Source organism: Panulirus ornatus, chromosome 1 (genome assembly GCF_036320965.1).
Source record: "Panulirus ornatus isolate Po-2019 chromosome 1, ASM3632096v1, whole genome shotgun sequence".
NCBI lineage: Eukaryota > Metazoa > Arthropoda > Malacostraca > Decapoda > Palinuridae > Panulirus > Panulirus ornatus.
In genome coordinates this window covers 66392274-66968989 of record NC_092224.1, presented here as the reverse complement: position 1 = coordinate 66968989, position 576716 = coordinate 66392274, and the positions used below count along the sequence as shown (strand labels likewise).

General features: G+C 42.4%; 3 protein-coding genes across 3 annotated transcripts; 1 reads left to right on the top strand and 2 right to left on the bottom strand.

Annotated features, from left to right (window-relative positions):
• Positions 1 to 37792: 37792 nt before the first annotated feature.
• On the bottom strand, positions 37793 to 66463 carry LOC139749339 (neuroendocrine convertase 1-like). The gene is given in 16 exon segments (XM_071663062.1): positions 37793 to 38209; positions 39283 to 39444; positions 40996 to 41096; positions 42160 to 42276; positions 44147 to 44172; positions 44175 to 44279; positions 47332 to 47498; positions 47907 to 48125; positions 48874 to 48974; positions 49535 to 49747; positions 52562 to 52734; positions 54033 to 54198; positions 56707 to 56853; positions 59171 to 59398; positions 60966 to 61070; positions 65880 to 66463. Coding segments are annotated over 16 exon segments (2574 nt in total). The 5' UTR covers positions 66414 to 66463; the 3' UTR covers positions 37793 to 38199.
• Positions 66464 to 109895: 43432 nt separating this feature from the next.
• On the bottom strand, positions 109896 to 138863 carry LOC139749502 (uncharacterized). The gene is made up of 4 exons (XM_071663478.1): positions 138670 to 138863; positions 134713 to 137199; positions 115378 to 115489; positions 109896 to 110840 (listed from the first exon to the last, which is right to left on the bottom strand). The coding sequence occupies exons 2-4, from the start codon at positions 137130 to 137132 to the stop codon at positions 109896 to 109898; spliced, it is 3477 nt and encodes a 1158-aa protein (XP_071519579.1). The 5' UTR covers positions 137133 to 137199; positions 138670 to 138863.
• Positions 138864 to 147984: 9121 nt separating this feature from the next.
• LOC139749440 (uncharacterized) lies at positions 147985 to 508433 on the top strand. The gene is made up of 17 exons (XM_071663349.1): positions 147985 to 148106; positions 153142 to 153188; positions 336123 to 336188; positions 415084 to 415230; positions 418840 to 419055; positions 424155 to 424238; positions 428472 to 428555; positions 440536 to 440586; positions 447007 to 447100; positions 452471 to 452594; positions 458270 to 458405; positions 473416 to 473541; positions 479652 to 479778; positions 487458 to 487581; positions 488856 to 489043; positions 499413 to 499610; positions 504935 to 508433. The coding sequence occupies exons 2-17, from the start codon at positions 153173 to 153175 to the stop codon at positions 505035 to 505037; spliced, it is 1884 nt and encodes a 627-aa protein (XP_071519450.1). The 5' UTR covers positions 147985 to 148106; positions 153142 to 153172; the 3' UTR covers positions 505038 to 508433.
• Positions 508434 to 576716: the final 68283 nt, after the last annotated feature.

Below are 576716 nucleotides of genomic sequence, written 5' to 3'. Positions count from 1 at the left end.
CCAGTATCTTCAATGTTTTGCTGCTCACAAGTTTAACGATACTCAAATTGATAAATCATCATCAGGTATAGTTAGTACAGTACCACCACCTGAACCATTTGCAGCTCAGGGCCATTTTACGTGTAACGTCAAGGATTTTGTTAAACATCTCAGGACGTCTCGTTATTCCTACAGCCGTGCAGATATGAACCAGCAATCGTTAAAACGCATTTTTTATCATAACTTTAATTGATAAAACTTATCGGTTGTCTCACTTCCATTACAGTGGGACAGGTCATTGCAGAAAACCTTAGAATCCAGTCACACTTGTAACTTTGGAAGAATCAGACAAAACAGATAAGAGTTATCTACATCTCAAGAGCGTCCCAGATTTGCACTTGGGAGTCAACTCAGTGCAACAACGGGCATTAAGTTGAGCCAGTCAGGTCTCTGGCGGAAGGTTTCTGTGGCAACATGAGAGGAAAAGGGTGGCTTAATGCCTAACCTTCTCTTATCAACTGCAGAAACCTACCACCTGTCCGGTACTGCTTCTCCCACCCACCACCAAGGACACCATTACAACTCCTCCTAAAGTCTTTTGACCAATTTCACCCCAAGCTCAACCAGTTTTCGAACGTCGTGAAGCACTAAGCTCCTCGACGTATTTATGAACCGAAGGAGTTCAACAAGAAGCTGTTCTCGACATCAGATGTATTACAGCTGTGTGTGTGTTGCTTCTGCCCACCTAAATACCCAACAATGGCAAACTCGTGGAAAAATATCACATCGACTTTTTCTGCTAGGAGTGTAACCTAAATCTGCGCCAAGGCACACTAGGGTACGGACGGGTTCCGTGACCGGGTGCGCGACTTCCAGCGCCTCCTCCTATCCGTTCACTTCTACGAAAATCAAGCGTACAGTATATTAAGCGATCGTCCAGGCGTCTCTGACAATCTCTGGCGCGGCTTTCTAGCGTTAATCACCTACATGGCTACGTAGATGTGAACGCGCATGGTCCTACGTCTCCAACAAACCACTTTTACCCTCATCTCTACAGCGACTGGTAACTGGAGAAGGTAGACTACTGCAGACGGCGAACCAGTGCTAAGAGGCGATTCTGTTTTTAGCCAGAAGGAACGCATTCAACCATCCCTGCCGAGACCTCGGAGCCAGGATGGCTTGGATAAATTAACCAGAAAAAATGTCGAGTGATGTGAGGATCCTGGCAGGCACGCGATGGACCAAATCCATGAAATAAACACGAGATGTTGAGCAACATCTCTGCCCATAGAATAATATAACCACAGACACTGTCGCCGTCGGGAAATCCATAGTATCTTTCGCTCCTGTAAATAACTTGAGGACGATGATGGTCGAGACGTTCATGAAACAGCCTCGACCGTCGGCTGGGTCCTGCATCACGCAAGAAAACGAAGCTGATATTGTTACTATTGAGCAGTATCGAAATCATCGAATACCGGAACCTCATTATGAATAAATCTGCCATATTTTCTCAGCACTCCCAATGCTACTTTCATTATGTGCATATATATATATATATATATATATATATATATATATATATATATATATATATATATATATATATATATATATATATAATCTCTATGTGTGTGTGTGTGTGTGGAGAGAGAGAGAGAGAGAGAGCGGCCGAGAGGTGTCTTGGGGTCCTACAAGGTCGTCACTCTGTAAATACTTGGCCACTTTACCAGGCGGGAGGAGGCGACGCTCCGGGTTATCGCTCAGCCAATGGCATGGTACCACCAACTCGACCTGGAGGCCGACCCCGCCTCGCGCGCCGGACTTACGTAAACATAGATTAGCTACGTGAATAGCGGGCTCCTTCAGGAGATCGAATTAAAATTAGGAATTACTGCTCCGCTCACTGACACAACTCACCGTCTGTCCACGCAACACTTAGGTAACGCGAACCTGTCAAAGCAACGAGGCAACAAACATTACTATATAATCTATTTATATCTTGAACTCACGCTGGCAACGGCTGCCTCTCATACAATAATTCCAAATACGTTTATTGGTTTACTATCATCTATAGACGCGACAACTCTGAAGATAATTGATGAAAAAAAGAGAAGACAAAATCACGATGACATGTGGAAATGAAATCATCTGATACAGTTAATCATACGATGTAGTAAATATACCAAGACATTCATAAACATCTGGTATAATAATGCCAGCCTTGTTCTGTGCTCTTATTATAATAAGAGTGTTCGAAGTATTCAGGTCTAATTTGTAGATCCAGGGACCACTAGATTAGCAGGTTATGCCATATACTATATATATATATATATATATATATATATATATATATATATATATATATATATATATATATATATATATATATATATTATCCCTGAGGATAGGGAAGAAAGAATACTTCCCACGTATTCCCTGCGTGTCGTAGAAGGCGACTAAAAGGGGAGGGAGCGGGGGGCTGGAAATCCTCCCCTCTCGGTTTTTTTTTTCAATTTTCCAAAAGAAGGAACAGAGAATTGGGCCAGGTGAGGGTATTCCCTCAAAGGCCCAGTCCTCTGTTCTTAACGCTACCTCGCTAATGCGGGAAATGGCGAATAGTTTGAAAGAAAGAAAAGAAAATATATATATATATATATATATATATATATATATATATATATATATATATATATATATATATATATATATATATATATATATATACACATACAAAATTCCTCCCACATATCCACATATCCTTGCCAATGGGGTCCTTTCACCTAACCGAACCTAACCTCTCTGGAGTAACTCCAGGTATTAGGTGTACTTGTTGAATTTCCTGAGAGAGTGCCAGGCTCGTGTATCCTGGGGTCTTGCTTTGGCGATAGTTCCATGTTCCACTGCTCTGCGTCGGTGTTACTTTGGAGTCTCTCTCTCTTCTCTCTCTCTCTCTCTCTCTCTCTCTCTCTCTCTCTCTCTCTCTCTCTCTCTCTCTCTCTCTCTCTCTCTCTCACACACACACACACACACACACACCCCGGGGTTAGGTATGCTTGGCTTCGGGAAAAAAAAATAGCTAAACTCGTCATGCACAGGTTTAAGCTAACACAGAAGACTGACATGGACCATTGTATACCAAACTGCAGTAGGTATGGAATGCTTCCCATAGTTCAGATAGCAATAAGAATTTGTCATTATGATCGTACTGTAGTTCTTAGCAGCTCATTACCCCTCTTCTAGACACAGCTTATCATAGCTCAGCCTTCAACAGCACAAGCAGCTAAGCTCCAATGAGGCAACTAAGCACATGGTATAATTCCACACATGACTTGCCGTCTCAATCTACAGTTGTTTATAATCTGACGCATTTCTTTTACCTATAATTTCTAAGATTAGTCGGTTGTGTTTCTCATATTACTGCAGTTTACCGCCTGAATGCCTGATGCACTTGGTTCTTGAGATCTAGTGTTGCCGAGACCTTTTGGCGTAACTGCCTAATGGAAATTACTGTAATTGCTTTGGTTACTGCAGTCACATGACAACTTATAATGGGTTTCAACATCCTATATGGTAAAATGACAACTGACAATAGGCTTCATACCGTATATGATAGAACCTGTTGGTAATGAACCGAGATAATGGTCGTCGCGACTATCCTGAACTTTTGATCTGAAATAGCGCATGATCCACGAGGAACTATACGTACATAGATTTAGCAAAACAGTTACCGGTCAAGAGACGATAATGACTAGTACTGCTCACTGACTATTCAGTAAAAATACTGTTTCTTGACGCCTACAAAGCTCTTGATCAAGATCGAAATGAAGTACTGCTCAGGGAGGGATAGAGGAATAAAGTACTCCTCATGTGCAATGAATAAGCCATTGATGGCTTTAAAATCTACACTAGGCAGCTCGAGTGAAACAACGGGGACGTGTTAAGTCCAGTCGTATTTGATGCCACTCCAAAAGTCCACTCACCAAAGAATGTGACGCTGCAAGGCTGGATATCGCATGTGCAACATGTGCCAGGACGACTGGATGTGCTGTAGACGGTCCCCACCAGGAATATCATGAGGAAGAGGTTAAGTGTCCGTAATGAGAGAGTGGCTGGCGCGCGTGCCCTCCTCAGCCAGTGGACTGACCACAAGACACACCCACTAGCGAGGACCTCGGCGTCCCTGGCCTTACAGGGACGCCTTGTCGTCCCAGGCGCCAACCACGACACACACACACACACACGCAACACACTGGGCTAATCACATGCTTCACATACACTGTTTCCACATTTATCATTTACCGATATTCTCAAGTGTCGTCTATACGTTCTAATATAACGAATAAGCTAGATGGTCTTGTGGCGTAATATCTTCAGGTGTATGAGTAATGTTATTGGGTGGTTTACTACAAGGTTCCGCAGAGATCTATACCGGTGCGCTATGTAGCAATACGGTATCAAGCGCTGCCAAGCAGCAACATGTTGGTAACGTGTTACACACAGCGGGTACTGAGCAGTGGCGTCATACAGGGGTATGCTGATTAGATCCACTGTCACGAGTCAGTAAGCTATGTGCTCTTATGGTGTCATACTGCGGTAAGTTAAGTGGTCTTGTAGCGCCGTATAATGGTGCGCTCTGTGGCGTGGCCGATACGAGAGAGGCTGAGGAGCTAAGTGGCAACTGGGGGGAGGTGGGAGGGGAGTAGTAGCTGGAGTGTCGGGCGGCAGCTGGCGAGGAGACGAGGGGCGCAATGGCCTGATTGTTGAGGGGCTACCTCGGGGTCGCGCGGGGGTGATGGCTGCGGCATCGGGCAACCTCTCAGCAGGAGGGGAGGTACTGGAATGTCAGCCAGCAGATGCTCCACCTAACACACGCCCATGTGAAACGACACCCACCAGACATGTACGAGTTAGACTTTCTCAACTGCACACCATCCCTCGCTCCAGCGTTATAAAGACCCACTCAACATATCACAAGACCAGACAATAAACGCCGACCCTTCAGTCTTCTTGCACTTGCCACACACAAAAACAAAAGTATCATCACCACACTTCAGGAAACGTGGTCCCGCCTCGTGGGTGCTGCGGTCTGTGTATAAAGGAATGTAAACAACACCTGAGCAATGAGTCTTTTCGGGGCCGTTTGTGATGGCAAAGGAGAGACCAGAAACACAGAGCTGGGTGAGCACAGAATGAATATCTTGTGTTTGTATATATGTGTCTGAGTGTGTGTGTGTGTGTGTGTGTGTGTGTGTGTGTGTGTACAGTTTGGGGTTTACGTGTGTGCCTGTACGGTTTTGGACGTGCGTGTACACATTTACTTTTGTAGATGTACATGTACACATTTGTACGTGTGTACGTGTTTGGTTTGCACATGTATGGTTGTCTTTGTACGTGTGCACGTGAATGGGTTACACATGACTTTCTCCCAGACGGTGGCACTGCCCGGGGCCACGTACACATGACTGTCTCCAGGGGAGGGTGGCACTGTCCGGGGGCCACGTACACATGACTGTCTCCAGGGGAGGGTGGCACTGTCCGGGGGCCACGTACACATGACTGTCTCCAGGGGAGGGTGGCACTGCCCGGGGCCACGTACACATGACTGTCTCCAGGGGAGGGTGGCACTGCCCGGCGCCACATACACATGACTGTCTCCAGGGGAGGGTGGCACTGCCCCAGGGCCACGTACACATGACTGTCTCCAGGGGAGGGTGGCACTGCCCCAGGGCCGCGTACACATGACTGTCTCCAGGGGAGGGTGGCACTGCCCCGGAGCCACGTACACATGACTGTCTCCAGGGGAGGGTGGCACTGCCCCGGGGCCACGTACACATGACTGTCTCCAGGGGAGGGTGGCACTGCCCCGGGGCCACGTACACATGACTGTCTCCCGAGGACGGTGGCACTGCCCCGGGGCCACGTACACATGACTGTCTCCAGGGGAGGGTGGCACTGCCCGGGGCCACGTACACATGATCCTCACCAAGATAAACAAGGAGAGTGACCTTGTGTAGCCAGCCTGATCTCAGCGCCTGCCTCGCCACACGGCTCTAAATACCTGCTAACAAGATCAACCTTATCCCCGGCGTAAGCTGAGACTACTTGGTGACCCCCACTGACCCATGCTGACCCCAGAAGCCCCCCTCAGTGACCTCTCGGCTTCAAGTTCGGTCCTACGTTATCAATGGTAGTTACTGTCGTCTGACATCTTGACCATGTAGTTCAAGAGCCAGACAGGACAACTACTTTGAACATTCGAAAGGAAAATTAATTACTTTGCTGGATATTGTTGATCTCGTAGAATATGTGGCGGTATTCTTAACAATATTCCCTCTATCTATACCACGCGCTACCAAGGGATAGATATCTGGGCGTGTGGCCCGACACATTCGGCGCCCTGTGTGAGGATGGCCCTACACCCTAGGCGCCCGGTGTGAAGACGGCCCTGCACACTAGGTAACCTGTGTGAGGATGGCCCTACGCCCTAGGAGCCGTGTGAAGACGGCCCTACATACTAGGTACCCTGTATGGATGGCCCTACACACTAGCCCTGTGAGGATAGCCCTACACACTAGGTATCCTGTGTGAGGATGGACCTACGCACTAGGTACCCTGTGATAAGATGACCCTACACACTGGGTATCCTATGTGAGGATGGCCCTACGCACTACGTATCCTGTGTGAGGATGGCCCTACACACTAGGCACCCTTTGTGAGGATGGCCCTACGCACTCGGTACCCTGTGTGAAGATGACCCTACACACTAGGTACCCTGTGTGAGGATGGCCCTACACACTAGGTACCCTGTGTCAGGACCGTGACCTAGTTGACCCACTGCAGGCTGCAGGGCAACATCGTAAGAGACTTTACTCACATCTCACAGAGTGAGAGATTTATATACGAGTCATGAGAAGCAGCAATATCGGGTTGGTAAAGACGGGCGGGAGGACCCACTGGGCGGGAGACTGGGTGGCAGTGACCCCGGGAGCCACCCCTGACCTGAGCAGACTCCCCAATGCTGACACCTACACTGACGCCTTTGTCAGAGGCAGAGATAAATGACGGAGAAGGGGAGAGGCAGTGACAGAGAAGGAGAAATATAAGAAAACTGGGGGAAGGGAAAAAGCCAAATATGAAAGAATCTTTCCAAATTTTACCCAATACTAGAATGATTTCTAATCATAACATACGCTTGTACAACCTTACTTGATCTGTGTTTATTTAGGGCTGGAAGATGTTCAGATGTTTGAGGTTTTGTATATGTATTATGAAGTAGCAACAGGTATACCCTCGTGTATCACAAGTACCAACAAGGTGAGAAGTGTAGCAACAAGGTGAGAGGTGTGGCAAAAAAGTGAGAGGTGTAGCAACAAAGTGAGAGGTGTAGCAACAAGGTGAGAGGTTTAGCAACAAGGTGAGAGGTGCAGCAACAAGGTGAGAGGTGTAGTAACACTGAGAGGTGTAGCAACACAGAGAAGTGTAGCAACAAGGTGAAAGGTGTAGCAACAGTGAGAGGTGTAGCAACATCAATATTTCATCTCTATCACATCTACAGATACCTCCATTATATCTTCCCACACACTATGTTGTGGGTTTGCCCCAGAAACACAGACACACGCTCAGTACGGATATCAAAATCAATATCTCCTTTGAGTCCGGCTTTCGACAGGGTATCCCACAACAAGAGGAAAAAGTTAGAGGCGACTGGAAGGAAGCCATGATTGGTTTAAGGCATGGTTAATAAGCAGAAAGTTATCATCAATAGTGGAGAACAAAGACCATACCAAAAACATGGGAAGAAACCTGCAAAGAGAGGCTAGAACGCACTGACAGACCAAGGGCTGAGTTAAACCTACTGGCGACTCCACGAACGATAGACCGTACTGACATACCAAGGGTCGAGTTAAACCTACTGGCGACACCAAGAAATTCCAAGGGGTAATGGTAAATACAGTGGAAATTTAAATATCAAGAGAATATTAATAATCACTCAGGGGAAAATCTTTGTGGATAGTGAACCACAGAAACGCTGCGCTAATTTCGGATTTTCAGACTGTTGTAAGGTCAAGGGGTTTGACAAGAGTGCAACTCTGAAGGTAGGTAGAGGTCAGAGATATCAAGAGACAAGAAAGTTCATGAAGACCAGATGATAAGAAAGGCGACAGAGGCACATCCCCTGACAAGCCAGTGGGGGGGCCTGGCTCTCGTGGGGGCCGGGTGGGATGACAAGACCAACCCCCTTGGCCTAGTTACTTAGGTCCCTCACCACCGGCGGGCCGCCCCAGAGCATGGGGCCCGCACCTCCTGAGTTGTAGGCAGGTTTAATCTCAAACGCACAACAACACACCCTCACAAGCGCAGTTACCCCGCAACAGTCACTCTGTGTCTACAGCGACGAATTCGTGAACTGGGGATTGATCACAGGACTCCGTCTGCATGACGAAAATGACAGGAAAGACATGGCAAAGCTCGACTGTACAGCTTGAAACATGACGGAGCTGTTATACTCACTGAATAAAACAATTCCATTTGCAGTGGCGAACCACAGAGCAGGCGACAAAATGAAAGGTTTATATGGGGGAAAATATGCAGAAAGAGCGAAGTAGTGGACATGCTAACCTGTGGTGGACGGCATTTTTCATCATGGTGTAAGAGAGCTCGCTCATGTGCATGGAAGGTTTACTTCTTCAGCACGAGTTTGCACTCTTCCGAGTTTCAGAAAGAATTATCATCATTCAAGCCCGATACCCACCCAGCTCATATATATATATATATATATATATATATATATATATATATATATATATATATATATATATATATATTCTTTTTTCTTTCATAATATTCGCCATTTCCCCCGTTAGCGAGGTAGCGTTAAGAAGAGAGGACTGAGCCTTTGAGGAAATATAATCACCTGGCTCCGTTCTTTGTTCCTTCTTTTGGAAAATTAAAAAAAAACAAAAAAAAACGAGGGGAGGATTTCCAGCCCCCCGCTCCCTCCCCTTTTAGTCGCCTTCTACGACACGCAGGGAATACATGGGAAGTATTCTTCCTACCCTATCCCCAGGGATAATATCTATCTATCTGTCTATATATATATATATATATATATATATATATATATATATATATATATATATATATATATATATATATATTATCCCTGGGGATAGGGGATTAAGAATACTTCCCACGTATTCCCTGCGTGTCGTAGAAGGCGACTAAAAGGGGAGGGAGCGGGGGCTGGAAATCCTCCCCTCTCGTTTTTTTTTTTTTTAAATTTTCCAAAAGAAGGAACAGAGGGGGCCAGTTGAGGATATTCCAAAAAAGGCCCAGTCCTCTGTTCTTAGCGCTACCTCGCTAACGCGGGAAATGGCGAATAGTTTAAAAGAAAAGAAAAGATATATATATATATATATATATATATATATATATATATATATATATATATATATATATATATATATGGGAGCGGGGGGCTGGAAATCCTCCCCTCTCGTTTGTAATTTTCCAAAAGAAGGAACAGAGAAGAGGACCGAGAGAGGATATTCCCTCAAAGGCTCAGTCCTGTTCTTAACGCTGTCTCGCTAATGCGGGAAATGGCGAATAGGATGGATAAAAAAAGAATATATATATATATATATATATATATATATATATATATATATATATATATATATATATATGAAAATGTCTGTGGTTGGAGTAAAGAGCGACACAGAAAACCCAGCAGCGGGGATGGCACTGGCTATACGAGGAGAGCATGTGTAAGTCATGGAATGTGATAGACGACTCAGAAAGTGAAATGATCACAGTAATGTCCCGACCCACACTTCAACTTAATTCTCGATTTAATATCTAATTATCAATTTGGTTAAAAAATATCGAAGAAGCGTTATTCAGCATTTTCTTTAAAACTTAGAAACGATACATAAATTACTGCAAGTGACAACGGGGAATGAAGACAAAAAAAATCACGATCGGAATACTTGAAACCAAACATGAATAAACACCACCTTTCATTCAGACGAGATCACTTTCAGCGGCTCCTCTACAGTTTCGACGCTCTTTATTTAGGGCACTTGCCGCTTAGTCGGCTCCGTTTTCTTCTTGAAGCACAGCCTTCCTTTAATAGCTGGGTGAGTTGCACCACTGTGTGGCTCAATTCAAAGTCAAGAGCACAGGGGCTACTCCAGTGGTGGAGACTTACCATCTCGACACCAGCTCCACCACCAGTCAGCCACTGGCATAACATGCCGGCCTGGTGACAGCTCCCTAAAACTGTTCACTGAATATAGACTACATCACCCTAAATAATATGCATTAATCACACACGATCACATTTTAGATCCGACTTTAGCCATAAAGCCTATGTGAACAATGAAGTGACTAAAGTCTACTTAAATGTGTTATGGACACTAAAATAAAACGAGTACGTACCGAGCGAGTAGAAAATAAACAGTGCAATGGAGACAGAATTAAGAACGAAATAAGAATAAAGAATGAAATAAGAAACGGAAAGCCACGAAACTAGGGAGGGAAAGGGTAACATTGTGAAAAATTTGCAAGTGAAGGAGAGAAATATAGAGGTAAGCTATTCGCACTGGGCGAGAATGAATCCACTGACATGAGAAGAGAATAGTATATAAAAGTCAATAACATGGAAGACAAAATATAACTGATGGGTTACCGAACGCTCGAGGTGTTGGAGAATGCTTATCATCATCGCTACTGGGGTCACATCAAAGGGAGGAAATATAAGAGTGAAGCTTCCATAAGCCAGAGAACAGGTACGGCAACCTATGCTCAAGTAGAAATCAAAAATGCATCACAATACATGAAGTGTGAGGTGCTGGAGGGGGTGGGTGACGCAAGACACAAGAAATTTCGTCGAACATAATGGAGAACTTGAAGCGAGGATAGTTCACTGCCCTGTGAGAAGGGTTTCAGTATAGTTATTACTCAGTCTGACTAGATGCAATTTATTCGCGCCGTATGGGAACACTGTAGCCATAGGGTACATAGTCCTACGCAGAGAGGTAAGAAATTCACTTTTTTTGTGGGTGTGACACTGATCGGGGCGCCTCTGGTGACATCTTTATGCCGCGTTCTGACGATACGAAATAGGGAATACGCTTACATGTCAAAACATATGTAAGGGTACACAGCAGGTAGAGAGAAACCACACACCTATTTAGTCAGAAAGAGGGACGAAGGAACTTTCAGATCTACATGGAGTAAAACGTGAAATTCCAGGTTATAACATCAGACAGGTGGCTGTCATCCACAGCGATGAGGAAAACACTTTTGCACCGCAAAATCTAGGATGCCATGGAAGGCGCTACGAAGCTTCGGAGTGACCCCCTGCCACCAAGCTTTGTTACACAACCCAGCTGCACCAAGTGACGTGCCAGCAGTTCTGTGACGGGCCATTAATAATGTGTGACGGACCACTAGCAGTATGTGGCGGGCCACCAGTTCTGTATCAAGTCCTAGTAGTACTATTTGACGGCCAGCAGCACTGTGTGATAGGCCAGCAGTATTGCGTGACTGACAACAGTATTGTGTTACGGCCTGCTAGCATCACCGTGTGACGGCCAGCAGTACTGCGTAGCTGACAACAGTATTGTGTTACGGCCAAAAGCACAGTGTGACGGCCATCAGTACTGATTGGCGATTAGCAGTACTATGTGACGGTCAAAAGCACTGACGTGCCAGTGGTACTATGTGATAACTGATATTCTTTAAAGAGCATGAATAAGCAAAATGCTAAACATCTTATTTTCCAGCGACGTAGTTGTCTCGAGAGATTCAAAGAATTTGTCGCATCGACAACTTTGGAAGTGGCAACGGGAAACGCAAGGTCAGGAAAAGATTTGAGGAAAAACAGAACAAGAAGTACTGCCGTGGTTCCTGTCAGGGTAGGAAGCACACGTGATACAGTCTGCTGCACGTATATCATGGTCGAGCTATAAGAGGAAATAATATCGCAATCCAACATTACGCTGCTGAATCGGTTGTAAAAAGTTCTGCAGACGTTGGTATCATCCGTGATGAGAATTACCAGAAACCGAGGTTGTTGATAAAGATCTGACAACTTATACATGTTTTGCGTGCGTGTGTGTGTTTGTGTGTGTGTGTGTGTGTAGAATGATTCATGGAAATATGAGTGCTTGTTTCTGACGTCAATAAAACAGTTTCCTACAGAACGGCTCTGCAATAATTTATATACTGGCCTACATTGGATATAATGACCGACACTATATAAAAACAATGTTCTAAACTTCCTCGAATCAAAGTTTATCATCTATCCATCGATCGACTGGGAGAAAAACAACTTTACCATGAACGAAGAAAAAAATAATGGAAAATTATATGCTTGCGTACAACACAGAAATATATGCAAAATGCAGACCTGACCACAGTCTTACATACGCCTGCGTCAATAACTTCATAAGGTATCATAAGGAAGGGAAAGGTGAGGTAAAATCAGGGAATTTGCTTTCTAATCGCAGAATCTAAGCCTAAAGCAATAGCCAAAATCACGCTCTACCTTATTCTTTACCCCATTCCAAGAAATTACTAAATTACGTCATAAACAACTTAGATAACGTCGCCCGCGGACAGACTCTTCATAAGGGAAGGTAAAACTGAATAAATTTGCCCTCTAATCGTAGAAATAATATTCAAATCACGCTCTGCCTTTGTCGTTACCCGATCCAAATTCTAAACTTCGTCACAAACAATTTAGATCTAGAACGGTGTTAATCACTACCCAGCCGAATTACAGACAGCGTAGTATGAATGTTGGTTGTGCTGCGTCTTATCAGCGTAATTTACGAGAACATAAAGTAACGAATGACAAAAATATTCCCACCTTATGGGCCAGAAGGCCGTGTTTTCGGTTATATGAGCAATGCTGCTCATATAATCAATTAGTGGAAATAATCATCTCCAAACAGGGCTCAACATATTACTAACAAGACTAAACACAGACTAAGTAAGATGCACCAGTTGAAACGTGATCGGTCAAACAGGGTTTTGGACATAAACTACTTGACAAACACCTTTTAAGGTTCATCCTAGCCAATACATAACCAAAACATGAACGGTTAAACGAGATTCGGCATATAACCTATAACTAATGAAAATACACTTGCAAAATAAGGTTCATCATAACCACTGATTACACAAAAAATTATGGTCAAACAGGGTTCAGCATATAATCTGTAACATGTCAAAAACACTTACCTGGCAAGGTTCATCATAAACATGATTGGTCAAACAGGGTTCAACACATAACTTATATCAAAATACACTTACCTGGCAAAGTTCAACATAAACATGATTGGTCAAATAGGGTTCAACACAACTTATATCAAAATACACTGACCAAAGTTCATTATATACGTAAACTGATGATCGATCGAAACATGATCGCTAATCAACACATTTCACCCATAACAGGTGAAGCCTAGGCTTGGAGCAATTACCTGAATCAGGGTCAATTACGATTTAAATCAATGAAAAGACCAATACTAATATCAAATAATTTCAGATTACAATTACGATTACATAAAAAATGTAATTTATCGCATATTACAATGACTTCAACCTTAACCCAAGGTCGGAGATCATGGCTTCACGCTAGGCTTTATATAAGAGCTGGACCAGACAACCCAAGCGAACATGGCGACGTATTCATAACTATTTTCCTTTTTGTTATTAATCTTATCCTTAAGACTACCCGTTTCAAGATGTAAATTACTAAACACTGTAATCAATTACATTCCACTCCAATTACAATTACTCCAAGCCTAGTCCTAAGATCACATCGTCACTTACCTTCCCTCGCCCGTCAGGTGCTGGGCCGTGGAAGCCATCAAGTCTCGAGTGACGAGGCTTTGATAATTACTTTATAGATTTTCTAACGAGTCTCACTGTATGCAAGTTTTGTATTAAGTTTTGAAGGCTCTATCGTACCAAGGCCATGCAATACTGTATAACGTTTTGGAGTCTTTATTTTACCCAAGCCATGTAGTACTTAAATGTAAAGCAGTTTTCAACGTACTGATAACTAGTCAAGATTATAAAACTTACGTTCCACCATATATGTTTGCTAGGTATCGCTTGGCAATAACATCATTGAGAGGTTGTCCTATTCAAAATTAACATTTTCCAAAGTCAACAGTTCACAAACTTAAACACTTTCCGTCTCCTCCCCAAAAGTAGTACATCTTTGTATTACCGTAAGCAGATCTAGAAGTTTCTAATACGCCATACAAGTTTTTTGCCAAAGTTGCACACTAATGATCCCGTGATAATAACACAAGCTCAACGTATTAACTAACACACACAGAGAATATATCACAGATAATCGAGTCAGTAATATGGTGATAATAGTGTCAGTGTTGTCTATAATTCACCTATACCAAAATACTATTGTCACTCACAAGCCGTGCGTGTGGCCAGTATGCATCTTGCGGGGTCTCTGCAGATGTTGGAAATCTACGCAGTTGTCCGGATGGTAGGCGAGCTTAGGGAACGGAATGTCAAACGAGCAGTTGAACCATCGCTTCGGTACTTGCAGTGTGTAATGTTGGGGTGTAAAACATTGATAGAGTATTTTTTCATTACATAGCTAACTTTGTAAATAGTATCAGTATGTATAAGACTTTTGTTGATAAGATAGTAAAATTTTGATGAGTGATCTTGATTTGCATGTGTTTTGCTACTGTGGTGTGGCTGTTGAACCAGAGTAGCGTTTCACAATCATTTGTTTCGTGTGGTGTTATGACATGTCAGTCTCTGAGATGATATGACATTCCTAAGAATACGGTAGACTACAGAGGACATTTATGTATGTTGAAGCCCTTCATCATGGCATGGAGGAAAAAATGAAGCCCTCAAAACTGTGAGTTCATGACATTTTTTTGTATTTCCTTTTTCTTTCTATACTGCTCTTTTTCTCTAAAGAGCATAAGCGTCTTTCCGAACCCAAAAACAGCTAACATTACGCTAAATATTAACATATTCTTATATACCTCCCCGTGTAGCAACAAGAGTATATATAATGTCACGAGCCTCCCCTTGTAGCAAGGAGTATCCATTAAGAAATGACATTCTGCCAGACGTATGATTGCTTAAACTCCATTTACTCATGAGATGTAAATATTTCATTTGCTTTCATAATTATTTTCTTTTTCCAATTGAAAGAGCATGCTTCTCTGAACCCCATGAATATGAATAGGTATTATCGTCCTCTTTAATACTTTCGCCTTCCAGAAATTTCAGGAAGTCGGTGTTGCCGAGAGTGTCTTCAGGTATAAATGCCAGATACAAAATAGTATCTCAACTCCCTACACACACTACAGATTAATTATTTCATTCCTTGATCATTCGTTTTCTTTTCTTTCTGAACCCAGAAATCGATGTAGACTACTATTTGTTATATTTACCTCATAGCTAACTTCTGAAGGCTATATTGTCGTGAATCATTGCTGTCAGAAGTGTAGGTGCTTCAAACACGCCTATATGTCTCAAACTCGTAAAGCATCTAACCCTCGTTTTCTCTGCTCCGTTTCTTGCAAAAACTTACAGATTCGCTCTTTTACACACACATGTAATGTACATACACGTAAATAATATACATATGCTACAAATTCATTTTTGTATTACTGATTTAAAAATATTTAGCTCAACTTCGTAACATCTTCAGTTTTCATTTGCTCGTGAATCAACATCGTGGTCACTTTCGTTCCCTTCTGTGCAAGAGAGAGCTTCATCAACTTTTGTTGACTAAGTGAGATCGATTTAAAAGTCTGGGTTGGCTACTGCTATAGTAACGACTTTTTCGTGATGTCGAAAATGGAATCAGCCGATGAAAACAAACTAACGCGCGTCAATTCAAAACGTTTTGGGACGTATTTAAATTGACCCTGGATTGTTTGATGTTGTTTAACGTGTTTCCGTGCCCCTCGCTCAGCCATACCTCTCCAACAACCCAACCAGAACACCCGCTTGATCATCACTTATCATCGGTATCTTCCTCTGTCATAAAAATGCTTACAAGGGACTGTAGTGGTATTATGTCAGGATGGCAGGCAGGAGGGAATAGCGAGATTGGCAGGTCTGGCGCAGTCGGCTGGTGTGGTAGGCAGGCGTGGCGCGGTAGGTAGGTGTGGCTGGCTGGCGTGGCGAGGTAGGCAGACGTGGTGGCAGACGCGCGAGCCAGGCTTGGCAGCCCATGCCCATCTCATGGACTTAGCAACTATGATATATAAACAACATGAGCCAATAACCAGATCCGTGATTGGTGTTGTGAGTTATGATTACGTTCTGAAAGACCTGCTCTGGTTGGTGGCAGAATTGCTAGGTCAATACTGTTAACTGTTATCTGTCGTGGCTGATCTATTACCACCTCACTTTAAGCATAAGGCAGTGCAGAGTATAGCATGAGTACTACAAAACTTGCACTTGCCACACTTTGCTAACACAGACTTTCCGTGGCTTTAGTTATATGGTTTGTTATATTATTTCCGACGTTTCTCTACTGGGAGGATGGGTAGATGGGACGTGTTTGTGCAGGGGTGCATATATGTATGTATGTGTTTGTGTATGAGCGAGCATATGTGTAGAAACTACTGAGACGATGGTCATACTGCTCGTTATGACGTATTGACGCCTAGCTCTTCCACCACCATCCACAACCCACCCATTATGAACGTCCTTAGTCTTGCTCAGACCGTACCTGAGGCAAGAGTGAGACACGTCCAGTTTCTGTTTAGTATGTGAATTGCATTAGGCACTAGATGACAGATCTTACACCAACGTCACCATTGTTACTGACTCTAATTTTTGTTGAAGTGCCGGAACGTTCTCCATGATACTTGGTAACATTTAGTGTGTCGTTATTACGTGAAAATTGTGCCACTGTTGATATATGATTACCATAATAGTTGAATGAAAATACATTTAAGATGATAGTGATATTTATTGTCGAAGGGTAAGTGGTTAGTAGATGCCCGTGAACTGAACTGACTGGAGTGATATTTATTGTCGAAGGGTAAGTGGTTAGTAGATGCCCGTGAACTGAACTGACTGGAGTTGGGACTGGGTAAATATTTAAGATTGATATCCCCTAACAGTGTAGGTGAGGCCAGTGCAATACGGTATGCGCTTGGGAAATGACTGGCTTACTCTTGACTGCACCGGTCGCTCATGGCTTTACTCACGTCACACTTACCATACATAAGTAAAGACTCGAGATTCGAAGTAACTCAAAAGTTTTTGTAAAGCAGAAATGCGAACCGGAATATTTCAGTTACTTGTACGTAAAACTAGCTAACAATATTGTTGAAATAGTGACATTAGAATATAGTATAGTGGAAATGGTGTCTTTTATCGTGACGTTAACTAATTATTGGGTATAGTGCTATAGTATACTGACTATTATACTAAATATCTGAGTGAAAATACTTAAATATATAGAGCTCTTTAAAAGAAAATGTCGGAATTTATGGAATTTTTTGTTGAACAATGTGTGGAAATTTTGATATGGTGAAAATATTGTAACAGGGGTGACTGATGAACTATATGACAGACTTAGACGTGATTAGTGCATGGAAATATCATGAGATTAGTGAACAATATAGCGTACATACTGTATTGTAAATGGTGATCAATGCGTTGAATAATTAGATCATAATTACTATGGTAATTGGTGGACGATTTCATGAAAACATTATTACATATAGTAATAATAATGGCTCTATTGTAAGCAGACTCCTGAAAATTTCGCACAGAACTTGAATATAGTGTAAGTCGTCGCAACATAAGTAAAGTGATTAATTTCTGGAGAGTCTCGTCACTGGAGGCGTGGTCGTGGGCGGCGGCGTAAGGTAAGTAGCAGCTGCTTATCTAACAACTTTAGTGATGATGCTTCACTTGATTATCTTTGATTTGTCGAATGTTATTTGACGATGATGTTTCATGTGATTATATCTGATAGGTCGAGTGTTATTTTATGATGTTTTAGACTGATGTTTTAGATTTGATGTGTCGAGTGTTATTTGATGTTTCATGTGATTATTTTTGATATGTGGAGTGTCGAGTGTTATTTAATGTTTCATGTGATTATATTTGATATGTCGAGTGTTATTTGATGATATTTCATGTGATTCTATCTGTTGTGTCGAGTGTTTGAAGATGTTTTATATGATTATTTCTGATATGTCGAGTGTTGTTTGATGGTTTTATGTGATTATAACTGATATGTCGAGTGTTCTTTGATGATGACGTTTCATGTAAAATTACCCATTCGGACATCTATCTATTTGAAAGTTGTAATTACCTTTTTTTTCTTTTTTGTCTCCGATGGTTTTTGGATGTGTTTTGCACGACTCTGATCTTCATTTCCAACGCAAATCACTACCTTTTAAGATATCACCCCCCCCCCACACTTTATCTAACGATAATGGGGGTCCGAGAGTGGGAACTGGGGTTTTGGGTGGGGGGAATCACAAAAAGGTAGTGTTTTGCGATCGAGCTTCATCCGAATTCGTGGTATAACCTGAACACTGTTTGGTAGTAATTTTTTCAGCTGATTACAGATCACAGAAGAACGAAACACTTGTATTTCTTTGCCTATGTTTAGAGAATACAGTAAGAGCTATCGAATATTGTTAAGAATATTATAGCTTATTGTTCGACATGAAATATGGCAATGATGGTGTTGTGTGTGTGTGTGTGTGTGTGTGTGTGTGTGTGTGTGTGTTGTGTTCGCAAAAAAACCTTGTCTGGTTTCACATATTTTCAAAGGTGACGTCACACATTTTGATGCTGTGTCATCTCTCCTTTGGCCTTAGTTACCATCTCTAGACGTCTAGGCATAGATTTGGCAGGGTTCCTGAGGTATTCCAGGTGACCCACGGTGTTGACCTCATGAGTGAGGCGAGGAAACTGTTGTGGTGTCGCGGGAACCAAGCTCGATTTCGTCAGGTTCCAGCAGTCCTCGACTGCGTTTAAGGTGTGGGGAGTTCCCAAGCCACTCTAGGAATAGAGTATATTCCTCTGATGACTGATTCATCACCTCTCTAGGCTTATGGCAGGCGGCACTACCTGTATAATATGATCACGTCCGTGAACCTCATAATGCACTGCTCTCCATTCACTGTAATGTTTTTAGGTAAGAAATACAACGCTTCATTACCCACTGCAGCACTTAAGCAATCCGAGATCATCACATTATTTGGGTGTTTCACCCTCTCGTGCTTAGGGTGCACATCCTTGAAGGAACTTTCGTCGGGAAAAGCCATCTTACTCCACTATTGCTCAATCCAGTCCTTGTATTTCTTGGCTGACGTGAGTCGTTTGCGTTTCATTGCCTTCTTAAGAGAGGGTTTAGCAGCTGCCTTGCGGGAGGGAATGTGAAGATCCCCTTCCAGGTAATGTTGAATGTTTCTAGACGTTTTGGGTGTCTTTTCCTGAGTTCGGCGACTGAAGTGCGAGGTTACTTCAATACCTCTCGCCTCAGAGGTTATCTGTAGATCTAGAAGTCTTCCTTGGGTGACCAGGGATACGTTTTGGTGGTGGAATGACGTTGTCAGGGAAGCGGCGACTGCTGGCGAGCAGCCACCTGATATTCCGTTCTCAGCACACAATGCGCCTAAAAATCTTACGTGCATCCACGTCTTATGCTTCTAGGTGAGAATTAGGCTTTCTTCTCCTTTTAAAGAAGAACCAACCATCTTTAAGCACAAGTGGAAGAAATACAGCGCCCAGAAGTGAAATTCCCGTTGTGAGGTGGCAGGCAGAATTGAATATAAAACATCCTTTTGATTTGTGGCGATAACCCCGGCAAATCTTTTGTGTATGGGGTACACAATAAATTTGCTGGGGTTACCGGCACAAATCATATTACTCCTTCCAAAAAACAGCCTGCGGCACCCTGAGGCGGGTTGCTGGTGCTCACATTGTTAGAAACACAAGTCTCAGCGACCAGTTGTACAATAATTTCACTCTGGGAGCGTCTTAAACCTGTACCCACGATAGACCTTAGCCGCGTATTACCTGTGATAACATATAGGGACGGACAAGGTCTTTTGCGGACACTATATATATATATATATATATATATATATATATATATATATATATATATATATATATATATATATACAGTGAACGAAAAGAAGCGGTTAAAGGAAAAAAGTAAGAGAAAATGAATGCAGTAATTGATGTAAAAGTACGTGAACACTTAAAGACGTGAACGCTTGAACAAAGCAACAGACCATCTGAGAACCTTATCTAAACTCCCCAACAGTCGCGACTGGCGGCTAGCCGCTACCACCCGTCTTCCCTCTTACGATACATCTTAAATCTCGAGACATTTACAACTGAAACGAGACATCGAGGAAATCATTTATTTTGACCGCCACTCTAGTGGCATTATTCCGGACAAAATTAGATCAACACGGCACGCAGGTTGCAAATCCAGTGTATTAGTAGGTAACGACATAGCTGACGGAAGATTGTCGTAGTAGGTCTTCAGGTTGCTTCTGCGAAGACAAATATTCTGCTACTCTCATCGTCCATGTCTGTACGTGCGCGGTAGTACAAGGCTAGGTTACATTTTACATCTAAGACCAGTTCTTACCTTCAGTTTGATCTACTGTTATATAACTAAATATGCTAGTGCATACTGATGTGCGTTCCGGTAACCCACCAGATGTACGCTATCCTGACCTACATTTCACGCCTCAGAAGTGAACGAACTTCTTCATCGGTGATTGTGTACTTTTCGTAGTAAATAACCCCACGTCCGCCGCCTAGGACAGCCAATCACCAACATTATATGCAAAACAGTTTTTTGGTTGTTGTAGTACGCAGAGAAACTTGCTTTAGAAAGAGTGTGGTAAGAATAATGTAAAGGTTAAGTAACAAGTATTGATTTTGTAGTAGAGTGTTAATCATGCTAAAGAATCGATTAATTCCCCTTGCGAGGCAACATCTCAACTAGGCTTGACTAGGCTGTAGAAACCCTTCGAGTGAAGGTATTAATAAAAATTGACCTCTTGACTCTCATAGAGGCGTGAGGAAGAGGTAATTTGACAGATATGGAAGGGATAGATAAGGGGAGAAATATATAAAGCATTTAAGATTGCTATCCAAGATTCTGTAAAGAAATGCATGAATTGGTACGGGAAGAACGTGGTAGGTGAATGAAACAGTGAGCGAGTTAGTGGTACAACACCAGCACCCCTTCAGTGGGCCTCCTGTAGCTTTTGGGGATACAATCCATGCGGGTGCTAGGGAAGGTAGGGTCCTTGAGGCGAGAAGGACCTTGACGACGCTTTAATCTCTCCGTCTGCTGGAGACTCTAACATCCTCGTCGGTGTGATTTCTCACATGTGGAGTCCGGCCCGGGAACACCTGCCTAGTGAGTAATAACCACTACGTTGGATATTCTTAAACATAGTTTAGATAAACATGTGACCGATAATGGCTTGGTTTGAATAGGATCTGTCTCGTATATGCCAGTAGGCTGTTTGCAGCAGTTTCCTATCATCTAATTTCTTCGTGTTCTTATCCACTCAACGTCCTCTGCCGGCAAAATAGTCGTACGATAATCATTACGTTGGTTTTTGAGGTAGGCATTTTGAGGTTACGCATTCCGTAACAAACTAGTTATACAAAAAATTGAGAGCGCACAATGGAATTATACTATCAAAAACAATTATTTGAGCCCTCATACATGCATTCACCTCCATGAACAGACCTGTTAAACCATTTTATATTCCCACCCCTTTTCTATTTTGTCTCTCCCACTGCCCCAAAACCCATAACCAAGAAATAACAAATTAGAGTAGTTACGGAGAATCCCTTACAAGATGTCCAAACGGGCAGTTCCTCCTCCTCTCCCTCACCACACGGCTGATGACCGTGTAAGGACTAGACGAGGGAGGCGGAGATATGATAATAAACAAGCCAGAAACCTGTAATTATCCCCGTGCTCATGACTGCTAATGGGCGCCCGGGGGCTGGTGCAATACCCTGCGCCTCACCCAGACCCCGCGACATGCAACGCGGCCAACTCCGAGGCAGCAGGAAGAATGATGAGACATGCCTACCACGCCGCCTCTACCCTCTCTCTCTCTGAGTTACAAGAAATTCCTGGATGATGGTCGACAATTACTCAGCTTAGGAAAACATATTAGGGGCGAAACGTTCATCCAAGTCAGATGAGAAGACATTTTTTCTCTTTTTCCTTCAATTAACGGCCAGTTTCGTTGTAAAAACACATCGTTATGACTAGAATATGGTATTTGAGTTATCTTCACCACCTGAAGATGCCCAAAATTTTCGATTAGTGGTTATAAAGACGTTGATGGCCATAATGGCCTTGGCATACCTAAAGCCCAAATAACCAGCCAAATATTGTCTTTATTAATCAGATAACAATGACGAATATCACGCATTATAACTTTTTTGTTTATTAATTCATTTAATTACCCCTATGACTCCTTTTTGAAAAAGTCCATGCGTTACCCGTTACACCAGGGTCCCTATCACAGGGCTCCTGCGTTTCTAGAGATGCACTACACTCGGTAGCAGGGACATGATCGTCTCCTTTGAAGCAAATGCTCTTTGACGAGACTGTGCTCAGCATCAACTGACGATGGTACAATCTTGACGAAGATGACTATCTCCCCTATCCCTGGGGATAGGGAAGAAAGAATACTTCCCACGTATTCCCTGCGTGTCGCACAAGGCGACTAAAAGGGAAGGGAGCGGGGGGCTGGAAATCCTTCTCCCCTCCCATTTTTTTTTTTTTTTGATTTTCCAAAAGAAGGAACAGAGAAGGGGACCAGGTGATGATATTCCCTCAAAGGCCCAGTCCTCTGTTCTTAAAGCTACCTCGCTAAGCGGGAAATGGCGAATAGTATGAAAGAAAGATATATATATATAGTATAGTATAGGTTGACAGACTCTTCCTGCTGAAAAACAGAATGGATGATTTTTCTTGATAAACTCCCGAGATAGATCCGTGTTCTAACACCATCACGTGCATTTCAAAATAGTAACAGCAACAGCCCCAATAACAATATCGGCGAACTGTAGACGATCACCTGCTCGCTTGGCCAAGCTAAGGAACCCGCCACGTTGGACTAATCAAACCGCAGGAAATCAATTTACTGAACTGCTTGAATCGTACGTCATATGTAGCATATTTCTCCAGGATTCAGTGGCCGAATACATAATGAGAGTGTGTGTGTTGTCTTAGGATTATCCTCAACACGTAAGGAAGGTGTTAAAAATGTTTCGATGGATGGATGTAGCATACGTTAACGGCCGTATCGACCCTGGCAGTAGGTGATAAGCTAGACAACGAACCAGCCATCCAGGATTGTCATTAGTTGTTGTTTCATTCTTGTATTTGTTTTTTTTTTTCTTTTGACGTGTGTGACGGATTCTGGCTCCGTCAACGTTACCCGTTGATGGCCACTGAATTCAACACGGACCTAAGTCCCACAACAACGTAGCATCTTGGCTGAGGTTAAGGCTCCGTAACCCTCCTATTTTTTCCCACGTGTTTATAATCAGTTTTGCTGACAACGTTCCAGATAGGAACCTTACATTAAACCCTCCATGATTCTCTTCCTAAATGTAATCCTTGTTACTGACAACAAAAAAGAACTGCATGATTTTAACTTAGGTCTCCTGGATCTGGATTGTCGTATGTCTCTCACCTCACATCCTGGTCACGTAACACAGGAGCAGCACCTGAAGTGCCTTCTTATACCTTACACTCCACGCTCAGCTTGTGCCTCATATATAGTTTGTTGGCAACTTAAAAGATATAATTGGTGGCTGTTGGGGTTTCCGTATCATCTTAAACCTGGCATGAAAGAGATTTTTGGTCTTTCTCTTGCCTCCCACTGATGAATTTGACAGACAAGTGTTTGTGAGCCAGTTGGCTATCGCCGAATTTTCGGTTCCAGGTCGACATCTAGAAGGTAATAAGATCCTGGTGTATCGATAGTATCTTCGTAGTTCATTTTACCGTATATATGTCACTGTTACCAAACTCTTTATATAAGTAGCAGGCAGTGACATGTAATGCAAAGAAAATGTGAACTTGCTTATTTCGTGTTTTTCGTCTCCCACAACGTCATATATTGTGAATAGAGAAGGACATTCACGTAGGATTAACTGAAATGATATCGAATAATTATGAGCAAACTTTTCCACTATCACGCAGATGCAAGACTACAACGAAGAAAAAAATGCTGAAAATTCCGAGCAATATGACAGTAAACAGTGTCCGCGCACTCGTCAATGAATGAGTTTTTTTGTGCAATATTTTAAAAACAAACCACATTTTATTTTATCTTTCTTTAAATGCATTTGTTAGAAGAAAACGTCAGCATCTAGTTCAGAAGTCGAGTGAGTTTCGGTCCCTTCTTTTACAAATAGTTTTTGATGTCATTAAGAATCTGCTGTGCATCAACAAACGTCGAGGGTGTCTTGCACCCCCCCCCCTCGCACACACACACACACACACACACACACACACACACCTTATCCGTGGATTTAGGGACTGTGTCATGCAGATGCATGCGTGCGTATACATGCACGCACATATACATAACGTAATCATATACCACATACAATGTTTTTGGGAAAGGCCCTGTACAGTAAGTGTGTTAAAGACTTAGATGATCATGAGTGTGAGAATTCTGTTTCAGACTAAAGGATGAGCGGATTGTGTAACCCTAGACTGCGAGAGAGCGTGTGAAACATCACCACGCTAGAGGCTGGTGTTGGAACTGAATCAGCAGAGGGATAAGGGGGTCTTCCTCAGTGCTTAGAAAATGACCTTAGTGGGAGGGAAAAGAAAACGAATGTCAGAGGAGCCTTTGTGAAATGGGCGGGGGTTGCACACACACACACACACACACACACACACACACACACACACACACACACACACACACGTCAGCGTTGCTGACCATGAGTTAGCACGGGTTGGGTCCGCGTGGCTCAAAATCCTAGGAGCGACAGCCTGACCATATATACCCAGCTGTTCATCCTCCTCTCGGGCCGGTTGGTAAATGGTTGCCTGGTTCATGCTGGTGTGTGTGTGTGTGTGTGTGTGTGTGTGTGTGTGTGTGTGTGTCTGTGTGTCTGTCTGTCTGTCTGTGTGTGTGTCTGTGTGTGTGTGTGTGTGTGTGCGCGAGTGTGTGTGTGTGTGTGTGTACACATCGGACTAAATACATGATACATATGTAGCAAAGTTGAGACGTGGTATCATGAGTATAAAACTCCCCCGTAACACACAAATAGTAAACACACACACACACACACACACACACACACACACACACACACACACACACACACACACACATATACATTACATGTGGAGCACCACGAGGCACTTGAGTTGGCCCAGTTATTATCCTGGTTATAAACAACCAGCTTCCAGTGGTACATACGTACGCAGGTCTCTGGCAAATCGGTTTTTTATTTCATTCTTTTAAGGACACCAGGACTTCCCAGTTTTCACACAAGTTTGCAACAGTATCTTGAGACTGAAGTAGGAGATAGAGAGGTAAGATGATCCCAGTCTTCGGAAATAGTAGTCAGCCTACTTAGAGAACACTAGGACTTCCCTCCGCTTTAACACTGTACATTATGTGGTCTTAATCCTTGTCCTACTGTTGTCAGCGGTCGGGTATTCCAGATGTCTGCCTCCCAACACTGAGCTGGACCCAACACGATAACCAAGTTATCATTATGACTATACAGTTTTTCTTTACGAACGATGATGATGGACTTGTAGATGAGGTATCATGGCATAACTAGAATATACAGTTCCAGAAGTCATGTTAGATCAAAAGATAAAAGACGGAATACAAGACACATGTGTAGGACTATTCTGGAGAGAGATTGTGCTGGGTAACAGAATGCTCTTTTGGCCCTGAATTTCTAGACGTTCAGCCAGAGATATCCTCAAAAGATTTGTGTCCTACGGCCGGATTAAGCTGGTGGGTGACCCGGGGCCAACATTCTTATGCCTAGAATATCACTCGGAACCTCTGCAATCTTTCTGCAGTCATGAAGATTACACAATGCTTGTGTGCTGCAGGGTTTATCGCCAGTGTGGCAGCAAAGTAATTCTTAAATGACCGTGACTACTTACAAAAGTACGATCAAGTTACCGGCACATTTAGATTAGCTGTCACTCTCACAACTCTCTCTCTCACCTTACGTCACTGATCACGCTCACACCCTACACTCGTTTTCCAAAATGTGGTCGACTTTCGTGGGAGGGTCGGGCCACATGGTCCGGGCGCCCCTGCGTTAACCCGCCACCGTCGTCGGAAAGGCACTCATAGCAGAGCATGTCCAGCGCCACCTGTTGCCTCCAACCGCTCATTCCGCTTGTGACCGCGACACTGTCCAGGCAGATCAGCTGCTTCCCGGTGGATGCAGAACAGTGCTACCGCCGTCCCATGTATAACATCACCTCTTGACATCGAACTGAAAGAACCCATTTTGTCAACATTTCTTTATTTACATTCCAGCTGCTGATCCTGATTCTGATAAAGATGTTTCCTTAAAGCAATGCAAAGAGTGTGATACTTCGAAATGATAATCTAATTTTATCATTATTATAATCACTGACACACACACCCATACAAACCCGTAGACAGACTTGCGCACATAAAGGCTCATAACACTCGCACGGGCTGGAGGACGAGGCCATCTCGCACCCAGTGGAAACCGTCAGGGTGGACCAGATTTACGGCAACTGTCTTAACTTAATTACAACCCCATTACAAGGTAGTTACTGGCCAAGTGCCTCGTTCGTGACACATGCCTCGTCTTTATGGTGGGAGGGGAAGAGAAGTAACCAGACTCGGTGATAAGGATATGTTGATGGCGAGGACGTCAGGAAGAGGAGAGTCAGATGTACTGATTTGCTCAGGTTTTTATGTTGCTTCACGTATCTATCGTCTCCTGATGATACTATGGACAAAAATATGTCAGTGTGGCCTCAAAGTTTTTTAGTGCGACAGTAAGGTCCCTGAGCACGCGAGTGTGATGCTTGAACACGACGGTACGATCCTTGAGCACGGCAGTATGATCACTGAGAACGGCAGTATGATCCTTGAGCACGGCAGTACGATCCTTGAGCACGGCAGTACGATCACTGAGCACGGCAGTATGATCCTTGAGCACGGCAGTACGATCACTGAGCACGGCAGTATGATCCTTGAGCACGGCAGTACGATCACTGAGCACGGCAGTATGATCCTTGAGCACGACAGTATGATGCTTGAGCACGGCAATTCGATCACTGAGCACGGCAGTATGATCCTTGAGCACGACAGTATGATGCTTGAGCACGACAGCACGATCCTTGACCATGATAGCAGAATCCTTGAGCAAAACATGCACGATCATTGGGTATGATTGAGCATGAGTGAGTCGAAGGCCAGGCCATCGTACCAAAAGGGTCGTGCATGCTGTCTCACCGACAGGTCGTACCTTCATACTCAGGGCTTTAAACACTGGCAAGTAATCTTCGTCGTGGCCAGTTTATGCTTCCCTGATGTGAGAAAGTTACATCAGTCTTGTATGTTCCCAGCCAGAGCGCCTGGTGATGAGAGAGGGTCATCGCCTTGCAAGTCATCAGATAGCCCCATCTCCTTGTTTGATATGATAATCATCAGCCTTATGTTGACCTGTGTAGTAATCATTCATCTGTACTGTGACCTTAGTATCGACCAGAGACCTCATATTGATCACCAATGGGCATCGTGGACTCACTGTCGAACAATCGACTATATCAAGGTCTTTGTGTCGACAGTTAACCGCATCACTGACATAATGTCGACCAGTATTGACGGGTATAGTAATTAACCATACTCATCTACATCCTGGATACAATATCGACCAGTTCACCAACTCAGATTAGTATTGGCAGACTACCTCCCTCTATGTCAGCAGTATCGACCAATATACTGCATCTTACCTACTGTATCTGCTAGTTATTTGCTTTGCGGGTACATTAATTAATGTGGCCAGTATCGACTTTACTCACCCGCACTCGTCTGATATATCCTTCTCACAGATTGTCCGTCAGGGTAAAAGTTGAACTCGGAGAAAATCAGAAATATACCTACAGAGCACGACGGTAGGAACCCTGGGTATGATGGCGTGAACTTTGACCCTTTTTAAGGGTCAGGACAATGTTCAAGATACCCACGGGTCATAACGTCGTGTTCAATGGTCGCACAGTCGTACTCAAAACGTTAAGTAAATGGGAGGAGATAGAATAAGAGAAAAGAGGGATCATATTAGTGCGTGTGGTAGTTGTAGCGTGGTGGAGGAGCGAAGGTGGTGGGTATGACAGAGGGCAGGTGTGTCCCAGCCCTCTCCACCACATCTACTACCGACCTCCATAATGATCTCCGCTCCATTACCCTCAAGGACCTGCTAAACCACGCTGACGTACTGATAAGTGTCAGGTTATATATGAGGCTGACCTGCCTCTGCTGTGCTTAGTTGGTTGCTCGCCCGGTGGCCTCTGTCTCCTGCGGGAGAGTTTGGCGTTGCTGGCTGGGTGCTCAGGATCAGCCAGGTGAGTTCTTCGCCTCCTGTGGTCCAGGAAGGTGTTGCTGGCCGGGTATCATGATCAGCCTGGTGGGTTCTGTGTCTCCTGTGGTGCAGGAAGGTGTTGCTGGCCAGGTATCGTGATCAGCCAGGTGAGTTCTTCGCCTCCTGTGGTCCAGGAAGGTGTTGCTGGCTGGGTATCATGATCAGCCTGGTGGGTTCTGTGTCTCCTGTAGTCCAGGAAGGTGTTGCTGGCTGGGTATCATGATCAGCCTGGTGGGTTCTGTGTCTCCTGTGGTTCAGGGAAGTGTTGCTAGCTGGGATTCACGGATCAAAGAGGTGTACGTCTTCAGATCCTAATTGGTATTAGACACCGAGTGTGAACATATACATTCATCTTGGATAATGTTCCGGTTACGATAGCTGAAAGAAGCATTCGTCATGACACTCTAGGCTATTATTGCTCCCTGGCCCGTCTTGTATACTCCGTGACACGAGAGACTCCTGTGACCATATCCTAAGCCCTCGTAATCCTCAACCACCATATACTGCTCCCATTATCATGACACATAGTCCTTCACATCTTACTCTGGACAACATACTAAAAAAATGTGATCTTACAAGACAGATGAATTATCAAAAGGCATATTTTGCCTGAATACAACGGAATCATGCCACTTGTATTCAAATATAAAACTGCGTTAGGATTTCCTCCCCTCCAGTTTTTATTTTTCCTAAAGGGGGAACAGAGAAGGTGGCCAAGTGAGGATTTTCTCTCTAAGGCTCAGTCGTTTGTTCTTAACGCTGCCTTGCTAGCGCGGGAAATGGCGAATATGTATGATATATATATATATATATATATATATATATATATATATATATATATATATATATATATATATATATATATACATATATATGGACCTCTGGTGTAGCGGTTAAGGTTGCTGACAGTGACGCATTCTGGGCCGCCCCGTGATCAACTTGTACATAGGTATGAATCCTGGTTGCGGCAGTCGACCTACAGTCAGCCCAGCTGTTCATCCTCACCCAGGGGTTAGTCGATTAAATGGGTACCTAGCTTAGGCTAGGGTATATATATATATATATATATATATATATATATATATATATATATATATATATATATATATATATACATATATATTATCCCTGGGGATAGGGGATTAAGAATACATCCCACGTATTCCCTGCGTGTCGTAGAAGGCGACTAAAAGGGGAGGGAGCGGGGGGCTGGAAGTCCTCCCCTCTCTCTCTTTTTTTTTTTTTTTTAATTTTCCAAAAGAAGGAACAGAGGGGGCCAGGTGAGGATATTCCAAAAAAAGGCCCAGTCCTCTGTTCTTAACGCTACCTCGCTATCGCGGGAAATGGCGAATAGTATGAAAAAAAAAAAATATATATATATATATATATATACACGAATAAAGTGCATAGAAATGCGCACCTTCATAGAACATACAAACCTCCAACAGCCAGGATCGAATCCGGGACCACTGTGCGCGAGGCAGGAATTTAACCGCTAGGCTATGGGCCTGGCGGTTAGCATGCCTGCTATATATCGTTTACAAGTCATTCATTTGCCCCTGTCGTCTCAGATGACTTGTTCGTTGTTTCCAGCGTTAGTGAGGTAGCCCTAGGAATAGACGACGAAAAATACTCATTCGCTCACATCATTTCTTTAGCTGTCATGTGCAGTGCACTGATAGCACAGAACCCGGTCCACAATCAGGCCCCACAGACGGGATTTTCCAGAGAGGCAGACGCAACCTGGTTACGTCTGGTGTTTCGAAACACTTTCTCATTTCTTTTGTTGGATCTGTGATGGCACCAGTCAACACAGTATACATACCTAGTGTCACTCTAAGCCCCACATTAATGAAGAGAATGGGAGACCTGTATAGGTAGTATTCTTTCAAGTTGATACTAAAGTCAGTACGATTTTACAGAGGATTGATACGTCATTGTATGAAGCACTGTTTTTTCTCCACGTGGCGAAGTTCTAGCTGTATATGCTCACTAGAAAGAGTTGAGCTTAAAGCAATTCGACGCAACAACTCTCCCAGTCTGACTTCGCAACTTGACCCACTTGCCTCACGCCAGAGTGGTGGTTTACTTTGGCATCTGCTCCTGAAAACTGGCGTGACCCCCACCGTAAACCACACCACGTATACCTAAAAGGCTATTGCCCCATTACTGTGCTGCCATGGCAACTCAAGGGTGTGCTATTTCAATACCTTTTTCTTTTCCTGTCCCAGGCTACTTTGGAACTATTTACACCCCCTCATGTTTTTCCTTACAACTCCTGCTTACCCTCATATTCCAGAACCCTTAATATAATTTCCTTTTTCTCGTCTTATTTCTACGTCCCATTCATTTCAACCTCATTTTATTCAGTTCTAGTAATTCATACTGAAGCCTCCAGTACAACCATAGAAAAAAAACCTTTTTGTATAGAGCGATAAAGAATGCAAGAATGGACCATTTAGGTGTACAGTGTGTCACTCGGCATATCACGTAAATGCGAAAAATCGTATGATGATTCACTAATTCTAGTTTATGTTACTCCAGGTAAACTAGTTATCGAATAGAATGATCTATATTGAGTGATGTTACTGTTCAGTAGTATAACTAAGATGACTCCAGGAGTCAGTTTTAGTTAATCTCTCATATTCTAAGGACGGGAACAGCTTAGTTCCAGAGAGTGTAGGACTGCGGCTGCTGTGAGAGATTGGGATTAAAACTTTCTGCATTCTATCTATATTCTGCTTTTTAGATTTTCTGTCACTCCTTCGTTGGCCAATTCTTTCCTGTAGCTCCACCTCTGAACGAATGATGACATTGCGTTTAAATCACTCCTTTCAGCACAGTGGGACGACCCATAGGTGTGGTGACATTAAAACTCGGGTCAAAGACCAAGCCACCTATTACCCGTGGGTCATACCGTCGCGCTCAAGCGTCGTGACGTTGTGTTCAAGGGGGTGAGAGCTGTGCAGATTGATTCTCCAGCCAGAGTCGTATTATTACTAGCCTCGTCGGTCACCCAGCTCCTCCAGTCGTCAGCCTAACTCGCGGAGTGTGATCAAACCAAGTTTGGTTAAACTTACAATACCAAAAATCCTGCAATGAATAGATACGCCATGTGAAATGTTCATGCCTCGTCTCCAGCAAAGGTTCTTCTTCGTCGGCATCTGGGAAGGGTATCGTGTGTGTGTGTGTGTGTGTGTGTGTGTGTGTGTGCAAGCTGAGGCAGTTTATAGCATCAGATAAGAGGAACATGGGCCAGGCTGAGGGTCGTTGCAAGCTGGACCAGCTATATACCAGCCGCTGAAGGATCAGCATGTGAGAGGTGTGTAAGGCAGAACCACAGTTACTTTACAACGCACTGAACCAAGATGGCGGACTGCCAGCTCATACTCAATGGCGGCGTAAACAAACAGTGACGTGTTTGACTTGGTTCATTTAGAAACAAAGATAAGTATCATATGAAAAATGAAAATTTTCTTTATTTGCACTTTGGTCCCCACATGCGAACTGAATTGGTAAAACATGGCAAACAATTGGTTATCATAAGAGAAAAAACAGGAAGTATTAGCAAAAATATAATTAGAAACAAGGAAAATTACTAGTAGATAAAACTCCTTTGACTAATGCTAGGAACTTGACATCGAATAATCGCTAGCATGTTTCTTAAGCACATCCTTTGCATGGGAATGTCTTGTATACAAAGGTTAAGTTATTCCACAATTCAGCACCAGTGAAATTGAAAGTATTCTTCCTAGAGCCATCACCTCTGAGTGTATAGCTGGTATTCTGGGTGATAATGGAAACAGAGGCACATAGTGTTTGTGGGGAAGTTCCAGACGATTCTGCAGAGCGTGGCTGACTGTTCCGAGACAGAGGGTAACATGGATGGATATAATTTCACAGAGAACACTGGTCACAAGTGGTGTTACCCAGGGAATGATCTAGGATGGAAAGCTCTATCATTTATACAGGTGTCACCAGCAATATCAAAAAATCCTTTGACGATGCAAAACAGGAAGGTAAATAAATTCAAGTGAAGCTTTTTACAGCGCTACAGAGACTTTAATGAATCACAGACGTAAGCAGAAAAGTTGCAAATGAAAGTCATTACTGACTAACGTAAAGTGCTTCATATTAGGGGAGAGAACAGGGGGTTGAATGTAACACCTTAGCAACACAGACATTGGAAAATCAGTATGTGAGAAAGATTATGAAGTATTGATAAGCGCTGATGTAAATCCAAGTCATTAATAAATAAAACAAGGGAAATACTTAAAAGACCACAACTTGAATGTACTGTGCTAACTAGGCTCCATGTTATAGAATGGAGATAAATCTTTAAGAGAGTATATACAGGAGGATGACGATGATAATCACTAGCATTAGAAGTCTTTCTCTGAGGAGAGACTGAGGACATTTGATTGCGTTCTCAAGAAAGGTTTATTATAAAGGAGTGACATGATCGAAGTGTCTAGGCGGACGAGAGAGCTAAATAAAGGTAATATCAATAAAATATTCAGAATATTCAGTCAATAATGAACTCGAAACGATAGTGCTAAAATGAAATGATCTGAAATTGATGAGGATGTTGGAAAACATTAGTTTGGAAAGAGAGTTGTTGATGAGTGGATTGAGTTCCCAAAAAAGGACCGTAGCTTAAAAAAGAATTATACTAAGTTTCAAGTTCAGCTTGGATGGTTGCCTGAGTGTAAATTTCTGGGTGTGTATAGGAGTTGCCTCGCAGACCTAGTCCAGTTTTCGTTTACTTTTATGTACCCACGACTATTTTCACCTGAACGTAGCGCAAACCGCTTCATCCACTGTCTTGCTCGACGGAGGACATTATTTTCCCACTACAGTGCACCGTACCACAGAGTTGTGCTTTGTATGGTTTTTACTGATAGTTTCCAGCAACAGGAAGAAGATGGGCAGGATGTGTTTGTTATATACGAAACCCCAAATCACTCCCACGTCTTTGGAAAAAAAAAATGAGTTGGGAATTTCGGATCTCGGGAGTCTGTAATGGAGGTATATCACTGGGGTGAGGTAAGGAGTAAATCTTGTTTATCGTTCATTACGTTCGCACAGACAGACACTCGTCACTTGAAACTCTCGATGCCGACGGCCAGTGTCGAGGTTGGTGGTATATCGCCGCCCAGTGTATTTACGTTGATATAGTTACTTTCACTCAGTTCTGGTCATCGACAACCCACTTCCAACCAAAAAGACCCGCTCATCTCCATTTTCTTTTTTCTAACTAGATCTGTCTAGTTTGAAAATCATCGATTCGAATTCAGTCTACTTACACCCTAGTCATGTCCGTTTTTACGTCCTTCAAGGGAGTGTCAATTCAGTTCATGTAGTTTTTCACTGCATCAAATTTGTCATTCCATTTTGTGTAATTTTTAAAAAGTTTGTACCATTTCATTTTTGGACGATCAATCTCAACTGCATACCCCAGGGTGAGGCCTCACTTAATGCTACGTAACATACCAGTAAAACTGCAAGACATCATCCCAGCGCCTCTTGCCTGCACTTTCATGAATGAGATTAAGTATTCTGTTGGCTTTATACCGTACACTGACACGTTGTTGGCCTGAAATCTCCTCTGACCATCATTCCCGGATTCCTCTCGCATGCTGAAGTGTTTATGTCAGTGTTATCAGGATGATAGCTTTTATGTCTGTCTCGCTTCTCAAAGCTCAGTTTCTTCCATCTACCACGGTTAACTGCATCTGCCATATCTTAGTACATTCTACCAACGTACCTACATTGCTGTTGAATCTTCTTCTGGCTCTGTTATTTGCCTTATAACTTTGCTACCCAGTGAGTCTTCTGGAATATATATATATATATATATATATATATATATATATATATATATATATATATATATATATATATATTCTTTTTCTTTTAAACTATTCGCCATTTCCCGCGTTAGCGAGGTAGCGTTAAGAACAGAGGACTGGGCCTGTTTTGGAATATCCTCACCTGGCCCCCTCTGTTCCTTCTTTTGGAGAAAAAAAAAAAAAAACGAGAGGGGAGGATTTCCAGCCCCCCGCTCCCTCCCCTTTTAGTCGCCTTCTACGACACGCAGGGAATACGTCGCGGGAGACAGCGACAAAGCAAAAAAAAAAGAAAAAAAAAAATTTTATTAAAAAAGGGGGTGACTGTATTGTTGACTGGTTGGTAAGGTTATTTAATGTATGTATGACTCATGGTGAGGTGCCTGAGGATTGGCGGAATGCGTGCATAGTGCCATTGTACAAAGGCAAAGGGGATAAGAGTGAGTGCTCAAATTACAGAGGTATAAGTTTGTTGAGTATTCCTGGTAAATTATATGGGACGGTATTGATTGAGAGGGTGAAGGCATGTACAGAGCATCAGATTGGGGAAGAGCAGTGTGGTTTCAGAAGTGGTAGAGGATGTGTGGATCAGGTGTTTGCTTTGAAGAATGTATGTGAGAAATACTTAGAAAAGCAAATGGATTTGTATGTAGCATTTATGGATCTGGAGAAGGCATATGATAGAGTTGATAGAGATGCTCTGTGGAACGTATTAAGAATATATGGTGTGGGAGGAAAGTTGTTAGAAGCAGTGAAAAGTTTTTATCGAGGATGTAAGGCATGAGTACGTGTAGGAAGAGAGGAAAGTGATTGGTTCTCAGTGAATGTAGGTTTGCGGCAGGGGTGTATGATGTCTCCATGGTTGTTTAATTTGTTTATGGATGGGGTTGTTAGGGAGGTAAATGCAAGAGTTTTGGAAAGAGGGGCAAGTATGAAGTCTGTTGGGGATGAGAGAGCTTGGGAAGTGAGTCAGTTGTTGTTCGCTGATGATACAGCGCTGGTGGCTGATTCATGTGAGAAACTGCAGAAGCTGGTGACTGAGTTTGGAAAAGTGTGTGGAAGAAGAAAGTTAAGAGTAAATGTGAATATGTGAATAAGAGCAAGGTTATTAGGTACAGTAGGGTTGAGGGTCAAGTCAATTGGGAGGTGAGTTTGAATGGAGAAAAACTGGAGGAAGTGAAGTGTTTTAGATATCTGGGAGTGGATCTGGCAGCGGATGGAACCATGGAAGCGGAAGTGGATCATAGGGTGGGGGAGGGGGCGAAAATCCTGGGGGCCTTGAAGAATGTGTGGAAGTCGAGAACATTATCTCGGAAAGCAAAAATGGGTATGTTTGAAGGAATAGTGGTTCCAACAATGTTGTATGGTTGCGAGGCGTGGGCTATGGATAGAGTTGTGCGCAGGAGGATGGATGTGCTGGAAATGAGATATTTGAGGACAATGTGTGGTGTGAGGTGGTTTGATCGAGTGAGTAACGTAAGGGTAAGAGAGATGTGTGGAAATAAAAAGAGCGTGGTTGAGAGAGCAGAAGAGGGTGTTTTGAAGTGGTTTGGGCACATGGAGAGGATGAGTGAGGAAAGATTGACCAAGAGGATATATGTGTCGGAGGTGGAGGGAACAAGGAGAAGAGGGAGACCAAATTGGAGGTGGAAAGATGGAGTGAAAAAGATTTTGTGTGATCGGGGCCTGAACATGCAGGAGGGTGAAAGGAGGGCAAGGAATAGAGTGAATTGGAGCGATGTGGTATACCGGGGTTGACGTGCTGTCAGTGGATTGAAGCAAGGCATGTGAAGCGTCTGGGGTAAATCATGGAAAGCTGTGTAGGTATGTATATTTGCGTGTGTGGACGTATGTATATACATGTGTATGGGGGGGGGGGTTGGGCCATTTCTTTCGTCTGTTTCCTTGCGCTACCTCGCAAACGCGGGAGACAGCGACAAAGTATAATAAAAGAAAAAAAAAAAAAATATATATATATATATATATATATATATATATATATATATATATATATTCGCATAAATTAGTTCTGAAAATTTGTCTACCGTTGGTATACCTAAGGGAGTTACAGCGTTCTCTGTAAGCCCTCGACTCTGGCATACATTTTAGAACGCCTTCGGAAACTGGTTCATAAACACCAATTAAACCCCTCGCAAGTCCTCACTTATTTCCTGTGAGTCACATTCCAAGTAAGGCCTTCCAGCTGTTTCTAATTAGCACCAGAAATTAATTTATAATTGCTACCTGGCAAATGGCCAATTACGGTGGGACTGGTAGCTCCCCATTACAAATGATTCACCGAGCCGATCCTAGTGGGCCACGCCTCCCTCACGCTCTGTGAGAGCACCACACACTCCCGCCAACACGAACAATACCTTACCTGACAGCAACTTACCTTTATGACACGATGATCATCGACTTTCTTCTATGACATACTTTGGTTAACAACTTCCTCACCTGCGTTGATGGTAGCTTGCGCCCTTTTGCCACGGCCTGTTCTATTGACAGTTTAGACGTGTGACAACCAGCGTTTCCTAGGCTCTTTGTGCAGCGGGGAGTAATGCTCTCTCTAGTTCTGCTTATGTACTTTTGGTATTATTGTCTCATTATCTCTTTAGTGATTATTTCATCCCTCTCACTCTTAAAGTCGCGCAAATCTGTGAACATTAGTGGGAAAAGTCTAAAAACATACTGTACCACAATCACCACAGGAATTCTCAGCAAGAATGATGGAAAAGCTGTCCTTTGTTTTACCAAGTGAAGTAAGGAACTTCTCTGGCTCAAGCATCAGAACCTTTTTAAAATGAGGGGGATGTTTAAGTAAACTACTTGATCAACCAAGAACTTATGATTTCAAAAGAAGTGTAGAGGCAGATGGAAACAGCGTAATAACACAAGGACATGAGGGCTACGCTTTAGCCTTGCCTCAAGCAAAAACTTGGGCTAACGTACTCACATATTCCACCATCATAATCAAGCTAAGGTTCAATGCCACAGATTGAGAGTTCACTGAAATGATACATGTTACAAGAATATAGTTTTAATGGCCCATTATACAATGCATAAGCTGATAAATATATAGTTTACAATTTTCTTTGATATATAATGAACAGACTACGTAGATGATGGATACATTTTGTAGTTGACTAGATGCTTGGCTGTAGGACTCTCCGCTACCAGGGTCATTAACAATGCCGTCACAATCAAGCTACAGCCACCAGCCTTAAGTGGTGAGGATAATTCTAAGACCACATCACTCACATTATGTGCTTATGGCCCATCATATTGTATTTTATTTTACATTATAATTAGTATGACCTGAAAACAATCATATTCTCTTCTCATTCTAAGTACGTTGCATTGACTTTGCTGTTCTATTACTTATCAGTTATCTATATATTTCATACTGATAACTCCATCAATGATTGAAAGTTAAAACCTAGTTCAACACAGGTGTATGATTTTTTTACTACCTTACCTCACTTAAATTCATAGTTCCATGTAGTAAGTCATATTCTACATCCCTTTAGGTCCAATTCTGGTGCCATGTAGATAAGTACAAGTATAATCGATTTTATAGAGGAATTATTGAACAAGAATATACTCCCGGAAATTTGTGATTGATATGGGACGAGGCGGGTCCTCCCCTCGTACCAGTCTGCTCCTTCAGGTATTCTCGTTTGTCTCTCCTTTGTCCTCAAATGTTCCTGAAGCGAACGGGCAATAAAGTGAGCAGCAGGTTACCGGAAGCTGATGAATAACAATGATTTGGCGATAGTAAAAGTTGTTGTTCAAATCAATGATTCATTGCAGAGTTTCCTGGGATGAATTTTCTTGATAGGGAAAGAAAATACGATTGTGTTAAAAGAAAGGAAATATATGAAATAGTCGATGTATGAAATAGTCAGTGGGTATCAGATATGAATACAATGTTGAAAGTGGATCACATAGGGAAAACAAAGTATCCTAGCATATATTCCGCATATTTCTTTTTCCATTGTAGTAAGTCAGCGGAAATGATCACGATGAGTTGTACAACATAATCTGTTTATTACGTTAAAGTTAATAATACACACACACACACACACACACACACACACACACACACACACACACACACACACACAGCAACACTAGTGGATTGACAGGAGATGAGTATGCAGTTATAGAGGGAAGAGCCTGCCAAGTGTTGACCTAGTTGTGACGTTGTTGGTGCAGTGAAGTCATACGGATAACACCAGCCCAGCCCGGCTGGAGGAAGAATAAGACAGTAGAAATAAATAAATTATAAAATGCAGAAAAAATTGATAGGGACAGACGGATACATTTTTTGTTTATTCCATCGATAGATAACTCGAGGATGCTGTGTTGTGGGCGATTAGAATATGTAGTAAATCTAGTTGGTCTAGACAAGTTAATAATTATCTCTCCTGAATTATCATAGATGTTCTCGTATGTACGTATGATACCCAGTTACGTTCATTACCAGAGGCACGATTCTCGCGCCTCGCCACCACCACCACCACCATCATCATCGTTTTCCTCAACACTGTTGTTCTTCAAGACCCACGTTATTACACCTGGTGCTGGCTAGAACACCTACGTTCCTTGAGGTGTTGGCCACCGCCCACACTTCATTAGACGTCCGTCATTCACCTAAATTGATTCACATGACTTTTCCCCTTGCATTACATTTCTTTTTCTTTGTGGTTGGTTCCCGCTTTTTTCGGGTACGTATAATAGTGAGTGTGGGATCTGAACCTATGTTCTTGTCCATTACCTCCTTGCCATTATCTCGTTCAGGATACTACGCCAATTAGATTCCATAACACTCCTGGGGCCGAATGTTTCGTCTTGTGGGTGGATGTTCTGCAGTGTGGCCTCCAGCCGGTCCTCCTCCAACAGCTTCTCAACATCCGCTTTGGACATGGTTGATCTCGTGCTGAAATGTATCATAGTAAATTATGATTACGATTATGGTACCTTCTACTGCTGCTACTGTTACGACTACTGTTGATGATAATGATCTTTATGATAATGATAGCAACAGGTGTTACCGGACTTTGCCTACATGAGGTTACACAGGAACTGACAATTCACCTTTGGCGAGGGTCGTATCAGTGACACTGGATGAAAAGTGTACTATCTCGTCAGAGGATTTCTCACTCCAAGCGGCACATCATTTTCCTGCTGATGACTGTAGCGTAACGCTGGTAGTTATGTAATAAGGAAACGGATGACCATTCAAAGGTTGAGGATTATTTAGTATTCCAGATATATTTGATTTAGTTAACTAAGTAAAATTTGGGACCCATTTATCAAGAATCTTTCATCAGATTTATACCAGAAAATCTGGTAAGCATTTGCCTTCGGTTATGATGGCTCGTTAGATCACCAACTGGCCCACACCAAAATCAGCTTCGGAGCAGCTAGAGGAATTAGAGTAACATGCGTTATCTGGCTCCATAACCAGGGTATTTTGGTAGAGACCTCGCTCAGTGGTAAATCACGAAGACTGAGGTGCTGTTGTGATGGGAGATGTCGAAATACCAGCAGAAGGGCTTACATGTGAGCTACTTAATCTGCAGAAACTGTTTCCAGCAGAACAGACAGAGGTAAAGAACATTATCCTTCTTTGATCATCATTTACGACAAACTGAAAGACTGGGACCACTGAAACCACAGACTAACAGTACAGAACAAGACGTTACATGGTGATTCGTATGTCGACATGAGAGAAGTTCAAAGAAGATGGCAGATGAACGTTTGGTGTTGGATAGCAAAGCATGATGCATCATTACGGAGGAACAACAGTGATTCACTTCAGATTCCTTTGCTCCATCTCAACTATATGGTAACTTTGTTGCTACCAGTGACAGATATACTTTGAGAGATAGATGCAACCCCCCCATAACTACATCGTCCTTCTCCTACACTTTCATGAACTGACTGTCGTCTTTCGACTTGTACCATTCCTTAAGGCCAAGCATAGTATATTCTTATTCAACTTTGCTTCCTCTTGATAAGAATATGGAGACCGACAGCTAGGCTAATATACTCTTAAAGTATGTACAACATACCTTGCAGCTTCCTCCAGACTTTCTTTGAACAGCTTAAATGGCCGTAGGAAAAGACTTTCGCACATGAGGTAACAGTGCATACGAAGGGCAGATCATTTTTAAGAAATCAATAACCTTTATCACAACTCATTAACAAACCACATTACGAAGACATTTTCAGAAGACTTCTTGTGGTGTTGAGGCAATGAAATATTCAGGTTCAAATATGAATGAATCTCATTCATCCTGCGTATACTCAAGCTTTTCACAACCTATCCCATAGAACAAAATATAGGCCACAAGCTAGAGCGTCTTAAGATGACAATTTCTGAGTGAAAGTCGTCCTGAATATCTAGATTAGAAAAGTCGAAACGTCTGTTAACAATATATGATTTCTAAGAATGTAAAGATAAGTTGAGGTCCTACACACTCACCTCTTTGTTAACAAGTCAAGGATTTGCTCCCAGGAGAGGGTTCGCAGCTGCTGGGCGCTCAGATAGAGGTTGTCGTCCTCCTCCTCAGTATACGGCTCCTCCTGCGTTGGTGAACGAGAGGTGAATACCCTGTGTTCGCTTCGTGATCTGATTGTATTCTTTGCCAAGGATTATACACAGTGCTTCAGAATTCAGGAATGACAGGTATAACTCACTGTGGACCTTTAGTTCAACAAATGTTCAGTGTCGTGTTATTTGAACATTTCTCGAACTCAGTCATTTGTAAATTCATTTTCGTACGTAAATAAAAAGGAAACAGTTATTCTTCCCAGCGTCTTCATACCCTTTCAGTACACTGTCAGGGGTGGCCAACCGGCGGGTCTTCAGAGGCAATTATGTGTCTCTTGAATTCATTGCAGAATGAGAGTATGTAAACACCAAGGCTACTTTTATGTAGTAGACTGACTACAGAGAACAGATGAATATACATATTTGATCAAAGATCTGTAGGACAGTTTTATAGAAAAGTTTCAAGATTTGCGGCAGAAAAGATCACAGATCAGGTTAATAACAGACCCTCTTATCGGTGAGGCAGACTGTCTGAAGCCTCCGTTAGTCACTGATGGGGCAATATTTTTTGTGGCCCCCTAGACTGTGCAGGTTATGTTGGCCCTATGTCTTCTGAGTTGGCCATTCCTATCATAGGTTGTTATTCCTAGCTGTAGGTCAGAATATCTATCCCCATGACAAATGAGGAGGTAAGGAAAGAAGATGAACGTAAGAATTGAAAAGGTTGCAGAAGGATATATAAGTTGAGAGCAGATGGAATGTCCAACGAGCAGGGGTGATGGTCACCCGTAATAAATTATTTTTGGTCCAAGATCGAAGGCGCACATGATATGATCTTTGCATTAACACTTCCTTCAAGAACATAATATGTTTGCTCATTTACACATTGCTAATATTCCAGTAAAGAATGAGTAAGCATATTGCGTGTGATTATAGGAGTACATAGGCTATGCAATGTGAGTATTTTGCTATAAAGTTATCACAAATATATTGATAAAGAAAATGCATTATCCGCGTAAAGGAAGTGTTAATGCACAGATATCTAGGAAGATTTATCAGCTTTATCAAAGATGATAATGAAACAGAGTTTCGTACCTTTTCGTTATATGGGATCCTGTAAGTCCTGACCTGCTTCATGTGTTCAGGAATTTCTCTCGTTCCGTATAGTATTAGCTCTAATTCGCCAACAAATCCGTTTTCTTCGCAACATGTCTGGTGATTAGAGAAAATTATTTTAATAGGGGAAGCATATATAAACCATAGATTTACTTATTGTAATCCATGCACCAAAATCCTTTACTCTTTTAATCTTTCAAAACAGTAACTGGGATGATTTTACAGAGTATGTGTTCATTTTGAGGAATAGTTATTTTCCACAACATGTCTAGCTATACTTGGGAAGGAGAGTAACCTTAAGATATCTCCTTTCAAGGATTATGAGTTGGACATTAAAAGAGTAAATATATGGAGATAGATTACTGAAAGATTATTCCCTCTACGTAACGCAGTGATCTATGTTCAGGTAATTATTTGTATGAATGAAAACAAAGAAATGCGGGCGCTACAACGGACAGTCACCAATCAAGACAATAGGCGTGTGAAGAAACATAGTGTTCTGGTGATGATACATACCTTCATTTTTCCAGGATTTAGTTGCTAAGTTATATGGAAATTGTATCCGCATGTTAACTTTTACTGGAAAATCTAAGCCACATATCTCTAAAGCTAGACTTGAACTAGATCTTTGTATACTTAAAAGTATGCTATTGTCTCTACATGTAGGCCAATGCAATTACCAGTTATAGTAATCACCTTGGATTATTTTTCATTGATTCGCCTGAATTCCACAAGTAGAGTACCTTTTTTTTCTATGCAGTCCTTTTTTATTCGATTTCATTTTGAGGGAGTGATATGATAGGAGATAAAATCCAGAATGCCTGTTAGAATTCTGTTTGCCCATGAAGTGTCTCAGTAAGTCATGTGTTGTCATGAGACTTTCGTACGCAAAATTAGCTAGAAAAATGTTGTTCTTGGGTTTCAGTTACAGATAACCCGTAATTATTTGGGAACTTCGATTTTCAGTCTTCTGTAGTGTTAGAGTATTCAACAGACGAACCCATACCTTCTTTTTTTTTGATGTGAACGTTCTGCTAAACACCAGTCGTCAGCTATATTTTAGGGGTTACTTCAGCCCTTGATTAAATCTTGTCAAACTAATCAAATAGATTATCCACCCTAGCTTATAAGATTTAGGACTAATGTCATTTGCTGTATTGCTTTATTATTAGTTAGACCTCAGAAGAAACGCAACATTACTGTAAAAGCATTATAAAGAAATTTCGTGTAAAGATTTCGAATCCTGATTGTTGATCGCACTGCATCTTGAAATTCATAGATATGAAACGAAATGTCTGCCTGATCGTTTCATCAGAGATTCGAACATTAGATATCGATGTATTCTTTGTCTATGATATCAAAATTAATATCGTTTACTACGAATGTTTCAAGCATTAGAGGTATGGTTCCTGCAGCTATTAAACACATATGGGGAATCTTATAAGACAGGAATAATCGCTATCTACCTTCTCCATCCATGATTAGTATCACTCTACGTCAGGTTCACCCGATGAAAAGCAAATCTTTGATTATGCAGTGCTGAAAACACTCATTTTCTACATTCTGTAAACAGTTTTACCTCATCGTCAAATATTTGACCACTTTTGTTCGGTCATTTCGATAGAATTTATTGTGAAAATCGGTTGTGAATTATTTCCGTCAGTAGAATGTGATTCAGAACACCAGAGATTAAAATTATAATCTTTTTGAAAATTAAAGATTTTTCGAATAACATTCGACTTAGACCATAAAGAGCAGGACTTCTAGAACGTTGGTTGACAACTCTTACAAGACACGAGAGACATTGTGCATGTGACCAATACTCTACTGACAATAGTATAACTAGAAGCCAGATATCTAATTCCTCACATTTTTCTTATGTGGAGTGAAGCTTCCAATATACCAATATTTCAATGAATAGACGAGGAAATTAGGGCAGCCCAAATGGGACATAACCACCGCTTACACTGTCTGAAATGTTGAGTGTCCAGAGCCTTTAGGGTCCTCTCCCCAGGTGTGGACCGACATGAAAGGCCAGTTGGTGAAGCCCTTGGTAGATTTGTCCCCGACTCGCTCCGTCAGCAGCTCGACCCGCGTGCCTGGGGATCACAAAGGCTAGTTCATGGTTCGTACGTATGTTAATTTTCCCTCACTCACACAGAATAACTTTCCTATTAGCAGTATCAAATATAGCTTCTAGGTCAAGAAATGCTGTGTACTTACGCCGTCTGTCCCCATGAACTGTTAGGAAAGCAACAGTACAGTTGTGTACACTTTTGCCATGTGTTTAACCATTAATATTAGGTGACACATGTTCTTTGCTTCTGTGTTAGTCGTCTGTTGAGCACCATCCTCGCAAATGTTTTGCACAGGCGACTCGTCAGGGATATGGGTCGAGATTTATCAGGTTGATTGTGTTTAGGTATTGGTATAATTAGGCTGTTGGTCCATGAGGAGGGTAAATAACCACCATGTGGCCATTGGTACCTTAAGGTGAGCCTTTGAGGTATATGTCTTTTGTTTTCTCACCTACTGCTAATCTTTGGAGCCCATTACGCTGTCATTTCTCTCCATACAACTACAGTGAATTAGGTAGTCAAGTGTGAGACCTCGAACACAGGCGTCTCCAACACAAAGGATTGTATCATCCGTGTTCCAGAGAGACGACGGCGTTTGAGTTTGACAACCCAGCCTGCCTTAACCTAGGTGGTCGTCGTGACTCTGACGAGTCGTTATGATGAAGGCTCTGTCAGGTAGCTTGTGTGAGGAGGCCTCGTCCATGCTTAATCAGCCAGTAGAATACTTGGGCACCATATTATGCACACCCATTAAGCCCTCATCATTATCTCTTCTCTGCTTTCGCCAGTTACCCAACATTGTAACTCAAAGAAAGCTACTACATAGTCCTCGTCTCCCACATTATATATATATATATATATATATATATATATATATATATTATATATATATTCATATTGTACTTTGTCGCTGTCTCCCGCGTTAGCGAGGTAGCAAAAGGAAACAGACTAAAGAATGGCCAAAACCAATATTTCAACTGATGACAGAAATACACGACCAATGGGACATAACACGTTACACTGTCTGATGTGAGTGTCAAAGCCTTTAGGTCTCCCAGTGTGTCGATAATGATAAGGTCATGATGTTAGAAGCCTTGGTATATTTTCCACGACTGTCTCTGTTAGCAGCTGACCGCGTGCTAGGGGATTAATAAGCTAGTTCATGTTCGTCTATGTTAATTTCTCACTCATAATAATAATATATCTTTTCCTATGCAGTATCAGAAATGATAGTTCACGATGTGTGCACTACGCGTCTGTCCCATGAATGTTGGGAAAGCAACGGGTAAAGTTGTGACCCTTTTCCATGTGTTTTCATTAATTTAAGAGGAACAAGAATTGTCGTGGTTTCTAGGTCTAGTCGTCTGTTTTGAGCCACCTCGCAATGTGGACACATGGCGAAGTTGTCAGAAAAGAATAGTTTAGATTTATCAGGTTAAGTTTATATGGTAGTGTTAGTGTAGAAGGAATTTGGTTCATAAGTAGTTGGAGGTGTGTGTCTCAGGTTTATTGGTCTGATGGGTTAGGAGGTAATAAGAGTTAACATGTGGCCATTAGGTACTTAGGTGAGCCTTTGAGGTATAGTGTTCTTGTTTTCTTCGCTACTTTGAGCCATACGCTGTCTTTCTTATCAACAACTACAGAGAATTGGTGAGTTAAGTGTGCACCCACATACACATGTATACACATACACGTCCACATACACACATATACTTACCTATACATTTCAACATTATATATATATATATATATATATATATATATATATATATATATATATATATATATATATATATATATATATATATATATATATATTCCCTGGGGATTGGGGAGAAAGAATACTTCCCTCGTTTTCCCTGCGTGTCGTAGAAGGCGACTAAAAGGGGAGGGAGCGGGGGGCTGGAAATCCTCCCCTCTCGTTTTTTTTTAATTTTCCAAAAGAAGGAACAGAGAATTGGGCCAGGTGAGGGTATTCCCTCAAAGGCCCAGTCCTCTGTTCTTAACGCTACCTCGCTAATGCGGGAAATGGCGAATAGTTTGAAAGAAAAAGAAAAAGTATATATATATATATATATATATATATATATATATATATATATATATATATATATATATATATATATATATAGACATATACATATATACACATGTACATAATTCATACTTGCTGCCTTTATTCATTTCCGTCGCCACCCCGCCACACATGACATGACAACCCCCTCCCCCGGCATGCGCGCGAGGTAGCGCTAGGAAAAGACAACAAAGGCCACATTCGTTCACACTCATTCTCTAGCTGTCACGTATAATGCCCCGAAACCACAGCTTCCTTTCCACATCCAGGACCCACAAAACTTTCCATGGTTTACCCTAGACGCTTCATATGCCCTGGTTCAATCCATTGACAACACGTCGACCCCGGTGTACCACATCGTTCCAATTCACTATGTTCCTTGCACGCCTTTCACCCTCCTGCATGTTCAGGCCCCAATCGCTCAAAATCTTTTTCACTCCATCTTTCCACCTCCAATTTGGTCTCCCACTTCTCGTTCCCTCCACCTCTGACACATATATCCTCCTTGTTAATCTTTTCTCATTCATTCTCTCCATGTTACCAAACCATTTCAAAACACCCTCTTCTGCTCTCTCAACCACACTCTTGTTATTATCACCACAACCTAACCCCTTTGTAAGTGTCCGCTTCAGAATACAAGGACCACAGATGCGTTGCCCCACACCTGTCTCCCCTTGCGTTGTGGCAGCCCTCTTTTGGGTGTCGTCACTACGTGCTGGCTGAGGGTCGATAACTTCTATGGGACACGTCAACATTCGCCTTTGGACGTAACGATCATTATGATTAAAGTTATCTCTATCTCTCCTCCAATTCCAGGTGAACGAAGTGCGGTGGAAAAAGTATGAATACATAGTATCACAGGCAGTCTGGCCCTCGCGACACAAGTTAGAAATGACGGTCTCAGCTACACCAGAGTATAGAGCATAATCCCTTAGGAACAAGAGCCACTATCTTTAGAAGGGTAAAAGGGAGGAAGGGAGGGAGGTTGTCGGAACTCACCGCTGGGGCTGGTAAGCGTGATGGTGAGGGCGCCACGCCTGGTGTAGTTGACAGTGGAGACCACCTGCACGTGCTCCAGCGACCTCACTTCGTTCTCGGTACCAGCGCACCCGTCGCTTTCAAACTTCACCACCACCCACCCGCCGCTGGTCAAGGAATCATTCGCCCTACGGACAATCAGTGTGAGAGTAGTAACATCAAACTTACCCTCCAATTATTTAATTTATAATCGCCAAAATATCTTGCGTATTCCCATTAACAACATTTGACTGTAATTCCTTCTATTGATTGCAATGTATTCCGCTAGCATTACCTCCTGTAGAAGAGCTACTGGTTCTCCAGGAGGATTTAGAACCCAACCTGTTGACCAGTTATTATTCGGATATGAATTCCTTTCATCCTCAGTTCATACTCGGTTTACCCGTTGCCATTAGTATTTTGATTTGGCACTTTACTGTTCAAGTATTCTATTATATAGTGTGTAACTTTAATATGTTGTTCTTGATATGAAAATAAAATCCCTCTATATCCTTGTCTAACATTTTCCATTTCATTTGACAAAATAAAGTTCTTACCCACTAATTGGCGCCACTCTGCAGACCCTCTGTTGTCCCACATTTGTCCAGTTCCTGACGTTGCCAACGAGAGATTCAGCGTTCAGCAGCCCAAATCCGAAGCGCGGGTTGATCTTGAGACCGCCGGCGTTCGTGGTCCAGCCGCTGTTGTGAGCCAGCGGTACCCACTCGCTGGACCACACCACAGCGTGTTGCATGTCCCGCCACGTTAGCTCAGGACTCAAAGAGGAATCGCAAGGTTAGGGAAGCGAGTCAAATGGTAACAGCAAACAAACGGGAAGATGGAGAGGAAAAAGAAACTGAAGATCACCAAAGGAATTATATTACAATATGACATGAAAATCAGATACATTGTTCTTACTGAAACTTGAAGAGTGGGACACATGCTTTATCATTCATCTCACGTTCAGAGAAAGAGAAACGTCCATGATCATGCAGAATAAGAAATAATGTTCCTGAATACTAACTGTTAGGAGAGGAACGAACTTATGAATACTGTAACAAGCGGGACTGATGAAGGGCAGGCAAGAAACTGGTGTAAAACTTGAAATAACCAGCCTTAGGATATTAAATATTTACGACCAGTAACACCACATTTACCAAGGTAAGGGAAGGTGTACTTAAGTTCCTCAGTGCTCAGCTTGGTGGTACACTGGATAATGTGTGTCATGTGGGCGTCATCTGATGGGTTGCGACTAGCGCAGTGATGCAAAGGAGACGATCATTTTCCACAATATGGCTGGGTATGTTAGACCCTCGAGTACGACAGATGCGCCCCTTGGGTATGATGGCGTGGTGGTTGATCTGAGACTAAAGGGTCACGTTTGTGGCTAAGGTCACCATACTCAAGGGTCGCTTCGCCGTGCTTTTGAGAGCTATGCCGTCGTGTTCAAGGGCAGACCTGTTGTGTTTAAGGGGTGGAGGCCTGTGCATTGTTTGTGGTAAACCTCTGATGATATTCACTTACTTGACCTCCACGGCAAGAGCGATGATGCCAGCCGCAAGGGGCGCGGCGGCCGATGTGCCGGAGAACTTGTCCGTGCAGCTGTCGTGGAGGTCGGTCGTGGCCTGATGAAGAGGCAGACGGTGAGGCGAGAAGCTTCATCTTGGTGGCCATCTACACTCTCCTCTCCCTCAGGAGAATATAGTCACTCATTCCTTCATAATGGAACATGCATTCTCACATGCTATCACTTTCCTCTCACTTATAAATGAAGGTTATCAGATCAGGGGCTTTTATAAGTTTCCCAACTTAGAAAGACAGACCCTCGAAGATTTTATCTTTTCCAACGAATTAGATCTTCATTTAAAAGGAAAGTATGCGGCATTTCTTTGCTTTGTCTCGCACTGGTAACATCGGCTCGTTGTTAGTTCGACCCATCGTATTCATGGTCGACAGAAGTAAGAAACTTGGTTTATACACCAGATACATTAAACTTACTGTCAGGAAATTTAGATAAACTGTGAGGTTCCAACTGTCAACAATAATTGAGGATACTTCATGGAACTATAAACTACCCCAGTTGTCCCTTCTATCTTCTATAGCACTAGCTATATTTCCGCCACATTCATACTCAATCCCCCACAAGGTTCCTCCAGCACTAAGCTACACCCACATCTACACTTACGATCTTCTGGTCGGTGTACGCGCCGGACGAGTAGGCGGCAGCCAGCGTGGAGGCGCAGCGCTCGCCGTACCAAGGGAACTTTCCGGACTCTGAGGCGCTGCTGATGCTGAGGGTGTAGATAGACGACGTGTAGCCGTCACAGTTACAGTTGTCTCCCACCGACCCACCGTTCCCCGCAGCCCACACATACAACGTGCCGCGCCCTCCTCGGCCCTGCCGGAGGGCCAGAACATAGAACCTAGAAGGAAGAGAAGCTGAGCTGGTGGAGTTTTGGTTGTAAAAGCGTGTGCTATGATGGAGGGTAAAGGGAGTCTTAGCGTTGATTAAGGGACAATATGGTGGTAGGGAAAAGGGGAATTATGTTGGTAGTAAGAGAGAACAATTTTATCATGAACGATGAAATGTGGGGATGGGGAACTGAGAACTGTGGTACTGGGCACAGGAAACTGTGGTCAATTCACAAGTATAGAAAATGTCTGCTGTTGTGGGCCATTGCTTGTCTGATAGATTTACTTTTCCACTTCCCGCATCGAAGGTAACCTCATGGGGAAAAGTGTCATGCGTTTATGAACATATGTACTTATCAGTACATATATGTAGTGACGAAAAGGGGAATTGGTGATAGGCAGGGAGAACTGAAGCCATGGTGTGTATAGCTGTACTGTCGGGGAAAATGACAGTGATGAAGAGGGATGGCTGTAGCGGCGGCGGGGAACGTGTGGAGGTAGGGAGGGGAAGATGTGGTTCTGTGGAAGAGCAATCGTAATTACTGGTACCGAAATTTATGGTTGTATTACAGGAGGGCGGAGCTGTGATGGTGGGAAACTGTCGCGATAGGTAGGACACTGCAGGTGACGTGAAGCAGAGGGTCAGGTGGTGGGAGGAGGAACTATGGTGATGGGGATGCGTGGTGACGAAGAGAAGTCCTCTGTGATGTGGTGATAGAGAAGCTGTGGTGAGCTTAACATGAAGGTGGGGCTGGATACTTCTGTGCTTCGGTTAAGCACGTGAGTGAGGTACAGCTACATAATGCAGGCAGTTTTTTTAGAGCGAATTCTGATTAATACATAATGCATTTAGTAGTGATTAGTTGACAAAATAAGTGAGGAAAAGTCACACATTGGTTGAGTTGCAGTAATATTACGTTTGAAATACATTATGTATTTAATGGCGAACATTAAGTGGTGAATATTTTCACATTGGTTGCGTTATAGTGATATAGTAGTTCACACTCACATAACTAAGAGACAACCAAGCTATTTACTTGCTTAGCTGTGCCCTTGTTCACCGATCCTTAATGGCATTTACAATAGTAAGTATAGGACTCTTGTCTCTGTCAGTGCGAGCACTGGTTGGTACACGGTGATTGTGGTGACGGTAGTCGGTCAGTGGAGTCTAGGGTGGGAGGAGGTCTCTGTGACAGGGGTGATATGGTGGTGAGGATCGTGCTTGTACTGGTATCTGTAAGTGTCATTATGCTTACCCTGGGCGATGATACACTCGAGAAGATCATTACCGAGTCGCTGGTTCATTAGTTCGTCGGTCAGAGGACGGAGTATATATATATATATATATATATATATATATATATATATATATATATATATATGTATGTATGTATGTCAGTGTCATGGCGTTTGGGCGACCACAGCTGCGACGCTCATTGAGTCAGTGGTTCACTAGTTCACGATGTAAAGCTATGTAACGTGTATCTCTTTCATGGATTCATTTGAAGTAGACGTTCCTTTGTGAAGATGGTAGGTCCAGTGAGGCGTGATCCAAGTATCTAACTGGGGAGGGTTAAAGGGTGTGGGGTAATACAGGTCGACAGTTTACCTCCAACAGCTCGAGAGCGCTACAGACACGGATATGCAAGGCCAGGCTTCGTAATCAGAAATATAGATACCGTGAAGAGAAAAGTGATTCTGTCTGTGACTTTGGAAGTAGGATCTGTGGCGATGGGGAAGGAGAAGAGTGATGATGGAGAGCTGACCTATAAGGAAAGGGAATGAAGCAACGATGTTGAGGAGGAGGAGAGGCTTCGCCTAGTGTCGCAGAGGTGAGCTGTGGTGATGGGAAGGGGAACCGATGAAACAGGAAGGAGAACAACTGTGATGAAAAGGATACTTGTACTGTTAAAAGGACTCAGCTGAAGACATCGGGAGACCTGTATGTTTATATGTGTATAGATGGAAAAGGAAGATGTTTTCGCAAAGGAAATAACGAGCTTGATGGCCAGGCCGACGCTGAAAGACAAAAAAATGAGACATCGTACGGAAGTCGTCAAACCCCGGGAGGCGGGAGAGAATAACACAAGCAGACTCAGGGTATGACAAGTAGCAGGAGTAAGACACAAGTCATACAGTAGTGGTACACGAACAATGATTCCCAGAGAGTGTGTGTGTGAGAATCAGAATGCTGACACGTTACTTAACGTGGACGGAACTTTGCTAAGGTGTTATTGTGGTACGGGTGACAGGTTGCTGTGATTTGTTCCCTAACATTGGCTAATAATAGGACGCGTCATGACCGCTTGACCAAGCTTTTCCAAATCAAAGACGTACTAACGTTTATTCCTCACAAATACCTTTATTCACGTTCATCTCCCAAGCCTTAAGGATGTCACTTGAAAACGCGAAGTGGATTTGCCAGACAGAAAACATTAAGTTCCTGTTTAAGAGCGAGTGTTTTTCTGCGGGTCCAACTCACTCAGTGCCCAGCTCTCTCAGGCGTCAGTCAGCTTCACCACACTTACCTCTCGTCACACAAGATCAGAGGAGAGGATGAGGCTGGCAGTGAGCGCTCCTCGTTGTTGTCGTGTCACTGTTGTTTGAAATCCTTCGCGATGCGTAGTTTGGTTACTGTTATGAATCTCTCTCTCTCTCTCTCTCTCTCTCTCTCTCTCTCTCTCTCTCTCTCTCTCTCTCTCTCTCTCTCTCTCTCTCTCTCTCTCTCTCTCACACACACACACACACACACACACACTTATAAGGGCAGTAAATTACAGAGGAGTAAGCGGGTGCTTACCTCGGTGATGCCTTTCTTCAGCGACATCTCTGCCAGTCGTCCGGGACCCTCCACTCTCCTGCCGTCGTCATTGGGGCCCCAGGAGCAGCTTACCACGTCCACCTTGTCGAGGGCGTGACTCAAAGACAGGCCCTCCACGACGTCGTTCACTGGACCGTCCAGCATGCGTACCCCTGGCCATCAGCAGGAACACATAGAGGATTCGTGAAAGATATTATAGGTAGGGAGCAGGTGGAGGAAAATGATGGGAGAGTGTGGAGGGAGGTGATGGGGAGAGTTGGCATGTAGGGCAGTGTGAAGGAAGATATCTAATGGAAGTCTCTCGTATCCATTCTTGGTGAACCACATGCCCAGCGCTGACACACAAAAGAAGTATCTTACACTTTATTCCTTGTGTTCGAGTCACACACGGAAGGTCACCAGTGAACCTCGCACCGCGAAATCCATCTCGGTGACCAGGAAGAAAGGCGTGGGATTTCAATATTTGGGAAAGTGAAAGGCAACTACATCTAGACACGCTATAAAGTCTGTTTCCTCACAGCGCATATGTGTTTTAGAAACCCGTCATTTTATTGATAAAGAAAACTATTATTTCAGTTTCAGTGACTCGTGTGTTCACAGTGATAACATATTATCTCTTTTTATATTTATCTTTATTTCTCGAAAGTGATGAGGCATAGAGGTTTTCTGGGGCCATAAGATTAATATACTAATAGGGAGGATTTGTAAGGACATATTGTTGCAGGTTCCCTGTAGCGTTGTCATAAGGAGAGAGTCGACACTAACTTGATCCCTCAGCCGCCAGAACGCCTCTGTGGCCCCTTCTAGTCTCCTAGTGCTACGACCCATATTCCCTTTACATCTCAGATTCCTTAAATGCGTTTTCCCATTCCTTCAGTACGTTATTCAAGCACTATGTTCATTTCGTAACAAGCTTGCTTTGCCTTATCTCCTCTAGAAGCAAAAAGAATTATGTAATTAAGCATCTCGGCTCATATCATCGAAGACGAGTGAATCAGACGAGCAATTTGACTCGTATTTCCCACATGGTTCTGTACGTGAGGATTGTCCACCTCTCCGTCCTCATAATGTAACCAGCGCCGTTGTCACACTTACCGCCCACACCTGGGACCATAAGCTTCCTGAACACTGCACTCAACACCCACCGTAGCATCATAGTCCTCCACAACACCACCAGCTGTGGCACAGGTGGATGAGAGAGCTTGGGAAGTGAGTCAGTTGTTGTTCTCTGATGATACAGCGCTGGTAGCTGATTCATGTAAGAAACTGCATAAGCTACTCCCGCCACGTAGGGTAAGACACCCTGACATCACACACGCTCTGCCCATCTTCGCGTTCTGGGCCACTCCGACATTACACCTGCTGCTCTCCTTAGCAACCGAGACCACACTCAACAACCCACATTCGCCACTCATTATCCACCGTACATACACCTCAACGCTACACTCACCTCCCACTCTGGCATCGTAGGCCACCCCAACGCCACACTTTTTGTTGTTGGGAACCATGGCGATCTCGCCGGCGCAACGGGTACCGTGGGAGTTGGATAGATGGTTATCGTAGCGTGGCGTAGGGTCGTCATCGTTGTCATTATAGTCGTAACTGATCTGCTTGTCCTGCAAGGCAAGTATGGTTATCAGGAAATATGTCTGGGGATTGTTAAACAGAGAGAGAGAGAGAGAGAGAGAGAGAGAGAGAGAGAGAGAGAGAGAGAGAGAGAGAGAGAGAGAGATTGCCAAGATGGGGGAGTAGAAAGAACAATGTTACCATGGGTTGGGATGGTGAAGAACAGTGTTGATAGGTGGTAGTGATACTGCGTAGTGATAATGAAGTATAAGGTTGGAGGGGGCGATTCTATCAGGAGGTGGGAACGTGAGGTTTGAGGTTATGGGAAGTTGGAAGGCAAAGTACGCGATTACCAGTGGACTGTTTGTCATTATATGAGGTAATGATGCATTTGATTATCATCATGTGGGACGGTAGAGAGTGAGGGTATCAGGGGATGGCATAGTGGAGAGGATAGTTATGGTTTAAAAGGATTATGGGAGAGGTGTTATCACGAAGTGTGAGTTAGGGCATGGGATTTCCATTGACTAAAATGGTTGCAGTGTGTGGTTATCACGGGATGGAATGGTGGAGAGAGCGTGGTTTTCATGAGGTGGAATGGTTGACAGAACACAGGTCTCAGAATGGTGGAACGGAGGAGAGAATGTGGGTCTCAGGAGGTGGAATGGTAGAGGGAATACAAGTCTCAGGAGGTGATTGGAAGCGCGAATAATGGTCTCAGGGTATGGGATGATAGAGAGTATGACTCTTAGGGGACTATGAAAGGAGATATGGTTCTAAAGGGGAGGTAGTCGAAAGTATGGATCTCCTCAGGTAAGACAGTCGGGAGTTCTGTTCACAGATGTTGAGATGGTGCAGAACGCCGTTCTCAGGAGGTGCAGAGTGAGCCAAAAGTCACTGTGCTTCTGTACTACAGGTGATAAAACCATATCATTCTTAGTATTATTGTTACAACAAATGATCAACGTAACTTTTGACACCTGCAGTGACCTCTTCCCCCCTCCCTTGCTCCCTCCCTACCTCGCTTTCCTCTTTCCATCCCCCCCTTCCCCTTCCTTCCTCACGCAGTGTCACCAGTGTTTTTTGGATGCAAGCGTGTTCAGGTACTGACAGGTCTTAATGTGAAAATGATTTTGTTGCTTGAGACTCGAGTATTTTTGATGCAGCAAGTGTCAGTTAGTGCAGACCAATGTACTGACGAAGTGCGACAGAAGTTTGCTGCAGAGTATCCCGACACTCCCGTACCACATCGCACCGCTGGGCGGCGGGTAATTGCCAAGCTTCGTGATACCGGATAAGTTGTGGATGGGCTGAGATCCAGCAGGTCGGCAGTAGCAACAGAGGAGAACATATTGGATATTCCGGATTACATAATGCAAAGTCCGAAAAAGTCCGTTCATAGATTGGCCCAACAGACAGACGTCTCGTACAGCAGCAGCACACGCTGAATATTGGGGGAGTAGTTGCGCCTGCATCCCTACAAGATACTAGAGCATGAATTGAAGACAGGGACAACGTCAAGCGTGTTAAATATTGCCGATGGTTTAGAGACTATTACTGCCAATGGAAAGGATATTCTAGATGTCACATTCTTTACCGATGAGACGTGGTTTCACTTATCCGGTTACGTCAACGCCCAAAACAGCCACGCTTGTTCGGCCCCTAATCCGCATGACATCAAGGAGACACCATTACATGAACAGAAGGTAGTCAGCCCCATATTCTTCAGTGGCACAATCAACTGGACCATAGTGTGAACTGGACATGAAGACGAAATTGCCTGCGGCTGCCTTCAACAAGACGATGCTCCTCTGCACTCACAGCTTGTGTCTCCATGCAGTTGCCACGCGATGTGGTCGGGGACAAAATGATTTTAAAGGACATTTGGCCACCACGATCGCCAGATCTTACACCCCTGATTATCATCTGTGGAGAGCAATGAAAGGCACAGTTTACAAAGACAACCTTCACCCTCCACCTGTACTGAAGGAAGCCATCACAAATTTCATCAGGAACATCTCTCCCATTTATCTGTCTCTTGTCTCTACAAACATGACGTGTATACGTGTGTCTACAGGCACGTGGATGCCATTTCCAACATTTGCTATACCTTGAGTAAGTGTGGGAAATGTATTCATAGTAATATGCAGAGACTATCTAAATATACTCATCGTCTACGGTAGGTGCACAGTGACTTTTGGCTCATCCTGTATGGAAGAAAGAGTGATTACTAAGGGGGTGAGATGGTTGAAAATACGGACCTTAGTGGGTAACATAGTGGAAAATGTGCTTATGAGATTCCTGTTCCTTAGGGATGAGATGGTACAGAAAGGGAGGTTTTAGGTAAGAAGTTCGAAAGCTCGGTTCATTTGGGGGGTGAGACGGTGAAGTGTCCATATCTCAGCGAGATTAAGATAGTGGAAGCAATAGTTCGTAGGGTGTGGCATACTGGAGAATACCTTTATGAAAGAGGGTAGACAGTGTTATCATCATATAATTCAATTAGCATTAGACCAAGAGTTATATTCTGCAACACCAGTGTAAAGTAGATTCCTCACGTAGTTTTGAAGGAGATCTGTGTGGCGCCACTCCAGTCCGTCGTCGAGCACGAGCAGCCTCACCCCGTGACCCGTCACTCCAGACTTCCACACCTCCACAACCTGCAGATCCAGCTTGGGCAGATCGGGCTGCGTCCGAGTGTCGAACTGAGGGTGATGGTGGATAAGGGATACAGTGGAGATAGCGGGTCTCTCTCTCTCTCTCTCTCTCTCTCTCTCTCTCTCTCTCTCTCTCTCTCTCTCTCTCTCTCTCTCTCTCTCTCTCTCTAGCCATGTATCTCATTATCCTTTCCTCTGTACCAATCATACGTCTTCTCAGACTGTTGCATTGTTTTTGCAGAACACCGGTCAATGGCTCTTTACCACGGATGAATGTGTCACAATCAAAAGAAAAGGCGAGAATATAACTTATCCAGCAACCAGTCAAGCCTTGCTGCATACCTGTTGGTTTAAACACAAGAGGTTATAAGATGTTGGTTGCTTAATTAGTTGGGGTTCGGGGTCATCATCTAAGATGTTCATAAGAGCGTCACCGTCATACTACATCTACCAGCAGAAAAGTCTTTAAAACATTGTCTTCAGGTGCTGAGGATAATTCTGATATTATACACACTCTCACTATGCAGTTGTCCCTCGTTCAGTTCTTTCCTATGCGTGAGCGTCCACAGTAGGTCAAACTGCTAGTGGCGAAATTCTGTATTACAATTCTGTATTACAAGTAATATCATTTTTGTTGGAAATCATCCACGATCTGCTGTTATTCATTTCCTGAAAACATTTATTAGTCTTCATAAAATCCGACCTACTAGCGACTAGATCATTGGTTTTCGAATTAATAACAGCGACACTTGAGTCACTAAATGTAGCACATTCGAGGCGTGGCCGCTCACGGGATAGTGGTGGTCGCTTTTACCGCCAGGCCTAGTAGTGCTCCCTCCTGCTACAAGTGGCATTTCGTCGTGTGTCTGGAAGTGAAGTGAAAATATGGTGCAGTGTCTGGACGTTACTACAAATATATTGTGTTTAGATGTTAGGGTGCAAATATCGTTGGATGTCTGGTAGTTACGTCACAGTCGTACACTAACTGAAGATTGTCACAACGATGTAGAGTATCAGGAAGTTACGCTACAATACCCTAGGGGGTCTGGGAGTTGTGTTAAGATATCGAAGAGGTTTTAGATATTGTATCAAACATGACACGAATGAGGGTGATATTGAGACTCGCCATGATCAGAGCTCAAGAAGAAGGCTAAAGCTGAATAGATTTTTGGTACGTATTCATTGCGCTGATTACGTCATCTGAACTATCCCCAGCACGGGGGCAGCGTCTTAAAATCTGAGTGTGCGATTTCAGGCGTCACCAGCGTAACGCCCATCGATATGTACCATGTAACCAGTTATGTGTATTCTCATCGAACCGCCCAACTTTCTTGGTCGTGAGACAAGGTCTCTCCTGACACTCTCCTTTCACAGCACCCCAACTGTGCCTAACAACTCTCTCTTTTCATAACAGCAATTCTAAAAACTCCTAATAATATTTACCCTTTCCTGCCCCACTATGGACTTTTGTTATCGCCTTCCTGGCTTGAACTACGTCTATAGAAATCAGATATTTCAAGGCGAAAGACTGTACCAAAGTCTTTCTTCTACTATTGTCCTTGTATTACGACAGCTTTGTTTTCCTTCTCGGTCATTCAGACGATTGATAGTAGGGAAGGAAGAGTCAGCTAAGTCCTATAGTCCAGAAGATTCATACAAGAACAGTTATATAAGGAGTATTAACTGGATATGATTATTACTATCATTTCTTATCATGAAACGTCGATTCATTCTAAGGAAGAAGTGTCAGGATTCTTTAAGGGAGGACAGACAGTACTTCACGTTGGTGTTCCTCTGATAAATTATGCACATGTGTGGTCAGGTGTGTGCATTCACCTCGAAAATTTCGTGACCTCTTTCGCATCAGGGCTCTTTTTTCCTATGACTTCCACTCTTTTGCTATTCCAAGGTCAACAACATTTACGATGAATATGATTTTCTTTCTGTTTGTAGAGACGTCATAGTCTGTGAGATTTATCCTTTGAAACTTGAATTTTCTAAAACTTTGACAAATTCAGTTTCTTGCTTAGCTATTCATCTATCTACCTACCTACTCGCCTATCTATCTAACCATCATCTTGAACTACGTTTCCACTTATACGCAGTTGATCAGAATTACACAATCTCTCACTCCGCTCACACAGCCGCCGCTGCACTATGCTAAAATGAGCTGAGGCATTCACAGTAATATTGGCGCTTGTAGTATATTTTTCCCTTGTGACACTGAAGTCATCCGATATCAACAAGCAAAGCCTTCTCCCACCCATGAACAAACCATCACTCACGAATGTACCACAAATGGCGGGAACTGCAGGTCTACCACTCACCTGGTGGCAAGAGTTGCAGGCTGGCCATTGATACTTACCAGGTACCACTGTCGCTCCCACAGCTCGTCGTTGAACATCTCCTCCATTTTCTGAGCTTCGGCCGCCATGGTCCTCCGCTTCTTCTGTTGCATTTCCTCTTCCTCCTCCTCACTCGCAGTCCTCTTGACGCGAAGCAGAGGGGCAAACGGGTCGTAGTGATCGTCCAAGGACGGATGGATACTTCTCTTGGTCCTCTCTTTGATGAACTGCTGCTCCGCCCACACCACCTGAGTCACAAGATAATCATATCAGGTGCCTCTCACACTGAACCTGACGTTTGTATCACTCAAATGCACCTACATCATCACAACGGTGCCGTGGGAGGTGACCAGGCTGTACAATGAATGGTGGTTGTCACTCTGAGGGTTGTGTTTTGATATTCTGACGTGAAGGGTTTATTTGCCTGTTTAGTTTTGTAAAGAGGAGGTCGTAATACCCTATCAACTCTTGTAATGGGCATTGTTGATAATCTGGTTAACTCACCAGTACCTTGCCATCCAGTGCATGGATCCATCTGCCACGCTTTTCAATTATTAAAGCTGGAACTCACGTCATTCTTTTATCTTTACACAATCGCATCAGACAAACATGACACACTTTCACTCATTTTTCCCTCTTAGATGGTTTTAACACACCCTTGCCTTCGAACCTGCGGCTCTCCATGAATTAGAAGTGCATCTGGTGATCCACCATTTTTCTTCCTTTTGGTTCTGCAGGTAAGAAGATGGTCGATAACCCTCTTGCACCTTTCCTGTTTAGCATAGCCACCAAGAAGCTCGATGACACTCTCTCCAGAGGCTTCAACGCCCAGAACCCTGAGATGGCACATTGGCTCTTAAAGCCTTTGTGGGATAAACAACCTTTTGGGAAATTATAATCTCTAGTCTGCACACTGTCAGCAGCACTTAACTGTCCTACTCGGTGCTCAGTCCATCATCGTTGCACACATACCGTCCTCCTGAGGCTCACAGCCATTGACCTGACCCATAAGAAAAAGTACGACCTAAAACTGATGGACATGAGAATTATCATATCGACGTTCATGTCTTCCTTAACCTGCTCACCATGTGCCTTTTTATTACGTTAATCTATTTTCTTTTTGATGTTTCTCGTCCTTTTTCTGCCATATTTACAGCAATCTACCCCATGTATATCACGAGAATGCCCTGAGCCTATCAATCTACCTCTTGTATATTACGAAAATGCTCTAAAGCGGGTGCTTCCGATATCCGTACGTCCTCTTACATTGTCTTACTCTCCTTTTTGATTCTTGTCTGCCGTCTCGAGCGAAATGGAGGCAGAAATTCTCCTATACTATCCTTATACCACCGCTGGGTGGCAGGACTCCAACTGTGTTTGTAATCTCAAACCCTGGGAGGGACAATTTTGCTTCCCCCTCCAGGCGAGAAGCCAGGGAAGCCCGTATATGAGGATAGTAGTCTGGTGTTGTTAGGTTAATGACTTCTCAGCAAGAAGGGTGAGCTGACCCAAGCATGTCTTCGAAAGGTGACTTAGATAGATGTTGGTACTTTGACTTCAGATGGGAGACACTTGCCTTTTGCCAATATACTGACTTTGTCACCTGCGAGGATAGTGATCTGGGTGTGTTGTGACCTAGATATGGGTAGGAATACTATTCTGGGGATGAAAGGAGAGTGTATCTTGTGTGTAAAGGTAGTGACCTGGGTTTATGAGGATAGTGTGATTGTCCTGTATGATTATGGTGCCACGGGCATGTAAGTGTGACACCTTGCATGATTATGGACGAAGCTTTGGACATGTAAGGAGAGTAACCTGGGCGTGCGACGTGATGCGGTGGGTAAGCGTGGGCGCCTCCCTCTTGTGGGTGGGCGGGTGGTCCTTCTTCACCATGCGGTACACGTCCTGGAACTGGCCAACCTGTGCACACAGACACGAAGCTAGGTAAGATCTCTGACTTATCACTGAGTAATAGCAAAATTCATTACAACGGGCTGATGATAAATGACCTGAAAGATAGACATATGCCTTTTGTTCATACTGTGCATTAGTTTGATAATTAGTAATATCATCTGTAAGATTTGGGAACATAGAGAGATTGTGAGATGTCTAGTTTCTTTATTTATCTAAAAGCAGAAGATTATCTAACAAAAATTAGTATATGTAAGCTGTCATATATCAACGAAGAGGAGGTATCAGTAAGACAAAAACAAAAAATCTGATACAACTATATCTACAGCCTGTACAAGAAAGATGATAAACGTAAACACAACAGGAAGGGATCAGATGAGGATGATCATCAATCTAATACATTTAGTGGGATGGATATTTCATCGCGCTGTTACTGCAGGGTTGAACTTACGTGTTTTGAAATTTAGCTGCAGGAAAAGAGCAAGATTTACAAAGAGGTATAGAAAGTAATTGAAATTGAAATTGCATTTTGGCACAGTTGAATTGAATCAGCTCATTGCTTCTCCATTCTGAGATAGTGTACACGTTTAGATGATGAAATATTTTCAGTGTGCAAAAAAGAACGAATGTTGGTGTTAGGAAGGGAAAGTGATATGTAAAATGGAATCATTGACAGATGAGTGAGTACAGTTGACGAGGAGGTTTTACCTCAACCTCTGTGTTCATTTGCGGTAGGAAGAGAGAGAGAGAGAGAGAGAGAGAGAGAGAGAGAGAGAGAGAGAGAGAGAGAGAGAGAGAGAGAGCTGGCAATAGAACAGATGAGGGAAGAGTAGTGCCACCAACAACAACTGGGATGAATCGACAGAAAAGAAGGTATAGACGTTTAGAGAGCAAAGACTCATGCCACACACTGTCAAGTTCTTCGTAGAGGTCCAGGACCACATCAAAAGATTCACCAAAATCCTTGAAAGAAAAGCGTACCAGAGGTGAAGCATATAGGCGAGATCACCAATAGAAATTGCACTGCAAAATCCATAATGGTGATCTGCGAGAGAGGAATAATGTTGCTAGTGTTTCAGAAAGTTAGAATCAAGGAAAGTATCAGAAACTCCAAACGTAGCAGAAATGACAGTAATAGGACGATTGTTGGATAGGTTAGAATGGTCAACTTTCATAGGGATGGACTGCACCAGGGAATACTTTCAAGAAGTAGCGAAAGTTGGTGTGTACTGACAGAGACATAGTTGTCTAATGATGTTATCACTAGCCCCTTTCCATCTATGATCTCTGCTCACGATTGCGGTTCAGATGTGGTGTGTGTGTGTGTGTGCTTATTCCAACATCAACACACCTGTGGCACGCCTCGAGGACCTCGAGTCCCCAAACTTTAATGCTATCTGGCTCAAGGTCTGTCTCCCAGGTACCACACTTTTCCTGTATCGCCGATTGATCTCCTAATTTTACAAATTCTATGACACTTTCTTCGATTATCTAAATTCCTGCAATGAGGCCGAGATCCATTTCGTAGGGGATTTCAACGTTGCGGTTAAACTCCCATACGTCGTGTTGTTCTTCAAGTGTCACTAGAAATGTAATTCCTTTGACAATGTGTTCTCCCCATCTCCACATCTGATCGAGGATGCATATGCTCGGTTCCTGAAGGTGCAGCCGGTTCAGCAGGACTAATGGACACGGAAGATTGTAACATCACCATTCGAGATCTTTTTTTCTTTTCAGAAGCATATCTCATTCTCCACTGTTGATCCCAGTTGACTTGCTTTTTTAATTTGTTGATCTTTGTTACCGCAGCAGGAGTGAATGAGGACGTACCTCTGTGCGGAGACAGATTTGATCTCTGACGATGAAATCATATGACACAGGGATCAGGGCCAGTCCTGAAAACCCAAATACTTTTGTTGGATGTCCTCAGGCGACCGTCCAGTCTCCATCCAAACTGAGGTTGTTCCCGTGTATTTGGTCACTCAGCTGGTCGAGGTATTCCTAAGATACCTATGGGTTATGTGCTTTTTCATTTCCTGTTTATTCCCGTATATGCTGAGAAAGCTTAAGATGAATCCAGTGACGACTAAGATGTCCACTTCTTCAGCACGTAGTTCATGCCAGACCCTAAAACGTAGAACGGAATCTGCTTTTGATCTTGATGTCCCTAGAACGAAACTGCTCTGCAGGTCAGTGTAGTTACAAAGTTAATTCGCGGTTACACACAGGAGATATACCATGACCGGACAGGAGTGGAAAAAAAAAAAAACGATTAATGTTAGTTGTCGCTTAACTATCTCTCTCTCTCTCTCTCTCTCTCTCTCTCTCTCTCTCTCTCTCTCTCTCTCTCTCTCTCTCTCTCTCTCTCTCTCTCTCTCCAATGTTATCTTATCGGCTGTAGTCTGTCAGGCCAATACAGTAATCCGAGATACCGTCCATCCCTAACAAGTGTGTGTGGCAGCTGTACTTAATTAATAAGTGCTGGAGAGGTGTGCACACACCTTCCCCGCCACACTCCCTCAATGTAAGAACGAATCGTGTTATGGTTCCTCTCTACGGTGAAGGATGAGAATCGCGTCAGTCTGCTTATCGTTTGGCAAGACCTCTGCTGCACAGTAGCGTTGTACGAGCTGCTCTAATTCTTAGAAGGCTATAGACACTTCAGTTTTCTGATTAACACCTGTAGATGATTATATACACAGCTACTGTAAGGGTGGCAGGGGAGGTTAAAGAAAACGGAAAAGATGAGCAATATGACAATTTAGAGATTGATACCAAGAACGTTATCATAATTGTTCACGAGTCGATATAACAAGTGTATTCTGCGGCAGGTGACGCAGGGAGGTAACTGGACAATGTGAACGAGCCTAGGAAGACCCAGGACCTTGTGTTACCGCCTTTTACTGCGATAACATACCTTGATTGCTTGGAACTTCCGTTTTGATATGGACTACATCAAGTTCTTACATATTGCTGTCGTTATCTGAGACTGTCTGAGATCATCTACCTTTACATCTGGTGTTGTGTATCATTGCACCTGGTTACCTATACGCTAACCTATTTACACTGCCACCTACCCCATGGTCTATTGCTACCCACAGCAGAATCCCGAGTCTGACGTTGTATAGTAGTCCGTTGCAGAACGCCACTGAGTTCCTTATTAGCTATTTTTTTTTCTCTTAGATAACAGGCAATTTCTTTATTTTCGCCCTTCCACCACCTTGGCGTCGTATTGAAAATGGACCATCTACTACGCATTGGTACATATGTTCCCTATGCTACTTTGAAGTCCTTATTGAAACTTTTACAAGCTACGTTCACGTCGTTTTCATTGAACATATCATTCCAGGTTTATTTGTGAAGAGCATTGCGAAGACCTGAACAATTTGTATGTTCAAAATTAGTTATTTTTTTCCGCAACATTATATGCAGTGTTAAAAGTAAAAAGTTAAAAGTAATTTGCCAGTAATCAATTGTATCAAAACTTTTCTTTAGTTGCAACATTATTAACGAGATCCTCATACGTAGTCAAAACTAAATCTAACGTAATCTCATCGCATGTCTCTCTACCAATTAGTTTAGGGCATTGACAAGCACATTTAGGGAGAGCCGACGCCACTAGAAAGGGATCATTCCATTCAGATACTGTTACGATAAAATCTCTTTCTATAATAGAATCTTGTTCATTGCAAATTTCTGCTGAGTGATCATAAAACCCTTTTTTCTACCTCTGGTGTCTATGCTGGGAGTCTACAAACTAGTTGTAATGTTATTTACCGAAGAATTTATATTTAATTTCTACAAACCTGAAATCGGCATCCTCATCCGCGTTGCATTTTTCACTCCGGGACTTAAATGAGCTTTAGCAAAGATCAGTACACAACCTCCTACTTTATATCCATTATCCCTATTCAGCACAGTGAACAAAGGTTGACTTATCATAATAATACAGAACATCTGAATGAAGATGACGTTCCTGGTGGTGATGAACGTTTACTCAATGTTCACATGACATCCACACACGTTTGCTGGAGGATAATACCGCTTGCAAAAATTTCCGAGCTCCACTGGCGCTGAAGTTAAGTGTATTGCGATGGAAAGTAATACAGGGAGGCAGGGTTCCAGCCCCCAGCTCCCGCCCGTCTTAGTCGCCATCGACGACACACAGGGGTTACGTGGGCAGTATTCTTTCTCCCCTATCCCCAGTCATTGGTAGTAGAAGTAGCGGGCCTATGAACTACTGGTAGATGAGGCCGTCAACACCATATATCGATCTTTCTTTTCTTTTCTTTTAAACTATTCGCCATTTCACGCGCCAGCGAGGTAGCGTCAAGAACAGAGGACTGGGCCTTTTTTGGAATATCCTCACCTGGCCCCCTCTGTTCCTTCTTTTGGAAAATTAAAAAAAAACGAGAGGGGAGGATTTCCAGCCCCCCGCTCCCTCCCCTTTTAGTCGCCTTCTACGACTAAGGAGACCTCCCCCACCAGACGCCTCTCCACTACGGACCGCCGTTCGTCACCACAGTCTACTTGTTCCAGTCACAGTTCGTACAGACAGATATAAAAACAGTTCTATACGTACCGTTGTGAGCATTATAAACATCCATAAACAACTGCATAGCTATGCAAGTGAACTGCTCACTTTACTGATAGTTAAGCTATGTGGTGTCCACTATTGCATTATTGTAACTGTTCATCACTTTATGATTCTTTTCATAAAAAAAATGTGGGGTTGGATTTAGAAAGAGAGAGAGAGAGAGAGAGAGAGAGAGAGAGAGAGAGAGAGAGAGAGAGAGAGAGAGAGAGAGTCTATCTCACCTGCCCCAGGAAATGGTAACCGAGGTCCCTCGCCAGGGCTTGTGCCACCTCTCGTCCCCCGGTAAGGTGAACTACCCATTCGTTCATGTACGTCTTCGTGTGCTCGCTCCCTGAATGGCTATAGGCGTGGCGGGTGTAGGCGCGCTGGTGTGCGCCTCCATTCCACCATCGCCCCTGTTTTCTGACGCCCTCGGCATCAACACCATTACGAATGAAGACATTACGCCTTCGACTCCCAGACCTCCACACATGGTCACGGAAATCAAAATCTGGGTCGAGGTAGTCCTTGAAGTCTGCTTTCTGGCTAACATCCACACCCTGAGCGAAGATCTCTTTAAGCGTCTCCTTCACTTCCCTGTAATTCTTGATTATCTCTTCCTTAGAATTACTTTTAACCTCGTTGCCACTGTCACTTCCCCTTAGGCGATTCTCCTGTGGCTTTTTAATGTTATTGTCCGCTAGAGTGGCCGAGACAGTGACGAGAACCAGAACTAGTGAGAAACCGGAGCCGCCAAGCAGAGCGAGGCGTGTCATGGCTTCTTTTCCCGATCACTGACTAAGGCGACACTACTGCTGGCTGACCCAGGGGCGCGCCACCCTCCTCTTCCCTCACATCGCTGACACCACACACTCGCAGCTAATGCTTTTTTTATGAAATGAATGCTTGCCTTGCAGGATTATTAGAATTGCGGTTATCTTAAAAACTGAGTTTGATGTTCACTTTATACTGACAAGAGTAGTGACTGCGTAACACTGACAATATTATAGTTATCGTCAGCGTTTGGCAACTCCAGCTCTAATTGCTTCATTGGACAGGTGTGCAAGTGGTCCTTCACTTGATTTACACAGTAACGTTTCTCATTATATATATATATATATATATATATATATATATATATATATATATATATATATATATTGTGTGTGTGTGTGTCTTTGTGTGTGTGTCTGTTTGTCTGTATGTGTCTGTGAGAGAGAGAGAGAGAGAGAGAGAGAGAGAGAGAGAGAGAGAGAGAGAGAGAGAGAGAGAGAGAGAGAGAGAGAGACTTGCATATTCCCGGCAGTAACTTAGCTCTTGGTGAAGTAAGTCAGCTGCAGTACTGTACCTATCAATTCTTCTTTTAGCATTATCTCTTGATCTTTTTCTAAGGTTAGATAAGCACTTGTTTCCCCGCCGGAACTGGCGTCATCCTCAACACCTAGGCATGTGTTTGGATCCCCTTACGAACGCTTATATCGTAAACTGAAAGTATGTGGTAAATAGGTTCCGGATATCACCAGCTTTAGAACAGTAAATGGTGTTGAGGTCCTTGAAAATCCCGTACCAACTATGATGTCCTGTTCAAGGTTACCAGAATCTCACCTGGCTTTGAGACCCTTTGCCAGAAAAGCGGCCCAAAAGCTATGAAAAGGTTTAGTTGAAGGTTTTCTTAGGTGTCATACACTCTTGGTGCATGTAATGCTAAGGGAATTCCTCGAAAAGAAAAAATGAGCCGATTAGGGAACGTGTCATGTGGTATTAGTTGTGGTAAAATATAGTTCAGGTAACGGACGCTGTAATGCTAGGTAGAATTTGGTTTTCTTCACACAAAGAATAATATAGTACTTGTAAAAGACTATATTGTTATGATAACAGTAAGTGGAGCTTTGGCTGAATTCGATATTGTTCAGGAAACGAACAGTATTCAGTGTTCAGACGATAAACAAAATACCGGTTATGATTTCAGAAGTCCTGCCTGCAGAATGCCTCGCTCTACTCCAACATTACACATTTCTATCACTTAACAACTCTAAGACCCATTTCAGTGAGGATCCTGCAGCTCAGAGTGTGCACTCCATACAACAGCACCGATATGACGGGACTCCTTTTGAAGTTCCTCTAAAAGACGGAATTCTTTTTCATCTACTGACGAAATTACAGGATCGCTTGATGGCCGTTTCCCGCGTCAGCGGGGTAACGCCAGGAAACGGACGAAGAAATCCACTCATATACACGCATAAATACATGCACGCCCATACACGTATATATACATATATACACACGTATATATATATATATATATATATATATATATATATATATATATATATATATATATATATATATATATATATTATTTTTTTCATATTCATTTTTTATTATACTTTGTCGCTGTCTCCGCGTTAGCGAGGTAGCGCAAGGAAATAGACGAAAGAATGGCCCAACCCACCCGCATACAAATGTATATACATACACGTCCACACATGCACATATACATACCTATACATTTCAGCGTATACATATATATACATACACAGACATATACGTATATACACATGTACATAATTCATACTTGCTGCCTTCGTTCATTCCTATTTGTAAGAATAAGGAGTGCACTCTACACTTGTGAGGTTCCATTTCCTATACTTTGCTACCATGTAACCTTTATCATTGGTGTATACTCTCTCCAAGCTAAGCCTTATTGTGTCTCTTTCCGTCAGAGGGAGAGCATATAATTTTTGCTCGTTTTTTTCTTTCTCGTTTTTACTATCAGTCATCACTGTAACCTTTGCCGTCGATATGACCCGTAAGGGTCTAGTCATACTCAAAAGCCAGTGATACGGAGGATGCTGTGATGACGCATTTGTCAAGGATGGCGTAAGTTTAGGTTTACCGAGGGTGTAATGAAGAGGTGTTTGTTGATGATGAAGTGAAAATACAAGCAGATCTTGGCTCTCTGGTCCCCCTTCTGCTAGTTACTAAAGAAGGATATAGATTACATCATGTGTAATCCAAAGATTTAGTTAACTGTAGGCGCTTACCAGCCAACCATTGACCTCTGGACTTGCAGACACTTGCACAAAAACGTCAGAGAGCGAAGGAATAACATTGTTCCGTGGTATAACTATTCACCCCTTCTATCATATCCTTCATATCTCCCATGATGTTGGTACAACCTTCCTGTTTAACAGGGACATATTTTCCTGAAAATCTATTACCCTCTCAGTAGGCAGTTTTCATCATGCCGAGGAAATGAATATTCATTGGCTATTGTGCAAGGGGGATAGTCATCGTGCGACCGGCAACTTCCTCGGCATGATCTACAGACTCATTCCCCTACACACACACACACACACACACACACACACACGTTTTCCTCGTCATACCTCCCGACTGCCGGCACAACCGTCTCGCTCACCATCAATATGTTTTCCCGAAAATATATCGTCCCAACAGCAAGCACTTCCTATTCTGCCAAGGAAGTAGATTTCTCATAGATGGCTGTGCATGGGGATTTCTCGTTGTGTGTCTGCAAGACAGACACGAGACGCGCTTTTATTGTACAGGTTGATGGTGTGGTGAGGATGAGTCTGTCGAGTGAAATGTTGATACATTTGTTGAAGACACTGCTGCATTCGCTGGCATTTCTATGCAGTTGAATGAGTTCTCTGTCAGTCGAATGTGAAGTTACTTAATCCTGTGTACCTCTTAAAGGTCAGTCTGTGTGCAGGTGAGTGCATGCGAATGAATGTAAATGTGCGTGTGAGAGATAATCTACATAATTAAGGCGTCACACAGAAACTTGAACAATCACAGAATTCTGTGCATGATTCTCCTCTTTCAAACGGTAATGCTGTTCTGTACAAAGTGTTACTTCAACCATTAATTATCATGATAAAAGCATCTGATTCTTTTACTGCACTGTATGTGTACAGTATGTAAACATAAGAGAGAGATTTTATCAATAGGTCTATTTCCCTATTAGAATTTCTATTTCCCTGTTAGAATTTCTATTTCCCTATCAGGATGTCTATTTCCCCCGTTAGAATTTCGGTTTTATATAATACTGAAAGAGGAATCTATGAGTTCGTTGTTAGTAGTGAACAAGTGAGTAAACAAGGTTTGGAAATGAGCGAGGCTATCGTTGACTCAAGTGCTTCGTGACGCAGGTGTTTTCCCCACATGGACCAGGTGTACATAGGTAGTTCATTACAGCTTTTAGACCTGTTCCTCGTACTGTATCATTCTTTGCTACGCTGACACGTTAGCCAGCTTGGTACGTTAGACTCCAAGCTTTTCTCCTGCGCAGATAATCACCTAATGTTAAAACACCGTACGGTATTATTTATGGCATGTTATTGTTGCAGTGCACATGATGTAAGTATGGAGCAAGCTATGGTCACTTCCTTTCTTACCCAGAAAATTCTTTGTCGCCAGAATGTCAGTGTTTGCCAGTGTTATCAGGGCTGAAGTTGACCTACTGATTCACTTTTTTTTTTTAACCTCAATCTCTAGTGACATCACTGGCTCGACCTACCTTTCCGCTTACGTAAATAATTGAGCCAGTCACTCTTTCATTCACGCCTGTATCCTCACAACCAAGACTTCACCTCACACGATCAGTTACTGTTCCTTCAACACCTTCCTCTGAAATACCACCTGTGACTTTCAACGCTTCATCTACTGAGTTTATCCACCTCCTCCTACGTCCAGCTCTTCCCTTCGTACCTGAACCCACACTGCCACAGATCGGCAGCCAACCTCTCGTCTCCCTAATCCTGTATTACATGAGCGCACCATGATTTTCTCTCCATTCGCCGCTTGTTTTCTACTAACTTCTCCTCACCACATATTACTGTATCACCAAATGCAACTATATTACTGTTTCTAAATCAGCATTTAATCACTAACCATTTAATGATCAACTAATTATCAGTAAGCGAATGATACATGAACCTAAGTATTTTCTGTATAAAACTTCCTATATATCTGGCACTTTGTGTAGCTGCACCTCACTCATGTACCTGTCCATGTAAAGACCTCCAGCAGACCTTAATGGAAATACGATCAACTTGGGCAGAAATATAGTCGTCCAAAGCATTGATGGTGATGAAGTTATGGCACCAGAATTCATGAACACGTGGAGAACACTGTTCAAGATTACGCCGGAAAACAAACTATAGTCAACATCATGAAAAAGAAATAGATAACTGACTGATTCGGAACAGAGGAAGAACCATCCCACACCAAGCCACAGACCCCAGCTCAACTGTCCGCTGACAACTGCCTCTCAATGGCGATAGACTTGCCGAACACTCGTACAGTCATACAGAAAACGAAGAACTCAGCCCCAGGATATAAGTGAAATAGATAAGAGGTAAATCATCATGCTACCTCCAAAAGGACTTCACTACCTTCTCAACACTTGTAGCGCTATGCTTAGCACAGGACACTTTACCCGAAGGTTTAAAGAGGCCAGAGAAACATTTATACCAAAACCAGGAATGCCAGAAACAGAACCAGAGGATTACCGCCCCATATCCCTCGAAGAAGTCCCAGGGAGACTTTTTCAAAAGAAGTATGAACCGAAGATTGAGAGGACATGCTGATAACAATAATCTCTGTAACCCTAATCACCGCGACTTCCGGAGGGGCAAAAGCTATCAAGATGCGGCAGAGGATATGGAATTAATTGTCGTCATACAAAGCGACATAAGCAAAGCCTTTGGCAGAGTGTGGACAATTGGCTTGCAACATGAATTACTACGATTAAGTATGCCTAAGATCACAGAAAGACTGCTGAGTGACTTGAACAGACAAACGCCCAGCAGAAATCATCATTATCTCTGCAACGTTACTTAAGATTTCTTTATTAAGCAGAGTGCCCATAGCACTTACACGAGGTAGTGCTATGAGCATGGACATGACGCCACTCAAATAGTAGTCTCGAACAACACTCGTAGAGCATACTCGTCTTATACAATTTGAGACAACCAGACAAAACAAATATGAAAGTGACCGATAGATAAAAACAGACATAGATGATTGGCTATAGCAGTGGCAAGAAGGATAAAACCCAACGATATAATCACAGAAGGCATCACAGTATCACATAGGAACAGCTGCAGAATCCTAAGATACGCATAATAGATCATATCAACAAGAGATCCGCACAAGGATTAGCGCCCTTTACCAGTCTGTAGAGATTCCGGCACCTTGTAGAGAACCGAATATTACACCTAGTCAAGGCCATGATAACATCTGTCCTAACTTCAACACCTGTACCAATGTTCCACGCCTCCAAATCACGCATGCTAAGATTACAGAGGCTACAGAATGAGGCCATGCGATTCGTCATGAATGAAAAATACTCCATTGAAAGCACCGTAGAACGTTGCGAACGATTAATGATCATACCACTCGGCTCAAAGATAAAAGAAGCAGCGTTAAGAGGATGGCAGAGACTTAAGGACAACGATGATATAATCTACAGACAAATCCAAAATCTCAATGACAGTAAAAACCTTTGGTCTTATCGAAGTCTCAAAGCACTCACGAAGGTTCCAGTCATTATCGATGTATGCAAAGAAAAATGTGTAACTTAGCTTACTAAATCTCCCTTATATAACCAAAGATACATACACACCCCCCATTCTGTCATGTTGAATGATCAAAAAACTTACACCAAACACCTGTAAACACTTCAGTCTTCTCTCCCATTTCAAACTATCCCTTCCCCTGTCCCACCTCATTTTCCTCGTCTTACCATCCAAAAAATAAAGTAGAAGTATCTAGCCCCACCTTGATATTAAGGTGTTTTATGATTAATTAACTAGCGACAGAAGCATTACCCGTAAATATGTAGTAATCTTTTCAAAGATTTTATCCTCCAGGCCTTCATATTCAAATTGTTTTTGATCCTTTCTAAAGAATAAAAAGGACCCCCCCCCAAAAAAAAATCTGTTTCAGTATGCCTAACTTTTTGCTTTTCGTCCGTCTTTTGGTAAATGTTGTCCGACAGAAATCATTGAAATATATGAATACCGTCATGCTCAAGGTTCACACCGTCATGCTCAAGGTTCATACCGTCATGCTCGAGGTTCACACCGTCATGCTCAAGGTTCACACCGTCATGTTCAAGGTTCACACCGTCATGTTCAAGGTTCACACCGTCATGCTCAAGGTTCACACCGTCATGTTCAAGGTTCACACCGTCATGCTCAAGGTTCACACCGTCATGCTCAAGGTTCATACCGTCATGCTCAAGGTTCACACCGTCATGTTCAAGGTTCACACCATCATGCCCAAGGTTCACACCGTCATGTTTAAGGTTCATACCGTCATGTTCAAGGTTCACACCGTCATGTTCAAGGTTCACACCATCATGCCCAAGGTTCATACCGTCATGTTCAAGGTTCACACCGTCATGTTTAAGGTAGTAGTCCGTCATCTGTGAAGCATTCCTATCAGATTTATATGTACACTAATGCCAATCCTACAACAGCAAGACGTAAGCAGTTCATTTTGATATCAAGTTCTGCCCTTCTTGCTTGGTGGCTTTACACATAAGAGATCTATATTTGTGGGAAGATTAAAGGCAGAATTACTTGTTCTCTCGAAGACAAGACCGTTAGTCTCTTGAGTGAGTGCTGGAATACGTTACGATGACTACCACCAACCACGGATGTGTCACCACCAACACTTGAATCTATCCGCCTGTAAGGATGAGTCGTCAGCGTGGGACGTGGCTGTGTGTGTGTGTGTGTGCGCGCGCGCGCGCGCGTGCACGGTTTTTTTCAATGATTCAAGGATGTGTGGATACAAGTGTCGTTCTTTTTTCCCTTTGTCGACTTTGTGTTGGTTCATACATGTACAGTAATGCCAGGTGTATATATGCATGAGTTTCTAATTTGGTGTGTGTGTGTGTGTGTGTGTGTGTGTGTTTAATTACCTATTTGTGCTGTATGGGAGGAGAGTTTTGTAACCTCGCGGGGCACGAGTTTGGAGGTTTCATTATCGTATGCTGCCTGTATTAACCATGCCCTCAGTCATTTTGTTCCATTCATCCAACACATTTATACTATAAAAGTACTTCTTTACACCTTTTAACAAGTTTCTTGCAAACATTCATTCCCCGCATTGTTGAACTGTTCACAGTCCACGTCACTTTTCATTCTTCCGTCTTCCAAGACAGCCATTTTAAGGCCTCTAGCCTTATTTCTGGCACCATCTTTGTTGCTCTTCTCTGTACCTTGAACATTAGCACTTTATGCTTCGTTAGATGCGGTGACTAAACTTATGAAGTAAATTCTAGTTTTGGCCTTATGTAGGATATACAAAAAGCTTGTTATGTTTTCCTTATCCATATACTTGAAAGCTATTTAGTTATTTGCCTGCTGACAGTTTTGTCTCCTGGACGACAAGTTAGGGACGATGTCTACAAATCCTGAGTCTTCTTTCCAGCTACCTCGCTAACGCGGGAAATGGCGAATATGTACGAAAAAATAAGAAAAAAAAAAAAAAAAATATATATATATATATATATATATATATATATATATATATATATATATATATATATATATATATATATATATACCTCAAACATCTCATTTCCAACACATCCACCCTCCTCCGAACAACCCGATCTGTAGCCCAGCCTCGTAACCATATAACATTTTTGGAACCACTATTCCTTCAAACATACCCATTTTTGCTTTCCGAGATAATGTTCTCGCCTTCCACACATTTTTCAACGCCCCCAGAACCTTCGCCCCCTCCCCCACCTTGTGACTCACTTCCGCTTCCATGGTTCCATCTGCTGCCAAATCCACTAACAGATATCTAAAACACTTCATTTCCTCCAGTTTTTCTCCATTCAAACTTACCTTCCAGTTGACTTGTCCCTCAACCCTACTGTACCTAATATCCTTGTTCTTGTTCACATGTACTCTCAGCTTTCTTCTTTCACACACTTTACCAAACTCAGTCACCAGCTTCTACAGTTTCTCACCCGAATCGGCCACCAGCGCTGTCTCATCAGCGAACAACTGACTCACTTCCCAAGCATTCTCATCAACAACAGACTGCATACTTGCCCCTCTCTCCAAAACTCTTGCATTCACTTCCCTAACAACCCCATCCATAAACAAATTAAACAATCATGGAGACATCACGCGTCCCTGCCGCTAACCGGCATTCACTGGGAACCAATCACTTTCCTCTCTTCTTACTGGTACACATGCCTTACATCCTCGATGAAAACTTTTCACTGCTTCTAGCAACTTGCCTCCCACACCATATATTCTTAATCCCTTCCACAGACCATCTCTATCAGCTCTATCATATGCCTTTCCCAGATCCATAAATGCTACATACAAATCCATTTGTTTTTCTAAGTATTTTTCACATACATTCTTCAAAGCAAACACCTGATCCACAAATCCTCTACCACTTCTGAAACCACACTGCTCTTCCCCAATCTGATGCTCTGTACATGCCTTCACCCTCTCAATCAATACACTCCCATACAATTTCCCAGGAATACTCAACAAACTTGTCATACAGCATACTTGGGTCAATGTACTGTCAGTGAACTGAACACAAATCTTTCTACGTTTTCTTGTTTACTAATATTGTGTTATATCGTGTAGTTTGTATGTGATTTTAATGATTTAATAGTTACTGAGCATCCTCTAGCCTTTGGTTTCCAACATTATTCTTATTGAATTCATTGGGTCCATTTGACTCCTGTGTTATTTGGATATTCTTTTATCTCACTGTCAAAGTTTTTGACTTTTGTACATAGGTAAGTTCAACAATTCAGAGTAATGTGGATATTATTGGTCACTTTGTAAAAAGTTTTGACTGATTGAAATAAACTAACTAGGCTGGTCAGAATTTGTGGGATCTGAATGATTGGGTTCACAAGACTGAACTGGAAAAATAGAGGTGTTACCATCAATGGTAAGTATTCTGACTCCATAAGATTTGCCAGTTATATAATACTCATTTCATTAAATCCTGCGGCATCAGCAGTGGTAGACCCTGAGCAAGGAAAGGGGGAGGGGGGGGGGGGGTAGGGATTAACCCTTCTGCTTAAGTAAGGAGGGGTGCATGCCTCCCCCCCAAAATTTCACATCTTTTTTCAGGGATCATAGATAGTTCCAAGATCACATACACTCATAATGTATATCACTCATGAGTCAGCAGTTGGTTGATTGGTTGGTTGTTTGGGCTTTAGGCTTACCAACTGCCAGGGTCAATATGGTAGGCAAATTTAAGGGCTCTAGCCATTCTCATAACTCGGCTCTCTTAATTCTAGTACTGTACTATCTTTGTTGCCCTCCTTTGGAACCTTGTCTCTCAGTGGGATAAATTGATTTCTCAAATATTCCTGTCATAGACAGAATTCCTCAGTTGAAGTGAGGCCTTAAGTGAAATATAAGAAAGACAAAGGAAATAGAAAAAAGGAAAAAGAAAAATCTAAAGATTTTAAGGAGATGAAAGCTTGCCCTTTGAGAAATTATGCTGTTAACTTTTCTTATTTCTAGTTACTATGACCAATATTTGAATACATTAAAAAAAAGGCCCACTGCTAATTGATGTGTGACCTTTATAGAAGATTTATGACATTTGCTGGTCTAAAACATTGAGTAGTTACTCCCATGTTGGCCATAATTTCGTTATCTGTCATACAGTTACCCAAATCAGGTTGCATTATGGAACTTTTGTTACAAACTGGCTGTATACAGCTTAGAATTTATCATCAGTACTCCCTACCCATGCACAAAGTGATTTATGCTGATAAGACTTGATGACTTTATGTTTTATGTAACCTTTCCCATAAAAACATGACTGCTTACCAACACATTCATTTATGTACATAAGTAACTTCAATCGTGGGTTTTGCAAGGAAAAGGTTATGTAGTACAAAATATGTTTTATTATTCAGAGCATTCAAAATTTGCTATAATGATCCATTTTTGAATTTGTACTTATTACATGAAAGCTAATCATAAAAAATACAGCATACATAAGAGGTGGTTATCTTATGAGCCTATGACAGTTGTATGGTACAGCTATTTATATGAAATGGAACATCAAACTTTTTCCAGTAAGAATGATAAAAATAACAATATTATGTTAAAACATACATAACAAACCAACTTCAGTTCCCTACAAAAGTTAAACAGACAGGTGATTTACTTCCTTACCAAAATGCACTAAAAATGTTACATTTTTGAGTTCTTTACTTTTACTGTGATGCTTCATCAGAGGTATATTGAAGATCAGGTCTCATTGTTTACAGAAATTTCTACTCCAACTATCAAAACATATCAATTCTCTTCTTTCTTATAGAAAAACAGAATTCTATAAAAGAAGAGACAACTGTTTTGCCATATAAACTGAATACAAATTGGATATATGTAAAAAAAAAAAAAAAAAAGTTTGACTAATTTCTGTGTAGCTATTTACATTTTCCACCAGTATTTTCACCACTCAAAGGGAAAAATAAAGTGACTGTGGCTAAATCTGCTGCAAATGAAAATTACATTGTGCCTGATGCATCTTTGGCAAATGATTCTCTAAGAATTAAAAATCATAATATAGATCTGGATAGGTCATATCCTTTATACCCGACACCCAAAAAATATGGAATTATTTATTTTCATTCCTGTAATATGATGAATCCATGGTGTGATTTTACAAAATATATATCAACAAGCAAATAAATAGCCTTACACTACTGAGATGATAACCCTAGTTTATACCATACAAGGCAACAACCTTTAACAGTCTATCCCATTATGTAAAATACATACTCTCAAGTCAGAAAAAATCACTAGTTCCAGGGCCTTAATATAAAACAAGAAATTTCCCTGTGCATACTTTTGTAAATATCCCCTTCAAATTCTGTCCAATCCTGGGATAAAAATACAAGTCATAGGCTGTGATGCCCCTTTCTCGAATATGCAAACTGACAAATAATTTAATTTGAAACTAGAACACTATAACAAAGAAATACGTCTTTCCACCACCTTGCATACAACCTTACACCTGTATAACCCAGCATAATATAGATAGATAATTTGAACTTGAATATATCCTACATTTATTACTTAACAAAAGAAAAATATTTGTAAGAAAGAAATGTTTTGAAATAAAAACATTCAACTCTCTTCTGGAAGCAGAGGCCTCTGAGTACTAGAGAACACTTCTTCACTTGGGGGTTAAGATACTGTTTAACCCTGTGAATAGGATGCATCCACTCGGATATCATCCACTATAATAGGTACCAGGCTGGCTTCTGCTTGTTCACAGAGATCCAGCAACCATTCATCACTCTACCTAGGCCTATGATATCATTAATACCCAATGCAGGTGGCACATCCTGACAACCAACACTCATCACTCGTTACTCACTGAAGTCTGTGCCTGGACCTGTTATGTAAGGATTCAAGAAATCTTCTTTTAAAGGACAGAAGAGAAGAAAGGAATGGAAAAGTGAATAGTTGCTTGCAAAATTGAGCTTTGGAAAAGAAATGTTTTTTCATAATTCAAAACCTACTTTTCTCACCACCAGACAAAGACCTATGAGCACCTGAGAGCCTACCCACATCAAAGAGAATGAACATCAAGAACAACCTTAAGAAAAATTTAATGAGATCTTAACCTTACTGACAGTTTTGATCACTGATCTGGACTTTTCTCTTTTAAAGATGGCATGCTCATAGCCACAGAAGGGAGCTTAGCCATAGCTAAGCAGCAGTCTGTTTGATGTAGGTGTTTGTCTAATTCCCTTGAACTCTTTTTCTAATCTCATACAGCAAGATATTCCTCAAGAAAGTCAAGGTAGAAGCCACTTTTCTAATGTCATGGGCTTCAGCTATAAGTCTTGGTTGTGAGATGACTGTGAACTTTTCAATCCAACTTTATATGTTCCCTGCTAAGGCTTAAAAGAGCCTAGATGAATCAATATACTTTCTTAGCAATTTTCAATGTCACTAAAGAAATCCTTTAGTTTTTCTGCTTAGACACTGTTAAGAAAATAATATTCCAAATGGAAAATAGATTTAATCCTAGATAAGATTCACTTACTTTTGGTAAGGAATTTTTCACTTGGACACTGTCTAGACACAGCATGAAATTCATTCTCTTCCTCCAGATTCCAATGCTATAACAAACACAAGTTCTACAAGATGATATTAGAGAACCGTATCTGCTGTACAACCAACAGACTGTAATAGTTCAAAGATATTTGAAAGTTCCTATCCAGACTAAGATGAAGAGGCTAAAGGTTTCCTTAAATAACAAAGATCTCAACAGCCTATCTACGCTGAAATTATTAATATGACTTAGGATATTTTTCAGATAAGACCTAGATACCCCTAAAACCAAGTTCCTGTGTTGATCCCTTATGCATTCATTGAAAGAGAGGGACTTTCCTTTTGCTTTTTTCACTTCACATATGAACAAACTTCACATGATATGCCCTATCCTTCAAGCGAAAAAGTACCATTAAGAGTTGCTGCTTGAAAATCATACCTGTTGAAAAAGGGGCATCAACTAAGAGATTTTATAGAATACAAATACCATGTAAGGTACACTTATAATGAGGGTCATCAACCACAATGCTGTAGTCCATGTAAAAGCTGCCACACAAGAAGCTTTATATTAGTGAAGTGGATGCTGAACCATAAGGAGCCACAACATCCTCTGTAGGCAGAGGTCAATCTGAACTTATAGTAAGAGACAAGTGAGGACAAGCTAAATCTAAAATAAGAAACAACAAGGAGAATGCATACCTTATATAATAATGGAAGAACAACATGTAAAAAACGATGACAGCAGATGAAACAGCATGACAACCATTGCTTTTTGGTATAAAGGGCCATAAGACTATATGTATGCAATCTTAACAAGCACTACTGCACTCCCTATGGTAACATGCAGTTCTAACAAAAGAGAAACAAAAGTCATAACAGAAAACTCCATTTTCTTGAAGGTAGCATAACAGCCCTGAAGTCAAAGCTGTCATACAAAAAACTGCCTAAACCAAAAGAAAATAGCCTCTTGACCACTAACAAAATTACCCATAATGAATGATACATGTATTAACCCTAACAACAAAAACAAGGATGAAACCTCCCTATGACTAATATTGAACAACCTTAAATGTACATAAAGAACTCAATATTTCTTCATTAAAACAGACAGGAGATATTATGATGCACAGTGAAGAACAAAAGCCTGTTATCCCAGAACAGACTAGGCCATAAGAAGGATGAGCCAGGTGCATGCTGCACAAGAAGAAGACTGGGTTTGTATCAGTACCCAAGGCTCCACCTGAAAAGACTAAAAGGAAATCTTTTCTCTAGATTCCCTTTACCCTCAAATCTAGAATGGTCCTAAAGATATGTAGAAACCTATGGAACTTTAGTGATAATACAAGGATCTGAAAGAAGGTTCCAAAGCTGTTCGGCCAAAATTGCATTGCAGCTTTACCAAAGTGAAAGATATGGTTTCTGTTACATGAAAAATACAATATAAATTCAAACTATCACTGGGATTCAACAGAAACTAACTTTCTGTTGTAACTTTTTTCAGGAACTTTTGTATTTGGCAAACAATGATAGGTTAAATTCTCCACAGTATATACCACTAAAGTTCTATCAAAGTTCCCCTCTGGGAGAACCTGTCTACAGATCTATAGCATTTTGTCAGCAAGGTAGGTAAAGATTTTGCATACTGTGTACATTCTAAGCTCTTCTAAGGCTCCATAAGGAAGAGTTCCATGAGGGACTCCAAGGATCTCTACTGGTTGGATACTCTGAGACTCAGATTCCCAAATCATACTGCTGGTAGAGGCATGGGAACCTTTGGACTTGAAATCTGTCTTCACCTTCCCTTCACTGCCACAGGATTATTCGCTGATCTTGACATAACATATATTGAGCAAACACACCGGAAACTAGAACAACAAAGGTTAGTGGAAGGAGCAGACTGGTGTACTGAACCAGTAAGATCTAAGTATTTCAGTTACATGAGCTGTTGTTTAATCTCGGAATAATAAAAAACTTTGTCTCCATGTACGTACAAGATTCGAAACATGCCTTACGATACAAAAAAAAGATTAGTTAAACTTTTGTGGATTAATCTTTTAACATTCAGCTCCACCAGAAGGCAAGAGCAAGCCTTACTCTAATGAATTACAGATGATCCCTGAATTATGATAGTTCATCTTACTATTTTTCGACTTTACAATGATGTGATAGCGATATGCCTTCAGTAGAAACCATACTTCAAATTTTGAACTTTGATGTTTTCCTAGATATACGATAAGCAGTATGATACTCTCTCATGATGCTGTGCAGCGGCAGCAAGCCACAGCTTCCAGTCAGCCACACAATCATGAGTGTAAACAACCATATTATGTGTAGTAAATATATTTTCTACTTATGATATTTTCGACTTACAGTGGGTTTATCAGGATGTAACCCTATTGTAAGTTGGGGATCATCTGCACATCCATGATCAAGGTATCTCTTAACCCAGCTAAGGATGGTATACACAAACACTGGAAACAACAGAAAGGCATCCAATAACCAAAACTTTGTAGTCTGCTGTGTAAATGTGAGCTAACAATGCCTAACTACACTACAGAATAGATATAAGTAATTACAAATTATCACCAATCACACGCACACTCTCATACAAAAAAGAAAAGACATCCAACATCAATGAGAGCCAGCAGTGAAGGTTATAAAGCAAAAATACCATACACTGAGTAGGCCTAGAAGTGTGAACAAGTGAGTGATGTGGGTTGTGGCTAGGATATGCCACTTGCACTCAGTCCCAATAGCATAAGAGGGCTGGGCAGGCTGCTTTATGGTTCCTGGAAAAAACAGCACTCTATATCTATATCATTATACATTTTTAAACTTTCATTTTATAAAAATATATTTTCAATTTGAAATGATTAATTTATTCATTTTGTACAAAGAGACACAAACAAGTTTATCTTTATCACTTATCAAACTGTTATTTCACATAAATCAAAATACAGATTATCAGGCAATGCTGGTTGAAGAGTGTGGGCAATTAGTAAACTTCTGTATACAGGAATGCTAGAAGTTGCAACCGTAAATTTTTAAGTACTGGTATTGGAAACCATACACTTAAAGATCTTACATAATCCACAAGCAATCATTCTCATAGAGCAGTATATCTTATTTGTATAGTGAACCCAAAACACTCTCCCTGATAATCTTGATGGTATAAAAATTTATACCTACATAATAAAGCATTTTGCATTAACTGGTAATGTATAGAATACTGTACAAGTGCATGTTCATATCTGATTTTACTCATTATGTAATATTTGAACATGTTCACATGGTACATATATACTTATCAAAGAAAAAGCATCCCCTCTAGTGTGCATTTTCAGCAAATATAAAGTAAAAAATCAGATTTTCTTTTTTCAATTAAGTTCTTACCTTCCTTCAATACATGATCTATGTAATGACGAATATGGAACCTTAAAGAGACCTGGCCATATCTTATTCATAACTCGGTACTATGAAGGCTGTCTACAATCCAAATACCTCATGGAAGCAAGTTATCAAAATGATAGTTCAACATGATGTGCTTTAAAAATATTACATGACGTAAAAGAATTTAATTCAGTCTCTTGCCTTCTTTATGGATTCATCCAAACCTTACACATCTTTACCTTCCAAAGTATCATGCATAATTTGCAATTTACACATTCATCTTAAGACTACCAGACTTGAGTCATACATGAAACATGCCATGAGCTATGGGATTTGTTCTACAATTGATAACGAAAAAATCAGTCTGCAGCCATCTGAAAAACAAAATCTTAAACTTTTGTAAATGGAACTTGCATTTTGCATGATTAACAAAATAATTATCATCAATGTGTACTACATTTGCCCTTTGCCAGCCTATGTGGTTAAGGTAGAGGACCTTCAATTCTGCAGAAGCAAATCCCACAAAAGGTGCTAGCTTATATGCTGTAGATCCATCCAATTAATGGCTAAATCATAATACAACTGACCTTCATCTAAATCAACTTCAAAAGAAGGAAATTCATATGCATGCCTACTTATGTTTTACAACCAAATTTCATTTATACTGCACTAAAATTCGCACTTACAGATTTGCTCACATTATGTATCGTCTCTCCTGTCAGCAGTGCTATGAGAAAACATCTCACATGATGCCAGAATGTTGTCAGAACACATTAAGTTGATAGTAACCATAAGGAATTGGTGTCGGGATGTCCGTTTACAAGCTATTTACCCAGCAGTCACTAGCATAAACACATACATTATTTACATACATATACTTATATACACATTCAGCGAGATGCAAAACATTCTTGAGAACAATGACATACAAGCGAATTTAAAGATCAGTAAGACTATCAAACAACATCAAGGCTTGGAAAATTAATTATGGTACATGTGCTACTAACCCATCACTGCATTTAACATTACCTTAACCCTTAAAAGCATTTCAGTAACATTTAGTCCTCAAATTTTTGATGCAGAAAGTTTTTGATACAGCTAAACCCCCTAAGGATCCTCTGTGCATTCAAAGGTTATTTTTGAACGAAAAAGACTAAAGATCATAGATGGGTTATCTAGCGACACCATGTTCACCTAAGCCATCACTGCAGGTCCTGACAGCTCATGGACACCTCACAATATGCCATTTGCATGTACAGAAACCTATCACCATACCTCCCCTTCATAGCAAAAGCTGTATGGGATGAGTGTTCCGGAATAACATGCAAACCATACCCAGCTTGATCTGCCTCACCCAACTGGCCAAGATGTGTGCATTTGAATAAAAGTCTGTGAATGCTTCATTTTCACTGAATTATTTGAGACCCAATAAAGGGTGCCAACTAATGCCTTACCTTGACATTTCCGCAAGTTATATTTTGAATGCAACCTTTAAAAGTGAAGTCGGTCTGAAGGAGTCTTATTCCAATACTTGACCAGCATTACTGCACAGCTTACTTGTGGAATGCTGCCAGTATGAATGCTCTCTATAACAAATACTTATCAAGAAATTAAGTTAGTATTGTTTCAGGCATACAGTAAATGAGATATTTTACTGCATCTAAATTTTTAATGTATACCTTAAAGATATATCATCATTGATCCCACTTCAAAACGATGTCAAGTGCAGTCACATAAGGCTCTGGAAAAGGATACATGAGTTGACAATTTGTGATTGGCAAACTGCAAACAAATCCACCTCTATACTGATCTCAAATGACAAAATCATTCAGGACAGAGCATCTACTATGATGTTTTGGGCTCCATTTTTGTAAAATTCTTCTAGAAAGAGACTTATCTTCTGAAGTAAATGATAAAGAGTCTAGGACCACAGCAGCCAAGAGCAAGGTGTGCCCTCTTGGCACATAACGCCATTGACAATGTCCCGAAAAAAGTATTTTCTTATGCTCTACCTTTCTGAGAGTGAAGTACTCCACTACTAGTTCTTTTATATTTATTTGGCCAAGACTAGTGGTGCCATAGCTTTGGATGAAGACTAATGCATTTATCTCAGTTCTTAGTGTATGATTCACTAACCACAATTTCCTTTGCTTAAACAAAAGCTTATCCCACAAATCTCTAATTATTGTAGAGCTGAGCAGGCCTATAAATTTTTCAGCCTGTGATCCTCCAAACGAGACGAAATTCCTTTGTGCAGTCTCGAGGAAGTAGTGAGGAAGAGACAAGTAATGACTTTTCATATCCCAAACAAACATATGCTTTCACAGTCTAAGAAAGTGCCAGTGCTCAGTTGTGAAGGTTTAGCATAACAGCTAAAACTTTCAATAATCATCCTGACTCTCAAAGCCTCCTAAATTGGCCAATTGCCTAGATAAGCAAATATTCTTATCCCTCTTCTCCACAGATTCCTTTCAAGAACTACCACTTAATTCTTTAATATTCAGACCTAAAGACATGGCCTTCAACACAATAGCTAGGTAGCCAGCTCAAAAAGCCAAGAATTTCTGGAACTGGGGATTTATTGGTATGCCAGTATATGCCCTCTAAGATGGTGGAATCCATCCATGCATTTTTTCTGAATTACCTGCCTGAGTGAAACGATTGTCATTTTGAAAAACAGGTTCACAGTGTAAAGGGTGAGACAAGGATTCCTTGTTTGGATACTGGAAAAATCCTTGTTTGGATGATTTTTTCTGAGGTTAGTTCTATAAAATACTATGAAAACAAATTGTGATCATAGGCACTGATGTAATCAAAAAGTTGGTTGCTGACCTTCTGCAAAAATCTTTTATGGTCTCTTTCTTTTCCGGCACCATCTGAGACCTTTAGAAACAAAGTGAAAAGCCTAACTGAAATAGGTACCAGGCATCTTTTTAAAATGATACAGCTTCCCCTGACTCCCAAGTCACTTCCTAGAAATTCATCTGGCAGGGCATCTTCCATTTTGTTTCTACTCCTCTCAAATCCTCAGCAATTTTCTTTGCATGAAATGTTTTTACCCTGTTATTCCACCCTGGATGACACCCAACTGAAATGGAACCTTACATGCTTACCTAACATGGAGGGTTTCTGAGCTGTATAAAAAGCTGAAGAAGATATTCTAAAATGAGTGCTCCTTCCCAGAGTATCATTGTGGTTACACTTCAACAAAGGTTCTTACAAGTCCTAAATATTGGGATATGGGTCATTCCAAAGGCTTATTCTTTTCCCCTTAGCTTTGTCATTGTATCATCTAGAAAAAATCTTAGTTGGGGCAAGGCTCCCTTCATAATCAGATTTGCATATCATTGTAATATGACATCAATACTCTATCCCTTAAGGGTTACCTAACATTTTAATGATCAAATCTAACAAGTCATCAAGCATCAAATGTTTCCTTAAACTTATCAAGAATTCTTTAAGTCACTTTGTCTCTCTTCATATGTAAATCTATATTATGAACAATTTTTTCCATGGACAGGACAAAGGTCATTATATTTAACAATTAGTTGAAGTTCATCCTGGACAATGTACTACAAATTTTGTTGTTACATCTGTCATAAGACAAGGAGCTAACTAGACTTCCAGCACCCCAAAAAAAGTTGGCTCCTAGCACCAGAGTCTATTGGGGTTTATCACACTATGTCTGAATTGACTCTAATCTAGAAAAGTCTGCCATAACTTTCAGGTACTGAATTCTTTGGTTTCAGCCAAAGACTTTTCCATACATAATTTCTAAACAGTAACCCCTAGCTGTACTCAATCCATATTCTATACCTGAGAGATGAACAGTGCCTGCTTTTAACTTATCCAAGGAAAAGGTGGCCACCCACTGGAATGTCTTATGGTTTCGGAGGTAAGCTCTCTCAGCTTGAGTCATTTCAAAGTCGTTTATGTCCTCATTTTTCATTATTTCTCCTTCAAACATATATTGCAGTCCATTGGTTGGAGAGTCATAAAACTCAATAAGATTTACACCATAAAAGGAAAAAGGTACAAGACAGTGCACAAAAAATTAAAATCTCTCTCCTTATCCTTAGGATGAGTCGCTAATCTCATATTAGGTAGGATTTCCTTACATACCTCCATATTTTGTACTACTGGACTCTTAGTGAATTATCAGGCTGAAGAACAATCACCCCTCATGCCACTGGTTTGAATACTTCCAACTTCTGTGTCACTGGTCACTAAGTTTCCTTCTGTTTCAATGTCTTACTGTTCATTCTGACTGACACACGGGATTCTTTTTCCAATAATTTTTAATATATTACTTATTCTATTGTCCTCATCAGCTTTTTTTTCCATGTGCCCTCCATTCTTTTACATATCCTATAACTGATTAATAAAGTTATGAATCACGGCCTCTACTTTCATCAAACACTTATGCTTTTCAACCACCGGGTGATCTCCAAGTGCCTGTCTGGAAGTAAGGCATTCAGTTTTAAGACCTGACTCCATTCCTTCACTACAGTACTAGCAATCACAAGCTTAGCTTTCTTAGCCCTGCTGGCATCAGTGACACCCTTCTTCCAGTCAAAGACATATTAGCATGTATTGTGCTATTTGATATATTACAAAAGATATTTTTTATTTTTTTTTATTATACTTTGTCGCTGTCTCCCGCGTTTGCGAGGTAGCGCAAGGAAACAGACGAAAGAAACGGCCCAACCCCCCCCATACACATGTATATACATACGTCCACACACGCAAATATACATACCTACACAGCTTTCCATGGTTTACCCCAGACACTTCACATGCCTTGATTCAATCCACTGACAGCACGTCAACCCCGGTATACCACATCGCTCCAATTCACTCCATTCCTTGCCCTCCTTTCACCCTCCTGCATGTTCAGGCCCCGATCACACAAAATCTTTAAATGATGTATTGCTTGACGCATCTTATGATGACACTGTGCAGTCAAAGACAAATCAACTCATGCTGTACCAACTTTTTAAGTCATAGGAGAAGACTCTGTATAGGCAAAGACATGTTAGTATATATGAGCTGTGCTGTTTGATATGTCATATGTTTCTCTATACTTTTATCACTTCTTGCTGGGTAGGCATATGCTTCATTAATTTTCTTAAATGCCTACAATATATCACTGAAATCAGTGACTGATAAATCAGGTTCCTTATGTGCCGCATTCTGGCATCAGAAATGTTTTAAATACTGAGCTTGTACATGAAAACATATGAAAAATTATCAACAAAGAATTTTTCCTTATAGGCAATTGCCTTTTCATAGTAAAGAATAAAAAGAATTTTCTCTGAAAACTAACATGGCAGATTTAATTGCTGACATTAGCCCCACCAGCAAGAGAAGCATCACAGGATTACCCAAAAAAATAAGCAGTATAAACAATGACAGAGCCTCAGTATTTAACAAAAATAAGATTCTCAAGAAGAACGTAAACTCTGAAACACATTCAGGCTTGACCAGTGAGTAGCCTAACCCCTCTGAAATGGTGACTCGGAAAGACTCAAAGACAGAATTGTTTTATGGTGGAGCTATAATGGCATGATGTCATAAGTTGGAAGTTGGGGTAATTGCTTAGCAGATGGTTTAAGCATTATTTTTGAGCAGAATTTTCTCTGCTGTCCAGGAAACATAGTAGTTACATTTTTCTATTGTTAGGAGAATAGCATGAAGGGCAGGCAAAGGAGCTGGCACTGTCTACAAGGATATAAGAAAGGGAAAGAGTTCAAGATTTAGTTGGTAAAAAGAAAGGATGCAAGAAAGAAAATAGAAAGGATACAGAAAAAGCTTGAAATTAATGATTTGGTAAAAGAGCAATGACAACCACTGACTGAATGCTGTTTCTTAGATATTCAATGAGAACTGTATGAGGATATTCTAAGGATACAAAAAAAAGCTCAATGGTTAAGGAACAATTTCTAAGATTGCCAGTGAATGCAAAAGTAAGGAAAGAGAGAAACATCACAGAAAGTATGTAGATGAATCTAAAATTCCAAGAGCACGGGGGGTGGTTGTACAAAGAAATGCCAGGTCACTGACGTGATGTGCCACTAAATGATTATGGTTATTTAGAGAACATCTAAACTTAACATCTAACTTAAGTGTACCAAGGCAAAAGTAGTATGAAGGTCAAGAATAAACTGGAATTGGATTTGTAAGTTTACAAGCATAGAAAAATAAGTTACAGGGTATTAAGGATTTGATATTCTATAATTATAAATCACCATGAAACTTGGAAATATTGACATTTGAAGGAAACATAGGGAGTTGAAAGATAACTGAGTTATATGAAGTGATATACTGGAATTACCAAGACAATGATTCATATCAAGGGAGAACAGAGCTACAATCATAGGAGAACTTACTTTGGTAGTTCTGCTAATCTTCCATTTACTGTTAAACAAGGAAGGTAAACACTGCTGAGGGTGTAGAATTTGGTAATGTATGCAACTCTGAACAAAGGCATAGTGCACATAACAATTTAGGAAAGATGGTGACAAGGTTCACTGATGAGAAAAAATCAAATGTGATTTAGAGGGATAGTGCAGAAATGCTCAGTAACAGGAAAATGATAGTCATACAGGACATGAATAATGAAGGTTCATTAACGAGAGATATAGTGAATATAAATAAAAAGCTGGAGCAGGGATACAGGTTGAGAAGATAAATGAGCTTAAGTTTGCAAGAGCTGATGTATTATGTGGACAGGAAAATAGATGATCTCAAAAGCAAATGAAATGAGGTATCAAAGATCCTAAAAAGCATACAGGATGAAGTAAAGGATGAAACAAAAAATGAATATATGTGGGATATGGGATAACACTACCACAGAGGGACATAGGCCATGTGAATCAGACTGGGATGAGAGGAAGAAAATGAGCATAAATACTGGAGAAGAGAAGTGCAACATGGGTGAAGTTTTGGAGGCATAGGCACAAAAAGAAAACAGAGCAAAATCAAAGGGAAGATTATCATTAATCTCAAGGAAGAGGTTATTTGGAAGATGGGTTGAGAATTTGAGGGCAGAGTAAGTTTCAGACATTAGAAAAAATGCAGGAGAGCGAATTAAATCCCCTGGTAATGAACAGTGATATGGTCAACAATGAATCTGAACTAAGGGAAAGATATTACACATGGATTTCCATTTACAGAAGCAGTCAAATGGGAGTGATGATAGTTGGACTGAATGAGGAATACATCCAGGCAAAGAAGAAATGACAAACGAAAAGCAATGTATAAGAGGCAACAGATATAGGTAATGTAGTAAGTTACAAATAAAATGAGTAGGAAAATCCAGTTAGGACAGAAAAGGAAGATTTATTTGAGTTATATCCAGAATGAAGTGCAACAGCCAGTGGTATTAAAGCAAATCAAGAAACTTGCCTACAAAGAAGAACCAAATGAAGGAATTATTAGAAATGACAGACCAAAGGTAGAGCAAGCATATGAAAGCACTTAAGGGAAAAACAGGAAATATTTGGAGACACGAAAAAGAGTGGCATTCATACAAAGCATGCAAATGTAGCAGAAACGTTAAATATGGGAAGGGTACAAATAAGAGTTGTACATGGAAATGAGGTTGGACTGGCGGTCTATGATAAAGACCTCGAGTTTGGAGAATGCACAAAGAATTTGAATCAAAGATTGCGGAGGGGTAATCAAACTTGATATCAGTCCGATTACAGAGATGAAATTAACCTGCCTAGAAGATGGATTCAGACAAAGTCTAACCTGAAGGTTATAAATGAGCAAGGAAGGGAAGAAACAACACAGGAGGAGGTGCTTAACTTTACTAATCAAAAACAACATGAAATTTTAGTAAATACTTCTGAAAATAGTCCCAGAAGAGAATTCATTATGGAAAAGTTAGTAGTAGAAAGATGTACAATTATTTCTCTAACAGGGCACAGCCCTCCAAAGACATCAAGTGAACGAGATAAACAAGATAAAATTTTTAGTGAAAATAGTGATGGTAAAATTAACGCCATGCAGAAAGCAGCAAAGCAAGCCCTTCTTAATTGCAGAAGGATGTTGATGATATGGGATTTATATGGGGATAAAATACCGGTGAAGCTCAAATTCCTCAAGGGTATGCTGGAAAGGTTCCTCCACCATCAAGTCTTGGAGCACAAATATAGACAAAGGAGCATTAAAGAGGTCACTGCTTGATCTCTTTTGTTTTCATTGACAACAACCTGGAAAAAGACAGCCCAAGGTATGATGCTCCACTTAAATGAAAATAATCAGGCTTTGCCTAAAATCTGATCAAGTGGTTAGCAAAGAAATCAGTGATATTTGAGAACAAATCTAACCCTAAGATACTGTTAACTAAACTGAGCTAAACAATTTGTTCAGATATGGGGTTATAGACTGGGAAGGGAAGTTCATAGGAGTATGGAACAATATTACAAGAGATTCTGCTAAGTCTATGAAATAAGTGAATGGATACAAAGTGAAGGAAGGTGACAGGAGAGCGTCAAGGAGGAATGAGACGTGGTTCAACAAATGAGAGAAAACCAAAGATATCTCAACAAGAATACACACATGGCACAACAGCCTGGCAGCTTTCTTGTGGTATAAGGATGTGTGTGTAGTGCACTATGGTTGGAGGAGCAAAAAACGTATGAAACAAACATTGTGGATAAGGTAAGAGAAAATTCAAAACTGTTTCATATATTCATTTCTTTTTGCAGTACTGCCATGATAAAGAGACAAAAACATGCCTTATCATGGCCATCTTGAATGAAAGAAAAATAAAATATGAGAAGAATGAAGAAATTAATGAAAGCTACTTAGGTGTTTGTAAACCAGGCTCTTAAACAAGGGAAGGTTATAGGAACAGGAAAAATAGAAGGTAGGGCAGATTTTCCATTTAGGACCAAATAACCAAACTAAAGGAATTACAAGAAGGGAGTGGAAACGGAGAAGGAATTACGAAGGGAGGTAAATGCAAGGTTCCAAAGTGTCTTCACAGTGGAGGATACAATACTCCTAATGCTAGAGCAATGGGATGGGGCAGTGACTATAGATAAAGTTAGGGATGTCAGGCAAGGCAGTAGTAGTATACAAAAGAACCTTGATCCATATAAGGGACATGTACCTGATCAAATGTCACTTCATGCTCTATATTCCATTAATATTATTGTTATAAAAGAGGGAATATCTCCAAAGGAATAGAAGAATAAAGATCACACATATCTTTAAGAAAGGCAACAAAAAAAATGGCATTACACTACTAGCTCTGAGATATAATTTCCAAGATAAAAGGAAAGCTTATGGATGAATACTTATGGTTCAGAGTTCAGAAGCAAAAGGTCATGCATAACAACACAATTAAACTTCTATGACCAAGTGGACTGTGTGCTTTGGGATAGTTGGAAACTTTAACCGACGTCTGATATCCCATATACAGAATAATCTGATGCCAAGCTTTGACTATAAGAATCCCATATGTGGGATCTCAAGTCTTATTTAAGTCCACACATTGTCATAGGGGTCTTAATTACTCAGAATTCAATTACCGTTATCTCTGAGGATATTTCCATATATCAGTCCATATTTTTTTCACCTGAATGGACAGTAACCATCATAATGCCAAAGCATATGGTATAGCAACTTCACCTCACAGGAATCACATAACACAACCAAAATTATTACTTAAATTGGCCATGGACATGTGTTGTCAACTTCATTCCAACACAAGTTGTTTTTGATATAAGTAATTTAGGTGTAACAGGTGCTTTTTCGTCAATGAGAATTCTGAGAAGCTATACTATTTCTTAGAGTATTCAACAGTGATATGACGTACATGACAGAGATATAAACAAATCAGTAGTATGGTTTTGTAAAGGAAACTCAGCCAAAATCTCCAAGCAACAGACTAAGCAAGTTCAATGACACCACATGAGATGAAATGCATATTTTTTGTGTATGGTGGTGATGGTGACCCAAAATAAGAAACAGGAAATAGATGAATATTGGACCATTGATGAGATGTTTGAGCTGAAGTTATCAGGAACGTTTTGCCCCCAAGATCACTTTTTGCAATTCCTTAGGCTCCTTCATTTTACAAAATAGTTTACAGGTAATGACAAATGCTGAAAATTAGACCTGTCCTTGATGATCTTAAAGAAGAATTCAAAGAAATATTTAAGCCATTTTAAGATTTGTAAGTTGATGAGTCTCATATTGTAGAAAGGGAAACTGGGATTCAAACATTACATTCCTTCAAAATGCTATAGATTGGAAGAGAAAATTTCAGTGTTCTCTAATGTAGAAAGTGACTAATACTTGATTTTATAATATATACTGGAAAAGAGAATGAAACTGATAGTGATGAGGATTTAGGTGTCTTAGGATCCATGTTTTGAGGTGTAAAACATGAAAAGCAACTACTGAAAATAGAAGAGTATAGTCTGTTACTATGTAAATGTATACATGAACAATAAATACCAAAACATCAATCATTTGCAATTGAAGAAATAGCATAATAGTGTATGGAAAGTACATATGCATAAGTGTAAGGACAAAATAACACTATTGTAGTAAAGTGTGTACGAATATCAACACATGGTTCAGGATGCATTGTATGAATGATAGAATTGGCTTTGGCAACAGCCTTCACTTACCTGTAAAGATATTCATCTGCGAGCCTCATCACACATGAGTACAGATCTACCATACTGTCTTATGTATTATTTGCTTTAGAAAAAATATCTCTTTCATATGGCACAGAAAAAACAAAACAAAGATACTTCAGTTTTTTGAAAAGTTCCACAATAGGGGGAATATGTAACACATGGGGCTGCTGCAGTCAATGTGTTAATAATGTGCCCTACAAGGTGATCATGATACTGGAAGTATAGGCAGGAATACAAGGGAAATCCCTCACAGATATGAAAATATCTTAAGTGGGGGAGATCAAAGGACTTTTATCAAAATTGCTTACTTAAACTAAGTTAGAGCAATCGGTTGGATTCCATAGGGTTTGGTCCTTGCATCAATGCTATTCCCAATTTTCTAAATTGCTTCTCAACAAGACTGGTATCATACTTGAATATGTTTGTGGATGATGCTGAAATTACAAGAGATTTTAGAGGTCTCTGGATGGTGAGAATCTTCAAAAGGACTTCAACAGTCTTCAGGAGCTGTCAGATTCTATGCAGATGAAATTCAGCTAAACTATATATGTTTGACAACATGGATGAGACAAAGCAAGAGGAAACCCTTCTATTACTATCATCTTGTATGGAACAAGTCACAGGAATCAATATGTCATAGAGGTTTGAAGATGATACAGACTATCCACAGAACATCACATCAGGAGGTTTATTAAAGAGGCATATTCCTTACTCATCAAAAACTGATTTTGAACATATAGAAAAGATGCTCTATAATTACAGTAACTGTATGCATTGCCAGTTTATTTAGCCACCTGACTTAATGAGACTCACTGATGTGCAGGGGGAGGTCCAAAGGTAGGCAACTTAGTGGGCGTAGAATTACCCACACTGGAAGAAAGGTGGAAAAGGGGGAGACAAGGTAAAAGTTTCTGAAGAGATATGATGAGGTAAGTATAAACAAATCCTTTAAAATGCAAATGCCAAGTTGATGAGAAAGCATTACAGGAAACTAACTGAAATGTTACAAAACACATATATGAATTAATATTTCTACTGTATAGAGTTGTGGAAGCATGGAATGAGCCAAGAAAGAAAAGTTAATACAGAAAGTAAAAGTTCAAAAAACTGGATTATATAAAAATGTATTCAAGAGATGGGACTATGAGTGTACAACTCTCTCCCACTGTTTTCGATCCAGGTACTCACCTGCATAAACACACACAGAAATAGAAAGAGTAAGATATGGTTTGGAAGAATACTAGGTTCTAGGAGAAGAATTCTGAAACAGGATGTAAAGAAAACAAAACTAACAAGATGAGCTCTTTAGAGGCCATTGTGTAAATTCTTGAAGTGTTAAAAAACTTTCCAGTACCAACATGTTACTGAACACACTAAAGTCAATACAAAATCTCATTTCAATATGCAACACAGGGAGAGAAATTATCAGGTATATCTCCTCAGAGAAAAAATAGAGTTCTTGAATTATGTGATTAGCAAAACAATAAGATATAAGAGGATATCAAACTCTTGAGAGCAGATACAAGTGTGGTAACTATGTAGAATGAAAAATCTTTAGAGGAATGTACACTTAAAACTGAAATTCCACAGTCCTCCCCTTATTCTAGATTTCACAGAAGGTTCTTATGTAATCTAAAAAAGGAGACATAATATGTGGGCACCTCTGGCAAGAAGTAAGGAGTTGGGTTAGAAAAGGGAGAGACTTGGATTAACCTTTAAACTACTAACATCAAATGCCAGTGCATTTTTCACTGGTAATGTCATCAAATGATGATCTACTGGTTCCCTCCCTCATCTGCATTTCCAGTTCAAGTTTGATTCCACCACTTATCCACAGATGCCACCAGCAATCTCCTGCCATATCTGGGAAAAATATCAAATGCTTTACTCAACCTTATAAATCATCATAAAAAGTGTATATTACATAAGTTCTCATTTTCTTTCCGTAAGTAAAACATCATCTACAGAAACTCAAGTTAGTTTTAGAATAAAGGAAAAATGTTGTAGATTATTGTTTATATTTTCATGGCAAAACAAATATCAATAAGATAATTACTTGTTCATTTATCAGGTTAAAGCAAGTTCTGAGCAGATAAAAATTGGGAAAAATTACATAGAAAATATGTTACATGTATGACATGTTTAATAAACATGTTATACATTAAACAATGTTTAGTGTATACAAGATAACTTGATACCTTTAAAGTGTGCACTGTGCTTACATTTGTGTGTGTGTCATTGCCTACATATACAGTATGGGGAGGAAGTTTTATACTCAAAGGGTCCCACCTCCTGAACATCTACTATCATATAACTTCTTAACCTTATGTATGCTGTTTGCATTAATGACATCTCCAGTCACTTCCATACATCCACCCCTCTTCTACCACAAAAGTACATCTTTACATTCTTTTTTTAATATGTTTCTTGCGTATCATCATGTTATGCTTTCTTGTTGCTCTATCCCAACATCTCTCAAAGAACTGTTCACCATCTACATCATTGTTTTAAAACTTAAGGTTTTTGAGCAGATCATCCCTTCCAATTTTTCTCTTCTAAGGTGAATAAATCTAACACCTTTAGCCTTTTCCTGTAATTCTCTTCTCTTGAATATTGTACTATAATATATTCATTGGCCTCCTTGGGACCTTCTCTCGTAGTTCTTTGAGCTTCTTTAGGTGAGATGTCCAAACTTGAGAGGCAGATTCTAATTTGGTCTTGCGTAGGTTATGAACAGCTTCCTAGATATTTTTTTACTCATGTCCTTGAAAGCTAATCTAAAATTTGCTAGCAGAAAGTTTGTCTGATTAAATATTCACCTAATGTGGCACTGTGGCAACAAATTATGGATGACATTGACTAGCATGTCCTTCACACAGAAGAAATCCTGAAGCTTTTATTCCCAACTAGATCATAATCATATTGAAGCCTACTGTCACTTTGCCTCATCCTCATTGCTTTATATTTTCTCAAGTTGATTTTCATCACCCATGCATCATACCTCCTACTTTAGAAACTGTTCATATCAATTGTTAAGTTGACACAATCCACCTCACCTTACACTACCCTCATGAACATTGCATCATTTGCAAACATACTGAGTTAAAAGTCCGTACTTTCAGGCAAGTAATTTACATATATCAAAATTGAGAGAGAGAATAAGAAAATTGTTTTAAATGGCAATCAATAGTGTGTGAAAAACAAGAGAGCTAATGGGAACATTAGTGAAAAGGGCAAATGGTGAAGTGTAATGTGGAGAGATTAGGTGAATACCTTGAAGGACTGTTAATGTTTGATGACATGGTGGCAGATGCAAATTGTTTGGGTCAGGAAGGTATGGAAAGTGAGAGAAGCATGGCAAGAGGTGTGGTGAAAAGAGAAGAGGTGAAAACCTTGCTTCAAATGAAATATGGTAAGGTGGCTGGAGTGTATGGTACTGCTGTTGAATTTCTCAGGAAAGATGACTATGTTGTTGGCTGGTTAGTTAAGATTTTCACTGTGTATGGAACATAGTGACATGCCTGCATAGTTCACCTGTATAAAGGCAAGGGGGAACTAAGGTGAGTTTTTGAATTACAGATATAGAAGTTTGTTAAGTACCTGGTAAGCTATTTGGAAGTGTTGGATTGACAAGGCAGTGGCATGTAGAGAGCATCAGATTGGGAAAGAACAATGTGGGTTAAGGAGTGGTAGAGGATATGTGGATCATATGTTTGCTTTGAAGAATGTGAGAACTATGTAAAGGAACTAAAGGATCTCTACGACATTTATGGATCTGGAGAAAATATATGATAGTGGAAGGAAAGCCATGAGAAGCAATGAGGAGTTTTTATCAAGAGTAAGGCATGTGTGGGAGCAGGAAGAGGGGAGGGTGAGTAGTTCAGGTGAAGGTGGGTCTGTGGCAGGGGGTTCTTGGGTTATGTTGGTATAAAGCTTACATCAGATTTCATTTCTGCATTACTTAGCTGAGATACATTTACATTACCCTGGTGCCTCAGGAGTCAATTAAAAAGCCTTCTTTTCTAGTCCAGAGTGAAAGTAGTGGTATTTACACCTTGTAAAGGATGCATGATGCATCAGCAAGATCTATGAATTAACGAGTGGTTACACAGGCTTCCTGGCTGCCACACAGATGGTCTGGAATTCAATTCTTAGGGTATAGTGCTACATAGTTTTCATCAGATATCACGTGTACATGACATGGTAGAGATACATGGACACTATCATGGTGCATTGGAAGTTGATCAAAAAGCCTTCCTTCCTTGTTCAGTGCATGAGTGGCAGTATTTCCAACTCATACAGTATGCATGACACATTTGTGAAATCTGTGAATCAGCAAATGGTTACATGGGAGATGCTGTTTTAAGCTCATTGCCTGGAGGTTAGGCTATCTGGTTGCCACACAGATGATCCACACTTCGATTCTTGGGATATAATGGTAAAGAGTTTATATCAGATATTATGTGTACATTACATGGCTAAGGTACATACACATTACCATGGTGCCTTCGGAGTCAATCAAAAAGTCTTCCTTCTATGCCCAGAGCATGAGTGGCAGTATTTCCACATCATAAAGAATTTTGTGATGCATCAGTGAGATCCATGAATCAGGGAAAGGTTATGGAGTAGATAATGGCCAGGAGATAATGTTGCCTGTCTGCCACATAGATGGTTCGATTCTCAGGGTATAGTGATAACTAGTTTACACACACACACACACACACACACACACACACACACACACATACATATACACATACATACATACATACACACATATGTATACAAATATTTCATAATCGATCATTTCTTGCATTAGCAAGATAGCTCAAGGAAACAGACGAAAGACTGGCCCATCCCACCCACATACACATGCATATACATAAATACCCACACAGCACATATACATACTTATACATTTCAATGTATACATACATATACATACTCAGACATATACATATATACACTTATACATACACAGACATATACATATATACACATATACATATTCATACTTGCTGCCTTCATCCATTCACATCGCCACCCCGCCACACAAGAAACAGCACCCCCCTCCCCCTGTGCGTGCATGAGGTAGCGCTACGAAAAGACAACAAAGGCCACATTTGTTCACACTCAGTCTCCAGCTGTCATGTGTAATGCACTGAAACCACTGTTCCCTTTCCACATCCAGGACCCAAAAAACTTTCCATGGTTTACCCCAGATGTTTCACATGCCCTGGTTCAATCCATTGACAGCACATTGACCCCAGTATCCCACATCGTTCCAATTCACTCTATTCCTTGCAAACCTTTCATCCTCCTGTATGTTCAGGCCCCAATTGCTCAAAATCTTTTTCACTCCATCCTTCCGCTTTTGTCTCATACTTCTTGTTCCCTCCACCTCTGACACATATATCCTCTTTGTTAATTTTTCCTCTCTCTCTCAATGTGACCAAACCATTTCAATACACCCTCTTCTGCTCTCTCAACCACACTCTTTTTATTACCATACATCTCTCTAACACTTTCATTACTTACTCTATCAAACCACCTCACACCACATATATTAAACCACCTCACCCCACATATTGTCCTCAAACATTTAATTTGCAACACATCCACCCTTCTCTACATAAAGGATTATACAGGAATATCTTTACGCAAAGTCCTAAAGTGCACTCACTGCTAAGGATATTATAACACCAACACTAATGAGAAGATATAGGGAAGATGTCATGCAAGGCACAGAATTGTTGACTAACTAACAAGTAGGTTATTGTAGGATGCTGACCATATAAACAAATGGACCAGATGAAGTCTTTACATGAACTATAGCAATGTAAAGAAACACAAGAAAAACCACCTATAATGTAGTTAAAAAGATAATTTCAAAGGGACTGGAAGAGACCAAATATCATGTTTATTTCTATGAAGTGAAATTGGAATTGGAAAATGCACTAAACTACAAACAAAAGTCTGAAAAGTGTGGTCTTTAAAACTTTATAAAAGATAACATGTATAGCTTAAGATGAAATATATTATGTATGGCAAATCTTAGAGTTCTAAGACAGAGTGAAGACTGGTAGATATAAGAGATGGATAGGTGAACTGTGCTCTTGGACTTCCAGAATGGTTCCGACAATATTCATTTCAAGAGATGAGTAAGAAAACTGATTTTCAGGCTGGCATAAGTGGGGGACTCCCTTGGAAATCTGAGCTAAAGGGAACAGAACATATTATGTTAGAAGTACCTTTTCAAACTGGGTTGCATTGATCAGTGATATATTACAGTACCCAGTCTTAGGACACCATTATATGGCATGAATGCTTTATATATATATATATATATATATATATACATGAAAAGGAAAAACTGAAAAAGAAATAAAAATGAAATGAAAACGAAAAAGTGAAAAAAAAAAAAAGTATGGTGCACTGCACCCTTACTCTTTACAGCCAATGTCTCATAAATCAGATGACAAGGTCACTGATGAATTGTAAATTTTGAATAATTTAATGGAAAAGAACTGGGATCCCCAGGAATAAGCACTACAGATGGCCTATAATAGCAAAGATCATGTAAATTCCAATACCTCCTAATTAGCATCACCCAATTCGTGCTCAGTTTTCTAACATAAAAGCTGCATACTGAAAAATCCTTACATATCCTGGAAAGGCTTATTTTTTGGCTCTCTGTAGCCTGAATAACTACCAGGTTTTTAAGCCCTGGTGCAAAATCTTATATAGCGTAAATCAAATAAAATAAGTTATTAAAAATTCCAGGCTCCAGAGAGCCAAGATTTGGTAAAAATGACTGTACTTCTACATTAACAGGGGATAACTAAAGTAAACTTGGTAATGAGAGCTCATGAAGACTAAAAATTTAAAAAGTTGTATGATAGTACAAAATGCTTAATTGAGGGATGGAGCACCAAGAGTGCACATGTCCCTCCCAGTACTGTACAAATAGATGAAAATAAAAGGATACACACACACACACACACACACACACACACACACACACACACATCATGAACATAAACATAAACATATACATAAACGTCCACACACAGCACATATACATACCTATACATCTCAACATATACATATATATACACACACAGACATATACATATATACACATGTGCATAATTCACACTGTCTGCCCTTATTCATTCCCGTCACCACCCTGCCACACATGAAATGACAACCCCCTCCCCCCGCATGTGCACGAGGTAGTGCTAGGAAAAGACAACACTGGCCACATTCGTTCACACTCAGTCTCTAGCTGTCATGTATAATGCACCGAAACCACAGCTCCCTTTCCACATCCAGGCCCCACAAAACTTTCAAAGGTTTACCCCAGACGCTTCACATGCCCTGGTTCAATCCACTGACAGCATGTCGACCCCGGTATACCACATCGCTCCAATTCACTCTATTCCTTGCACACCTTTCACCCTCCTGCACGTTCAGGCCCCGATCACTCAAAATCTTTTTCACTCCATCTTTCCAACTCCAATTTGGTCTCTCACTTCTCCTCGTTCCCTCCACCTCTGACACATATATCCTCTTTGTCAATCTTTTCTCACTCATTCTCTCCATGTGACCAAACCATTTCAAAACACCCTCTTCTGCTCTCTCAACCACACTATTTTTTTCACCACACATCTCTCTTACCCTTTCATTATTTACTCGATCAAACCACCTCACACCACATATTGTCCTCAAACATCTCATTTCCAGCACATCCACCCTCCTCCGCACAACTCTATAGCCCATGCCTCGCAACCATATAACATTGTTGGAGCCACTATTCCTTCAAACATACCCATTTTTGCTTTCCTAGATAAAGAGAACTGTAAAGGATGGAAATCAGCTGCTGAGTAACAATGAGACTATATTTCAAGTTAACAGAAATGGAAATGTTCATTAAAGATTTCATTACTACATCTACATTTAGAGTATCCATCATTAGTCTCATCACCACCTTTGTAGAAATATATAAGTATGACAGAGCAAGAGATGGTACCTAACATAAGGAAGCTGAGTCACAGGAACAGGTTAATGGCTATGAATGGGCTTGCATAGGAAGAGGGGAGACTTGATTACAGCTTTAACATCCTACAACACAATCATTAATCATGAGGATAAACATTTCCTTTAAAATTGCACAAAAAGATCAATGAGAGGTCACAGCATGAGAAAAGATAAAAATTAAAGGAAATTGCTATGAAGTGCTTTTTTTTTGCAATACAGTAGAGGATAAATGGATTAAGCTATCACAAGAGTGTGAGTGTTCATAGTATGCAGAAAAATAAAACTGTATAATATCAAAGAAAGCTCATGAGAATGAGCCCCATAAGTGTAGAACTCCCATACAATATGGTACAAATAGCCAGTCATAAATATGTAATTAAAGACTTAATAACACATCCAAGTAAAAAAAAAATCTCTACAGTGAATGCTATGCAGAAGCCCCATCTTCTGGAAAGTCTTGTTTTAGGTACTTGTAGATAGGCTCTCTCTCTCTCTCTCTCTCTCTCTCTCTCTCTCTCTCTCTCTCTCTCTCTCTCTCTCTCTCTCTCTCCTCTCTCTCTCTCTCTCTCTCTTGCCATTTCCCCTCTCTCTCAATGACATAACTTTATATGTACAGCTGAGAAAAGTTATTCAAGGATATATAGTTATCTTTTTGATACAATAAAATCATAATGTACCTTAAAACTATCGATGAGCCATGTATAGTATTATGAAAGCTACTTCATTAGCATAAATATTTTAGCATATTAGATGAGGTATATAATGTAACAAGTAAAAAGTTGAGACAAAAGCATATGTAAAATTCATGCTTTTAATCTCTTATTTACTTAAAGGTCATCAAAAGTCTGGCTGTCACTTTCCTTTCACATGTTCACTGAACAAAGTCCTCCTTGTAATTTCTGATCATCAAAATCTAATGTCAAGCTCATAAGTGTACCAGGCAATAAATATTTTTCAATGTATAACTCAAAACCTAAATATTTAAAGAGAATGTAACAAATATTTATAAGTGATTTGGTGCAATTAATTATAGCTATGTTTATTGTCAAAATAATCTACGTACAAATTCTCATGACTTATTAGTTTTTGATAAACAAAGGCAGGGTTTAATGAATAATTAGATATAACTATTGTCTAGATCAACTTTCCTTTTCACATGAAATGCTGTGGAATGCAGCTGGCACATCAGGTGCAAATGAGATAACAGTTTTCGAACTGCAGTCACAAATTGCAAACAGATGTTTCTTCCTTCACGTCTCCCTTACCACTGATCTGCAACACAGAGGAAATGAAAATAGTTTAAATTTAAAAAAAAAAGTAACCGCACTTAGGAAGTATGTTATAACACTAAGAGAAACTGGGAAAGCTTAGTTTTCTCTTTTTTTCTTTACCCTGGCTGGCTGATGCATTTGCTAATGCTATTTTCACACTCTGCACATCATTATTTCTACTACTAACAGAAATTGGCTCTTCATTTTCTTTCATTTTCTTCAACTGCCACATTACTCAACTATGTAACTTATACTATTTCTTATTCATCATACTTACTCGCTATTTCCCGCATCAGCAAGGTAATGCCAGGAAATAGGTGAAGAATGGCCCATTCTCACATATATTTTTATTATTATTATCATTATTTTGCTTAGTCACTGTCTCCCACATCAGCAAGGTAGCGCAAGGAAACAGATGAAAGAATGGCTCAACCCACCCACATACACATGTATATACATACACGTCCACACACGCAAATATACATACCTATACATCTCAACGTATACATATATATAAACACAGACATATACATATATACACATCTACATAATTCATACTGTCTGCCTTTATTCATTCCCATCACCACCTCGCCACACATGAAATAACAACCCCCTCCCCCCTCATGTGTGCGAGGTAGCGCTAGGAAAAGACAACAAAGGCCACATTCGTTCACACTCAGGCTCTAGCTGTCATGTAATAATGCACTGAAACCACAGCTCCCTTTCCACATCCAGGCCCCACAGAACTTTCCATGGTTTACCCCAGACGCTTCACGTCCTGGTTCAATCCACTGACAGCACGTCGACCCCGGTATACCACATCGTTCCAATTTACTCTATTCCTTGCACGCCTTTCACCCTCGTGCATGTTTAGGCCCTGATCACTCAAAATCTTTTTCACTCCATCTTTCCACCTCCAATTTGGTCTCCCACTTCTCCTCGTTCCCTCCACCTCTGACACATATATCCTCTTGGTCAATCTTTCTTCACTCATTCTCTCCATGTGACTAAACCATTTCAAAACACCCTCTTCTGCTCTCTTAACCACACTCTTTTTATTACCACACATCTCTCTTCCCTATTATTACTTACTAGATCAGACCACCTCACACCACATATTGTCCTAAAACATCTCAATTCCAGTACATCCACCCTACTCCGCACAACTCTATCTATAGCCCATGCCTCGCAACCATATAACATTGTTGGAACCACTATTCCTTCAAACATACCCATTTTTGCTTTCCGAGATAATGTTCTCGACTTCCACACATTCTTCAACGCTCCCAGAACTTTCGCCCCCTTCCCCACCCTATGATTCTCTTCCGCTTCCATGGTTCCATCTGCTGCCAAATCCACTCCCAGATATCTAAAACACTTCACTTCCTCCAGTTTTTCCCCATTCAAACTTACCTCCCAATTGACTTGTCCCTCAAGCCTACAGTACCTAATATCCTTGTTCTTCTTCACATGTACTATCAGCTTTCCTCTTTCATACACTTTACCGAACTCAGTCACCAGCTTCTGCAGTTTCTCACCCGAATCAGCCACCAGCGCTGTATCATCAGCAAAACAACTGGCTCACTTCCCAAGCTATCTCATCCACAGCAGACTGCGTACTTTCCCCTCTTTTCAAAACTCTTGCATTCACCTCCCTAACAACCCTATCCATAAACAAATTAAACAACCATGGAGACATCACACATCCCTGCCACAAACCTACATTCACTGAGAACCAGTCACTTTCCTCTCTTCCTACACGTACACATGCCTTACATCCTCGATAAAAACTTTTCACTGTTTCTAACAACTTGCCTCCCACACCATATATTCTTAATACCTTCCACAGAGCATCTCTATCAACTCTATCATATGCCTTCTCCAGATCTATAAATGCTACATACAAATCCATTTACTTTTCTAAGTATTTCTCACATACATTCTTCAAAGCAAACACCTGATCCACACATCCTCTACCACTTCTGAAACCACACTGCTCTTCCCCAATCTGATGCTCTGTACATGCCTTCACCCTCTCAATCAATACCCTCCCATATAATTTACCAGGAATACTCAACAAACTTATACCTCTGTAATTTGAGCACTCCCTTTTATCCGCTTTGCCTTTGTACAATGGCACTATGCAAGCATTCCTCCAATCCTCAGGCACCTCACCATGAGTCATACATACATTAAATAACCTTACCAACCAGTCAACAATACAGTCACCCCTTTTTTTAATGAATTCCACTGCAATACCATCCAAACCTGCTGCATTGCCGGCTTTCATCTTTCGTAAAGCTTTTACTACCTCTTCTCTGTTTACCAAATCATTCTCCCTGACCCTCTCACTTTGCACACCACCTCGACCAAAACACCCTATATCTGCCACTCTTTCATCAAACACATTCAACAAACCTTCAAAATACTCACTCCATCTCCTTCTCACATCACTACTACTTGTTATCCCCTCCCCATTAGCCCCTTCAATGAAGTTCCCATTTGTTCCTGTGTCTTATGCACTTTACTTACCTCCTTCCAAAACATCTTTTTATTCTCCCTAAAATTTAATGCTAATATCTCACACCAACTCTCAATTGCCCTCTTTTTCACCTCTTGCACCTTTCTCTTGACCTCCTGCCTCTTTATTTTGTACATCTCCCAGTCATTTGCACAATTTCCTTGCAAAAATCATCCAAATGCCTCTCTCTTCTCTTTCACTAATAATCTTATATATATTATTTATTTATATTTATTTTGCTTTGGCGCTGTCTCCCGCATTTGCGAGGTAGCGCAAGGAAACAGACGAAAGAAATGGCCCAACCCACCCCCATACACATGTATATACATACACGTCCACACACGCAAATATACATACCTATACATCTCAATGTACACATATATATACACACACAGACACATACATATATACCCATGCACACAATTCACACTGTCTGCCTTTATTCATTCCCATTGCCACCTCGCCACACATGGAATACCATCCCCCTCCCCCCTCATGTGTGCGAGGTAGCGCTAGGAAAAGACAACAAAGGCCCCATTCGTTCACACTCAGTCTCTAGCTGTCATGCAATAATGCCCGAAACCACAGCTCCCTTTCCACATCCAGGCCCCACACAACTTTCCATGATTTACCCCAGACGCTTCACATGCCCTGGTTCAATCCACTGACAGCACGTCAACCCCGGTATACCACATCGATCCAATTCACTCTATTCCTTGCCCGCCTTTCACCCTCCTGCATGTTCAGGCCCCGATCACTCTAAATCTTTTTCACTCCATCTTTCCACCTCCAATTTGGTCTCCCACTTCTCGTTCCCTCCACCTCCGACACATATATCCTCTTGGTCAATCTTTCCTCACTCATTCTCTCCATGTGCCCAAACCATTTCAAAACACCCTCTTCTGCTCTCTCAACCACGCTCTTTTATTTTCCCCACATCTCTCTTACCCTTACATTACTTACTCGATCAAACCACCTCACACCACACATTGTCCTCAAACATCTCATTTCCAGCACATCCACCCTCCTGCGCACAACTCTATCCATAGCCCACGCCTCGCAACCATACAACATTGTTGGAACCACTATTCCTTCAAACATACCCATTTTTGCTTTCCGAGATAATGTTCTCGATTTCCACACATTCTTCATGGCTCCCAGGATTTTCGCCCCCTCCCCCACCCCATGATTCACTTCTGCTTCCATGGTTCCATCCACTGCCAGATCCACTCCCAGATATCTAAAACACTTTACTTCCTACAGTTTTTCTCCATTCAAACTTACCTCCCAAGTGACTTGACCCTCAACCCTACTTTACCTAATAACCTTGCTCTTATTCACATTTACTCTTAACTTTCTTCTTTCACACACTTTACCAAACTCAGCCACCAGCTTCTGCAGTTTCTCACATGAATCAGCCACCAGCACTGTATCATCAGTGAAGAACAACTGACTCACTTCCCAAGCTCTCTCATCCACAACAGACTTCATACTTGCCCCTCTTTCCAAAACTCTTGCATTCACCTCCCTAACAACCCCATCCATAAACAAATTAAACAACCATGAAGACATCACACACCCCTGCCGCAAACCTACATTCACTGAGAACCAATCACTTTCCTCTCTTCCTACACGTACACATGCCTTACATCCTCGATAAAAACTTTTCACTGCTTCTAACAACTTGCCTCCCACACCATATATTCTTAATACCTTCCACAGAGCATCTCTATCAACTCTATCATATGCCTTCTCCAGATCCATAAATGCTACATAAAAATCCATTTGCTTTTCTAAGTATTTCTCACATACATTCTTCAAAGCAAACACCTGATCCACACATCCTCTACCATATATATATATATATCTTTCTTTCTTTCTTTCATACTATTCGCCATTTCCTGCATTGGCGAGGTAGCGTTAAGGACAGAGGACTGGGCCTTAGAGGGAATATCCTCACCTGGCCCCATTCTCTGTTCCTTCTCTTGGAAAATTAAAAAAAAAAAAAAAAAAAAAACGAGAGGGGAGGATTTCCAGCCACCCGCTCCCTCCCCCTTTAGTCGCCTTCTACAACACGCAGGGAATACTATCTTCACTTCCCCTGCTCTCTGTTTCATGCAAACACACACAGACTCTCTCTCTCTCTCTCTCTCTCTCTCTCTCTCTCTCTCTCTTATACACACAAACACATATGAATACATAAAATTACTTATAGGGAATGTAAAATTCATGCTGCAATTTTATTTTTGCAGTTCTACTTTGAATATCTGCTTGGCTTAGCATCATTTCTGCTTTGTTAATCTTCCTTTGTTTCTACTGTTCTGCAGCAACGTCATAGTCACTGTCACTCTACCCTATGTAGGAGGAAACTTTATCAACTTCTGTTCACTTAATAAAATCAACATAGAAGTTAGGGCATTTCTTTCTATTATCTACTGGTCAAAAAGCAGTTGTCGAACATCATCCTTCCCCTTCACCATTGCAATAGTAAGCAAACTTTTTTAGGGTAAAGAATATGGACTCAGTTGATGAAAACAATACATAGATTGCCATACATGGATTACCTTCAAACCAACATGAGCAAATTAAAAATGCTTTGGGACATATCCACCCACACCAGAGTCTGCTACTGTTAGCATTTAAGGACAAATATGTCCCATCTGTAATGAAAGGGTTCAGTACAGAAAAATCATCCTTACTCCTTACAGTTTACTGGCAGGTTCCCATCTTTAATAACTGTGTTCAGTTTTAGTAATATCAAAACAAGACAAACAGCAAGAACATACATCATACAAAAATACAGCAAGATGAGAGATAGAATAATTTTACGAGAACGATCTGATGAAGTGGTCTGTGGACTGAATATAAAAAAAAAAGCATCTGAGTGAGGTGAGCAAAAGTACATGGTGAAAAATACTAAAAGTAAGGTGTAAGATGGTATAAGATGGTAGGGCAGGACAAGAGGCTTAGGTCCTGGGAGAACTAAGAAGTGCATGGAAAGGGCAAAAATGGGTATAAATGAAGTTACAGCAGTCTTAACGGTGTCATGAATATGAATTTTGCATCACATAAGCATAATACTAAAGGATGGTTGATGTTGTTGAAATTGAATGCCTGAGCACAATACATGCTGTATAGTGGGTTTATCAGTAAGAATAATATTGTAGGAAAGAGGTGAGGTAGTAAGTGCAGTATGACTGAATGAGATGACAAGGATGTGCTAAAATAGTCTGAATGTAGGTTTGCGGCAGGGGTGTGTGATGTCTCCATGGTTGTTTAATTTGTTTATGGATGGGGTTGTTAGGGAGGTGAACGCAAGAGTTTTGGAAAGAGGGGCAAGTATGAAGTCTGTTGGGGATGAGAGAGCTTGGGAAGTGAGTCAGTTGCTGTTCGCTGATGATACAGCGCTGGTGGCTGATTCATGTGAGAAACTGCAGAAGCTGGTGACTGAGTTTGGTAAAGTGTGTGAAAGAAGAAAGTTAAGAGTAAATGTGAATAAGAGCAAGGTTATTAGGTACAGTGGGGTTGAGGGTCAAGTCAATTGGGAGGTGAGTTTGAATGGAGAAAAACTGGAGGAAGTGAAGTGTTTTAGATATCTGGGAGTGGATCTGGCAGCAGATGGAACCATGGAAGCGGAAGTGGATCATAGGGTGGGGGAGGGGGTGAAAATTCTGGGAGCCTTGAAGAATGTGTGGAAGTCGAGAACATTATCTCGGAAAGCAAAGATGGGTATGTTTGAAGGAATAGTGGTTCCAACAATGTTGTATGGTTGCGAGGCGTGGGCTATGGATAGAGTTGTGCACAGGAGGATGGATGTGCTGGAAATGAGATGTTTGAGGACAATGAGTGGTGTGAGGTGGTTTGATCGAGTAAGTAACGTAAGGGTAAGAGAGATGTGTGGAAATAAAAAGAGCGTGGTTGAGAGAGCAGAAGAGGGTGTTTTGAAATGGTTTGGGCACATGGAGAGAATGAGTGAGGAAAGATTGACCAAGAGGATATATGTGTCGGAGGTGGAGGGAACGAGGAGAAGAGGGAGACCAAATTGGAGGTGGAAAGATGGAGTGAAAAAGATTTTGTGTGATCGGGGCCTGAACATGCAGGAGGGTGAAAGGAGGGCAAGGAATAGAGTGAATTGGAGCGATGTGGTATAACGGGGTTGACGTGCTGTCAGTGGATTGAATCAAGGCATGTGAAGCGTCTGGGGTAAACCATGGAAAGCTGTGTAGGTATGTATATTTGCGTGTGGTGACGTATGTATATACATGTGTATGGGGGTGGGTTGGGCCATTTCTTTCGTCTGTTTCCTTGCGCTACCTCGCAAACGCGGGAGACAGCGACGAGGTATAAAAAAAAAAAAAAAAATATATATATATATATTTATTTATTTATTTATTATACTTTGTCGCTGTCTCCCGCGTTTGCGAGGTAGCGCAAGGAAACAGACGAAAGAAATGGCCCAACCCCCCCCATACACATGTATATACATACGTCCACACACGCAAATATACATACCTACACAGCTTTCCATGGTTTACCCCAGATGCTTCACATGCCTTGATTCAATCCACTGACAGCACATCAACCCCGGTATACCACATCGCTCCAATTCACTCTATTCCTTGCCCTCCTTTCAACCTCCTGCATGTTCAGGCCCCGATCACACAAAATCTTTTTCACTCCATCTTTCCACCTCCAATTTGGTCTCCCTCTTCTCCTCGTTCCCTCCACCTCCGACACATATATCCTCTTGGTCAATATATATATATATGGAAAGGGTTAAGGAAATGAGACTGGCTAAGGAGACTGACAGGGCAAAAGTGAAAAGAGGTAGGGGAGGGGGAGACCAAGAAGGGAGATTGAAGAATTAAGTGAAAGAGGCATACGATATCGAGGATACAACATTAAGGAGGGAGAGACTGATGTGGAATACTGAGCACAACATGACAACTAGCTGAATCAGCATGCAAAGTGATGGTGCAAAACCATGGAACAGTCTGTGGAGCTTGGTTGTGGATTAAGGGATCTAGTTTCAGAGCTTTATACATAACAGATAGAGAAAATGTGTGTAAATGGGGCCCTTGTTTGTCTATTTCTTGATGCTATCTCAACATGGTAGGAGAAGCAACTGTGAAAAGTGGTGTAAGACAAGATTCTATGACAGGTAGTTCAGCACTGAGGAGCATGCACAATTTACACTAATCACAGTATTTGGAACAGAAGATGGAGTACGAGATTCAAAAGTGCTTACAAACTGAAGACACTAACCTATAACTGATTGTAACTCTGTGTTCTGTGGATGTATTAACTGTTGCTGGGGAGAAGGCTCAGGATGAGCTGTCTGTGGTTCTGACTGTCCTTGTTGATGAATTATATCTGTTGACTGTGAGCCTTGTTGTTGGTGCACTACAGACAGTTGCGCCTGAGATGATGGTTGTTGTTGTACCACAGATATCTGTTGCTGAGACTGCTGAACTGCTTGTGGATGATTTGACTGTTGTGTAATAAGATTAAGCTGTGGTGTTGTTTGTTGTTGTGGAGATGGTCGTTGAATCCTCTGTTGATGCACTACAGATGTAGGTTGCTGCCCTGACTGGTGATGAACAACAGACACCTGCTGATGGGGTGTTCCTGGTTGAACTGGATGCTGATGGACCACAGATATTTGCTGATGCTGTTGAGATGTTTCTTGCTGAACCGATTGTTGATGGACTACCGACAGCTGTTGAGGTTGCTGGGATACTGCTTGTTGTGCAGGTTGGTGATGAATGAGAGATAACTGCTGAGGATGATGCTGAGATGCTCCTTGCTGAGGCTGTACCACTGTGTATGTCCACACATATACAGGGGTAGATGTTCCCTGTGAGATCTGTGCATGGGACCGCTGTGCTACTGACTGATACTCAGAGCTGGAAGATGTAACAGGAGAAGGTATCAACACCTGGGAACTTTGAGGTGCATGTGTTCCTATGTGTGAAGGAGTGGTCCCTAAGGTAGGACATGTCCAGAGAATTTGGTCATCACCACGAATGACTGCTGCATTCTGGTCGATGCTGGTTGTTCCGGAAGCAAGGTGAGTAAGGGTGTCCTGTGGCTCCTGCTGTTGTTGATGTGGATGTTGATGATGGTGGTGATGCTGGAGATGATGTGGATGCTGCTGTTGCTGCTGAGAGCCTAAATCAAGGATTTTTGAATCTTTTGTAAAGATCTGAAACAGTTGAAATAAAATGTTATACTAAAGACTCTCTACCGAGTATCATATTACAGAGAAAGGAATATGGTATATCAACAGCAAACACAGTATACATTGACAAATAATACACAAAGGCAAACTTGTAGGTTTCACATCCAATTAGAAAAGATCTGGCAGAAGAAACAGCTGAGAACTTAATGATAAAGAAGTTCCTGGTAATAATAGTGAAACACTGATAAGCTACTGGAAAAGCTGAATATGGATGAAGAATATAGAAAACAAAGAACATGAGTAACAGGGCATTTCATGGAACACTTGAGTCATTGGTGGAGCAGCAGAGACATTATTACTCTTATCATTTTCATTATTACCATTATTATTATTATTTTTTTTTTTTTTTTTTGCTTTGTCGCTGTCTTTGTCAAGTGGGGGGTGTTCAACTTCCTCAAAGGCTTAGACTGGGGTGTCTGAATGTGTGTGGATGTAACCAAGATGAGAAGAAAGTAAAGATGCTTCACATGCCTTGATTCAGTCCACTGACAGCATGTTGATCCCTGTACAGCACATCACCCCAATTCACACTATCTCATGCATGCCTTTCATCTACGTGCATGTTCAGGCCGACTGCTCAAAATCCTTTTTACACTATCCTTCCATCTCCAATTTGGTCTTCCTATCTCCTTGTTCCCATCATTTCAACATATATATCCTATTTGTCAACCTTTCCTCACCCATTCTCTCTATATGTCCAAACCACATCAGCATATCTCTTCAGTCCTCTCAACCACACTCTTTTCACAACTACACATCTCTCTCACGTTTTCATTACTTACTCGATCAAACCACCTCACACCATATACTGTTCTCAAACATAACACTTCCTTCGCATCCACCCTCCTCCACACAGCCTTAACTACAGCCTATGCCTTGCATCCATTTAATATTGCTGGGACTACTATACCTTAAAATATATCCATTTTTGCATTCCCAGATAACATTTTCTCTTTCTACACATTCTTCAGTACTCCCAGAACCAGCCTCCTCACCAACCCTATGACTCATCTCCACTACCATGGTTCTGTTTGCTTCCAAGTCCAATTACAGATATCCAAAACACTTCACTTCCTCCAATTTTTCTCCATTCAAACTTACATCCCAACTAACTTGTCCCTCAACCCTGATGAACCTAATAACCTTGCTTTTATTCAACATCTACTCTCAACTTTCTCTTTTCATGCACTCTTCCAAACTGTCACCAAATTCTGCATTTTCTCACGTGAATCAGCCACCAGTGCTGTATCATTGGTGAACATTGACTGACTCACTTTCCAGGCCCTCTCAACCCCAACAGACTGCATACTTGCCCCACTTTCCAAAACTCTTACATTTACCTCCCTCATCACCCCATCCATAAACAAATTAAACAACCATGGAGACATCACACACCCTTGCCACAAACCAATCTTCACTGGGAACCAATCACTTGTTTTTAGTAGCTTGCCTCCCACACCATATATTCTTAAGATCTGCAAAGCATCTCTATTAACCCTATCATATGCCTTCTCCAGATCCATAAAAGCCACATACAAATCCATCTGTTTTTCTAAGTATTTCTCTCAAACATTCTTCAAAGCAAGCACCTGATCCACATATCCTCTACCACTTCTGAAATCACACTACTCCTCCCCAGTCTGAAGCTCTGTACATGCTTTCACCCTCTCAATCAATACCCTCTCACATAATTTTTCCAAGTATACTCAACAAAATTATGCCTCTGTAGTTTGAACACTCACCTTTATCCCCTTTGCCTTTATACAATGGCACTATACGTGTATTCCTCCAATCCTCAGTTACGTCACCATGATCCATAAATACACTGAATATCCTTACCAACCAATTAACTGCAATACCATCCAATCCCACTGCCTTGCTGGATTTATCTTCCATAAGGCTTTCACCTACTCTTCTCTTTCAACGAAACCACTCCTGACTCTCTCTCTTCACATGCCAACCTTACCTAAACACCCTACATCGACCACTCTATCATCAAACACACTTCACAATTCTTCATAATACTCACTATGTCTCATCACTCCATCGCTACCTGTTATCACTTCACCTTTAGCTACCTTCACCGATGTCCCCATTTGTTCTCTTGTCTTTTGCACATTATTTACCTCCTTCCAAAACATCCTTTTAATCTCCCTACAGTTTAATGATACTCTCTAACCCCAACTCTCATTTACCCTCTTTTTCAACCCCTACACCTTCCTCTTGACCTCCTGCTGCTTTCTCTTATACCACTCCCAATCATTTGCACTCCTTCCTTGTGAGTACCGCCCAAATGCCTCTCTTTTCTCTTTCACTAATAACTTTACTTCTTCATCCCACCACTCGCTACACTTTCTAATCTGCCCACCTTTCACATACCAAATGCATTTCTAGCACATGCCATCACTACTTCCCTAAATACATTATATTCCTCACCCACTCCCCCACTTCATTTGCTTTCACCTTTTGCCATTCTACACTAAATCTCTCTTGCCTGGTATTTTTTCACAAAAGTCTCCCGTCCAAGCTCACTTACTCTCACCACTCTCTTTATTTTGTGGAAACCTCTACATATCTTCACTTTCACTTCCATGAGATAGTGATCAGACATCCCTCGAGCTGCCCCTCTAAGCACATTTACATCCAAAAGTCTCTCATTTACATACCTATTAATCAATATGTAATATAATAATCCCACTGACCATCTCTCCTACTCACATATGTATACTTGTGTATATCTCTCTTTTTAAACCAGGTACTGTCAATCAGCAGTCTTTTTCAGCACATAAATCCACAAGCTCTTCATCATTTCCATTTATACCTGAATACCCCATGCACCCCAATTATACCCTCAACTCCCACATTACTTACCGTTGTATTAAAATCACCCATCACTAATAATCAGTCACTAATACTGCCAATGGAAGTATTATTCCCAAAGCAAGTAATATGCATTTAAATCTAATGGTTTAGGAGTGAAGCAAAAACAGTAAAGCAGAGAAAATCAAATCAAAACTAATAGGTGTAGGATGCCAACATGTGCTAAGCAACCAAAGCTGCCAATAGATGGCACAGCAGCTGTGCCCAAATACCATGGCTCCTTAAAAGAAAAGTCATAAAACTTTACAAAAGAAACAATTTTTCACCCTTAAATGACACACAGAGTGAGAATGTACTTTCACAATTAAAAATGTATTGGGATGCACAGAAGAAAACATGAAGGAATATGAGGGTCATTGCTTACAAATATAACTTGATCATGTAAGCCCTACTTGTGTTAAAAGGTACAAACTAGCAAATGTTCCTCCTCTACAAAAAGAAAGAAAATAACTAATAAAAGGTTAGTCAGGCTAATGAAGAGAAGCTTTGAAGAAAGCCATAAATAGAAAAAATCAAATTAAGTGAACCAAAAAATTGCCAAAGGTATTGGTGGGCTCAATGCTGAGTACGATATGAGCTGGCTGTGCATGTTTCAATACATTAAGCCTTTGGACTCAACTGAAGCACCTGTCTATGGTGAAGATGGTGGGATAGCAAATAGTTCATGCAAAATGATCCTATCAACATGAGCAAGTTATTAAAAGGATGTTACTATATCATTCTCCTCCCTAAAAGAGAGTCTCTCAATCCCTTTGCTCAATGGCCAAATTCTGTCAGACTGAGGTAATAAGATAATAATAAACACAAAATATATCTAAAATCATATTTTGAATTAACCCATTACAGTTTCATAAAAATAATCATCAAATTTTGAGTTAGTTTTAAGTAACAAAAGCATTCATACTGTCTAGTACTCTAATTAGGGGTACAATTTCTCTCTTCCTTCCCTCCAGATGCTGTTCATCACATTTCTACATTCACACTATGGTAGTAATAAACATGAAATCATTTGAAGTTATTTTCATTTCCTGTACAATGTTCCATCCCTGTACAATGTTCCATCAACTTGAAAATTCCATACATTCAGGAAAAGGGTTTCTAATTAACCCTTTCACTAAACAATTATTCATGGTCCTGTGTGTAAGTTTCCTAATGCTATGGGAAAAACATCATAAACAGCATGGAGCAGTAAGAGCCATTTTCCATGCATATGATGTGTGGAGCAGTGAAGGGGACAATCTCAATTACTATAATTCCCGAAGCACATCCATAAATACAGAAAGGGCCTAAAATTATTAGGGAACATGATTAGCACAACATGCATTCTTATAAAAGATATGTTCAACTTACATTTTTCAATGAAGTCTTTTTAAGGATCTATTTTTCAAATCCCTGATATTATCTCAGGTAAAGTATCAGACCAATGAGTTATTTTTCAATTTCTTACATGAGCTCCTGTAATAAGAGTATTAAACAAATGTGCTGGTTTGTAATCAGATTCACATAACAGTGAAATCAACAATTTCAAAATATTAAGCTAAGAAGCATAAACATACCGAACAAACCTCTTTTTCATGTAATCAAAACTGCCAGATTTTAGCAGCAATTCATGTAGCCTCACCTGAGAAGACTGGGCAACTTGAGCAGTGTATGAAGGTGAAGGAATAGTACGCTGTTTCTTACGCTTTTTGCTTTGAATACCTGCAGTTGTATTATCTGATGGCAAAGAACATCTGAAACCCAAGTGTGCTTATTACAATCTAGACATACATTGCACCATAAATATAACATTATCTGATCAATGGACTTTTGAATTGGTTGACATAAATTACACTGTCATATGTTATCCAAAAAAATGTTCTCATCAAAGAATTACAAAGTACAGTAAACCATCGATTTAACAGACTGGGCAAATAATAACACATTATTAACAATGATTTAGAAAATAAGAAAATAAAAAAAAATCTCAAATGCCACACCATGTGCATTTCATATCACACTTGCTCTTGGTAGCATGGGGTAGCCTTGCTTTCTTTTGGTCCCAGTCTGCCTCAGGCTACTGTGCGGTCAGGTTGTATACAGAGAACTGTGACTTAATTCATTAAATAATTTTGCAATCCTTACAACTTTCAGCAATTACAGACACCCCTTCCCCCTTATCAGTCCATCAAATTGAGGGTTTACTGTACATCATTTCTCTTTCTTATACATATCTTGCAGTTCTCTGTCAGATTGTTAAGAAATCTACTGGATATATCAGATATAGAAATCTACTGTATATATGATAAAACAAAATTCTCAAGTAAAAAAAGCTAAGAATAGATCAGTGATTTCTTTTTGTATATTACTTTTTTGTTCATTCCTGTAGTAAAGTTGTATGAAACAACCACTGGTTGGAACACAAGGAACACCTGAACTTGTGCCAGACATATTAATTATGCTTAGGCTATAACTATCCTTCAAAAAGTAACTGATACAGCAGGATACACATGTTAGTTTAGATCCTTATAAACAAGATGAGGACCCTTACAGACAAAGCAGATCATACGCTACTGAGCTTTCAGTTCTAAATTCTTTCTCAACCCATGACTAGAGATAATGATTAGATAAGCCCCAAACCACCAATCATCTTGTTTCTACAAGATACCTTGAATCTAAGGACAAATGTCAGCCTCTTTCTAAGCCATTTTTGCCCCTCACCTTAGCTAGTTTGTCTGTAACTGATAAAATGGTGAAGGATAAAGATGTTTAAAGCTAGTATCAATGCAGAGGTATTTGGAGATTCATGAATGCATCAGAAGCAGTCCTCCTAGCTGAAAAGTGCTTCATGGAGAGCACCATAAATTTCTAAAGTAGCCACAGCCAATGGGTTGATAATATTTTTATATTCAGCAAAAATATAAACACAAACGTGCCATATGTTCTTCCTTTTACTTCAGAAATTATTAAAATTGTGGATATATAAATCTGGCAACATGCCACGATGACATATGTGCATTCTATGTAGATTTCTAGGCAAATGAGATGTCTATTTTTTGACTTGTAACCTGCAATGTCACCTGAATAATCTATATATATATATATATATCTTTTCTTTCTTTTCTTTCAAACTATTCGCCATTTCCCGCATTAGCGAGGTAGCGTTAAGAACAGAGGACTGGGCCTTTGAGGGAATACCCTCACCTGGCCCAATTCTCTGTTCCTTCTTTTGGAAAATTAAAAAAAAACCGAGAGGGGAGGATTTCCAGCCCCCCGCTCCCTCCCCTTTTAGTCGCCTTCTACGACACGCAGGGAATACGTGGGAAGTACTCTTAATCCCCTATCCCCAGGGATCATATATATATATATATATATATATATTAACATGCATCTGCAGTCCAACTAAGCTCACATCCATTGATATGCACCTAATTTTAAGGGTTAAGCATGACTGTGGCATAATTACTTATGTGTATTTATCGATGGATCATAAGAAAAGTATGTTAAAAGTGAAGGCAGGTGAGGTGTTCATTTTTAGTATTATAATGTCCCCAAAAAATTCTGAATCCATCACATCCATCATGGCAAAAAGGTAAACAAGATGTGAGTAAAGACATAAACAGTATCAAAATTTTCATGGTACCATAAAGTTACACATTCTTGAAAGAGAAAGAACGAAACTATTTTCAACCCTTCCACTAAATCTTTAGATTTCTAAGACATTTCCCATTTGCTGTCATTTCTCCATGAAAAAATGAAAGCTGAATTTGATCTTTATCAATTCTCCCACTTGAAATGACCATAAAGTTTAAATAACTGCTATCAAAATTGTCTTGACAACAATATCAAGCAAAGGAAATTTAGATGTCTAACAAGAAAATGTGTATAATTTGTCAAAATGCATTCTTTAATAAATGACAGTTAATTTGAGGTAAATGACTGAATATGGTGCGAAAAATATTCTAAAATGATTTAGTTCTTTCATGCTAAGCTCTCATTTCATAAACAGACAAGTCTTTGATGGTGAACAACATAATTACATTCAGATAAAATACTCTTCACACTATAACACACATAAGTCTCAGAACAGTGAGTGGTTTGCACATGTAGGAAGGACATTGGAGGTGTTTTTTTCCTTGAAAATATTATGATTCTTTATATGCCATCTGCTACCACTTTGGAAATATTCTAGATCTTTATCTATTATCTGTTACCAAAGCCTTCCTCTACCCTTGAGTACAAAGACAAAATTAGATATACATCATTATATATATTTTGCTTTGTCGCTGTCTCCCGCATTAGCGAGGGAGCGCAAGGAAACAGACGAAAGAATGGCCCAACCCACCCGCATGCACATGTATATACATACACGTCCACACACACAAATATACATACCTATACATCTCACCGTATACATATATATACACACACAGACATATACATATATACGCATGTACATAATTCATACTATCTGCCTTTATTCATTCCCATCACCACCCCGCCACACGTGAAATAACAACCCCCTCCCCCCTCATGTGAGTGAGGTAGCGCTAGGAAAAGACAACAAAGGCCACATTTGCTCACACTCAGTCTCTAGCTGTCATGTAATAATGCACTGAAACCACAGCTCCCTTTCCACATCCGGGCCCCACAAAACTTTCCATGGTTTACCCCAGACGCTTCACATGCCCTGGTTCAATTCAGTGACAGCATGTCGACCCCAGTATACCACATCGTTCCAATTCACTCTATTCCTTGCACGCCTTTCACCCTCCTGCATGTTCAGGCCCCGATCACTCAAAATCTTTTTCACTCCATCTTTCCACCTCCAATTTGGTCTCCCACTTCTCCTCGTTCCCTCCACCTCTGACACATATATCCTCTTGGTCAATCTTTCCTCACTCATTCTCTCCATGTGACCGAACCATTTCAAAACACCCTCTTCTGCTCTCTCAACCACACTCTTCTTATTACAACACATCTCTCTTACCCTTACATTACTTACTCGATCAAACCACCTCACACCACATATTGTCCTCAAACATCTCATTTCCAGCATATCCACCCTCCTGCGCACAACTCTATCAATAGCCCACGCCTTGCAACCATATAACATTGTTGGAGCCACTATTCCTTCAAACATACCCATTTTTGCTTTCCGAGATAATGCTTTCGACTTCCACACATTCTTCAAGGCTCCCAGAATTTTCGCCGCCTCCCCACCCAATGATTCACTTTCACTTCCATGGTTCCATCTGCTGTCAAATCCACTCCCAGATATCTAAAACACTTCACTTCCTCCAGTTTTTCTCCATTCAAACTTACCTCCCAATTGACTTGACCCTCAACCCTACTGTACCTAATAACCTTGCTCTTATTCACATTTACTCTCAACTTTCTTCTTCACACACTTTACCAAACTCAGTCACCAGCTTCTGCAGTTTCTCACATGAATCAGCCACCAGCGCTGTATCATCAGCGAACAACAACTGACTCGCTTCCCAAGCTCTCTCATCCACAACAGATTGCATACTTGCCCCTCTTTCCAAAACTCTTGCATTCACCTCCCTAACAACCCCATCCATAAACAAATTAAACAACCATGGAGACATCACACACCCCTGCCACAAACCTACATTCACTGAGAGCCAATCACTTTCCTCTCTTCCTACACGTACACATGCCTTACATCCTTGATAAAAACTTTTCACTGCTTCTAACAACTTGCCTCCCACACCATATATTCTTAATACCATCCACAGAGCATCTCTATCAACTCTATCATATGCCTTATCCAGATCCATAAATGCTACATACAAATCCATTTGCTTTTCTAAGTATTTCTCACATACATTCTTCAAAGCAAACACCCGATCCACACATCCTCTACCACTTCTGAAACCACACTGCTCTTCCCCAATCTGATGCTCTGTACATGCCTTCACCCTCTTAATCAGTACCCTCCCATATAATTTCCCAGGAATACTCAACAAACTTATACCTCTGCAATTTGAGCACTCACCTTTGTCCCCTTTGCCTTTGTACAATGGCACTATGCAAGCATTCCGGCAATCTTCAGGCACCTCACCATGAATCATACATACATTAAATAACCTTACCAACCAGTCAACAATACAGTCACCCCCTTTTTTAATAAATTCCACTGCAATACCATCCAAACCTGCTGCCTTGCCAGTTTTCATCTTTCGCAAAGCTTTTCCTACCTCTTCTCTGTTTACCAAATCATCCTCCCTAACCCTCTCACTTTGCACACCACCTCGACCAAAACACCCTATATCTGCCACTTTATTATCAAACACATTCAACAAACCTTCAAAATACTCACTCCATCTCCTCACATCACCACTACTTGTTATCACCTTCCCATTAGCCCCCTTCACTGAAGTTCCCATTTCTTCCCTTGTCTTACGCACTTTATTTACCTCCTTCCAAAACATCTTTTTATTCTCCCTAAAATTTAATGATACTCTCTCACCCCAACTCTCATTTGCCCTCTTTTTCACCTCTTGCACCTTTCTCTTGACCTCCTGCCTCTTTCTTTTATACGTCTCCCACTCATTTGCATTATTTCCCTGCAAAAATCGTCCAAATGCCTCTCTCTTCTCTTTCTCTAATAATCTTACCTCTTCGTCCCACCACTCACTACTCTTTCTAATCAGCCCACCTCCCATGCTTTTCATGATAAATTTATGATATTCTTTGACATGCATAAATTCAAAGGGGACACCTCTAATATAGATGTCCATCCTTTTTATGTAGTCCTGCTAAAATCATTCCCTAAGTCACCTATTTCTTCACATTTCTCTTGTTATTCTCCTTAATATTCTTTACAAAATGAAAAATATCATACATATTTTCTGTAAAGTCATCATGTACACATGGTAAAGATGTATTATCCCAGATGGATCCAGATAATTTTGAAATGATCAGTATGACTTGTGTTGTTTCTGGTGGGTTGGTAAGCATGGATGTCACAGAAATTTCCTAACAATCATGGTATTCCCACTTTATGATTATTTCCATTGAAATATGAATTCACCATAACATATATAATGGCAAATGACAGAAAGTATTGCCTGTGATCAATATGTTACAATATTGCAAAAGCAAGGCTACCAGCGTGAAGGCAGACTAATGGGCATTTCTCAAAATCCTTCATCTGTGGTGTCATATTGATTCACATACAAAGAGGTAAGATCCTTTTCTTTCAATGTATTCATATAACCTGTAGGTTCCTGGCATTGCATTTATAATGGTGATTGTAGGGTCACTGTATCTTCCTAGCAAGAGAGGAGATCCCTATATGTACAATAAAACAACTGGACATTCATACAAAGGTAGAAAATGTTAGAGCATCAATTATTTTTAGCTACTATGTAAGTGTTAACTCTTTCATGTTCTGACATGTTTGGCAAATCTCACTTCTACAATGGCTCATGGCACACATTGCATCATGTAAAATTTCACCCACTTGCTAGCTAATCCCACAGGTGTGTCAAAAAAGAATCAGGTTCTCTATTTCCCAGTTAACAAAACTTTTGTGATGCTAACTCTGCTGCAGATGGAAAGCTTGTTAGAGAGAAAAGCAAACAGCTTGTCAGTGAGCCAAGTATGTGGAGCCCAAGTCACGCTCTATGTACCCCAGTCTCTGTTTGGACAGCATCTCCTAGCCTTAGTTTGATCAGGCAGTTTACTTGTTCAGACAGCATTCCATGCCTCAGTTTCATATGAGGAAAGAAAATACTTTCTCTTCTTTTTTCTACTAAATGAATTGCTCTGCATACAGAAATAAAATAATTCCACAATATGCTGGAAACACACACTACACAAATTGTGACATAAATGTACCTTCCATTTTCAATTACTGGTAGAGATACACACAATTTTGTGAGCTCATTCATTCACAGAAGTAGATAAACTATTTACAACACATACTAATTTTTTTTAGCATTAAGACCAGAACACCTCGATTGAAGCTTGAGTCTGTGTGGTCTGTGTGTCTATGTAAAAACACATATAAATGTTGTGGAAAAGGTAACGAGTACTGACAACATTTCTGGCTATGCATTGCTTTGTATAGTAGCAGTATCATAACCAATTAGGTTAGGAGGTGCTGCTACTGCAGCAAAGAGCTCAACAATTAGGAAAAGTTAGAATTTAGTGCCTCAAAGAGAACTCCTTTTCTAGAGTATCCTAGTATCACTCCACCCTCTCATGGTAGCCTTGTTAGTACACTCTTGAGGTAGGAACTGAAGAGGGAAGCACTGCCCAATTTCATCAGGGTTATAGTTTTTGAAGCAAACAAACAGTTAAGGTGTACCGAAATTTTACTTTGACAACTGGAGAGTCCTACTATCTTTGGGACATACCGTAATGGAGTTGCCCTCCATCAGTGGCCTGTCAAGGGTGAGGCATTAAAACCTAAGAAGTGGCACTGGAGTCCACCAGTTATGCTGGGGAGTAAAACGAAAAATTGAAGGTGATGGCTACAAATGTTCATAGGATGATGGTAAGAGTAAAAAAGAAGGGAGCTTGTGGAGAAATTCAAAAGTTATTGTTCAGATGTACTGGAGACTGGGGAAGCCCATATCTTGGGCACGGTGTATGGGGTGAAAAGGTAAATGATGAATGCAAGTTGTGGGAGGGCATGGAAAGAGGAATGGTATGGATGAAAATGAATGAAAAATTATTGGGGAAGAAGGAAGAAAAGATGTGCGACTGTGCTATCACTTAGAGTATGGGAGGGTGTTACAGAGTATGGATGGAATGGATCAAGAAAGGTGTGGGTGACAGTAAAGACTGGAATTGTGAAGTATCCATGGGTATGTGCACATGTACCTATGAATATGAAAACTGTGCAAGGTAAAGATGAAATGAAGCATTTCTGGAGAAATTTGAACGGCTGTATAAATGAGTCTGAGAAAGAGAGAATGGTGTTTAAATTGGCATCATGAATGTGAAGGTGGTATGTGATGATATTGGCAAGATAGTAGGTTAATGGGTGAGATATGAGGAAGAGAAAAACAAAAAGGTCTGAGTGACTATGTGGAAGTGGATGAAAGGCTGAGAAAGGTTGTGCTGAATGCTATAGTTGAGACGATTCTTTGGAGATTCTGAACATTTTGCAGTTCTTGTGGAAGTGAGAATCAGAGAAAAGTGGAGGTATGGTGTAAAGGAAAATGGAAAAGTTAAGTGATGGCAAATAAGAGTATGAATCAGAAAGAATGCAACAGAGACTATGAAAAAAGGGTGACAGAAAGTTTAGATGAAAGTGCAGTAAATGTACGGATGCAGTCATGTGCGATTGAAGTGTTTAAAATGTTTAGAGAAAAACTGTTAAAGGTTATAAAATTAGTAGATTGATACAAGGTTGTTAGATATGAGTTAAACATGAAATGCATGGTGGACAGATGAGATTAGAAAAGCTGTGGAAGGGAAGAAAAAGGTATATGGTGAATTTCTCGAAAGGACTGTACCAAAGTTCATTAAATAAAGGAAAGAAGAATTTAAGATGTGTGAGCAGAAAGTTAAGAAGTTGACAGAGGAAAGCAAACAAAGAATAGATGAAGATTTTGGAAGAAAGTTGACTGAAAAGTAGGGAAAATAAGATACTGTTGTAGAAGGAGCTGAAAAAGGAAGAAAAGGATGCGAGGCTTGAAGTGTAAATGTGAAAAGTAAGGAAGGGGAGTTGCTGAATCAAAAGGAGGAAGTGAAAAGATGGAAAGAGTGTTTTGAAGAACTGATGAATAGGGGATAAGATGATGCATCAGTTGTTATATGCATGGTTATGGAGGATGGAAAGAAAAAGATACAAGCAGATGACCCTATAATAAGAAGAGAAGTAAAGGTTGAAGGTAAGAAAGGCATCTGGACTGGATGGGATTAAAGCTGAAATGCTGAAGTATGGAGGAAAAAGAGTGATAAAGTAGATGCATTTGATATGTAATTTAGCACCGGGGCAGAAGGTTGTGCCTGAGGATTAGGAGAAAGCTATTATTGTTTTTCTGTTCAAAGGAAAAGGTGCTCAGGATATATGTAATAATTATAGGGGAAAAAGTCTGTTAAGTTTATCAGGAAAAGTGCTGCAAGAGGTGTTGATTGTTAGAGTGATGAAAGTGACCAACTGTAGAATATGTAAGAGGTAAGTGGATTTTTGTAAAGGTAGGGGATGTGTGGATCAGATTTTTGTGATGAGAATGATTATAGATATAAGTATCCAGCAAAAGTTAAGAGGCTGTATGTAGCATTTATGGATATGGAGAAAGTGTATGACAGAGTTAAGTGGAATGCTATACGGGATGTGTTAAGGATATATGGGGTAGGGGGAAAACTGTTGGCTGGCATGAAAGCCTTCTAAAGAGGAGCAGATGTGTGAGCATGGTTGGATGGAGAACTGAGCAAAAATTTCAGTATTTATGCTGGTGTGATGCAGGGCTGTGTGATGTCATCTTGGCTTTTCAAAATATATATAAAAAGTGATTATAAAGGTGGAAGCAAAACTTGGGAAAGAGGGTGCAAGGGTTGAGTGTGGTGGTGAGTTATGATGGCAAGTGACAAGCCTATTTGTGGATGATACTATGTTGTTTACTGAGAGTGGAAAAAAAGTCAGGGCTCTAAGTGTTTTAAGATGTGTGTAAGCATATGCAACTGAAGGTAAAAAGGAGCAAAAGTAAAGTAAGGGTGTTTGAGAGAGAAGAAAATGAGGCAGAGGTTTTGCAAAGCCCTACAGAGTAAAAGAAGAAAGTGTACTAAATTAAGTTATAGATATGGGAAGAAAGACTGGAAGAAGTGGCATAATATAAGTATTTGGGAGCTAACCTCGGTAAGTCTGGTAGTATGGAAGAGGAGATAAGGGAGAGAGCAGCATAGGGTAGAGAAATCATTGGGTCCTTCAACAAAATAATGAAGGGTAGATGTGTATGTATGGAAGTGAAGTAAGGATTAAGAACAACACAGTCCTCCTGATCCTGATTTATGCAGCTCAAACATGGACATGGAATGACTCACGGAGGTGAGTCATTCCAGGCTGTGGAAATTATCTATTTGAGAGGAGCATGCCATGTGGTATGACTAGATGGAATGAAGAAAGAAATGATGGGGTGTATCAGAGATTTGGTAAGGCAGGAAATGCAAAGGGAATGAATTGTGGAGTGGTAGAATAGGTGAAACCTACTACTCTGAGGTGGTTTAGGCATGTGGAAAGAATGTCATATGGTAAGCTTACAAGAAGAGTCTTCCATAGTTTGATTAAAGAGTTTGGAGTGAGAGGAAATAGAGTGGAGGAATACTGGAGGGGAAGAACTGGTGGAAGAATGTGTGGAATGGTGTATGCATGGAAGGCATGTACGGAAATGTACAAGTGGAGACTCTTGCCATGACCACCTCCTTAATGGGAGTTCCCAGAGGGAAAGGGCATCAGAGGTATAGAGCAATCTATCTTCAGGCAGACAGACAGACAGATAGAAAGCATTGCCTAATAAAACCTGGTTTTATGGCTGAGGTATCATTATGAGGTAGTCTGGGAAATGAGGGTCATTAAGACTCGGCAGCCAGCATAAGAGTTAAAGCAACACCAAACAGTAGCACCTTTCAGAAAATCAGTGCTATGAGGATAAGATGATCTTAAGGCTGCTGATGTAGTTAGACTCTCCCTGACAGTTTTACACACTTTAAGCAAGGCTTTCTATAAAGCTAGGCCTTATCATGCTGTCAACAAGATTATTTACTTTCAGACGAGAATGTTACATTACATGCAAATGAGACATCTGACCATTTCTAATGAAATGATTAAACTAAATTGTCAATCACTTCTGACTTTAATATGTGACAGGAGGACCCTAATGAGCTCAAAAATGCAATAACAGACTGGCACATAATAAAGAATTCTAAGTGGTATATCCCCGAAAGTGTAAACCCACCTCCCAAGTTACACAAATGAGTAATGAAAATGTATTCAAAAGTTTTCAATAGAATTGCTGGGGTAGGGTATTAGGTACATGGTAAAGTGAGGGAAAAGTGCCAGCATGTCCAAGGATGAAATGAATTTGCTGAAATTCACATGACAGCATGTAATTTTGTAACTGCACTGGAGCTCCTGTATAAGGCTATCAGTTGATCACATGCACAAAACAAAAATCATGCTTAACCTATGTCTTTTGTGTACAAACTCTATGAATAGCTGCTAAAGACATGTGTTGATATCCGAGTTAGAAATCAGTGATACATCTTAGATATGGATGGAAATGCGCGAGTGGATCAAATTCACATATCAGACCAAAATTGGAATATGCTTTTCAAGTGTGATCATGGCACTTCAAGAATCACAATAATTTAGTGGAGGTCAAGTGAAAGAAAAGACTAATGGTACGAGAACTAAAATAGAAGAGTTACAATGACAGGTTAGAGGTCATAAATTTGCCCAGCATGGAAGACAGAAAAGTGAGGAGTAACAAAAAATTCCTTCAAGTTTCTAACTAAGTTTGATGATGTTGAGAGTGAACAGTTCTTTGAAAGATGAAGTGGCAGAGAAACCAGAGGTCATAATGATAAACCATGCAAGAAACTTATTAGAATAGATAAAAGTGTACCTCCATAGTACAGAGGATGAAATGAATAAGCTATGTGATAAAACTGTAAATGCTTACAGTATTATACAGAATAAGAAGTTGTATAAAAGCAAAGTTCAACAGATGGGGCCTCAGGAGCATAGAACTCCCTCCCCATAATGTAAAAATAGTTATATCATCCACAGCATTTCATTCAATGATGTGTCAAATAGCACGGCATGTGTTGACATATCTTTCTCAGTGCAGTGTCTCATCCCATGACACATCAAGTCATACAGGCATATTGATGTGTCTTTGACTGAATAAGGTTCCCCCAACTGATGCATCAAGCAGAACAGCACATTCTACAAGTTTTTGAACATGCAGTGTAGCCTACTATAATGTATCAAGCAAAAGAACACAAGCTTACATGTCTCTGACTGCACAGTATCACCAACTATGATACATCAAGTAGCACAGCCCATGCTTATATGTCTCTATCCAGTGTAACCTACTATGAAGTGTCAAGAGGCACAACACATGCTTACCTGTTTTTGACAGCACAGTATCACACAACATGATGTGTCAAGCAGCACAGTGCATGTTTACATGTTTCTGACTATACCATGTCACCTACTATGATGTGTCAAGCAGCACAACACTTGCTTGCATTCTTTGACTGTGCAGTCACCTACTCACCTACTGTGATGTGTCAATCAGCACAACACATGCTAATATATCTAACTGTGCAAAGTCACTTCCTATGATGCAACATACAGCACAAAACATGCTGGCCTCAGTGACAATACAAGGATTCCACCAATGATGTATCAAGTAACATGCTGCATGTAGATAGGTCAGTGACTATGATGCATCAAGCAGAACAGCACATTCTACAAGTTTTTTGAACATGCAGTGTAGCCTACTATAATGTATCAAGCAAAGAACACAAGCTTACATGTCTCTGACTGCACAGTATCACCAACTATGATACATCAAGTAGCACAGCCCATGCTTATATGTCTCTATCCAGTGTAACCTACTATGAAGTGTCAAGAGGCACAACACATGCTTACCTGTTTTTGACAGCACAGTATCACATAACATGATGTGTCAAGCAGCACAACACTTGCTTGCATTCTTTGACTGTACAGTCACCTACTCACCTACTGTGATGTGTCAATCAGCACAACACATGCTAATATATCTAACTGTGCAAAGTCACTTCCTATGATGCAACATACAGCACAAAACATGCTGGCCTCAGTGACAATACAGGATTCCACCAATGATGTATCAAGTAACATGCTGCACGTAGATAGGTCAGTGACTATGATGCATCAAGCAGAACAGCACATTCTACAAGTTTTTTGAACATGCAGTGTAGCCTACTATAATGTATCAAGCAAAGAACACAAGCTTACATGTCTCTGACTGCACAGTATCACCAACTATGATACATCAAGTAGCACAGCCCATGCTTATATGTCTCTATCCAGTGTAACCTACTATGAAGTGTCAAGAGGCACAACACATGCTTACTGTTTTTGACAGCACAGTATCACACAACATGATGTGTCAAGCAGCACAACACTTGCTTGCATTCTTTGACTGTACAGTCACCTACTCACCTACTGTGATGTGTCAATCAGCACAACACATGCTAATATATCTAACTGTGCAAAGTCACTTCCTATGATGCAACATACAGCACAAAACATGCTGGCCTCAGTGACAATACAGGATTCCACCAATGATGTATCAAGTAACATGCTGCATGTAGATAGGTCAGTGACTATGATGCATCAAGCAGAACAGCACATTCTACAAGTTTTTTGAACATGCAGTGTAGCCTACTATAATGTATCAAGCAAAGAACACAAGCTTACATGTCTCTGACTGCACAGTATCACCAACTATGATACATCAAGTAGCACAGCCCATGCTTATATGTCTCTATCCAGTGTAACCTACTATGAAGTGTCAAGAGGCACAACACATGCTTACTGTTTTTGACAGCACAGTATCACATAACATGATGTGTCAAGCAGCACAACACTTGCTTGCATTCTTTGACTGTACAGTCACCTACTCACCTACTGTGATGTGTCAATCAGCACAACACATGCTAATATATCTAACTGTGCAAAGTCACTTCCTATGATGCAACATACAGCACAAAACATGCTGGCCTCAGTGACAATACAGGATTCCACCAATGATGTATCAAGTAACATGCTGCACGTAGATAGGTCAGTGACTATGATGCATCAAGCAGAACAGCACATTCTACAAGTTTTTTGAACATGCAGTGTAGCCTACTATAATGTATCAAGCAAAGAACACAAGCTTACATGTCTCTGACTGCACAGTATCACCAACTATGATACATCAAGTAGCACAGCCCATGCTTATATGTCTCTATCCAGTGTAACCTACTATGAAGTGTCAAGAGGCACAACACATGCTTACTGTTTTTGACAGCACAGTATCACATAACATGATGTGTCAAGCAGCACAACACTTGCTTGCATTCTTTGACTGTACAGTCACCTACTCACCTACTGTGATGTGTCAATCAGCACAACACATGCTAATATATCTAACTGTGCAAAGTCACTTCCTATGATGCAACATACAGCACAAAACATGCTGGCCTCAGTGACAATACAGGATTCCACCAATGATGTATCAAGTAACATGCTGCACGTAGATAGGTCAGTGACTATGATGCATCAAGCAGAACAGCACATTCTACAAGTTTTTTGAACATGCAGTGTAGCCTACTATAATGTATCAAGCAAAGAACACAAGCTTACATGTCTCTGACTGCACAGTATCACCAACTATGATACATCAAGTAGCACAGCCCATGCTTATATGTCTCTATCCAGTGTAACCTACTATGAAGTGTCAAGAGGCACAACACATGCTTACTGTTTTTGACAGCACAGTATCACACAACATGATGTGTCAAGCAGCACAACACTTGCTTGCATTCTTTGACTGTACAGTCACCTACTCACCTACTGTGATGTGTCAATCAGCACAACACATGCTAATATATCTAACTGTGCAAAGTCACTTCCTATGATGCAACATACAGCACAAAACATGCTGGCCTCAGTGACAATACAGGATTCCACCAATGATGTATCAAGTAACATGCTGCACGTAGATAGGTCAGTGACTATGATGCATCAAGCAGAACAGCACATTCTACAAGTTTTTTGAACATGCAGTGTAGCCTACTATAATGTATCAAGCAAAGAACACAAGCTTACATGTCTCTGACTGCACAGTATCACCAACTATGATACATCAAGTAGCACAGCCCATGCTTATATGTCTCTATCCAGTGTAACCTACTATGAAGTGTCAAGAGGCACAACACATGCTTACCTGTTTTTGACAGCACAGTATCACATAACATGATGTGTCAAGCAGCACAACACTTGCTTGCATTCTTTGACTGTACAGTCACCTACTCACCTACTGTGATGTGTCAATCAGCACAACACATGCTAATATATCTAACTGTGCAAAGTCACTTCCTATGATGCAACATACAGCACAAAACATGCTGGCCTCAGTGACAATACAGGATTCCACCAATGATGTATCAAGTAACATGCTGCACGTAGATAGGTCAGTGACTATGATGCATCAAGCAGAACAGCACATTCTACAAGTTTTTTGAACATGCAGTGTAGCCTACTATAATGTATCAAGCAAAGAACACAAGCTTACATGTCTCTGACTGCACAGTATCACCAACTATGATACATCAAGTAGCACAGCCCATGCTTATATGTCTCTATCCAGTGTAACCTACTATGAAGTGTCAAGAGGCACAACACATGCTTACTGTTTTTGACAGCACAGTATCACATAACATGATGTGTCAAGCAGCACAACACTTGCTTGCATTCTTTGACTGTACAGTCACCTACTCACCTACTGTGATGTGTCAATCAGCACAACACATGCTAATATATCTAACTGTGCAAAGTCACTTCCTATGATGCAACATACAGCACAAAACATGCTGGCCTCAGTGACAATACAGGATTCCACCAATGATGTATCAAGTAACATGCTGCACGTAGATAGGTCAGTGACTATGATGCATCAAGCAGAACAGCACATTCTACAAGTTTTTTGAACATGCAGTGTAGCCTACTATAATGTATCAAGCAAAGAACACAAGCTTACATGTCTCTGACTGCACAGTATCACCAACTATGATACATCAAGTAGCACAGCCCATGCTTATATGTCTCTATCCAGTGTAACCTACTATGAAGTGTCAAGAGGCACAACACATGCTTACTGTTTTTGACAGCACAGTATCACATAACATGATGTGTCAAGCAGCACAACACTTGCTTGCATTCTTTGACTGTACAGTCACCTACTCACCTACTGTGATGTGTCAATCAGCACAACACATGCTAATATATCTAACTGTGCAAAGTCACTTCCTATGATGCAACATACAGCACAAAACATGCTGGCCTCAGTGACAATACAGGATTCCACCAATGATGTATCAAGTAACATGCTGCACGTAGATAGGTCAGTGACTATGATGCATCAAGCAGAACAGCACATTCTACAAGTTTTTTGAACATGCAGTGTAGCCTACTATAATGTATCAAGCAAAGAACACAAGCTTACATGTCTCTGACTGCACAGTATCACCAACTATGATACATCAAGTAGCACAGCCCATGCTTATATGTCTCTATCCAGTGTAACCTACTATGAAGTGTCAAGAGGCACAACACATGCTTACTGTTTTTGACAGCACAGTATCACATAACATGATGTGTCAAGCAGCACAACACTTGCTTGCATTCTTTGACTGTACAGTCACCTACTCACCTACTGTGATGTGTCAATCAGCACAACACATGCTAATATATCTAACTGTGCAAAGTCACTTCCTATGATGCAACATACAGCACAAAACATGCTGGCCTCAGTGACAATACAGGATTCCACCAATGATGTATCAAGTAACATGCTGCACGTAGATAGGTCAGTGACTATGATGCATCAAGCAGAACAGCACATTCTACAAGTTTTTTGAACATGCAGTGTAGCCTACTATAATGTATCAAGCAAAGAACACAAGCTTACATGTCTCTGACTGCACAGTATCACCAACTATGATACATCAAGTAGCACAGCCCATGCTTATATGTCTCTATCCAGTGTAACCTACTATGAAGTGTCAAGAGGCACAACACATGCTTACTGTTTTTGACAGCACAGTATCACATAACATGATGTGTCAAGCAGCACAACACTTGCTTGCATTCTTTGACTGTACAGTCACCTACTCACCTACTGTGATGTGTCAATCAGCACAACACATGCTAATATATCTAACTGTGCAAAGTCACTTCCTATGATGCAACATACAGCACAAAACATGCTGGCCTCAGTGACAATACAGGATTCCACCAATGATGTATCAAGTAACATGCTGCATGTAGATAGGTCAGTGACTATGATGCATCAAGCAGAACAGCACATTCTACAAGTTTTTTGAACATGCAGTGTAGCCTACTATAATGTATCAAGCAAAGAACACAAGCTTACATGTCTCTGACTGCACAGTATCACCAACTATGATACATCAAGTAGCACAGCCCATGCTTATATGTCTCTATCCAGTGTAACCTACTATGAAGTGTCAAGAGGCACAACACATGCTTACTGTTTTTGACAGCACAGTATCACACAACATGATGTGTCAAGCAGCACAACACTTGCTTGCATTCTTTGACTGTACAGTCACCTACTCACCTACTGTGATGTGTCAATCAGCACAACACATGCTAATATATCTAACTGTGCAAAGTCACTTCCTATGATGCAACATACAGCACAAAACATGCTGGCCTCAGTGACAATACAGGATTCCACCAATGATGTATCAAGTAACATGCTGCACGTAGATAGGTCAGTGACTATGATGCATCAAGCAGAACAGCACATTCTACAAGTTTTTTGAACATGCAGTGTAGCCTACTATAATGTATCAAGCAAAGAACACAAGCTTACATGTCTCTGACTGCACAGTATCACCAACTATGATACATCAAGTAGCACAGCCCATGCTTATATGTCTCTATCCAGTGTAACCTATCACATCACATGGTTTGTGTATAGCTGTTGCTAACACAAGATGGGTCACTGGATGTCTGTTTCTTTCTCTACATCACTAAGCCCTAGGAACTCTTTGTCTTTATTTCTTTCAGAACAGATACAGCATATCTGCCCCCTTTTAACCTTTAACTACTCCAACCATATATTCATATCTCTCTGGAAAACCACTCCATCTAAATATACATGAACTGAAATTTCCCACCACAGTTTAAAAGCAAAGTTTTGGGAATGGGTGGGAATGTATGGCTGCCAAATTCTTTTGCAGGATACATGAGTTCAATTACCTTCCAGACATGAGAGAGGGAGGTACTATGCAGTTTCTGTAGATATTGCTACTAATGCCCCTAAATTCTTATTTTCTACTAATACACATAAAATATCTTTATACATATTACGGATACAATATGTGTAGAGATTATGTCAATTATACACGTTGAGCACTCCTACTCCAAAAATCCAAAATGCTCCAATATCCGAAACTTTTTGAGTGGCAACATGACGTTACAAGTGGAAATTTACAAACCTGACCTCACTTGCCCATGCTGGGCTCTGACGCTGTGTTGGTGCCAGTGTTTTTTTTTTACAAACCATCATCACTGCCGCACCTACATGCATTACTCACTGTATTTTTTGCTTATTCTCTGTTCTATGTAAATAAGTGTAAGAAAATGACTGCTTATCAGGAGCATATAAATTCAGAGTCAGGAATGAAGTTGATGTCAAACAACCAAAGATTGTCCACATGGGTGGCTGACTTTGTGACACCTTAGCTTTCTGATGCTTCAGTGTTATACAAACTTTGTTTCATGTGCAAAACTATCAAAAATATTATATAAATTACCTTCAGGATGTGTGTATAAGTTGTATATGAAACATACCTCAACATTTCAACCGTTCAATGGTCTTCCTCAGGAGATACTGATTCCAGCATTTGGAAGGACTGTGTTCCCCAGCAAGCGATGGTCATCCGGTTGGATGCCTTGGTGTGTCACTCTCTGATTGGATTGCTTGTCCTGCTGCCTCCACCCATTTATAATAATCTCTGCTGCCTCACATGACCAGCAGATGAACCCAGACCTTTTGTTAACATTGTTCTTAATCCAGTCCCCTAGGTAAGCTCTCACACTATCACTAAACAGTGGACACCAAGGCAACTACAGGCAAGTGAAAATCCATTTAGTAATGGTGTGAGAGCTTACCTAGAGGAAGGGATTAAGAACAACATTAACGCATCTGCTGGTCATGTCAGTCAGTGGAGATTGATGTGAACAGGTGGAGGCAGCATGAAAAATGATTCCAATCAGACAGCAACATGCCAAGGCATCCAACTGGGTGACCATCACTTGCTGGGAACACAGTTCTGCCGAATGCGGGAATCAGTATCTCCTGAGAAAGACTGCTGAACGGTTGAAACGTTGAGCTATGTCTTAGCTTTAACTCATTTGTTTCCATACCATCCTGTTTTCCAAATATCTCATTATGTATATGCAAATATTCCAAGACCCAAAAAAATCCAAAGCACTTCTAGTCCCATGCATTTTGGATAAGGGATACTCTACCTGTATAATAAAATCATATCAATTCTATCAGTATATCAGGGACAAAAAGTTTTAGAACACATGGTGAAAACCCTGTCCAATTCTTATGACTGGTGGCACAGTCAGTTGCACATGGATCTAACAGAACTAAATTTACATCTACAATTTTTAGCCACAGTTCTGTAAGATTAAAAACTTTTTCATGCAAACAGACTAATTTGTTACAGAGGCAAAGAAGATGAACTTAACTATCAAGTTCATGGGCTAAAATGCAGCCTTCTGTCTCCTGAAAAACTCATGAATGATTTCTACTCTTCTACCTTACTCATCTCTTTATCCTTTTCATATTTCAATTATGTTCTCGCCTTAATAAGGACTTTTATCTTTGAATGGAGCATTTGGCATGAAAAAAATGAAGCAAAATGGAAGTACCATAACTGTTGTATGCAGATGATACTGTTCTGTTAGATGAATCGGAAGGGAAGATGGGTAGAATGGTGGGTTGATTTGACATGTGAGCACAAGAATGATGCTGAGAGTAAAGGCATGTATAAGTCCAATCTTAGTGTACTAAGAGATAAAATTCTACTGTGTAATACAAGTGTCTGTCACAATATTTCATTAATCTATGATCACTATTCATATTTCCTTAAGTTATAAATGAATAGTTTATGCATCAAACATCTGACCTACCTGTAATCTTTCCGTACTTCAAGTGAAGCATTAGTAAAGAATATGAAGAAGTTAAGGGGTGTGCCATTTGGCAGTGTTATATGGAAGACCTTATCAGTCATTGCTGACCTTTCCTCATCAACTGCCATGATAGTGGGATGCAGTGCATTTCCTTCTGCTACAAGTGCTTTCATAAGAGGTCTGAACTGAATTGTATTTGCATTTGATTTATATATTGAAGTAATTTTGTTTTCCCGAACAGCTTGCATAGATTGTACACCAAAGAAATAGGTCAACATCTTGCTCTGGACTTTACGGCCATTTCCTGAGGAGTCATTTTTATCACTAATATTTGTCAAGTCTCTCTTTTCTTCACAATAATCATACATATCAACATGTATGCAAGTATCTTCATCTAGTTCTTGGATTTCATTTTCTAAAGAATGTGTCAACTCTTCTAAAGTCTTTGCAACAGCATCAAAGTATCGCCACCGAGCACCCACAACACCAGTACGTACACCATCTGCTTTATTTGCACCATCCTGAGAGTCTGTAATGGTAAAGTATGAAGGATATGTACTTTTTTCATGCTGATAAATCACAGGTCCTGATTCCCCATCAGTTACAAAATACTCAAGGTGCTCTGGAAAGTAAGTTTTTTCTAATCTATCAATAATGAATGGAGGTTTTAACACAGATTTTTCCAGCTTTTCTTTATAATAGCTATATTCCTTTCTGTACTGATCTTTTGTCTGTTTCAGTAAGATTCGCTTGGCAAGACACTCCTCTTCTGATAGCGACATTCCAATATTGTTCTTCTTACACCATATGTTCAGTACAAGGTTCTCACGTGTTCGGTCACCAGCATCTCTTAGTGTCTGCATCAATAAAAAAAACATTGCATCAATCTTATCTTCCTTGTGCAACTGACAAAATTTGTCAATATGAGCAATCAGAGGCTTAAGACGATCCTGTCTAATATATTTAGCATTAACAGAACTAAGTGACTGTTTTTGATATGGTGTTCTTCCACCTAATTTTTTGGGTAAAACATGAAACTGACTCAATGCTTCATCCTGGGTATAATCATGTTCTTCTAAGCCAGTCATATTCTCTAATCCAAAATCCATTTCTGTTTGACACCCTACAGTTCTTAGAGACACTCCTTGTCCTTCCCAGCTTCTTTTTCGTGTTGAATTTCTACGCAAGTCTAGCAACATCTGGTATCTGGTGTTACCTTTCATCTCACTAACACCTCTCTGACTTTTATCATCTTTCACTGTATCAGTTTCTGCATGGGGTAATTGACAAGAAGGCACCTGAGGAGATGGTGATGGAGATTCTTCTTTCAGTACACAGACAGCACATTCATTATCACTATGTTCAACAAATTCAGCTATTTTTTTTCTAAATAATTCACATTTCTTCCTTTTAGAAATTTTTGAATACAATCGTTTTATTTTTCTTTCACAACTAAGACATACATTTACAGGATAAATATCAGAATTTTCATCTGATATATCAACATTCCAGACTTTTTTGACATGTTTAACGATCTCATGTTTTGGGACACCTTTTTTAGGTCCATCATATTTGACTGTCATTTCACCACATATTCGACAAATTTTTCCTAATTTAGTGGTATGTAAGTCTTCACTTGGCTCATCAGATTCCTCATCATTTACAATGCTTTCCATTGAATCAATCATGCTTTGGTCTGTTTCTGTTTGGTTTTCCAGGTGAATGTGATCATTTACGATACTGTCTTGTTTGTTCTCCACCTCCTCAGTTGTCATGATTTTTCTATCTTCTGTAATTTCTGTCTCACCAAGGCATGTGAAACTTTTACTTGCTACACTTTCTGACACTTTAATATGTGCAATCCTGCCAACTGCTGCACTTTCTGATCCAACATGATGTGTAATACTTCTGTTCCCCACATTTCCTGACACTTCAAGATCAGTGGTGTTTCTGTCATCCGCACATCCTACATCATGTACCAGGTTAATGCTCATATTATTTGCCCTCTCCAACTTAACAGGATAACTAATGTTATCTTCTCTGATATCTAAGACTTCAGTAGTCTCAGTACCAATACCTGTTGTATCTTTCAATTTAACAGGCTTCATGTTAAGATCCTTTGTACCTTCAAGCTTATAATCACAGGCTATCTGATTGTGCTTTGTACTTTCTGAATTACCGAGAGCAGCATCCATGAACGCTTCATGAGTTTTTGTGCCATTTTCTGTTGCGCTTTCACTTACATGTTCTTCAAAAGAGTAATCACTGCTACTGTTATTGACACTTTGAGCCCCATCATTAGTACTTGTGGTATCTTCTCTTGTAACATTTTCTAACTCCCCATGAGATGAGATTATACTAATTTGTGGCTGACATCCATGTATAACATGATCTTTACTAATCTGTGATTCTCTCTCCATTACTCCAACTTTGACATTCTGATAATGTATTGTGATATTTTTGCCTTGATTGCTCCCTGCAATTTACCTGAAACAAAAAAAAGAAACATCACATAAACCTACATTTTGCACAAAAGTACATAAACAGCAATAAGCGAACAACTACAAAATAACTTATCTTTTATGAAGCATTGGTCCCAAGTGCATTCATGATAAAACTAGTTATAAGAGGTATTACAATTGGGGTATGTGTATAAGTGTGTCTGCACATGTACACAGTAGTAAGAAATGGGGCAACAAGAATGTAATACACTCTACCCATAATATAAAAAAGTAATCACTGGTTACAGAGAAAAACTATATATTTTCCAGGCTGTAATACCTTAAAGATGTTAAGAAAAAAATTTCATGAGAGCAAGTCAGTCAATTAATCATGATTTGCTATCACGAAGGACAAAAACACATTGATGTGTATGGTGCATTCCAACTATGAAACTGCAAATTAAATCTATCTCAAATGCTAAGGGAAGTTATGTAAGGTTTTCATTTGTTATGGTGCTTTCTAAATGGTTTGTCCTAATTTTTTTTACCCTACATTTTCTCTGATCTTCTTTGGTCTCCACACTAACACTCATTTATCATCACAGAATGAAAAAGTTTCAAATCATGTAGTGGGTCTAAATGATTTCTACTGAATGTATTATGTTGATACCAATTTCATCTAATCCCAAAGAGATCTGGGGTGGTAGAACCTGACAAAGGTCAGCCCATAATGTCTTCCACCCAGGAAACTGCAAATAAAATTAATCTCAGATGCTGAGGGAAGTCAGGTGAGGTTTTCATTTGTTCTGGCACTTTCTAAAAGGGTTTGCACTAAGTTTTTGACCCTACGTTTTTCCTGATCTTACCTCTCCACACTAACACTCATCTATCACAATAGAATGAAAAATATGTTTCAAATCATCCAAATCTAAATAGTTCTGGGGTGGTGGAGCTTTACTGAGTGAGGTTAGGCCATTATGTGCTCCATGAAATTGTACCATGGAAGGCATGTCATCAAAGAAAGGGTAAGATTTCCTTTTAGACACATGATTTTTCAGCTATAGTTTTTACTTACAAATAGTACCTTTGACCATAATCTATTGACATGAAATAAAATGTTGTTTACTAACACTTAGATAATAATTTTAGGTGATCATATACATGAAACTTAAACAACCATGGACTGGAATTGCCACTACATTCATTATGATTTTGACCTCTTATCGTCTATCATTTCATATAATCTAAACAGTGTCAGTCCTTTATAATCCGCACAATACCTTGGTTAAGGATTTCATTCATAACAATATGGAAAATTACAGACCTTACTTCTTTAGAAGCCTACTATAACCCACTCTATATGCTTCTTTAACATCAGCACTAATGAAAACTATTTCGTACAATACTGAAAAGCTCACGTTTGAAAATCAAAGTTATTCCTTTCATTCTTGAGTTAACTTTGATTAAACTCAAAGGTAAACACCTGTAGTTTTGACCTCAAACACATGAGCCCTACCTGAGCAACCTACAGTCCAAGATTTAAATGAGATGTTAACATGACGGTGTACTTTGGCAAGTAATAGAATGAATACAGTAGTATTGGCTTTTATAAGAAGAACTCTAACGATCAACTACCACGATAAGATTGAATCAATTAACAGCAATACTTCTAGCAAAATTATTCCACAAAACACTACCCAACACATCACGTTTGTTTATAGTTTGTATTTGATACGTAAGTACTCTCGTACTCTTACCGAGAGCAAGCCAATCAGAAAATGTCTTATTCAAAAATGCTACTTTTCATTGGATAAAACTCTCTCGCTGAATTAATTACAAAAATAAACATGAAAATGTACAAATAATAAGTCATCAATATTTCCTTAATATTTCTGAATATTTAGACTAATAGATATCACATTTCCTTATAGAGTTCTAGTTCTAGAGACCACAAAGCAATTGTAAACTTCCATATACATATCTGTAAATATTCTGTCACATGATTCCTTGAAAAGATATTTTACAAAAGGACTTCCTTATCCCTACAGTGGTTAACGCAAATCCAGAGGCCAGTGTCAGTGTCAGACAAGGGATGACCACAATACTACACCACTAACAAACTGGCATAAAACGGGCCTTATTACCTCAACGTGAAGAGTAACTAACTAATGAACAGACTGAGAACGGCGCATCCTCACATATGCTCATATATATATATATATATATATATATATATATATATATATATATATTATATATATATATATATATATATATTATATATATATACCTGGGGTTAGGGGATTAAGAATACTTCCCACGTATTCCCTGCGTGTCGTAGAAGGCGACTAAAAGGGGAGGGAGCGGGGGGCTGGAAATCCTCCCCTCTCGTTTTTTTTTTTTTTTTTTTTTTTTTTTTAATTTTCCAAAAGAAGGAACAGAGGGGGCCAGGTGAGGATATTCCAAAAAAGGCCCAGTCCTCTGTTCTTAACGCTACCTCGCCAACGCGGGAAATGGCAAATAGTTTAAAAGAAAAGATATATATATATATATATATATATATATATATATATATATATATATATATATATATATTCTTTTTCTTTCAAACTATTCGCCATTTCCCGCATTAGCGAGGTAGCGTTTAGAACAGAGGACTGGGCCTCTGAGGGAATATCCTCACTTGGCCCCCTTCTCTGTTCCTTATTTTGGAAAATTAAAAAAAAAACGAGAGGGGAGGATTTCCAGCCCCCCGCTCCCTATATATATATATATATATATATTTATCATACTTTGTCGCTGTCTCCCGCGTTAGCGAGGTAGCGCAAGGAAACAGACGAAAGAATGGCCCAACCCACCCACATACATATGTATTTACATACACGTCCACACACGCACATATACATACCTATACATCTGAAGGTATACATATATATACACGCACAGACATATACATATATCCACATGTACATAATTCATACTGTCTGTCCTTATTCATTTCCGTCGCCGCCCCGCCACACATAAATGACAACCCCCTCCACCCGCATGTGCGCGAGGCAGCGCTAGGAAAAAGACAACAAAGGCCACATTCGTTCACACTCAGTCTCTAACTATCATGTATAATGTACCGTAACCACAGCTCCCATTTCACGTCCAGGCCCCTCAAAACTTTCCATGGCTTACCCCAGACGCTTTACATGCCCTGGTTCAATCCATTGACAGCACGTCGACCCCGGTATACCACATCGTTTCAATTCACTCTATTTCTTGCACGCCTTTCATCCTCCTGCATATTCAGGCCCCGATCACACAAAATCTTTTTCACTCCATCTTTCCACCTCCAGTTTGATCTCCCACTTCTCCTCGTTCCCTCCACCTCTGACACATATATCCTCTTGGTCAATCTTTCCTCAATCATTCTCTCCATGTGACCAAACTATTTCAAAACGCCCTTTTCTGCTCTCTCAACCACACTCTTTTTATTACCACACATCTCTCTTACCCCTTTCATTACTTACTCGATCAAACCACTTCACACCACATATTGTCCTCAAACATATCTTTTCCAGCACATCCACCCTCCTCCGCACAACTCTATAGCCCACGCCTCGCAACCATATAACATTGTTGGAACCACTATTCCTTCAAACATACCCAGTTTTGCTTTCCAAGATAACGTTCTCGACTTCCACACATTTTTCAACGCTCTCAAAACTTTCGCCCCCTCCCCCACCCTATGATTCACTTCCGCTTCCATGGTTCCATCCGCTGCCAAATTCACTCTCAGATATCTAAAACACTTTACTTCCTCCAATTTGTCTCCATTCAAACTTACCTCCCTATTGACTTGTCCCTCAACCCTACTGTACCTAATAACCTTGCTCTTATTCACATTTACTCTCAGCTTTCTTCTTTCATACACTTTACCAAACTCAGTCACTAGCTTCTGCAGTTTCTCACCCGAATCAGCCACCAGCGCTGTATCATCAGCGAACAATAACTCACTTCCCAAGCTCTCTGATCCACAACAGACTGCATACTTGCCCCTCTTTCCAAAACTCTTGCACTCACCTCCCTAACAACCCCATCCATATATATATATATATATATATATATATATATATATATATATATATATATATATATTCTTTTTGCTTTGTCGCTGTCTCCCGCGTTTGCGAGGTAGCGCAAGGAAACAGACGAAAGAAATGGCCCAACCCACCCCCATACACATGTATACACATACGTCCACACACGCAAATATACATACCTACACAGCTTTCCATGGTTCACCCCAGACGCTTCACATGCCCTGATTCAATCCACTGACAGCACGTCAACCCCGGTATACCACCTCGATCCAATTCACTCTATTCCTTGCCCTCCTTTCACCCTCCTGCATGTTCAGGCCCCGATCACACAAAATCTTTTTCACTCCATCTTTCCACCTCCAATTTGGTCTCCCACTTCTCCTCGTTCCCCTCCACCTCCGACACATATATCCTCCAAGCGTACAACAACCCTCGTTGTATGTTTTGGACAATCTCATGTTTACCAAATGGCGTCCTAGCTTCGTCTCTTCGATGTATATCAACTGTCTGTTACATTTCTCTCTTGTGTCTCCCCTGATGATGTGATTATTACACGAAAGTGCACATGGGAACTTTTCTTGTTTCATTTTCCCCGTGGACTCAGGAATATCTTGATCACGCGCAAAATTGTGAGCCTTTCCAATATATATATATATATATATATATATATATATATATATATATATATATATATATATATATATATATAGGTGCAAGAGGTGAAAAAGAGGGCAAATGAGGGTTGGGGTGGAAGAGTATCATTAAATTTTAGGGAGAATAAAAAGATGTTTTGGAAGGAGGTAAATAAAGTGCGTAAGACAGGGGAGCAAATGGGAACTTCGGTGAAGGGGCTAATGGGGAGGTGATAACAAGTAGTGGTGATGTGAGAGGGAGGTGGAGTGAGTATTTTGAAGGTTTGTTGAATGTGTTTGATGATAGAGTGGCAGATATAGGGTGTTTTGGTCGAGGTGGTGTGCAAAGTGAGAGGGTTAGGGAAAATGATTTGGTAAACAGAGAAGAGGTTGTAAAAGCTTTGCGGAAGATGAAAGCCGGCAAGGCAGCAGGTTTGGATGGTATTGCAGTGGAATTTATTAAAAAAGGGGGTGACTGTACTGTTGACTGGTTGGTAAGGTTATTTAATGTATGTATGATTCATGGTGAGGTGCCTGAGGATTGGCGGAATGCTTGCATAGTGCCATTGCGCAAAGGCAAAGGGGATAAGAGTGAGTGCTCAAATTACAGAGGTATAAGTTTGTTGAGTATTCCTGGTAAATTATATGGGAGGGTATTGATTGAGAGGGTGAAGGCATGTACAGAGCATCAGATTGGGGAAGAGCAGTGTGGTTTCAGAAGTGATAGAGGATGTGTGGATCAGGTGTTGGCTTTGAAGAATGTATGTGAGAAATACCTAGTAAAGCAAATGGATTTGTATGTAGCATTTATGGATCTGGAGAAGGCATATGTTAGAGTTGATAGAGATGCTCTGTGGAAGGTATTAAGAATATATGGTGTGGGAGGCAAGTTGTTTGAAGCAGTGAAAAGTTTTTATCAAGGATGTAAGGCATGTGTACGTGTAGGAAGAGAGGAAAGTGATTGGTTCTCAGTGAATGTAGGTTTGCGGCAGGGGTGTGTGATGTCTCCATGGTTGTTTAATTTGTTTATGGATGGGGTTGTTAAGGAGGTGAATGCAAGAGTTTTGGAAAGAGGGGCAAGTATGCAGTCTGTTGTGGATGAGAGAGCTTGGGAAGTGAGTCAGTTGTTGTTCGCTGATGATACAGCGCTGGTGGCTAATTCATGTGAGAAACTGCAGAAGCTGGTAACTGAGTTTGGTAAAGTGTGTGAAAGAAGAAAATTGAGAGTAAATTTGAATAAGAGCAGGGTTGAGGGTCAAGTCAATTGGGAGGTAAGTTTGAATGGAGAAAAACTGGAGGATGTAAAGTGTTTTAGATATCTGGGAGTGGATCTAGCAGCGGATGGAACCATGGAAGCGGAAGTGAATCATAGGGTGGGGGAGGGGGCAAAAATTCTGGGAGCCTTGAAGAATGTTTGGAAGTCGAGACATTATCTCGGAAAGCAAAAATGGGTATGTTTGGAGGAATAGTGGTTCCAACAATGTTGTATGGTTGCGAGGCGTGGGCTATGGATAGAGTTGTGCGCAGGAGGATGGATGTGCTGGAAATGAGATGTTTTAGGACAATGTGTGGTGTGAGGTGGTTTGATCGAGTAAGTAACGTAAGGGTAAGAGAGATGTGTGGAAATAAAAAGAGCGTGGTTGAGAGAGCAGAAGAGGGTGTTTTGAAATGGTTTGGGCACATGGAGAGAATGAGTGAGGAAAGATTGACCAAGAGGATATATGTGTCGGAGGTGGAGGGAACGAGGAGAAGAGGGAGACCAAATTGGAGGTGGAAAGATGGAGTGAAAAAGATTTTGTGTGATCGGGGCCTGAACATGCAGGAGGGTGAAAGGAGGGCAAGGAATAGAGTGAATTGGAGCGATGTGGTATACCGGGGTTGACGTGCTGTCAGTGGATTGAATCAGGGCATGTGAAGCGTCTGGGGTAAACCATGGAAAGCTGTGTAGGTATGTATAGTTGCGTGTGTGGATGTATGTATATACATGTGTATGGGGGTGGGTTGGGCCATTTCTTTCGTCTGTTTCCTTGCGCTACCTCGCAAACGCGGGAGACAGCGACAAAGCAAAAAAAAAAAAAAAAAAATATATATATATATATATATATATATATATATATATATATATATATATATATATATGTGTGTGTGTGTGTGTGTGTGTAAGAAAATTAAAAAAGAATTAAACGACGTTACCAGATAGTTGGTGATGATCAAATAAGATTACCAAGGGGCCCATAAATCATGGTTTAAGTGAAACCTCTTAACACGAACATCAATGACCCAACTAGGCCCAGGGACTGCCAAGCATACTGTGACCGCTCACTATCCTGTAGGTTAAGGGAAGAGCGCAAATATACTAACCTTTGATATCTAATTCTAATAACAGTTGCATAAATAGTATGGCAGGCATCCCAACACGCTGGTAATAACTAGAACAATCTAATTCAAAAGTGTAAGGTTAATTTAGTTAATGAATCTAAACACTTCAAAACAAGCAATACACTGTAATTTCTGCCGCATAGCATAATACCGATTAGCAGCTTTGCTTAGTCTCCGGTGGTAAAAGTTCACTCAACGGAGCATCAACTGGTTACACATGTTCTTCTGGTCAATTAGGTCTGTACGTGCGCGTTGATCCGGGAGTGCGGCGGTCTTTGCTAAGCGACGGCCACGTTCTCCAGGTCAAGTCGGCCTGTACGTGCACTGTTCACATGCAGAGCGGTGCACCTAGCGTACGTCAGTGGCACAGCTCACTGTTTCCGTACACACACTGATAAGATTTTCTTTAGGCCCCTTTCTGTTGACACTTCGGTCACTACTGTTGCCCTGTTGGAATCGAAGTTATGTCTCTTGTATACATATTATTGGTTCGTTACCCTTACTAGAATTGTGAGAAGAAATACCAGGAGAGATGAGTGTAGAACAGCAAAAGTATGAGTAAATGAAGCAAAGGGTGTAGATGAGGAACGGTAGGTATTTAGGGAAGAAGTGCTGGCATGTTCAAGAGATGCATGTGCATGCGGAAGGTGAGAGGTGAGCTGATTAAAAAGGGTAGTGAGTGGTGGGATGAAAAAGTAGAGATGCTAGTGAAAGGAGTGCAAATTATTGAGGGATGTACAAGAAAAAGCGGCTGGAGGTCTATAGGAAGGTGAAGGGGTTGAAAAGTGGGCAATTGAGGGTTGGGGTGAGCTAGTAACAGTGAACTTTAGGGAGAATAAGATGTTTTGGAAGGAGGTTGATAAAGTTCAAAATACAAGAGAATGAATCGGAGCATCGATGAAGAGGGCAAAGGGAAGTGATAACAGATGATAGCAGATGGAATATTTTGAAGGACTATTGAATGGGTTTGACGATAGGATGGCAGATGTAGGATGTTTGGGTTGGGATGTATGCCAAGTGAGAGTGTCATGGAGAGAGGCTTGGTGAATTAGAAGAGGTGGTGAAAGCTTTGCGAAGGATGAAATATGGCAAGGTGGCTGGAGTAGATGTTATAACTGTTGAATTTATTAAGAAAGTGGGTAACTGTGTATTTCATTGGTTAGTCAGGATTTTCTGTGTATATATGCATCACGGTGAGGTGCCTAAGGATTGAGTGAATACATGTTTAGTGCCAATGAATAAAGATGAGGAAGACAAAGGTGAGTGTTCAAACTACAAAGGTATAAGTTTGTCAGTGAACGTGTTAAGTTGTATGGGAAGGTAGTAACTGAGCGAGTGAAGGCATGTACAGAGCGTTAGAGGATCAGTGTGGTTTCAGAGGTGGTTAAGAATGTGTGGATCAGTTGTTTGCATCGAAGAATGTTTGAGAAATACTTAGAGAAACTGATGGACTTGTATGTGGCAATTATAGGTCTGGAAAAAGCATGTTATCAAGTTGATAGAGATGCATTGAGGGTTTTCAAAAAAATACACGGCGTAGGAGGAAAGCTGCTAGAAGCAGCGAAAAGTTTTTTCTTTTTTTTATCAAGGGTGTATGGTGTGAACACGAGAGAGGAGAGTGAGTGGTTCCAAGTGGGGGTTGGTCTGCGGCAGGGGTGTGTGATGTCTACATGATTGTTTGATTTATTTGTGGATGGGGTAGGAAGGGAGGTAAATTCAAGGGTACTGGAAAGAGGGGCGAATATGCTGTCTGTAATGGATGAGACTGCCTGAAAAGTGAGTTAGTTGATGAGACAACACTGGTGGCAAAGTCGAGTGTGAAACTGCATAAGGTTATGACAGTTTGGAAGAGTGTTTGAAAAGAGGAAGTGGAGAATAAATGTGAATAAGAGCAAGGTGATTAAATTAGTTCAGGGATAGGTTAGCTGAAGTGTGAGTGTCTGTGGAAAAAAGATGGAGGAAGTGAAATGTTTTTTAGATACCTTGGAGTGGACATGGCAGCGAATGGAAGCGTGGAAGCGGAAGTGAGTCATAGGGTGGGTGAGGTAACGAAGGCTCTGAAAGCACCGAAGAATATGCGGAAAGAGAGGTCGTTATCTGGGAGGGCAGAACTGGGTAAGTTTGGAAGTATGATAGTCGTAACATTATCATATGGATGCGAGGCATGGGATATAAATATGACTGTGCGGAAGAGGATGGGTGTGTTGGAAATGAAATGTTTGAAGACAATATGTGGTGTGAGGTTGTTTGATCGAGTAAGTAATGAAAAGGTAAGGAGATGTGTGGTAATAAAAAGAGTTTGGCTGAGGGAGCAGAAGAGGGTGTGTTGCAGTGGCTTGAACTTTGGACATATGGAGAGAATGAATGAGGAAAGGTTGATAAAGAGGACATATGTGTGAGAAGTGGAGGGAACAAGGAGAAGCGGAGGACAAAACTGAAGATGGAAGGATGAAGTGAAAAAGATTTTGAGCGATTTGGGCCTGAACTTGCCAAAGGGTGAGGCGTGCATGGAATAGAGTGAATTAGAACGAAGTAGTATACTGGAGTCGACGTGCTAGCAATGGACTGAACCAGGGCATGTGAAACGTCTCGGGTAAACCATGGAAAGGTGTGTGTGGCCTGGATGTGGATATGGAGCTGTGATTTCGGTGCATTACACATGGCAGCTAGAGACTGAGTATGAGCTGTTGTGGCCTTTCTTCGTCAATTTCCTGGCCCTACCTCATTGACGCAGGTGGGGGGGGGGGGGGCGGCGATCGGGTGAGGTGAATAAATGTGTCTTTTTTCTTTTCCTTCATGCATTTGTGCTGTTCTCCGTGGGGCGGGGTGACATTGAGAATGGATGAAGGCGAGCAAGAGTATATATATATATATATATATATATATATATATATATATATATATATATATATATATATATATATGTGTGTGTGTGTGTGTGTGTGTGTGTGTTTCATCAGTTTATACACGTCATTCCCTGCAAGGTTCATGTCATAAATCCTTGAGATCATTAGATTATCTCGTGAATAGCTTCATATTCCATTAACTTTAGATTTCTTTAGTTGACTGCTCACAGTCTTGTAAATTCTTTCAATAAAATCTTTGATGAATTATTAAGTGAATATGATAACAGAATGGATGACTAGCGAAATGGGGCTTCCTTAGGAGCAATATCTTCATGTCAAAAGAGCACATGTTTGTTAGCGAGATGAATGTTACAATATTTCCATCCCCCATCATTTGCCTTACCCTTTAACTGAAGTCCATGTGGGTATAATCATTAGTTAGAAAACGTAAGGTGACCTTGCCTGATAAATAGCAAACGTTTCCTAATCACAACTGGTGTCAGGGAACTTGAGATGGCGGGAAGTTTCAAACTCTCTCAAGGTCACACACCTGGAGCCGCTGTAGACACGATGTATTTCTTAGGATATTAAACGCTTACACTGAGCCAACTCTTGCTGTGTCATATATTTGATTCCCTTGTATCATTTTTCGGTATTTTACTTGAAAGAGATAAAAGTTGAATGCATAATATGTGAAGATTGAAATACTTAAGGACAGAATCTTATAGCTAGCAACCGCTAGCGAAAAGATCAGCTGTTGAGGGATGAAAACATCCGTTAAGGGGGACTCGCCCATCCTGCTACCTGGTGCTGGCGGCCAGTGTGCTAGTGAGGTGCTAACCGTGTGTACTCAGTGAACGTTCTTTGCCATGAACAACAGTGGAATTACGGCATTAAGGGACTGACGTAAATGGTCTGTGTGACACGATGGAAAGGTCGTTTTCATATTGATATGACACGGAAATATCACTCGACATTTCATATGTATGTTTTATAATCTTTCAGGTATGTTGCCATTATTACTGTACAGTAATACTTTTATGAATGGTAAAGTTTCATTTGCTCATCGTCTGAAGAGTAATAACTAACCAAGAGTCATTATTTGATAAAGGGCGGTTCAGTTATGTTTCACCTGGGGGTTGGGTGTGTCATGGAACGCGTTAAGCTTTATCAAGTGGAAAGGGGTGTACTTGAGGCCGTTCTGTCACATGATTAGGAGGCGAGGTGTAAGAGAAACTGATCGGTAACATAATCAGTGGGGAAGAGATTTAGTTGAAACTTATGTAGCATAATCAGGGGGAAGAGGTTTAGCCGAGACTTCTGTAACATAATCAGGGAGAAAGGGGTGTTTCTGAAACTGTTCTGTAGCATAATCAGGGAGAAGAGGTGTAGCTGAGACTGTTCAGTAACATAATCAGGGGAAGGGGTGTAGCTGCCATTGTTCTGTAACATAATCAGAGAGAAAGAGGTGTAGCTGAAACTGTTCTTCTGTAGTATAAGCAGGGAGGAAGGGGTGTAGCTGAGACTGTTCTCTGAAAAGATGTCCGACTGTTTTGAAACTTAGGGAATAGCAGTTCCATTCACGAACTACGTAAAAAATAAATGCACATACGTATATACAAAAGCGTACACGTTCGCACAAACCCTCATACGGAATTATAAAATTCACGAACTTGAACCAATACAGGGAACAGTGACTGCAGGTCGAGCTGGAAAAGATTGTTGGTTAGAAGGGAAAGGTTAAAGGACGGGGCCCCGCGGGTAACTGGTTCCCGTATGTTGGAACAGGTAGTTAGTAATAAGAGATGTTTAGGAAAAACATAGAGCAAACAGAAAAATCTGTTTGCCAAAAAAAGTTGCCCAGTTCTTAATCTTAAGAATTACTCGTTCTCGTGCTCTGAAAATAAGTGATAGAAGAAAAATGACACACCGTAACTGCATCCAGTGGATAAACAGATTAAAAGGGCCTACATAAAAACTAGGGCTACAAAAATAGGGAGAAAAATGACACACCGTAACTGCATAGAGTGGATAAAGATAAACAGATTAAGATGGCCTACATAAAAACTAGGGCTACAAAAAAATAGGGAGGTGGGGGGGGGGGGGGGGGCTGCTGTTAGCACAGTTGTTGACAGCTAGAGAATGGATGAGCGAATGTGGCCATTCTTCTTCTGCTCCTGTCTCTTCTTGCCACCTCAGCTAGAGTCTGAGTGTGGACGAATGTGGCCTTTGTTGTCCTTTCCTAGCGCTACCTCGCGCGCACAAGGGGGGAGGGGGTGTCATTTCATGTGTGGCGGGGGGAATGGATGAAGGCAGCTAGTATGAATATGTGCATGTGTATATATGTATATGTCTGTGTATGTATATGTACGTATACGTTGAAATTTATAGGTATGCATATGTGGACTCTTAAGAATATACTTGATCACGCGCAAAATTGTGATCCTTTCCAATATACATGTGTATGTTGGTGGGTTGGGCCATTCTTTCGTCTGTTTCCTTGCGCTACCTCGCTAACGCGGGAGACAACGACAAAGTGTGTGTGTGTGTGTGTGTGTGTGTGTGTGTGTGTGTGTGTATATATATATATATATATATATATATATATATATATATATATATATATATATATAGTGGGAGACCAAATTGGAGGTGGAAAGATGGGGTGAAAAAGATTTTGTGTGATCTTGGCCTGAACATGCAGGAGGGTGAAAGGCGGGCAAGGAATAGAATGAATTGGATCGATGTGGTATACCGGGGTTGACGTGCTGTCAGTGGATTGAATCAGGGCATGTGAAGCGTCTGGGGTAAACCATGGGAAGTTGTGTGGGGCCTGGATGTGGAAAGGGAGCTGTGGTTTCGGGCATTATTGCATGACAGCTAGAGACTGAGTGTGAACGAATGGGGCCTTTGTTGTCTCTTCCTAGTGCTACCTCGCACACATGAGGGGGGAGGGGGATGGTATTCCATGTGTGGCGAGGTGGCGATGGGAATGAATAAAGGCAGTGTGAATTGTGTGCATGGGTATATATGTATGTGTCTGTGTATGTATATATATGTGTACATTGAGATGTATTGCGTGTGTGGACGTGTATGTATACACATTGTGTATGGGGGTGGGTTGGACCATTTCTTTCGTCTGTTTCCTTGCGCTACCTCGCAAACGCGGGAGACAGCGACAAAGCAAAATAAAAAAAAAATGTATATATATATATATATATATATATATATATATATATATATATATATATATATATATATATATATATATTATCCCTGGGGATAGGGGAGAAAGAATACTTCCCACGTATTCCCTGCGTGTCGTAGAAGGCGACTAAAAGGGGAGGGAGCGGGGGGGCTGGAAATCCTCCCCTCTTTTTTTTTTTTCTTTGATTTTCCATATATATATATATATATATATATATATATATATATATATATATATATATATATATATATATATATTATCCCTAAGGTAGGGGAGAAACACTTCCCCCTTCGTATTACCTGCATGTCGTAGAAGGGGACTAAAGGGGGCGGGATCGTGTGGCTAGAAACCCTCCCCTTCTATCATTTGTTTCGAAAAGAGGGAAAAGAGGAGCCAGGCGGACAGTGCTTATCTTCCTCGAAGGCTCAGGCTCGGGTGTTTAAATGTGTGTAGATGTAACCAAGATGAGAAGAGAGGAGAGATAGGTAGTATGTTTGAATAAAGAAACTTTGGTGTTCTGGTTGAGTGAGACAATGACCAAGGGTAGAGAGGAAGAATAGTTTGTAATGTCACAGAAGTACACTCAGGGGTTGGTGAGAGGACAGGAGCTAAGGAAGGAGTGGCATTACTCCCGAAACATGAGTTTTGCTGTTTGATTGAGTGTGAGGAAGTGAATTCTAGATTGATGCGGGTAAAACTGAAACTGGACGGCGAGAGATGGGTGGTTGTTGGTACTTATGCACCTGGCTATGAGAAGAAAGATCATGAGAGGCAAGTGTTTTGGGAGCAGTTGAGTGAGTATGTCAGCAGTTTTGATGCACGAGACCGGGTATTAGTGATGAGTGATTTAAATGCTAAGTGATGTGGCAGCTGAGGGTATAATTAGGGCGCATGGGGTGTTCAGTGCTTTGTGTTTTGTGGACCTGTGTGCTGAAAAAGACTGGTAATTGGGATGACCTGTTTTAAAAACAAAGATATACAATGAATTTGTTTAAGCGCAGGAGAGATGGTCAGTGGGCATTATTGGATTACATATTGGTTGATAAGCGTGAGAGACTTTTGGATGTAAGTGTGCTGAGAGGGGCAGCTGGTGGGATGTCTGATCACCATCTTGTGGAGGCTAGGGTAAAGGATTGTGGAGGCTTTCGAAAAAGAGGGAACAAAGTTAGGGAGGAGAGAATGGTGAGCAGGTGAGCTTAGAAAAAAGTCTTGTGAAGAATTACCAGGAGAGATTGAGCGTAGGATGAAAAATGAAAGTAAATGAAGCGAAAGGAGTGGGTAAAGAATAGGAAGTATTTAGGGAAGCAGTGCTGGCATTTGCAAGAGATGCGTGTGTGATGCGAAAGATAGGTGGGCAGATTAGGAAGGGTAGTGAGTGGTGGGTTGAAGGAGTAAAGTTGCTAGTGAAAGAGAAAAGAGAGGCGTTTGGACGATACTTACAAGGAAGGAGTACAAATGATTGGGAAACGTATAAGATAAAGGAGCAGGAGTGTAAGGGTTGAAACAGGGCAAATGAGTGTTGAGGATAACGAGTATCAGTAAACTTTAAGGAGAATTATATGTTTGGAAGGAGGGAAATGATGTGCTAAAGACAAGAGAATAGATGGGAACATCGGTAAAGGGGGCAGAAGGGAAATTGATAATAGGTAGTAATGAAGTAATGAGGAGATGGAGTGAATATCTTGAAGGACTGCTAAATGTGTTTGATGATAGAGTGGCAGATGTGAGGTGTTTTGTTCGGGGTGGTAAGCGAGGTTAGTGAGTCAGGGAGTGTGGTATGAAGAGAGAAGAGGTGGTGATAGCCCTGCGTAAAATGAAAAATGGCAGGCAGTTGGAATGGATGGTATTGCAGTTGAAGTTAGTAAGAAAGTTGGCGACTGTGTTGTTGAATGGTTGGCAAGGATTTTCAGTGTATGTATGGATCATGGTGAGGTGCCTGAGGAATGGCGAAATGCATGTGTAGTGCAATTGTATAAAGGCAAAGGGGATAAAGGTGAATGTTCAGACTACATAGGCATAAGTTTGTTGAGTATACCTGGTAAGAAGTATGGGATAGTTATGATTGAGAGGTAGATGGCATGTTTGTACAGAGCATCAGACTGGGTAGGAACAATGTGGTTTCAGAAGTGGTAGAGGATGTGTGGATCAGGTGTTTGTTTTAAAGATTTTGTGTGAGAAATACTTAGAAAAACAGATTGATTTGTATGTGGCATTTATGGATCCGGGAAGGCTTATGATAGGGTTGATAGAGATGCTCTGTCGAAGGTCTTAAGAATATATTGTGTGGAAGCAGTGAAAAGCTTTTATCAAAGGAGTTAGGTGTGCTTACCTCGAAGCTTTGAAACTCTCTACCTTCTCCTGTCTTTCACAGTAAATATGATATGGACCATTTTGAAACACGGGTTCTCACTCCACAATTCATAAATATACTTTCGCTTGTCTCTTTTGTTTCCCTTTAATAATCCTCTCTATATTTCAATAAAGGCCCGGCCTTGATACGGAATTTTGTCCGTGACGAGCCCTCTACATTAACAAGAATTATATATATATATATATATATATATATATATATATATATATATATATATATATATATATATATATATATATTACGTGTAGAGATGTATGTAATCTAGTGATCGTCGATGACGTTCACAACAGTCGTTATGAACTGTTACTGACCCGGTCTGTGCCAGCTCATATAGGCTCAGTGTGGTTGTGGCAGGTGCTGCAACTCGGGGCCGCCAGATTTTTTAGTTATTAGGTGACGGTGGCGAGCATGAATCTAGAATTGAACTGATTGTAAAGTAAAAATGTCTTTCTATGTTTCAGATCAACGTCACATCTGTGCAGCCTAGTCAAGATGGCTTATTCTCTAGGTAGGTGACTGTATATTTTGTAGTTTCATGTCTTCATGAGAGAGTTTGTGCTGTGGTAGTATTTTTAAGTGTAAAGAGTTTCGAAATTGCTACTTGCGTTTTGTACGTGATCATTCAGTTATTGCATGTATGTATTGAGAATCCAAGACGACTAGAATTTAGATTTTGCCAGTCTGTGTCGATGTAAGTGATATTCCCCATCTTTACCATCTTTTAGAAATGAATTTTTACAGCTTGATGTGACTTCTTAATTGCTCTTTACTGTCATCCTTTTATGCTTCTGGTTATGATGTTTTTTAATTTTCATTTTTGAGGATAATAGATTATCAACACCTCTATGCAAATCTTTTCCACCGTTACTCTCCCACTGAGTAATGTTGGAACGAACAGTCCTTCCAGAATTTCTTGAAATTTAAGGCTTTCCTTCATCAAGAACAGCAAACCTCTCCTCCCCTGGCTTCTCTTTCCCTCACTACTGTCATGTGTCCCTCCGACACAGATTGGGTAAGGTAACTCGTTTAACTATAAGTCTTGTCTCTGCTCATCCAACTGTAGCAGCTACGTTTTCTCTAATTCGCTTGACATCAATGGGTAACTTCGTTAAGTATCCATGGAGATTGCAGGCTCCGATTCTTTATAGCACTGTATGGATATAGTCTTAAATAATAGTGAAAGTAAAACGTCTTTAGTATCATGATATATATATATATATATATATATATATATATATATATATATATATATATATATATATATATATATATATATATAGAGAGAGAGAGAGAGAGAGAGAGAGAGAGAGAGAGAGAGAGAGAGAGAGAGCTCCTTACAGAAGATGGGCTGGTCTACACTCACCGCTAATCAGTAGCCAGGGGGAGAGAGAGAGAGAGAGAGAGAGAGAGAGAGAGAGAGAGAGAGAGAGAGAGAGAGAGAGAGAGAGAGAGAGACCCTTTGAAGCCTCCCGGCGACTCATCTTTCATAAGGAGCTCTATACTGCTATATCTGCCTTCCTCACTCCCTCGCTGGCCCTGGGTTTGTTGGCCAATTAGTCTGCGGCCTCACTCGGTCTCTGTCCCCTCTGTACGGCATCAAGATCCTGCTGGATCTCACAGTATCGCTCCCTTCCCTCGCTGGCCCTGGGTTTGTTGGCCAATTAGTCTGCGGCCTCACTCGGTCTCTGTCCCCTCTGTACGGCATCAAGATCCTGCTGGATCTCACAGTATCGCTCCCTTGAACACGACGGTGCGACCCTTGAACACGACGGTGCGACCCTTGAACACGACGGTGCGATCCTTGAACACGACGGTGCGACCCTTGAACACGACGGTGCGATCCTTGAACACGACGGTGCGACCCTTGAACACGACGGTGCGACCCTTGAACACGACGGTGCGACCCTGAACACGACGGTGCGATCCTTGAACACGACGGTGCGACCCTTGAACACGACGGTGCGATCTTGAACACGACGGTGCGATCCTTGAACACGACGGTGCGACCCTTGAACACGACGGTGCGATCCTTGAACACGACGGTGCGACCCTTGAACACGACGGTGCGATCTTTGAACACGACGGTGCGATCCTTGAACACGACGGTGCGACCCTTGAACACGACGGTGCGATCCTTGAACACGACGGTGCGATCCTTGAACACGACGGTGCGATCCTTGAGCACGACGGTGCGATCCTTGAACACGACGGTGCGATCCTTGAGCACGACGGTGCGATCCTTGAACACGACGGTGCGATCCTTGAACACGACGATGCGACCCTTGAACTGGACGACTCGCCCGGTGGTCATGATGGCGTGGCCCTTTGACTTGCCTTTTCAAACTCAGGTCGAAGGTCATAACCAAGAACTGTGCCGTCTTAGGCAAGTGGTTAATAATGAACATTAGATCATCTGTATCCTGTAATGAACATTAGATCATCTGTATCCTGTAATGAACATTAGATCATCTGTATCCTGTAATGAACATTAGATCATCTGTATCCTGTAATGAACATTAGATCATCTGTATCCTGTAATGAACATTAGATCGTCTGTATCCTGTAATGAACATTAGATCGTCTGTATCCTGTAATGAACATTAGATCGTCTGTATCCTGTAATGAACATTAGATCGTCTGTATCCTGTAATGAATATTAGATCGTCTGTATTATGTATACCGTTTCTCGTGTTCAACATTTCCACACTCCCCTCACACAGTCTAAAGGATCAGAACATCTGTATAACGTGTGAGGCAAATATAAAAAAATGAACGATGTACACATACGGTCAGAATCCATGAGAGATGAGTGGATGGAATGCAAGAGGACGTCTGAGACAACTAGAACACTTTAATCCTACGTTTTAGCCAGGTGGAAGATGGTTCACTGAACCAATACGTAGGAATAAAGTGCTCTAGTTATCTGACTTGTCTTTTTCCAGCCTTATCCACACGCACATATGTAATGGGGAGATAATTACGTTGGAATACTACCCGTAATATTCAGTCATATGTCTTTGTCTTAGAAAATTGTGCGGTTTAACCCCGCGACCTATGCTCAGAGAGTAAAGAAAGAAGAGAGAGAGAGAGAGAGAGAGAGAGAGAGAGAGAGAGAGAGAGAGAGAGAGAGAGAGAGAGAGAGAGACTAACACCACTATTGTGATGTTTCACTGACAAATGCATCAATTATCATTATCAGATTTTATATGAAATATGATGCCCTCATTGGGAAGAACACAGGTGACTGGTATCATTTGTACAGATGGAAACTGTGTCCAGACACGTACACATAAATGCACGGAACTGCAGGGTAAAGACACGGTCCAGCGGAACGCACTGAGGATGGTGACAGAATTGAGTGTAATGAGTGATGAAGAGAGGAGGGAAGCCCTCGATCTGCCGACATTAGAGGAATAATAGACTAAGGGAACCACGATGATGGTCACAAAGACTAGTTCTTTGATATCGGTGAGGACCTTTAGAACAGGAGAACACACTGGAGAAAGTGTACGGAAGGACGTAAGGGAGCAAGGCAGTGGGCACGTCGAACTTGCTAAGCGACTGGAAAAGGACTACAGACGGCACAAGAAAGATTAGAAGTCTTTGTTATGGAAATGTGAGGTTGGGTCATGAGAGCACTGAAGCACAAAGGCCCCTCCCTCCATGCGTAAGTCATTACTAACACACACACACACACACACACACACACACACACAGGTCATGAATACTTGTTTAAGAGCTGGAGTTTAAGGATGAATTGAGAGAAAACCGCACCTGATGTTGTCGATGTTGATTAAAGCTTATTAAAGAGATGATCGTATCTTTCCTCTCCAGAAGGGTAGATGATAGTAAGGAGGAAAGGCGAAGGGAGAGGAGGATGAGGGGACTGGCTCTCCTGATAAGGAGTAACTTCATGTTTCAGGAAAGAGAAGTAAATGTCCCGTCCAGACAACACAGACTGGGAGGGATACCTGTAGGAGAGATGTGCATAGTGGAGTGAGAGAGACTTGAGAGGTGGCATCGTACCTAACCTATTGTCTCCAGAGTGCCACATTAGGAACATAGTAGATGAGACAAATTGTTTGCTGGCAGATACCATAGCAGGTTTCAGGTGTACATGGATAGGGATATATTCATAAGCTGTTCATATCCTACATAAGACCAAAGCTAGAATATGTTTCTTAAGTTTAGTCGTCGCACTTAAAGATGCACAAAGAGACAGTAAAGAAGGTCCAGAGATGAGCAACAAAGATGATATACCAGAATAAAGAGAGATGAGTAACAGGGAAACGCTAGAAACCATTGATTTGCTCACCGTGGAAGAGAGAGGAGTGAGAGGTAACCTGATCACATCCGTTAAGTTTTCAAACCAGAATGACGACGTAGACAGTGAAGAGTTCTTCAAAAAATTACAACATGAAATTAAGCAAGAAACTTGTTTAAAAAAATGTAAAGAAGCGACTGAGGAAATGTGGTAAATGTTAGAGAGGTGGGGCCCCATGAGCGTAAAACTCTCTTCGTGTACCGTACAAACGATCGTAAAACATTTCAATTTTAAGGTAACACAGATGAGGATATTTACGTTGAAAAATTGTGTGAGAGAATGTATTCAGCAGAAGGTGATCAACGCGCTCTGTGTAGCCAGTGTTCACTGGGGCGCCAGGACACGTTATGGCCGAGCAGGTTAAGCTCATCGCGTTACTGCAGTACTTCCCCTGGCGCTGGGTTGGGACGCCTGCCTTACCCCCGGCCACACCCGCTTTCTCACAGTGTGTCGGGATATAGTGGACACTGCCAACCCACCAGCCAAGGTCTAGTCTTGGGGACTGTAAGACGGGCTCACAGCTCACCCATCTACTCACACTTCCTCTGTTACGGTAAGTTCCGCCGATGCGACGGACGGGATCAGCCAACAGACAGCTTGTAACTCGTCTCCAATATCCTCAGAGGTGTTGAGTTCCTGGGATATGACTCCCTCTCTGGCAGGCTTAATATGCCTACCAGAAAGTGGGATATGATTTTTCTCTTCTGCAGCAGAACGACAAATACTCGCAGAAGTATTCTGCTGGGGAGCTCCTCAGCGTGTACACTGGTATGTGATTTCTACTGAAGGAAACAAGAAAAAGTAAATATCTCGCTCGGTCCACCGATGTCCCAGACTTGCCGACCAAATCACATTATTTCCAAGACGTCATTTAAAGGGACGCTGACTTGATGGCTCCATTACGGGGACTGACCAGGTGTCCAGTACACACACACACACACACACACACACACACATACACACACAGAGCATGAAATTTAGCAAGACATTTGTCAAATAAGATGTCAAGAAATACTTTTATGGTGAGAGAGTAGTGGAAAAGAATGACTGAGGACATGGGTAATGCAAACAGCATACTTAGAATTAAGGGGTTTCTGTGATCGCACAGAATGTTCAAGAAATGGGGCCCTACGAGTGTAAGACTCTCCCATTAGAGTATAAATAGGTGATTACATATATCCGCGAGACTGAACTTAAGTCAAAGTTTAGTCTACCTTTTTAGATGCCGGATCTCATGAGGGAAATACATCAGTGTAATAGACCAGGTACCTTATAACTTCAGCAAGATCCTGCAGCATTGAATAGCCTGGTAGGAATCTCGGTCACAGATGTACGGGTGGAGCTAGCCTCCGACACCAACGTGAAGTGTACGTGAGGGAACGTATGAAGATAAGGTGAGAGGCAAGATATGAGAAGATAACTTCATGAATGGTCGAGAAATCCTCATGGATTTGGGGACGAAACAGAGGATAGTTTCGTCACAGAACTTCTCACCGTGATATGATCCACTCTGTCACCTCTAGTGAGAGTAGCACAGCTTTGGGCTGCAGGATCCCCTGGAAAAGGGAGTGCAGGATCCCCTGGAAAAGGGGTCCTGGGTAACACCAGGACCCTTCCAGACAGGCGCCCTGGGTTAATGAGGAATGAATGAGCTTGATATTTAGCATATTGAGGAGTTTAATGGCATCTTTTCTTTATGAAGCCATTCCCTGAGTCAACTAGGGCGCAAATGCAGTGATGACTCTGGAGGCGTATACCTCAGGCTCTTCTGGCAGAATTCTTGAAATGATAGGCCAAAGCGTTGGTTGAGACGTGTATGCGTGGCCCCAGACCAACTGTTTCGTCACGCATCCATGGATGATTGGTGACGTCACAAAGGTGCTTTACAGATATCTCATGGAGGAAATTAGGTTCCTTTCCTCCTGGGTATTTATCCGTGGCAAAAGTTCTCCTGATTACGTCAGTGACTTGACTGTTTGTGTAGCGAGTCACCCACCAGAACCACTGCAGCTTCAGGTCCGTGCTGGTAAGCCATCTCGCTGCCGCAGATACTCTCTTAAGCTCTGTGGACAGGTGCAGCCAGGCGAGGAGTTATATCAGTAAGGCTCACCTGTGGGTTAAGCCGGAGGCTGAGGAAAGTTTGGAACTGTCGGCAGGATATCCCCGGGGTGAGAGGTGCCAGCTGCAACGAGACAGACACGTTCTAAGAGGGATGAGGTTCGTCTGAGCACAGCAGAGACGACCTTTCTACAACTGGTCTAACCCAGTAAGTTTTCTTGAGGTTCGGAAGAGGGAGCTGCGCGAGTGTCCCAACAGGTAAACACGGTAAATAACATCAGGGATTCTGTCTCCCAGCAATGACGTAATGACGATCTGAGCGCAGTGCCGCCATGAGCTCGATGGATGAAGCAAAGGTGAAGTCAGTAGGGCGACGAGGAGGCAGTGTGGGTACCAGCGGCCCTCAGCTTGACTGGGAGTGTTGCTTCTCCCACCGGAGCTGCCTGGAGAGAGATTTAGGACCTCTTAAAACTTCGTAAATGCTTTGCGTAGTCATTTTCGATTGGTGCTGGTAAAGGAAGGAGAGCATATCACCAAAAGGTTTGATGAAAGGAGAGGTGAGGTTTGCTGAGGAGGCAACGGAAGTCCTGTTCATCGATTTCTTGTCTATAGTTTCCGAGAAGGCTTTAGCCATATTAGTTCAACCTGTCTAATCGGATCTCACAGGATTTACTTCTCGGTCTGGAATAATCTTGGTAACTTGCCGCTAGTACCTTTCCAAATATCTTACTTCTCTTTGAGACTCAGTTGGCTAATGATGTTCTTCCAGGCCCCTTTCTCATATACAAGTATAATCTACACTCACGAGTCCGGGTCAGGAGTGGTGTCTGTGCTTATTCCAACATCATCACACTTGTGGTACGCCTCAAGGACCTTGACTTCCCAAACTTTGTTGTTATCTGGCTCGCAGTCTGTCTCGCAACGTCCACTGTTTTCGTTTGGTTCACATACTGCTCTCCTAATTCTACAAATTTTATATCTTTCTTCGGCTATCTAATCTCCTTCCATGAAGCCGTGACATCCTCTCACTCGAAAACAGAGATCCTCTACCTCGGGGATATCATCGCTCACCATAGGGAATGGTTGACTTCCTCCCATACGGATGGTGGATCTAGAGCAAACTATCACCCACCCCATCTATATTCCTGACCTTAGTGACCACTCTTCTAATATTATGGATCTGTTTTTCACCTCTAGTCCTTTGCTCTGCATCTACACAATCTCGACCCCAGATAGATACGCAGTAGAGGTATTACAAATATCACAGACCTGGGAGGCCATGATAGTAACTAGTTAACTAATCATACAAGAGCTTAAGATCAAGGTGGGCTGGAGATTTCCATGCTCTGGATAAGCACATGAGTGAGGCACATCTCCATGGTCAGGGTGGCAGGTAGATGGGAATGTTTACAAATTAAAACTACGGTTTATACATCACACACGTAGTTGAATATTTGGTGGTAGCTGATGTACCACATAACCTATCCAAGGAATTTAAGCTTTTGACCTGCATAGCTATGCACTTGCTCATGATGTTCACAATGGTAGGTATGGGATTGTTCTTATATCTGTCTGTACGAACTCCGATTGGTACAAGTAGATTGTGGTGACGAACGCCGGTCCGTTAGGGTGGGGCTTGGAGAGGGGAAGTCTCGTTGACGGGGATGTGTCAACAGTTTATTACCAAACAGCCGTGTGAGCTGCCGGTCTTGGTTAGAGAAAACAGAAGGGTTCAGCAAGGTGGTGAGGGCCTCTTGGTAGGTGGATAATTCTGCATGCTTTCATCGCTGTTAGTTAGGAGGGCCAGGCTGTGTGTGTGTGTGTGTGTGTGTATTCACGAAAAAGTGATGACAGACAAAAGATCTAACACACCAAATCAAATGTCGAACCGCACCTGTACACATCACTTAGAACCGCATTGAACAAGCACACTCGACATACTGCTCTAAGTACCTACTGAAGACAAGTGCACATATTAGCAAATGATATCAGAGAGAAACAAAGCACAAGTCTTGGTACTGCAGCCATACAGCAGGTCAAGTCTTGGTGTTGCATCCGCACAGCACGTCAAGTCTTGGTGTTGCAGCCGCACAGCACGTCAAGTCTTGGTACTGCAGCCGCACAGCACGTCAAGCATTGGTGTTGCAGCCGTACAGCACGTCAAGTCTTGGGGCTGTTGTCGCACAGCACGTCAAGTCTTGGTGTTGCAGCCGTACAGCACGTCAAGTCTTGGTACTGCAGCCGCACAGCACGTCAAGTCTTGGTACTGCAGCCGCACAGCACGTCAAGTCTTGGTGTTGCAGCCGTACAGCACGTCAAGTCTTGGTACTGCAGCCGCACAGCACGTCAAGTCTTGGTACTGCAGCCGCACAGCACGTCAAGTCTTGGTGTTACAGCCGTACAGCACGTCAAGTCTTGGTATACTGCAGCCGCACAGCACGTCAAGTCTTGGTGTTGCAGCGGCATGCTACCAGCCTGGCGGCGGTACCATATGGTTCTCCTCTCTGACACCCGGGATAAAGATGTGAAATATTACCACGTTGCTCACCCTGCCTCCTCCTCCTGCTGCACCATCCTCCCTGCGTTGTTTTATTTATATTATTCTTACCACAAAAGCTGTGAACAGACTGTGCAGCCCAGCCCATCCTGTGACCAGTGGCGCTGATGAGGACACAGTCAGGAACTGGGTCATTATGACTGAATTATGTATCAAGTTACGTTATGAGGGAACTCTGTGCAGCTGACAAAGTTGGGGAACTTCTCAAGTATCTGGGGTAAAACCATCATTATGGATGACATGTTAACACCTTGGAATGTATGGCACCAGTTGTCTCTGACGTCAGAGAGTTTACAATGATCCAGAGGTGCAGGTGTGACTGACGTCAGAGAGTTTACAATGATCCAGAGGTGCAGGTGTGAGGGTTATTGTGATGGCTTAGTTTACGAGGGAGGACACAGCTCCCCAGGGTATCCACAGTCGTCTACTGATCCTGTCTGAGGAGACACATATATTGTGGCCTCTGTGGATGTGTGTCTGAGTGTATGTGTGCTTGTGTATCTGAGGGTGTATGTGCTTGTGTGTCGGTGTCTGTGTCTGCTTGTGTACGTGCGCGCGTGTACACCTGCTTGTGATATATACAGGGAAAGCCACGAGCGTGTTAACAGTGGAAGGTGTTGTCTGGAGCGTCATAAGTGCCACTTTCTTTTGGCCAGTCACGTCCTCTGGTGAGGCGGTACAAGCAGCAGCAGCGGCGGAGGACTTGGTCAGGATAAACACCTCTCCTGCCACATCCTCACACCGACCTCTACTATGTTACGTAACACCAACTGTGAACCACAATATGACATGATCAGACAGCACTACAATATCACAAGATCATACAGCACTACAATATCACAAGATCATACAGTACTACAATATCACAAGATCATACAGCACTACAATATCACAAGATCATACAGTACTACAATATCACAAGATCATACAGCACTACAATATCACAAGATCATACAGTACTACAATATCACAAGATCATACAGCACTACAATATCACACGATCATACAGCACTACAATATCGCAAGATCATACAGTACTACAATATCACAAGATCATACAGCACTACAATATCACAAGATCATACAGCTCTTAACTAAACCAAATCATGAACTGGACTGAAAATCAGAATACTTTTTGAACTACGATTCAAAAGAGCATCTAAGACGACGACTCAAACTGTTAATGGTATAAAGATGAACACATCTCTGAGGTACAGACTCAGTTATGAATGAGTCTACCTCAGGAGGCGCGGCAACACGTCTGACCAACATACCACTCCTCCCAAGTCTCATATTAAGCTCTCACTCCCGCCTGAGGCTCTTCCTCTACTTAATACACAGTCGTTCTAAAACCATATCATATTACACAAACCTACCGAAGTACAGACAACACACCAGCGGGAAGGATGAGGAAGTACTGGAACGTGGAGAAATGATAAAGAAAATGAAGAAATATGAAAACTAACATCACCACTATCAGACATACACAACATCGAAACCTTCAACACATTACGTAGCTCATCTTCCGTGACCATTACAACGGGTGATATACGACGCTGCTGCTGAACTACATTATAGGAATATCGTACTTACTAGTTAATGTCATTCCTTCATGTTGTACGAGATTATACTTGTCTTCCCTTAAATAGAACACACGTGCACACAGTCACATGTTACATATATCTTTATATTATTATGTAACAGTAGTGACACGATCATGCAAACAACAGGAGGATCAACAGGAGGTATTGGCCGTGACTTTGTGAAGGTCAACAGTGCCCAAGGTACCGTTAGTCGTTCACGTCTGCTGCACAATCTGGTCTTTACACAGTAATGGTCGCGGGTTACGCCACTCTTACACAAACTTTTGCAGTTGACCCGGAAAATATGGATCCATGACGTCAGCAGTTATGGCCATGGTAGAACCTGTAGATGTAAACACAGGAGGAAAATGGACGAAAGAAAAAGGAAAATGGGAAGAGAAGGAAAAGAGACAAGCATTTCCGTTAGATTCTGGGAACAAAGGAACGAGACATGATAAGAACAGTATTATAACGGTCATGATGATAGTAAAAACGGGATTCATAGTAAACAGGAAACATAAAAAACAGGAAACATCATCGTATAAAGCTCAGAAACAGAAGCAGAGAGAGGTGAGGCAGGCAATACAGAGGAGCCTGAAGTAATAGTTTAATGGAACATAACAAAACAAGACAAATGTAAGACACATTGTCCTACTGGGAGAGACCAGCTGTCCCCAGCAACGTGAGGATCTCGTTGTGGTCCTGACCATCGGGGGGCGCGGCCCTCCAGCCGGCGGGGTCACCAGCCTGCTGGGGGCGGCTGCAGGAGGGACCCATAAGGGCTGGGCAGGAGGAGTCAAGCTGGTGGAGGAGAGCGAGGGAGTAATGGTTGCCGAGGGAGAGTAACGTGTGGGGAAATGTAAGTGGAAGAGGAGAAAACATAGAACACTTGGAGTGAGAGATGGGAGAGAGAGGGAGTTTGGGAGAGGCAGTGAGAGGGAAGGGTAATGTAACTGGGTCATAGAGCAAGGGGAAGCACCTGACCTGGGAGGAGGACAGGCACCAAACATACAGAGGTCAGTAAAGGTCAAGTGTGCCACAGTTGAAACATGAACACTAGTAGTAAAGGTCATCTGTTGTCCACCGCTGACACAGCTGATGCAGCGGCACAGCAGGAGGTCCACCGCTGACACAGCTGATGCAGCGGTACATCAGGAGGTCCAATACTGACACAGCTGATGCAGCGGTACAGCAGGAGGTCCACCGCTGACACAGCTGATGCAGCGGTACAGAAGGAGGTCCACCACTGACAGCTGATGCAGCGGTACAGCAGGAGGTCCACCGCTGACACAGCTGATGCAGCGGTACAGCAGGAGGTCCACCACTGACACAGCTGATGCAGCGGTACAGCAGGAAGTCCACCACTGACACAGCTGATGCAGCGGTACAGCAGGAGGTCCACCGCTGACACAGCTGATGCAGCGGTACAGCATGAGGTCCACCACTGATACAGCTGATGCAGCGGTACAGCAGGAGGTCCACCGCTGACACAGCTGATGCAGCGGTACAGCAGGAGGTCCAATACTGACACAGCTGATGCAGCGGTACAGCAGGAGGTCCAATACTGACACAGCTGATGCAGCGGTACAGCAGGAGTTCCACCGCTGACACAGCTGATGCAGCGGTACAGAAGGAGGTCCACCACTGATACAGCTGATGCAGCGGTACAGCAGGAGGTCCACCGCTGACACAGCTGATGCAGCGGTACAGCAGGAGGTCCACCACTGACACAGCTGATGCAGCGGTACAGCAGGAGGTCCAGTACTGACACAGCTGATGCAGCGGTACAGCAGGAGGTCCACCACTGACACAGCTGATGCAGCAGTACAGAAGGAGGTCCACCACTGATACAGCTGATGCAGCGGTACAGCAGGAGGTCCACCACTGATACAGCTGATGCAGCGGTACAGCAGGAGGTCCACCACTGATACAGCTGATGCAGCGGTACAGCAGGAGGTCCACCACTGATACAGCTGATGCAGCGGTACAGCAGGAGGTCCACTAATAACAAAGTAGGTGCTTCGGTACAGCTCTCCATTACCACTCTGTCCCTTTAATTACAGCTCATAACAGAGCCTTAATTACCGTAATTTACCTTCATTATGAGACAGGAAAGTCATTATGTACTATCAAGACCCCACGTAATAATTACATCGAGTGACAATTAAAGGAAAGTTACTTGACAAAGAAAGATTTCTTCTCAGTGGAGTGTAATACTCCAGTGTTGTTGTCTGGTGGCGGCGCTCTCGTTCACCACACCAACCTGACACCTACGTCGCCCTCCCTCCCTCCGTCACGTCCCTCGTACCACATGATCCCAGGCTGGGTCGCCACCGATCACATGCATCATCAGTCTGGCTCCACATCACAAACATTGTCCACAGTTATTATTTATTCATAAGAGGAACTGTTTTCCACCGACCCTCTGTCCCGAGGAGCTTGTGGGGCACCTGTCGCAGCCCTGGGGCGTCGCCAGCCCACCTGGTAAACAGCCCCTCCGTTGTCTACCTGCCCCAAGCAGCTGTACCGTTCCTCACGCTGGGTCAACACCTGGTGCCAGTCTGCAGCTCCGGGAGTCACTCACCACCACGCTTTATCATCAGCCCAACTGCACGTCACCCACCCGAGTACAGAGAACGACCCAGCCCACGACCCGGTACCAAGAGACTCACGACCCCGTACCAAGCTCTTCACGACCACATACCAAGCAGATCTAACAGGTCAATTTTCGACAGCCTCTCTCAGTATTAAGAGAAAACCTGTTTCAGAAATCATATGTTGGTATCTCATTACGTGTATTATACAGTTACTGACGGAGAACAAGAGGGAAGTGCTCAGCAGATCATGAAGAGACAAGAGCAATATTAGGTACAGTTACACCATAAGAAACTCCACCAAGTTAATGTGCAAGAGTTCCTTCCTGTCTCCTGACACGTTCCACATCAGCTAAGCTGTGGTGGCTACGTGGGACCTGCGAGCTGTGGCTACCAACAGCTTGGTCGACCAGCTAAGCTGTGGTGGCTACGTGGGCCTGCGAGCTGTGGCTACCAACAGCTTGGTCGACCAGCTAAGCTGTGGTGGCTACGTGGGCCTGCGAGCTGTGGCTACCAACAGCTTGGTCGACCAGCTAAGCTGTGGTGGCTACGTGGGCCTGCGAGCTGTGGCTACCAACAGCTTGGTCGACCAGCTAAGCTGTGGTGGCTACGTGGGCCTGCGGGCTGTGGCTACCAACAGCTTGGTCGACTAACGACACCAACCCAGCAGCCTGGACCCAGCCCAGGCTGTAGTGGGTAGCAGGCCCCCGAAGACCACACCAAGATCATCTGGAGGTAAAGAGCTGTATATCACATGGTAACTGCACCGTCATCATACGTCTTGATTCCTGATAAAAGCAACTTTCATTTTCCTGAATGGTTACAGTTCCCCAGAGCGGTAAGAATGTAACTGGCTGGACAACATAAAACCTCTTGCTTGACCAGGGGAGGAGCCAGTTCTTCCTGCGGTACATGGGGGGACGGGGTGGGGAGGGGGGAGTCATGGGCGGCAGTAGGTCATGTGTGAGCGGCGCCCCTGCCTTGCCCCGCACCAGGCCACCCCAGCCCTCACCACCCCGTCCTGACCCAGCTCGCCCTAAGCTGGTCATTTCATATCATCACAGCTAGCATTGTAGATATTACCTTAGAACCCACCCGCCACCCACCCACCCCAAGTGCATATTTCCCATTCCTGCCCACAATGACACCCATCTTGGTCAGCCAGCCACACATACCTGAGGCCACACTCCAACACTCTGAGCCACATCCCCACACCCCAGACACAGGTGTGTGGGAGGGCACGATGTCCAGCTGGGTAAGGGAGGGGCCTCCTGCAGGACCCATAGCTGATGGCCTCCTCATCTGTCTGCTCCTTTCTCCTGTCTCTCATCCTTCTGTATCTGTCACCCGTCTCTCATCTGTCTGTACCTTTCCCCCGTCTCTTATCTGTCTGTTCCTTTCTCCTGTCTCTCATCCTTCTGTATCTCTCACCCGTCTTTCATCTGTCTGTACCTTTCCCCCGTCTCTCATCTGTCTGTTCCCGTCTGAAACCTTAGTAGCCTCAATTAAACCTCGGTTCTGAAGCCTCGTTTAGTGTTACGGGGAGAGAATTAACACTCATATTGCCTCGTCTCCTAGCATTACCGGCATATTGCCTCGTCTCCTAGGATTACTGGCATATTGCCTCGTCTCCTAGCATTACTGGCATATTACCTCGTCTCCTAGCACTACTAGCATATTGCCTCGTCTCCTAGCATTACCGGCATATTGCCTCGTCTCCTAGCATTACTGACATATTACCTCGTCTCCTAGCATTACTGACATATTACCTCGTCTCCTAGCATTACTGACATATTACCTCGTCTCCTAGCATTACTGGGGTAGAGGAATACCCCTTCTCTTCACGCCAGGCACCGTCATCGGCTGTCTTTACCCACTACTGCCCCTCCAGGTCTGTTCTGCTGTCCTTCCTCATGGTCGTGTTCATGTTTATCATATCATGATCTGCTTCACTGAGCACATCCATCAGTCTGATATTTTTTCCTACACCCCAAAGTTATCATCTACTTGTTATCGTGTGTAATGCTTTGCCAGAATCAATGACGGCTATACAGCTGGGTCAGCCAGGCAGCCAGTAAGTCATTTCTCTCAAGGCAGGTCTGCGGGACCTTCTGAGTCGTGGGTTCTCCTCATACATTTTACACATGAGCCTCTCACAGAGCGACTGCTCGGATGCTTCGGATCAGAGATTTTGAGCTTGACTCACTCGGATGCTTCGGATCAGTGATTTCAAGCACGCCTCACTCGGGTGTATCGGTTCAGTGATTTCGAACACAACTCACTCGGGTGCTTCGGAGCAGTGGTTTCGAACACGATTCACTCGCGTTTGATCATAATCTTGAACCTGAATTCACCGATACATTCAGTTGTATCAGCTCATATTACCAGAGGATAACGATCGAATTACGAAGAATGTGTTAGATGGGTAGTAGGTATGCAAATAAGTATATAGATGAGTAGATGGGTGTATATGTGGCACAGTGGGCGAGGAAATGGGCTGGAACGTAGGAAATGGAGTATAGGGAAGGGAAAGGGGTAAGCAGATGGGAAAGGGAGTATAGGGATGGGAAAGAGGGTAAGCAGTTGGGAAAAAGATTAATGTGCAAGTGGTAAGTGGGTGTGTCAGCGGAAAGGTGAGTGGTCGTTGGTGTGGGTAGATAAGTGGGTAATGTACGGGGAGTGAAGAGCTTAAAGGTTAGGTGGGGAGGTGAGTGTGATTCTGACACGTAGACGTGTAGGTGGGTGTCCGCGTCAGACGGGAGGGTGGGATGTCCGAGCTAGACGGGTGGGTGGCTGTCCGGATCATACGGATGGATGTCGTTCTAGTTCAGACGGATGGTATGGGTATCCAGAGGAGAGAGAGAGAGAGAGAGAGAGAGAGAGAGAGAGAGAGAGAGAGAGAGAGAGAGAGAGAGAGAGAGAGAGAGAGAGGAGGTGTCTGCCAAGATGGCTTATCCGGAAAATGATCATTAGCGAGATACACCGGTGGGAAGGAGGGAGGGAGGGGACTGACGGCTTGTTAGGTGAGGACATGGAGGAAGAGTGTGAGGAGGTGCAGGGGTGTGTTATGAGTGTGTAGAGGTGCAGGGGAGTGCTGTGAGTGTGTGGAGGTGCTGGGAAGTGGTGTGAGTCTGTGGAGATGCTACGGAGTATGTGGTGGTGTTTGGGAGTGTTGTGAGTGTGTTTTGGTGCTGGGAGGATTGTAGAGTGTGGAGGTGCTGGGTAGTATTGTGAGTGTGTGGAGATGCATGGGAGTACTGTAAGTGTTCGGAGACGTTGGGTAGTGTGTGAAGGTGTTGGGAGGGTTTTGAATGTGTGGAGGGGTTGGGGAGTGTTGTGTGTGGAGCTGTTGTGAGTGTGTGGAGGTGCTAGGAAGTATTGTGAGTGTGTGGAGGTGCTGGGGAGTGTTGTGAGTGTGTGAAGGTGCTGGGGAGTGTTGTGAGTGCATGGAAGTGCTAGGAAGTATAGTGAGTGTGTGAAGGTGCTGGGGAGCGTTGTGAGTGTGTGAAGGTGCTAGGGAGTGTTGTGAGTGTGTGGAGGTGCTAGGGAGTACCGTGTGTGAAGGTGCTGGGAAGTGTTGTGAGTGTGTAGAGGTGCAGGGGAGTTTTGTGGGTGGGTGGAGACGGTGGGGAGGATAAGTGCATGAATTGTTTTTAGTGTGTTGGGAGAGACTTTGCTTAATCAAGTGAGTTATTTGCGCTGGTGATAGTGTTCTATTCGTAGGTCTGCTGCGGTAACCACAGTCTGCTGTGGCAGCCATAGCCTTCTGTTGTAGCCACGGTCCACTGCAGCACGCACAGCTTCCTGTGGCAGCAGTTACAGTCTGCTTCAGCAGCCACAGTCTACTGCAGCGGCATGGTCTGCTTTGGCGGCAGTTACAGTCTGCTTCAGCGGCCACAGTCTGCCGCGGTAGTCACACAGTCACCAGACGGTGGAGTGGAGCGAACAAAACCTTCCACAGTGAGCGCGGGTGGTGTGTGACGGGTCACGGAAGACACTGATCACATCTTCAACAAAGACATCCGACATCACCTCCTGTGCAGATATTGCCTTCCTTCCCTCTGTAAGGTTCATCCAGCGCCAGCAGTTGCACTCCAGCATTCCCTCGCCACTCTCCCTCTGCAGGTTCCCAACACCAACGATTTGGTGGTTCAGTTAGACGAGCCCACAATGTGCTTATGTGCCGGTCACTGTTCTCTGAATCCACTTCCGAATCTTCGACTCCAAGCAACGTTTACTGATATTAGCCGACGCGTCATTATCATGACCTTCAAAAATGTGTTTATACCAATCACCTGCAGCCTTTTTATGTTTCCTTACACAGAAAACACAAATAGTGTTTCATGTTTCTTTTTTATCTTTTCTTTTTTCTTTTCTACACTCAACACTCTCACCCTTAATGTTGATCTGGCTCGTAACTGTCAGGTAAAAGGGCAGTAATGTCGAGGGTAAAATAAAGATACGTTGTCGAGAGTGTAGGTACGTTTGTCAAGGGTGTAGTGAAGTTCCCTTTGTACCAAGGGTGAGTGAATTAACGTTTATCGAGCGTGTAGTGAAGATGTGTCTGTCGAGGGGGAAAAAATACATATACCTTCATCAAGTGTGTTGTGAAGATGCATTTAACAAGACAGAAATGAAGATAAGTTTATCGAGGGCAAAGTTAAGGTGAGTTTGTAGTAGCGGATTCAGGTTCATCAAGCGTGTAGTGAAGAGGCGTCTGTCCAGGGGGAAGTGAATGTAATTTATCGATCAAATAGTCAAGTTGTGCTTGATTATAATGTGTCCTTCCAACGTGAACATGATGGAGAGTAACAATACGGAGGGAGACATAATATTTCACATGTAAATGTGGCATTTCTAGTTTTTCCGTCTAGTCTTTCACATCAGAAATTCAACGATAATGTTACGAAATTTGATTAACCCTAAACCAGCGAGGATGAACATAAAAAGGAAACACACATTAGACAGTCAAAACATTAACAAAAGACCCTTCCCGACACTCCCAGCGCGTCCCCCATCCGTGGATGAGGTATGACCAGGGTTTTATTTTCATTCCCGTATTTCATGAGTGGCCTTAATTTCAAGAACGAATCTTTCCACGAAAGCTTTTTCCCGTTTTCTAGAGTTATCACGTGTAACGTTCACCCAAGATGAATATAAGGACAAAAATCTAAATTGAACCTCCTGGAATTGGGGTCCTGGGGTAACACCAGTACCCTTTCTATAAATAGATATCTAGGACTGAACTTGGCAGCGAATGGAACCATGGAAGCGGAAATGAGCCATAGGGTGGGGGAGGGGGAGAAGGTTCTGGGAGCGATGAAGAATGAGGAAATTGTGTCAGTGCTTTGATGCAAGAGATTAGGTATTAGTGATGGATGATATAAATGAGAGATGAGTAATATGGCAGCTGAAGGTATACCTGGAGGCATGTGAATGTAATATGGATGGAATTAGTGAACAGCTTGTGGAGTTGAGTGCTGAACAAGGGTTGGTGACTGGGAATTCTTGGATTAAAAAGAGGAATACACAAGTATACATATGTGAGTAGGGATGATGGTCAGAGGGCATTATTGGATTACATACTAATTGATATCCATGCAAAAGAGAGACTTCTGGAAGTGAATCTGCGGAGAGGGGCAGCTGGTGGGATGTCCGGTCATTACCATGTTGAGGAGAAGATTTGTATAGGTTTTCGGTAAAGAGGAAATGCTATGGATGAGAAGAGAACGGTGAGAGTAAGTGAGAATGGGAAAGAGACTTGTGTGAAGAAATACGTGTAGTAGGTTGAATGTAGATGGCAAAAGGTGAGAGTAAACTAAGCTAGGGGAGTAGGTGAGGAATGGGAGGTATTTACGCAAGCAGCGCTGGCATGTGCGGGAAATGCGTATGGTATGCGTAAGGTGGGAGGTGGGCAGATTAGAATGGACAGTATTATGGAATGACGAAGTAGATTTGCTAGTGAAGGAGAAAAGAGAGGTATACGGGCGGTACTCACAGAGAAGGAGTGCAAAGGGTTGGGAAATATATGAAAATATGAGGCGATAGGTGACGAGGAAAATCCAAAATTTGTGTACGAGGAATTTAGCAATATTGATACCATCGGTAAGAAACATTGCTGTCCTTCCCATGTACTGGTCAGATATAAGACCAAGGATAGGAAGACTTGTTATGATAATGTGACACATGATAGAAGGTCTTCCAGTAATAGTCTGTGTTTACCCTATCACAAAACGTTTTGAATCTATCATTCCACTGCTGAGGCTATTTGATATAGAATTAGTTTTCTCTTATAAGAGAACTGTAAAGAAAATGTTGATTAGGAATAGCCCAAGTAATGATAATAGTAAAGTTTACAGAAGTCCTCGTAAAACATGTAGTTCGTTTTACCTGGAATGGATAAGTAAGCCAACATACTGAATACCCTACATACACTAGTCAACCATCTAGTGCTGTGTTCGCTCACATGGATGAAAACTCACATCTTATTGACTGGTCCAGAGCTGCTTCAGTCATAAAGTGTAAAAGTTTTATAGAATAGAAATGTATTTGAATCTGCTCATATACAGTTGACTGATGGTGATAATATGAATGCTAGTAGAGGACCATTTAGCTCAGACGACGTCATCTTACATTTATCGTACAGTGGCTTGTGCAGGAAGGTTGATGACCTGACACACCCGTAGTGACCTGAGTAGTAGGGTCGGGTTTTGTGACCTGAGTGTCCTCAGACTCCACGTGGGTCACGCAGATATTCCAGCTTGGATTATCCCCCGTGGTCTACAGGTTCATCTGTGATCGTCACGTGTATGCTTGTTTTATTTTTTTTTAGTCTTTTTAGGTTTGGCGGGGTGGCGACGAGAATGAATGAAGGCAGCAAGTATGAATATGTACAACATGTGGGTATATGTATATGTCTGTGTATGTATACGTTGAAATGTATAGATATGTGCGTGTGTAATCGTTTATGTATATACATGCGTATGTGGGTGGGTTGGGCCATTTTTTCGTCTGTTTCCTTGCGCTACCTCGCTAACGCGGGAGAGGGCGATTAAGTACGATAATACATATCTATATCTGTCTTTCTATCTATCTATCTATCTATCTATCTATCTATCTATATATATATATATATATATATATATACATATATATATATATATATATATATATATATATATATATATATATATAATCAATGAAATTATCAGACAAAGCTATGGTGGATATGAGCTCTCTTAAGAGTCACTCTAAGAATTTTATGAACACCGCACAGGTTATAAGCCACAGAAGATATGCCACATACCATCATCCTGTTTGAGTCAGCAGTAGGTGCCAGTCATGTCAGTGCGTTGGACCCCCTGAGCATAAGGGTACGATATTTGGGTACGACGGTACCACCTATGAAGATCTAGTCTTTGACCTAACCTTTATTGACCTAACCTTTAAGGGTCATACCGTCCCGCTCAAGAGGTGCAAGACTAGATGTATTTAATTATGGGGTTAGGGGTGAAAGAATACTTCCCACGTATTCCCTGCGTGTCGTAGAAGGCGACTAAAAGGGGAGGGAGCGAGGGGCTGGAAATCCTCTCCTTTCGTTTTTTTTTTTTTTTTTTATTTTCCAAAAGAAGGAACAGAGAAGGGGGCCACGTGAGGATATTCCCTCAAAGGCCCGGTCCTCTGTTCTTAACGCTACCTCGCTAACGCGGGAAATGGCGAATAGTTTGAAAGAAGAAGAAAGAAAATTAAAAGCAAGCAATAAGATCTTTTCTGATCATCAGTGCTATACGTGGATTTTACTTCTGTACTTCCAAGTTTTAGAAGTCATTATGCTTCACGCTGAAGTAGGAAACACCTGTCTGAGAGGCTCAGCTCGCGGCATTGTATATATTACATCACCGACAACCTCGTCCATATGGTCACCACTTTCCCTTTACCGAACCTCTGCCGAAAAGAGTCACCCAGGCTGAAAATAAGGACGGGCCAAGTTCATATCCGTAACGAGTTGTTGACTCTGATATCCCAAGTTCCTATCCTACATAGAATTTCGGCTTACGAGACTTGTGTCCGGATTTGTTTGAAGTGGCGGTTTAGTTATTATGCTACTTGAACGCGTGTGTCCTGTTAAAATGTATTGAACGCAAGGTTTAGTGTGATATACATACACTAACATTGATATGAGGCATTGAACTGTTCGTGGCAAATCTATTGCCCATTGCAAGAACATGTCGGGAAATTAAACTGTGGTTTAAAGTGACTTCACTTGCAGGATAACCCACTGGAAGTGTACGTTCCGGTCTCTGACGTCAGAATGACGTAAAGGAGTAGCCAGTATAGATATTTCTTTTAGAATTAGATTCCTGGCAAAGCCCATCAGAGTAAAACAATCAGTAAACTCTGTGGTCTTATGCCGATATACAGATATTATAATGGGTAATGTGCATGGTATATTAACTACATACGAAGTAAAATATATAATCTTCTATTGGCAACGTTCACACACGAAGAACCATATATGGAGATAGGGGCGGAGCATGATGCAGACACTGGGATTAATTTGCGCTGAGATCTAAAACAAGGTTGATTTGTTTTGTTATAGTTTATTAAATTATGTATATTTATTTTGTTGTAAATAAAACAAAAATAATATATATTTAAATTAAAGTAAGAAATATATTTCGGAACTATGAGTTTGTGATCGGAAAGTCCTATACTTTTAGTATTGATTTGCTTGTGGGTGACAGCTCCTCACATGCGCAGTCTCGCTCGTCCCACCAGGTCTTTCAGTATCAATGAGTCAGTGTACGAGGCTGGGTATAAAGATTTGGTCTTCATTTGCTCCTGTGGATATATTCAGTTGAACAGACGATTTTTCTTATTGTCAGAAGAGACATTTGATAAGACTGAATTATTTTTAAGGTAAGTGTCGATCTGCAACTATATTAAACTTTTATGTCACATTTATAAGATAATTCATGATTTTGAAATATGGTAAGGAAACTATATGGAGGTCAAAGGTGAAGATAAGTTTACCTGTGCGATTGCGTTTAGGTAGGAAGTGAAAGTAATAACAGTACGATGTCATATCTTTATAAAACTGTATAGAGTTTAAATGGAAAAGATTGGTACAGATTTCATGTAATTGTGATTTACAGAGCACCAAAAGATGTAACACGTCTGCTATTTTTCGACATACACGCTAGAATAATTAGAGAGTGACCTTGTTATGGCAATGTGTTCTGTGTGGTTGTAAATAGTCGTCTCCAGAACTCGCGGGAATTGAATTTGACTCCTCGGAGTACAGGCGCGACCAGACCTCGCAACCCCTGGTCGACTTGCATTACCTTGCGCCGCTCAGCACAGCTGGTAGTGCTGCCAAACGTTGCATCACACCATATGACCACGTCCCATACGTATATGTCTGGGGTTACCAGGTATTGTAAGAAGTAATCGTGACGTTACCTTGTCTAACATGATCTTGGGTCCCAAGTTGAATCGGGCGCTTGAAGTTGCAGGTTTGATATTGGTAGAATTTAGTCTTGTATATGGTATAATGTGCATGACTTTTTTCTCCTAATGTATGCTGAATTTGAGTAGAGAAAGCACAGTAAGGCTTATTAGAGTAGGCCTTCGCTAGATTTCGTATGAACTGCAAACATCTAGCATAGTTTTCCTTGTACAGTCAGAAGTATTATGGTTTCATGTATTGTATTTCCTAAGATTTTGTCAGATTTGCATAAATTGACTTGGTAGAGGAAGCTATAGTTGTGACGATCTTCTTCAGTTTCATTTGTCGTCGTAACATTTGTCAAGAACTACAGAATTTGATTGGACACTCTGACAGTAGTTATCAGCAGCGAGCCTTATCATCGCCTGAGTGATGCTGGTCCAGAACATTTGAATCCTGTAAACCCATCCATGTCTTGCTCCATGACTCTCTCTCTCTCTCTCTCTCTCTCTCTCTCTCTCTCTCTCTCTCTCTCTCTCTCTCTCTCGGCACCAGGGCTGAGGGCTTAACCGCCTCTCGTGCACACGTCCTGCTGCGTTACCAAGCATGGCTGGCTATAAATAGCTTCGAATTCTTCCTCGGTAACGGAGTGGTATCGGTGTGTTCACTCTGCATACAGCTGGACACGAGTGCCACTGAAAATATTGCTCTGGTGTTGACGTAACCTGATTTTGGGCTGGTTCATAGTTTATGAGACCCGACCCCAGCGAGGGAAACCCTCTCTTCACACCAGACGCCACAGTTTAGCCTCGCCAACATGCTTAGTGTGTAAACATGGCCAGCTGTCCCTAATACCCCGTCTCACACCATCCTCCCTCCACCACTGACACTACCCCCCTCTCTCTCTTCCACAAAACCCAGCACGACCACCAGCTTCGCGAAGCCGAACCATGTGCTCCAGTGTTGTGTATCCCACCACTGTAATGGAGACACGTCCATTATAACCTACACATGTTTGTTGTTACTTGCCGCTGTGATTTACCAGGCAACAGTCACGGTTCATTCTGTGTATACGTTCCTCGTAGAGGAATAGCCCATCCCTGATCATGACCGTGACTTTTTGCTTGGTATTTTATGAGAGAAATGATCGTTTTCCTTTTATTTTTCAAATAAATCCCGGGTCATTTTTGCTTGGTATATTTGAATAGCTTGTTTTTAGGGCTGAGCATGACACCTCAGACAAGGATCATGGCTGAGTTATTCAAGCTGTTTATCTTATCTTCGTGTATACGTTAGATTAGGGAGATAAAGCAGGAAAAGGGGTCCTCGTTTACTCTCAGTGACGTAGTGTTCACAGTATGGTAGATATAGCCAACCGGCTGGCGACGACCAGAGAGCTTGATGGTGTCAGGGTAAATGGCGTGGAAGAGTGAGGATAGGATACACCGACCTACGGTGTGCACGTTCCACTGTCACGACCCAAAATAATTTCACTCGTCAGTCACGAAAGTTTGTCTCCAGTAGCTTCTTGTTGGTAAGTGGTTGCATAACACCTCAACTGAGGATTGCTTCGATAATATTAGTTATGCCCAATGGGTGACAGCCTTCACAAGCTCTCAAAAAAACCTCAAGGGTAACAAGGTTGTTTTATTCAGTTCCGTAACAATACCCAGTGACATTTTTGTTTTGTACTCGAGTGCAACAATGTCGCTTCTGCTGATAACGCGTTTCGCTTTGTCATTAACATTCTGATAAAATGTAATGGCCTGATGAGAATGAAAATGTTTCTGAGGGGCGGTAATATCTGGTGCTGACTGAGGCTTGGCTAGAAAATGTTATTTTTAACGTTCTACAGCTTCTAACCCCACCTGTATGACGAAACGATCCTTGAACAGACGCTTTGGTCACTGGGGTACTATGAACTGGCTTTTGAATCTTGGTCATTAACATTCAAGTCTAAACTCGCTCTATCATACCCAAGGATAGTTTAAGAAACCACGTATTATAAGTTCCTTGTCCCTAATGTAGATTAAAAAAGTAACTGAAAAAAATGAAAAATGAACCGAGACAAACTTTTGTATTGAATCTTTTTCGTTGATTTCGTGTTGCTTGATGGACAGAAGATGACGAGGTGTGCTTCGGGAAGGGTAGGCTACGTCCCATCCAGTCCTTGCGCACAGCACGGGCACACAGCGACACAACAGGCGCCCCCTATGCTGCCTCACAGCGGAGGGTAAGGCTTGGATTACGTTTAGGATATTAGGTGAATGTGATTCATGTGAACCGCGTTCGGGGCCGTGTGTGTGTGTGTGTGTGTGTGTGTAGGGAAGGAGGGAGGGTGCGAAACATTTCCTGTATGACTCACTACACCTGCTGCACATGTCATCGCCACTTGGGGTGTGGCTCAACCAACACTTGTACTGTATGCCAGCCACTTGTGCTGCACATACGCTGTTACTAGTAATGTACTTACTCAGCTTTTTGCCCTGTAAGTACGCCTGCGTTAGTGATGAACCTTACTTTTCCATTAATAACGTACTTACATTGCTACTTCTATATATAAATTAGTACGTAACCACTAGTAATGTGCGTGCGCTACCAATAGTGATGACTTTACGCTACCACTTTTATACATAACGCCATTATGAATGCACGTATGCTACCACTACGAATATACACACGTCTCCATAAAAATTCTACATACCTCACCTCTAGTAATGTACGCGCGTCAACCCTATGAAAGTACATACGACCACCAGTAGTAACATATATATTACCACCATCAGTAATGTACATATTACCACCATCAGTAATGTTCATGTGACCACTACGAGTAAATTACATACCCCATCACTGGCAATGTACGTCACCGTAGGTTTAACAGGTGTTCTTAAGCGTCTAACTTCTGTAAAGACGCGGACTGAATGAGAGGTCAGGAGACACGGGTAACAACACAGTGCTATATTAGGTAAGCACCGCGGTGATGCAGGCCCGGGTGAGCTGGTGTTGCAAGACTCGGTAAGATGGTGAGGTGAATGTAGTAAGTTTAGGTATCGGTGAGAAGAAGGCGTCGTGTGTCCTGTAGTGTAGCACAGGTGATGAAAGGCAGGTGTTCCCATGGGATTGATGCTGGAGGCTAGTCGTTGTCTGGCCTGTGAAACTGAAGGAGGTGGCTCAACCTAGGTTCCGAGGTTGTGTACAGCAGGAGTGAGGAGGTATTGTCGAGGTTCCGAAGCTGTGTTGCCCGTGGAGCAAGATGGAGGAGGCGTTACCGAGGTTCGGTAATCCAGGAGATAGGCAGTTTGCCGTGAGTGAATTGTGGTGCATGAGGGAGATTGCATGGCCAGATTACTGTACTTCCTGCTATGTATAGCAAGGTTCCCTCAAGGCTGTTGTCAGCAGGGGAAGGAGGAGTTACAGTCGCTGCTGACGATGGAGAAGCCTCACGGGCTCCTGCTGGGGAAGATGAGCTTATGGTCGCATGGCCAAGATGCGTTGCAGGCGCCGGGGCGGCGCTCTTGTGGTTTGAGGAAAATTTAATGTTTGACTGACACAGGCAGCTGATGCAAGTCTGCTTACGAGCCAGTCAGGTATGCCAGTGGGACATTGATGGTGAAGGCGTAGCAGACCTGGAGGATTACTGAGGATCGTTGACTGGCGGGAGTCTAGTTGCGCTTAGTCCGTCCGTTATAGAAGGCAGGGTCCAAAAATCTAGCTCGTGACGTTTGTGGCTAGTAAAGGTCACATAAGTTAACAAGGTCAGTGTCAGGTGCTTGTTGAGGTGATGATAGTGGGCCTAGAGGGTAATGCTGGCCGTGAGAGTCATTTCACTCTAAGATCATGTCACTGTCAGAGGCAGTGATGGTGTTTGTAGTGGCATTGGGTACAGTTGCTGTACTGATGAACGAACAATCAGTGCTAGTAATTTCCAGTATGTTAACCACGAGTGATGAAAATACTATATCACTAATAATATGTGTCATATGTCACCACTAGTAGTATGCACATGTCACTATTGTACATCCACCAGCACTAGCAATGTCCATACACCGCCACTAGTGATGTACACATGCCCACCTCTAGTAATGTATACATACCACCAATAGCGATGTATATCCGCCAACATTATACGATCTACCACTTATATTGTACGTACGACATACCTACCGAGCCACTACCAATGTAAATACCCCACCGCTGGTACCGCACGCCACCTGCACGTCATTTGTCAGCTCAGGAAACAGGTACCGCACCATTCGCGCCACCGACACCTCCTGCCACTAGAGATCCCGCGTCGCCTTGAGCCTGTCCGAACTTGTATAGACCGAGCTACAAGAGCAGTTCACTCTCATGCGAACATTTTGTATACCCTTTGATACTTGTGTGAATACCTATTCGAACACCTTGTCCTTTCTTTCCTGATGTCTTCGTTATTTTATGTAGTTTCTTCGGGTAATTCCTGCTTTTAGGTGTTCGTTGTTTAGTAAACTGTCATTATTATTATTATTATATTATTATTATTATTATTATTATTATTATTATTATTATTATTATTATTGCTACATATCCCCATAAGTTACAATGTACTAAGGCCATCACTTGCACGTGTGCGTTCGGTAGCGCTCGTACGTACACCATTACTTGTACAGCAGGTTCACCACCACTTGCACTGTACAGTTTTTGCCTTGGCCATGCTTGGACTGTCGCCACCCTGGGAAAGACCATTAATTCCGTCTTATGCTTCGTCTGTTTCGACTTGTCATGTTCACATGGAGCGCAGACTGGTTATCTAGCGCCAGCTGATGACCGAGAACAGTTATCCACGTGAATTAACATCTTAGAATTACGTTTTTCTTCATAAACTCTTGATTTGATAGTAACTGGTTTGTAATGCCAGGAGACATGGTTATATTGAGGTTTACGTAAACTGGTTCTATTCTTCCAGGGCGAACTGGATGGAGACCAGTCATAATGATGACGTAGGAGTTTACGTGGATTTGTACGGCATCGCTGGAATTAATGATGATGATGATGATGATGGTGAAGTCAGGTGATAGCTGGCTGGCCGCAAGGTGTGTGTGTGTGTGTGTGAAGCCGGTGCTTCCGTCAACCGTTATGACAATTACCAGGACTGGTGACTGTGCATGACGTCACCCTGGATTTTCTGTTATCATGATCAGTGCTAATTATCCCCCGTCAATTCACCGCTTCTCCCTCCTGGATGGAGATAAGAGATATAACGTTGGCGGTTATCAGACGAGCGGTTGCCAAAACACACAAACTCGCGGAACTTCCGCCTGGCGTCCTGAGCCTGGGACCTCCCACACTACATCTAGGGTGTGAAAGCTGTACTGAAACCAGTCTGCTTATTGCCATATCTCATCGTCCAAATGGCTACAAAACTCGCCGAATGTAAATGCAAAGATGTGGAAACAATGTATCAATGTACTTAAAGATGTTGTAACCAGGATTCGAACTTTTGAGTTTCATTAGTTTACGCCTCTAACTTAGCACATTTAGGCAGACCTGTGGATGAAATAAAGACGGTGTTCGTCATGTTGCATCAGGTGAACGGTCTTGCTTGTGTGGTTATGGAGGGGTGAGGGGCGCCCCTACACCTGACCTAACCTAGCCGACTGAGGCTGCAACAGCAACGCTTTGGATCTGAACACCAAACGTCCGGACGCAGTCTCAGGTCGCGCCAGGGGTAGACATAGCTGTGGTTAGCTATATAAGTCGATTTCTTTTTACAAGAGGACCGGTCTGTTGATGATGCTTTAGCCAGACGTTGTCTTGCAGGTGTAGGCAAGGTGTTGCGAGTGGAGTGTGGACGGGTCTTCGAGCCCAGAGATTTCTTACTGATGAAAAGCGATTTTACCTCAAGGCAGTAGGTGTGCTATTGTGCACAGTGTGTACAATAGTAGATGTAGTGGGAGGTGAAAGTTAGAGGCTTATACTGTCCAGCGGTGGGTAAAGTTAGAGGGTGCACCATGCAGTGGTTGGTAAAGTTGGAAGGTGCACTATTCAGTGGAAGGTAAAGTAAGAGGCATACGCTATCCGGTGGTAGGTCAAGTTAGAGGCATACGCTATCCAATGGTAGGTAAAGGTAAAGGCTTATGCTACCCATTGTAAGGTAAACTTAGAGGTATACATTATCCACTGGTGGGTAAACTTAAAGACACATTATCCAGTGGTAGGTAAACTTAGAGATATACACTATCCAGTGGTAGGCAAAGGTACAGGCATACACTATCCAGTGGTAGGTAAAGTTAGAGAGAGAGCCTATGCCCAGCTGTATGGTTGTGTGTGAGGGTGTCGGGGTCTGGTAGCTGGCAAGGTAGGTAGCCGTGGCTGCCCGTCCGTACATACCTACTTCATCTATGTTTAGCGACATGCGCCACAGTCTCCACCAACACTTTCTCTCGCTACACCATACTCCAGGTGTGTGTGTCTACAGGTCTGGTCTCTTCCGTGTTACCTCTCTGTCCCACACTCATTCGGTTGTGGTACACCCCGCGACACGTACCGTTGAAGTAAACTTCACAGCTTGTACACTTGAGTAAACCCCATGGTCCGTACTGTTGAAGTGTACTACACTGGCCCCTACAGATGAAGTAAAACCCTACAGACCGTACTGTTCAAGTATATCACACTGCTCGTACAGATGAAGTAAACCCCATGGTCCGTGCTGTTGAGGTATACCACACAGCTCGTGCTGCTGACGTAAACCTCAGTAGTGTGAGGTAGACTTGTGCGGTTATCAATGTGGTGCTACATTATCAGCAGTTCTCCACAAACGCCAGTTGCCTCGGTAATCCAAGCTGGGGGAGAGCCTTGATGTATGTGTTCTCAGCCCTTTGAGCATGACTGTGAGACCCTTGAGGGTGACTGTACGACCCTTGAGGGTGACTGTACGACCCTTGAGGGTGACTGTACGACCCTTGAGGGTGACTGTACGACCCTTGAACATGACTGTACTACCCTTGAGGGTGACGGTACGACACTTGAGCATGACGGTGCGACCCTTGAGCATGACGTTACAACCCTTGATAATGACGGTACGACCTTTGAACATGACGGTACGACCCTTGAGCATGACTGTACAGCCTTTCTGTGTGTCAGGGCTTGGCCTTTTGACCTGACCCTTAAAGTATAGATCGAAGGTCTGGCCGCCATACCCAAGAACCATAGAGTGAGTGGTGCTCTTAGAGTTTCTGACATGGTTGAGTGTAAGTGGAGGGATGTGGTGGCGTCTGGGTTCACGTTGTAGGTATGGTGGTGGGTGGTTCGCCGCGTGACGTTATCACAAAGTGATGTCACCGTCGCTGTAAATGTAAACAGCCACTTGTTTTTACATCATTACTGCTATTTATGAAGGTATTATCTCTTTTTTTTACGTCGTGTGTTTACTTTGTAAAGCCACGACTAGCCATCTTAGTTTCAGAGCTCAGTGTGATATTTAATCGTCTTTGTTAGAGTCATCTGCTTTGCCGCTTGTCTGTTGCTGCGGCGGATCGTGATCAAGATGTCTGGCGAAGGATTAACAGTAAGCTCATTACATTCCTGCCGCACGTGCATCATCCCGTGTGTGGGTGAGGGAACCCAGTTAAAGGTGACGACCTAGCGTGGTGGAGAGGGCCGAGTTGACTCCTCGCATTCTACCTCCCCCACGTCTGTAGTTTTGTCTACCTCCGTCGACCAGGAGATGCTTCACCTCCTCCTCCTCCTCCTCTTCCTCCACCCCTCGATGAGTGCCTGGGGTCTGTATGCCAGGGAGCGTCAACCTGGCCCTCACCCTCAACAATTATGGTGTCGCTCGGGGGATTCCTGGCGCGTTAGTGATGCGTTGGTGTCTTCCAGATGGTACCAGAGAAGACGTAGATGATGACATTAAGACTCCGTAGGTCGTGGGCTAAAGTCTACGAAGGTTTACGGCGTCCTTGATTCTTTCCTTCCTCGCTGGGGTGTTCGCTTGTGAACCAGAAATCCTTTCCAAGATGCAGGTTATATTATTCACTAGAAAATACAGGTTGAATATGGAAATTTCCGTAAACGGCCGTGAAATATGAATACAAAAAATGATTATTCCCATTAATGTTTGTGACAGTGAATGAGAAACTTTTACATTTACCCAAGAGTTATGAAGATAGATTTTGTGTAGTGGTGTGTAAATGATCGGGAATCTATCCATAAATTAGAGCACTGGGTTTCTAGTAGCGAGTTACGAGTAAATGTAGAGTTTAAGTGGATTAGAACAGAACGTGCGAAGTGGTAGAGATATTGATCGCCCTCTCAAACGATAGTGTCTCGTTCTTATATATTGACCTCCTCCTCCTCTCTAGCAAAGCTAGCGAAGAGGTCTAACGATATACTGCTTTCGGTAAATACCGTCTAGGCAAGGGAGATAGAGGTGTAACACTCTGTGTAAAAGAAATGCTAAACTTGGAGAGAATACGGAAAATTTGTAGCAAAATATATTTGGATTGGTGTTGAAGAAGATAATGCTGTATATGAAGAAATAAAATCTTTACCTGATAACAAACAAGCAATGATTGGGTACTTAGCTCCAGCATTTGTTAACTGCGATCCTTTATCTGCCGGTGACGACAAGGAAGGAACTAATCGAGTTGATTATAGACGACTTTTTTAGATTGAATGATTCGAGATCCAGCGAGAGGTTGTAGCGTCTATGATTTAGAGATGTCCACAAACAGAGATTGCAAATAACGCAAATAACTTTTGTGATGTAAGGGAAAAGATAGATAATCAGTGATCCCAATATTAGCCGATCCCCTGTAAACTTCCATTAGGGTTTCAAAGATGATAACATGAAGATGTCATATCTTAGATAGAGCACACTCAGGTGAAGTGTGCCTTGATATGAGCAATGCAAACTGGATTAAACTCTTGGATGTGGACACATTTGACAAGATGTGTGTGTGTGTGTGTGTGTGTGTGTGTGTGTGTGTGTGTGTGTGTGTGTGTGTGTGTGTGTGGGACGTTTACACTTTCCTATAAAATGTCCATGGCAGTAGACTTTCTCCATACTGTTTTTTTGTTTGTTTGTTCTTGTTGGTGCTGGTTTGTTGTGTCAGAGGGAGCGTTAGGTAAGGAGAAGGTGCCTCCTGCTTTACTATCCCGTCTCTACCCGACAAATGAGATTATGTATTGAGGGCATTAAAGCTGTCCGCCAGCAGATCCTGGACTATAAGGTCTCTTGTTATCTGTCCCTCCAGTGTATCTCTCTCTCTCTCTCTCTCTCTCTCTCTCTCTCTCTCTCTCTCTCTCTCTCTCTCTCTCTCTCTCTCTCTCTCTCCACGTTCGAGAGTCACCGTTTCTACTGACTGGTGGGAATGTGACTGTTATCTCTTCATGAGACATAGACTGGTAATATCTTCACGTGAAGAGGAGTTAACTTTGCACTCCAGAGCTCGCTGGAAAGATGGAGAGTTTCCACGAACGTAATCGGAATGAAAATGAGATGATCAACCCTTTTCTGTGCGCTCGATGGAGGCGTGGATTAGCGTTGCTCTGGTGACGTCAAATTCCCGTGGGATTTTCACGGTGAGAGAGAGAGAGACAGAGAGAGAGAGAGAGAGAGAGAGAGAGAGAGAGAGAGAGAGAGAGAGAGAGAGAGAGAGAGAGAGAGGTCAATAGAGGGAACTCGTACTTCAGATTTTGTTTTGATAATGGTAATATTTTCTTGGGATTCTTGAGAAAACTGGGTGACTAGCCTCTCTCTCTCTCTCTCTCTCTCTCTCTCTCTCTCTCTCTCTCTCTCTCTCTCTCTCTCTCTCTCTCTCTCTCTCTCTCTCTCTCTCTCTCTCTCTCTCTCTCTCTCTCTCTCTCTCTCTATAGCTAACGTATCTAACTTCAGGTGTCGAAGTTGCATCGTCGGAAGTAGAGGAGAAGTGTCTTCATGACGCCCTGGAAGATAGATTATCACGAGCGAACTTTCAATACAGTGTAAACAAAGGAGTTTGTGTTCGATGACCGTGCGCGGTCATTTCTGAGGTCTCCAGAGAAACCTGTTAACAGGAAAGACGCCAGATATTGGGGCTATTTTCTGTGTAGATCCCTTATTTACCGACGGTCTCCTTCTCCATGTAGCTCACTTAGTCTTGGAGAATTATTTATCGATGAGTCCTCAGTGAGTGTCAAGTGGCTGATCTTATGGGTTAGTAGTATAAGCGTTGACTTGAGAACACAATAGGGAGTCACGGACGTGCTCTGTTGAAGAACCTAACTGACGAGTTTCACGTCTCTCGGCCCAGGAATAAAGTAATGGTTCGAAAGATGGTATAGAGGGAGTGATGACGGAAGAATGACCAAGGGTCAACTGCTGGTCTTCTTCCTGACCAGAGTCACTAGCTGACCAGTACGTGTGTTAGGACACGTCAGATCTCGTGATATACTGGCGCTTCGACACACACACACACACACACACACACACACACACACACACACACGTTTCCCGCCGTTAGCGAGGTAGTGCCAGAAATAGGTGAAGACGTGGCTTACATTCACTCTCGAGCTGTCACGTGTAATATGTACTCATCATTTATTCATCCCGAGACTTCTCTCTAAGAATGAGTCCTTGGTGTTATCCAGTACCTTCGTTCCAAGTGCTCCTGCGGCTGTAAGCCTGCGCCTCCTCCAGCAGCAGGGAATGATGGCCTCCTTTGCAATGAGAAGTTATTTGGTGAGAGTTTACTCCCAACGATACAAACTTACAAAATGTATTTTTTTATTCTCGGTTTAACCATAGGCAGGCGGAGTCCGGAAACGCCTATGTAATATATATATATATATATATATATATATATATATATATATATATATATATATATATATATATATATATATATATATATTCCAATAGTTCACAGTGATGCTTGTGATCTAGTGTTTGCTAAAAACCACGAGGAAAAATTTAAACACGATAAGTCTTAAGTGTAATTACATCGTCACGTGTAATTACACAAAAGTGCACTTGGGTAATTAGCATATATATATATATATATAATATATATATATATATATATATATATATATATATATATATATATATATATATATATATATATATATATATATATATGTATTTAATGCTCATATAGATATTGTTCATAATACACATCGATGGCAATATGCATGTTTGATACTGTAACTTGCCAGTGCATGTATTATATAGGCAAATTGAATTTTTTTTTTTCTAGGGAGTGACTGGAGATCGTCCCCTCCTGTTTATAATTTTCCAAAAGAAGGAACGGAGAGGTGGGCACACTCCTCTGTTCTTAACGCTACCTTGCTAATGCGTTATAAGGCGAATATGTGTAAAAAATGACTATATATATATATATATATATATATATATATATATATATATATATATATATATATATATAAAGCCTCGAACACGACTCTACGACCCTGGATTATGATGACCAGGTCTTTGACCTTGTTGCTTAAAGGGTCAGACGAGCTGTACAGGCCACGTCTTCATACGTAAAGGTCACACCATCGTACTCCGGGGTTGTCCTCACGGGTCATACCCTCGTACTCCAGGGTTGTCCTCACGGGTCATACCGTCCTACTCAGCAGATGATAGAGATAACTTGTTATTTCTTTTTCCATGAATTTTCATACACGCTGGAACAGTAGCCTGAGGACTGTACAGGTGCCGTCAGTTCACTCATGTAACGTCTTCCAGTTGGCTCTGGTCTGGTATATCCGATATAGCTTCCTTTAAGCGACTGGCGTCATGGAATCAGTCCCACAACAGTGATGATGAAGATTAAAGATCCTCTTGAGTTTGAGGAAGTGGGAGTTATAGATTTAACTTCCAGATGTCTCTCTCTTTTTTCTTCCTGGAGGATGAGATACGCGAGCTAGACCGGTAAACCTGGAGACTGAGGTTTCCTGTCGGGGTGGTTTGGGCTCGTCTGGTGCCGGAAGATGGTGTACCGCAGGGCCAGGCAAGACGTAACCACTCTCGTTACCTTCTCCTCCTGAAGGAGGAAGTCTCGCTGTTCTTCATCCGGTCGTTGACGGATTTTTGTGGTCTCGTGAGCAGGAAATGAAATTATGGTCTGATATCGAGAAGCTTGTGGCGGAAGAGAGCCAGAATGTCGCTGACGGAGAAAGCTGACGGAAAGATCCTGTGCTGATGTGGACGGTACTAGGGCCGGAGATGGTCTCTCTTGTGGAGCTGCTTATATTGGTCTTCTATTAGAAGAGGAACCATTACTTATCACTAAATCGTCTTAGGCTTCCATTATAGCTTACATGTAATTTTTTTTTTGTCTGTGATAGAATGCTGAAAAATACTGGACCTCTTAGGCCTCCATTACAGTTTGAATGTAATTTTTTTTTTCGTCTGTGTTAGAATGCTGGACCTAGTGTGACTTCCATCATCATATACAATGTCTCTAGACATGGTAGACACCATGATCGTCTCGCATCTTGGTCTGTTACCTTCACTGCTTGCCCCTGTTGGACACTGTTCCAGCTGGATACAGCTGATCCCTCATGTACACTTTCCATGTAAACACAGCTGGTTCTCTGATGGACACTTCCAGCTGGACACAGCTGGTCCTTAATGGACACTGTTTCAGTTTGATATCCCTGTTGCTTGTTGTACATTCTTTTAGAGTGACATTAGTTGCTCTCTGGTGGACACTACCGGTCTCTGCCCTACTTCTTGGTGGCCACTGTTTATATCCAGTGGACAGTGGTCGTCACTGGTGAACTCTAGTAGACACCCCAACTCCTTTATTATCACAGCCTCGAGTGGATAATGATTTTTTTTTATCCTCTTTTATATTTAGATGTGTTTGTTCGTTACTCTTTCGCGACCGGTTCGTTATCACCCACAAGCTTCCACATTCTGGGAGCAGGCACTGCAGAATCTAGGCAAAGTTTTGCCCTGAGGCCACCAAATGCCACTTGTCAAACACCTTTATGTACTTTAGGTGAAACACTGGGTGGTAATACCGTAGACTTTCTTCAGAACCGAAAGTAGCGTTTATAACGTGGCCGGTGAAGATCTCGGGAGGATGTAGGGATGACTTAGAACAGACCTGGGGTAGAGCCTGGTAAGGACCCGAAGAAGACCTGGGAAAGACCGGAGGACGTACTGAGAAAGATGTAGGAAGGACCTGGGAAAGGCCTGGGGAGGATCTAGGAAAGACGTTGGGATGACCTTAACTGTTTAGCTCCAAATTTTCGGTATATATATATATATATATATATATATATATATCCCTTGGGATAGGGGATTAAGAATACTTCCCACGTATTCCCTGCGTGTCGTAGAAGGCGACTAAAAGGGGAGGGAGCGGGGGGCTGGAAATCCTCCCCTCTCGTTTTTTTTTTTAAATTTTCCAAAAGAAGGAACAGAGGGGGCCAGGTGAGGATATTCAAAAAAAAGGCCCAGTCCTCTGTTCTTAGCGCTACCTCGCTAACGCGGGAAATGGCGAATAGTTAAAAAAAAAAGATATATATATATATATATATATATATATATATATATATATATATATATATATATATATATATATATATATATATATAAGTGTAAACTGGGAGCACGGTTTTCTCATGCATAGAGAATTGAATACGACAGCATATTTAAGAGTTTTTAATGTTCTTAGTTGTCCAAGATTATCCATTTTGTGTCAATCTAGCTTTCGCCATCACAGAGGCATCATCAGGAATCTACAAAAATAGAGAAAAAACTGCGTCACAGACTTGGATATGTAGAACGCAAAACAAAATATATATCATGAAGGATAGTATTGAGTTACAATCTAAATACAAAATATGAATACAGAATTATAGAAAACCTAAGTGAAGAAAACACAAGAACAACATTATTAAAAGAGGTAGAACTATAGAATTTAGAGATTTACGTAACACTTGTCTCTAAGGAAAGGTTCCGGTTTGAGAAGCAGGAGGAATGAACCGGTGTACTGGCTCATTCCTCACTAGATGAACAGGAGGTCCCGGTGTCAAATGATCCCCAGCGCACCGGAGTAATTTGCCTCCTAGAACTATTTCATTGACCTGAAAGTCAATACCCCACGGGGAAATTTTTGCTCCTCGTGTCCCCTGGAAATTATGAGACTCATTCCGGGTGAAACCTTTTTTTCACCTGAAACCGAGTCAGAATCGATCGTCATTGTGTTGGTGGGATGCGACATCGTGGGTTTCACTGAACTGCTTCATTGGAAACAGAGGCGAAACGTGTGTTGATATTACCATTTTTCTTTGAGGATTTTTTGTCAGTAGCGTACTTGTGTTTTCGAAATTTTCTTTATATATATATATATATATATATATATATATATATATATATATACACACTAACCTAAGCCAGGTACCCATTTTATCGACCAATCACTAGTGAGGATGAACAGCTGGGTTGGCGATGGACCAACTGCTTCGTACAGGATTCGAATCAGTGTCCTCGACCCCGGGTGGCACCTTCAGCCCACGGCTGCGCTACTTCCAGTAGCCGAAAAATGTGGACCTTTGGAGAGAATTTTTTAACGACACTAAACTCAGCTTCGCCAAAAGTAACTTTTCACTTTCGGTGTAACCTCGAGCAGATGGAGTCCGGTAACACCTATATATATATATATATATATATATATATATATATATATATATATATATATATATATATATATATAAACTTGATCGCCGTTTCCCGAGTTATTTGGAATTCGTGTGGTCCTTCTGCTTCATGTTTTTAATTCCAGGAGAGATCATCATTGTCATGGGTAAAAACTTTCAATTTTAGATGAAGTAATTTGGCGGGCGTGTTTGAAAGGTGTCGTGCATATGGGATGAGGGCCGAGCCTTTGATCGTCATTGTGGGTAATTTAAATTCATAGGAAACTCTCGTTCTTTATTCCGTGCCATGAGTGAGGCTTAGTGAGAGGAAGGGGACAGGGCGCAAGTGAGGGGAGTTGAAGGCCTATCTGGGAGAGAGGTATGTGAGAGGTGGAGGTTGATGGAATTGAATCGCGTTTCCTCCAGCCAGTGAAGTTTCTCCCACCGTGTGGTGGCCGCCGACTTTGCCTCCACCGCCGCGTCTCTTGAGTCTGCTACCAACACAGCAGTGGCGAGGCTTTGATTAAGCTTTAGCTGGACTTTCTCTTGTGAACTTTATTGTATACAGGCGCCTCGTAACTACTCAAGCTTCTAAGTGTAAGTTTCAGTACGAGGAACTTAGTCACCGAGATTGGAATCAGCAGTGTATTGATACATTCCCCGAGGTTGATGATTTCCCACTGTGGAGACGGGGAGTAGTTAGACTGCAAGATGAGTGTGAATATGACAGACGGGGATGTTGTGTGTGTGTGTGTGTGTGTGTGTATGTGTGACTCAGAGAGACCGCCATGGACAGTCATCTGAGCAAGGGGGTGTCACTCCCTCAAACACGAAAATACGTATGACCCTTAAGGACGAAGTGGGAGTCTGATCACCTCATTATACCCAAAGGTTGTACATTCGAGCTTAAGTGTCGTATCTACGTGATCAAAGGTCGTACCGTCAGTTGTGTTCAAGGATCGGACCGTCTTTCTCAAGGGTCGTGTCGTCGTGTTCAAAGGTCGTACCGTCAGTCGTGTTCAAGGATGGGACCGTCTTTCTCAAGGGTCGTATCGTCGTGTTCAAAGGACCTCAACGATCGTTCGTGAACAATCTCACACTTTATGCCGACCTCACTTGTCCTTATATGTTGCTTTTTCTTCGCTGTTCCTCATTTTTTCCTCTTGTTTTTCTCTCTTTCAATAGCAAGGTGCGACAGACGTGCTCAGCGTCAGCAGCACACACTGACGCTGTTGAATTCGCGTCATGTCTACAGGTGGAGCTTGTGGAGGTGGAGGTAAGACCAGTGGTGTCTTAAGAGACATGACTTGTGTATGTTTGACGTCAGAGGTGCTGCTGGGTATAGGTACATGAACTTCCTATGGAGTTCCTCTTTACGATAAGTAGTACAAGGACTAAAACATGAAGGGGAGAAAGAGAATCATACAGATGGTTTTCAATCGTTTATAAATGACTAGCACTGGAGCAGCAAAGATATCCTAGAGTTAAGATTGGGTTCGAGTGTGGTTTGATGGTCTGAATTTCGAGTGATTATTTTTTCCCAGTGAAAGTAGCAATGTTACGAGGACAGACTGGAGCGGATCGGTCGATAGGAGGGGAGATTTAAAGTGAGGGGAAACTGATTAGATTTCCTCATTCGCGTGGTTGTCAGACCCTCGAGGAAATTAAGAAACATAAAGGAGGCGCGCTCCAAATTGTTCGAACAATATCCCGTGTGAGCACGGCCGTAGGATTATAGAAAGAGTAAACGTTTAGGATGAGGTTAACGAGTAAACGTTTAGTATGAGGTTAACGCGTAAACGTTTAGGATGAGGTTAAAGATCATGCACCTGGAATGAGGGTAAAATGAGAGGATTACGCCAAGAACACAACGAAGTTGTATAATGAGTTTCAGGAAGATGAAAAGTGTAGAGAAAACGTTTCTGGTCATTTAATGATTCTTGTCGTAATTATTTGCTTCATGTTTAATGGGTCTCTGTTTAACTGGGGAGGCATTAGGATTTATTTTTCAAATTTATTTCATGTATTGAAGCGTTTCATTATATTTTGATTCTAAATCAAAATATGTTTTTTGGGCTAATAGTAATCTTAACTATCATTACCTGCAAATTGTGGTAATTTTCGAAGGGAAATTGATATGATTGATAACCCCGGTATTAGGACTAATTTTCAAGCTGATTACGACTCTGGAGTTGAAATGGTGTTTAGGGGGTCATTAAGGGCTGTAATGAAGTATTTAATGAATCTTGTGCTTTTTTTTCTTCGTTTTGAATGGGTGGGTATTTGTTTGTTTAGGGAAGCATTATGAGATTTTTTTTATCCATGATCATTTCAAGTACAGAAGCATTCCAGTATGTTTGTATTTCAGTTTTAAAACAAAAAGTTTTTTGTCTGAAAATATGAAATGCTGAAGATATGAAATGTACCCTGAACTCAGTCTAATACTTGCAGTTTTCGTTTTTTTTTTCTTTTTGAAAGGTAATGTATGTGTGTCTGATAACCTCAGTGTCAGGACTTTTTTATGCTGAATATTCTCTCTCTCTCTCTCTCTCTCTCTCTCTCTCTCTCTCTCTCTCTCTCTCTCTCTCTCTCTATCTCTATCTATCTATCTATCTATCTATCTATCTATCTCTATCTATCTATCTTTCAGTTTATGCACCAACAAGATATGTCAATTGCCGTGCACGATACAATTAAACCAGCAGCCTGCCTGAATGGTTCTCCCCAGATGGTACAAGAGCTACACGACGCAGGGATAAACTCTCCAAGCTTAGGAAATCAGGCAGTAACCCCAGTGTTGCAACACAGTATAACACAGTTAGGAACCTCATGCAAAACCCTATCAAAAGAGCCAAAAGAGAATATATAAAATGAGTATTGCAAGAGATGGTAATAGAGATTTTAAAAGATTTTATAGATGTATCAATGATATGAACCATATAAGGAATGGGATAGGATCTTAGTGAACGAGGATGGGGAACCTATTGTTGACGATAAGAGCATAGCAAGAAGTTTTTAGTTCCGCTTTTGCGCTTGAAAGCAACGACACGAATTTTGAATTCACCGTCACAGTTTGAGAAGTACCAACACAGATAGAGAAGTTGAAGACTGATAAAAGTCCAGGTCCTGATCATTTCTTTCCACGAGTGATTGATAACGTCGAACACGAGATTGCGGGATCGTTAATCAATATTTTCCATATATCTCTCCAGGACGGAATAGTCCCAAAGGACTGGAGGCTGGCAGACGTCACTCCTATATAGAAAAAGAGAAGCAGCGAATTGCCTGGTAATTACCGTCTTATTAGCTTCACGTCCATTATATGTAAACTTTTGGAGTCGGTTATTAGAGATAGAATCGTAGCCTATTTGGAACAGCACAGTCAGATCAATGATACACTACTTGGTTTTAGAACCTCCTTGAACTTTATCATGAATTATTCAATGCTCACGACATGACAAAGACAGTAGATATTATAGTTCTAGACTTCCAGAAAGCATTCAACAAAGTCCCCCGTGTTAAATTGATGCATAAAGTCCAGGTCTTTGGGATTACTGGTTGCATAGGAAATTGGTTACGTGATAGGAAGCAGGTGTTTATGAATGGGGAATCATCACCGTGGTCACCCGCGACTGGTGGGGTCCCACAAGGATCCGTACTTGGACCCATACTTTTCACTATTCCTATTAAGGATAGTGACGTAGATCTAAATAACCTAGTGTCCAAAGTTGCAGATGACACAAAGACCGGCATTATCATGCTTACTGAAGAAAATAGACTGAGATTACGAAAGGATTTGGATAAAATCGAAGAATGGTTTTAGAAAATGTCAAAGGCCATTCAACGTCAGTCAGATATCAACTGTTGCCAGTAGGAAACCTCAACAAAATATTCGGTTATGAACAGATGGGCCACAAGACAAAGGACTCCTCTTGTGTGAGAGATCTAAGGGTCCCTGTCACCAACAGCTTTAGATTCTCCCAGCATTGTAATGAAGCTGCCAAAAAGGCAAATCAGGATGTTAGTATTTATTAACAGAAATTTGCTTGCAAGAGCAAGGATGTGATATTACCGATATACTCATGTTTAGTTAGACCACAGTTCAGATATGCAGTGCAGTTTTAGGCCCTCCACTTAAGCATGGATGCTCTTTGATTGGAGCAGTGCAGCGAAGAGTGACTAAGTTGATACCTTCCATGCGTAACATGAGGAGATATTACGAGAAATATCTTATTCCCCGTAAGCAGGAGGCACCTCCGAGGCAAAAATCAATAGAATGTTTTAAAATATCTAAAAGATACAACAACGTCAGTATTGACTATTTCTTTACAGTAGCGCCAACACTACCAGCGAGGGGGAAATGGACCAAAACTTAGAGGTCACCGAGTTAATCTGGACTGTACGAGATATATCTTCACCGACGACATTACTGATGCGTGGAATAAGCTGCCAGGAGATGTTGTTCAGCGCAACACCCTTAATGTCTTCAAACATTAGGCTTGATCATCACTTGTCACTCATCATAAGGCATTGGTATATCACACTGCCTTCTCAACCACTGGTCTCTCCCAGACCGTGTTGCGGCAACATACCAACATAGATCAACTCATGTCACCTGCTTTGAAAGAGTACGAATTACTGTATCATTCTTCAACATCAGGAATATGATATAGACATGAAACGTCGAGAGACTGGTGCTCATGTTTATCCTTAGTACTATCTTTATAACAAAAAGTGAAGGGATACATGTCGTTGTTGATGGGATGTATAACTTGTTCATGTTCACTCTGTCTTATGATTTTCCTAAAGAAATTTCCCTCAGGCATGTTAATCGTGCAAGGTAGTTTTTGTACCTGTTTCCTGTCCGGCATGTTGCCTGGAGGATGTGGAGGGTGGGGAGAGAGAGCCTCTGCTCTGCTATCCTTTTCTTCTACTGCCTTTAAGGGGACTCTATTTTTTTTTTCTAAGTCGTGGACCTCGGGTCTGTGATGTCTGTGTATTTATGTAACTCTTTATAACTCATGAAATTTTCAAGAATGTAAATGACAAATGACGGTGCTTAGGTATATTCTTACGTAAGGAAAAGAGGGTTAGATAAAAACATTTCTGTTGTAAACACAGTTTAAGCTTTCTCGACGTTAAGAGGAACAGTGGATGATGGTAGTACCTCGGGGGCAACAGGCATGTAGGCCGGCCACCACAGGGAAGTAGGTTAAGGCCTGAGGAGCAAGCGAGTGGAGAGGTTTTCATGTACTGTGGTGTCATATATACAGAACTGTGTAGGGCTTGTGTTTACTGGGACGTTTCTGATACTTCAATAAAGAAAACAGGGACAAGACTTCCTCTGGGGTCGTTTTACGTTTAGGCTACAGGGAAGTTAGTGTGTGTGTGTGTGTGTGATCTTCATCAACGCCTTTATACAAAGTGTGTTGAGGAAACAAGATTAAGAGGTCATAGGAGGAGCAAAACCTGAGAAGTTTGGCGAGGAGTCCCAGATGCTGTATCTATCAAAAGTGTTACAATATATAGAGAAGTAGGAGAGATAGAGAAGTTTGGCGAAGAGAGACTGATGGTGTATCTACAGACAATCCTAAAATACATAGAAAAGACTAACCAAAATCATTAGAAGATAAGGTTAGTTTGTGATACAAAGATCTACATGGATGAAACACTCCTGTAATGAAGTACACAATATCTGAGGAGTACAGTGTGTGCTTCAGGACGATCGACATTTTTTTTTTATTCCTGATTGAAGCAAATGATTAAGAATTATGAAGAAGGTGTGCGACGGGATTGGTAGCGAGGGAGAAGATAATGATGAACATTTACAGAGGAATGGGGCTAATTAAGGGAACAGGAATTCCGTATGGGTCAAGTTTCCTAAAGTAGGCAATTCATTACAGAAAGAACTTAATGAGTCTCATATGTTTATTAGAAACAGTTTCTTGTGTAAGTAGCAGTAAATTAGACTAAACGACCAACAAGGTAGGTTATTAGAATGGAAAAGAATATAATTACATGAGGACCTGAATGCTAAGTTTCTGAAGTGTATCAGCTGTTGAAGACGCGCCACCCCACTGCACCATATTAACATAAGCAGCCAGACCCTGGAATGCACTGAAGTCATTAGACAAGACACAAGTAAGGTTTGTGGCGGAACCTGATCCATGTAAAGCACATGGATGTGACGGTAACCCATCCTGCATACTTAAGGAGTGTGTAAAAATCTTTGACCGACTAATTGAGATATAAAGAGATTGACTAAAGGAGGGAGCGGTATTACAGGAGTAGAACAGGTCAAACTTGGTGCCCATCTTTAAGAAAGATGATCTAGATGTTGTTCTACATATATACTCCGGTATCACTAACAAGTGTAGTGTGATAGAAAAAAGATTAGTAGGCAAAAATGAATGATTTTTGCTTGAGATTAAAGATCTCAGATGGAGAAATATTATGCGCTATAAATACTTGTATGATAGTGAGCAACAACATAGAGAATTGTATTTACTTGTGAATACCTACGATGAGACTTTGCCAGAAGGCAGGGCTGTGGCGGGAAGATCTCATGCTATGCAGAACGAGTCGTGTAAGTTACATGTGGTCAAGTGTTCTGAGTGAGATGGAGACACAACATAAGTGTGAAGTGAGTGCCAGCAGCCCCAGCCAGTGTGGGTGGGGCAAAAAGATAAGACTTTGGGGAACAAAGGGAGTGAAACTTGATAGCCACTGGAGAGAGAGAGAGAGAGAGAGAGAGAGAGAGAGAGAGAGAGAGAGAGAGAGAGAGAGAGAGAGAGAGAGAGACTCATGAGTATTTATGACACGAGGTTTTGCCATCAGGCGGGGACAGCGCGTACCCCTCACCGCATAAGCCAGCAACATCTTGTATTCCTGGGCGAGTAACCATTCAAGCACTTACCAGACCCAGTTGTGCTTAACATCTCTGATCCTCCTGGGGTAAAGACAGCGATGGGTGAGTGTGTTGGGTGTTGAAGGACTGCCAGAAAGCATCCTTTTGTGGAAATCTGTAAATGAACAAGAATTCCAGGATGATGTAAGAGACTCACGCGATGGATTGAAGGTTACAACATTAGGAAGTAACAGGTTGTCGGAGGTGTGGTACAAATGGATTCTTGAAGGGCCCGGTTCTCTGGGCTGCTGTTACTCCTGATTCTTATAAATAATTCACAGAAGGACTTGAATCATATCTGAATATTTTTACGGCTGACACCAACTTGATTTATAGAGGCATTGTGATGGATTTGTTATTGTGACAACTTTGATATGGACAGGCTTCGACGCTGGTTATATACGTAGCTTTTGAAATTCCACTCGATAAAATGTAGGTTTATGAAGATGTAGAATAACGAAATGAAAAGCAGACAGTTGGTGTCGTCTTGAACTTAGTAAATTAGAGGATGTTCTTTAGAAAGAACATTTGGGAACACACATTATATACCCAACTTGTTGTTGGAAAGCCATATTAGATGTGCTTTTAAGCCATGGAGGCAAAGCATATCTTCATCGATAGAATCTCACTTCAGGTAAGGAGAGAAGGATGCATTCGAGATGTTCACAATATCTGTTAGACTCAGAGTTGCTTCGAGTCAGCTGTGGTCCGCTGTGGTCCTCCGCCGGGGAGCGACGAACGTTGGTTCTGAACTAACCGTGGGGAGAGGAGAACATCCCTTGGTGCACCCACACTGACAGACGGAGGTTCGGTGATGGTGATGCGGAACGAATACGACGGGGATAAGGAGCCTCTTATCTACACGACGCTGTAGGGATGAGGAGCTTCTCATCTATAGGGCACTGGAGGGAAGAGGAGCTTCACATCTTGTGGACACTGCAAGAAACGGGAGCCTATCCTTTACAGGACTCTGCACGGATAAGAAGCATGTCATCTACAGGACTCTGCAGGGAAGGGGAGCCTCTCATCTAGAGGACGCTGTAGGGAACCGAGTAAGGTAAGTGTTAGACGTGAGAGAAAACACCTGTAGGGCAACAGAGAGGTGGGCGATTGGAACAAAAAGAGGTTACTAAACACTGCGTCCACTGGGAAATTTAAAAAACTCTCCGATGGAAATTAGGGGATTAGAGTAAGGCTCCACCAGGCTCCCGACCTGTATAGGCAAACAGTTAGTTACACTTCCGTGCACATGGGTGCACACACGCACATTCTTGTGAAGGTTGCGGCTGCTCAAGTACGAAACGTAATGAGCCTCAGTACCTTTGCTGCGGCGGAAGCAATCTTCTACTCTGTCACTTTAGATCGTTTTTATGTCGCTTGGTAAACGTGCGCTCTGAACTCCTTTAAGTATCCTCTGGAGTCTCTTATCCAGGTCAGAGAAGGTTGCGAGAACATTTCAGAAAGGATCATGATTAGTAATGTGGCGTAGTGGGGTTCGAATCACTTAGAAAACACTGGGAGACCGAATATATCAGAGTCAGATCCTGACTCTCTGGATCTGTCCCATCCTTCACAGGTCTCCGAAGGTACCTGGGCTTCGAATCTCACCAGTAAGTAAGAACTGGGCGATGGTACTTAGGGAGTATTTCTAATTATACAAAGTTCAGTGATTACGTAGATTAAGCGTATGAATTACCTTAGTCTTCTCGTGGAATTTCCTTCATGGCGAGCTGTGGGGAGGGGAAGCGGGTGTAATTACCCAATTACTTTAGAGTAATCTTGTGGATGTGGAGGGGATGAGGAGAGAGGCACAACAGCTTTTACATTAACCCTTTGAGCTCTGCCATCATGCCTAAAGGTCGTAACGTTGTGCTTGACGGGTCGTACCGCCGTGCTCCTGGGGTCGTGCTGTCGTGCTGCACGATTTGGTACGGTCGTGCTTCAAGGGGTCGTACCGTCGTGCTGTAGTGGTCGTATCGACGTGTTTTAGGGGTCGTACTGTCGTGCTTCAAGGGTCGTATCGCAGTGCTCCTGGGGTCGTGCTGTCGTATTCCACGGTCTGGTACCGTCATGCTTCAAGGGGTGGTACCGTCGTGCTTCAAGGGGTCGTACCGTCGTGCTTCAAGGGGTCGTACCGTCGTGCTTCAAGGGGTCGTACCGTCGTGCTTTAGGGGTCGTACCATCGTCCTTAAGCGATTAGTGGGACGGTGAGGGCTGTACAAATGCGTTGAACCAGAGGACATTTTGACCGCTGACCCCCTCCCACCAAGACACTAACCTACTGGAGAGGTTGGCGAGGATTACATGAGTCACCACAGACCAGCTCGGGGTCCAGCCCGCATGGGTTTGAGTTCTGGGTAATGGCAGTCGGCCAACACCCATCCCAGGTGTTCATCCCCCCATCCCCTCTCCTCTAGGCTTAATAAATAGTTACCTAGCCTAGTCTTGTGTGTGTGTGTGTGTTTCTGTGTGTGTGTGTGCATCGGAGTAAAGTACATATACACAAAGTCATGAAACGGGGGCAAGAAGGACCATGTCAGAGAATATGTAGAAAAAGAAAAAAAAATACTTTTCTAGTATAAGAATGGTGGATAAATGAATGTAACTGGGAGAGGAAATTGGGAATATTGAGACGGTAATGAAGATTTATAAAGCTGTGTGATGGTGGAGAATGTTCAAGAGATGGGCCTCCGTGGTGTAGTGGTCAGCGTGCACGGGCCGCCCAGGGTCAGTTAGGTGAATCAGACAGGGACTGGCAGTGTGGTACAGTTACTGGTTAACTGCTTCACTGACTGGTAGTATAAAGTGATCAGGGAAGCTGTACAGGGACTGGTAGTGTGACAGTTACTACAGGAACTGTAGCGTCATTGTTTCGTTACACAGTGACTAGTAGAATGACACTGACTGGAGGTACATACTGGTAGAGTGATACAGTCACTGGTAGAATGACACTGACTGGAGTTACAGATGGAGTGACTCAGTGACTGGTAGAATGACTGACTCAGTCACCTACCTAAAGTTGATTTTAGGGTTCGTCTCTATACCTTAAATCACAATACTGCTCACGTGAGCTGATGATCATCAAAGCTGTTTGTATTCATAGTTCAGAGGTCAGACCATCCACTCCAGCTGGTAGGATACAGGGTGATGCGCAGCACATGTAACCCCTTCAGCCTTAGGAGACGAGTAAGAGAGGCGGGAGTTTGGGTGCTGGGAATACCTCCCCTCCTGTATTGCTTTCCAGGAGAAGGAACAGAACAAGGAGCAATCGAAGATTTTTTCCCCTCTAAGGCTCAGTCATCTGTTCTGGACGATGCCTCGCTGAAGTGGGAAATGGCGAACATGTATGTATGTATATATAACTGCACGAGATTGAGCAATAACAGGTGTGTGATGCCATTAGAAGTTCTGGGTCGCACGAACGGTCCACTGAAGGGATCAGTGTGTTACCTAGTTGATTCTGCCAGTATATATATATATATATATATATATATATATATATATATATATATATATATATATATATATATATATGTATATATGAATGAAGTGCATATGAAAGCGCACCTTCATAGAACATACAAACCTTTAACAGCCAGTCTCGAACCCGTGGACCCCAGCGTGGTAGGCGGGTGTGCTACAGCTAAGCTATGATCGCCCGTAATAGGGAAATGACCATTCGTATACTACATGATACTATGGCAAGACGATGAACATTCGTGGATGTTATGTATTGTTATTATCGTCTGTTACTTGTCAACAGGTTGGGTTACAGAGGAGCTGCACTGGTGGCAAGTGAGGATGACACTGTGACGAGTGGCAGTGACCCACAGTGACATCATGACTGGTAAATGAACAGTGATTTGTCCACGGGTACAAAAACAGCATGACTGGCTGAGGAGCACTGAGGTGGACTGTCATGCAGTGACTGGTGCCGTGGCTGTATGGACCTCCCTGGTGTGTACCGGTTGGCGTTGCTGACCGTAACGCATGCACGGACCGCCAGGGGTCCAGTTCCACATAGGTTTAAATCTGTTGATAAGTTTTAGTAACTGTTGGTAACAAGGACCAGTGATATGACGGTAGTTGGAATGGTGTTACAGTAACTGGTAGAGTGTTACAGTCATCGAGTGAATGTAACGGGAACTGTAGAATGACGTGATGATTGGTACTGTGTTACAGTGTTACGGGGAACGTTATGACCTGAAGAAAGCGACCAGAAAAGTGACATTAACTCCCGATGTGACACAGGGAGTTAGTAACACAGTGACTGGTAGTAACGTAATGACTGTTTGATTGACACGGTGACTGATATATTTACACTGACTGGTACAGTGACACTGACCACGATAACTTACAGTGACACTAACTGGTCAGGTACGACCGTAACTGATACAACTGTATACCAGTTTTAAGTGTGACACATTGACTGGTAGAACGAAGCATGAACTGGTATGTGGTACTGACTGGTCAGGATGTTGTCTAGAGTAATATGACCACAGGAAACATGACACTGAGTGGCCGTGACACAGTTAATGGTGGGTGGGAAAAGTAACGGGTTTCAGAGTGTGGTTAGCGACAGTCACAGCGGAGACTGGCCCAGTCATACACAGTCATGGGAGAAAAAAAGTCTTTACATGTTGGTGGTGATAAGAGTTGCCTGTCTGCCCTCCTAGCTATCTATAGCTCGGGTCACCATGCTCACGTCTGTCAGCCGTGAACGTAGTTATTTACCTGTCTAGTCTGTCTGGGTGTTGGCTGGCTCTCCCCGTCGGACTGGCTCTCCTCTCAGACAGTGGAGTGGGAGGCTGGCCGGTTGCTGATGTGCTAACTGCCATATAATGTTGTCAAGTCTTGGAGACCGGGACACCAACATTGCACCACCAACATTGTAGCACCAGAACATTGCCTTTAACAGTATAACACCGGCACTGTATCACCATCATTGTCTCTCCAACACTGTACCTCCAGCTCTTTAACACCAACATTGTACCGGTGACATTGTACCTCTGACTTGACACTTCGTAAGTTATATTTTAAGATAAGCACTGTACCTCAACCACTGCACCATCAGCACTGTACCGTCAGCAGTGTACCACAAGTAATGTACCAGCATCACTGTATCACCAGCAATGATACAGAAATACAGTGATATAGTGATACAGTAATGTGCCACTTAACATTTCACAGCTTTACTTTGCAGAGAAGAAATAAACTGTATTTAGTAATGATTAAGGGTACAGAGCGCGTTAATATGTCAAAGGTCAAGGAGTGATTAAGAATAATCATCTTAATTCCATCGAGCACAAAGATGATAGACTGGATTTTGCGGTCTTGAAAACTATTTACAGTGATCGTAGGCGCTGGCTATCTTCAAAGCGATCTTCAAATATGGTAGGCCAGATTTTGCGAATCTTCAAAACGAGAGAAGCAGTATAAAGGCAAGATTACTGTTATGTGCAAACATCTCTTAAGAAGGGCAAATTGCTGAGACAGAAATTGTGCAAAGAGCCCTCACGTCTCACGTTATCTTTGTAAGAAAAGATGATTACTGGGAATTACTTTAATAGCTGACTATTTTTTTGAAGCGTTTGTCTTTTTTCCACGTTGAGAGCTGCAGGCACAGAAGAAGGTCCACAGTGAGGCCTGGTCATAAGAGGAAAGGATGAAAGTACCGGAGTAATCTCAAGAGTTTTTGAAATGAAAGAAAAAAAATCCTTTTGAAATGAGGCGGATTGTAAGAGTTGAAAAAAAAATTATCCTTAATGATCAAAAGGATGGTGTAATTGGTGAAGATCCTGGGGCACACACACACACACACACACACACACACACACACACACACACACACACACACACACACCCAGGTTGCTGGGTTGGGTCGTTGGTCGATCAAGCTGTTGGAAGCCGCATCCCTAATGCCCACAAAGCCTCAGCAGCTTAGTGGGTTTGGTACACTTTGTAGGTACTCGTCCAAGGCACACTTAAACTTCTTACTCTGCATTCAGTGGTGTCTCTGATGATAGCAGACAAGGTGTTGAAGAATTTTGGGTCCCGAATGTTTAAGATACTCTCTCTTTTAGTGCGTATTGCACCTTTGAAATTCAGATGTAGTATTTCACAGCCTTTCATGCCTGTCATGCCAGTAGGATGTTGTGGGAACCATACCTTCTGGGATTTTCCAGCTGTAGATGATGATGATACGCCTGTGATCCAGGAGGTATTTCAGTTGTTCCCAGTAATTTATTTCCTTTACCACATTAATATGAATCGTAAGGCATCCCAGAACACTAATTCTGCAGTTTCGCCTGCGCTATAGAGTGGTACGAAAAAGAGTGTGAAAACATGAGCAACAATGAGGAGGAACTGTGCATGGTACCTGTTAGTTGAAGAGGAAGACAAACCCAATAGCTCAGATTTCATGAGATAGAAAGACCAACATTCCAGACACGGAGGATGTAAGATGGTTCCGGCCTTCACTTCAACACTCCTAAGTCAGGACGGGAGTACTCCCCTCGGGCGGCTGCTGTAAGATGGTTCCAGGCGTCAATTCAACGCCCCACAGTCGAGACGGTATTGCCTCGCTGGGCAGCTGCTGTTTAGATAGTAGCATAACGTAGATTAGAGAGCGATAGTACGAAGATGGAAAACGCTTAGTGACTTGGTTCCAAGTTTCACACGACACACGAAGAGTAGTTCCTGTTGCAACGGTAGACTTGGATGACGGAAGAGTGATGCTAGCAGACTGGAAAGTACCATAAGTACAATAAATGAGATAACGTATAAACACTTAGGGACTGGTATTGTGTGACACACTGTCTGCAAATTTTTGACACGTGATGGACGAGCCAGTGGAAGAAATTTGATGCATTCATTGGATTTATGTTCATAAAGTGTACGTGGTCAACACAGCTGCAGTGGGTATGTGGACCTGCGGAACCCGACCTCTCTCAGATAGCATGGTTGATCGAACCAGTAGAAGTACAGCTTCGTGCCAGACCGGGCTATAGGGTTTGAGACAAGACGGTACAGTAAACGCCAGCACTCGCGCTATGCCCGCAACACTTCACATTCATTACTGTATCTCCAACACTGTATCACTGAAGTTGTATCATTACTTCTGTACCACGGACACTGTGTCTCCATGCTCAAGCCCAGACATAGTTTCTCCAGCTTTACCTCCAGGGTTTTCAGTGTAATATATCCTCTCCATAGTGATATACTCCACCACAACACCACAGATTTTGCTTCCACCACTTCACTCATAGCATTTTCTCCCCAACAGTACTTAAAATACTTTACCCATTAATACTGTCCCTCAGACAGAAGCATTACTATTAGCATAATAGTATTCGAGGGACAAAGTAATTGAATAGAGTAAATATTCAGAAAGATAATGAATTTGATTACAAGGAACTTGATTTTACACGATAAAAGCCTCTCCATTGGCATCAGAAGGTCTTAAAATGTCTTGCTTACTGAAGCCTTAAAGAAGGTTTAGGTGTTCATTATCGATGAGACCCACTTATGTACGTGGCAGAGGGAGTTCAAGTGCTCGTCTGGTGTAGCTGCTGAGGAGGTGAGCGGCCGAGGGTAGCCGGGTCTTCGGGCCATACGTACATAGCAACAGATCAGCTTGTGGCTTGATTTTGATTTTTGCCACAAGAGCGGCTGATTTATCATGCACTCCTTCCCATCCTGTGGTGGGCGGTGGCGCAAAAAAGAGCGTACAGAGTGTAAGAGAGGTACAGGGACTGAGCCTCAATGATTGAAATACATTATAGGTTACATTGTGAGAAAAGTTTTTACATGGCTGGGGCAACACAATGAATTATCAACAGCAGGAGCAAATTACCATTTTATATATATATATATATATATATATATATATATATATATATATATATTTTGTATGATGTTATGGTGGTAGATGGACCGGCATGTGTTAATTTCACTTTTCCCTTCAAGTCTAAAAGATTTCGTTCGTGCTTTTCCGGTTTGAAAGTGTTCAGGCTACTCGCCTGCAGACCCAGGGAGTAGCGGTACTGGCAGGTAGACCCAGGAGGTAATCAACCTCAACCTTCAAGGCAGAAGTTTGGGCTGGTTCATCAGCTTCACCAGTCATTCTGAGCCCAGCGTGGGATGGAACCCTGAGAGTGAGAGTGGATTATAAACCCAGCATGAGTAATTTGGTTACACCTGTGTCATGCTTCAGACACAAGTATATTTCTATCACAGCGAAGCGAATTTAATGCTGTTGATAATGAGAATCACTTACATGAGACCTGTACACTTAGAGTTTTCAACATATATTTCCCATAAGAACAGCAAATAGTTCCGTTTGGAGTGAGGATGACCAGTTATTGACCCTGAGTCCCAGATTATAGTGTAAACCACGCGGACGTGTTTCCACAATAAAGCAACCAGCTACACCAGTGGTTTGTTCTAGGGGACCATTTGTATGTAGAGTTAGTGGGAGATTATGTTCAGTGGTGGTAGTTTCAGTGTGGTAATGAGCGTCATTATTTACTCATAATGTTAACGTGAGCAGAGGTTCTGGGAGAAAGGTGGGAATAAACATATCATGGAGGTTAATTTCCCGAGGGGCAGGATAGTGCGATTGTTGTCCCTTATGGTACAAATCATGAATACCACACATGCTAAGACCATCCATGTGGACGACGGATGTCTGCCACTGGAGAAGGTCTGGAAGGCTTCTTTACATGGACTGGGAAGACCAACCTCTTTCCATATATTTTGTAATTCTTGTTGTTGTAGGGCCGCTGTGGACGATTCCTCGCAGCTTCATTTCATATTTTTTCTCAAGCTTAGATGTGAAATTTGTGGCTGCAGCCTTGTCTTCCTGACCAGGAGTAGGTGAACTTCAGACCCCCAATGAAAGCTGAGCTCATGGTCTGTATTCCCTCTGGCCTGCTGATCCACCAGGCTGATGATAATGTGTGTGGCGCCGAGGCTTACGTGTCTTCGAGTATAGCCTCATGTAGATCCATGAAGGCGTCCACGTGCGGGTATTCAACAGGTGTAAGAAAATGTAGAATGTTCACTGATGTAACTTGTGAGGATCTGGACACCATGGCGTTCTCTTGTGCATTTTGTTTTTCCCCATTACCTCTAACGTTCCTATCATTAAGCCTTAGGCTTGTATACACCTGAGGAGCTAAGACTGATTCCTTCATTCATCTTCATATGGAAAGTATGAAGTATACATAATACGGCTATAATTACGTATGGCGTAACCATAACATTGCTATGAATGTGATTTACATTTAATACAGTGATACAGATCTGAATTTGTATAATTTATACGTAATAAAGATTTAAATAAGTATTTGAGGTATTATTTAATGGATTATTCTTATTTATTATACATGAATGTTTATTGGTTCATTATGAGATTGACCAGCGTCCCTTCGCTTGGAGAGAAAGAGAAAGCCATGAACCATATCTTTACGTCGGTCAAGGCTTATCTGCCCGTCAAGGCCCTGTAGGAGCTGTGGTCTCGGGGTCATCGTCTTACCCTCCTCAGAGTGCGTATGTTCGGGGTGGGTGTTGTTAGACTCTCCAGGTCTCAGTAGTCTACCACGAGACACTGGCTAAGCGAGTATGTTGATGGTAGAACTAGAAATGACACCAACGTTAAACGTCGCTAGCAAAAGGGTAATTGATTACCCTCACACGGCCCGTGGGTAGGATGACCCGGCCTTTGTCACCAGACCCGTGCAGAAACCATCATCCCTAAAGGTCGCACTGCTGTTGTGCGCTCAAGAGTCGTGCCGTTGTGGTCAAGGGAGTCGTGCACTACGATGCCTGCTCAGCTCACACTCGTCACGTGGGGGTTATGGTGGCCTTGACACAATGTGTGGGGAGGGAGGGCAGGAACTTTCACTATGTTGTTGGGATGACCATTACTGACATACAGGTGTGTGGGTCCCTCTGGTTATATATTGGTTCCTCAGTGTATCTTTCTCTTTGCTTGTCTGTCTGTTTAGCCGACTGTCTATCTCTTCACCTGTCTTTGATATTGTCCATCTCTGTCTCTGTATAACTCTCTGGGAGGGCAAAAATGGGTATGTTTGAAAGAATAGTAGTCTCACCAATGTTATATGTATACGAGATATGGGCTGTAGATAAGACTGTGTGGAGAGGAGGGTGGATGTGTTGGTAATGAAATGTTTGAGGACAATATGTGGTATGAGGTGGTTTGATCGCTTAAGTAATAAAAGGGTAAGAGAGATGAGTGGTAATAAAAATAGTGTGGTCGAGAGAGCTGAAGAGGGGGTACTGAAATGGTTTGGACATATGGAGAGAATGAGTGAGGAAAGGTTGACAAAGAGGGTATATGTGTCAGAATTAGACGGAACAAGGAGAATGGGTAGACGATATTGGGGATGGCAGGATGGAGAGTAGAGGATTTTGAGCGATCGGGGCCTGAACATGCAGGAGAGTGAAAGGCGTGCTCGTGACAGAGTGAACTGGAGCGATGCGGTACACAGGGGTCGACGTGCCGTCGGACTGAACCAGGGTATGTAAAACGTCAGGTGTAGACAGTGGAAAGGACTGTGCGACCTGGATGTGGTAGCAACCTGTGGTGTGGGTGCATTACAGGTAGAGAATGGATGAGTGGATGCGGCCTTTATTCGTCAGTTCCTAGCACTACCTCGCTAACATAGGAAACGACAATCAAGTATGGTAAAAAAAAGAATATGTATATATATATATATATATATATATACTATTCGCCATTTCCCGCGTTAGCGAAGTAGCGTTAAGAACTTAAGAACAGAGGATTGAGCCTTTGAGGGAATATCCTCCCTTGGCCCCCTTTTCTGTTCCTTCTTTTTGAAAATAAAAACGATAGGGGAGGGTTTCCAGCTCTCCGCCCCCTCCCCTTTTAGTTGCATTCTACGACACGCAGGGAATACGTGGGAAATATTCTTTCTCCCCTATATATATATATATATATATATATATATATATATATATATATATATATATATATATATATATGGATTTGTATGTAGCATTTATGGATCTGGAGAAGGCATATGATAGAGTTGATAGAGATGCTCTGTGGAAGGTATTAAGAATATATGGTGTGGGAGGAAAGTTGTTAGAAGCAGTGAAAAGTTTTTATCGAGGATGTAAGGCATGTGTACGTGTAGGAAGAGAGGAAAGTGATTGGTTCTCAGTGAATGTAGGTTTGCGGCAGGGGTGTGTGATGTCTCCATGGTTGTTTAATTTGTTTATGGATGGGGTTGTTAGGGAGGTAAATGCAAGAGTTTTGGAAAGAGGGGCAAGTATGAAGTCTGTTGGGGATGAGAGAGCTTGGGAAGTGAGTCAGTTGTTGTTCGCTGATGATACAGCGCTGGTGGCTGATTCATGTGAGAAACTGCAGAAGCTGGTGACTGAGTTTGGAAAAGTGTGTGGAAGAAGAAAGTTAAGAGTAAATGTGAATAAGAGCAAGGTTATTAGGTACAGTAGGGTTAAGGGTCAAGTCAATTGGGAGGTGAGTTTGAATGGAGAAAAACTGGAGGAAGTGAAGTGTTTTAGATATCTGGGAGTGGATCTGTCAGCGGATGGAACCATGGAAGCGGAAGTGGATCATAGGGTGGGGGAGGGGGCGAAAATCCTGGGGACCTTGAAGAATGTGTGGAAGTCGAGAACATTATCTCGGAAAGCAAAAATGGGTATGTTTGAAGGAATAGTGGTTCCAACAATGTTGTATGGTTGCGAGGCGTGGGCTATGGATAGAGTTGTGCGCAGGAGGATGGATGTGCTGGAAATGAGATGTTTGAGGACAATGTGTGGTGTGAGGTGGTTTGATCGAGTGAGTAACGTAAGGGTAAGAGAGATGTGTGGAAATAAAAAGAGCGTGGTTGAGAGAGCAGAAGAGGGTGTTTTGAAATGGTTTGGGCACATGGAGAGGATGAGTGAGGAAAGATTGACCAAGAGGATATATGTGTCGGAGGTGGAGGGAACAAGGAGAAGAGGGAGACCAAATTGGAGGTTGAAAGATGGAGTGAAAAAGATTTTGTGTGATCGGGGCCTGAACATGCAGGAGGGTGAAAGGAGGGCAAGGAATAGAGTGAATTGGAGCGATGTGGTATACCGGGGTTGACGTGCTGTCAGTGGATTGAAGCAGGGCATGTGAAGCGTCTGGGGTAAACCATGGAAAGCTGTGTAGGTATGTATATTCGCGTGTGTGGACGTATGTATATACATGTGTATGGGGGGGGGCCATTTCTTTCGTCTGTTTCCTTGCGCTACCTCGCGAACGCGGGAGACAGCGACAAAGTATAATAAAAAATATATATATATATATATATATATATATATATATATATATATATATATATATATATATATATATATATGTATGTGTGTGTGTGTGTATTATATTATTTTGCATCCTTTGGAGCCTTTTAATGGGGCTTATGCAGCTTCGAGGCTACTCTCCGCCCAGCAGCACGGTAAAGTGGGCTTCTTTAAGACGAGGAGGTCCTCTCCCGTCAGCAGAAGGGTAATGTAGCCGCAGTCGTAAGTGACTTCTCGCTCGCTCGCGGTGTTCCCACTTACTGGCGGGGCCCAGCAACACCCAGCTGTAGCCCTGGCCTGGACTCTGGCAACGCTGCAAGGCAAAAACCAGTAAACACGATCATCAGATGTTGGTAATGAAATGTTTGAGACGTAGGAAAGAATAACCAAATTGATAGACAAGTTCAAAGTAGTAGATCAAGACACGAAGTTCATGTGACGGCGAGGCGGGACAGTAGACCAGAATAGGAAGGGCGGCAGGGGGTAGAGCCAGCTGATGTGACCGATTGTGAGGAGAACAGACAGATGAGGAGGACATCAGCCATGCAGGAGGTCCCTCCCTGTCCCAGCTGGACATCCTGCCCTCCCACACACCTGTGGCTGGGGTGTGGCCCAGGAATGTGTGGGTGGTTGATTGTGATGATGAGTCGTTCTGGATGTCAGGGTGGGCAGGAGTGATGGATGGGTGTGTGTGTGTGTGTGTGTGTGTGTGTGTGTGTGTGTGTGTGTGTGTGTGTGTCAATACCTGTGTCGGCGGCAGTGAGGATATGTTGTGGGTGTGGGCTAGACACTGGTACTGTTGTGGGCGTGGGCTTGACACTGGTACTGTTGTGGGCGTGGGCTAGACCCTGGGAGTGTGTCATGGGGAACTGTCTGTGAGGTACGGCCTGAGATGAGAGGAAGTGAGGGTAGCATAAGGTAGTGGGTGGAGGCGTGTGGGTGGTAGTGGCCGTGTGCTACTGAGAAACTGTGGAGGAGGGGAGACACGCGGCGCTGTTGGGGTGGGGAGGCACGAGCTGTAGGGGAGGGGAGGCACGAGCTGTGGGGGTGGAGAGGCACGACCGATAAGGGCCGGGAATGGGGGGGAGGGGGTATAAGCAGTGGAGGGGGAGAGGCACTAGCTGTTATGCTGTGAGTGACACACACACACACACACACACACACACACACACACACACACACACCAGACAAGGACGGTGTACCTCTACCCAGGTTATAAGCTACAGGGGAGGAACAGTATGTGAAGGAGGTAGTGCAGGTCGGGGGTGAGAGGAAAGGATGGGTAAGTACAGAAGGAAGGAAGAAGAATGAAACAAGAATGAAGTTTCGGGTTAGTAGACGAGGATGGGAAGAAAGAACTGGGAGAAAAACGCTAGAGCAAAGAAATATGAGATGGGGAAACAAATAAAGAAATATGAACGAGTGCAGTGGAAATGATTGAGGTGGAGAGGATAACACAGGGAAAGATAAAATGCAGCCTTCAACCCCTTGAACACGACGGTGTGGTCTTTAACCCGACATTTAAGGGCAAGGTCAAAGGTCAAGCCGTCATAACCAAGGGTCGTACTGTCGTGGTGACGGGGTTAAGGTGTTGACGGCTCGTCCAGTTATACCTGGTGATGGATGGGTGGTGGGAGGCGGGAGCGGTGGAGAGAGGAGCAGGTTAGGTGATGAAGGACGCTGCAGAGCGGGGCGGGGCGGCTGGGTCAGGACGGGGTGGTGAGGGCTGGAGCGGGGCAAGGCAGGGGCGCCGCTCACACATGACCTACTGCCGCCCATGACTCCCCCCTCCCCTCCTCTTCCCCCCATGTACCGCAGGAAGAACTGGCTCCTCCCCCTGGTCAAGCAAGAGGTTTTATGTTGTCCAGCCAGTTACATTCTTACCGCTCTGGGGAACTGTAACCATTCAGGAAAATGAAAGTTGCTTTTATCAGGAATCAAGACGTATGATGACGGTGCAGTTACCATGTGATATACATCTCTTTACCTCCAGATGATCTTGGTGTGGTCTTCGGGGGCCTGCTACCCACTACAGCCTGGGCTGGGTCCAGGCTGCTGGGTTGGTGTCGTTAGTCGACCAAGCTGTTGGTAGCCACAGCTCGCAGGCCCACGTAGCCACCAGAGCTTAGCTGGTCGACCAAGCTGTTGGTAGCCACAGCTCGCAGGCCCACGTAGCCACCACAGCTTAGCTGGTCGACCAAGCTGTTGGTAGCCACAGCTCGCAGGTCCACGTAGCCACCACAGCTTAGCTGATGTGGAACGTGTCAGGAGACAGGAAGGAATTCTTGCACATTAACTTGGTGGAGTTTCTTATGGTGTAACTGTACCTAATATTGCTTTTGTCTCTTCATGATCTGCTGAGCATTTCCCTCTTGTTCTCCGTCAGTAACTGTATAATACACGTAATGAGATACCACATATGATTTCTGAAACAGGTTTTCTCTTAATACTGAGAGAGGCTGTCGAAAATTGACCTGTTAGATCTGCTTGATATGTGGTCGTGAAGAGCTTGGTACGGGGTCGTGAGTCTCTTGGTACGGGGTCGTGAGCCACTTGGTACGGGGTCGTGGGCTGGGTCGTCCCCTGTACTCGGGTGGGTGACGTGCAGTTGGGCTGATGATAAAGCGTGGTGATGAGTGACTCCCGGAGCTGCAGACTGGCACCAGGTGTTGACCCAGCGTGAGGAACGGTACAGCTGCCTGGGTCAGGTAGACAACGGAGGGGCTGTTTACCAGGTGGGCTGGCGACGCCCCAGGGCTGCGACAGGCGCCCCACAAGCTCCTCGGGACAGAGGGTCGGTGGATAACAGTTCCCCTTATGAATAAATAATAACTTTGGACAATGTTTGTGATGTGGAGCCAGAGTGATGATGCATGTGATCGGTGGCGACCCAGCCTGGGATCATGTGGTACGAGGGACGTGACGGAGGGAGGGAGGGCGACGTAGGTGTCAGGTTGGTGTGGTGAACGAGAGCGCCGCCACCAGACAACAACACTGGTGTATTACACTCCACTGAGAAGAATTCTTTGTCTCCCAGCTTTTCGGTAATTGTTACTCGATTTATGACGTGAGGTCTTGATAATACATAATGACTCGCTGGTCTCATAATGAAGGTAAATGATTGTGGTTATGACTTTTATGAGATGTAATTATGGGGACAGAGTGGTAATGGAGAGCTGTACCGGAGAGTCAGCTGTGCTGTTGTTGGACCTCCTGCTGTACCGCTGCATCAGCCGTGTCAGTATTGGATCTCCTGCTGTACCGGAACACCTACTTTGTTATTAGTGGACCTCCTGCTGTACCGGTGCATCATCTGAGTCAGTGGTGGACCTCCTGCTGTACCGGTGCATCATCTGAGTCAGTGGTGGACCTCCTGCTGTACCACTGCATCAGCTGTGTCAGTAGTGGACCTCCTTCTGTACCGCTGCATCAGCTGTGTCAGTGGTGGACCTCCTTCTGTACCGCTGCATCAGCTGTGTCAGTGGTGGACCTCCTGCTGTACCGCTGCATCAGCCGTGTCAGTAGTGGAGCTCCTGCTGTACCGCTGCATCAGCTGTGTCAGTGGTGGACCTCCTGCTGTACCGCTGCATCAGCCGTGTCAGTATTGGACCTCCTGCTGTACCGCTGCATCAGCCGTGTCAGTGGTGGACCTCCTGCTGTACCGCTGCATCAGCCGTGTCAGTGGTGGACCTCCTGCTGTACCGCTGCATCAGCTGTGTTAGTATTGGACCTCCTGCTGTACCACTGCATCAGCTGTGTCAGTGGTGGACCTCCTGCTGTACCGCTGCATCAGTTGTGTCAGCGGTGGACCTCCTGCTGTACCGCTGCATCAGCTGTGTCAGTATTGGACCTCCTGCTGTATCGCTGCATCAGCTGTGTCAGCGGTGGACCTCCTGCTGTACCGCTGCATCAGCTGTGTCAGTATTGGACCTCCTGATGTACCGCTGCATCAGCTGTGTCAGCGGTGGACCTCCTGCTGTACCGCTGCATCAGCTGTGTTAGTATTGGACCTCCTGCTGTACCGCTGCATCAGCTGTGTCAGCGGTGGACCTCCTGCTGTACCGCTGCATCAGTTGTGTCAGTGGTGGACCTCCTGCTGTACCGCTGCATCAGCTGTGTCAGCGGTGGACCTCCTGCTGTACCGCTGCATCAGCTGTGTCAGCGGTGGACCTCCTGCTGTACCGCTGCATCAGCCGTGTCAGTATTGGACCTCCTGCTGTACCGCTGCATCAGCTGTGTTAGTATTGGACCTCCTGATGTACCGCTGCATCAGCTGTGTCAGCGGTGGACCTCCTGCTGTACCGCTGCATCAGCTGTGTTAGTATTGGACCTCCTGCTGTACCGCTGCATCAGCTGTGTCAGCGGTGGACCTCCTGCTGTACCGCTGCATCAGTTGTGTCAGCGGTGGACAACAGATGACCTTTACTACTAGTGTTCATGTTTCTCCTGTGGCACACTTGACCTTTGCTGACCTCTATATGTTTGGTGCCTGTCCTCCTCCCAGGTCAGGTGCTTCCCCATGCTCTATGACCCAGTTACATTACCCTTCCCTCTCACTGCCTCTCCCAAACTCCCTCTCTCTCCCATCTCTCACTCCAAGTGTTCTATGTTTTTTCCTCTTCCACTTACATTTCCTCACACGTTACTCTCCCTCGGCAACCATTACTCCCTCGCTCTCCTCCACCAGCTTGACTCCTCCTGCCCAGCCCTTATGGGTCCCTCCTGCAGCCGCCCCCAGCAGGCTGGTGACCCCGCCGGCTGGAGGGCCGCGCCCCCCGATGGTCAGGACCACAACGAGATCCTGACGTTGCTGGGGACAGCTGGTCTCTCCCAGTAGGACAATGTGTCTTACATTTGTCTTGTTTTGTTATGTTCCACTAAACTATTACTTCATGCTCCTCTGTATTGCCTGCCTCACCTCTCTCTGCTTCTGTTTCTGAGCTTGATACGATGATGTTTCCTGTTTTTTATGTTTCCTGTTTACTATGAATCCCGTTTTTACTATCATCATGACCGTTATGATACTGTTCTTATCATCTGTCTCGTTCCTTTGTTCCCAGAATCTAACGGAAATGCTCGTCTCTTTTCCTTCTCTTCCCATTTTCCTTTTTCTTTCGTCCATTTTCCTCCTGTGTTTACATCTACAGGTTCTACCATGGCCATAACTGCTGACGTCATGGATCCATATTTTCCGGGTCAACTGCAAAAGTTTGTGTAAGAGTGGCGTAACCCGCGACCATTACTGTGTAAAGACCAGATTGTGCAGCAGACGTGAACGACTAACGGTACCTTGGGCACTGTTGACCTTCACAAAGTCACGGCCAATACCTCCTGTTGATCCTCCTGTTGTTTGCATGATCGTGTCACTACTGTTACATAATAAGATAAAGATATATGTAACGTGTGACTGTGTGCACGTGTGTTGTATTTAAGGGAAGACAAGTATAATCTCGTACAACAAGAAGGAATGACATTAACTAGTAAGTACGATATTCCTATAATGTAGTTCAGCAGCAGCGTCGTATATCACCCGTTGTAATGGTCACGCAAGATGAGCTACGTAATGTGTTGAAGGTTTCGATGTTGTGTATGTCTGATCGTGGTGATGTTAGTTTTCATATTTCTTCATTTTATTTATCATTTCTCCACGTTCCAGTACTTCCTCATCCTTCCCGCTGATGTGTTGTCTGTACTTCGGTAGGTTTGTGTAATATGATATGGTTTTAGAACGACTGTGTATTAAGTAGAGGAAGAGCCTCAGGCGGGAGTGAGAGCTTAATATGAGACTTGGGAGGAGTGGTATGTTGGTCAGACGTGTTACCGCGCCTCCTGAGCTAGACTCATTCATAACTGAGTCTGTACCTCAGAGATGTGTTCATCTTTATACCATTAACAGTTTGAGTCGTCGTCTTAGATGCTCTTTTGAATCATAGTTCAAACAGTATTCTGATTTTCAGTCCAGTTAATGATTTGGTTTAGTTAAGAGCTGTATGATCTTGTGATATTGTAGTGCTGTATGATCTTGTGATATTGTAGTACTGTATGATCGTGTGATATTGTAGTGCTGTATGATCGTGTGATATTGTAGTGCTGTATGATCTTGTGATATTGTAGTACTGTATGATCTTGTGATATTGTAGTGCTGTATGATCTTGTGATATTGTAGTGCTGTATGATCATGTGATATTGTGGTTCACAGTTGTTGTTACGTAACATAGTAGAGGTCGATGTGAGGATGTGGCAGGAGAGGTGTTTATCCTGACCAAGTCCTCCTCCGCTGCTGCTGCTTGTACCGCCTCACCAGAGGACGTGACTGGTCAAAAGAAAGTGGCACTTATGACGCTCCAGACAACACCTTCCACTGTTAACACGCTCGTGGCTTTCCCTGTATATATCACAAGCAGGTGTACACGCGCGCACGTACACAAGCAGACACAGACACCGACACACAAGCACACATACCCTCAGATACACAAGCACACATACACTCAGACACACATCCACAGAGGCCACAATATATGTGTCTCCTCAGACAGGATCAGTAGACGACTGTGGATACCCTGGGGAGCTGTGTCCTCCCTCGTAAACTAAGCCATCACAATAACCCTCACACCTGCACCTCTGGATCATTGTAAACTCTCTGACGTCAGAGACAACTGGTGCCATACATTCCAAGGTGTTAACATGTCATCCATAATGATGGTTTTACCCCAGATACTTGAGAAGTTCCCCAACTTTGTCAGCTGCACATAGTTCCCTCATCACGTAACTTGATACATAATTCAGTCATAATGACCCAGTTCCTCACTGTGTCCTCATCAGCGCCACTGGCCACAGGATGGGCTGGGCTGCACAGTCTGTTCACAGCTATTGTGGTAAGAATAATATAAATAAAACGACGCAGGGAGGATGGTGCACCAGGAGGAGGAGGCAGGGTGAGCAAGGTGGTAATATTTCACATCTTTATCCCGGGTGTCAGAGAGGAGAACCATATGGTACCGCCGCCAGGCTGGTAGGATGCTGCTGCAACACCAAGACTTGACGTGCTGTGCGACAACAGCCCCACGACTTGACGTGCTGTGCAGCTGCAACACCAAGACTTGACGTGCTGTACGGCTGCAGCACCAAGACTTGACGTGCTGTACAGCTGCAGCACCAAGACTTGACGTGCTGTACGGCTGCAGCACCAAGACTTGACGTGCCGTGCTGCAGCAGCATGGCTTGATATTCTGTGCTACACCACACAGTCTTGATGTGCTGTGCTGCAGTACCAAGTTTGATTGCTGTGCTGCAGCACTAAGGCTTTACGTATTGTGGTTCTTTCTTATGTTATCTTCCAATGTGTACACTTCCTTTCACTAGGTACGGAACTTAGGGCAGTGTGTTGAGCGTACCTGGTCAGTGTGGCTGCAACTGGTGTGTGGAGGTTTGGTTCGCACTCTGATGTGGTGTGTCAGATCTTTTGTCTGTCGTTACGTTTTTGTGGACACACACACACACACACACAGCTTTTTGTGTTTAATCAACTAATGACTATTGTGATCCCACAGTTATGTAATATATCAACTGTTTATTTTCGGCCGAAGGGCTGCCTAAATTCAATTAACTATTCTTTATTTATTTATTCATTTATTTATTGACACACACACACACACACACACACACACACACACACACAGTTCCGCACAAAGTACGAGACTACTTTGATGAAAAGACAATTATTTTAGTGGGAGGGGACATAGGACAAGCTCTCGAAATGGGTTGAGGTCAACATTGACGTGTGGTAGGGAGGTGTGCTGGGACTTGTGTTCTTCTTGGTCTAGGTAGATGACTTGCCAGAGGGAGACCTCAGTACCTGAATATGTTTGCTGATGATGTCAAAGTCACGAGGGAAATGAAAAGCGAAAAGCGAGGAGGACTGCATCAGCCTAGAAGGGGACATAAACAAACCTCAAAATGGATATGATTCATAGATTATGAAAATGAACCCTAATAAATGAGGATGGGACACATCAGAAGACCTAGCTATTAATATCATCCAGCAGCTTAATGATATCTCTAATAACGTAGCTGAGGTAGAGAGTGCAGCAGCCAGGAAACAGGGCATTTTGGTGAAAGGATGTGTGGAATTTACAAAGGAGGAGTAGGAACATGGGTACCTTTAACCTCAAATGTAGAGCGAAGGGGAAAAAAAAGGGGGGGTGGCTCAAAAATAGATGCCAGAAATCGAAGGAGCTTAGCGATAAGCTGTGACGAAGATGCTGGCGGAATCCCAACCAGCCAACATTTAAAAGATAAAAGAGAGCAAGAGACGACCACAGCAGGGTAAGGAAAGAGGGACAAAGAAACCGAAGCAAAATGTTGTGGACAAGGCAGGAGGCAGTCCAAAACTCTTTTACAAATATATTACAAGTAGATTTCCAGTTAAGGGATTCAAAGGGAAGTTTTAGAGGATGATACGAGGGTATGTGACGGAATAAATGACAAATTCAAAAGTGTCTTCACAGTGGAAGGCACTGTAGCCCCAACACCTGTGAGACAGAATGAGGAGGAGCTCAGGGCACTGATGAACTCTCTCCCATTGTGGTGAGTATGTGTGAACATACACTTGACACACCACTTGAGATGATGTTTAAGATGTCGTTAGCGAAAGGTAAAATCCCAAGGGAGAAGGAGAGGGCAAGCGTTAGACCTGTCCATAATGAAACTGGGAGGATGTGTTGACCTCCAGACTAGCGTAGTCTCTTACGTCTGTAAAGTATTGGACAAGAGTATCAGAGAGTAAATAGACGTCATTATTTACTATCTAAGCAAGAGACGAGCGTGTTGTCAGGTAATAGAGATGATATGTAACGAACCTCTAAGATCTCTGTGAGGGAGTGTGTTCTGTTTTAAACAGACGAGAAGACCCGCTTAATCGTCCATAATCTGGACTGTTAGAAAGAATCTGACACTGCCATATAGAAGTCTGGTAAACAAGCCAGATTACCAACTAGGAATAAGGGGAAGACTCCTTCGACGGATTGAGGATTATCTCTGGAAGGGAACAAAGGACGCTTGCCAGGGAAGCATTTTCAGTGGGTTGAGGTCACCAGTGGCGTGCCACATCACTGTCTCTTAAAACCACTGCTTTTCCTGATGTATGTGAATGACCTCCTTGAAAGAGTGGACTCGTACCTGAACGTGTTTGCGGATGATGCCAAAGTCATGAGGGAAGTTGAGTCCCTGGAGGATTGTATCAACATATAAGAGGAAAGAGGCAAAATCCGAAGGTGGTTTGATACTTGGTTGGTGAAATTTAGCCCAAGTTAATAAAGATGTGATACGGTGAGAGAAGACCTCAACATCAATTCATCTGGTATGAAATGAGTTGCAGGAGTCTGCATTTAAGAGGGACCTGGGAGTCGACATCGTCTCTAACCTGTGCCAATCTCACAATCGGACATTAGTAAAGATGACCTGTCTGCTGGCAAATATTAGAATAGCATTCAGGTAGATGGATATGGAAACTAGAGTGTGCTTCCCAGGTTTAGTCAGCACATTTTAAGGAGCACAAAGACGAATGGAGAAGATCTGGAGAAGGTCAACAAAGATGGTATCTGAATTAAGACAGCTAAGTCACAGGGAAAGGCTAGTAACCATAAAGTTCCTTACCATAGAAGAGAGAAGAGTGACGGGTGACCTGATCACAACCTTCAGGTTTTTAAACCAGTTTGATGAAGTAGACAGTCAGTAGTTTTTCGAAGGATGGAGAGATTAGACATCCAGAGGAGACAGGAAAATGAGCAAGCATCTTGTTAGAGAAGATGTAAAGAAGTATTTTTACAGTGTAAAAGCGGTGGATAGATGGGATATACTGAATTATGAGTGCGTAAATGTGGATAGCATAGTAGAGCAAATTCAAGAGATGGGTCCCCCACGAGAGTAGACCTCCCTCCCCGTACAGTACAGTGAAGTGATTACTCACAAGTCTTTCCCATCTGCGTCTGCTGAAGGCTTCGTAGGTGAACGGCTTCAACACATGAAGGAATAGGTCGTCCCGTCCTTGGCCTTGCCCGTCGCGACTTTCCCGAACAAGATAACGAAATGTCTCACCAGTTGTTATGCAGGCCAGATCCTGGAACCAGACTGGTGGCTCTTCTCTGCCACTTGACTTTGCATACTGGGGACAGAACGCAGAGGTTTCGGACTGTTGGTGTCGAGCAAGATTCGCGGTTAGAAAAATCAGTCAAGATTGTGGCCAAGCTTCTAAGGCCAAATCAGAATTTCCATTTCCACTTTTACTTTTGTATTTCTCCCGAGATCGCCTGGACTGGAGCATGTTTTGCATGTGCCGTGTCGGTCATTATGTAGAAAAAAAGATATGGCATCCTTCTCTTTAGTGATGCAGCAACCCAGGTAGTGTAGATTTTTATTCATATTCTTGAAGACAGACCTCTGGTAAAACTGGATTTCCAAAGTACCTTTATTCTCATTACAAGGATGATTATAATCAGAACTAACCTTCCCTCCTCCTCATTCATCAAGTGTGGCTATAGCGGGGGTTCATCATTGCTCTGTGAAAGGCATGAACTCATTTCGGCTGAAGGGGTTCAACAAGGTGACTCTCTAGCATCTCTCCTTTTATGCTCGGTCATGAAGAGGATGGTAGACAACATGTCAAGTGAGGTCAGTGTGTGGTGATGATCGTACCTTGGCTGGTGCTGAGGACGTCAGTGGTCAGTAAATTAGAAAGGAATCTTGGTCTATCTCTCACTCCAGCCTAATATGAATGTGCCACTTCCATCCCACGACGAACTACTGCCAACTGTATAATTGTCTTGCCAGAAACCTAGCACCTCAGGCCTGTCAGGTGCTCTTCACGTACCCAGGAACACTGACACCATCTGCAGAAAGTGAGGACGCAAAATGGGTGGAAGACAGAATCGACGAACATGACTCTCTTTGCCTCTTCATCAAACATCACTTTTCCTTGGTTAAGCTGTTGCCTGATATGCCTTCTCTATTTTATCAGGACAGTAAAGTAAACTGTTAAAAAAGTTCTCCCAGCCACATTTAGTGACCTAACCTTCTCTTCAGCCAACTCCCAGTGGGATAAGCAGCACCTCCACTCAAGGGCCACTGCCTCCCACACTGCTCTACTTGCTCACCTCTCTCTTTTTGCTTCATCCATCGAGCTGATAACCGGAATTAGTTTAGATCGTCATCACGTCTCTGCTGGTAGGCAAAATCCTGACGTTATTCACCGCATTACTTCTTGGGGTACTCGTGCAGCCCCGTCTTCCAGATCTCAAGAAAACAAACTGGATTAGAACAATTGCAAGAAAGACCGTGTCTGCTGCGTCCACACGAGCCTCATCCCTCCCAGAGCGAGTCTGTCTCATTGCAGGTGGCATCCATCACGCTGGGGATATCCAGCTGACAGTTCCAAACTTTCCGCTTGACCCGCAGGTGCGCCTAACTGCTTCAACTCCTCGCCTCGCTGCCTCAATCCACGGAGCTTATCAAGGTATCTGCGACAGTGAGATGGCTCACCTATAAGGACTTCATGCCCTGACTTACAGTGGTTCTGGTGGGGAACTCGCTAGACACAGGAAAGTTACTGACGCAATTTAAAGAACCTTTGCTTCCAGAGCAGCAGGAGAAGAACCTAATTTCCATCGTGAGGGATCCGCAAAGCATCCTGGTGACGTTGCCAATCATCCATGAGAGTGTGACAGACAGTTGGTGTGGGATTATATATACGTCACAGCCCTCGCTCCGACGTATCATTTCAGGTTCGGTGAGTACTGGAGATGATGCCAGTGAGAGGATGAGCTGGGCGTTGAAGAGCCCTCAAGACTACGTAACCTCAGGCCATCACTCCCATTTTGTCCCAGTTGGCTCAGAAACTTAGCATAAGGCGACTAAGGGGGCGGGAGCGAGGGGCTGGAAATCCTCCCTTCCTGTATTAATTTTTCCTAAAGGAAGAACAGAGGAAGGAGCCAAGCGACGATATTTTTCTTCGGAGGCTCATTCTTCTGTTCGCAGCGCTACCACAGACCTTTCCGTTGTTTCTCCTGACCGCTTCATATGCCTTAGTTAAGTCCATTGACGGCAAGTTGGTCCCTGTGTACCACACCGGTCCACTGCAATCTATATCCTGTTCACGTCTCACGCCCTCTTGCACGTCCAGACCACGACAACTTGAAAGCGTCTTTGACTCTATCCCTCCATCTCTTCCTATGTTTCCCTCTCCTCCTTGTTCCTTTCCACTTCTGACGCATATATCCTTTTAGTCAGTCTCTCCTCACTCATCTCCATTTGTTCCAGCCATTTCCTTATTGTCCCTTCAGCCATCACAAACATACTCCGCGTTTTACCACACTTCCCTCTCATAATGTCATGCCTTACTCATCCAATCCTCCTCACACCGCATATTGCCCTCAGGAGGATCATTTCCACCACACCCAACGTCTCCCGCACTTTTGAATTTCGAGGCCATTACTCGCATCCATACAGCACCGTCGGGACTGCTATACCATCTTTGCTGTCTCTTTTCACACACTCCTCAGTGTACCCAGGACCTTATGACCCCCCCTCAACCACTCTGCAATTCACTTCACCTTCCATAATTCCATCAGCTGTCATGTCCGCTTCCAGGTATTTGAAACACCCCCATTTCCTCCACGTCTTCTCCATTCAGATTAGGACCAAAACGTCTCAAGTTCTTTCACATACTCTCCTAGTCTCAGACACCAGCTTCTGCAGTTTCTCATTAGTCGTTTAAGTCTGCCACCAGAGCTGGGTTATCTGCGAGGAGCAACTGCCTCACCTCCCTACCCCTCAACCCCAACTCCAACAGACAACAGACTTCCCCCTCTCTCCAAGACCCTCATACTCATTCATAGACAGATTAAACAACCATGGTGACATCACACACCCTTGACACAAACCCACATTCACCTGAGCAACTCATTCTTCTCTTGCCCGCACACACGTCTTACTTTATTTATAAAAACACTTCAGAGCTTCTAATAGTTATTCCAAATCGCATTTTTTTTCATCCTTATGGTACTATGGTACCTTATGGCAACAAGATAATCTTATCTCTGAATATTTTTCATATATTTCTTCAAAGTAAACACCTGGTCCACATAACCTCTCCCTCTCCTGAAGCCACGTTGTTCCTTCCTCGTCTGATGCTTGTGTGGCCACAACCCACTCATTCATCACTGCAAATTACCACGTGTAGTGAACACAGTTATACTCCAGTTATCTGAACATTTACTCTTGTTTCTCCTTGCCTTTATACAGCGGCGCTTATACACGCATTGCCCCAGGCTTTAGGCGTCCCTCCTTGAGCTATAAACACCCTGAAAGTTCAGACCAACGCATCAACAACACTGTCACGTATTACCATATAGCGCCAGGGCCCCTTTTTATGGGGCTCGTGCAGCCTCAAGGGTGCCCTCCAATCAGAAGCAGGGAAGTGATGGATTCCTTTGGTGGCGAGAAGTTCCTCAGAAGATTTACTTCATTTCGTCCATTTCGCTGAAGATGGATTTTCATTCGCGGTGTACCCACAGGCAATATATATATATATATATATATATATATATATATATATATATATATATATATATATATATATATATATATATATATATATATATATATATATATTTTTTTTTTTTTTTTTAATTTTCCAAAAGAAGGAACAGAGAAGGGGGCCAGGTGAGGATATTCCCTCAAAGGCCCAGTCCTCTGTTCTTAACGCTACCTCGCTATCGCGGGAAATGGCGAATAGTATGAAAAAAAAAAAAAAAAAATATATATATATATATATATATATATATATATGTGTGTGTGTGTGTGTGTGTGTGTGTGTGTGTGTGTGTGTGTGTGTGTGTGTGTTGCCGGAGTACGCTGTTTGAAGTTACATCGTGAGTTGGAGAGCCACATTGGCTAGGCTGGATCATCGTCAGCTGACGAACCAAAGTCTTTCGAGGGCTTCTTGCTTCAAAGGAGTCCATCCTGTCCCTGTTAGTGAGTAGTGCAGCTTTAGCAGTGCATGAGTCCCTCGATTTCTGAAAGACGGCTTTATGTAATGATGATGATGATGGTAATAGAAATATATGTGATGAATTTTTGGGGGGGTCTTTGGGATTCGAACCCCAGTGCTAGGATACCAGCCTGCCAAACGGTAGAACCGGAATTCATATACTTTGCGCCCATATCTGTGTCTGTCTATCTATATCTATCGGTCTATCCGTCTCTCTCTCTCTCTCTCTCTCTCTCTCTCTCTCTCTCTCTCTCTCTCTACATATATATATATATATATATATATATATATATATATATATATATATATATATATATATATATATGTATATATATATATATATATGTGTGTGTGTGTGTGTGTGTGTGTGTGTGTGTGTGTGTGTGTGTGTGTGTGTGTGGAGAGATAGAGAGAGAGAGAGAGAGAGAGAGAGAGAGAGAGAGTCATAGGTAAGTGTACTATTAATCTTCCGTTGTGCTTCCTATGAATGCAAGTGCGTCAGCTTTACGTAGCTTCACCATCGTGACAAACCTGCACTCACAACCCTGCATTAGAAACCGGGTTGGACTCAGGTTCCAGGCTACGTGTGGGGAGGAGGGTCGAGCCTCCGACATCGACGCAAACTGTGAGTGTTCGTGTGACTCTCGTCCCTGAAGGGTCGTCGTCGATGGAAGCTGCGCCCTTGTGTGGGCACGGACTTGGAGAGGAGAATTGTAGAGGGAGACCCAGGATGGTGCTACAGACTGCATGGAACAGCAGGAGGAGGTGGAACATAGAGACCTGGGGACATACTGTCTTCCTGTAGTGGTTGGTGCGATGATTGTGGCAGTTCGTAGTGATAAGATGTCTCGCTTGGTGATCCACGAGTTAATGTGGGAAGTCCTACAACTTCACGGGATTGGCTTGATTTCCGTCGCACACACACACACACACACACACACACACACACACACACACACACACACACACAGAGTGAAAGTGCAAGTATAAACTGAAAAATAAGGAAGGTTTATATAACTAAAACTCCCTATAGCACTTCACACTGGCCACAGGCTGAGGCGTATATGATGGATGAATTCAGATGGTGCATATACTTGAACCACCTGACAAAAAGTGAGAATAGAGTTAGCGATAGATAGACAGACGTTATCAAGAGTAAATGAATACTCAAAAATCCTACGTACATGTAAGCGATAGATAGACAGACGTTATCAAGAGTAAATGAATACTCAAAAATCCTACGTACATGTAGACAGACGCTTTCTAAAATGGTAAGGAAAAATAAGAATCTAAGGTAAATATGTACCGTTCACTATAAGAGAGAAAAGACAGAGTAAAGAGAAAGGTATTAGAGAAATAATGTAGCCTGTGTTTACCTCTGAAATTGGGTTCTGTGAAAACCTTGATGTTGCTCCAACGTACAAAGTTGTTTGTCCTTAACATTAGCTGGGTCGAGCAGCCCATAATGTTCATAAATGGAGCATCTATTTTCACCCCTGTAGTTTTTAGGTATAATATAGGTTAGGTTACGTGAGCGATTTAAAGGTCGTACGTGCCTTGGCGAGTAGATGGGGGTATTGTGTAGACCGTAAGAAAAGGCTAAAATGGAATATCACACGTGCGGGAGTATGTGGAAATATAGGTGCTTATGGTTTTTTTTTTTACGATGGAAACCATCTTTATCAGGATCATCATAATGCTGTAACGCTGTTGCAAGCATCTCTACACGCAGCATTATCAGTAGACATCATTACCACCACACTGCTACCATCTCTGTCTCCAGTACCATCACCATCACTACACTGCTATTACTGCTATCTCAAGTACCATCACTACACTGATATTACTGCTATCTCCAGTACCATCACCACACTGCTACTACCGTTGTATATAGTACCATCATCACAATGTTACCATCACTACCTCCTTCACATCACTACCACCACACCACTGCTACCATCACTCTTTCTAATACCACCATCGCACTGCTACCATCACCATCTCCAGTACTGCAACCATACAACGACCTTCCTTACCACCACCACCACCTATCGATGTATATACATCGGTATGTTTTAGCCGATACCATACTCCGTAAAGGATCCATATCATATAAGGGATTGTCATAAAATCCTCCACCTTTTTTTTCCCCGAATGATTTCCCGTACTGCAGGGACGGCTTTCTGTCCTCACGAAATAACAGTAAAAATGTCATAACTGTCATACCTTCATGCCTTGAATAGCGACGTATTAGAAGACTGGGGTGATTGCCACGGAACTACGTCTTAACTGTTGATGAATGATTAAGAAAGTATATTACCAGTCACCTGTATACTGACCCGGTCGGCTGTGATGATATTAAAACATCACGTGAGGAAAGCCAGTAAGTCGGGTTTTGGCTCTAGTTCATCGCTAGACGAACAGGACAGCGACACTCGTGAACGAAGCTGTTATAATACCGGGTCTCGACATTAAGGCAGAGACGGCTGCCGCACCAGGTCCCAACACTAGGGCAGAGACAGCTGTTATACGGGATCCTTGGTGTCGACACTAGGGCAGAGGGAGAAACAGTGCCGACCCCTTTGTTTCGAAACCAGAAGGTTCAGTACAGCTTCGAGCATGTGAGTATCGGGACTTCGGGGGGACTTTAGGCTTCTTGCGGTGTTTTCCTCTGCATCTTGTACATTGTTAATGGTTCACCAGTATACCGAGGCTACCCCATCACTACAACCATCACTACTTTCCTACATCTACTGTCCCCACTGCACTCACCACTACCATACCACTCCCACCATCAGCACACACACATACTGCCATTACCTCCACCATTGCCACCACACTGCTGTCAACATCGACTGTTTACTACCAACATGACCACCATACTATTATAGTTTCGTGTATCATCACTCTCTGTGCTCTCATATCATCACTATCTCCAACACGTCCGCATTCCTACTGCCATCACTACGACAGTCCGCTGGAGAAAACCCGGCGGAACTTGCGTGTTTTCCTCCGTGGAGGCCATGTGAAAACGAGCCATCCCGCTCCACTCCATAAAGAGGAAACCAACGTCGTCCCGAAATCCCAGAGACCAGTTGCAGGAGCCCCATATATAAAGACGAGGTGGCGGAAGCATCACGCAGTAGTGCAAGAATATACGGTAATAATACCCAGTACAGTTCTAGGATAACACAGCCTCAGAGGTGGAGCTCGACCTTCCCTGCCCCGATGCCTGGCCGCTAGGAACGAGAGTCACTATCGGCCGGGGGAAAACTGTGACGAAATCTTTAACTTTACAAAGGGATTCGATAATTGTTATCCTGGTCAGTCAGCGAACGGAAGATAAGAATGACAACGAACGGTAAACAAGAATGATTTTGGTGTCCTATTGTACATTAGATGTGACTGAATACTTGTATTTTGAATATATCTACGCTACATTAAGTATTATGGCCACTTTAATCATTATCATCATCACACCACCACACCACCACCAGCACCGCCACTGGCGTGCATGGCGGGTGCCTGAGTACAGGCCACAGGCACCGGTATTGATCAGCCCAGGTGACTGTTGGAGGAGACTTATGAGACCCGCTGCTCTGACGAGTTGCTTCATTGCTGACGCTGATTAATGCCCTCAAGATGGCCAGCTTCCTCACACACTACCGACCATCACAGGTGTGGCCAGCCCCTTTCACACTACCGACCAACACAGGTGTGGCCAGCCTCCTCTCACACCACCGACCATCACAGGTGTGGCCTGCCCCTTTCACTCTACCGACCAACACAGGTGTGGCCAGCCCCTTTCACACCACCGACCATCACAGGTGTGGCCTGCCCCTTTCACTCTACCGACCAACACAGGTGTGGCCAGCCCCTTTCACACTACCGACCAGCACAGGTGTGGCCAGCCCCCTCTCACACTACCGACCAACACAGGTGTGGCCAGCCCCCCTCTCACAGTACCGACTAATACTGCTTACCACTTTTCAGTCAGTTCTTTCACTCAGAATATACACTGCGGTATGTATTCTTATCTTCACACTAATCATAAAGCAGTTCTGTGATCATGAATTCGCCACATGTGAAATTATATCGGATATAGAATGCGTATATTCCATCTGATGCGTAGAGAGCTGTCCTTTGAAATTTCTAAACGCTTAAGAATCAACGGTTGTACATATTGTGGCCCATTCGTACACGTATGTAGACCCCTTCAGAACCCCTTCAGCGCTTTCGGGGTATAAAACCGAAGCTTACACGAGGTGAACACCGGACCTGTTATGTCGTTACTAACTTCTAACGACTCATTATTATAGTGATTCCATGCCCTTGGCCGCAATTAACGAATCAGATTTGTGTGTAAAGTGTTTGAAAGTAAGAAGCGCCTTTTTTGTGAGTGTGGAAGTTCACTTTGAACGCAGTGGGTACAGAGGAGGCGGCTGGTGAACCCGCAGAACTGGGAATGGAGAGAAGCCCATGATGAATATGTCCAGTTACGTGCATGTCTGCCTCCCTCCGCTCGTCTGCATTCCTTGATTACCTTAACTCCAGCTCGTACCCTAAATTTTTCCATTTCCGCATTTCCATCTCGTTTTATTTTCGTCCTTTTTACATTTATTTTTTTTTTTACGCGGGTTTGCTTTTTCGGGAGGACGTCTGTGTTTTCATTTTGGTTTCTTCATTTTTTTATCTTTTTACGTTTGTGTCGTCGTGATCACTTACAAGAAAGGGGAGACACCACCACGAGTGTGAACACTGTCGAGTCCGAGTAGATGGAGCGTGGTTGTGGCGCGGGGAGGTGCCTGGCACGGATGGGGGGGTTGAGGCGGGGTGAGGGCTGGGACGTGGGTTTGACTGAGGGGTGGGGGCGTAAGGTTGGGCTGGTACGTAGCGGCTAGGACGTGGGGGTAGGGCGTGGGGCTGGACACTGTGGACGAACAGCCCCGCAGGACAGGAATGTAAGATGTCTGTTGTATTGCGTCCCCGAGAATACCTGGCGGTTTCTCCCGTCTCCAGCGTGATGCGGGAGACGGGGGGATGTGGTCCCCCGTCTCCGGCGTGACGTAGGTGGGGTGCTTCCCCCCGTCTCCTGCTTCTTGAGGAGGGGGAGGTGGCGGGGAGAAGGGAAGAGTAGGAGGGACGAGGGACGGAAATGGTTCCTGGTGTTCCCAAACATTCCGTGAAGGCTCGCGCGCATTTCTTGGGAGTTTATGATTCTTTCCCAGTGCGGCAGGGGGGCGCGTCCCCTGACGTTTATAGTTACATTTTTGCGGGCTGGATACATTTTCTCAGGTCGCGGCACATAACCCAGCGGAGCAGCCACAGCAGCTTTTCTAGGACTTGTGTGTTTGTGCATAGCAATTTTCTGCGCATTTAATTTATATTTTCTTATTTTTCCCGTTCTTGTTTACGTAACTCGTATGTTTCCCTGGAATTTTTCCTGTTTTTCTTTTTTCATCGCATTTCATCTTTCTTATATATATATATATATATATATATATATATATATATATATATATATATATATATATATATATATATATATACATATATATAAACCTTCTCCAGCAGCTCCTACAGCTCCAAGGCTGAGCTACATCTTGGATCAGGGATATGATGGGCTTATTTTCAGTGAGAATTTCTTTGACGAAATTATGCTTCTAAATGATACACCAGCGCCAGAGGTGACTATTCCTATGCGGTGTAATCTTGTGCAGATGGCTTCTGGTAACACCCGTATATATGTCTTATGTTTGCTTGAGTGAGTAATGAAGGGTAAGAGAGAGGTGTGGTAATAGGGTGTGACTGAGAGAGCTAAAGAGGGGATGCTGAAATGGTTTTGACATATGGTGAGAATAAGCAAGGAAAGGTTGACGAAGAGGATATATGCGTCAGAGTTGAAAGGAATAAGGAGAACTGGGAGACCAAATTGGAAATGGAAGGATGGAGTGAAAAAGGTTTTAAGCGATTGGGGCTGAACATGCAGGAGGGTGAAAGGTGTGCAAGGGATAGAGTGAATTGGGACAATATGGTATACTAGGGTCGACATGCTGTCACTGGACTAAACCAGCGCATGTGGAGTGTGGGGGTAAACCGTGGAAAGGTCTGTGGGGCCTGGTTGTAGATAAGGAGCTGTGGTTTCGGTGCGTTACACATACCTAAAGAATGAGTGTGAGCGGAATTGGCCTTTCTTCGTCTGTTCCTAGCGCTACCTCGCTAACGCAGGAAATGACGATCAAGTATTGGAAATATATGTCAACACCTCTCCATAAGAAAGATTCTTGATGCTATCCAGGATCTCTTTCCAGAGGCGCTGCTTACAGTAACAGGGAACTTTCAAAATTTTTTTGAGTGAGAATTTCTTTTGAAAAGACTGACCTTCCAGTGATGCAGTCTTGCCAAAGGTAACTTCTCACCTTTCACAATGTTTATCATCAATTTTGTCTCGTTATTTGAAGGACAAACGTGTGATGGTCCATCGACAGCCAACTTAAGTTATACCATAAACGAGAGAGCCCAGCTACCAGGAGAGGACAACAGCCCAGGGGCTATCCAGGGCAGAGGCGGGGAGAGGACAGTAGCCCTTTTGACTGTGCAAGGTAAAAGACGAGAAGAGGACGACGGCCCTTGACTTACCCATGATAGAAGACAAGGAGAGGACAATAGCCCTAGTTCCATATACAGTAGAAGACAAGGAGAGGACAATAGCCCTAGTTCCATATACAGCAGAAGACAAGGAGAGGACAATAGTCCTAGTTCCATATACAGCAGAAGACAAGGAGAGGACAATAGCCCTAGCTCCATATACAGTAGAAGACCAGGAGAGCACCACAGCTCTAGACCTGCCCACAATAGAAGACAGTAAGAGGACAACAACCCTAGACCTACCCTTGATAGACGACAAAAAGACAGCAGGCTGCCCATATTGGAAGAAAAGGAGAGGACAGCAGCCCCGAGCTACCCCAACGAAGACAAAGAGAGGATAGCACCCCTAGACCAACTTACAGCAGAAGACAAGGAGAAGCCAACGTCCGTAGACCTATACACAGCACAAGACGGCAGACGACGGTGGAATATGATTACAGCCTCCAAGTTCCTCTGAGTTGTTGGCACGAGACGGTGTTCCAGAATGGGGAAGATCATCTTGGCGAAGCGGATAGTCATTGTACATTTTTGTTTCCCCTGTATTCTGTTCCCCCTTGCCTTGCAAAATGTGTCCAGTGGGACAGATTCTGTTACCTGTGGCTAACGTGGTTTCAGCTGGATTGGAGGGCAAGTTCGGCCATGCGACACAACAGAAGCAGAAGAATTACAGTGAAAGATGCGAGAAAATGTTTAATGATGATGGAATGGGTCGAAATTACTGTTGGTAATGCAAAGAAAATGTATTTGATAATTATGATAATGAGAAGGTAAGAGAGGGAACCTCGCGAGTGGAGTTAATTACCTCTTAATTACAGTTGATTGTACACACACACACACACACACACACACACACACACACACACACACAAACAATGGTGCAATGGTTAGCTGACCATGATTCGCGAACGGGCCCACCCGTGTTCGAACCATGTGCGCGGGAGTTCACCCGTAGCCAAATCCCAGATGTTCAACCTCCCATCGGAGACTGATTAGTGAATGGATACCTGGCTAATGTGAGGATATGTAAGGGTAAAGAAATTGTAAATACGCAAAAGGTTAAGACGCAGGGCAACACCAGTGTAAATCTCCCTCGACCGTACCACGCAACTAGTTCTCATATTCAGTACGGAAATTATAATCCCAATCTAATGAGGTTAAAGTTAATAAACGTATATGATAATCAGGTTTAAAATGCGTCGTAAAATAACATCTTACCCAGATCCACAATTCGTCTTGAAATACTGTATAAAACAAGTGAAGATGATATTTGTACATTTAGATTGTAAGGATATAATATTACTGTAGCAGTATGGGCATGAAATTTGTGATATTGTACTGAAATGAACCAAAATTATTACACAGAAAAGTGTGTCAGAAATGTAACAGAATGACTGTGACGAAGTTGCGTGTGGCACAGACAGGAGGAGGTGTTAACCTGTAAGTGATGTGTGTCACAGATCGAAGTGATAAAGGAGAAGATGTGTGATTGAAGCGATAAAGATGTGTGATTGAGACGCTTAAGAACAGAGTATGTAAATCACTGGAAGTCTAGTGGAATGTGAAATTCTGTTCCAAAGAACGAGGTTGTCTGTTCATCATGCCTGTTATGACCTGTTCACTGTTGTGGCTTCTTGATTGTCACACACTTCTGCATTGTTGCGGCCTCTCAGGACTGTGATATTCTTCGTCACTGTTGCAACTGCTTCACTGACGTGTCCTGTTGCGATTTCTTCACTGTTGTTGTGACGTCTGATACTGTTGTAGCCCCTTCACTGCTGCGACCCTTGACTGTTGTGACCGCAGTGTGACCTCTCATGTTGTGACCCTTTCACTGCTTTGACTTTCACTCGTGTGACCTCTACACTGCTTTGACTTTCGCTTCTGTGACCTCTTCTGTTGTGATTTTCATAATTCCAAGCTGTGATTCTGGAGATAATAGATTACATTTCCGTAGTTATATGAAATCAGCAAATAGATATGATTATAGAGAACACTTGTGTAGGTTTTCCCGTCTTGTTACGTTACTTAGCTGTGTTGCTTAGCTAACAGGGTTTGGAGTTATAACCAGCCATCTGCGGTATAACGAAGTTTGGAGTCATACCCAGCCATCTACCGTATAACGAAGTTTTGGGTCATACCCAGCCAGCGATCTACGGTATAACGAAGTTTGGAGTCATACCCAACGATCTACGGTATAACAAAGTTTGGAGTCATACCCAGCCAGCGATCTACAGTATAAAGAAGTTTGGAGTCATACCCAGCGATCAACGGTACGTAACGAAGTTCCCTGGAGTCTTAGGCCGCTTTCAGACGCATCGACCTTCCGGTGGGCGCCGTGTGCCTGTAGACAACCATTGGTAGTTATGTACGCCCTGACGAGGGTTGGAGATGCTACGTTAGTTATCATAAGAAATTATCTGTTCATTTGCATTATGGCTTTGCGAACCTTTGTGAATCCTCCTCCAAGATTTCGTTTGACTGTTTTGGAGGCTGGTGGAACCTGGGTCCTCCTGCTGCCCTACAGTGATGGGTGACAAGGATAGAGGGATGGGTAGGTGGGTCTGTTGGACGAGCCAAATTGTCCTGAACAGAAAAACGAACCCAGAGTTTCACTGTTGGGGATTTTGTCAACCCGGATTATCCCGTACGTCGGGATTTGCATGGCTGAGAGAGAGAGAGAGAGAGAGAGAGAGAGAGAGAGAGAGAGAGAGAGAGAGAGAGAGAGAGAGAGAGCATTATTGGACGCGTCCAACCAGCCTTTTGTTCACTTAACTCTTAAAATATCTCACAGACGAAGATAGATTTTCATCCTTTTCATCCCACATCTGCATCAATACCAGAGATCATATATGCTACCATGGATCATACATGGAACCAGAGATCATACATGCTACCAGGGATCATACATGGAACCTGAGATCATATATGACACCAGGGATCATACATACTACCAGGGATCATACATACTACCAGGGATCATACATGATACCAGAGATCATACATGGTGCCGAAGATCATACATGCTACCAGGGATCATACATATGCATATTACACTGAGTGTGGGGAAAAACAAAGACAAATCGATTTGCAAATACAAATGTACATAAACCTTTTAGAAGTGTATAGACTTACGGTTTCGTCGAGTGTAAATGAAATAGATATGATCTATTCCTGATAGGATATGCAGTGTAGAATAGATAGTGCAGTGACTGAGGATGACGGTGATATTTTCTTTTGGATTGCTTATTGATGCTGATTCAGTGTGTGCGATAGTTAAATAACGCATTGGTCATGAAAAGAGCAGTGATGGAAATAGATAGCAGTGAAAGATAAGTTTACTGTGAAAGATAAGAGGCAGCGATGAAGGATAGGGGCACCAGTGAAGGCTAGAGGCATCAGTGAAGGACAGAGGCAACATTGAAGGTTAGACGTAGAAGTGATGGGGAGAGGCAACGCTGATCGTGAGAAGAGGCAGTGAAGAGCAGAGGGAACAGTGATGGATGGTTGCGATAGTGAAGGAAAGAGAGAGCACTGATGAATATAAAGCAATGACAGCAGTGAGGAGTAGACAGCAGTGATGAACAGAGGCTGGAAAGGCATGCGGTGATATGGATAGACAACAGTGATGGATGAAGATGAAGAAAAGTGGTAACAGTGAAGAAATTTAGCCGGAATGGACGTAGGACGCAGCAGTGACGAACAGAGATAGGCAGAAATGACCGTGATGATCAGAGGCACCAGTAAAGAATAGAGGGAACAGTGAAGAACAGAGGGAACAGTGAAGAACAGAGACAGAACCGATGAATATTGACAAAAGTAATGGACAGAGGGAACAGTGATGGGTTAGATTTAGTATCTTTTCCTTTACAACAGTGACTGATTTAGACGGCACTGCAAGGTAGAAAGCACTGCTGGTGAAGAGGCCTTAGTCAAATGAAGCAGCACCAGTGAGAAACAAAAGCAACAGTGATGATTAGAGACAACGGTGATGGATCGAGTCAGCAGTGATAGAAGCACAGCAGTTGGGACCTAGAGCGTCAGTGACAGGATGATCTACACATTTAGAGCGACAGAGAAAGATCAAGGCCGAGATGCAGCGGTGAAAGATATACAAGGAGAGCAGTTAGGTATAGAGATAACAGAGATAGCTGGGGTAAGCGGCGATGCATAGACACGCCAGAGAAATATAAAGAAATAGATTTTGGGTAGAGACAGTATGGGTAGCAAAACGGTGCAGTGATAGGGATATTTAGAACAGGCAATGATCAATCACCAGTGATAAAGAGAAAGAGAGCAGCAATGAGTACAGACAGCAGTGATGGAAAGGGGCAGCAGTGACAGCCGCGGGCAGCGGTGACGGAGCCAGCTGGGACAACAGTGATGGACAGATTAAAATACCTGAGCGACCTTATCGTTGTTTACTGGGAGTCCCTAATGGTCCTCCATGAGAGAGGTGAACATTATATATATATATATATATATATATATATATATATATATATATATATATATATATATTTTCCTATGAGTCCACGGGGAAAATGAAACACGATAAGTTCCCAAGTGCACTTTCGTGTAATAATCACATCATTAGGGGAGACACAAAAGAGAAATATGTCTCCCCTGATGATGTGATTATTACACGAAAGTGCACTTGGGAACTCATCGTGTTTCATTTTCCCCGTGGACTCATAGGAATATCTTGATCACACGCAAAATTTTGATCCTTTCCAATATATATATATATATATATATATATATATATATATATATATATATATATATATATATATATATATATATATATATGAAATGTTATGGCTGTATCCTGGTCCCTCCTTGCATGCACTCCCCTAACCTCTGGTGTGGGAGAGGTGTGGAAGCAGTGCCTCCCCCAACCTGGTCTTCCTCCCTATTTACCACACAATAAGATCTATTAGATGAGATCTGCAGGGGAGGACATCCAAGATCATCCTCGGTCCCTCTTACACCAGCCACCGAGCGTTCATCCATTCTCCCGGCTCTCTCCACTCATCACCTGGACTTCACATATACATTTCAGGAAGTACCACCATTCTCGCCTAAGCCACCTTCCACCACCAGAGCTGCTGCAGTTCAGCGCTACAACCGCACTGAGACTACCTGACCTGGTACAAGCCATGACAAGAGCTGCCAAGATCCAACCATTGTGAACATAGTGATATAACCCATCATGTTTGTGTAAGGATCTACTGTTGCCTACTCTTAGCCCCAATGTCTTTTATTGTATGTACTCTCTCTCTCTCTCTCTCTCTCTCTCTCTCTCTCTCTCTCTCTCTCTCTCTCTCTCTGTATGACACAGTAACTGGAATAAGCAAGGAATTGTCTCAAAGGCTCGCACTGGGCGCTTTTGAAATTTAGAGATACAGTACAGAATTCACTGGGCGTAACATGAATATGTGCCACGAAATCTGGAAGGGTTAGACAGTTCGATTTAGGGACGACAGACAGATTCAGTCCTTCTAAAACGAAGCAGCTCACTAGATGAAGGTCAGGCTGTGTTCGAAGCTAATGGTGTCATTATATTTTCAGGGAAAGAATAACCGTAATCTTTTATTCAAAAATGTAATCTGTCGATATAATTTGTTTGTAGAATGATATTATATCCGAATAGCTCAGGTTGGTGAAGCCGAAGCCTCTCTTCTGTTCATACAGTGAATGATTGTGAGTGAAGCATCTGGGTTGAATCGTATGAAATATGACTCTCCTTCGTTCCTCAACTTTCTCCTCCTGACCGAACGCTCTCAAAGAACCTTTCAAGAAACTCCTCTTAAAGTCTCCAGCTCCCACGATCCGCCCCTTGCAGTCAAAAGACATAAAAAGATATTCATAGCTTTTACCTTAACCACAAGGGTGTGTATGGAGCTGGATCTGCTGCTCTCGGAGGGAGGTTGCAGGTTTCCACAGATAGACGGACACTATTTCTGTTATTCAGGTGTTTAATGTTATAATAAGGCTCAGAGGAGGATCTCAGAGGCACCCATTAACTCATGTGATATTAAACCCCGTATTATAAAGTGTTAGTCTCTATGGAGGATTCTGAATCATCAACATTTATCAAGTCAGGAGGCTTATGAAGTTTTTGTCCTTGTTGCTGTTAGCTCCGCCATGTCCCTGCCTGGTCTCAGGGCCCTTGTCATTGGGACAGAAATGGTGGTGTATGAATATAGTGCCGACACTTAACACACGTAGAGGTTCGGATAAGTTAGCGTCCATGAACATGATACGACCCTCGAGCACAATGATGTGACCCGTGGGGAGGATGACTTTGCCTTTGATCGGGTCATCATACCCAATGGTCGCACCATCGGGCCTAAGGTTCGAACCTTCGTCCCCAAGGTTCGAATCGTCGTGCTCAAGGTTCAAACCGTCGTGCTCAAGGTTCGAACTGTCGTCCTCAAGGTTCGAATCGTCGTGCTTAAGGTTCAAAACGTCGTGCTCAAGGTTCAAACCGTTGTCCTCAAGGTTCGAACCGTCGTACTCAAGGTTCAAACCGTCGTGCTCAAGGTTCAAACCGTCGTGCGCAAGGTTCAACCCGTCGTGCTTAAGGTTCAAACCGTTGTCCTCAAGGTTCGCATCGTTCGAACTGTCGTGTTCAAAAGGATAATATGCAGTAGAATTTCTCAGCAATGGAGGGAATGGGAAGATTACATGGGAGTATGTACATAATGGGGTGAGGAAGTGTTGGGAATGTAAGCCACTTTTGTAGGGAGAAGTGTGATGAAGAGATAAGGTGGCAATGGACAAAAAATACTGAGGAATTATCAGGAAGAGGGAAGAGTAGGGAGGTAATCCGTAATGAAGATATATGGAGGTAGGAAGGAGTGAGAGGAGGAGGGATGTAGCCAGGGATGGTGAGAGCGAGGGAAGTTGAAGGCTGGGGGAGTGGGATTGAGGGAAGATGTGGGCTTCAGTGGTGAGAGTTAAGGAAAGTGAAGGCTGGGGTAGCGAGAGGGTGGGAAGATGTAGCATAGGTGGTGAGAGGGAGGCAAGATGTAGTCTGGGAGTAACAAGAAAGAGGGAAGTTTAAGGTTGGGGAAATGAGAGAGAAGGAAAGTGTAGGCTTAGCCAGTGAGAGGGAGGGGAGGTGAAGGCTGGAGTAGTGGGGGGGGGGGGGGGGAAGGGCGTGAGTGTGGAAACTTATCCAATTAGGGAAAAGAGAGGACAAAGTGCTGGAGGGAGGGGAAATTCCCGCGATAATGTCTCGTGTGTGTGTGTGTGTGTGTGTGTGTGTGTGGGTGCACGCGATACCCAGCTACATTTTTGTCCATCTAACCATTAAGACTACACACAGCTGAGCTCCGCTGGTCTGGGCGACCATCACTATACGGCTGGTCGAGGTGACTGTAGGGAATCACTTTGCCAGAGTGTTGGACAATCACGGCTCCTGCTGAGCGACACGTTCGTGTGGTGGTACTCACGGCCGCATTACTATCCACAGGTTTTAATTTGCAGATCCCTCTCTCGTCTATCACTCCAGTGGGAGATGATCTGTAAGCATATGGGCGCCAGGCCACCACAGTGGTTTCCAAGTGTGTATTACTACGTATATCGTGTTTTACGTACTTATCGGCAGCCTTTAAGATTCACCAATGTTCTAACTCGGCGCTTTCGTACCGCCATAAAAAAAATGTTACAAGACTTTCCAGTCTGGGGAAGCATAAGTGGTTGGAGGAGTGTCATAACAGTTTTTAACGAGCTCGTTTTGAAGGTTTACAGGATCCATCTTACCACCTTTGTAGACGGTTGCTATGTTATGCACGACAAAGCTATGAGCATTTGAGGTCCTGAAGATTATATCATTCGACGTCCTGCGATCCTCTGCAGTTTGTTTGTTTACGTCTTGTATTTTGTACGAGTTACAGTATATATTTTGTTTCCACTTTCCTGTATGGAACCACTTGAAACTTTTCTCCATTGATTACAGTAATGATATAGTTATTGACCCTGTGGAAAGTTGTGGTTGAAAAATACTGGTAGCTTCTTAGTTGTCTTCAGTTGTTGAGAATGCTATGATTGCTCTGGTGATGCCTGTAAGGTGATTTGTTAGTGGATGTGTCTAAGGTATGAGAATAAGAAACGTGCAAGTAGGGTTCCATAGGGGTAAAGAACTCCCATACTTTAGGGGCTTTAGGAATTGCCGTAAATATGCTGTCCGAAATTAATTCCAGTTATTTCTGTTTCACGTATTTTATACGCTATAACACCTTGCTCATATTTGTCACAGGCTTTTGCAGAGTCGGTGTTGATCAAGTCAGGATTCCATCTGTTCTCCAGCGGCTCTGCAATCATCATGTGATCAAGCGACTGATGTTCCCGTCCCTAAAACTATGTTTGTCCTGGGTTACAAATATTGTTTGATTCCATGAAGTGTTTGTCCTGGGTTACAAATATTGTTTGATTCCATGAAGTGTTTGTCCTGGGTTACAAATATTGTTTGATTCCATGAAGTAAGTCCAGCTTACATGGAAAGACTCTCACAATAATTTTGATAACGTATGACGCCAGTGGTAACGTGATGGTTTCACCTTTATGGAGTGTGGCTATTTCAGAATGCTTTAAACTGACACTATGCTGGAGTCCAGGCTCTCTTTCCAGAGGATGATTGATATCCGTGTTAACGCTGTTTTGTGTTTCTTTGAGGAATGTTTTAAGAGGCTGGTCCTCTGTAGAAAGCATGGACGTGCTGTCAGAGGCTCTCTCGAAGCCCCATGACATGGTGACGAAATCAGTTGTGTGCAATACGTAGTGGGAGAAGTGGCTTGGGTCGTTTATCTTTAAGATAGCTTTTAGTTCATACAACACTGATACATCTCCTTTACTATCTCATTCATCACTTTTACTATCTCATTCATCCTGTACATGTCTCCCTCTGTTCACAGAGGGCCAGTGGTACTTGAGGGCTTTCATTGTTCAGAATGGATCTTTTGGTCTTCTTTATCCCGAGTTTCGTATGATATTTTGGGTGTGTGGTATAACCCTCATCCGACGGTAAATGTTTACACAGAAGCAACATCATCATCAGGTGGCCGGCTCTCGCCCATTATATTATTAATAGCTACACTTGCAGCCTGGGAAATACGGGGGTTGTGGAGGATGCAGGTCTGTATTATACCTCCCTTCCTCCGTGATCCATTATTTTCCATATAGCCGAGAATAATGGAAGGAGTGAGGGGGCAGAACTGGCAGGCATAAGTGAGAGGTAGGATAACCCCCTTGTACAGGCTGGTACATCCCTTGAGCCTTGGGTATGACGACCTGGCCTTTGATCTTGTCCTTAAGGGTCGCTTCCAAGGCCTGGCCATCTGACCCAAAGGTCGTAGTCATGCTTAATGGTCTAAACACTGTGCTCAAGAATCAAATCTTCGCACTCAAGAGATTGAGCACAACAAGGAAAGACGACGAAGGAGAAATCCATATTGGATCTGGAGATTACAGCGGAGCATGGAAACTGACAGCAGAGAAAGAAGTGATGAGAACTGGAGCGTTTGGTGAGAGGGGAGGGCGGCGCACGGCGAGGGAAAACCCCGAGGAAAACACTCTAGTGACGGGGGTCGCAGAGAACGGTGACTCCCATCTTCCGTGATCCAGACTTCGAAGTCTTGCATCACTGGTTCTTGTGCACCAACATCCAAGGTATAGTGGCCTGGAGTGTAGTGGGAAAAGATGTAAGAGTGTGGTGTGAGTGTATGTGTTTCCTGTAATAAAACCAATATTTCCGTCGCCAAAATGATATAAAAGGGTGTGTCACTGGCTCCTGGATAGTTGAATAGTAAGCAGGTTTTACGAGGCGTGTAGCCAAAGAGTTGCCAGAAAGTTCCGACGCTGCTGCATTTGAGTTTCACGTACCCTAAGACACTTTGGTGATCTCTTGTGTGGATGTTTTCTTGCTATTAATCACATCATTGTTGTCATTGTGAAGGTATTTGTCTGTCTCTTACCTTTAAGTCCGTTTCCAGTCGCAAGAACTCGATGCAACACATGCATATTACGAACATATTAGCATAACGTACTAATAAAGAAAATGAAGCTAATATTGATGAAGTCAATATAGCTTAAGCTAATATTAATGAAGTCAACATAGGTGAAGCTAATGTAGTAATGGAATGAATTAAAGGTATGTAACACGGTCTTCAGGTAGAGGATGAGTTACATGATATTAGTCTGGATGACCCCTGAGATCAGGGTGAATGGAGCGCTATTCCCCACAGTGTCGTCGCTGGAGCGATGGACTCGGTATGGAGGTCGTGTTCGGGATGTTTGGTAAAGGAATTCCCGTTTCTCACCCTTAATGATGAGGGTTGGTGATGAGTGCGTGGATGTGTGCTTGTTGTAGCTATAAGAACATGGCGATTTGCTTGTATATGTTTCTGTGTATGCTTGATATATGTAGAATCGTGTGATGTTTTTGTGTGTGTGTGAGTGCTTGTATGTCTGTACCTGTCTTAGGCTGGGGGTGTGTATGCATACGTATAAAGGAGTAAAGACATATTACATATATACAAAGTTGAGAGACGGGACAAAATGAGTGTAAAACTTTCTATCTGTAATACGCAAATAGTAATCACACACACACACACAAATTCAAGCAGGTTGCTGTTACGTGAATGTTACTCTGCTTGATACATGTGAGTGACCTTCCTTGAGGGTATGGACTCCTACCTGAATATGTTTGCAGATGATGCAAAAAGTCTTCAGGGAAGTGAAAAGTGAGAAGGATTACAGCATTTTACGAGCGGATCTAAACAGACTCCGAAGTTAGTCTGATACATGACTCATGGAATTCAACACAGGCAAATGTAAAAGTAATGAGGATGAAACAGCTTGAAAGGCCTCAGTATGTTTTTTATCTGGCAGGAAGGAAGCTTCAGAATTGTGTGAGGAAAACTTATGTCAGCTCCAAACATCTCTCTCTCTCTGCGCAAGGAAACAGACGAAAGAAATGGCTCAACCCACGCCCATACACATGTATATACATACGTCCACACACATACCTACACAGCTTTCCATGGTATACCCCAGACGCTTCACATGCCCTGATTCAATCCACTGACAGCACGTCAACCCCGGTATACCACATCGCTCCAATTCACTCTATTCCTTGCCCTCCTTTCACCCTCCTGCATGTTCAGGCCCCGATCACACAAAATCTTTTTCACTCCATCTTTCCACCTCCAATTTGGTCTCCCACTTCTCCTCGTTCCCTCCACCTCCGACACATATATCCTCTTGGTCAATCTTTCCTCACTCATTCTCTCCATGTGCCCAAACCACTTCAAAACACCCTCTTCTGCTCTCTCAACCACGCTCTTTTTATTTCCACACATCTCTCTTACCCTTACGTTACTTACTCGATCAAACCACCTCACACCACACATTGTCCTCAAACATCTCATTTCCAGCACATCCATCCTCCTGCGCACAACTCTATCCATAGCTCACGCCTCGCAACCGTACAACATTGCTGGAACCACTATTCCTTCAAACATACCCATTTTTGCTTTCCGAGATAATGTTCTCAACTTCCACACATTCTTCAAGGCTCCCAGGATTTTCGCCCCCTCCCCCACCCTATGATCCACTTCCGCTTCCATGTTTCCATCCGCTGCCAGATCCACTCCCAGATATCTAAAACACTTTACTTCCTCCAGTTTTTCTCCATTCAAACTTTCCTCCCAACTGACTTGACCCTCAATATATATATATATATATATATATATATATATATATATATATATATATATATATATATATATATATATATATATATATATATTCATTTGTTTATTTTACTTGATTGCTGTTTCCCGCGTCAGCGAGGCAGTGCCGGGAAAGACGAAGAATGGCCCATACACGCACATTTACATACATATACATATAAATATCAACATATACACGTATACATGCATATACATAGACATACACAGACATATACATATATACACATGTACATATTCATACTTGCTTGCCTTCATCCATTCCTGACGCTACCTCGTCACAGAGGAAACGGCTTCGCTATCTCCTGCTTCAGCGAGGTAACGCCAGGAAAACAGACAGAATAGACCACATTCGTTCACACAGTCTCCAGCTGTCATGTGTAATGCACCAAAACCACAGCTCTCTACCCACACCCAGGCCCCACAGACCTTCCCATGCCCTGGTTCATGTATCATTTGTCCTTATTCAATTGGTCGTCGACTTGACGTAAGTCCGAAGAGGAAAAAAGGCAGCGCGAAAAGGATGGAATTCTTCTGAACTTTGCAAGAGCCACCTTGTGCGAGTGTGGCTGTGTGTGTCTGACCAAGAGAGAAAATTGAGGATGGATGATGTTTTCCTGGTGGAAGAGCAGCTTCCCTAGTGGCTCGCGCCCGCTGGCAGGCCAGTGTGTTCGACCAGGTATATTGGAGAACTTCTTTACTTCTTGTCTTCTGAGGAAGATATCGCAGAAACTTATTCTTTCCAGGTAAAGATTTAGGCGGTTCTCTGTCCAGGTAGAAATCGGAGAGTTTTTGTTTCTTTTTTGATGAAGAAAAGATATTTGCATCTGGTTCCCGTGAAGACGAGACTTCTTCCATTCTCTTGATTTGAAAATTTAGACAATTTTAGACCGTCAGAGTCGCCGCAGATAATGAGATGCCGTCCTCCCACTTCTGTCCACCTGGGTCTGGGTTTTAGGAAAAGATTGGAAGGGTTCCTCGCTAAACAGTCTTTCATTTGACTCCCGCTACATTCCGATTCGTGCGTATCTTTTATGTTTTGTTCGACCTCAGGTGTTCGGAAAGATTAAGGTGACTATGAATACAGCAGTTTTCTTTCTGTTTAATGTCTTTTTTTTCCTCTTGTCAGTCCTGATTTAATGATTCCAAACTTTCGCTTTTTTTTTGTTTAAGGATTGCGAGAGATGGGTGATTATGAGGAGGACGATGAGAAGCAAGCGTTTTGGGAGCAGTTTTGATGCAAGAGACCGGGTAGTAGTGATGGATGAATAGAATGTGTGTGAGTAATACGACAATTGAGGTTATAATTTAGGGGACATAGGGCATTTAGTGAGGTGAATAGGAATGATGAACATCGTGTGGAGTTATCAACTGAAAAAGGTCTGGTGATTGGGAATACATGGTTTAAAAAGAGGGGCTTACATTAGTATACGTGGGCGAATAGAGATGGTTAGAAGGCATTATTGGGTTATGTACTAATTGATAGCCATGTAAAAAGAGAGACTGTTGGATGTGAATGTATCAAGAGAGACTGCTGGTTCGTTGTCTGACCATCGTGGTGGACGCAAATGTGAAGATTTATAGTGGTTTTCGAATAAGAGGGAACGATATGAATGAGAAGAGAGTGATGAAAGTAAGTGAGCTTGGAAAATAGACGTGTATGAAGAAATACCGAGAGAGATTGGGTGTAGAATGGCAAAAGGTGAGAGTAAACGCAACAAGGGGAGTGGGGGAAGAATGGGAGGCATTTAAGGAGGCAGTGATGACATGCGAGAGAAGTGTGTGGTGTGCGAAAGGAAGGATGTGAGAAGGCGAAAAAGGGTTGCGAATGGTAGTATGACGAAGTAAGTTGCTAGTGAAAGAGAAAAGAGAGTCGTATAGGCGATACTTAAAGGGAAGGAGTGCGTGTGATTTGGAAATGTACAAAAGAAAGCGGCAGGAGGTCAAGAGGAAGGTGAAGGGGTTGAAAAAGAGGGCAAGTGAGAGCTAGGGAGAACGATTGTCCTTAAAATCTACAGGGAGAATAAAATGTTTTTGAAGGAGATTAATTGTGTGATAAAAACAAGATAACAAAAGCTTGGCGATGTATGGATGAGATTTATGGACTATAGATAAGAATGTGCGGAGAGTGGATGTATTGGAAATGAAATATTTGAGGTCAATTTGTGGTGCGAGTTTTGATCGAGTAAGCAATAAAAGAGTAAAACGGAGATGTGGTAATAATAAAAGCCTGGTTAAGAAAGCTGAAGAGAATATGTTGAAATGGTTTGGACATATGCAGATAATGAGCGAGGAGAGGTTGACAAAGAGGATATGTGTACCAGAAGTGGAGGGAACAAGGAAAACTGGAGGACCATACCGGAGTTGGAAGGACGGAGCGAAAAAGGTTTTGAGCAATCGGGGTCTGAGAATACAAGCCTGGAATCGAGTGACTTGTAACGATGCAGTATACAGGGGTCGACGTGCTATCAATGGACTGAACCAGGGCATGTGAAGCGGCCAGGGTAAATCATGGAAAGTTCTGTGGGGCCTGGTTTTGGATAAAGAGCTGTGGTGTTGGTGCATTACACGTGACAGCTAGAGAATGGTTGTGAGGGAATGTGGCGTCTTTTTCTTCGTCTGTTCCTGGCGCTGACGTGGGAAACAGCGGACAAGTATAAAAGGAAAAGAAAGAAAGAAAGAAAGAAAGAAAGAAAGAAAGATAAATGTATATGATTCAGCCTAAGCCAGGTACCCATTTTATCGACCAGCCCCTGGGGGAGGATGAAGAGCTGGGTTAACAGTGGACCGGCTGCAACCACTAGGATTCGAACCTATTAATCATTATTATCATTCTAACTATTATTGTTAGTACTACAGATCTAAAGTGATAGTGTGCGTTTTTTCGTGTCTGCAAAATCTGTTCTTAGAATTTCAAACGTTGAAAACAGCGTTTGTACGGAATCACTGAAGTATAGTCCCTCTACCACTGTATTGCAGTGACGTGACATTACTAAAACTATTTTCACTGCAGTGCCATGGAGTAAGATGTCACTGTAGTATCATGACTGTATTGTAGAGTCGAGGTGGTCGGCCTGATGCTGAGGGTGAATGGTGAGTCAGCCCGCCGCTGACAACCTCACTGCTGACGGTCATGCTGATGACAGTTCCACTGAGCTCCTCCACTCGAGCCAGACCTGACGTCTTGTGTTCTTGAGCGAACATAATCTTCCAGTGTGATAACCAAGGCGCTTTCTAATTGCTCACTTTACATTCAAGAGTCGAATTGCTGGTTGAAGCTGACTGTCCTCCCAGCTCAGCGGCGTGAGGAAGAAGGTTTCAGTCACACAAGACTCGAGAGTATATATATATATATATATATATATATATATATAAGTATCCATGTGTATGTGGGTGAGTTGGCCATTCTTTCGTCTGTTTCCTTGTGCTACTTCGCTAACGCAGGAGACAGCGACAAAGCAAAATAAGTAAATAAATAATATATATATATATATATATATATATATATATATATATATATATATATATATATATATATATATATATATATATATATATATATATATATATTATCCCTGGGGATAGGGGATTAAGCATACTTCCCACGTATTCCCTGCGTGTCGTAGAAGGCGACTAAAAGGGGAGGGAGCGGGGGGCTGGAAATCCTCCCCTCTCGTTTTTTTTTTTTAATTTTCCAAAAGAAGGAACAGAGGGGACCAGGTAAGGATATTCCAAAAAAGGCCCAGTCCTCTGTTCTTAACGCTACCTTGCTAACGCGGGAAATGGCGAATAGTTTAAAAGAAAGAAAGAAAAAAAAAAAAAAAAAAATATATATATATATATATATATATATATATATATATATATATATATATATATATATATATATATATATATATATATAGACATATGGGTGAACGTTAGGAAATACATTACACAGTACATTGCTTCCTATTTATCTTCTTCAGCTTGCCCTCTGCCATAAACTCTGTACAAAAAGGGTTCAAACCCAGAGCTATTTTGACGTCTCGTGTGAATCTCTCCCACACAACAACAGCATTACTCTCACTCACACTTACGTTTATATCCTCAGGTTACACAGTTCATCATCAAAGCCACCCACCATAGCCTGTGTAATGCAGTCAACAAAACCGCTACCATCCTCCACACACACACACACACACACACACACACCAAGTGTGGTGGCTTCTAATCTCAGGCACCTGATTCAGCAGAGTGTCACGGTCACCACAATCATCACTTCGCTGCCCCACACGCCTGGTGGGAATGTATGTGGTCTTGCAATCATTCGTAACACATGAGAAAGATGTTTTACGGATGCTTCGGTTGGTTGATGTGACTCGACGTGACGGCCTTAATGACCCCTGGCAACCAACCAATTAATCAACCACCCAACCAACCCAACCAACCAACCAACCAAAGCACCTCATAGAAAATCAGCTTGACGTCTTTCTCTCTCAGCTTCTTAACTTCACTCCTGCTTGCCTCTCTCTTCCATAGTCGTCGTCCTTAACCAACTACAAGAAAAGGTTGGCAAATCATTATCATACCTGATAAGCTGTTGACTAATTTCCTCAAAGACGCTTGCATTACACGTACAGACACTCGCCGCAAGTCTTCTCAGTTATAATCTTTTTCCTACACTATCACCACACGCGTAGTGATGGTCATGCTGTCAGGGGCCGCGTTAAAGTCCATGTTACCCCAGCTGAGGTTGTCACACGGGGAAACTGTTGCCTCTCTTTTTATCTCCGTGTGGCCGAGGTAGCAAAACGCCCTTCTCAAGTTGCGAATACTACCAACAGTGTGTGTAGACGAGTTGCCTTGTCACACGTCATTCCTAGGATTTTTCTAGGTCAAGTAGGTTTAGTGTTGATCTGTGGTCAGAAGGTCAAAGTTGAAAAAAGAAATTACGTTTAACCGAATACAGAAATAACTTGCCGTGCATGATCACTGGATATTTATGACCTAGATCAGCACTCACAACTCACATAATGTTTTCCTGTGACACTAGAAAGAACTTTGATGATTTTTGAGGTTTTCAGGTCAAAGATGAAGGGTATAGCGCTTGTGAAAATAGAAAATGGTGTCATTGTGGTAAATGGATGTACATGATTCATATACCTTGACCACATGTGATCTTTAGCTTCGCTCTGAGACGCGAACGCCATCCTTTGACATGGAGGTGAACATTTAACTTTTAGGTCAAATATGACTTCGATAAATACCCTCATTTCGAGCAGTAACTTTAGCACTTCATGATCGATTTTGACCATACGCTGTCATGAATTTCCCTCAGACCAAGATGGGTTTACTGATCCTGAGGTTTTTAATGTCATAAAGATTATATTCCTTGATGTAGGTTCCGAGTGGACGAACCTCGAGTTCGATGCCACTCCAGACAGGAAGAGTGGCTTGCGTGTTGTGATGTGATGGTAAGATTTTAGAGGACCAGTTGGGCATTAGACATGATATATATAGCTCTCCCGTCCTGGATGAGGGAAGGAGGAAAGTGAACCCCGTCGTTTTAGAGGTTAGATAGTCAACTTGGGCTTTCTCTATCACTACAAGCCTAGTTCCCTGGAGGAAGAGGTACTTGTATTGAGGTCAGAAGGTCAAAGTCACCGTGACCCAGAAGATAGAAAAATAGTCTTGCTTTTCGTCTGAATTTCGAGTGTATCTCTCTCGCGGGAGAGGAAATATTGACCATTGGTTATAAGGTCAATAACTAAGGTGGGGAGAGAGCCTTTTTATAGGTCAGGGGGTCGGCCAATCATCTGAGGGCTTTGGTTACCTATTTTTCGAGTCCCTGAATTATATATTCAGATTGGATATGTCAGTTCCCGCAATAACAGAAAATTAAAAGAAGACATTTTCAAGCGGTTTTAAAAAGAAAAAAAAAACATCCATGCATACAGAAATGAGAAAGTTGGGGGTACAACAACATATATTTAATAAGAAAATGCCAAGAAAAAAGGAATTCCGAGCGAGGTTTATTTTTCTTTCATTTGGTAAGGAAATTATTCTCTCAACCTTATTGCCTCAGTAATGACATCAGGCAGCCCTGGTGTGTGTCGGCCGACCGCGGGTTGGCCAGAGTGCTTCCTTAACGACCCCACCACCACACTCATGGAGGCTGCAACTCCACTTGATACAACTTAAAAGGGCCTGTCTCCCTTATAAACCCAGCTGCCGGTCGAGATGATTGTTTTGTGTGTGTGTGTATATATATATATATATATATATATATATATATATATATATATATATATATATATAGAGAGAGAGAGAGAGAGAGAGAGAGAGAGAGAGAGAGAGAGATAAACTCTTATGGGTATGTATCTATGCTCAGAAAGATTTCAAAATGCACGATGTTGCTTTTATAATCAACACATTTGCCGTTAGTTGTGCACTTTCGCGTCTTCGGTGCTAACATATGCCTCTTTTCAGTCCTGCCTCTTTTGTCAACACAGCAGACGCCCACCTGACACCTCAGAGATAAACACAGGAGAGGCCTGTGTTCTCTCTCACAGAAGGCAACAGGTGCCCCTTATTACATCCATGACGGTAAGAGGCGCCCCCCCATAATACCCCCCCACTTACAGCAACAATTGCCTCTTTAAAACCCTACAGGAGCCACGTAATACCTTACCAGGCGACTCCTAATATTCTTCTAAGATATGAGGCGACCCTGATACCTCACTGATATTTATAGACGACTGATACCGTCCATCTTTATGGACGACAGTTAATCCTTACACTGTCAAAGCGACAGCCTCACTCCTAATACGTCTCAGGAACAACAGGAGACTCTAATATCTCTCTAAGGAAAACAGCTGATCCTCATACCGTTGTGACAACAGCAGGCTGCCCCCCAGCCCCTGATGATCAACGGCAGGCGACCCCTCTTCCCTTGCCAGCAACCACGGCAGAGACCCTGATGCTTCACTAACGAACGTCAACGAACCTATTTGCCTTACCCCCCACCGGACCAGGACAGAGATGGTCCTCGAGTCTTATTAACAAATGCGGGTCGTCCTGACGACCGACATCCAGCCATGATGTGTCAGCAACGACCACAATACTCTAGGTGGCCACCTAGGACCATCCCAGAGGAACGGTTGGCGTCGAACTTAGCTGTGAGGGTAGCGAGAACCCGACGAAATCTCGACCCTCAGGTATACCCTAAGATATACCCCAAGTATACTCCAGGTATACTGGTTCTCCTCAACGACTCCAGACGACCTTTTGTGTCTCGCTGATGACTCAGGCCTCACTAACGACCTCACGTGCTGCTGGTTATTCTGGAATAGTCTTGCAACTACATCTGCGCCATGTTAATGCTTCAAGGGCGACGCCTTAGCGTCTCGCTGGCCATCACCACCACCAGAGCCTGTGATCTTTCATCACAGATAAGGACCGACCCTTCCGCTTCATTAACAACTTCATTACAGCACCAACGACCGGTAACGAGCAACAGGCAGTGAAAACTCTTTACTTAAACGCAAAGTAAAGGTTGTACTACCTCCGTGGAGGCCATTATAGACGACAGACCTTCCCCCATCATTAACCCCCCTTTATTGACCCTTAAGGGGCTAACGACTGTCAACGAGCCTCTTGCAACACTAACGACCAAGCGACACGTTTATACAGCCTCTAGACGAGCCTTTCCCTTCTCGCTGACAAGGGTGACACTCTGTCCCACACCACTAGTGTCTCAGTAATGACCACTGAGGAACCTAGTGTCTCAGTAATGACCACTGAGGAACCTAGTGTCTCAGTAATGACCACTGAGGAACCTAGTGTCTCAGTAATGACCACTGAGGAACCTAGTGTCTCAGTAATGACCACTGAGGAACCTAGTGTCTCAGTAATGACCACTGAGGAACCTAGTGTCTCAGTAATGACCACTGAGGAACCTAGTGTCTCAGTAATGACCACTGAGGAACCTAGTGTCTCAGTAATGACCACTGAGGAACCTAGTGTCTCAGTAATGACCACTGAGGAACCTAGTGTCTCGGTAATGACCACTGAGGAACCTAGTGTCTCGGTAATGACCACTGAGGAACCTAGTGTCTCAGTAATGACCACTGAGGAACCTAGTGTCTCAGTAATGACCACTGAGGAACCTAGTGTCTCAGTAATGACCACTGAGGAACCTAGTGTCTCAGTAATGACCACTGAGGAACCTAGTGTCTCAGTAATGACCACTGAGGAACCTAATGTCTCAGGAATGACCACTGAGGAACCTAGTGTCTCGGTAATGACCACTGAGGAACCTAGTGTCTCAGTAATGACCACTGAGGAACCTAGTGTCTCAGTAATGACCACTGAGGAACCTAGTGTCTCAGTAATGACCACTGAGGAACCTAGTGTCTCAGTAATGACCACTGAGGAACCTAGTGTCTCAGTAATGACCACTGAGGAACCTAGTGTCTCAGTAATGACCACTGAGGAACCTAGTGTCTCAGTAATGACCACTGAGGAACCTAGTGTCTCAGTAATGACCATCATCATCCCCGTATTATACAGACGATCACAATCTCATTTTCTCGAAATCAATCACTGAATACGTCACTCCCTCCATGACGACCGCAGACGACCTTCCTTTCACTTTGACGACCCTAGAGCCTCATTGTATATCGCTGGCGATCTTGTGCCTGGTTGATAACGACCCTAGAGCCTCATTATCTATCGCTGGCGATCTTGTTCCTGCTTGATGACGACCCTAGAGCCTCATTATCTATCGCTAACGATCTTGTGCCTGGTTGATGACGACCCTAGAGCCTCATTGTCTATCGCTGATGATCTTGTGCCTGGTTGATGACGACCCTAGAGCCTCATTATCTATCGCTGGCGATCTTGTTCCTGGTTGATGACGACCCTAGAGCCTCATTATCTATCGCTGTCGATCTTGTTCCTGGTTGATGACGACCCTAGAGCCTCATTATCTATCGCTGGTGATCTTGTGCCTGGTTGATGACGACCCTAGAGCCTCATTATCTATCGCTGATGATCTTGTGCCTGGTTGATGACGACCCTAGAGCCTCATTATCTATCGCTGGCGATCTTGTACCTGGTTGATGACGACCCTAGAGCCTCATTATCTATCGCTGATGATCTTGTGCCTGGTTGATGACGACCCTAGAGCCTCATTATCTATCGCTGATGATCTTGTGCCTGGTTGATGACGACCCTAGAGCCTCATTATCTATCGCTGGCGATCTTGTACCTGGTTGATGACGACCCTAGAGCCTCATTATCTATCGCTGATGATCTTGTGCCTGGTTGATGACGACCCTAGAGCCTCATTATCTATCGCTGATGATCTTGTGCCTGGTTGATGACGACCCTAGAGCCTCATTATCTATCGCTGATGATCTTGTGCCTGGTTGATGACGACCCTAGAGCCTCATTATCTATCGCTGATGATCTTGTGCCTGGTTGATGACGACCCTAGAGCCTCATTATCTATCGCTGGCGATCTTGTTCCTGGTTGATGACGACCCTAGAGCCTCATTATCTATCGCTGGCGATCTTGTACCTGGTTGATGACGACCCTAGAGCCTCATTATCTATCGCTGATGATCTTGTGCCTGGTTGATGACGACCCTAGAGCCTCATTATCTATCGCTGATGATCTTGTGCCTGGTTGATGACGACCCTAGAGCCTCATTGTCTATCGCTGATGATCTTGTGCCTGGTTGATGACGACCCTAGAGCCTCATTATCTATCGCTGATGATCTTGTGCCTGGTTGATGACGACCCTAGAGCCTCATTATCTATCGCTGGCGATCTTGTTCCTGGTTGATGACGACCCTAGAGCCTCATTATCTATCGCTGGCGATCTTGTACCTGGTTGATGACGACCCTAGAGCCTCATTATCTATCGCTGTCGATCTTGTTCCTGCTTGATGACGACCCTAGAGCCTCATTATCTGCCACTGATGACTCCAGTGGTTTCCTCTTGACTATGGACTGCTCAGGCTCCCAGTGCCTCCCTGACGACTAAATACGACTCCAGATCCTCCTTCAGCACCACTAGCGACCCTGTTGCCTCCTTAACTATCGCTGACGACCCTAGTGCCTCTCCCTTAACTACCGTTGACGACCCTAGTGCCTCCTTAGTGGTCGCTAATCATCCCAGTGCCTCCTTGAACAATCTACTCGTGACGTCACTGCCTCTTTAACGACCTCTAAGCATCCCAGTGCCTCCTCAACCACCACTGACGACCCTATTGCTTCCTTAACTACCGTTGACGACCCCATTACGTAACTACCATTGACGACCCCATTACTTCCTTAACTACCGTTGACGACCCCAGTATTTCTTTGGCGACCACTCACGACCTCGCTGCGTCCTTGAGGGCCATCCACGATTCCATTGCGTCTTGCTGACGACTAGTAGTGCCTCATTAACGACCCTTTATTACGCCCGTGCCTCTTTAACCACCCTCTGACGGCTCCAGTGCCTACTTAACCACTGTTGACGACGCTGCTGCCTCTCTAACGACCATGGCGATCAGAGTGCCTCATTAACCCCACAACAAATGACTCCCTCATGCTAAAATCGTCGCCCATGATTTTTTCTCTCTCGGCTCTGGGACTCATGATTCCACTCACTTAGTGAGCTGCATAGAAAATAGGTGCTACTTCTCCACAGACTTCACTTGATTTTTGAACTTCATAGAAAATAGGGTGGAAAGGTTGACAAAAGGGATGTATTTGTTGGAAATGGAGGGAACAAGAACGGGGAGACCAAATTAGAGGTGGAAGGATGGAGGGAGGAAAAAGATTTTGAGCGCCCGGTGCCTCAACATGCAGGAGAGTGAAAGGCGTGCACGGGATAGAGTGAATTGGAATGATGTGGTTATACTTGGGTCGACGGCTATCAATTGACTGAACCAGGACGTGGAGCGTCCAGGGTAAATCATGGAAAGGTCTGTATGGCCTGGATGTGGATAGGGAGCTGTGGTTTCGTTGCATTACACATGACAGCGAGAGAATGTATGTGAGCAGTTGTGGCCTTCATTTGTTTCTGGCACTACCTTTCAGATGCGGGAAACGGCGATGCTGTTTCCTGTGGGGTTGGGTGACGCCGTGAACGGATAAAGGCGAGCAAGTATGAATATGAACATTTGTATATATGTATGTGTCTGTGTATGTATTTGTATGTATATTTACATGTATGTGCGTATATGTGTATGCTTATGTGTGTATGTGAGCGGATGGATCTTTCCTCGTTTGTTCCTTGGCGCTACCTCGCTAACGCAGGAATGGGCGATTAAGTATAATGAATTGTTAAAATGAATTATATATATATATATATATATATATATATATATATATATATATATATATATATATATATATAGTGAAGTTGGAGAAAAATGTAGCTTAGACATTGAAGCTTATTGATTCAGTGGTGAAATTGATGAGAACTGCTATTGACGTTTGTGTGAATAAATTGTACATTTCCTTTTCCATAGCCAGAGGTTGAACCATTATGTGACGTTCATTTTTTCATTCATTTCAAGCTAAAAGTTTGTTTTCTAAATTGTTTCTTACATTTTTCATATGTATATATATGTATGTGAGTGTGTGTGTGTGTGTGTGTGTGTGTGTGTATATATATATGTATATTATCCCTGGGGATAGGGGTGAAAGAATACTTCCCACGTATTCCTCGCGTGTCGTAGAAAGCGACTAGAGGGGACGGGAGCGGGGGGCCGGAAATCCTCCCCTCCTTGTATTAACTTTCTAAAATGGGAAACAGAAGAAGGAGTCACGCGGGGAGTGCTCATCCTCCTCGAAGGCTCAGAGTGGGGTGCCTAAATGTGTGTGGATGTAACCAAGATGTGAAAAAAGGAGAGATAGGTAGTATGTTTGAGGAAAGGAACCTGGATGTTTTGGCTCTGAGTGAAACGAAGCTCAAGGGTAAAGGGGAAGAGTGGTTTGGAAATGTCTGGGGAGTGAAGTCAGGGGTTAGTGAGAGGACAAGAGCAAGGGAAGGAGTAGCAATACTCATGAAACAGGAGTTGTGGGAGTATGTGATAGAATGTAAGAAAGTAAATTCTCGATTAATATGGGTAAAATTGAAAGTTGATGGAGAGAGGTGGGTGATTATTGGTGCATATGCACCTGGGCATGAGAAGAAAGATCATGAGAGGCAAGTGTTTTGGGAGCAGCTAAATGAGTGTGTTAGCGGTTTTGATGCACGAGACCGGGTTATAGTGATGGGTGATTTGAATGCAAAGGTGAGTAGTGTGGCAGTTGAGGGAATAATTGGTATGCATGGGGTGTTCAGTGTTGTAAATGGAAATGGTGAAGAGCTTGTAGATTTATGTGCTGAAAAAGGACTGATGATTGGGAATACCTGGTTTAAAAAGCGAGATATACATAAGTATACTTATGTAAGTAGGAGAGATGGCCAGAGAGCGTTATTGGATTACGTGTTAATTGACAGGCGTGCGAAAGAGAGACTTTTGGATGTCAATGTGCTGAGAGGTGCAACTGGAGGGATGTCTGATCATTATCTTGTGGAGGCTAAGGTGAAGATTAGTATGGATTTTCAGAAAAGAAGAGTGAATGTTGGGGTGAAGAAGGTGGTGAGAGTAAGTGAGCTTGGGAAGGAGACCTGTGTGAAGAAGTATCAGGAGAGACTGTGTACAGAATGGAAAAAGGTGAGAACAATGGAAGTAAGGGGAGTGGGGGAGGAATGGGATGTATTTAGGGAATCAGTGATGGATTGCGCAAAAGATGCTTGTGGCATGAGAAGAGTGGGAGGTGGGCTGTTTAGAAAGGGTAGTGAGTGGTGGGATGAAGAAGTAAGAGTATTAGTGAAAGAGAAGAGAGAGGCATTTGGACGATTTTTGCAGGGAAAAAATGCAATTGAGTGGGAGAAGTATAAAAGAAAGAGACAGGAGGTCAAGAGAAAGGTGCAAGAGGTGAAAAAAAGGGCAAATGAGAGTTGGGGTGAGAGACTATCAGTAAATTTTAGGGAGAATAAAAAGATGTTCTGGAAGGAGGTAAATAGGGTGCGTAAGACAAGGGAGCAAATGGGAACTTCAGTGAAGGGCGTAAATGGGGAGGTGATAACAAGTAGTGGTGATGTGAGAAGGAGATGGAATGAGTATTTTGAAGGTTTGTTGAATGTGTCTGATGACAGAGTAGCAGATATAGGGTGTTTGGGTCGAGGTGGTGTGCAAAGTGAGAGGGTTAGGGAAAATGATTTGGTAAACAGAGAAGAGGTAGTAAAAGCTTTGCGGAAGATGAAAGCCGGCAAGGCAGCAGGTTTGGATGGTATTGCAGTGGAATTTATTAAAAAAGGGGGTGACTGTATTGTTGACTGGTTGGTAAGGTTATTTAATGTATGTATGACTCATGGTGAGGTGCCTGAGGATTGGCGGAATGCGTGCATAGTGCCATTGTACAAAGGCAAAGGGGATAAGAGTGAGTGCTCAAATTACTGAGGTATAAGTTTGTTGAGTATTCCTGGTAAATTATATGGGAGGGTATTGATTGAAAGGGTGAAGGCATGTACAGAGCATCAGATTGGGGAAGAGCAGTGTGGTTTCAGAAGTGGTAGAGGATGTGTGGATCAGGTGTTTGCTTTGAAGAATGTATGTGAGAAATACTTAGAAAAGCAAATGGATTTGTATGTAGCATTTATGGATCTGGAGAAGGCATATGATAGAGTTGATAGAGATGCTCTGTGGAAGGTATTAAGAATATATGGTGTGGGAGGCAAGTTGTTAGAAGCAGTGAAAAGTTTTTATCGAGGATGTAAGGCATGTGTACGTGTAGGAAGAGAGGAAAGTGATTGGTTCTCAGTGAATGTAGGTTTGCGGCAGGGGTGTGTGATGTCTCCATGGTTGTTTAATTTGTTTATGGATGGGGTTGTTAGGGAGGTAAATGCAAGAGTCTTGGAAAGAGGGGCAAGTATGAAGTCTGTTGGGGATGAGAGAGCTTGGGAAGTGAGTCAGTTGTTGTTCGCTGATGATACAGCGCTGGTGGCGGATTCATGTGAGAAACTGCAGAAGCTGGTGACGGAGTTTGGTAAAGTGTGTGGAAGAAGAAAGTTAAGAGTAAATGTGAATAAGAGCAAGGTTATTAGGTACAGTAGGGTTGAGGGTCAAGTCAATTGGGAGGTGAGTTTGAATGGTGAAAAACTGGAGGAAGTGAAGTGTTTTAGATATCTGGGAGTGGATCTGTCAGCGGATGGAACCATGGAAGCGGAAGTGGATCATAGGGTGGGGGAGGGGGCGAAAATTTTGGGAGCCTTGAAAAATGTGTGGAAGTCGAGAACATTATCCCGGAAAGCAAAAATGGGTATGTTTGAAGGAATAGTAGTTCCAACAATGTTGTATGGTTGCGAGGCGTGGGCTATGGATAGAGTTGTGCGCAGGAGGATGGATGTGCTGGAAATGAGATGTTTGAGGACAATGTGTGGTGTGAGGTGGTTTGATCGAGTAAGTAACGTAAGGGTAAGAGAGATGTGTGGAAATAAAAAGAGCGTGGTTGAGAGAGCAGAAGAGGGTGTTTTAAAATGGTTTGGGCACATGGAGAGAATGAGTGAGGAAAGATTGACCAAGAGGATATATGTGTCGGAGGTGGAGGGAACGAGGAGAAGAGGGAGACCAAATTGGAGGTGGAAAGATGGAGTGAAAAAGATTTTGTGTGATCGGGGCCTGAACATGCAGGAGGGTGAAAGGAGGGCAAGGAGTAGAGTGAATTGGAGCGATGTGGTATACAGGGGTTGACGTGCTGTCAGTGGATTGAATCAAGGCATGTGAAGCGTCCGGGGTTAACCATGGAAAGCTGTGTAGGTATGTATATTTGTGTGTGTGGACGTGTGTATGTACATGTGTATGGGGGGGGTTGGGCCATTTCTTTCGTCTGTTTCCTTGCGCTACCTCGCAAACGCGGGAGACAGCGACAAAGTATAAAAAAAAAAAAAAAAAAAAAAATATATATATATATATATATATATATATATATATATATATATATATATATATATATATATATATATATATATATAGTTCGACTGAATAGCTACAAAGCGCTTAAAGCCACTTTAATTCAAAATCTGTATCGTACGTCACTACACACAAAATACATTTTTTCCCCAGTCTATTGCAGTATGTGCCTCGTATTATACAAGCTCATTATTTCCAGCAATTTCTGATGATGGTCAGCAAAGCTGGACCTAATTGTAGCTCTTTGTTTCCCCCCATCAAAAAATGGACCTTTAATTACTGTCTTAATTCGCTGTATTGGTAGTCAATATACGCATGTCGGTGATTCCAGATATAAATGACGCTCATCATTTCAACTTATACTTATTTCAGTCATTCCAGGATAAAGTAAGTTGTTTGCTTATTTATTATCACTTTGGATACTCTTCTGACTTGTATCCAATAATTGTCTCTAAGATATTAGTTTTAGCCTCCAAGATATCAGTGACAGTCTGCAAGATATTAGTAATAGCCTCCAAGTTATTAGAAATAGCCTCCAAGATATTACAAATAGCCTCTAAGATAATAGTCATAGCCTCCAAGATAATAGTTATAGCCCCTAAAATATCATTTATAGCCACGAAGATATCAGTTGTAGCCTTCAAAACATATTTCATAGCCCCTAATGTATCAGTTATAGGCTTCAGAATATTAGTTATACCCTCCAAGATAAACGTTAAAACCTACAAGATAATAGTAATAGCCTACAAGATATCATGTATAGCCTCCAAGATATTCATTTTCAGTTGTAGGTTTACTCATTGTTTATATTCTTCATATGTACATCAAGGAAGGTCCACGTCGCTCCTTTAGCACAACGGAACAATCCTTTGGGTATGATTGCGTGTGATCTTTGACCTGATCCTTCAAGGTCAGGTCAGAAGGTCAAGCCATATCACACACACGGATCGTATCTTCGAGTCAGGGGTTGGGATTGGAGGAGAGGGTAGTTATTTGCTCAAGGGATTAACGAGTGTTGAATGGGTCAGACTGTTGGATTACTGCAAAATATTCATTACAACACATTGATGATGAGGAAAGTCACCAGATAACCCCTTACATAACCCATAGAATAAGTTCTATATCCTTATCATAGAAATCTATATTCGGGAGAAATACTTCACTGTATGTATCTTTCTAGATTACCTAGGTCGTATGTGTTGTCCCTGGACACTTGGCGGTGGTCTGATGACGGTATAGTATATCATGTTGATGTCTCTTGTCTGTGGATAAAGCACTTTGTGTATCATACATACTTCCCTACTCCCAAGAGACCCTTCTATCTTTTATGAGGTTCCTGCAGCACTCAAGAAGCTGGCCACGAACCCTAGCTGCGCATATATATATATATATATATATATATATATATATATATATATATATATATATATATATATATATATGTATACTGACATCGCAATGTCTTTCTACAACACTGAACTGCAGGACACGTATCAGTTGCACTCCTACAAGCAGCCTGGTAAGGAACCAGTGTGCTGTTGGCTGTTTAGATTCGTCTGTGTTTACGGCTGATGGGTAATGTGTGTGACGACAGGATGTATGTGGAGCATCGCAAGCCAACACTAAGCACATTCCTGGAGAAAGAGTCATTTTTTTAAATGTTTTATTGGATCAACATTTTTTTGCCTTTCCTTGATTTCCACTTTCTTAAAAAATCATAGTCGTCTTCTTCTTATTCTTCTTTTTTTATTCTTCCTTTTATCACTCTATCTTTTTAACCTTTGTTTTGGTTCGTTGAAGGCCCCGTAAAACAAAGAAAAGATCGTACCTTTTCTTAGAAGAAAATATATAATTTCCTCCCATCCTGACTTGGAGATTATAAGTCATCACGGTAGGTAACATGTGAGAAAGTGCGCCACATGCCTGGCGAATGATGTTGAAACTAAGATAGCTGACTCATAGGAGACGAGATAGTTCATGGCTTAGTCGACACACGTTCGAAGACGGTCTGCTTCGAATCGTGCATGAACTCCAAAGAACCAAGAGATGTTCCGTGACATATGGGGTCACACGCAGGCTTACCTAGCATCTTAAGACTCTCTTTTTTTAATACATGGCGATCCAATGCTTCAAAAGGCTTCCCTGAAGATCTTTGATTCCTTCTTGTCGATGAGCTGAGGAGGCGGTACGTTGGTCACGCCGTCTGCGGTGACGTGGCGCTTGTGAGTCCTCCCGACGTAGCGGAGGTCAGCAGACCCATAACTCAGCTAGCGTTAAATGCGAGTCAGCCGAGAGCGTGTGCGCACGCGCGCCTGTGTGTGTGTGTGTGTGTGTGTGTGTGTGTGTGTGTGGGGCTGGGATGATGTCAGACGGGAGCTTCCGGCTGACACACGAAAATTTGGGGCAATTTGTCTGTGGCCAGAGACTGTTGGGAATAAGTGTGGTCAGAGATACTGCCTGACAACCTTATTGTCTCCACGACGACTTTGCTGTCTCGCTGACGACTTTCTCATCTCTGCCATGACTGTATTGTCTCGATGACGACTTTATTGTCTCACTGACGACTTTATTGTCTCGCTGACGACTTTGTCTCATAAACGACTTTATTATCTCATAAACGACATTATCGTCTCACTGACGACTTAACTGTCTTAATGACTACTTTGCTGTCTCACTGACGACCTTATTGTCTAACTGATGACCTCGTTGGCTCACTAACAACTGTGCTGTCTCACAACTTTACTGTCTCAGTGTTGAATCTCTTGTTTCACTGACAACTTTACTGTCTCGCTGACGACTTTACAGACTCCAGGACGACTTCATGGTTTCAAAACCTTATTGTCTCCCTGACGACTTTACTGTCTCATTCACGACTTTATTCTCTCAATCACAACTTTGTCGTACGAACGACTTTACTGTTTCAGTGACGACTTTACTGTCTCATTGACAACTCTGTTGTCTCTGATGAATATCACTGTCTCAATGACGACTTTACTGTGTCCATTATGACTTTATTATCTCAACGACGACTTTATTGTTTATCTGACAACTTCACTGTCTCACTTACGACTTTATCACTGACTTTTCTCTTTCACTGACGACTTTTTTTTAGTCTCGCTAACGACCATACTGCCTCGTTGACGACTATACGGCATTAAGAACGACCAGTAACGACCATATTGTCACGCTAACAACAACGGTCTCGACCCTTAGAGGCTCAGTAACGACTCCTAACGAACCATCCTGCCTTCCTAAGCGATCGATGGTGACCTGTGATGATCCCATTAACGCCCCAGCAGCAGCAACAGCAGCAGGCACCTAGCACCAGCAGCGGCAACACGAGGAGCAGCAGCAGCGGCAGCCACTCAGCCACAGCTGTAGCAGCAGCAGCAGCAGCAGCAGCGGCAGCCACTCAGCCACAGCTGTAGCAGCAGCAGCAGCAGCAGCATTAGCAACAACAGCTGCAGCAGCGACCCATCACCAGCAGAACCAACACCAACAAAAGCAGCATTGGCAACAGCAGCAGTAACAGCAGCAACCCAGCAGCAGCAGCAGTGGGAGGCCAGCTGCTGTGGGCAGCGGGCCTGGTAGGAGGAAGTTGGGTCAACAAAAGAATAGTAAACAGGAAGGGTTATCGCCGTGGCTGCCGTCCTCTCTCTCTCTCTCTCTCTCTCTCTCTCTCTCTCTCTCTCTCTCTCTCTCTCTCTCTCTCTCTCTCTCTCACACACACACACATACACACACACACACACACACACACACACACACACAGTAGGCACTCATGACCCGCCCGGCCAGCCACAAGGAAGGGGGACGGTCGGTGCAGCGGGCTGGCTGGACAGCCATGTGTTCATCCCCCCCCGCGGCTCAGATGAGACTCGGCAGTATTCCCCCCCTGGGGTTCCCCTGGGACATCTGCTGGTGGTGTCCTGATAAGTTCTGAGGAGGTACGACAGGATTACTGATGGGGTCCTATCAAGTCCTGCGGGAGGTAGGTGCGTGCATGGGGTCCTGCCATCATCCTGTCTCATGTTATCATGCCGGTGTTCTCTGCTCTGTGCTCCCGTTTTTATACGGTTATCAGAGAGAGAGAGAGAGAGAGAGAGAGAGAGAGAGAGAGAGAGAGAGAGAGAGAGAGAGAGAGAGATTTCGGGGCATTTATGTGTTTCTAAGTGAAATACACGTACACAAGTGTGATATTTTCTGTTATAAGTTTTCAAAAGCATTTTTCATTTCGGAAAGACTTGTTGCCGCTTCGGTTAGACTCGTGTCTGGCTCACCTGGTCATGCGTAGACTAGACTGACTCATGTTTGACTCCCCTGGTCGTATGTGGACAAGACTGACTCATGTCTGACTCCCTTTGTCGTATATGGAGTAGACTCAGCTCTCCCCTGGTCATAAGTAAGCTAGATGACTCATGTTTGACTGCCCTGGTCATCTGACTAGAGCCAGGTCTCTGTTGGTCATATGTAAACCTGACTCAGGTCTCTAGTGCTCATATGTAGACCTGACCTGAGTCTCTAGTGCTCATATGTAGACCTGACCCGGGTCTCTAGTGCTCATATGTAGACCTGACCCGGGTCTCTAGTGCTCTTATGTAGACCTGACCCGGGTCTCTGTTGGTCATATGTGAACTAGACCCGTCTCCCTTGGTCATGTGTGGACTAGACCCACGTCGTCTCTGGTCACATGTGGACTAGACTCGGGTCACCTCTGATCATGTGTGGTGTAGAGGCGAGGGTGACTGGCGTCTGACTCATGGGGTTATTTATGATCGCTATACAGTACTCTCCCCCCCCCCCCTCGCCCCACCACGCTATAATTAATCTCTTAATGATGCAGTTGAGCACGGAAGGTTCTCGTAGCGACGACTGTATGCTGCCTACATCTTGAGCACAAGGGCACGACCACTGAGAACGAGGGTACGACCCTTGAGCATCATGGTACGACCCTTGGGTATGGTGGCACGAGCTGTAACCTAACCTTGGAGGGCCAGGTTCAAGGACACGCCATCACACCCAAGGATCATAGTCGTGATAAAGGGTCGTACCATCGTGCTCAAGAGTCGCACCGTCGTACTCAAGAGTCGTACCATCGTACTCAAGGGTCGTACCGTCGTGCTCAAGGGGTGAGCGTGAGACTGTCTGGTTATTTCCCCGTGGAGTGGACGACCCTTTCATCCTTCCCCCCAGGTGTGGCTCCCAATCATTCTTGAAAGCCTTTCTCTCTTTGTCCTCTTTCCTCTTACGTACCTCTTCATACTTTCTTCCCCTTTCTCTCTCTCTTTTTCGACTCAACCTGGCTGGCTGGCTGCTGCTTTACTCAAGACGGGTAACATGGTGGGAAAATGTGTATGTGTGTGTGTGTGTGTGTGTGTGTGTGTGTGTGTGTGTGTGTGTGTGTGTAGGGAGGATATGGGACCAGACTATGTACTAAACACATTGTAGTGCCCTGAGCATCCGGGTTCTAGTGATATGTGTGATGTAGGTCCATCATTTGATGTAGTTAACCCAGCCTAGCCTAACCTAACCTCGTCTAGCCTAGCCTAGCCTAGCAGGTGGCTACTAACAAGAATATGGTCATAATTCTTTAATGTGAGGGAGGAAGGCACGTCTCTCACACTGGATGTGTACAGATGGTGGTCACCGTATGTTGGGGTCAGCCCAGGGGCTGGATGTGGCAGGACAGACTTGACCATATATTGTCCCAGTACGAGCAGAACCTTTCCTGATCCATACAGTCTTGACTCAGGGAAAGAAAGTATATATAAACTAAAGTTCGTCTTACGAAATATGAATTGACGTCATCTAAAACTAGCCTAAAGGAACGTGACTTAGTGAACTAAGACTAGCTTAGGGGAACGTGACTTAGCCTAACCCAATTTTAGGTAAGTCGTACATCAATTTGGCTTATGGAGGCTAACATGTCTTAACCGTCCTGGGGAAATTAATTGTCGTCGGCAGGGGTGTCAAGTTTACATTCTCTCCGCTCGATGTAGGTGGGGAAGGGGGGTGAGGATGTCTGCCCTCCTGGGGTAATGTACACGCTAGTGGAGGGTATATGTGGATGCTTGTAGGTGGGGATATATATGTGTATTCTTGTACGGGGGAAATGTATTATGCTTGTAGGGATAATGTGTACTGCCTGAGGAGTAATATGTACGCTTTTAGGGAGATTTTTATGTACTTTGAGGATGATTTATGTTTGGAGATGTATGGGGGTGATCTGTGATTTGTGTCTGTGTGGTGATAGGATAATGGGTATGTATGGGGATGTTGTGGGATTAGCTGAGGGTGAGAGTGATGTTGTGTATGTACGTGGGTGATGTTTATTTATGGGGGAATAAGGGGATGACCCTAACTCACCGGGAGTTGGGGGGAAGTTGCCGTCCCACGGGTGGTGTCCGTGTGTCATACCCAAAAGGGGAGGGGGTTCTGTACGCTAGCAGTAAGGTCCTGTGTAAGCTGGGGAGACGTGCATGCTCTTGGGGGCCATGTGTGTGGCTAGGGATGGTCATGTGGACGCTTGCAACACGCATGCTCTGCTCTGCATATTGTATCGAGTTAAAATACATATGTTTTGCGTTGCTTAAGGCATCAAGTTGCAACGCATTTTAGGGTGTTGAATTAAGTGTCTGAATTATTTCATAATGAAGGCTGACATTAGAGTCCTTAAATGCAATTAACATCTCAGTGTATCATAGGTCAAGTAGAGAGATAGTGAGCCGATCGAAGGGAGAGGTCAAGTGAGGTATGGGGTATGGTTGGGGCATGCTAAGCAAGAGTCCGGCTGTGCTTGTCAAAATACATAAGTTATAGGTGGTGAGACAGGTATCCTTGAGAGACATACGTGGCTACCGCGTCTCGTAGAGTTTCTGTAGGAGGGAAAGACGCGCTAAGGTCTCGGGTTAGTGGGCGGTTGCCGTTCGTGCTTTGTTCTGGGAAGAGAGTAGCCGTGGGTCCCTGTAGGCGATATCGCATGTGAGTCCTGCCGAAGGGAAGAGTAGAGATCAGACACAATGGAGTCCTGCCAGAGAGGTGAAACATCAGGAGTCACTTACTCCTCTACTCCTGACGTTAGAGAAGCCGTAAGGGCCTCTGGAGCTTGGATCCTCATAGCCCCAGACGTATGCAAGGCACTAGCGATGCACTTGTTGTCTTAGGCGAGTCGTGTACTTGACTGGCTGCCCTCTGTAATGGCCGAGTATTTATGAGCCGGTCGCGTAAGCCACAGCATGAGCGTGTCGGACTCCGCGTACATCAGGTTATGCCTCAGGTGGAAAGTCAGTGGTCGAAAAGGAGTATAACGTCATCGAAGAGCTTCTCACTCTAGAGGAGTCCAACCTTTCCCAGCTACTGATTGTAACGCACCCTTAAACCCACAGGGGCCTCGGAGAAGAGGTCCTAGCGCCATATAATCAAAATAAATCAATGTACCAAGTTGGAGGACACATGGTGTACATTGTTTAGTGTATCAAGTTGGAACACATGTTGTATGTTGCCTGGAAAACGTATGTAGTGTGTTGCTTCAAGTCTCGCTTGGGAACACAGATCTCTTGGTTGAGAATTCGTTTCCTTGATCCCATCCCCAGAGGCAGGAAAAAAGAAACCCGGAAGTAATTTCCTCCGGCAATATCTACGCCTCTCTGTCGTGGTGGTGGTGTGGAAATGACTTTAGAAAAGAATTTTTTGGATGTTGAGGAAATGTCTTTACCTGGGGGAATCCTGAGGAAATATTTGGCGGTTCTTGAGGAAATGGGAAGGACGTTAATTTATATCATCTTCATCGTCAATATCTCTGGACTTTAGGATGATTGCAGTTACTATGAGTATACATAACAATAGGCTGTAGAGAGAGAGAGAGAGAGAGAGAGAGAGAGAGAGAGAGAGAGAGAGAGAGAGAGAGAGAGAGAGCCATAATTTCGTAACGGTGAAAAAAAAAGTGAAATAGTGTGAAGTACCATCGCTCCTAAGATGTGTGAGTTGTGGTAGCTCGCCATCTTGAGGAAGACGGTGCGATTCCACACCACGACAGCACGACCCTTGAAGTTACGACAGCCGGGCCTTTGACCCCGTTCTTGAAGGGTCAGGTCAAAGGTCAAAGCCCTCATTCTTCCACTCTCTCGGCCCTCACTCTCCCACTCTTCTACCCTCACTCTCCCACTCTTCTACCCCTCACTCTACCACCCTCCCAACTATCACTCTGCCTCCCTCCCGGCCCTTACCTTGCCACTCTCTCAGCCCTAACTCTTCTGCTCTTCCAGCCTTCACTCTGCCGGCCCTCACTCTTCCACTCTCCCGGACCTCACTCTCCCACTGTCCCAGCCCTCACTCTGCAACTCCACCACCCCGCCACTCTCTCGGCCCTCACTTTATAACTCTCCATAGCCTCACTCTCCCATTCTCCCAGCTCTTACTCTACCTCTGTCCCAGCTCTCACTCTTCCACTCTCTCTGCCTACACTTTGCCATCCTCCCAGCTCTCACTCTGTCAATCTCCCGGCCTTCACTCTCCCGCTCTTCCAGCCCGCACTCTCCCACTCTCTCAGCCTTGACTCTGCCACTCTCCCAACCCTCACTCCTGACTGAAGCTCAGCCTCAGAGGTGCATTAGCCCGGGAAAAAGGGATCGGGTTATCATAGCCAAGGGTCGTGCAGTCGTGCTCGTATATCCATGTTCCAAGGGTCGTACACATTGGTGCTCAGTAATCGTTTCCGTCGTGCTCATGGGTCGTTACCGTCGTGCTCATGGGTCGTTTTCGTCGTGCTCATGGGTCGTTACCGTCGTGCTCATGGGTCGTTACCGTCGTGCTCATGGGTCGTTTTCGTCGTGCTCATGGGTCGTTACCGTCGTGCTCATGGGTCGTTACCGTCGTGCTCATGGGTCGTTATCGTCGTGCTCATGGGTCGTTACCGTCGTGCTCATGGGTCGTTACCGTCGTGCTCATGGGTCGTTACCGTCGTGCTCATGGGTCGTTTTCGTCGTGCTCATGAGTCGTTACCGTCGTGCTCATGGGTCGTTACCGTCGTGCTCATGGGTCGTTATCGTCGTGCTCATGGGTCGTTACCGTCGTGCTCATGGGTCGTTACCGTCGTGCTCATGGGTCGTTACCGTCGTGCTCATGGGTCGTTTTCGTCGTGCTCATGGGTCGTTACCGTCGTGCTCATGGGTCGTTACCGTCGTGCTCATGGGTCGTTATCGTCGTGCTCATGGGTCGTTACCGTCGTGCTCATGGGTCGTTACCGTCGTGCTCATGGGTCGTTACCGTCGTGCTCATGGGTCGTTACCGTCGTGCTCATTGGTCGTTACCGTCGTGCTCATGGGTCGTTTTCGTCGTGCTCATGGGTCGTTTCCGTCGTGCTCATGGGTCGTTTCCGTCGTGCTCATGGGTCGTTATCGTCGTGCTCATGGGTCGTTATCGTCGTGCTCATGGGTCATTACCGTCGTGCTCATGGGTCGTTTCCGTCGTGCTCATGGGTCGTTTTCGTCGTGCTCATGGGTCGTTTCCGTCGTGCTCATGGGTCGTTATCGTCGTGCTCATGGGTCATTACCGTCGTGCTCATGGGTCGTTTCCGTCGTGCTCATGGGTCGTTACCGTCGTGCTCATGGGTCGTTTCCGTCGTGCTCATGGGTCGTTATCGTCGTGCTCATGGGTCGTTTTCGTCGTGCTCATGGGTCGTTACCGTCGTGCTCATGGGTCGTTATCGTCGTGCTCATGGGTCGTTTTCCGTCGTGCTCATGGGTCGTTACCGTCGTGCTCATGGGTCGTTACCGTCGTGCTCAGGGCTCACCTTCATGCTCAAGGGTCGCATCATCGTTCTCATTCGTCGCACCGTCGTGTTCGCGGAGGTCGGAGGTCGTACTGTATGCCGTCCTGTCCGGCTCCCGAAGTGGACTGCGTCATTACTTAGGGAGGGAAGCATTGTGGGGGGGGGGGGGGGCTTCCTGCACCCTGTCCAGCCCTCCTGACTTTTGGTCCTTTGAAATGATAATTACTGCTTCCGGCATTCCTGTGTGTGGATGGACTGTGGTATGTGGGAGCTGGGGGTTGGGAGGGGGGCATTAGGATGGCCAGGTGGGGTTAGGGGGATGGCAGGAGCCAGGAGGAGTTGCTGGGGTGGGAGTAGGAAGAGATTCGAGCAAGGGTTCTGGGGGCTTACTTTACGATCCTGGGGTGGAAGATGAGGATGACATTTTCTTTTAGCTCCCCAGGTCTGGGTCCCCAGCTGCTGCCCTCACCCACCTAGGTTCCTGACCCCAGCTGCTGGCCTTACTCCCCAGGTCCCAGACCCCATGTGCTACCCTTCCCCCCCAGATTCCAGACTCCAGCAGCTGGCCTTCTCCCCAGGTACCAGTCGCCAGCTGCTGTCTCGTTAGGTGTGCGTCACACGAGCCTGGCAAATAAATATGATGAATTGAAAATACGCACGTAACGAATCAAGGAAAAAATGTACCTCTGGTATGGTAATGACGGTAATGGGATGTAGTACGTAGTGTAATGAGCCGTAGTGTGTAATGACATGCCACTATGCACCAGGAGACAAGCCCGTGTGTGCGGCAGTGTGATTGGCATTGTCTCGCCACAACCAGAGAATCTTTCCATTCTCCCTGGAATGTGTAGTGCAATAGATGCCATTGTCGTCTCCAATTGTTGTTGTAATTGTCGTGCATACACACACACACACACACACACACACACACACACACACACACACACACACACACACACACTGAGAGAGAGAGAGAGAGAGAGAGAGAGAGAGAGAGAGAGAGAGAGAGAGAGAGAGGGAGAGAGAGAGAGAGAGATTGTGTTTCTGGCACTGAACCTTGTCAAGGACGACTAGGCAATATGACCAGGCAGTGTCGACTGACCTGTATGTGTGAGTCACCGTGGAGAGTGGGGGCCCACTCTGTGTTGCAGGGGTTGCTGGGTATAGGGACTCACCATATGTTGCAGGGGTTGCTGGGTATAGGGACCCACCATGTGTTGCAGGGGTTGCTGGGTATAGGGACTCACCATGTGTTGCAGGGGTTGCTGGGTATAGGGACCCACCATGTTTGGCTGGGGCTGTGTCTGTGTGGGGACCCACCACGTGTGTATTAGGTCTCATGGGAGTTGGGGACCTACCAGGTTTGGTGGGGCTGTGGAGGGTGGAGATGCACCCTGTGTGGTGGGGTTGTAGTGGTGGAGATCTAAACTGTGTGGTGGGGCTGTGGAGGGTGCGAACCTACACTGTGTGGTGGGGCTGTGGAGGGTGGGAATCCTACTCTGTGTGGCGGGGCTGTAGAGAAGGGGAACCTAGCCTGTGTGGTGGAGCTGGGAGAGAAGCGACTCTTTCATTCGCCATACAACTATGTAAGCATGACCTTACGACGCTGAACAACCCTTGATCGAGACGGCATTACCCTGAGCACGACGATACGACCTTTGATCACAACGATGTAACCCTTGGCTATGATGGCCTGTGCAGGACGCATCAAAAGCAGCAAGTTCACCAGTCTCAGTGGGGCGTCCCGTCTTGTTAAGACTCGTGGCGTCGTGTCAAGAGGGTTAATAGAGCAGCGTCCTCTGACCAGCCAACCAGAGAAGGATCAAAGGCTCAGGTAGGGATAAACATACCTCAAGTGTATTCCAGTATTGTGTAGCCTGACGTTTGTCAAAGGTATACCTGGATACTCAACATTCATGTCACCTGACACTCGTAGGTGTACCATAACTGTGTTTCAGAGGTTTACCTAAACAACTTTGCGATCTTGTAACTTGGCTTCTGTCAGTGTACCTGAGGCGTGTTCCCGGTGCGTCATGTCGTCAAGGTGGTATTGCACAGTCCTGTAACCTTGTAAGTGTTCAAGATGTGTATCAGGGCGGTGTGTGTTCTCGGGTTCTTGGGTATAATGTAGCTCTTGCAGCCACCCCAGAGCTGTGTGCAAGGGTCCTGGTGTTTGGCTCTTGTTGTTGATGGTGCACTATAGACTCCCTTAGTCTGATTTTCGGTCTTCAAGCCTGTCATTTGTAAGTATGGACTGAGTTCTGTGTTCTTGTATCTAGACGTTCCAGACTGCACTGATATTGTTCAATGTTTCGTCTGCTTTTGTTTTATGTTGTGAGTGTTGAGACTCGTGGTTGCTGGGGGAGTTCTCAGCCACCCAACCTTACGGTGTTCAGTGTCCTCTTGTTGTTGCTGGAGGAGACGGACGCCTCTCATATCAGCACCCATACATTTTCAGACATGCTGCATGAATAGTGACTATAGATTAGAAGCCCATGCCATGGCTCTCCAGCTTGCCCACCTGAGTCGCAAGAGCTCTTGAAGAGCCATTGAGATCCTACGAGGATGGTCGTTGAAAGGATCAGGACCCCTGTCTCCATAACAAGGCCTCTTCCTTTCAAATGGCTTTTGCAAGTATCGCCTTACCTCTCTGCTTCTGCTGGAGTGGTTTTGTTGGTGACTGGAGAGGAGGAGCGACATCCCTCTCTCCTCCCCACTCACTCTTGCCTCTGTGGACGAAGTTATTGGATGCCGTGTTGCGTGCGCACTCGTGACCATCTGGCATCCACTTGGGAAAGGGAGGGTATCTGTTCCACATGGGATTTTTACACCTGTCTGTGCTGTAGGACTGGTGGATCTGCTCGGTCGTCTGGGTTGTGGTCATGGTCATGATTAAACGTATTGTGATTTTAACTTCCTAGAGAATGATGGCACGGCGCTTGAGCACGACACTTCGGCACGACGGCACGACCCTCATGTATGGTGGTTTGGCTGTCAAACGGTGTCATACATTCTCTGCCCTTTCCCTAGATGACGGAGTCTTACATCCTTCCTCCCCCAGACGTCGGAGTCTTTTATCCCCCTCCCCCAGATGCTGGACTTTCTTCCCCCCTCCCCCAGATGAGTGAATCATACGTCCCCCTTCCCCACATAACGGAGTCATAAAAGCGCTCTCCCTTCCCCCTGATGATTGGGTCATACAACAAAGGAAGATATTAATGAAATATGTGATCAGGAAGTTAGAGGTTATTGCCTTGGCTTCCTTTTGTACCCGTTCTACCGTCCTGACTTGGGGGTGTTGAGCTGTTGCCTGCAACCATCTTACACCGTCCGTGCAAGTAGATTGTAGACAGCAGCCGCCCAGGGAAATACTACCCTCCTGACGTAGGAGTGTTGAAGCGATGGCCGGAACCATAAGTTCTATTCACTTATTAAGAACGGACGATAATTTCAGATGAGTGAGACATAGAAACTCCAGTATGAATCAGTGTTCGATGAGGCAAATCCCACCTTTAAGATTAACGACCTGTACGACTTCCTCCCACACAGCGGTCCCTCTGTTGTTGCACACAACAGATCTTGTCCCCAAGCGGCTGGGCTTCGAGAGGGCTTTTGTGACCATACCCATGCATTCTGCTCCAGCACAGCTCTCCTGGAACTCTATCTTCTCAAAGAAATGCAGAGCGCCACGAGCACAAGCACGACTCTCTCTCGCTAGAAAAATAAGAGCCTGGAGTCTGGCATATATCCAGTATGCATGAAACTGACTCGACATCACCACTTCAACGAAAGAGTGAAGCAGAGCAGTTTCAGAAAACACTACTGACCAGATGCACTGAAATCGCACGTTTTTAAAATCTTCGAGAGTGTCCTGAGATGTACGCAAGGACATCTTGAAGTTAAATTATCTATATGACTCAGGAAAACATTGTCTCATTGAAGACGTCATGCCTCTCTCTGTTGCTTTATCTCGACGATTGTAAAGGCACTGGAAAAATATTGAAACATCCATTAATTAATGTGACCACGATCTCCAAGCTCAAAAAATCTATGATAAGAATGATCAGAAAAAATGTAAAATGGATATACAACTTGTTTCAATCAATTACAAAACTTAATAAATCAGACTATTTCTAATGAATCTAAAGTGAATCGTTCTATTACCCCCACGGAACTCTACATACTCCCCGACTGTGTATCATTCTCGTATCGGAAACTGATGCAAATACGAACCACAATTTCACTTCATCTTTTGCATGTGATCCTGGAATGGAGATTTCTCGATTAGAAGACGCACAGATACTACCAGCGGACGCTCGCCAAGTTCTCCCGGTGGGTCAGTGAAGATAGCCTGCATATTCGTGGGGAAAAGCCCCAACCATCCCGTTATGGGAGAAGTAAAGAAATAAAAAGTAGTGCAGATTACAGGAAAGAGACGGACACGATCGTGCTTAAGGAAGAACAAGATGAAACACTGGAAAATGATACCGACCGATAATCGTACCTTCAGCAGGTGAAGGAAACAACAGTTGCCACTTGCACAATGGTAACGGAATGGATTATTTCCTGATCAGAGTCCTCCTGTGTGCTTGTCACCTTGCAGGGTGGGCGAAGGCGCAGAGTTAGAAAGATTCTTCACGTCCCGCAGTGAGGAGGTATATATACCAGTTGAACGACTAATGTTGTTGAAGTTGTACTCTCTTGAGCGCAGACATGAAAATAGTAAGATTCACACGTAAAAGAAATGTCCTGGAAGGCATTACTTCTCAGTTTACACTCAAGGTAAGTTCCCCATTGGCAGGACAGGCATGGAAGAGTGTGCGAGATGTTACCACTGATATTAAAAGGTGTAATAAATCAAGTACGTAAGAACGCTGTAGACGCCTCTCGATCCAGCGCCCTGCAATGTTGAGCCACATTGCCTGCAACGAGAGAAGACTTAAGAAGGCTGTCGATAATCATATGCAAAGTGTACCAAGCCAGCCTTCAGGAGGTGGGTACGTAAGCCTGCAGGCCGGCCCTGAGTTGCGACAGCTTGACCGGCCAGTGGAACAACACAGCAGCTTATCCCTCAGGTCAAGCTGTGCGATTGGAAGACCTTCGAAATCGACTCACGTACATATAAGGCACAGTGAGTAGGTTGTGAACATCAGCCGCCCAGGGGAAGCGCTGCTTGCTACCCGTCTTGATTAGAAGAATGTTGAAGTGAGTGACGCACGGGAACCATCATACACCCGATGCACGGAAACCATCATGCATCCGATGCACGGGAACCATCGTACACCCGATGCACGGAAACCATCGTACACCCGATGCACGGGAACCATCATACACCCGATGCACGGAAACCATCGTACACCCGATGCACGGAAACCATCGTACACCCGATGCACGGGAACCATCATACACCCGATGCACGAGAAACCATCGTACACCCGATGCACGAGAAACCATCGTACACCCGATGCACGGGAACCATCATACACCCGATGCACGGGAACCATCATACACCCGATGCACGAGAACCATCATACAACCGATGCACGAGAACCATCATACACCCGATGCACGAGAAACCATCATACAACCGATGCACGGGAACCATCATACAACCGATGCACGGGAACCATCGTACGTACACCCACCGTGTTAGGATTGACAGCTTTACTCTCTGTTTTGTTAATACGTTGTTAACGAAGTAGACGTCATAACTTGCCCTTACATGCACACTGTAATTATCTTCGTTTATACCACGTCTCTGCACAATTACGGGCTTTTTCATATTTTATTGTTCTTTATTGGCCTTGATGAGAACTTCCATCCGTGACCAGAGGCTGCCACAGTAATTGCAGATAACATGTTCACTTGGTATTAGTGGTTGACGCTTCAATCAGTGTTGTGTTGGTAGTGCTCGCTGAAAACTTCACACTTTTCAGCCTCATAGATTTAGAATTGGATACTTCCAAAACAGAATTATTTGCATTGAACCCAAATATGAAATAATGTGCACGTTTCCAATACTTTGTATTTAATCTTAGTAAAAGTATTTCAGGAGTCTGTTCCATAAGGGTAAACTCTTTCAATATATACGTCCACAAACTCTGGTGGTTTAAGAATTTCTTAAACGGAATGTGATATGCTTGTGTGTTTATATACGCGTACTACTTGTCAGGAGAATAGCTCCCATATAGTCTTCATGTATAATAGAGCGAGACCATGTCACTGTATCTCTATATTCTTAAAGTAATATGTGCTTTAAGATGATCAGTAAAGGTTGATTATAAAGAAATGTCATATAGTAGAATACAATAGATGATAATGTATTAAACTGTATCACGTACATGGAATGTCTATAAATGCATTTTGTTGTTTCTCATCTCATCTCTCATGTTTTCCTTTTATTCACTTGCAGGTGAGTGTGTGGTGCTGTGAGGCGGGGTGTGGTGTCGGGAGCCAGGTTAATGTCGCTCTTACGAGCTCAGGTGGGCAACATGCGGTTTGAGTGCCGAACAGCAGCAAGGAGACGAGAGATCTCAGATGCCAGAGGTGACGGTGGCGAGGATGCTGAAGTAACCTCATCTCCATGTGTCAGATGAGGTCCAGGTGATGGTTAGAAAGAATTGAGAGGACGTGCACGTTGAGTGGCTGCTTATTGATTCTTATTGATTATATAGGAGGGACCGAGGGTGATCTGTTTCCTTATCTGTAGGACCTTTTGAAGTAGTCCCTGTTATGTAGTGGGTGAGGTGGAGGACCAGGCGAGGGGAAGAATCTTGCGTAATTACCTTTTGGTACAGTACGAAAAGGGAGTTATTCAATCATGGGCCCCATTTTGAAGATTTTCTGCTCTAGTAAAACTCTTCTAAATTTCTGTATGCTACTCTTACTCATATATTCATCACGAATATTATTCCGTTCATGGACTATTCTTATACTATGAAAGTACTTCTTTAATTCTTATCTAACAAGTTTCCTGGTTAATTTCATGTTGTAGTCTCTTTGGCTCTCTCAGGGAACTGTTCACAAATGACGTTATCAGACTGTTTTTAAAGTTTGCGCGTTCTGATCAAGTCACCCCTTACTCTTCTCATTTCCAATGTAGACAAATATTTGGCCTCTAACGTCTCATTGTATTTCACCTTTCTCATTTCTCCTACCGTCGTTGCTATCCTCTGAACCTTCTCTATTAGTTCTTTGTGCTTTTTCTTTAACTGCAGTGATCAAACTTGAAAAGCATTTTCAAGTTTTGGCCTGATCTGGGATGCGAACAGTTTCCTAAATTTTTTTTTATCCATTTACTTGAATGGTATTCTGATATCTACCATCAGTCAGTTATTCTCTTATTATTCTTCTAAGGTGGATATCTTGCGACAGGTTTGGTACATTGTTGACTTTCAGTTCCCTCTCACACACAGATTCCTTAAACTTATTTCCTGTTCGATTATATTTTTATCCAGTCTTTCTCTGACTGTCTCCCACCCTCATTATTTTTTCTCAACTTGGGTTAAATTTTATAAACTGTATATCAGACCAACTTTGGTGTTTGTCACGGTCCCCTTGTAAGTTGATGCAATCCTTGTCACTGTTTACTTCCCTTCATGATCTTGGCATCATCAGCAAACATGTTCAGGTTTGAGTCCAATCCTTCTGGCAAATTATTTACAAAGATCAAGAAGCGCAATGGTCTCAGGTCTGAATCCTGCAGCACACCACTGGTGACCCCAACCCCAGTTTGAGAAGACTCCCTTGACTTGTTTCTTTTGATCCCCTCCTCTGAAATACTTATCTTTCTGTCATAGGAATCTTCCTATTATTCCTGCATGTAGATTCAGCTTTTTGGCCCACTTTCTTTGTGGCACAGCTTCAGATGCGCTCTCAGTCCAGTCCCTTTTTTTTTGTCTCAAAAAATCTAAGAGGTTCTTTACACATGACCTCTCTCCGAATTCGTGTTGTCTCTCGTTTTAGTACTTTCTTCTTGGCAATTAGTTATGCATTTGCTCTCCGAGTATCTTTTCCAGCGTTGTACAAACGACGCTTTTTAGAGAGACTGAGAGACTGGTGTGTAGTTCATCGCAGCTTCTTAGTCTAACGTTTCCAAAGATAGCTGTGACATTTACCCTTTTCTTCTCCACTAAAATTTCACCGTCCTCCAGCGTAATCTGGTTTATGACGCGTATCTGCACACTTCCTCAGCACACATCGAGAAATGCCATCAAGGGCAAGAGATTTTCATACGTGTCAAGGACCTTTAGTAACTCTGATCTTGTCTTCTCGAGGTATTTCCATTTTCTCTAAGACCTCCTTCTCATTCCTCACTGGTGCTGGTGGTGTGTTGTCCTCTACCGTGAAAACACTCTTGGACTTGTCATTCACTTCTAGGCTTGTCCTTAACATCATCCTCTACAACACTTCCCTCTGAATATCTTAACCTTGCCAGGATGCTTTTAAACTGACACTTTATTTCTGATGAATTGATGAATAGGTTTGGATCATCTTTCGACGTCTTTACAATATTCGTCTGATTATTCTCCGTTTCTCCCGTCATATCCTGCTGTGTTCATTTCCCGCTTTCTCATACATTTCAAACGCTGGGTGGCCGTCGTGCAGCCTCTATCCTCTCCACAATACATCCATAAGCCCCCTTTAGTTTTATTGATATATTGAACCCATTGTCTCTTGTGTTCCTACTCCATCATCGTAAGATTCACAGACCCCTCCTCCCTTCACCCACCCCGGCAACAAAGACCTATATCATTTCAGCTGAACTTTATATATTCCCAATATATGATTCCATAGAAATGATTTTCTTCTGTGTAGTTACCATGATTAGATCTTTTCTCTGAGTCTGGTTTCGTCTCTGTTCGTTATAGATCATTTCTATGTTATGTGTGAAGATATGGGTCCCGTAATGATATTGCATCAGTCCTTCTGATCCCAGTATGCTCGGAGACAAGCTGGTGCAGACATTTTTCTCCGTGTACACCTAAGAAATTGTGTCTCCACATGATTTTCTTTTCCCATGAGAGTCTAAGTTCTCCCAATTTAAGAACTTTGCCATCTCTGAGGAGTGCGTATTTCTCCGCCTTGTACAGGTGTATCATCCTGATTGCGCACGTGCTTTTGTGTGTGTGTGTGTGTGTGTGTGTGTGTGTGTGTGTGTGTGTGTGTGTGTGTACTTTGTTTCATCCCTACCGCCTCTTCCATATTGTTATATTTATCCGATCGTTCATCATTCAAGATAATTACTACTTCATTGTCGTTAGTGTTATATGTAATTAGTCTTACATTCTCACGTTTTCTGGAAGATCTACTTGTTGATAAGGTCTGGAGGAAAAGTTGTGGTGGAGAGACAGAAGAGCAAATCATGCTAAGAAACTTTTACCAACGCTAATAACTAACTATCATATAAGGCTTATATGAACAACATTATCCTGAATATGTAGGTTTCTGTTCTCTCACCCAGTCTGGTCATATGATCACACACACACACACACACACACACACACATACACACACACACAACGGTAAGCGACCATTGTACTCATTTTGTTTTAGGTGTTTTATGACATGTATATGTGTCTCACACATAACCTTCATGTGTCTCACCCATAACTTTAATGTGTGTCGTGCCTGACGTGAATGTGTCTTATATACATGACGTCTATGTGTCTCAGGCTTGAAGAACATGTGTCTCATGCTTCAGCACCCTGTGAGAAACAACACAACATAAGGCGATCGATGGCATCCGAGAACTGGGCGAATTTGATATGTTTTTTGACTAGCAAATTATCAACCTTGATACGGACAATAACCGACCACATGATTATTTGATAATCACCCCTCATTATCCACTAAAGGTGGGTCATTATCTCCCGCCATGTGATGCGGGTGGATAGCTTTTTAGACGGCACACACACACACACACACACACACACACACACACACACACACACACACACACACACACCATGCTCAAGGAGGGACTGGTTACCAGTGGATCAGATGACCGCTCTAGTTTTACCGTCGACAGGGAGACGAAGGGGATGTGTTCACTGACGAAGAGGGTGTGGTCATTATCACTCCTCCACACCCAGGGGGAGGAGGATTATTCCCCAAGGGGGTCGGAGCGGGGGGAAGTCAGCGGCTGGGGAGGACGCCCTGGTCACTCCCTCGTCACTGTTTACTGATAGGGAGGGACGTCAACGTGGTTGCTAAAAATATACGCAGGATACAGTGGCAATAGGCGTATGAACAGAGCGTATGGACGTGTGCTTGAGGGCTCGGTGTCCTTGGTATGACGATGGAGGGAGGAAGAGGAGGAGTCGCAGGGTGAGGTGAGTATAGAGCAGTAGTGACTGTGAGGCCTTGGTGGGACTGGCGGCTGACACGGGTCATGGTGGATGGTAGGGATGCACGAGCCTGCTCCCCTCACACGCCTGGCTGGGGCATCGCCCACACTGGCACGAGTGCTCAAAGTTGTGGCAGTTTGAAAGGAGAGAAATTGCTGTTCATGACGCGAGCTTAGTTACAGAGATGGAGTTCCCATCGTATGACTCCTCTCTCTCTCTCTCTCTCTCTCTCTCTCTCTCTCTCTCTCTCTCTCTCTCTCTCTCTCTCTCTCTCTCTCTCTCTCTCTCTCTCGTTGATGTGCTGCCTCTGTACGTATATCCAGATTGCTTCGACTAGAATATCCCACATTCTCAGAAAATGTCACAAAATATGTTCCCGTTATTTTACGGCTATGATGTTATCCAAATTGGCACGACGTCCACTCGCGGTGATAGATGTATGCTGGTGGGTGTGTGTGTGGAGCCAAGGGGTCAGCACACTGCCTGAAATTCCCTCTGTGCGTTGCTGACCATGATGCATTTTGTTTTGTTTTAGCAATAGTTTGTTCAGAAGACATTCTTGGTCTCATCAGAAGATGCGGATGACTCCAGATTGACCAGATTATGTCATGATTGTTACGAGAGACCTAATTTGTCTCTGAGGAGGTGGTCGGCTGGTGCTGGAATGTAAACATATTAGTGGGAGTTCGAAGATATTCGACATGGTAACTCAGGGTGAGGTACTGCAGGTGGTGCTGGAGTAGATGAGAAGGTAAGCTGAGGTGTAGAAGGCAGGGTTCCTATAGTTCTGGCGGAAGATGCATGATGAGATAGGTGCCGTGTCGCAGGAGACGTGGTGAGACAAGTGTCCAGTGTGGCGTGAGTAGGAAATGAGGCAGGGGTTCAGAGGTTCTGGCTCAGGAGAGTTGTGTGAGAGATGTTTCATGGCGCAGATGCGCGAGATATGGAGTGTGGTATGGCAGGATTCCCTTGCGAGAGTTGCATGGACGCTTGGTCGCCTGGAATATCAGAAGACGGGTGGTGGTGTAGCGCAGGTCCCGGAGTTATGTAGGAGTGAGTGAGTATTGCCAGTGTGCCGTAGCTCTACCACCGGTGCACCGAAAATGAGTAGGCGTTGTCGAGGTTATGTAGTCCTGAAGGAGGTAGGCTGTTTCATTGTGCCGCAGGAGGGAGATTTAGCCGATTCTGCCACATTTATGGCTGCTGCTGGAGATGGGTGTTGATTATGTGTGATGGGGGTCCTGCCAGGGTGGAGTGGCAGAGTAAATGGAAGTTGGTGCCGGAGAAAGATGTGGAAAATGAGGCACCACAGAGCTCCTGCCGGATACTGGTGAGCTGGGAATCGCTTGGGCAGAACGTATACACATGTTCATCTGCCTCCTGGGCCTCGCCACACTGCGTGTGATTATGACGAAGCGAAGGCATCCCAGGTCAGTGACGATAACCTCTTGGGGATGAAGGAAGGACGTTGATTGATGGGGGTCTACTAGATGGTTGAGGACCTCAAGTTCTGAAGGTCTGGGAGTCAGCTTTCCCCTATCAAACTAGATCACGCGAGGTTAATGGAAAGACACCTCAGGTACCTGCCTGGGTCAAGTTGGGTCACTGGCTTAAAGGGAGGTCGCTGTCAGAGAGATTATGTCGGACATGTATTTAGCATCTGGATGACGCTGTAGCGTTTTCTGTGGTCGGAGGAAGAACTACATTAATGATGATCGTTCGCACCGTTCCCATAACTAGACAGCTAGGAAAGCAGTGCAGAGAAAGGGGGAAAAAGTCTGGGAAATGGGTTTTCCTCCCATGAGAGATATATAAAGAAGAAACTAGGAAATCCATGGAAGAGAAAATATTTTTCAGTGAAGAGCCTGCGATATGTTCTGATACTTTACAGTCTAAGCGGAGGCTGGATGGGGTAGGAGAATAGTCCAGTGCGATGATAGAATTTTGAAAACTGAAGAGAAACGAGACAGAACGGGAGGAGGAGAGATGAAGCCATAAATAACTCAGCCAGACGGAGTTTGCTGGGCGTAACGGACGGGGAGGTATTAGTTGCCGACTCCTGCAGAAAAAGAATTAGCTGCTTAGAGTACGAACTGCCCAAGTCTGGGACGGTGGAGGTGGTGGTGGCCAGCAGGCTGGGACGGTGGAGGTGGCGGTGGCCAGCAGGCTGGGACGGTGGAGGTGGTGGTGGCAGCCACCAGGCTCATTTTGGTTTACGGCTTCCTGCACGTGGCTGGTTTATTTGGCAGTAAAAGTAAAGATCGCTTCCCAAGTAACTTGATTTCTGTACAGATTAACGTCCCTCACACCCTCTGGTCTTATGAGGTAAGTGAGGGCGGTAAAGGCTGATCATCAGGCTGATGGGGTGCTAATTTCATCCCATGGAAGATGTATTAGGCCTGGCTTATGTCGGGGTATCCTTATCCCTTGGATAGGATAGGATGAACTTTGACCTAACCCTTATGGGTCTGTTTGGAGATACGCTAACGTACCCATGGGTCGTATCGTCGTGCTCTGGAGGATAACTGGAAAATAAGTTTTGTGTGTACAGTGATCGTGGTTGTTCTCGTGTTTGCTATAGGGTCTACGTTTATGTTGAGTAATTGTAGTTGAAAGAGGTAGGCTGACATTACACAGCTCCAGATTACTCTCTTCCATATATATATAAAATCATCAGTTGTTGTTTGCTGATGATACAACACTTGTGGGAAATTAGAGTGACAAACAGCAGATGATGACTGAGTTTAGATGAATGTGTGAAAGGAGAAAGTTTAGAGTAAATGTGAATAAAAGCAATGTTATTAGCAGTGTTGAAGGACAAGTTATTTGGGAGGTGAGTTTGAAGAAAATTTGGAGGAATTGAAGTGATTGAGATGTTATGACATGGCAGCGAATGGAACCGTGGAAGTGAGATATAGGGTGGGTGACGGGGCGAAGGTTCTGGGAGTGCTGAATAATGTGTGGAAAGAGAAAACAGCTGTGAGTAGTTATGTTTGAAGGTATAGTAATCCAACTGTATTATATGGTTACGAGGCAAGGGGTATAGATAAGACTGTGCGGAGGAGGGTGGATGTGTTGGAAATTAAATGTTTAAGGGTAATATGTGGTGTGAGGTGGTTTGATCGAATAAGTAATGAAAGGGTAAGAGAGATGTGTGTGGTGATAAAAAGAGTGTGGTTGAGAGAGCTGAGGAGGGTGTGCTGAAATGGTTGGACATATGGAGAGAATGGGTGACGACTTTTGACGAAGAGGATATATATGTCGGAAGTGGAGGGAACAAGGAGAAGTGGGAGACCAGGTTAGAGATGGAAAGATGGGGTGAAAAAGATTTTGAGCGAATGGGACCTGAACACTCAGGAAAGTGAAAGGCGTGCACGGGATGAAGTAAATTGGAACGATGTGGTGTACAGTGGTCGACGTGTTGTCGCTGAACTCAACCAGGGCATGTGAAGCGTCCTGGGTAAGCCATGGTCTGTGGGGCCTGGTTGTGGATAGGGAGTAGTGGTTTCGGTGCATTATACATGACCGCTGGAAAATGGATGTGAGTGGATCCAAAGCCTTTCTTCGTCTGTTCCTAACGCTACCACTAACGTGGGAAATGGCGCTCAAGTATGAAAAAAGAAAGATATTTATAACCTTAGGAACCATTTTATGAGATTCTTGCAGCTTCGCTTCATATACAAAAGCCTCGTCGAGGAATACCACTACCCGTGATTGTGTCCATTGTTGTGAGGAAAGTATGGAATGCAGAATTGTTAGCCAATTCTGACTCAGTTCCGCAAGATGACTCCTCGTGTAATTACTAGTTGTGATTACAATTTGTGTGTTGTGGACAGAGAGAGAGAGAGAGAGAGAGAGAGAGAGAGAGAGAGAGAGAGAGAGAGAGAGAGAGAGAGTCTGACACTTGTGTTGTCCCGTCTCTCAACCTTGTGTACATGTACTTTGTCCTCTCAACCTTGTGTACATGTACCTTGTCTTTACTCCTGCACACACACACACACACACACACACACACACACACACACACTAGACTTAGCCAGGTACTCGTTCGTGCAACGTGACTTCCCCTGTAGTCATCATGCCCCAAGTGTATGTATATTACCCCCCCCTCCCCAAAGTCTGGCGGTAAGTGGAGTCGTTTCCTCGACAAGTTGTTATTAATGCCGTTCCTCGCTGCAATATAATGCTTCTCTGGTTTTCATGAATGTCGCATTTGTCCTACTGTTAGCCTAGTGACTATCACCTTTATTTGCGCTCTTGGTCGAGGTTATAGCTTTATATTCCCGATGAGTTGCCGAGGAGTAATGTCTTCGTCAGTTTGATCCACTGAGCACGACTGTACGAGCCTAAGCACGGCGGTACGAGCCTGAGCACGGCAGTACGAGCTTGAGCACGGCGGTACGAGCCTGAGCACGACTGTACGAGCCTAAGCACGGCGGTACGAGCCTAAGCACGGCGGTACGAGCTTGAGCACGGCAGTACGAGCCTTGGGTATACATGGCCTGGCCTTTGAGCTAACCCCTAAGGGATCATATCAAAGGCAAGCCCTTCATATTCAAGGTTCGGACTGTCGTTCTCAAGGGTCGTACTGCCGTAGTCATGCGTCGACCCGTCGTGCTTCAAGGGTAGTATCGTGCTTTTCTCATGCATTCACCAGGTTTACAATGGATTCTGCTGTCCCCCTAGTTATGTTATCGATGTTGTAACCTGATAGTTCGTCAGCACCGCTCGTGTGACGGGTCATTATAGAATTTTCGGGTGGTCAGCCTTGAACCACGGGTCGCGAAAGGTCATCCTTGGTGCACGGGGTCACGGGAAGGTCAGCCTTGAAGTGAGAGGTCACGGGGTGGTCATCCTTGAAGCGAGAGGTCACGGGACGGTCAGCCTTGAAGCGCGAGGTCACATGATGGTTAGTGGCGCACCCAGAGACTGAATCCCCACGTCACTTGATGTAGGAGAGGCCAGGCCAGGGGTGAGGGAAATGGGGGGGAAGGGGGAGGTTGACTGGGGTGGTGGTGGGTAGACGATCCAGGTGCAATGGTTCACAACTGGAGGAGGAACTGGGCAATAGAATGGTGGTAATTGAGGGCGAGTGGTGGTAGTGATGTCGTGGGGAGGGATATGCAGCTGAAGACTTGGGTCATGGCAACAGTTGATTGGTCACGTTCATGTTGGGGGTCGCCGAGGAGTGTGGGGGTAGGGCCATGACTGGGGAGCCTGCGGTGGTGGGGAGCCCTCGTTTGGGGAGCCTGGGAATGGTCGGTTACACCCTGATGGGAGCCTTTGGGGCTATGGGGAGCCCTGGTGAGGGGACCCTCAGGTGGTGGGGTGAGTCTAGGGTTGCGGGTGGAGCCCTAACGGAGAAGCCTAGGCGGTGGAGGACCCTGACGGAGGAGCCTGGAAGTGGTGGGGGACTCTGACGGAGGAGGCTGGGGGACCCTGACGGAGAAGGCTGAGGGATCCTGACGGAGGAGGCTGAGGGATCCTGACGGAGGAGCCTGGGAGTGGTGGGGGACCCTGACGGAGGAGCCTGGGGATGATGTGGGAATCCCAGATGGGAACACGTGGGAAGGACTGATAACAGGAGCCCTGATGGCCAGTAATAAGCTTATCTGTTAGAAATCATCGAAATGAAATGGTGGAAACAGGATAGTAAAGCAGAGGACACATTTCCACCCACCTCTCCCTCGGGCTCAACTGCCAACGAGAAAAAGATGAGAAAATAATGTCATACGACACTGGAGTAACATACTGCCATGGGAATCTTTGGAAACTGTGGACGGGATTAAATTCCCTATCAGCTTGACGACATCTGCTCTGCGGCTGGATTCTGAAAAGAAGACAATAGTAACGTGGAATTTATACTGATGGGAGATATCTGTGAAGTATTTGTCTTGCCTCGATTTGAAAGCATCTGTAGTCTTTATATTTTTTCCAGTACCCCTCGCCACTCTGGATGTGGAGAAAAAAGAATTTCCACATCATTATTACGTCTCCTTCCTTTTCATGTTTTCATACCTTTATATCTGATCACTGAATCTGTCTAAAGTGACGAAATTTTGATAGGGTATGTTATCGCAATTATAGATCATTTTGAACGCTTCTGTCAGGTCTTCTCGGAGTCTCCGCCTTTTTAGAGAGAATAGTTTTAAGTCTTTAATTCTTTCCTCATAAGTCTTATTTCTGAGCGAAGAGATTGGTCTGATGGCTCTTCTTTGAATTCGTTTTAGTTTCTTTGCTCAGGTCTGATGACCAGAAGTGAACAGCTTACTTCAAATAAGGTCTCACCAGGGCATGGTTTTACCAAGCACACTTCACTCATGAATCATATTTTGGGCCCTAAAAGTGCATATCTTGGCATACGTCAGAGTTGAAATCCATCGGCCATGTCTCTCTCCACTCAAACAGTTTATCTAAATTTCCCGAATCTTCAGGTGGTCTCCCTCTGTGTTATCTATGTTTCCCAGATTTGGACATTCTGTTGGAGAGTCCCGTCTCTAGGTTATTCACGTAGATGATGAACAGTATGGGTCCTAGGAAAGAGCCTGGTAGAACTCCGCTAGACACGTAAAGCCAGTTAGTTGCTTCCTTATTTAATGCCGCCCGCTGCTTCCACTGGGAGAGCCAGTCCGCTAGCCACGAGCAAATTTGATCTTTGTCGTGAGCTTTAATCTTACGTTGCAACCATTTATGGGTGGTGGAGGAGCCCTGGTGAGGACGGTGGAGGAGTTCTGCTGTGGGTGGTGGAGTATCCTTGGTGAGGAAGGTGGAGGAGACCCACTGGTGGAGGGACGACAGACCGACCAGTGTCTCAGGTGATGAGGGATGTAGGGAGCATTTTGATGGAGGGAGTGTTGGAGAATATCGACCAGCTGTTGATCTACCTGACGGTGAAGATGTGTTGTTGATGATAAAAGCTGAAAAGACGAGTAGGTTGACTGGGTAATGAAGGACGTGTTGTAGTATAACACGAGGGAAGATGATGGGAGTTAACAGAGGAGATGGAGAAGTTGGTTAAGTTGTTGGGGAGTGGGTAAGTAAGGTGATGGGAAAGTTAGAGAAGTTAGATACGTCCTTAGCAATAATGCTGGAGAACATAAGTAATTATGTAAGGTAATCGTAAGTGATGGAGGACACTGGATCTCCATCTGACGTGATGAAAATTCCGTACGTTGCACGAGCGAAATAATTAGGTCCCTCGGAAACTTCTAGCGCTTAATTAGCGACAGGGAGGACTGCTCCAGCTACGCATGGCTACGTATTGACGGACAGTGAGGATAGTTGTAGCCACACATGGGTACGTAATGAGGGACAGATGGGTTAGGTACAGCCAAGCATGGGTACGGAATGAGGGACAGAAAGGACACGTACATCCACACCTTAGTACGTGATGATGAACAGAAAGGACAGGTACAAGTTGGGATATATGCCATAAGGTTCTTATAAAGACCTTGATATTAAAATGCGTTGCTGAGGTGCCCACCCGCGCCCGTTATCAAATAATTGACTACGTAACCTTGAATGATTTTTGTACCTGGACATGACGACATAGGCTGGACGGGGAAGTCAATACAGTGACGATACTGACGGACAGTAGAGCGACACCTAACGTCATGCCGGCGTCTTGAGGCGGGTAATGTGTTGTAACCCAGGTCACCAGGGCGAACCTGGAACCAAATTTCACCTATTGTATATATATATATATAAAGAACATCTGGGACAAGACGTAGGACTCCCTTTGATTGTCACTGTGCATGAGGTGGGTAGGGGAGGGAAAGGATTCTCCACCTCGGGGATAGGATGGCGCTAGGTGTGTGTGTGTGTGTGTGTGTGTGTATGTGTGTGTGTGTGTGTGTGTGTGTGTGTGTGTGTGTGTGTGTATGTGTGTGTGTGTGTTTGTGTGAGGTGGGGAGGTGGGGGAGGTGCCGATTGCATCACTCGCGAGGTGGGAAGAAACCAGAGCGGCCTCAGCCAGGCCTTTGTATCGTGATAAAGAGGGGGGGCGCTCCATTATGCAATGTTGTGGCGTGCGCTTGTATACTACATCACCTAACTTACGCTGAGTTATGCATACTTTAGGATCCCGTTCTGCCCGCCACATATCTAGACCCTCATCCCGAGCCTGGCGCGTGTGATACCACCGTCTAGTCTCGGTCTTGTGGTTAGCATACGAACGGTCATGGGTGGAACGGTCTATCGGCATCTACCAGTAAAGTCTTGGAGCAGATTACGAATTAGTACCGATTGAACAGCATAAACTGTTATGATTATGTTGTAGCTTCCATCTAGCGTATTGATAAGTCGGTTTGGCCATCTTAGCAACATGAATCCTCGTCAGTTGACATACGGGAGTACAACAGTCCCGCCAAGAAACATCTCCAGTGAATCTGAATGAATGCCAACAGTAAGGGATCATTGGGTCGTTAACGAGGCTGTTAGTAATAGTGGAATAGATCAGAAACTCGTGGATTAGTGTGGCAGGAGTAGAAACACATAGAGTTTCTTCAAAGCAGAAGAAAATTTATACATTTTTTCTGTAGCTAAGGAGTCCATACTTTTCCTGACTGTGATTGTAGCGCAGCCTCATAGCTGCAGGAGCCTCGTGAAAGGGATCCTGGGATTATAGATATACACCTTACCCCAGGTTCCTGCTCAGGGAACCCCTACAGTAACTTACCACAGCGCAGTGGGCGGTGTGCATGTCTGTGTGAGGAGTGTGCAGAACTAATTTAGGAGTAAGTGTTTGATATCTTTTGTATAATTGGTGCATCTTGTACGCGAGGGATCGTTGTGATGTGTTGAATCGCTGTTTGTATTGTTTCAGGGATGGATGATGTTCAGAGCTCAGACTAGAAAGTGTAACTTACGTATGTCTGGGGAGCGTAGTTTCAGATGGGTGTATGTCTGGTGGGGTGGTGTTTGAGACTGGGTTGAGAGGGCGGATGAATGGTGTTTGTTGGGTCATTTTGGAGTGGACTGTGTATTTTTAATGTTGCATTTCTTGAGAGTGGGTGGGATCTGAAAGTAGAGGTCGCTGAAGTGTGAAGCAGGTGTGATTTTTTTTTCTTGATATCTACCTGGTGTTTAGTGGTTGGTGATGGCGTGGTTTAGATAAGAAAGGTCAAGTGCTGTCACACTGAAATGAGTCCAGAGCATTTTGAGGTGAGATTGTACCGGGAGAGAAACCCTTTCTTTGTGTAGGTGTCGAGTGCTCTTAATTACGAGGTAGCCAGTGATTGTTCTGTGTGCTCTGTTATACGTAGTTTGCAGCCTTTTTTTACTTGCTTTTGACAAAGTGGACGACCAGGGCGGATGAGGCTTAGTTTAGGGTGGAGCGCTTAACTGGTTGTTGAGATTATCGAGTATTTCTTTATCTTGTCCATATCTGATAACAGTATGTGTTTTGAGGGCGTTTAGTTTGTTGTTGGGAATGACTTCTGTGTGCGCCGCATGTGATGCCGCTCATGTGTACATATTCATACTTGATAGCCTTCATCCATTCTTGGCGCTACCTCGCCCCACAGGAAACAGCATCACTACCCCGTGAGATCCTCTCCCCTCCCCATCCCAGGTGTCCTTCAAATCACCCGTCTCCTGAAGCCGGGGTGTAGGAAGTGGTCGGGAGTAACCATGGAATAGTCTGTGGAGCTTCGTTCTGGTTGGGAGGCTATGGTTTCGGTGCATAATACCTGGCAGCCAGAGACTATACAGTGTGTGTGTGTGTGTGTGTGTGTGTGTGTGTGTGTGTGTGTGTGTGTTTGCAAATGAGGCTGTTGTTTGTCTCTTCCTGACGATGCCTCACTCGCTAATGCGAGACACGGTAGAATATCGTTCTAAATATCTTTTTCATGTTGCCATCACTCATTTTTTTTTATGCTAATGCCCATTACTGAGATTCAGATATTCATGCCATGTAAGACGTTGTCTTTGCTTGGTATGAATGCTTTTTTTGTGTTGGTTCTGGCCAGTTGATCTGTCGCTTTAGCAGCGCCAAAGCCCAAAATAGACGGAATTAATAAGTAGATGATTCGTGCTGTAACTGACCTTCGTACATCCTCAGTATGTTTTCCTTTTTTATGAGGTCAAATAATATTTTGAACTTGGCAGAGTCTCAGAAGATGCTGGGTTGTTCATCATCCCCTGGTGGAGTACGCTGGGACATTCCCTGGTGGAGTATGCTGGGACATCCCCTGGTGGTGTACGATGGGACATTTCCTGGTGGAGTACGATGGGACATTCCCTGGTGGAGTATGCTGGGACATCCCCTGGTGGTGTACGATGGGACATTTCCTGGTGGAGTACGATGGGACATTCCCTGGTGGAGTATGCTGGGACATCCCCTGGTGGAGTATGCTGGGACATTCCCTGGTGGTGTACGATGGGACATTTCCTGGTGGAGTACGCTGGGACATTCCCTGGTGGAGTATGCTGGGACATTCCCTGGTGGTGTACGATGGGACATTTCCTGGTGGAGTACGATGGGACATTCCCTGGTGGAGTATGCTGGGACATCCCCTGGTGGAGTATGCTGGGACATTCCCTGGTGGTGTACGATGGGACATTTCCTGGTGGAGTACGCTGGGACATTCCCTGGTGGAGTATGCTGGGACATTCCCTGGTTCATTATGCTGGGGTTTACTGTTTTCTGTTTGATTTATTTCATACTTATTGATCCGTGTTTTGAAAGCCGCATCATGTATGTGGGAGACCCTCGCTATATTCTTGGTAGGTTGTGTGCGACCTGGCCTGGTTGACTGGGCGGCTTGCGTCACTATCAGGTTTGCGACCAGACACCAGCCTAAGTGGGAAGGCTGCATCAGACTGGCAGGTTCACGATCAGACCCCAGCCTGATCTGCTTCTTCACTCCACCGGGTGCACGATCAGAACCCCAACCTGGCTGGGAAGTCTGTTGCTTCACCCAGCAGGTTCACAGCCAGACCCCAGCCTGGCTAAGAGGTCTGCTGCTTCACCCAGCAGATTCACGTCCAGACCCGAGCCTGACTGAGCGAGCTGTCTCACACTGGCTCCCAGATCATCAGGCTATGACCCTCCTATGGAGTGTTCTGCTGCTCGCGTGCAGCAGACCAACATGACCATGGCTAGCCCCGTGCTAGCCTTGCCATCCGAGATTCTCACCAGGTATGATATTATAATTTCCGTAATTCAGGAACAAAAGAACAAAAGAGCTGGTGGGATTTATGCATCCTTATAATCCTCCTTGTTTCTTTTCTCCAGCGGAAACTGTAAAGTCTCGTAAGATTATATTTTTTTGCCGCAAAACCGGCGAGTTTATTGTGTATTCGTGTTCATGGTGTGGGCGGGCGCGCTACAGAGGATTCAGAATGTACAAGTGGAAGATTACCTTCTGTGGATGATATTCATTATTTCTCGGAGTTGGACTTTTCAGGAATCACCCAGTGCCGTACGTAGTGAATGGAGTGTGGTCAGGACCATCTTAATTACTGAACGATCTGTCTGGTTTGTTAGTCCGGTGTGAGGATTGATCTGACGTGGCAGACGGTTATTATCAAGTTAGAACCAAGGGAGGAGCGCTGACTTGTGACGCACTGCACGGAGAGGTGATGTGCGGTGTTAGGCGGGTGCAGCAGACGGAAGCACCTCACTGAGTACAGAACTGGTGAGTGGTACACAAGGGTAACGAGGACGAGAAGCCTGATAACCTCTCCCTCGGGGAGCGAAGTGCACCAACAGAATCTTGTCGTCGAGCTGCTTGATCTCAGCCTGGTGGATCACTGGGACTCCCGTCATGTACCCCTCATCCTTCCTACCTCTGACAGCCTTAAAACATTCTACCCAACGACCTTAAGACTGCCAGGTCGATAATCTCAGATTTGCCTGTAAGAAATACGTCCTTCACCCCAACCCGACTTGTTCATCATTGTCTTGTATCACTGTGTATGTCACTGTGATAACACGTGCTTATGTACGCATGGATTGGTGTAAATACAAAGGGTAAGAGGAGTATACTTAGGTATTGTGCGAGGTGAAGGATGAGAGAGAGAGAGAGAGAGAGAGAGAGAGAGAGAGAGAGAGAGAGAGAGAGAGAGAGAGAGGTAGTACACCGAACCAAGGTCCAAGCGAGGTGATCTGGCCTTAACACAGCTGGAAAGAAGCAGTGCCTCAAAAAACTGTACAAAGAAAGGATAGCAAAGCATCGGCTTTTCCCCCACCTTCCACTCCGTCAAGACGCCTGACGGGAAACAGGTCGGAAAAAGTACTTTGTAGGATTAATATACCTGAAGAAAATGGTTAAACGAAAGTCAGATGGCAGAATGAACGTGAGCATATCATGCAATCTCTTACCAAAAATAAACATCACTTCACCTTTTGTTATAAAGGCAGTAGTAAGGATAAACTTTGAGCTCCAGCCTGTCGACTTACTATCCATATTACTCCTGATGTGGAAGGATGATACAATGACTACATTTTACTTCCATAAAGCAGACGACATTGGTTTATCATGGATGGTAAGTTACTGCATTATGGCCAAGGAGAGATTGGTTTTTGAGATGGTTGCGTAATATACCACTACCTTACTACCGGAGAGTGACAGGTGATGATCAAACCAAATTTTAAACATAGTTACATTGTTGCTCTGAATGTGTTTTGTTAGCTTATTCTACGTTGCAGTAATGTTATGGTTGATGAAGTATTTCTTGCAGTCCATATTGACTCCTTGACCTCTAAGTTTTAGCCCATTTTCTCTCGTTGGTAGCACTGGCGCATCCGTTAAAGACTTTCAATATTGACGTTGTTGAAGCTTTTAAGTATTTTAAAACTTTCTCTTAACTTGTCTTGGAGCTGCCTTTTACTTAGAGAGGACAAATTCAGTCCTAGTAGTCTGTCCTCATGTGGTTCATTACGTAAGGAAGGAATCAATGTAGTTGCTCTTTGCTGCACTGCTTCCACTTTAAGAATACCCTTACTTAGGTGAGAGAGAGAGAGAGAGAGAGAGAGAGAGAGAGAGAGAGAGAGAGAGAGAGAGAGAGAGAGAGAGAGAGATGTTTACGGGGGAAATACGGCTGACAGGGCAAACTCGGGAAGCAAGATAGGGGAGATAACAGAGACGGGAGGAGTGAAGGGTGTGTTTAAGGGAAAGGGAAAGGGAGACGAGGCGTGTGAGTGACGGTTGGGGTAGGGTTGGAGTCGGGAAGAGGGGGAGGGCAAACGGCACCAAACGTCTTGACTCTGATGTAGGGGCGGCCTGGGGGCTAGCGAGACTGCCAGGGCTAGACCCGGGGACGGCTGGGTGGGTAGACCACCAGGGCTAGACCCGAGATGGAGTGAGGGGAGGGCAACTAGGAGTTGAGACCAGGGAGGAGTGAGTGAGGGAAGACGGAGTACAGGTGGGAGGAAGAGGGAGTCTCGAAGTTGTGCAGGGAGAGGACGAAAGTGGTAGGGGAGGTAAGGAATCGGGAGATGTAGGAGATCAGAGAAATGGTTGGAGGGGGAGAAATATACATTTCTTGACTGCACAACCCTTGTCCTACCGCTTCCTTTTCCCCCCTTAACCACTGCCACAAAAAAGGGGTGAGGACTCGGGTGGTACTCGGGGAGGAGAGGATGGGTGGGTGGTACTTTGGGACGGGAGAAGATACCAGGGGACTGGGGGAGCTAAGGGCGGGTGTGTGGTGCTGGGGGAAGTGAGGATGGCTGGGTTGGCACTGAGGGATGGGAGAAAACGTCTGGGGAGCTAAGGGTGGGGGAGCTAAGGGTGGGTGTGTAGTCCTGGGAAACAGACCGGGGGGGGTGCTGTGGGAGTTGAGGGATGGGGGCGAGTGGGTAATGTAGGGGTAACGAGTGCTAGGACACCGGGCGTGGAGCCCGAGGGAAGTGATGATAATTGATAAGTTGGTCTCCTGTATGAAATGGATGGAAATATATACATATCAGTAAGAGAAAGTGGCTTAGAAAATGAGACGACAAGGGTGTGGTCACATATCAGGAACAAGGGCGGAAACTGCAGTAGACTGTACGTGGGGGGAAACAAACAGTTAAGGAAATGAAGACGAGAAGGATGGTGATGAATGAACACCTAATTAAAGATACTGTGGTCGGGAGGAGAGGAGAGGCAGCGGGTGATAACTGGGTGAATCATCCAGTACGGAGGAAATAGCAGAAGACGGTATCGTGATGCGTCAGGAAGGAGGGGCTCAGGGCAGAGGCATGGTGGAGTTGTAAGTCTTACAGTGAGTCCCAGTTAGGCCGTTAGCCTGTCAGTAGGGGCCAGCTTCCTCCTCCTCCTGCACTCCAGCGGCCCTACCTACCGCCCAACACATAAGGCAGTCAGCCACCGTCAGTTCTTGTGTACGCTTGACACCTGAAGGTTTCCTCCACTCCACCCGTCCAGCTCCTCCTTCGTCTGCCTTTAGAGGGAAGTTGGGTCTTAAACCACCAGGTCACTGAGCACACCTTCTCTTGGCAACCCTTCCTCCCTCTTTCTTTGTTGAATGTTCAAGTTATCGAAATCACTGCCCAGATCTCTGCTTCACATGTTGATAATGGTGTAAGTAAGTATACCGTTAAAAAAGGATCGTTGATTAACTTTTATGGTATGAATCGATAGCTTAAGATAGTATATCAGACCTAAGTATGGTATTTCACATTCCTTTCTGTTAATACTCTATCATTTCCTTCTAAGGAACAAATACTCTTTAGATAACAGAATTTCTATACGTTTCACTGACTTGCTTATTATAATAACACACACATCTTTCCTTCCACTCCGCATTCGGTCACTATTTCCATTTTGTCCACATTCAATTTTGTTCCCTCTTGACTAAGTGTGTGTACATTCACATGAGTAACCTGTATAATCTACGCAGACCATAACATCTGGGCCTTGTCTCAATCACTCTCTCTGAATTTCAGTATAGCAGTGTCCACGGGTAATACCGCACACAACCATGTTTAAAGACAATAGCGGTAACAAAATACCATTTCTTTATCGTGTTCTTACGTTTTCCATTTACCTCGGGATTACAATTTACCTCATCGCACATCCATGACTTAGACCCTGGTGTTTAGGCGAGACCTTCTCTTGGAACTATAAAGTGCAGTATAGACACTTCGTTTTTACCCAAGTCCCATGGCTCTCCCTACTGCTGTCCGTGAAGCGTATAAATAGATTTATGGTGAGTCTCTTATGCTCCTCTTCCGTAGCTGTGCCTCTGTTTGCCTGTCTTGCTCTCGTCTCCAAAACTCTTTTATTACTTATTTGTTTGACTGATGAGGGAGAGTCCTCTGTGTGACTGATGAGGGAGATTCCACAGTGATCATTGGCGAAGAGAAATTGTCAGCAGCCTCGAGCAGAGGGTGGCGGTAGGTTGGTAGATATGGAATAGTGAATGACAAGGCACACAGGAAACGGGGTATGCAGCTGTGGGTATAACTGTGAGGGGATGTACTTGTGTGGGGATGTGGCTGTGTTGACTTGTAGAAGTGTTGGGGATGTACGTAGCTGTGTTGGGATGTAGCAGTGTTGGGGGATACATCTGTGGTGGGTTGTAGCTATGTTCTGGATATAGATATGATGGGAGGTACTAGTGTTAGGGATATAGCTGTGTTAGGATGTAACTGCGTTGGGGATGTAGAAGTGTTGGGGATATAGCTTTGTTAGGATGTAGCAGTGTTGGGAATAGGCTCTGTGGGATGGAGCAGTGTTGGGGATATAGCTGTGTTAGGATGCAGCAGTGTTGGAGATATAGCTGTTTTAGGATGTAGTGGTAGTAGGGGATATGTAGTCGTGTTAAGTGAGAATTAAGGACTTACGCCTACTTAGATTTATGTCGCAAGTGTTCAAGTGTTGGTGAAGTTGAGTAATGATGAAAACAGGTGAACTGGTTATGTCAAGTCATGAGAAGCCAGTATTATAACAGCCTGTGTTGTATACTAGCGTCACTGGGGTCCTGACTAAGACCCTTTGTGACCCGTGTAATCCTTTTGCGCTACCGCTTACAGGAGGAGCATGGGGGTGCACGGTAAACTTGTCGGGGCACAAGTCAGTCACGGAAGAAACGAAACGACGTCAGTAAGCCTAAGCCACGATCACGTTCGAGGAATTAAGGGCAGTTATTTATGACAGCAATGTCAGTAAATTTGCATCATCTCTCCCATCAACTCCTCCAGTCTCTTTGACCTCATTAGCTGCCTCTCTCTCTCTCTCTCTCTCTCTCTCTCTCTCTCTCTCTCTCTCTCTCTCTCTCTCTCTCTCTCTCTCTCTCTCTCTCTCTCTCTCTCTCTCTCTCGTGCGGCTGCTGGTAACTTGAAGGCTCTGGTCCGTTGCCATGTTTGATTTTCTAGTCCCCGACATCACTAAACTGTTTTGCACCCTCACAGTTTTTTTTTTTTCCAAACATCTGTACATCCAACTCAAAATGTATTAGAACATTCGTCTTTTCTTCTGGTCCCCATATGATTTTTGGAGGTGTTTATGACGTTCCAATTATGGCTTGCATTGGACGACGAGTTTTGTGTTCGTGAATGGAGCCCCCAACACCAGAGAGAGAGAGAGAGAGAGAGAGAGAGAGAGAGAGAGAGAGAGAGTACACTTGTTTACGCACGTACGAGTACATACATACATGCATACATAAGACGGCATTTTCCCAAATGGCAGGTTTGTCCCGTAGCGCTCACCGCAGGGAAATACAGAGTTACGAAGAACAAGTCGTGTTATGTGTTGTTAAGTGCGAGCCAGAGATACTGTATGTTTGTGGACTGATTGTCTGCAGTCCAGGTGAAGCAGGACAAAAAAATAAAAGACTACCACTTAGTTCAGAGGAGAGGATGGTAACAGCCACTACCTAGGGCAGAGGAGAGAAACTTAACAGTCACTGAAGTGCTAGCTCACTACCCAGCCGTCCTGATCCCCATTCGGGTAGTACCGGTAATTATACGTCCGTGGGAAGCACGAGCCACAATATGGTGGCAAATTACTGACTCTGTTTTACGCTCTATGAATTATGGAAATTAGCTTTGGTGTCTTAACTTGTTTTAAAGTATAAGGTTACCAAGACTTGTTATATATATATATATATATATATATATATATATATATATATATATATATATATATATATATATATATATATATATATTTTTTTTTTTTTTTTTTTTTTTTTTTCGCTGTCTCCCGCGCTTGCGAGGTAGCGCAAGGAAACAGACGAAAGAAATGGCCCAACCCACCCCCATACACATGTATATACATACGTCCACACACGCAAATATACATACCTACACAGCTTTTCATGGTTTACCCCTGAGTGGCGGAGTGGCGACGGGAATGGATGAAGGCAGCAAGTATGAATATGTGCATGTGTATATATGTATATGTTTGTATGTATATGTATGTATACGTTGAAATGTGTATTTATGTATATATGCGTGTATGAGCATTTATGTATATACCTGTGTATGTGGGTGGGTTGGGCCATTCTTCGTCTGTTTCCTTGCGCTACCTCGCTGACGCGGGAAACCCCAGGACCTGTTTAAAAGTTCCTTCAACTCAAGACTGCGCTACTTACAGTCGCAGGGAAATGTAGGCTCCTATGGAGTGGGAGGTTCTCAGACGAGACCATACTCCCGATGATGCAACCTCGCCAAAGGTGACTTCGCCAGCGGTGTTACTCGAGCAGGCAGAGTCCAGTTGCCACTTGCGAGCGTACACACTACGAGCGAACACCTGCCTAACACGAACTTGTGTGATCGTCAGGAAACTGAAAGGAGTACATTCTCTTCGAGGCACTTCTTGCTTCAAATGAGTCCATCATTTCCCTGCTACATCGTGAAGTGTAGCCCCAAAGCAACACAAGCTCAAAAAAAAGAAAAAAGAAAAGCTCTTGGGTCTGCTTGAGACCTTGGGTAGGGGTTACCAATAGTAATGGTAATGATGATGATGATAATGATGATAATAATAATGATAATAATAATAATAATAATAATAATAATAATAATAATAATAGGAATTATAATCCTTCTGTTAGAATCTGAAACACTAGGAGGGGTTGGGAGCTCCAGTCTTCCTCTCCCGCCCCCTTTAGTCGCCTTGTACGACGCGCGGGGAATACGGAGGAAAACTTCTTGCTCCCCCTACCTCAAGGGGGTCTCGGTGCATTACACATGACAGCTAGGGAAGCTGGGGAATGGATATCACTGAAAAAGGCCATTTTTTTTTCGTCTGTTCCTAGCGCTACCTCGCTAACGCGGAAAACGGCGAACAACTGAAAGTCTCTCTCTCTCTCTCGCTCTCTCTCTCTCGCTCTCTCTCTCTCTCTCTCTCTCTCTCTCTCTCTCTCTCTCTCTCTCTCTCTCTCTCTCTCTCTCTCTCTCTCACACACACACACACACACACACACACACACAGAGTAGGTCACAGGGATGCGAGTGATTTAGCATTTGCTGACAACCGTGAGGATTGTGAAATGCCATAAGTTATAATCATCACACAAAAGTCCACTTGGGAACTTATCGTGTTTCACTTTCCTCGTGGTTATCAGAATATATATATATATATATATATATATATATATATATATATATATGGACCTCCACAGTGTAGCGGTCAGCGTTACTCGCCGGGACGCATATTTGGGCCTCCCGGGGTCGAGCGCATAGGTTTGAATGTGGCTGTCGGTCCACAGATTAACCCAGCAGTTCATCATTATTAGAGGCTGGTCGATCAACTGGATGTCTAGCTTAGCCTAGGGCATATATATATATATATATATATATATATATATATATATATATATATATATATTTATATATATATATATATATATATATATATATATATTTTTTTTTTTTTTTTTATACTTTGTCGCTGTCTCCCGCGTTTGCGAGGTAGCGCAAGGAAACAGACGAAAGAAATGGCCCAAACCCCCCCCCCCCCCATACACATGTACATACACACGTCCACACACGCAAATATACATACCTACACAGCTTTCCATGGTTTACCCCAGACGCTTCACATGCCTTGATTCAGTCCACTGACAGCACGTCAACCCCTGTATACCACATCGCTCCAATTCACTCTATTCCTTGCCCTCCTTTCACCCTCCTGCATGTTCAGGCCCCGATCACACAAAATCTTTTTCACTCCATCTTTCCACCTCCAATTTGGTCTCCCTCTTCTCCTCGTTCCCTCCACCTCCGACACATATATCCTCTTGGTCAATCTTTCCTCACTCATTCTCTCCATGTGCCCAAACCATTTCAAAACACCCTCTTCTGCTCTCTCAACCACGCTCTTTTTATTTCCACACATCTCTCTTACCCTTACGTTACTTACTCGATCAAACCACCTCACACCACACATTGTCCTCAAACATCTCATTTCCAGCACATCCATCCTCCTGCGCACAACTCTATCCATAGCCCACGCCTCGCAACCATACAACATTGTTGGAACCACTATTCCTTCAAACATACCCATTTTTGCTTTCCGAGATAATGTTCTCGACTTCCACACATTTTTCAAGGCTCCCAAAATTTTCGCCCCCTCCCCCACCCTATGATCCACTTCCGCTTCCATGGTTCCATCCGCTGACAGATCCACTCCCAGATATCTAAAACACTTCACTTCCTCCAGTTTTTCTCCATTCAAACTCACCTCCCAATTGACTTGACCCTCAACCCTACTGTACCTAATAACCTTGCTCTTATTCACATTTACTCTTAACTTTCTTCTTCCACACACTTTACCAAACTCAGTCACCAGCTTCTGCAGTTTCTCACATGAATCAGCCACCAGCTCTGTATCATCAGCGAACAACAACTGACTCACTTCCCAAGCTCTCTCATCCCCAACAGACTTCATACTTGCCCCTCTTTCCAGGACTCTTGCATTTACCTCCCTAACAACCCCATCCATAAACAAATTAAACAACCATGGAGACATCACACACCCCTGCCGCAAACCTACATTCACTGAGAACCAATCACTTTCCTCTCTTCCTACACGTACACATGCCTTACATCCTCGATAAAAACTTTTCACTGCTTCTAACAACTTGCCTCCCACACCATATATTCTTAATACCTTCCACAGAGCATCTCTATCAACTCTATCATATGCCTTCTCCAGATCCATAAATGCTACATACAAATCCATTTGCTTTTCTAAGTATTTCTCACATACATTCTTCTAAGCAAACACCTGATCCACACATCCTCTACCACTTCTGAAACCGCACTGCTCTTCCCCAATCTGATGCTCTGTACATGCCTTCACCCTCTCAATCAATACCCTCCCATATAATTTACCAGGAATACTCAACAAACTTATATATATCGTAAATGGGATGGCCTTGATTAGAGCAATCAGTTGCCCGTGCCGTCTCAGCTACCATGAAATATATATATATAAGCGTGGGAGTCAGTCATAATGATGTGTTGTTATTTCTGACCGGATGCAGTAATTCAAATTAATGTTCCCGGTGTGGTATCTGATTTATTTGCGGTATTATATATAGATATCAGGATGTAGGACGGTTGTATAACGTAATGCTCCCAGCCTACAACGCCTTTATGTCGGTGTATAAAGTGTGGGTTCGTAAACGAGTGGAATGTGAGTATCGGCCAGTTAGCACCGTGGAAATTGTAGGTTGGAGTACGATAGATACAACCAACACCTGTGTGTTGTTGTACGATGCTTAGTACGTATGTCACTTGTGAGATCATGATTCATTCTCTTTCCCTTATTGTAGTACGAATTGGTTTCTTTTGAGTTTCATTCTCTTTCCCGTATTGTTGGCCGAGTTCTTTCTCTTTGAGTTTCATTCTCTTTCCTTTATTGTTGGTTGGATTGTTTCCTCGCAAGTTTCCACCTCGTTAACGGCGGTGGCCTGTTCAACGGGTGGCGTGGCGCCGCAAAAGGGTCGGCGAGGGAGGGATGTGTGTGGTGTAGGCTGGTGGAGGGAGGGGAAAAGGGTAGGTCTGGCCTGGACATGGTGAACGCCTCCCCCACGTGACTTGCGCGCGCGCACACACACACACACACACACACACACACACGGTACTACCCACTGTTATAAATAAATACGTTTGTTCTCACGCATTGTGGGAGTTTGGCAGAGTGGGTCATTCATTACTATTTTTTTCTATACTGATGAAAGCGAGAGTGGTATTGTCATAGTTAATATTAGTTTTTTCATTTTATCCCATTGTCTGTTCCGCAAATAGATATCCCGGTCTTTATTTTGAAGGTTATGGACTATTGTTGCCTCGCGTATCGTGTAATGGTGTTTGCTGGTGTGCCTCGTCGACTAATGTATCCTGAAGTGAGTCTGTGGTTCTGCGGGAGGATACGATCGAACATGTTGCGCCTCTCCCTCTGGCGGCCGGCCCCACAGGGCTCGAGGGAAAGTCATGACCGAGTTACTGTGAGCCTCGTGCCAGGCCGCTGCCTACCATCAGGTCATGTGTATCGCTCCACCAACACGTTCAGTACACACACACACACACACACACACACACACACACACACAAACACAGCCTAAGCCAGGCTCTTCCTGTGCACTCCTCATCATGTGGGCAGTGAGGCAAGAGAGAGGATACAGGGTGAACAATAGGCCCAAAGACTGGGCTACAATGACTGAACTACATAACAAGTTACACAGGGAGTAAACTTTGTAATAAGTATCTTGGGTAAACATCATTATGCAACCACGTATACTTAATAAGTGTATGGCAGGAGTTGTACTTGACTACTGACTTTACGACAGTCCAGTGTAGTGTTGTGGGATGTGAGAGTAATTTCAGCAGGCAAACATCACATATTGTGTGTTCAGCGTCACATACTGTGTGCTCTGCGTCACATACTATGTGTTCAGCATCACATACTGTGTGTTCAGCATCACATACTGTGTTCAGCGTCACATACAGTGTGTTCTGCGTCACATACTGTGTGTTCAGCGTCACATACTGCGTGTTCAGCGTCACATACTGCGTGTTCAGCGTCACATATTGTGTGTTCAGCGTCACATACTGCGTGTTCAGCGTCACATACTGCGTGTTCAGCGTCACATATTGTGTGTTCAGCGTCACATACTGCGTGTTCAGCGTCACATATTGTGTGTTCAGCGTCACATACTGCGTGTTCAGCGTCACATACTGCGTGTTCAGCGTCACATATTGTGTGTTCAGCGTCACATACTGCGTGTTCAGCGTCACATATTGTGTGTTCAGCGTCACATATTGTGTTCAGTATCAACAGGAAGGGTCAACTCCCACGAGTACCTACATCCCAGCCCGCGTCGGCCAAATAGCAACATCAAAGTGTGTGTGTGTGTGTGTGTGTGTGTGTGTGTGTGTGTGTGTGTGTGTGTGTGTTCACTCATAGAAGTAAAGACATTGTACATACATACAAGGTTAAGAGGTGAAGACAACATAAATATTAAAGTCTCTTCCCGTAACACACAGATGATAAATTACAGATAGTAATTACACAAACACACACACACACACACACACACACACACACACACACACACACACACACACTTCATGAAGGTAATACCAATATGCTTTTGCACAAATGCATCCGAATGTAAATGGGTTCGTAGTGTATGATAAAGGGCTGGGATTCGTGGATCGTATTTGGCAGTTGTGGAGACAAAACTTACTAGAGAGAGATGAAGTCTCACCTGTTCTGTCCAGAGGGGAGATGGTAGTGTGGAGAAGAGACAAAGGAAGAGGAAGAGGAAGAGGATTTCCCCCTGAGAGACAGCCTCAAGTTTAAGGTGATGCTGGATGATAGCTCATTCAAGGTCAGGCCACCCCGCTAGGACCTCGGGTCTGTGTGGTCTGTGTAACTCAATGTAACTCAAACGATACATGATGGGGAAGGTAACTGTAGCATAGAAGTGTATAGTAGTGTTGATGATATATTCATAATCCTCCAAACAATTTGGACGAACCAGAGCGGCTATGCGGTGATAGCAACGAATGAACAATCAGGAAATGGTGAAGTGCTGATAATGGGCGACTTAAGATGTAAAGAAATAGACTGAAGGAACATGGACTCTCATGGATAAGGTAGGTCATGGAGACACAGTATCTCAGAGGGTATATAATTTCCCTCGCCAGCACTGGACTGTACACACACAAGGGACTGATATACCATCATTATTAGATCATATCTTCACACAAAGCAGCAGGGGAATGTAGGCCGACCCCTGCCTGCGATGGATTTAAAATTGAACTCTACCGTTCCCGTCGTCTCGGTAGGTTTGGTTGGCATGATTACGACGTCATTGCATCATGGCAAGTGCCAGGAATATTGTCACTGTTGCCTCTACACATTCCCATATATGGAAGGCAGGGCTCCCTATGTGATGCCAGATGCGAGGACTTATTTCTTTCAAAGATTTTCGTCGGTGTGTCGTATTGTTCGGCACTTATGTACTTCATGAACTGACTGTACACGACACCAGTGATCGTGCAGTACTTCGGTTTAGTTATGTGGTAAATGGATATTAGAAGAGCAGATATGAACCCAGACTCAAAGGGGAGATATGATTGTGGAAACCATTGAGAAATCGACCAGCTTTATAGTAATGTAAGCTAGGAAATGGAGTTCAGTCGCCAGGAACCAGAGCTTTGTGGTAAAAGGTTTCGCGAAATTTACGGTGAAGTAAGAACATGGGGTACCTCTAGCCCTACTCCCACACACACAGAGGGTAGGTTGAGCAAGGCGAAGGAGTGGTTAGCTCAAAAGATGCCGCAAAGCGAAGGAACTTCACGATGCACTGTAACCGAGATATGACCGGCATTCCAGCCTGCCTGTATTTATAGGAAGGTGTGAGGAAGGAAGAGATGAGTATGGCTGGATAGGACACAGGGACGGGAAAACTTTGAGAAGTAGTGTGGACAAGCCAAGGGATAATACAAAACCTTTTTATATTTTCTTTCTAAGTTGAAGGCTACAGTCACGGACAAAAGTCCATATCAAGGCCGGGCCTGAAATGGAAAATAGAGATAATTATAGAACGGAAAGAGAAAAGAAAAAGGAGAGCGTTTACAAATTTTGGAGGAAGTGAAAAGCCTGTCTTTTAAAATGTGTCAAGTCATAGTTATTAGGAAAGACATGAGAAGGTAGAGTTCCAAAGCTGCGAAGTGTAGGGAAAGAAACAGTTATAAAAACGACCCACCCTTGAATTGCAGATGGCCGCACAATAAGCATGTAACGCAGCTTGCCTAGCACTGCGTGGATTCACGAGGAGCATATGGTCGGTTAGAGAATAGCTAAACAGACTGAGGAATTCAGAGCAAATACATCATACAGAATGATGTAATATGAGGAACTAGATGACAAATTCAAACGTGTTTTCTCATTGGAAGACACTACAGCCTCAGCCTCAGCGAGACGGAATGGTCATTAGGTGTGAGAGAGCAGTGTAACAACTTAAGGCAAAAACACAGAATACTAAGGGGTCGTAACTCTGCTAAGGCTTATGGTTCTGATGAAATTTCTCCATATGTGCTGATGCTGTGCGCAGTTCCACTTGACAAACCGTTTGACATGTTGTCGATCAAGATGTCCCTGGAAAAAGATAAAGTGCTAAAGGAGTGGAAGAGGGCTAACGTCATACCTATTTATAAGAAAGGAGACAGAGAGAATGTGTTGGACCACAGTACAATGTCCTTGATGAGCGCTGTCCTTAAAGCATTGGAAAAGATGATCGGAAAGCAAATGGATAACATCCTGCTGAGGAGAAACTACATGAGACAGTATGGTTCCAGGGAAAAGAGGTCAGGTGTAACGAATCTCAGATTTCCACGAGGAAGAGAGCTCTGATGCAGACGTGAGAGAAGGCTGTGTGGATTGTCTGTATTTGCACTTCTAGAAAACATTTGACCGTGCCAAATAGGAGGCTAGTAAAGAAGCTAGCTTTTCAGAGAAAAATAATGGAGAGACTCCTTCGAACGATGAAAGATTTACTTTGTGGACGAATATATATATGATCGAGATGAAGACGGTGTGCTGGAACGGCCTGGAGAGGATGACTGAGAGGGTAAACTTGTCGGAAGTGGAGGGAACCAGGAAAATTGGGAACCGAAGATGAGGTGGAAGAATGGAGTGAGAAATGATTTTCGTAGATCTGGGCTTGAGTCTGGAGGAGGATGTGAAGTGTAGGGGGTAGTTATGCTTGAAAACATTCTTTCACACATTCTTTTCGTTAATTTTTCCCAGTCACTCGTATTTTCCTGCAGGATAATAATGACTTAAAATGCACAAATTGGCTATTAAAGGAATTATATATATATATATATATATATATATATATATATATATATATATATATATATATATATATATATATATATATATATATATATATATATATCCCATTTGCTCCCTTGTCTTACGCACCCTATTTACCTCCTTCCAGAACATCTTTTTATTCTCCCTAAAATTTACTGATAGTCTCTCACCCCAACTCTCATTTGCCCTTTTTTTCACCTCTTGCACCTTTCTCTTGACCTCCTGTCTCTTTCTTTTATACTTCTCCCACTCAATTGCATTTTTTCCCTGCAAAAATCGTCCAAATGCCTCTCTCTTCTCTTTCACTAATACTCTTACTTCTTCATCCCACCACTCACTACCCTTTCTAAACAGCCCACCTCCCACTCTTCTCATGCCACAAGCATCTTTTGCGCAATCCATCACTGATTCCCTAAATACATCCCATTCCTCCCCCACTCCCCTTACTTCCACTGTTCTCACCTTTTTCCATTCTGTACACAGTCTCTCCTGGTACTTCCCCACACAGGTCTCCTTCCCAAGCTCACTTACTCTCACCACCTTCTTCACCCCAACATTCACTCCTCTTTTCTGAAAACCCTTACTAATCTTCACCTTAGCCTCCACAAGATAATGATCAGACATCCCTCCAGTTGCACCTCTCAGCACATTAACATCCAAAAGTCTCTCTTTCGCACGCCTGTCAATTAACACGTAATCCAATAACGCTCTCTGGCCATCTCTCCTGCTTACATAAGTATACTTATGTATATCTCGCTTTTTAAACCAGGTATTCCCAGTGAAGGGCGTAAATGGGGAGGTGATAACAAGTAGTGGTGATGTGAGAAGGAGATGGAATGAGTATTTTGAAGGTTTGTTGAATGTGTCTGATGACAGAGTGGCAGATATAGGGTGTTTTGGTCGTGGTGGTGTGCAAAGTGAGAGGGTTAGGGAAAATGATTTGGTAAACAGAGAAGAGGTAGTAAAAGCTTTGCGGAAGATGAAAGCCGGCAAGGCAGCAGGTTTGGATGGTATTGCAGTGGAATTTATTAAAAAAGGGGGTGACTGTATTGTTGACTGGTTGGTAAGGTTATTTAATGTATGTATGACTCATGGTGAGGTGCCTGAGGATTGGCGGAATGCGTGCATAGTGCCATTGTACAAAGGCAAAGGGGATAAGAGTGAGTGCTCAAATTACAGAGGTATAAGTTTGTTGAGTATTCCTGGTAAACTATATGGGAGGGTATTGATTGAGAGGGTGAAGGCATGTACAGAGCATCAGATTGGGGAAGAGCAGTGCGGTTTCAGAAGTGGTAGAGGATGTGTGGATCAGGTGTTTGCTTTGAAGAATGTATGTGAGAAATACTTAGAAAAGCAAATGGATTTGTATGTAGCATTTATGGATCTGGAGAAGGCATATGATAGAGTTGATAGAGATGCTCTGTGGAAGGTATTAAGAATATATGGTGTGGGAGGCAAGTTGTTAGAAGCAGTGAAAAGTTTTTATCGAGGATGTAAGGCATGTGTACGTGTAGGAAGAGAGGAAAGTGATTGGTTCTCAGTGAATGTAGGTTTGCGGCAGGGGTGTGTGATGTCTCCATGGTTGTTTAATTTGTTTATGGATGGGGTTGTTAGGGAGGTAAATGCAAGAGTCCTGGAAAGAGGGGCAAGTATGAAGTCTGTTGGGGATGAGAGAGCTTGGGAAGTGAGTCAGTTGTTGTTCGCTGATGATACAGCGCTGGTGGCTGATTCATGTGAGAAACTGCAGAAGCTGGTGACTGAGTTTGGTAAAGTGTGTGGAAGAAGAAAGTTAAGAGTAAATGTGAATAAGAGCAAGGTTATTAGGTACAGTAGGGTTGAGGGTCAAGTCAATTGGGAGGTGAGTTTGAATGGAGAAAAACTGGAGGAAGTGAAGTGTTTTAGATATCTGGGAGTGGATCTGTCAGCGGATGGAACCATGGAAGCGGAAGTGGATCATAGGGTGGGGGAGGGGGCGAAAATTTTGGGAGCCTTGAAAAATGTGTGGAAGTCGAGAACATTATCTCGGAAAGCAAAAATGGGTATGTTTGAAGGAATAGTGGTTCCAACAATGTTGTATGGTTGCGAGGCGTGGGCTATGGATAGAGTTGTGCGCAGGAGGATGGATGTGCTGGAAATGAGATGTTTGAGGACAATGTGTGGTGTGAGGTGGTTTGATCGAGTAAGTAACGTAAGGGTAAGAGAGATGTGTGGAAATAAAAAGAGCGTGGTTGAGAGAGCAGAAGAGGGTGTTTTGAAATGGTTTGGGCACATGGAGAGAATGAGTGAGGAAAGATTGACCAAGAGGATATATGTGTCGGAGGTGGAGGGAACGAGGAGAAGAGGGAGACCAAATTGGAGGTGGAAAGATGGAGTGAAAAAGATTTTGTGTGATCGGGGCCTGAACATGCAGGAGGGTGAAAGGAGGGCAAGGAATAGAGTGAATTGGAGCGATGTGGTATACAGGGGTTGACGTGCTGTCAGTGGATTGAATCAAGGCATGTGAAGCGTCTGGGGTAAACCATGGAAAGCTGTGTAGGTATGTATATTTGCGTGTGTGGACGTGTGTATGTACGTGTGTATGGGGGTTGGGCCATTTCTTTCGTCTGTTTCCTCGCGCTACCTCGCAAACGCGGGAGACAGCGACAAAGTATAAAAAAAAAAAAAAAAAAAAAAAAAAAAAAAAAAAAAAAATATATATATATATATATCTTTCCCATTTTCCTCAGTAGAGTTCCCACACAGCTGGGCCATCGTGAGAATGCTACAGTTGCCAGTTCCCCATATAATTCCGTCTTTATGACTGCTACTTTTTTTCCCCCCTCAGCAGGAGTTGCCATCAGCCGTATTTTTCATCTTTTGACGATGGAGCTCTGAAGAAAGACCTTATTAGATAGGCTTCGTTGAATCTTATTATTGGGAAGATATCTTTGAAGTTTTAGAAACCCTGAGGTCTTTGGCGGTGATAAGATACGTTGGTTATAGAAAAGGTAAGAAGATATGTGGCTGGAGTGGACGAGAGGAATAATGTCAGACTTCAACCAAAAGGTTTTTATCGGCATCCTGCGGTAGGCCTCCTCAGATGTCAAATTTTATCGGCTTATTGGGTTTTTATTTTTCGAGCTGAGAGTTGTGCTCAATATGGTGACATGTCTCCTTCATCACCTGGAAGTTATGGTTGGATGTTTGAAGTGAAGTATTGCAGCCTGATGAGCTAGTGTGTGTGTGTGTGTGTGTGTGTGTGTGTGTTGGGAGGGAAATATATCATTTGGCATTGGACGGTGGGTCATGGATGAGACACTACCGTCCATCGCTAGGGTCCACCACTCTGGCACCCTCGACGGTGATGTTGCCTGACGAACACCCAAGTTACCCCGGTGAGGGCGGCGGTTGGCAGCCTCGCTCCGTCCAGCCGGTGGCAAGTCACAGCCTCCCCGACCCTGCCTAGCCCAACCATGCTCCCCCTCACGTCGCCACGACCCCTCGTCTTCTTTATCAACCTTACACACATCTCCCTGCTCACGTCCTCACACCCTTCACCCTACACTCCTTTGCTATCCTATCCTTTTGCTGTCTTTTCCATCCACCCTCATCCCGTTCTCTGGCCCTCAACCCACTGTCCCTTGTCCGTCACTTCTCTGTCCTTCACTATCCTTGCTCCTTGCCTTTGACTTCCTGCCTCTCCTGTTTATCCCATCCTTGTCCATCATCCCCAACCCTAACCTCCCCTCTCCTCCCGTCCCTCTGCCCTTCGCCCTTCTTTATCATCGTCCATCACCTACCCATCACTTTATGCCCATCCCCTTTCAATTCTCCCTCTAGCTTACTTTCATAGTTCTCATGTTATACTTTTTTTATTTCCTATCTCCCTGCCTGTCACTCTTTGCCTTTCACTCTCTCAGCTCTCACCTCCCTGCCTCTCACTCTCAGCTCTCACCTCCCTGCCTCTCACTCTCAGCTCTCACCTCCCTGCCTCTCACCCTTTACCTTCCATACTCTCAGCTCTCGCCTCCCTGTCTCTCAGACATGACCTCCCGCTGCCTCAGTTCTCACTTCCCTCCCTCTCACCCTGTACCTCCCACTCTCTCAGCTCTCACATCCCTACCTCTCTCCCAGTACCTCTCACTCGCTCACCTCTCGCCCCTATCCCTCTCACCTTGTACCTCCCACTCCCCCATCACTTCTCACCTCCCACCTTACCTACCTCTCAGCGCTCCACCTTTAGAGATCTAAAATTATGTTCTCTTAAAAATGACGCAAGACTCCGAGATGTGAAAAAAAAAAAGTTTTCAATTTGTGAGCATAACTCTCGACGATTTCCTCACGCTGGAAAAAGATACAATGGCGTTCAAATATCAGTATGAAATTAAAAGGGAAATGTGATACAGACGTTGACAACAACAACAACAAAAATTCCCGCTTTCTTTGATGCAAAGTTGTAGAACAAGAACACTGGAATAACCCGCCACCAGGTGTTTCTAGGGAGAGAATGAACACAAATACGTTAATGGTATCAATTGCATGTAAATGAACCTGATCAGGTAAGAAACGGTAATATGCACGAATTTCGTCATGTTTTCCCACTCAAACTTTCCTATAGAATTTCCATGTCAGTATACTCTCTCCGGAGCGTCGTCATAGCAGCTCTCCTACTGGATGAGGTGCCTGAGGGAGAGGTGGGTAAGGTGAAGCCTTCTGCCTTACCGTCCTGACTCTACGTGTGTAGATTAAAGAACCCAGGGATGTGTTCACTGTCCTCCAGCAGGTAACCTCGTCGTAGACCATCTGGTCTTCTATATTTCTGTCTCCTACGTGATCTCCCACCTCTCACCTACCTACCTCTCACTTTCCTCTCATCCTGCGCCTCCCGCACTCTCACCTCATTACCTCTCACCCAGCACCTCTAATCCTCCCAAGTTCCGCCTTTCTACCTCTCACCCAGCACCTCCCACTCTCCTACTCTCTCATCTTTCTTCCTCTCACCTGTCACCAATGCACTTCTCATTTTCCCGGCTCTCACACCTTTCTACCTTTCACTCAGCATCTCTCTCTCTCTCTCTCTCTCTCTCTCTCTCTCTCTCTCTCTCTCTCTCTCTCTCTCTCTCTCTCTCTCTCTCTCCCCTAGTTCTCTTTTCCTTACCTCTCAGTCAGGGTCTTCCACTCCATGCTCTCACCCCCCTGCCTCTCACCCAGCATCTCCCACTCGTCTAGCTCTCACCACACTACCCCTCACACTGCACCACCTACTCTCCCAGTTCTTGCTACTCTCCCTCTCACCCAGGACTACCCACTCTCCCAGCTTTCACAACTCTCCCTATCACCCTGCACCTCCCACTCTCCCTGCTCTCACCACCCTACCTCTCACCCATCACCTCGCACTCCCGCTCTTCCAGCTCTCACCTCCGTGCATTCCTCGTGCTATACACTCCTCGAGCACAGCCCCCGGGGGCCCCCACCACCCCTTGTTCCCCCAGCCCTTTAACACGGTTCATCCGCCCCCTCTCACTCCGGCCCTCCCTCTTGGTCTGGGGACCACTGTTGACAATTATTGTGGTGGCAATACTCCAGGCATCGTACACACACACACACACACACACACACACACACACACACACACACACACACACACACACACACACATACATACATAACATACATACATACATACATACATACATACATACATACACACTGACACACACACACACACACACATACATACATACATAACATACATACATACATACATACATACATACATACATACATACATACACACTGACACACACACACACACACACACACACCACAGAGAGAGAGAGAGAGAGAGAGAGAGAGAGAGAGAGAGAGAGAGAGAGAGAGAGAGAGAGAGAGAGAGAGACAGACAGACAGAGACTAAAGGAAAGCAAGCAAGGGCGTAATGCGGGGGTGAAGGCCAGACGACTGTTTTTGTGTGTGTGCAAGTGTGTGTGTCTGATGTGGGGTGGGGCAGGTGGTGTGTTGCTTTATGATCGCATTTCCCTTTATATACCGGAGTGGGCCTCATACCACCCACCTCCCCTTTCTCTTACCACTCCAGCCACCACCCACCTCCCCCATCAACACCAACACCAACCATCCTCTCCACCACCACCAACTGTCATCTCCACCACTCACCTCCCCCCACCACTGCAGCCACCACCCACCGTCATCATCTCCAACATCACCTCCACCACCCCCGCCTCCTTTTCCACCACCCAATGTTCTAAGGTTAACTTGGGAGTTAAATGAGATGATGATAGTTTGTGGTTAACGACGAGACGCCACACACGATTATTATCGTCGTTGGATAACGAGGATCATCGTTTTGTCTTGGTTCCACTTGCTGGTTCCACTAGTCTGTGTGACCCCTGATGACACGAAAGTGTATCTGCACCAGTCGGTTCTCCTGCTGGGTTACTTGATCAACGACGGTACGACCCTCGAGCACGACTTCACGATACTTGATCAACGACGGTACGACCCTCGAGCACGACTTCACGGTACTTGATCAACGACGGTACGACCCTCGAGCACGACTTCACGGTACTTGATCAACGACGGTACGACCCTCGAGCACGACTTCACGATACTTGATCAACGACGGTACGACCCTCGAGCACAACTTCACGGTACTTGATCAACGACGGTACGACCCTCGAGCACGACTTCACGGCACTTGATCAACGACAGTACGACCGTTAAGCACTCTGATACTGTACCTGATCAACGACGGAACGACCCTTGTGCACGACTTTGCGGTCTTGGACAACGACGGTACGACCCTTGAGCACGCCTCACTGGTACTTGGACATTGACAGTACGACCAGTAAGCACGGCGATACTCTACTTGTATAATGACGATACGACCCTTGAACACGACGATACTGTATTAAGACAACGACGGTACGACCCTTGAGCACGATGACGCGAAACTTGAACAACGACAGAATGAGCCATAGGTCGTAGCTTGGGAGCTCAAAGACCGTACCGTCGTGTTCAAAGACCGTACCGTCTTCCTTTAGGATCGAATCGTCGTGCTCAAGGATCGGATATCGACCTTACGGATCGTCCTCTCGTGCTCAAGGACTGTACCGTTTTCTTTAAGGGGTTTCGATAAAAAAAACACCGAGGAGATAAGTTACCTGGTTACACACACTCTGGTGTTGTCCTGAATTCGTTCGGGTAGACATCGCTCACGGAATGTACTTGCCCTTTGACGTCAGAGGTGAGGCATGTTAGCAGGAGCGCGTATTTATGTGAGGTTGTGAGTTCACTGTACATGGTTCGCGGTTCTTTGGGGGCTTCCTCCCTAAGTTGGCGACCCAACATGCGCATGTGATACTCAGGTATTCTGTGTGTGTGTGTGTGTGTGTGTGTGTGTGTGCACGCGCGCGCGCGCGTTTCGCGATTCGTATCTTCAAGTAATTTCAGCGGCGTCCTTTGTCTCAGCGAGGGGCGATGCAAGGGACGTGTCAGGGTGTGTTCTTCCACTACACCCTAAATTTGCCTGTCCCCCGCTGTCTGTGTATTGAATCTAAGGGGACGCCAACCCACGGCTGTTATCTGCCTCACGCACAATTCTTCTTTCTCTATATGGTTCTGACCCAGACCTTTACTCTGTGTCACGCCCGCCCTCACAGTGAGCGTGAGGGGATAAAGGTGTTAACAGTAGAAACATTTCGGATCACAAGATAAATAACTACCTACTTCTCCCATTAGGGTCCACATTAGATTCCCTCAATAACGTAGAACTTGTGTTCGGATGGCAGCAACAAAGTCGAGCGTGGTTGTTAGTATGCTAACTCGATCTGCTTTGATGGGTCAGATCAGCGCCGGCCATGAATAATGAAGTGGGCTCGGCAGACGGAGGGCGGCGCCACGCTCGCCTGCCTCCTGCCCTGCCTCACTCCAGACGAGGCACACCACCCGCTGAGGTGTCCAGCACCAGCCCCCAGCCTCAGGCCTACCGCTGTGACTCGCCTCTTGACTTTCATAGGCTTCTTGTCATTGCTCCTCCCCGATTGCTTTCCTGGTGAGTAATTTAGAAAGAGGAGATAACACGTCACAAGGACCGCACTACGTATGTCGCACGCCATAGAAAAGTGGTCACGTATTTTGAAGACGGGCAGCAAATTGAGGCAGGAGGTGGCCCTCCTGATGTGGAGTGGGACGAAGAGTGAGGAGCTGTGTGAGGTAGTAAATGATACAAGCAAAGTTGTGTGGTGCTCAGGTCAGCCATGGTTGTGTGGGCGGCGACAGGAACAGGACATGGACAACTTGAGCTTAATTTAGTTTGGAGTGATGTGTGTGTGTGTAACGCCACAATAACTGTCAACCAGCACACGACAAACTCCAAGAATAATTCACAATTTTGGCACACGGACACTGAAACTGGGAGGTGTGGTGGGTCAGTATTTATGAGGGTGGTGGCGGATAGAGGTGGAGTAAGAGTTCGGTGTGAGGGTTGACCAACTGGATAACCAGTTCCTGACGTTTGTCGCGAATCACCTTGTTACACAGGGATCCTACACACGAGAGGGTACACATAGCATCAGGTACGCTAATTAGGGAAACATACGGAAGGGTATATTATGTGATCTGGAATATTTTGTGTTGTGAAACACTTGTCTCTACATCCCTCACGGTATCTGTAAGGGCGTGACACACATTACAGGTTGGGTCAGAACTATATACATGGTCACTAGAGTAGCACATGAGGCAAGATATGAATATTGCATGCCAGTAGACATACGTCACAAGACCGACCGGAAGACTTCTTATGTGTGGAGGAGATAACAGGAGAAACATGGCTGAAAATCATCATATTTAAGAAAGTTAACGACACAATGTGTTTAGATAACGCCACGTGTAACGAGGTCAGAAATGTTACACGGAAGATTCGGTGAAAATTTAGGGTAAGTGGTGGCATGTGAGAGCAGCGGTGTGGGGAGGTGGGTTGGGGTTCAAGCCGAGCGGGAGGAAGGAGTGTCATGTACACCACTGACCTCGGGTGTGTGAACCTGTGCCTGTGTTGCTCCGCCCTCTGTAGGAGAGGCCACAAGTATACACTTGTGTCGTACGTCATCCAATCCCAGTCGTAAGGAAGAACTTAGTGTGTTCATCTGATTCATCCGTCACCAAACATTTGTATCGATCAAGAAGAAACTGAGAAAGTCGAAAAGGATATTATTTTATATAAATCACAAAGAAAATGTTGGGAGAAAGGATTATATGTCAGACTTTATTGTAGAACCATGGTATCTCCGATAGGTGGAAAACTGTCCGAGTGTTTTTTGAAGCGAAATATGATGTAAGATAGGAGGAGAGAGCAGGGAGGAGAAGATGGACCAGGGGAGAAACTGTGGCGAGTGTTGGGAGGCGGGTTTTGTGCTCATACGATGATAGAGTCGTTTGGTGTTTATGATGATGTCGCAGCCGTGTGGGTCAGTGCCGAGAAGGGAGCAACGTCCTCGGTTACGCTCACCAGCGGACGTCAGCGGGTGTATACATACGACCAGCAGATGCACACACCTGAGGGTACACATAACAACAAGGTACTCACACCAGCAGTAAGTACTCACGCTAGGGGCAAGTACTCACGCCAGCAGCAAGTACTTACACTAGGGGCAAGTACTCACGCCAGGGGAAAGTACTTACGCTAGGAGCAGGTACTCACACCAGCAGCAGATACTCACACCCGCAGCAGGTAAACACAGTGACAGGTACTAACAGTAACAGCAGGTAAAGTACAGCAGCAGGTCGTCTTTAAGTCAGCGACGTCGTAACGATTTGGTGGTGGGGTGGGTGGCCTATCTGGCAGTAGCGAGTGCTGGGGAACTGGGTCAGTGGGGTCTGTGCCTGCCCAGCTGCTGGACACCACAACGCCTCTCTCCTCCAGAACAAGGCCTTGCATCTGTCCTTGTATACCACAGAGGTTCGTGTCCTCACTGTACACCTGTTGTGGGCACTTGATGCCCTCATATACGTGCCTTGGTCTGGTCCGGGTCGAGTGGGATCATCCCCTTTAAACCAGGGTCGAAGTAACGATTTTCATCCCGCACCGCCCCAAAAGCACTCGCGTCCAAAAACAGTTCAGGCTGTTCAAGTTTAGCCGTGGCATTTATCGTCTGTTTCATTACCCAGAGTGGGTGGGTGGGGGGCTGGCTTGGGGTTAGGGAGGAGGGGTGTGTGGAGAGGGCTTGGGGGAGGGGGGGGGGGCGTCCCGCCATGCACCATTCACACCAACCTCCCCCCAACCCCTCCACCCATTCAGCCCCCGCCCTTCACCACCCACCAGTCCGCCACCCACTCCCCCTTCCCCCCAAAAACTAATTTTATCTCATGAATTATGTGTTGTAATTTTCATGCCACATTCCTGTGTCTTTGTTGCTGTGTATAGAACAGGTCGTGGGGAACCGCTTGGCGTGCCAATATCCCTGCTCATACGTGCCACACTCGAGCTCCTTCCTGCAGGATACCTCCAGACGGGCATCGACCTCCGCCGGATATTGCTCGCCTCACTTCCCGCCGATGATATTTCTTCCAATTCAGTTTCCCTCCGTACTTTATATTTTTTTTCCCCAACATAATTTTTTTTCCCTGGTCTTGGAGACACTATTTCTGCCCCGGGCCTTCCTGTGCAGATATTTGTCTGGTTAGACACACCGTTTGTGGATCTATATTGGGGCCCCCCCCCCCCCCCCCCCACACACACACACAGTGATACCCCTCCTGAGATATCATTTATTTTCTAGCTTCATATTTCCCGTTTGTGGATATTTTCACAGTTGAGGAGCCTTCACCGTAATATCTTCCCGGGTCAGTTCCCTTCACCGTATATTCCCCCCCCCCCCTCCACACACACACACACACACACACACACACACACCATTACACTGTATATTCTCCCACTTCACACACATACACACACACACCATTACACTGTATATTCTCCCACTTCACTGCCCACAGAAGGGTAGGTATTTCCTCAGTCCATTTCCCCGTGGGCGGGTTCATGCCCGATGCGGCTTCCTCAGCGGATATATTTTTTTCCACCGGTCACTCTGCCCTTCACGAGGCTGTTACCTGGGGCCTCCGTCCACCCCAGCATATCGCCTCCTTCAAGTAATGGTCGTCCTTGGAGGAGTTCCATTTCCTGCTTTATCACTTCCTGCAAAATTTATCCTTTCTCGTAATTTTTTTTTCCGAGATAAGAACCTTATTTTTTTCGCTCCTTTCCAAACTTTTTCTTTTTCTGTGTCGCTTTATCAGTTCATGTTCTCATTGGAAAGAGATACGAGTGTCATGTTTGGATAATATGTGCGGCCAACATTTTCAGTGGGTCAATATCTTAGTGTGAAAAAAAAAAAAAGGTGCTCAGAACTTTCCTTTCTCCTTTGATGGATCTGTCATGCCGCCTCTTATCTCAGTGATCATACTGGGTATTACTGTGACATCCACTCTGTCTTGGTAACCCAACATTACGGAAATAGCTAAGTCTGCCTCTAAGAAACTGGGAGTCCTGCATAAATGTCGAAATTTAATTTTTTCTGAACAGTTGCTCCGTTTGTCCAAAGGATTGATCTGTCCTTATATGGAGTATTGCTCTCACATCTGGGGTGGTTCGCGCTCTGCATCCTTACTTGACAGACTGGAGTCGAAAGCAGTTCGACTTATCAACTCACCAACTTGACCCACATGCCCTACCCACAATGTTGGTTCACTTTCCCTCTTCTACAGGTATTACTTTAGTTTTTGCGCCCGAGAGCTGGCTGCTTGTGTGCCCCGATCATTAGTAGACTACACAATCCTTGTCAAGCTGTTAAGCTGCTGCTTCCGTTGGCAACTCAGAGATAGGCTTTTTTGATAACTTTCTTTCGCTGAATCTCTAAGCTTTGAAACTCTCTACCCTCTCATGTCTTTCTTAGTAACTATGACCGGGCACATTTTAAAAGACTGGATTTTCAACTTCCTTCAAAATTTGTAAATACTTTTCCTTCTCTCTTTTTTTTTTCCTTTCTTTAACCTCTTTATATTCTAATGAAAACCCAGATCTGAGGCGGACTTTTGCTCATGACTGGTGCTTCCAACATGACAGAAAAGGTACAGGACAAGATACAACCAAAAGGTCGTGACATTACCCAGTCCACGTGGGTCAAGGAATTACCTGTCCCGGAACAGAGAGTCCGACCCAGACAACAAGGGGCAAGGTAAGGTGTTTCACCCCCACACGTCTCACTCGAATGGGACACCAGCTCGCCCAGATGGGTGATACACTTACCCTCGCACTGGCCGCTTGGGAAGACATTCCCTTTTTACGGGCAATTAAAAAGCTAAGAAAAGGGAGATCAGTGCCGGTCCAAGAAAAATATATGGCTCTCGTATTCTCTCTCTCTCTCTCTCTCTCTCTCTCTCTCTCTCTCTCTCTCTCTCTCTCTCTCTCTCTCTCTCTCTCTCTCTCTCTTTAAAGGACAGTTTAGTAAACTATTATCGGAGCAGAATAGCTCCTGAGAGGTCTATGGTTAGGACCGTACACCGTGAATGTGTTTACCAAGCACACTAACAGTTTAGTGATAACGTTATTATACCAGGACCAGTGAATGTGTTTACCAAGCACACTAACAGTTTAGTGATAACGTTATTATACCAGGACCAGGACGATGCATTATCCAAGGGCCATGTCAAGACACTGGAGGATTCAGGACAAGATAGTACACAAGAGTAAAGTACAAGGAACTACAGGGATCGGGAGAATTATCCAAAGATTAAGACAGTATGTTACATGGGCCAGGACCACATCATCCTAGTACCGAGACAAGATACTGAAGGATTCAAGACGAGTCACTGAAGGATCCAAGAGAGACGCCGAAGGATCTAAGACAAGACATTGAAGGATCCAAGAGAGGACATTGAAGGATCTATGCCAAGACATTGAAAGATGCAAGACAAACCATTGAAGGATTTAAAACAAAACACCGAAGGATTCAGAATCATCAAAGAATCCAAGACAAGACATGAGAGGACTCAAGACATTAAAAGTATTCCAAACAATGCACTGAGGCAGGCTCAGGGCAGTACACTGTATACTTCAGAGGGGCAGCCTGCTCTGTAAGCACCGTTGCTTTTTAGCACCAGAGTGTAATAGCTGCACACACTTAGCGAAATGAAACCATAAGCGCCACAGCCTCATGATAAAAGTGTGCAATTAGATCAGAAAATGACACTTTTATTGTGTTCTTTTTTTTCTGAATTTGTCTGCATGTGCACCTGCAGGCCTGTGTTTACACAACCACACTGTGATTCTCTCTCTCTCTCTCTCTCTCTCTCTCTCTCTCTCTCTCTCTCTCTCTCTCGTCTGATTGGGATAAAACTGACACATCATAAACATGCTCATTTTGATATTAGAGTAATTAAAGTGTGCCTAAATTTCATCAGTCGCTAACTGTGTTATACCAGTGATTAAATCGTCCATCGATCATATTGTATTGCCCACAAACTGTGCCACCAGCTATTAAGCGGTAAATCAGACATGATGACTCTGACAGGACAACCATATTGACCTTCTACCTTGTCCAGGTGATAACCTCTACCTCCACTGCTCTCGAGATGGCTGGTAATAAGTGGATGGTTTGGTGGCGAGGAGGAGCTTTGTGTGGGGGGGGTCATCGCCCTCCCCCACCCCCTACCCTCCACCCCTCCCCCACCCCCCCCTCTCGCAACTTTCTAAATAGAAACAAACTTTCTCCAGGTGTGGCCAAATGTGTTTGCTCTCTCTCTCTCTCTCTCTCTCTCTCTCTCTCTCTCTCTCTCTCTCTCTCTCTCTCTCTCTCTCTCTCTCTCTCTCTCTCTCTCTCTTTATATATATATATATATATATATATATATATATATATATATATATATATATATATATATATATATATATATATATATATTTATATATTTATTCAAAATCACATCGCATCACCCATCACTGCAACACTACAAACACCGTGTCAACATATCCCATCATGCCCACTTTGCAACTACCATACACAAGACACTGAGTACAGACTGCTCATTTGCCCTGCACTCTTTGCGCATACACGCACGCACATCATCCCAATAGTGAATGGCCTATGTCCCCGTTGGACACAGCCAGCCTCCTGAGTGCTGCGGGAGGGTCATGAGAATAGGAAAACTCATGGGCAGGAAGTATATATATATATATATATATATATATATATATATATATATATATATATATATATATATATATATATATATTGTAGGTTCCAGTCACGGACAAAAGTCCACATCAAGGTCGGCCCTTGATTGAAATGTAGAGAAGTCTGTGAAAGAGAAAAAGAAATGACAAGGGAAAGTATTCACGAATGTTGGAGGAAATGAAAATACCTGTCTTTTAAAGTATGCCATGTCATAGTAGCTGGGAAAAACATGAGAGGGCACAGAGTTCCAAAGCTTTGAGGTATAGGGATACAGTTATCAAAACGGCCCACCCTTGAGTTGCCAACGACCACCCAGTATAAATGTTACGCAGCAGTTTGCCGAGTATCGCGTGGTCTAGCTCACCCACTCCCCTTATGCATCTACTCTCTGTTCTCTTTCACTAGCGAGTTCTTCATTTCACCACTCATTACCCTTTCTAATCTGCATACGTAACACCTTTCGCATGACACATGCATCTCTCGCACATGTCAGCGCTGCTTCCCTAAATACCTCCCATTCCTCACCCACTCCCATTGCTTCATTTACTCTCACCTTTTGCCATTCTAAACTCAATCTCTTCTGGTATTACTTCACATAAATCCCTTTTTCAAGCTCCTTTTTACCTCTCTCTCTTCTCACAAATGTCTCCTCTTTTCCGAAAACCTCTACAAATCTTCATCTTCGCCTCCAAGATAGTTATCAGATATCTCGGTAACTCCAAAAGTCTCTCTTTAACACGCCTGTTTATTATTATTTACGACAATAATGCCCGCTGACCATCTCTCCTACTTACATACATATACTTGTGTATGTCCCTCTTTTTAAACCATGTATTTCCAGTCACCAGTCCCGTTTCAGCACACACCTCCACAGGCTGTTCACCATTTCCATTCATAATACTGGATCCCACATGTTCACCAGTTGTACTCTCAACTGCCACTTTACTCACCTTTGCATTCAAATCGCCCATCACTTATACCCAGTTCCTCTCATCAATATAATATATATATATATATATATATATATATATATATATATATATATATATATATTTTTTTTTTTTTTCATACTATTCGCCATTTCCCGCACTAGCGAGGTAGCGTTAAGAACAGAGGACTGGGCCTTTGAGGGAATATCCTCATATGGCCCCCTTCTCTGTTCCTTCTTTTGGAAAATTTAAAAAAAAAATGAGAGGGGAGGATTTCCAGCCCCCCGCTCCCTTCCCTTTTAGTCGCCTTCTACGACATGCAGGGAATACGTGGGAAGTATTCTTTCTCCCCTATATATATTTATCTATTTATTCACTTTGCCCCGTCGCGATATGCCCAACCCGTGAAATTGATTTCTGATGTTAAGATGTCATTTCTGCGCATCTGTGGCAACGTTTCAGGCAAGACATACTTTTATTGTCGCTGAGACTTTCGTCGAGGAGTGTCGTTATGTCTGTATGGCTGGCTAAGCTGGGCTGGGCGTTCCACAAGGGCGTGAGGCATGTATAAACGAAGGAATTCCGGGAATAAACGACGGGTGGTATAAGGTTCAAGGCTGGGATTTTGAGAGAGGATGTGTGAAAATTGGAGGGTAAGGTATGGGATTTGGAGAGTGGGCTGTGTGATCTCGATGGCTGGCTTTGGGATTTGGTGAGTGGGTGTTGTGCTCTAGAAGGACTTCGGTGGAGAGTGGGAGTGGGTTCTGGACACCGGGATATGGGATTTTCTGGTTAGCTATGTGACTATCTTGACTGTAGAGGATGGGTGTGTGGGGTGGGATGAGGAGAGCAGAATTAAGGATTTGACATGAAGAGTATAGGATGTATGAGTCGGGGTGTGGGTTTCGGAGGCGTGAGGGTACGACTGTGTGGAAACGGTGAGGAAAAAACAGAACTCTGCAACGAGCATGGAAAGTGATTGGCTGTTGCAGTGAAGAAGAGAGAATCAAGGTGTTCCCGGTAGGGCTGGTGAGGAGGAGATGCTGCGAGCGAATGAAGGTTTCTGAGGGTAAAGGAATGAATATATATGGAGGACGGGTAAGGGGGGCATGTTTCGGGAGCTCAAAACAACAGGAAAAGGCGTGTTATTGTTATCTATAGATAAATCAGTTTATATATATCTTTATTTTCATGTAGGATAGTTAGCCTGGGCGGCAGAGCATGAGCCACACGTCATTCACTTACACAGTGGGAAAAAAAAATGTGGTAATGGATGTGGAGCCACGCCCAGTTAGTTGCCTAATACTGAATTTTTTTCTTTTTTTTGCCTATGTGCAGCTGGCTATTGTTGTTAAGTTTCAGTACAGAATCTTCGTCTGATACGAGATTTATGCGAAAATTAAGTGTGAAAGAAAGTTTATATAATTTTGATAAGTTCGGTGACAAAAAATAGGGAATGGAAATAAACATATATATGGATGTATGACTAATTGCAGGTAATATACCTTTTTATATACATATTCACCATTTCGCAAGGTAGCGTTTAGAACAGAGGTCTGAGCCTTAGAGGAAACATCTCCAAATCCCCCTTCCCCCCCTTCTCTGTTCCTTCTTTTGGAAAAGTAGAAATGAAGGGGATGATTTCCAGCCCCCGCTCCCTCCCCTTTTAGTCATCTTTTACGACACGCAGGGAATACTTGGGAAGTATTCTTTCTCCCATATATATATATATATATATATATATATATATATATATATATATATATATATATATATATATATATATATATTTCTTTCTTTTAAACTATTTGCCATTTCCCGCGTTAGCGAGGTAGCGTTAAGAACAGAGGACTGGGCCTTTTTTGGAATATCCTCACCTGGCCCCCTCTGTTCCTTCTTTTGGAAAATTAAAAAGAAAACGAGAGGGGAGGATTTCCAGCCCCCCGCTCCCTCCCCTTTTAGTCGCCTTCTACAACACGCAGGGAATACGTGGGAAGTATTCTTAATCCCCTATCCCCAGGGATATATATATATATATATATATATATATATATTCACGCGGGTGTGACGCAGATGTATAGATTATGGTAGAATTAAAAGTATTTATATGGTAATGATGCTCAGTTGTTTGAAGTCTGAGGAGAAAACATTTAAGGAGTTGGTCTACAGTGTGGACGGGTCAGCCACCGGCCAACATCGCCCATACACTGGTGTAAGTGTCGTACGTGACGGCCTCGACACTGGTGTAAAACCTGTATGACTGTTGGGTAAATGGCGATAAAATCCTAGTTAAGTGGCGGTGGTAAATGGTGGTAAAGTCCTACTTTAATGGCAGTAAAATCTTAGTGAAATGGCGATGGCAATTGGCGGTAAAATCCTCGTTTAATAGCGGTAAAATCCAAGTTTAATGGCGATGGTAAAGGGCGATAAAATCATAGTTAAATGGCAGTAAAATCCTGGTTGAAAGAAGGTAAAATCCAACAATTCAAATCATTCCTATTTGGGAGTCAACTTTCTTAGGAACGTCCGGATTAATGGATTAATGATTTCATGTGTTGTTTACAAGATGTACGAAACCCTCCAGACAGACCAGGGAAAGTATTGTCTTGGTCAAACACTCATCTGTAAGACATCTACAATGAATACTCTCGAAAGAGGTTCTTGAGTGCCAAAGATCATAGCATAAGATCAGCCTCAAACCTATCTAATGTTTTAGTAGTTACTTCTTTATGGTTCTCGAAGATACTTTAAGAATAAACAATCTTCAAAAATCTTGACATGATTCAACAGACGATCAACGTCGTCCCCCATACGTTAATCACCAGTAAGAACTTGTTAGTAACTGTGATCATACACAGCCAACGTTGATGTTTTCTTAAAGACTATAAGATCATTTTGAGCAATCGCCGTTTTCGAGATATTTACGAAAACGAAGGATAAACTCGTTTTCAGTTTTGCTTCGGTAGGTGGTTGCATATTGCTTGCAGGCGAGTGGTAAAAATTGTTTTATTCATGAGACCACTTTATTTTCAGAGGAGTAGTAAAGTTTTACTAAACCGCATCGTAAATCCTCATTTATATAGATGTATGAGAAATATATACACACACTCGCGCAGGAATAAATCCACTAAGTTACTGCAATACTCGGGTAGATGGCAGCCGGAGCGGGTTATGAAGTGCGCTATCTTGTGTAACCTAATATTCACACACTCTTATCTTGTGTGGAAAATATTCAGCACGCCAGATGTGTGTACTAAACACACTGTTATCTATTTCATAAAACGCGTAGCTTCTCTGTGTATTTTTCTCTTCTTACCACCACCACAGTTGTGGTGTGTGTATGCTCTCAGTCCCTAACAAGACCGGGATATGTCGCAAGGTGGGATGTGCCGTTGAACTTCAGGTAGGGTGAGGGAAGGAGGAACATTTTCATCCATCTACTTGGTGATCGTTTACCTCTGGTCTTCAGATCATCTTGTTATCGATGGTGGTCTGGTGAAGCCTTTTGTGTCGTGGTTTTGTGTCCCCGTGCCTAAGACGGGCCCCCAGTGGTTGGTTGTTCAGTGTGTGTGTGTGTGTGTCATGAACCACAGCGTTTAGAAGTTCGTCATGCGGGTCTACGGGTCTCGGTCGATGGTTACGATAAGAGTGGGAGGGAATTATAGTAGGTGTTTGAGCTCATTCTAGGCGACTCGTATTTTGCACCAAACCATCATCACTTTATATATGATCTTCCTTCGATAGCATTACGTAATAGCTTGTTCGTTCGTTCCTAGCTTCATCTCCTTCGGAACCTGGTCAGAAAAGTTTAAAGCCGTTGTTGTGAATTACCCTTTGATTGATTGATTTGTTTGTATACTGTGTCTCATTTCTGTCCCCTTTTTTTCTGGTTCCATCCTCCATTAGGATATGGATTATATCGTCCATTGCCTTTCAGTTGAACTTGTTCTGTATAGTGTCACTGAGTTAAGATTTCTGAAGGAATTGATTGTCATTCTTCTCTGTACAAATTTCGAGAGTATTTGTGATAACTTTGTGTGTTACGTAAAGTTGTGTGTACACTCGTGTTTCCCCGTCTCTTAAGAAACCTTGTATATACGTGCCAAGTCTTTATTTCTGTGTATGTACACACACACACACACACACACACACACACACACACACACACCCACCCACAAACCCAGCTTGAGCAAGGTACCCATTTATCGACCATCCTTGTGGGGAGGATGAACACCAAGGTTAGGTGTAGGCCTTCTGCTACGCCAAGGATTCGAACCCATGCAGGTCCGACCCCGGGCTGGCTCATGCTAACCATTACACCATGGTGAACAAAACGACGCAGTATAGGCTGTTTTGAGGCCTCACGAATGAAGGATGAATCTGAATGATGACTCGCATGTCTGTAAATAACACTTGTAAATAAAACGCGAAGTGGTTTATATTTGTCTTGGTTGTAAACGTTTAGATATTTATAAATGATTACTCCTTCATCCTTCCCACGTATTGATCTATTGATTATCAGCCTGCTGATCTCTTACGTCATTATTTCTCTCTCCATTCCTTATGATCAGTACTTTACATTCATTCCTTATTCTCACAGTAGAATGCACTTGCTTTTTTTTTTTTCATGTTTTAATAATCTATTTAGGGTCCTCCTTGAACAGCTGCCTTGTCTTCAAGTGAACATATTACAGGTCGTATCACTCTGTGACGTTGGCAGACTTTACTCACACTGCTGCTTATTCTTATATCGGGGTCACTAGTGTGGATTACGAATAATAGAGAGCCAAGGACCGCCCCTTGATGAACGCCACTTGAGGCTAATCTTCTGTTTGATTTTACCCCATTAACACTTTTATTCTGTTGTCCGTTAACAGGCTTCTCTCTAACTGGTACCAGCCTCTTCTTTTATCCGTTAACAGGCTTCTTTTTAACTGGTACCAGCCTCTTCGTTTATCCGTTAACATTTTCCTTTTCTGTCTGTCAACAGTGTCCTTTATATCCGTTAATGGACTCCTTTCCGTCCGTACACTTGTCTCCTTTCTATCCGTTAGCGGGCTGCTGTGTATCCGCTAACGGTTTCCTTTCTGTCCATTAACGGTCTCACTGATATCTCCTCACGGTCCCCTTTCTATCCATTAACGGTCTCCTTTCTGTCCATTGACGGTCTCCCTTCCATCCGTTAACGGTGATGGAATCCAATCAGGAGTTTCATCAGCTTCCACTTGCGTGAGGAAGGAACCCTGTCGATGGTTCAGCTGGAATCCGGCACCGTAGCGTCACAATCTGTCACTGTCCACCACATAAAACGTTCATGTCAAGAGTGACACTGAATTAGTGCAGCACGAAACGCCCTTTGGTGAAGCCATGTTGTGACTCATTAATTGCTTTTTTCTTTCTTTTTTTTTCAAACGTGACTATAAAGTGAACTAGCCATTAATCCATCGAGTAATTTCCGCGCCACTGATGTCACGCTGATTGGTCGATGAGGAGAGGCAAATGACATGTCCTGACGGCTGATCGTAGTCATTGGTTAAGCATATTGTTAAGCTTGGCTCTGGATTGTGTGTTGCCGCTGGCGTCAGCGCCTCCTTGTGGATGCGTGCAGAAGAGGCGGGTGTTGCTTTGTCCATAACGGTACCCAACTGAAGCTGAGGAAGCTGTTAGCTGTAGACGAATAAAACAAGAAATTATGCCATGTATTTCTAGACTTCTTCTTACTTTCTTTAAATAACTTGAACACGTATCTCGTCACAGCCAGAGTTATTAATGGCTTTAGTTTATCTGTTGGAAAAGGCTATGTATTTCTGCATGTACTTTACGTCACTTTTCTGCTCCACTATCCTAGCCTCACCGGAATGATAACTTTTACCTGAGTGTAGCCTTCCCAAGGTGGAATATGGATCGTGTGAGGTCGTAGAGAAACATGATAAAGTAGACGGTTGTGTTGCTCCAAAATGGCCCTCTAGACCCGGAGAGCGTCTTTGATCTTGGGCTTTTGAGGATGTTAAGAGACTTGATAACTTCCCTTGATCCTTAAACTAGACGGGATGTGATGGATTGACGCTTTACAGTGGAAAGTAAAAAGTAAGATTGGAAATCGTTTCAGTCAAGAAAAAAGATGAATGAATCATTTTTGAAACAGGCAAAATTATGATTGAAAACTGCCAGATTAAAGTTGATGTTCTTTTTCAGTATTTGCATAGGGTCGGAAGCCCGCTCAGACAACGAGCACATCATCCGGGAATATAAGCCTTCAAAATGTGGTTTATATATATATATATATATATATATATATATATATATATATATATATATATATATATATATATATATATATAATCGCTAAGGCACCACGCTGAAGGCTCTTAACCTTCGAACATTATAATGTTCTAAAGGAAAAAAGAAAAAGAACTTGATGGTGCACTTTGATATGAGATGATGATCAAGTTTGATTAAGGAGAACGTGTATGCTTGATGTTTAACAAAATCCTCAGTTTTTACTCATCGAAAATTTTTATCACATGTTTAAATATGGGTTAATTCTAAAGAAACTTTTGAGAACTAATAAGCCGCTCATGGTTTTTTTTTTTTTCTATCATCTCATTAAGCTAATATGACAAAATCTGTTTTTGTGAGAGTACTGCTTAATTAAGGCTCGAAGGTGTTTGTGTTTTAAGATCGAGTTTATTTGCAGTAAAACTACGGGTTTATTGCAGTGTTGTTGGTAGAGGTGTTAAGCACAGTCACCCCTTAAGCACGGCCGTGCGACGCCTAAGCACAATGTACGACCCGTGGCAATCTTGACCTTAGCCTTTGAACTTGACCCTGTCTGTCGTACCAACGGATGGCGCCATCCTGCTCAAGGTCTGTACCGTCTTGATCAAGGACTGCACCGTCTTGATCAAGGTCTGTACCGTCTTGATCAAGGACTGTACCGTCTTGATCAAGGACTGCACCGTCTTGATCAAGGTCTGTACCGTCTTGATCAAGGTCTGTACCGTCTTGATCAAGGACTGTACCGTCTTGATCAAGGTCTGTACCGTCCTGCTCAAGGTCTGTACCGTCTTGATCAAGGACTGCACCGTTTTGATCAAGGACTGTACCGTCGTGATCGAGGTCTGTACCGTCTTGATTGAGGTCTGTACCGTCGTGATCGAGGTCTGTACCGTCTTGATCAAGGTCTGTACCGTCGTGATCGAGGTCTGTACCGTCGTGATTGAGGTCTGTACCGTCGTGATCAAGGACTGTACCGTCGTGATCGAGGTCTGTACCGTCGTGATTGAGGTTTGTACCGTCGAGCTGAGGGAGTGGCAAAAGGATTTCTAGTGTACGTTCGTTACGTAGTGGGGCTGGCCCAGTGCCGTCCCCCTCATTTTTCATGTAGCTTCGTGTTGCACAGTTGTGCTCTGCATACTTCATGCTAACACCCGCGGGCGGGACGTTTCCTCTGTTGTCTCGATCGACAAGAATCGTATTCGTCAAGTGGTGGCAGGTGTTCGGTCGCTGAGGTTTACGATGTTGCCTTTTATATTCATGGTTTTCACTTCCGGTGGTTCGATGATTCCCACTGGGGTGGCCAGTCGTGGCGTACATGTGGTGGGAGTAGATTATCATAAGGCGATTCTTGTCAGTGCGGATCCCGTAGTATAGGTAGTAGACGTGATGAAGAGATCCATAATGTGTGGACTCCTCGGTAATTTGGCAGATCCCTCAGGCTGCCTGGGGAAGAACAACTGCCCTCTGAATGTTCTGCTGGTTCAGATCTACTCTCTCTCTCTCTCTCCTCTCTCTCTCTCTCTCTCTCTCTCTCTCTCTCTCTCTCTCTCTCTCTCTCTCTCTCTCTCTCTCTCTGAGTTTGATTTTTAGTAGATCTCACAAAATAACTGTAGTATTGAACAATATGTGTTGGAGCTGTGTGTGATCTGTATTGCTTGATGTTTGTGTTATTTAGACTCATACGAGGCAAATAACTGGAAACTTGACAAAAAAACGAACTTAATGGAACGTGCAGGAGAATAGACACACACACACACACACACACACACACACACTATAAACATGGTTAGGCTAAGCCTGTTTCTGTAGCCCCCGCCCCCCACAGACAGTAGATAGAAAAACAGAAAAAGGAAAACGAGATAGTGAAGGAAAATATTGATTTTGGGGGTTTATCAAGGAGAGTGAGGATGCCAGAGGGGAGATGGGGAACCTGACAGCTAATAGCTCCCTTATTATAGATAAGGTAAACAGACTTCAGCTTGGAACACACTACCTGGAGGACAAGATGAAAAAAAAAAGACTGGAAGACATTGTTGAAGACATTGTTAGGGGACCATGAGATATGCCAGAGAGCACTGGAGGTGGAACTTGAGGATAAGTTGATGAAACTTGAGGATGACAGTTCTAGGGACCATGACAAAAGTACCAGAGAGCACAAGGTGGACCAAAAAGAGCAACCCTCTGATGAAGGAAGATGGTAGGATTGAAGAACTTTTAGGATTCTCTCAGCGTGGGTACACATGTGCATGAGGATAGGCAAGAGCCAGGACATGAATCTGGAGTGGACGATAACCACATGGAAGAATGGGTAGGGAAAAGAATTATATAGAGTTGCTAAGGAGGTGGTGTATACACTCAGAGACAAGACAGTGAACCACGTAATGGAATGGACGAAAGAGTTGAAGGGGCAAAGATCGTTCACGATTTGAGATAAGATATGAGGAGAAACGTAAAGCAGGACCACAGGAGATAACAGAAAGGTGGATCAATACGCAAGCAAGGGAAGCCTTACAGAGGAATATCATCGGTGCAAGTCTGTGTTGGTCTATGGGCTGGAAGAAGACCATCTTCCGAACGAAGAGGAAAGGGAAGTCTCAGAAGGGGAGCAAGTCAGATGGCTGCTTAAGGCAGCAGACCTGATAATTGCAGGTCAAGGAATGAGAAGAAGTCAGGCGGCTAAGAAAATACAGACTAGACACTAAGGGAAAGCCACGCGGAAAGGAGATGTTTATTCACCAGGGTTTCAAGGAAGTCGTTGTCAAGGGTGGCAAAGGGAAGAGAGAAAGATAAAGTTGAACAGACCTGGCAAAGGGGAAAAAGTCGAGAGAAACTGGGTAAGGTCGAGGAAGGAGCAACCCCACCCCCACCACTAGCTCAAGGTCGCCGGAAGTAACTGTATCAAATGCCTTATACTGAAGCTTCTGTATGCAAATGGAGACGGCCTGCTGCCAAATGGAAAGGAGCTGGAATTCAATTATCATATAGCAGGAAGCAACCCTTAAATTGTGACAGAGTTGGAGACAAAACCTAAAAGACCTACAGTCCAACCTAGTCTGTCCAGAGGCATACTGGATAGCAAAGAGAGACAGAGGATAAAGGTGAGGAAGAAGGGGGGATTAGGTCCTCTTAGTAATATAGATACCATAAAATCAAAAGAAGTGTTGAAGTATGGCTCTTGCACACAATGTGTAATGGGTACAATTACTGTAAGTAGAAATTACAAAATAGTACTGCTAATTTACAGTCCTCCATGGAACTACAGTGACTCTGGAAAGGCGTCCGTTGACATTGTGAACAATGAAGGAACAGTGAGGATAGTGACGGAAATGGTAGGACACTCGTTCTCGGAGATGGTAAACTATTGAAAGTAGGTGATTTCAGTCATATGGAAATAGAGTGGGGTGACGAAGATTCCCATGGAGGTGGGGAGTCACAGAGAGAGATTCGTCGAAGTTATACAGAACTTTCTGCATCAACAAGTCTTCGAGCATATGAAAACCAGTGGTGATGATACAGCATCTCTGCTTGGCCTTGTCTTTACACGTAGTAGCATGGAAATAGGACATACGATGCTCATATAGGAAGAAGCGATCTAATGGTGTTTGATTCTGAATATGTGGTAGAAGAGGACACAAGAAAGGAACTAGAGAGAACCCAGGATCCATTTTCGTGGATCTGATCGAGTTCTTTGAGAATGTTGATTGGAAGATCGATTCTACTACAAGAGTAGAGACCAGTGCTATGTTCTGTAAATCTGTTCTGAAGGGGTCAGAACATCGGTCCCCTATGGAAGCCAATAGAGGAAGAGGAAGAGAACCAAGTGAGGCAAGGTTCAACATCGTCTTACAGGAAAAGATCTGAGGGATGTATCGTGAAGGAGATACAAACGAGACTGTATCTGGTCACCAAGTGGAAGATACAGGAGAGTTAGGATCGAGTACTGCGAGGTAAGGAGGGAGGAGGGGCAGAGAGATTTTGAGAAGAGCTAAGTGGACAAAAGACAAATCAAAAGTTTTCCATCGGTTCATCTGGAGCGGACTACCGCTTAAGGAGCACCAAATCAGGCGAAGGGATTCGAAGGGAAAAGTCTTGAGGATAATGTGCTTGTAAGAGAGAGAGAGAGAGAGAGAGAGAGAGAGAGAGAGAGAGAGAGAGAGAGAGAGAGAGAGAGAGGCGTGTCTGGCAGATTCCAACACATGGGGACATGTTGATGACAGTAACGAGTGCTGGAGGAGCCGTGGCCTCCCCACTACCTTAATTAGGAGATTTAAAAAGCGGCTCTAGTGACATTAAGGAGATCCCGGACTTTCGTGACCATTAGATAAGAAGTCTCGTCCTTACGACAGCACGCATTACGGCCCAGTTTTAATCTCACTCGTCTCGTGAGGGTAGGTCCAGTTAGGCTGTGGTTGGTGGTGGCGGTACAGTGCAGGTCTGTGGTTGTGTGGTTTTTATATAAGCCCCTCCTCTCTCTCTCTCTCTCTCTCTCTCTCTCTCTCTCTCTCTCTCTCTCTCTCTCTCTCTCTCTCTCTCTCTCTCTCTCTCTCTCTCTCTCTCTCTCTAGGTTCGCTGTCTCTAACAACTTCAAATTCTCCCAGCATTGTAATGGAGCTGCCAAGAAAGCAGAAACTTTACATACAAAAGACAGGCATGTGATATTGCCAATCTAGGTAGACCCCACTTCGAATATGCGATGCAGTTCTGAGATCACCACTTAAGCAAGGATATTCCTAAATTGGAAGTAGTGCAGCAAAGAGCAACTAAATTGATTCCTTCCTTGCGTAACACATGTTCTTTCTAAGCAGGAGGCGCCTCCGAGGCAAATTCATAGAAATGTTTAAAATTAAAGGATTCAACAACGTCGATATTGAACATTTCTTTACAGTAGCGCCAACACTACCAGCGAGAGAAATTGGAGTGAAACTTAAAGGTCACTGAGTTAATCTGGACTGTATGAAATATATCGTTTCAAACGACATTTGGAATAAGCTCCCAAAACAGGTTGTTTATAGTAACACTCAATATATTCAAAATTAGGTATGATCACACTTGTCACTCTCCGGTACTGAATAATCCATTTAATCTGTCATCATAACGTAGGGGTATAATATGGTGCCTTCGCAACCACCGACCTCTCCCTGGCCATGCTATGGTGGCATACCAACATAGATTAACCCTTGTTGTCTGCTTTAAAGAATCAAGGAAGAATTATTGTGTCATTCTTCCACATCAGGAGTAAATACCAGTGGTAAGTCGAGAGGCTGAAGCTCAGGTTTATCCTCGCTATTGTCTTTACAACAAAGAGTGAAGGGATGCAATGTCGGTGGTGATGGAATTCATGACATTCATTCTCATTCTACATTATGATTTTCCTATAAAGATTTCCTTTTCTATCATATTAATCCCACAAGGTATTTTTTCCCCCGTCCACCGTGTTACCGGGAGAGAGTAGAGAGTGAGGAGGGGGAAAGCCTTCACTTTGCTATCCTTTCATCGACTGCTTTGAATAGGACTACATTTTTTAAGGAATCGTTAAGGCCAGACCTTATCGCTTGGACCTTGCGTCCATGTGGTCTCAGTATCTGTGTAACTCTTTCTCTCTCTTTTATCATTATGTTTGCTCGAGGAAAGGACGTTGTGCGCTTGTGTGGTCCCGCTACACACCCTCGAATTTTCTGTTCTAAAGTCTTCGCAGTTCCTCACTGTTACTCACTCTTCCATCCTCGTCGCTCAGTTCGGCTCAGTTTGTTCCGCGTGCCCACATTGTTCTGAATTCTCTTCTGACACCAAAGAGCTGTTTATATTCACGTCGTTGTGGGCTCTTAGGGAATGCTAGGTGTTTAGGTTGTCGGTCCGTCACGTACTTTCTTCCAGAAGGGGTGGATCGAGGTGTTTCCTTCCCCTCTCCATAACTCATACACTCGTAACTCGTACCATTCATTCTTGTTGTCATCATTCGGAAGTTTTCCATCAGTTCCCTTGTTGGATCTTATAGTCAGAGCAAACTGTCCAAGCATGTTTCAGCTCAGGTCAACCCTAGAGCGTATATATCTTCTCAAACATCTCATTGTTCTTGTACTTAAGGTGATTTTGTCACTGACCAAATTTTAGTTTGCCTACCTGGACTTACCAAATGTCCTGGCGAAGTTTTTGTGCTTGATCTCACCCAGATATCTCCTCACATCACGACTCTTCTTATTTCTTTCCCCTGATATGGTATTCATAAGCTGGCCTGTTTATTCTATTTTTCATCTTCATAACACTACATTTTCCAGCGTTAGATTCCACGGGTCAGTTGGCTGACCTGTGCGGCGTCTTGTCTCGGTGTCTGCAGTATTTCTCAGTCTCGCTCGACTTTCACCTCTTTCATGATTTTGACATCGTCAGCAAATACACTCACGTAATGTTTCCGCCTCCTCCAGCACATTATTGTCATGGATTAGAAATAGAAATGGCTTCAGCAGTGAGCCTCGGGGGATCCCACTTGTCACACTGACCCAGCTGAGGAAGGCTCCCGTGACGTGTGTTCTTTGTCCCCTCCCAGTTAGGTAGGGTCAATCCATTTCTCCATTTCTGTAGTCTCAGTCTAACGTCAGGTTGAGAATCTGCCAGTATTCAAGGCATTTTATGGATGATATGCATCAAAAGCCTTTTGACAGTCCACTAGCACCCATCTCTTGCTGCTACGATATTACTCACTCTCACTTAACAAATTCAAGAGATTCTTTTATGTATGTACATGTTGTCTTCCATTAATTTACGTGCGTCAGTCAGTAAACCCTTTGTTTGCTTACTGACTATATATATATATATATATATATATATATATATATATATATATATATATATATATATATATATATATATATATATATTTCCCAGAACCTTGCAGGCCATGCCTGTCGGCGAGTAGTTCAAGGGTAATCACTTGTCATGTATATGTACATTGGTATGACTGTCTTTCGTACAGCTGTTGGAAGATTGACTTCGTTGAGGGAGATCTTAAGCTACATTACCATCAGCGGCCTGTCACGTGTCTCCACACACACACACACACACACACACACACACACACACACACACACACACACACTCCTGGAGACCAGATGGTGAGATACCATCTGGAGCTTCATGTGGGTCCAGCGCCGTCGCAAACTTCCTCACTTTCAGGGGTTTCGTTTCGTTTACTGTTTTGTGGGTTTCACGCCTTTAACCTGTGGGAGTAGAACATCCAGATCTTCCAGAATAAACACGGGCTTCCGTTATGTGTATGTGTGTGTGTGTGTGTGTGTGTGTGTGTGTGTGTGTGTGTGTGTGTGTGTAGGCATAAAAGAGGACTTATAAATGATTATGCAAATATTGACATGGAGAAAAGGAAAAGTAGTGGATGAAGTTAGTAATAGATCCGTCTCGCGATAATAGATGTGGCTCTCAATAAGGACGACAGGAAAGGTCTCTCATTTTCATCATATCCCCCACCTTCTACTCCGCTCCTCCTATTCTCTCTCTCTCTCTCTCTCTCTCTCTCTCTCTCTCTCTCTCTAATCCAACATGCTTATACTGGAACTAGTGTGTTTGTCACCGCCACGGTGAGTCCTTGTCACCTTCTCTTTGTTCGCTTAATACCACCGATGTATTTGTTGGTCACCACCACTGTGTGTATCACTGCTACTCTATTTCTGTTCGACACCACCACCATGTATTTCTCTGTCATCACCACTCTATCCGTTTGTCTCCACCACTCCATCTCTTCGTCTCCACCACTCTGTCTGTTCGTCTCCACAACTCTGTCTGTTCGTCACCACCATTGTGTTTGACTCTCACCATTTTTTGTCCTTGTCATCACTATTTATCATCATCATCCGTTACACCGCCTGTTTACTCGTTTATCACAGCTCTTGTTTCCCCTGCCTCGTCGTTAAACACAGCGATTATGTTTACCGTTGTGGTTGTGTCTGCTACAACCAGCGTGGGTTGTTACCACCACTATCAGCAGTGTGTTTAGCAGAACCACTGAGTAGCAAGAGTAGAAGGAGCCAAGGATCCTGACGCTACCTCATTGTGGCGGGAAAAGGCGAGCAGAAATAGAAAAAAAGAATCATATCGACTTGAATGTTGTCAAATAATCAGTTCCTTGTGAGAGGTGGAATCTATGTTGTCCTGACGTGTGATGGTTGCAAGGTTTCATGTGATCTAAAACCGAACAAGGACTCTTAGCCAACCAATGAAAGTCTTGACAATCTTCTTAGCCAGCCAATGAACATTTTAGCAATGATCATAGCCAGCCTATGAAAGTCTAAGCTATCATCTATACCAACCATTGCACGTCGTAGTAATCATCTTAGCCATTCCATTGAACGTCTTAACAATCATCTTAGTCAGCTAATTGAAGGTCTTATCTATCATCTTAGTCAGGCAATTGAAGGTCTTTGTAATCATGTTAGTCAAGCAACTAAAGGTCTCAGGAGTTATCTTAGGCATCCATTGCATTTAGTTCGTATCTGTATTTCATGTTGAGTTCTCCCTTCACTTGTGGAGCTGGACAACAGCCATTGTTCTGTGTCTGCCACCGACCCTGTGCAGTCTTATCACGGCTTCTGTGTACATCATCGTCCCCCTTGTTCATGTATAGCCACCAAGGAGACACCGGTGGGTCGTGATGGCTGGTTCCTCTCGCCACCACCACTGGTGCAGTCGTGACGGGTTGCTGCCGCCTCAGACCCATGTTCTCGTCCACCTTTGTACATCAGTATTAAAGTGCGGGTCTCACCACGCCTGCTCTCCTTTCATAATGGTTCCGACTCACCATTTCTACCTGTGTTTTATGATACAGGAAGAGTGTTTGTCTTTTGCTATACGCCAGTATGTTTGGAATTTATCGTACGCCAATGTGTTTTATTTTACGCCAGCGTGTTTGTGTTTTATTATACGCCAGCGTGTTTGTATTCTATTCACCCTATTTTGTCTACACATTGTTGCACATCAGCACATTCGTGTTTCATGAACACCAAGACGTTCATCGTCATCATATGTAGGTTCTGTACATATCCTGCCGCCACTATATTTCTGTCACCAGGGCTGACTTTGCTTACCACACCAGTATGTTTATCTCTTCCCCCATGTTTATCCTCACCACAGGCCGGGCCCGAGTTGTCACGTGAAGAAGGTTTCGTTGTCATCTTAGGTGTGTTGCGTTGTCTGGTAATGATCCTACAAAATAGATCCTGTGTGTGTGTGTGTGTGTGTGTGTGTGTGGTGTGTGTGTGTGTGTGTGTGTCGTAGCGTCTTATACAGCCTCCTCTGTGTCATGCTCCCTCGTAACTGACGGTCAGAAAGGCCGTGCCGAAGTTATGGTCCCCGCCAGGGTTCCTGGAGCTCAAACGTATGTCATCCTTACATTACGAACACGGTCGGTGTTTTCCTCACGAGTCCATGAAAGTGACTCCGCACGTGGAAGGTGACACCCCTTACTCTCACTTTCGGATCATGTTCGTCTAAATATATCGAGCGGTTCACCAAGACGGATGATCTCCCTCACCCGCTCGTCCGCGGGAGTTACTGCCGCCTCAGCTGCTGTTTATGGTGAGGGTAAAGAGGGTTTGGTGGTGAGGGTGAGGGAGTGAGGGAGGAAGGAACCGCGTGATGCCCACAGTTGTAAATATTGATTATGCAATTTGGAAGTTGCCGGAAGTCTAGCGTGTTCGTTAGGTGCGTGTTGTCTCGAAGCATTTTGTGGGGTGACATGATTGAGTACGCTTATTACTCAAAAGTTTATTATTACTTTTTTTTTTTTTTCCTTTCTGTTGAAGTGGATAGTTGGGTGGTTACTGTGCCGTGATTCGGGTTTATTTTGTCGTTGATAGATGCGTATTACGGTGGTGGCTTCTGTGGAGAGGGTGAATGAACTTCTCCTGGCTGAGTCAGGATGAGTGATCTTGGAGATGGTTCGCTGAATACTGCTAGATAACCCTCAGGTCCCCACTGCCGGACGCTCCCGACCCCACGACCGGACGCTCTCGACCCCACGACCGGAAGTATGGAGGACCCACAAAAATCCATAACATCCCCGTCATCACGTGTGGTAAACACGGTCAGTCTGTCTGTGGCGGCCGACACACAAACACACACACACGCACACGTGTAAACGCTTTAGCCTGAGGTGTAAGTTGCCACACAACGTGACGAAAGACGAAACTCTGTATTTGATACGTGTTTAATGTTTACACTAATATTATTACTGAAGATTGGCTGAGAAAACAGACATTTATAGGATATAAACTCATATATTTCGTATATCTTTATACAGGAGGTTTTTTCTTCTAGTAAACTACAGACTAATATTGGCCAGCGAAGAAATCTGTGCAAAACAGACCCTCTAACATAACGTCCTGAGTTCGTGGTGTACATCTTCAGTGTTGTGATCTTCTGCCGCGATGTTAATCAGGTTATGAAATGGTGGCACACAACCCCTCCACTGTATATGTATATCAGCAGCATGCTGCTCCCCCAGCCCGCGTCGGGAAGAGAGTTTAGCACCCGTGTGGACGCTGTAAATAGCACAAATACACACTACCCCTGGCTTTCACCAGGTGGAGTAAATATTATATCTGAATCTCCTTAGTCGGTAAATAATTGACGGGGCAGAGGTCCGATATTTGAGGGTTCTTATAGCGCACATGACACTCCATTGCTGTGATCATAGGATTTAATGCCTTTACAGCCTTGTATATGGATTCCTTCTTTAAGGAATTTCCGGAATTATAGTTTCAGACTTCTCCTACAACTGTATATTATTCTGGGGAGACATTATCACGAAGCCTCCCCACCTGGTCGATATATGCCTGCCATGGGGAGGGATGAATAAGCACCAGTTCCTTTTTTTTCCGCCATATATATACCTGACCGCCTTTCCCGTCATAGCGAAGTAGCATCAGGAACAGACAGACGACTGGGCCCCTCAGGGGTGGAAAAAAAAATCTTCACTTGACTCCCTCATCTGTTCCTGTCTTTAAAGAGCAATAATACAGGAAGGGAGGATTTCCAGTAAACTCCCCCCCTCTTCTCACCTCCCGCCCCTCTTGGTCTCCTTCAACGACACGCACGAGAGGCGTGGGCGGTATTCTTTCTCCCCTCACCCCAGGGATAATGTACCACATTACTCTCCAGTAATACCTGCTACCTTCATTTTGTCCGCCTCTCCCACAGTCCCCCTGGAACACCTTGCCTGTGTGTTTATCCACCAAAACATAAGGATCATGAGGCGCTGGGTCGTGTCCTTACACAGGGTGTACCCTGGTGTGGGGAGATGGTAGGTTACGGTGTGGTGGTACTAGGAGAGGGTGTATGTGGTGTACCGTGGATGTGTGGTGATGCTAGGACAGGGTGTAGGTGTTGTACTGTGGTTTGTGGTGGTGCTAGGACAGGGTGTAAAGTGGTGTACCGTGGTGTGTGACGGTACTAGGACAGCGTGTAGGTGGTGTACCGTGGTGTGAGGTGGTGCTGGGACAGTGTGTAGGTGGTGTGAGGTGGTGCTGGGATAGCGTGTAGATGGCGTACCTTGGTGTATGGTTGTACAAGAACAGGATGTACCGTATTGTACCACGGTGTGTGGGGGGGAAGCAGGACATGGCTGGGTGTGGCAGGTGTTGCGTGTGGCTGTCACTTGTATGTTACACCCAGGAAAATTTTCCTCAAAGATTATACCACACCCTCCCCTCTCCTCCCCTCCCGCCACAAGATGTGGCAACCGTAGTTGTATACCACTAAAACCTATTTTGATTTTCTTCCGGTCTTCGTACATCACTTGCAGTCTTACATCACTTAAAGGCTTACAACACTTACAGTCTTACATCACTTACAATCTTGCATCACATACAGTTGTACATCACTTACAGGCTTACAACACTTACAGTCTTACATCACTTACAATCTTGCATCACGTACAGTCTTACATCACTCACAGTCTTACAACACTTACAGTCGTACATCACTTAAAGGCTTACAGCAATACAGTTTTACAACACTTACAATCTTACAACAAATGTGATCTGAAACAGATAATGATCCATGTTTCAAAACTGAATATTTTACCTTAACTGATGTATTATTATAAGGTTAACAATCACGTAACACTGTCAAGATAAATGTCATGTTAGACACTAACGTCAAATTCCCACGTTTAGTATCCTTAAAGGAATCTAAGTTTAAGATATGTCTTTCATGTAAGGTACTCAGTTTGTAGGTGATGCACTGGCTGGCTATTTGGAAGAGGAGTTTACATTTGATTCTCTCTGCTTAAAGGAAAAGAGTTTTCGATTTTGACAGGTTCTCGTAAACCATGAATTAATTTGTTATTTGCTGTCAGAATTGAATGATTTATCGCATGAAATATCACATGTGGGTTTATTTCGCTACATTAGGTTTAGTTGTGCTTTGATTATTGCGTTCCATCATTTATGATACATATGATGTTCTTTTGTTTCTTGTTTTGTTTCATCTTTCCAGTAGGATAGATGTGTCATGCATTGCATCCACACATCTATCACGTACCATGTATTTACCCATTGTCTATATTGACCGAAGGAAATAATCCTCATTATTCCAACATGAATAATTTCGTTTATTGATATTCAGTTATCATTTCCCAATATATCCTTTCATGATAACTTAGTTATTGTGTGTTTACGATAACATTGTGCTGATTACTGATCGTCTTCCTCCCTCAGATAGCGTGATCGTTGACCGGCAGTCGGCGCTCACACAGCCTCCCTGCAACATGGACGATATGGAAGGTGAGTTGAACCTCAGAGTTCTAGTCGTAATGGAAGGTGAGTTGAACCTCAGAGTTCTAGTCGTAATGGAAGGTGAGTTGAACCTCAGAGTTCTAGTCGTAATGGAAGGTGAGTTGAACCTCAGAGTTCCAGTCGTAATTAATTGTTACCGTATGGATAACTACAAGTGAGTATCATATCTCGCTTGGGTAGTACATTAACTGATTATTATCGTACGATCTCCGTTTATCTATCTATCTGCAGGAGTACATAAATAGACTACTTTCGTGCGATCTATGTTTAATGTCTCGCTGTGGTAGTACATTAATTGATGACTTTCGTACGTTTTCTGTTTAGTATCTCTCAGTAGAAGTACATTAATTGATTACTTTTGTACGATCTCAATTTGTTATTCATAGGTCTGTATTTTTTGTAACGTGAGGGGAAAATATCTGTTAAATTCTCTTATTGAACTTCTGGAGGACACAGGTCCACACAACCCTTCGGTACGATGGCTTGGCCACTGATTTGATCCTTACAGGGTCGTATTAACAGCCAGGCCTTCATACCCAAGGGTCGTACCGTCGTGCTCAGGAAGTTTAACATGGCTCTGACTGGATTAGTTTTCAGTAGTTTTAGGTGATTTCTGACGTCCACTTCTCTAGATCTGATTTGCTGTGAAAGAAGCTTAAAGGTGAGTAGAGTGGTGAGGGCTGCACACGCTTCTCACTCTTGCTGGAATTGACAATTATTGGCTGGAGATGATTTGCCTAGGGTGTTCCCTGCCTACTGTAGACGCCCAGGAGAGAGAGAGAGAGAGAGAGAGAGAGAGAGAGAGAGAGAGAGAGAGAGAGAGAGAGAGAGAGAGAGAGAATCCAGCCTTGGGTAGGATGACGTTGGTGTGTGTGTGTGTGTGTGTGTGTGTGTGTGTGTGTGGCGGTGTGAGGTGAGTAGGGTGACCTAGTGGTGGCGGGCGGGACTTCGTCTATGTTTGGTCGTAAGTGGACGAGGGATATTGATCGGAAGCCGTTCAATTACAGTCATCAAGGAGCTATAATTATGGACTGTTACGCAGCCTTAGTAATGATAGCAACAGCAATGATGATAATATACGGACATAATTATTTCTTTCTTTCACAAGAGTATTCACTGGAAGCCTGACACATGCATGGCTTTACACTGTGGTCATTAGACTCACCAAACTACATCCAACAAAATGTCGACCACCCGCCTGATCCACTACACGGTAGAAAGGTATCAAATGACATGAAAAGGCCTATAAATGGAATATGATAGTCACACTGAACTATGCAACAGGCTTTTCTTTTTTTTAGCAGAGTTTGTATATATATATATATATATATATATATATATATATATATATATATATATATATATATATATATATATATATATTTCTTTTCTTTCAAACTATTTGCCATTTCCCGCATTAGCGAGGTAGCATTAAGAACAGAGGACTGGGCCTTTGAGGGAATATCCTCACCTGGCCCCCTTCTCTGTTCCTTCTTTTGGAAAATCAAAAAAAAAAAAAAAAAGAGAGGGGAGGATTTCCAGCCCCCCGCTCCCTCCCCTTTTAGTCGCCTTCTACGACACGCAGGGAATACGTGGTAAGTATTCTTTCTCCCCTATACCCAGGGATAATATATATATATATATATATATATATATATATATATATATATATATATATATATATATATATATATATATATATATGTTATATTTATTATTTTTTATTATGCATTGTCGCTGTCTCCCGCGTTAGCGAGGTAGCGCAAGGAAACAGACGAAAGAATGGCCCAACCCACCCACATACTCATGTATATACATACACGCCCACACACGTACATATGCATACCTATACATTGCAACGTATACATACATATACATACACAGACATATACATATATACACATGTACATATTCATACTTGCTGCCTTCATCCATTTCGTCGCCACCCCGCCACACATGAAATGGCACCCCTCCTCCCCCTGTGCGCGTGCGAGGTAGCGCTAGGAAAAGACAACAAAGGTCACATTCGGTCACAGTCTCTAGCTGTCATGTGTAATGCACCGAAACTACAGCTCCCTTTCCACATCTAGGCCCCACAAAACTTTCCATGGTTTATCCCAGCCGCTTCACACGCCCTGGTTCAATCCATTGACAGCACGTCAACCCCGGTATACCACATCGTTCCAATTCTCTCTATTCCTTGCACACCTTTCGCCTTCCTGTATGTTCAGGCTCCGATCGCTCAAAATCTTTTTCACTCCATCCTTCCACCTTTAATTTGGTCTCCCATTTCTCGTTCTCTCCACCTCTGACACATATTATCCTCTTTGTCAATCTTTCTTCACTCATTCTCTCTATGTGACCAAACCTTTTCAGAACAACCTCTTCTGCTCTCTCAGCCACACTATTTTTATTACCACACATCTCTCTCGCCCTTTCATTACTTACTCAATCAAACCACCTCACGCAACATATTGTCCTCAAACATCTCACTTCCAACACATCCACCCTCCTCCGCACAGCCTTATCTATAGCCCACGCCTCGCAATCATATGACATATATACTTGTTATTTGATCAGATACTTATATAAAAGTGCTAAAACAATGTTTCTTTGCATATTTAAATTCAGTACGTGAACAGTATTGCTATATTAATTTTATTTTTTCCCTTATGAAATGAGTGTTAATGGAAAATGTAGCGGAAAAAGAAAAATTAGAATTCGTCAAACATTTCAACTCAGTTTTTCCTATATGAAAAAACATGTGGGAACATGCATCATTCCTCATTCCTGTTATCACTTGTGAATCAGTTATATCTCAAAATAGGAACGCACTTGCTGCACTAATAATTTTATGAACCAAAATGTATTGGTGCAGTTTATAATTTTATGGAAATTATTTACATGGTAATCGAAGACAAGAGGAGAGATGGCGTTACAGTGTATAGTGGTGATGATAACGTTCTTGCCTTTGTATGGTAAAGTATGAGGTATGGAACAGATGTTTATGTTGGATATTCCATTAGTTTCCATGATGACAGTGCCCCCCCCTTGAACACGACGATACGATCCTTGAGCACGACGTACGAGCCTTGAACACGATGATATGTCTTGAAAATGACGATACGACTCTTGAATATGATGGCACGACCTTGTTGGTGTTGAAGACCACGCCATAGTTTCAAAGGATCGTACCCTCGTCTCTGTTACTTGTAGGGCACAATGAAGCACTGTTAAGACTGAGGCCCTGTTCACAGCAAGCTGAAAACTTGTACGGGAACTAAGCGTGATGGTGTACCATCACTCGGGGTCAAAACGTAAAATGATAAAAGGTCAGGCAGGCTGGCTGGGAGTGTATTTGTTACAGCTGGGTGTGGCCTACACTTGAGCCAACGCTGTATCTGGGGGCAGCGTTTCAACATTATGATAGGGGTTCACAATTTTAGTCTCTCCTCGTAATGAAATTAGACATTTTCTTTTTTTCTTTCGTAGAACTGCCATTGCCTCCCGGGGTATTCATGTGACACCCCATCGCATAGCATGATGTACTTGTGTTTGTCAGTACCTGAAAGTGGTAATATCTAAATGATAATTAGTACTGACAGGTAATATATATATATATATATATATATATATATATATATATATATATATATATATATATATATATATATATATTTTCTTTTTTCTTTTAAACTATTCGCCATTTCCCGCGTTAGCGAGGTAGCGTTAAGAACAGAGGACTGGGCCTTTGTGGAATATCCTCACCTGGCCCCCCTCTGTTCCTTCTTTTGGAAAATTAAAAAAAAAAAAAACCGAGAGGGGAGGATTTCCAGCCTCCCGCTCCCTCCCCTTTTAGTCGCCTTCTACGACACGCAGGGAATACGTGGGAAGTATTCTTAATCCCCTATCCCCAGGGATAATATATATATATATATATATATATATATATATATATATATATATATATATATATATATATATATGAACGTCAATATTATGAGCCGTAATTACTCATAGGGTTCATTGTTTATGGCAGTAGTGATTATATCATTATCTGTACTAGTAAATGCTACATTGCCTTAAGATTCCTTTAGTCTGATGACTCAATCTTTGCTGCAGGAAGGCGTCATAACCCATGAGTATGATGACTAGTCATCGTACTGAAGGGGTTAAGTCATCGTACTTATGTGGTTGATAATGATGATATTTAAGCGATGACTCAAGATCCACATTTACTGTGTCCTCTTAACGCGGTCCAGCCATGCTGGCCGTGGTTGTTGGGCGGCATACTAGGCTCGCCAGGGGAGGTTTATGGCAGAAATAAGAACCTTGTGACATGTTCTTGTCAATTGCTTGTCCTGGTCATGTTGCATGGGACGTGTGTGTAATGTCCGCCTGACTTTGGGTCCTGCTGGGTCAGCTCCTGTGCAGCTTCGCCCTCTACACCCATGACTTATATTACTTTAGTCACTCCTACACCAGACTGATAAGGATATGAAGAAAACATGTGCGTAATGATGTATTAGGGTTCATTGTGTAGAAGGGAAATGATATGAATAATGGCCGTTATAGCAGTAGAATAGGGGTAGAATTTTTTTTCTCGGACTTCTATAATGAAACTTAAAAAGAAATACTTTGTAAAGAATAAAGAACTGTTAATCTAAGGCAACCTTTTGAGCTATTGACTTACACGTGTAAGCCATTTATAAATAGAACCCGACGTCAGACATTGAAATCAAACTGTTGTGTGATGATGTGAAAGTTCTGCATGGAGAAGGGGGATTGGAAACTGCAAAGTGGGTCACGACACTACCCACATGAGTCTAACTACGTTCAGGGAGACCACAAGAGGATTAATGTTTCCCGAGTTTTAAAGAACGGAGGAAAAAAAAGAGGTAGCTGATAAGGGCGCGTCGGGGGTCAGTGGAGGTAACCTTTCGAGGAACTCCACGTCAACAGTGGAGACGTGACCTGTGGTTGGCTGAACATCTTCACAAGTGACTGAAAAGAGTTCAGTGATCAGTATCGCAGCATTATGCCTTGTATGAGGAGAAGTATCATATTACATTGTATTAAGAACTTTCTTGGATATCGGTTTAGGATATCTAGGGATTTGTTTTGGTTTATATTTTTTTTTTTTTTTTTTTGTTAGCTCGAGTGCGAGTTTGAATAGAGAAACTTGGAGGAAATTAAGGGTTTGGATTAGACACCTAGGAGTGGAAATGACAGGGAATGGAACCATGGAAGCGGAAGTGAGTCATAGGGTGGGTAAGGGGCCGAAGGTCTTACTATAATTGAGGAAGGTGTGGAAAGACGGAGGGAAAAGACGGGCTTGTTTGTTGTGGTCCAGATGGTTTTATATGGATGCTAGGCTTAGGTTGTAGATGACACTGTACGGAAGGAGAATGTGTTGGAAATGAAATGGTTGAAGACATTATGTGGTAAGAAATAAGATGAGAGAGAGAGAGAGTTGTGATAAGAAGAGTATGGGTTGGTAAATCTGAAGAGGGTGTGCTGAATTGGTTTGGACGTATGAGAACGAGTCAGGGAGGAGAGGTTGACAGATAGAATGTATGTGTAACATGTGGAGGGAACGAGGAAAAGCGAGGACTGAATTGCAGGTGAAAGGATGGAGTGAAAAAGGTTTTGAGTGATCGGGACCTAAACATGCTGAAGGTTGTAAATTTTGCACGAGATAATATAGGAAATTGGAGGGATGTGGTATACGGGGGTGGACGTGCTGTCAGTGGAGTGATCCACAGCATAAGAAGTCGGGGGAAACCATGGAAAGGTCTGTGAGGTCTGGTTGTGTATAGGTGGAGCTATGGTTTCGGTGTATTCCGTTTGACGGCAACATAGATGCACACACACTCCCGCCCACACAATATCTTTTTTTATCCAATACCATTTTTGCTTTCACGAAAGTTTAGCCTTTACCATTTTTTTATTTCATTTGACGAAGTTGAATTGGACTAACGAGGAATATCTATCTATAGCTGCGATTGGTAGACGTGCATCGGTTAGTAGGCGTATATCGAGTATGCTTCGTTATATAGTTAACTTTCAGTATAATAATGTAAATCATTTTTACTCGGGATGTGGGAATATACATTTATCTCTACCATTTTGCTATTTTCAGAATGTCGACGTCAAATATAATGAGATTTCAATTTTCCCCCACCAAGGCGAGGGAAACTTCCATGACAGTAAGATAGTTTGTAAAGTTACGTGACCTCACCCTGGAGAGGTGTTGGTTTGATCTTGATCCAGGAACTGGGTGTGTTAGGACGTGCAGGTCATGGCGGGAGAGCTAGGCTAGGCTCCGGATGTGGCAGCTCTGCAGCAGCGGCAGCTGAACCCGAGACTTCTTGCGGTTTGGGGTCTCTCGCCATGATGACCCATCGCATGGTGTGTTCACTTTATCTGTGTCAGGGGCAGTAGGGCGCTATTTTTGTTGTAGCTTGTCTCCATGCCATCCGCCGTTCTGTGTTATACAAGCGATGATATAACGACTTAAGTCATGCGCTTGCGCACCAATACGGTCTCAGAATATGAACAAACCGTCTAGATTCGATTGGTAAGGAAATGCCAGAGATGGATAAGTGTACAGAAAAAAGGAAAAATGAAAGATATATATTTTGATTATGTTTTTCAATTATAGAAGGCATGGTACAAATTGACTTAATGACCGTTACATACTGGCGGCTATTAAAACTGGCAGCATACGTGGGCTTTTATGAATACATATTTATGTATATATAAAAAAGATAATTCGCCTATTAGATTTTCTATTTACATTTGTAACATTTTGCCTAAAGTTAATTCAAACTGCAGTCTAGTTTATTTACATAATAGGAAAATGAGGGAAAAAAAATTGATAAGCGTTCATCTGTTTAGTACTAGATCAATGATTCATAAGGTTCATATAAGTATTCTATGGAGCCTTTTAACAAGTAATGTTGTGTGCTGCTGGATCTATAATCCGATTCACTTATACTCTGACGACTCAACACTGCATTCATTCACATCCTTCAATTCTGCTCCCTCTTCTCTCACTCGATCTGCATCTAGTCTTAACAAAGCTTCCTCAATAAACTCAGACACGATATCTCAGTGGGATACACAAAATCTTGTTGAGTTCAATGCCTTTAAGACCCAGTGTCTACCCATCTCTATCGAAAACTCCTCACAACTCTCGTCTCTCCTTTGATGGTTCTTTAATTCCACCTCATGATTCAGTGAACATATTTGGCATTACTGTAACATCCGCTCTTTCTTGGAAATCCCACATTACGGGAATAGCCAGGTCTACATCGAAGAAATAGTTGCTCCGTTTATACAAGAGATTGATTCGTCCTTGCATGGAGTACTGCTCTCACATCTAGGGTGGTTCTACCTGTGTATCCCTACTTGACAGAGTCGAAAGCGGTCCGACTTATAAACTGTCCCAGGCTAATTTCCAAACTTGAACCCCTTACCCTGTGCCGCAATGTTGGTTCACGTTCCCTCTTGTATAGTTAGTACTTTGGTTTTCGCTCCCAAGAGCTAGCTGCTTGTGTACTAGACCACGCAATACTCGGCACTCTGCTGCATCACATGATTGTTGTGTAGCCATCGGCAACTCAAGGTGGGCTGTTTTGATAACTGCTTCATTCCCTACACGTCGAAGCTTTGGGATTTTACCTTCTCATGTCTTTCCCAGTACCTATGACTTGGCACACATCAAAAGACAAGTCTTTCGCTTTCTCAAAAATTCGTAAATACTTTCCCTTGTCTTTTCTTTGTCCCCTTCATATTTCTCTCTATATTTCAATTAAGGTCCAGCTTTGCTGTGGACTTTGGTACGTGACTGGAGCCTTCAACATAAAAAGAAAATATGCCAGAGCGGTCTGACTCGAGCTAGTTGAGCCGTCTCAGTCACCACAATTCAAACATTCCTCGCGGTGAATGAGAAAGTGCATCTGTATGTTCGATTCTTTTGCAGCGAATAGTGACTCAACTGCGATGTGTTGGAGTTTGGTTAGAGCGAATGACTCACTCCTTACTGTTTCTTGTGGTGGCGTCTACAGTCACTTCCTTCGGTCGCTTAATGAAGGATGCACAGGCGTCCCTCTTCATAGTGATTTGATTTGTGCCAGTATCCCCGGCAAGTTTATTGTGAGCACCCCATGCTCATCCTGTAAGCGGGAGCGCAAAAGGATTACGCGGGTCACTGAGGGGGAGTCTTAGTCAGACCCCAGCGGGTTGATATTATATAGGATGTTACAATTTGTAACAGGTATTTCATTACATACATTACATAGTTTCATATGGTAAGTTTTACTGACTAGATGTAAAACGTGGATACATAACGTTTCGGTTATCTCGTTATTAACAATAAGGTGTTGTGACATATCTTGCAGGGTTTGCTCTGATCTGTCCCTAAAAGGCTCATAGTACATATCCCCAGCCAACACAAGATACAACTGTATATTTGAGGAAATGTTGTCCAACACAGAAGATATATCAACACTGTACTCACGCCCAACGATTTGGTATATAACAGTAAGTGATTATGTACACGGAGATGCTGGATTGATATTTTGAAATAAAAAAAATATCTGGGTTTGTAGGTTTATGATAGCTGAATGTTGTCCTGTTATTTTTGTATTTGATGGATGCATCCAGCGACGTTGAATCCATTACTTTTTCCAGATTTACACTGCAACAACAATGCAATTTATATCTGTCGTCCAACGCTCGCGCCTTCTATTACGAGACACGAGTATTGAATATGAATCCAACAGTGATTTTGTCACATTTGCCTGGACAGGTAGACCCAGCCTGGTGTGTGATGCACTTAGAACTGTACTATAATGCACTGGGAATCTTATCTGCCTGGGTCAGCGGCTACCGAACCTCACTCCAGGGGGTTATGAGAAAGGCAGTGGGGTTGTTTTTTGTGTCCTCGTAGTTCTCTATATTTTTGTGGTGTATGAATGGGCACCTACTGGCTTACTGGAGAATAGCCATCAAGATTATGTTCTCCGTTTTTCGCTAGTATTGTCACGAGATCTACTCTCCTTTGCTGGTTTTTCCCCTCCTCCGGTGACACGATAGCGTGATGCACGTCAGCCAAAAAAGAGCGATCCTCGGCACCGCAGCTTCAAGTGACTAGGTCACAGCTTGGCCAGGCATATGCCACCCCTTGGCTGGATTGACTCCTTTATAACATGTAGGTACGGCCCTTGAACACGATTTGACGACTATATGATGTAGCTTATGACCAGGCCCTGAAGGGTCAGGTCAAATGTCACGTCATCATACCCATAGGTCGTACTTGTGTGATTAAGGGTCGTACGGTCGTGGTCGAGAGATTTGCTGAATTTTGCCTGGTGTTCGATATCCTCGCCAATATAGCATTCAGTTGTCCTGTGCTAATTTTCAGCGTTCCCTGATGTTAAGACGTATATCCTTGACTGCAAGACTTCATCACACAGTCTCTACGCTGACAGGGCGCTCGCCTGGCTCTGCGGGAGATTGATATTGAACGCATTAGAAACACGAAACGAGGTAATTCGCATTCATGATCCCCGTTCGGACCGGAACCTGTAAATTAATCGCAAGGTATCATCCGAGGCGGAGACATCTGAAGGTTTGAGAAAACAATAGTTGAATGTCCTGAGCTCTCTCTCTCTCTCTCTCTCTCTCTCTCTCTCTCTCTCTCTCTCTCTCTCTCTCTCTCTCTCTCTCTCTCTCTCTCTCTCCTATCTCTCTCCTTGCTCTGTTTTAAGAGATATCATGTGACGAGACGAGACGAGACATTCTGAGTGGCAGGTGTCCTTGACTTTATTGTCTCGCTAGGAAGACGTAGGATCAATAGAGCCACCGGCGTGAGGAAGGAACTCGTTGAGCAGAGGAGGGCATCTGGTGCCTTCACTACAATGGTTCCTCCTTCCCGCTGACTTGGAGGATTACGATAGCGAGGTTTTCCCAGGGTTTATGTACCAGCGTCGTGGTGATGATGATGATTGTAAGGTTTCCAGCATCAGAGAATCCAAGTTGTTGATGACCAGAGTCATGTTTTGTAGAGCAGGTTGTGGTTTTTCAGTGTTGTAGGTCGTGATGATTGTGAGTTTGTGCAAGCCGATGCTGGGAGATTGAGATGACTCTGTGGGTGAGCCGCTGGTGTGAGTGGTCAGGTGGCAGTGGTGGCGGAGGCTGGCAGATCTGTGCTCAGGTTGAAGTGTTATGGTGGTGAGTTTCACATGGTGGTATGATGGTGGTACTGGTGGTATTAGGAGCGCTAATGGTTGTGGTGGTGGTGGTGGTGGTGGTAGTAGGGTTCTAACGACGGTGCTCCACTGTGCTGAACGGTGGAGTGTGGCGGGTGATTGTGTGGGTGGTGATGGTGGAGGTGGCGCTGGGGAGATTCAAGTGTCACTACTTCAGGGTTGTTGAAGGTTGAGGTGTTGGGGGTGGTTGGAGGAAGTGGATTTCTATTTTAACCTTAGTATTGTTGTTGTTTTTGTTCATGTTTCCTCTTTTATTTTCTTCATCGTCTTCATTTTCTTTCTTCTTCTCTTCTTCTTCTTCTACTTCTTTTTCTTCTTCTTCTTCTTCTTCTTCTTCTTCTTCTTCTTCTTCTTCTTCTTCTTTCTCCTCCTCCTCCTCCTCCTCCTCCTCCTCCTCCTCCTCCTCCTCCTCCTCCTCCTTCTTCTTCATCATCTTCTTCTTCTTCTTCTTCTTCTTCTTCTTCTTCTTCTTCTTCTTCTTCCTCTTCTTCGTCTTTCTTCTCCTCCTCCTCCTCCTCCTCCTCCTAGTGGTGGTACTAATCTAGTAATGTGGTTAGGTTCTATGTCAGTTATCCAGTTGTGATGAACACAGACGTGCTGTGGTGTTGCTTGTAGTGTTGGCGGTGGAGGTGGGTGTCAGTATGCGGCACCACAGTGTTGCTGAGATGTGCTGTGTTGTTGCCCTTGCGCTTTCAGTCACAGGGTGTGACACCGCTGCTCAGGTTTTGCGAGCAACTGACACACGATGGTAGTAGTGAAGGTAGAGGGTTTCAGATGTCTGCAACGCCTGTGTTTTGCGTAAGGTTGAAGTGTTGGAGTCGTCTGCTTTTGCGATGTCCAGAGTTGTAGCGTTCAGTGCTGAGGTTTCTAGTGCAAGTGTTTTACTGTTGCTCATGGTTACAGTCTTTTTAGTTTTCTGGTTTCTAATGCATGTGCTTTAGTGTTGTTAGGGGTTGAGGTGTTGTGATGGTGGAGGTTGTTAAACGTTAAGTCGTGTTGTGATAGTGATGGTAGTCGTTGTTAAAAGTTAAAGTTATAGAGAAATAAATAGATGAATGTTTATTGAATTCAGCCAGCCATTTGACTGAAAGTATACGATTGAAATGTTAACGAACTGGGGAATAATAATTGTTATTAGTTAATTAATCACAAAAGAGCTGAAGATCAAGGTGGGCTTTCGATAAACACATGAGTGAGGTATAGCTACACAGTACTTCAAATTTTACAGAGCAGATTCCATGGTTAATGAATATAGAATCCAAGAATTTTGTTTGTCTCTTTTAATGTTACACTGCGCTGTTTACTTGGCTTTAGGTCGTCAAACATCATCACACTCAAGTGCTTTTCCTCATTTACCTTCCGTAGCTCACTGGAATTCTTATCATAGCTTGCCTTTTCATCTGTACTACCAGTATGTAAAACTTTACACCATCAATATTAACATTAATTTACCACCCATCAAGCAAGTCCATTAGCTTGTCTATGTATATTTAAAGCTGCAGACGTTCAGTTTCTGTCATATATTCATTTCCCAATGTAGTTTCGTCCGTGAATTTAGATATCTTACAATGCAGCTGATAATATCATTGATATATATGGGTAAGAGGACCGCTCCCAAGACTGGTCCCTGCACTACACCACTTGTTATGTCTAACAGTTCAGAGACTTGACCAGTAATCACTGCTCTTTGTTTACCTCCAGTCGGTCATTTTCTTAAACATCGAAGTACAACGCCATCTCTACCATGTGACTTAATTTTTGTTAGTAATCTTTGATGTGGAACTTTATTGAATGCTTTTTGAAAATCTAAGTAGATGATATCACTTGTTATACTTTCATCATAGATGTCGATTATTTCATAAAAGAAAACTAGCAGATTTATCAAACAGGAGCGATTCAGTCAAAAACCATGTTGAGAGTCTGTTATTAAGTGGTGGTCCTCTAAATGGTTTACAGATTTATCCCGGATTAGTTTACCAATTATAGACGTTAAGCTAATTGTACAATATGATTTACGGGTTGAGATTTATTACCTTTTTTGAAGATCGGTGGTACATTGGCAAATTTCCATTCCTCTGGAACATATCCCGTAACGAACGACTTGTTGATAAGAGCAGCCAAGGGCTTAACTATCTCATTTTTTGCCTTTTTCAGTGTGTCCTCGGCTGTAACTGATCTGGGTTTGATGTTTTACTTACTCTTATTCCATTCATCTTTTATATCAACATGTTTCTAAACGTTTTCTCCTTTTAGCAACGGAGCTGGATTCGGGACATGTATCCTAAATTGTAAAATTCTTTAGAGTTTCTTTTGATATTTTCAGTAATAGACCCCTCATTCTGATGTTTGTTTCATCGTATAAATCTCTTAGTGTCTCTGCCCAAATTCACGTATTTTGCTCTGTCTTGTTGGTCATATGTCTCTGAGTATATTAAGTGCAACTGTATTAGACATCAAGCTCTTCTCTATGTCATTGCTCCACCACCTCAACTTCGTTCTGAAACAAAACCATCCTTTACGCACTGGCACATATGTTCCCTCCACTGCTTTGAAAGTATTACTAAGTGTATTGGAATTATTACCGACAGACACATAACTAAAGAGAAAACTAAGCTAAGTTCTTGCTTAGCCGTGCACTTATTCGTGGACTGTTTATGGTGACATTCACAACAGCAAGACTATTCTTGTATCCGTCTATACGGAAATTGCTTGGTACAAGGTGTTTGTGGGAGAGGCTAGGGCGGGAGGGGGTCTCGGTGCCATAGGGAGGACCGTGCTGGTATCTGACCACTAGTGTCATGGTGGTTGAAGTGAGCGATCGCACCTCAGACCCTTTTTAAAATACTCGAGAAAATTTTCCACCGCGTCGCTGATTCATTACTTCACCGGAGGGTTGGAGGGTCTGGGTATATGTCAATGTCATGGTGTATAGATTAGGCGACCACAGCTGCGTCACAGGCCCCTCGAGAAACACATCCTGAGCTACTGGTTCATTGGTGAAGCTACCAAGTATACCACCTTCACTGTGGTGTTGTGGTGTGGTGGTGGTGGTGGGAGAGGTTTTGAAACTGTGAAATGGGATGGTGATGGTGAAGGTTGTAAAACGTTGAAGTATTGTGTTGGTGAAAGTGGTTAAACGTTGAAAGATGCTCGTGGTGATGGGGAAGGTTGTTGATAGATGAAATGCTGTGGTGGTGCTAGTGGATGTTGTTAAACCTTGAAGTGTTGTGTTGCTGATGGTGGCAACGCTGAAATGTTGTGATGGTGATGGTAAAGGTTGTTAAAAGTTGAAGCCTTGTGGTAGTGATGGTGATGATAGATGTTATTAAACGTTGAAGTGTTGTAATGGTGATGGTGGAGGTTGTTAAAGGCTGAAGTGTTGTGATGGTGGATGTTTTTAAACGTTGAGGTGTTGTAACGGTAGATGTTACACGTTGAAGTGTTTGGTGGTGATGGTGGAGGTCTGACGTAATAGATCGAGTTTTTCTGCAGGATGTTATTGTGGTAAAGCGTTGGTGTTGATGAGAGTAGGTCGGTGCTGATAAGGCCAGGAATGTTAACCCCTCGAGCACGGTGGGACGACCTCGGGTCGTTTGACATGACTAGTTATAGCTGTCTACTGCGGACCTGAGCTGGCGTAAAGTCCCCCTGGGTATGATGGCCTGGTCTTTGACTCTCTCTCTCTCTCTCTCTCTCTCTCTCTCTCTCTCTCTCTCTCTCTCTCTCTCTCTCTCTCTCTCTCTCTCTCTCTCTCTCTCAACCAAATATTAATCTGGCTAAATTCGTACCAACCGGAGCGCTCGTTATAGGGCTTCTTGTTAAGGAACAGGACGTCACCCGGGGGAGCTTCGAACCAATCACCTTCCCGCGATATCCGAGACGGGAGTAGACAGCCTGCGAACCCAGGCTCACACAGCTGACGTTCAACAATACCCCGTCTGAGGCGTGCACTGAGCCGGTCGCTGTGTCTGGAGACGTTGGCACTCTCTCTCGTTCATATTGTGCTGTAGCTTCAACAGCTTCTCGACCTGAGTTTGTGATTTGTTAGATGTTCGTAGGTGAAAATCGTGAGTTGTGAGCCAAGGGAGTAATGTAGATGTGGGAGCCTTGTATGCTTGGGATTTTTTGCATTCCTGTGGGTGGAGGAGTGACGTGGCCGAAGTATGGTTGTGTCTGTAGAAATATCACGAGCATGTTGTTGACGTTGTGAGTGTCTGGGGTGTTGTGAACGTGGAAGTGTTGTAGACATGGAATGTTAATTGCCGTAGGAGTGTCGGAGGCGTAGGGGGGTGTTGTGGACACTAATGAACACACTCGGGAGAAACAAGCCGGATTCTTACAGTGTTCAACGCTGGTGCGTAGTGTGTACGCGGTGATGAGCTGCGCTATTTAGTTCGTTCTCCAGCAGCCTTCTTCAGTCGACGAATCTATCTGACGTAGAGCCTCAGAGTCGTGGAATCCTTGTAGCTCAAGACCTGCTGCTTATCATCACCAAGAAGCTTGACACATGGGCCCATCTTGGCCCTTGAGATGTAATTCCAACTCTGTTGTATGCTTCGCCGTAGCGTCCATGACAACATCAAGAGACTAGGCTACTGGCAGGAACCGTCAGGCCACCCGACCCATCCACCTGGGTAGATTCGTATGGGAGGTGAAGTTTGCATGACCACAATACAGTTGTCCTCACAGGTTGTGAACTCAACGTCCATGGATCTAATGGTGTTGTGGACAGTCGGTAATGTTTTCCGGGAATTTTTATTTTCATGATTGTGTTCAAAACAGAATTATGTAAGTAATAAACATTAAGGGAATTTAATGGCTTGATTAGTTTTTACAAATAAACGTTAAAAAAACGGTAAATGTTATATATATATATATATATATATATATATATATATATATATATATATATATATATATATATATATATATATATAACAAAGCAGTACTGTGATACAACTGATGCATAGTAATGTCATGTGTTATCAGTAATGATGACGATCGATATTTTATGGTACTATAATGGTAGTTGCCTCTGATGTATGTGTGTTACGTGTCTGGGTATTCATTGTGGCTCACTGACCATTAAGACTTCCATAGCTATATAATGCTCGTTCTCTCTAATGTATGTGGTGCGTGTCTGGGACTGATTGTGGCGTAATGACGATGTAGCGTTTGATAGTCAATAAGTCCAACAAGGCTTATATATATATATATATATATATATATATATATATATATATATATATATATATATATATATATATATATATATCCCTGGGGATAGGGGATTAAGAATACTTCCCACGTATTCCCTGCGTGTCGTAGAAGGCGACTAAAAGGGGAGGGAGCGGGGGGCTGGAAATCCTCCCCTTTCGTTTTTTTTTTTTTTTTCTCCAAAAGAAGGAACAGAGGGGGCCAGGTGAGGATATTCCAAAAAAGGCCCAGTCCTCTGTTCTTAACGCTACCTCGCTAACGCGGGAGATGGCGAATAGTGTAGAAGAAAAGAAAGAAGAATATATATATATATATATATATATATATATATATATATATATATATATATATATATATATATATATATATATATATATATATATATATATATATATATATCCCTTCCCTTGAAGAACGTGGTAGATATAATTTCTTTTTCCTATTCTTTATCCTGTTATGTCTTTTTTTTTCTGTGGAATTCTGTCTTTTTGGAATTCTTTTTTTATCATTGTCTCGTAATGACACTTGTTCCGGTCTGAGATATTTCGGAACGTTGAGTGGACTTGTTTGATGAGGCTGTCGAGTGAACAAATGCTGTGTGTGTTCCACTAGGCAGGTATAATGCCGAACGGCCAAGTTCATTCAGCATTCTGTTTGACTAGACATGTTCACTGTATAATGAAGGAGGTATTTGCGTATGTCTAATGGAATGGTTCGCTCATGCGCATTTCGCTAACGAGGAGGCAGGTTAAAAGTATGATGATTCTCATACATGTATGATAATTCTGAGGATTTTATGAAAATGGTAACTGCCGCGTATATCATATGCAAATGTCAGTTGATTTTGAAGCAGGCGGGCAGAATAGGGAATGTACTGTGACGTTCAAAATGATTTATGCTATTAGTAAATAGCATAGTTTATAATTGAACCATAAACATCCGTAATGCTTTGAAAATATATTCATCATCGTGAATTATGTTAGACTTGCATGATAACTTTATACAAAAAATGATTTAAATGATAATTTTGACCTGAGTCTCTTTGAGGATTACATACGCTCCATCAACGCCTTTTTTCCTATTATTCTTTATCTATATCTTTACTTCTTATTTGTCATATATATATATATATATATATATATATATATATATATATATATATATATATATATATATATATATATATATTAGCGGCTAGCCTGAGCCAGGCACCCATTTTATCGACCAACCCCTTGTGGTGGATGAACAGCAGGGTTAACTGTGGACCGATTGCCGCAACCGGGATTTGGACCCATGCGCTCGACCTTGGGCGGCCCGTCAATGCGTCACGGTCGATCTTTTGAGCGCGACGTCACGACCCTTAAGCACGACGGCGCGACCTTTCGGTGTGATAGCTTGGCCTTTGACTCGATCCATGAGGTTCGGTGTCAGGCGAAGGCATCAGACCCAGTGGGCGTAACGTCATGCGCGAGGGTCATGGCGTCAAGGGGTCAATTACCTTTGGTGGAACGACCTGTCTCATCGATCCGGAGCTCAGGTCTGAAAATGGAGCCGTGTCACGTATGTTTACATCCGTCTGTGTGTATACGTCCCGTCCACTACGTTTGCGAAGGCATGGCTCATGGTGAGGGTACCTGTGTAATCGATCCTCGATCTTTTCACGTTCAGAAGCTCAGACATTGAGTTCAGTCATGTCTCAGTACAGGAAGGAGCTATCTCAACATCACTTAAACATGAATATATGATGAAACTTGAAAGACTAAGTTCAGTCATTTATTGATACACAAGTCTATCCTATGTATACAGACTTGTAACAAATGCTTTGCGTTGTGATCGGTGCGTATGGCAGACCACTGTTGGCTTCAGTTTCTCGTCCAGTGTCAGTGCATCTGTTCTCTGAACATACATAAAAGTGGAACGTAACCATACATTTATACGATCATTTATGAACACGTCTATTTTTTTTTTTTTTTATTTTGTCATAGATTCTCATCTGACTTATCAGCATGACCGATTTCACTGTTGACTCGCTTGTTATGCCCTGCGCTGGTCACTTGGTACATACGCTCGGAACTGTAATGTCTGATGGTTGGTTTGCTTCTCTCGATCACACTGGGCATTGTTCCGAGTCAATAAGATTACTCAGATGACACAGTCAGGGTCAAATATATGGCACGTTGACCTAGACTAGTTTCTGGTCACTGATTTTGCTGGATGTTTATCATCTCTGCTGATTCGGTGGTGGTGGTGGTGGTGGAGTGTTGGGCGCAGCACAACGCACGCACCCGCCGCCACGACCACCAAGGGGAAGACCCCGTCTCATTAGAGGACATCGGATGAACCCTTGGTCCGCCTCGGTACCTTCAGTGATCCGACCGAGCTCATCGATCCTCGACGATTGACCTGAATTGCAGGCACGAATGTTCGTCCACAAGACTGAGCAGAGGGATTTGTTCCCCTTCATTAGTGTTGTTACCCAGTCATGTTGCATTCTCATCCAAGGGAACGAGATTTCAATATTTCTTTGATCTTTAGATGAGGTTGGGAGATTGGATCACGCATGGAGACGTTGGTTGTGTAACTAGATTTCGAGTTTCTGTTGAAGAAGGTCATTACGTTTGCTAATGTACTTCATCTTTCACGACATTTTGTTGAGATTACCAATTTCATCAGCCCAGCTACGGTCTGGAATTGAAGACGAATCGCCCATTATCCATATGCCTGCCCTCGTCTATGCCCCGAACTTGAGTTTCTGTTCACTTATTTTCCTGTATCGTATTGGATATGTAACGAACTTGTGATTATATACTTAGGAGTACATGAGCCACCCCAGATAAGGGAAGACCCAATGTTCTAGGACGAGTTTATCCGGTGAGTTACAGGTTTTATAAGTATGTCCCCAGCTTACGTTCAGGGTTAGAGCCAGATCGCATACACGTACGCATGCATGTACGTGTCTCCTGCGATGTATGGTTGTGTTGTCTAGCTCTGGTAAGTCATGCTTCCTTATGGTCAGACTTGGTGAGCGAACCTGTTTCATTGATGTTTCAGTCAGTCTCCATGATGGTTTCGAACCACGATCATCTCCATACGTTCGCTGTGGACTTCAGCCGTGCTTTTTGGGTTACGAATCCTCACTGTGGTTTATACCAGGTTCACCTTGTATTTCCTGATGATCCCAGATCCCCGCATCATGTCAGACTTTGTTCACACCTGCTCAATTATTCCCCGGCATGATCCAGTATTGTGGTGGAGCAATTCATATTGTTTATATAGTTGCGGGTGAGGAAATATAACATTAACATCTGTTGATATATATATATATATATATATATATAGTATATTATTGAAGTTCATGGCAGTCAGTATACCATAATCCGCGCTATACAAATGAAGCGTAATTAGGGAAAAGTATACTATGTGTTAGTCGGAGATATACGTGGAACACTGGATGGTCCATCTGTCCGGCGGTGTGTGGCAACTACTCGCGTGCAATACACCTGGCGTTGCTCGCCACGCGTCCAGGTTGAATGATACTAGATGATTGGTCGTGGAAGAATTTTCCACGACCATCCACTGGCGCCATGCTAATGGAATTGCAATAAAAGATTCAGTTTTTTTTTTTTCTTATATTGCATTATTTTTACCCTGCGTTACGAATGTGGTTTATTCGTGTAAATGGTAATAGTGATGATTGGTGTGGGCGTGACGACGTACTGGACGCTCATGCTAGCCTCCCGCACCCTGCCACTCTTCCACCACCTTCCCACCTACCCCTCACCTCAGCTCAGCCCCCCCCCCCCGATCCCCCCCCCCCAACTATTCCCTCACTGTCTCTCTTACACACATTTCCGACTCACGCACACGTACACGCACGCACACAAATATGCACGCCCCCACTCATACGTGCGAGGCACACGTATGCAGACAGACTTGGCACTAACGCACTGACGCGCTTATATACGCTCGAAAGCGGCGTATGGACTGGAGGAGGAATACAGGTATTCCATTACTGCTGAAAACTTGGCGTTGACGGCCTGAATGACCCCTGGCAGATAATAGGCCTAACGCTGAACCAACTAACCCCTTTTTTTACTAGCTTCCGAAGTGAAGTAGTGAGCGTTGTTGACCATGTGTCACGCACGGGCGCGGCAGTCGGCCCACAGCTAAATCAGGTGTTCCTTCTCTCAGGGCTGGTCAGTCAATGGTTACCTGGCATTGGTTGTGTATGTGTATATACATACATTAGTTAAGAAATATTTTTTTTTTCTTTTTTTTTGCTTTGTCGCTGTCTCCCGCGTTTGCGAGGTAGCGCAAGGAAACAGACGAAAGAAATGGCCCAACCCACCCCCACACACGTCCACACACGCAAATATACATACCTACACAGCTTTCCATGGTTTACCCCAGACGCTTCACATGCCTTGATTCAATCCACTGACAACACGTCAACCCCGGTATACCACATCGCTCCAATTCACTCTATTCCTTGCCCTCCTTTCACCCTCCTGCATGTTCAGGCCCCGATCACACAAAATCTTTTTCACTCCATCTTTCCACCTCCAATTTGGTCTCCCTCTTCTCCTTGTTCCCTCCACCTCCGACACATATATCCTCTTGGTCAATCTTTCCTCACTCATTCTCTCCATGTGCCCAAACCATTTCAAAACACCCTCTTCTGCTCTCTCAACCACGCTCTTTTTATTTCCACACATCTCTCTTACCCTTACGTTACTTACTCGATCAAACCACCTCACACCACACATTGTCCTCAAACATCTCATTTCCAGCACATCCATCCTCCTGCGCACAACTCTATCCATAGCCCACGCCTCGCAACCATACAACATTGTTGGAACCACTATTCCTTCAAACATACCCATTTTTGCTTTCCGAGATAATGTTCTCGATTTCCACACATTCTTCAAGGCTCCCAGAATTTTCGCCCCCTCCCCCACCCTATGATCCACTTCCGCTTCCATGGTTCCATCCGCTGCCAGATCCACTCCCAGATATCTAAAACACTTCACTTCCTCCAGTTTTTCTCCATTCAAACTCACCTCCCAATTGACTTGACCCTCAACCCTACTGTACCTAATAACCTTGCTCTTATTCACATTTACTCTTAACTTTCGTCTTTCACACAGTTTTCCAAACTCAGTCACCAGCTTCTGCAGTTTCTCACATGAATCAGCCACCAGCGCTGTATCATCAGCGAACAACAACTGACTCACTTCCCAAGCTCTCTCATCCCCAACAGACTTCATACTTGCCCCTCTTTCCAAAACTCTTGCATTCACCTCCCTAACAACCCCATCCATAAACAAATTAAACAACCATGGAGACATCACACACCCCTGCCGCAAACCTACATTCACTGAGAACCAATCACTTTCCTCTCTTCCTACACGTACACATGCCTTACATCCTCAATAAAAACTTTTCACTGCTTCTAACAACTTGCCTCCCACACCATATATTCTTAATACCTTCCACAGAGCATCTCTATCAACTCTATCATATGCCTTCTCCAGATCCATAAATGTTGAGGAACACGACTGAATAAACTCTTCCCGCACCGCACAACTTGTGATCGTAGTGGTTAACACTGCACACTGCCATGGTTCGTATCCCAGACACGGTAGACGGCCATCCAGGGTAAGAGGAAAAGAATATTGGTTGTCCTATCCTCTGTCGTAAGTCGATTACTGGGTACCTCGCGTGAACTGAATATATATATATATATATATATATATATATATATATATATATATATATATATATATATATATATATATATATATATATATTTATATATATATATATATATATATATATATATATATATATATATATATATATATATATATATATATATATATATATATATATATATATATATATATATATATATATATATATATATATATATATATATATATATATATATATATATATATATTGTGTGTGTGTGTGTGTGTGTGTGTGTGTGTTATTATCATGTAGAAGAAAATAAGCCACGGGATTCTTTGTATTAGAAAGATTTGGGAGTCTCCATCGTCCCTAATCTGTCGCCAGAGTCCCACTTGAGGAAAAAAGTTTAAGGAGACCAATCATTTGTTAGCAAATATTAGAACTGCATTCAAGTTCATGGATAAGGAAATGTAGAGTAAGCTTTACGCATCTTACATAAGGTGAAAGCTAGAATATGCTTCTCAGGTTTGGTCAGCGCACATAAAGAAGAACAAGTAGCTAATAGATGAAGTCCAGAGGAGAGCAACAAAGATGTTACTGAATTAAACGAGCTGAGTTACAGGGAAAGGCTGGAGGAGTTAAAGAAGAGAGAAGAGTTAGGGTGACCTGATCGCAACTTTTAAACTTTTAAAGCAACTTCATGACGTGTACAGCGAGTAGTTCTTTGACAGATGTAGGGATAAAACAGCTGGAGGACATAACGTTGAATCAGGCAAGAAATGTGTTAATAAAGATGTATAGAAGTCTTGTTTTATAAGAGTGGCGGATGAACGGAATGAACTGAAAGAGGACGTGGTACATGTGGACAGCATACAGAAGTTGAAAAGGCTGTGCAGAATGTTCAAGAGATGGGTCAACACGAGTGTAAACCTGCCACCCGTTACAGTACAAATAGGCAATCACTCACACACACACACACACACACACACACACACACACACACACACACACACGGATTGGGCGAGACCTACCATGATAGTAAATTGCTTGTCATTTGTTTCGCAGATCCATTATGGATGACAGTTTGTTAGCACCACAGATTGTTGACATCCACATGAGTAATGCATTACTGATACGCACCTGGACACCACTGAATAATTCTGCTGATAAATCGCCTCATAGATTCAGTAGTATTTTTATCTCTTTCTCTGAGATCTTGAGAGATGACTGACCCTTAATATCTTAACGATGGTGTGGAATGCCTTCACCCTCCCACACAGTCAGGTCTCCGACCACGGCTGTCTTGTCGCATCTTTTCTCAATCAGGTTGTTGGAGGACGCAAGTTGTAGACCTGCGTGATCATCTCATTCATGGCTCCGGGGGCGGAAATACGCGGAGGGGGGGTGGGGGGTGATGAAGCTTCTGTCGGGCAATATTTTTTGAGTTGTTGGCAGATACGTTGTCGGGCAATTTTCTACGAGAATTGGCTGCTTTTTCTGGGTATTGAATTCCAATTAATGTTGATAAAAAAAAGGTAACACGTACGTAATGGCTGAGCACTGGCAAGACCACCACGCCTAGTTTGTCGGGTACGTGATACCTCACATCACCAGAAGGCAGGCAGACTCTGCCTGGCTGACCTGGTACCCTCTGCAGGTGGTACTTGTCTCGACCCTATTTACATGTCTCCATTCAAGAGGTCCACAGTATTTCTTATGCGTGTAAGCTGTCTGGATAGTGTTACTGACTGGTGCGTTCCACGTCCCTTAATGTATTCCTCCTGGATCTCTCGTCCAGTGAGGTACTCCGCCCCTCCATCACGGATTAGAAGTTCCAATAATTTTTTCGCGTGACTTTTCCGGGTTTATTCTTTTTTCAACTTTCGTTAATCATCATATATCACTCATTTGAAGCGATGTTCTGTCATCAATGTCCTCAGTTTATCCTAGTTATTAATGTCCAGAGGGACTGCGGTGGAGAGTGTTACATACTGGGTAAGTATTCCTTTTGGTGAAATGGCCCTTTAGAACAATCCCACTTTATAGGTTCCCGCGCCGCGTCTCTCTTGGAGAGAGAGAGAGAGAGAGAGAGAGAGAGAGAGAGAGAGAGAGAGAGAGAGAGAGAGAGAGAGAGAGAGAGAGAGCATCAGGACGTGTCCTACGGCGATATGGACGGGGTTAGGGCTAAGATAATTGATGAGGGTGATGGGATTGCATATTAAGGGAGGGGAGAGAGTTCTGGGGGAGTAGGACAGATTGAGAGGGAGAGGGAGTGAGGACTGATGTCAAGGGGGACTGTGTGGTGGTGGCGGATGAGGTGGGACTCTGTGGGTTGTTGTACCGTATTGACTGTGTTGTACGGTACCTCCGGCCCTGGTCGCTGTACCGCATTGACTGCATGTTCCATGGTACCTCCAGGACTGATTATTGTACCGTATGGACTGTGATCTACGGTACCTCCAGCCCTGGTCGCTACACCGTAATGGCTGTATGCTTCCTCATTTGCTGCTTCGTATCACTTCTCATCTCCTGCTGTGTGCCGCTTAACCCATACCTCAGTGATTCCAGGGAAGATTGCAATGGACCGCAGAAAACGAGTTAGCAGTGAATTATATTCTGTGGAAAGAAATTACTGAACAGTTCGTGTGACAGGTCAGTGTTTTGTGCCGTATTTATACATAACTTGACATAACTGACGAGAAGAAAATATTCGAAAATTTTGTGATTTGAAAATATCTGAAGTAGAAATATGTTGAGTTTTTATGTGGCACGTGTACTTCGTTGACATGCACCGTCAGAACATACTCTCGTTGTACTGCACTAGTGCAGTGAGGGATCCATATCGCACCCCTACTTTCCTGTTAGACAGAGTGTGATGGAAAGTCCCACATTGTGATTAGATGCACGGCGAATTGCGTCAGAACGTCCTGACCTGTACCTGACATCAGTACAGTAGAACATAATAACAGTGGATATAATGTTCACTGTATTACATCATCTTTCACTGAACTTTGCATTCATGTACAGTACGACGCAGCACCTCAGACCCTTTTCCGGTCGCTGGTGGCAGGACACGGGGTGGTGCCCTAGATTTCCAGGCCTGTTGTCCATTGTGTCTTCATTCATGTTGGTGGATGTGTTGCAGGACCTCGACGAGGATGTTTATAGCCAGTTCTGTGATGACGACACAACTGTTCACCCTACGTTGTCCTCGGACTCACTCACTGAATAGGTGATTCAGAAATCTACTCTCGTTGACAACTATGCATTAGTTGGCTCATAGCTCGGAAGACGCCTAGTTCTCCGTAGATCCAGTTGCACGCGCTGTAAGCAGCGTTTTCTTCTCAATGAATAGCCAGATGACGTATCACAACCACCTCCCACAAAGACATACACAGATACAACCATTCAGCTTAATGGAACAATACTGGAGTTTGCCACCTTGGCATTGTCCGCCTACAATGGCCCATTAGTTGATGAGACTGTACGACAGATTGCCACAGCCATTGTTGCACTTTTGCTTTCGGCTGTTGCATGCGGAAGGAACATGATATCAGACTTTATGCCAGAAGCGCGCGTGTGTCGCGCAGTCACTGAAGCCTGTTCCATTTAGTTATGAAAACCTAGACTGCGTGTCGTCGTCTTACCATACAGCTGGAGAGATACCATCGCCAGTACCTATGACAAACCTGCGACATCAAATGACAAGACATGATTACCTGCTTTAATGTTGTGGAGATGTGTCAGGTTCCCAACAGTGTAAGCCTGCTTGTGGTGGCTCATCTACTCTGGAATGATCTCATGGTAAGAATGGAGGACTTGAGGGCTTCAAAGACTCTTTTATGTGGGCACATGAAGAACGGAACTCATGCATCTGGAAGGCCTTACTAGCAATACAAAAACCCATTGAAGACAACTCCAGAGCCTTCCAGATAAACAGTGGGAGCCAGGGAAGAGAAAGTTTGGGACACGGTCTGATAGAGACAAGACCGTCAAAAGAGGATCTGGGTATCTGATGATGAAAAACTTATCTCCAGGCTGCAGCAGGAGCGCGGAGTGCCACCAGGTCTTCTACCAGCAGACAACGACAGATGTTGACGGTGTGGTAGATGCTGCAGGTCAAGAATCATGCTGTATTCTCTCTCACTTGCTCCCTCACAACGACTAACACGAATCAAGTGCAGACTCATGCGTCAACAAAGTCGAGTAGGCTGATAATGATGATGATGATGATGATGATGATGATGATGACAATGACTTCACGGAAAACATGATTAGTGTCGATTGTTCGAAGATGATAAGCTGGTTCTTAAGAACTTTCCAAAGAAGGGTATGCCTATGATGACGCTATTCAAAGCTTATTTCTCCATCCCAAGAAGATTCATTGCGGTAAAAACGTCCACAGATCCCGTACCACCGGTGGGCTCCGATTCAATAAAACAAATGAAACACTGGCCACAGGCTACTGTTTCTTAAGCTCTATACTCACTAGAACTCAGAAGCGAGAGATCTATCAAAATGTATACATGGAAAGCACTAGAAAAGCTTCATACGATTATAATTCCTTGCTGGAATGATAGACCGAGTAAGATATAATCCGTAAGTATAATCCGATGGAGAGCTAAGATGTTGTAGGAAGCATGACGGAAGCATGACGTAAGGTAGCATGATTGTAAGGGACTCGATTCTGCTTGTCCTACTTCCGATGAATATTGGGAACCCCGTGAATAACACCCTTGGTTGTCATTACGAAGAAACCACCTGGACAAATTCCTATAAAGTGTGCTAGACAGGACATTACCAAGTCGAGAGCATTTCAGCATGGATCTGAAGCATGAAACAAGCAGGTAGAGCAGACCCATATCATGGTCTCATCATGGTCGCTGGCTGAGTTCTGGAGTACAGAAGACAGACCCCAAATATTACGTAAGAAATACGTAAGGTAAGGTTTAGTAGAACATCCTGCCATGTATTTGTTTCTGACAACATCTCACGGAGTTTTCTTCTGTCAGTCGGAAAATGTAAGATGCGATGATATATGCACCTGGTAAACGATGAGGGAGGGAGGGAGTGAAGTGTGGGGTTAACACAGCGGGGTTATAGTTGTTCCCAAGTCACGTGAGAAAGATTGCGGGAGGGGGTGTCGTTGAGGCAAATGTGTCCGCCACAGCGAACGTATTGTTCACTCGCACTCGCCTTCCACTCGGGTGACCTTTTTCGCCAAGTGTTTGGAAATGTCATCCTCACACGACCTGAAAAATTGAGATGAAGTCAGTGTAGGTTTGTTTTTGCACAGACAGACACCCAGACAGACAGACAGACAGACAGACAGACAGACATGAATACGATAACACACGTACACGTACAGACACATACGCACCACATACATGTAAACTTTCCTCCCCTTACAGTTACAGATAGATAATTACGCACATGCAAATGCACTCATACACACACGCCTGAGCCGCTGTTGTGTCGTGGTTAGCTGTGCGACCTACGAATCTTATGGACTCTAGTTCGAGTCCCAGACTAGGCAGTTGGCATAGACAGTATTTGTTGCCATTTCTTCCAATGGAAGATGTTGACCATAGCGTCACAATGCCCGATCATTACAGTGCCTAATCAGTATGTATAATTACAGTGCCTGGAGATCACATTATTACGTTGCCTGATCATATCATTACAGTGTCTAATAATCATATCATTACAGTGCCTAATAATCATATCATCACAGTCACTGATCATCACATCATTATAGTCACTGATCATCATATCATTACAGTCGCTGATCATAATGTACAGCGCACCACGAGCTCTGCCGTGGTTGCTGATTTGTGTGAGAACAACAATAGCGTAACAAAACGAGGGTTCCGGTGTCGTGGCTTCCCCGTCCCTACTCTCCACCACACCACTGTCACCCACTGTCACCCTTCCCACCTCACCCCTCATCCACCCCTGTCTACTTCTCTCTCTCTCTCTCTCTCTCTCTCTCTCTCTCTCTCTCTCTCTCTCTCTCTCTCTCTCTGCCCTTACGAATCTCTTGTTCTTCGTCTGTCTGTTGGTGACGCTCCTTAAGGCGCTACTACTCTCCCAGATACAGTACTGCTCTGTGGGAACATCACCTCACGGAGCGGGCGAAACTAAAGTTAAAGAAAAAATGTGCTAAGACATTGCACAGTCTACAATGGCTCTATAAAAAGAAATGGACGGACGCAAACGACTGAAAACATAGGGTCTTCTCTCTAGACTACACACAGGAGAGATCTAGACTTGGAAAACCTTGGAAGGTCTCCAGTTTACACCCCAAAATTGTCCCCATGTTGGCATGACTGCCATGGAAAAATCAGTTGTTACCAGTGGAATCGAAAGGTGCGGTATGAACTGTTCAGGAAAAGAAAACGGTAAAAACATTTGGGGGAAAAAAAACAATCTAATAGATCGTCTGCAGGCTTTTAAAACAATATGGATTTTTCAGTGGAGAAATTTTTGATAAGATAGGAAATGTGGACGCAGTTAACGGCAGAAACTAAACACCAATTTTGATCTAAGATGATGCTTTTTGAGTGGCAGACCTCCGAAACCTTTGCAAGGTATAAGGTAAGATCCCTAACCGAGATGTTACAAAACCCCCGCAACTCTCTTGAGTTATACGTAGGTTGGAGTTACTCGTCATTCAAGGTGCTTAGGTAAACCCTCTCAGGGTGTTGGATAAGGACAATTGTTCAAGAGGGACGCTGCTGAGGAACGAAGATAAAAGTGTACCAGGGTTGGAAGTCATTTGTCGGAAGAAGTGTGTGTATGGACAGTCCGGACACTGAAGCACCCAAAAGTTTCGAGGCTTCGAAGCGAGGTTCAAGGTCATCCGAGGAAGCAATTATTATTGTTATCGATCTCTTGAAGACAACAGTACGACCCATTTGGTTATAATAACTATCATAAGCTGACGGTCTTACCGTCGTGCTAATAACGTCTTACCGTCGAGCTTAAGGATCGTATGGTTGTGCTTTTAGAAAATGTTGAAGCCTGATATGTTTGAATCCCTTCCTCCTCTATACATCTGTAAAGTGAGCAACAATAAATGACTTACAGTGATGTACGCACGAACTCACGATCAAATTACACTTACTGACACACGCTCGCAAATTGTGATGCTTCTAATTTGATAAACTTGTCGCAGGGTTGAGCGCACATGATACGTGTATGCTCCACACACTTGACACGACGTACCTCAGTACGATGACTCGGCCCTTTGAGCACAACGACATATCACCTTGAATACAACGGCGTAACGACACCTGTACGATGACTTAACTTTTGAGCAAAACGACAGCCTTTTGTACGATAACTTCAGCCATCATCCTCAAGGGTCGCAACATTGAGCTCCTGGTTAATATTCAAGCGATCAAGGTGCCTTCCCGTCATTATTTAAAGGTGAGGGTCTGCTCTAATTCTAACCCTGCCCATGGGACCCGACTAACTGAAGAATAAAGACTGTTCCTCGTCAATTTTTCACTGCAAGCGCTGACGTCCCCCGAGCTGGGAAGACAAAGATTGTAACCTTTCTGGACGGATTGACACAGCTCTCACGGACCACTAAAACGTCAGTCATATGTAACATTTGCATCACCTTCCTTGCTTGTAAGAATTCTCGTATCTATATCCGTATACTGTTAACTTGTTAATCTGTCTCTCGATATATATATATATATATATATATATATATATATATATATATATATATATATATATATATATATATATATTGCCCTTGATCCATCGAGAGCTTTTGATACTGTGTGGTATCGGGATCTCAACTTCAAACTACTCTTCTTTGGCTTTTCTTTCTCACGTTATTTTCATTTAGCTTCCTCTCTGGTTGGTCTTTTTTTTTCCCGATATTGTTGACGGCGCAAATACTCTCTTTTCCCATCAACAGAGTCGTCCCTCAGGGTTCTGTCCTATCGTGTACCCTCTCCCTTCTCTCTATCAACAATATCCTTTCTTCAGCAAATATAAACTCATTCGCTGAGCTGAACGACTCAGCACTGCACTGGTCCACTCCTGTCAAATCCGCCCCATCTTCTCGTTTTCGATTTACGTTGCGTCTCGTCACAACTGCTGCAGTAAAATTCAGATTTAGATAGGATATCCAAGAAGCACAGTCGTAACCCTGGTAAGTTTGATATACTTTTAAACATAAATCCTTACCATTTCACATTCTATAATCCCCCACAACTTTCCTATCTCCTCTGATGGCCCAAATTCGACCACAAATGGCAATGGATGCGATAGGCATCACTATAGCATCTAATCTATATTGACAACCCCACATGACACAAAGAGCTAAGTCTGCCTTTAGTATACTAGGAGTCCTGTTTACATATGATGACGCTGTACTCCTCCGAGTAGAATGTTGCAATGTTGTGCGCTAACATCACCTCACGGCGGGCCAAACTGTAGTGCTTTGAACTGTGCAAACTTCTTTCACCTCCCACACTGACACTGTCGAGTATATGAACTACTGATTTAACATCATTGAGGCTATGCTCTGTGGTTACAAGTTAGGCCTCGAATATTTATAGTTTTCTCCTACAGTGGCTATCCAGTTTTCTATTTCGGTGGCTAGTATTTCACAGAATCTTTCATGCTCGCGTGCTAGGAGGGACCGGTGTTTGAGCACAGGTTGGGAACCATGCCTTCCACGATTTTCCATGTGATGTAGCTTTGCTGTTTGCGCTGTAAGAGATTGCCTGTAGCCTTTAAAAACACTTAAGTATTTATTGGATAAAATGAAATGAGCTTGTTGAACAAGTATCTTCTTATTGTACCAAAGTAGTCGAGAGGCAGAGATAAAACAAATTATTACCATAAAAGACATGATGCTTTCTTAGTTTCTGCTTTAAAATGCAATTTTAAAATGCAGAACTTTGTGCATGTTTTTCATATTCAAATCAGCACCAACGTGTTGGACTTCCTAGAATGATGCAGTTGTCTTATGTAAAGTCTTTATAAGATCACCAACCTCCATCTCTGGTCCTGTGTAACACTGAGTGCATATGTAGACGTGGAAAATTGCAAAATATAACCTAAGGAATGATACTCATCTACCAACCCTTTAAAAGAGTTTTTTAAGCAGCCTTTGTTCCGCGTACAGAGCCTCACTGAGAACAGCAACACAGCGGTTTGATCTGAAACCGAACACGGTGGTAAGAACAACTCAGAAAGCATAGTGAAGGTAATGTGTGTGCGGAAGTCATCGCGCTGTCCTCACGTCAGACTGGTGAAGTGGCTGCCTCCCTCCCTGTCTGTTTAGGTCCCCAGCCTCTCTAACATCCTCCAGCCACGTCCACCCTACTAGGCTGATGTTGTAAGGTCCTCCTTCACCTCTTGTGACTGACGGGTCACATCCTGCCCTAATTGTTTCACTCATCCCACATGCCACCCCTCCTCAGACCCGTCCCACAGCACCCGGATCCTCCCTAGCGTCACACCTCACACCTGCTGCCGCCCGCAGCACACTCTAGGTTGCTGGGATCTTCCGGCGAAAACTTCACACAGGATTCTGGAAATGTGATGTTCAACGTCTTTTCGTTGGAAGTCATCTAATTGTATCATAATGATAACTCATGCGACAGTTTAGGAAGAAAAAGTAATTATGACAGTCTAATTATCTTTTATTAATGCCTTGGACACAAAGGTTCAGGTCAGAGGTTACCCCCGTCATATTCTAGGGTTTTACCCTGTATTTAAGGGTCATTATCATAGTGACTTGTGCCTATGGAGTATTAAGGGGTAGAATTACTAGTGAATATTAACTACGCTCGAGTGATATTCACGGACCAGGCGGTTAGAGATGTCTTACTTATTTACGTGACCATATAATTTGTAGTGCTTCTAACACAGCTGAAAATCACATGATAATGATAACTGATACTTTATTTAGTCAATATGTAGTGTATAATACATTATACAAATTCAAACTTTTTGTGGATCCAGAGGGGATCAGTAAGAAAAAAGGACTGATGACGAAGGAGAGGCGAAACAATATTAAGACATATCGAGAATTTTAGGTAAAGTAAACAGGAAAACGGTGTCGTCTCGGTGAAAGAAAATGTGCCAGATTAGTAGGTACGTGACTGAGCAAAAAGCTCTAGGACGTGCACGGAGCCTGGTCACTAGTGAGTACTGCCTGCCAGGTAGCCAACTCCTGGTAGGGCCTCGGAACACTTGGGTGTCGCGCAAGTTGGCGTCTCCAACCATGCTAACGGGGAGTTCTGCTCCACCCTCCCTTGGCCGAACACAATGTTTTCGTTACCCATTTTTCTGTTTTCTTTTTCGTTGGCATGATGATGATGACGATGATGATGATCGCCATATTCTTGTTTATTGAGGACAAAGTCATTATTTATTTGTCTGTTATTACTTTTTTCCCCGACAGATTTATGAATATAGTAGATCTTAAAGGCTCTACCTCAATTTTATCATCTGGTAACGTAGTGCGTTGAACACGTCAGTGATTGAGGCTATGCATGATCATGTTACTCACGTCTTCATGTTCTCCTAAACTGTGTCTATGGGAATCATTTCAGGCATCCGTTTGATGCGCGCGGAGCGAGCATGACGGCCACTTGGCCATCCCTGTGGGGTAGTGATGATGACGAGTGTTCAGCGTCATTGCTTCGTCCCTTGATGGGAGTGGGCTGCCAGGGACGGTGGGCGGGAAGACTGGGTGCAGCATTATACTTATTAGCCTCTTGAGTGGGAAGGTACGACCCCACGAGGACAACCTCACTTTCTTTGGGGAGGAAGGTACGACCCCACGAGGACAACCTCACTTTCTTTGGGGAGAGAAAGGTACGACCCCGTGAGGACGACCTCACTTTCTTTGGGGAGGAAGGTACGACCCCGTGAGGACAACCTCACTTTCTTTGGGGAGAGAAAGGTACGACCCCGTGAGGACGACCTCACTTTCTTTGGGGAGGAAGGTACGACCCCACGAGGACAACCTCACTTTCTTTGGGGAGAGAAAGGTACGACCCCGTGAGGACGACCTCACTTTCTTTGGGGAGGAAGGTACGACCCCGTGAGGACAACCTCACTTTCTTTGGGGAGAGAAAGGTACGACCCCGTGAGGACGACCTCACTTTCTTTGGGGAGGAAGGTACGACCCCACGAGGACAACCTCACTTTCTTTGGGGAGAGAAAGGTACGACCCCGTGAGGACGACCTCACTTTCTTTGGGGAGGAAGGTATGACCCCGTGAGGACAACCTCACTTTCTTTGGGGAGAGAAAGGTACGACCCCGTGAGGACGACCTCACTTTCTTTGGGGAGGAAGGTACGACCCCACGAGGACAACCTCACTTTCTTTGGGGGGGAAGGTACGACCCCGTGAGGACAACCTCACTTTCTTTGGGGAGGAAGGTACGACCCCGTGAGGACGACCTCACTTTCTTTGGGGAGAGAAAGGTACGACCCCGTGAGGACGACCTCACTTTCTTTGGGGAGGAAGGTACGACCCCACGAGGACAACCTCACTTTCTTTGGGGAGGAAGGTACGCCCCACAAGGACGACCTCACTTTCCTAGTGAGAGAAGGCGCGCATCATGTGCACGACCCCACTCTCCTTGTGCACGACGGTGCGGCCCATAAGCACGAATTTTAGATTCCACTGGGTATGATGGCCTGGTCTTTGACCTGACACTAAAATGTCAGGTCAAAGGTCATGGTTATCATATGTGCTAAAGAGTTTAACTAATGGCAACCCCATTGTGGTTAATGTGTACCACGGGTCAGGTTAACCGTTTCTGATCTTTCTTAACCGGACTGTGGTAGACTGGTGCTTATTTACAATGGCTGTTATGGGATTTGATCCACTTTAATTAGGTTAATGGTATAAGGCTTGGCATAACTTAGTATCCGTGGTTAAGTTACTTATAGTCATAATTCAGAATAATGGTTAACCTAACGATCCCCAATCTTCAAGATATCGTTGAATCGTTCTATGGTCAATAACCAGAATATAGTTTACACTGACCCTGAATAGCCAGGATGTGGTTAATACCGACCGTAAATAGTCAGGATGTGGTTAACACCGCCCCTAAATAGCCAGGATGTGGTTAACACCGCCCCTAAATAGCCAGGATGTGGTTAACACCGACCCTAGATAGCCTGGATGTGATTAACTCTATTAGTCCTCAGTGTCCAAATTGCGGTAAACTTTTTTTTAAATGTGGCTAATTCTTTCTGAGTAATTCTCTGTTCCTCATTTTCCTTGTGATTATTAGTTTTTTATTTACTGATTTTCATTATTCTTCGTTTAACCCGTTACTCCTGATTAAGGGTTAGTGATTTTTGATCTCTCTCTCTCTCTCTCTCTCTCTCTCTCTCTCTCTCTCTCTCTCTCTCTCTCTCTCTCTCTCTCTCTCTCTCTCTCTCTCTCTCACACACACACACACACACATGATCATATCTTTATCACTCGGAACAGGATCGAAAGGATTAATAATAAGGAGAACAATAAAATGCTTCATGTTTTACCATCGCACTTGAAGCTTAGCTCTGTGAGCGTAACAGATGGCGCGTTGAGCCTTACCTCAACTGATTACATCATGGACTTTGAATTGAAATTACCGATGAGCTGATCAATATTCTACTTAATCGAGTAATGCGATTATGAAGATTGTCTTTCGCATGACGTTGGGCAAAAACAAGGGATTATGTTGTAAGCTATTTATGCCGTTTGTCCTTGTTTAATTACGATACTAACAGCCTGTTAGCGTCAATAAGTGGAGTGTTAGGTAGTTGAGAAAATATATGATCAGAAGGTGAGCTTTAAAAAAACGCGTTACAGAGATATTATTAAATGTAACGCCTGGGGTCAATGATGCGTTAGATAATGGTACGCTGGAGGCCGTAATGTTGGGTGGATGGAGGCCACTGTGGTGGGTTCGGTGGGTGGAGGCCACTCTGGTGGGTTGGGTGGGTGGAGGCCAGTGTGGTGGGTTGGGTGGGTGGAGGCCACTGTGGTGGGTTGGATGGGTGGAGGCCACTGTGGTTGGTTGGGTGGGTGGTGGCCACTGTGATGGGTTGGGTGGGTGGAGGCCAGTGTGGTGGGTTGGGTGGTGGGTGGGCGGTGGCTGGAGCAGGCACGGTCCGCCAGCGGCCTCACTCCGCTCCAGTTCCCGGGCGGCGACCTTGAAACACTGACTGTGACGGCTGGTGTAGCGTAACTGTACGCCTGGTGTGGTGCCGGGAACTTCCGAAGTTTCAACACTGTGCTGTAAGCAGGGGGTAATAGGTCTCCTCCCCTGGGCTATGTAATGTTCGTTATAAAGCTTATATAACGAATAGGTTTTGTTCACTCCTGTAGAGTTGGGAAGTTTCTGGACGACGCTTTTTTGGCCCGTTGGCCATGATGATGCAGCCTTGTCGAGGGTGACATGTTACTCGTGGTGTTACCACGTGCAGGCGGGCGGAGTCACTCACTGGTTGCAGCGGCACCCCGTCACCACCTTCCACAAAGGTTGTATTACCGTCACTGGACGGAACGGAGCACGACGTGTTCGAGGTTCCCTTCCCATACTCTCCAGAGAAGCCCAGCTTTGCCTCCGCTTGACGCGTAGCCATGAATATGCAGGGGTTCCATTAAAAAGGGGTGCTAGGCTCACGTGACTATCTTGCAGTTTTTCTGGAAATGACACGTGAGGAGGATGCTACATACATACATACATACATACATACATACGTACTTATATGCATACACACCATGTCTCTATCAGTTTAATTACATGTGTGTGTGTGTGTGCGTCTGTGTGTGTGTGTGTGTGTGTGTGTGTGTGTGTGTGTTGTGTCAATGTGACTGTATGATTTACACATAAACTTCTCTCTTGAAAATGAAATCATTTAATACAATGAATATATACCGTTACCGCTTGTAGTAGAATGACGTACACGAGAGATGTGATTCTGAAATGATCCCAGCTGGACGCAACGCCAGGCAGCTCCAGTGTCGAGGTGTGTGTGTGTGTGTTGTTACCATACACACCCGTGCAGTGTACTGTATAGCGTACGTCATGTTACCGTAGCTCATGGAGCAGAGAGCAATACTCTTCGACCAAAGTATGTTAGGGTGGATGAGAGTTGCACGAGTGGGTAGTAGTGTGGTAAGGGGTGGACAGAAGTGTGGCAAGTTTGTACACACTAGTTCCTGGGGTGTGATATAGACCAAACTTTACTTCGCCCATTAGATTATATGTACAGATACTGCACAGTTTGTAGTAGGAGTAATTAGGAGAGTTTTCTCCACACACACACACACACACACACACACACACACACACACACACACACACACACACACACACACACACACAAGCCTAAGCCATTTATTGACCATTCCCGAGGGCAGGATAAAAAAAAAACTTGGGTTGGGTGTAGGCCAATTGCCAGGCCGAGGATTCGAACCCATGTTGGGACCCGTTGTGGATAGTTATGCTAACCACTACACTACACCCCGTGTGTGTGTGTGTGTGTGTGTTCCGAAAGCGTCTCCCACACACCGCCACAAATTGTGTAATATATTTCATATTTGTCACCATCCGCGGACTTAGGTCGTGCACAGAGAACAAAGACCCTTTCATAATTTAGCTCCTGAGTCGAGGCAAATTGTGTATGCAGACTCGGCGGGAACTTAACATAGACGGCTCCAGGGACAATGACGAATGCCTTCCTAATTACAACTTGTCCTGGAATGCTGTGAAGTTGGAGAGACGTATGAGGGAGTTGGTTCGTCTTTCAACTCTCACCTGCAACGAGCGAAGGACATAAATCCTCCAGCTGCGGTATGAGTTGGAAGTGTCAGTTGCCGAGGTTAAAGATCTTGATTTAGTTGATGTTCTCATCTATAACATCACTCAGGTGATGTGCCCATTTATGAGCTACCTAGATAAGAAATGTCGCAGATGGTGTGACCATCTATAAGCTACCAGATAAGAAATATCTCAGATGATGTATCCATCTATAAGCTACCAGATAAGACATTACCGAGATTTATGGAGCAACTGAGGAACGTAAAATCTTGCCTTGATATCCTCGGGAGTCCAATGCAGAAGGTGATCTCTCTTAGGCCTGTCAATATTCCTGCCTCAAGATGGGGATGGATGGTGCAGAATACTGTGGCCGAGAACTGATGCCGACCCACACCTGCACCAAATGGCCACCAGTGTGTGCACGTCTCTCTCTGTCTGTTTGTCTGTCTCTGTTTTTGTTGTTTTTGTATGTACGTGTATGTCTGTATGTGTGTGTGTGTGTGTGTGTGTGTGTGTGTGTGTGTGTGTGTGTGTGTGTGTGTGGCATTTCTAAATGTGGGAGTGAGACGTGTGGGAGTCTACTAAAAAAAAAAGTCAAATATTCGCGACATTCGAAACCCATGTTCAAGTTTCCTCCACACGACCGGGTTGGTCTGGTAACACTAAAACATATATCGTTGTTGTATCGTTGAAATATCCGGTGATATTGAAGAAATAAAGGAAACGATGATTTCATTGACCAGAAGGGATCTGTCGAACGGCTTCGGTGTTGCCAACCGGGGGGGAGGATTCTCCTCCCTGGTCTTCAAGGTGCTAGAAAAGAACAAAGAAAAATGCAAGGTAATATTGCATCTTTTAAGCTAATGTTGTATTATGATGTAGTGAAGTTGTTGCAGACAAACGGAGAACAAACTGAGCGAAGTGAATCCCTCAGCAACACGCTACCACAGACGAGCCATAAACTTGAAACGCCTACATCACGCAAGACAAAACACTTGTAATTCTCGCCAGTCATAAACGTGAAGCGGTCAGGAAAATTGGTATAACGAATTGTTTGTTTTAAATAACCACATGGGAAGTAGAAATGTGAAGTAATCACATAGAGTAACACCTAACCCCCCCAGTGCCTTGCATCCGTATAACATTGTTGGAATCAACTTCCTTCTAACGTACCCCATTTTGCTCTGCTAGATAAAGATATCTTTTTTCACACATTCTTCAGCGCTCCAGAACATTCGCCCCCTTCCCCACCGTATGACTTACTTCCGCCTCCATGGTTTCATTCGCTACCATGTCCACTTCCAGATATCTAAAACTCTTTACTTCCTCTAAATTTTCTCCATTCATTCTCACACCCCAGCTAATCTGCCCCTCAACCCTGGTAAACCTGATAACCTTGTTTTTATTCACATTTACTCTCAACTTTCTCCTTTCACACGTTCTTCCAGACTCAGTCACAAAGTTAGGCAGTTCCTCGCTCGAAACCGCCACCAATGCTGTATCGTCAGCAACATCAATTGACTCTTTTCCCAGGACCTCATTCCCAGCAGACTGCACACTCTCCCTTCTCTCCAAGACTTGAATTTACCTCCCTAGCCTATGCTAAGCACCCATGCGCGCGCGCGCGTGTGTGTGTGTGTGTGTGTGTGTGTGTGTGTGTGTGTGTGTGTGTCAGTCACTGTGGGTGTCATTACCAGTTTGATAACGTCACCACCCACATTCTGGTGACCTGTGGGTGGGCATGATGACCCACCAGTCACGAGACATGGTGACCTGTACACTTGTTTGAAGGGGGGGGAGGGACTTACCACTTACTAGACCTGGTACCTGTACTCTTTTTAAGGGGATGACGTACCGCTAGACCTGGTGACCTGTGCGTCTGCATAGGCGTGATGACCTGGTGATCTCTGCTTCTGTATGGGCGTGATGACCTGCCACTAGACCTGGTGACCTGTGCTTCTGCATGGGCGTGATGACCTGCTGCTAGACCTGGTAACATGTGCTTCTGCGTGGGCGTGATGACCTGCTGCTAGACCTGGTAACCTGTGCTTCTGCATGGGCGTGATGACCTGCTGCTAGACCTGGTAACCTGTGCTTCTGTATGGGCGTGATGACCTGCTGCTAGACCTGGTGACCTGTGCTTCTGCGTGGGCGTGATGACCTGCTGCTAGACCTGGTAACCTGTGCTTCTGCATGGGCGTGATGACCTGCCACTAGACCTGATGACCTGTGCTACTGCATGGGCGTAATGACTTACCACTCGACCTGGTGTCGACCTATAACAAGTTATTGACGTCACCACTAGACCTGACCACTAGTACGTGTGAGACGTCACTGGATGTGTTGATGACATCACCACAAGACCGAGTCTTCTAGTGGTCACTCTAGAGGTGATGACGTCACCAGACCTGTTCTCCAGCACGTTACAGTGTGTGCAGTGACGCCACCGCCGAAGCCGGCCACCTGTGTGCATATGTGTGATGACGTCACTATCTGGTCTGACACCCTGTGCGTCACTGATGTAATGACGTCATGTCCGTCAAACAGGGTGTGATGACATCACCATGTACCGTGCCCCCGCTCTTTCCCCAGCAAGGAGGAACACCATGCGAGCCGCTGGTGGGCATCACCTGCGGCTGAGGGAGGCGCTCGTGTTGCGCTGGATTTCTCAGGACGCGTCCTCAACCCTGGTGAGGGTAGCGGGTCCCGACCAGTTAGTTGGTCGCCTCTCGACCCGCTCGCTACCCACCAGCACGCCGCTCTGCCCCAACTCGTGTGTTAAGTTCACACTCTCAGAACCTAACAAGTTCATCCCTCTATGAAATGGTGAGCGCTACGCGCTGAGCCGTTTCATGGCAAAATCTTGGTAGTGGTAGGTACTTGTAACCTCTGACAGGGCCCGAATGTCGTTGGCGTATATCGTGATATAGAGTATTTTCACCTGCCGTGTGAAGGGCTCTCGAGAGTGTAATTGCGAAGAATCTTTGAAATTATATTAAATTGTATTGATATTTGGCAGGCGAGGCGAGGGGAGAACCGGGGAGGTGGTTTCTTCTTGTACATATTAGGATTTATCATTGGAAAAAGGTTTTTTTTATATGTTGTGAGAGCAGTAATGACCATATTGGTTCGTATATATATTTTGATGATGAACACAGTTTATACTCCCCGTTCATTTGTGTACAGTATATATTCTCAAATCCTCTGAGGTGTAGCAATTTCACCGAGAAAACCCCTAGGACCATGTCATATCATCATGATCCTGGACATTAATACAAATGTTCGATATCCTTGAGTGGTTCGAACGAGTCGTCCAGTGTTCCATTTATCGACGTCAGTCTAGTCTTTTGGTCCAGTATGGTCGATGTAAGGACGAGTTTCATTTTCGACCTTCTCTCTTGTTTGTCCAGCACGGAGATATGGACCAGGGACGAGTTGCATTTGCCCCATTCCCCGTAGTCTGTTCGACGCGGACTTAATGGACGATGGTTGAATTATTTGTATCTGCTTCTTTCCAGTCCCACCTGTTTGTAGGGAGAATTACGTTTTCTATTTTCCAGCCTGGTTAGCTCACACCTCATACCTCTTGTCGTCAGTGGCAGATGATCTACATTTTCACTCAAACTTTCCAGCTTGTATTGTCAACTGTAGGAAACATTATGTGCTATTCGCTCACGCTTGTCCACTCACGTTTGATCATTATGGGCCGAGTGACGTTGTCTTCACTGCAAGCCACATAACACACGTATATGGACATCTCGTTGAACAGACTACAGACATACATATATGGCCATCACAGGATGAAATGCGTTTCTTTGCGTCAGATCTCGCCTTGCGTGGTACATACATGAGTTCAGTCATTTGTCTGAGGAGGCGGAGGTTGTCAGGCAACTACTGTGCAGGGAGGTGCCTCCGCATGGGCATCGGAAGGGTTAGCGACGGCCGTGTGCTGTAAACCAGCACTGCAGTGGTTTTTACGTTCCCCTTCCTGGTCCATGTCACTTACTATTGAAGGAAAAAGTTTTACTGATGTGAGAATTTTATTGAAGTCATTTTACGATAACATAGGGTTGCTTCCAGTCCAGTCTAGCGCGTTATAGTTGTAGATATACGAAAAGCTTTGTGTTTTCCCCCCCTCATCAAAATGATGCTTCTAAAGGTCTCACTCCTAAAGGCGTAGACCTCATGTGCTGGTCTGGCCTCGGATCCTTACTGCTCAGCCACTTGAGCACGACCTCACGGTCCTTGAGCATGACATCACGCACGACCCTCGAGCACGAAGGTGTGACCCCTGTGTACGATGGCCAAGCACACACACACACACACACACACACACACACACTTATTACATGGCAGCTAGAGACTGAGTGTGAACGAATGTGGCCTTTGTTGTCTTTTCCTAGCGCTACCTCGCGCACATGAGGGGAAGGGGGTTGTTATTCCATGTGTGGCGAGGTGGAGATGGGAATAAATAAAGGCAGACAGTATGAATTATGTACATGTGTATATATATGTATATGTCTGTGTGTGTATATATAGGTATACGTTGAGATGTAGCGGTATGTATATTTGCGTGTGTGGACGTGTATGTATATACATGTGCATGTGGGTGGGTTGGGCCATTCTTTCGTCTGTTTCCTTGCGCTACCTCGCTAACGCGGGAGACAGCGACAAAGGAGAATAAATAGATAAAATAGAATATATCTTTCAGGTACCCTTTCATCCAGTTTGCGCAGAAATCACTAAAATCAATACACACGTTTCTTGAAACGTCGAAAGACCAGCCCCTGTTGCCTTTAGAAATAAAGTCAAAAGATCACAGGGGGGAATCTCAGAACGTGTGAGAGTCTGCCTGACATATGGCCGAATGAATAGCGTGCTAGTAAAGACGGGAAAGGGGGGGAGGACGTCTGGGTAAATGCCGGACCCCTGCATCGATGACGGATCATGCAGGAGTACTGAAGGACAACAGGCTCTGCTCCGCCGTGTGCATGACGTGTGTGCATTTTACGTATGACTATCAGTTTAATACGTGATATTATTGTTGTATAGAGACTGTGTTCTGCATCATCATGATCTGACGAGGACTTTTTTTTTTCTAAATGCGAAATGTTTGGTAGTAGGAGATGGAAAATTTATCTCTCCTGTTGCTGTTTACTGTCAAAATGTCTTGCTTTGCGAGCCTTCATCAGGATCTTGTAAGGTAGACTTTCTTCTCCTCACAGTGATTTCCTCTCGTGTTTAACTCCTCGGGAAAAAACCTGAAGTTCTACTTTCGTTTCGTTGGAAATTCTCGTCAAAACAGGTGGCAGAAAATGGTGCTTGAAGTGCTCTGGGTCTCGCTTGAGTTCGGATAGTTAAGTGTCCGTGATAAGAACTAACCCAGGTATTGAATAAGAATGACTCGCTAAGTACGACGGTATGACATCGAAGTATAATGGCTTGGCCTGTGACCTAACCCTCAAGGGTGGTTGGTATTCAAGGTCTGTCCCTCAGACCCAAGGATCATACCGCTTTTCTCAAGGATCTTGCCATCCTGATTAAGGGCTTTAGACTGTGGTTAATTAGGATGTCGGCAAATTAGTCTGGAGCTGAGAGTATATTGACCCAGTGCGCGTCCTTCACGGAGCAGGAGCACTCATAGCTGGAATTTGGAGAACACGAAGGATCCAGCCGACATGGTCGCCATTAGGCAAATTATGGTCTGGGTCATGAGGACGTAGTGTTTATCCCAGTCACGTCCATGTCAGCCCCGGACACGTCCACAGTGGTCTGTACCTGCACGCTGGTCGTGATGCGTGTGACATGCACATTGTGGTAATGCTCCCGTGGCGTGTGCCAGGTGATTGTGACATGCAGACGGGAGGTACAAATTGGGAGGGGAGGGGGGGGTATGTTTCAGGAGGAGGAGCTGGGTTCCTGGTGAAAGCGGCTGTCATCATCTGTATTATAACGACCACCACACCCCCCCCCAGGAACAGTGTAACGACCACTACACACCCCCGGGTACAGTGTGACGACCACCACACACCACCGGGTACAGTGTGACGACCACCACACCCCCCCGGGTACAGTGTAACGACCACCACACACCCCCGGGTACAGTGTAACAACCACCACACGCCCCCGGGTACAGTGTGACGACCACCACACACCCCCGGGTACAGTGTAACGACCACCACACACCCCCGGGTACAGCATAACGACCACCTGACGACCACCACTTACTCAGGTGGCTGTTATTCTGTTCATGGATATACAAACGAAGCTAAATAAGATTATAAAAGTGAACAGCAGTTTAATAGATTAGCTAAAACCTACATCACATCTATATGTGCCATTCAGATGTCAACATATGATATATGTGTTAACATATACCACATGTTAACACTTATAGGTAGAAAACCTGAATTTGGATAGAAATTTCCATTGATGTTACCGGATATATGATTAAGATATTGTATGATTTTTATACGCGTCCTTAAATCAGACAAAAACTAGCCTCCAGTGCTAGCCATTGGATTTCCCACAATCGTCCCTATTCGGTTGGGAATCATGGTAAACGAAGGCTTTGAGGGGAGGAAACTCCCTTACCAAATGAATGGCAGGGGGAGCATCTAACTTTGGTCTCTCTTTCCCTATCCACGAACCCTGCAGAATGTTATTGTCGCAGGCAGGCTCATTGATAATGAATGAAGAGGAATCTGAAACGTCCGATTGTGAGCCCAGATTATGGAATAAAGACGCTAAGTTTAGCAACAAGATTTGAGTGTTCCCATGGAAGATCCGCTTCTCAGCGGGGAGGTCGATCGGTAAGATTATTGTCATTATTATTATTATTATTATTATTATTATTATTATTATTATTACCACTACTGCTACTACTACTATTGTCATTATATTCGATGCTACATGGGGGAAAAAATGGATTTTATTAAGAGGGTTTGATAATTCAAAAGGTGGCTTTTAAGGTCAGGCTCTCGTACGGTTGGATCATGTCCTTGTTTATAATATGTGGCTGTTACGTCGTATATACGAGTGCTGCGAACTAAGCGTAATCTATAAGGCTTTTGAAAAGCGGCCTTTGGTGGCCTCAAAATGTCCTTCAAGGCCAATGAGCACAGCTGAAACCAATTCCTAGATTCTGAAAACGTAATTTATACCTTGCCCAGTTTCTTAAGAACCTACGTCCAAAATTTGGATTATGCGACTGGGTAACACACAAACTTACGCTAGATTTTGGTGTTTAGACGCTACGGTTCGGCCTTGGTGTTACCGGACTCCGCCTGCTCTAGGTTACACTGCGAGTGAAAAGTTACTTTGGCGAGTCTGTATCAAGAACTCTTCACTCCATACGAGTGTACTGCATTTTCCCACATTTGAGCGTAGCGCAGCTTTATCCTTCAGGAGCCCTGGGCTGAAGGAGCCTTTAGAAAGCTTCTGTTTAACACCAAGACTTTTTTTTTTTATAGAAGTTTATCCTGAGGGGAAAAAAAATCGTTCCTTTCATTTTCCATGTCGCAGATTACGAGGGATATCCATTAACCGGGGCGCACGAAATCATCAAGGACGTAAATATTTCATGTTGCGAAGAAAATGCCATCAGCTTCCTTAACTAAGTTAGACTTTTTGGTCGGTGTTGGTGAGGACGGGTTTTGGGCAGAGGCTGGAGACTGACTGTTTCCTAGAGTCACGTTCTACTCAGACTTATATAGGCAGAGCTACAGTAACCCCCTGAATAGGAATTCCGTCCTCTTTATTCATGGTATATACTTGTCCCCACAAATTTCAGGTCAATTGCTGTAATGTACTGAATTCAATGTTTACGTGAGTGTTGCGGGGAGAGGTAGGGTGGAAAATGCTTGCAAAATATCAAAGACCCTAGACTCCATACGGGTATTTCATTCTAATATATTCCTAATGTATGTTTTAGATATATAGAATAATCCCTAGAATCGTGGAGTATTTTTAAGTAAATGTTACCTATTTTCAGTATCATTGCTGTTATGTCTTCCTTCCCGCTATCTCCCATCTTAATGGAGGTGTCACATAGCTGCTGTTAGAAAGGGGGAAGAGTTGAGTAGGGGGTAAAGTGGTCTGCGATTTGTCCTCCCTCCATGTTGATGCTCCTGAGTGTTTGTTGACATTAAATGTGGCAGAAGCGTAGCACGTACTACGTTGTAAAAGTTGTCTCATCGCTTCCCTTTAACGGAGAGATTTCAGGGATGAATCAATTATTGCACCTTGATACTAACGCTCATATAATGAGGAAAATAAGTTGCGCCACCTGTAAATAGAAAGCTACAAATGAAAACTCATCGTAGACAACTGACAAATGCCACTTAAACCCATTTTGTTCTCAAGAGGGATGACCTGGATTCCCCTAGCCTAGCTTAACAAGCCTGCATTGTTGTGTGGCGCACTTTTAAAGTATTTTCAGCGTTCCCCCACATACTGCAGTTTAACAAGAATAGACAAAAGCTGCAAGGCGGTAGGAGCATGTTTCCTTTAGCTCGTTCGTATATGTGTACTCAAGTCCTACATGTGGGACACCCGCCTCCTCTTTCAATCGCGACAGCCACCGTTTTCAATTTCTATCAAGTGAATTCTCTAGGTCTGTACCGAGGGAGTATGGACTCGGTACTTCGAAGCTCTCGTTTCAAGCCACTTCCGAGCTTTCATTCTCTGGTGTTTGCTCCCCTTATCGAAGTCGTGACTAGTATCCGCAACGTCTCACTGTATGTGGCGTTAACTTGGGTGTCGATAAACTAACCAGTAATTGCGATGCTACTCCTTCCTCTCCCTGGCATGTGAACCGTAGACTACCTACCTACTCGTGAGTTCGAAGACAAACGTGGGTAAACACAGGCGTTCACCAAGCTCAGGCCGTGAGACTACGGCAATCATTCTTTGACACTATTGATACGTTGTGGTATCGGCGTTACCTTGACCCTAGTAGGCAGTAATAGAAATGTGTACATAGAATTGGCTTTTATTAAAGACTAACGATGATTGATAACACCCATTACTTGATAATAGTTTGACTGTCAGTGATGGAGTCACCTTTGGCGGGGTTGCTGGAGAGGTGAGGGTGGTGGAAAGGAAAGCGCTGAGTGAGGGTGAAGGAAAGTGAAGCATGATGTGTTGATTCGAGCATGAAGCAGTGAAATGAAGACATTTGCAGAATAAAAGAAAAGTTTATTAAGATAACATGAGTGATGAGGTTATATAATAACCTTCGTGCAAGATGTCATATTTTGATAGCACTTCACTAGTCTCTTCATATTCGCTACCCTGCACACCACCTCAGTTTTCTGCACTGTGGCTTAATTGTACAAATACAGTAGATGGAATGCTTTCTTTTCAGTGTCTTCCTACAGCCTGATCCTATTGAACTCACTGAAACGTATTTATTCCACACATATATGTAAGGATACTTATTTAGTTTACAATAATTTTCTAAAGTTTACGAATGTTAGTAGTCCTACAGTATGTAGTGTGTGAGTGAGTGTTCATACGTGTTTATCATTTCTCACATATTTTTACCATTACGCAAACTTCCTTGGTGTCCTGTAATGTTGAACATGTGATGGGATTCAATGATTAAGAAACATAACATAATGTAAGGCGTCAGGAAAAATGAGGCCAATGGAGTGTGACGTGAATGTGTTGGGAGTGTGGCATGGATGTGGTAGGAGTGTGGCGTGAGTGTGGTGAGAGTGTGATGTGAGTGTGGTGGGAGTGTGGCGTGAGAGTTTCTGTCGTGGTCGTCACTACGGGATTCGTCACATACTAGCTGGGAGTCGGCTTGAGGGATTTATACAGATATCGAGTTTGGCATTAGTCGATAAGATGACAAGGAACTCTATATTAGTTCGCCGTGGAGATGAGCTTTCACGTAACTACTGGAAAATGACAAAATGCCCCAAAATCTGGTTAGCCGACATTTTGTTCTTCATACCCAATTTTTACTAGTTTTTTTAGGCCATTATTGATCCCCGCATATCATTCAGATCATCAGATGAGGTTGTATAAATTACGCTTATTAACATGTAACGGCAAACATTTTCATGCTCCAGGTATTGCCCAAAGCTAACAAGTACCACATGATATATTCCTGCATAACACAGTGGACAGGACGCAATAACTTCATACTTGTGAATGTTTGACAGCTTCCTGGATAATTATATCGAATACAAAATGGTTTAGGAAATATTCAGATGCATCCTTTACCACCTACATAGGTCGCAAGCAGGTGCAAAGGTCACACTCGAGTTAGCAACATTTGCTTGTGTGGATGAAGGGAAGGACATATGGCCTGTGTGTGTGTGTGTGTGTGTGTGTGTGTTGCATTATCATGGAATAATTCAAATCTTCAAGAATCACACGTTTAGTCATACTTATATCCATATTTTGTTCTTGAATATTGCATTGTATGTAGGTGTCAGCCACCAGCGTCTCGCCGGCACCAACCCAGGTCACTAATTAAAGCTTCGAAGTAGCGAGTCGATACTCCCTGGGTGCAGACCTCACGGAAACAGAGGAATGACACCGTCGACTGTCCCGATTGGAAGTAGAGGCGGCTGTACTTAACATGAATTCTAAGTATCTTACGTGCTACTTAACATATTTCTGGTTCTCCTGCAGCCCACCTACTTTTGGCGTCAGTATTTCTCTTTATTACCTCAAATTCTTCCGTTATTACCCCTGTATTTTATTTAGAAGTTTGTTCCTTGGGGCAAATTTTCTTTCTCAGATAAATCCAATCCGTAGGTTGAGGGACCGCCATATTGAGGGATGTAGGTAGTCTTAGAATTATTTTTAACACCTGACGAAGGGGTACGCTCCCTCAGTTGGAGGATGTAGGCTTGACGTTGATGGTCTTAATGACCGCGGCAGTTGAGGGGCTTAAAGCCCAAACAACCATCCACCCAACTGCGTAAGTTCTTTTAAGTAATGAAAGTTTAAAGTTTTGGTTCTTTTAGATTCCCCTACAGTGAACTCGTCCTCCCATAGTGTATCTTTGTCACTTTGTTTTACATACAAGACTGCAACATTGACCAACGATGGTCTCCGGTGTGTTGCTAGGCTTTAAGTTCTCTCCATTCCATACATTTTGTGTTCTGTGACGCCATGATCATAACTGATATAGAATTTCTACAAAGTCTGTGTATTTTGCTCTGTTTAGTGAGAGAAGTAGGAGCAACCAAGACTGGTTAGTTCTCTGGTTCTTTAGGCTTTAGGTATATCAGTCTATAAGGTTTCCTTCTTGAAGCCACGTTGCTCTTGGCGGTGCAGTTTGCATCTTGGAATCAATTTTTATTTATGTTTGATGCTAAGTGTTATTGCCTCCACCTTTGTGGAGTGGGGCTGTGGGTGTCCGTATTATTGTGGGGGTTTATCTCCTTATACAGGCATACATCTGAAGGACCTGGTAATGTAAGACAGTGTATTAGCGAAATCATTTTTGTCAGGGTTCACCACTCGAGGGCACGCTTGTCAAAGGAGTTTTTTTTGTGGTAGTGGTAATGATGGTATTAAAATCAAGGAATTGTAGCTTTGTACTTTTAGCAATTGCTGCTTTATTTACGGTGATACATCGACTTTGGCATATGAGCAGAAGCATTTTTTGGTCATTCCTGGTGTCACCAGTGACTCTCCCTCCTCTTCCTGAGTTTCGTGTGAGATTTCAAGTGTACGGTCGATATCTTCGCCGCGGGTTTGTTTTCCTTCATCCCGAGAGCTGTTTGTACACCACGCCTTTAGAAAGAACTTTGCCTCTCACTTGAGCCGGGACCTGCTCCACTGCCCTTTCATCGGTGCGTGTTTGTACAAGCTTCGAGTGCCTATTCAGTCAGTTTGTTCCTGGCATTTCAGTGGTGTTTTGCCACTCAGAAGGAATTCCAGTTCGCCAGCAGATAGCTTTTTCTTCACAGTGTATAGTCTTCGCCGCTTCTATCATAGTGGATGTTATAGTGTGATGCTTTGATATACTTCCTTGCCTGTATTTCATGATCTAAATACAGAGTATTGACAGCATTGGTACATGTAAGGTGTACAACTTTACTGATAACCACATCTGTTTTACGTGGCTTAATGCAAACCTGTCGTGTGACTTTCAGGTATTTCCTGTTGCACGCTGTTGCATCTTGACCACTTCTCTCAGTAGGGTTGGCTTCCTTGATATTGTTTCCTAGTACTTTTTATCTTGAGTGTGGCATATTCTTTATATTTACCCTAGGACCCCCTCCTTAAAGGATCCTGGTGTTACCAAGGACCCTGTAGTTTCAAGGTTGTGCTACATTCAGCAGTAAGGGCAGGATTTACTCTGAAGCAGGTTCTTTAAAGTCGAGAGTGTATCCTCATATACTGGACTCCACCTGCTTGTGATTACGATGTGGGTGAGAAGTTACCTTCGATGAGGTTATGTCATCAAAAAAATTCTTACTTCAGAGGATACCATCATTTTCCTCGTCTTGGATGTAGTGCAGTCTTTGAAGTTTGCAGGAGCCCCGAAAATGGGGGTCCTGAGGTTATATTATTGATTGCGTATATACGTATGCGATGTCAATATCCAGGTTTGGAGAAGTAACCTTTTAAAGGTTAGTTAATATTGCTTTAGATGAGGGTACTGAAATCCTTTATACAGCAAACTTTGTTGAGCACTAGATAAAGTGTGCATTCTGCAATAAAAATGTGGAAATCATAGTGTAAACCATCGTCCAGTTAGTTAAACGTCTGTGGTTGGAAAACATGGAAACGATCATCCGAGTTCGAATTGTAAATTATTCAGAGTACCACCACTTATACGATTCTCTGCATTGTTTTTTTTCGACGAATTCTCTCAAGTTTGACAGATCTGCTTCATTTCTTTTATGATATAATCACCACGTATGACGAAAGTAAAGCAGTTGACGATATCTATCTAGATTTACAAAAAGCATTGGAATGAGGTTCTGCATCGAAGGTTACTAGCAAAAATTAAGTCACATGGAATTAATGGGGTTATAATTCGGTGGATAGAAAGTCGGTTGAGTGGCCTGAAACTGAGATGTGGTTAATAGTGAATCCTGAGAATGGTTAGACGTAACAAGTGGAGTGCCACAAGGATCAGTCTTGGGACCGGTTCTCTTTTTCATACATATTGATATTGATGATGGGCTGCATAACAAGATATCAAAATTCGCTTTTGAATCTGTCATAAACAAACTAATGAACTGAGCATATCGTAAGCCAAAAACGAAAGTACAAGCTACGGTATGAATTGTGTTGAACTGCAAGAGGTAGATGAAGAAAAAGACCTGGGCTTAGTAATCTCTGATGACCTGAAACCAAGTAAGCGGTGCACAGAAGCAGTGAAAAGAGCGGAAAAAACAACAACTTTGAGTCATAGTTAATGTCTTCGAAAGTCCAGGGAAAACATCCTTACCCTTTACAACTCACTGCTTTGTCCCCATCTTGATGATCGTGTTCAGTTTGGGTCACCTATCAACAAAAGAGAAAAGAAAGAGTGATTAGAGTACAGCTTACGGCTGCTACTATGATTCCCGAGCTGAGAAGCAAATCCTATGAGAGCAGATTAAACGACTTGAATCTATTTTGCTTAAAAGAGAAGATTGAGAGCTGCTGTAATACATGTATTTGAAATTATCACAGGCTTTGATAATGTTAATTTATTAAGTTGCTAAAGACTTGATTCGTCTGCTTTTACCCGTAGTAATGGATACAAACTATTGGGCAAACTTTTTATATCAAATGAGGCAAAATAATTTGTATTCAACTTGAAAGCAATAATACTACAGATACGTTTAGGAATAGATTTCGCCTCAGATCCATGACTTACATTATTTTCGCCTCCTTACTCACAATGACAATTTGCAGATTATTCTCTTTGAGTTACCTGTGTACCTTCTAACTTTTACCAGACTAATCTTTGAATTTCTGATATCTTCCACTATCACAAACGGCTTCGAAAGGACCCAGTGGTCTGTTGCTATTTGAATTCCCTTGTATTCCTTTGCATTTGTGTTTTCATACGAGTTTTCGAGAATGCTCGAGACGCTATTCCGTCTTCAGTTAGGAGGCTACTCATTAATTTGTCCTGCGATTCAAGACCCTGGGTCGTGGCAAATACCACAAATGTTACAGAATTTGCTGAGGCGACGGTGGCAAACTTTACTGAAAGATTTTCTGCTATTCTGTGTTTTCGTTGTCCTGGCCGAGTTCAGATGGTGTTATAAACCTGTGGTGTTTATTCCTGTGTCTCTCAGAATTAGAGTAAAGTTCATTTTTTTTTCTTATTCGTCTCTTAATTTTTCTTTTCCTGTATTTACAACTAGAAATGTTTTCGTATCTGTATGATCTTGTTTCTGATATTTACTAGCGCTTTGCGTTGTTCATGTAGCGCTTTGCGTTGTTCATGTTACACTGATCCTTTGTGAGTTGAGCTGTAGAATTTGAACCAGTTTCGTTCGGCTTGTCAGCACTTGTACCCTGCAGGGTGTTAGAATGAACATCGGCCCCGAAACTGTATTAGCCTCTACCATGTCAAATGTGGCATTTTCTTAGGTGCCTGTTTCTAAATTACCTTCCATACAGCTTACCTAGTACATAATGTATATAGACGTACTCATCTTACTTCATCTTCGTAGTGATCAAAGCCTTTTTTCTTATGTCTTCCTCCTCCTCATTCTCTTTACAGTATCCACCAGGTCTTCAGACTTTTCATCCAGGTTAATGTATATTTCTTGTCTTAGTGGTAGTGGATATCATAGCTTCCAGTATGTTTACTCTCATCACATTCTGTCGTGTTGTTGTTCGCCCCTTTTTGTCTTTAATCGTACTGTTTGCCATGGCACCTGGGTTGGTTGTGGCCTGCAACTTTATTTCCAGTTACGAAAGAAAGAAGATATTCCTTTTTCTTTTTCACGATAATGTCTCTTGGTATGTTTAGTTAAGCTGAGTGCAATGAGTGGTCTACAGAGGCAGGTTGTCTGCTTGGCATGTTCAACACCGTGAGCACGTCGGCACAAACCTTTGAACATGATTTAACGACCCTCGGGCGTGATGGCATATCCTTTGACCTAGTTGTTTGGGTCAGGTCAAAAAAAAAAAAAAACATACGTACCATCATACCCAAAGCTTTTACAGTCATGCTCAAGGATATGATTACCATGGTGCTTGAAGGTTACACCGTCGTGAATGAGGATCGTACTATTGGCGCTCAAGTATCGTCACGTCGTACTCGGTGATTGAAGGAAAACACTTGCCAGCTGTGCTAATATTATCCCTTATCTTATTGATGTTGACGTCTGCATAACATGTGGCACACGTATCATTCAGTATCTTTTTTTTTTTTTGCGTTCCTTACGGTTCAAATTCATTTATCTTCATTCATTAATCATACATCTTATTTGCTCTCTCTCTCTCTCTCTCTCTCTCTCTCTCTCTCTCTCTCTCTCTCTCTCTCTCTCTCTCTCTCTCTCTCTCTCTCTCTCTCGTTGTAGTGATGTGTGTTGCCTCATACCTGTCTGTGTGACTCCCTGCGCTCCATGGTGTTTCAGGTCAGGACACGAGGGAAGGAAGGGGCGTGTTTGCCTTACCTTAACGTCCTCAGATCATCTTACCCTCATCGAAAGCCTTGGTCCTCCTCACGCACGGTAAAATTCACACATTAGGGCACCGCATACCAATCCTGAACCTTTCTTGACAGATGGAGTCCAAAGATTAATGATCTAACACACTTCCAACCACCTCGTCTTGCGTTCGTCTTTTTATATCTCGTATCCCCCGTTCTACTGACACACTCCTCGTTCCTCCAGTGCCAATACACTGATAAGGCCTCCATACAACCAAATATCATTTGCTCTCAATTCTTATATTCCCATTTCGTTCCGTCTGAGGAATTTCCTCCCTAAATATCGTGTCGTTTTTCTCCGGCAACTGGAAAAACAAGCTTTGCATGTATATAGGGTACGATGCCGACTCATTACCATAAGTATATCGCAGCTGTCCGGTGCTTCTCATCTCTGTGAGGGTGAACGTTTGTGTAGGAGAAGAGGAAATGATGTGGGTGGGAAGAGGTTGATGACAGGGAGTGAGTTGGGAAAAGAGGCTTGCTCGGGGAGATACTAGGAGACGTTAGGTTATACGTTAGCCTAACCAGGCTAGGGGTGTGGGTGATGAATAGGAGAGGTATTTGGGGAAGCATTGCTGGAATGTGGGAGAACAGTGTGTGGCATGCAGAAGATGGGATATGGGTGTGGTGGTGGGTGATGTGATGAAGAGGTTGAAATATTAGTGAAACAGAAAAGAGAGGTTTATAGGTTTTACTTGCAGGTAAGGAGCACATATGGTTAGTAGACGTGAAAGAGGAAACGGCAGGAGCCAAGAGAGAAGTACGGGGGCTGAAAATGTGGAAAATTGGAGATTGTGAGGGTAACGACAAACTTGAGGGAGATCAAGAGACTGTATTTGAAGGAGGTGAATAGTCTGAGAAGAATATAGTACAAGTGGGAGCATAAGTGAGGGAATTAGTTAAGGTGATCGTTAGATTATAGGGTGGCAGACGTTGGGTAGTTTGGGACGTGGTGGTACACGGAGTGAGAAGTCGTGGCTAACAGTTTGATGGAAAGAGGAGAGGTGGTGATTGTGTCGTTTACGATGAAGTGTTGCAAAGGTGGTGGAGTGGATGAGATGGCATCGGAACTAATCGAGACAGAGGATGACAGTGTTGTCGATTAGTTAGTGAGGATTATACGTGTTGGCTTGACTTAAGGTACGATGCCTGAAGACTGGGGCAATGCCTGACTAAATGCTGTCGTATATATATAAAGACAAGGGGAACAAAAGTGAATGTTCAGATTACTGAGGTGTGGGTCTTTTGAATATACCTGGTAAGTTGTATATGAGAATGTTGGTTAAGGTTGCGTCATGCACAGAGCACCAGGCTGGGGTGAAACAGTGCGACTTCAGGGGTAATAGAAAATGTGTAGACCAAGTGTTTGCTTGGAAGAACTTGTGTGAGAAATGCTTAAACAAAGAGAAGGATGTATATGTGGCAGTAATCAGTCTGAAGAGGTGTGAGATAGGACTGAGAGAGATGCTTCGTGGGAGGAAAGCTGCGCAGAAGCAGCGGGGAGTTTCTGTCAAGAGGGTAAGGCTTGTGTGCGAGTAAGAACAAAGGAAGATTAGTGATACCTGGTGAAGATGGGCTTACGTCAAGGATAAGTAATGTCATCATAGATGTTTAATCTGTTAATGGATGGGGTGACAAGGGAGGTAAATGCTAGGGTTCTGGGAAAAGGGGAGGGTATGTAGTCTGTTGGCAGCGGTGTGCCTGGGAGTCGCATCCTGTTTGCACATGACACGGCTATGGTGGCAGAGTCGAGTGAGAAACTGCAGAAACAGGTGACTGAATTTGGGAGAGAGTATGAAAGGAGAAAGTTGAGACTGAATGTGAATAAAAGTAGGATGATGAGGTTTAGCAGGAGGATAGAGACAATTCAGTTTGAATGGGGTGAACTTTAAGGAAGTGGAGCGTTTTAGGTACATGGGAGTGGACACAGCATGTACTTCTGGGAGGTGCAATGAACCACTGGATGGACGAAGAGGCAAGAGTTCTGGGTGCGTTGAGGAATATGAAGGACGAGATGGGTGAAGTTGATGGTATAGCCGTCTCGGTGGAGCTGCATGGATGCAATTTTTATTTTATTTTCTTTTGCTCAAAATGTAATTTTTTTTAAAAGGCGGATGTGCTGGAAATGCATCATAATATATGGACAACACGTAGTGAGAGGAGGGTTGATCATTGTGTAAGAGAAGTTTGGTTAGTAAGCGGAGTATGTTTGGACGCATAGAGAGAATGAGTGAGGAGAGACTAAGTGGATATACGCGAGAAGTGAAGGAGACAAGGAGGAGGAGATCGTGGACAAGATGAAACGATAGTATGAAAGACACTCCAAGTCATCGAGGCCTGAATATGCAAGGGGGTGTGAGGTGTACACGGAACAGAGCGAATTGGAGCGGTGGTATACAGGGGCCGACGTGGTCAGTGGGGTGAACCAGGGCATATGAAGTAATCTGGAGAAAACCACGGAAGTGTCTGTAGGGTTTGGCTGTGGATTGTGGGCTCTAATTTCGGTGTATCATATATGACGGGTAGACGTAGATGCGAGTCGATGTGTCGTTTCTTCGTCTGTCCGTGGCGCTACCTTGCTGACATGGGAAATGGCAAACAAGATGACCGTCCCCTTCACAAAAGCCCTGAGTCATTGCTGTGTACGTATGTATTATGTTACGATAGATATTTGCAGCCTATCGTAGAAGGAAATTAGAGCATGCCTCGCCAGTCTGGTTACCCTGCATCAGGAGGCACTGGTTTAGAACAGAAGGTCCATCATCAGACAACTGAACTTGTGCTTGTAGTAAGGGAGATAGGCTATAGGGTGAGGTTAGCAACCTCGAACATGCCCTCATTAGATGACAAAAGGACAGGGGAGAGACATCATTACAGCTTTCATGTCTCTCAGATGATAAAACAATGTAGATGTAGATAACGAAACAGTTTGAAATAAGTAGGAACTGATGAACTAGACGAGGCAGTAAAACTGCTAAGCAGGAGGTGAGTCAGGAAAGATATGAAGTATTAGTTTTATATTTTTATATCTATTGAGTATTGTTGATCCAAAACAGCAGAAGCCTCTGATAAAGATGAGAAACTGTTGGGGAACATGAGTGTAAAGTGAATGAAATGGCAATCCTGAGAGTACATGAGAAAGACAGATGACAGGAGGCCTGATAGTCCATGATGAGATTACGTGCTCAAACCTCGGTGTAATACAACAGTAGAAACAGAATGGGAAAGCAGAAGGCACCTCCCCGCCCATCTCACCCTCCGGCTCACTTGACGTCAAGAAAAAGATTTGCCACAGAATTTGTATTAAAGACTCGCCCTCCCTGCATCAAACCACTAGCATAGGAGGGTGATGTTAACATGCAGGACATATGTAGATATTACCCTTCATAATGTTCCTAACTTTATTAATATTGAAGACAGCGGTACGATCCCTTAGGTTTAAGGCCTGACGTTTGACCTGACCCAGAAGATTTAGACAGGACACACCATCATACCTATGTCATACAGTCGTGCTGAAGGGCCGTACCTTTGTCCTCAGGTTGGTAAAGAACTTGGTCAGTGATCCAGGTGAAATATTACCATTAAGTTTGAAGTGTGTGGGTTCACTTGACACACCAGTGGTTTCTGTGTGAGGGTCTGGCGCCAATAGAGAGGAAGCGAGTATGTGTTGTTCCCATCTAAACGAAGGAGTGATAGCAACACTGAATCATTTACCAGTATGGCTGATGAATGCAGTGGGCAAACTACTGGGAAAGTTCATCAAACCAGATATACAGCATAACAACGACGTCATCAGAAAATTGTGTGTGAAAACCAAATGCAGTTGCCATCACTATCCTCACCCCTGCAGCTGCCATCACCATCCTCACCCCTGCAGCTGCCATCATCATCCTCACCCCTGCAGTTGCCATCACCATCCTCACCCCTGCAGCTGCCATCACCATCCTCACCCCTGCAGTTGCCATCACCATCTTCACCCCTGCAGTTGCCATCACCATCCGTGTATTTACACGGAAGAGAAGGTCACATTGTCTCGATTTTCATGATGGAAGAAGTAAAGAGAAAGGTAGAATGTTAGGCTCAGGCGGAAGTTATTCATATCTTCACCTCCTAGGGAGCTTTTTGTGTCCCACACAATAGGTAGATTAATTATAAAGGATTCTTACGGCAGACACAGGAGGAAGGTCTCTAGACTCTATTGAAAAGTGGAGGGGAAGAGAAAATATGTAGGTGTCCTTTTTTATTTCTAAGGGGGGGGGGGGGTTACAAGTGGGGCCCTTCAAGATTCAGTCCAGACCCCCCCTACATAATTTACTAGCGCCGCTGACGTGTGTGCCAATTATATTTACAGACGATATCAAGTTAAGGCTAGGGTAAACACCATTCGGGAGGGTAGAAATCTGGAAAGTGATCTGGCAAAGCAACACAGAAATCTACCTAAAGCTTAAACCTAAATATTTCTTGAGAAACATGAAAGATGGAAGATGTCACACCTCCTCATTGGGAGGAGTCGAGTGAAAGAATTTATTTACGGGAAAGACTCAGGAAGGGATGATACACCTGGTCAACCTTGCAGTCTAAGGTTCTCTCTCTCTCTCTCTCTCTCTCTCTCTCTCTCTCTCTCTCTCTCTCTCTCTCTCTCTCTCTCTCTCTCTCTCTCTCTGCCCTTTCTGTCGTTTTCTTTCTCCCTGTGCCTCTTGTATATCTGGGAGGCAAAGTGTGGAGGAGAGGGATTTGTATGACGTCCCTAACACTTCAATTAGAATATGGGTCACCATCATGGCTCCTTCACCTGGTAATGCACGGGAGATGTTCGTGAAGGCTTCAGGGAATTTATGAGTACCGGAGTGGTCAGAAATGAGCCATAAAGTCTGAAAAAAGAAAACGAGAATGGAATTATCATCCTTGGGAGAAGAGGGATGACGCCCATATGTGTGGTCGCTGCCCTTGAGCGCGAGGACACGACACTGGAACACGTCCGTACGACCCATGGGTATAATGGCCTGAACTTTGACTAAGTTCCTGAGAAGCGGTCGAAAGTTTCGCCATTATATCCGAGAATAGTTCCTCAGTGATCCCAGGTATTACGTATAGATATGGATCGATCGATAGCTAGATAGATGGATAGATAGGTGTTACCGGACTGCGCCTGCTCGAGGTTATACCGGGAGAGAAACAGGAACAGTAAAGATCATAACTGGAATTAAGGATAGTAAGAAAAATCTTAAAGAGAAGTACACTATAACACAGTCAACAAAAACTGTTTCATATTGCTCACAGTCAGAGGTGCCCAGCCCGTCGTGCAGCGGGGTTGAAGACCCCAGAAGACTTCACCAGTTATATTCACGCACCTGCCAACCAAACCGGTGGCCAGACTCCATTCAGAATTCTTGAATGAATTCTATTATTGGCGGTACAAGGGCTAAGCCACAAGCATTTTTAAAATGCATTGAGAGAACAGTGTTGAAGTGAAGTATTTAGGTAAAGGTCATTATGGTTTTTGAATTGAGATTTGAATTAGATTTTTGATGTATATTTCGGGGCCTGAGTGAGGCTTGAAACATTGGTGGAAAAAGAAAAGGTTTGACTATAGAGGTGTTCCTAGTTCAGGCACGAAGAATTTGCATGAAGGGGATTTTAAGGATATTGAAACTGCAAGAGAAAGGAATAAAGAAGAATTGAAGGATGACACAGCTGCGAACAAAGGGGTGGAGGAGCTATTGTTAATAATATATAAAACATGATCATAAGTTACAGCCATCGGGGGAAGAAGATAAGGAACTGATGAAATACATTAAGAAAATGTGAGTTCAGATTTCGAGTGTTTGAACGAATTGAGAGATTCAGAGAAAAGGGACCATAGAAGTAGAAATGGTCATGCTTAGAGAGAAGGGTCTAGAAGGATATTCAGAGGACCATGTGATCTGTTTGAGACAATATTGTGAGGGGAAATATATGGAGTAATTCGATCTCAAGTCAGGAGGAAAACATTCAGAATGGACTGATTGAGGGTGAAAATATAGAATTTGGAAAGAGCCAGAGATATGGAGTCAGCCAGCTGATGGGCTGAAACGAACTTTAAAAATAGACAGCGAAGTGGCTGGTGGAAAGACGTAAACCAGAGATGATTTTTGGACTGGGCAAAGAAAATATCCCAAGAAGATAAGAAATGGTCGCATAGGGAAAATATTGAGATAAGAGAGAGTCCCTGGCGTCAGTGGACATATGTGTAGTTTAAGAGACTAAAGAAGTAAGAAGAATAGGAAAATAAAGACAATGAAAAGAAAAGAGACCAGCAAAGGTTGCATTCAGAATGGAGTGCTGTAGCCAGAGGGTACTAAAACAGGCAAAGGCTCTGGCCCGCTTTGAAGAATTCACTGTGTTTCCCAGCAGGAGGGAGAGTTGAAAGGAAGAGCGAGGGAAAAGAAAATATTCAGGAGGAAAAATGCGGGGGACATCAGAGGAGACTGGAGAGGCTAGCCTCCTCCACACACACACACACACACACACACACACACACACACACACACACACACACACCACTAGCACAGGGAGGCAGGTTCTTCAAAGTGCTGGTGGAGTAGGGCTGAAATAACGTATATACAAGTACTGTTGGGTTAGCGATGATAGAAAAGAGCAGAAGTTTCAGAGATTCCCTCTGGGAACCACAACAGATGGTGTTGATGTGACGATACGTAAGGAAGAGAAGTCCACTCAGACCTTCCCTGAGGTAGCCTGAGGGACACACGTGATAGTAAGGAGGGAAAGATAAGTTCAAGGAGGAGGAGAGTTAGGGTGTGTAGTAAGGGACAATTGAGAATCCAAGGAGACCGTGGTGGATGGTCCGTCGACGCCAGTGTTTCTCAAAAGGTGGGTTGCGACTCCCAAGGGGGAAGGGGCGGGGGCGGAAAGGGGTTGGTGGGGGATGTGGGTGTACGCAAGGTATTTGCGTTGCGCTAACAGAATATTTTTGTTCTATTGCAAGAGTAGATCCCCGAATGATCATGTCCAGATTTGATTTCCTTGCCCCTGCAGTAGTAACTTGCGAGCAAAGATGACCCCCTCCTCCCTGCTTCTATCTGTTAATCACACTTGGTGGGGAATGATGACAGGGACTCTGGGCGAACAAGGCCTCAGACGTGGGTGTGGCTGGGAGAAACCCGGCTAAGGAATAGAGGTCTAAATAATCTGTGATGGGGTAAGTAACGGTAGGAGATCTTACGTTACAGTATTTATTATTCACAATCTTCCAGTGAATCGTAACGAACCGTAACAGTTACATAGCGATGGTATAATTACAATGATAGAGGAGAAAGCAAGACAAGGCCTTCTCAGGAATGAGGAAGTTGTACTAAAGAAGGAGTTTGATGACAAAGAAATTGATTCGAGAAACTTAGATTCGTGTAGGACAGAATCTTGAGAGTTTAAAGTCCAATAGAATGGTTGTAGGAAATTGTCTGTATGAACATACCACTGAAAATACTTTAGCATTGTGGGACGACATGCTATCATTGCTAAAGTTTATCTTTACTCAAAGACGAGATACGTCTATGATATCTGTCTCGAGCTGAACCACATCCGGGGGGAACATAAAGTAAGAGATAGAACTTCTCAACGAGAATATAGGATAAAAGAGGAATAATACATGGGTGTCAGTGGAAGAGAGCAGAGAAAGGTCAAAAGAGAGAGAGAGATGCTATATAAAGAGTTTCAGCATACAAGCTGCTCAATAACCAGCCATAATTTGAAAGGTTAAAGAGTTAGAAGTTAGTAAAGATGAGGACCAAATATACCTTGAAGGGGCAGGTGAAAACTCGACACTGTTCTATTGATTTATCAGGAATAGATTGATACTTTAAAGATGTTTTTTTTTATTATTATTCAGATACAGAGACTGAGAGAGATGGATTGTTGATGTCGTGGACACTAATGTGATGGGATGTAGAAGTGGCCTAGGAAAGGATTGAAATAGGAAAAGCTTAAATAAGCTGTAGAAGGATCATGATCCATTTATGATACATGGACCTGATGAAGTCTCTTCATATGTTCTCTGGGAGGGTGTAGAAACACTTCACAGGTCGCTTGAAATGTTTTTAAAAAAATTGTTGGGAAAGGGTTTAGCGCCAAGGGAGTGGAAGATGGCAAATGTCGTGTCTATATTTAGAGACTGGGAAATAGCACTAAAATAAACCAGTATCCCTGATGGATATAGCCTGTATAACGCTGGAAAAGGTAATCAAAAAGCAAGTGGATAGTCTAATTGCAAAGTAGAAATTAAGTGAGGCAACACGAGGGCAGGGAAAGGAGGTCGTGAAAAATAAATCTTTGTCCCTTTGAAAGTGTGACGTTTGTTTTAGACTAAAGAAGTGGATCAACGTCGACACTTGACACCGTTTCACACGAGAGGTTGATGAAGCGAGATCTCATGCAAGGAAAATATGAATAGACTTTCCTGAGTGGGTTGAGTTAGTCAGTGGGATGCAGCAACCCTCAGTGTTAGCACCTCTGTGTTTCAGGCTATGATGATTGAGTTTCAGTCCTGTTTGCCGACGATGCTATAGACGCGAGAGAAGTTTAGAGTGACCAGAATTGCACCAGTTTTCAAAAGAAATTAGACGAGATCCATAGTTGGTCAGATACATGTTGACGAAGCTTAACCCAAGTAGATACAAAGTAATGAAGATGAGACACAATGAAAGAAGTCGTCGATATGACTTTAACCTAATAAGAAACAAGTTAGAAAGCGACTCAGTGATCGAGAGAGTACTCAATATGTCGCCAGAACACCATGCTTGGATGATTTTTTTAGCTGTGACTTGTCTTCTGGTTGCTATCAAAATTCCATTAAAGCTTTAAAGAATTCCATTTTAGCTTCTGGATAACGAAATGTTCATTAATCCATTTATAGCTTATGTTGGATCAAATTTAGAAAGTGCTATAATATGGTCACCACGCTTTTAAGAATCATCAAGATGTAATAATGTTCAGGGGATGGCAGGAAAGACGGTACAAGAAATACGAGAGCTGAGTTACAGCGAGAGGTGAAAAGGCCATGAAGTTGCCCACCATGGAAGAGAGAAGACACGGGAGACGATTACAATCATTTAGATTTCTTAATCACGCTGACAGCTTCGACAAAGAGCTGATCTTTAAAGTATGTAAATAAAGAGGAAGAACAAGCCACTGCAACAAATTAAGCAAGAGACGTTAAAAAAATGTATGTAAATAAGCGTTTTTACAGTATTAAAGTTGTGGGTTAAAGAAATACAGTGAGGCATGAAGCTGTAAATACAGGCTTTATACAAAAGCTAAAAAAAAGTTATACGACAGTAAAGAAAGTTCAGGAGCTAGAGCCCCAGTTCAATATTATAGTTAATCATAAACACGTTTATAATTCTTTGGAGTCAGAGTCCAGAACAAGCAGGCATAGTTAGGAGTGAGGCAGGTAAAGGTGGCCAGGGAGACGTGAGGAAGCATATCTCCGGCGACGAAGTTATAAAGGAACAAGGTAAATGAAGCGGAAATGCGAATAGCATGGGGGAATTCAAAAAGCCCATCGGAAAGCAATGCAAGGATACGAAACACAAGCATACAAAACAGGACCTAAGTAGAGTAAAGCTCCTTTCCCATGTATACAGGTAGGTAATAACACACACACACACACACACACACACACACACACCACCACCACCACTACCACTGCCAGAATATCCCACCAATATCGTTCCTACCATTGCAATACCAAGCCTCCCTAACTGTAAACACATGCTCAGTCGCAAGAACAAACACATTACGTTTCTCATCTGGTCGGGGCGAGCCATCGTGTTGGCTGATGTGTGAGGCAGACACACACACACACACTCCCTCCCAGTGGCAGTGTCCAGTCTATTCATGTTATGTGTCCTGGATATTCATTTATTGTGTCCTTGGTATTCATATTTGTCTTTCAACCTCTTTGGTGAAACTGCTCATCTCTGCTCAGAAAATTCACGTGGATCTTTTCTTTATATTAAAGGTGTTTAGAATTACAGTTGTGAATATATATATATATATATATATATATATATATATATATATATATATATATATATATATATATATATATATATATATATATGTATATATATATATATAGGGGGGGGGGTAGGACATCCTCCCCTACTGTGTTACTTTTCCAAAAGAAGGAACAGGGACGCGCGCCAATTGAGGATTTTTCCCTCTGAGGCTCAGCCATCTTTTCTTGACGCTACCTTACTCACTCGGGAAATGGCGAATATATATATATATATATATATATATATATATATATATATATATATATATATATATATATATATATATATATACACACGATTATAGTGCAGTGAGCGCGCACTTTCATAGAGCACATACTGGAGGCAAATGTTGGGATAGTGTGTGTACACAGTAATGAAATGCGGGTATGATGGCGTGACCTTTGATCCAACCCTTGAGAGGCAGATCAAAGGCCAGCCATCATATCCAAGACTCTAACGTCGCTCTCAAAGGCCGAAACGTCGTGCTTAGGGACTGACTTCCATACAGGAAGGCGACTCCAGATGGCTGAGGTATAGAATACTCTCTCTTGCTTGTTAACGGGAGTGACTGGCGGTGCGGGAGGTGAAGACTTTGGCAGAAGGTCTGTTGGAAGGTTCTTGAGAAGTGCTGTAATCGAGACAAAGTTACGGAAAGAGAAGGAAATAGAAGTATTGCAGATTCTCGGGCTCCACCAAGTCAGTTGTCAAGTACTCAGCAGCAGTACAGACTTGAAGCTGTTTGCTGTCGTGATACGCCAGGTGCACCTACGCTTGGCTCGGGCTGTTACCTCTAGCTTGGCTGGTTGGCTATTTGAGCTTTAAGCCTATCAACGACCAGGCTCGGTACTTTTATGCCGCTATCGCCAAGTTATAACCACCAACCGAAAAATCTTTTAACACCTTATTCAGTTGTTCAGTGTAATTTTAAGAACATATAAGATCCCAATATATATATATATATATATATACATATATATATATATATATATATATATATATATATATATATATATATATATATATATATATATATATCATATTATATTATATTATATTGCCTGTGGTGCTGGTGTTCAACATGTGGCCCGCAGGCCAAATGTGGCCCGGCTCACTCCAGGGTGCTCTGTCACTCTTCACTTTTGTACGAATGAAGTTGATTAAACCACTTTTTGGACTGCTTTTGCATTACAGCTAAAAGATGAAAAATAACAAATATTTGTGAATAGCTGTTAGTATATACGACTTCACCATTCTTATCAATTAAAGATTCATGCTGCCCGCACACACATGGATCTTTGATCAAGTGTCCTACTGTTGAAAAAACTTGGACGCCCCTGGTCTGTGGTAGGAGGTAGATAAGCACATGGGATATACACAGTGGCTTGTGGACGTGGAAGTAAAGTGGTGTGTGTGTGTGTGTATGTGTCGTCTGCCGCGTAATGTTTGGCCTTCGCGAAGACGAGAACAGAATCAACAGACTGGTTCAGAGTTGCCAAAGTCCAGCGCACTGGTGGTCGTCCGTGACACAACCTTGAAGACGACTTTACGACCCATGATGACGACACTACGACTCTTGCTTAGCCCTTTGACCTGATCTATAGCTAAGGGCCAAGTCAAAGGTCACACCGCACCACTATCAAGGATCGTACCGTTGTGCTCAAAGAGTCATATCATAATGTTTTAGGGTCGTATCATTGTGTTCAACAGTCGGTCAGTCGTATTGTAGGGTCGTATCATTATCTTCCACAGTTGTACTGTCGTATTTTAGGATCGTTCCGTTGTGCTCAAAAATCGTTCCGTCGTTTCCAAGATTTTTTTTATCATAAAAGAAAAAAGGTTCTCAACAGAGAATCAGTCTTCATTTCCATGTTGTTTCGTCTATTGTCAAGACGTTCAGCTGATTCTGTACCTTACAGTTTTCTCTGTCTTCACATCACTGAAAAATCAATGATTATTTTTCGTTATGATTTTTTTTGTTTTATCAACAATGTCTTTATTAATTAGAATTAACTTCGCCGAATGTAAAGATATTTAGCTGATGCCGTCACGGACACTTAGCTTGATTTGTCCGATAATATGACGAATACTTGATTTGTCCGATATTATGACGCATACTTGATTTGTCCGATATTATGACGAATACTTGATTCGTCCGATATTATGGCGAATACTTGATTTGTCCGATAATATGACGAATACTTGATTCGTCCGATATTATGACGAATACTTGATTTGTCCGATATTATGACGAATACTTGATTCGTCCGATATTTTGACGAATACTTGATTCGTCCGATATTATGACGAATACTTGATTCGTCCGATATTATGACGAATACTTGATTCGTCCGATATTTTGACGAATACTTGATTTCTCTAATGCTGTCATCATTGGTTACCTTGATTTCCCTAATGCTGCCTCAGACAATAAGTTTGAATTTCTGTACTTCCATGAACAGGAAGCTTGATTAGTCTCTGCTTCCACGAACAGTAAGGGTGATTAATCTATACTTCCACCAACAGTAAGGATGATCAGGCTTTACTTCCACCAACAGTAAGGATGATCAGGCTTTACTTCCACCAACAGTAAGGATGATCAGGCTTTACTTCCACCAACAGTAAGGATGATCAGGCTTTACTTCCACCAACAGTAAGGATGATCAGGCTTTACTTCCACCAACAGTAAGGATGATCAGGCTTTACTTCCACGAACAGTAAGGGTGATTAATCTATACTTCCACCAACAGTAAGGATGATCAGGCTTTACTTCCACCAACAGTAAGGATGATCAGGCTATACTTCCACGAACAGTAAGGGTGATTAATCTATACTTCCACCAACAGTAAGGATGATCAGGCTTTACTTCCACCAACAGTAAGGATGATCAGGCTTTACTTCCACGAACAGTAAGGGTGATTAATCTATACTTCCACCAACAGTAAGGGTGATTAATCTATACTTCCACCAACAGTAAGGATGATCAGGCTTTACTTCCACGAACAGTAAGGGTGATTAATCTATACTTCCACCAACAGTAAGGATGATCAGGCTTTACTTCCACCAACAGTAAGGATGATCAGGCTTTACTTCCACCAACAGTAAGGATGATCAGGCTTTACTTCCACCAACAGTAAGGATGATCAGGCTTTACTTCCACCAACAGTAAGGATGATCAGGCTTTACTTCCACCAACAGTAAGGATGATCAGGCTTTACTTCCACCAACAGTAAGGATGATCAGGCTTTACTTCCACCAACAGTAAGGATGATCAGGCTTTACTTCCACCAACAGTAAGGATGATCAGGCTTTACTTCCACCAACAGTAAGGATGATCAGGCTTCACTTCCACCAACAGTAAGCTTGATTTGTCTGTACCTCCACGAACATAAGCTTGATTTGTCTAATATCATGACGAACATTAAGCTGGCACTGTAGAGGTCTGTCACGAAAATTTTAGCTTAACTCGTCTGATACCGTCACGAATATGTGGCTCGTCCCGTCACGAATATATGGCTGACCCCGTCACGAATATGTGGCTCGTCCCGTCACGAATATGTGGCTCGTCCCGTCACGAATATATGGCTGACCCCGTCACGAATATGTGGCTGACCCCGTCACGAATATGTGGCTCGTCCCGTCACGAATATGTGGCTCGTCCCGTCACGAATATATGGCTGACCCCGTCAGGCACAATTCGCTTGATTTCCTGGATACAGTCACGAACATTTTATAGCTCCTGTTTACCACAGTCTGTTTGCAGACATTTGCCGTTCGAAACCAGATATTCATTATTATTATTATTATTATTATTATTATTATTATTATTATTATTATCATTATTATTATTTTTATTTTTATTACTATTAAACGCAGTAAGTCAACGAATCCCGAAGGAAAATGGACAGAAATTATATTACAAAAATAAAAGAGAATCACATTATATGTGTGTGTGTGTGTGTGTGTGTGTGTGTGTGTGTGTGTGTCCAGGCAGATGGCACACTTGACCAGGTCCTGACCTCTCCGTGCTAATCACCCTGTGTGGTCAGCACGGTCATCTTACGTACACAACCGGAGGGTCCTGAGTTCGATTCCCGGGCAGGGCGAGGCGGACGGGATGCGTCTCGTAACTCCTGCAGTCCCTGTTCCCTAATCAGCCATTAGGTACCTGAGTGTGATTGCCTCCTCACTCCACCTGGATGTGATTGCCTATCCGCTCCAGATTGGTGAAGACACTCAGATGCACGTCGGATACGCAAGTGTGAGGTATGCTTTAATCTCTACTCATATTTCCACACATTTGGATGTTGTGTTTTTTCTTCTCGCTTAAGATCTGTGAGGGGATTCGTCCCTCATTAATGCGAGGTTGAACTTGTCTGGTATTGTCACTATCTCTTAGCTGTGTACAGCACATAGCGGGAGTGGTTTGATATGCTCTTTAGCTGGACCTGTTAGGTATCGTCATGAACATTTAGCTGGACTTGTTGGATACCGTCATGAATATTTAGCTGGACTTGTTGGATACCGTCATGAATATTTAGCTGGACCTGTTAAGTACCGTCATGAATATTTAGCTGGACCTGTTGGATACCGTCATGAATATTTAGCTGGACCTGTTAGGTACCGTCATGAATATTTAGCTGGACCTGTTAAGTACCGTCATGAATATTTAGCTGGACTTGTTGGATACCGTCATGAATATTTAGCTGGACCTGTTAGGTACCGTCATGAATATTTAGCTGGACCTGTTGGATACCGTCATGAACATTTAACTGGACTTGTGTGACGAAACACTAAGCCTGAGTTGTAAGATGAAGCAGTAAACTGGACAGCTATGATGGATCACTAAGCTGGACCTGTGTAATGTGAAACTAAGCTGAACGTAGAGCGAGACACTAAGCTTTACCTCAGTGATGCAGCACTGAATTGCATCTGCTTGATGGAGCACTAAGTTGGAGTTATATGGTTCAGCACTAAGCTGAACGTACATGATGCAGGACTAAAATGGACGTATATGATGCAGCACTAAGCTGGAACTGTGTGATGCAGCTTTAATCTGGACCTGTGTGATGCTGCACTTTGTGATGGAACTCACCGTAAAGCTGTACACTGAAGCACAGGTCTAAACCTATGTGATAAAACATTAAGCTGAAGCTGAATGATGTAGGGCTAAGCTGTGAAAGAACGATTAAGCTGGAACTGTATGCTACAGCATCAAGCTTATGCGCCGTAAGTAGGCTCTGCTGACCCGTGGGTCTGTAGTGTGGAGGTCATAGTGATGGGCTTTCACCACCTCCCTTGTTGGGAAGAACGAGGGGACGGTACCTCCATCCCAGCAGCTGCACAGGTGGAGGAGAACGGTACAATAGCCTAATCCCAGGTGTGTGGGGTCACCCTCAGCAGCTGCACGTGTAGGGAAGAACGATACAGTACCTAATTTTAGTGGAATGAAGTCGCTCACCCTCAGCAGCTGCACGTGTAGGGAAGAACGGTACGGTACCTCACTCCAGCTGTGTGTGGGGTGACCCTCACCAGCATCAGCACGTGGGGAGGAAGGTAACGGGACCTTATCCCATCTGTGTGGGGTCATTCCCACCCCAGCAGCTTGTGCACATTCGAGTAGGAATGGTATTGTGCCTCAGCCTACCTGTAGGGACGCTATTCTCCCAGAGAGCCAGTGTTTGTCTGTCGTCCATATAGGACCTTTGACACTTTTGTTTAGGTCCAAATTATAATGAAAATATTAATATTAACTACAGTTGAGGGGTTGGGATAATCAGTGAGATCTCTGGACACTGGATGCCACTCGTGTGGTACTGTATCTCATTATCTAGATGGAATGAATAACTAATGAACATCATTGTTTAATATTCTGTGTGGACCGGTGGTGGTAAAGTGTGTTTAGGGTCGCAAAACACTCTCCAACAGTTTAAACTTTCTGCTGTTTGATGGCCTGAAGATAAGGAAGGGTCTAATACACCATTGGATTGTAGATGTGTTTGTTATCGTAAATGAAAAATAGTTGTAAAGTGAAAATATACTCGAGACTCGCTTATTACCTTTTGTTGGGCGTTATGGGATCCAATACGTTGTTATTAGTTAAAAACAAAAGACAAGTGAAATATTTTAGCCAAGAAGTGAAGTTAGTTTTGGGTATCATTATTCGAATTCAGCTGAAGTTCTCAGTGAATGAAATTTTTATTATATATTCCGGAAATACATGTGCCTTCTTTGGGGGGCTGTGTCTGTCAGTCGGGTGTAGAGTGCACGGGGCCATGCCCAGACCATCTGTTGATAATGCTATGGAAAATAGATAACGTTTATCATTCAGCCACGATTACTTTCGGTACACTGACGACTTTCATAAACCTAACCTACTGATGGAACCCTGCTAACCTACTGAGTATGATAACGGCGAAGCGTTAGGACAGCATATGTAATGTTGTTATCCTATGGTAATGGAATCCTGGTTGATGGTGTTTTGCGGTATGATCATTACAGTTATTATTCCATTACATACAGGGTATGAGGGAAGCCCTGTAATCTAGGTAGGTTTCTGGTAGCCCGTTAAATCCTCCTTAAAATGTCTAATTTTGGTAACTCATAGAAAGAGAAATAAAGGAGGCCTCCGAAATCGCTGTCGTAAACTTCCAGGAACGCTTTGCCTTCGTCTTAACCCAATTATTGGACTCCATTTTCCGCTGATTATCGTCTTTCACTGCCATGCTCGACCTCGGCTGTCGGTAAAGCAATCAGGACCTCAGTGATTGTGGTTATGTACGGGTGGGGAAGCCATCTATCACTACAACCCAGCGACAGACATCACAAGACATCATCTTATACGTTGAGCATCAGCTGTGTAGACTTTAGTGTTGCATAATGAGTTTAGATTTGAATCATACCATCGTGTCCTTTGTTCTTTACGATTGCGTGAAAATGGCATAATTCTGATTTTCGGAAGCTATAAAATGGTTGCATTTTCTATACACGGGATGTTGAACACTTACCGTAACTTAGCTTCAGTGTTTGGAGTGTGATAGTTATGATTAATTGGATGTCAAGGTGACGGCAATCCACTTGGTGACATAGTTTGCTTAATTGCCTTCGTGTCAACGTAGCCTATCATAACTTCATGGGGATCCGTGTTCTAATTACCAGCATGGCGTCATTATAATTACATCCCTAGAATTATCATAGTTACCTGAATATTATAATTATGTAATAACTTAAATTCTAACGAGTGAAAACTCACTTTCGGCGTGGTTATATCATCGTCATTGGACGTAAACGGGTACAATTTCTTCGAAATCCTCACTTCAGAGGAGTCCATCTTCCTGCGCTTGATTGGAGCACAGCCTTCAAGTTGTAGGAGCCCCATGAAAGGTGTCCTTGGACTATTTGAGTGAAATTGTAAAGAATCTTAGTTGCCACAGTACTCGAGATGCAGAGCGATTATAGAGTTTAGAGAAATAGCAAGATGATCACAGTAATCTGGCGTGTTGAAGTTAGATATTACAGAGGAAGTTCGTAATATGAAAGCTATAAAGGGTCATCAGTGTGTGTGTGTGTGTGTGTGTGTGTGTGTGTGTGTGTGTGTGTGTGTGTGTGTGCAGGGTCTGAGCACATTAACACATTGTCAGGATTAGTCTAGTTGTGGATCATTAGGCCATGACTCGATGATATTTCAACCGCGGGTGATCTGAGTTAACACATCAAATGAGTTTTATTATAACGTTGTCTTAACTATTTAACCTTCTTTTGCAAGAAATTTTATGTATTCATAATTTTGGTGCGTCTTTGAACTCAAAACTTTTTTTATGATCCTCTTACAATATGTTGACCATGACTTTTTTGTATATTCCATTATTGTTCTCATTTTCTCTAAACAGTACCCCTTGCTATCTTGGAAAGTGGACCATCGTTTTAAAGTTCGGTGTTACAATCACACCAAAGGAGTTTTAGTGCTACTTTATGCAACTTATGTGTATCATCCTTTATTTATCCTTTGAACATGAATAATTTTGCACTTTTCTTCATTAAGCTGTAATATACACTTGTCCTTACATTACTGGAATTTTATGTAGGGATCATTGAAGCAAATGTCCCCAGTGGTTTCAGAACAGTTACTGTATACTTAAAGGACTTTAAGAGATCAGTCAAACATCCAAACTCTTATCAGTGGGACACATCATCAATATCGTTCAGACATTTGTCACGAAGCCCAAACGTAGCAAGAGAATGCTATCTCAAAGAGTTATTTCTATCCATATGAAGGAAAACATTGCTTTTGTTGTTTCCTGCTTCATTTCTATCTTCAAAAATCAATGACACCGCTACTCCTTCATTTTTGGAGCTGATTGACCTGAAACTTATTAAGCATAAACGTAGGTTCCGTAGGGCCAGGCCTCTCTCATTATTTTTATCCATCTTTTAAGTTCAAAGGTTCCCCGAAATTAGAATTTTGAGTCCCACTGATTCATATTATTTCAAGCAATGTCGATGATTTTATCAGTGGCTGGAACATTCTCAAAATGATCTAGATGAGTCTTTAACTCAAAACTTAAGAAATGTATTGAGGGATTTATGCTGCATTCCCTCGTGAATGTTAAGCTTTAGCTTTTCGTCTTGCCTGTTTTGTGCTGTATGGTGTTGAGCCCAACGGTTTACCCTTTTATCGTTCTGCTTACTTATTATAGAAATTAAACTTATTTCAGCGGAAACTTAAAGAGTGATCTACCAAGGGCAGCAAATCTGTTTTGTTTTGATTGTCGTTAATATGCGTAATTTGATAATTTACCAATATTGGGCTGCTAATTGGGGGAGTCGCTCTTGCGGAAATCACCGTTCTTAGCACCCAGGCTTCGAGATTGGTAGCTTTGCCGTGAATTGTTAGCCTCTCAGTCATTTGAAACCTGAACCTGCAAATTAGTGCCTAACCTGAAATTTAAACCTGCCAATGAGTGCTTAACCTGAAATTTAATTCTCTTGGGAGATTTTAACAATGCGCTCTACACTGCTACAAACACGTCAAATAGACCAAAACAGTACGATGCCGTTTGAACATTGTAGAGTTGAGAACGATACTTTCTTTTTCTTTTAATGTTAATTCTGCAGTATATACAGTAGAAGAAAACTTGTTACCGAGAAAGAATCCGCATTTGATAGAGTTTATAGGGAAGAAGTGAATTTTCACAAGAGCTTCACTGACTTTTCATGGAGGATATACCTAACTCAGAGCATGTGCTTCTAAATTCAAAGATTGTGATGTTGAGTGGATTTATTTCCTGCTTAACCGATCACTATTATTTGTTACCCAGGATTACTATGTTCATCCAATAAATGCATGGAATAATGTTGTTAAAGGAGCAAGAGATTTTTTTTTTATTAGATGTAGTGGTTCAATTCTGTGTTCTTTATTCCGAAAATGGCGACGTTGTTTCTATGTATCACCAACAATTACATCTGCAGATTGCTGCTGGGAATTCAAGGATGGGTTGGGTAGGTTCAGGTTGTGGAGGCAGTTAGATTCGATCCTGCATTTTTCCTATACTTGAAACTTAAAGCCCTACTTACCTTTGTTAAGCTTGCTGGACACGGAGTAGATACAAGTGAGCCTCATGTTCCTTTATCAGAACCCTTATTTCTAACGTAAAGTCGGTTTGTATTATTTTTCCCCGAAGAAAGAAATGATTTGACGCGATTCCCGTAGCCTTTAAAGTATGACAAGCAAGAATGTTGTAGTGAAGCAGTTCTCTTTGAAGCCAGCTCGGAAAAGCTGGATAGACCGATTGAAGTTGTAAAAGTGGACGAAAGCAAGTTGGAGAAGCGGAAATCCAACTGTGGGCAAATGCCAACTTGCAAGGACACCTCGCTGAAGCTAACGCAGCAGAAGTGGGTTACTTCTAACAGAAAACACATCTCTGACTGCTTTAAGGCACGTGGAAAAGTAAAGAACTTAGGTGGAAACCTCAAGAATTCGTTATATATATATCGGAAGATATATTTAAATGATAGAAGAAAGTTGTGCCGGATATCAAAGAGCAAGTTTCTAAGTACAGAAGACGTTCTTAACACTGCCTTGGGTACTTTGTAAGCTCGCTACGTGAAAAGCAGTACACAGACGCCTGGCGTCGAATCAACGAGTTTCTCTACACCAGTCTTATGTATCATCCAAAGTAAGACAACTCGTATTTATGATTTTTTTCCCCATAAGCCACACATCATTGTTGGTGTAATCGACATACTTCTGCTGTTGACACAATAAACGTTGTCGTTATGCTTCAAACATTTGTTGGGTTCTGTATTCAGAAATTTCTTGACGGTATACTTGCAATAAAGAATGCATTCTAAATATCACCACGTATATTATTGACGGTTGTTATGCATCAGAATAAACCCCTATTCACCGTACATTTTTTGCATGTAAAAAAAAATGCTTTGAAAACCATAAACTGAAAAATTAATCGAATTAGTTAATTTTTATAATTATGGCATTACTCGAGTACGTTTATTTTCACTTCAGAACTAAGACTACGTAAGCAACGTGGATTTCGTAACATTTCTCTTCATTATTACGATAGAGTCATACGTTCTCGGAACCTTAGAATCTCAGTATTGTGGAATGGTGCTCCAATCACTTCTCTCGTGGCCACAGAAACACATTTGTAGAATCGCCCGTAGCTTACCACCTGTATAAACATGTACAGAATGATGCCTGTGGCAGATGTGGAGACGCAATGTGTGACAGCATAGTTGCGCTATCATATAACGAGTATTTAAACGAGCTAGACAACCATTGAACCGTCCGGGTTTGTTTACTTTTGGTGTCGGCTGGCTGGGGGCCGGCCCGCACTCACACATCTCAGTATGACTGGAACACATTAGCTTATGGAAAGGTTAAAGGTACAGTTACTGGCTAAACAACGGAGAGGACTTAAAGATGCATAACGATCAACTTGAGCTGTTTTCAAGGAGGCGAAGTTCAATTTTCCAGAGGAGGTCAACAAGGAGACGATAAAATTCTTGGAGTTGATATCGCATCATTCTAAAGAAGAGCACTTTTCTATACATTATAGCAATATATGGGTCAACCATTTATATCTACACAACCAGGAGATGGAAGATATTTTAGTGAATAGACTCTTTGCCATAGGGAACGAGTGGAAACAAATAGGAAGGAAGAATTACCCCAATAAAACAAACTCGTGACGATGAAAAGTACTAAAACGAATCTGCTTGGAAAGACATGTTACAGGTGTCAGCCTGTAACAAATCAGGTGTCCGACAGGTGTCATCAGCCCGTGAGTGCTAGATGCTACTGGGAGAGGTAGTTTGTTTGCTCTAACCAACACCCGACGGAATATTGCATAGGAGAACAATGGGGTGGTGATGCAAGCTGTATGTCGCAGCTGGTCAGGGGATCATAATGCTTACAATCGAAACTGTCCACTGAAGCCACGAACGAAGCTTTAGAGAGAAGGGTTTTCAGGACAGAACAGGTTATTCCTACCTTACAGTCTTGAATCTTGGCTAGGAACTGCACCGTCTGCTTCATTTGAGTTCTCTAAGTACGCGTGACTCCACAGCTCCTCCTAACGAACTGCAGATCCACAAACCGATTCCATAACTTATCTACGTAGACTCGCTGATAAAAGATCTGGAAAAAGTTATTGTATTAAGAGGGAGGGGGAGCGGGAGGGCTAAGCCCCTGAGCCCAGTATATTAGGAGAGCCCGGAAAATGAGAAAATGAATTTTTCTTCCACTATTCCAGACCTTTGAAAAATGAGAGTATCCAACTTTCCCTCCATTATCTTAGTCTCTTCCCCCTCCCTCCATTATCTCAGTCCCTTCCCCCACTTAGAAAGGGGAGCCAAGAATGATTTGCCTTAGGTCAACAGAATCCTTCATTTGTCAGTGGATATCGGAAAGTCTATCGAGGAACATACATTAAATGTAGAGATCGTCAGACAGAGTGTGGAAGGACCTGCAACGAATACGCCAGAAACCTCCTTTCGCATTGAAAGCGTATATATCCGGTCTCTAAACAATGTTTTAAAATACGGCAAGAGGAAAACGCAAATCCTTGGAAACGGGAAAGAGAAAATGACTTCCTAAAGAAGCACGGTACATATGACTAGAAACCTTTTCAAAAGATTTGAGCAAGCAACAAACAACACCAGAGTCAAGAACAAAACAGTCCACAATAATTTTATCTAAACAGAAGCTCAAGTTCACATAACGGCTGGTACAAAGTATCCCGTAGCCTTGTGTAGGATTAAAAGCAAACCAGCATTCTTCATTCCCACACATTAAAAACTCCGCGGCAACCTTGACCATTCCTCAAAATCGTCCTGCGGAGAAGTGCATCATGACGGGAGCGAACAAGTTGGCGAAGGTTACATAGTTACAGGATTACGCCGATTACCTAATAAGCCTCTCTACAAGGTCATGATAGTTGGAGGGTAAACCGAAGACTTGAGATAATCGGTTCTAGGAATATTACTGAGTTTAGCTAAAGGATCCAACTCCAACCTGAACCACTTTTCAAGGTCGTTTACTATGATCGATGTAGCGATATGTTTTTTGTATATAGTAACTAGTTTCCACCAAATTATTATTCTTTTTCCTCTTCACTTAATTCCTTGCTTTGATTCTGTGGTATGTTATCCTGCTATCAAAAAATGATTTAACTGTAATCTAGGATTCGTTATCATGTCCTTGTATTTTTTCCAGTTTCTGTTATCTTGACCTTGTAAATTTTATTTTGACAGTAAGTGTATTATCTTTATCGTGTTCCTGTAGATTTCTTTAGATTGTATTTCTTTTGATGTAATGATCACGTAAAGCTCTTGTTTTACTCTAACCGTAATGCTGTTATACTTGACTTTTCCAGTTCCTTGAAAATTTATTAGATTGGCATTTCTCCTGTATATTTGTTTTGATTGTAGTCATAAGTCACCTTACTTGTCCTTGGAAATCTCTTAAGTGTATGGTGTAACCTTGTTCCAGATGATTTTTTTGTGTCAGTTGTAATTGTTTCGTCCCAGTAAAGCATTAGTTATGCTTGGAATTAGACGATTATTTTGTTGTAAATTTTTGTTGTGCTAATGGCTATAATCTCTATCTGCTATTCCTGTAAATTTCTGTTGGCAGTAAGTGTAAGATAAGGTATCTTGTTCCTGCCAATTTCTTGAGTTTATTTGTTCGTGTATCAATTTTCGTTTTATCTTGATGTTATCTCCATGATATACTTTTATTTATATGTTGTATTATACTTGATTGTTGTTTCTCGCATTAGCAAGGTAGCACCAGGAACTTGTACACATTTATACACATATACGGACATATATATATATATATATATATATATATATATATATATATATATATATATATATATATATATACACACACACATTTACATATACTTGTTCGCCTTTATACATTCCTGGCGCTACCCCGCCCCACAAGAAACAGCATCGCCACCCTCTGCGAAAGCCAGGTAGCGCCAGAAACATACGAAAAAAGGCCACATCCGCCCTCGTCCATTCTCTAGCTTTCGTGTGTATTGCACCGAAACCATAGCTCATTATTCACGTCAAGGCTCCACCGACCTTTCCATGGTTTACCCCAGACGTTTCATATACCCTGGTTCAGTCCATTGACGCCACGTCGACCCCAATATACCACATCGTTCCAATTCACTCTATTCCGTGCACTCCTTTCACCCTCCTGCGTGTTCAGGCCCCGATTGTTCAAAATCTTTTTCACTCCATCCTTCCACCACCAATTTGGTCTTCACCTTCTTGTTCCTTCCGCTTCCAACATGTATATCCTTTGTCAACCTTTCCTCACTAATTCTTTCCATATGTCCAAACCATTTAAACACACCTTTTTCTTGTCTCAACGACGCTCTTTTTATTTCCACACATCTCTCTTACCTTTTCATTACTTACTGAATTAAACTACCTTATACCACATACTATCCTAAAACATTTCATTTCCAACACATCCACCCTCCTCCGCTCAGCCCTGTCTATAGCCTAAGCCTCGCCACCATAAGTCTTGTTGGAACCACTATTCTTTCAAACACACCCATTTTTGTTCTCCAAGATAACGTTCCCTCTTTCCACACATTCTTCATCGCTCCCAGAACTTTCACCCCCTCTCCCACGCTATGACTCACTTCCGCTTCTATAGTTCTATCCGCTGCTAAATCCACTCCCAGATATCTAAAACACTTCACTTCCTCCGATTTTTCTCGCTCCAAACTTACATTCTATCTAACTTTCCCTCAACCCTGCTGAACCTCATAACCATGCTTTTCTTCACATTTACTACCAACTTTCTCCTTTCACACAATTTTTCAAACTCAGTCACCAACTTCTGCAGTTTCTCACACGAATCAGCCACCAGTGCTGTATCATCGGCGGAAAACAACAAACTCACTTCCCAGGCCCTTTTATCCCCAACAGACTGCTTACTTGCCCCTCTTCCCCAGAACTCTTGCAGTTACCTCCCTCACCACCCCATCTATAAACCTATTAAACAACCATGGTGACATTGCACACCTTTGCCGCAAACCGACCTTCATTGGGAACCAATCGCACTTCTATCTTCCTATTCATACACCTGCCTTACACCCTTCTCACAGCTTCTAGCAACTTACCTCCCACACCATATACTCTTAAAACCTTCCACAAAGAATCTCTATCAACCCTATCATATCCCTTCTCCAAATTCATAAATGCTACATGCAAATCCATCTATTTTTCTAGCTGTTTCTCGCGCATATTCTTAAGAGCAAGCGCTTGATTCACACATCATCTACCACTTCTGAAACCGCACTGCTCTTCCCCAGTCTGATGCTCTGTGCTTTCCCTCACCATCTCAATCAATACCCTCCTATATAATTTTCCAGATATACTCAACAAACCTATTCCTTTGTAGTTTGAACACTCATCTTTCTCCCCTTTGCCTTTTTTATGATGGCACTATACGTGCATTCCTTCAATCCTCAAGCGCTTCACCATGATCCATATATACATTGAATATGCTTACCAACCAATCAACAATACAGTCACCCCCTTTCGTAATAAGTTCAACTGCAAACCATCCAGTCCCGCAGCCTTGCAAGATTTCATCTTCCATAAGGCTTTCACCACCACTTCTCTTTTCAACAAACCACTCGCCCTAAATATTTCACTTCGCATACCAACCCGGCCTAAACACCCTACATCTGCCACTCTGTCATCAAACACACTTAACAATCCCACAAAAAATTACCTTCATCTCACTCCATCATTACTTGTTATCGCTTCCCCATTTTGTCCCTTCGCAGATGTTTCCATTCGTTCTCTTGTCTTTCAGACATTACTTAGCTCCTTCTAAAACATCTTTTTATTCTCCCTGCAGTTTGATGATACCTTCTCATCCCAACTCTCTTTTGCCTTCTTTTTCAACTCCTGCACCCTCCTCTTGACCTCCTGTTGCTTTCTCTGATACATCTCCCAATCATTTGCACTACCTCCTTGTAAGTACCACCCAAACGCATCTCTTTTTCATTAGCGACTTTACTTCTTCATCCCACCACTCGCTACACCTTTTTTGTCGGCCCACCTCTCATCTGTCGCATACCGCATGCATCTCTTACACATGCTATCACTGGTTTCCTATATACCTCCCGTTCCTCACCCACTCCCCTCAATTCATGTGCTCTCATCTTTTGCCATTCTGCGCTCGGTCTCTCCTGGCATTTCTTCACACAAGTCTCCTTTCCAAACTCTCTCAGCAGTCTCTTCTTCCATGCGTTCTCTCCTCTTTTTTGAAAACTTCAAATCATGACCCTCGCCTCCACAAGATAGTTATCAGACATCCCTCCAGCTACCCCTCTCAGCACATTTACACCCAAAAGTCTCTCTTTTACACGCCTATCAATTTATAAATAATTTGATAATGCTCACTGACCACCTCTCCTACTCACATGTGTGTACTTACGTATATCTCTCATTTTGTACCAGGTATTCCCAATCGCCAATCTTTTTTGAGCAGACAACTCCACAAACTTTTCACTATTTCCATTCATAACACTAAATACCCCATGCGCACCATTCATGCCCTCAACTGCCACTTTACTTACCTTCGCATTTAAATCACCCATCACTAATACCCAGTCACGTACACCAAAACTGCTGACACACTCAGCTGCTCCCAAAACACTTGCCTCTTATGATCTTTCTTCTCAAGGACAAGTGTATAAGCACCAATAGAGCGCTGAATAGCTTTAAAAGCTCTAGTTCTTGGCTTATAAGCCTAAATTTTATAATCCAGTCCAGTCCAATCCATGAGCATCAGTGATCACACATCTCTCGCCATCCACTTTCAGTTTACCTACATGAATCTAGAATTTACTTCCTTACACTCTATTGCACACTCCCACAACTGCTTCAGGAGTTGTGCTCCTCTTTCCTTAGCTCTTGTTCTCTCACAAACCCTAGACCACTCGTTTCACTTAGCCATAATATCCAGGTGTTTTTCCTCAAACACTACCTATCTCTCTCTTCATTTTGGTTACATCCACACACATTTAGACATCCAAATCTGAGCCTTCAAGGAGGATGAGCACTCTCCGCTTGAATCCTTGTTTCTTCTTTTAGAAATTGGAATACAAGATGGAGGGTTTCCAGCCCCCGCTCCTGACCCCTTTCATCGCCGTCTACAACTGTTCCTGTCGATTTCATGATTACAGTTGTTTGATCTGTTTCGTTCCTGCATCATTTCATGTTTTACTGATTTTATGAAGGTATCTTTTTTTCCTGTAGGCTTTGTTTTTGTAAATATATATTTTTTATCCTGAATCTGTTCTTGCGCTGTTTATTAATGCCTCTGTATATGTATTAATGTGGAGAAAATAATAAGAAAGTCTCCCCCTACCTTCGTTAGTAGTTCGCCAGTTGTACAACTTGATGGATCAGCATTAATTATTTGATAGTTCCTATTAAAGCCCATCAGCCATACGCAATCCTTCAACCTAAGTAATACTGTATTTCTAACAGCGAGAACTTCCGGTAAGTGTATAGATATTTACCTACATGATTATTTGTCTTTTATATTAAGCGTTGCCAAAATATCATATTGATGTTAATGGCAGATATCAGTTCTTACGTCACTTTTATAACCTTCAATATTTTTTTCCAGAACGAATTGTAATGACGCCGAAGGGAAAGACGGCAACGTCAACCACGATCATGGTGGAACGAAGGAAAGTGGTGTCACAGGAGGGCAATGTCCATGTTGGTGGCGGCCAACATTCAGGCATCATCATAAATAAGGAAGTCAGGAATGGTGAGTGGGACTAACGTATCTATTGTCCATCTTGTGTTTGCTGGATGGCACATACAGTTTCTAAATGACATTAAACTAATGACAGCTAATGAATCCAACTGTACAGTTTCCCCAAGTAGTGATGTCACAAAATCCAGTGACTTTCGCTCAGTGGCTACATTTGGCATCTTGCCCGACTAGACGGCTTTCTCTTTGTACTCTATCAAGTAAAGGACAATTAATTGAAATGATACTAAATAAATGTTAGTTATTATTTGAGTGAAGAATAAAGCTTTAATCACCAAGCAAAATAGTGGGTATTTTAAGGACTGAAATGTTGGGAAACGAAGCATCATGACACGAAATTATCGTTCAAAGAGAAGTTATGAATAACATATGTCCTGGAAATAGGATTCTGGGGTTGTGTAAAACAAGGATAACTTATTACGGCACGCTTTTGACATGTGGGGAAACTTAAGGGAGGCAAATATATGGGAAAACCTTGTAGCATCGTATGCCAGACCGACTCTGAAAAGTCATAGATATTAGAAAAGGCTACTCTAAATATTAGTTGTGTGCTTTTTTTTATTAGTAGTAGTAGTGCTTGGCGTGAGTGTAATGATGATGATGATGATAATAATAATAGTAATAATAATAATAATAATAATATTAATATTATTATTATTATTATTATTATTATTATTAATATTGATAATTATGATGATAATTCGATGAATTAATTTCCAGAGAGGAGGAAAGCCTGAGGGTGGGCGACACACGCTCAAAGCAGGTAGGCCATATGGTATAAATAGGGTTGCATTTTGAAGACTATGATATCACTTCTTGGGGAACTGTGCATACTTTGATGGAAGCTGAGAAGGGAATGATGATGCATGGGGTATGTTCAATAAGAATTCCATCTAAACTGCGAAGATGGTTAAAGGTAATGGTAGCTCGGGTATTGATAATAGGAAAAGATGTGATCGAGTATACCAAAAATACTGAAACAGCAAAATATGTCTTCAATATACTTATTGCTTATTACCAAGCAGGAAGTAAGCTTGAAGATCCTTTGTGTGAGAGACTTGGAAGTAGACATTGTTCCTAACATGTTGCGAGTCCCATATTAGGAGAGTACTTATGAAGACAAACTGTCTGATGGTCTTATCAGGATAGCTTTGAGTTATATGAGAAAGAAATATTGAGCAAGCTATCTATATCTTACATAAGGCCAAAACTACAATATGCTTATCAGGTTTGGTCACCATACCTAAAAGGACACAAAGAACTCATAGAGAAGGTGTACCGGAGGGCGATAAAGATCGGACCGGAATTTAAGAGAGTTAAGCTACGGAAAAAAAGCTGGAGGCATTAAATTCATCAACCTTGGAAGAGAGAAGAGTCAGGGGTGACCCTATTACAACCTTCAAGTTTTTAAAAGAGATCAACAAAGTGGACAGTACTTTGTGAGATGTAGGGATAAAGGAACCAGAAGACTTAAGGCAAAGTTATTTAAGAAACTTGTAAATAAGGATGTAGAAAAATATTATTTTAGTATGAGTGGTGCATGATTGAAGCAGATTGACTGAGGACATGGTTAATGAAGACAACTCAAATAAATCCGTAGATTGTCTGATAGTAGAGAGTGTTCAAGAGATGGGGCCCCATGAGTGCAAATCTCCCTCCCATATTGTACAAATAGGTTATTACCAAATAGATGATTACAGTCATTTGTACCTGGAAAATCCTAGAGAGTATGGTTCCCAAATTACGTTAGATATGATATCCTACTTGCAAAACATGTGTGGAAGACTATGCTAATGCTGTCTCTGAAATCTGAAGATGTGTTATGCACAAAAAGACAGAGTACCGTAAATCATCCAGGAAGAACAACTCCTCAACACCATGCCCTTTGTCATCAGAAACGCCATGAGATGCACAATAGAGTTTATGAGCGTCCTGTACAACTACCTACAGCAGGCTGTGACGTGTATGTGGGCCTGCAGGCAACAGCTTCTAACTACCTAGTTGGCCGATGACCCAACCTAAAAGTCAGGGCCTAGCCCAAGCTGTGGGTATAGAAAACCCCTGGAAAACCTCACTAGGTAGTCATCATGATGTAGGAATGGAAGGAGAGGGATGAGTGGGAAAGGGATAATCATGGCATCACTGAGGGAAGTGTTCTGGAATGAGTGCGATAGGAATGAGGTAATAAATGATAAGAAAGTTGGCAGTAGATTAGATAGAGTTATGTCAAAAAGAGAGAATATGGCTGAAAGAAATATTCTGGACAAGGGTTTGATTCATATAGTGGAACTGTTTGCATTTGATCTATGTGTTGTGTTTAGCCTCCCAAAAAACCTTATGGTTTACCAGCTTACCATTACTTATGTTAGTGATTCTAGCAGTTTTTCCAATGTAGATTATTCATGTATTTAACCATCATGATACCGTTTGAATTTCTTGCACACTGCAGTGTAATGGCAATAATTTGTTTTCTACAATTGTATCCCCCAATTTTGTATTATTTTTCAGGGGGCTACTGAAAAATATGATGTATGCATGTGCAGAATCATGTCTTTTTTGAGACTTTTTTTTTTGTATCCAAAAGATTACCTAATGTCACAATTCCATTTAATATTTACATAATAAGAGTTTGAAATAAGTCTTCCTCTCTCTCCATTGTGAGAAAAAACATGTTTTCCAAACCACATTTTTATCTAATATTGCTTAATTTCTTGTACAGAAATATATCTTTGAAAATCAAATAAACTTTTAGTAAAGCATGTTCCAAAGGGTATCCTTCTTTATCTAAAAAGATGGATATTGAAAATATATAATGATGCTTACCTGCATGCTATGACGTCAGTAGAATCTATGGTCAGCTTTTATTAATGCATTTCTAGAGCATATCTATCACTGAACTGAAAATTGCCTTTCATTTGCAAAGACTTGTGGAACATTATTAGAGGCCCTGCTTTCACATCTCTTGGTCAATGATATTTCATTGACCTCTGAAGATGGCTGTTATGTTTTCCTAGTAGCCATTCATGGCTCTAGTTCTCTCAGGTAATAGATGGGATTTCAACAATTTAGAGAAATGAAAAGCAATGGCATAGAACCTGCATGGCTCAAGTTGGGGGCCACTGCAGCCTTTCAAACTGTGGGATTGATTAAGACTCACATGAGATGATCTTGTCTTGTGGGTTTTAGCTGTGATGTATGATAAAGCAGGGGCTGGAAATCCCTCCCTCCCATTTTTAATTTTTCCAAAAGAAGAAACAGAGAAGGGGGCCAAGTGAGGATATTTCCTCTAAGGCTCAGTCCTCTGTCCTTAATGCTACCTCGCTAATGCGGGAAATGGGAAATATGTATGAAAAAATGTGATAAAGCAACTTCTATTATTGGAATCTTTTACTGTTGATAATATTCATATTTTCCAGAGATGTGGCAGTTTAAGTAATACTTCAGTGCAGTAGTTTATACTGTGTAAATGTTATGTGGTTGTTACAAAAAGAAATGCATTGCAGAGACATAGATGTATTAATGAGTGAGGTTTAAAGTTCTGAGTTTAGCCATAATATTTTGCATGTAATTTGTAAGATTTTAATGTAATTTGTATTTTCTCAGAAGACCTGGAGGATACACAGGCTCACTTGCAGTTGGAATTTAAAGTATTTTTGGTAAATGCGCAGACACAGAAACACACACAAGAGAGCAGACAACTAAGGTTCTGGTTTCAGAGTTGTGTTCCAGAGAAAGAACGAATGAGAAGTGCTCAAGAATTCTTCAAGGAGTTAGTAGCACCTTTAGAGTTTCCAAGAGGTGAGTTACTTACAGTCACTTTTTAAAATGTAATTAAAGTTTGCAGTAGCATAATGAATGAATGTGATGATTGGACAAGGAGTTAACATATACCACAGCATTCTTGTTGAGGACTCATTACATATCATTGACAGACTCATATTGATGGTTGATCTTTTCTTTATAGCACCAGTATGTTACTATATAAGAGTGGGACATACTAAACTCACGGTAATGCCGAAGGCAAAGACACTAAGCTCATGGTAATGCCAAAGGCAAAGACATTTTCAGTGATATGACAGTTTTTTTTAGTTTCCCTTTTGGTGAAAGGCTGGATTTTAAGGCTAGCTTATAAGGGAGACTACTATGTATGACAAAAGATTATCTTCATAGAGGAGAATAAGGGATGCAAGTTAGAGGATCCTACTTGAAATGGGTTGGGGTTATCAGCAGTGTGTCATAGGGCTTGATCTTGGGATTGCTGCTCTTTGTAATCTATGGAAAAAACTTGTGAAAGAGACTGATCCCATTCCTGAATGTTATAACTGATGAATGCTGTAAAGATCAAGTGAGAAGTAAAAGGTTGCTTTGTTTATACAAAGGATTGGTTCATTCTTGTATGGAGTACTGTTCTCATGTCTGGGATATTTCTGTTTCTGCATCCTTACTTGACAAAATTGAGTCAAAAGTGATCCAACTTATAAACTGTTGCAGGTTAACATCCAAACTTAACCCTCTTGCCCATGCTGCAGTGTGGGTTCACTCTCCCTCTTCCATAGGTTTTACTTTAGTTTTTGCTCCCAAGAGCTGGATACTAGTATGACCCCACCACTACATAGACCACACAATACTTGGCAAACTGCTACATCAAAGATTACTATGTGGTCATCGGCAACTCGAGGGTGGGCAGTTTTGATAAGTTTCTTTTCCTACACATCAAAACTTTGGAACTCTTTACCTTCTCATATCTTTCCCAGTAACCATAAACTGGCACATTTTAAAAGACAGGTTTTTCACTTCCTCCAAAATTTGTGTTACTTTCCCTTATCTTTTCTGTTTCTCTTTCATAATTCTCTCTACATTTCAATAAAGGCCCAGCCTTGATGTGGACATTTGTTCATAACTGGAGCTATCAGCATAGATAAAGAAATCAAAATACAGAGGGATTTAGACAAGTTCCAAGTTTGTCTGATTCATGTTTGATATTATTCAACCTGTGTAAATACGAAGGAATATCGATTGGACACTGAAAAAGAGGTATTATTATGAGTGTGATTCCAGGGAATTGGAAAGATATAATACTACCCACATATTTCATGCATATCGGGGTAGGATTAGAGGATGTATTAATACCTTCCAGGAGAAGGAAAAGAAGAAGGCTCAGTCACTGGGGTAGGAAATGATGAAGAAGTCATTCTCACCTCAAGAATGTGATACTCATATCCCCTGCCTTTCCTAAAACCTCCTTGTTCCTTACTTGTTCTGCATTCAGTCACTTCCATCACTCCATCAATCATAACTCTTGTGCACACTTTTCTTGGTGTGCCTAACAGAATTATTCCTCTATAATTGCTACATGCATGTGCAGCACCTTTTCCTCTGAATAAAGGAAAAAATGATAGCTTCACCTATTCCTCAGGCACAGCCTTGTGCTTCCATGAAATTTACATATCATATGCATTCATTCTGTCACAAAGTAAAGGTAATTTTATAAGAGTAAATGTGAATAATGTGAATAAGAGCAAGGTTATTAGGTACAGTAGGGTTGAGGGTCAAGTCAATTGGGAGGTAAGTTTGAATGGAGAAAAACTGGAGGAAGTTAAGTGTTTTAGATATCTGGGAGTGGATCTGGCAGCGGATGGAACCATGGAAGCGGAAGTGAATCATAGGGTGGGGGAGGGGGCGAAAATCCTGGGAGCCTTGAAGAATGTGTGGAAGTCGAGAACATTATCTCGGAAAGCAAAAATGGGTATGTTTGAAGGAATAGTGGTTCCAACAATGTTGTATGGTTGCGAGGCGTGGGCTATGGATAGAGTTGTGCGCAGGAGGGTGGATGTGCTGGAAATGAGATGTTTGAGGACAATGTGTGGTGTGAGGTGGTTTGATCGAGAAAGTAATGTAAAGGTAAGAGAGATGTGTGGAAATAAAAAGAGCGTGGTTGAGAGAGCGGAAGAGGGTGTTTTGAAATGGTTTGGGCACATGGAGAGAATGAGTGAGGGTTGAGAGAGCGGAAGAGGGTGTTTTGAAATGGTTTGGGCACGTGGAGAGAATGAGTGAGGAAAGATTGACCAAGAGGATATATGTGTCGGAGGTGGAGGGAACGAGGAGAAGTGGGAGACCAAATTGGAGGTGGAAAGATGGAGTGAAAAAGATTTTGAGTGATCGGGGCGTGAACATGCAGGAGGGTGAAAGGCGGGCAAGGAATAGAGTGAATTGGATCGATGTGGTATACCGGGGTCGACGTGCTGTCAATGCATTGAATCAGGGCGTGTGAAGCGTCTGGGGTAAACCATGGAAAGTTGTGTGGGGCCTGGATGTGGAAAGGGAGCTGTGGTTTCAGGCATTTTTGCATGACAGCTAGAGACTGAGTGTGAACGAATGGGGCCTTTGTTGTCTTTTCCTAGGGCTACCTCGCACACATGAGGGGGTAGGGGGATGTTATTCCATGTGTGGCGAGGTGGCGATGAGAATGAATAAAGGCAGGCAGTGTGAATTGTGTGCATGTGTATATATGTATGTGTCTGTGTGTGTATATATATGTGTACATTGAGATGTATGGGTTTATATATTTGCGTGTGTGGACGTGTATGTATATACATGTGTATGTGGGTGGGTTGGGCCATTTCTTTCGTCTGTTTCCTTGCGCTACCTCGCAAACGCGGGAGACAGTGACAAAGCAAATAAAAAAATAAATAAAATGATGATTGACTATTGTTTGTAAGCATATTGGTTGAGAGAGTGGCCATGATTGCAACTGCTAATAGATTGTTGGGAATATGAATATTAGAGTATAGAACACTGTAACCTCGACATTTTGGGAATAGTATAGAGAGTAATTACAAAATGAGTTAATTTTCTAACCAGATCTGTTGCAAGGGGGTATACAATAACAAGAAGGGACATTGAAAATAAGGAGGTAAAGGGGAATAACCCTCTTGGTAAGAGATTTCATTACGTTTCAGAAGATATCAGTACATTTTGCCTTTAGACAGTACATAATGGGAAGATTATGGGAACAATAAGGGTGATGAAGATAGTGGTGAGACACTCCCTCATTAGGATGGTTATAGTACTGATATTAGGGTATTTCTGGAGACTATTGAATCACGGTGAACCAAAAATTCCTCTTAAGAATGCATGTCACAGGTGTACGAGAACTAGGGATGATGTGCTATCTCTGTTTGACCTTTTTTTCCCCCTCTCTGGCATGGAAAATAAAACCTTTGAAATATGGTGCTCCTATTAGAAAGAGTGCTTATGCAGTGCTTGCCTTTAAATATGATGAGGGACACAAGTGAGGGAACAGTTGGAGGCACAGGACCCAAAGAAGAAGTACAAACTAGGCAAATAAGTGGAACTGATGAAATTTTCTGGTGACATTGAGTGGGTTTGGAAGTTCTATTATGAGAGTACTACTGAAGATTCTGTGAAATCCACAAGGAATGGGTAAGAATATGGTAATCCATGATGAGGAGGATGAAAATGAGGACACATGGGTTCAATTGGAAATGTCATAAAGCAAAAGAGCAAGGGGTTTTCCTATGGAGGCAATATGAAAAATAACATTTCAGCCAGCCATCAAAGAATAAGCACTGAAAAGTAGAGTGAGGAGGAGAGAGATTTCAAAAGAGCAATGTAGACAAAGCAAAAGACATTCGAGAACTTTTCCATAACTTCATCAGGAATTGTTTGTTAAAGAGCAGCTAATCTGGGTAACAGGCTCAGAGAGAAGAATTCTTGAGGATGGTGGGGAAATATGTGAGGGGTAAAATGATAGATTTAAAAATGTTTTCACTGTTGAAGATAATAGTGCACCAGCATTTCCAAGATGGGAGGGGGAAAGTATAATTATTGATAGAAATGACCTGCTTAAGTGCTATGGTCCAAATGAAATCTCCCCATATGTTTAGAAAGAATGTGTAGAGGCATATGCTAGGTTAGTTGAAAGTTTGTTTAGTACGTTACAATAGGAATGGTAGTTTGAAAGATGCAGAAGAGGGCAAAAGCTTTGCCTGTATTTAAGAAAGCTGATCTGAGAATTGTACTGCATTATAGGCCAGTCTTACTAGTAAGTATGGTTTGTGAAGAATTGGAAAAGAAATCAAAAAGCATGCGAAGAACTACTTAAAAAGGAAAATGCCTTCCAACTGGGAGGCAACACCTTTTCAAGGAAAGATGAGCTTGCAACACCACTACAGATCAATCTTACTAACAGGTATGGTTTTCAAAGAACTTTTAATGATAATTAGAAAGCAAGTGAGTGACTAGTAAAGAAAAAGCTTTCTCACTGGGATGCAACACCATACAAAGGGAAGGAGGTCATGCATAACCAGTCTTCCTGATTTCTATGACAAGAAAGCTTCATTAAGTTAGATCAAAGAGAGGGATAGGTAGACTCATTTTTCTTAGACTACCTGAAAACCTTTGATACCATGCCTGAGCAAAGGTTGAAAAGAAACTAGAGCTACAGGTAGGATAAAGGGATGGTCTTTATTACTAGATAGAAGATTGTTTAAGTGGAAGGGAGGAAAGAACATAGGTAAGTACCTTGAAGTAGGGTAGGGTTTCAAGTGGTGTGATGCAGAACTTAGATTGGGCCAACTGCTGTTCTTGGTGTATGTAAATGACTTTGCTGGATGGGTTGGCATTGTATCTGAGAATGTTTGTGGATGATGCCAGGATACAGTGAAGAGAGAAATATATAATGACAGTGATTACATCAGCCTGCAGGGGGACCAGGACAAATTCCAGAGTTGGTCACATGTATGGATGTAGAGACTCAGTCCAAGCAAGTGCAAATTATGAGGATAGGACAAAGTGAAAACGTGCCTTTCAGTAATTATTATGTAGTGGAAAAGAAGTCACTGGAATATGTGTGCAAAAAAGACCTTTGGTTGACATTGTGCCTTTTTTGTCACTAGGGCTACACGTGAGCACAATTGTGAAAGAGACAGATTGTTTGCCGGCAGATGTAAGAATCACAATCAAGTATGTTGCTAAGAAAAGTATGTTGCTAAGAATACGTTTGATAAATTATTCGCAACATATTTAAGACCAAAACTGGATCATGTCTTGCATGTCTAGTCATTGCACCTAAAGAAGCACAAGATTTAGGGTACAGAGAAGAGCAACTATAATGGTACCTAATTTAAGAGGGCTGGGTTACAATAAGAAGCTGAGGTCTACAAAGCTGTCGACCATGGAGACAGAGATAGAGAGAGGGGGGTAGGATTTGATAACAGCCTTCAGGTCTCTAAATCAGCTGACAATACTGACAGTAATCAGGTCTTCAGTAGATTCAGCACCAGAACAACCAGAGGCCATGATAAAAAGCTGGGCAAAAGTTAGTCAGAAGAGATGCTAGGAAGTTCTGGTTTAGTGTCATTGTGGTGGATGTTTGAAGTAAACTAACCTATCAGTAAATGAATGCCGGCAATTTACAAAGGTTTAAAACATTACTTGAGGGCATAGAAAGTCTAGCAGATAGGGCCCTGTGAATGTAGAATTTTCCCTTTGGATGGTATTGCAGTGGAATTTATTAAAAAAGGGGGTGACTGTATTATTGACTGGTTGGTAAGGTTATTTAATGTATGTATGACTCATGGTGAGGTGCCTGAGGATTGGCGGAATGCGTGCATAGTGCCATTGTACAAAGGCAAAGGGGGATAAGAGTGATGTCTCCATGGTTGTTTAAGTTGTTTATGGATGGCATTGTTAGGGAGGTGAATGCAAGAGTTTTGAAAAGAGGGGAAGTATGCAGTCTGTTGTGGATGAGAGAGCTTGGGAAGTGAGTCAGTTGTTGTTCGCTGATGATACAGCGCTGGTGGTTGATTTGGGTGAGAAACTGCAGAAGCTGGTGACTAAGTTTGGTAAAGTGTGTGACAAAAGAAAGCTGAGAGTAAATGTGAATAAGAGCAAGGTTATTAGGTATAGTAGGGTTGAGGGACAAGTCAATTGGGAGGTAAGTTTGAATGGAGAAAAACTGGAGGAAGTGAAGTGTTTTAGATATCTGGGAGTGGATTTGGCAGCGGATGGAACCATGGAAACGGAAGTGAATCATAGGGTGGGGGAGGGGGTGAAAGTTCTGGGAGCGTTGAAAAATGTGTGGAAGTTGAGAACGTTATCTTGGAAAGCAAAAATGGGTATGTTTGAAGAAATAGTGGTTCCAACAATGTTATATGGTTGTGAGGCATGGGCTATAGATAGAGTTGTGCAGAGGAAGGTGGATGTGCTGGAAATGAGATGTTTGAGGACAATATGTGGTGTGAGGTGGTTTGATTGAGTAAGTAATGAAAGGGTAAGAGAGATGTGTGTTAATAAAAAGAGTATGGTTGAGAGAGCAGAAAAGGGTGTTTTGAAATGGTTTGGTCACCTGGAGAGAATGAGTGAGGAAAGATTGACCAAGAGGATGTATGTGTCAGAGGTGGAGGGAACGAGGAGAAGTGGGAGACCAAATTGGAGGTGGAAAGATGGAGTGAAAAAGATTTTGAGTGATCGGGGCGTGAACATGCAGGAGGGTGAAAGGCATGCAAGGAATAGAGTGAATTGGAACGATGTGGTATACCGGGGTCGACGTGCTGTCAGTGAATTAAACCAGGGCATGTGAGGCATCTTGGGTAAACCATGGAAGGATCTGTGTGGCGGAGATGTGGAAAGGGAGCTGTGGTTCAGTGCATTATACATGACAGCTAGAGACTGAGTGTGAATGAATGTGGCTTTTGTTGTCTTTTCATAGCTCTACCTCACGCACATGTGGGGGGAGGGGGTTGTCATTTCGTGTGTGGCGGGGTGGCGACAGAATGAATAAGGGCAGACTATGAATTATGTACATGTGTATTTACGTATGTCTATGTGTATATATATGTATACGTTGAGATGTATAGGTATGTATATGTGCGTGTGTGGACGTGTATGTATATACATGTGTATGTGGGTGGGTTGGGCCATTCTTTCGTCTGTTTCCTTGCGCTACCTCGCTAACGCGGGAGACAGCGACAAAGTATAATAAATAAATATAAAAAATGATGATTGACTATTGTTTGTAAGCATATTGGTTGAGAGAGTGGCCATGATTGCAACTGCTAATAGATTGTTGGGAATATGAATATTAGAGTATAGAACACTGTAACCTCGACATTTTGGGAATAGTATAGAGAGTAATTACAAAATGAGTTAATTTTCTAACCAGATCTGTTGCAAGGGGGTATACAATAACAAGAAGGGACATTGAAAATAAGGAGGTAAAGGGGAATAACCCTCTTGGTAAGAGATTTCATTACGTTTCAGAAGATATCAGTACATTTTGCCTTTAGACAGTACATAATGGGAAGATTATGGGAACAATAAGGGTGATGAAGATAGTGGTGAGACACTCCCTCATTAGGATGGTATAGTACTGATATTAGGGTATTTCTGGAGACTATTGAATCACGGTGAACCAAAAATTCCTCTTAAGAATGCATGTCACAGGGTGTACGAGAACTAGGGATGATGTGCTATCTCTGTTTGACCTTTTTTTCCCCCTCTCTGGCATGGAAATAAAACCTTTGAAATATGGTGCTCCTATTAGAAAGAGTGCTTATGCAGTGCTTGCCTTTAAATATGATGAGGGACACAAGTGAGGGAACAGTTGGAGGCACAGGACCCAAAGAAGAAGTACAAACTAGGCAAATAAGTGGAACTGATGAAATTTTCTGTGAACATTGAGTGGGTTTGGAAGTTCTATTATGAGAGTACTACTGAAGATTCTGTGAAATCCACAAGGAATGGGTAAGAATATGGTAATCCATGATGAGGAGGATGAAAATGAGACACATGGGGTTCAATTGGAAATGTCATAAAGCAAAAGAGCAAGGGGTTTTCCTATGGAGGCAATATGAAAAATAACATTTCAGCCAGCCATCAAAGAATAAGCACTGAAAAGTAGAGTGAGGAGGAGAGAGATTTCAAAAAGAGCAATGTAGACAAAGCAAAAGACATTCGAGAACTTTTCCATAACTTCATCAGGAATTGTTTGTTAAAGAGCAGCTAATCTGGGTAACAGGCTCAGAGAGAAGAATTCTTGAGGATGGTGGGGAAATATGTGAGGGGTAAAATGATAGATTTAAAAATGTTTTCACTGTTGAAGATAATAGTGCACCAGCATTTCCAAGATGGGAGGGGGAAAGTATAATTATTGATAGAAATGACCTGCTTAAGTGCTATGGTCCAAATGAAATCTCCCCATATGTTTAGAAAGAATGTGTAGAGGCATATGCTAGGTTAGTTGAAAGTTTGTTTAGTAAGTTACAATAGGAATGGTAGTTTGAAAGATGCAGAAGAGGGCAAAAGCTTTGCCTGTATTTAAGAAAGCTGATCTGAGAATTGTACTGCATTATAGGCCAGTCTTACTAGTAAGTATGGTTTGTGAAGAATTGGAAAAGAAATCAAAAAGCATGCGAAGAACTACTTAAAAGGAAAATGCCTTCCAACTGGGAGGCAACACCTTTTCAAGGAAAGATGAGCTTGCAACACCACTACAGATCAATCTTACTAACAGGTATGGTTTTCAAAGAACTTTTAATGATAATTAGAAAGCAAGTGAGTGACTAGTAAAGAAAAAGCTTTCTCACTGGGATGCAACACCATACAAAGGGAAGGAGGTCATGCATAACCAGTCTTCCTGATTTCTATGACAAGGAAAGCTTCATTAAGTTAGATCAAAGAGAGGGATAGGTAGACTCATTTTTCTTAGACTACCTGAAAACCTTTGATACCATGCCTGAGCAAAGGTTGAAAAGAAACTAGAGCTACAGGTAGGATAAAGGGATGGTCTTTATTACTAGATAGAAGATTGTTTAAGTGGAAGGGAGGAAAGAACATAGGTAAGTACCTTGAAGTAGGGTAGGGTTTCAAGTGGTGTGATGCAGAACTTAGATTGGGCCAACTGCTGTTCTTGGTGTATGTAAATGACTTTGCTGGATGGGTTGGCATTGTATCTGAGAATGTTTGTGGATGATGCCAGGATACAGTGAAGAGAGAAATATATAATGACAGTGATTACATCAGCGTGCAGGGGGACCAGGACAAATTCCAGAGTTGGTCACATGTATGGATGTAGAGACTCAGTCCAAGCAAGTGCAAATTATGAGGATAGGACAAAGTGAAAACGTGCCTTTCAGTATGTAGTGGAAAAGAAGTCACTGGAATATGTGTGCAAAAAAGACCTTTGGTTGACATTGTGCCTTTTTTGTCACTAGGGCTACACGTGAGCACAATTGTGAAAGAGACAGATTGTTTGCCGGCAGATGTAAGAATCACAATCAAGTATGTTGCTAAGAAAAGTATGTTGCTAAGAATACGTTTGATAAATTATTCGCAACATATTTAAGACCAAAACTGGATCATGTCTTGCATGTCTAGTCATTGCACCTAAAGAAGCACAAGATTTAATTGAGAGGGTACAGAGAAGAGCAACTATAATGGTACCTAATTTAAGAGGGCTGGGTTACAATAAGAAGCTGAGGTCTACAAAGCTGTCGACCATGGAGACAGAGATAGAGAGAGGGGGGTAGGATTTGATAACAGCCTTCAGGTCTCTAAATCAGCTGACAATACTGACAGTAATCAGGTCTTCAGTAGATTCAGCACCAGAACAACCAGAGGCCATGATAAAAAGCTGGGCAAAAGTTAGTCAGAAGAGATGCTAGGAAGTTCTGGTTTAGTGTCATTGTGGTGGATGTTTGAAGTAAACTAACCTATCAGTAAATGAATGCCGGCAATTTACAAAGGTTTAAAACATTACTTGAGGGCATAGAAAGTCTAGCAGATAGGGCCCTGTGAATGTAGAATTTTCCCTTTGGATGGTATTGCAGTGGAATTTATTAAAAAAGGGGGTGACTGTATTATTGACTGGTTGGTAAGGTTATTTAATGTATGTATGACTCATGGTGAGGTGCCTGAGGATTGGCGGAATGCGTGCATAGTGCCATTGTACAAAGACAAAGGGGATAAGAGTGAGTGCTCAAATTACAGAGGTATAAGTTTGTTGAGTATTCCTGGTAAATTATATGGGAGGGTATTGATTGAGAGGGTGAAGGCATGTACAGAGCATCAGATTGGGGAAGAGCAGTGTGGTTTCAGAAGTGGTAGAGGATGTGTGCATCAGGTGTTTGCTTTGAAGAATGTATGTGAGAAATACTTAGAAAAGCAAATGGATTTGTATGTAGCATTTATGGATCTGGAGAAGGCATATGATAGAGTTGATAGAGATGCTCTGTGGAAGGTATTAAGAATATATGGTGTGGGAGGCAAGTTGTTAGAAGCAGTGAAAAGTTTTTATCGAGGATGTAAGGCATGTGTACGTGTAGGAAGAGAGGAAAGTGATTGGTTCTCAGTGAATGTAGGTTTGCGGCAGGGGTGTGTGATGTCTCCATGGTTGTTTAATTTGTTTATGGATGGCGTTGTTAGGGAGGTAAATGCAAGAGTTTTGGAAAGAGGGGCAAGTATGAAGTCTGTTGGGGATGAGAAAGCTTGGGAAGTGAGTCAGTTGTTGTTCGCTGATGATACAGCGCTGGTGGCTGATTCATGTGAGAAACTGCCGAAGCTGGTGACTTAGTTTGGTAAAGTGTGTGAAAGAAGAAAGTTAAGAGTAAATGTGAATAAGAGCAAGGTTATTAGGTACAGTAGGGTTGAGGGTCAAGTCAATTTGGAGGTAAGTTTGAATGGAGAAAAACTGGAGGAAGTAAAGTGTTTTAGATATCTGGGAGTGGATCTGGCAGCGGATGGAACCATGGAAGCGGAAGTGGATCATAGGGTGGGGGAGGGGGCGAAAATCCTGGGAGCCTTGAAGAATGTGTGGAAGTCGAGAACATTATCTCTGAAAGCAAAAATGGGTATGTTTGAAGGAATAGTGGTTCCAACAATGTTGTATGGTTGCGAGGCGTGGGCTATGGATAGAGTTGTGCACAGGAGGATGGATGTGCTGGAAATGAGATGTTTGAGGACAATGTGTGGTGTGAGGTGGTTTGATCGAGTAAGTAACGTAAGGGTAAGAGAGATGTGTGGAAATAAAAAGAGCGTGGTTGAGAGAGCAGAAGAGGGTGTTTTGAAATGGTTTGGGCACATGGAGAGAATGAGTGAGGAAAGATTGACCAAGAGGATATATGTGTCGGAGGTGGAGGGAACAAGGAGAAGTGGGAGACCAAATTGGAGGTGGAAAGATGGAGTGAAAAAGATTTTGTGTGATTGGGGCCTGAACATGCAGGAAGGTGAAAGGAGGGCAAGGAATAGAGTGAAGTGGATCGATGTGGTATACCGAGGTTGACGTGCTGTCAGTGGATTGAATCAGGGCATGTGAAGCGTCTGGGGTAAACCATGGAAAGCTGTGTAGGTATGTATATTTGCGTGTGTGGAGGTATGTATATACATGTGTATGGGGGTGGGTTGGGCCATTTCTTTCGTCTGTTTCCTTGCGCTACCTCGCAAACGTGGGAGACAGCGACAAAGCAAAAAAAAAAAAAAAGAAAAACTGTATAAATAAGTAATTACAAACAGGCATTTACATTTATTAGTGGGAACTTGAGTTCCCTTATTTTCCATCACAAATAATACAAAAAATGCTCAAATTTCAAAAGTTTGTAAGCCACAATATTTGTCTTGATACACATATTCTATGAATTTGAACTTCCCACCATTTGGCACTCCAGAGTTATTGCACTTACAGAAAAACAAGTTTTCATAATTAAAGTACTAATTCATACGAGTGCTTTCCCAAAACCTAATCATTTTGTCACCTCTTCATTCATATACTGTACTTTTCTTGAGTTGTTGTACTAACCAGAATGTGTTTACAGGCAAATATTGAAGTGACGACTGAGTATCTGGAATACCCATTTGTACTAGTGGGTGTGACTTCAAAGATTGCTGTATACTATGTTACTTTTACTGTGGCACATAATCTGGTTTCTGCAATAAGAAAGAGTGCATATGACATTTTTATTTAGCACACTTAAATTGATTTATTGTCTGATTAATATTTCCAATCTTATATCCATCCATTCCTCTTACATCTTTATCTGAAATATTTCAAATTTATTTCTATTGTGTGCCTATTGTCTGTGTATCTTCATCCATACTCATATATATCTTTGTAAGCAAACTATCATCTGTCATACTTCTTGCAAAGCCTTATATCTTGAAAACTAATATCTCTATATCCATTGTAATGCTTCCTGCACACCCTTTATGTTTCTCACATGTTTATTATTTACTACATCTTTTCTCCCACTTCCAAGTATACTATATATATCATATCTCTTCTGTTCTTTATTTTTGTAATTTTTCAATGCATCGTGAATTCTAATGTCTAGCATGATTCTACTCTCAACTTCAGCTTCCCCACTGGTGTTCTTGCTCATCACTGCTCTTAAATGCTAGATCAGAATTTACCCATGTTACAGTGTTCTCTACTTAGGATCCTGGTTTCACTGCCTAAATTTGCACAGCTGGTTTTGATATCCCTTTGTTAGATGTGAAAAGAGATATTCCAAGGAAGCTTCTTCAGAATTGCAGCATCTTTCAGAATAATGTTTTCTCTGGAAAGAATCTTAAACTTAGATGTGCTACTCATTGGTTTTGCCTCAGATCTCTGAGAATTCTTAGGTTTGCTTATAGTTATAAGAATCTAAGGTAAAAGGTTCTTAGGAGGGCATTTAATTTCAGTTTTGATTTGGTTCCATTTTGTTGAGGATATTGTTGCTTATTTTTCTTGCAGTTAGGCTTATTTCAAAGTCGTTTCATCCTGTTAAAGACAGAAGCTTCAACTACTTCCCTTAATCATCATCTTCCCTCTGAATTCAGCTGTTAAGTGTTCTTCCTTCTACACTGTCAGAACTCTAACTTTAATCTTGACAATAGTTTCTGCTCCAGGAGTGGCATATCACTACTGCAGTGCACAAATTTCTATTGCTTGCCTCTTAGATCTCGAGTCTTCTGACTTTCATATCATTTGGCTCAAGATTTTACTGCCCTCTATAACTTTTCTGTAATGTTTTATGTATTGCCCCCACTATCAATTCTTATATCTGTTCATTTCTTTCAGTATTTACCTTCATGCCAGAAAGCATTGCTTTCTTTACATCCACACACTGAAATTGTCTAAGCAGAAGATTTCAATGAACATCACAGGGATTGGTTAAGCTCTACTCACTATGATCATGTCAGAGCTGAAACTTTTTCCTTACACTTTTGATTAACCTTCAGCATAATCAAACACATATGATTTTTTTTTTTTTTACTGCTGAACTCACTGTAACTTTACAGTTTCTGTCCCTTTTTTACCACAGTTCCATTTCTTTCTCCTCTAATTGATTGTACCCAACCTCTATCCCTCCTCCCTCAAAATATTAACTTTGGCACTTTGGGAAAGCATAGAGAGCATTCTTTTGCAGTTCCTTTACTGACTTTCCTGAGACAAGAATTTCTCCATCGGCCAGGATCCATCATGTTGTGATGACTGCATAGCAGAGGATGCCTGAGCTGGGATGGAGTCCAACATCCCATCTTATACTGAATCTTTTTCCCCCAATCATGGTATGATTGCTCCTGCCCTGATGTCTTTTGCATCATGGATTTAATGTACCATGCTATGAAACTCTTAACCTTCCTCCGAGACACTCTTTGCTTTCATTTCTGCTCATAATATCTGCATAGCTTTTGTTCATTAAGTCAAGCACACCTTCATTAAATGAAATTGTGCTGATTTGACTTCTGTTGACAAATATTTTGGTCATTAAGCAAAATCATATCCATAACTTTTGTAATTCATCCTTTCCTCCTCTTTTCTGACCTGGTAATCCAAAACAACTGATAAAGACACTCTTTTTGATACCTTATTATCCTCTTTTCCCAACCTTGGATAATTCTGTTTCTAATCCTCTGTTCCATCTCCTCTCACCAAATTTATGCCATGTCCTATATTCTCCTCATGCAGGGTCTTTCAAGTACTCTCCCAGTTCCAGGTGGACAAGGCATATGGCCCCAGTGACATACCTCCTCAAGTCCTAATGGTGTGTGGTGCTGAGCTGTCTCCAATCCTTTCTCTTGGAAGCATTCCTTGATGATAGCCCATCCCAAGAAGGGATAATCATTACTTTATTCTGCTGTCTCTAAAGTTTATGAAACTCCCTTACTTTTTCAAACACTAAAAACCAGTTCAGATGTTACAGTACTAATTCTAACTGCAATCCTTTCTTCTATGTGACCCACCACTGGTCCTCCTCTCTCAAGGATTTTGATGAAAAGTTTGTCATAGCCCATGACATCTCCAAAGCATTTGACAGTGTGGCACAAGTCTTTGCTTTCTAAACTCCTTTTTCTTTTTTCGTCTGTGGCCAAACATGTAAGTTTCCTTCCTGTCTATTCTATTCTGGTTGGTATTCCTCAGGATTCTGTCTTATGACCTCTTTTTTTCCTCACAATAAATGCTCTTCTCTCTGTTACTTTTAACCCTATTCACATATACTGATGATTCACTGCACATACTTAAACTCACTTTCCCTCCCTTCCTCTAGATACTCATTCCTTTTGTCATGCTGAATTTATTTCCTCTTTCAGTTTGGACCTGTGCATAATTACAGAATAGGGAAGCAGTAACCTAGTTAAATGAGTAGCACTGAAATTCAGTCCTCTCCATATCTGTGTTTAAGAGGTATTCGTTTCCTTATGTTCATTTTCAAAACACAAAGTTTACCTCCGTAATAACATAAACATGTTGGCCTTAACCATATACTCCATTCTGTCCTGGAAACCCTACTTAATCAATATCACAAAGTCTGCTTCCCAAAAGCTGGGGGTGTTGCATAGATGCTGTGATTATTGTTCTTGTGAGCAACTATTTTCTAACGGTCACTTAATGGGGAGGAGACTAGCTCTATTTTACCATATAACATGTACTTACAGAATGCCAAAAATATAGGAGACTCAGAGTCAAATATGAATTATATGATAACTGTGGAAGGAATAAAGATGTTGGTGAAATTTTAGACAATGATGTTGATGGAAATAGACTGATGAATTTTTCAAAGGAAGCCAAAATACATGATTTTATATGAATAGCTTTAAGGTTTTAAATATTTAAAGGTAGCCAAGATATAATGTTTTATGAAAGTAGTTTTAAAAGTTTTGAATAACTGTTAGGTTTTAATACTTTACTAATTCCACTAAATCAGGCAGTATATACCAGGGTTTTATTTGCCCTAGTGTTACATGTTGCTCACACATCAAAGGTGGCTCTTCCCTGACCTCTCTGTTAACGAGAGAGGTATCAAAAATTTCATTAATTCATCTGGCATCATCCTCCTCTTCTGTTTTCTGCATTTCCAAAATAAGTAAAAGAGAAGGGGGCCAAGTGAGGATATTCTCTTTATGGCTCAGTCCTCTATTCTTAACGCTACCTTGCTATAACGGGAAATGGCGAATATGTATGAAAAAATATTAGTATTTGGATCATTTTTTTTTTTTTTTTTTTTGCTCTGTCGCTGTCTCCCGCGTTTGCGAGGTAGCGCAAGGAAACAGATGAAAGAAATGGCCCAACCCACCCCCATACACATGTATATACATACACGTCCACACACGCAAATATATTATTATTATTATTATTATTATTAATTAGAGGTGGAAAGATGGAGTGAAAAAGATTTTGAGTGATCGGGGCCTGAACATGCAGGAGGGTGAAAGGAATAGAGTGAATTGGAATGATGTGGTATACTGGGGTTGACATGCTGTCAGTGGATTGAACCAGGGCATGTGAAGCGTCTGGGGTAAACCATGAAAAATTCTGTGGGGCCTGGATGTGGAAAGAGAGCTGTGGTTTCAGTGCATTATACATGACAGCTAGAGACTGAGTGTAAACGAATGTGGCCTTTGTTGTCTTTTCCTAGCTCTACCTTGTGCACATGCGGGGGGGAGGGGGTTGTCTCCCGCGATAGCGAGGTAGCGCAAGGAAACAGACGAAAGAATGGCCCAACCCACCCACATACACATGTATATACATACATGTCCACACATGCACATATACATACCTATACGTCTCAACATATACATATATATACACACACAGACATAAACATATATACACATGTACATAATTCATACTGTCTGCCCTTATTCATTCCCGTCCCCACCCCACCACACATGAAATGACAACCCCCTCCCCCTGCATGTGCACAAGATAGCACTAGGAAAAGACAACATAGGCCAAATTCGTTCACACTCAGTGTCTAGCTGTCATGTATAATACATCGAAACCACAGCTCCCTTTCCACATCCAGGTCGCACAAAACTTACCATGGTTTACCCCAGACGCTTCACATGCCCTGGTTCAATCCATTGACAGCATGTCGACCCCAGTATACCACATCGTTCCAATTCACTCTATTCCTTGCATGCCTTTCACCCTCCTGCATGTTCAGGCCCTGATCACTCAAAATCTTTTTCACTCCATCTTTCCACCTCCAATTTGGTCTCCCACTTCTTCTCGTTCCCTCCACCTCTGACACATATATCCTGTTTGTCAATCTTTCCTCACTCATTCTCTCCATGTGACCAAACCATTTCGAAACACCTTCTTCTGCTCTCTCAACCACACTCTTTTTATTACCACACATCTCTCTTATACTTTCATTACTTACTCGATCAAACCACCTCACACCACATATTGTCCTCAGGCATCTCATTTCCAACACATCCACCCTCCTCCGCACAACTCTATCTATAGCCCACGCCTCGCAACCATATAGCACTGTCGGAACCACTGTTCCTTCAAACATATCCATTTTTGCTTTCTGGGATAACGTTCTCACTTTCCACATATTCTTCAACTCTCCCAGAACTTTCGCTTCCTCCCCCACCCTATGACTCACTTCCGCTTCCATGGTTCCATCCGCTGCCAAATCCACTCCCAGGTATCTAAAATTCTTCACTTCCTCTAGTTTTTCTCCATTCAAACGTACCTCCCAATTGACTTGTCCGTCAACCCTACTGTTCCTGATAACCTCGCTCTTATTCACATTTACTCTCAGCTTTTTTCTTTCACACACTTTACCAAATTCAGTCACCAGTTTCTGCAGTTTCTCACCCGAATCAGCCACCAGCGCTCTGTCGAACAACAACTGACTCACTTTCCAAGCTCTCTCATTCACAACAGACTGCATACTTGCCCCTCTCTCCAAAACTCTTGCATTCACCTCCCTAACAACCCCATCCATAACCAAATTAACCAACCATGGAGACATCACGCACCCCTGCCGCAAACACCCACACACACACATATACATACACATACATATAAATATACATACACACACATATACATATGTATACACGTACATATCTACATATACTCTTATACATGCATATACATACACACACACACACAGACATATACATATGTACATATTCATACTTGCTTGCTCTCATCCATTTCTGGTGCCACCCCACCCCACAAGGAAACAGCATTACTACCCCCTGCTTCAGCAAGGTAGCACCAGGAAAAAAGACAAAAAGGCCACATTCAATCATAATCAGTCTCTAGCTGTCATGTGTAATGCACGGAAACCACAGCTCCCTATGCACATTCAGGCCCCACAGACCTTTCCATGGTTTTCCCTATATGATGTACTCCAATGATACTAATTTGCTGAAGGTGATTTCTCACTCACATCATAACCACAGGTTGGCCAAGTCTGGTAATGCCTCAGAAAGACATTCCAACAGAAGATAGTAGGAACCTTTCCTTGGTCAGTGCCCAGGATTTGTTTTACCACAATCCAAGGTTACTGGCTTGTTTACAGATGTTTCTGCTTCACACACAAATGGGCCTATCGCAGTACCCTTGAACTTACTTAGGGCCATTTTATCTCACAAAGGATGTGTGGTCCCCCTTGCTATTATAGGGCCTTAGGCTCAAGCCATTGAAGCCTAATAGGTAATCCACCTCTGGTTGAGAGTGTTGGTTATGTTTTAAAGATGGGGAGTGTATTTAGGAGGGCAGATGGTGAGGGGAAGTATGTAGGGGTTGATTATATTGTAGTAAGTGTTGTGTGTTTTGATTTTATGGATTATGTTTTAAGATTGTTTTTGTTGTTTATAAAATGAATTGTACCAGATGATGGTCTAATTATACTCAGAATGGGCAGCTTGAAAAGATAAGTGAAAAATGTCAAAAATTTTATGGAAACCCTATTCATGATTCATGCAGATAAGACACTAAAAATCAGAACTTCAAAAGTCACACATAGGAGATGTTCCTTTATGCTCTAAAGGATAAAAAAAGAGGGAATTACAGGCTCAATGCACATAAACACAACCTGTCATGTGGGTCTGTCATGCATGTAACACCTTAGGTAGAGGGAATCACTCATACGTTTTTAACCCTTATATCATTGAAGAAGCATGATAAAGGTAGTTAGGGAAGGAAAAAGTGCAAAATGAAGACAAGCCAGAATGTGGGTAGTAAAAGTACAGCTACCTATATATGCAAATCAGAGAATGGCTTGCTTGTGCTCATTTGTGTGCATCTGCATTTGGCCTCATGACATAAAGACTTTTTCCTGTAGAGGAGATGGTGGCAAGCAGTGGTTCATATAAGGTGATCTTTCCTCTAGGGATGACTAATGGGTTTATCCACTGATTATGATTGGGATATTGATATATTATTCCTAAAGATAATGAGGCTATCTCTCCCTTGCTCATTGGCTGACTTCTTTTATGATGAAATTTTGTTAGAGACACCACAGGACTGACTGATTGGTATAAGGCTGAAGCTGTATTCACTCCATTTCCTCCTCATTTCGTCACCACATGTTACCACTTCCTCATTTGCCCCTTCACCAGTGTTTCCGTTTGTTCTCTTGCTTTTTATGCACTTTTAACCTCCTCCCATAACATCTTATTCTCCCACAATTTATTGATACTCTTACCCCAACTCTCATTTGCCTTCTCATTCAACCCCTGCACCCTCATCTTGATCTTTTGCTGCTTTCTCGGATATCTCTCCCAATTATTTGCACTCCTCCCCTGTAAGTACTGCTCATATATCTTTCTTTACTCTTTCTCTAGCAACTTTACTTCATCATCCTACCACTCACTACCCTTTTGAACCTGCCCACCTTATGCATGCCATGTTTCTCTCATACATGCCATGTTTCTCTCATACATGCCAACACTGCTTCCCTGAATACTTCCCATTTCTTACCCACTCTATTAGCTTCATATACTTTCACTTTTTCTATTCTTCATTCATTCTCTCATGGTATTTATTCACATGTCTCTTTTTCCAAGCTCTTTTTCTTTCACCACTCTCTTCTCTCTCATAACATTTCCTCTTCTTCAAAAGCCTCTGTAAATCTTCACCCTCTCCTCCACAAGATAGTGATCAGACATCCCATCAGCTGTCCTTCTCAGCACATTCACATCCAGAAGTCGCTATTTTGCATATCTATGAATCGGTATGTAATCTGATAATGCCTTCTGACCATCTTTCCTACTCACATATGTATGCTGTGTATGTGCCTCTTTTTAAAACTGGTATTCCCAATCACCAGGCCTTTTTCAGTGCATAACTCCTCATGCTGTTCACCATTTCCATTCACATGACTGAATACTCTATGCCCCTGAATTATACCCTTAACTACCACATTACTCAATTTTGCATTTGCATCACCCATCACTAATCCCAGGTCTCTTGTATCAAGACTGCTGGCACACTCACTCATTTGCTCTCAAGACATTTGCCTTTCATGATCTTTTTCATGGCTGGATGCATAAGCACTGTTGACTTTCATTTTTACCCTCATCAGTCTGGAATTCATTTCCCTATACTCTTTCTACACTCTCCCATAACTGCTTCAGCAGTAGTGCTTTTTCATTATTTCTTGCCCTCCCACCATCTGACTTACTTCCTAAGACATTTTCTAGCCAATCTACCTCTCCCCTTGAGCTTTACTTCACTCAGCCAGAACATCCTGGTTCTGTTCCTGAGACTTACTACCTATCACTCCTTTTTTCTCATCGTGGTTACATCTTCGCACATTCAGACACTCTAGCCTAATCCTTCAAGGAGGATGAGCACTCGCTGCTTGGCTTTTCTTCTGTTTCATATTTTAGAAATTAAAATGCAAGAAGTGGGAGGTTTCTAGCTTCCCCCTCCTACCCCTTGTAGGCACCTTCTATGACATGCAGGGAATACAGAGGTAGAATTCTTTCTTTCCTATTGGTTTTAACTTTGATTTTCTCTCTGACTCCTAACTCTCTTCATTTTTTCTACTTCCTCCCTTTTATTCTCTCCTTTTGTATATTTGCTGAAGCGTTTCTTGTTCTTTTCATACATTTTTATTTTTTAGTGAAAGCATATTGTGACTTCCTTACTTTGCTCTCAGGATCAACATACAGAATTTTCAGTAAAAGTCCTTAGTTTTACTTAGGGTCTCCAGCTAATGCAAGCACGGGAGTGGTTATGAGCCGAATTTTATTTAAGTGAGGCATTGCATGAGTTTCATTGCCACAAATGTATTAAAAGGCATCTTGATATAATATGGACAATTTTTAGAAAATATTGAGAATCTTTACATTTGTTAAGAAATGGATGGAGAAATGTCAATTTGCTTCATACAAGAGTTGCTTGAAGAATAGGTACATCCATTATAGTACTGTATAAGAAAAATTCACTTGACCACTGTGTAATTAGCCAACAAAATGCAAACTTTGAGTAGATTTTTTATGAATCAAAGTGGAATTAGTGGTATTGACAGAGGAAAAATTGTGGAAGAGAAAAGATTCTTAAAGGAGCATTATACCCAGTGAAGAAGATAGAATGCTGTTGTGGTTTAATCTTAATTAGAGACTCGATATGGGAAGAAGTAGAAAGAGAATTGAAGTGATGACTACAGGTAGAAAAACATACTTTCATATAATGCGAATGGGACTATGATAAAGAGATAAGCAGTTACTATAATAGTTTGTGAAGATTGTGAATGAGCTTTCCTGTTTGAATATAGGAAATGGGAGTATGCAGAAAACATATGATTTGGCAAATAGCTAAAGATATGGTAATTCGCTGTCGTAAAGAATCCTTGAATGTGATTTAAGTTTTGTGTAGTAGTTGTGTAAAGTATGAGATTAATTATTTTATAATGTAGATATTTGCATGACCCTTTAATGAATTTTGTAAGGACAACCTGTGATGATTAAATAAGGATGATGAATGATTTCTTTTCTCTGTGAAAATAAACCATTTGTTTTCACATGATTTGGGCTTGTCTTCAGCCAGGCCAGGTGTCGTTCTGTACACAGTGGGATGCAGTGAACCTGATGCAGGTGCTCTTCAGTAGGAAGAATTAGATCTCACTAACAATTTGGCAGTTGCTTTATTCAAGCATCAGACATGAATTTACTTTATGTATAATTATTGGATATGGTCACACAGATTTTCAAGGGAAATTACTTATCTCTGCTCTTGTCATGCTAGAACTTTAGTCATTAGCTTGGATAAATGGCTGCAGTAATGATTCCCTGTATTTTGAGTGTGTTTATCCCTTATTATTTAACTTATACTGAGAATTTTATTTTATACTAAATTATGTTATAGACTGATTTGGAATTTATTTCTGTGAATTTTTTTGTTTGTCTGCATTCTTCATAATTCTTTCAAATGTGTTTAAAAGCCATACAATGGCTGTGATATGCACTTACGTGTTTTCTGTATTGTGAATGTGGATGTTGTTCATGTTATTGGTAACAGAACTTACAGCTTTATCAGCCATGTTTTAAACCTAATCAAGTTTCAGTCATGGATTTTTAGATACGGGATTCTTAATTGTACAAACTGAATCTGCTAACCTTGTAGTAACAGTCCTAAAGGTAATGTATTATGTTTGAAAATACTTCACTTTTTGAAGTTTGGAGTACAAAAAGTATAGATTTAGAAGGATGCTGTTTGAGGATCTGAGAGATCACTTGCTTGGTGGGAGTTGAAACATTGTTTTAATCCTCAAGTGAAGTGAATTATAAAAATTCACCCCATTAACCATCAGAAAATATGTGAAGCCAGGTGCTCATTCATGGGACTCAACAGTCATACATCTACCTACCCTAGCCTGTGAAGTCATAGCACAAAAGTGAGGTTGTGTTTAGGTAATTTTCACCCATATTATTTCTCTGACACCTGGTTTCTGTACCTTGGACCTGTTGCTGTTAGAAAGGATGTTAGAATCAAGAAATTGTTTGTAAGAATGGAAAAAGAGCAAGGAAGGAAAATTAGTTTAAGAATTTTATTGAGATGATTATGATTTAGGTATTATATTTTGAGTACTGGCAGAAAAGTATTTGTTTCAACTGGCATCTCAGGAGAGATAGAACATAGCCAAGGACAGAAATCTTCTGAAGCTCACAGAAAATCAGGGGAGGCAGCAAGTACATTATAGTATACAAAAAGACGTGTCAGCAGATGAGGGTCTGTACCAGGATGAGGGAAATGGATAACAGGCAGATATTAATAGACTCTGCCTGGTAAAGTTTTTATTTTTCAAAACCCATTTTTCTCCTCAAGGGGATGGCCATGGTAAAAGAGTCTTCATAACTGGTAAACTCTAATGCTGCTTTTATGCCACTGGCAGAATGCAGCTCTAGCACAGTATTTTCAGAGACTCTTGCCTAATGTTCCAACCAACCACTTCTACTTGATGTTCCAACTTATTAATTCTATCTAATGCTCCTTTCTGATATTCCTACCCACTACTAATACCTAATGCCCCTTTCTAATGTTTTTACCTTCTACTTTTATCAGTTGGTCCTACCAATTTGCCAGAAGGCAAGAAAAATCATCAGTGTCAAAGAATGAGTTGTGTGAGTTGAATGTAGTCAGGTGTTATGTGTGACAAGGAGAGATTATATGGTTGTGGACAGAGTGCCAGCAGTCCATGTGTGGGTGAGGCAGAAAGAAAAGGTAGCTGCCTTGGTCGAAGGAGTGCATCTTGAAAACCACTGAAGTGCTGGCTCACTATGCAGCCGTCACTAACCCTCTCAATACCCAGGGAAGTAGTGTCAGTAATATACCTCCCTGGTTGGTGGCTGAAACTACCAGCTACTACCTAGTCGAGAGCATATCTGATGAATGGAGGAGGAAAACTGAATAGAGGAAAGCTGAAGAAAGAACCTTCCATTAGTATTTGACACCAAGTAGGTATTTTTCAATAGAGGTATTTGTTGAGTGCCTAAGATCCCTTTTGCCAGTTTCAATCACTGACAAGTGTCTTGAGAAAGCCAAAATAGTAGCAACTGTCTCCACAGCATGGGCTCTTGATGACAGCTTTGGTTTTTAAAAGGAGACCTTGTTTTCAAGTCCCACATAAAATCTGCTTATCAACAAAAGTTTAACTTTTTATTGGGGCTTATGCACTCTGGTAATTTTTTTTATTTCATTGCAACTTAGTTGTGTATGCCTCTGTGATTTCTTTCTGCCCACTGCATCTGGGCCATATGTATGCAGTCATTAATGCATGTAGTGCCATCTCATGCATTTTTCCTGACAATACAAACTATATTGTTTCCATGCAACGCTCAGAATATTTGATGGTAAGGATGGCCATATGAGATCCATACCCGTACTTTAAGTAATAATTTTGGAAGATGTCAACAAATAAAGATTAATATTAACTACTGGAAGTCTTATTTGTTTGTGACAGAGCCACTCTTGGAAATACAGCTCTTCCTCTTCTCAATACATATAACTAAAGATATCCGGAGTGGAGTATCTCATACACTAGGCATTGGAGCAGCATAAGGTAAAGGGAGCAGATGAATACAATATTTCCCTTGGTTGAGTTGTATATCGGTATATTTATTATATTCTGCATAATTATAATGACAAAATTATAGAGGTAATATTTTAGATATTAGAATATCCTGCTTACAAAGTGTACTGCTGCAGTGAAAGGGTTAAAGGAGACTGGATGAACAAACAAATGTTCTCTTACATAACTTTCTGTGGAACTAAGAAAGTCTCTGACAGTTCTGACTCAACATAAAGGATGATGCTCCATGGAATATTTTTTTTTTCCCATAGCTTGATCAGCTTTTTAAGGATATTAGGCTAGGTGCCCATCCCACCTGCATGAGGCCAGGATTTTGGGATACCTCACACAAGTGCCAGACATGTTTACAGTTTTTTTTAACGAAAAAAATTCCTTTTAAGTTAGAAATATTAAATATACATGTTGACTCTGCTAAAATTTCAGTTTATTGTATGACTTCCTGTTCTAGGAAGAATGCTTATAATGTGTATCATTTGTGAGGAAAGGGCAGAAGAATTACATTGAAATATGAAGAAATAAGTAATTTAAAGAGTGATATTAGCTGGTTTATTTTAGAAGGAGGGGAGGACATCTCAAGTGATTCTTTTTTCTTCATGTTGGAGGCTCTAGTCATGGACAAAAGTCCATATCAAAGCCAGGCCTTAATTGAAATATAGAGAGGATTATGAAGGGGAAAAGGGGAAAGTATTTATGAATTTTGGAGGAAGTGGAAATCTGTCTTTTAAAGTGTGCCAAGTCATAGTTATTGGGAAAGGCACAAGAAAATAGAGGGTTCTAAAGCTTTGAGGGGCAGAGAAATAAGTAAGTATCAAAACAGCCCAACCATGACTTGCCAATACCCACACAGTAATCATGTGACACAGCAACATGCCAAGTATAAGAGGGAAAGTGAACCAGCATTGCATGCAGGGTAAGCAGGTCAAGTTTTGAAGTTATCCTGGAAGATTTTGTAAGTACTCCATACGAGGGAAAAGAAATATCAATATTCAAACACGTCTTCTAATTTCTTGAAGGCAGACTTAACTATATCCATAATGTGGGTTTTCCAAGCAAGAGTGGATGTTGTAGTAATGCCAAGTATGTTCATTGAGTTAATAGGTGGAATTACAGAGCTGTTGAAGGAGAGATGATCTTTCAATCAAGAGATAAGTAGAAACTGGGTCTTTTTGGCAGTGAACTTAACTAGATTCTGTCTATCTGACTGGGGTAACCTGTCCAAGGCTAAGTTCCTTAGGAAGTTGTGTTGAGACATGATGCAGATTAAGTGAGAGAAGGAGCAAAATTGAAGTATGTGGAAGAACGCAGTATTGAATCATCAGCTTAGTACACTTGGTTATTTATAGAAGAGAGAAAATCATTGATCAAAAGGAGAAAAAAGTGTTGGGGGCAGGACAGAGCCTTGAGGGACACTGCTGTTGATGTAGAAATTGGGGAGGCTGATTCATGAACAACCAGAGAAATAGATCAGGCAGAGAGGAGGATAGATGTGAGGGAGGGAAGCCATAAGAGGGGGGAGCATTGAAATAAGATCCTGATGTCACACCTCATCAAAAGCTTTGGATATGTCAAGGGCAACTACATAGGACCCCCCAGAATCTTTCAGGGATGATGACCAGGCACTAGTAAGATAGGAAAGAATTTCATCCATGAATCTTGTCTTACAGAGCCATACTGGTGATCAGAGAGATGACTGTGAGATTCAAGGTATCTAAGTATATGGGAATTAAGGACGGATTCAAAGACTGAAACTCATGTTACATTTTCACAACAGATGCACTTATTTTCCACTGATATATTTTTAGGTGTTATGGAGGGGGCTTTTCCAAAGAAAAATACCCCCAGTATTCACCTCATACCAGACAGCACTAAATCTGTTCATACTAATTTGCAATATTTTTCTATTTATATTCATGTTTTAAACTAGCAGTGCTATGCTTATATATGGAATAAGAGTAGTGGTAGTCATTATAAAGAAAAGACAGATACTTCAGTAACCTCCCCACTTGACTTCTAATCTCCCTCTCGCTGAATGTTGGTGCAAATGCTGTAATATTTGTTTTTGTATTCATTTCATTTACGAAAGATGCTGTGCCTTTGTATGAAGTAAGAGTACAGTCTGAGAAAGTCTCTATCAGAAGAAAGAAATATAATTCCCAGAATTCCCTACTAATCAGGAGTTGTCAGGCATGTAACTCACATCCCCTCTAGGAGAAAATATTTATTTTCTTAACTTTCTGTGCATTATTTGTTGGAATCTCTAGACCTTGTTCACTAATCAAAATTTTGAGCAGGTTTATTAATAAATTTAACATCTTAGTTTTAGTTGGAAACCCTTGAGGTAGAATTATTCTTACCCATAAAAGATCATCTTCAACTTTCATTTGATTCTTAAGCTTGAACATTGAATGAATTTCACTCACTCTTCTTGATTCTGAAGCTCTATGGAATGGTTTTTATGAGAAAATGTTTGGAGTCATTTTGCTAGCAAAGTTGACATATAGTAAATGATCCAGAACTTTCAACAGTTTTCATTTAGGCTCCGGTGAAGAGGCTGCAGGTTTCCTTAAAGAGAAAAAATAATGATCATAACTAATCTTCAAATAGATCTGAAAACATTTATATGTGTATCACAGCCAAAAAAAAAATATTTGTCGACTTGGAAAATCAGGAACATTCTCATCTGGAAGGATAGCATATGCCATCAAGCATCCTTCATATCCAGACTTGCTGTACACTCACTTTTCTGCAGAATATTGGATATGCTTTCACAACAGTCATTTGGTGTTTGCTTGCATAAAAGCAAAAAATGTAAGGTCATAATGAAGTAAAGAAAAACTGCAAAACACAAACTAATGGTGATGCATAAATTGACAAGCATTACAGAGCCTAAACTGATGTTGTCTTTAGGTATTTCTCAAGATACCGCGAAGGACTTAAAATTTGAGACATAAGAATAAACAATAGTGATACCCATCTACTACATTTGTAGGCCAGAAGCAAAGGGGGAAACATGGTGATCAGACACCAAGCAATGGTCAGCAGGTCTGAATACTGAAAGAGGTGAAGGGTTGTTTACTGCTTTGTCACCTCCATTCCATGATGTCATAGATATAGGCAGGCTGCTGTAGTGTCACAGAGTCCTGTGAATAAGCGTATGCCATTATCCCATATTTTCTGATGTTTGAAGGAATGAATCCCCATGAATACACCTCATTTTTGTGTAAATGTTTTAACCCCTCACAATGCAAGTGCTGTCTCAGATGCTCATAAGAATTTGTCTGTAGGTGAGAGAGTTTTATATTTAAGCTTTTTAATGTTTATCACTAACATAAGATTGAAAATTTGAATAGACTACCAGCATGATTAAAGAGAGCCTTTGTGTACAAAACCATGTATTTAATGATGGTTTGAGTAAGGGAAATTTAAACACTGACCTCACCTTACAAGAATGATTGTGGCAGCATATTTTGTTAATCACTGGAACATAAAGATTTCACATAGATTATTGTCTGTATCCAGTATACATGATCAACACATGTACTTCTTTTTGTTTTGTTTAGGGTAGTGTTTTCTTTCTTAACACTAACATTTTCACCCAGTATGCCCTGGGAATATACAGTTTTGCAGTCTTTGATAGTTTAAGAGGATGTACTTTTTTTATTTTTAGGTGAAGATTTTTTTAATGCAGATGTGTTTTATTACCTTTGATTTTGTTGAGCTTCATATCATGAACCTCCATTTCTTACTCTTGTATTCAATAAACTGTATAGTTGTCATTGAAATTTAAGTTTCTTGTTATTTAAAGTGGAACTTAGAGTTTATGTTTCTTGATTTTAGATTAAACTTTTTATCATCTTATACTTTTTTTCTAAAGTATTAGAATCATATGTTATTTCTAGTACTATAATTATTTGACCTATTTCAGTGGAGGACCAAAAAACTGAGCTCAGTGAAGAGAAAGTCTTGGAGATGATTGAGTCTTCGTACCCAAATCCCATTACCATCCAAGACATGGCTAAGTTAGTAGAAAAACAGTCTCATGTTTGATAAACTTTCAGGTTATTAGGCTCAGCAACTTTCCCACTTGCTTGGGGTCCTTGTTCTTGGGATCTTGTTCGGTTACTTTACAGTAGTACCAATTTGTTTATATTTCTTTATTCAGTTTGTACCTATGTCAGTGGGAATTCTGTTTTTTGCCAAAATGATCCTAAAAAGCTTATATAGGAATTATGAATAATTGTTCTGAAAGATTAATATTTTTTATATCAAATAATGCTGTGATAAATATGAATAACTTTCTCTAATATTTATTTGTAAAGAATGATAATCCTTAATAGCAGTATGTACAACACTTACATGTACAACATTATATTCATATGATGAATGGTCATGAGAACCCTAAGCTAGTGAAATTTAATCACACACAAAGTGCATGTGAAAATCTTGAGAGATACTGTAATCTTTTTCACAATTTCAAGGTATTGTTTTGATATTTAGAATATATATCAACAAAGTCTTTTTATGAATTCATTTTTCAAAGTCTTACATGTAGACTTGGTTGAGCTAATGGAAGCAAACCATGATTCATATAATATCCTAGACTGTATATATATGATATGGTTTTAGATTGTAAGATATGAAAAGAATCTAGCATGCCTGCCTCTTGCACAAGGGGTCCCAGGTTCGATCCTGGCTGATGGAGCTTTGTATGTTATATATATATATATATGTATATATATATATATATATATATATATATATATATATATATATATATATATATATATATATATATATATATATACACACATAAACCCCCATACATGCACATATACCTACATATACATACATATCAACATATAGACATACTCAGACATACATATATATACACATGTACATTACTTGCTTGCCTTCATCCATTGTAGGCGCTACCCTGCCCCATAGGAAACAACATCGCTACCCCCTGTTTCAGTGAGGTAGCGCCAGGAAACAAACAAAAAAAGGCCCCATTCATTTACATTTAGTCTTTAGCTGTCATGTGAAATGCACCGAAATCACAGCAAGCTTTCCACTTGCAGACCCCACAGACCTTTCCAATGTTTACCCCACACATTTCACATACCCTGGTTCATTCTATTGATAGCATGTTGACCCCAGTATACCAAATCACTCCAGTTCACTTTATTTCTTGCATGCCTCCCATCCTCCTGTATGTTCAAGTCCCAGTTGCTCAAAATCTTTTTCACTCCATCCTTCCACATCCAATTTGGTCTCCCACTTCTTATTCCCTCCACCTCTGACACATATATCCTCTTTGTCAACCTTTCCTCACTCATTCTTTCCATATGTCCAAACCATTTCAATACCCCCTCTTCTGCTCTCACAACCACACTTTTTTATATTATTATCTTGCTTTGTCGCTGTCTCCCGCGTTTGCAAGGTAGCGCAAGGAAACAGACGAAAGAAATTGCCCAACCCACCCCCATACACATGTATATACATACACGTCCACACACGCAAATATACATACCCATACATCTCAATGTACACATATATATACACACACAGACACATACGCACACACACATGCACACAGTTCACACTGTCTGCCTTTATTCACTCCCATCGCCACCTCGCCACACATGGAATAACATCCCCCTCCCCCCCCTCATGTGTGCGAGGTAGCGCTAGGAAAAGACAACAAAGGCCCCATTTGTTCACACTCAGTCTCTAGCTGTCATGCAATAATGCCCGAAACCACAGCTCATTTTCCACATCAAGGCCCCACAGAACTTTCCATGGTTTACCCCTGACGCTTCACATGCCCTGATTCAATCCATTGACAGCACGTCAACCCCGGTATACCACATCGATCCAATTCACTCTATTCCTTGCATGCCTTTCACCCTCCTGAATGTTCAGGCCCCGATCACTCAAAATCTTTTTCACTCCATCTTTCCACCTCCAATTTGGTCTCCCACTTCTCCTCGTTCCCTCCACCTCCGACACATATATCCTCTTGGTCAATCTTTCCTCACTCATTCTCTCCATGTGCCCAAACCATTTCAAAACACCCTCTTCTGCTCTCTCAACCACACTCTTTTCATTTCCACACATCTCTCTTACCCTTACATTACTTACTCGATCAAACCACCTCACACCACATATTGTCCTCAAACATCTCATTTCCAGCACATCTACCCTCCTGCGCACAACTCTATCCACACTCACCTTTTCATTACTTACTTGATCAAACTATCTCGCACCACATGTTGTCCTCAAATTTCCAACACATCCACCCTCCTCTGTACAACCCTATTTATAGCCCATGCTTCGCAACCATTTGATATTGTTGGAACTGCTATTCCTTCAAACATACCCATTTTTGCTCTCTGCAATAACATTCTCTCCAACCACAATCTTCTCCCCCTCGCCCCCACTCTATGACTCACTTGAGCTTCCATGGTTCCATTCATTTCTAAGTCCACTCCCAGATATTTGAAACACCCCACTTCTTCCAATTTTTCTCTATTTATACTTACATCCCTCAACCCTACTGAACCTAATAACCTTGCTCTTATTCACATTTACTCTCAACTTTCTCCCTTCACACACTTTTCCAAACTCAGTCATCAACCGTAGTTTCTCCCTCCAAGTCAGCCACCAGAGCTGTATCATCGATGAACAACAACTGACACACATCCCAGGTCCTCTCATCCACAATAAACTGCATACTTTCCCCTCTCTTCAAAACTCTTGCATTTACCTCCCTAACCAGTCCATCCATAAACAAATTAAACAACCATGGAGATATCACACATCCCTGCCAAAGACTGACCTTCGCTGGAAACCAATCACTCTCCTCTCTTCCTACTTATACACATGCCTTACATATTTGATAAATACTTTTCACTGCTTCTAGCAGCTTACCTCCCACACCATGTACTCTTAAGACCTTCCACAAAGCATCTCTATCAACCCCATCATATGCCTTCTCCAGCTCCATGATTGCTACATTTGTATCTATCTGTTTTTCTTAGTATTTCTTGCATACATTTTTCAAAGCAAACACCTGATCCACACTGCCTCTACCACTAATGAAACCACACTGCTCTTTCCCAGTATAATGCTCTGTACTTGCCTTCGCCCTCTCAATCAATTCCTTCCCATATGATTTCCCAGGAATACTCTACAAATCTGTGCCTCTGTAGGTTGACCATGGCACTATGCATGCATTCCACCAGTCTTCAGGCACTTCACCATGATTCATGCGTTCATTGAATATCCTTACAATCAATCTCTTTCCTACTAAATTCTACTGCAATGCCATCCAAACCTGCCGCCTTGCCCGATTTTATCTTCCTTAAAGCTTTCACTTCCTCTTCCTTCGTAACTAAACCATTCTCCCCGACCCTCTCACATCGCACACCACCCCAACCAAAACACCCTAATTCTGCCACAATATCATATTCAACAAACCTTCTCACTTCATCTATACCTGTTATTACTTCACCTCTTGCCCCCTTCACCGATGTTTCCATTTGTTCTCTTCTCTTGTGCACCCAATTTACATCCTTCCAAAACATCTTATTCAACCCAAAGTTTAATGATGCTCTCTCACCCCAACCTTATCTTGTATTTTCTTCACATCCATGAATGATACAGACAAGTCCTTTTCTTTCTCCAAGTACATCAAATGCATGTTATTAAAAAAAGAAAACCTGGTCCAGACACCTTTTCCCTTTCCTGAAACCACATTGCTCCTGAATTAGTGTCTTTGTGTGTGTGATGCCTCCCTCTCTGTCTCTACTCTCTCCTACACCTTACCATGTATTCTTTGTACAGACTTATTCCTCTGTACTTTGAGCATTTATTTGTTTCTCTTGCCTCTGTCAGTCCTGATGCATCTGACCATGAGATGTTCATATGTCAAATAGTTTGACTTGCCAGTTACAACACTCTCACCCCCATTAATGTTATACTTAGCTAAAATCCCAGAAAAAGAGTAGATAACATACATCTGAAAAAAATAGGTGAATGAATGAGCATGAAAAAATTATTCATGTGTAGAAGTACCAGGAGTGTTTGAGTGAAGATTGGAATATACTCTGAGTGGATGAAACAAGTGGAGTGGGAGAGGAGTGGAGGCAGCGCATAAATGTGCTGGTAAAATGTATGACCTGTGGGGTTTGGATGCCCATAACAGGAATGGTATAGGGTGGTAGAATGAGGTGGTTGAATTGCTAATGAAACAGGAAAGGGAGGTGTATGGAGGTTATCTTCAGAAAAGGAGTATGAATGATTAGGAGAAGTACAAAAGAATACAGTGTGGAAAAACAATACAAATGAGAGTTGATAGAGAATATGATAATGTTTTGAAAAGATTTGATTAATAAGAAGAGAACAAGGGAACTAATAGGAATGAAAATGAGGAGAGTGGGTGGGATATTGGTAACACATCAAAGATATGAAAAAGAAATTGGATGAACTTTTGACTGACCACTGCATATGTTAGTTGAGAGGGAGGCAGATGGTTTGATTAGGATAGGATGGCATGAGGAATTATAGAATGCAGATAAATAACTGAAAAGAAACAGAAAAGGGCAGCAAAGATGGTACCATGGAAGAGAGAAGAGTACAGTGTGATTTGATACAGCTTCAAGCTTTTTAACAGTGTGGGTGAATGAAATAAATTGAACACTAGTAAAATCATGAATGTGGACGGCATGCAGAATTTTAAAAGGTGGTGTGACAATAAAGAACATTCAAGGGATGGGGTCCCATGAGTGTAAAACTCTCTCCCATTACTGAACATATTGGTAGTTACACATGGTGAATAGGAAGGTGAAAAGAAATGAGACAGTAAAATCTTTTGGCAAGATGAAATGTGGTAAATCAATAGGATTGTTTATTTCCATAACTTTGCATGTATTGATGTATATTTTTGTAATAGATCTAATGTGTGTTGTTTTTGCAGAGATAGTGGCTCACACATTCATTTTTCACTATAACGCTCAGAACATGGGTTTATTGTTTATGGTTGATTTAAGAAACTGTGTGCACCAGATCCACCCTATGGAACTGGGGATGGTTTCAATGATGATGAATTGATTTAGAAATGATTTTTTTTCTTGCAGTACATATTTTTATTCACCTTGGTGTTCTTGCTTCATTTGTCATTACATCAATCCATGTAGAGTTAAGAAATTAAGCTTTATACAGCAATTTGATCCATCTCAGTCTTAGAATATATATATAGTTGTGCCTAGACTTATATTTGCAACTAATGCATTTCAAAAAATCTTTTCATTTATGTAAATCTCGAAATATGTATTTTCTTATGATGAACTTACGTGCAGCATCGCTTAACTCCTACACTTGCCTTTCAGACGAGCAACAGCATCATTAGAAGATGTACAGCTGTTTATTGCAGCCCTGACTGATAAGGGTCTGATCAAGCCAATGGCTCCAGGCTGCTTCACCCGGGTTGTACAAAATGAAACAGATGTCAAGGTTTGAGAATGAGATTTACCTTTTTGGACTAATCTTCAGAATGATATATAAAAAAGAAGCTACTGATTATTTTTGTTTTAGAAGTTTCATAAAAGGTTACTACATTTTGTCATGACAGCATTCAATCTGAGTTTTTTAAAGGAAGAGCTATTGCTTTAGCAAACATTTGATTGAAAAAAATTGCTCACATATAGTTTGCTGGAACATATGAAGGGGTACATAAGATAACCTTCTTTCACATGGTGAATTTTCTTGATGCTACAGATGAAAGATAAGATTTATAGATTTCTGTGAAGTTGGCTGAAACCCAAGGAGCAGTCTAGGTTCCATGAACTGACTACTGAGATTGCTGATAAGTAGGGCTAGGCTTAAGGAGCATACATTATAAATATGAGTGCCTAAGAGAGTGCATGAATTTGCTCAGGTTATAACATAAAATCTACTGACAGTAGATTTAAGAGCTTATAAGTTGTGAAACCGAAACTGGGCATGAAGGAGTCAAAACTGATGACTTAATTTCTTTATAACATGGATGGAATGGATCAACAACAGTGTGGGTGAAAGGAAAGATTGGAATCGTGAAGTTTGCTTGGGCATGCTTATATGTGCTTGTGGATATGAAAACTGTGCAAGGTAAGGATGAAAGGAAACATTCCTAGAGAAATTTACATGACTGTAGAAAGAGGTTTGAGAAGGAGAGGAAGGTGGTTTTAATGGATGATATAGATATAAAGGTAGGATATGATGAAATTGGCAAGATAGTGGTAAGTGGTGAGTGCCTGGAGTAAATCTGAATGGAAGTTATCTTGTGGATGTCAGTACTAAAAGGGGTTTATTCCTTGCAGACAGCACAGATATATTTGGATGAAAATTGGTGGAAGAGAAGAACAAAAGTGTTTGGTTCACTATGTGGCAGTGGATGAAAGGTTGAGAAAGATTGTGCTGGATGCTAGAGTTGTAAGAGGATTCTTTGGAGATTCTAACCATCTTGCAGTTCTTGTGGAGTGAGAATCAGGGAAAAGTGGAGGGACAGTTTAAGGAGGAATGGAAAGGTAAAAGTGTTGGCAATAAAGAAAATGAATCAGAAAGAAATGAAAGAGTATGAGAGAAGGATGATAGAAAGTTTAGGTAAAAGTGTAGTAAATTTAGGGACACAGTCAAATGTGATTAACATGTTTAGAATATTTGGAGAAAGAGTGTTATAGGATGTAGAATTAGTAACTGGACAACAAGGTTATGAGATATAAGAATGAAAGGGAAGTGCATGGGAGTCAGATGAAAGTAGAAATACCGTTGAAGAAAAGAAAAGGTCATTTGATAGAGTGCTCTTAAGGAATATAACAATGGAAGTTCAGAGGAGGAGGAGGGAAGAATGTAAGATGTGCCACCAGAATGTTAAGAAGCTGATAAAAGAAAGCAAAGAAAGGGTAGATGAAGATTTTGGAAGAGAGTAGAGTGAAAAGTTTAGGGAGAAATAAGATAATGTACTGGAAGGATGTGTAAAAGGAAAGTGGTGGATATGAGTAGAAATGTAAATGTGAGAGGTAAAGGAGTTGCTGAATCAAGAGGAGGAAGTTAAAGGAAGATGGAAAGAGTATTTTGAAGAATTGATGAATGTTGGAGAAGGTGAGGGAGCAGTTGTTACATGCTTGGGTATACAGGATGGAAGAAAAAGGATACAAATGAAGGAGCCTGTGGCAAGAAGAGAGATATAAAGAATGACAGTAGAAAATGTAATAGAGTGGATACATTTGGTATGTAATTTAGCATTGAAGCAGAAATTTGTGCCTAAGGATTAGGTGAAAGCTGTTTTTCTTTTTTCTTTTTTTTAAAGGAAAAGGTGCTAAGGATGTATTCAGCAATTATAGGGGAATAAATCTGTTAAATATACCAGGAAAAATGTATGCAAGTGTTGACTGATAGAGTGATGAAAGCGACTCACCATAGAATAAGTGAGGAGCAAGGGTATTTTAGGAAGGGCGTGGGATGTGTAGATTAAATTTTTGTGGTGAGAATTATTGTGGAAAAGTATCTTGCAAGGGTAAGAAGTTGTATGCAACTTTTATGTATCTGGAGAAATTGTATGACAGAGTCAAGTGGAATGCTTTAAGGGGTATGTTCAAGCAATATCGGGTAGGGGGACGACTGTTGGATGGTGTTGAAGCCTTCTAGAGAGAAGCAAATGCATGTGTAAGAGTGGTTGTAGAATTGAGCAAAAGTTTCAGTATACATGTGGGTGTGAGGCAGGGCTGTGTGAGAATGATTGTGGAAAAGTATCTTGCAAAGGTAAGAAGCTGTATGCAACTTTTACTTATCTGGAGAAATTGTTTAACGGAGTCAAATGGAATGCTTTAAGGGGTATGTTCAGGCTATATGGGGTAGTAGAACAACTGTTGGATGGTGTTGAAGCCATGCATGTGTAAGAGTGGTTGCAGAATTAAGCAAAAGTTTCAGTATACATGTCGGTGTGAGGCAGGGCTGTGCGATATCACTGTGGTCTTCTAACATGTATGTGTATGGAGTAATAAGAGAGATGACAGCAAAACTAGGGAAAGGGATGAGAAATGGAATGTGGTGGTGAGGCATGATAGCTAGAGACATGCTTGTCTGTGGATGATACTGTGTTGTGTGCTGAGAGTGAAGAGGAGTTGCAAAAGGTTATATGTTTTTGATATGTGAAAGCATAGTTGATTGAAAGTATATACAAGTATAAGAAAAGTAATGGTGTTTAAAAGGAAGCAGAGTTAGAGTACAGATTTTCCAAAGCTCTTTGAGGGTGAGAGAAGAACGTGAACTGTCTGTCTGTCTATCCATTTATCTGAAACCTATTGCCTGTTAGAACTCCTGGGAAGGGGTGGCCATCGTGATATTCTCCTTAACTAGTGAACTCAAGTGCCACTTCTTAACCTTTAGTGCCTTACCTTTAACAGGCCACTAGCAGAGGGCAACTCCTGCATGGTATTTGCAGAGGCTTCTACCTAATGTTACTACTGTCTGATGTTCCTACCCACTAATTCTATCTGTTGCTCTTACCATTTTGCTAAAAGGCAGGGCTAGAGCACAGTGCTCACCACAAGAAAATCTAGTTACGAAGAATGAGTTGAGTGTTGTCATATTATGTATGATACGGAGAGACTGTACATTTGTAGATAGAATGCCAGTAGTCCATGTGTGGGTGAAGCAGAAACAAAAGACAGCTATCCAGGTAAGAGGAGTGCAGCTTGAGAACCACTGAAGTGCTGACTTACTGCACAGCTATCACTGTCCCTCCTGATACCTAGGTGGGTTGTGCTGGTAATATAGCTCCCTGGTTGTTGGCTGCCTACCAACTACTACCTACACATACTAAATTGTGCTATGAATATAGGGGGAGGAAGACTGGAAGAGGTGACAGAATTTAAGTATTTATGAGCTATTTTGGGTAAGTTTAGTGATATGGAAGGAGAGATAAGGGAGAGAGATGTACAGGATAGAGGGGCCGTTTGGTCCCTAATCCTCTTACCAACCCCAGACTTTACTTCTAAGACTTTCCCAAACCGCTCTTCCCCTTTACCCTTGAGCTTCATTTCGCTCAAAGCCAAAACATCCAGGTTTCTTTCCTCAAACATACCACTTATCTCTCCTTTCTTCTCATCTTGGTTACATCCACACACATTCAGACACCCCAGTCTGAGCCTTCGAGGAGAATAAGCACTTCCCACTTGGCTCCTTCTTCTGCTTCCCTTTTTAGAAATTTAGATACAAGGCTGTAGATAGAGTTGTACTGAGGAGTGGGTGGATATGTTGGAAGTGAAATGTTTAAGGGCAATATGTGGTGTGAGGTGGTTTGATCAAGTAAGTAATGAAAGGGTAAGAGGAATGTGTGGAAATATAGAGTGCGGTTGAGAGAGCAGAAATGGATGTGTTGAAATGATTTGGACATGTGGAGAGAATGAGTGAGGAAAGGTTGACAAAGAGGATACATGTGTCAGAGTTGGAGGGAACAAGGAGAAGCAGGAGACCAAATTGGAGGTGGAAGGATGGAGTGAAAAAGATTTTGAGTGATCGGGGAGAGGCATGCAAGTATAGAGCGAATTGGAACGATGTCGTATACTAGGTTTGATGTGCTGTCAATGGACTGGGGTAAACCACGGAAAGGTTTAAGGGGCCTGGATGTGAATAGGGAGCTGTGGTTTCAGTGCATTACTGAGTGTGAATGAATGTGGCCTTTTTTATTTGTTTTCCTGGTATTACCTTGCTGACACGGGTTGGCGATGCTGTTTCTTGTGGGGCTGGATGGTGCCGGGAATGGATGAAGGCAAGCAAGTGTGAATATGTATATCTAAACATGCAGGAGGGTGAAAGTTGTGCAAGGAATAGAGTGAATTGGAATGATGTGGTATACTGGGGTCAACATGCTGTCAGTGGATTGAACCAGGGCATGTGAAGCATCAGGTGTAAACCATGGAAAGTTTTGTGGGGCCTGGTTGTGGAAAGGGAGCTGTGGTTTTGGTGCATTATACATGACAGCTAGAGACTGAGTGTGAACGAATGTGGCCTTTGTTGTCTTTTCCTAGCACTACCTCGCTCGCATTCGGGGAGAGGGGGTTGTCATTTCATGTGTGGCAGGGTGGCAGTGGGAATGAATAAAGGCAGCAAGTATGAATTATGTACATGTGTATATATGTATATGTCTGTGTATGTATATATATGTATACGTTGAGATGTATAGCAATGTATATTTGCGTGTGTGGACATGTATGTATATACATGTGTATGTGGGTGGGTTGGGCCATTCTTTCGTTTGTTTCCTTGCGCTACCTCACTAACACGGGAGACAGCGACAAAGCAAAATAAGATAAATATATAAGATAAAATGTATTATTTATTTTATATTTTATTATTCTTGATCACCATTTTCCTTGTCAGCGAGGTAGCGCCAGGAAACAGATGAAGAACAGCCCATCCACTCTTATATACACATATACACATAAACTTCCATACATGCACATATGCATACATATGCATATACATATCAACATATACATAGCTGTCTTTTCTTTCTGCCTCAAATACACGTTGACTGCTGGCATTCTATCCACAGACATACTAAATATCTCTTCCCTGTCACTCACAACGCTTGAAAACACTTAACACACAGAGATCATTCTTTGTAACTCTAGATTTCTTGTGGTGAGTGCTGTGTGCTAACCCTGCCATCTGGCAAAATGGTAGGAGCAATAGATAGAAGCAGTAGGTAGGAACATTTAGGTAGAACTATTAGGCAGAAACATTAGATAGAAGTGGTATGTAGGAACATTTGGTAGAAGTAGTCAGTAGGAGCATTATGTAGGAGCCTCTGCAAACCCTGCACAAGATTGGCCTTTTGCCAGTTGCCTGTTAAGGATGAGGCACTAAAGGCTAAGAAGTGGCACTGGAGTTCCCTAGTTATGGAGACTTTTGCCATGGAGACTTTTGCCATGGCATCAGAGATACAAACAGAAATGATTCCAGCTATGCAACTTAATTATCTAAACAAAGCTTTTAACAAAGGGAAAATAGTTGTAATTGGGGGCCATGGCCCTCTGTCCCCCCATGAGTATGCCAGTGATTAAGAATTATTTTAGCTATAGCCAGTAATAAAATCTGTTTGAATATAGTTTTGAAAAAGAGGTAATTGACATTAACTTTCTCAGGTTGTGAGACAGATGCCAACAATAACATCAAACAAACAACCCACCATTGCCATTATTACTGCCCACTACTCAGAGAAATTAGCTGTTGACACCATGATCGAAAACCAGGAGACCTTTGTCAGATACACCACTGTTGGTAAGCTGTTTGATCTTTTCATAGGATAAATGCTATTTTGTGTACATTATTACATGAAGTTTGATTATAGGAACTTTATTAGGTAAAAGAGCTCTCATAATTCCTATAGTTAAAGATATTACCACTGTTGTTTTTCCATGTTTTTTAAAGACCCTAGTTCTTTTTTGTTTGACTTTTTTTTATGAATAACCATATTAGAATTATTTGACTGTATGCACCTATTAACAGTGAATGTACTCGGGATGAAGACATTAGAATCCTATCATTTAGGCATGTTGAATATGAGAGACACCAATGCATGCAATTTTACCAATGGATGGGGAGATGATGAACAGTAATGACTGAATCTCTGCATAGCTAATATTTATTTCCAGGATCAGTTTATCACTCAGGCCATGAGAAATATCTCAGACCTCTAGGAATTAGAAATGTATCAACACAATTCCTGATTAGTTAGGTGAATACCCTTTGTTAAAAATTTCAGCATCTGTTTGGTTTAGGTCTATCCTCCAACCAATCTACAACCTCCATTTGGTGATGTTATCATCATTGTCTGGCTGTTAGTACCAGTATATCCCTTATTTCTTGGAACACGTTGTTTCTGGAGCACATGTGAGGAAATACCCACTACAACTGTGGTAGCTCAGCTTCTTCCATCCTTTGACAGCTGAGTGTCCTTGCCTAACTTAGATAAGCCATGGGTTTTGTGTAACTGACTTTATTTTATTCAACTTGTAGAGGTTGCATTATGTTCATGAACACTGCTGAGCAACACCTGTTTACCTATTATGCATACATGAGATCTGTGCACAGGATCTGTTGTATGGTTGTGATCATCACCTTTCACCCCCTCAAGTGTTTGCATTGTTTGTGTATTACATCATCTCTCTCTCTCTCTCTTCCCTACTCTTATCTCATTTCTCTCTAGGTTCTGGGGTATTTTTCCTTCCTTTGGAAGCTTTCAGTGTATGGGCCCCATACACAGGGAATACACAGAGGTTGGGACTAGAATGATGATGTCCTAAAGCAGTGATGCTAATTATCTCTGGGGTTGTGCTGCCGAAAGTTGGATGTCAATCAGTAAAGCCTCCATTGTTAAGGTTCTTGGGGAAGGGAGTGTTCTTTTCAAAGGGAACATTTTTCTCACTGGTTTAGGAATGTTGAGACCAACTTGTGAATGAAGATCACCCTTCTAGATTTATGGTGGATGAATTAGATCACTCGGCTTACTTATCTAGCAGTCTCTCACTTCATTCCTGCTGCATTGTGAAGTATGTAGGGACCAGAGCTGCCTCAAGTAGAGCAACACAAAAACCCTTGCAAGGCCAAGCTTTTTACATAAATAAGACATATTCATACGAAAGAGCTTGTCTTCCAGGGCATCATTGATTTTAAGGTTTACACATTTTCTAGGTTGTTTTGTGTCATTCAAGATCCTTTCCTATCACTCTGATTATGGTTGTGGAAAAAGGAACCAGATCAGAAGGGTTTAGTCTCAGCTGTGTAAGAAAACACTTGCTTGTTCAAACATATCAACTGTAGTTTTCACCTTTGAAGTTTTCTATCCATCATGAGGCTTCTAATTCAGTTACCTGATCAAAGCTCAATGTTCACCTTGGGGATATTGGCTGAACAAGATCACTCTCAGTCCCTGAATCAGTGACAAGGGATACAGGAAGTAACTATTAGCCTTCCTTATGTTTCTGTTAACTCCCTCTGCTATCCTATCCACAATGCAACTTAAGAGGTAGCCATTAGCACTAGAGGAGAGGAAATGCATCATGGGATTTGTTCCTTTTTTTAACATCATAGGAGAATATCATCCCATATTCTTCCTCTATTATGTTGTCAGAGCATCTGGTAGTAAACAAAGAGGCCAAATCATTGTCCATAAATTTGAAGCATGTCCAGGAGGCTATGCCTCTGTCCACACAAAGAGGTCAACTTTACCAACTTCTCAATGGTGCTAATGTGTGATTTCCTCAGTCTACTCACTGAAGGGGCTTGCCATGTCTAGGGTCATAGAGTTGATATGCACTATGGATATATCACTTGAAGGGACATGCCATGTCAAGAGACACACCTGTGGTAATTCCTGGAACCCAAGTGCCTTGCACCAGCCTAACCGTGTGATAACTGACCGCAGTGAAGTTTCAGTTTTACACCTGAGAATAGGATCAAATGTTAAGCAGTGGCCAAGGTAAATGTCTCAATTCTTTACAACATCCCTGTCATCTTGGATAGACTTCTTGGCAACAGGTTACTGCACCTAAAGTCATACCACAACCTCTTAATGGTCTTCAGTCAATTTAGATAGTTGAACATTTGTCGTATTCCATGTTTAGGGTCATAGAGTTGATATGCACTATGGATATATCACTTAGAAGGGACATGCCATGTCAAGAGACACACCTGTGGTAATTCCTGGAACCCAAGTGCCTTGCACCAGCCTAACCGTGTGATAACTGACCGCAGTGAAGTTTCAGTTTTACACCTGAGAATAGGATCAAATGTTAAGCAGTGGCCAAGGTAAATGTCTCAATTCTTTACAACATCCCTGTCATCTTGGATAGACATCTTGGCAACAGGTTAATGCACCTAAAGTCATACCACAACCTCTTAATGGTCTTCAGTCAATTTAGTTAGTTGAACATTTGTCGTATTCCATCAACTCAAGTGATTGTGCTGCTAATGTAGAGCATTAATGATATACATAGATACACATGTACATATTCATACTTGCTTGCCTTCATCCATTCCTGTTGCTACCCCACCACACAGGAAAGACCCCCCCCCCACCACCACCACCACCACCACCACCACTTCAGCGAGGTAGCGCCAGGAAAACAGACAAAAAAAAGGCCACATTTGTTCACAGTCAGTCTCTAGCTGTCATGTGTAATTCACCAAAACCACAGCTCCCTATCCATATCCAGGCCTCACACACCTTTCCATGGTTTACCCCAGGTGCTCCACATTCCCTGGTTCAGTCCATTGATAGTACGTTGACTTCAGTATACCATATTGTTCCAATTCACTTTATTCCTTGCCTGCCTCTCACCCTCCTGTATGTTAAGGACCCAATCTCTCAAAATCATTTTCACTCCATCCTTCCACCTCCAATTTGGTCTCCTGCTTCTCTTTGTTCCCTCCATGTCTGACACATATATCCTTTTTGTCAATCTTTCCTCACTTATTCTCTCCATATGTCCAAACCATTTCAACACACCCTCTTCTGCTCTCTCACCCACACTTCATATTTTCACAAATCTCTCTTACACTTTCATTACTTACTCGATCAAACCACCTCACACTACAAATTGTCCTCAAACATTTCATTTCCAACACATCCACCCTCCTCTGTACACCCCTATCTATAGCCCATGCCTCATAACCATACAACATTGTTGGAATTACTACTTCAAGTACACCCATTTTTGCTCTCCAAGATAATGTTGTCTCCTTCCGCACATTCCTCATTGCTCCCAGAACTTTTGCCCCCTCCCCCACCCTGTGACTCACTTCCATGGTTCCATCCGCTGCTAAGTCCTTTCCCACATATCTAAAACACTTCACTTCCTCCGATTTTTCTTTATTCAAACTTACATCCCCATTGACTTGTTCCCCCATCCTACTGAAACTAATGACCTTGCTCTTATGCACATTTACTCTCAACTTTATTCTTTCACACACTTTTCCAAATTCAGTCACCAACATCTGCAGTTTCTCACTTGGATCCGCCACTAGAGCTGTATCATCAGTGATCAACAACTCACTTTCCAAGCCCTCTCTTCCCCAACAGACTGAATACTCACCCCTCTCTGCAAAACTCTTGCATTTACCTCACTCACCTCCCCATCCATAAACAAATTAAACAAACATGGGGACATCACACACCCCCGTTGCCGACCAACATTCACTGAGAACCAATCACTCTCCTCTCTTCCTACTCCTATACATGCCTTTCATTCTTAATGAAAAATTTTCACTGCTCCTAGCAACTTCTGCCCCACACCATATACTCTTAAGCCCTTCCACAATGCATCTTTACCAACCCTATCATATGCCTTCTCCAGATCCGTAAATGCTACATACAGATCCATCTGTTTTACTAAGTATTTCTCACGTACATTCTTCAGAGCAAACACTTGATCCACCCATCCTCTATCACTTCTGAAACCACACTGCTCTTCCCCAACCTGATAATCTGTACATGCCTTCACCCTCTCAATCTATACCCCTCTTTATAATTTCCCAGGAATACTCAACAGACTTATGCCTCTGTAGTTTGAAGACTCACCTGTATCCCCTTTGCCTTTGTACAGTGGCACTATGCATGGATTCTGCCAATCCTCAGGCTCTTCACCATAGTCCATACATACATTGAATACCCTTACCAGCCAATCAACAACACAGTCACCTCATTTTTTAATAAATTCCAGTGGAGTACCATCCAAACCCACTGCCTTGCCGGATTTCATCTTCCGCAAAGCTTTCACTACCTCTTCTCTCTTAATCAAACCATTCTCCCTGACCCTTCTCTCTTAACCAAACCATTCTCCCTGACCCCTCTCTCTTTGCACACCACCCCAACCAAAACACCCTGTATCTGCCACTATATTATCAAACACATTCATCGAACCTTCAAGTACTCCATCTCCTCACTTCATCACTACTTGTAATTACTTGCCCCCTTCACCGATGTTCCCATCTATTATCTTGTCTTACACACATGATTTACCTCCTTCCAAAACATCTTTTTATTCTCCCTAAGATTTAATGATACTCTCTCACCCCAACTCTCATTTTCCCTCTTTTTCAACTCTTGCACCTTTCTCTTGACCCCCTCCTGCTTTCTTTTATATATCTCCCAGTCATTAGCGCTCCTTCCTTGCAAGTATCATTCAAATGCTCCTCTTTTCTCTTTCACAAACAACTTTACAATGAAAGTGGAAGTATGTCAAAGGGTGGGGGAGGGGGTGAAGGTTCTTGAAGCATTGAATAATGTGTGGAAGGAGAGAATGTTATCTTGGAGAGCAAAAGTGGGTATGTTTGAAGGAACAGTGGTTCCAACAATATTATATGGTTGTGAGGCATGAGCTTTAGATAGGGTTGTATGGAGGAGGGTGGATGTGTTGGAAATGAAATGTCTGAGGACAATAAAAAGAGTGTGGTTGAGAGAGCAGATGAAGGTGTATTAAAATGGTTTAGACTTATGGAGAGAATGTGTGATGAAAGATTGACAGAGAGGATATATGCATCAGAGGTGGAGGGAACAAGGAGAAGTAAGAGACCAAATTGGAGGTGGAAGGATGGAATGAAAAAGATTTTGAGTGATTTGGGCCTTAACATACAGAAGGGTGAGAGGCATGCAAGGAATAGAGTGAATTATAACAATATGGCATACTGGAGTCGACGTGCCATCAATGGACTGAACCAGGACATGTGATGCATCTGGGGTAAACTATAGAAAAGTCTGTGGGACCTGGATATGGATAGGGAGCTGTGGTTTCAGTGCATTACACATGACAGCTAGAGACTGACTGTGAACGAATGTGGCCTTTTTTGTCTCTTTCCTGGTGCTACCTTGCTGAAGTGGGGGGCAGCGATGGTGTTTCCTGTGGAATGGATGAAGGCAAGCAAGTATGAATATGTACATGTGTATATATATGTATGTGTCTGTGTATGTGTATGTATATGTATGTATATGTTGATATGTATGTATATTTGCATATATGGGCCATTCTTCTGTTTCTTAGCGCTACCTTGCTGATGCTGGGAACAGAGATTATGTATAATGAATCACACAAATCCACAAGCTCTTCACTATTTCCATGTACAACACTGAATACCCCATGTATACCAATTATACCCTCAACTGCCAAATTATTAACCTTCGTTTTTGAATCACTCTTCACTAAAACCCGGTCTTGTGCATCAAAGCTGCTGACACACTCACTCAGTTGCTCCCAAAACATTTACCTCTCATGATCTTTCTTCTCATGATCAGGTACATAAGCACCAGTAATCATCCATCTCTCTCCATCCACTTTCAGCTTTACCCACATCAATCTAGACTTTACTTTCTTATACTCTATCACATACTCCCACGATTCCTGCTTCAGTAGTGCTACTCCTTCCTTAGCTCTTGTCCTTTCACCAGCCTCTGACTTTACTCTCAAGACTTTCCCAAACCACTCTTCCCCTTTACCCTTGAGCTTTGTTTCACTCAGAGCCAGAACATCTAGGCTTCTTTTCTCGACCATACTACCTATCTCTGCTTTCTTCAGATCTTGGTTACATCCACACAGATTCAGACACCTCAGTCTGAGCCTTCGAGGAGGATGAGCACTCCCCGCTTGACTCCTTCTTTTGTTTCCCTTTTTAGAAATTGAAATACAAGGAGGGAAGGGTTTCCAGACCCCTCTCCTCCTCTTTGGTTACCTATGACTTTTGGGAATACATGGGAAGTATTCTTACACAAGTATACATACATGAGTAGGAGAGATGGTCAAAGGGCATTATTGGATTATGTGTTAATTGATAGGCATGTAAAAGAGAGACTTTTAGATGTTAATGTGCTGAGAGGATGAGCTGGAGGGATGTCTATCACTATCTTGTGGAGGCAAAGGTGAAGATTTGTAGAGGTTTTCAAAAAAGAAGAGAGAATGTTGGGGTGAAGAGAGTGATGAGAGTAAGTAAGCTTGGAAAGGAGACTTGTGTAAGGAAGTACCAGGAGAGATAGCATTTTACAGTGTTGTACAGTTGCATGCCTTCATCCATTCTTGTTGCAACCCTACCCCACAGGAAAATAGCATCGCTACCCCCTGCTTCAGCAAGGTAGCGCTAGGAAAACAGACAAAAAGGCCACATTCATTCACACTCAAGTCTCTGGTTGTCATGTGCAATTAACCAAAACCACAGCTCCCTCTCCACATCCAGGCCTCACGGACCTTTCCATGGTTTACACCAGATGCTTCACATGCCCTGGTTCAGTCTAGTGACAGCACATCGACCCCAGTATACCACATTGTTAAACGTACTACCTATCTCTCCTTTCTTGTAATCTTGGTTAAATCCACACACAACCTGTCTCTCCTTGTCATCTTGGTTAAATCCACACACATTCAGACACCCCAGTCTTAGCCTTCGGGGAGAATGAGCACTCCCCACTTGACTCGCTTGACTCCTTCTTCTGTTTCCCTTTTTAGAAATTGAAATACAAGGAGGGGGGTTTTCGGCCCCCTGCTCCTGCCCCCTTTAGTCCCCTTCTACGAAATGCGGGGAATTATTCTTTCTCTTCTGTTTGCAAAATTTTCTTTTATCAGCCAGGAGTTAACGGTCCAACCATTAAAGCACTGTGCAAATAAGGATTCTGTATCATGTTTTAGTTGTAACATTTTAACTGAAACATTGGGCAGGAATGTGAGGTTGACACTTTAGGTAGAATTAGTTGGTAGGAACATTAGGTAGGAGATTCTGAGAACACTGCCCTAATGTTGCCTTCTGCTAGGGTATGGCATTAAAGGCTAAGATTCAACAGTTATGGCAACTTTTGGTGTGGCCACCCCTTTAAGGGAGTTCCTGGAGGGAACGGACATCAAAGATTTGGGTAGATAGATTGATTTTGAATGCATTTGACTTTAGTAGGAAGAAGCATTAAAACTAGAAAGGTAGAAAAATACAGTACTATCACCTAAGAGATGAAATAATCTATCACTTATGCAGCAGATACTTAGTTTTGATTTAGGAATTTATCAGTCAAGATATGAATTATTGATCATTGTCCCCCCATCCATCAGATGTAGTCGATGTTCCATGATTTCAGTTATTTATGGTTGTGACACCTTAGTGATATGCATATAGCCCATTAATGCTAGATAATTCCCAAAGGTTCCCTTCATCCTGGTTTTTAAGGTCATTTAACTCTTATCAGTATGCCTACTAACCTATTAAATTTTCCTCGACTGCTTTCTTTCCAGGTGGTACTTACGGTAATGTGCATGGCATCCTGAGCATGGTAGAGCATGGTAGTCTACTTATTCAGGTGGATGGTTACATCTGTGTTTTAGCTTTTAGTTTACATGATATTAAGTATGTATAAGTTAAAGCTTGTGAAATGGACCTTTTTTATGTCCAAAATTTGTATCCAAATATCAGCTATGACAAATTTATTTTCTTTTGTTAATATTGGAGTGATTATTGTTATTTTTGTGAGTTAGATTACAAATCATGGTGTTACAAATTCTGAATTATGTATGTATTTCTCTATCTTTGTCTGATACCTCATTTCTATTTGTAAATTGCAATGGTCTTTGCAGATTCTTTAAGCATTAGTGTCATATGATTACTACAGTTACATACCTGTTCCCCTATGCACATAATTCCTCCATCTAATAAAGTTCTAAACTAATTCTAGTCCTTTGATTCTATCATCTTGCTTCACTCTTATACTTTATTCTCTTTGTCTTTCATCCCATGTCAGTTGATTCCCTTCACCCACATCACAAGAACAGTCAGTCTTCTTTGCATATGACTGTACTATTTACAATATTTTCCTTTTCATATTTCTGATTTTTCTTTTTACCTGCTTTTCTACGTTCACTTGGATTTCTCAGAAAATGTATCCTAAACACTTGTATTGATGATGCCCATGACTATCCCTAATGCTCCTGCATACTGTCTCTTGGCAGTATCTCATACCTCAACCTCTATTTTGCAGTCCTTAGAAGTATAAGGGTTTAAACTCCTTCACTTTTTGCTTTTAGTCTGTCTAGAAAAGGGTGATCAACCTGCATGTCGTGCCATCATAATTACTTTGTGTTTCATCAGTAAGAGCAATGAAAATCCATGTCATTACAAAGCATTATTCTAATATTCATATCTGACAGTGAGTTTATAAATTGGCCTTTTAGCACCTCCAGATGCACTCCTTTCTCTGTAGAAATCCATACTGTATCATAAGCTTCTAAAACTTCCATATCTGTGACTGGTTCACTCTGCATGTTTTTTCCAGATATATGAATGCTTCAGACCATTTTCATTTTTGTCCACCTTCCATACTTAACATTGCCATGGAGATTTGATTCATCCATTCATGTTTTTAAGTGATTCGATCTTGATCTTTCCCAGGAATATCATCATGTTCCCTTTGTTGTCAAATGAATATTTTAATATTGTGGATAGTATGATTTTCAGTACCAGATGGAGAGATATGGTGGAAAAATACATGGAATGGTGTATTTGTGGGAGGTACGTAAGGACAGGGATAAGTGGAGACTTTCTTGCCGTAGGCAACCCCTTGATTAGAATTCCTGGGGAACAGGCATCAGGAATTGGTTGGTAAGGGTATTCACTGTATATATGGACCATGGTGAAGTACCTGAGGATTGACAGAATGCATGCATAGTGCCATTGTCCAATGGCAAATGGGATAAAGGTGAGTGTTCAAACTACAGAGGCATAAGTTTGTTGAGTATTCCTGGAAAATTATATGGGAGGGTATTGATTGAGAGGGTAAAGGCATGTACAGAACATCAGATTGGGGAAGAGCAGTGTGGTTTCAGAAGTGGTAGAGGATGTGTGGATCAGGTGTTTGCTTTGAAGAATGTATGTGAGAAATACTTAGAAAAACAGATAGATTAATGAGTAGCATTTATGGATCTGGAGAAGGCATATGATAGGATTGATAGAGATGCTTTGGGGAAAGTCTAAAGAGTTTATGGTGTAGGAGGTAAGTTGCTAGAAGCAGTGAAAAGTATTTACCAAGGATGTAAGGCATGGGTACGAGTAGGAAGAAAGGAGAGTGATTGGTTCCCAGTGAATGTCAGTCTGCTCTTCGAGATATGTTATCTCCTACCACCCATTCTTCATCGCTACCAAAACCTTTAACCTCCCACACACCCTGTGACTCACTTTCGCTTCCATGATTCCATCTGCTGCTAAGTTCACTCCCAGATATCTAAAACACTTAACTTCCTCTAATTTTTCTCCATTCATCTTATATCCTAATTGACTTATCCTTCAACCCTATTGAACCTAATGACCTTGATCTTATTCACATTTACTCTCAACTTTCTCCTTTCTCACACTTTACCAAACTCTGTCACCAACCTCTGGAGTTTCTCACCCGAACCAGCCCCCAGAACTCTATCTTCAGCAAACAGCAGCTGACTCACTTCCCAAGCCCTCTCATCCCCAACACACTAAATACTCACCCCTCTTTCCAAAACTCATGCATTTATCTCCCTAACCACCCCATCCATAAACAAATTAAACAACCATGGGGGCATCATGCACCATTTGCTGCAAACCAACATTCACTGGGAGCCAATCACTCTCCTCTCTTCCTACTCATACATATGCTTTACATCCTTGGTAAAAACTTTTCACTGCTTCTTGCAACTTACCTCCCAACCTCCCATACCATATACTCTTAAAACCTTCCACAAAGCACCTATATCACCCCAATCATATGCCTTCTTCAGAGCCATAAATGCTACGTACAAATCCATCAGCTTTTCTAAGTATATTTCTCACATACACTCTTTAAAGCAAACACCTGATCCACACATCCTCTACCACTTGTGAAACCACACTGCCCTTCCCCAATCTGATGCTCTGTACATGCCTTCACCTTCTCAGTCAATACCCCCCATATAATTTCCCAGGAATACTCAACAAACTTATACCTCTGTAGTTTGAACACTCACCTTTGTCTCCTTTGTCTTTGTACAGTGGTACTATGCATGGTTCCACCAATACTCTGGCACTTCACTGTGATCCATACATACACTGAATATCCTAACCAACCAGTCAACAACACTGTCACTTGCTTTTTTAATAAATTCCCTTGCAATACCATCCAAACCCGTCACCTTGCTGGATTTCATCTTACACATAGCTTTCATTACCTCTTCTCTGCTTACCAAACCATTCTCCCTGACCCTCTCACTTCACACACCACTCTGACAAAAACACCCTATATCTGCCACTCTGTCATCAAACACATTCAACAAACCTTCAAAATACTCACTCCATCACCTTCTCATTTCATCATTACCTTCCATCTTGCCCCCTTCACCGATGTTTCCCTTTGTTCTCTTGTCTTACGCACGTTATTTACCTCTTTCCAAAACATCTTTTTATTCTCTCTAGAATTTAATGATACTCTCTCACCCCAATTCTCATTTGCCCTCTTTTTCACCTCTTGCACCTTTCTCTTGACTTCCTGCTGCTTTATTTTATACATCTCTCAGTCATGTGCACTACTTCCCTGCAAGTATCATCCAAATGTCTCTTTTCTCTTTCACCAACCACCTTACTTCTTTATCCCACCACTCACAACCCTTTCTATTCTGCCCACCTCCCACCTTTTTCATGCAACATGAATCTTTTGCACAAGCCATTACTTCTTCCCAAAATACATCCCATTCCTCACCCACTCCCCTCATGTCATTTGCTGTTGCCTTTTGCTGTTCTACACTCAATCTCTCCTGGTATTTCCTCACACAAGTTTCCCAGTGCAAAAGGTGCATGTGGCATGAGAAAGGTTGGAGGTGGGCAGATTAGAGAGGATAGTGAGTGGTGGGATGAAGAGGTAACGTGGTTAGTGAAAGAGAAAAGAGAAATGTGTGAATGGTATTGGCAAGGGAATTAAGCATTATCCTTAGGACTATCTCACTTCTGTTTGTGTTAGCTCATATGTTCGTATATTTTGTATTTTTTTTCATACTGTTCATACTTGGCCCCCTTCTCTGTTCCTTTTTTTGGAAAATTAAGAATGAGAGGGGAGGATTTCCAGCCCTCCAATCCCTCCCCTTTTAGTCGCCTTCTATGACACGCTGGGAATATGTGGGAAGTTTTCTTTCTCCCCTATCCCCAGGGATATATTTACATAATTTTTTTTTCATAAATAGCAATGATTCACAACTGAGTTTGTGTCAGAGGCTGCCTCCCAGCTTTTCCTCCACTTCTTTCATACTTCTCTGTCACCTTGTGCCATTGGATTTATTTGTTAACTATACCATGGTCAATAAGTTGTTGGCTCACTTATTGTACATATCCTTTACTTGTATGTGCATTCCTTCCTGTTTATTGTGGGGAACAAAGTTTGAAAACCTATTTTTCTGTCCACATCAAGAGCAATTTTTATAGTCATCCAGCACTTAAGGGTTAAACTGTCTAACACATCAAGTGATGCAAAAGTGGATTTTTAGTGAATTCTGAAAGTGGATACCTTATGTAGTCTCATCAAAATGCAAGTGTTATTTTTTTGTATTACGTTATATGCATCATCAGTATGCCAGAGTGTTAAAAGTTTTCAAGGAGTTTAGGTATTTTGGAGTGATGATAATTTCTTTTATATTTTGAGTAATTATCTTCCCTCATATCATTTTAGAGGTGAAGTCTCTGCTCATTCCAGCACCAGCACATCTGTTACCTACCATGAGGACCTTGAATCATCTTTGACATCTTTTTGCTGAAGATTTGTCTCCCAACTGCTACAATATTCCTTTATGTCATCTTCTGCTGTCCTAACTGTGCAAACTTTATAAACATTTTTGACTACCCAAACTTCAGCCATGAAGACATAACATTCTCTACTGAGATCATCTACTAAGAGATTTTGATATACACCATAGGTCACCATTAGGGTGACCCAAATAAACTTCAGTTTTGTAACAAGATTTATTGGTCTGTGTGCTGAAAGGGGTGGGGTAGGGGTGTAATGCTTGGTACTGATGGAATCTAACCCTGATAACTGTGTGATGCATTGTAACAGAACCAAAAGGAACATTAACTTCCAAGCTTCTTTTCATTACAAGGCACATCTCTCTATAAACAGTTATCCATAATCACCTTTAAGCTAGTTCAAGTTACAGCACAGTACTTACAAATAATGAGCAGACTGAGCAAAACAAGTACACTCTCCTTCCCTTTCACCTGTAAAAATGGACTGTTGCAAACTGATGCCAACTCAGACTTAGCACAGCATACCTGGTGCGACATGTGTCAATACATAGGACCCTTGCCTTCAGCCTCTACTTCTACATCCCTTCTTGGTCTACCAATGCACCTACCACCTTTACAGCTTAACAGTAAAGTATACATAGATCATTTATAGATCAGCAATTTTCACAATACAGTTGGTACTTGACATAAACATACAAATAACACAACTGTAAATCATATATCCCCCAACAATAAAGGAATTGTTGAACTCTTTCCATAGATGGTAAGGATATTGAAGCCCTCACATTTCCTATTCTTAACAGTTCTGTGATGGAAGCAGTTATATGTAATATGCAGATAGATAGAAGATACATGGAGTTCCACTTCACTGCCTGGTTTGCATATGAGAAATTTATATATTGCAGATGTGAGAGGAGAGTTTTCCAAAGGTTTGGGTCTGTAGTGAGAGATTATGGAATACCTTTAAGAATGGAGATGTAAATACATGTAAAAGTAAACTGGAATGAATTGTCGTGAAATGCCTGGCGAAGGTTGTGCTTGGGACATATATTTGATTAAAATGGGAATTTTTTTTTGTTTTCACACGTTTGCCATTTCTCGCACTTGTGAGGTAGTACTAAAAACGGAGGACAGCCTTAGAGGAAATATCCTCACTTAGTCCCCTTCTGTTCTTTTTTTGGGGGAAAGTAAAAACCAAGAGGAGAGGATTTCCAGCCCCCTGCTCCCTCCCTTTTTAGTTGCCTTCTACGATACGCAGGGAATACGTGGGAAGTATTCTTTCTCCCCTACCCCCTGGGATAATTATGGGAAGTGTATTACCATAAATATATAGTAACAAAAGGAGAAAGAAAGGACTGCATGTACAGTCTGTTGCTGAGGTACAGATGGAGACTCCATGGAAATTTTATTTGTGATTTGTTTATTCATTATAAATGGAAAATCTCTTTTAGTGGTATGGATATTTCTAAATGTTGAAACTCTTAATCATGTGCTGTCTCAGTGGATTAGTAATCTGTCTGTTCCCAGAAAATTTAGGATGACCTAGAAATGATTAATAGATTATCAGTTTTATGAAGCTAAATTTCCCTGGGAATGAGAAAGAAAGAATACTACCCAGGTATCTCCATGCCTGTCAGAGACGGCAACTAAGAGGAGTGGGAGAAGGGGTAGGAAATTTTTCTCTTTTGTATTATTACTTCACAAAGAAGGATCACAGGAAGGAACCAAGAGAAAATTTTTCCTGTTAGGTTCAGTTGTTTCTTATCAGTGTAGGAAATGGCAAACAAGTGATAAAGAAAAATATTGATATTTCTGAAGTTTTTGTAAATATGATTGTAGAAAATACATCATTGCAGAAATGATGTAGGAGAATTTGTGCTTATGATAATGTGGATGCAGTGTTTACAGATCAACAAGGCCATGAAAAACTTTGCATGTTTAACATTGGTGCATGCAGTAGCACATAACAACCAAGTGATTATGAGTCATATACTTGGGACTCATTTTACTTGTAAATTGCATTGGGATATTGCCAGTACTGAGAAATAATTTTGAAGGCTGCTGCATTGATGTTTCCTATTCCAGAAAATAGTTAAGTTTCATGGCAAACTTCACATGTAGTATGCATGACTATTTTGCCTGCTTGTTGCATGTTTGAGATCTTTGAGAAAAATACTTGTACATAATATGTCAAGCTGAAAACAACTATTTGCTTACCCTTTATAAGGTTACTACTTGCTATTAGAATTTCCTAGTTTGTTTGATACTCCCTTTCCATTATTTTCATAATTTTATCTTTGGCTCAGAGATAGAATTTTATCTTGCATTATTAATAGAAAAGTTTCCTTAGGTACACATTCTATTACCTGACTTGAACTATCAGAATTAAACATATTAGAAGTAGAAGAAGCATGTGTTGCAATGATTTAAAAACTTCTTGCAGTTTAAGTACATTACATAAATATTGTTGAAACTTTTCATAGATTGATGAATGTATGAATCTTTAGTGAATTAACTAATTATGTATTGATTCCAGGTGAGAGCAACATTTACACATTAGGAAATATAGGTGCACATAGAGTTGTGTGCACAAAGCTACCTACAGTTGGTCATGATCGATCAGCTTCCATTGCTGCAGGAAGCACAACAACTAGATTACTTGGTAAGTAACTCTTGTGAATTATTTAATATTTTTGTGATTGTGCTTCTTATTCTATTATTTATTTATTTATTATTTATTTATATATGTTGGGGATGAGAGAGCTTGGGAAGTGAGTCAGTTGTTGTTCGCTGATGATACAGCGCTGGTGGCTGATTCATGTGAGAAACTGCAGAAGCTGGTGACTGAGTTTGGTAAAGTGTGTGAAAGAAGAAAGTTAAGAGTAAATGTGAATAAGAGCAAGGTTATTAGGTACAGTAGGGTTGAGGGTCAAGTCAGTTGGGAGGTGAGTTTGAATGGAGAAAAACTGGAGGAAGTGAAGTGTTTTAGATATCTGGGAGTGGATCTGGCAGCAGATGGAACCATGGAAGCGGAAGTGGATCATAGGGTGGGGGAGGGGGCGAAAATTCTGGGAGCCTTGAAGAATGTGTGGAAGTCGAGAACATTATGTCGGAAAGCAAAAATGGGTATGTTTGAAGGAATAGTGGTTCCAACAATGTTGTATGGTTGCGAGGTGTGGGCTATGGATAGAGTTGTGCGCAGGAGGATGGATGTGCTGGAAATGAGATGTTTGAGGACAATGTGTGGTGTGAGGTGGTTTGATCGAGTAAGTAACGTAAGGGTAAGAGAGATGTGTGGAAATAAAAAGAGCTTGGTTGAGAGAGCAGAAGAGGGTGTTTTGAAATGGTTTGGGCACATGGAGAGAATGAGTGAGGAAAGATTGACCAAGAGGATATATGTGTCGGAGGTGGAGGGAACGAGGAGAAGAGGGAGTCCAAATTGGAGGTGGAAAGATGGAGTGAAAAAGATTTTGTGTGATCGGGGCCTGAACATGCAGGAGGGTGAAAGGAGGGCAAGGAATAGAGTGAATTGGAGCGATGTGGTATACCGGGGTTGATGTGCTGTCAGTGGATTGAATCGGGGCATGTGAAGCGTCTGGGGTAAACCATGGAAAGCTGTGTAGGTATGTATATTTGCGTGTGTGGATGTATGTATATACATGTGTATGGGGGTGGGTTGGGCCATTTCTTTCGTCTGTTTCCTTGCGCTACCTCGCAAACGCGGGAGACAGCGGGAAAAAAAAAAAAAAAAATAATATTCATTTAGTATTTTACTTTCATGGCATCTGTGGACTGAACCAGGGCATGTGAAATTTTCGTGGTAAACCATGGAAAGGTCTGTGGGGCCTGGATGTGGAAATGGAATTGTGGTTTTGGTGCATTACATATGACAGCTCGTGTATGGATGTGAGGGGATGTGGCTTTCATTGTCTGTGTCCTGATGGTACCTTGCTGACTTATGGGATGGCGAGTGTGTCTCCTGTGGGGTGGGATGGCATCAGAAATGAATGAAGGCAAGCAGGTGTGAATATGTACATGTGTATGTATATATAGGTATGTGTATTTGTATTTTTTTTTATTATACTTAATTGCTGTCTCCACGTTAGTGAGGTAGCACAAGGAAACAGACGAAAGAATGGCCCAACCCACCCACATACACATGCATATACATAAACACCCACACATGCACATATACGTACCTATACATTTCAACATATACATACACAGACATATACTTCCCACTCATTCCTCACATGTGGTAGAAGGCGACTAAAGGGGATGGGAGCGGGGGGGCTGGAAACCCTCCCCTCCTTGTATTTCAACTTTCTAAAAGGGGAAACAGAAGAAGGAGTCACACGGGGAGTGCTAATCCTCCTTGAAGGCTCAGATTGGGGTGTCTGAATGTGTGTGGATGTAACCAAGATGAGAAAGAAGGAGAGATAGGTAGTATGTTTGAGGAAAGGAACCTGGATGATTTGGCTCTTGAGTGAAGCGAAGCTCAAGGGTAAAGGGGAAGAGTGGTTTGGGAATGTCTTGGGAGTAAAGTCAGGGGTAGTGAGAGGACAAGAGCAAGGGAAGGAGTAGCACTACTCCTAAAACAGGAGTGGTGGGAGTATGTGATAGAGTGTAAGAAAGTAAACTCTAGATTGATATGGGTAAAACTGAAAGTGGATGGAGAGAGATGGGTGATTATTGGTGCATATGCACCTGGGCATGAGGAGAAAGATCATGAGAGGCAAGTGTTTTGGGAGCAGCTGAGTGAGTGTGTTTGTAGTTTTGATGCACGAGACCGGGTTATAGTGATGGGTGATTTGAATGCAAAGGTGAGTAATGTGGCAGTTGAGGGAATAATTGGTGTACATGGGGTGTTCAATGTTGTAAATGGAAATGGTGAAGAGCTTGTAGATATATGTGCTGAAAAAGGACTGATGATTGGAAATACCTGGTTTAAAAAGAGAGATATACATAAGTATACGTATGTGAGTAGGAGAGATGGCCAGAGAGCGTTATTGGATTACATGTTAATTGATAGGTGCGTGAAAGAGAGACTTTTGGATGTTAATGTGCTTAGAGGTGCAACTGGAGGGATGTCTGATCTTGTGGAGGCAAAGGTGAAGACTTGCAGAGGTTTTCAGAAAAGAAGAGAAAATGTTAGGGTGAAAAGAGTGGTGAGAGTAAGTGAGCTTGGGAAGGAGACTTGTGTGACGAAGTACCAGGAGATACTGAGTACAGAATGGAAAAAGGTGAGAACAAAAGACGTAAGGGGAGTAGGGGAGGAATGGGTCTTCTCATGACCAGGTGCATAGGCACCAGTAATCACCCATCTCTCTCCATCCACTTTCAGTTTCACCCTTATCAGTGTAGAGTTTACTTTCTTACACTCTATCACATCCTCCCACAACCCCAGTTTCAGGAGTAGTGCTACTCCTTTGTTTACTCTTGTCCTCTCATTCCCAAAACATTCCCAAACCACTCTTCCCCTTTACCCTTGAGCTTCGTTTCACTCAGAGCCAAAACATTCAGGTTTCTTTCCTCAAACATACTACCTATATCTCCTTTTTTCTCATCTTGTTTACACCCACAGACATTTAGACACCCCAATCTGAGCCTTCGAGGAGGATGAGCACTCCCCGCGTGACTCTTTCTGTTTCCCCTTTTAGAAAGTTGAAATACAAGGACATATACATACATATACATATATAAATCAACATATACACATATATATATGCATATAAGTATTCATACTTGCTTGCCCTCATCCATTCCTGGTGCTTCCCTGCCCCACTGGAAACAGCATTGCTACCCCCTGCTTCAACAAGGTAGCACCAGGAAAACAGACAAAAAAGGCCACATTCACTCACACTCAGTCTCTAGTTGTCATGTGTAATGCACTGAAACCACAGTTCCCTATCCACATCCAGGCCCCACAGACCTTTCCATGGTTTACCCTGGACGTTCACATCCCCTGGTTCATTGACAGCACATCAACCTCAATAAACCAAACTGTTACAATTCACTGTCCTTTCCATAGCCTTCACCTTCGTAGCTGTTCAGGCCTTTATCTGAAAATCTTTTTCACTCCATCCTTCCATCTCCAGTTTGGTTTCCCCGTTTTCCATGTTCCTTCTACTTTTGACACATATATCTTCTTTGTCAACCTTTCCTGACTCATTCTATGCATATGTCGAAACCCTCTTCGTACACCCTCTTCTGCTCACTCAACCATACTGTTTTTATTGCCACACCTATCTCTTGCCCTGTCATAACTTACTTGATCAAACCACTTCACACCAAATATTGTCCTCAAACATTTCGTTTGTATTGAAATAGAAGTACTGTTCTTGCATCCAAAATGATCCTGAAAGTTTATGTAGAATTTGTCATAAGTGGATACTTAGAAAAATGAGGATTACTATATGAAAGTATGTTGTGAAAAAAAGTACCTTATTGAATGAGCATATGCAGAAATTTGAGATTTTCATGGATTAAAGAATTAAGATATGAGGATAGATTATGTGAAAACAGTTGCCCTCTCTTGGGGTCTGAGGTCGTGTGGTCATATTTAGTTACTCACTGCTTGCACCAAACATTGCTTGTTGTTTCATCGGTGAAATGATTTCCAGTTAACATATATGAAAGGCACTGATAAAGACTCTTGAGAATAATAATATTACATACAGTACTTCATATGTTTAATGCTAATGAAAATAACAAAAGGGTAGAATTTAATAATGCATTAAATTCTCATGAAAACACTGAGGGAGTTATAGGGATAAGTTGGTGAAGAGCAAGGTATGTTTAGGTAAGAACATTGGAGTGTTCATCAGCTATTTGCACTCATACAACTGGTGGAGAAAGTCTTTAGGAAAAAAAAGACATATACATCATTTATGGACTTGGACATCATTTGATAGTGAGTAGGAAAGCATCTTGCAAAGTTTTGACACTAGGTGGCTTGCATGGAAAACTGAATGTTGTCAGGGCTTTATAAGGGAAAGCAGTTTATGTGTAAGAGTAAATGATGGTTTGAGTGAATAGTTTGAAGTAATTTAGGATTGCATTATTGTTGTATGATGTCATCTTGTTGTGGGATGATTTTTGTGTAATAATCAAGGAGATGCAAAATTGAATTTGCCACATATGTTTTATACAGATGATGATGTGTTTTTGGTTAGATCAGGGAAAGAGTTGGATAGAATGATGAGCTGATTTTGTGATATGCTTAAGAGGAGTATGCTGAAAGTAAATGCAAATAAAATTAAAACTAATTTTTTTAAAAGGTTAAAAATCAGAGTTTGATGAGTTTGCATGGAAAGAACTAAAAGTTATTAATGAGTTTTGATATTTGGCATTGAGATTTAGTATGTATTGTAGTAGGAGAAATAAAGTTCAAAAATAAGGTCATGCAGGCAGAAAAATTGATGGTGCTGTCAAAACATTTATTTTTTTATTTTTTTTATTTTGCTTTGTCGCTGTCTCCCGCGTTAGCGAGGTAGCGCAAGGAAACAGACGAAAGAATGGCACAACCCACCCACATACACATGTATATACATACATGTCCACACGCACAAATTTACATACCTATACATCTCAACATATACATATATATACACACACAGACATATACATATATACACATGTACATTATTCATACTGTCTGCCTTTATTCATTCCCATCGCCACCCCGCCACACATGAAATAACAACCCCCTCCCCCCTCATGTGCGCGAGGTAGCGCTAGGAAAAGACAACAAAGGCCACATTCGTTCACACTCAGTCTCTAGCTGTCATGTAATAATGCACTGAAACCACAGCTCCCTTTCCACATCCAGGCCCCACAGAACTTTCCATGGTTTACCCCAGACGCTTCACATGCCCTGGTTTAGTCCATTGACAGCACGTCGACCCCGGTATACCACATCGTTCCAATTCACTCTATTCCTTGCACGCCTTTCACCCTCCTGCATGTTCAGGCCCCGATCACTCAAAATCTTTTCCACTCCATCTTTCCACCTCCAATTTGGTCTTCCACTTCTCGTTCCCTCCACCTCTGACACATATATCCTCTTGGTCAATCTTTTCTCACTCATTCTTTCCATGTAACCAAACCGTTTCAAAACACCCTTTTCTGCTCTCTCAACCACACTCTTTTTATTACCACACATCACTCTTACCCTATTATTACTTACTTGATCAAACCACCTCACACCACATATTGCCTTCAAACATCTCATTTCCAGCGCATCCACCCTCCTGCACACAACTTTATCTATAGCCCATGCCTTGCAACCATATAACATTGTTGGAACCACTATTCCTTCAAACATACCCATTTTTGATTTCCGAGATAATGTTCTCACCTTCCACACATTCTTCAATGCTCCCAGAACTTTCACCCCCTCCCCCACCTTATGATTCACTTCCGCTTCCATGGTTCCATCCGCTGCCAAATCCACTCCCAGATATCTAAAACACTTCACTTCCTCCAGTTTTTCTTCATTCAAATTTACCTCTCAATTGACTTGACCCTCAACCCTACTGTACCTGATAACCTTGTTCTTATTCACATTTACTCTCAGCTTTCTTCTTTCACACACTTTACCAAACTCAGTCACCAGCTTCTGGAGTTTCTCACACAAATCAGCCACCAACGCTGTATCATCAGCAAACAACATAAGCACAGAGTGTACAAGATGCTTGTATGAAGGAGTGTTTATGCCATTGTTGATTTAAAGCTAGGTTGATAAAAAACATATCTTATTTCTGTTTGCAGGGACTTTCCAAAAAGTGGACCATGTTTTCTTAGTGGGAACAGCAGGAGGAGTACCCCATTATACAGATTATAACAAACATGTTCGACTTGGAGATGTTGTTGTTGCTACACCACCCAGTGGACAAAAGTGAGTTATATACGAAAGATGGGGTATAAGAGTAATACTGTTGATTTTATTTGTATGCCTTTTCCCCACTTTGAGACATCATCTTTGCTACTGTCAGCAATCCTTGTAGCTAGCTCATCTCATTCACAGTTACTCACTTCCATCTGCTGTAGTTTTAGTCTTCCTTTATTTGTAGTCTCTCATCATTTATATCTGGGGAAAGTAAAATTGTATGGTTTCATTTGTTTAATGAATGGAAAATCTCAGCTTTAGAGATTTTCGTGTTGCAGTTGATCAAGTTAAAAACATCCTTTTGTCAGCCAGTAGAGTTTCAATCATACTTCGTTTTTAGCATCACTTGAGGACAGTATGAAAATTGACCAGATGCATTTGGGATGGGGGCTTTGTCTTCTTCATAACTCAGTTGTTGGATTTACAGGTGATATTTTGGATGATCATTATTTAATTTTAGAACTAAGAGCAATCTTATCAGCTGTTAATTATATGACACTGGTTTGGCTGATCATTCTGTGCTAATCCTTGTTTATGAAAACCAAGGTCTTTGAAACATTCCTTGCTGATGAAACTCTTACAGAAGACTCTGAATTAGACTTCAAATCATGTAATACATTTTTCTTCCATTTTCAATAAAGGAAAACTGAATGTTTGTAGGTCTTTTGTTTAGGTAAAGCCAGTTGCTTCAGAATGAAAATTGGATTGGGATTTTTATCTTTTCAAACCCCAGACCATGGTTTTCTCAATTTGGCCTTTCTGTCATATATGGAAATCTAATGTTACAACACTAGTTCTCTTCCAGATCCAGTTGCCATAGTAATAGATTTAATATTCATATGTCTTAGTAGGTTGGAATCAGTACAGTATATGAGTTTCTTACTTTTAATACATTGAATCTAGCTGCTTCAGAGTTGCATCATTGTAATAGATACAAGAAAGCTCTATTTGCTCCATACTCCAAACACACCAGGTTCTCCATATTTTTCAGTGCGTCATGGATATTGTCAAAATCAGATGATCCGAAGAGATCATTTGCCAGATACCCAGTAGTAGAAGAGTAGGCTGTTATCTTTTTAATAGAAATTGGCCAATGAGCGTAGAGGTACGATTTCCTGTTCAACACTGTAGGGGTGAAGGAACACTACTCTTGTCTCTCCTGCATGCTATATAGGGTGACTAAAATGAGAAAGATCAGGGAATGGAAACCCCTCCTATATCATTTATTAAAAGTAGGAACAGAAGGAACCTAGTAATGAGTGCTCATTCTCCTTGAAGGCTCAAGCTGGTGTGTCTGCTTGCACATGGATTTAACCAGGATGAGAAGGTGGGAGAAAAAGATAGCGTGTTGGAAAGGTACTGGGACGTTCTAGTTCTGAGTGCAACAATGCTTTTTGGGAAAGGGGAAGTATGGTTTTGGAATGTCCAATGTGTAAATCTGGGATTAGTATGAGGATATAAGTATGATCTTTTGGATGATCTTTATTTGATATTAGAACTAAGTGCAGTCTTATTTGCTGTTGATTATATTACACCAGTTTGGCTGATCATTGTATGCTAATCCTTGTTTTGAATGAAAACCAAGATCTAAACAATCCTTACCCATGAAACTCCTACAGAAGCTTTTAATTAGGACCTCGAGTATGTAATAAGTTCATTTCACAAAGGAGGGGAGTGGCATTTCTGCTGAAGGAGGAGTGATGGGAATGTATTAAAGATTGTAAGAAAGTTAGTTCCAGACAATTGTGGGAGAGAATAAAATGGATTATGATAGTTAGGTGATTTTCATTGCATAAGCACTTTGTAGTAAGAGGAGTAGAAAGAGAGATGAATGTTCTGAGAGGAGTTGAGTGGGTGTGTCAAAAATTTTGATGCAAGGTATTAAGTATTAGTGGTGGGATATTTGAATGCAAGAGTGGATGATATAGAAGTTAGCACTGTAAATGAAAATGGTGAAAAGGTTGTCAAGTTGTGCATTGAATAAGGATTAGTGATCAGGAATATCCAGTTTACAATAAGAAAATGCAAATGCAAGTGTAAGTGGATGGAATGGAATTAGTGGTGAGGGAGCATTATTAGATAATGAATTACATCATAGGCATGCAAAGGAGAGACTTTTGGATGTGAATGTGTTGAAAGAAGCAGCTGGTAGGATGTTTGATCACCTCTTAGTAGAGGCAAGGGTAAAAGCGTATAGCTTGGTGCTATTTGCTTGTTCTAGTCTTCAGGGGTCTTCTACCCCAAGTTGCTGGACTTGATCATAAGTTGACCAAACTATTGGAAGCTGCAGCCCTCAGGCCCATGTAGCCTGCACAGCCTTGCTGGTCTAGTTCACTTTGTAGATTTTTGTCCAGGGCAATCGTAAATTTGTCCACTGTGCATCCTATGGTGTTCCTAATGATTGCAAGCAAGGTTATAGTCTTCCATGCCTGTTGTGCCAGTAGAAAGTTATTCCTGAGTATTTCTTTTGGGGTCCATGCCTTCTAGGATTTTCAGGCATAAATGATATACCTCTTGCGTCTGCACTCCATTGAGCACAGCATCAGTAATTTCAACTGTTTCCAGTGCTTTAGTTTCTTTGCCACATTGATATAGGCCATGAAAGATCTCTGAATACTTTCTAATTCTGCAGTTTCTTCTCCCTTGTAGGGTGATGTTAACAGGGCAATATTCTATTCATGAGAGAATTATTACCATCAAAAGTATCGTCACTGATTTTTCTTCCCTTGTCTTGAAAATCTGGAGGATCCATCCTACCACCCTTCTGGAGAAATGGAGCAACCAGAGGAACATGTTTCAAATGGGTTGAGAGGATCAGTGGAATGCCATAGGGTTTTGTTCTGGGATCATTTATCTTCTTATCTGTATAAAATGACTTGCCTGAACTTATGGAAACCCACCTGAATATGTTTGCAGTTGATGGAAAGGTCATGAGGTAAGTGAAAAGCAAAGAGGAATGTGTTAGCTTACAATGGGACCTAAACAGATTACAGAGTTGGCCTGAAGCATGGTTCATGAAATTCAACCCTATCTAATGTAGAATAATGTTGATGGGACAAATCAAAAGACAGCCGTAATATATTACCTAGCTTAAGCTTCAAGATTCAGTGTGTGAGAGGAACCTGAGAATAGACATCATCCCTATCCTGTAGCCAGAGTCCCATATCAAGAGAATAGTGAAGGAAAGAAACTGGCTGCTGGCAAATATCAGAATAGCTTTCAAGTACATGGATAAAGAAATATTTAGCAAGCTAGTCATATCCTACATAAGACTAGAACTAGAATATGCTTTTCAGGTTTAGTCATTTCCCTGAAGAAGTACAAAGGACTTATAAAGAACATCCACAGGAAGGCAACAAAGATGGTACTAGACTTAAGAGAACCAAGCTACAGGGAAAGGCTAGAAGCTTGAAATTTGTGTACCTTCAAAGATAGAAGACTGAGGGGTGACCTAATCACATCCTTTAAGTTTTTAAAAGAGATCAGTGAAGTGGACAGTGGATAGTACTTTAAGGCATGGATATGAATGGGAAGAGAGGGCAAAAAATGGGCATGTTTGAAGGTATAGTAGTGTCAACAGTATTATATGGATGCAAGGCAGGGGCTGTAGGTTAGGATGTGCAGGTGAGGGTGATTGTATTGGGAATTAAATGTTTGAGGATAATATTTGTCATGAGGTGGTTTGATTTGGAAATAAAAGGGCAATAGAGAGTTGTGGTAATAAAAAGAGTGTGTTCGAGAGAGCCAAAGAGGATGTACCGAAATGGTTCAGACATATGGAGAGAACAGGTTAAGGAGTGGCTGACAAAGTGGATATTTTTTTCAGAAGTAGAGGGAAGAAAGGGAAGGATGGAGTGAAAAATATTTTGAGTGATATGGGCCTGAACATGCAAAAGTGTGAAAGGTATGCATGAGGTAGACTTGGAGTGAATTAGAATGATGTTGTATACAGGGGTCAAAATGCTGTCATTGGACAGCCAGGGCATGTGAAGTGGCCTTGGGAAACCATGGAAAGGTCTGTGGGGCTTGGTTGAGGATAGGGAGGCTGTGATTTCAGTGCATTACATGTGACAGTAAGAGAATGGATGCAAGTGAATGCATTCTTTTTTTTATCTGTTCCTGGAACTTCCTTGCAAACAGGGGAAAAATTGTATGTAGTTTTCAAGATAAGGTTCACACCTTTGGGGTTTCTCTCAGTATGCATACAAAGTTTCATTTTTCTAGTTGTCATCTTCATTGAGTTATGACGGCAATAAACACTAACTTTGGAAAAAAAAAAAAACATACCCAGGTGAACACCCCTGTGGTCCTCTTAGTATGCGTACAGTGCATCAGGTTTCTAGCTTTCATCATCATGGTTATTAATTCTAACAGTTGCACACATAGGTACAAGCTATTTATTGGAATAGATGATAATCAGACTGAAGATGACTTCATATATGATATGATTAACAAATGGGAGATACAGCCATAGGAAGAACTTGGTGAGAATTAAATAGTGAGATTATGATTGCAACGTAGTTATGAGGGCAGTATGATATGTGTTCATTATGAATGAAGGGTATCAGCTATATTATATGTACACTGATTTTACACACTGTTTCGCCTGTTTGCACTAAATGGGGTAGATCATTGTGTATGACTCCCTTGTAAAGGGAATACCCGGCCACCCTAGATCAGCATGCGTACAGTCTGGACCAAAAATTAAGGTACGAGAGGGCCGTTGACCTTAATTATTACAGAAATCATTCTATGTGATAATGCTTCATAACTATCAGTGTGCCTTACAAACGTGAATCCTGTGATTGTTTTGTTTGTTCCCGCATCCTCGAAATTTTTCGTCCATATTTGTCAGCAATTACCTAGCTGTTGAGCGAGCCTATTATGCTCAGGAGAGTTACAATGAAGAACACTTCAGCAGTGATAGCTTTATACAAAGCAGAGCATAATCTATCCCTGAGGAAGAAGGTGTCCACCGGCGAAGTATTCAAAGGTTGGACAGTATGTGAAATCAAGTAGTTAGTAGAAGAACCCTAATTTGCTCAAAAATGTTGTACTGAGGAATGTTCAAAAGTTACTTTATAATAATTTTGGGACTTCATAGTTTTTGTGCCAAATGTAAACCTTAACTGACTGCCCCCAAGATGGATAAATGAGTGAAAGCGAAGTATTCAAAGGTTGGACATTGTGAAATGAAGTAGTTAGTAGAAGAACCTGAATTTGCTCAAAAATGTTGTACTAAGGAATGTTCAAAAGTTACTTCATAATGATTTTGGGACTTCATAGTTTTTGTGCCCAATGTAAACCATACTGACTGCCCCCCAGATGGATAAATGAGTGAAAATTTGCAAGAAATGCAGTATTTGGGACCAGGAAACAGAGTCATTTGTGACTGGAAACACCAGAGCGAGGGTGTACAGGGCTCCTTACTCAGACTTGCATTTGCCACAGTACACTGAAAAGCTATAAAACACCCTCCTTATCTATTGTTTTGGGCTTTTTCAGATACTGTGGTTTTGTTGGTTTTGTTATTTTACCCATGAATGTGAAAATTAACCAGTAGTGAGCTTAAATTTAATTACAGACTATTTACCTGTTTCATTTAAGATTACAAAGGCAAAAATGTTTATGTATGATGTAGCTCCCTGCCACAGAGCTAGTTCTGTTATACAGTGGCTGAATGATAGAGGTGAAATATTTAAGGACTAGCATGGAAACAGCCCCAACCTAAACCCAGTTGAAAACTTCAGGTTCATTGTAAAGCAACCACTACATGATATGGACACATCTTCTGTACCGAAGCTTGAGGTGGCAGCTATCAGGTAGTTATCCCCAGGACAGCTTAATAATCTTGCAAACAGCATTCCCAGCAGGCTACAGGACTGCATGAATAGGAAGGGGAATACAACATAGTATTGACTATGTTGATTAGTGTTAATTATGTCTTTTTAGGACACTTAATTCTAAAAAACTTCATTTTTCAACTTGCGACTTAAATTTTGTTGCAGACTGTAGGTGCCCAAATCCCATAGCCATTCCCATGATTTGGCCTTACTTGATTCTCATGCTTTGAGGGTCACCCCATGTGAACAATGGGATATTATCTTTCCAGTGAAGGATGAAGGAGATTAGGCTGGTCACCCATGGTCACCTGGTTTTAGAACCAAACTCCACATGACCTGACACCATGAGATCACTGTCATATGCTTTGTGCTTTATAGCTTACTGTAACATGAGGATCTATCCTCCTGGAAGACAAGGCATAACAATAACCTTAGCACACTCCATGATGGCATAGCAATGACATCAGCACATTACTTTTTCTCCTTTTGTCAGATGGCTTTCACTTGGTGGAATAATTTCTTTAGTGTTCAGCAGCTGCGTGATTTTTCTTTTCTACTGCTTACTTAGTTATATCAGGGAAGGGCAAGTAGGTATGTGCCCTTAACTGAAAGATGTTTATTATAAGAATAATTTTTCTCAGTTATTTTTGTATCCCAGTGTTCCAGTTTTAAATGTTTATTTGTTCTTGGGTATTATTTCATCCTGTGACTTGTGCTAGGGTGTGTTTTTGCTCATGGGATAATGTGTCTGGATGGTACTTATTGGTGGGATACCCGTTCACCACAGATTTGTTCAGTTAGTAGGCACTGTAGTGGACTCATAGTACATAGACCATACATTTAGGCAAAATGTGAAAGCAGTATACATGATAAACATTATGTATTAGAAATGTAGATTTCAGTGAGAGTCTAGGAAGGGCAGCAATTAAAAAAAAAAGGCATATTGCTGGTTTAACATAGAGAGTAATAAAGGCGGTTCATACAATTTACAAGGTGATTGAGATATTTTAGGGGGTATGAGGCTTGTTGCTCATATGTACACAGATGAAAAATGGGAATGTAAAGGTAGGATATTTAGCATACTGCAAGTCTATAGTATGGAAGTATTTGTTGAAGTTTGATGAGAATTCTGAGATTGAGTGAAACTGGGATGTGCAGATTTTGAAAATTGAAGTAAGAGATGAAAAACTAAGATGGTATGGATAAATTGAGTGTAAGTATGCAGAATGAGTGACTAACAGAGTATACGCAAATGAAGTGATAACCAAGAAGTATGATGTGATAGACATGATGTATATGAGAGCATCTTGTCAATATTGGGAACATGCTGAATTATATTGTTTCTGTGATGCTTAGAGGAGTTAATTCGTACTCCACCATATTTTATGTAAGAAAAAAGGTTTTAGTCATATGTAGATTTAAAGGATTAAGAATATTTTTTCAATATAAACTCCTTGCTACACAGTGCATTCATATGCTTCAAATGTGGATTAAGATATAGTAGAATAACAGGATTTTTTGTGCTCCTTTTTTATGTTGACTAATGCATAAATTGTGAATATATAGTTTGTAGTTGATTTCATTCATATCCAGCACTGTTAAAAAGTTAGAAGTATATCACATGCATGGATGTATTATTAGTAATTTTCATTTGTTACATAAAACTGATTTTTGCATTTCTTCCTACCTGTATTATGTCTACTACCTGTTGCATTAAAAGTCAGGAAAAGTCACTGATTGGTAATCATTAATATGCACTAACTTAGAATCCTTAATTAAGTAATTTTTATATTTTAAGTTCATTACATGTATGATTTAGAATTCTTAAGTTTTTTCTTATTTCAGATTCATCTACATGTATTGTGATAGTGCTAAAACATTAGAAAATGGATCATACGAGTTTGAAACAAAATCCTGGGGTCCCCCTGATTTGAGTCTCCAAAATATTGCATATCAATTAAAAAATCAGGTGAGAGATGCTTCTTAAAAAGTAGAAAATAAGAATGCATTGAGTGTTATAAAATGTTTTGGTATGCTAAAGCAGTGTTAACTATTGATCAAAAAGCTTTTATGCTGTATTGATAAATAGTGGAAAATATCTGTTCGCACTAGTGATGTATCAAACCCAAATTTTTGTCTCATACCAATGCTGATGCTGATACTGGTTTGTAGCCCTGATATCAATTCTTTCAAAAGCAAATCTTTTTCAAAGTTGTTTCTCTCTTTCTTATTTCAAACAGGGTTAAGAATTCATTCCTAATTAAGTATTCACCAAACTATTGCTCAGTTTACTAAAAGCAGAAAAAAATCTCAATTGTCTACAGTTGGTTATAAAAGAGGAATATACATAGAGGAATATACTATGGTACATGATACTACATAGGCTGTTTTAGTCAGTAATAAATTTTGTCTTTGATTTAATTTTAGATTTAGTATCTTGTATAACATAAAAGTATGAACATATGAGACCTATAGGTATATTTCATTTTCCCAGTATGAACTTTTAAAACAAAAGTAAAGGATGTGAACAGCATAAGTAATTGGATCATGTAGATATTTTGAAAATACATAAAGTGCTGCTTATCAGAAATAGGTAATTCTATCCTCAAAGATTTCATATTCTTTTTCATTATCATTTATTAGAATTTTAGAAGTAGTATAGATCAGTAATGAAACCTTATTGCTTAAAGCTTATGAAAATATGAAAAACTAAAGAAGACAACATATAAATTTGTACTTTTAATCTTTGGCATTCACCTAACACGTTAGTTAGATTTACCATTTGATAGATTATCCCACTAAGTAACAAATGAGAGCAAACTGTTATTTCAGTAGTTTTTACCCCAGTCTTTCAGGGCATAGCCCCACTATGACTGACCACAAATCATCCACTGCTCCCTACGGGAGGATCAGTGGTGACAAATGGTAACTGGCTACCATTAAACTGGACAATGCAAACTTTGTCGAGGCCAACTACCTTGACTTTCCTCAATCCCTTATTATTAAAAAAGTTATTGATGGTCAGGCTGAGGCAGTTGAAATTGGAAGATTCCTGGCAAGCAGTGATGTACTGATTAAGGTGAAATATGCTAAGCAAAAGAATGACCTTTTGAAGCTACAAAAGTTCTGTTGTCACAATTGGTGTGTGGTCTGGTTTCTTTATATATAACATCTCATTCTGTTGAACAGGCTTTTATATTCTTAATTTTGTTGAATATTTTGAGGATTATGATTGATTTTCAGGGAGAAGAGAAAGATGGTCCATCACCCTGGCTTCAGTACATGACTGAAGGTAACAACAAATTATCAGCACAAGAAATGGACTTTTCCCGACCAAGTGAAAATACAGACAAGCTGTATATGAGTATTGGTGGATCAGATGTAATCGAAGTCAGTCATCCACTTCCTCCAGAAGGAACAGAAAATGTGAGGTGAGCATGCCATGTATAAAATACTATTGTTGCAAAATGCATTGTCTTTGTGGATTTTCAATAGCTTGAATTTTAATTTACTATTTTACTGTATATGTTGGATGAGGTAGCTGCAAAGGCAGGAGCCTTAGCTTGAAAAGGAAAAGCTTACTATAATTCCCGATCAAATGAAAGTCAAAAAGATTTGCTAGTGTCCTCAACCACTTGGATATAGCCAGTTGTTTATCTCACCTCTTTTGACTTTCAGACACCTCATCATACAGCCTGTAACTCATCTAAGTACTTGCTGGTTTGTTCATCATTGCTATGTGTGAGGTAGATGTTGCTGCTATTCTTAGTGGCTGGTACTTATGTGCTAAATTTTGGCAAAAATATGTGAAAGAGCAGTAACTGACTCTATGAGGCTGTTAGTAAATGCATTAGGTTTATGTAACAAAATTAAGAAAACTATTAATTTTATATTGTAGTCTGTGTAACTATTACTGAAGAAAAAAACATCTGCAGCTATGGCATAGCATTTGTTGCAGCAATCTGGCACTCACCTGATTGGTCTGACTTAAGATTAGCTTACTATGTCATTGAATTAATCATATATAAAGAATTGGTTGAACATTGATAGAAGTAAAGAAGTGTCCACTTTCTGCAGCATTTTCATAAAAGCTGTAGAAGTTAACCGTTCAGTTACAAGTCTAGATGAATATACGTATGCAATTTCTCCTTTGGCTATACTCCCCAGCTCTGGAAATTTAGTTGGGGGGGGCCCTGGAGAGTTTATCATAATATACAAAAAAATACTTCATTGTCATCAGGTAAGAGGAGCAGGGGACTGAAAACCCTCCCCTTCTTGTATTTGAATTTCTAATATACGAAACAGGATGCTAGCAGGGAGAGCTCATCCTCCTCGAAGGCTCAGATTGGGGTGTCTAAATGTTTAGGGATGTAACAAAGATGAGAAGAAAGGAGAGTTATGTTGTATGTATGAGGAAAGAAACCTGGATGTTCTTGCTCTGAGTGAAATAAAGCTCAAGGGTAAAGGGGAAGAATGGTTTGGAAATGTATCAGGAGTAAAGTCAGTGGTTGGTGAGAGGACAAGAGCTAAGGAAGGAGTAGCACAGATGGAGGCAGGAGTCAGACTGAGATAAAGGTGATGCCTTCCCTCTCCTGTGAAAGGATACTTTTTTATAAAAAATTGAGGACGGAGTACCTGCTTTCATTGCACCTCATACTGCTCACCTTTTTCTGGAGATGGGGCACACCCAGGGAAATTGACTGGAAGGGGGAACCAATCCAGACAGCTAGGAGATGTTAGCTTTCTACAGAAAAAATGGGGAATTATGGCCCACATCTCCTCAGCCCACTTCCTCCAGTCCAGTGGACATGCCAAAGGGAGCCAAATGGGTGTTAAGGGGCAACACGGATGTTGGAGGTAGCCTGCACAACAGCAAAGCAACTCAAGCTATGCTCCTATATCTCATCACCCCCCTAAGAGAGGGGGGTAAGTCACCTGCACAACTAGCAGAAAGAAGACAATTGCCATATGGTGTCCCAGCACCCTGGCAACATTAAATGATAAACTGGCAATGGAGAACTGCCATGTGAAACTGGGAGCTGGCTGTAGCAGACAGCCAGGATCATGTGTAGGGTGGCCTGGCAAAGGAGGCCACTACGTTGCCCTAACTATCCATGGGCACCCCTGTCTGCGTGCAGGACATCGCTTCGAAAGTGCAGGACAGGTTAGGCGTGTTTCACAAGGCATGTCTCACAAGGGATGGGAGTGGGGGGCTGGAAATCCTCCCCTCTCATTTTTAATTTTACAAAAGGAACAGAGAAGGAGCCAAGTGAGGGAATTCCCTCTTAAGACTCAGTCCTTTGTTCTTAACGCTACTTCGCTAATGCGGGAAATGGCAGATGTGTATGAAAAAAAAGGCAAAGGGGATAAAAGTGAGTGTTCAAATTACAGGGTATAAGTTTGTTGAGTATTCCTGGGAAATTAAATGGGAGGGTATTGATTGAGAGGGGTAAAGGCATGTACAGAGCATCAGATTGGGGAAGAGCAGTGTGGTTTCAGAAGTGGTAGAGGATGTATGGATCAGGTGTTTGCTTTGAAGAATGTGTGTGAGAAATACTTAGAAAAACAGATGGATTTGTATGTAGCATTTATGGATCTAGAGAAGGCATATGATGGGGTTGATAAGAGATGATTTGTGGAAGGTAGTAAGAGTATATGGTGTGGAAGGTAAGTTGCTAGAAGCAGTGAAAAGTTCTTACCAAGGATATAAGGCATGTGTATGAGTAGGAAGAGAGGAAAGTGATTGCTTCACAGTGGATGTTGGTTTGCGGCAGGTGTACGTGATATCTCCATGGTTGCTTAATTTGTTTATGGATGGGGTTGTTAGGGAGGTGAATGCAAGAGTTTTGGAGAGAGGGGCAAATATGCAGTCTGTTGTGGATGAGAGAGCTTGGGAAGTGAGTCAGTTCTTGTTTGCTGATGATACAGCACTGGTGGCTGATTCGGGTGAGAAACTGCAGAAGTTGGTGACTGAGTTTGGTAAAATGTGAGGAAGAAAGCTGAGAGTAAATGTGAGTATGAGATAGGTTATTAGGTTCAATAGGGTTGAGGGACAAGTTAATTGAGGTAAGTTATAATGGAGAAAAACTGGAGGAAGTGAAGTGTTTTAGATATCTGGGAATGGATTTAGCAGCGGATGGAACCATGCAAGCGGAAGTGAGTCACAGGGTGGGGGAGGGGGTGAAGGTTCTGGGAGCGTTGAAGAGTGTGTCGAAGGCGAGAACATTATCTCGGAGAGCAAAAATGGGCATGTTTAAAGGAATAGTGGTTCCAACAATGTTATATGGTTTTTGAGCGATCTGGGCCTGAACATACCGGAGCGGGAAAGGCATGCAAGGAATGTGGTATACCAGGGTCGACGTGCTGTCAATGGATTGAACCCTTTCATCCACAACAGACTGCATACTTGCCCCGCTTTCCAAAACGCTTGCATGCACCTCCCTAACAACCCCATCCATAAACAAATTAAACAACCATGGAGACATCATGCTCCCCTGCCGCAAACTGACATTCACTGGAAACCAATCACTTTCCTCTCTTCCTACTCATACACATGCCTTACATCAGTGATCGAAACTTTTCGCTGTTTCTAGCAACTTACCTCCAATGCCATACTCCTAATACCTTCCACAAAGCATCTGTATCAACTCTATTATATGTCTCCTCCAGATCCATGAATGCCACATACAAACCCATCTGTTCTAAGTATTTCTTGCATACATTCTTCAAAGCAAACACCTGATGCACACATCCTTTACCACTTCTGAAACCACACTGCTCTTCCCTAATCTGATGCTCTGTACATGCCTTCACCCTCTCAGTCAATACCCTCCCATATAAATTCCCAGGAATACACAACAAACTTATACATATGTAATGTGAACATTCATCTTTATCCCCTTTGCCTTTGTACAATTGCACTATGCATGCATTTTGCCAATCCTCAGGCACTTCACCATGAACCATACATACATTGAATACCCTTAGCAGCTAGTCAACAACACAGTCACCCCCTTTTTTGATAAATTCCACTGCAATAACATCCAAACCCACCACCTTGCCAGCTTTCATCTTCTGCAAAGCTTTCACTACCTCTTCTCTGTTTACCAAACCATTCTCCCTAACACTCACTTTGCACACCACCTCTACCAACACACCCTACATCTGATACTTTATCATCAAACACATTCAACAAACCTTCAAAATACTCACTCCATCTCCTTCTCACTTTACCACCACTTGTTATTACCTCCCCATTAGTCCCCTTCACCGAAGTTCCTATTTGTTCTCTTGTCAAACGCACTTTATTTACCTCCTTCCAAAACATCTTTTTATTCTCCCTAAAATTTAATGATACTCTTTCCCCCAACTCTTATTTGCCCTCATTTTCACCTCATGCACCTTTCTCTTGATTTCCTGCCGCTTTCTTTTCTACATCTCCTAGCCATTCGCACTATTCCCCTGCAAAAATCGTCCAAATGCCTCTCTCTTCTCTTTCTCAAACAATCTTATTTCTTCATCCCATCACTCACTACCCTTTCTAATCTGCCTACCTCCCACCTTTCTCATGCCACAGACATCTTTTGAGCAAGCCATCACTGCTTCCCTAAGTACATCCCATTTCTTTTGAGTAAACCATGGAAAGTTTTGTGGGGCCTGGATGTAGAAAAGGAGCTATAGTTTTGGTCCATTACACATGACAGCTAGAGACTGAGTGTGAATGAATGTGGCCTTTTCCTAGCGCTACCTTTCGCATGCGTGGGGGGAAGGGGGGGTGCTGTTTTATGTGTGGTGGGGTGGTAATGGGAATGGATGAAGGCAGCAAGTATGAATATGTACATGTGTATATGTGTAGATGTCTGTGTATGTATAGGTATGTATGTGTTGAAATGTATTGGTAAGTATATGTGCATGTCTGTGTATGTATAGGTATGTATGTGTTGAAATGTATTGGTAAGTATATGTGCATGTGTGGTCATTTATGTATATTCATGTGTGTGAGGGTGGGTTGGGCCTTTCTTTCATCTGTTTCCTTGCACTACCTCACTAGTGCAGGAGACAGCATCTAAGTATAATAATGATAATATATATATTTGGATGTTAATGTGCTGAGAGGTGCAACTGGAGGGATGTCTGATCATTATCTTGTAGAGGCAAAGGTGAAGATTTGTAGAGGTTTTCAGAAAAGAAGAGAGAATGTTGGAGTGAAGAGAGTGGTGAGAGTAAGTGAGCTTGGGAAGGAGACTTGTGTGAGGAAGTACCAGGAGAGACTGAGTGCAGAATGGAAAAAGGTGAGAACAAAGGACGTAAGGAGGGTGGGGGAGGAATGGGATGTATTTAGGGAAGCAGTGATGGCTTGCGCAAAAGATGCTTGTGGCATGAGAAGCGTGGGAGGTGGGCAGATTAGAAAGGGTAGTGAGTGGTGGGATGAAGATGTACGATTATTAGTGAAAGAGAAGAGAGAGGCATTTGGATGATTTTTGCAGGGAAATAGTGCAAATGACTGGGAGATGTATAAAAGAAAGAGGCAAGCAGTCAAGAGCAAGGTGCAAGAGGTGAAAAAGAGAGCAAATGAGAGTTGGGGTGAGAGAGTATCATTAAATTTTAGGAGGAATAAAAAGATGTTTTGGAAGGAGGTAAATAAAGTGCGTAAGACAAGAGAACAAATGGGAACATCGGTGAAGGGGACATATGAGGAGGTAATAACAAGTAGTGGTGATGTGAGAAGGAGATGGAGTGAGTATTTTGAAGGTTTGTTGAATGTGTTAGATGATAGAGTGGCAGATATAGGAAGTTTTGGTCGAGGTAGTGTGCGAAGTGAGAGGATCAGGGAGAATGGTATGGTAAACAGAGAAGAGGTAAAGAAAGCTTTGTGGAAGATGAAAGCTGGCAAGGTGGCAGGTTTGGATGGTATTGCAGTGGTTCATATTAAAGAAGGAGGTGACTGTGTTGTTAACTGGTTGGTGAGGATATTCAGTGTATGTATGGCTCATGGTGAAGTGCCTGAGGATTGGTGGAATGCATGCATAATGCCATTGTACAAAGGCAAAGGGGATAAGAGTGAGTGCTCAAACTATAGAGGTATAAGTCTGTTGAGTATTCCTGGGAAATTATGTGGGAGGGTACTGATTGAGAGGGTGAAGGCATGTACAAAGCATCAGATTGGGGAAGAGCAGTGTGGTTTCAGAAGTGGTAGACGATGTGTAGATCTGGTATTTGCTTTGAAGAATGTATGTGAGAAATACTTGGAAAAACAAATGGATTTGTATGTAGCATTTATGGATCTGGAGAAGGCAAATGATAAGAGTTGATAGAGATGCTCTGTGGAAGGTATTAAGAGTAAATGGTGTGGGAGGCAAGTTGCTAGAAGCAGTGAAAAGTTTTTATCGAGGATGTTAGGTATGTGTACGAGTAGGAAGAGAGGAATGTGATTGGTTCTCAGTGAATGTTGGTTTGTGGTAGGGGTGCGTGATGTCTCCATGGTTGTTTAATTTGTTTATGAATGGGGTTGTTAGGGAGGTGAATGCAAGAGTTTTGGAGAGAGGGGCAAGTATGCAGTGTGTTGTAGATGAGAGGGCTTGGGAAGTGAGTCAGTGGTTGTTTGCTGATGATACAGCACTGGTGGCTGATTTGGATGAGAAACTGTAAAAGCTGGTGACTGAGTTTGGTAAAGTGTGTAAAAGAAGAAAGCTGAGAGTAAATGTGAATAAGAGCAAGGTTAGTAGGGACAAGTCAATTGGGAGGTAAGTTTGAATGGAGAAAAACTGGAGGAAGTGAAGTGTTTTAGATGTCTGGGAGTGGATTTGGCAGCAGATGGAACCATGGAAGTGGAAGTGAGTCACAGGGTAGGGGAGGGGACGAAGGTTCTGGGAGCGTTGAAGAATGTGTGGAAGGCGAGAACATTATCTCGGAAAGCAAAAATGGGTATGTTTGAAGGAGTAGTGGTTCCAACAATGTTATACGGTTGTGAAGCATGGGCTATAGATAGGGTTGTTCGGAGGAAGGGTGGATGTGTTGGAAATGAGATGTTTGAGGACAATATGCGGTGTGAGGTGGTTTGATCGTGTAAGTAATGAAAGGATAAGAGAGATGTGTGGTAATAAAAAGAGTGTGGTTGAGAGAGCAGAAGAGGGTATGTTGAAATGGTTTGGTCATATGGAGAGAATGAGTAAGGAAAGGTTGACAAAGAGGATATATGTGTCAGAGGTGGAAGGAATGAGGAAAAGTGGGAGACCAAATTTGAGGTGGAAGGATGAAGTGAAAAAGATTTTGTGCGATCGGGGCCTGAACATGCAGGAGGGTGAAAGGCATGCAAGGAATTGGAATGATGTGGTATACTTGGGTTGACTTGCTGTCAATGGATTTAACCAGGGCATGTGAAGCTTCTGGGGTAAACCATGTAAAGTTTTGTGGGGCCTGGATTTAGAAAGGGAGCTGTGGTTTCAGTGCATTATACATGACAGCTAGAGACTGAGTGTGGGGATAGGGGATAAAGAATACTTCCCACGCATTCCTCAAGTGTCGTAGAAGGCGACTAAAGGGGACAGGAGCGGGGGGCTGGAAACCCTCCCCTCCTTGTATTTTAACTTTCTAATATATTATTATTATTATTATTATTATTATTATTATTTTGCTTTGTTGCTGTCTCTCGTGTTTGCGAGGTAGCGCAAGGAAACAGACGAAAGAAATGGCCCAACCCACCCCCATACACATGTATATACATACACGTCCACACACGCAAATATACATACCCATACATCTCAATGTACACATATATATACACACACAGACACATACATATATACACATGCACACAATTCACACTGTCTGCCTTTATTCATTCCCATTGCCACCTCACCACACATGGAATAACGACCCCCTCCCCCCTTATGTGTGCGAGGTAGCACTAGGAAAAGACAACAAAGGCCCCATTCGTTCACACTCAGTCTCTAGCTGTCTTGCAATAATGCCTGAAACCACAGCTCCCTTTCCACATCCAGGCCCCACAGAACTTTACATGGTTTACCCCAGGCGCTTCACATGCCCTGATTCAATCCATTGACAGTACATCGACCCCGGTATACCACATCGATCCAATTCACTCTATTCCTTGCCTGCCTTTCACCCTCCTGCATGTTCAGGCCCCGATCACTCAAAATCTTTTTCACTCCATCTTTCCACTTCCAATTTGGTCTCCCACTTCTCCTCGTTCCCCCCACTCCAACACATATATCCTCTTGGTCAATCTTTCCTCACTCATTCTCTCCATGTGCCCAAACCATTTCAAAACACCCTCTTATGCTCTCTCAACCACGCTCTTTTTATTTCCACACATCTCTCTTACCCTTACATTACTTACATATATATATACATATATATCTTTCTTTTTTTTTCTTTCAAACTATTTGCCATTTCCCGCATTAGCGAGGTAGCGTTAAGAACAGAGGACTGGGCCTTTGAGGGAATACCCTCACCTGGCCCAATTCTCTGTTCCTTCTTTTGGAAAATTGAAAAAAAAAAAAAAAAAAAAACGAGAGGGGAGGATTTCCAGCCCCCCGCTCCCTCCCCTTTTAGTCGCCTTCTACGACACGCAGGGAATACGTGGGAAGTATTCTTAATCCCCTATCCCCAGGGATAATATATATATATATATATATATATATATATATATATATATATATATATATATATATATGTATATGTATATGTCTGTGTATGTATATATATGTATACATTGAAATGTATAAGTATGTATATGTGTGTGTATGGACGTATATGTATATACATGTGTATGTGTGTGGGTTGGATCATTCTTTCATCTGTTTCCTTGCGCTAACTTGCTAACGTGGGGACAGTGACAAAGTATGATAACTTTATAAATGGATGTGTCTGTGTATGTATATATATGTATACGTTGAAATGTATAGGTATCTATATGTGCATGTGTGGACGTGTATGTATATATATGTATACGTTAAAATGTATAGGTATGTATATGTGCGTGTGTGGATGTGTATGTATATACATGTGTATTTGGGTTGGTTGGGACATTCTTTCGTCTGTTTCCTTGCACTACCTCGCTAACGCGGGAGACAGCTACAGAGTAAAAAAAAATATATGTATATACACATACCCAAAGAGGTACATATATACACATGTATGTACACGTTCATACATGTTCACGGTCATCCATTCCCAATGCCCCCCCGCCCCACAAAAGACAGCACAAAGGCATGAAATAAAAGAAAAAAATTTTAACATGTACTTTCTCCTCTCCTCCAAACCAGATGGCTGCCCTCTTCTCAGGGAGGTAGCACTAAGAAACATGAAGCAAGGCCACATCTGCTCACATCCATACATGAGCTTTCATGTGTAATGCACCAAAACCACAGCTCTTTATCCACATCCAATTCCCACAGACCTTTCTATGGTTAACCCCGGGTGTTTCACATGCCGTGGCTCAGTCCATCAACAGCCTTTTGACCCCAGTATACCACATTGTTCCAATTCACCATTCCATGCACAACTTTCACCCTCCTTCACATTCAGGCTTTGTTTGCTTATAATTTTTTTCACTCCATCCTTCCATCTCCAATTTGGTCTCGCCATCCTCCTTGTTCCCTCCACATCTGACACATACATCCTCTTTGTCAACCTCTCCTCACTCATTCTCTCCATATGTCTGAACCATATTTTGCTACAGTTTGAAAGATTAGAGGCAAAAAACCTATCACAAGTATTGGGAAACTGATTTTGATGGTCTGTTGTATGGGGAGGCTAAGTAATAATTTGTTCCAGGCCATTAAGAATGGAAAATGGAATATCCCACCATCTATTTGTATGGAGAGATTTCAGGTATTCCCTATGGTTCCCTATGGTGTGCAGCAAAATCTAACTAGAGGACCTCAGTTTGAGAATGAGAGGGTGTAATGTTTCCAGGGCAGGAGTTTGGTTAATTAGATGAAGTTATAAAGTTTGTAGAGTTAGCAAAACAGGAAAATCTGGAAACTGGCAGACAAATCCAAAGCCAAATGACACTGAAGTTTAGCAATTCAAGATATTAGATGTGTGTTTTAGAGGCATGTGAGTGTTGGAATAAGCACAGACCTTTCTTCTGAAATGGAATCAATAGTGAAGGTTATAAATGGAGATGTGAGATTGATGAAAACGTCATAAGATAGTCGTTTCTCTAACAAAAGTAAGATGGGAGAGGTACTAATCAAATGGTGTTCAACATATGTGCAGCAGATGAAAGAATAGAGCTTCAGGAGTAGTCATCTTCTCTTAAACCAACATAAGGTAAAGGTATATAAGAGCACCTCATAATCTCTTACATTGATATATTTTCATCATAAATGCTTGTTCCACACTGTTCCCAGATACCAAAATTTATTCACACTTTATCTACAACATTGCAATTATGATATTTAGATGTCAGTCCCACTTTCTCAAACACAAAAATTCGGTTCTTTATTACTCTTACCCTTATCACACTTCAACAAACAACTTGCTATTTTACCTGGATCTTTCTCTGACTCTGTTAACAAAAGAACATTATTTGCATACAGTGTATACAACAGGTGTGAAAACCCCATTCTCTGCTACCATGATATAACAATACATGTTATTCACTTGATTTTTCTTGTATCCCATTTATCATATTACACAACTTAAGTGCACTCCCACATTATTTTTTAATCACTTATATCATAGTTCTTTCATCAGAATAGATTTCTGTGGTAGACCTGGTAGATAGGAATCTAGTCTATATATTGATGATTTGATATTTTGTACTTGCAGAGACCCCACCAAGCCTCGTATTCACTTGGGTGTTATAGCTTCAGGCAGGTGTGTTGTTGGGGATGACCAAATGAGACAAGATTTTGCTTCTCAGCTTGCTGTGGTTGCTTATGACCAGGAATTTGATGCAGTTGTGGAATCTATATATGGAAACCGTAAAGACCAATATGTTCTCATTAGAGGCATATGTGACTACCAGTAAGTACCCTGATTTGCACATTTTTGCTGTTAGATTGGATTATTGTTCAAGCACATGATAGTGAAGTTGTATATTTTTCTCATACTTGTTCTCCATTTCCTATGTTAGTGAGGTTCAACTAGGAACTAACTAAAAAGACCCCATTTGCTTGCATCCATTCTCTTTATGTCATGTGTAGTGCACCAAAACTATGGCCTCTTATCTATGGCCAGAACCCACTTTTCCATGATTTCTTCGAGCTGCTTCATATGCTAAGCTTAGTTCAGCTCATCGTCCCCTGTGTACTACATTGCTCCAGTTCATTCTATCTCTTGCATGACTTTTACCCTCCTGCATGTTCAGGTGTCGAGCACTGAATATCATTTTCACTCCATTCTTTCATGTCCAATTAGATTTCCTCCTTGTCCCTGATCCCTCCACTTTGCACATATTTCCCCTTTATTAATGTCTGTTTGACCATACTTGCTAAATTTGCGTGTGAATATTCCTCACATTAACACCTGGGTTCTTACACTGACTCCTGGGTACCTGTCAATGTGGGGCCATATTTGAATTTCATCTCAAGATAATGTTAATCTTCTATATCATTCTAGAAATTTCAAGGTTTAAAAGATAGAAATTTTTCCCTGGGGATAGGGGAGAAAGAATACTTCCCACGTATTCCCTGCGTGTCGTAGAAGGCGACTAAAAGAGAAGGGAGCGGGGGGCTGGAAATCCTCCCCTCTCGTTTTTTTTTAATTTTCCAAAAGAAGCAACAGAGAAGGGGGCCAGGTGAGAATATTCCCTCAAAGGCCCAGTCCTCTGTTCTTAACGCTACCTCGCTATCGCGGGAAATGGCGAATAGTATGAAAAAAAAAAAAAAAAGATAGAAATATAGTAGAGTGCTCAGGGGTAGTTGGTGCATGCTTACAGGAAGTGCAGTGAAACCATAAGGGGGATACTGGGGAACCAAAGGATAATTTTAGTTGGTTAAAAAAAATTGCTTCATACTCTTTTGTGAAGATTTTTTTTTTTCTTGATAAGAACTGCTGATTTGCTTGGGTTAGGGTTAATTGGGAAAAAATATCTCATTAATGATTTAACTTTTACATTGATTATACACAGTGATTCAAATTTACCATTTCATTTTACAATATTTTTTTTGAAGCAGCTGAGTGAGTTTGTTAGTAGTTTTGATGCGCGAGACCGGGTTATAGTGATGGGTGATTTGAATGCAAAGGTGAGTAATGTGGCAGTTGAGGGAATAATTGGTGTGCATGGGTTGTTCAGTGTCATAAATGGAAATGGTGAAGAGCTTGTAGATTTATGTGCTGAAAAAGGACTGGTGATTGGGAACACCTGGTTTAAAAAGAGAGATATACATAAGTATACGTATGTAAGTAGGAGAGATGACCAGAGAGTGTTATTCGATTACATGTTAATTGATAGGCGTGCGAAAGAGAGACTTTTGGATGTTAATGTGCTGAGAGGTGCAACTGGAGGGATGTCTGATCATTATCTTGTGGAGGCGAAGGTGAAGATTAGTAGAGGTTTTCAGAAAAGAAGAGAGAATGTTGGGGTGAAGAGAGTGGTGAGAGTAAGTGAGCTTGGGAAGGAGACTTGTGTGAGGAAGTACCAGGAGAGACTGAGTGCAGAATGGAAAAAGGTGAGAACAAAGGACGTAAGGGGAGTGGGGGAGGAATGGGATGTATTTAGGGAAGCAGTGATGGCTTGTGCAAAGGCATAAGAAGCATGGGAGATGGGCAAATAAGAAAGAGTAGTGAGTGGTGGGATGAAGAAGTAAGATTATTAGTGAAAGAGAAGAGAGAGGCATTTGGACGATTTTTGCAAGGAAATAATACAAATGACTGGGAGATGTATAAAAGAAAAAGGGCAGGAGGTCAAGAGAAGGGTGCAAGAGGTGAAAAAGAGGGCAAATGAGAGTTGGGGTGAGAGAGCATCATTAAATTTTAGGGAAAATAAAAAGATGTTTTGGAAGGAGGTAAATAAAAGTGCATAAGACAAGGGAACAAATGGGAACGTCAGTGAAGGGGGCTAATGGGGAGGTGATAACAAGTAGTGGTGATGTGAGAAGGAGACGGAGTATTTTGAAGGTTTGTTGAATGTGTTTGATGATAGAGTGGCAGATATAGGGTGTTTTGGTCGAGGTGGTGTGCAAAGTGAAAGGGTTAGAGAGAATGATTTGGTAAACAGAGAAGAGGTAGTAAAAGCTTTGTGGAAGATGAAAGCTGGCAAGGCAGTGGGTTTGGATGGTATTGCAGTGGAATTTATTAAAAATTGGGGTGACTCTTGTTGATTGGTTGGTAAGGTTATTTAATGTATGTATGACTCATGGTGAGGTGCCTGAGGATTGGCAGAATGTTTGCATAGTGCCATTGTACAAAGGCAAAGGGGATAAAAGTGAGTGCTCAAATTACAGAGGTATAAGTTAATTGAGTATTCGTGGGAAATTATATGGAAGGGTATTGATTGAGAGGGTGAACATGTACAGAGCATCAGATTGGGGAAGAGCAGTGTGGTTTCAGAAGTGGTAGAGGATGTGTGCATCAGGTGTTTGCTTTGAAGAATGTATGTGAGAAATACTTAGAAAAGCAAATGGATTTGTATGTAGCATTTATGGATCTGGAGAAGGCATATGATAGAGTTGATAGAGATGCTCTGTGGAAGGTATTAAGAATATATGGTGTGGGAGGCAAGTTATTAGAAGCAGTGAAAAGTTTTTATAGAGGATGTAAGGCATGTGTACAAGTAGGAAGAGAGGAAAGTGATTGGTTCTCAGTGAATGTTGGTTTGTGGCAGGGGTGCGTGATGTCTCCATGGTTGTTTAATTTGTTTATGGAAGGGTTTGTTAGGGAGGTGAATGCAAGAGTTTTGGAAAGAGGGGCAAGTATGCAGTCTGCTGTGGATGAGAGAGCTTGGGAAGTGAGTCAGTTATTGTTCGCTGATGATACAGCGCTGGTGGCTGATTCGTGTGAGAAACTGCAGAAGCTGGTGACTGAGTTTGGTAAAGTGTGTGTGAATAAGAGCAAGGTTATTAGGTACAGTAGGGTTAAGGGACAAGTCAACTGAGAGGTAAGTTTGAATGGAGAAAAACTGGAGTAATGAAGTGTTTTAGATATCTGGGAGTGGATTTGGCAGCGGATGGAACCATGGAAGCGGAAGTGAAAGTTCTGGGAGCGTTGAAAAATGTGTGGAAGTCGAGAGCATTATCTGGGAAAGCAAAAATGGGTGTTTGAAGGAATAGTGGTTCCAACAATGTTATATGGTTGCGAGGCGTGGGCTATGGATAGAGTTGTGCGTAGGAGGGTGGATGTGCTGGAAATGAGATGTTTGAGGACAATACGTGGTGTGAGATGGTTTGATTGAGTAAGTAATGAAAGGGTAAGAGATATGTGTGGTAATAAAAAGAGTGTGGTTGAGAGAGCAGAAGAGGGTGTTTTGAAATGATTTGGTCACATGAAGAGAATGAGTAAGGAAAGATTGACAAAGAGGATATGTGTGTCAGAGGTGGAGGGAATGAGGAGAAGTGGGAGACCAAATTGGAGGTGGAAAGATGGAGTGAAAAAGATTCTGAGTGATTGGGGCCTAAACATGCAGGAGGGTGAAAGGTGTGCAAGGAATAGAGTGAATTGGAACGATGTGGTATACCGGGGTCGATGTGCTGTCAATGGATTGAACCGGGGTATGTGAAGCGTTTGGGGTAAACCATGGAAAGTTTTGTGGGGCCTGGATGTGGAAAGGGAGCTTTGGTTTCGTTGCATTATACATGACAGCTAGAGACTGAGTGTGAACGAATGTGGCCTTTGTTGTCTTTTCCTGGTGCTACCTCGCATGCATGTGGGGGAGGGGGGTGTCATTTCATGTGTGGCGGGATGACGTCAGAAATGGATGAAGGTAGTATGTATGAATATGTACATGTGTATATATGTATATGCATGTACATATGTGTAGAAATGTATAGGTATGGAAATGTGCATGTGTGGGCATTTATGTATATACTTGTGTATGTGGGTGGGTTGGGCCATTCTTTCGTCTGTTTCCTTGCGCTGTCTCGCTAACATGGGAGACAGCGACAAAGTATAATAAATATAAAATAAAATAGTAGTTATAACAATATTATATGGTTGCAAGGCATGGGCAATAGATAGGGTTGTGCAGAGGAGGGTGGATGTGTTGGAAATGAAATGTTTGAGGACAATATGTAGTACGAGGTGGTTTGATTGAGTAAGTTATGAAATTGTAAGAGAGATGTGTGGAAAGAGGGTGTGTTGAAATGGTTTAGACATATGGAGGGAATGAGTCAGGAAAGATTGACAAAGAGGATATATGTGTTAGAAGTGGAGGCAACAAGGAGAAATGGGAGACCAAATTGGAGGTGGAAGGATGTAGTGGAAAGATTTTGAGCGATCAGGGCCTGAACATATAGGAGGGTGAGAGGCATGCATGGAAAGGTCTGTAGGGCCTGGATGTGGTGGATAGGGAGCTGTGGTTTTGAAACTGCATTGTCCCTCTTCTGGGTAGTTCTCTATATGAAGTTATCCACTCGCTTCTTTATTATTCTTTACAGTACTTTACAGACCACACTCATCAGCAAAGACTATTATGTAATTCATTGCGTCTGCCTAGATATGATACATGCAGGTACAACTAAAAGTTAATTAATTCCAAAGGTAGTTTTATCCCATTTCCTCTTCCTCGGAATCATTTTTAATCAGCTGATATTTGAATAAGGTACAACTTTTGTGCATAAAGTTGTAAAATGAGAAATGCTTGAACCTAAAAGTGAGAGAAATATTAAAACTAGAATGTTACTTTCCAGTCTGTTACATAAGCTTACTGATGTCAGTAGGTAGCTGATTAATTTCCACTGTGCAACTGCACCTACAATTAGTGGTTGTTATCCTGAAAGCATTTATCTACCTCAGACTTTGACCAGTTTGAAGATGAGGCTTTATTCAACCTAACCAGTTTCTCAGAAACTGAGACTACTTTGCACTCCTATAAACCATAAATTCATCCTAAACAGTTTTTATTAGTGAGGAACCTGCTTGATTGTAATGTGGAGACAGACAGATTTTCTGAGGATTTAACTGCTAGTGATCAGTAATATGCTGATATTTAGAGCCGTAACACTTTCTTTCATGGGATTTCCTTATAACAGCCTAAGAAAAGTGTGTATATGAGAACTATTTCACCTTCAACCTGATATATGTTAAGTGTCTAACTCAGAGAACTGTAAACTTAAGGTTGTATTTAAGATTTGGTTTGTTTTTGGTACCAATTACTAAATCAGAACATGACCAATCATCTCGATACTTTTCAGTGATGGTACAAGGAACAAAGAGTGGCAGCCATATACAGCTTTGGCTGCAGCAGCATTTATGAAGGCAATCATTTGCGGAATGGAACCTCCTATGGATGACTAATTGTTATTAATGTTGAATTGTATAGAATTTGGTATATTTAAGGTTGTTATTGTCATATACTAATGATGTAAGTACAGTATGTAACATTTTGCTCGATTAATCAGTCCAACCCGTGAAAATGTTTTATTAATGAAAGGTACATTATTTATGATTTTACAGCTATCACTCGGAATTACAATTTTTGTTGTGAATGGGCAAAATTTGGTACAGCACCTCATTTTTTTATCATAATGTTTTGAAATTACTAATGGCTTAGTTCCTTTTCAGTGACCAGTTTGCATTCTGTGGAGACTTACTTTGATAAGTTTTACATATTCTTTTAATACAGCTGTGCTGCTGTGTTATTGTATAGCATGCTTTTATCCAGTTGCACATATCTACTTACTTTTTTCTTTATCTGAAGTCATAATGTATCTAAAAATGACTTGATAAAGAGTGTAAATTTAAAGCAGAAAGGTTTAATTGGTAATAGGTGAAGACTGATAAAAAGGTGATACATTAGATATAAAATATGTTAAATAATGCATAATTCCAATATATTTCTCATAAGAACTGATTTAATATAGAAATTTTCATAGATTCATTAATACAAAAAGAAGTCATATATTATTCAACATCAAATAGAATGTTTATGCCATACCCATATATAGGTAATAGCATAATAGCTAAGCATTCTTCAATAGGGCATAAGTTTTGCAGTCAAGTATTAGAGTGTACTTGGAAGGATAATGTTTACTATATGCCAGAATAATGCATATTTTTCAATAAATTATCTGCTCAGAATATAGACATATATATCTAACAGAATTTTCTTGTACTTAGATTAGCTAATATTCAGATATACATAAAAGTAGCAATATTTTAATCAAGCATTTGTTGGATTTAATATTTGAAAAGATTATATAGATACAAGATAAAAGAGATTGCATTCTCCTTGCGTTGAGCATTCATAGTTGTTTGACACTGTGTACCATACCTAGTAGAGACATGTTTTTACTGTGTAAGAAAGATGGTGCTTTAGTAGTTAATCCTATAATTTTTTGTCAGTTTTTGTTTCTTGAATTCATGTTCATAAACTGTTGTGGAATATATTTAGATATTCAGATATTAAGGATGATATTTACAAAAATAATAAATGGCTCATCAGGGATTTGACTAGGATCGTTTTTGTGAATGATATCTGTTGTATTAAAGATTCAGGTTATTCTTTGTCACATGTGATAGGTGAAAACATGTATTTCACTTTTGACAAGTAGAAGGTATTTATTCTTTTGTGATACATTTAGTAAATAATCCATAAATAATCCTCTCTGGCGGGATTGAAAATGGAATGCTGATGAAATCGAGTTGAGAAAATGATAGATGAAAAGTATTTGTAAAATGAAGAAATTCAATTTAACTGGAAATATATTTACTGAGATTTTGTTGAATTGTTGTTGAAAATGTATGAAAGGGGTGAAAAAATATAATGATAGAATTCTTAGATGATATAGGCATATTGGAAGGATAGGAATTAAGTAAATAACACAAGGGGTAAATATAAGTGAGATGAAGAGAAGAAGCTATGTGAACTGGAATGATAGACAAATATGAGAAGCTTGCTAGTATAAAGGAATGTATGAAATTTTTAGAAATGTGCAAGGAAGAAATTCTGCACATGCCATCATGCTAGAAAGTAGATGATGTGTTATACACTGATAATCGATAAAGGAATGACTTTTAAAACACCACCTGCCATGCCTGCTTAAGAAATTTTCTTACTGTGTATGGATACTGGTATTGTAATAGTTATTTCTGAAAATACCTTTTATCTTTTTTCTAATGATATCATGCATTCCATTTTCAAAAACATTCATTGAGGATACTCATATGTTTGCCACCAAGGAAGGTAGGCTAAACTATTGGTTGAACTTTTCTGACATCTTATAGAAATAACAAGTGGCTGGTCAGGGATTCAAATAAACGTTTGTGATTATGGAAACCTTATAGATACATAAATATGAGTCATTTGCTCTTGGTTATTCTTTATCACTGGCATTATGTCAAATAGTACCATAACATTTTCATCCTTTTTATTTATCAGTAGAACTATATTCTGTGATAGATTCTGGCAAATATTCCATAGATATTCCTTAATGATGATAATTCAGGCATTCTTAAAACTTATCATCTTTCACAAAATGAAGGAACATATTGATATATATATATATATATATATATATATATATATATAATTTCACAAGTAGACATGCTCCCATGCTTAGATAAATAGGATGAATAAAATATTTTAAAGATTTATCATAGGGTTATTGTGCTTTTGCTATCATCTTAAACATTGCTGTGCTCATCAGACATTATTTAATAGACAATTACCTATGCTTGCAAGTAAGTGTTCATCCTGAGTGTTTTGAATTTTAGATTGTTTACTTGAATCATGAGGTACTTTTCACAGCTCTGCTAGAAGTGATATGTACATCAAATTACAGCTTTATTGCTGCACTGCAAGTGTTCTTTCTCAGTATACAAGCATTCATGTCATCAGTACTTTTCACTGCACAAAGAAATGCCCCAATATATCATATCATTAGCATGAATTCTTTGAGCTCTTCAAGAAAGTGTATTAGAACTAGTCTCTTATGTATGATATTATTTGTAAGATTTTTAGTATTTTTGTTCTGTACTGTAAAACTATCATTGTTATTTCCTCTCTCCTTTACATGAGGTTGATCAAGTGCGCAAAGACTTGTCTCAGGGATTTGTAAGGACACTTCCCACTTCCAAGTCTAATGCATCTACATTAGATTTCTTTTATAGTCCCTAACCACAATTCCAACCCCACTTAGTCGCTTACAAAACCAGAATATGATAACTATGTTCATTACTACCATGTCCCCAGATCCATTATCAGGAATTTCACATTATTTACAGTCTCATTTGCCGAGATCAGAATGTCTTGAAACCACCAGTAAGTGCAGATTTTCATGTCGTTCAATGGCTTGAAATGATTTACTTGTAGAATTAGGTGTGATTCATTTATCTGAAAGTGCTGAATGCTATGAGTAAAAGTATCTAATATTCGTGTCTTTGTCAATAATATTTTTAATGGATCACAAATGAATATTCTGATACATTCTGGAATAGTATATTCTGGTTTTGCTGGCATTAAGCTTTTAATAATTAGATATTCATAATGGCACAGAACAGATTTAAATTTTCCATGCTTTACCATTATATTGGCATAATTTTCACTCCAAGTTAATATATTCCAATAATGTCATTTCTTTTGAAAAGATGTCTTTTTTTGCATTTCCATTACGAAAAACAGACTGTCTCAAAGAGTGTTGGAACATGCCAAGGGACACAAAAAACAAATTTGTTTAGTAAAAATGCTTGAGTCTCTATAGTTTTATTTTTTACCTAATAGCTTCTCCAGCATTAGTAAGGAAGTGAGGAAAAAATAAGAGCATCAGCACATTTTCACTCTCTATCTGTCATGTATAATGTACTGAAACTAGTGGCTACCATCCACCACTGAGCACCAGAAACCAGTTCATGGTTTGCTATCACACTTTTGGAAAAACCATGCCACATACCCATGTCACTGATGTGTTTAATGCTGTTTGGGCATCAAAAAATATAACAATGAATACCAAAAAGTGTCTTTTTAAGATACTGACACTATTTTTACATAGTTTCCTTCAGAAAATTTTTGCCAAACTCTTAAGATACCAACCAATGCATGAATAAATCAAGATATAAATGCATCGTTATTGCTCATAATTGCACCACTTATAAAAGTTGTTGAAACAGTACATTCCCATTTACATTCTAATGCTAATCAAAATAAATAGATTTTTTTATAGGTTGTTGACCGAGTTTGGAAAAGTATGTGAAAGGAGAAAGTTGAGAGTAAATGTGAAAATGAGCAAAGTTATTAGATTCAGTAGGGTTGAGGGAAAAGTTGATTGGGATGTAAGTTTGAATGGAGAAAAATTGGAGGAAGTGAAGTGTTTTAGATATCTGGGAGTGGACGAAGCAGCAAATGGAACCATGAAAACAGAAGTAAGTCTTAGGGTGGGGGAGGGGCCAAAGGTTCTGGAAGTGATGAAGAATGTGAGGAAGGAGAGAATGTTACCTTGGAGAATGAAATGAATGGGCATGTTTGAAGGAATAGCAGTTCCAACAATATCAAATGGTTGTGAGGCATGGGCTATAGAAAGGGTTGTACGGAGGAGGGTGGATGTGTTGGAAATGAAATAAGGTTTGAGGTGGTTTGACTGAGTGAGTAATGTAAGGGTAAGACAGATGTGTTGAAATAAAAAGAGTGTGGTTGATAGAGCGGAAAGTGGTGTGTTGAAATGTTTGGACATATGGAGAGAATTAGCGAGGAAAGATTGACAAAGAGGATGTATGTGTCAGAGGTGGAGGGAACAAGAAGTGGGAGACCAAGTTGTAGGTGGAAGGATGGAGTGAAAAAGATTTTGTGCAATTGGAGCCTGAACATATATGAGGGTGAGAAGCATGCAAGGAATAGAGTGAATTGGAACGATGTGGTATACCAGGGTCGACATGCTGTCAATGGACTGAACCAGGGCATGTGGAGCGTCTGGGGTAAACCATGGAAAGGTCTGTGGGGCCTGGATGTGGGTAGGGAGCTGTGTTTTTGGTGCATTACACATGACAGCTAGAGCCCGAGTGTGAACAAATGTGGCTTTTTTTGTCTGTTTTCCTGGCACTTCCTTACTGAAGCAGGGGATAGCGATGATGTTTTCCTGTGGGGCGGGGTAGCGACAGGAATGGATAAGAGCAAGCAAGTCTGAATATGTACATGTCTGTATGTATATGTGCATATGTCGGTGTTTATGTATACGTATGTGTATATGAGTGGATGGGCCATTCTTCGTCTGTTTCCTGGCGCTACCTTACTGATGTGGGAAACAGTGATTATGTATAATAAATATTATAAAAATTTTTGGTAAGTAGTAGATGGTAGGTAGCCAACAACCAGGAAGGTATGTTACCAGTCCTACCTGCCTGGGTATTCTGAGGGTTAATAATGGCTATGTGGTGAACCAGCACTTCAATGTTTGTCAAATTGCACTCCATTGACCAAGGTAGCTGTCTTTTCTTTCTGCCTTACCCACATGTGTACTACTGGCATTCAGTCCACAAATATATGAGATCTCCTTGTGATACATAACGCATTACAACACTAAAGTCACACAAGACATTCTTCGTAACAATAGAGTTTTCTGCGGTTAGCACTGTGCGCTAGCCCTGCCTTTTGGCAAAATGGTAGAAGCAATAGGTAAGAACATTTAAGCAAAAGCATTAGGTAGAAACATTTTGTAGAAGTAGTAGGTAGGAACACTAAGCAGGACCATTAAGTAGCAGTAGTCTGTCAGAACATTAGGTAGGAGTCTCCGCAAACACTGTGCTAGAGTTGCTCTTTGCCAGTGACCTGTTAGAGTGAAGCACTTAAGGCTAAGCAGCAGCACTGGAGTTCACTAGTTATGGAAACTATTGCCATGGCCACCCTCCTGACAGAGTCCCAGGTGGAAGCAGGCATCAGAGAGTAAGATAGATTTTTAATTTTCTTTGATTTTTGCATATTTCCTTTTAGAAATGTCTTAACTAAGTAATAATGTATGAAGTGATTAATATAACTACAGTTTCCTCATATAATTACATTGTTCATAAAAAATTTTCAAATAATTTTCTAATCAAAATACAGTATATGGTACTTTTTTACCTTTATATATATTTCTATGCAGTTCCTTTAACAAATGTTCACCGAACTAGTAAAATGTAATGAGTGAAATAATCAATTATTTCAATGTAAGTACATAATTATCACTATTGCACCATTTTTAAATGTTTATTATGCTTAATATTAGTTACTCATTTGTCAAAAGTTGCACTGATTTATGAAAATTTTAATTGATTTTTGACACAGGTTCCTTCAGAAACATCATACCTAACTTACAAATTCAGAGTATTGCTATACTAATAATAACAGAGGAGGTATTGGGAGAAAAGTAAAGCCTAATGTCTACCCAGGCTGTGAGCACAGGTCTGCAGGTGAAGGCATACTGCACCTTCTGTGCTTGGAATTGTTGACCACTAAATATGCCTCAGTTCAGCCCAATGAAAATATGTTCCCCATAGGTCATATCAATATAATTCATTCCATCCCAGGCACAGCTCTCACCCTCATGTGTTCAGTACCCTTATACCCTAGAGTCTTCTAGTGAACTGAACAGGAAATTACCCTACAACAGCAAGTAACCAACTTTTAACAGGGTTGAGAGAATAGGTCAGAGTGCAAGAAGACAATATTTTTATCCTAGCTAGCAACAGCAACAAGTACATTCACCTAGAAATGCCCAAGCTGAAACTAAATGGCTTCTTGGTCATTTTGTGGAAAGGTAAGTGTATGCTATATGAAGAATGTAATGATGGTTTAGCATTATTTGAAGTATTTTTTTCAGGTGAGACATATAAGATGATGGTAGCTAGGCCTATGAAATTCAGGGAAAATTCTTGGTAAGGTAATGTAAAAGTAGGTGAAATACTTGCAGTAATCACAACTTGTGAAAACCCATAACAACCTTAATTTATATTTCATACCTGTTCACCATTTCCCACCCAAGCATGTAGTACTAGAAAAGATGGACAATAGCCTCATTTGATCATGTCCACTGTGTAGCTATTATGAATGGTGTACTAAAGCCCAATAGACTATTCTGTAGTTTCCTTTGATTGCTTCATATGCATCTACTTAGATTTTTTCAGCCCACTGAGAGCATGACGACACTGTATATCATTGTTAATAAAATCAATGCAATCCCTTGTATGCCTTTTACCTAACAGAATGTTTATACAACAGGACCCCAAAATCCTCTTTTACTTCATCCTGTTTATACAACAGGACTCCAAAATCCTCTTTTACTTCATCCTTCCATATCCTCAATCTACCCTTCCCCTTGTTCTCTCCAAATTTGAAACAAAGATCATTTTAATAAAACTTTCTTCGCCTATCCTTTCCATGTGTCAAAAATATTAAAGCTCATCCTGGTTAGCTCTTTCCACCAGAATGTGCTTACTACACCTCAATCTTATATTGTCCTTTGTTACGCAATCAACCACCCGATTGCGTATGTAGGAATTTCGTTTCAAACATGTCTTCCTTCTTCCATTTTGCATTTAGGGCATCAAGACTTGTGACCATAAAACAATATAGCCTGTATACCTTCATACTGTAAGATCCTAGTCTCTCCTATACGTTTTTCAATGCACCCAGAATCTTAGCCCGCACACCCACCATATGACTTGCTTCACTTCCCATGGTTCCATTTGCTGCAAAATCCACTCTCGGGTATCTAAAGCACTCCACTACAGGTCCTGCTTTCCATTTAAACACACCCAAACCATCTTGTCTTCTACTCATCCTCCTAATCTTATGCAGAGCTTTTTACATATTCCTCTCTTCACTAAAATATCCACTATGGCTGTCATTCTTCATACCACTTTGTCTCAAATTGACCACATTCACCACCCTGTCATCTGCCTATTACAACCTCTCCACTTTTTGCCCCCATCTATTCTCTTGTTTTTAAACATTTCAATTTATTTTCTTATTCTCCCTGAAATTCATGATACTCTTTCACCTCATCACTCATTTGCTCTCTTTTTTTGGCTCCCTATACCTTCCATTTGACCTTTTGCCACTTTCCAATAATTCACTATCCTTTTCTACATGTACACCTCTCTTTTCTCTTTTATTAGCACTTTAACCTCATCCCACCACTTGCAACCCTTTCTCATATGCCCACATCACACCTTCTGCATCCCACTTACTTCACCGGAAACGTAAGCACTGCTTCCATAAATACCTTCCATTCCTTGTCCACTCTTCTGATTTCATTTCTTAATTTCGTTTACTCTTACCTTAAGCCAATCTTCACTGTACCTCTGTATCTTTGCACACAAGCCTCCAAATTCAAGCTCACTTTCAACACTTTTCCAAACATTTCTTTTTAATGCTACTACTACAAACTTTCAGACTATCCTCCACCAAGAAATTATAAGACATCCGGCCTGCTGCCCTGCTCATCATGTTAACATCCAACAATAAAATTAGCACGTCATCCAGTAATGCTTGTGGAACCCCAGTCACATTCATACATGTAAACTTATGAATATATTTTTCCAAATGAAGCTTCCCAATCATTAATCCTTTTCCAGCACAACTTGACAAACTTTTCCATTAGCTGCCTCATGTTTCCCATTTACATCCTCAACTACTACATTACCACTCTCATTCAAATCCCTTACCACAAAGTTGTGGAAGCACTCATTCAGTTGTCTCCAGAAAAAAAGAATATGATCGTTGTGGCCTATATTCTACACTCTGTGCCATTTTGTGCATCTGCATGCAATGAAGATGTAAAATGGCCAACCATCAAATGGAAGCAGCAAACCATTTTCACTGACAAAGTCTCTGTGAAATTCAACTATAACTGAAAATTAAGGTAAATAACAGTAGCTATGGAAAGTTGGGGGAGGTTTTCATTAGTTATGCTAATTCGCACAGGCATTTTTCACTTACAGCCTGAGGAAGTCCTTAAAGGGAAATACGGGTTAGGTTCTCAGGGTACTGGAATCTCCATATTTGTTTGTCATGAATTTTTCAAAAAGTATTACTGGACTGAAAATGAATATTTCACTTAATATTCTTGCGAAATTAGATTTCAGCCATATCAAAAACAATGATTGTGGAAACTTGAATACAGCTTGTCATCTAGGAGAGATCTATATTCACACTCACATTCTGACCTAAGTAGCAAATATACTGGGACTATGAGAAGGACTTTCATAATGAAATAATCAACAGTAAACTAATTTTTCATGAAAAACATGGCATGACGATAGCCATAGAGCTAGTATCTTTGTCCAATGTGAGCACAGCTTACGTCGGCGCGGGTTATGAGACGACTCTTCGGATTATTGCTAATAATCGGTCAATATTAACCATATAACGTTTCTAAGAAAATAAAAAAAAAAACTTGCCTTCCATTGGGGTTGTAATATAGCAAACCACCGATAGTAACGTCGAAAGGCAAAACAAACCTCGTCGGCCTAACGGTTCTCACGTTTTAACCTTTTTAAAACACTTAAAGATCAGGTCAGCAACGATCTCGTAAACTAATTAAAAATCACAGCAGCAGAATTTGTTCATCATGAATATTCATATATATTTTTCACTCCAAAGGCAGTGACCGGTAGGAGGTGCTGAACAAGGTCTTACGCATGACGGAGACAAACGGGAACACTGAAGTTTCAACTCTTGAAGACTTTTATCATTGGAACTTGGGAGTTGGGTAGGAACTAGCAGAGCTCTCCTTGCGCAACCATACCCCAACAAGTTCACGCGGAATTTACAGTGGCCAAGACGAGTAGGAGGTAGGAGCAGATGACCGGCATGTTTTGCATTCAGTGTACAGTGTAACGATGAGAAGATGAGCGTTTTCGCGTTAGTGTTGCAAGTAGTTGTTTACAAGAAAGAGGATGGTGGACTCTGGGCGATGGAGCAGATCGACGAAGAAAACTTCTGCAGAGTTGTATCCTCCAATATAAGGTAAGTTTTTTTTGTTAGGCTTAGTTATTGCTGTTCCGTTGCTTCCAGTTCGACTAGGTAGGGCAAGGTTTGGTTTGTGTGTTGGGCTTGATTAGCAGACACAGCCAGGACTTTCTGATGCGATTGGCATAATGTATGCAGGTGGACTGTTTTCTTCAGTGACGTAGTCGTTGCGGAGGAAAGAGGGTGATTAATGTAGTATGCATGGCCATCCATTGTTGGATGTAGTACGATTAGATGATTTTTTGGGTACGATTGGAAGATTTTTTAGAGTTCCATGACTCAAGAGTTTATGTATTACGCATAAGTTATATAACTAAGATGACAAAAATGGAGTTTTCGTATCAAGAAGGAGGGGTCTCAGACACCACCAGCTGCCTCTCATGGTTACGGCCTGATGAGGTGTTTTAAAGTTATTCCAAAGGATGGACCACATGCACAGTGTGTGTGGTCTTCGAATTATCTTTTAACACCAGAAAAAGATTTGAAAAAAATCTGTTGGTGGATGTAGCTTACGTTGACGGCCTTAATGACTCTGGTAGTTGATTGGACTAAGCCCAAACAACCAACTATAGCCATTCCAACGCATGGGCTTCCGTAGGAAGGGGCAAAATGTGCTGTTGCTACCCCTTGCATTTCACAACAAATTTCACTCAGGGCATATACAAGGTCATACTTAAAGGAAATTATAAAGTATTTTTTCTTAAAATAATAAATTTGTGCCTAAACACATGACGCCTACGTTTAGGTTGTTGACTTACTTTTTTAGCGGGTGTTCCTAGTGGGGTAATTGGAGTGGTAAAAATTGATATAAGGGGCAGGGAAATACGTTAAGCAACAACAATTATTTTTTATCGGATAGGATGTATATTATAGGTTAGGTAACAGAGGGCAATGAGCTGGATTATAGCAAAGCAAGATAGGTGAATTAGTACGAGACAGGCTTGGCAGGGGTCTTGTGATGGTGGTTAGGATGTCCAGTGAAGCAGGATCACGTGGGAGAAGTGCGTGGCTGCCAAGTCGAGGTGGAGCTCCTGTAGGAGTTGAGTGTGGCACGTATCGCGGCTCTTGGAGCGTGGGGCGGCTGTCGGTTTGTGCTTGGTTTGCAGAGTGCCGAAGGCGTGGCCATAGGTCCGTTTTTGTCACAGATGATGCTCGTGACGCGAGTCCTGCCGAAGATGGACGTTGTAGATGAGGCACCGCATAGAAACCTGCCAGGAAGATGAAACGTTGGGATATGTACTGACGGAGGAGACGCCCCAAGGGCGACTTGACTGCCTCCTTGCGGTGGTACCCAGGTATTTAAGAGATGGCGAAGTCAGCTCTGGGAGGGGTAGCTATTCTCAAAGGGAATTGGAGACGTCGAAGCCGAATTTCGCAGGCTTCAGACTTATCTCCAAGCTGTTGGACCTTAGTTTAGATTCGTAAGAGCGGCGCCTCTCATGGAATAATTAGGTCGTCTATAATTACAGTGACAGCTTTTGATCTGGTACCGCCGAACGTCGAGTGGTAGTTTCGGAGATTAATAGTGCAGTTGTATCCTTATGTTGGGCTACCATACACATTTCTCCGGGGATTATTAGGTGAAGTCACACGCTGTCACCTGTCACAGTCAAGGCGTTGTTAGTGTGAAGAGCATAGACGCTACACTCTGTTAAAGCTGATGCCCCACATACATTATTTGCTCTCATGATCCTACATAGGGTACGTTTGTTGGGATTGGATGAAAAAGTTTTAATGTCCTTTGAGAACAATTCTGATGTTCATTTCTATCGTAAGTCGCTACTTTTTGTTATTCCCTCCATTCGACTTCCTGGTTCCCAGGTAGATATCCAAAACGAATTTTACACGCATATTTTCTTTTAGTTTTACCTTATTTTCTGTATGCCTTCTCTGCATATATAAATGACATATTTTTTTAGTCAGTCACCTAATATTAGTATTGTGTAGTAGCCAAAATTAGCGTTGTTAGGGCAAACATGAAATACTTTACAAACTGATGTAGCAGGCAAACCACCTGTATCTCCTTGTCCACTGGCATACCATTGGCAAATCTGAGCTTTCTTGAGACATGGTATCTGAGTAAGAACTGTCTGTAGATTAGATTTTTCAGCCCCATAGTATGAACACTAGTTAAATACGGCCATTGAATTAAGCACGACATAGACATTTGAATCATAACGCAATGCTTAGGTGTTTGAATCAAGATGCGTCGTAGTCATTTAAATCTCCTTAAGTACTCTGCGATCCATCGAGTCATGTTTGTTTCATTTCCCCTCGCTCTGCTTTTAAACTGAGTTTCGACTTGTATTCATAATCGCTCCTGTTATAAAAAACTGCTTGTCATTATTCGAATCCCCCAATAAGTCTCATTTAGTATGACATACACTGATGGTTTTCTGTAGTGACTATGTAGATGATGACATTTGGCATCGATATAATTTTCTTTATTGATTTCTGATTGAAATACATTAGACCGCTTTGAACAGTGCAGTAGATAACTATCCACAGCTCTAACGGTTCCAAGGAAATCATATTTACAGTAGCAATAGTGATTGAGATCACAATTACCATAGCAAGAAATGTACTAAAGTACCATTGAATTTGAAGTTTGCAAACTCGTAGTTCATCCAATGAGTACAACTTAATGGTTTATATATATATATATATATATATATATATATATATATATATATATATATATATATATATGAATGATTATAAAAGCTTTATAACTTATCAACGTAACTACCATTCCGCTCTACCGTTTTAAAGGATGGCAGCCTCAATCACAGATATATCTAGAACATATACAGAAACAATTACAGAAAAATATGGAGATGTGGATTTTCACGTGAAAGTAGTTTATTGTTGCGATCAGAACAAGAAGTCTTCAAAATGTACGTGCTTTCAGAAAGAGTAAATTTGCCCCATGGAACGTACCGGAATATATCGATAAAGGGCGGGTGGATGCGGAGAGAATTTAAAGATCATAAAGCGAAATATGGAGGTGAAAAGGTGGGTTGTCCAACTAAGCTGAGGATCTGTTATATTTCGAGACTTTTTGGTCAGTTGTTTCGAGTTCCAGTTATTTCTTTTTCCTTGATCATTGGCGGAGTGGAGTCGTCTTTTGTCTTTAATGTCTCCCTCATAGTCTTGGTTCTTTTGATGATTCGTATATTCTCAAGTTTTATATAGAACTATGCCTGGACCTGCTCCATTGTTGTCCTAGAGGGTTGATGCTCTTTAGGAGCAGGAACGAAAACCTCGTTGAATTGCTACCTAATAGAGAAATTTGCAGGAACACGGTTAAAGTACAATAATAAGAAGTGATAGCAGATCGTACAATTAAGGCAAAAGAATGTAAATAATAGAATAAAACAAGAAATAACTGTCGCTTTTTATTTGATGGACACGTTGTAAATACAATCAATAATCTTTGCAGCTTATATTTTGCTAAGCTAACCATAGTAAAATGTTTCGGTAATGTCATCACATTTGTCATTGTGTTTTGGTATGTAAACATTTAGAGAATGTTTGATCAGCCCAAGCACAGAGGTAACCCAGGCGAGGCGGTGTTTAAAGACTCGTAACCCAGTGGTAATTATATCGCCAATCACTGATGGTTGGCTGCCATGTGCGATCTAATATCAGGCGGAAAGTTCCAGAGGGTTGTGGTGTTCAGGCGATGCCTTCAGACCAACTTCAAGCAAATGATTCAAATGATTCACTCGCTGGAATTCTTTCTTCGCTCGTCTTTTGGGCAGTTTGACTGGGCTGTCGGCACCCTCGTTCCCGCACAGACCCTAGTGGCTAGGGAACTAGTCGAGAATAACACATCTATCTCGTAAGTGTAAATTACTGACTGGTAAGACTGTGATAAGCTTAACATTGTCAATACAACTGAAGTGCTTCAAAGCTTCGAATAGCTGGTTTCGAATTGGTATAGCTGCGTTATGATTTTTATTGACTAAAACATGTTGAAGATCTTAATGGCAATTAATTCCGTCTGTAATGCGGAGATATTGTAAATTACTCCTTTTGAGGCAAACGAAGAGTGAGAAGATGCAGCTACACGCAGGAGGTGTTGGTTCAGAGAACCTCCAGCGTAATAAACCACTGAGCTTGTTGGAATGTTTTGGTGAAAGGTAGATATGTGATTGTAATGGATTTTGAAGAGATTTGCAGATGGATGGTAGCTATAACCGTAGGTCAGCAACAGGGGAGGCACAGGGGTTATGGGGGATAAAATTCTGGAACGTAGGTCATCGTAAACTTGAAGGAACCTGAGACTGTTGTACACCTGCTGTCATCAGCTTCTGTTCGTGTCGCAGCTGGTGTCCACCCGGCGAGGAGTGACTCCATTCGCTTTTGCAAGTCGCATAGTGTACCTCAATTACCTAACAAGGGACTGGGAGGGGGTAGGGGGTGTCCGTGGTGGGGTGGGTGAGCGTACGTTAACAGGCCCTGACATGTTAACATGTAAAGGGGAAACCCTGCTATGCACTGCATCGTCAAATAACTACTTGCATTCTGCAAAATGAGATCGTTACCGTTGTAAATTTGATCTTTTTTGTAATCAATTTCTAAAGTTAGAAATGAGAGAGAGAGAGAGAGAGAGAGAGAGAGAGAGAGAGAGAGAGAGAGAGAGAGAGAGAGAGAGAGAGAGACCATAAGAACATCACTGTCCCCCGTTAATTGGTGGGATGGGGGTGAGGTTATTTGCTCCGGGGCCAGTAATATATGTGCAAGTATCTTGATAAATATTTTCAAGATCAAGAGTATCCGTCGTTAATGACCCTGTGTAAGTGCTGCGTGGGCACGATGCAGGAGATTTGTCTCTTATCGGGAGAGCGAGAGACCTCAGCCGATTACGGTTAATCTCATGCCCATTGCGGGGGCTTGACTTTAATACTAGTGATAGTGTTGGGCCATTAACCTGACAGATGCATTACAATTAAAGATTCGCAGTTATAAATATGTACTTGTAATTCTCCTATATGAATTTTAGATATCTAGAGTTGTCTTAAGCTATATTATCGTCAACAGCATGCGATTAGAAATAATATACAACTTTGTTTTGCTTCTGATAATGGTGAAAATAGCTCGGGCAATTGCGATTTTGTATCTGATAACCATATTTCCTCATTTGCCCTTCAGACGCTGAAGTGCATTTAGAGTTCAAACAAGATGATAAAGAAAGGATATCACTTTTTTGGTATGTATGATTTCTTAAAACAATATTGATGTCGCCAGTGTATTATGTACAATTTCTTTGTGAAAACGAGATGCATTGTCATTCTTCTTTAGTTTGCCAAAGGAAATTAATCCTGTAATAGAAAACGTAGTCACAAGATTTAAAAGAACGAAAAAAATAATTGATGGGACACTATTTTAAAGCAACCATTCGTAGTACTCATGACACCTGGCGCCAGTTTTGCAGTACTCAATATATGTTGAGTTTCCACTTATACTGGGTCAACGACATGTGTATGCCGAGAAAGGAAGATCGGGTTTAAGTTGTGCGCATAGATGATGATGGTGCCATATAACATTTTGGGATCATGCTGTCTGATTATCGTAGATCAGAAATATAGAATTTAGTGAGGCGAGAACAGAAAACAATCCGATGTCTTACGGAGAAATGTATGTAAAATTCATAGCTATAGACGCGCATGTAGTGTCACTCGTACGTTCAGGGGTTACATGTTTTCAAACGTATCTGTAGCGTGTCGTGCAACTAATCACAGTTGTCATAACAAGAGCAGCTTGTGTTGTATGACGTCTTGCCATACGTTTCATAATGAAGATAGAAAAGGGATGATGGACTCGATTCTCAACTATTTGTATGCCATTACGCTTGTCATTGTTTAATACATGTATGTTGTAGATTTAAACTTCCCATCGTTCCATACTGCTGTTAAAAGGAGATTGTTTCTCCCAATTGATATGCAAATATTTGCTGTCGCCTGTCACAAAGTCTACTCAGTTCGTCACCTTTAGAAGGAAGGGGGGGGGGGGGTTAGCTATGTCAATATGAATTTTCTGTCGTGTATTGTTCCTTAGTAACTAAATCATGTTGCCGAGAATGTGTATAGTGTAAAGGATTTCATATAGCGACAGACCATTTGTTACTTTCGAGGTGGTTTATGATAGCTGGGGAGATTTCAGGCTAAACTCGCACATCAATGTGGTGAGAGTTAAAAGACGTACAAATATCTGAGTGAGAAAAATACCATACATTATTCGCGTAGCTACGGAGGCACAAATTATGTCAGTCGAGGATTTAAAGCGAAATTTATCAAGTCTGTTGTGAAACGTGTCTGTGGTACTGCTTTCAACCACTGTAATTGCAAGTCATTCCATATGTTAACAAATCCTGTTGAAGAAAAGGAACTTCGCATTGGAGGTAAAACGTTTACGTACGAATCTGTAAAAATCATTACGAGTGAAAACAGACGAATCTATCTAAAAGTAGCTTGTTAGATCAAGATTATCAGTTTGTTTATTTTGATTTCTTATATTAGATCACCTCTTAACCTTCTCTTTTCCAAGCTAAATAGATCTACTGCTTCCTCAGGATTTGTTTCTCAGCTCGGGAATATGTGAGCTCGCCTCTGTACTCTTTTCGTTCTGTATACGTCTTTTTTCAATTAGGTCGACGAAAACAAAAGCTATTCAAGACGGGGACGTATCAGTGACTAGGAAAGATTGAGGATAATTTCCTTGGACTTCAATTCGACAGACGTACCAGTAAATCAAAGATTTTTATTTGCCCTTTTAACTGTTTTTGTTCACTATTTGCTTTGTTTTAGGTCACCATAGATTATTGCACCTATGTCTTCATAATTTATCTTTAGTATGCAGTATTGACGGAATTGGAAAAAGAATCTTATATGGTAAAAGTTAGTAAAGAAATTTTTTTTCTTTGAAGGTTTGAGTATGGTGTGTACAGAATGCTGTAAAGAACTTTTTATAATGGAAGTGATTCATGTATAACAGTGAATGAATATAACCGCGAGTTGTTTGGTATAGATGTGGGAGTGCGTGAGTGTTGTGTGATGTCGCCATTCAGTGCTTTTATTTATGATGCACAACATGAGATGAGCAGAACACAAGTGATATCGGTGCGCCGCTGAGCCCGAGTAAGCCTCAATAAGGACGGCTGTGGGAAAGGTGAAGATTAGCGTCTTGCAAGGAAAAAAACCCGAGGTGCACTGAAGCTTCGGTGACTGGTGAGAATGTGAGTGTAGAGTGTGCCATAGGCTTGAACGAAGGCTTTCTCGTCATTTCTCTGGTGAGTGGATGTGAGTCACTTGCTTATGTGGCTTTTGGATTTGTTGAAAATAAGCGTAGTAAAGGCGATAACGTACGCAGTGCAGTTAGCGTATAGAAGATGAATACAAGGGAGAAAGATGTGCGAAGGATATGTGGTGAGAAGAGATCACCGCATGACCACGTATGGACCTAAGTAATTTGGCATAGAATGGCCAGGCATAGCACAGGTTGATGCAGGAAATGAACAAATTGTACTGATGCAGGTACGAAGGAGGCGAGGCAGACCGTGAAAGAAACAGATAGGCGCAGTAAGAGAGGCGAAGAGGGCGAGAGATATATTTCAGATGAAGATCCGAGTGGAATGAATTATATGGGATCGGATGAAGTGAAAGCACGCTGTGTGTGTGTGTGTGTGTGTGTGTGTGTGTATGTGTGTGAGGGCGGCGGCGATTTGACTGGAGTCATTGACGACACGACTTACTGTGTCCATATTTGCTTGAAACTTGAAGTCTTAACTGTATTACGCTGGATGTGGGTTTAGGATGTGTTCGAGTGACCTGAGGGGCTGTATGTACGTGATCCATCCCCAGTGAATTAATGATGACAGAAAAATATCCTGTTACATGACTCAAACTGAACTTTTTGAATGCTTCATATCCCATATTTCTGTGTGTTCTGCATTCGTCAAAACTTGACACAATCACTACAGTCTTCCCCTACATTTTCTAACTGATCTTCATTTATCCCTCGACAGTCTGACTCCCAACACAGGCTCTTTAGGGTGAATATGTCAGGGCCTCGGGGAAAGAACAACTAACAGGGGAGGATGTGTTTGCATAACAAAGTTGGTTATATGGTATTCAGCGCTTTTGTGTTGGATTGATTCCCAGAAGAGGTGAGGGAAGCACCCGTCTGTATTATAAAGAGAGAGTATATGAGTGATTGAATGCTCGAGTATGAAGATTACGTACGCTTGAAGATGCTGTAAAGAATATATCAAGACGAGAAACGTCCTTCCAAATTGTGGAGAGGTCAAGTATTTGACTCAATGGTGTGTTACACCTCCATGGCCGTTTCGTATGTCTGCAGTGATAACGCAGCGGGACAGGCGGTGGCAACTAGCATTTTAGAAGCTACTTTATGTAGTTGTGGAAACTAGGGAGCGCTATGGATAGAAATCTTAAGATAGAAAGAAAAACATGAGAGTATCCAGAAGAGGGCGTTCGTGAGCAGACAAGTGGACGTGGATACCGACAAATGCAACACTTGTTTTGAGAGTTGTCACTGTTTGAAACCCGGAAAAATTGTGTACCGTTGGAGGAAGGGGATCTAGGGGTAAATTCGAATGAATAAACAGGAAATCAAGGGAGTTCAAAGGTAAACGTTGGGTTGCATATTTGAATAGTGTTGAAGAAATGGTGACTGATGATATGAGGGCGTTACAGAAAGGTCGAAAATACGTAGTAGTCGTTCAAATATGAACAATTCTGCTATAATGTGTGAAGAAGGTGCAAGGAGTTCTGAGGTTTGTGTTGTAATGTGAAGTTTGTGTGTGAAGTCGGAGTTTGTGGGGAGAGATTGTAGTTGAATGGTGACACAACCATATCTCGTTTACAATTTGCATTAAAGTACCCTCTCTCCAGTGTGCTTATAACCCTTCATATATATATATATATATATATATATATATATATATATATAGAGTGCATATGAACGCGCACCTTCATAGAACATACAAACTTCCAACAACCAGGATCGAACCCGGGACCCCTGTGCCACAGGCGGGAATGCTAAATGTTAGACTGTGGGATCATAGTCTATCGGTTAGCATTCCCGTCTCTTGCACAGAGGTCCCGGGCTGTTGGAGGTTTGTATGTTCTATGGAGGTGCGTGTTCATATGCACTTTATTTGTGTTTTTTTTTTTTTTTTTTTTTTTGCCGCTGTCTCCCGCGTTTGCGAGGTAGCGCAAGGAAACAGACGAAAGAAATGGCCCAACCCACCCCCATACACATGTATATACATACGTCCACACACGCAAATATACATACCTACACAGCTTTCCATGGTTTACCCCAGACGCTTCACATGCCCTGATTCAACCCACTGACAGCACGTCAACCCCGGTATACCACATCGATCCAATTCACTCTATTCCTTGCCCTCCTTTCACCCTCCTGCATGTTCAGGCCCCGATCACACAAAATCTTTTCCACTCCATCTTTCCACCTCCAATTTGGTCTCCCACTTCTCCTCGTTCCCTCCACCTCCGACACATATATCCTCTTGGTCAATCTTTCCTCACTCATTCTCTCCATGTGCCCAAACCATTTCAAAACACCCTCTTCTGCTCTCTCAACCACGCTCTTTTTATTTCCACACATCTCTCTTACCCTTACGTTACTTACTCGATCAAACCACCTCACACCACACATTGTCCTCAAACATCTCATTTCCAGCACATTCATCCTCCTGCGCACAACTCTATCCATAGCCCACGCCTCGCAACCATACAACATTGTTGGAACCACTATTCCTTCAAACATACCCATTTTTGCTTTCCGAGATAATGTTTTCGGCTTCCACACATTCTTCAAGGCTCCCAGGATTTTCGCCCCCTCCCCCACCCTATGATCCACTTCCGCTTCCATGGTTCCATCCGCTGCCAGATCCACTCCCAGATATCTAAAACACTTCACTTCCTCCAGTTTTTCTCCATTCAAACTTACCTCCCAATTGACTTGACCCTCAACCCTACTGTACCTAATTACCTTGCTGTTATTCACATTTACTCTTAACTTTCTTCCTTCACACACTTTACCAAACTCAGTCACCAGCTTCTGCAGTTTCTCACATGAATCAGCCACCAGCGCTGTATCATCAGCGAACAACAACTGACTCACTTCCCAAGCTCTCTCATCCCCAACAGACTTCATACTTGCCCCTCTTTCCAAAACTCATGCATTTACCTCCCTAACAACCCCATTCATAAACAAATTAAACAACCATGGAGACATCACACACCCCTGCCGCAAACCTACATTCACTGAGAACCAATCACTTTCCTAGGAACTCTTCCTACACGTACACATGCCTTACATCCTCGATGTGTGTATATATATATATACCCCAGTGAGAGTAAGTGAGCTTGGGAAGGAGACCTGTGTGAAGAAGTATCAGGAGAGACTGTGTACAGAATGGAAAAAGGTGAGCACAATGGAAGTAAGGGGAGTGGGGGAGGAATGGGATGTATTTAGGGAATCAGTGATGGATTGCGCAAAAGATGCTTGTGGCATGAGAAGAGTGGGAGGTGGGCTGTTTAGAAAGGGTAGTGAGTGGTGGGATGAAGAAGTAAGAGTATTAGTGAAAGAGAAGAGAGAGGCATTTGGACGATTTTTGCAGGGAAAAAATGCAATTGAGTGGGAGAAGTATAAAAGAAAGAGACAGGAGGTCAAGAGAAAGGTGCAAGAGGTGAAAAAAAGGGCAAATGAGAGTTGGGGTGAGAGACTATCAGTAAATTTTAGGGAGAATAAAAAGATGTTCTGGAAGGAGGTAAATAGGGTGCGTAAGACAAGGGAGCAAATGGGAACTTCAGTGAAGGGCGTAAATGGGGAGGTGATAACAAGTAGTGGTGATGTGAGAAGGAGATGGAATGAGTATTTTGAAGGTTTGTTGAATGTGTCTGATGACAGAGTGGCAGATATAGGGTGTTTGGGTCGAGGTGGTGTGCAAAGTGAGAGGGTTAGGGAAAATGATTTGGTAAACAGAGAAGAGGTAGTAAAAGCTTTGCGGAAGATGAAAGCCGGCAAGGCAGCAGGTTTGGATGGTATTGCAGTGGAATTTATTAAAAAAGGGGGTGACTGTATTGTTGACTGGTTGGTAAGGTTATTTAATGTATGTATGACTCATGGTGAGGTGCCTGAGGATTGGCGGAATGCTTGCATAGTGCCATTGTACAAAGGCAAAGGGGATAAGAGTGAATGCTCAAATTACAGAGGTATAAGTTTGTTGAGTATTCCTGGTAAATTATATGGGAGGGTATTGATTGAGAGGGTGAAGGCATGTACAGAGCATCAGATTGGGGAAGAGCAGTGTGGTTTCAGAAGTGGGAGAGGATGTGTGGATCAGGTGTTTGCTTTGAAGAATGTATGTGAGAAATACTTAGAAAAGCAAATGGATTTGTATGTAGCATTTATGGATCTGGAGAAGGCATATGATAGAGTTGATAGAGATGCTCTGTGGAAGGTATTAAGAATATATGGTGTGGGAGGCAAGTTGTTAGAAGCAGTGAAAAGTTTTTATCGAGGATGTAAGGCATGTGTACGTGTAGGAAGAGAGGAAAGTGATTGGTTCTCAGTGAATGTAGGTTTGCGGCAGGGGTGTGTGATGTCTCCATGGTTGTTTAATTTGTTTATGGATGGGGTTGTTAGGGAGGTAAATGCAAGAGTTTTGGAAAGAGGGGCAAGTATGAAGTCTGTTGGGGATGAGAGAGCTTGGGAAGTGAGTCAGTTGTTGTTCGCTGATGATACAGCGCTGGTGGCGGATTCATGTGAGAAACTGCAGAAGCTTGTGACGGAGTTTGGTAAAGTGTGTGGAAGAAGAAAGTTAAGAGTAAATGTCAATAAGAGCAAGGTTATTAGGTACAGTAGGGTTGAGGGTCAAGTCAATTGGGAGGTGAGTTTGAATGGTGAGAGGCTGGAGGAAGTGAAGTGTTTTAGATATCTGGGAGTGGATCTGTCAGCGGATGGAACCATGGAAGCGGAAGTGGATCATAGGGTGGGGGAGGGGGCGAAAATTTTGGGAGCCTTGAAAAATGTGTGGAAGTCGAGAACATTATCCCGGAAAGCAAAAATGGGTATGTTTGAAGGAATAGTAGTTCCAACAATGTTGTATGGTTGCGAGGCGTGGGCTATGGATAGAGTTGTGCGTAGGAGGATGGATGTGCTGGAAATGAGATGTTTGAGGACAATGTGTGGTGTGAGGTGGTTTGATCGAGTAAGTAACGTAAGGGTAAGAGAGATGTGTGGAAATAAAAAGAGCGTGGTGGAGAGAGCAGAAGAGGGTGTTTTGAAATGGTTTGGGCACATGGAGAGAATGAGTGAGGAAAGATTGACCAAGAGGATATATGTGTCGGAGGTGGAGGGAACGAGGAGAAGAGGGAGACCAAATTGTAGGTGGAAAGATGGAGTGAAAAGGATTTTGTGTGATCGGGGCCTGAACATGCAGGAGGGTGAAAGGAGGGCAAGGAATAGAGTGAATTGGAGCGATGTGGTATACAGGGGTTGACGTGCTGTCAGTGGATTGAATCAAGGCATGTGAAGCGTCTGGGGTAAACCATGGAAAGCTGTGTAGGTATGTATATTTGCGTGTGTGGACGTGTGTATGCACATGTGTATGGGGGGGGTTGGGCCATTTCTTTCGTCTGTTTCCTTGCGCTACCTCGCAAACGCGGGAGACAGCGACAAAGTATAAAAAAAAAAAAAAAAAAAAAAAAAAATATATATATATATATATATATATATATATATATATATATATATATATATATATATATATATATATATACAGAGAGAGAAAGGTACAGATTTTATCGATCAAAACCTTGGGATGGATGAACAGCTGGGTTGACTGTGGGCTGACTACTGCAACCAGGATTCATACCTATGTGCTCGATCATGGATGATTGCTTACCATTGTTTCTTATGATGGGTAGTGTAATCACTCAGATCATAAATATCATAAACGTAGTTTGATATCTCTAAAGCCTGATAAAGCGAGTCATATCTCAAATGTTAATGGTTGAATAGATTTTCCGAAGCTGTATAGAAAGAAAGCTTTGTATTGTAAAGTTTTCGTTTTGATTTTTACCTTTACCATGACATGAAGGTTGCCATAAATTTCATTTCTAATTCACTCGAGTGTGTGAAATCTAGTTCTCTGATGCAGAGCTGGTCTTAGCCTTTTGGGGACCTTAAGCCGAGACTGTTTTATATGTAAAAGGTGATTAGTAATATGCACAGCCCAAATTAGACAGGATGTAGAAATGACAAACCTCATAATGCAAAACTTTATTTGTATCTTTATATACACTGCAGCACACACTTATAAGTTTTAACACTTTTTTAGACAAAAAATCTTATTAGATGCTTTTGTATTTTTTATATTGCGGAGTTTATCGTACGCTTGGCAGAACCGCCTTTACCGGTAGCAGCAGTTGCGAGCGCGGCCTGGCAGAATTGCCAAACATTACAACGTATATCCCGTGGTATTGCCACGTAACCGTCGGCACGAAGGGTTATCTTTAAGCGATCCGGTCATGTCTGTTCTTGTCTTTTCTTGTATCGTCAGGCAGCGCTTCGTCCCTTGTGTCGTTTACCATATCAGCGGTCGGCGTTGGACCAAGATCCAGCGGGACGAGGTAGAGCAAGCATATAGCAGAAAGTCATTGTCTGCAGAATGACCTGCGCAGAAATGTTCACTTTTGGCGAGCCCCGGTTTTAGTTGATTTTGAAGGTATTGAACAAGGTCGACCCTACTTATCGTAAACCCTTCCAAAAAAAAAAGAAAAAAAATCTACAACGTAAATTAAGTGAACGGGCTACTAACAGGCGAAGGCCCGTGTCGGACCTACGATTTAACAACCACACAGACAAACAGGGTCGACCCTGTTCATATGTCATGGACAACTGAAGTGAGATTGTACCCTTCCGGAAGGAACATGCAAAGAGATCCTTTTATTGTATTTTTGGACACTCAAGAGTGACAAAGGGATTTTACATCAACCCATGTCTTTTTGAGGTTGGTTCATAAACTCGAACCCAACTGGTATGAGCTTCTGTATATGAGGGCGACCCGACTAGTACAACAACTTAACAATAAAGAATTTATTTTCTTTACAACAGTTCTCGGGTTGTGTAGCTTGGCTGGCGTTTGACGTGTAACATTATTAAATTATTATTAAAGTCTTTAGTTAATCTAATGATAATCTTGCGGTTATGTTTTGAGAAAACTATGTAAGTTAACCATCCAATTCATTCAGCCAAGTCGATGTGAACATAAAATGTGCGTTTCCAAAGGACAATAGATATTTGAGTACTTTAGATATACCTGTCGGACTTCGTAAAAAATGAATCAACACGTTGCCACTATCAATTTGTCTGCTGCTTTACTTATAATGAACAAACAAATATTATTCAACCGTATAACAAGACTTGACTCGAGGGGTCGGGTGTTGACGTAACTTTCACTCGTCAAATTAAACACCTCAAGTACCACCCTCCAGACTAGGTTAGGAGTATTCAGATACCATTCTGAGCATGGTTTGGTACTCGCCTCACAAGGTATAGCAACAAAAAATTTACTGGTATGTCACCCCAGTCCCTCAAGAGGCTTTCATTTTACTAACGGAAGTAAGACAGGATGCTCATACTCATCAGGCTCAAAATCATCGTCATCGTTTTCACTTTCCCGTGCCTCTAATTCTTCACGAGCTTTTCTCAACACATTAATGTAATCGTCCAATGTCCACTCACGAATATCTTTCTGATATTGTCCCACGTGATCATCCGAGTCCACTTTAGACTGACATCTTATTGGAAGGGAATGTTTACTCTCCTCTGATATACTGCCGTTATCCGTTCTCAAGTAACAGTCCAGATGATCAACTCTGGCTGGGGTGGTCTGCCCTAGGCTGGGAGGTTGGCTGCTAACTGCTACTGATTCGTCAGCGTTAGATTGCCTGGAAGGGAAACTTGTACATTCATTTGGGAATCGTATTTCGGTATATTTATTTCTAGGCTGACTCGTTATTTGCTTCATTTGTGGTCTTGCGTAAGGAGTATATACAGGTCTTGGTCTAGTTGATTTTCGTCGTAAACAGACCGACAGGTCGTACTCCAAGGTCAAGCTAGGGAGCTTCTGTGAGATGCGTCTGATCATGATGGGGGCGGGGATGTGAATGAACGAATGTGCCCCATGACTTGATTGTATATATATCCTCGGTTTACAAAAGGTGGCGCAATACTGGGATTCCCCAGTATTTCCCTTTGGGCGAAAGGGGCGGGGCTTAAAGAGTTCGTGTATAGAAACGTTCATCGTGATGGAACTTGTTGCTGAGTGAATGGTCTGTATCAGGGGTGGAACGCGAGGCAGTGAACCTGTTGGAGCCTGTTGTTAGTTGTTCATTGGTATAGTGTGTGGTGAGACGATGAGGCGAAAATTAATCTGATTCAATCTAGAAATCGTAATAGCATGGCCTCCACCCAAACTAAGCTTAAACAGGGTGAAATGAGACGAAAAGATCACGGTATTTTTGTTGTAAGTAAATGCTCTGGGATCGCTTCAAGTGAGGAGGGAGGGGCTTGAGCTAGACCAGACATGAAATAGTTCATCATGAGAGGTTATTTGAGTGGATGGAACGTTAATCCCTGACCGTGCTTGATGGAGTCTCTCTTAATCTCTTACTTATTCTCCTAATTATGATTATATCTTGGAACTCTGATTTAAGAGTAGATTAATTAGAAAATCTTATTAAATCGAACACTAGTTTTACCGTAACGTGATTAAAATTCTCGTAATGGTGTAATACAGAGATTCCCCAGAAATGTTTTCAGACCCTGGGCAAATGGGCGGGGCTTTAGCATCGGCTTGGGTGAAGAGAGTTCGTCAGAATACGTTCCTCGTGTTCGAACTTGTTGCTGAGTGAATGGACTGGATTTGCTTTTGGGATTAGAGCGGGTGGAACGTACACCGGTTTAAGACGAAAATAACTGAACATGTGGGAACCTGATGGTACTTGTCAAGTGGTGTAATTTCTGGTGAGATGAGGTGTGATTGAATTTAAACTAGAAATTGTTGCCATATGCACGAGGCTTAACAGAGCCTTGGGCGAAAAGGGTGGATCATAAACACTTTCATTTAGAAATGGTTGAGCGTGTTAGATCTTGTTCAGTGAGCGGGTCAGGTCCGCTTCGCACGTAAAAGTTTTGCTCAGTCTTGGCTACACCGGCCAAAATGTTGATCTGTACAGGGAACGCAGTTAATTTGCCATACGTGTGTTCAGGTTTAACCATGCAGCTTTGGTCAGCACAGTTAAAAACAAGTAAAAAAAAAAAAAACCAAGTGTATTTAAGGGCCTCTAGGACAATATCGTGAGAAGACGATTGGGATGGAACTAGACATGGCATCTTGTACGGTGTTGGTTTAAAGAAATGGGTAAAAAATTCAGCATGGTAGTGTTTTTTTTTTTGAGGTGATTTAGGATAGCTCCCAGTGAAGAGGTTGGAGCGTGAACCAGACCAGACATGAACTAGTTCATCATGGTGGAGGTTGTTACTGAGTGGATTGGCCTTAGTAAGGGCTTCGATCCCGTAGCTTGGATCGTAACCAAGTTCAAGACTTAAATACTGTCAGCTTGATGGAATCTCTTGTTAATCCTTTGAACCATTACTCTGATTGTACGAATCAGATCATATGGCTGGGATTCTTTCGGTTCGGTATTGATTAAAACGTAAAATGATCAGAATATCTTGTTTAATCGAATAGTTCCACCATTATATAAATGAAATGTGAACATGTCCTTTGCTTTTGCACACGACGATAAGAATTGAGAATAACAATAAGTGCAAGTCTCTTCATTAAAGAAGTCACTGGGTTGCCATTTACCACTATTTGTATACTGTTCTGTTTACATAATTCTCGATGTGAAAAGCGTCTCTAATGTGCAGCAATATTAGCTTGAGTCAGTGCGAGGTGTTGATAAAACGCTTCCGCTCGTTAGTGAATACCACACAAGGACTACGCTGGAGTGTGGGCTGGGAGTATGTATCCATGTTCTCCTCTGAAGCCTGTGTTAGGAGTGTTCAAGTTGGTTTCCAGTTGTACCCCTGAGTTGAGGGACTCTGATACTAATGAACACACACACACACACACACACCCCTCCTTGTATTTTAACTTTCTAAAAGGGGAAACAGAAGAAGGAGTCACCCGGGGAGTGTCTAAATGTGTGTGGATGTAACCAAGATGAGATAAAAGGAGAGATAGGTAGGAAAGGAACCTGGATGTTTTGGCTCTGAGTGAAACGAAGCTCAAGGGTAAAGGGGAAGAATGGTTTGGGAACGTTTTGGGAGTAAAGTCAAAGGTTGGTGAGGGGACAAGAGCAAGGGAAGGAGTAGCACTGCTCCTGAAACAGGAGTGGTGGGAGTATATGATAGAGTGTATGAAAGTAAACTCCAGATTGATATGGATAAAACAAAGTGGATGGAGAGAGATGGGTGATTATTGGTGCCTATACACCAGGGCAATAGAAGAAAGATCATAAGAGGCAAGTGTTTTGGGAGCAGCTGAGTGAGTGTGTTAGTAGTTCTGATGCACGAGACCGGGTTATAGCGATGGATGATTTGAATGCAAAGGTGAGTAATGTCGCAGTTGAGGGAATAATTGGTGAAGAGCTTGTTGATTTGTGTGCTGAAAAAGGACTGGTGATTGGGAATACCTGGTTTAAAGAGAGATATACATAAGTATACGTATGTAAGTAGGAGAGATGGCCAGAGAGCGTTATTGGATTACATGTTGATTGATAGGCGCGCGAGAGAGAGACTTTTGGATGTTAATGTGCCGAGAGGTGCAACTGAAGCGATGTCTGATCATTATCTTGTGGAGGCGAAGGTGAAGATTTGTAGAGGTTTTCGGAAAAGGAGAGAGAATGTTGGGGTGAAGAGAGTGGTGAGAGTAAGTGACCTTAGGAAGGAGACATGTGTGAGGAAGTGCCAGGAGAGACTAAGTGCAGAATGGAAAAAGGTAAGAGCAAAGGAGGTAAGGGGAGTGGGGGAGGAATGGGATGTATTTAGGGAAGCAGTGATGGCTTGCGCAGAAGATGCTTGTGGCATGAGAAACATGGGAGGTGGGTAGATTTGAAAAGGTAGTGAGTGGTGGGATGAAGAAGTAAGATTATTAGTGAAAGAGAAGAGAGAGGCATTTTGACGATTTTTGTAGGGAAATAATGCAAATGAATGGGTGATGTATAAAAGGACGAGGGAGGAGATCAAGAGAAAGGTGCAAGAGGTGAAAAAGAAGGCCAATGAGAGTTGAGGTGAGAGTATCATTAGATTTTAGGGAGAATAAAAAGATGTTTTGTAAGGAGATAAAGTGCGTAAGACAAGAGAACAAATAGGAACATCGGCGAAGGGGGCTGATGGGGAGGTAATAACAAGTAGTGGTGATGTGAGAAGTAGATGGAGTGAGTATTTTGAAGGTTTGTTGAATGTGTTAAATGATAGAATGGCAGATACAGGGTGTTTTGGTCGAGGTGATGTGCGAAGCGAGAGGGTCAGGGAGAATGATTTGGTAAACATTATTTCCTTTCTAATGCTATCAGCATGAGGTGACGATAGTTCATGAGGCTTGGAATTGGTCGTGGTCTACTGCTCTCTCCTGTGCCTCGAATTCTTTCAGAGACTTTGTCATTAAATCAATTTATAGTCCAATGTCCTGCACGAAAGCCTTGTTGATATTGTCCCACATACTTTCCTGAAAAGGTTTTGGACAGACCTTGTGAAGAGCATTTTGACCCGCCTGTAATGTAATGCTGTTAGAAGTTCGTTAACAGTCCTCTAGAGGGGTATCGTCTTTCTGGGATGGTATGACTAAGGCAAGGAGGTTGGGAGCTGTGTCTTGATTTATTAGCGTCACATTTTCTTGAAGAAAAACTGATCCCTTCAGTTGTGTCGGCATTTCCATGTTGACTAGCTGTGTTCTGAGGGTTTGGTCTTGTGTATTATATACAAATCTTGGATTATGATTAAACAAATCGACCCATCATATTCAAAGGTAACGTTTGGGAGCTTCTTTGAAATGTGTTGGTTCACGATGACTGTATGCATGAAAATAAGGATATCCTGGTACGGATTTTCGTAACATGCTGCAGTCCAGGTACTTTCTAGAGATTTTCACGCACCCAGGCTATGTGAATGAAGCTTTAACCGAACCTTGGACGAAAAGGGTGGAACATGAGAGCTTCATTTAGAAAAGGTTGAGCGTGTTAGATCTTGTTCAGTGAGCGGGTCTTAGGGCCGCCACGTATGTAAAGTTTTGCTCAGAGTCAATATTACCGGCCAAAATGTTGACCCGTATAGTTGAGCCTGCAGTTAATTTGCCATGGATACGTTCAGGTTTAATTGTGCAGTTTTGGCCACCATAGTTAAAACCAAGTGAAAAAAAAAAAACCTTAGTGTGTTTAGCGTTCTTTAGGACAGTGTCGAGTGAGGAGGGTTGAGGGTGAACTAGACCGAACGTGAAATGATTGAACAAGTCTAGTTCTTGGGTGGATGGCCCGTAGCAGGTCCTCGGTCACCAGAAATGGTGCAGCACAGTTCACATTAAAGACTGAAATAACACACGACTGACTGAACTTAAAAGTTCCGTTGCCATATCCGCTGGCAGAACGGCGGGGTGTAAATCAGTACAGACTTGTTAGAATTTGTTGCTTATTATGTTGGACCCTAGCCGAATGTGTAGGGTTCGTGTTCATCACGAACGAATGAGGTTTGGTTTCAGGAAGGTCATGTCCTAAAGGGAATCCTTTCACAGGAACATAGACATAGATTAACTTTACATGAATAGTTCAGAGTTTCGCATTAGAAAGGCGTGGAGTGAAAACCATGTCACGAAAGAAATAGTTTAACAGATTGTAGCCTGTACTGAATATTTCTTTTTTCTTACCGTGGTTATAATTCTCAGGTCACGTCACTCTAGGATCCTCTCCTCGGTACAGGAGTTGATTTAAATGTCCTCTGTAACTGCTTTGTCTGTGTTCCTTCTAGCGGAAAAAAAAAAGAAAAACATTTGACTGGGATGATTTTAACGACATAGTGTATTTATGAGTGGGCGTGAATCTCCCACGACACAGTAGAGTTGATCTTCAACGAACAATAGCACATAATTTTAAGAATTTCGTGTTCATATAAAAACTTTTTTTTCTTTAATAGATGAAACAGCGTGAACACAGGATCTGTCGTAAGAGCAGCTAATGTGCGGGTCATTGCGAGCAAAACCCGACATAAGCGACAAATTTAGACCAGAATCCGTCACAAAGCCGCCATACATCAGCATTACCCGCCAGAGATTCATGGCAATGTTTTCTGGCACAGTGATCCTACTGTGAGTCACCCAGTGTGCAGACAGAGACCGTAGTTCAGAAGCTGATACCGAATGTTGTGGATGATCAGCCATTACCTATCTCCATCATCCTGCCAACGTAATCGGGTCTAACCTACCCTGGCGGTACTGCAGCACCCACACAATCGTACTCTCACTCTCGCTTACCGGCCAGGTTGAACTGAATCCTGGACCTCGCACGTTGTCCCTGAGGGATCTGCACCAAGCGTGTCACAGCCGACCAAAATGCTACTCGCTCTTTGGACTCCTGTTGCATCAGATGTCATAGTGACTGTGTCGCGATTGGCCACAGAACATGACACAGCCCCATCATAGCATCACGAGGCTCTGCTGCTCATGTAGCCTTCTTGGAAAGCTTCGGTAGCTCACTACAAGCAGCAGCTCGCGCGGCGAGACATACACAACACACAGCACATTGGTAAATCAGCTTTCTGTTAAAGGAAATCTGGCCAGAACGTTGTGACTTGTGTGGTTTTCATTTCATATCGTTTCAGGCTCCACCTTCTCCACAGTTTTGCGGTGTTACGACAATTAACACATTAAACGAGATGGTTACTGCCCAAACATATAAGTTGTTCAGCAAACTGATTGTAATTACTGAATCTTATTGAATGTTCGAGACTCGTACCGTCATGTTCAAGTTCGCACGAACGTACTCAGTGTTCACTCCATCATGTTCAAGTTCGCACGAACGTACTCAGTGTTCACTCCATTATGTTCAAGTTCACACGAATGTGCTTAAGGTTCGCACCATCATGTTCAAGGTACGCACCTTCATGTTGAAGGTTTGTACCGTTATTTTCGAGGCTCGTGCATTCATGGCCAGGGTTTGTACCATCTTTCTCTGGGCTCATACCGTCGTGCTCAAGGTTCGTACCGTTCTGCTTCAGGGGCTAGACTATCTGTGATGAGGTATCTTTTCCAGTTCTCACTTGAGAAACACTTGACCATAAACTTGATCCTTTCAGGGCGAGCGTACGTACATCAGGCTTTTGCCGGATGGTCTTCTTCACACTTGGCGCTGATCCCTTATAATTGAAGGAAGAAAACCACAGGGCTTTACCTCACCTGCACCTCCTCACCTGCTTCACCTGGGCTCCGCTGCCAAGATGGACAGTCGACATTTGTTGTATCACATGACGTCGCATGTGATACGCAACCTCGCGCGCGTTTCGCGGTGAGAGGGTTGTCATTTCATGTGTGGCGGGGTGGTGACGGGAATGAATAAAGGCATTAAGTATGAATTATGTACATGTGTATATATGTATATGTCTGCATATGTATATATATGTATATGTGCGTGTGTGGACGTGTATGCTTATACATTTGTATATGGGTGGGTTGGGCCATTCTTTCGTCTGTTTCCATGCGCTACTTCGCTAACGCGGGAGACAGCGACAAAATAGTGACTGTCATGAGAGTGTGATCGCTGGTTGTAAAGTCATCTTGTCTGATGTGGATATTGTGGTCTGTATGGCCTTTTCCAACCACCATATCCGATGTGGTTAGGGCTGAATGACCAGTAAAAGTTGTAAGGTTTGGCCCCAGGTGTTGAGCGCCGTGGTGTGGTGTTTGCGGTAGAATGTCCAGACTCTCCTTATGAATTTTTTTTTTTTTCGTTAAGACTGGAAAGCTCAAAACAAGTGCGTGGCTTGTAAGCACACGTTGTACCAGAGGACTTGCCGCTTTTTGAGTTATGTGGATGTTGAAATGACTCGCTAACATCAATGGCACTCTGGTAGATTTGAATGCAAATAATAAACTTGCAAAAATTAGTTCGTTATGAGACCGTCATCCATTTTTTTTTTTTTTTAATGAAAATGAATTGATATTTGATGATATATAACAGCTGTAATTCTGCTCGATGAATTATATAATTTTCCCGACATAGCAAACAGTCCGTTAGTGTAAGACTATGTCGGTGTTTTGAGGAGGAAGGTGGTGAAGGGGCCACGCATTCCAGTGCGTGTCAATCACCGAAACAGGATAAAATGTAAGTAAATATACATGTGCTTTTCATTTCGAACTAGTGAAATGTTATGATGACTGGAGAAAAATATGTAGATCACAGATATTAAGTTTATTCTATACGGTATAGCTCAAGAAAGAGGGACTAGTGTAGAAAAATGTATAGAGCACAGATATGAAGTTTACTGAGTACGGCATAGCTCAAGGATGAGGGAAAAGGGCAACGGATGAGGCGGAAGGATGGAATATAAAAGATAGAAACTTATTCTACTCAAGTTCCTGGAATTGGAGGGAGACAGGATCGTGTGCGGACAGATTGGAAGGGAAATTCTTACTGCTGTTCCCACTGACGTGCTGTTAGACTATCAGCCTACCACTCACTGTAAGTCTGTGCAACCTATCGCCATATGCTACGTGTCTGCCAGCTTGTCTGTCCGTTGTCTGTAGATTTATTGTCTTTAAAGCCCGCGTCTTGCGGAGTTTCAGGGAAGGAGTTTGGTTATAAAGTCCTGGAATATCTCTCTTTTCTCTTCCGGCGGCACGGAAGAAAGGGGTCGAATATGAAATTCTGGAGTCTTGTGACCTCTTTTGAGGCCCGTGGGTCATCAGACACAGGGTCGAGACCGTCTTCCGTCACCGCAGGGATAGTAGACATTTATGACCCGTCGTGGGGCGTCTAGGGTTATATTTCCTCCCAAGTAGCTGTCTTATGAGCTGTGTTTATTTCCTTTACTTCCTCCTTCTTGTGGGGGAAGAATTACATTTTCTTTTTCCCCAGCCCCCGCTTTCATTATTATTTCTTTCTCAGTGTTTTCCAGCAGTTGCAGTTAGGAGTTTATTTGCGGACGGGTGGTGAAAAAGATGGTAGATTCCTGAACTAAATAGATGGAGACAGGATAGTGAAGCAGAAATCAGCTCCTTCCAATCCATCACCTGGCACATTTAGCTATGCAGGGGCACAGTGAAGTTATGAAAGGACTAAACTGATGTGGAAGTATTATAGGAAAAACTGAGTAGAAGTTATTCTGATCTCACTTCAGCCGCCGAGCACTTTGGGTAGAGAGGAAGTTTTGACTACGTGGAGAAGTTGACGTAGAGAAGTTGATGTACATATTTTATACTCTCATTCTGTAAAAGGTTTATCCACTGGTGATTAATATCGTAGATGCATTTGGTTGAGCATGATTAATTCTTAGAAGTATTTGCTTCTCCGAGGCTTCTTTGAACGGATACTCTCTTGCCTTGACAACATCCGATGGAAGTTCACAGCGATGTACCACAACAATAATGGTGCCATAACTTTTTTGCCTTATTTGTACTGAATCTCATTCCCTTCAGCTTCATATCGTAATGCCTGGTCAGCGTGTCTCCGTGTAACGTGAAGATAATGCGGAAGTTGCCGTGTCGAACTCGTAAATATTTTGAAGCTTTGTATTTGATCTCCTCCCAGTCTTGTTTTCTTTATTTTTATTGTGATATTGTGTATCATCTTTGAGTTTAGAATATGTGAATTGCCATCAATTCTAATTTCGTCTTAAACTCGGCGAGGAAAAGCAAGACCTCCTCACGCGGAGACATCTGGTGGCGAAGCTTGTATTCATTCGTTTCTGTGTGCCTTATGTTCTGTTTGTTGTATATATATGATTACCCCTGGACCAGTTCCTCTGAAAGAGCTTTGGTGTTACTTAAAACCTTTCTAAAGGCTCCTGTAGCCCAAAGCTGCGCTACTTCTAGTAGCAGGAAAATGTTGACTGTTTTGAGGTGAGAAGTTTTTTGACAGGACTGTACTGCCGATGATACGCTCTTGGTAAAGGTGACTCTTTTGCTCGAAGTGTAGCCTCGTGCAGGCGGAGTCCGGTAACACTGCTTTACGTTCTATGTTAAGGATTTATTTTGGGTGTCGTTGATCAAGTGGACAGAGGAGATTGTAAAATTTCTGGGCTAAATGATACGATGCAGAGCGCGTGAAGCTGTCTGTGTGGCTGCACTGGTTTCCCTCACTTTCCAAAACGTAACGGAACGACCCTTGAGCACGATGGTATGATCCTTGAACACGATGGTGCGACCCTTGAAAACGATGGTACGACCCTTGGGCACGGTGGTACGACCCTTGAGCACGATGGTACGACCCTTGAGCACGATGGTACGACCCTTGAGCACGATGGTACGACCCTTGGGCACGGTGGTACAACCCTTGAGCACGAAGGTACGACCCTTGAGCACGATGGTACAACCCTTGAGCACGATGGTACGTTTCTGGTTATGATTGCTTACTGCCCTTGACCCTTGTGGTCATAGGCTTCTGTCCTAGGTCACCTTTCTTCATCTTTGCCTAAAAACCCAAACTTAAGTCCACTCTGCCCTAAAAGAAGGGGATCTTTCCAATCCTAATACCTTCTACTGTCTCAAAAGTGTTCGAAACTCGCCCCGCACTCTCGCTCTCTTATGCACTGACGATGAGGGGTCTATCCGGCAGCCCACCCACCCACTTGTGTACATAAGAGCCTGTCTGACCTTGCTTGTGGACGTCGGCTGCAGGACTGTTGTACCGAGCCCTTATCATCACTACCAACACCATCGCCACAACAGACGTACAGCTAATACAGAATAAGATCTGCAGTTCCTGTAAAACGTGAGAACATATTCTCCAGACAAACGGAAATGATATTCAGATGAAATAGATGTTTGGTAAGAAGTAAATGACGGGGGGAAGAGATAACAGGTAGCGATGGCGTGAGGAGATGGAGTTAGTATTTTGAAGGATGGTTGAGTGTATTTGATGATAGAGTGGCAGATGTAGGCTGTTTTGGTCGGGGTGGTGTGTGCGAAGTGAATCGGGGATATTGGTTTAATGAAGAGAAAAGTGGTGGTGAAAGCCTTGCGGAAGATGAAATCTGGCAAGGTGGCAGGATTGGATATATTTGCAGTTGAGTATATTAAGAAAAGGGATGACTTTTCCTCAGTGGTTGGTAAGGATATTTATTCATTGTAGGTATGGTTCATGGTGAAGTGCCTGCGGATTGGCAGAATCTACGTAGAGTGCCATTGTACAAAGGCAAAGGGGATAAAGGTGAGTGTTCAAACTATAGACGTATAACTTTTGTTGAATATTCCTGGAAAGTTATGTGGGAGGGTATTGTTAGAGAGGGTGAAGGCATGTACAGGGCATCTTATTAGGGACGAGCAGCGTGGTTTTAGAAGTGGCAGAGGATGTGAGGATCAGATGTTTACTTTGAAGAATGTGTGAGAAATACTTAGAAAAACAGATGGATTTGTATGTAGCATTTATGGATCTGGAGAGGGGATAGAATATGGTGGATAGAGATGTTTTGTGTAAGGTTTTAAGGATATATGGCATGAGAGGTAAACTGATAGAAGCAGTGAGAAGTTTTTATGAAGGGTGTAAGGTATGTGTGCGTGTAGAAAGACAGGAGAGTGAGTGGTTCCCAGTGAAGGTCGGTCTGCGGCAGGAGTGCTTGATGTCCCCGTGGTTGTTTAATTTGCTAATGGATTGGGTGGTTAGGGAGGTAAATGCAAGAGTTTTGGTAAGAGGGGCAAGTACGCTGTCTGTTGGAGATGAGAGAGCCTGGGAAGGAGGTCAATTGTTCTTCGCCAGTGATACAGCACTGGTGGCTGATTCGAGTGACAAACTGCAGAAGTTGGTGACTGGAAAAGTGTTTGAAGCGAGAATGTTGAGAGTAAATGGGAATATGAGCAAGGTTATTAGGTTCAGCAGGGTTGAGAAGCAAGCCAACTGGGATGTGAGTTTGAATGGAGAAACTATTGGAGGAAGTGAAGTGTTTTGGGTATCTGGGAGGGATTTGGCAGCGAATAGCACCATGGAAGCGGAAGTGAGTCATAGGGTGGGGGAGGGGGAGAAGGTTCTGGTAGCGATGAAAAATGTGTTTAAAGATGGGACGTTATCTCGGAGAGGAAAAATGGGTATTTTTGAAGTAATAGTAGTTCCAACAATATTATACAGTTGCGAGGCATGAGTTATATATAGTTAGGGTTGGATGGAGGAGGGTGGATGTGTTGGAAATGAAATGTTTGAGGAAATATGTGGTTATGTGGTAGTTTGATAGTAATGTAAGGTAAAGAGAGATGTGTGGTAATAAAAAGAATGTGGTGAAGAGAGCAGAAGAGGGTGTGTTGAAATGGTTTGGACATATGGAACGAATGAGTGAGGAAAGGTTGATAAAGAGGATACATGTGTCAGAGGTGGAGGGAACAAGAAGCGGGAGACCAGATTGGAGGTGGAAGAATAGAGTGAAAAAGATTTTGAGCAATCGGGGCCTGAAAATACAGGAGGGTGAAAGGCGTGCACGGAATAAAGTGAGTTGGAACGATGTGGTATACTGGGGTTGACGTGCTGTCAGTGGACTGAACCAGGGCATATGGAACGTCCAGGGTAAATCTTAGAAAGGTCTTTGGGGGCCTGGATGTGGATAGGGAGCTGTAGTTTCGGTGCATTACATATGGCACCTAGAGACTGAGTGTGAGTGGATGTGGTCTTTTTTTTTTTTTTTTAATAAATTCCACTAAAATACCATCCAAACCCGCTCCCTTGCCGGCTTTCATCTTCTGCAAAGCTTTTACTACCTCTTCTCTACCAAATCACTCTCCCTAACCCTCTCACTTTGCTCACCACCTCGACCAAAACGCCCTATATCTGCCACTCTATCATCAAACACATTCAACAAACCTTCAAAATACTCACTCCATCTCCTTCTCACACCACCACTACTTGTTATCACCTCCCCACTTACCCCCATCACTGAAGTTCCCATTTGTTCCCTTGTCTTACGCACTTTATTTACCTCCTTCCAAAACATCTTTTCATTCTCCCTAAAATTTATTGATACTCTCTCACCCCAACTGTCATTTGCCCTCTTTTTCACCTCTCGCACCTTTCTCTTGACCTCCTGTCTCTTTCTTTTATACATCCCCCAGTCATTTGCATTATTTCCCTGCAAATATAGTCCAACTGCCTCTCTCTTCTCTTTCACTAATAATCCCACCACTCTACCCTTTCTAATCTGCCCACCTCCCACGCTTCTCATGCCACAAGCATCTTTTGCGCAAGCCATCACTGCTTCCCTAAATACATCCCATTCCTCCCCCACTCCCCTTACGTCCTTTGTTCTCACCTTTTTCCATTCTGTATTCAGTCTCTCCTGGTACTTCCTCACACAAGTCTCCTTCCCAAGCTCACTTACTTTCATCACTCTCTTCACCCCAACATTCTCTCTTCTTTTCTGAAAACCTCAACAAATTTTCACTTTTGCCTCCACAAGATAATGATCAGACATCCCTCCAGTTGCACCTCTCAGCACATTAACATCCAAAAGTCTCTCGCGCGCCTATCAATTAACACGTAATCCAATAACGCTCTCTGGCCATCTCTCCTACTTACATACGTATTCTTATGTATATCTCTCTTTTTAAACCAGGTATTCCCAATCACCAGTCCTTTTTCAGCACATAAATCTACAAGCTCTTCACCATTTCCATTTACAACACTGAACACCCCATGTACACCAATTATTCCCTCAACTGCCACATTACTCACCTTTGCATTCAAATCACACATCACTATAACCTGGTCTCGTGCATCAAAACTACTAACACACTCAGCTGCCCCCAAAACACTTGCCTATTATGATCTTTCTTCTCATGCCCAGGTGCATAGGCACCAATAATCACCCATCTCTCTCCATCCACTTTGAGTTTTACCCATATCAATCTAGAGTTTACTTTCTTGCACTGTATCAGATACTCCCACCACTCCTGTTTCAGGAGTAGTGCTACTACTCCCCTTGCTCTCGTCCTCTCACTAACCCCTGACTTTACTCCCAAGACATTTCCAAACCACTCTTCCTCTTTATCCTTGAGCTTCGTTTCACTCAGAGCCAAAACATCCAGGTTCCTTTCCTTAAACATACTACCTATCTCTCCTTTTTTGTCATCTTGGTTACATCCACACACATTTAGACACCCCAGTCTGAGCCTTCGAGGAGGATAAGCACTCCCCGCGTGACTCCTTCTTCTGTTTCCCCTTACAGAAAGTTAAAATACAAGGGGGGGGGAGGGGAGGGTTTCTAGCATCCCGCTTCCGTCCCCTTTAGTCGCCTTCTACGACACGTGAGGAATGCGTGGGAAGTATTCTTTCTCCTCTACCCTCAGGGATATATATATATATATATATATATATATATATATATATATATATATATATATATATATATATATATTTGCGTGTGTGGACATGTATGTATATATTCGTGTATGTGGGTGGGTTGGGCTATTCTTTCGTCTGTTTCCTTGCGCTACCTCGCTAACGCGGGAGACAGCGACAAAGTAAAATGAATAGATAGATAAATAAATGAATATATATATATATATATATATATATATATATATATATATATATATATATATATATATATATATATATATATATATACATATATATATATATATATATATATATATATATATATATATATATATATATATATATATAGGTAAGTATATTTGCGTGTGTGGACGTATGTATATACATGTGTATGGGGGGGGGGGTTGGGCCATTTCTTTCGTCTGTTTCCTTGCGCTACCTCGCAAACGCGGGAGACAGCGACAAAGTATAATAAAAAAATAAATAATAATATATATATATATATATATATATATATATATATATATATATATATATATATATATATATATCCCTGGGGATAGGGGAGAAAGAATACTTCCCACGTATTCCCTGCGTGTCGTAGAAGGCGACTAAAAGGGAAGGGAGCGGGGGGCTGGAAATCCTCCCCTCTCGTTTTTTTTTTCAAAAGAAGGAACAGAGAAGAGGGCCAGGTGAGGATATTCCCTCAAAGGCCCAGTCCTCTGTTCTTAACGCTACCTCGCTATCGCGGGAAATAGCGAATAGTATGAAAAAAAAAAAAAAAAAAATATATATATATATATATATATATATATATATATATATATATATATATATATATATATATATATATATTGGAAAGGGTCACAATTTTGCGCTTGATCAAGGTATTCCTATGAGTCCACGGGGAAAATGAAACACGATAAGTTCCAAATTGCACTTTCCTGTAATAATCACAGCATCAGGGGAGACACAAGAGAGAAATATAAGTCAGTTGATATACATCGAAGAGACGAAGCTAGGACGCCATTTGGTGAACATGTGATTGTCCATAACATAGAACGAGCGTTCATAATCTTATCATTTTACAAATTTTATCAATAGTAAAGTTATCTGATTTGTATAGACCATCACTAATTTTAAGATTATAATTCTTTGTGTATTTGATAATAGAAGATTCAGTGATATTTCTCTTGGTAATAGAGTTAGTATAGTAACTGAGATGGCATTACTTCAGTCAATACAATGCTCATAGTTCTTAACGTGATTAAACAAGGCATTTGATTCTTGTCCCGTTCTTATACTATATTTATGTTGCTTAAGTCTAACAGAAAGATCCTTACCAGTCTGACCAACATAGGATTTATTACAATTTCCACAAGGCACTTTATAGATGCATCCAAGAGAATTTTCTGGTGAATTCCTGATTAAGATATTCTGTATTGTATTATTGTTGCTAAAGGCAACATTTACATTAAAGGATTTAAGCAACATGGAAAGTAAAGTGAAATTATTATTAGAACAGAGAACTAAAAGATTCTTGATGTCAGTGGGAGGTTTGGGCTCAACTCTGTAAAATGGTTTCTTTGCTAACTTAAGGGATTTATCAATGAAAGATCTAGGGTACTTTAACTTAGATCCAATAGAATATATCTTCTCAAACTCATCACCAATAAACTCTGGACTGCAAATACGTAATGCCCTAAGGAACATAGATTGAAATGATGATAATTTAACTCTTGTCATGTTGAGTAATAATGGATATATGAGCATACACTACATTCATTCAAAGACCTTTAACACCATCACCAAATTTGGATATAACCACATATGGTATTATCAAGTCTTTTGTTCCAATCTTCACTATTCAGTGGATAAGATCTTTACTCCAGCTACTTAATATGTGTTATCTTGGATTTTAGAGTTGCTGGGTTACCTTATTTCTCGTGATCTTCATAAAATTTCAGTCTCTACCTTTTCTTGGAAGAGATTGACTTAACACTATTTTTTATTTTATTTTTTTTTTTAAGGGAGGAAGGTAATCTAATGCCTCATCATCAGCAGAGGGCGTGTACCCCTGGGGAGAGGCATCCATCTGCAAATATAAGAACCCGCCGGTGTCCACGGAGACGATCTCCTTGGCCCACACGCTGGTCACGACGTGTGTGTACACCAGGCAACTAGATACTAGAGTTGGTGGGGAACCTGATGCCACTAGATCTTTGTAAAGAGTCAGTACCTTTTATCGGAAGAGATTAACACTTGAAGTTTATACTATTCCATCCAAGTGAATAGATAGATTAGATAGATAGACAGATTTATGTTTCTAAGATGAGCGAACAAGAAACTCTCCAGAAAATTTTCTTCAGGAACACCTCTGTCTGCTCCTCCAGCCCCAACAAGAAGACCCAGTGGGATGGAATCAAGAATCACTTCGGTAGGTTTGGAAGAATACAAAAGATGTACTTGAAACCCGATGGAAGTGATGGGTACGTACGATATTATCCAGGCGCTGACGTACAGGGTGCACTCAACAGCAAGATGACGATAGGAGGACAGGTTTACGTCATTGTGAAGAAGGTTTCGGGGATCTTCCTGAGTGGAGTGCCAGTGGCTGCGTCGGAGGAGGTGGTGTTAAATGCTCTCTGTCCATATGGTACAGCCGTTTCTTACAATCGTCCCTGGGTTTATGGCAAACCTGCAGGATTTTGCTATGTTACGTTTGCCAGTGAAACTGAAGTGGAGGCAGTGGTGAATGCAGGTACTATTGAAATTTTTGACAGGAAGGTTGGAGTTAGGAGACATGACGAGTACCTGGATAAGAGTCAGTCTCCAGAACCCTCTTTCGCACTCCCTAGCGTCCATGCCATTCGCCTCTGCGGCATTCCAGGCGATATTAATCACGTTAACGAAGGACACGTTAGGGACGCGTGCAAGGTGTACGGCAAGGTTGTGCATGTGAAATGGGAATACCGCCAAGGGAAACGTGTGAATGAGTGTGTCGTATTCTACGAGGATTCTAGGGCAGTGGAACTGGCGGTTATGAAGGGAGTTGTCATGGTTGATGGATGGCTGACCGGTGTTCGAAAGGTAGAAGATAATGTAATGCTGTCATGGATGTATCCTTATTGGAGACAGCTGTGGGAAGAAGAGGAGGAGAATGATTGCGATGACGAACTAGAGGACGCCATTGAGATGAAGTCTGACGTGGAAGGTGCCCTGGGAGGAAGAAAAAGGCGACTTATGGAAGTGGACGAATTGCAGGAAGCAAATCCCTGCAAGAGGCGTTGCACCGCAAATGGCAAGAGGAATGCAGACCTTTTCAAGGAACTTTGGAAAGTCCGTCCAGACTTTACCTCCCATTCCTCCCAGGTAGAGGCTTTCTTGGATTTGTTCAAAGAGAAATTTTCCTTTCCTCCTAGTGTTGAGGAGGAGACACCACTTCCATTTCTCAAGGATGATAAAGAGGACGATGTGGAATACCCCAAAATTTTACTGAAAAATCTCCCAGACGATACCACTTACATCGATGTTAAGGATTACTTTGCACAGTTTGGTGAAATCTCGAAGGTCTACGTTAAGGATCGCTGTGGGTTCGTTATATACCATTTGAAGGCAAGTGTGAATGAGGTGCTGTCACAGAAGCATGAGCTGAAAGGCAAAATGATCCGGGTCGTACCACCCGGGTCTTCATCATCATCATCATCGTCCAGCAGTGTGACCCAGTCTTCTCTCTGTGTGACCCGGCCTTTCTGGATGACCCGTCCTCCCCCAGTGCCTCCCTGGGTGAGACAGCCTCCCCCTCAGCCTCTATGGATGACCCAGCCTCCTCCACCACTGCCCCAATGGATGACCCAACCTCCTCCCCAACTGCCATTCTGGATGACCCAACCTCCTCCCCCACTGCCTCTGTGGATGACCCAGCCTCCTCCTCCACTGCCTCTCTGGAATACTCAGCCTCCTCCCACACTGCCTCAATGGATGACCCAGCCTCCTCCCCACCTGCCTTTCTGGATGACCCAGCCTCCTCCCCAACTGCCTCTGTGGATGACCCAGCCTCCTCCTGGTGCGATTCATATACCCCCTGCATAAGGGGGCCGCCTCCTCCTGTGATTTGAGATCTATATTTGAATTCGTTCATCTATATTAGTGATAGTAATGAGTCTGTCCCTGTAAGGTGTAGCATATAAAGGATGGCATTATTATTGTTTCATCCTATTTTAAGCGAGGATTATATATGTATGTTTATATTGTTAAAGGATTATGATTATTTTTAAGTATATAAACAAAATGTGCCTCTTTTATTTTAGTGCGTACCATATTGGTAGCGCCACACAAAAAAAGAAAAATATTCTACCTGTCATATCCTATTTTAGTGCGTACCATATTGGTTGCGCCACAAAAAAGAAAAAAAATCTACCTAATTATCCTTTATCATATCTTATTCTTTCTACATGTTTTTTTATCCCCTTTCTCTATCCTCTCTCTCTCTCTCTCTCTCTCTCTCTCTCTCTCTCTCTCTCTCTCTCTCTCTCTCTCACTTTTTCATACTATTCGCCATATCCCGTATTAGCGTGGTAGCGTTAAAGAACAGAGGATTGAGCCTTTGAGGGAATATCCTCACTCTACCCCTTTTTCTGATCCTCTTTTGGAAAATTAAAAATTGAGAGGGGGAGGATTTCCAGCCTCCCGCGCCCTCCCCTTTTAGTCGTCTTCTACGGCACGCAAGTAATACGTGGAAGTATTCTTTCTCCCCTATCCCCAAGGATATATATATATATATATATATATATATATATATATATATATATATATATATATATATATATATATATATATATATATGGTGTGGGAGGAAAGTTGTTAGAAGCAGTGAAAAGTTTTTATCGAGGATGTAAGGCATGTGTACGTGTAGGAAGAGAGGAAAGTGATTGGTTCTCAGTGAATGTAGGTTTGCGGCAGGGGTGTGTGATGTCTCCATGGTTGTTTAATTTGTTTATGGATGGGGTTGTTAGGGAGGTAAATGCAAGAGTTTTGGAAAGAGGGGCAAGTATGAAGTCTGTTGGGGATGAGAGAGCTTGGGAAGTGAGTCAGTTGTTGTTCGCTGATGATACAGCGCTGGTGGCTGATTCATGTGAGAAACTGCAGAAGCTGGTGACTGAGTTTGGTAAAGTGTGTGGAAGAAGAAAGTTAAGAGTAAATGTGAATAAGAGCAAGGTTATTAGGTACAGTAGGGTTGAGGGTCAAGTCAATTGGGAGGTGAGTTTGAATGGAGAAAAACTGGAGGAAGTGAAGTGTTTTAGATATCTGGGAGTGGATCTGGCAGCGGATGGAACCATGGAAGCGGAAGTGGATCATAGGGTGGGGGAGGGGGCGAAAATTCTGGGGGCCTTGAAGAATGTGTGGAAGTCGAGAACATTATCTCGGAAAGCAAAAATGGGTATGTTTGAAGGAATAGTGGTTCCAACAATGTTGTATGGTTGCGAGGCGTGGGCTATGGATAGAGTTGTGCGCAGGAGGATGATGTGCTGGAAATGAGATGTTTGAGGACAATGTGTGGTGTGAGGTGGTTTGATCGAGTGAGTAACGTAAGGGTAAGAGAGATGTGTGGAAATAAAAAGAGCGTGGTTGAGAGAGCAGAAGAGGGTGTTTTGAAGTGGTTTGGGCACATGGAGAGAATGAGTGAGGGAAAGATTGACCAAGAGGATATATGTGTCGGAGGTGGAGGGAACGAGGAGAAGAGGGAGACCAAATTGGAGGTGGAAAGATGGAGTGAAAAAGATTTTGTGTGATCGGGGCCTGAACATGCAGGAGGGTGAAAGGAGGGCAAGGAATAGAGTGAATTGGAGCGATGTGGTATACCGGGGTTGACGTGCTGTCAGTGGATTGAATCAAGGCATGTGAAGCGTCTGGGGTAAACCATGGAAAGCTGTGTAGGTATGTATATTTGCGTGTGTGGATGTATGTATATACATGTGTATGGGGGGGGGGGTTGGGCCATTTCTTTCGTCTGTTTCCTTGCGCTACCTCGCAAACGCGGGAGACAGCGACAAAGTATAAAAAAAAAAAAAAAAAATATATATATATATATATATATATATATATATATATATATATATATATATATATATATATATATATATGAGAAGGAGATGGAATGAGTATTTTGAAGGTTTGTTGAATGTGTTAGATGATAGAGTGGCCGATTTTAGGGTGTTTTGGTCGAGATGGTGGGCGAAGTGAGAGGGTTAGGGAGAATGATTTGGTAAACAGATAAGAGGTAGTGAAAGCTCTGCGGAAGATGAAAGCCGGCAAGGCAGCGGGTTTGGATGGAATTTATTAAAAAAGGAGGTGACTGTGTTGTTGACTGGTGTAAGGATATTTGATGTATGTATGGCTCATGGTGAAGTGCCTGAGGATTGGCGGAATGCATGCATAGTGCCATCGTACAAACGCAAAGGGGATTTAAGGCATATGATAGAGTTGATAAAGATGCTCTGTGGAAGGTATTAGGAATATATGGTGTGGGAGGCAAGTTGCTAGAAGCAGTGGAAAGTTTTTATCGAGGATGTAAGGCATGTGTACGAGTAGGAAGAGAGGAAAGTGAATGGTACTCAGTTAATGTCAGTTTGCGGCAAGGGTGCATGATGTCTCCATGGTTGTTTAATTTGTTTATGGATGGGGTTGTTAGGGAGGTGAATGCAAGAGTTTTGGAGAGAGGGGCAAGTATGCAGTCTGTTGTGGATGAGAGAGCTTGGGAAGCGAGTCAGTTGTTCGCTGATGGCGCATCGCTGGTGGCTGAATTGGGTGAGAAACTGCAGAAGCTGGTGACTGAGTTTGGTAAAGTGTGTGAAAGAAGAGAGCTGAGAGTAAATGTGATTAAAGGTTTATTAGGGACAGTAGGGTTGAGGGACAAGTCACATGGGAGGGTAGTTTGAATGGAGAAAAACCGGAGGAGGTGAAGTGTTTTAGGTATCTGGGAGTGGATTTGACATCAGATGGAACCATGGAAGCGGAAGTGAGTCACAGGGTGAGGGAGGGGGCGAAAGTTGTGGGAGCGTTGAAAAACGTGTGGAAGGCGAGAACATTATCTGGGAAAGCAAAAATGGCTATGTTTGAAGGAATAGTGGTTCCAACAATGTTATATGGTTGAGGCGTGGGCTATAGATAGTGTTGTGCGGAGGAGGGTGGATGTGTTGGAAATTTGAGGTGGTTTGATCGAGTGAGTAATGAAAGAGTGAGAGAAATGTGTGGTAATAAAAAGAGCGTGGTTGAGAGAGCAGAAGAGGGTGTATTGAAATGGTTTAGTCACATGGAGAGAATGAGTGAGGAAAGATTGACCAAGAGGATATATGTGTCAGAGGTGGAGGGGAACGAGAAGTGGGAGACCAAATTGGAGGGGAAAGGGTGGAGTGAAAAAGATTTTGAGCGATCGGGGCCTGAAGATTTAGGAGGGTGAAAGACGTGCAAGGAATAGAGTGAATTGGAATGATGTGGTATACCGGAGTCGACGTCCTGTCAGTGGATTGAACCAGGGCATGTGAAGTATTTGGGGTAAACCATGGAAAGTTTTTTTGGGGCCTTGATGTGGAAAGGGAGCTGTGGTTTCGGTGCATTATACATGACAGCTAGAGACTGAATGTGAACGGATGTGGCCTTTGTTGTCTTTTCCTAGCGCTACCTCGCGCACATGCGGGGGGAGGGGTTTGTTATTTCATGTGTGGCGGGGTGGCGACGGGAATGAATAAAGGCAGACAGTATGAATTATGTACATGTGTGTATATGTATATGTCTGTGTGTGTATATATATGTATACGTTGAGATGTATACGTATGTATATGTGCGTGTGTGGACGTGTATGTATATACATGTGTATGTGGGTGGGTTGGGCCATTCTTTCGTTTGTTTCCTTGCGCTACCTCGTTAACGCGGGAGACAGCGACAAAGTATAATAAATAAATAGATAAATAAAAAACATGTAAAGATTCACCTGTAAACAAAATATTGTACATCATTTTTGGCGTTTTTAGAAATGTAAGCCAGTACAGTACAGCACCATTCCTCTCGTTAATGGAGATAAGGGAGGGGTGGGTGATTTACCCCAGCACGTTACTCGGAGCTTCTCCGCACCATCGGTGGAGTTGACAAGCCTTGGAAGATATGTAAAAATGTTCGTTCGTCTTTTTGTGTATTTACAAGGACGAGAACCACAAGGCATTTATCCTGTCGTTTTATTTTATTATGAAGCATAAGCACCACTAGTTCGTAGAGGTGTGCATTAGAGATTGAGCAGGTAGTGTTTGTTAATTAACATGCCGGACTTGCAAAAATATGGCAACGTGGACCAACCACCGTAACGACAATATTTTCATTCGTGCATAAGGTCAATCGACAAGGAAAATGTCTTTCATAAAGCTGCTTGCTCATGTAAGGAGGCCTCGGATTAAGTGCAGTAAATAATCAAGCAGAATGAATTTAACATCAAATTATTGACATGGGAGCAAATAAAGATCAGGGGATTAATATAGTCATTCGATCTCTGGGGAAGAAAGCGTCGTTCCGGCCCCTCTGGGGGTCAGGGGGGGTCTTGCCTTTCTCTCTGCACCACTGAATGGGGGCAACTAGTGTATACTGTGCCCAAATTAATTCGTATGCAGGGAGATAACCTGCACTGTTATTGGTAATTAAGTAGTACAACTATTAAACTCTGGAAATAATATCTACCAATGGTTTCCGTAATGCCTAAAGATATGGTACTGCCAGTTTACGTTTTGTGTAAAATACAGGGAATAACTACCAATATATATATATATATATATATATATATATATATATATATATATATATATATATATATATATATATATATATGTGTGTGTGTGTGTGTGTGTGTGTGTATAGATATTTGAAATACTTTACCATGCCCGGAGCAACAGTATTTGTGTTACACACGACTTAAATACCACTCATGACTGTGATTACCACTTCACATCTCCAGATGGGGTCTCTGGTATGTTCTCTGATAACAAGATAACTTTAATGGGAATATGGCTTGGTTTACGTTAGCATGAAACTGCACGCTGTAAGGCAGATTGTATAGGTAAGAACTGTAAAAAAAAAACGGTTGATGAGATCCAGTACTGGCATGTGGTATACGATTCCAGCCTCCCACGCTGATCCTGTCCCCAGCCCGAAGTAATAGCGGACATGTTCTAAATATATATATATATATATATATATATATATATATATATATATATATATATATATATATATATATATATATGAAAGGATCTTAGTTGAGCGCGTGAGATTAATACACGAAAGTGTACTTGGGAACTTATCGTGTTTCATTTATGTGTCTGTTTGTGTGTTTGTGTAACTGAATCGGGAGCTTCCTTCCTCTATTATTTGTCGTAGATTTTCTTCCCGGCTTCTCTATTTTCTCTCTCCCGTATGTCTAATTGATTACACTGATTATAAACGTGAAGAAATGTCCAGGGAGAAACTCTTGACAAATTGGTAACTTGACGAATTGGCAACTTGTTATTTTTTCCTGTGTGCGTGTGTGTACAGCAAAGGTAAGGAGTTCTACACTTGTGGGTCCCCATCTGTTGGACCAGGAACAGACGAAGAAAGGCCGCATTAGCTCACATCCATTCTCTAGCTGTTATGTTTAATGTACCGAAACCACAGCTCCCTATCCAGGCCCCACAGACCTTTCCATGGTTTACCCTTAGTTTCACATGCTCTGGTTTAGTCCATTGACAGCACGTGGACCCCAGTATACCACTTTGTTCCAATTTACTCTATCCCGTGCACGGATATATATATATATATATATATATATATATATATATATATATATATATATATATATATATATATATATATATTGGAAAGGATCACAATTTTGCGTGTGATCAAGATATTCTTATGAGTTCACGGGGAAAATGAAACACGATAAGTTCCCAAGTGCACTTTCGTGTAATAATCACATCATCAGGGGAGACACAAGAGACGAAGCTAGGACGCCACTTGGTAAACATGTGATTAATCACATATAAATCTATATAAATATAGATAGGTGTTTATATTTTGGGTCGTATGAAGTGCCATGGGTAATGATTTCCTATTTTAGAAGAAAAATTATTAGAATCTGTTCATAGAAAATTTTGTATGTGCATTTTGCATTTATATTAATTTATTTCCTTGGAAGGAGGCGAGAGGCTACTTGCGCTATAACTTTTCTGAGGTCTTGGCTGGGAAAGAGTTCGGCAAGGTGAACCTTTACGCTGACATTTCTGAATTTGACAGTGTTTACTGAGTGTAATCTCTCTACACAACAGTATGCTAAACCGACACTGATGAGCGAACAAGGCAATTAATCAGAATTGATAGCTTTAAGCGGGTCCATGAATAGTTGCATGGACCATTTGTTGGCAAAAAGACGAGAGGTTAATATGCATGATATTTGTCAAGGGAGTCCTCATGACAGGCGCGCACTTCGACCATGTTTCGAGGGATATTTCCACATTTGAAATGTCAGTCGTTCACAGTTGAAATTGACGAGAAACTTTTCGTGTCGTTGGCTCACTGCCGCCAACCCCTCCGATTCGTACTTGCAGTTCAGCCAACCCTTACGTGTTGTCCACCCGCAGCTGCCAGTCTCTTCACGTTGTCAACACATAATTTATACATATTTCTTGTTCACACAACGCTGGTACTGATATTTCTAAGAAGTTGCCGGCCTAAACGAAAGAGCTGAAAAGTAAAATTTTTTATTTTTAGGCGTCTACGGAAGACATAATGAGCGGGAACGGGTGCAAGTGTCAAAAAGGTACGCAGCTTCGTTTTTTTAGGGGGGCAATATAGTAATTAGTTGCTTCTTTTGATTAGATTTTTCGCAGGAAATTTAATTTCCAATTATTTTTTCCTTTGCAAGTGAAGTCCATAACTCCCTCTTGTCTACTCCCAGGGAGAGACAGCTGTCATATGTGAGGCTTGCTGATATCGAGGTATAGTACAGCAGTGTTCTGTTGTTCTCACTGTCAGGCGTGGTAGACGTCAGTCTGTGCTGCCACCCCTCCTGGGCTTGCCGCCTACATGCTGTCAGTCCGCCCGTGCTCTGTACATCCATCGTGTTTACGGATCATTGTCGCCAACCCTCTCTTGCTGTCCGGTCACTACTGGCAAGCCTCCCTTGTTATCCAATCGCTTGTACCAACCCTCCCTCAGTCGTCCACTCACTGTACCTCACTCATGTCCATTTGGGGTGAAAGGAAGTATTGGGTACGTATGAAGAAATTAATCCTAGCTCCATTGGTGTTTGTTGACCCGACGCTGCTCAGAGGTATCGATGAAAGGTTTCGTGAACAATGATGGGAGTTTTACAGCTTCGCCGTGAAAAAAAAGAAGAAAAAAAACACGATATAACGGTCAGGCGTCGTGTAACTGGTCTCTATAAGAAATGAAAAAAGACTATTGGAAGCGTCATCCAGACGTGTGTTTTGGGTCTTCGCCATAAGTGGATGACGCCCACAACAGACAGCCTATCACGTATTGCTCTCACCCCTGCAGTGCCCCTTCTCGCACTGTTTGGCACATTCTTCCAACATTCCTGTGTGATTCCCACGTTCGATGTGTCGTGTGTATGTTATTCCCGGGATTCGGCAGTGTGCTGTTTAGAATGTCTGACTTTATCGGTAGCTAGTTTGTTAGTAGACTTCAGAGAACTGCATAAAAGCTACCGCTTGATATCAGCGGTGCCTTGATCAAGCATCGGAAATGTATTGATTCGATAAGCCATTTAATGGACAATGTCATTTCCTTTGTGCACGTATATTATTATTACTATAGGATATATATATATATATATATATATATATATATATATATATATATATATATATATATATATATATCATTATTTATTTTTATTATACTTTTCGCTGTCTCCCGCGTTAGTGAGGTAGTGCAAGGAAACAGACGAAAGAATGGCCCAACCCACCATGTTTCAAAGACATTAGACATGATCCTTAAGATATTGCTTAAACATGAGTATTTATCAATATATATTTTGTTATTGCTGGTTGTGTTTATAACCATCACAACCGATTTACATTGTCGTATATTTCTTAGGTTCTCCGTACCTATCATCCCGTGGCAAAGTTGTTTACTTTTTGACCTTAGTCTGCCACGAAAATCTCGTCACATCTGCTGATCGTCATATAATGATGAAGACCACAGACTCAGAATATTGTTTTCAGATACTGAGTTGTGGCTTTAACCACTGTTTTGAGTACATACATGTTTTGAGTACATGCTTACACGTATGTGATAATTCGCTTCCCGAAGTGAATATTTGGTGGATATCTTGACGTTTGAGCTAATAAGATCTCTCAGTATTTATCAGTATGAAAAAGAAAATGTTTTGCCAAATCACTTGCCTATTGTATTTTTGTTAATTTTTGATTTCTTTGGAAACTTTTATCGTGTAACCGTGTTGCAGGCGTTGTTTATCTTGCTCCATCTGGATCATGGGTTTAGATATTGTATTCGTGATGTTCGTGTAGTACCTGATATTATATTCTTGATGTTCTTGTATTACCTGATATTATATTCTTGATGTTCTTGTAGTAGCTGATATTTTGCTACCTGCCATCCCTAGGTATATATCTACACTGTGTAAACTAAGTGGCTGCTGTGCTTCGAGGGTATTAGGTTAATATGCAGGAAAATGAAGCCCTTCATTATGATCCTTCAGATTTCCCAAATTAAGATTTTTTTTTTGGCCTGAAAAATTCTTCTGAGCTGGATTACCTGGATATTTGGATATTTTTTTTTTTCGCAAAATTTATATACTCATTTTTGTCATACCAGGGACCGTGCTATTCATGATAATGATTAACGAGTATGGTTGTGTGTCATAGGTAGATTTATAGAGGAAATAAGCTACAGGTGGAATTATAGAGGAAGTAAGGCTCGCACTTAATGCAACAAAGCGCAGTATCATTTAACAATTTTGAGACACAAGGTGGTCTATTACCGAATTATTAATTGAAAAATTGACCAATTCATTTCCATCATAGATGGTATTCTAAATACTGAAATGGATCTTGGAACTACCCCCCCCCCCTTTTTTTTTTTTTGGTAATTGATCGTAATATTAACCTACTCATTGAATGCACATTTTAATGAATATCTTAGTTATTCAGTACATGCCATTCCTTTCTAATATTTATAGAAGACATTTGGTTGGTAGTAAAGGTAGTAGTCAGGTTACGTTGATAGTAAAGGTAGTGGAAGTAGGGTTTAAGACCCGTTGGTACGCATTTGGCTGCTGTTTCCCACAGTTTGTGTGTGGAGTCTGGTCACTCGAGGATTGGCCGTTATGATGGCACCGCCGTCCATAGGACAGCTAAGCTGTGGAATTCTCATCCTTCTTTTGTGCTTCCCTCTTCATATAACCTTTCTTCCTTTAAGAGTCAGTTCTTTCCGTGCCTGCGAGGCCATAAACGACTACGGAACCCTGATTGATTTCTACTTTACATTTCTTTTAGCTTTTCATTTTCACTCGAGATGATCAGGACGTGTTGTTTGCCCGTGTCATGTAGGTCATTATGAACAGAAAAGAGATAAGGCCTTTCATTGTCGTTGTCAGATTGAAAACAAAGTCTTTTTCGGCTAGTGGTTAACTTTGATTCTTTTTTTTTGTAGTTAAATATCACTTTTATGTGCTTTTCATCCTGCTGTACACCTCAGCACGATCCTTGCGTTCTTTTTCGATTGATTCGTTGTGGCGTTAACCATCGTCATCCCTGCACCATTTCGTAATCTACCCCCTGTATTCTCTTGACGCCCCGTGCTTGAAACATGGGCAGCGATGTTTACCTGTACGCCGGCGGGTAGTACCGGTAATATACTTCCCTGGTCGGTGCTTCCTACCAGGAGAGAGAGAGAGAGAGAGAGAGAGAGAGAGAGAGAGAGAGAGAGAGAGAGAGAGGTGACGGAAGGGAAGTCGTACCCCTGACCCGATACCGACGAGTTATCATCACCGCAGTCAGTGTCGAATTCAGCATGGGTGTTCTGTGTCATCCTAGCCAACATACCCTCGACATCATCAGTATCGTGTCATCATCATCATCATCAAGAACAGGGTAATGGAAGGTGATCAAAGGTGATGATTCGGCATCTGATTTCAGCGCCGAGGTACCTCAAATACGTAAAGCAAATTGAGATTAGTTGTGTGTACCTCCCACCTTACAGTACCGATGTATCTACAGCCAGTGGACGTGGGTGTGTATGGTGCTTAGGAAGAAGGCACAGCACCAGGTGTTTACAAAGACTTGAGGACAACGGTGGTGCAAACTACAGACAACAGTACAAACAGAAAACCCTTGGTTCCCTCCGAACCTCTGAGCACCCAGGGAGGCTCCAGTCATCCATCAGTGTACACATTGGACAATGTTTAGCTCAGATTAGTAACTCAAGAAAAGACAAATAAAGATACAGCACGAATACATACATAGCCTCAGTCTGCCGGGGATACAGAAATATGGCACCACAAACACGCTTCCACATCCCCCAAATGCATAAAGAAAAATTGCACCATACACCTGTACACCCTTCTGTCTTCTCTCCCATTTCAGGTGCCTCGCATCTTCCTCCTCTCCTTAACTACCATACTAAAAAACATAAAGGTAGAGAAATGGTTGGGAACAAGATTCCCAAGTCTCTCAAAGCAGTAAACCCAGCTGTTCATCCGACCAGATTGGTTGGTCGATAGATTTGGTATCTAGCTTCTGCGAGGATATATATATATATATATATATATATATATATATATATATATATATATATATATATATATATATATATATGTATGATTAGGGGATTCTGTTGCCCTTACCGTCTCGGCTTACATTAGATATATCTCACCCATCAGTCCCTGAATCCGTTTGAGAGTGAATACCACATGTGATCTTATGAGTGTAGTTAACGGGTGTAGAATATTTCCTTTTGATCCTTTAAAAAAAAATAACAAGGTGAACAAGGACTCGCCAGGCACCTCTGTTACGTCGTGCGGGCGTGTGTGTGTGTGTCTGTGATGGCGTCAGGTCAGCTATAGATGACGTGAGAATGTGCTCCATCCTCATCTTTAGGACATTCAGGGTAGAGGCTCTCAGCTGAAACAAAAGAAACTCCTTCCTGTTCTTGGAGAAATGATGTCGATGAGCTACGTACAGGGTACCTGGCATGTGTGTGTGTGTGTGTGTGTGTGTGTGTGTGTGTGTGTGTGAATACATATATGGGTGTGAAGACATGGTATATATAGGCAACGTTAAGAGATGGGGCAACAAGAATATAAATCTCTCTCCAGGTAAGACACAAGCAGTAATCACAGGCCTTGAAAACACAGATGAGAATGTGGCAGACACGGGGCCCCGTGTCATGTGGCGAAGATGATTATGTCCTGGTTCTCTCTCGTCAGCGGGGCGCGATGTGGGGAAACCTTATCTCTGCGCGGGGAGGCTGCCTTTTCCGGCCGACTCCGAGACAAAGAATGGAGGAGAGATGATACCTTGGGAAGAAGTCAGGAGCTCCAAAGCTATGCAGGGCTACATGTTCTTCTAATGTACACACACACACACTTACACACGCTAGGTAGTAAAGTTATTATTAGATAGAAGTGTGGTACCAAAACCACATTTTATGTTCAAAAACAATCTTCAGTGGACTAGCAATTTAAGTACAGTGTACAGAGCGTAGATCAGTCATTCCAACTCTGGTGATAAGTCATTTACTATCATTACCATCTTTAGAAGTGGTGTATACTTCATATTGAGTTGGTTTCTCTGTATAGCACAGTACTAACTTCTTACCGCGGCAAAACTACATGATTCATCGAAGGTGTGGAGTTGGGATGGCAACAGATGAAGCATTAGCCCCGTCCGTGTGGTTCGTTAGATACCTAGTTATCAGGCAATTCGTGTTTAATGATATCACTGGCACGGTAAGGACCACTTACCTCTGAGATTCCTAACCGAAGAGGTAATGCCAGCTGCTCTCTGGTGCGCTGCTCCTCAACCCTCCTCATTACTGGAATTTGTTTCCATTGCTATGGAGGATTTCGGAGCGCTTTCACTGCCGTTTTTCTTTCCAAGAATGACGTGGTAATGGTCGGAGTGATGAAGGACTTTCTGATCTGCACATCCGGGAGATTTTTTTTTTTTTACATTTTTTTTTTTTATCCCACAGGATATCGTCACGATTCCCTCTTTTCAACGTGTTACCGAGGCTTCACCAGTGGGCAGGATGATGTCTTGAATTACCTCCAGTAACAAGTATCTGCTAGACCTTTCGTTATCTGGACCGATTTTTAGTCTGCACTGTTATTATTTACGCTGTGGCCACTTCAGAAGCTAATGTACGCCACATTCTTTAGTGTATATTAATGAACATGTGTTGTGTTGTATCCGAGACGCAGGCCTTTTTAGTCATTGCGAATATGTTTGCCGTTGTACAAAGATCATCATGCTCTGGCATGATTTACGTATTGGTACAAATGTTTCTGTGATCTTGATTGAAGAAGGATAGGTCAGTGTTGGGACGGTGAAGGCCATCAGGGTATTATAATATTCAAAGTGTCAGGCCAGGTCTTTATCATTTTTACCCGATGGTTTCGAGGCAATAAACACTGAATCTTTGTACTTAGTGTCTTAGTTGCGGCTCATGGGTCGTTTTGATGGTACCTATTTTCAGTACGACGCTTCAATTTCCCCGAGGCGTTTCTGGAATATTGCCAGACTTGAACGCCATAATTGGCCATAAGTGCCGTAGGTTAACACTTGATTTATCGAGTAGTGTCGGTGTCAGCGGCGAGTTCATTGTGCCGCCCGTGCTCATCCTGTGGGCGGTTAGCGCGAAAGGATTACAGAGGTCAACGGAGGGTAGATACTCATCACATAGAGTGTTGCAAAGCCGGTATAGTACATATGCCATCAGTCCTTCATTGATCAAACTCACCTCCTAGAAGGGACGAGTGGATACAATCTTAGAATCTAAGGTATCTCGTGTCGTGCCATCTCTTGAAGATTGTTTAGACGTATCCCTAAAAGACTCCATTGCTTCATTGTAAGACGCAGTGTTCTATTTTTTTTTAGCCAGGTCTCAGGCCACAGACCTGATAGTCACATGATCATTTCCGAATAGTGAAAGCGTCAATAGTACCCATATTCTGCGTCTACCAATTACTATGATTTTATTACTTTTTATTTCTTTATTTTTCCACCTGTAGGAAGGCATGGACACTACTTATTTCTATTATTTTACCTCATGAGCCAACATGGCTTCGAGAGCAGCTTGCATCTGTCCATGACGACAAGTCGGTCTCTATACGAAAAAGTTTTATCACTTGTGTATTGATGTGGTTACAGGTGTGTGTGTGTGCTGCAGGAGTGTTGGTTGGTTGGTTTTATAGCCTTTTCATCTGTCGGGGTCATTAAGGCTATTAAGGTCATGTTATGTCAATTGCCCAAATGCTCTTCAACATTTTTTTTTTTTTTTTTTTGGCTGTGTACATGGTCCATGGAGGAGAGGACTAACCTTGAACAGTTAAGTAGTTGCAGCGCTTTTAACTTGCATCGTTTGATGATTTTTTTTTTTTCTCAGTTTGAGGAGATCCTCCTGTCGGCTATAGTGTGTGTTAACGATATAGTGGTGTCGGCTATAGTGTGTGTTAACGATATAGTGGTGTCGGCTATAGTGTGTGTTAACGATATAGTGGTGTCGGCTATAGTGTGTGTTAGCGATATAGTGGTGTGATCAGTGGTGCAAAGATAATTTTGGATTAGATGTTCATGGTGAGAGAGTGAAGGTTGCATAGATACTCAGACCAAGGGTTCAGTTAAGCCTGGTGGTCTGGCCTTAACACTACTGAAAACGATGCAGTCCCCTTAGAGGCAGTGCAAGTAAAGGATTGGAAAACAAAGGCTCTCTCATAACCCTCCATTCCCTCCGGCAACACGCCAGACGGGATACGGTAGAAAAGGTAGAATGAACTTGAGTATGTCATGAATCACCATCACCAAAAACATGCAGCATGTCACTTTTTTGTTATGAAGACATTAATGAAGATAAGCTTTGAACTCCAGCCTCGCGTCTTGCCATCTCTCTATCACTCCTGTTGTGGGAGGACGATACTATAATTCCTTTTTGTTCCCTTGAATCAGGCGACATACTGAGTTGATCTGTTGATACGTTACCGCAGCATGATCAAGACGAGATTAGTGGCTGAAAATGTAGCACAAATATACCACGACGTCTTGATGCTTGGTTGAATTAATCAATAACGTAGAGTGACAGGTGAAGATCAGTCGTAATCTAGAATGTATCAACGAGTGTTACTCTGAGCAGTATGCTCTGGGAGCTAATTCCACACTTCGATGATGTCGTTGGTAGAGAAATATTTCTTGCTGTCCAGTATAGGTCGGTGACCTCCCAAGTTTGTATCCACTCCTTCCTCGTGGTGGTAAAAAAGCTATCAATGTAGACGTTGTTGAACGCTTTAAGTATTTCAACACATCGTGTCAACTCGGAGCCGCCTCTTGCTTAGAAAGAGCAAAGTCAGTTGTCGCAGTCTGTCCCCGTAAGGTTTACTGCGCAAGGAAAGGATTCGTTGTAGTTGCTCTGCTCTGCGCAGCCGTTGCTCTGCTCTGCGCCGCTGTTGCTCTACTCTGCGCCACTTCCAATTAAAGAATATCCCCACTTAGGTTTTGGGTGGGAAGAACTGCACTGCACGTTGGTGTAGTGGCAATATCACCTCCCTGCCCATGTATGTAAAGTTTTTGTTTATAGATCTTAACGTCGTGTTTGTTTTCATGGCAGCTTCGTCACAGTGCTGGGAGGATTTGAATCTGTTGAAGACGGTGGCCCCTAGATCTCTCATATAAGGGTCTCCTTTATCTTGTGGCCCATCAGTTTAGTATCAAATTTACTTGCAACATCTGATATTGATTAAATGGCATTTACCTTTGTCTGAAAAAGCTGCTTTATCTAGATCCTCTTATGATCTTGGCGAATCTTCTTCAGTGGATATGGCATTCCCGAACTTCGTATTATTTGCGAATATGAATCCCAAGTTATTCAGCCCTACGGCGATATCATTGATATGAAGAGTGAAAAGTATGGGCCCAAGGACGGACCCCCAGTAGTAACGGATGACCACGGTGATGATTCACTGTTCATTACGAGAGATAGATAGATAGATAGATAGATAGATAGAGTTGCGAAGAATGAGTCTTTGTGAGTTCTGTATTGTCAAGTGCTATGTGTGAGATTACATTTATGGGCCGAGTGCCAGCAAGCCCAAGTGTGACACGGTGAGGCAGAGAGAAAAAGACAGCTACATGGGCCAAAGGTCTGGAACATAGCCACTGAAGTGATGGTTCATTGCGCAGCCGTCACTAACCCTCCCTCCCGTTACTCCGGCGGGTGGTACCGGTCTCCTTGGTCGATGCTTCTTACCACATGTGAAGGAGAGAGAGAGAGAGAGAGAGAGAGAGAGAGAGAGAGAGGGATGAGTTAAAGTAGGTTTGCTGCGCCTGAATCAGGAAGATGAGCAGTATTATAATACTCTTTCTCGTTCGTTTTGGTGGAGGTCTCCGAGTGCCTCTCTTGCCTAGCATGATCCAGCATGTGGCAGGAACTCTCAGTAAACACCAGTTGTAACCAAATGGATCTAGAAATCAGCGGTTATACAGAAAAACAAATAAAACTAAGAATAAGCGACGCCACCTTCGTGGGCAGGAATACGTCAGCAGTATTTCAACGCTCTGTTTAATACCGAAACATTTTTCCCTTAAATTCCGCTTGGGAGTTCTCATTCTCTCGGACAGATTGCTTGTCAACACAGGTCTCTTCCAGGGTGATGGACCTTGTGTGTGATATCTTGCCGCCGGATTACATTAATCGATGGATTACCGTGTTTATATACATGGAAATATATAATTACACTGCCAGAGTAAAATTCCCATTTCGAATTTTTATAACCGTCCTGTGATCGAGTCACTGATAGGAGAATTTAAGTAGAAAATGTTTGCCAATGTGATATGCAGCAGGGAAGTGAGGTCGCTGATTTATGAGATTAAATTTTTCACGGTTGAGAAGCACGAGTCTTGACTGACTCGAGATAGGCTTCACCTGTGTGTCGACACTACACCTGCATGATTAACCTTCACCTGTGTTTGTCAGCTCTACCTGCACGATGGACATACACCTGTGTTTGTCAGCTCTACCTGCACGATGGACATACACTTGTGTTTGTCAGCTCTGCCTACATGATGAACCTACATCTGTTTTTACCAGCTCTACCTGCATGATGAACCTTCACCTATGTTTGGCAGGTCCACCTCCACGATGAACCTTCAGCTGTGTTTGCCAGCTCTACCTGCATGATGAACCTACAGCTGTTTGCCAGCTCTGCCTGCATGAATCAACCTTCACCTGTGTTTGCCAGGTCCACCTGCACGATGGACCTACAGCTGTGTTTGTCAGCTTCGTCTGCACGATGGACCCGACACCTTTGTTTACCAGCTCCACTCGTACGTTGGACCTTCACCTGTGTTTACCAGCTTCACCTGTGCGTTGAATATTCACCTGTATGGACAAGCTCCACCTTCACCTGTGTTATTTCCAGCAACACCTGCGCGATGGACAACCGCACCTGTGGGTACAAGTTACACCTACATAGCATCATTTCCAACACAGCTGGAGTTGGGTCCTCCCACCGAGGTGCTGAGGAGGCCGAGTATCGGTGGGACTACCGAACCAACCTCACAGTGCGTAAGATGTCAGACGCCGAAACCACCATAGTAGGTAAACAGCGTAGACTGCGAGGTTCTCCTTGTGGAAGGGAATGAACTTTTCCTAGAGTAGCGGCATGTGTAATGGAACAACAGGAACTAACCAGGCGGAGCACTACGCGTCCCTTGCAGTGTACATAATCTTATGACAAGTGTTGGCAGGACATAGATGATCGTGCCAGTGTAAGGGACGTTCCGGTAGCTCACTAATTGTCCGGAGGGTATAATGATTAAGCTCTCACTGACGCCTCGAACACGACACTATCAACGAAAATCACATCAACGGATTTGCTGCGTTAGTAAAGAATAGGCTGCTTGCAGTGCTAGTGTTTTTTTTCTCTCAAATGAGATGTATTGTCTCCATTTTCATAAATATTCGTGGTTTTCCCACTCAAAAGAGAAATTAAGTACAAGAACATGACCGAGCATTCTTTAAAGCGATGGCTGCAAGTGAAATAGGGTTCTACTAACGTCATCGAATCAGTTGATATGATCTTGGTCAATGGTGATCAGCAATCTTTGACGTGTGTCAGTTGAACATTGATGTTGAACTGCTGAGGGCACAATGTATCATGTCACTGCAATATTACTGACGGACGCACAGTGAAGTCCGAGGGTCATAAACTGTCTGGGAAGTATATATAGAGGTCCTGGTGGTGTATGAGCCACAGGAGGCGTCCTGCCGGCGAAGAAAAATCTATTCTGGTTGTGACGTTATCTTGGTTTAGCAGGAACTGTACCACACATTGCACCGGTGCTCTTGCACGGATGTCCTACACAAGGTGTCTTGCACTATACACTAGGTGACTCTTTAACGAAATGGTCATTTCGAAGTGTGTATATGTGTGTGTGTGTGTGTGTGTGTCCGCGCGCGCGCGTTCTACCCATATGGCACGGACTAATGACAGTTTTAATCAAGGCCATCTCATTAATTGGGGAAGATGAACAGCTGAATTGAATATGGACTGACTGATGCTTCACAACACAACATTGTTCTTCCGCATCAAATGGTCTGCGGGAATGCGATCAGGTCTGCACATCATACACAAGTTTCAGTGCGAATATCATCATATTTATATCCCTGGGGATAGGGGAGAAAGAGCACTTCCCACGTATTCCCTGCGTGTCATAGAAGGTGCTAAAAGGGGAGGAAGCGGGGGGCTGGAAATCCTCCCCTCCACTTTTTAATTCTCCGAAAGAGGGAACAGAGAACGGGGCCCAGTGAGGATATTCCCTCTAAGGCTCAGTCCTGTGTTCTTAACGCTACCTTGCTAATGCGGGAAATGGCGAAAGAATACTTCCCACGTATTCCCTGCGTGTCGTAGAAGGCGACTAAAAGGGAAGGGAGCGGGGGGCTGGAAATCCTCCCCTCTCGTTTTTTTTTTAATTTTCCAAAAGAAGGAACAGAGAAGGGGGCCAGGTGAGGATATTCCCTCAAAGGCCCAGTCCTCTGTTCTTAACGCTACCTCGCTATCGCGGGAAATGGCGAATAGTATAAAAAAAAAATATATATATATATTATATTCCATGATGAGATTGAGCTGTTCAGTTGTTTAACATAATGTATTCAAGAGGACGAGATGGGGTGAAGATGTTCCTTGGAGGTTTATGAATAACATTATCAGATTTTTATCTTGAGGTTTACACTTGATAGCTCCCGTATCCTGGAAGGTGCGAGTGTATTTTCCCGTTCATGGTGGACGCTCCAGTCAAGGGCATATATATATATATATATATATATATATATATATATATATATATATATATATATATATATATATATTATATATATATATATGAAGGTGAAATCACACTACAGTAGGAGGTCGTACAATTTTATTTAATATGTAAATATTTCTATACACTTGGCACGACATGTTTGATGGAGACAATCCACCTTATCATCAAGTGCTGCCAGTATGTAACATAGTTATAATAAGTCCCAACATCACACTTGATTTTCTCGCCGCACAACACCAATCGGTATCGACCAAGCACTGTCCGCTGTGTCTGGCAGTAACCGTTGTAAGAGAGAGGTGATTAAAAGGGACTCACGTGGCAGGGGTTGTCCTGGGTAGCTGAGGGAGGGTGAGTTAGTACAAGTTCGTGGAGGACCACCTCGCCAGAATGAAGCCCGCCTCACCCTCCTCCGACGTGAAGTTCAGTACGAGTCCCTTAAAAGGGGTCAGGGTTTTATGTGTGTGTGTGTGTGTGTGTGTGTGTGTGTGTGTGTGATAGCCTATTTTCGCAAATTTGTATGAAAATTGACGATCGAACCATGCCCCATTGTGACGTGACCTCACAGTTCCTAGACAATTATCGACCCATCACGGGCCCGTCATAGGTGGTCCATGGTGGACCGAAAGTGCATTGAATCAATGAAAATCAAGACTTTAATAAAAGTGATTTTATGTAATATATATATATATATATATATATATATATATATATATATATATATATATATATATATATCCCTGGGGATAGGGGAGAAAGAATACTTCCCACGTATTCCCTGCGTGTCCTAGAAGGCGACTAAAAGGGGAGGGAGCGGATGGCTGGAAATCCTCCCCTCTCGTTTTTTTTTTTAATTTTCCAAAAGAAGGAACAGAGAAGGGGGCCAGGTGAGGATTTTCCCTCTAAGGCCCAGTCCTAATTTCTTAACGCTACCTCGCAAACGCGGGAAATGGCGAATAGTATGAAAATTTTTTTTTTTTTTTTTTTTTTTTTTTTTTTTTTTTTTTCTTTGTCGCTGTCTCCCGCGTTTGCGAGGTAGCGCAAGGAAACAGACGAAAGAAATGGCCCAACCCACCCCCATACACATGTATATACATACGTCCACACACGCAAATATACATACCTACACAGCTTTCCATGGTTTACCCCAGACGCTTCACATGCCTTGATTCAATCCACTGACAGCACGTCAACCCCGGTATACCACATCGCTCCAATTCACTCTATTCCTTGCCCTCCTTTCACCCTCCTGCATGCTCAGGCCCCGATCACACAAAATCTTTTTCACTCCATCTTTCCACCTCCAATTTGGTCTCCCTCTTCTCCTCGTTCCCTCCACCTCCGACACATATATTCTCTTGGTGAATCTTTCCTCACTCATTCTCTCCATGTGCCCGAACCATTTCAAAACACCCTCTTCTGCTCTCTCAACCACGCTCTTTTTATTTCCACACATCTCTCTTACCCTTACGTTACTTACTCGATCACACCACCTCACACCACACATTGTCCTCAAACATCTCATTTCCAGCACATCCATCCTCCTGCGCACAACTCTATCCATAGCCCACGCCTCGCAACCATACAACGTTTTTGGAACCACTATTCCTTCAAACATACCCATTTTTGCTTTCCGAGATAATGTTCTCGACTTCCACACATTCTTCAAGGCTCCCAGAATTTTCGCCCCCTCCCCCACTTCCGCTTCCATGGTTCCATCCGCTGCCAGATCCACTCCCAGATATCTAAAACACTTCACTTCCTCCAGTTTTTCTCCATTCAAACTCACCTCCCAATTAACTTGACCCTCAACCCTACTGTACCTAATAACCTTGCTCTTATTCACATTTACTCTTAACTTTCTTCTTTCACACACTTTACCAAACTCAGTCACCAGCTTCTGCAGTTTCTCACATGAATCAGCCACCAGCGCTGTATCATCAGCGAACAACAACTGACTCACTTCCCAAGCTCTCTCATCCCCAACAGACTTCATACTTGCCCCTCTTTCCAAAACTCTTGCATTCACCTCCCTAACAACCCCATCCATAAACAAATTAAACAACCATGGAGACATCACACACCCCTGCCGCAAACCTACATTCACTGAGAACCAATCACTTTCCTCTCTTCCTACACGTACACATGCCTTACATCCTCGATAAAAACTTTTCACTGCTTCTAACAACTTGCCTCCCACACCATATATTCTTAATACCTTCCACAGAGCATCTCTATCAACTCTATCACATGCCTTCTCCAGATCCATAAATGCTAACATACAAATCCATTTGCTTTTCTAAGTATTTCTCACATACATTCTTCAAAGCAAACACCTGATCCACACATCCTCTACCACTTCTGAAACCACACTGCTCTTCCCCAATCTGATGCTCTGTACATGCCTTCACCCTCTCAATCAATATCCTCCCATATAATTTACCAGGAATACTCAACAAACTTATACCTCTGTAATTTGAGCACTCACTCTTATCCCCTTTATATATATATATATATATATATATATATATATATATATATATATATATATATATATTGTACAGTTTTAAGACCCCTGTTTATTGATCCCCTACAGCCTTGTCATTGCGAATTACAGTAAGGCGGAAGTGTTTAGAAGGGGATGGGAAATGACACTAACGATAGTCAGCATCATTAAGTCCTGGAAGTTGTGGATGACATTTGACACCGAGTCAAACTGACAAAAGTTTGCTCGTGCAGAAGGTGAAGTTGACGTTGGTGAAGTTGACGTAGGAGTCATATGACGCAAGGGAGAAAAGATTGAAGGTTGCGTTGAAAGTTTTAATGAATGGGAAGCGTTTGAATGTATACGCGGTAAGGAAAATGTATCTTCCCGGGTGGATCCGTTGAATTTCGAAATGATCAATGCGACTCGTGTTGTCGACTCGTATTGTGACCCTCAAGTATGGTTATTTCCATCGAAATATTAAATCAGTATATCTTTTATCACGAAAAATGTCAGGAAAAGCCTTTAGCAATCGATATATTACAGTATTCTGTAAACAAGGCGGCCAATGTATGCTAGACTAATGGGCATTACTCGAAATCCTTCGTTCATGGTGTTATACTGTTGCCATCAAAAATTGTTGTTACTTTTCGCCCCCTGTGGTTGTATATGAAGCTTGCATGAATGTGTACTCACCCTAGTTCTGATGTATGGATGTGAAGGAAGTCAGGACACGTCAAGAAACATTAAAAGTGATGGTTAACTCTCATGGTATGGATGGAATGAGGAGGATAGATGCAGTGAAGAATAAAGATGGGAGACGGATGAAATGCATGCAAAATCCACAGAGATGACGCGCAGTCGCTTAGGACGGTGTGGTCTTGTGGAACGTTGAGGCAGACGGCTGGTTGTTGTAGGTGGTATCGTATAGCAGCGCAGCTGAAGGTCAAGTGAGGGGGGGGAGGTAAAGCGCGGTAATGATGGGTAGGTTTAGTGAAGGAATAGGTTAGGGGGCTAGGGATACCTCGGGGGAGGACGCCCTAAGGAATTACTGGGGACTGAAGGCAATGGAGGCGTTTTACATATGGAGTTGGTTTCACTTAATAAATCAACTCTGTATGAAAATTGATAAAGAAAATAATGAATTACTTGTATATTTGCCTGATCAGTGTAACTGGGGGTGGCGTCAGTGAACCCAGATGGGTCGATAGACGGGAAAACCGTCCCCCTTCTTTTCACAAAGAAGAGAACGCTAAAAACGTCCTCTTTAACGGTATCAAAAATGTATCCGAGCCGGCCCGCTCTGGGCCGGTGTGATTGTTTCCCGGGTTTGAAATCCAGCCAATCACACGGACGCACAATCATGTGGGGCCTCCCCCTCACGTTGTTTTATCCCTCAGATCACAAGGCACTCCAGAGCCGGTCCGCTACCAGCCTCCCTATGGCGAACATGGTGGCGGGGATTCTCTCGTTCATCTTTCAGAACTCTTTTAGAAAAGATTGTCGCTGGGACATCACGGTCGAGACAGACATACTACAGTCATACACTATCCCCCTTCTCGCTGTCCAGACGTAGGATTCAGGCTGGCATCGGTCATTATATAACCCTAACGAACGTAGATGATGAAGATTATATAGGATCACTACTTCCCCAGGCAGTATAATACCGGAGCGTCGCACTAGTCCAGCTTGAAGGTCATGACCCCAGGAGAGTAGTGGTCCACACGTGCCGCACTTTCCCGGTCAGAAAGTCATGACCCCGGGATAGTAGTACTTCATAGGATTTGTCCCTATACCATGGTCGTGACGTCAGACGGCAGCCTTCGACGCATGCCCAGCATGAGAAAGAGGGTCATGATCCACACATGTTATAGGGAAAGGTGTTGTGTGAGAGTCTGCCAGCTGATCGTTTTCCAGCCATGTACAATAAAGTGGGAATAAAATATGACGATAATACTTCTGTACTGTTTTTTTACAATTGGTGTCAGAACTGTAGTGTGGGAAACTGTCAAATGAGTGTGTACTGGTATTGGGAACAATACTGTTGATATGTATCTGTTCATTTTTTAATATAGCAACTATTATAACATTTTGTCATTTTCCTTAAGCTATCAGTGAAATTATGTAAGATTTCTTTGAAGAAAAATGCCGTGTATATTAACCCTTGCGCACAGTGTCACTGTTCCAGGTCACTGATATTGCTGAAGCACTGTAGAGATGATGATTCCTATCCTTCAAAAAATATTTCTTCGATTACTTATGGCATTCGTGTACTTCCAGGTAAGGCGGTCAGATGAGGAAGACGTCAACTCCCCGAGGATGGCAGGTCAGTGAGAGATTATGTCTGTTACTTTGAGTGTGGTAGGATCGTGATGGAGCAGTCCTGCTCTTCAGGTTCGTGAGGTTCGAAGAAATGAGTCGGTACGTTATCGCGTTGGCATCGTTAACATTTAGGGTCTCAAGGAGCTCTAAGTGTCGTGCGGGAAAGGATTCCCTAAAAAATCGTCGTCTCTCTCTTCGTCATTTCATCACATTCGTTTGAAAAGGTGTATGGTTTGCGTAGGTGTCTTGCCCGCGTCACATACTCTACGAGTCCTTCATCCTCGTTAGTCTTGGTAATATCCGCGAAGACTGGCGGTCACTTACCGTCTTCCCACGTAGGGGTATAAAAAGTTCCTTTTCACACTCAGAAACCCAGATGGTTCATTGCCTCCGCTTGCGTCAATGACGTTCTCTATTGATCCCGTTCCCAGAGGGTCTGGCAGGTTTTCTACTGCGGCTGAATGGCCAATCTTGCTCTTTCTTATCTGGAATGGTCTTATGAAAATGTTTACCCTCGGCAAACATTTCGCGTAAGTAGTGAGGATATTGATTTACATAATTAGATATAGTCGGGACCGTATCACTTGTTTGGGGGGGTGGTTGGCTGGTGAAAGATGTGGTAGTACCTGGGTGACTGATGGTCCAGTGTGACCATCTGTGTGTGGGGAAGTTACGTCTGTCAATGTCGGGAGGTACTATGGGGTGGAACGCTAGTTATGAAGGGGCATGAGGCATCTCTCCTATATTATTATTATTATTATTATTATTATTATTATTATTGTTATTATTATTATTATTATTAGCAGCAGCAGCATGATAATATTAATAATGTTTTTAGTATTAATGATAGTATAATTATAGTGATTATTATTATTAGTGGTAACAGTGATAATTGAGGTGTAGTGACATTTATCATTGCCAGTGTTGCCTTTTATCTTTATCAGTATTATCACCACTAATGACATCATCACTATCATCTTTGGCATTATTTTCACGATTATTATCAGCGTCTTCGTTATCATTGATACTACCGGTATCGGTGTTTCAGACGTTCTTATTGAATACATTAAACAATGAACTGTTATCCTGTAAAGGGATCAAGCCCTTTTATTATGCGGTACTTTAAAGGTATCAGATTGCTTTCTATTAGGCTTAACTCAATCTGGACATTTAAGACGACCGACTTTACCCACACTGAGCATCGAGCTCTATAATACTCTTCACATTGTGCTCTAGTAGCGGTAGTGGGCTTTGGTAATTACTAGTTACAAGGACGCTGCTCTACTCGAGCACTGAACATTGGTTTCCTTTGAACTCAGCTTGTATAAGTCTGCAGATGATCGTCTCGTGTGTGTGATTGGTAAGTAGTGACTTTTCACTTGTGTGTACACCAAACACTTGCTGGAGGGGTGGCTTGGTGTGTTGTGTGGTTGCAAATGTCGTTAGAGTGAAAACTAGTGCAGTTATTATCCAAATGGTGGATGGGGCAGCCGTAGCTCCGCCGCCGTTCTCTCTCCTGCCACGAAGTTCCGGCAAAATGTTAGAATTTATAACGTTCATATAGAGAATTCCAGGGGTACTGTAACCTTACAGTTATGACTTGGAGGCAAATTAATGTCAGGAATGTTGTGAAGTGGTAATGTCAGCCTGGGCTGTTGTGCTAAGGGCAGTGGTCTGTACCACGGAGTAGTGGATGCAGCAGCAGCTGTGCCTGCTCCCGCCGTCCTAAACACTTGTGTAAGGACGCCAATAAAATGAACAAAAGATAGACGAGTTTCCCGTCGCTTGACGGATCTAATTCCACATATTCTGATAACGTGTTTCAGAGATGTAAGAAAAAACTTTTTATATATTCTGGGTCATTGTAACCCTGGTCTTTGTTTTATGGTTGTGGCAGAAGTTGGTAACTAATGATACAATGCGGCTGTGCTGGAGGGGTAAGACTGTGTTTCCAGTCGGTCTTCTGTTATAAGAAGAACGCGGGAAACGCTGCAAGACGTATGAGGCGCTTCTTCCAAAAGAATGTTGTTTCTTTCTTTTTTAGGGGGTTATGTGATGGATGATGAATGATACATCACTGGTGTTGTGCCGGGGCAGAGATGAATGTATGTAGTCTTGAATAATTTTGTGATAGTTTGCCATGGAGTTTCCTTTGGCTTTATGGTGTGTTACAGTGGGTGTTTGGCCGTAGTAATGTGCGCGTCTTGGGTAAAATATTTTTGTTGCGCTGATGACATACTTTGAATGCACGTTATGCAATCACAGTGCATTATTAGTATGGCGTTGTTCGTTGTTGTATCGTCTTTAAGTGTTTGATTGATAATGCAGTAGCGATGTATGACTGCAGCAGTATGTCGAGTGTTGCGCCGTGTGTCTGCGGCGTTTTGCTAGGTCAAACATTCACCTCTTTTGGTCAAGCATAATGCTGTACACACACACACACACACACACACACACACACACACACACACACACACACACACATCTAAAGCTACAGCATCGTAGTTAAGGCAGTATTGTAGTTAAGGCAGTTTTGGGTTATTGTCGGTTTGCATGGGTACTCCACATTGCTCAGTGGGTGCAGTGTTTTATGGGTAATTTGTCTTTCAGTAGACGTGATATCGTGTCGGTGAAGGATGACGATTCATGCTGCGTAGTGAGGGTGTAGTTTTGTGTTGGTGGAGTGGTATGAGGATATAGCGATGTGTGAGTAACGCTGTGTATATAATGTTATGGAAGAGCAGTACAATTGAAGACAACTGAATTCAAACAGCAACATACCCCAGGATCCTTTCGAGGCAGTCATTGATTAATGTGGTAGGAGCAGAAATTACTTGCATTTTTCTTTTCTTCAAAGAGGAAGACCTATAAACGTACCATATAGCTAAGGAGGTCCAAATACTGTTAGTCCCGAATGTGAAGCAAAACATTGATCAACTCTATGCTTAAACGTGATTATGGTACTGCTTTCAACTGCTCTAATTGGTAAATCTTTCTATATGTTAGCAATTATGTTGAAGATAAAATACTTCGCCCCAAATTGGGTAAAAACCCTTGCCCACGATTGTATATCCATTACTGCGAGTGATATCAGACGAATCCATCCTTAAATAGCTCGTGAGATCGAAATTATCGAAACATTTAATGATCTATGGAGACTTGTATTAGATCACCTATTAAACTTTTTTTTTTTTTTTTAAGCTAGGTGGATTCTGCTCCTTGATTCGGCTCTCACAGGATATGTTTCTCAGGTCGGGAAGCATCTCCATTCTGTCTATGCCTTTCCTGAAGTTGGGTGACCAAAACTGGAAACAATATTCCAGATGGGGGACGCACCAGTGAGTTGGAAATAGTGAGAATACATGGGACGTAAAATCGAAAGCTCCGCCCATGAGTCCCAAGAATTTTGTTTGCCTTTTATACTGCTTATGTGCCGTTGGCTTGGGTTTAGGTGACCGTACATTATCACACTCGAATCCTTTTCCTCATTTACCTCTTGTAGCTGTGTAGAATGATTGATATTGCTTTGAATCTTCGCTTGTACTACCGATATGTAAAACTGCTTTTATCAATATCAACAATCATTTGCCACCTGTTAGCCCAGTACGTTAGTTTTGTCCTTGTCCGTTTCAGGATGCAGTCGTTCAGTTTGTCATAGATTTGTTTCCCAGCTTGGTATCGTCCACGAATTTAGATATCTGTTGATTAGAGTGATAGGCACAAACACACACACACACACACACACACACACACACACACACAGAAAAGACTGACATTGGATTAACTAGTAGTGCTGTGGGACTAGAACGCCAAACAATAAAGCTGCTCTGATGATATAGTCAACAATAATATAAGAGCAGCAGAATAAACGCCCCAAAGGTGAGTGATTAAGGCACTTTGTCTTCGACGAGGACTGACTTCTACAGTTTCAGTTCTTTAGTTGTCTGAAATATTGAAATTACTGTACGTGTGGTGCCACAGACGCATGCATACGTATACGAGGACACATGCGTTCGAGATGTTTGGCAAACATTACTCACTGATATTGCGACATGAGAGTACAGCAAACGATCCGTACACGAAGCATATCGCATGAGTATTGTAGAGAGAGAGAGAGAGAGAGAGAGAGAGAGAGAGAGAGAGAGAGAGAGAGAGAGAGAGAGGTTTACAGACACATTGTCATTCTTCCTGAACGCTGGGGTGAATATGTGACGGAGTCCCTGAGGATTCCTGCCCCGCAGCACCGGTGTAGGACCTGTACAGTAGGGGGCTCCAGCCCCGACCCTCCCAGCGTCTAGTGCGCACTCGTGGCGGGGACTCCGAGGAGCAACTCTGGCTCTCTTGTTAGTATCAAGAGCAACACAACAGCCTCGGAGGTACTTGTGTATGTTATTGGATTGTATGGCTATGGAGGGCCACAGGCCATTACGCCATTGTCCATGTGTGTGTGTGTGTGTGTGTGTGTGTGTGTGTGTGTGTGTGTGTTAGGGATGTACTGTGGCCGTCCTGGGCGCCCCCAGCGTGACAGACTAGGCCTAATTTTCTGCATTCCAGACGTTGCTGGTCAGCCTGGCAATGGACAAGTGTCCGGCGCTGACAGGTATTGTTCGTTCCCGTACCGTACACGGGTGACCAGTTCTGGCACAAGTCTCTCTCCCGTGAAGGACAGCCAGTCGGAATTGAGGTGAGCGTCCGTCATTATTTCCAGGTTTGAAAATCACGGTTTTCATAGTCGGAGGCAAGTAATTGTTCTTTTACAGTTCAATGAAGAGAGGTAGCGCTGGGAACCAGTTGTACACTGCTGGGATGGAGGAGTTTCGAAAAGCAGAGAAGCTCGGATGGTGGAGTTTCGAAAAGCAGAGAAGACGCTGCTATATAGTGAGGCATGGTCGAAGGGTTGTTAAGCTCCCCAGGGACGCTACCTGTTATCACGAATCACAAAAGCCCCTTAAGCAATTCAGATTGAGACATGACGTCTCTCGCACACGATTCCCGAAAGATATCGAGGGCGGGTCATCCTCTACTTGGCCCTCGTTAAAAAGACTGGCCGAAGTTATGCTTTTTGAGGGTTGAATGATTCCAGAACGACCAGCTTAACAGACGTATGAGACAAGGTTGTGTTTGTTGCGGTGTCATACAGAAACGAGAGTGTTTACCCGTGTGAGAGGGAGGTAAAGGAGAGAGAGAGAGAGAGAGAGAGAGAGAGAGAGAGAGAGAGAGAGAGAGAGAGAGGCAGGCTGTTGGTGCTAGAGTACTATTCATTCCCTGGGCACCCTCGCCCCTCCGCCTGCCACTGTGACAGGAGTTTAGAAAAGTTTTCACTGATGAAATAATTAAAGATACGTTCGAAGTTAATTAGTATGTCAGTCTTAGGGAACTGTGATTTAACATAAAGCTTTATACTCATCACCATAGAACTTTCTACTTGTCATTTAACATAAATCTTTATCATTTAACGTAAACCTTTATACTTATCAAAGAAAGTGTAATGATAAGCTGACGATGGATAAGGTGAAAAATGCACGATATATCTCATCCATCTCATCCATCTCATTGTACATGTGAAACCAGGAGATAAGAAATTTGACTTGGATGGTTCGTCGCAATTTTGTAAACATCCGTCGAGAATTTCACAGTACAAAAGTAAACTGATTAAAGGATGACTCGAGTATAGGCTCCTACTTAAACAAGCGTTACCCTTGTTTGCCAGTGGCGTCTTAGTTACGTCTCTTCCTTGTACACCAACTGACTGTTCAACGTTTTCTATCACATTCTTGTATCTGTCTGCCTTGTGTCTGCCTTTATTCATTCCCATCGCCACCCCGCCACACATGAAAATAACCACCCCCTCCTCCCAAATGTGCGCGAGTTGCGCTAGGAAAATACAACAAAGGCCACTTTCGTTCACGTTCAGTCTCTAGCTGTCATGTAATAATGCACCGAAACCACAGCTCCCTTTCCACATCCAGGCCCCACAGAACTTTCCATGGTTTACCCCAGACGCTTCACATGTCCTGGTTCAGTCCGTTGACAGCA

Bases quoted from the DNA above. Each gene is read 5' to 3' on its own strand.
- LOC139749502 (XM_071663478.1), bottom strand. From the start codon at position 137,132: ATGGAGAGAGAATCACAGATTAGTAAAGATCATGTTATACATGGATGT. The intron at 115,490-134,712 runs GTAGGTCAGATG...CTTGGGTTTCAG, and splicing joins GAAGTACGGAAAGATTACAG to ATGTTCTTTGCCATCAGATA. The intron at 110,841-115,377 runs GTGAGGCTACAT...CAACTGTTTCAG, and splicing joins AAGTTGCCCAGTCTTCTCAG to ATCTTTACAAAAGATTCAAA.
- LOC139749440 (XM_071663349.1), top strand. The intron at 419,056-424,154 runs TTTAAAATGTAA...TTTTGTCACTAG, and splicing joins TGAGTTACTTACAGTCACTT to GGCTACACGTGAGCACAATT. The intron at 499,611-504,934 runs GTAAGTACCCTG...GATACTTTTCAG, and splicing joins AGAGGCATATGTGACTACCA to TGATGGTACAAGGAACAAAG.